The sequence below is a fragment of the Meleagris gallopavo genome, chromosome 5 (genome assembly GCF_905368555.1).
Source record: "Meleagris gallopavo chromosome 5, MGAL_WU_HG_1.1, whole genome shotgun sequence".
Taxonomy (NCBI): domain Eukaryota; kingdom Metazoa; phylum Chordata; class Aves; order Galliformes; family Phasianidae; genus Meleagris; species Meleagris gallopavo.
In genome coordinates, this window is record NC_139408.1 from 17345346 (window position 1) to 17825885 (window position 480540).

The 480540-nt window shown below is 37.2% G+C and overlaps 4 protein-coding genes across 17 annotated transcripts; 2 read left to right on the top strand and 2 right to left on the bottom strand.

Moving 5' to 3' along the window:
• Positions 1-7056: 7056 nt before the first annotated feature.
• PPFIA1 (PPFI scaffold protein A1) lies at positions 7057-62367 on the top strand. 6 transcript variants are annotated; one of them, XM_010711211.4, is made up of 30 exons: positions 7058-8225; positions 9324-9587; positions 28386-28487; positions 29114-29278; positions 30127-30201; positions 30595-30696; positions 30936-31157; positions 31813-31959; positions 32668-32802; positions 33807-33890; positions 34472-34603; positions 36415-36477; positions 37716-37795; positions 38053-38185; positions 38855-39078; positions 39488-39722; positions 43084-43235; positions 43958-44130; positions 45784-45877; positions 50519-50600; positions 50723-50923; positions 51746-51808; positions 52363-52389; positions 54149-54324; positions 54411-54508; positions 55466-55641; positions 56154-56222; positions 57758-57923; positions 59128-59198; positions 60449-62367. In XM_010711211.4, the coding sequence occupies exons 2-29, from the start codon at positions 9324-9326 to the stop codon at positions 59184-59186; spliced, it is 3699 nt and encodes a 1232-aa protein (XP_010709513.1). In that variant the 5' UTR covers positions 7058-8225; the 3' UTR covers positions 59187-59198; positions 60449-62367. The 6 variants fall into 6 exon arrangements, with proteins under 6 accessions (XP_010709515.1, XP_010709513.1, XP_010709514.1 ...); XM_010711213.4 differs by lacking the exon at positions 59128-59198 and having other exon boundaries at positions 7057-8225; XM_010711212.4 differs by lacking the exon at positions 52363-52389.
• Positions 62368-64235: 1868 nt separating this feature from the next.
• CTTN (cortactin) lies at positions 64236-89905 on the top strand. 5 transcript variants are annotated; one of them, XM_085224516.1, is made up of 17 exons: positions 64237-64395; positions 66665-66748; positions 67175-67248; positions 68557-68686; positions 71043-71153; positions 71829-71883; positions 72393-72503; positions 73323-73433; positions 74029-74139; positions 75418-75528; positions 77213-77268; positions 77650-77719; positions 78189-78337; positions 86469-86558; positions 86646-86820; positions 87463-87534; positions 88116-89905. In XM_085224516.1, the coding sequence occupies exons 2-17, from the start codon at positions 66665-66667 to the stop codon at positions 88250-88252; spliced, it is 1647 nt and encodes a 548-aa protein (XP_085080642.1). In that variant the 5' UTR covers positions 64237-64395; the 3' UTR covers positions 88253-89905. The 5 variants fall into 5 exon arrangements, with proteins under 5 accessions (XP_085080639.1, XP_085080640.1, XP_085080641.1 ...); XM_085224513.1 differs by lacking the exon at positions 75418-75528 and having other exon boundaries at positions 64236-64395; XM_085224514.1 differs by lacking the exon at positions 73323-73433 and having other exon boundaries at positions 64236-64395.
• Positions 89906-101945: 12040 nt separating this feature from the next.
• SHANK2 (SH3 and multiple ankyrin repeat domains 2) lies at positions 101946-446850 on the bottom strand. Of its 5 annotated transcripts, XM_085224518.1 has the most exons (26): positions 446756-446832; positions 439457-439620; positions 421052-421119; positions 405346-405565; positions 396902-397105; positions 395323-395394; positions 394644-394752; positions 394220-394371; positions 393268-393435; positions 389804-389920; positions 385710-385787; positions 365369-365435; positions 341240-341290; positions 317228-317537; positions 312921-313090; positions 302674-302781; positions 300330-300443; positions 251903-251978; positions 232426-232508; positions 230765-230889; positions 144113-144248; positions 141598-141678; positions 121736-121866; positions 120311-120422; positions 116775-119187; positions 101946-106093 (listed from the first exon to the last, which is right to left on the bottom strand). In XM_085224518.1, the coding sequence occupies exons 3-26, from the start codon at positions 421063-421065 to the stop codon at positions 105520-105522; spliced, it is 5685 nt and encodes a 1894-aa protein (XP_085080644.1). In that variant the 5' UTR covers positions 421066-421119; positions 439457-439620; positions 446756-446832; the 3' UTR covers positions 101946-105519. The 5 variants fall into 5 exon arrangements, with proteins under 5 accessions (XP_085080644.1, XP_085080645.1, XP_085080646.1 ...); XM_085224519.1 differs by lacking the exon at positions 439457-439620 and having other exon boundaries at positions 446756-446850; XM_085224520.1 differs by lacking the exon at positions 302674-302781.
• LOC104911068 (uncharacterized) lies at positions 121873-141588 on the bottom strand. Its single transcript, XM_085224523.1, has 2 exons — positions 131637-141588; positions 121873-127747 (listed from the first exon to the last, which is right to left on the bottom strand). The coding sequence occupies exons 1-2, from the start codon at positions 131713-131715 to the stop codon at positions 126888-126890; spliced, it is 939 nt and encodes a 312-aa protein (XP_085080649.1). The 5' UTR covers positions 131716-141588; the 3' UTR covers positions 121873-126887.
• Positions 446851-480540: the final 33690 nt, after the last annotated feature.

Below are 480540 nucleotides of genomic sequence, written 5' to 3' on the forward strand. Positions count from 1 at the left end.
TTATTTCCACAGACATTCGTGTTCATTTTACTTGCTTTCCTACAAACGAGCTGTGCCATTTCTCACACGTATTTGGCACCCCAGCCCCAAATTTGTCTCTGGCTGCTTCAGGGACCTAACTGTGTCTCCCACGGCCAGAGTGCCCACGGCCAAAGCTGCTCTAGGCTCCCGCTGCAGCCAGTGAGAAAACAAGCATCCCAAGAGGGTGATTCATGGACCACACCAAACGTCTGAATCGCTCCCACGGAGCGGCTCTCTCACTCCACTGATTACAGAGGCAGGCAAGGGTAAATGGGTTCAGAATGTAGGTGATCAGCCAGGTGGAATGTATCCAGACCTGCTCCAGTGAGTCAGGAGGTGCAGTATCACAGCTGTTTCTGAATCCTCGACTCCAGACCTTTCTGCTTCAGCTATGCCACATGAATTTCCCGATTGATTTTTTTTTTTTCTTTTTTTAGTGCAACTAAATAATGTTCAGCCCTATTGCCCTGAACTTACAACTGAAAGGGATTGGAGGTAGAAGTTGTCATTTGTTAAATTCAGTCTATTTAAAGATGCGCTGAAATCAGTATGTTCACTTACTGTAAACTACCCATGCATTAGATATTAGGGATATATTTCACTCAAGATTGAACTAATTGATACTTTTCTTTAGAAAATCTTTGTAGCTCAGGGGGATTTCTGTCACTGTAGATCAATACAAAAAAGACAACAGCTGCAACAATTCTGTGCTGTAAACTGCACAACTGGAGCTGAAAGTAATTTGCAAACCTTTTCGAGTTCAGTGGGTTTGTACTTCAGTGGGCATATGCATTTTTGGTTGTAGGAACAGCAGCTGAATTTAGAAAATATTTATAGTACTGACATACCCAATAAAATAAATACTGTATGATTCCCATTAAAATGCATACTTTATGCTCATCTGCTCTCTTAAAAGTTTTCTGCACATCTTCAGAGCTGTCTGTTTTGTGGAGGCTGTTCTTCCTATCAGATGAAGCAATCCAACTGAAAACCCTCTGAGACCCTCGTTAATTCTGATCTGATTTACACTTGCATAAATCAAACACAAATCCATCTCAATCTGTACGGTACAAATAATATGTTGATGTAGAGAACTATGGCAAGCCACTGTTTCTAGCAGTCACATCTTCTGTTGCCAAAGGGTTGACACAATTTCTAGTGCACTTACCCCTACACTCTGGCACAGTAATTAATTGCTCTGTCCTCTTCTCTATAGACCACCATATGGTTTAATCCCCTCTTGTTGCTTCTCCCTCCAGGCAAAGAGGCTCTTCTGCTCAGCAACCTCTGGATGCATTTGTTATGGCAGAAGAATGGCCATGCATCTACTGACGGAAGAGTAATTGATGCTGTTGGCAAAAATCCTTTCCTTTCAGTAAGAAATGAGAGAGACATGTTCAAAACACATTTTCCCAGTAAGGCAGCTGGGAAAGATGAGGAGTAAGCACAGTGCCACAAGCTCAGCTCAGAAGGGAGAAGCCTGTGGGTCCTGATCTCCCCTAGGTGATGCGATGTGGTGCAGGCAGGCCAGCAGCAGCAGGTGGCTTCTCTCAGCCAGCTGGAGAGGGCAGGAAGGGGCTGCTGCTGCTCAAATGGGATAAACACTGGGGCCACGTCTATCATGTGACAGGAAAGCTGGGCTATTTCTTTTTCTTTTTTTCCTTTTTTTTTTTTTTTTCCTCTGCTCTCTGTTTTTACCATCTTTTGTTGAACATCATTGTGCAGTTATGAGGTGTGGGGAGTGACTGGGTATCAAATCCCAGTCTCCAAAGCAATGACTTTGCTGCCTGCTTCTTTAGTGCATGGCTCTTACTGATCATGTCTCCAAGTGTAGTGCCTCACCAAACGCCATGGGCGAGCAGCCAGTCCTCTCACTGAACAAATAAAAAAGTCATCATGCTCATTCAGTGAAAATATCCGAGCTGCTCACACTTGATGCAATACAGTGTGTCTTGGGGGTGCGTGCTCAGGCAGAAGGAAGAAGGAAACCATTTTTCTGGTACTGCAAATAAAGAGAAATGCCAAGAAGAATTTTGATGTTTGACAGGGAATACCTAGGAATTTTGCTGACTCTGTCCTGGGTATTTCATGTGTACTATGTGCAAGACAGAGTGTTACACAAAGATTTGATGATTCAGTTGCACTTCAAAGCACTGATCCTACCTATGCTTGTCTGCCCTGGCCAATGCTGAACTTCACACAGGGAGCTACACAATGTGGTTTTAAAATCCTGATCTTTTTGGGGTGCCCTAGCAATTTCTGCCGTATGTAAGGTTTAGTCTTTGAGTATAGCACTCAGAAAGCAGAGTGCCTGACAAAGACATTTGCAGTAGGGTGTGTGGGAGGCACATTCTTGAATGGGATCGTCTGAATTCAGGTTTTCTTCTGGACTAAACTTTTGGGCATGAATAAATGCCTGGCTCTTTATATATGAGGAGACAGTGCCTCTCTTTTATATGAGACATTTAATATGCCATGTGAACTCTGTTTCTACGTGAGGCTCTGGAGACTGAAACCCAATTATCAAGAAAGTGCATTAGCATTTCCATCTCTCCTCTAAAAGTTGTTTATAGAGTAATACAAGATTTGGAGATGACAGGGACTGTGGTAGCAACTCCTTTAGGCTGAGGAGAGTCTACAGGTGACATCTTTTGCTTCCTAGAAGGGAAGTCTGGCCACAGGTGAGATGAGCTGGGAAAGCTGAATGAGAGTGCCTGCGCCTTGTCAACCGACTAGTTGAAGTGAGGATTAATTCATTCATTTCCTACATATTTACTCTCCAGTTCAGAAATGTATGTTATGTTCTTTCTTCTGCCTTCATAATGGAGCATGATTATAGTTGGTAGAATGGTTCAGTTTTGTTATTAACCACTCAAAGCCAAAACAACATTTAGTTTCAAAAGCAAAAATATCTACATTCTAGATCATCCCAAACTGAGAGAAAATGTAATGATATCTTTCAGGATCTCTGTGGATACAGAGGCTCACTTATGAATTTATTCCACATAACCACGGTCTAAGAGCAATTAGTCTGACTGGATGCAGTGCGGTGTCCAGTTTTATGTGGTTTATCAGTTCTGTGCCTATGGTGTTTAACCTTTTACCCTTACATTCACAAGCCTTCCATTTGACTTATATATTAAATGAAAATCAAACCAGGCTGTATTCCTTCTAGGGAAATTTATTAGTTTTCCTTTTTCTTTATGTATGACAAATTGAAGTAAAATAGTGTTTGTTCATACAGCTGTAAATTCTACTTTTTTTTCCCAGCAAGTTTTGCTTTTGCTTGAAAACATTATTCTGAAGAGGCTGGTTGGCAGCTCCTTAGATGGAAGTGCTCTGTCCACAGAACTGGTAGAGCAGAAGTAATCAAGATAACAGGTAAGGATTTCACCCTTGCTAACATGTACTGTCCCACCTGCATTCTCACCTGGAAGGACTTCCTCGACTTGCAACACTGATGAGGCAGAGTAAGGACAAACACCTTCAGTGCCTTCGAACTCTGACTCCCAAGGGATGAGGGCAAAACAATGAGCACTGTTCTATCAGCAAAGGTATCCCGTGACCGTTGCCCTTGACACAGCTGAAGAACATATTCACAGGGTACAAAAATTCAGATCTCAGCTTAGCGTAAGAGGCAAGACACAACTTTTGAGTCTGTGAAGCAGAAAAGATCTCAACACTAAGCACCAATTGCCTGTGCTGTTTCTCATATTTGGATCTCTACTTCCATGTTGCAACAGTTAATTGCTTGCCAATTGGTGGCAATGAGATAATTCCATTAAATACTTGAAAGTCTTTTGAAATTTGCAGTTGCACTTTTTTGATTACTTTTCCAAAAGTTATTATGGTCCCTATCCTACAAATTGTTCCTCTCTGAATAGCTATATTTCTGGATTCATTGAAACAACTGCAGCGAAAAAGCTTTGGCGGGAGTTCTACGCTCTTTGTTGTCAGTGGAAAAAGAAATCGCTCTACTAGTCATAAAGAAACCTAAGAAATATTTGATCACAATCAGTTGATGGCAGCTTAATTTAGCATCCTATAATTGTTATGCCTGAACATTTTGTTGAAAAATTCCACTGTCTGTCATGTGATGGTATTTTAGGCACAACAGTTCAGCTACAGAGGTCCATACCTAGTAATGTTTGGAGAAAGACAGAAAAATTAGAATTTTTTTCATGTATCTTTTCTACTTCGTGTGTGAAATATGTTTTTCCTCCTTTCAGAATTAATCTGAAATACTCTTCTTTGCTTCAAGATATTTTTCATGCAGGTGTAAGCATGAAATCTAGAAACTGCATAAATCGGACCTAGAATAGATCAGTGGATGAAATGAAATGGCTGTTCTGCTACTACAGGTGAAAATACTACTTTCCCTACAGAGAATTACTTGAAGAAGTTGGTGTCCAGATTTTGATACATAAGTGGTAAATACTAATATGGAAGGCTTTCTGATAAAAAAATAAGCAGAGTACCACTGATATTAAACTTGTAGTACAAGTGACAACAAAATCATAATAAAAAAACCACAACCCTTCACTCCTTCCAAAAGTTTGCTTTAGTTTTAAAATGCTTTTCAGTTTTCAATATCTCACTTTATTAGACCAATATCAATTAGACTTATTTACATTTTTTATTTCCTTTGTGAATATTGCATTATAGAGGAAGGAAAGAATTACCTGAAATCCTAGTCTGAGAGGTAAGGAAATCCCATCTTTCCTCTCCCCCCTGTACATTTTCATTCTATGTGTTTGTGACTGTGCCTAGAAAACTGGGTCAGATTTTCACTTGAATCTGAAGACTTTATGTATCTTTGCTAGAGCTTTGCTTAACTTTTCAAAAAGCAGGACAAGCTGGCAGGATATTTTTTGTTTTCTTTATAGAATGAAAGTCACCACCTGTGGTGTACAAGTACATAATATAATCATGGATGAACTGCATGCAACTTATGGGAGAGCTTTGTTAACGCTGGCAAAATGCAGTTTGTGGCAAAGGAATAGAAGGAATAGAAGCATTCCTCTGTAGAAGTGTGCTTAGAAATAATTAAGTTCAAGGTAATATTCAGAACCTACTTTGCAGCATTAAGTAACTACCTTTGTTTTCCTCCAGAAACGTGTTGCTGTGCTTCATAACCATAGCCCAGACTTCATGGTTAGTTTTTACATTAATGTGAATTATATGACAGGACCCCTCAATGTGGGTTGAAACCCTCAGTAACAGGTAAAAGGAGAAGGCCAAATGAAGAATGCCCCTTTTTTCCTCCCCTCCTGTGATCATTTTAAGCATGTTATGTTAAAATCTAAGCTTACAAGCTTTTAGATATTTCAGTATGAATATATCTATGCTTATAAGTAATAGTATTAAGTCATACTGAGACTGTTGGACAACACAGGTTAATTCATAGCATTGGGCAATTTCCTCTGAAAGAGCACAATTGATTTTATCCTTTATTCCCTAACATTTCTATACTGAAAAGATAGATCTCAGGATTTTTTTTTTTTTTTTTTAATTATGCTTAAATTGTGCCCTAACTCAGTGTTAACTGTGCTAACCAGCATTTGGCAGAACTCGTGATTTGAATGTGCTTCATAATATTCAGCTTCTTCCTTAAAGTTCCAGCTCCCAGAGTCATGTGATAACAACACAACTCTCAAGGGAAAAAAAAAAAATCAAACCTCACGGCTGTAGAGGGAGGAAAGCTTAAAAACGTGACCCGAATTCACCCTAAAGACTCTAATACCAAAGGAAAGAAAAAGAGCACAGTGTAGTAAATTGGTAATTGTAAAGATTTCTGTACTCAGGGGAAGGAAGATTGACTAATTAATGGTCCTTTCTATTCAGTGCTAGATGTCAATATGTCCCATTCACAAATGAGGTGTCATATAATCTAGGCACAAAACCACACAAGCTTCAGCACAGGGACTGCTACTTCTTGGCATGTCATGCCTCTGTCTGTGTAACCGGCCCTTGATGCTTTTCAGAGCTTTGCACTATAAAAGCAAGAACAGGAACCAAAATGCAAATGCTTTATTCATAGTAGGAACACAACTCTCTCACAGACCTCGAGAAGAACGGAGAAAAGATTTCTCAAAGCTTTGCCTACACTTTCCATCTTTATTCAGGTGTATGGAAAAAAAAGCTCTAGCAGCACAATCATCCAGGAACAGAGTGAAAACTATGTGGAAAACACATTTATGCTGTTTTGGAAACAGGTCACATGGGGGGGGTGAAAAAAAAGAGACATTATTATGTCAGTGCACCCACAGCCTGCTTCCTGTGGGGAATGGGCCGTGGCAGAGAGGCCACCTCTGCCTGGTGGGACCTGGGTCGGGCTGTGCGTACAGCGCAGCAATCGCTGCTGAAAGGAAGCTCGGGACAGTTTCCATCACCATTAAACCTCCTGTCCTGCGCAGGCAAGAGGAGCAGGGAGCAGCTGGCTCTTCCGTCCGCTTTACTTATGTCAGAGCTGTCGAGTTACACTGTTTTACAGGAGAAAATCACTGCCTCACAGCGCTACGAGGTCAGGACCTAAACACGCCGCTCAACCTCACATATATTTAAGGCTCGCTGAAAACGTGCAGGTCGCAGATAGCAGGCCGAGGCCAGGGAGCAGGCCAAGGCGCCGACTCTGGGGCCACGCCAGCAGCCTGCTGCAAATAGCGGGCAGACCCGCCCGGCAGGGCCGTGCCGCGACACGCCGGGCCCCTGAGGGAACGCCGCTCCGGCCGTCGCTGCGCGCGGTGACGGGGCCACTCGGGGCGCTGGTAGCGACTCCGGTCCTGCCCCGTTGCTCCGCGAGCACGCCTCTCACCCCAGGCCGCTGCCGCCAAGATGGGGCAGCCCTCCTTTCGGGCGGGTAGCCGTGAGCGGCGGGAGCGTCGCTTGTAGGGGCAGGGAAGGGCGCGCGGGGAAGCGGGACTCGAACTCAGGGACACGGGTGAGAAGGGCTGGCAACCGAGCAGGAGCCGACCCGCCGCAGCGAGGCCAGAGCCGGGGGCGGAGAGGAGGGCGTGCCGCGCGCCGTCCTGTTGCGGTGCATTGTGGGCCCCGCACTGATTTATGCAGAGCCGCAGAGGGCGCCGGGAGACGCGGGTGGCGGCGGCGCGGAGGCGGCGGCGGCGGCGGTGCTCGGGGCTGGCGCGGCGCGGAGCTGCGGGCCGGCCGGCGGCGATCCGGGCTCTCCGAGAGCGCGGGGCCTTCACCGCTCATCCGGGAGGAGGAGGCACCCTGCCCGGCCTCGGCCGGCCGCTTATCGGCCGCCACGGACGTGGAGGCGGCGGTAGCGGGCGGAGCCGGGCCCGGCTCGGAGGGACCGCTCGGTAGGGCCCGGAGAGGGAGGCTCGTTCGGATCTCGCGCCGCCGGAGCCTCCGCAGGCGGGCTCGCGGTTGAGGGCCTTCAGCGGGGAGAGAGGCGCGGGGCAGAAGGCTCCGTCTGTTCGCCCGGCATCTTTGTTCGACGGGCCGCTGCTGGGGAGAGGAGCGGGGAGGCCCGCACGGTCGCGTTCCCCCGTTCCTCCTCGGGGCCTGAGCCGGCCGGGAGCTGCCTCCGCGTCGGGTGGAAGGCTGAAGGCTGAAGAAGGCTTTGCAGTGACGAGTCTCCCTTCCCTGCGCCTTCCGACCCGATATCGGCTCCTCGCTGCTGGGATTATAAATGTTTGGACGGAGACCCAGGAAACTGAAAGGAGAGCCTCCTGTTGGAATTCGCAGAAGAGAAAAGGAAGGAGGCTTTTCCAAATCCCTTGCGATAAAACTCGAGCCCTTTTCCCATGCTGTCCGTATTCTGTTTAATAATGCGATTGTGACCTGAGTGGGATTTCCGAGCCATGTACTGTTGAAGCTTTTGCACCAGAGCGTCAGACTACGTTTTTCTCTCTGCACATGATTCCCCCATCCCAGCTGTTGCAGGACCTATGGGCCAACAATAGACGGGAGGTTAACTCTCACATTCTTCTCTGCTGGGGACTTGGCTAGTTAGCTGGAGTTGCTGCTGCTTTTTATTGGAGCTGCTCTTTATTGGGCAGTTTTATTTGTTTTCACGTACATGGGGTGTTTCAGTTAAACAGATGTTGGACTGTAGCTGAATGGATGCTTTGCAATCCACAAGATTTTGGAGGATAACAAAAAACTACTAAAAACAGAAGAACCGGTACTGCTGGAAACCTGGAGCCCATTTTCCAAGCCTTTTTATTTTATTGAGCAAGGTAAATAATGTAGTGGTGTTGAAAGTATAGGGCTTGCCGTAATCATACACGAAGATGTTGCAGAGCACTTAAGGGTGTTCAGAACCTTTCAGCAGATTCAGAGGTATAACCTCGTTAAAAGGCTCTGAATAAGTTTAGTTTTTCTTTAAAGTGAGTGTGGAGGTTAATGCTGAGAACAACTGATAACTGAGCGAACCATTTTGTAAGCATTACAGATCTCTGATGTTGAAAGAGACTGTCTAAAGAACTTCAGAAGTCTTAAGTGGTTCAGTGAAAGAGTGCAATTAATCATTTGTAAATATTTGTATGTTTTTTCCACTTTTTTAAATGCTTGCTATCATAGCCGTTTGTGATCTGTTAGGGTCTCCTAAAAGTCCTTTCAGTCTGACTGTAGTAAAGTACTTACATTTGCCTAATTAATTGTATTTGTACTTTGGCTTGAATTATTTTCAATTAACTTTACCTTCATGTTGTTATTCACGATGACAGCTGCTACTACTTTGTAATCCATTTTTTCTTTTTATCTTTATGTTTTATCTCCTGAATTTGGACTGTGTGAATTTACCTCTAATTTAAATGCATCACGTTTAGCAGCGGGTTTCTGCAAGACAGCAGCATAAGCTCAGAGTACTGCTTTAGATACTATCTTTATATGTTTGAAGACTTGGAAGAAGCGTATAATGATTCTCAAATTATGCAGTGTAATCAGTAACTGGTTTAAGTATATAACTTTTGGTGGCTTGTTGCATGCCTTATCTTTGTTTTTTAAAGATCTCAGCAGCAGTTTGCTCTTAACAAAAATATAAGTCCATTAAAATGAGATCATAGCTTAAAAAGCAGCTGTAAAAATCTGGTTTTGCAAGATGTCACAGTATTCTCATTATGAAGTGATGCCTTGATTAAATTGATTGTCTACCTTTTCACCCACAATCTTAATGAAATAGTGGCAAACACTAAGGTGTTGGCAACTGTTGCTGATGCTATCATTGAGAGACCTAAGCTGATATTATGGATACTATCCAAAGTCCCTTTGCTTATCCTGTTTAGATTTGTTTGACTTAAATGTACGGTCTTTGTTTTGTCTTGTTTTGTTTCAAGATGATGTGTGAGGTGATGCCAACCATCAGTGAGGCAGAGATTCCCTCTGGGGGAAATGGAGGCCATGGTTCAGGTTCCCCATTACAGTCAGATGCTGATTCCCATTTTGAGCAGTTAATGGTATCCATGTTGGAAGAAAGGGATCGCCTTCTGGAAACACTAAGAGAAACCCAGGAGACGCTAGCGTTGACCCAGGGCAAGCTGCATGAAGTTGGTCACGAAAGAGATTCCTTGCAGAGACAGCTCAATACTGCGCTTCCACAGGTATGGATGTTTTGAAAGGAAGCTGTTTTCTGATAACTTACCTTTGTCGTTTTTATTGTTGTCTTGTATATTCAATTTACTGAACAGCTTATGGTAGGGAAAGATCAATCCAAGCTAGTACTTTCCTGAAGTATTCGTTGGTGCTTGTTCACCTTAGAAAGATAGAAAAGCAAGACAAGTAGAGAACATCAGCCCCTTTCCTCCAGTGTGCTTTCTCTGTTTCTGGTATTTCTTTGGCTCAGGAGTATGAGGTTGTTTTTGCATTGTTTTGCTTAATAGAACCTGGTGCACTTTTTTCTGTCACCGCTGTATTAATGTTTCTTACTGCCTAATTCATTTGTGTGCTTAAGAAATACGTATAGACCATTTGGGGGAACGAAGCAGGCTGTTCTGGTACTGTTACAGGCTTGAGTTAAAATTGACTTCTGGAAGATGCAGTCTGCCCATATATAGCCTGTAGTACTTAACATATTGTATAGGGCAGTAGTGTGCAGTTAAGAGAGTTCATAGATGTCTACAGATCTTCTCTGTTCTTATTTCTTAAGAGTGGAATGGAATAAAAATCAAAACCAACTGAACTTTGAACATTCTGGAAAGCTTTTGATTGTAGGGAAAGCAGAGACCACTTTCAGTTGTCAGTTAACTATTGACAGCCTTTCACTTCCTAGCCTACTTGGTTGTTGTTCTGAGTTTGTCACGATGATGTTGGGCTTGCGTGTCTTATTACAAGAAAACATGTAAATTACAAGTATTGATATGTTCCTCAATATTGTAGTTACTGTTCATACTGTTTAAAGCAGTGGTTTTAAACTCTCCTATTTCCACTGTATGACCCTTGACATGTTAAATAATACTGGAAATTACTCGAGCAAAGAAACTAAAAAGTAATAAATGTGAATGTAGTTGGATTACAATGTTACGATGGAAATCAGAAAGGAGAATTTTCCAACCTTTGCTGCTCCCTGTATTAAATCATGTGCTGCAGGCAAAAATCCTTCTTTGTTTTTCTGTTGCTTTTTATTGTAATAATTGTGGCTTCTCTTTAGCTGTTCTTCCAGGCCTGCTGCATTAATGGGTGCCATTAACCAATTGTATGATCTGTAAACTGTTACACTTGAATTTGTGGCTGAGCGGAATCACCAAAGCTCTCTAAGCTGTGTTACGCCTTACCTTTTTCATTCTCAGTTTTCCTTCTTAAATCTTGTAAGCTACCAGCGTGTAATGATTTTTTCTAAACTTTTATGAAAGATTCAGGCAGCTTAACAATTCCCAGTTTCACGTATGTCACACTTGTATGTTTTCACATGAGATGGGTGGGGAAGCAAGTCTCGTGGCTCAGTCGCAACATTATATAAATACAATGCAAGAATGGATTTTTGTAGATTGCTGTTGGAAAATAATGTTGTCATGGTGTGAAACTATACTACTTCTGTCTTGAGTCATGCTTAAGCTCAGATGATAGTGGAAAGTGAGAATTGACGGTGCTTTTGAAAGTTACATTCACAAAATAATTCATTCTTGCTGCAGATCAGAAGAGTCTTCTTTGTTTGACAAACCCTTGTTGTTAGTATGGCAATTAATTAGTTACTTCAGATTAGTAAATTTCTGACAATTCTAATTTAAATTCTGTTAAGTGTCCAGTAGAAAAAACTTTCTGCTGGCTACGGTATTTGGAACTAGTCAAACTTTTTTGTTAATTATTTCAAGCTGAACATTCTTTTGAACTGCTGTCTCAAACGACCCATTGTTCAACTGTGGATTTCAAGTAGGGGTAGAAGCAGGATAACTTTACTGACAACTGCATTACATTTTTTTTTTTCAGGGGGGGAAAAAAAAGGCTGCTTGGCAGTGCTATTTTTTTCTTTTAAGTATTTTTAATCAGAGTAGATGTTTTCAGTTTAGTAGAAAGATGTGAAGATCAGTTTGAGTGGTTGTGCAAACACCAGTATAATGGTGTGAATCACCGAGTCAATATCTAACAAGTGTATTATTTCTCCCCTGGCCTAGTGTGTACGTGCAGCTGGTCTTTGTAGTTGATTCTGGGGCGCTTTATCCTCAGGAGTATTGAATTGACTTGTTTGTAGGTGCACTTTCTGTCTGTGTTTTTAGTTGAATCAACCAGTTAGATCATTCTGATGGTTGATGGAAACTTCTTGTGTATAAGGGGCGAGATGGCAGATTGCTTCTACACCAAAAATTCTCTGGTTTTGGTATGAAGACACTCTGTCTCTATTGACGTTGCTGCTCTGAATTCCCTGCGTTCATTGAGTTTCTGTAGTATAGTAAAGGAGCCTGTATCTCTGTATATGTAGCTACAAAATGGCATATCAGTTCTTGTGTACTTGCACATCTTTGTAAGTTATAAAAATAACTACAGTTTATTCTGCTGCAGTGATTTTCCCTTCTCTAAAACACTGGAGAAAGAGACTCTTCTAATGTGCTTGTTGTATGATGGGCAACTAGTAATGTAAAGGCATCTGTTGCAGTTCTCATAAAATTAGAACAGCTATTTAGAGCAGGAAGACTTTTGCTGTGGGTCTCTAGTTCACAAAGAGAAGAGCATTATGTTATAGGTGTGCTTTGTTACATTAACTTATAAAATTGACAAGCTTTTCTTGTATGAACCGTTTAAAGCAAAATTTGTCAACATTGCCTTGATAAAGTAACTGGTTTCTGTTTAATTTAGCAGTGTTTTTTGTTTCCTGGGTATTATCTCTTACCTTGGTTAAAATCTACTCTGACCTTGGAATATGAATTGGATGCAATCAAATTGCCAGGCAAGAATTCAAAACCACTTTTGTTCTTCCTTGTATTCTTCACAAAAATAATGAAAATGCACTTTTTACTTTGAGAAGTTAACTAACTTGTCTTTTCAGTGTACACGCATTCAGTTGTGATATAATTATGGCCAGATGAATAGCTGACTCTGTTATTTCCATGCCCTTTATGTACTTCCAGTGTGTTTTCTACATATTTTAAGATAAGCATGCTTAGAACTTGTAAATTAATCTGAGAAATGCATAGGACTGTGGCGCATTTCAGACTAATGTTTCGAACGTAAGGTTGATGAGTTCCAGGTGTCTGCCAGTTGTGGTATTGAAATGTGACAGACTGGGCTTGAGTTTGTTGGTAGAATTCCATGCGGGTGTTTCTGTGAATGCCAGCATTGGGCTTGTTTCGGATAGAGAAGACTGCCATTTAATTTATGGACTCGTACCCAGCACAGGTAAATGTACAGCAGATGAATTCACAGCAGTTGTTATCAGGATAATTATATGCATTACAGAACTTTGAGTGCTAATGAACAAATGCTGTGCTTTTGTGATAAAGCAGTACTCTTACTAAGATCCACCTTCATCTTACAGTGGTTACCTTCTAGTCTGAATTGTATCGTACCGTGAGCTGTGCAAAGCAGCTTGTAAATCAAGTGTAGTTCTTCTTGTGTTTGTCATGTGGTTCTGTTCTGCGTTCAGAAACTCTGTATGTTAGGGGGCATAGATTAGGGACAGATGAGAATTTTCTGTTGGAGGCTCTGTGCATGTGCGTGTGTATAAAAGTAAGAATGCTTACTGTAATATGGAATTAAATATAGAAAAAAGCTGCCTGTAATTTTGGTTTGGCTTCAGCTTTACTAGGATGCCTGCCTTATCTTAATTTAAAGCAAATCCCCACTAGGTCATCTTTAGTTGCATTCTATTTAATAGTAAATATTTTTATCACTGCTACATGCTCCTATTAAAAAAAAAAAAGTATATCTGTTTATACTTATACTCAATTAAGTTCAGATCTGTCTCTATATAATGATTTTTCTTAGTCTGAGAAGTAGCTTGTCTCGCATGCAAGAAATATCTAAACTTTTAGTCTGAAGTCTGCCCTGGTGTTGTTCAGTAATGGTGAATTTATGGATTTAGTTGCCATTTTATTAATGGTGTTATTTGGATTTCCTCCAGGCAAGTTTTAAGTAATACAGGATGTCATAGACGGAGAACTGAGGTCTTGAATTGTGCGTAGATATGAAGAACATGGCTGCAGAAAGTACATTAATTGAAGGGTTTGCCAAACTTTGCAGTAGCTGAAATTTCCTGAGTGTTTTAAGTGCAGCTTCATTTACGGTATTCACAGCTACTCAGCCTTGAGGTGACGTAGCCTGTTCTTTCTTCAGCAAGATGCAATTCTGGCTTCTTAGTAAAAGCCATTAGTCTCAGCAGTCTACCCAGGATTGATAGAGATCTAAAAGGTTTCAGTTGTGCAGCTGTGTGTCACACAGGCATAGCCTCCATTTCTTACCCAGCATTGTGACAGCAAAGATGAACGTGAGTCTTTGAGTTGCTTTTTCAGACGAGTATAATTTTATTCCTGTTTATGTTCAGCTGCTGAGTTTTGCTTGGCAGTTACTGTTAGTAAACTACTGGGTTGTCTTTATCCATGTAGCTTAAGTCAGATGGAGGTACGAGTTAATGTTTAGAATTCTTCACTGACTAGAACAATAAATCTCAGCTTCCCTAATGTTTTTTCATTACAAGGCACAGAAAGAGACAGCTTGTGTCCAAAAGGCATGTGTTCAGGACCAGACCCCTAGCGTTTGTTCTGGTTTCTCAGTTTTTCATTTAAATGTACTTGTGCAAGTTCACTGTAACTTTACTGCTCTTACAATGTTCTATCAATCCCTTTAATAAAGTTAGTAGTCTAAAGCTACTGTTTTTCTTTTCTTTGGTTGATCAGCAGAAGGATGTACTGGTGACTAAGTAAAAATGCTTTTTGTTTGTTTTTATTGGTGATTTATGGATGTAGCTCTGAAAGATGAGACGGTGATTATTTTTCTCACTTTTCAGTCAGTGTGCAAATTTCTGGTAATGGGTTTATTAACTTGTGTTGTGCTGTCATCAAACTTGCAGGCTGACCAACAGACTGTATAAGCTTGAGTGAGAAGAGCTATAACCAAAGCAAGCAGTTCATAAAACATGTAGTGTATTTAGGACAAGGTAAACTTTGCATATATATTCACTTATGCTAATTTGCCTGTAGCCTCCTGTACAACAAGTAGTGTTTGTTTTGGTATTCTGAAAATAGAGAATTTTTCATCTGCCAGCCCTCCTGCTTTTTCTCTGCTTTTTAAGTGTATACCTCAAAACTTCTTTTAAGATGACTGCTCCAAGGCTTGGGGTCTCAGTGTGGTTACTTATTTCCAGGTTCTCTCTAGAGGTTTTAAAAAAGGAAAAGAAGCCCTTGGCTTTCTTTTAAGATTTAATAACAAACGCGTTTGTTTTTGTTTTTTTTTTTTTTACTCTTAGGCATTCTTAGTGATTAAAACCACAGAGCAATCTACGTTAAGTTTCTCCATTCTGGTACATATTTGGGAGATGTGAATGTTATGTTTATTGACGCTATAGGATTTGAAGTTAAGACCATAGGTTGGTTTGTTTGTATGCTTGCGTTTTAACTTAATGGCCTTGTGGAAACTTGACCGTCAGGTGCTTATAGAGTAATCATCAGAAGACTGCAACACTCCCCATCTGATTTTTACTGAATTATGCTTGGTAAGTATTCACTGTGCATGATGTGATAACACCAGATTAAAAATCAGAAAATACCTTCCAGAACATAGCATAAAAACTGAGATCAGTATGTAGATCACATCCAGTTCAGTGTTCTCAGGGAACTTAAATCTTTGGAGAAAACTTATTAGCTGTCCATCAGTAATTTTTTAATTCTCAGCTTAGACCTTCATCCAAGAACTCGGTTAATACACATCTCTCTTTCTCTTAATTTTGCACTTGTGTTTTCCTCCTTTAAAGGTGTATGTCAGGTGTCTTTACATAGGCTGTTTTAGCAGCTAAGATGGTTTGCATCTTTTGATGTGTGAGACTAAATGATACGAAGTGTTGACACGTATTAGAAAATGTTTCTAATAATTCCTTGTATGTACGAATCTCAATCCACAATTAGTTAGAAGGGAAATATTTAGATTGTTTGTTTTGGGTAATCTGAGTGTTCATAGCTTTCTAAGTGCTTTTTTTTTTCCCTCAGTTTGTCTATGTAGTCTCCAGATGCGAGTGAGGAAATGTGTTGAGGTGCTTGCCAGGAAAAATGTTTATGCATTCTCCAGGCTGAGAAACGAATTATTTTTTTGCTGTTGAGTGGAGTTTTTCCCTTATTGGACGTTTTTTCACAGAAATGCATGCAAACACTGTTTCTACATTTTGCAAGTTCCAGATAATTTTAATAGTGAGATGAGTACGTATCTGTAGGTCACTTGAGGAGCTTGTTCTTCTGCTCATGTATTCAGAACAAGAGGGGGAACTGTGGTTACAATACTCCCTAAAAGTTCTGCTCTGGTTGATTTTGATGTTATTTTCCTTTGATCCTTCATAAATTAATGTGACCAGTCTTTTGCCCGTGACCTCTGTCTGTTTTGGACTTTACCTTGGGTTTCATTGTAAGCTTTACTGCATGTTGGCTCCTTCTGACTGGCTGTTGTACCAAGGCTCTGGGACCTGTTCTTACAGTGGCTAAAGCTGTAATGTTTTCTAGAAGAGAAGCTTTATTACTTAATCTTCACTTCTGCTATTCTACAGTGGCTAGCCTTGAACTATGCTCATGTGTTTATGCTTGTGTCTGCTCAGGAAATGGTTTTTGAGGGTGGTAGTGAAAATTTTAACTGGAATATAATTTTAGTTGTGTTTGAAATACACTGTGACTTTCTTGGGAGCAAACGAATAAGAACAGTCAAGATATCTTTTCCTGTAGTTCTTCTGTTTTATGGATGTTTAGAAATAGTATTTGGCTTTAGAACATGTGCGAAGTGCTTCAGGGTGCTGTGATGAAAAGGTCCTTATGCTCCCAGTATTAGGCACTGTCACATATCTTCGGGACAGATTTTAAACAAATGCCATGTGGCAAAAAGCTTGAAAATTTCAATAGAATGTCTGTCTAGTTTTGTTAAGAGGAAACGGGGGGAAAAAATCCTCTTGGAAAAAAGCCCTAAGTGTTTTTCATTTTCTGCAGTAGTAAAATGGGCAGCCTTTAATTCTTTTCTGTAGAAGAGCAAGTGTTAGGGTGTGCTCTGACTCGTGCTGTGCCATACCTTACTCTCTGTTGCTAGCACGTGGTATAGTTTGTTACCCAATTCCATTTGTCATCTAATCGTCTAGAAATTTCTTTTTGTTTTTCAGTGATCTTGTTTCCCTTATATAAATTGATACCAAATTCAGTCTTGTGCAATTTAAATGTCTTGTAGAGAAACATTGCATTTAAAAACAACTTTCTTCTTGAAAAAGAACTACAGGATAGAATATCTGATGAAAGTGAGTAGAAGATGTTTGTGAGCCCATTGTGCACTTTTTACTCTAGAAAGAAATGTTTCTTTTTTCTTAGCTCACACAGAATGGCCTGGGTTGGAAGGGACCTCAAGGATCAGGGATCTCCAACCCCCCTGCCACATACAGGGCCACCAACTTCCCCATTTAATACTAGACCAGGCTGCCCAGGGCTCCATCCAACCTGGCCTTGAACACTTCCAGGGATGGGCATCCACAACCTCTCTGGGCAACCTGTTCTGTACTTCAGATGTACTGATAGCATTGCTGATTAATTTTCACAGTTGAAAAACGAGACAAAATTTTTCAGGAGGTGCAGTTGAAACAAAGAATTTTTGTGTCAGTCTGTACAGACTTTAGCTGGCTGTGTGGCTGAAAGATGTACCTACAAATGTAGCTGAGTCTTGCACATGAGTGAAGTTTAATCATTGTCTTCTCAGTGCTGACAACTTCCTGTAATGAGAAATAGTATTTATTTTGACTGACTTGAAAAGGAATTTTGGCTACCCAAATCCTCTGTGTAAACAGTAAAACTTTCTTTAATGTGGAGGGGGTTCATTCAGTGAAGAGGATTGGAAATTCCTGTTATTTTAATGGTACTGGTTATCTCAGTAAACAGTAACCAATTTGATTTGTTTGGTTTTTTAAACCTACATATGGATTTCAAGTGTGATCCTATAATAAACCACTGGGAAGGGAGAGAGAGATCTGAAAGTGGAGTTGCTTGTTTGTTTTATTGAGTGCTGAACACAAACTGCTTGATTTAAAAAAAAAAAAAAAGTCCAACTGTAAATGTTAAGCTGTTTTCAGAAACAGAATTGAGCAGAAAAGGAATTCTGCAGTGTACATTCGGAAGAACATCTGACTCGATCAGTGGTGAGGGTTAAATTGTGGGTTTGTGGGTTTGACTTGTGGATTCTCAAATGCCCATCACAAAAGTCACGTAGCCATATCTGCTTTGCCAACAGTGTCATAGTTTAAGCTCATTTTCTCTGCCCTTCTACCCATAAATGGGATATCTAATACCTGAAGTGTTTTTTGTTTTTTTTTGCATCTAAATTCTGTTACAGTGTGCTTTTCACTGTAGTTTGTGAAGGAATAAGATTTGTGGATTTACTGTTCCCAAGGGGAATCTGCATTTTCGCTAATTTATTATCCTCTAAGGCTCTGTTATGTCATATTTAAAGTCCTGACTGACATCTCATGCTTCAGTCTCTTGCTTCTACTAGGATTTAAGACATGGGCTACCTCTTGCATCATAAGTTGGAAACACATTAATAGAATTTTGATGTAATTCGAAGGTCATTTAAAGACTTAATTGGGATTCTGTTGTGTGAATAGTTGCCTCTGGCAGTAGGAATTTTTCAGATAATCTAAACTCTGTGGATAAAGAGAATGAATCTTCACCTTAGAGACCATGGTTGGAAGACCAGAGAGTGTGTGGAAGACAGTCTGTGAGACCTCACATATACGGGTAAATGTGGTTGGGGGTCTTCATGTTTGTCTGCATGTTTTAGGGGAACATTGAAATTTAGTATCTCTCTCCAGGGCTGTATTTGCTGTATTAGTTTTGGGTAAATGACTGAAATTTGGCTTAGATAATTTCAAGGATGCCTTGGAATACTGCTGTGAGTGTTTTTGTAGAGTAATGTATTTCTTGTGCACTTCGGTACAGTTGTTGGGGATAAGGCTCTGAAGATCAACAGCATTCTTTGTTAGCTTTGTGTTGAAGAACATGGGGCAGGTGCATGTAGTTCTTTTAGAACATGCAGCTAGAGTTTTCAGAATGTCTTTAGAGGGTGTGGTTCAACAATACTGTCTTCTTAAATCTGAGCCTTAGTTTCAAGAAATAGGGGATTAGGTCTTGTAAAATGGGAATTAAAGCTTTTTAGGGTTTTAGCTTTCAGTGCCGTGCAGCAAAGAAGCTGCTCTTTCCTCTTGCTGTAGATTTATGTTGATAAATTAAATTGGTGCAACTGATTCCTTGTAACTGTAGTCTCCAGAGACTGCGTAACACTTTCTGTATTCTGTGTAATGGTTATAAAGAATTGTCCTGGGAGGTAGTAGAGGAGAAATGGGCCAAGCTTCTATTTTCTCTCAATCAAGTGCAAGGCCTCATGGTTTCCTGGCTGCATCATCTTTCCCTCGTTTGTAACCGAGTGGAATAGGAGCTTATTCCTCTTTGCAGGCCAGGCTCCTCACCAATCCATGTTTTGCTGCAGCATCTGTTGCTGGTCACAGCATCTTAAGATGCCTCTTTTTCTCCTTTTTTTGTTCCTTGCTGTTGAGCGTAGTTCAGTATCCTTGGATGCATTCTGTGAGGTAATGTGTTTTTGGGTTCAGGTGGTGGTTATGACATTTGATGGAATTGTTTGTTTTGAATGTCTTGGTGCAGTCAAAACAAGCAAGGCAACCAAACATTAATATAAGCGTAAAACAAATGTTGACAATCTATTACTGGGTTAAGCTTTTGTTTTTAAATATTGGACATGTCTGTTTTGAGACATGAGATTATACTCTTTAACAGGTTTTAGAGTAGTTTTTGTTTGTTAAAGGAAACTTTTTAATAGAATGATCTAATTGCTTTCATTCCCAATGTTGCAGATTGAATATTTAGCTTCAGCTAGTAAATTCACTTAGCTAGTAAACTGGGTGATTGAATACAAAGAAGTAGAAAAACAAAATATAAAGGACCTGCAAGTTGAATTATGTGCTGAAGGCATCCATCTGTCTTCGTTAAGTATTACTTGCTTAAACAAGTTTGAAATTATAAAACTGAACTTTCATCAGTTGGCAAAAGAAAAGTTCATTTGTGTGTGTGTGTGTGTGTGTGTGTGTGTATAAATATATATCGGAGCACTGAAGGGAAATTCATGTTGATGCTTGTTTAATGAGAGTGGCTCGGCCAGCCTTATTCAGATATTCCCAAGCACTCCCTTTTAACACAGTGTGAAAAACACACTCTACAACTACTGGCCAGAGCTAAACCCTAGCAACTAGAGCCAAGATTAATGGCTGGAATAAGGCAGGGCAGAGCCTCAGCTGCTGCTTACAGTTTTTGCAAGTACAGAGATCCCATCTCTGGAATAATCATGCATGAAGAATCTTATTCTGGGCCTATTTCTGAAAAAAAAAAAAAAAAAAAAAGAAAAGTGAATTATTATTTCTGTGAGGATTAAGATGCTGAAATTTAGGAGTAAGGATTAAATGATATTTAATTCTTTACTCAGAGGAATTTAGTATTAAATGTCAGCTGAGCAGGAATGGTGGAGCGTGCTTGGAGTTGGTATCTTTTTCTTGCCTAAGGAAACCGACAGCTCAGCATTGTTTGTAACTTATTACAACTTTAGTAGGAGTCAGTCTCCATAATGGAGGGTCCCACTAACAGTGTTGAAATTCTGTTAAATTTTCTTAGATACCTTGCGGTTATTGTACAGTTTTGAGGAGTGTTATGCATTGTGAAATTATCTGCTGCATCCCAGGAGATCTTGACCAACTTCTTTGTGGAGAGGAAAAGCTTAAATGAAATCTCTATCTGTCATATTAAATATGAAGACTGGTTTTGCCCTATATCTTGTCGAACTGGTAAAGCAAGATTCTTCCTCTTAATTAAGTACAACTTGTATTCTCCATTTGCCATGGTGGATATGGGTGTGGGTAAGTTTTTTGTTTTTTTTTTTTTTTTACTGACATGGACTCCAAAAATGGAGATGCCTAAAGCTACAACTAAGAAGTTGTCCTACTACTCACTGTATTAGTTACTAATGAAAATAGACTAAACCAGAGGTGCAGGAATGTGATCATTTACATCGTGAAGCCCTTCAAATTCACCAGTTCAGACTGTAACTGAGAGGCATGTTTGTTCCAGGTATCTCCCAAATATTTTTCAAAGTGTTTTTGTAAACTACTATAATTTTGGAATATGAGTATTGATGCTTGCACAGTGTTGGAAAGGACTACTGTAGCACCTACCGGCCTGTACAAAGTAGCCAAACACACCCTGAGCTTAAAAGCCTGCTCCTTCATGATGACTGAAGCTTTCCTGATGAATATTCAGCTCATCTTGTACGTTTATTGTGAGGGCAGTGAGGCCCTGGCTCAGATCCCAGAGCAGCTGTGGATGTCCCATCTCGGAAGGTCCTCGTGGCCAGGTTGGATGATGCCATGAGCAGCCCCATCTGGTGGTGGTAGTCCTGCCCATTGCAGGGGATTGGAACTGGATGGGCCATACACTGCCTTTGTGTTTGAATAGATACTAAGTTTTTGAGGACAGCTTTTGTATACTCTATGCTTGCTGCATGTTGGCTGTTGTACTTCTGAACTTCTTTACTCTGAAGATTTACAATGTAGTTTCAGTAGCAGTGTTTTGCAACTACTTTGCAAGACAAGAAAAGAACTTACAACTTGAGTTTGTAATAAGCCTTCAGGTTTTTTCTTGTTAATTCTTAGTGAATGCCGCTGAGTCCTAAGTGACAGAATTCCCCCCACAAGTATTGAGTATTTGGAAAAAGCCTTTGGGGATGGGGTGGAATTGTTTTGGTGTAGTTGTTTGCTGATTTAGTATGGAATCTTCAATACACATCTGTAGTTGTAAAAGTAGTTTAAAAGTCTCTGTTAAAAAGGTTGAGTTGAAAGTAGGTGTTCCCTGCTCTGAGTTAACTGAAAGTAGATTCTGTGATCTACCGTACTTTGAACAGGCCACAGATGCTGCCAGTGATTTGTTAAAGTTGATGAAGAGATGAAAGAGTGGTTTGAAGAAAACGTGGATTCTTAATCTGTCAGTGATATCAAGGCTGGTTGCCTTACAGGAATGATCTTAGCAAACTGCAAAATTAGACCTAACCTATGAGTTACTGGATAATGCTTTCTGGCCTGTTTAAATACTGTTATATTCTTTTTGTGAATTTTGCAGACTTAAAGAGGTGCATTTAGCACAGAAGAAAATAGAATGCTGCCAGGGCTTAGTTCTACTTTGCACTGTAAAATGATGCGTATAATCAGTGATTATTGGCTTTCCAGTGATGCACTAAGATATGTTTTTGAACTAGGCTTTGCTTTAGCCTTATATGCATAACAGTGATGGTGATGGTTTGCATGATTTAGAGAAAATTAAACTCGATAGCATAGGTGGTAATAATTTTGCAGGTTTAAATGGCTTCTGTTAGCTGCATTTAATGAGTTCAGTGTAGGTGGTTCCTGGTTGCCTGCCTTCAACCTGCAGTTCAGTTTGTGTGCTTGAGCTTACAGGCTCTCTTTCCAAAGAGTGCGTGTGAACTTTGGGCATTAATTAGTGTGGTGAAAGGAGAACCTCTGATGTTTCAAGAGGTCAAAGACTCTGCCGTGTTTGGGTTTCAGTACTTCTACGCTTCCATGCCCCAATGGGAAATGTCAGAAATGTTAGTAAGGGAAAGAGGAGCTTTAGAAGAGAACATGGAACTGATGTGTTTCCTTCCCCTTTTTTCTGTTAATTCTGCATTTCTGTTGCAAAACTGCCAAATATTGTTCGTCTTCATTTATGTTTCCTTTTACTTCAATATGCAGCACTTCCTGAAAGTTCTTAGCAATTAAATCCAGATTTAGTGCTTTGTAGTTAGACTCAGTGAACGCTGCTCACGTAAACGAGAGCAGGTCAGTCAAGACAGTAACTGGAAACCTGTTTATTGCCGTAGAGATTTGGTTTTGCACTGAACTTTTCTGTTTTGCTCTTGAGCATCTGTTTAGTACCTACTGGCTGTGAGTTAGATTCTTTTACACATTGCTTTCTGTCAAACACTAGAGCTTCCAGCTTCCAATTGGACTGGAAGCAGTGTGTTTCGCTCCAGAGCAGTAAAATTGTACAACTGTAAACATTTTAAAACTTAATTGCGTGTTTAGAGTGGAGCATCATTAATGACAAAGCCCAGAAAGGTCAATCCAAGAAGTGAAGTTCAAGAATATTCTACTGAAAGAGAGAACTGGAATGATAAGAGATACTTAACTTTAATATGTATTAAGTTTATTAGTAACTACTCATTAACTGGGTGCAGTGCTTGTTTTAGTGTTTTCAAGTAGTGGTACAGTTTTTGGTAGAGAGGGAAAAATGGCTTTTGATTCAAGGAAAATGTAGACTGATCAAAATTGTACTTAACATTTTAAACTATCTCAATCAGTGGTTGGAATGTGAGAAAGTTGTTACAATTAAAGAAACCTGCACCTATGTTTTAATGGTGCAGTTTGGCTTTTTGAGCCACTAAAACTTCTTATACTAAGTGAGGAATAGGAGAGGAGGGTTGATATTTTTAAGGGCTGCGTTTACTGCACTGTTCTCACTGGCAGGTTCTCAGCCAGTTTAATTGTGAAAAGCATTTTAATTCAGACTCAAGAGTCTGACATAAGCATATCTATGTTTGATGCTTACTGAAAAATAATTTTATTAGGTAAAAAGCAAATTTTCTTTTTTTTTTTTTTTTTACACTCTAGACTAATTTTTGTCTTATTCTGGCATGCCATAGATATTGGAAAGGTTAAAGTAATCTGATTTATTGGGCTGATAGGCAAAGTACTGCTTATGTTGGTTAGTGTTTCTTCTGGATTTCTGCATTTTCTTGGAAGGCAGGATTTAATGATCAAAACATGCAAGTGCTCTTGAGTTGTAACTCTGCTCTTGAATTATTTAATAATCCTGACAGCTGAAAAAGCTAACCTGGTGTGAGTCAATAGCTACAAAACTTGCTTGCTGTTACTTGACCCCTCCAGAATCTGTTAAACAGTTAAGTTTTATTGAATGTGTATTTTAAAACCTGGTATGTTGGGATATTGGCTGCTGCTGCTACCTACAATCCTGAGGTTTAAGATGAGCTGACTATTAAATATCCTGTTAAGTGTAGATAGTTAGGTTTGCTTTGATTGTTTTATTTATGATACTTCTCATTTCTGTGCACACACTATTTGGAATAAGCATGGATTACATGTAGTATGAATAACACCATGGAAACTTGTCTCATATTTACCTTAGTTTCTCATCCCCGATGGCCTGTGTTTTTTTTTCCCCTGTTATACTTATTATATTCTCAGCATATTGGATACTTGTGTGGGTTGCTTGATGTGCAGATTACAGAACAGAATGTTAACAGTAAGACAGAACGCTACTTAAGGATTAAACAGGTAAATGTTGCTCACATACTTGAGCTAGAGATGTTCCTAAAAGTGCAATAGTTGCATCTTCATCCTTGTATTGCCAGGAGATAGTTTTAATACGTAATATTTTCTTGATAAGCTAAAAGCTTTTTGTATCTTCTTATCCTTAAGATAAGTTTTCTAGTCATCTTGTTACCTTTAATTTTGAATTCTTATTTGCTTAGGAGAAGCACTTTTATTTTGTGCAAAAATGTCTTTTGTTTAAGCAAATCCCGAGCAACCCCACTGTTCTCTGCAGTTTCTGTAGAAAGAGCATCCCTGCTATACAGCTCCTGTTATTGGATTCACAAGGATTACCTGCTTCTTTAAATTTTTCCCCAACTGAAATGTCATCTTTCCTATCTTGTAGCATTTAATGGTTTGCAGCGTACTATCCATGGAACCTGTAAAGTATACTTGTAATAAACGTGAAGAAAATCTGTTGCCTGAAAGCTGTAATGTTCCTGGACCACCAATCATCTTTTAAGTAGTCAACTATCAGTTCAGACATCACAGTTCTACAGGCTTGACAACTAGATCAGCCGCTGCTATTTCAGTTCTCATAGAATAGAATTGCTCAGGTTGGAAAAGACCTTAAAGATCATTGGGCCCAACCACGACCTAACCAAACTGCCCTAACAACCCCCGCTAAATCATGACCCTGAGCACCATTTCCAAACAGTTTCTAAACACATCCAGGGGTGGTGACTCAACCACCTCCCTGGACAGCCTATTCCAGTGCTTCACAGCCCTTTCTGTAAAGAAATTTTTCCTTATATCCAACCTAAACTTACCCTGGCGCAACTTAAGGCCGTTTCCCTTCGTCCTGAGATATGAGGGAAATGCAGAATATGATGCAGCAGGGCTTTTGCCACCTCTTAGCTAAGTGTGCTGGAAGTTGGACAGCATCACACACGGGGATGCTGCTGTCACCAGAGAATGAATTGCTGGAGTGAAAACCTTTGAACAGAAACACACAAATAGGAAAAAAAAAAACACTTTGCATCACCCCCAAAGGCTTTGGAAGGGTAGTTACTCAGGCACTGTGGTGTTTGTCCTTATGTTTAGGCATGGATCATGCCTGCCCAGATGCTGTTTGCTGGTGCATTTTCTGTGCTGTGGCTCAGATGTGCTCCTACCAGACCGGGGCTGAGAAACATGAGGTTCTCCACTGCTCTTGCTTATAAACACAGCAGGAGTCTTAGAAAAAAGTTCCAGATCTCGTTCCACACGTCTGTCTCGCAGGCAGCTTTTCCTTTTCACCTTGTGCCCAGAATACAGACTCTTCTTCATGAAGAAGTGCCATTGTTTTAAAAACCTGTGGAGGATATGCGGACAAAACCCAGAAAATGAATTACTGAACAACAACAAGGTAACTTCCACTGAATTTATTTTTTTGCTGAGTTTTCTTTTCTGACGGTAAGAATGTCATATTTGGTTCAAAGTCTTTCTTGAATAAGCATTTCAGTTTACTACATGGGTTTTTGCCAGTGCGTTCTAAACAACAGAGGATATTTATCTGGTATGGTTGGCACGTTGTTTCTTGTAGCAAGTGCTTTGTTGTGCTTATTTTGAGTCCCCACTGCTGTCCGTTTTTAGAGCAGGCTATTTATTGTTTTGATTGCAACTGGAAGCAGAGCAGAACTTCAGTTCTGAAGCTTTCAAACTTGTCTTTACGTACAAAGTAATGCAGTATTTGGACAAGTAAAAAACCTCTTATGAATTTTCTTGTTTCCTCTATTTGTTTCTATACATCGATTTAATGTGATGGAGAAGAAGGTGAGACAACTCAGAATGTTTATAGTTGTGAATAGTTTCCTTTTGAACTGCTTGAGGAAATCACCAAGTGTCTGCCGTTGAAGAGAATGATTTAAACTAGACAGGACATGTTTTTTGGCAGCACCAGCTGAAACTGAGGACACTTGAGTGTTCTTTCTGAAGCTGCTTATGGGACTCAAAGCAAATACATTTTGCAAAAACAAACAGCAATGAATGTATTATGCAATGCTAGAAATACGTGTCAGTCTGTTTATGGAGCAGCAGTATAAATTCTCATGTGCACTATTACTCTTGGGTCACCTGACAGTGTGATGGTTCATGTCAGAATTACGATGTATTTGTGCTACAATTTATATTTGCACAAGAGAATGCAATGGTACAGAACTGTCTGTAATTATTATTTGAAGGGTGAATCAACTTCGTTTGAAATATATGCTGTTTTTCTGTAGACAGAGCTCATAGTTACCTTCAGTAGCATTTTTATTAATGCCATACAGTGATACTAAGTTGAGGACAGATGGCAAAACAGTGTCTGATAGTCCTTACTGCTTTTTGTTCTGTCCTCTAGAACTTGAGATAGTCTGGACAAATACAGAGCTCACCGTGTCAGCCTGATGTCCTTACTTAGTGTCCATGCTTTTGGATTTTGATGTTGGCACTTAGAGGGAGACTTTTTCAATTATTTTGAAAAAGGGGAAAAAGAACAACCCATAAAATGTTCGTATCAAGCTCTTTTGGAAATACTTTGAGTCTTAGTACTTTTAGTAATTTCAGTACTACTTGAAAACAGTCAATTGCATAACATATAAAGATAAGCAAGACGGACCTGTGAAGAGCTACACCTTCAGAACCTCGGCTGGGTTTACCTGCGCTTGTATCTGGAGCAAAAGAAACACATGCTGTCATTTGCCTGGGAGTTGCGGAAAGTCCCACGGGGTTACTGGGGGTACAGTACAAATTCCAATGGGAAGGAGAATTCTGTAGGCAGAGCTTAAAGGAGAGTGAATTTTTCCTCCAGCTCCTGTAAAGCTTGGGGAGGAGTTTCCCTTTCTTGGTTTATTTTGTGCTCAAGAATCTTTTGTTTTGTTTTGCATGTTTAAAGTTGTCATTAGCTACAAATTTACTGACCACGATGCCCTAATATGTGCATTTTCAGCATTTTTTTTTTTCTTGAAAATCATAAGTCAGTTTTCTTAAGGGTGAAAATTACTTTAGAGGTATAAAGGTGAAATAATCGTGCTCACAAATTTTGACTGGAATATGCATGATAAATTTTTATTTAGGAGGAATTATGATGAGGGATTCTGCATCTGTGGTGGTGGTGCTGCCTTTTGATCACAGCAACTTCTTAGTGCCTACTGTGTTAGGAATCCTGAAGGAGTTCACTCTAGGCAATATATCATGCAACAGAACTTCTCTTCTTTTGTTGTATGTGTTTTAGATTAAAGCTTTGTAAATTTTTTGATTAATTAAATTAATACATATTTTTAGACTGCTTGTTTTAACTTCAAGTTAGATTTTATGGACGTACTAGTATAATTAGTTGATGTGTCCTTTTGTTTTAAGCATGGCTTTTTGTCACTTTGAATTTTACTACAAAACATCTTAAACGTCTACTTGATGTGCAGCTGCTGTCAATTGAGCAGTGTATCTTGCAGAGTTTAGAAAGACTGGAGAAGCAGCTTTTATGCACAGTGTATTTACACGGTATGTTCTTAGCCTTACCTCCATTGTGTTAGCAGTGCAACTGTACTTATGTGCTAACAGCTGTGATTGGTCTTTATCTTTAAAGTAGAGAATTAGCAAAGACCAATTAGTTTATTAGCATTTCTATCTTTTCTTGTACTTCAGAGCAATTCAGTGATGTTCACCAGTCATTGAGGTGACTGATGTGCATTTGTTTTCTCATTAGTGCCTAAGTGGCATTGATAACAAAAGTGATCTTTCAATCCTGTTTCCTACAACACTGTCCTCTAAAGTATGACCTTGTTCATATTTAGACTTAGTACTAATCATTGTTTTCAATGTGATTCAGATTTGACTAAACTGAGTTGGAAGGGAAGATAGTTCTCAGCATTTGCTTAATGACAATCATGTGTAGTTGTATCTTACATTGTATCCAGAGTGTGTTGAGTTGATCCAGTGCCTTTTATATTTCTTGTGACACTGTTGCTAGAGAATGGAAATAGTTTAGAATGTAGTAGCTATTTCAATTGCTCAATAGAATCTTTGTATCAGAAATGCCAAACTTTAGAAACAATATATAAGTGCAATAGAGACTGGTTTTTCTCTTTGCTTAATAGGGTTACCATAACTCAGATAACTGGAAAGACAGAAGCAAGTTTTCAAACTACTGTTGCAGGGTCTTTTGTTACTTTATAACTGTTTTAAGCATTGAAACTTGAGCCTGCTTATCGTAAGTGTACAGTTGTATTGGCTTTAGACATCTGAAATGAATTCTTTAAGAAATTACGTCAGGTGTTCGTATGAATCCACTCTTGCTACATCCCAATACTTAATGTATTTACATTTGTCTGGTTTGTTTCAGGAATTTGCAGCACTTACAAAGGAGCTAAATGTATGCAGGGAACAGCTGCTTGAAAGAGAAGAAGAAATCGCTGAACTGAAAGCAGAAAGAAATAATACAAGGGTTAGTTCCTCTTCTCTCCAAGATCACTGTTTTTGAAGCATCCAACTACATGGAGGAATAGTGAATTTGAAAAGCTAAATGCTTTTTTATCTTGCTATTTGCACATAAGTCATCCTGCAGATGTGAATGTATGTTAAGAAGGGCTGGAAGCTTATGTATGGCTCCAGATATTGCCGTGCAGAATCAGGAAAAGGCATTTAGGATCACAGTATTATCTGTCATTCAGCTCTCTTCTAGTTATAGTTTTGAAAATGTACGGTACTCTAGATAGGAGTAAAGTGGGCAAGCTGTAGTGGTCTTCGCCATCAGATTACACAGCTGCCAGCAGAACAGTTAAGAGTATTTTGTTTGTATATCCTTCTGACACTGTTCTTCAGATTGGTGGAAGAGCTGGAAAGGCTCAGTTAAGTAGAAACCTGATTTAAAAACTACATAGAGTATAGAGAATTCATTAGCTCTGATATTGCTTCTAGTATGGGTGGAAGGAATGAAATGTTAATAAAATGTGTCCTTAGACTTGATATAATATTTGTTTGAAATTTAAAAGTCGGAATTTGGTGTTTTAGGAGGCGCAGTTCTCTGTAGCTCTGCAGAATGCGAATAAACATTGCTGCTTTTTGTTTTAGCTATTACTGGAACATTTGGAGTGTCTCGTCTCCAGGCATGAGCGATCTCTCAGAATGACTGTCGTGAAGAGACAAGCTCAATCTCCAGCTGGAGTTTCTAGTGAAGTAGAAGTTCTCAAAGCACTAAAATCTTTATTTGAACACCATAAAGCCCTTGATGAAAAGGTAATAATTATGCTGGTTAATGTTTTAAAAATCCTATCTCTTCTTAGTGTGAACCATACAGTTGTATATACTTAAGTTGTTATATTAAAATGGTGGTTGTGCTAAAACTGCATTAGTAACCGAACTCCCAAGAAAAGGTGTTGTACTGCAGCAAGGTGTTGCAGTTTATTCCAACATTCTCTGCTAATGTTGCATCCGAACCACGCTTGGTTTATGTACTTGTTGGAGGAACACATTTGTTTACTTTCCTGTATAATATCAGGATTTGGCCTTTTTAATTGTGTAATACAACAAGTGGACTAGAGAGAACAAGAGGAAAGAAATCTACTTATGCTGTGCTATTAAATAAAGCTGATTTAAAGGAGCTCCGCCCTTCAGCTGTACCTGATGTTAGCAGCAGGCAGTGCAAATGGTGAAACTTACTGTGAATTTTGCTGCCAACTCATAGTCTATTGAACAGCTTTTGTGAACTTGTATACAAAGTGATGCAGGTTATTTTCAGAAGATGTATATCCCTTCGCAAATAAGCAAAAGCACGTAGGCTTTGTGCCTTACGAAAGGATGGGTAAATTCTGGACATGTTTAATTCTTGCCTATATGTACAGGTCATGCTGAGATGTAATTTGCTAATGACAAAAAAAAGAAAAAGCTAGATTTTGAGACATTCATCTAGGTTTTTTGTATTGTCTGTTGTAATTACTGCTGACTCAAGATTTAGCTGATCTCTGAAAGTAGTGAAAATAAAACATTGTTTATAACTTGAAAGTATGTGGTAGCGTGGCAGTGTGTGAAGTTGATTTCTTAATTTCAAATAATTTGATAACACTTACCTGAAATGACTCTTTCAGGTAAGGGAGAGGTTACGAGTAGCACTTGAAAGATGTAGTTTATTGGAAGAAGAACTAGGTACTACGCATAAAGAGGTAGGTTTCTCTTTAAAGTATTCCTCAGGTGTGCACTGTGAGTGTTTAATCAATACTTGTCATTTATTAAAATTTTTCCTTCAATGTTGTGCTTTTAATTTTTTACCAAGTGGAGATGACTGTATTTTTTAATTCCGTAACTGTGAAAGACCAGAAGAGGAGAGAAGAAAAAAAAAATCAAACCTGAAAAAAACAAACAAAATAGTTTCTGTGGTTTTAGAAGAACTGCTGTTGGGGTGCAGTGGCATATTTTTTGAGTGCTTGTGACATATTTTCTTTATACATACCTTGCAGTAAGTTTGTTTAGCTCCTTTGCTTTTGCAGCTGTTCCTTATATTACTATTGAGATAGAAATTCAACTTGAAACTTATATAAGCTTTTCTGTTCTTTTAGTTAATGATTCTGAAAGAGCAGAATAATCAGAAAAAAACGCTTCCAGATGGGATGCTGGATATAAATCATGAACAAGAAAATACACCAACTACAAATGGGAAGGTAGGGCTATTTGCTTTAAGCTGCCTGATTTATTTATTTTTTTTTTAAGATTAACCAGAATATTTTAATTGTAAGCCATAATAAAAGATTTTGAGAGAATATGTGATCAAAAAGCCTGTTTTGCTTTTTGCAATCTATTTCATAATAGAATTATTTCAGGGGTGGAATGTTTACTGATAACTAACAGTTCATTTTTCAAATTTCTATATAATGTGTAAATACTTCTCTCTCCTTAACAGCGATCTTCTGATGGGTCTTTGTGCCATGATGAAAATCTTGCTAAAGTGATTGAACTCCAAGACATTATAGATAAGCAAAACAAGGAACAGACACAAATGAAAGAACGCCTTACTGCTTTGTCTAGTAGAGTAACAGAGCTAGAAGAAGATCTTGACACAGCTAGAAAAGACTTAATAAAGTCTGAAGAAATGAACACAAAATTGCAGAGAGATGTACGAGAGGTGAGGAATCAGCTGTCAAAATTTGGGTAGTCACAAGTGGAATTGCTTTATAAAATTTGTCACTGGTGTTCAGTCAATATCCTTAATGTTTTTTAGTCTAAAGATAAGGCATAACTGTTTACAGCATGATGGTCCTTTTATTAAAAAAAAAAAATTAAAAAAAAAATCCAGTTCCTTAAGAAAATTTGTCTTCCGAGCTAGCCTGTTAAGTAAACACTTCATGTAAATTTATTAAACTAGAGATCTAGCTTTGTGGACTTGAAGTATGAAAGATACTTATCTTGTCATAGATGCTGACTGTATTCATGTTCATTTTTTGTTGTTATTAAAGCTGTATGTGGTTACAGAATCACTTATTGATGTGGACAGTTCCTGTTACCCATCCATCACTAACCTTCAAATTAATATGACTTACTGTGTACTCTGGAAGAGATGTATCCTTATTAAACTGAAAGGGACCTTTATTAGTTCACAGAACACTCTGACCATCCATTAAGTAAAGATCAGTGGTCTTAAACAAACTACTAAAAACGGGAGTTATTGAACTTATTAGCCAAAGTTACAAATTATGCTCGCAGTTGTGTGCTCTGTTGTTTGATCAATAAATAATTATCCCCAATATTAAAGACTACGTTCTGTCTTGCATTTTGGATAGACTATGGCCCAAAAGGAGGACATGGAGGAGAGAATTACAACTCTTGAAAAACGCTACCTCGCTGCACAACGTGAAGCTACATCTGTGCATGACCTCAATGATAAACTTGAAAATGAAATAGCCACTAAAGACTCCATGCATCGACAGGTTGTAAATTGCTCAGTGCATTTTGCTCAGCATAGTACTAATGGAAATAATATTTGTACTCTTCCAAAGCACTTCACTTTGCTTTTAGGAAAACAAATATTTGTAGTGTGCTGTTGTTGATAATTATTTTTTGGTAGGGAGTGTATTGTACAGAGTTTTATCCTGAAAACAAAGATGAGAATATACTGGAGAAGAAGTGGGTTTTAGGCATATCAGTGACTTGATCATGCCAGAGGAGGGGTTTTGTTAGAAAGCCAATTGCTTTCTAACTGGAGGAATCCAGGCAACACTTAGTTACTGTTTGTAATTTTTTTAATAAGTTTTGTACACACTTACATTTTGAAATAAATTTTCTGGTAACATGCATAGTGTTATTTAAAAGACAAAGGAATTTATCTCTGGTATAACTCACTTTTAGCAGATCCTCGACGTTGAAAGTTTGCAACGTTTTCTATATAATTCCCATACCATTACTATATTTGTTAAGTGAAAGAGTTGCTTTTGGAATCCACAAAAATATTTGCAATAAAAAAAAAAGACTTCATATGTTGAATGGGAAAATGCCACATCTTTGTTCATGAGACCAGTTTTGGATAGCTTGTTGTCGTTAGTTCTAGTAAATTCAGTAAACTGTCTTCTTACCTTTGTCTTTGATCAAAATTGATTCCCATTTTAACACTAAAAATTGCTGATCGTAATCCTGTATAGAGTGAAGATAAGAACAGGCAATTGCAAGAACGGCTGGAACTAGCTGAGCAGAAGCTGCAGCAGACTTTGAGAAAAGCTGAAACTTTACCGGAGGTGGAAGCTGAGCTGGCACAGAGAGTTGCAGCACTTTCAAAGGTAAGATAACTGGACTATGTCCTCGAGATCTCTTTCTCTAATAGTGTCTCACTACAAAAAAATCTGCTCTTACTGTTGTTTTTGTTAATCTGTTTTAGTTTTTCCTCAGCCAGTTCAGAGATTATTTCTGCTCATCTCTTGAAACGCACTCTGATTTGTCCTGTTTCTTAAATGTCTCTCTGGAATTTGATTAGTTTTTCTCATTGCTCTGTTGCTTTTTGGAAGTGCCTTTTTGAACTGCTACTTTGTTCTTTGTTGGGTTTTATTACAATTCTTTCAATAACAGGCATTAAAGTATTAAAATAAGTAGTAATTTCTGAAGGGGAAAAACAGTTTTCTTCTGCTGTTAACCGAGTGAGACATGTAGGATGAGAGAAGCAAGGGGTAGTTGGTAGTACAAACATTTTTAGAGGATTGCAAATGGAATAGTGGAATATGAAGTAATATATATATTGAGTATAAATGAACCTTTTAGATATGTGTCTCTTTAAAATCTTAGTTTCTTTTCTTCCCTGTTATCTCTTCCATCCCTTACTGGCTCTGTAGTCTGACCTTTTGTCTCCTGGGAACTCTGCTGCTAAAGATGCTAAAGTGTTGGAACTTACCACCAAACTTAGGAAGGTAGAATTTGTGTATTAGTCTTCATTTCTGCTTGCTGCTTTCTGCTTTGTCATGATCAACAACAAAAAATCATGGTGTCTAGGCTAGTGAGAAGTTGAGAATGTGTTTAGTTTTTTTTTGTTGGCTTTTGGAAAATTTGAATGAAAATCTGCTGATCTGATTCTCACAGGATCCAGTGGTGAGAGGCTTTGGCTTGTTATGTAATGTGCAAACTCTCACACTAGATACTCAGTGACAGAAAGGCATCAGTTCTGCATTGTATATTATCATAAGTGGCAGTTACACAAAGCATGTTAGATATACTGTCATGCTTCGATGTTTTTATGCCTTTGAAATTTTTTTTTTTTAATAAAAAATGTTGATCTTGTTTTTTAAATTGACAGGCTGAAGAGAGGCATGGCAATATAGAAGAGCGACTGAGACAGATGGAAGCACAGTTAGAAGAAAAGAATCAAGAGCTACAAAGGGTATGATACATATTTTTGGTACTGAAACAAAGCTGAAAATCTGATTCTCTTAATGGTTTTCTACCATTCAGCAAAGGTGATTTTGTTTCATCTCTAAAATAAATCAGAGTATAGGTTGCCTCATAGCTGGGTGATCTGGGCCACTTTGTATGGCTAACTTTCAGGCTCAAGGAAAAGCTGAAAGTCTCTGATCAATTTGAAATAAGTTTGGAATTACCTCGTTGTTAGTTATGCTTTCTGAGTATACTTTCTGATGAAGAGATCGGAAATCTTGGTGAAGTAACTGAGCATGCAAAAATGATTTATAGATTGTAAATAATTGCTTTTGAAATCTGGTTTGTTTTAAAATATAAGCTCAGACTTTCAAACTTCAGATCTCAAATGGTCATTAAAATCTTGTGTCCCTTATACTCCCTTACAGAGTCTTGGAGATACTTCTTATCCCTTTGGAAAAACCATTTCTATTAAAGAAAAATGTAGTTTAAGAAAGCATACAGCTTTACAACCAACAAGACATTGTAAGTTCCAAGTTATTTCAATAACTTTGTCATAAGAATTTTAATTTTTGTTATTTATCTTAGGCTAGACAGAGAGAGAAAATGAATGAAGAGCATAATAAACGCTTGTCAGAAACTGTGGATAAGCTACTTTCTGAATCTAATGAAAGGCTTCAGCTTCATCTCAAGGAAAGGATGGCTGCCTTGGAAGATAAGGTAACCTTAAGTCACATTCTAGCATGTTCAACATCTGATTAATAAACATTCTGTAGCTATTTCTGTATTTTGTAATGTGAAGTATATTCTTAATTTCTTTTTTTTTTGGGAGGGGGGGTGGAGGGTAGACCTTAAACATGCATTGTGATCACATCTTTTAGGATGCTTTATTCTGTTTTAGTTGACTGGTGTGGACTGCATAAGTAGGCTTGTCTAGTGTGGTACAGGAAGTCTGAAGAATTAGGACTTGAACTGTGACCTCTTCGGTTCAGATTCCTTTTATTTCCCACAGCTTTTGTCTGTGTTGGTTACTCTAAATCGTTGTGGGATTCTTGCAGGTTGAGACAATCTTGTGTCTTCTTCCCCAGATGGACAGGTTATACAAATATAATGGAACTGTTCCTTGTGTTATTGGTGCACACGTCAGAGCCTTCTCCTGTATTTAGTTCCTCTTTTACTACATATTTACCTTTGATTCCTTTCTGCTATTGGAGCTAGGTCCTCAAGGATTTTTCTTTCATGCGTGTCTTTAAGAATTCTCTTTTTCTATGACCAAAAAGGGGGGGGGGGGGGGAAAATCAGTGCCTTTTACCAGTAGTACTTTGAATTGGAATTGCTTTGTCTTGGATTAGTAAGCAGCTAGTTTCTTGTACTGGGGGCTGAGGTGACCATCTGGGGAAATGCCTCAGGAAAAGCTGAGTGGCTTATAATGATGAATTCAGACTTCAATAGGTGTTTACTTTCTCGTGGATTCAGTTAAGTCAGTTCTTATCCCTAAGCCTTTAGTCTTTTTGAGAGTTGTAGAACTGCCTGCACCTCGGATCGTTAGAGATTTAGGTTTTTTTTTCCGCTTTTGCATTCTGAGGGGTAAGAAAAATCAAAGCACTTATTTACCCCTCAAACTTGAACTACATTCATGAATAACGAGAAAAATTTAGTTGTCCCTCACTGTCAGTAACAGCTTCTAGAAAAAATTCTCCCAGTGGCTTCCAGCTCATTCTTCGAATAAATTGGAAAGAAAGGTGCATATAAAATTTCAGTACTTTCCTTCTGATCATTGAAGCTCTTTTCCCTGAATGATTTGTTTGTTCACTTACAAAATCTTATTACAGATTTAAAATGCAAATAATTGTATTACTCATCTCAAGGAAATGTGCTTAGCAGAACTTTTTGGCAACTTTGGAAAGCAAAGAATACATGAGATGGTTACTATTAGAAAGGGGAGTCTTTTGACTTTTGTTTAAAATCATTTACTGTGGTCATGTTAGTTAAATCTTTATGATTGTCGTAGCTCTTGGATGATTCTTAATTTAAATTGGGGAACTGCTTTGAGCAAATAGATTGTAGTAGTTGTAAGTACCTTTATTGGAGCTGTTTAAAAGTTGCAACATAATTGTGAAGAAAACAGTGCTATAGTAATTTTGTTGATCAGACAAGTGAAAGCAAAATGAAAATTCCAAAACAAAATGATAATAGCCAATAATACCTTACTAACCAATGACTGAACAGATTTAAAGTTCTTTAGCTGCATAATTACTATTTGTTTTTTGATCAAGTAAGGTATTTGTATTAAATATATATGTTTCTGCTGTAAGTAAATCCATCGTTTACAGGGCTGTATATGTAAAAGACTTTTTGAGATGTGATCTCAAAAGTAAGGTATCTGCTAAAGATAGTAGATAAAGAGGTAAACTATCTGCTAAATTAAGATGCATCTGTCCAATATGACCAAAGTTTGTTAGTAATGCTTATTGGTTATGATTCAGGAATGGTAAGCTTTTATAAATAACTTGTGATACGTTTTGTTTTAGAATTCACTTCTTCGAGAAATTGAAAATGCAAAAAAACAAATAGAGGAACTTCAGCATGAGAAGGTAAAATAATGCATTTCTGAAATGTTATATTGGGAAATAATTGCTACGTTGCCATGTAGCAGAAGCAGATTTGGCTTGCCCCATGAAGCTCAACATTACTAATGCTAGTTAGTCCAAAAATACCAATTTTGTGGGCGATTTTTTTTATTTTATAGTACTGTTTGCTTCAATTTTTGTTAAGCTTTTATAGATAATATTTTGTTTTTTTCCTCAGACGTAACACAGTTCTGAATATGCAAAGTGATGGATATATTGGCAATTTGCTGAAGTTCAAAGTTTGCATAGTATTTTTTTTTCTGTTTAGACATAAAACTATGAACAGTAAAAAGAAAAGAGAAATACTTTAACAGTGGGTATTTTCCCTTAGGTGTATACTTAAAGCAGTGGATGTCATAAGATGCTTGTTTGATAAAATTGTCTTAAAATTCTGAGAGAGAGAGATTTATTAGACTTGGTTATTCCTTTCCAGTAGTGACTGGCTCTGTAACTGACAAATTCACTTCTTGAATAATAGTGGTGGGGACTTTCATTTTTTTTTTTTTTCCTTAAGCAGTGATGATTCATTTTATGATCATACTGTTCTGAAATAGTACTTGTTATTGCTTATTAAATCACAGGGGTACTGCATCTCCCCAAATCGTTCTAATAAATAGCTAGTCCAAAATATTAGAGGCTGTGATTTTGTAATAAAATGAAGAACATATCCTACAAAATATTCTGAATGTGCTTCAAATTTTTATGTAGGCCACTAGTTTTCACACAAGGCACGGATGTTAATCATCAGCCACTTTCCACAGGCTTTCACTGTTTTCTCATTCATTGGATTGCTTAGTTAAATTCAAGCTTTTACAGCATATATGAGTGCTAGAGTTAAAAGTGGATGGTTTTAGGACTTGTTTTTCACAACTTGAGAAATCTTGGTTCATATTAAATATTGCCGTTTAATTTTCCTAAGGTTAGTAATGTGTGAATTTTGTTCAGTAGCTGCTTTTAAAGTATGTATACAAAGTCACAGTGTTGAGAACCAAGAATTATCCTTGGATGCCCTTTTGTGATGGTGCTGGGCTTTGTAGCAAAAATCATTTTGGTTTTATGTTGTTCAAGGCTATGTTTTAAAACTGTTTACATTTGAGTTTCATAGAAATTAGATCAATGGGCTAAATATTTGCTTATAGATTAGGATCTGATGCTGAATTTTTTTTAATGCACATTGTTACATATTGTGTCTATTTTTACAGGATAAACTCGTATTAAGTATTGAAGCATTAAGGGCTGAAAATGACCAAGTGAGACTCAGAGCCACATCACTTCATCATAGGTACAAGCACTTAATTGTAGTTCAATTATTTTTTTTCTCATTTCCTGAGGAAAAAAAAACCAAAAAACTTTACCTATTGAAAATGAAAACACTTCAGTTGTAGCTATAAAACATACTTTATAGAGCAGATAAAGCAGCTATTACACCACCTCAAAAAAAAGGCACTGAGGGTACAAAGGAAATCATTTGGATGGGTTTCTTAGCCTGTCTCACTCTTCTCCCCATCTTGCTAACGATAGTGTTTTTTCCTGTCTTAGCCGACCAGATTTCAGATACCCTATGGCATCTTCATCAGTGGCTGACAGTCATGCAGATTCTTATGGCACCTCTTCTGTGCTGAGGCGTCCTCAGAAAGGGCGTTTGGCAGCTCTCAGAGATGAGCCTTCAAAGGTAATAGAACTCTGAAAGGAAGTGATGGCAACAAAGTAGATTAGATGATGTTAACATGTTGCAAGGAGTTGGTGGAATAGGATTGCACAGCAATAAAGAGGCTGGATCTTGTATATGAAAATATATTTTAAGATGCATTTGCATTTAGATATTCTGCTTCACTAATACATGGCTACTAGGCTGTATAATTCCATTTCAGTCTGCAATCTTGGGGCTGTAAAGTCCAATTTGTTTTACGTATGAAAAATCTGTGCAATATAATATGAAGAGTCCTTCCTTTGTGTCTCTACACTTTGAATTTCAACTTTCCTTCACTAATCTAACATTTCTTGTCCTGCAACCCAGTCTTGCAAGTTTTCCTTTTACATAAAGCTGATTTGAACGTGTTTTCATTGTTTGTTAGCAAAAATCTGTTGAACGCATATAGCCAAGATAATGGTGTTTTATCTATTGAGTTTGGCTGTTTTAAACTGTACTTACCTGTAAGAGGCAAAGTTTTCTACATCATAGCTTTTTGTTTTACATTTCTCTAAACATTGCTATCTTGATGGATACATTCAGCATGTAAGCGGACTTTAAAATTAAAAAAAAAAAATTATTTAAACATCTTGGAAAATAGTAGAAATGTCACGTTTCACATCTTAGTCTTTTTTAATTCTCATATAACAGGTTCAAACTCTGAATGAGCAGGACTGGGAGCGAGCCCAGCAAGCAAGTGTATTGGCAAACGTGGCACAAGCATTTGAAAGCGATGTTGATGTGTCTGATGGCGAGGATGACAGGGAGACTATATTCAGTTCAGTTGATCTGCTGTCACCAAGTGGTCAGGCTGATGCTCAGACTTTGGCCATGATGCTTCAGGAACAGCTGGATGCAATTAACAAAGAGATTAGGTATGGCATATCTGCTGTTACATTTTTACTGAAAAATAATGTGTAACGCAAGAAATCCTTTTTATATGGTTACTCACAGAATTGTTTGCTCATTCACTTTCCTTTGGGAGACTGGGAGAGTGGGAATTGATGAACAAACAAAAAACTAAATTGCTTGTGCCTTAAGTATTCCTTTCAGGTCTTCAGTCTCATTTGTGGAAGGGATTGTATAGCTAGTTGGACAGAAACCTCTGCATGATGGTAATAGTTATAGTGTTTACAACCTCTTTTCAGATTGGATTGCCAAATTTTCAGTGCAGTCGTTTTGTCTGTCAAGTGCTGCTGCTTTTCAGAATGCTTGAGTGGGCCATTCTGTTTATACGGTACTTGTTTGAATGTCGTGTTCCTTTGGAACCCTTTTTTCTTTCAGGCTTATACAGGAAGAAAAGGAAAACACAGAACAGCGTGCAGAGGAAATTGAAAGCAGAGTGGGCAGTGGGAGTTTGGATGCCCATGGCCGATTCCGGTCCATGAGCTCCATTCCTCCTCCCTATGCAAGTGGTTCCCTTGCTGGTTCTTCCCCACCTGGCAGTGGCCGCTCCACCCCAAGGCGGATTCCGCATAGTCCAGCTAGGGAAGTGGACAGACTAGGTATCATGACACTGGTAAGTGTCTACTAACTTTATTTTTCCAGGAGGCTGTTCCTTTTCTGTAGGAAATGCATTTGATTCTCCCCTTCCTCTGCTTCTTAACTCTATTCGTCCGTTCTCTAGTTTTTTCTACTGCTTCCTTTCAACTTCTGTAAAAAGAGTAAGGTAAAATCATAATGATAACCAAAAAAGCCAACAAAATGTTCAGAACTCAGTTCTACTGGTCAGCATCTCATACTGACGTATTCCTTTTGCTATGATTTTTCTTTATTATTCTTCCTGGAAGAAATAAATGTTTTCTTTTTAACCCTCACTCCAGCAACAAGTTACTGTCTGTTTTAAGCTTTAGTTTTAATGGTCTTTTTTTTTTTTTTAGCTAAATATTCAACTAAAGCATAATTTGCACGTCTTATACTAATCTTGAAGTTTGTAAGATGTTACAGTTGTGGTAATATTGCGTACAAGTGTCTCGTTAGCCTATTAAACATGTAGTTAAATATGTTAAACTTAGTAGCTGGTGTAGTAGCAGCTTGGTATTCGCAATTCAGTGAGTAGAGAAGGATGGATCAATTCTTTTGACCTTTCTACACCTACTTAGGAAAATTAATCCTTCTAGGAGGTGTTTCACACAGTAAGTCTACCTATAAAAAAAACAAAGACCAGTTTTCCATATTTTTGTTTATATAAATTTTAGACAAATCTATCTCCTCCTTAACAGATGGAACATGTTTCACTGAGAAGTATGTCAGAATTCAAAGAATACTTCTGTCAACATACATTACTTTGTCTCCAGATTTGGAACCTGTGCTTAATAGTTGTATGTGGAATGTCATGGTTACTGCACTTTGTCTTGGATTATTGCACTTGTATCATGACTGTGAGATTCAGTGGACAGGGAATGCTATCCAACACTGCAACAGCAGGCAGGCTGCAACAGACTGTCATATCTAATCTAGCTCTCTGATAGGAATTTAAAAGTGAGCATTTCTGCCGCCTATTTTTTCAGCTTTTTGTAATGAATGTATAATTTTGTATGTAATGCAAGGTTTTTTCCATAAAAAAGAATCAGTTGCCTTTTTTGTATTTAAAAAAAACACATAATGGCTCAGATCATATATCCAGTGTCAAGCACATCTTTATTTTGCATAAATTAACATATTTCAAGAGGTGGAGTGCTTTATATCCTTACTCTCACAATAATAAGCTGTGCTTCTAGAATTATTGAACAAAAGGTTTCTAGAAACTTTTAGAAAAAGCTGTTGGGAATTATGAGACAGAATGAGTTCTTAAGATTTTTGACAGCTGCATTAGTTTGAGTACGATGGCAACATTAGCTTAATTAGATAACTAAAGTAATGTTGGGCAGTACAGTTAGCTGAAAACCCCTCATCTAGTTTAAAAGCTATCAACTTAATCAATTCTGAAGCTTATATAGCTCTCTTCAACAATTTGCATGAAAATTTTCCATTCCATATTGCAGACATCTTCAGATTTTTGTTCTATCAAATTTAATAGAGGAAAAAGCCAGAAAATTGGATATGAATCTGATGTTATTTCTCTCAGAAGTAGTTCTATACACAACTCTACAGTCATAGTACAACAAAACTTCTTAATTTTGTGTAGTTTGCATCCGTTCTAGTTAGAAGATGTTTAGAAGTTGGTATCGATTTTAAAAACACCACCAACAACAAAACAGCAAAATATACGAAGGTTGCTGACTATTTTACTGACTTTAGTTTTGATTTACAGTCCTTTGAAATAATAAGTCACCAAATACAATGATGACAAATAATCTAAGTTAAATTTTTGGCAATAGTAGCCTGAATAACCTGATAAGTTGTTCATATAACTCAAGGTTGCCATCTTGATCTGTGTGGTAGCGGAATTGAGAAGTACGTAAGAAGTGAAATACAACGGGTTCTGGAGCAGGTGGGGGATTAGGTAAAACTGACAGTAGAATCTGAATCAAGCATATCATCACATTAAACTTTGTAAAAAAAAAAAAAAAAAAAAAAAGCGTTGTTATTGTGTCAAAATGAGCTATTGGTGCTTGTTCACAATTATTAAAGTCTGACTGCTTCTTATGCTGTATAGCACAACTGCTAAGGTGTTGGGAATGAAATAATGCTGGCGATTTGTTAAGCTCTGTGCCTGCTGTTGCTACGTGTAGGTTATGTTGTTCAAGGGGAGAAGAGCCCTTGACATAAGACTGGAAATCCTCTGTTTTAAAAGAAACAACTCAAAATGCCCCAAAATGCTCTACTGTTTCTCTTGCGAAAAGATAAAGTGCACATCTTGTGTGCTAGTTTCGCGTACAGTACCACTGTACTGAAATATCTAGACTACTTCTGTAGGCAATGAAGTATAAATCTTGATTATTTTCCTTCCTTTTCTGTCTTCAGGCATACATTTTTAAATACTGCTGTGATTTGAAGAGTGCTTCATTCTCTTATGTTTCTCTGTGCTGTTGCTGTAGTTGTTTTAAATTTTCCCTGGTATATTTTGTCTGTAGTAGTTATTTCCGTTTATGCTACAGTTTACAATAAATATGGCTTTTCCAAATTTTTTTTGCACGCATCTTTCAGCCTAGTGATTTAAGGAAACACCGTAGAAAGGTAAAATCTTTAGTTTATTTACTGCTGTGCCCCTTCATTCACTTACTCTTCTCTCAACTTGTTAATGGATACCAGAAGCGTATCAGAAAATTTGCTGGTTAACTGTATGATAGAGATTATAAATTTTCTGATATTGAACGTAAAATGGCTTGTCTTAGCAGAAGTGGGGTTTTGTCATTTGTTTTTGAGAATTTTTTTGCTGCTGTGTGGTACAGCTGTGTTTGTAGTCGCTGTTTTGCAATCTTAATGAAACAATATTTAATTTCAAGGATCTATTAATGCATACACAAATTGTAATTTCTGTTCTTCAAACAGAAGATTAACCAAGGCTATGGGTACATAGAAACTGACTTTATTGAATTGGTAGTTTTGCTAATGCTTATCTAAACATGACAGCAAGAACTTCTTTTTCCAGAACTTTTTGTTAGCATTTGCAGTTTGCGTAAACAAGCCAGCTATGTTGGTTTCATGGAGCTGATGACATTACTTTAGTTGTTAGATCTGAGAATGAACAAAAGATGGCTGCTTGCTCGTTTCACTTGTTAAGACTGAAATGTAGCAGTTTGTCAGTGAAGGTTAAAAAAGCAAATAATTCAGGAGTTCAAACGAGAGCCAGGCAACTGCAGAATAGTAAGGGCAAGAGTAACTCTTTAACTTGGAAATTATTGAATTTCCTTCTAATGTTTTTTGTGTTGTTAATATTGCTTTCGTGTTTTAGTGTATTCCAACAAAACCCTCAAGTTTTATTTGTTTTCCATTAGTCTCCAGCTTCTAGAGAAGAGGTACGTGATGATAAAGCGACGATAAAATGTGAGACGTCCCCACCTTCTTCACCTCGATCTTTGCGTTTGGACAGAGTCCAAAAAGGAGCTTTGCATACGGTGAGCCACGAAGATATCAGGGACATAAGAAAGTAAGTAGCTGTGAATAAATCAGGCCTACTAGTAATGTTAGTTGCTATTTCACATCATCAGAATAAATTCTTACAGGCTGAGCAGCTTTGCAATTTTAGATTTTAATCTTGATATCAATACCTCTAGAAAGAAAGGACTATGACCACATAAATGAGTGAGTGTTGAATAAACAGTACAGGTTTTAATGATTGGAAATGTCTTCGTGAATGATCCTTTTGGCATCAGGCCTGCATTAGGTATTTGCATCACATCCTCTTTCACAGATTGCAGTTTATGTATAAATAAGAAAGTTGAAAAAATAATTTCAGTTGGTGTGTGGTTTTTCTATTTCAAGCATCTCAAGTATTTTCAAGCATTTCAAACTTCCATTGTCTGCTTAGTTTGTAAGGAAGTGCATTGGCAGCTTTGGCTTTCCTGAATTGCACTTTAAACACCTTAATTCTTCGATAATTAAGTTCCTATATAAATATTCTACCCCTTCTATTCTTTCCCTTGTTTTCTCTTTTTAATGGTTAATATTTAATGTTTTTCTCTGTTTGTTTTGGTATATCAATTTCTTCTTGCGATATTCATCAAATCTGAAATTAAAAGTTACTAGTAAGCTGCTGATCTTTTGTGAACTTTCATGGAAACCAGAAGTTGTCTTTCACTATGTAATGACAGTGAGTGTGTACATAAGCCAGTTTGACTCCTTCTTTCCTTTGTTTTGTTTTTGTGTAAGTTCAACCGGCTCACAAGATGGTCAAGCAAGTAATCCTAGCAGCAGCAATAGTAGCCAAGATTCCCTTCACAAAGCCCCCAAAAAGAAGGGAATTAAATCCTCTATTGGCCGCTTGTTTGGCAAGAAAGAAAAGGGACGACCTGGACAAATGAGCAAGGAAGCATTAGGACAAGGTTGGTTTGCCTTCTTTTTCCTTCAGTGAGCAACTAAATTTTAGGATGTGTCGGTATATGTATATTTAACAGAGTGTTTAGTTGCTTGTGTACACGTTTTATCAAATTAGACACTGAATCTTTTGGCAGGTCTTTTTACATGCAAGCTCAGTGAGTCAGGTATTGCTGTCTTTTAGCATGCCTTTTTCTTCTAGGCAACCATATTTATTCCTGTGATTCCTGTATAAAATGCATTGCTCTCTACACTTCCGAGTTTGACTGACTTTTACATTATTGTGAAAGCTATATACAATGCTAGCAACACAACTAATATTGTGGAGTATATGAAATCAAAGAAGTTTTTGTTTAACATGGTAAAGATTCTGGCCATTAGCATATAAATATTATACAAAATATTATATGGCAAGTCATCTCTTTTTTATTTGTTTCATAAAAGCTTCTTTTTCTAAAAGAGACTGTTCTGACATGGTTTATTACAATTATTTGATGTGATTTCACCAAAGAGGATATGAAGAGGAATTATCTGTTGGGGTGATAGTGTGTTTAAAGCTACAGCTGTAGGCACGTGTGATGAAAAGCTGATTGCAGGCTTCAGCAGTGCCATCCAGTCAGTGGAAAACAGCTTTTGATAAAGTTGGGACAGATGATCTGCAGGGAGAGCAGTGAAAACCAGAGCAAAGACTCAGTGACTGTAGTCACCCCAGAAGGGGATTACAGATCTTTTATATTTCCCATGTTGGTCTTAACATAATACTCCAATGAAGGAGATGCTTTGACATACACTATTCTGTCCCTTAAGAGTTAACCCTTCCTTTACATTTTGTAACTTTCTGTAGGTGTTCTACCAGCAATATAGTAAAACCAAATGAAGTTAAATGAAGCTGTGCAGCTAAGATTGATAGTTAGCTCCATTATCTAAATCACCAGCTGTATTGACTGCTAAAGGTCAATTAAGTCTTTTTAATCAATGTGAAATAGTTACCAGGGCTGGTAAACACATCGTGATTTACTTTACAAATATTCCAGTTGGTTTTGTACAGTCACTTCTTGGAATTTCCAACAAAGCATTCATACCACTTCTTGGTTCAAATGCTTAGATGTCATCTATGGGTGAGGTATCCTGTGACCAGTAAAGTTCTTTTCTGTAAATTTTTTGCCATTAAGACTTAAATACAGAAAAAAATATTTAGAAGAGCATTTGCATGGTTTTCTTCTTCCTGCCCTCACTCCACCATTCACTGCAGTCGCTGCTATTTCTGTACTTGCTCTCCTAGTTACAGTATTCCTTTATACATTTTTGGGCTTTGTTGTAGGTCTGAATATGTTGTGTCACCAAAGGATTGTTGATAACCAAAGGCAGTTTAAGACTGTGAAGTATGATTATGATGAGTACTTAAACTCTAAGCCCAAGCACATCTGTAAGATAATCGTACAAAAGATTTTATCTGGTTTGTCTTTTATGGGCCTGACAGGGGAAAAACTTTTTATCTGCCTCTTAAGTGGAAAGAAATTTCCTGTTTAAAAACGGTGTCAGTAATATTATAAAGAATTAAATATTTTTGCATGGGGAAACATGATTTTTTTAATCTATAACCATGTAACCAAAACTGAAAAAATAACGAGACTTTTTTTTTTCCTTTTCTTTCTTTGAAGTTGGCATGGCAGAGGCAGATGGTTCCTCTCAGGATGCATTAGGCCTTAGCAAACTTGGAGGTCAGGCAGAAAAAAACAGAAAAATGCAGAAAAAGTAAGTTATCAAATATTTTTAATTCTCTATTAAGGTATTGCCTTGTTCAGAAATGCTCTGTTTTCAGTTTTGTGTTTTTGGGTATTTTTCCCCAGTATGGTACTGTGACTCTTTAGCCTCTGTTAATTTCTTTTTTCCTCGTTTTTCCAGATCATTAGTGGTAGTATAGTCTCGGTAAGTTTGGAAAGGATTAGTTGGTGAATACTTGTTGCTTAAAAGCAGACTCTTATCAAACTGTCCTACAGTATTTTATTTAATTCCTGCTTTGAATTCAATTCATTTGGAAGACTTTCTAAAGTGCTTTGACAATTGCTTGTTGTTAGAGTGCAGTATGAAAGCATGAAAAGTTCACTACAGGGCATTCTTGTATGTATTGGCTTGTCTTTTATAACAAGTGGCTCAGAACCAGTTTCCTTTTGTGTTGTAGTTGCTAATTGTTTTGATTGTTTTTTCCCTCACTTCTCTTTGTGATTACCTTGATATTTTTCACTTTGTATTCAGCAAATCAAATCTGTTTTCACCATATACTCCTGATTTCCTCTGTTTAATGAATTGACTCAACTTCCTTGTAGATATGTGGTTATTTTTTTCTAATGATGAGAATTTTTTTCCAAAAGTGTCCAAGCAAACCTTTGAAATTCACCATTGAGTACCTACTGCAGGTTTTGTTATTCCTTGACTTAGAGATGTAGCAAAGTGTAGGTGAGAGTAGATATTGTTGTTAGGAGTTTTGATTTGATGTTTATTTGGTAATACAGGAAACACCTGAATTGTGTAAGTAGAATCAGGCATTCTTCACATTTTTTTTTCCCCCAAAGCTTAGCCATATACTTCATAGTTCTGGTGCTTTTATTCAGTCCAGCTGCCGTTACTCGCAGCTAAAAAAGCTGTCTGAGATCAGAAATGTTTTGACTTTTTGACTTGCCTTCTGAAGATTAAGTAATGTATGTTAGAATGACAATGTGATGAATTTCTCTTTACAAGAGAGATTTCTTGCAGTACTTTTAAGTTCTATTAGCAAATAAAAATCATGCCTGGTCACTTTACTAATGAAAACCAGCAGCATGCTGGTTTGAAAAGTCAGAATGGAATGTGGTTTTGTTTGCATAACACTAGGCTCAGCTGTTTTTCTTCAGACTTCTACAGTGAAGGCAATCACACATTACTGTAGTGTGATATTTTGCTTTTTCTACAGAGCTTTAAAGTTGTACCACATCTTGCTTGAATAAATTGTTTTAATCTCGTCACGTACAAATAATGGTAGGCCTGTTCTTGGAACAGTATGGATTTTTATCAACAGTAGTGACTAATTGAATTCTAGAGTAGAGCAGTCTATGCTGTCTTAATTTAATATTACAATAAATATAGTTGCAGGTAGATCATAGAGTTCCTTAGTAAATTTTTGAAGGGCAGAATATGTTAATAACCAATATATAAGGTATACCTAGTGGCTGCCATGTTGTTGGTTGCTTAATGTGAAAGCTTCTATATGTGAGAGCTCGAAATTAACTTGCTAGCTATACATGGAAACATATTCACAGTGTAGTACCTTCATTTGTGTTGATGAAGAATCTTATGACAAGTGGTACATAGTGCTGAGAGCAGCATTTACACAAAAGGGGTGAGAGCAGTATTCAGTGTCTTTTCTAACAAAACCTTATAGTGACAGAATTCAATTGTATGCATTATTTGTCTATTTTTGTATACCTTTGTTTTCAGTTTAGTCTTGGTTTTATTTTTTCTTTGTTTCATTTTCCTTTTGTTTACCATTTGTGGTAGTACAAAATCAGGGTAAGTTTGATTTATTAGGATTATTGTGAAATTATGATGAGTCTTGCTTGGATTTTTAAGTCTGAAAAGTGCTAACTTGTTTTGAAAGAAGTCTAATTCTGAGAAGAGAGATTAGATTCAGAAGAAGTTGTTGTGGAAGTGTGTTGCTGAAATATATCCAGTGTTGTCTTAATGCTAGCTGTATGTTTTGTCTTAATTTGCATGGTGTGTTTTTTTCTTTTTCAATGGAAATATTAAGTCTTTGAAAGTTTATAATTTGGATTTTGAAAGTTGCTTGGGGAGCCGTTGATAGTCATGGCGATTCAATTTGAGGGTAGATGTATTTATTAAAAGTATGCTCTTTGATTACCAAATGTGAGTTGTTTTTAATGTTTTGTTCGTGCTGTTCATCTTTGTGAGCTGTACTGCTGATGCTGTTTGCCACCACTGTCTTAGTGCTTCCTGTACATCATTACAAGCTTAATGCTGTATTAACTAAAAAGGAAGGCTACTGTCAGTTTAAGGTATCTTTCCTTAAAAAAAAAGTTATGCACAAAGTTTACATACCTTTAATGGTACATAAGAAAATTACACTATTGATCTGCCTGAAGTTAGCGTATTTTCATTTCATTTTTCTACTGTTGCCTTTCAGTTTTTGCACCATAGAACTCTGTCATTTCTGCCATTATTGCTCTCTTCAGCACCCTTTACTTTTTTTCCTTAGTGTTTTCCTGAATGTTTTCTCTATTCTCAGCTTCTTCCAAATCTGTTACCTTTGATTCGGACCAAGAAACTTGGATTACAGCAATGCCATCTGGCTATGAGTTCTAGATTTTATGTTCCCTTCCAGTGACAGTGCTGTTGCATGGAACTGCTTCATTTCCTTGTGGGTCAGAACACTCTTCCCTGCTGGGAGCCATTGTAAATACAGTTACTTCAGATGGTTTTCAAAGGGCCAGTTTGTTCACTACTACACCTAGCACCTGCATTTTTGATATTGTTTCTCTTCCTGTATGACCATAATTTCTGTATGGCTGATGTATGGCTGATGTTAGACTCATTTATCTAACAGCTAGCTTTTCTCAATTTGTCTCCCATTCTAAGTAACACTCAACCAATTTTAGATGCCCATCCCTTGGCTTTGTTACTTAAATTCCAGTAGTCAGCTGCCCCTTTGAGATCTCTTATGTTTCAGGTTTCAAGGTGATGACTATATATTTACCATTTATTAACACTGAAAATGTCACTGCAGTAGATAAAGATAATGAGGATGGATTTTACACCCTTTTTAAAATAGTTTAATTGGATGATATGCCACTAAATTGATATGTCAGTTGTGCTATTTATATAGCTCGATCATTCATCGCTGGAGCACAGTGAGTTTCTGGTGAAGCTGGAAGATAATTTTTGGAAAAGTGAAGTTCCCTGCTGTAGGCAAAATGTTGATGCATCTCTTATAAATGCCAACAGCAGCTACTTCTTAATTCTTCCCGAGAGATGTCTTGAAATTTCAGTTGAATAATTTCCCATCTAAGTGAGTTTCTATCTCTTACTGTATATGAACAAACTCTGCAGCTAACTTTCTGTTTCATGGAAGCATTACTTCTTGGATCCATTAAATAATTTGAGTAAACTTCCAATAAACATTGTTCTGCTTATTTTTCCACATTTACCTCCATCACATTTCCTTCCAGAAACACAACTGTTTTCTGCATACAGAAATACGACTGCATGGTAACCTCACCTTACTCTCAGTGCTTTCCCTGTACTGCTCACCTCTAAATCGATTACTGTTTCAGAGTTAACCTAAAGCATGCAGGGAGGCTATTGAAATGACAAGAAATTACTGCAGCAATTCTCTGAACTGCATGCCCCAGAAAGCTTTCAGAGCCAGTAGGAGGAGGGGAGGCAGTGCTCACATGCCTGCCTGAGGTCATCTTTGGGATTCTCTGAGCATATCTGTGCTCCTTTGTCACTACAGTGCACCTCCCTCACTGCATGAGCTTGTTACTGTACTTAACCAAAAGGACAACAAAACCACCAGTTTCAAAATGTAACTGCTTTGGAAAATCATTGTATTCCTTTCTGGCAAATACAGCATTAAGCATTTTAATATCTTCTTACCAAGCAATGTTTTACAGAATCTTTGTTATTTAAAAATTAAAAGCAGAAAAATACTGAGTAAAGTAAAGCAATACAATGTGTTTAGGGCTGATGATTTGTGGGATCAGTGTAGTGTATGTTCTGTGCTAGGAGGAAACAATGATCTTCTGTTTTTACTTTAGACATATGTATATTTTTGAAGAGTATAAATCAGTATTAGCTTTTAAAAGTCTTGTCTTTTTTGTAAGTGAAATCTAACTATTGAGCTGCTAATTGCTGAATGCTGTTTCAGCACTATCGGATTTTAAAATAGGTACACTAGAATGGCTGCTTGCAGCCAGCTACATGATGGCTCCTCCTCCGAATTATTTCATTCCTGAGTAGCGTGTTTAGCTGGGATGAATTACTGAGAGGTTCTAGAAAACTGCAGCAATCAAGAATCTTACTGTCAGAGATAAGTCAGATGTCTCCACCTTGTGGTGGCAGTTTTGGACTGAGTGTCAGTAGTGGCTTGAGACAGGTTTTTTAGTAGTTTTCTTAAAGGCAAGACCCAGCATCTCTGCCACATAGAGATTCCCTATCCAGCTCAGCTTATTTCTCTAGGTAGTCCTTGTCTATTTCTTGTGACTGTCTTAGTGGTTATATCATTGTGTCTATTAGGCTGGGAAGTGAAGAAAAATGACTGCACAAAGATAGTAATTTGATTACAGTGTTAAAGTTACTGTTTACACTAGTTTTTGTTATTAATAACTGTTTTTATTATCATAGGCATGAGTTGCTGGAGGAAGCCAGAAGACAAGGTTTACCTTTTGCACAATGGGATGGACCTACAGTAGTTGTATGGTTGGAGGTAAGCAGTCCCTCCAAAATAGGTTAATAATGAATATACTTACTTCTCAGGAATGTAAGATTTTGGGGCCAGGAGTGCTTTCCAGATTTGATTACTACTTTTTTTTTGTTTGTTTGTTTCAGCTGTGGGTAGGGATGCCAGCCTGGTATGTGGCTGCGTGCCGAGCAAATGTGAAAAGTGGTGCTATTATGTCAGCTTTGTCTGATACGGAAATACAGCGTGAAATTGGAATTAGTAATCCTCTGCACAGACTGAAGCTGAGACTGGCCATTCAGGAGATCATGTCACTGACAAGTCCGTCTGCCCCTCCCACCTCAAGGACGGTAAGGAAAGTGATCTGACACTAGATGTCTTTCAGAACCATTAGAATTTCTAAGTCTTCTTTCATAATTATGTAACTGAAAGGATTTGAGCTTCAAGTAAGAATTTCTGGAAACATCAAATTGCAGGGAGAACAATACTTTCTCCTTTTCTGGAAATTAAGAATGGTGCTTTCCTTACGACTAGTTTCTATCAGTGTAATTATACAGTTAAAAATTCTTAGAGTACTTGTTATTTGTCTCTGCTTTTAGCCTCAGAACAAAACATAATACAGATGATGTTCACATGTATGTAGAAAAATTTGTAAAATAGTTAGTAGTAAAATAGAGGCTTTTAAAATCCATGTATATAGGGCCTTTCGTTTGGAATAGTAATTCATACTATGTGAAATTAGAGGTCCGCTTGTATCTTACATGCTGTGTTAAATTCAAACGCTGAAAGTTGGTTTGAATTCCATCTCTCAAGTCTGTGTACTCTACAATCTGAAGTTATTTTTGGGATTTCTGGGGTTATGTATAAGACTACAAATGCATTTTTTGGATTAGAGCACAGTCAAATGTTTGTCCACTAATTACATCAATGAAAGTTATTTATCACGCTCAGTTGTGTAATATCTTTGAAGAAAAGTGATCTGTGTTAATGGCCTTTTATTCTATGCTGTCATGTTAGATAGATTGATCTATACTTTAAACTTTTAGAAACCATTGCTTTTGCCCATGCCTGCTCCTTATACGTACCGATTGCTTATATGTTCTGCAACCTTTCCTCTTTGTTACTGCTTTCCTTTCATTGGATGTGATTGGTTCACTGTGGGGTCATGTTAGACCACGGGAAATGTCTGGGTAACACATGAAGAAATGGAAAATCTTACAGCCACACAACAAACGGTTAGTTTATGGTGTTGCCACTTCTGTTCGTTAGAGTGCTTTTCCCACTTCTTGAACTACTGAACCAAGGGCCCTTTGGTCTTCTTCCTATCTTTTTAAAAAATTAATGCATTACAGTTCTGCATTGTGGCTTCTTCTAATCATTAACCTTGCAATTTGATTATTGATGTGTTTTTTTTCCAGATGGGGAAAAAAATCAACATTGATAAGACTGTTTAAAAAAAAAAAAAATCAAAAACCACACAAACAAACTTTCTAGAATCTGTAAAAAAAAACAAACAAACAAACAAAAAACTCTGAGTTGATTTAACTAAGAGATAAATTGATTAGTGCAGAAATTTCTCTTCCAGAAAAGTTAATCAGTAGATGGTTTTCCAAATTCTTATGGGACAATCAGTGTCTTGTGTATTTCTCACAATGCATGATGCATGCACTATGCAGATTTTCTTTGTATGCAGTAGACTTAGAGTTTGCAGTGCATCTTTAACTTTTGTCTCATTACTAAACTTAAATACTAATACATGTGTTCTTTTGCTTTTCTAACCACGTAACAGGAAGATGAGGAGGGAAGCTGGGCTCAGGTTGGAAACTTTATGTAATATTATAGACTACATGTAATTTGTTGTCATAATTAGCACGAAAGAATCAGATTTTCCTTGATTGCCATTTCATGTAGTGACTCTTGGTGTACAATGGGGACTGGGAAAGAGGGAAACTACATAGTACAGAGTTATAAGATACACTTATGTTTAGGCTATTCCAAAGCGTTAATGTTTTATACAGCTCACAAGATTTGGTGGTTTATTGTGGCAGAATTTGTAAAATATTTTTTATTACGTAATGTATTACAAAAAATTATGCATGTGGCATTTTTTTAATAGGAGTGGTAGGGGAAGAATATTCCAAAGACTTTGTTATCATTAGCTTTCAAAAACATTTGTCCTCAAGCTTTTGAATATCCAAAATGAAGTTCTTATTCTTGTTGAGCATTGTGGGATTCTGTGTGTTTAACAAACTAGGTCAAATTAAAATTTAATGATGTAAAGCCTTGAATTTTTTGATGGGGAAATGGCTTTTTGGGGTGCCAGTCCAGTAAGAGTATCTGTTGCATACAGAAAGTTCTTGTTCAACCTGGCCACCACCACAGATGAATTGCATACTAAGCCTACACAACTAAGAAGATTTCTGTGCACTAATTATGTAATCCTCCTTGATTAATTGTTTTCCCTTCAAGTTTGACAAATCCTAATTGTATTTTCAGGCAATGAGAAAGTTCAGGTTTTTTATACAAGGATATAAACAAAACTCAGGATTTGCCCGTGACTTATAACTTTGGATGGTACAGTCTCTTCTCGCTTGGCCCCCTTCCAGTTTAAACTGTTCAAGCCCCATTAACTATTTCTCAAGTGCTTGTTTGCAGCTAGTCTATGTTGGCAATCGTGGCTTGCGTCCCTGTTACAAAAGCAGTGTGCTTTTTCAGTGTTGTTGCCCAGTGATGGCTTGAAGAAATACATTTGTGTCACCTTATTTCTTTCTAGAAGATATTTCCTCTAGAGAAGAAATAAAACTTTTAACTTCTGCAGTAAAAATAAGTTATCTGCCTTCTGTTTCAAAAAAAAGAGAGCTGCTGTTTTTTGTTGCTTGAGGAATGTTCAGATACCTAGTTTCAAATTATTTTCTGAAGCGTTCTACGAAAAATGTTTGGTGATCTGCAGGTCTATATGAAGGTGGAGTCTAAATGGAGTTTAGCCTTATAATGAGGGCTAGCAATTAGAATCATTGGTTCTTAAGTAGGGAGCTTTTTAACTTCAGCTTATATAATTGGGACCTGCTTCTGAAAACTGTTAGGCATATTAAAAAACAGGCAAACAATTACAGTTTTTTTTTATCAACCATCATGTATTTTTGTGCTTATTTAAAAAAAAAAAATTACTTTTTCTGCTAAATTTTCAAGAGAGACAATATTTTCAGCACCTTCACTTTTCAAGAAACACTATTTTCAGCTTAACAAAATGAAGTTCTGGGATTCTTGCTACTAAAACAGTTACACCTTAGTTTTTAAATGTTATTAGTTGTTGCATAATTTTTTTCATACTCTTTAAGATGAAATATATTAGGGCAGTTTTACTTACTGATCTGACTTTCTGGGCTTGCTTTTCTTCATGAAGATACCTTCTTCAAAAACCTACATGTATTGTTTAATGTTTGTGATGTGTTTATCCTTATGGAATTTTTAGTGCTATAAGCATTGTTGTATCATTTTCTTTAAAATATGTTGTCTAAAAAAGCTTTTCTCTATTTCTCATGTTAACAAGCTTATGTCTTACTTCTTAAAAACAGACGTTAGCATATGGTGATATGAACCACGAGTGGATTGGCAATGAATGGCTCCCTAGTCTGGGGCTACCTCAGTATCGCAGCTATTTCATGGAATGTCTTGTTGATGCTCGAATGCTGGATCACTTAACTAAAAAAGATCTACGTGGCCAACTTAAAATGGTGGACAGTTTTCACAGGTAAATGGGTTAAGCTGGAGACCAAACACTTACAGCAAGTATTTTGTTTACCTCTAAATAACTTTTTTTTTTTCCTTTCTAAACAGAAACAGTTTTCAGTGTGGGATTATGTGCCTAAGAAGATTGAACTATGATCGAAAAGAACTTGAAAGAAAAAGAGAAGAAAGCCAATCTGAAATTAAAGGTTGGTGGCCAATAGTTAAATTAAAGGTTAATGACTGAAGTTTTGTCCTCGGTCTGAATCCATCCTGCTTGCAATGTTCTGCCTCAAAAATCTTTTGCTTTGACTGGTATAAACAAATAACAACAACACAAAACCCACAAACCACCAAAAACCTATTAATAAGAATGTAATTAGTGTTTTGATATTAGTGCTGTACGAGTGCTAATTTATGGAGTTTTTCTTCAAAAAAAGTGGCAGTATATTAACAGTATGTTGATCTTTGAACTGTTACAGTGTGAATTTCCTTCAGCAAAATTCAAATACATTTCCTTTCCACTTGGAATTGTAGAAAATTATAGTAGCATGTATACGAAAGTGTATGCTACTAAATTGAGTGCTGTCAGAACTTAAAGGTAAATAAGTTTCTGAAACACTGTAATAAAGCTTTTCTGTTCAGTTTCAATAGGAAGTGCATTAAACTGCTATTGGACTTCTGAGTAGTACAAAAGAAAATAACTATTTAGTCTGTTGCGGGTAAGGTTAAGCCACTTGAAAATGGTAGTTTAAAATACAAGATCCGTGTTGATTCCTACCTGCATGAACACTATTGCCCAACTGTACTTTTCTCATAAATAATGTGACTAATCTCCTCTGTAGGCAGAAAGAGGAGATTGTGCAAGATCCAGTGGTGATGGATTTAGCAGAAACTGCTGACTGGAAACTATCCATTGCAGTCCAAACATGAAGTGTTGTTGTCAATTCAGACCATCTCATGCACTAAAAAAAAGAAGGGGCAGATTAATTTGCACCCTAAATATTAAATAACAGAATTCCTTTAGGACTACTGCTTAGCATCAATCACAGTGAGTTCTGCACACATGAATATCAATCCCTACACCAACATGCGGAACAAGAAAGGCCTGTATTTTTTTTGTTCAGAAAAGTTGCACTATATGAATCAAATTCTTTCCTCCCTAGATGTTCTTGTGTGGAGCAATGATAGAATGATCCGTTGGGTGTTGTCCATTGGTCTCAAAGAATATGCGAATAACCTGTTAGAGAGTGGAGTTCATGGTGCACTTGTGGCCTTAGATGAAACATTTGATTACAATGCATTAGCTCTCTTACTACAAATACCGACGCAGAACACACAGGTAAGCAAGATTTACATTATGATTGATGGGTACTTTTTTCTGAAAGGATAAAAATGGAAACAACTATTTTTTATTTTTTTTTTTAGGTAAATGCATGTCTTTCTATTCCTGGCTATTGGAAATGGAAAATTGCTCCTAATCGTTTTTCCTGTAAAGAGAAAAAACAGAGCTATGCTTTAATTATTTTATACTTAATTACAGTTCTAGTTGTTAAATCTGCTTGAAAAAAGAATACTGTTTGTAACTTTTGCTCATATTCCATCGTAGCATTAGTGTAAAACGTATTTTTTGTTGTTTGCTAGATCTTATTCTGAAATAAGTAGGTTTGAGCATCATGAATTTTCATGTTACAACTTTCATGTTTAACTTTCTAAGTTGTAACTGCTGTTACTTTTCAAGTGTTAAGATTGCTTAATACTCTGCTTAGAAGACCTTCAACAATTTGCTTTAAAAGAAATACAGGCTCCTGAAATTTTAACAATCATTTTTTTATTTCATACTCTAAATTTTAGGCTCGTGCTCTTCTGGAGAGGGAATTTAATAACCTTCTCGTTATGGGCACTGACAGAAGACTTGATGAAGTAAGTTTCTTGAGCTTTTGAGCTGTTCTATGTTTGTAGGAATTATATCAGAACTGTTAAGTCAAAGAATGTAGCTTGACCCTTGTCAATCTATTGACAGAATTGTGACAAAAAAGGACTTGGAAATTCTTTGTAAATTTCTGGATATGGCAGTTTTTGTGTAAGATAACTTTGTGAAAGCATGAGGTGATTCTGCAAGTTTATCTGTAGCTTGCATAGTGAAGTCTACTAGCAGCACACTTGTCGTTGAATCATTCTTTCCCATGTAAAATGTGGGAAAAACAGTTATCGGCGTTGCAGGTGAATCAAATATAACTGAGAAAGGCTGTATAGTACGGTTCAAACCTTTATCCTAAGTTACTCAAGTTATCCTTGAGTTACTATCTGTTAATACTAGCGTGGAACAATGACAGGAAATGTTTGCTCATCCAAGTAATTCTTATTAGACAGTCTGTGATTTACAGTGTACAAGCATTATTCGAATGTTAAGAAGTATAAAGCTCTAACAAGCTATCTATCAAGCATCATTTGCAGTTTTGGGTGCCAGAAAATAAAGATACAAAACTAGACTTGTTGTAGCCCTTGTACAGCACATCCTGATAGCCTAGTATGTATCTTAACACTAAGTTTTTAATAATATCTACAGAAAACAGCTTGATAGTCTTCTGAGTTATTTTTCAGTAGTGACTTCTCACTACGGGAGATGGAGCTTTGAGGGAGGAGTGTTCTACTCTGTTCTGGTTACAATGAGCAGCAAAAGTATGTTATTATGAAGATCTTTCCAAATAATGCAGGCACGTGTCTCCTAATTTTAATTATAATATGTAATACTTTATATAAAACAGCAATCAAAAGATAGAATTGTTTCTAAAGGTGAAATACAAGTGTAGATTCACAGTGGATATTGTACGTTGACATTCATTTCAAAAGGCATTTTTGGCAGGGAGATTTAAACTGTTGCATTTAATTATAGTGTGATATTTCTGAAAGTTGCAGATATATGAATGCAGAAAAAATCCTTTGGGAATCTTTAACTTGTAATTACTGAGGCAATTAACCAAGGCTCTGAACAGCAGTATTTACTACTGCTGTTTAATTTTTTTCTCCTCACTCTGATTACCTGCAGTTTGTAGCATGAGAACATGCTATAGTTGTATCATCACTCCTGTAAAACAAAATTTAAAGTTATAAACAGCTGTTCAGCTTAAGCTGAAGTGTTCTTAAGTAGCTTTTATGGTATGTTCCATTTCATATCACTCAGACGATACGACACAAATTACTACAAATCAGGAAGTAAAAACATTTGAACTACATTTCCTAGATGTGCCAAATTCACGAATTTGCATAATTACTTAGATGAAGAGCCTACACTCCAGCAAATGAGCACATATTGTTGAAAACAGTGACCCATTGCACCTGCGCTGTTGAAAATTAGGTCTTTCAATGATGGTGTATTTACCTAAGTTGTCAGTAATCCTTTCAATGTTGGTAACAATCCTAAATTTGTGAACTGCTAATGTTTATCAATTTAACAGGATGATGATAAGAGCTTTAGGCGAGCACCTTCGTGGAGAAAGAAGTTTAGACCAAAGGACATAAGAGGTTTAGCTGCTGGATCAGCAGAGACTCTTCCTGCAAACTTCAGAGTTACAACCTCAATGTCTTCACCCTCTATGCAGCCAAAGAAGATGCAGATTGATGGTATTTACTTTGGATTATTTTAAGCATGATGCACTTTCTTGCTTGAAATTATAGGGAAATGAAGTTCAAATTAGCTTTTTTTGCTCTGTAAAAGCATCTGCCTTGTGCATGATTGTATTTGTAACACTGTTTAACCACAGAGTGCTTTATAATTTCAGGAACTGTGCTAGATAAGGGGGTTCTTTTTACTTCATTGGAATAACAATGATAATTATATTTAGGAAGTTTTATTAAACTGGGAAAATAAAAGGGCATTTAGTTAGAAGTCTTGTAATGTGACACATGCTTTTGAATTAGTAGCACTTAGACCAATTTAATTGGTCCCACATCTGAAATGCAGTAAAATGCATTCAGGAAATGTTATAAATAAACTCAGATAATTTTGAGAATATTACAATTTGAGAAAAAGGTGCATTTCCTCCCCCCAGTGATCACTTAACTATTGGGCGTATTTGTAACCACTATTTTAGAATTATTTATTAGAATGATTTATATGGATGGATGGATGTCGCTCTTCTCTATATGTAAAGGGAAAAAGAAAAAGAGGGAGGAAAAAAACTGTACGAAAAGAAAAAGAAACATCACTTGGAAGTGAGAATCAATCACTGTCAAACTAATTATATTGGCAATTTAAAAGCAGTCTCTAATACCATGAGAATAAAATTGTCACTTTTTCTTAGAAAACAAGTAAAAAATAGATTGAAAATCTATTTAATTGGAATAGATAGGGTGTGAGCTTCCTCATAGTCTGTCAGAGTTGTCTCAAGTTCTGAGGAGTATATTGGAGTAAAGGTCAAAGAAGCAACCTTTACACCTGATGTTACTTCCTTTACTACTTAAAATGTGAGTTGGTTTACATTAAAGATTTTCACTAGCACAAAATATCCTCCAGAATTCATATGAAAAACTATGTATAAATAAAACTTTCTTAGCATTAAAACACCTCTTCTGACTGTATTAGAAAATATATGCACACCACTGGCAGTTTGTGTTCCAGTTGGCATGCAGGTTTCTTTAGGATTCTGTTCGATAGCCACAGAAACTGGAAGTGAAAAATATATAAACTGTACAGTAAATTTAGGTTTTCTAACTTGTAACCTCTGAGTTGAGTGAGTGCAGTAGCTATAATCACACTGCCGTGATGGTTTTTGAAAACTAACATGCATGCTGTGTTCTGCATGTTTTCCCATGCTTCTTGAAATAGGCAGTGTATCAGGAACACAAAGATTGGATTCTGCTACAGTAAGGACCTACTCCTGTTAAAGCCTTCTTCTGGTGAGTAAAGTTGATAGGTGTAATGGTAAAGCAGCTATTTATGAGTAAAGTGTCAGGTGTTTTAATAGAGCAAATTTTAAAGGCTTTTCAATTTGCAGAGTAGATTGTAAGGAATAAGTTTTATATTTTGAGCAAAGACAACTGAGTTTCAGTATTTACTTTTGTACATTGTTATATTCCTCTTTTTTTTTTTTTTTAAACCACCTCAGAAAGGATTATGCATGCAAGTGACTATGTAGAAAGCGTTGAAGTCAAAGGTGAAATGAAACAGCTAGTGAAAGTGGGGAGGAAGGGAGCTAAATTAGGGGTATAGTGGAAAGAAAACTCAGTTTGTGGTATTGTGATTCAGATTTTTTTGTCTTTGCTTGGTCAAGTATACTGCAATATACTTCCACATTGAATTTTTATGGGGTAACTACATTGATTTCCAGTTCTGAGATACTCCATACTACTGTGATTGTTTAGTTTGTCTGGTTGGATTTAGTTACCTGCAGTCCAAAGTTTGGGTAATTGTGGAACAGTGGTGACAGTGAAGCAGCTTGATAACAAAGGATATTTAAACAAAAAAAAGGATGTCTTCCAGCTAGTGAATAGACATTCAGTTCTGTCTTTCTTAAGGATTTGGCTTGATTTTTTTTCTTTTTTTCTCAGCAGTCTGCTGTATTTTCTCATCAAACAATCTTGTTTTACAAACAAGTTTGGAAACTAACATTTTTGACTGTTGGGTACAGAAGAAATCCAATGAAAAAATATTCTTACTGTCACTAGCAGATATTTATGGGCAATAAATAATAATAGTAAAATCTGTACCAGCTCATGTATAGTGGCTGCCTTTTATTCAAATCCTGAACCTTTTCACACATACAGGTTTAGCTCTAGAGAGTTCTCAGCAACTAAAACTATGTGGATCTGTCAGGATATATAATCTCAGGAGTTATCTTAATGTTCTTAGTTTTAAGACATCAAAGTTTAGAATCTTCACCCATATACACACTAGAAAATTCTCAGTGTGGAGGACTATAATGCAAATGACCTAGAATGAAAAATCTAGGAAGTAAAAGTACTTGACCTCATGTGCTTTACTTTGCAACAGAAATTAATAATTTGCAATGAAATGGTATATGTTATGGCATGGCAATAATTTGGTGCATGACTGCTACATTACTGAGTTGTTTGTGAGGAACTTAGCAAATGGTGTTTTTTTTTTTTTTAACATTTCATTCTAATCCAATTATTTCTTTATTTTGCAGTTTACCCACACTATTTCTACCGGTGATATGCAGCATTTTGAACATTTGGAAAGCGTAACCTGTTAATACTTCTTAAATGGACACTTTGAGATATTTTATTACAGAGTTTTTAATTAGCAAATAAATTCATGAGTACTATAGAGAAAATATTTTAGAATCTAAATGTTTCTTATATTTATGTGACTTCTCATTTATATAGTTACTTACTTTTTTCTGTTTCTATTCAGTCTACAATGAATCATTGCTGATTTTTAATCTAATTTTAGTCTTTCCAACTGAATGTACTGTAATGCTTGTATGTATATGTCCCTATAAATAATGTAAGGTTTTTGTAAATTATGCAGTTACTGTAATTATCATTGTTTTTTAATAATGAAACTGAAGGTGAAAAGAATTTTAATACCTTTGTAAAAGTATCATGACACCAAGCAGTATATATTTTGTCTTTTGGAAATGTTAGCTAGATCTGAAAACAAGTCCAACTTTTTTTCAGACGAGCGTATGTTGTTTGTTGAAGGTATGGTACATAATTGTTCTTCTTTTCAGAAGTGTACCTTTCCACAAAGGAATTGTCAAGTAGTGGGAATTTGTCTTTATTTAAAATATAACTCATTTGAAAAGCTGGGAAGAACTAGAACACTATGAAACACATTTTAGAAGTGATTGACTCGGTCGTAACTCTGTCTCTGCTGTATTTGTATAGCATATCTTCACAGTGACTGAGAACAAGCCATAAACCAAGAACTGTTTTTCTTAACTGAGGAAGATAGACTTCATAATAATTCCTGGTTGTAATCCACAGGCCACAGAGAGTGCTTTTGTGCTGATCTTTTTCGACTGAAAACACTTGTGGAAAGATGCTGGTAAAACTAATTTTAATGGACCACTCATGAAACACTGCAGTCTCATGTCAAATGACTAGTGAAAATGAAGGTACAGTGTGCTGAGAACTAAAGCAGTGCAACTCCTAATCAAGGCCTTACTTTTCTTACGTAAATCATATTTTGTGTTTTGTAAACTTGTTCTAAAGAGTTGTCTGGACTTAGTTTGAATGGTTGTAGCCATTTTGGACTGTATGAGTAGAAAAATGTATCCAACACTTGTAAATGGCATATTAAAAAGCCAGCAAGATTCTGTTCAGATGGTGCATTATTTATTATGCAACAATATATATATAGCATGTCTTTTTTCTTATTTTGTTTTCCACTTTTAACTTGCTTGTAAAACAAATTCATTGTTACTGTTCTGTTTTTCTATTAATCTTTTGTGTATTTTCAGATTATGTAACAATATGTACAGTCTACTTTTGAACTATTTTTATCACAGTATTATTTATTGCTTTCTTTCAATAAAGTACTGATGCATTTTCCACTGCCAATAAACTATTGAAAAGCTAAAATCTAATTGTATGCAGGCAGATACTTTTTGCGGTGAGTGGATATTTGTCAATAAAGCATCTGAATGATTCTTTGCTGCCCTGTACATCTTGTTTCACATGAAGATTTTTCTCCAGCAGAAAAAATTTACGTTAGAAGTGACTTTCTCTTGGGAATTGTTCAAGTTTGTGTTGAGAGTTTTTTGGACAGTACTTCAGTACTTTGACAGTACTTTAAAGCTATGATTTACTTCTTTCTTCACCCCACAATGCCCTCCTCCCCTCCAATGAAACTCTAATATAACTTCCCTGTATTTTGGTCAGTGTGATGAAAATTGAAGTGCTGTTACATATAGCAGCAATTATTGCTTTGTTAATAAAATGAAATTGACAGTAGTGATATTTGGGGAGAGGCATAGGAGTCCAGGGAACCGATGAAAACCTGGATTGCAATAGGGCTGCTTGTTTCATCTAAGATATGTTGTAAACCATTTCTTGTGTAAAAGAGAAGAGACAAATAAACTTGCTGAGTAATTGAAGCGTATTTCGTCATGTCCTCTAGATCCAGAGCAGGATGCGGAATGCCTGGAATGGAAATACTGTGATCAATGCTTTAAACGTCGTTTAGTAATGACTGTCTGTTTGTGTTGCTACCTGATAAGTGGCAGACTTGTATATTTTCTGAAGAGCTATCTTTCTGGAAAAAAACCGAGATGAAACTGCGGAAGGAAATCTCGTCTCACTGTTTAGCTAAACAGGTAGAAAAAATAGCGTGTGTGTCTCTGGTCACTGATGTGATGTTAGGCGTGCTCAAAGTCATGTACTGTTGCTTCTCAAAAGTGAAAATGCAGAATAGACTGGTAAAGTAAGAAAATATGGTTATTACTTTAAGGCTGTGAACCCTGACTGTTACGGAACAATGGAATCAACATGAGAGCTAGAATAAAAGTGAAATAGAAAAAGCTTTTACAAAATTGCAAAACTGTGTGTTGCTTTCCTTTGAATTACATGGCAAAGCTACCCCTATCCCAGGGAAGTTGAGAAAAACATTACTTTGTTTTAATAACACCCCACCAAGAAAGATATTGCAACTGCATGTGTAAAAGGCACATGGAGTAATCTTTAAATCTTGATGCAGTGATTTTTTTTTTTCTGTAAATGCCAAATTTAAAGGCTTCATTTGTGAAGTGCTATGAAAACATGTTTTAAAATGTGAGAACCCTTTTTTTTATTTGCAATAAAGATGATTGAATTATCTGAGAACTTTAAACTTTCAATTTTTTTTCAGTTTAGAAGGCAGGTAAATATCAGAACAAATAGTATAACTTCATCTCTATCTTTTCTAACCGCTATAGAATTGGAAGACGAGGTTGTTTTTGCAGTGTCTGATGGACAGTAGTAATTTATCATGACAGAAATGAGATGATTCAAAGCTGAGTTTTTGCTTGGCCTACGCCTGCTTGAAGTCCTGATGAATTTGGCTTCTCTTTAAAATGCATCTTGCCTTCAAAACACCAGGGGCTGCTATGGGATCTGCTGGAACTAAATTGGAAGGAAGCAGAGGTAATTTTCAGGTACAGTGTTAAATTTGAAGGATTAGTTGAGGGATGATGCTTTTGTTGAACATAGTAACTACGTTGCCTTCAAATGGATAATGTATTTCATTTTTCAAGGTCATCTTTTGGTGTACTCGCTAACCTTAAGTAAGGACATTCTAAATTTTACTAATGGTGGTTGTTTGCAAAGTGCAGCAATTGGAGCCTAACTTAGGTAGCAGCACCTAGTCTTATAGGCCATTCTTATAGGAATGGATGAAAGTGCTGGGTTGATATTCCTACGTGTATCTTATAGTAAGTTTAGTCCAGTTTTTAACTCCGAACATAGAGTAAGTTCTGTTTCATATAGGAAGAATTGAGCCTGACACTGAGCAGACTCTGCCTTCACGTGACTGGAGGAGCTGGTAAGTCACGCTCCTACCTCCAATACTTTGCAAACTCTGCCTGGATTATTTCAAAATCTCACATTGTGTGTGTTATATACGTGTATTTTTTCCGCCACTAGATACGTCATTCCTCCTGCTTCCCCCTCCCCAAAAGATAATAAATACATCATGGGCAAATATCTAACCGTCCTGACCTGCCGTCAGGAAGGCGGCAGTGTCTTGCTTTCAGACCTAAAACATGAGGGTTGGGGTTTTGTTTTCAGCACCTATTCGATGCAGACACCCTGTGAACAATCACGGGCGGGCCTCTCGCCCCCTGAGGAGGGAGAACGGAAGCCCCTCAAGAGGCAGTGTTATAACTAAATGAATTTTGAACGTGATCTTAAAATTCCTGACAGGGCCTTTCCGAAGCCGCAGCCCGCGCTCGTTCGGTTCGCACCGCTCTGCCAGGATCCTAGGCTAAGGAAGAGCCCCGGCGGGGCGGGGCGGTGCGGGCAGCCATCTCCCACCTGGAGCCGCCCCGCCGTGCGGGAAGAGGAAGTGGGAGCTCGGGAGAAGCGGAAATCGCAGCCGCCGTCCGCCCGGGAAGCACCGCGGGAGCCACGGCCGCGGCAGCCGGCGGCCAGCAGGGTAGGCGCAGGGCGGGGGCGCCGGGCTATGCGGCGGGGAAGCCCGGGGCCCTCGGCTGCACAGGGAGCGCTGGGTGAGGGCCCGGCGCTGCGACGTGCGGCCCGGCGGGGCGGGAGGCGGGTTGCCGACGGGGCGGGATGGGGCTGCCGGCCCGGGCATCCCCTGGAAGGCCCCGCGGGGCTGTGCGGGCCCCGGGTGCCCGCGGACGGGCGCGGCGCTGGGCTCTGCCCGCCCTGCTCTCCCGGTGCCGGCGCGGCCCTGCAGATGGCCGCTGCTCGGACGGTGCTGGGGGGTCCAGCTGCTTCCATTGGTCACGGTAGGGTAAAGGACGGAGCTGGCCCGATGGGTTCCGAACTTATTTCTAGCCTCGATGCTCCGGAAACGTAATATTCTGGTTTTCCTTCAGTAATTTGCCCATGTGAGTCGCTGACTCACAGGCAGATCATATTCGTCCACATCCTGCCTTGGAAGAGATGCTGGAGCAGTGGGCTGCTGTGCAAACCGGGCCTGATCCCGCCGGCTCGCAGCTGGCTGTGCGACTTGCGGGGCTGGGCCGGGGCGGGCGTTTGTGCCTCTGTGCGGGGCTTAGGGCTAAACCTGGTGGTGCTGGGCTCGGTGAGGGCGTGTGTGTGAAGTCCTCTCTTCCTCGGCTGTCCTCTGTGAGAATCTGAGGAGGAGGAGAGAGAAAAATCCTGACCTGAAGATTTAGTCCTCTTGCTGCCAAACGTAACTGAATTACAAAAGACGAAAAGTCAAGCGAATGCTTGAACTATGCTCCTGAGGAAGGAAGCTGTCCTGGAGGATTTTGTTATAAGTTCTTGGTCTTACAAGGCTTTTAGATATTAAGTGGTTCATCAAATGGTACTTCTCAGTTGCCATAGGAATTTGGAGGTGGGAGACATGAACAAAAGAAATAGGAAACATACTGCTGCTTTGTCAGGGTGTGCTCTGCTCTCTTCTCACCCCTCTCCAGGAACAGTCTGTGGTTTGCTGTTGTTGGTTTGATTATTTCTCAGTCACTCTCGTTCTTATTCCAAATCCTGGCATTTCTGACGTGCTGGCCCGCTGGTTCGTTCTGTTAGACTGCAGAGCAAGCAGGATTTTGTTGCTATAGTATAAACTTCACTGCGAATTATTAATTACATATTTAAAATGGAATTTTCATTCTACCTCCTGAGTTATGTTTGTGCGAAAGAAATAGTCCACGTTAATAATCTTTGTAAACTATTCCTAATAAAAAAAGTGAAGGTAAATAAACAGGATGATGGAACGTTCAAGAACTGTACTCTAGTGGTACAAGTAGAAAGAAAAATCCTTCCTCTGACTCATGAACATGAAAAAGCTGGGAGAACAGAGAGCTTTTTGTTGTTGACTTTGGTTGGCTCTTCAGAAATATACATTATGTATGTATATATATATATATATATGTATAAAAATATAATTTTTCTTGAATAAGCTTTGTAAAATACAGCCACTAGCACCAGGCAGGTGATACACTGTGCTCCCTGGTCATGTTCAGAAGTGTTAATTAAAGTGCCCAACCTGATACTCTACTGGGTATAGTATTTCCAGAAAGGGAGATACCCAAAGTGCTCTGGCTGTTGTTTTGGGATGTTAGTGCTTGCCTTTTGCTTCCTGCTATCATCGCACCAGCATTTGCCCTCTATTCTTCCCGCAAGTCAGCTGGGGCGCTGAGTTTTGCATGTTTCACAGGGGATTATCTGAGAAATGCAGCAACTTGCATACCCTGTTGTTGCAGGCAAGTAGACCAGTGTCTAGATTGTATGCAAATTCTTGTAGTTGTTTGGATTTCTCGTAAGTCATCGCACATCTGAGGCAGCACGTGGAGCACAATATCACGCTTGTCATTATGAGTGGCTGGTGGAAAACAGCTATTGCTATGCCCTAAGCACATGCACAGGGTCCGGAATTGCAGCAGGAAAGCTGCCTGAACAGAAAACTTTAGTGCAGAGGTACAAAGGGTGCTACCACTGAGTGAAGAAAAACCACGTGTTAATTTGGGTAAGGAGAGGCTTCCTTGGTCTCTTTGAAATTTCATCTTTGATTGCTGCTAATCTTTCTGCAGTGCCAGTAGAAAAACTAAGGATGTGGTGGTCTAAACAGTCTGAGAGCCAACGACTGCAGAGATAGCTGACGTTTGTGTCCTTTGCTTGGAATTTTGGGTTGTGCTTCTGTCAGCGTACACAGAAGGGAAAGTGAGTTTCTGTGTAACGGGAGTGTGACGGTGCTGCTTCTGGTGGTGTTGCAGATGTGGAAGGCTACTGCAGGTCACGCCATTGCCGTCAGCCAAGATGATGGAGCAGATGACTGGGAGACAGATCCCGACTTTGTGGTACGGCTTTCAGATCTCATCTATTCACTGCAACTGTGTGGTGTAACATGCTGAAATTCTGCAGTGGGGGGGGGGTGGCTGGGTATATCTAAGCAAGGCAAACTGGTAGGAGCATCTTCCTGGAAGAGGAGAGAATTAGGATTTTCTGTGTGGGATGAACAAAGCTATCTTGTTTTGCTTGGATGCTGCAGGGAAGTCTTCATGGAAGTGATTTAAATCAATCACTTGTGCATGAGAGTGATTTGAAGCAGCAGCTTTTTGGGGTAGAAAGTGCCTTATGCAATGGGAAATGCACAGGGCTTGCAGAAGCAAAAGCAGAAGTAGTTGGTTTTCTGACTCTTGGATCTTGCCGACTTCTGGCAGGTTTTGCTGTGAATAACTGGTAACATCTTTGGGTTCTTAACGCTTTTTGTGTGTCCTTCACAGAATGACGTGAGTGAGAAAGAGCAGCGCTGGGGGGCTAAAACTGTGAAAGGATCCGGCCATCAAGAGCACATCAAGTAAAGCAGCTCTTTTTCAAATCTATTAATAGCCACAATCCCAGGCAACTCTTAATCATTTCATGTTCTCCTCATAATTAAAACGAGACTGTAGAAGACTGATTATTTGTCACATTGCTAATTTTTCATCTACGTCAGCACCTTCAAATCTGAAATTAAGATCAGAGTTATGATGTAAGAACTCTTAAATCTTGCTTTTTAACTGGCAGTGATGTTTTGCCTGCTTCTTTGTGTTTGGGAAGTTTCTTTGTTATTTTTGGGTGAGAGAACCAATACTGCCAGGGATTTGTATTGGGTGATCTGAGCAGCTGCATTTGACACTAAGAGTAGATTTAGTCTCTTAGTTCTCAGGCTTTGTTTAGAAATCTGCAATCAATTTGAAAAAATTGTGGCAAATTAACAAATGGACTCATGTGACAGACTCAAAGAATGAATGCATCACGAAAGCAACATGAAACAAACAGTCCCTCTTCTGAATCTCGTACTCTTTATGAAAAGTGCCTGAGACTTAAGAGCAATTTTAGGATATCTGTGATTTAGGAAATACATGATTGTGGTCCTCGATTCTGTTTTGCTTTTCTGTTTCTTGGTATCCAGCCCCGTGTTTTGAAGCTGAGAATGAATGTGATCAGCGTGGCTTGCTTTTGGGATCAGCTGTGCTCTGCCTTCTGTGCAGAGCAGCGCTGACACCTGCTGGCTGAGTTGTGCTGGGGACACTTCAGTCTCAGGTGGAAAGTGCTTTAAGGAATCCAGATTGCCGTCTGGGTTTGTCCTTCTTGTACATAGTCTGTGCTACCACAGTTTCAGTTCCTGCATTGCAGGAGAATACCTGAGGAAGAAGAAATGAATGTCTCCTTGCATCCTTATTTGGTATTACAGTTGTGTCCAAAATGCTTGTTTGGAATCAGAGTCCTGTTACCATAGGGACTGTGTAAGAGATGTTCCCTATTCTGAAAAGTTGCCATGTAAGTAAAAAGTGTTAAGAAGAATTTAAATTAGGATGTAAGAAGAAGATGTATTTGAGGCACTTATGAATTCATGGCAATGGATTGAAAGATATTTCAAATAGCAAAATACTCTTCTATGTGTCTTAAAACCAACACTTCTTTTCAAACAGTGCTCTACACTGAAATAAATTCTGATTCTCAGAATATGAAGTGCATTGTGAATTGAAAATTGGGTAGGGCTTCAAAAATGTAAATTGTCTGACTTCTGAATTACCTACTTATTATTTATTTTGCATCTTTTTGAAATTATCTTCTGAACCTTTCTTCGTAAATCTTGCTGCTTAATTGTCTGTCTTTAAAGTATTCATCAACTGAGAGAGAATGTATTCCAAGAACACCAGACCATCAAAGAGAAGGAGCTTGAAACGGGACCAAAAGCTTCCCATGGCTATGGAGGGAAGTTTGGCGTTGAACAAGATCGCATGGATAAAGTAAGTCTGCATGGTCTCCTGGGATGATGATATAAGCCTTGACTCTCCTTGCCATTGGTCAGACAGCCACGCACGTGAGTTGAAGGTGAAGGCTGTTGTTCCTGCTTTGCCAGAATCATTGATACAGAAGCTCAGATTGTGGTATAAGCTATAAACAGCAGTGGCTCAGTTTGAGGACATCACCTTTGTAGAGCTGTGACAAGGCTGCATGTGACCACTACCACCCAAGTCTGGCAGAACATCTGGTCTTTTCTACTTTAGTCGGGATTCTACTACAGAAAAAGGTGAACTGAAGCATACGAAGTACCAGGAACACCTATTTCAGGTAGCAAATTAGGAATCTGTGAATGATGAGGGGGAAGTTCTAGGATGTGTGGTAGGTCCACACGTGTGAGCGACGCTTATCCTGCTGTTAGAGCAAGCCTGCATTCTTACATCCTGGGTGGATTTCCTCGGAGTCAGCAGTCAAGTTTCTAAATGTGTATTTCTAAATTAAGAAAGTACTTCACGCATGAATAAATCTAGCATTATTTTAATTTCAGTGGTGTGCCTGCTCCTCTATGCATGTTCAGGTTTCCAAAGAGTGAGGAAAAGGGTTTGCTGCTTCTTTTAAATTAGCGGGTAGCTCTCTTAAACAGTGATAATGTGTGAATACTGACAAGTAATACAAGCATTTAAAGAATCATTATACTTCAGTCAGATGGCAGTGTTTTACATAAGGATGTGATGGCTAAGCTGCACTCTATTAACAAAAGTTATGGTAATTTTTAAGGTAATTCTATTAGCTGTGTGGTACTTAGACAGTCATATCAAATCCTGGCTAGTTTCTTTCTCACACTTAGTTAAAATTAAAAACCAAACTGTTTCCTGAATGTGAATGATTTTATTTTCCTACTTAGTTTGCTTTTTGTATTTCTAGTAATTAGGCAGCCTTAAATTCTTGCCATATTTCAGAGTAAATTGCTGTATAATTCTCAGTGGGCCTTTGCCTTTGAAATAGACTAACCTAACCAGTTGAATCTGGGAAAGGAACTGATCACCAGATTCAATCCTGAGGCCTATTCTGCAACTGCATAGCAATCTGGTGTCAGCAGTTTATCCCGTGTTGATGGGAGAAAAAGAAAAAAAGAAAAAAAAATAAACTAAAGCAAGCACTGTTTCCCATAAACCAAAATTAACCATCAGGAAAAACCTGATAGTTGTGCCCGTATGAATGGTATTGGTGGGAGGCATTTGTAATTTAGTTTTTAATGAATGCTTTCTTACTTGCAGCTGTAGTTATACAACTTCATCACTGAGATGTTCCCATCGAAGGAAGACTTTCTGCTGTACAAAACCATGACACAGTCCTAAAATGAAAAGCTATATAACTCCATATGCCAGGCTTCCATCACTGATTTAAAAGATAGCAGAGTTTTATACTGGGGAATTAAGAGTGCAACTTACTCTGAAATACAAACTTTGAAGAAAAAATTTTTTTCTATATATTTTTTTTATAAAGGTATATGTTATGATGCTGTATATTTAATGACATGCCGTGAGGAACTCTCTTTTCTGGTGTCATGTAAAGAAAACATTGTTAACCTTACCTACCTCAATTTGTCCAACAGTGTAAAATCCTCTTTCTCTCTCACTCCCCCCTTTAGACGTGGTGGTTGTGCACATGTGAGCAGCAGCCTCAGGTGTCAGATTTAAGTGGAAAATTGCAGGTTGCTCTGGCTGATGCTCAGCTTTGGCACTGGACGTGGAAGAGAGCACCTTGCTGTGGGATGTAGCACCCCCAAGGTGCATGGCTTCAGCACTGATTCCAGGAGCTAGGGGAGCACCCAAGCTCTAGGTTAAGGTAACACTAGAAAGTGTTATCTGTGAGCAGGGGAGGATGCACTTTCAGGTGTGTAATTACATATCCTCCTGCCCTACCTGAAGCCAGCGGCAGCGAAACATGACTGCTCCTGCAGTTGCTGTGTTCAGCTTGCTTTCTGGTCAAAGATGGAGGCTGTGGGGCTGAAACGTTGGTATTTTATCTGCAACTAATCCTTAATTTAAATTTTGGATGAACACCATCAAGATTTTGCCTGTATCTTTCTTTTTTTTCATGCCTGTGATTTGAGGTAAAAATGCGGAGTGTAAAACAACGTCCATAAAATACAGTCATTGCTGTCAAACTCTTGGAACTTCCTTTGACTGTGCTGTTTAGGTAGCATGGTGAAAGTCTCCTAAAGGCTCCTCAGTGACCAGTGATTTCAGCAGGAAGAGGTGCATGTTTGTTACTTCAGATAACTTAGATAACATTTTCTCCTGCATACAGAACTGTACAGAACTGCTGCCTGTTTCTGAGCTTTCCACTTTCTTTTAGTCAGCTGTTGGACACGAGTACCAGTCAAAGCTTTCTAAGCATTGCTCCCAAGTGGATTCTGTGAAAGGATTTGGAGGCAAGTTTGGAGTACAAACTGACAGAGTTGACCAGGTAAGCAATTTCTCCTGGTACTACAGCTACTCACAGTAGCTGAGTTTATCAGTTCATATATACAGCTGAAAAACTGCCACATTTGTTCTCCCTGTTGTGTTTGAAGTTTAGCAGTAAGCTATCAGGGACTGTTAAGTTGATAAATTTCTGTTTAAAGCAAAGCAAAAGCATGGGAAATAGCATGGGAGTAGAGTTGAAAAGAGATGTTAACATATGACTGACTTTTAGCTGGTGTGTGCTCTTTTGGTGAGGGTAAAATCAGTGTGACTGCTAGAGATGGAAGGCCTTGGGGAAGCTTTGTCTTGCACTGCAATGTGAACTACTGTGCAAGATCCCTGGAATGTCCTGCCAAGAGTGCATAACAGCCCTTGTGTAGAAATACTGCATTTCTATTGTATGAAACTTCTGCTGTACTAAATTGCTGAACTAAATTGCAAGACAACAGTATTTGGCTAGGAAAATTTTATTTTGGCAAGGAATGACAAAAACAAAAGCGTTTATTGATTGTGGTGTAAATGAATATGGCCTGTATATTTTAAGTGGGTGTACCCAATCCAAAAAGTCAGAGCAGTATGGAAAGACACAGGAACTTTCAGTGCTGTTTATCCACTGAAGTGCAAGTAGTTTTTCTACAAATGTCTAACATCTTGTCGTGCATTTTTATTTCTCTTCCAGTCAGCTGTTGGGTTTGAATACCAGGGGAAGACTGAGAAACATGCTTCCCAAAAAGGTAAAGTGGTGAGATGATTGCCTCTGTAATACAGGTTTTTAAAATTATTTGAATAGGTGTTCATTCTTTTATTGTTGGTGAAGGACCTTGTTTAGTGAGGCCTCAATATATCATTGTCAATTAATCAAATATTGAGAGATCTGAGGGGAAGAGAAGATGAAAGAATTAGTTTTAAGGCAATTTCATGAGTTTGTGAGGTTTTAATTAAACAAAATAGTGTGTCATTGCAAGTCTTACTTTTCTTGTAGAAGTAAGGTTCTGGAACATTTTAAAGTAGGAATTGTTCTTCGCTTTATTGAACCCCGGTTTAAGAGGAAGCCTTGGAAACTACAAGGACTGTAGCATTCCTTATTTTCTGTGCTTAATTTTAAACTTAATTTCCTATACCAAAGAGTAATATTTCAATGCTAAAATAACAGGCTTTTTTTTTCTTTCCCATTAATTTCTAGAATATGCTTGTAGTGGAAGCTTCTTTGTTTCGTTTTTCTTGTTCTTTCCTCTCAATGCAGACTACTCAAGTGGTTTTGGTGGAAAATATGGAGTGCAAGCTGACAGGGTGGACAAGAGTGCAGTGGGATTTGATTACCAGGGTAAAACTGAGAAGCATGAGTCACAAAAAGGTGAGCATGGATTCATATTCTGACATGGTAGGCATTAATGACAGGCAGTGTTGTAAATTTTTTTTTTCTCCATCCGTTCTACTCATAGCCCACTTTATACAATTTATGTTGCTGAAAACTTCAGCCTCTAATAAAGAAGCCTAGAACTTAGTTTCTAACTTTTCTTAAATGATGATCCTTCTGACGTTACGTTGGAGGCAGGGCACGCAGGTTTGTCAACAGTTTTTTGCAATTTGAAAAGCTATGGGTTAAAATACTGTGAGCAGTTTAACCACAGCAGGGTGTTTCTAAAAGTATCAGCTATTGGTGTAATGAAATATTTATCAAAGTCAGCAGTGTTTGGAATTAATACTGGGTTGCTAATCACATTTCTAGGCATACCTGATCCAAAAATCAAGTATTTTATTGAAAAATTGACATTTTTGCCATCCGTTTTTTGTTTACCTCAAAGAAATATTTGCACTCTAGAAATACTAAGAAGAACGCGGTGTTTGTTTAGAAGCAGACAGGCTGTTGCTGACATGTTTCTTGAAGTTCACTTCCCTATAAGTGTCTTAAGAATTTCGTCAAGGAGTCCAATAACAGAACTGCTGCTATCACCTTGTAGTTGAAATACATATGGTGACATTTTATTTTCCATCTGAGAGACCATATTCTGAAGAATTTATGACTTCAGTGTCCTGAATCAAAATTAACAGGGGATGTCAGTACTTCTTTTAATATGTAATTTAATGTTAGCTCATCTGATTGTCACAATTTTTCAAGGTAACATTTTGTTGTTGAACACTTACAAACAAAACTCTTCACTCTTATCTCTAGATTATTCCAAGGGCTTTGGTGGTAAATATGGTGTTGACAAGGACAAAGTGGACAAAAGTGCTGTTGGCTTTGAATATCAAGGCAAAACGGAAAAACATGAATCACAGAAAGGTTTTTATTATCTTATTTAAAAATACTGGTTCAAAACAATCAACCTTTCCAATCAAGGAAGACATAATTTTTGTTGTTGGTGGTAAATGTGTGTTTGCCTTTTGTGTATGTAGATTTCTATTTCCTTTAGATGTAGAAGAAGACATTGGAAACTGTCCCTGAGTTTCACAATCTGATTTCCAAAGGATCTTATATCCACATGGATATTATTGAAATAAGCGTGTAACTGTATTGATCTATGGTATTCAGAGACAGTGTCAAAAATCCTTCTTTATATATATATCTGCTTTATGCATATTTATGTGTGTATTTTATGGCTTTAGATAGAAAGTACATCAAATTCTCTAAGTTTCTGAATATTATTGAGACTATATGCTGTAATCTACACTGGATTTTTGGTGTCTTCTTGCACTGTGGTCCTAGAGTTACCAAATGGGTGTTGTTCACTTTATCAGGGGGAAAATAATGAAAGCATTATCATCATTAAATCATCATCAATAGGGCAACTTACCCTGTAACATATCTGCCATTTTTTTCAAAGTACTGCTTAGAATCATCAGCTGTATTAATGTTTTCTGAAACTTCGTGCATACAGATTATGTGAAGGGGTTTGGAGGCAAGTTTGGTGTGCAGACAGACAGACAAGACAAATGTGCACTTGGCTGGGATCATCAGGAGAAAGTGCAGCTGCATGAATCCCAGAAAGGTATATCAGTTCATGATTCTTAGCCGCTCTTTTCATCTTCCCTGATACCCACTTTTCTCTTCCCTGTGTGAATCCTCCTCCCCTGGTATCGTTAGCTGCAGTCTTACAGTGCTAACACAAATCTCCTTTTTCTGTGTTTGAACTGTTGCTGTGTATTGGTTGTACTGGTGTCTGCAAAGCAGGTTAAGCACATCTGCTTCTGAGTCCCTGAAAATTTGGACTTAGCTAAGTTCTCACTGGAGAAGCCTAACAAGTCTGCAGGTAGCCTGGATTTTTTTTTTTTTTTTTACTTTATTAGTTGATTTGTACAAGCCACAAATTAACAGTTTCTCTGTACTTTCCATGAGGGCCTTCACAAATAATCTGCCTTTTTGGTTTGGGTTCTACACCCAATTTCCGTGCAGTGGAAATCTAGTATCTAGTACTGTCCTATCTCATTGTCTGAGATATCTATTCCCATGAAAGATTGGTTCCCAGATGAAAAGTTCCACAACAACCATTGCTTCCCTGCCTGTCACTAGTCTTTAACTTAAAGAAATTACCTTAATACTTACTTAAGCTAAAATTTCTTAAATTAAATGTGATCCTCAAAATATTACTCTGTTGGGTGCTCTAGGTTTGTTGCTAGAGGATTAATACCTGAATCCCTGGCTTTGTGCCCTCATTTTATACCATTCATTAAAATGGCTGTCTTTAGGCAGCAGTAGAAAATGATCATAGCTGTTGGGTGAGAATTTCCTCCAGCTGCTGTAACAGCAGGAATGTTGCTTCTTCCTTTAAACAGTGCTGTGATATCAGGGATATTTGATGGCTAGTGTCTGTGGACACTATTTGAACACCTCTTTAAACAGTCAGATGTGTAGCATTCAGGTATTAACCATGGTGATGAAGGAAAGCCCATTTCATCCTTAAGTGCTAATCCTCTTGTATCTTGTTTTGTTTTGGTAAATATACCGTGTGTGTCTGTGTTCAGAATGTTGATCAAATGCAAGTGCATTATGCAGTATGTATGAAAAATGTTTAGAATTGCTGTTTTTCTGTGACTGCAGAATGTTGTTCCAGTGTGTGATAAATTGCATTGATCTCTTTCTAGTCTCAAGTGGAAACTTCTGAATTTACTTGTACAAAAGCGCACTGAGAATTTTTTAACCATTTTTTAACCATTTGAAATTATTGGGAATTGAGAAATATTGCAAAAAATGATCTTTGAGTGTCTCTGTGACTAAACTTTGTTATTTTCCTCCTTTCATTTTAATGTATTACATGTGGCTTTTTCAGACTATAAGAGTGGTTTCGGAGGGAAATTTGGTGTACAGACAGAAAGGCAGGACCCATCTGCTGTGGGGTTTGATTACAAGGAGAAACTAGCCAAGCATGAATCTCAACAAGGCACCGTTTTCACTTGTTACTTTCTCAATAGTGCAGCCACTTCTCACACAGTCTTAAATAGTTCTCTATGTAGATCGATGCTAGTAATGTGCAGGCACTTTCTTGCGCTTCTGTTCCTACATGATCTAGCAATGTTCTTCCATTTTATTCTTAAAATGTTACACGAAACAGGCCTGTGTTCAGGAAAGGATATCCAGTGTTTAGTTAACAGCTCTAAAACAAAATGCATTTAGTTAATGACTATACATACAATGTGATAGTAACAACGTAATAATTAATATGCTGTTAATGATATGCTTACCAGTTCTGAAGTCTAAGTGTGAAATTTTGCCTGGATAAATTGGTAGAAAAATATTCAGATAAGGACCGTGCATGTAACCCTTAACAAGCAAAATTGTCTAATTGTAGTCTTTAAAACAAGAAGTAGGGGATGTTTGTGGTTCTTGGGTGAGCAAATACTGTTATAATGCTCTCTTTATTCATTGTGAAATAGTTGGGGTACAAACCATGAATTCCTGGTTTTCCGTTATCTTAAAGTGAGAAGTCTGGATCAGGAAAATGTAAGTGTAGTATATTTATTCTGGCTGAAAATACATACAAAGCTGAAGAGAATTAGGTTGTTCATTCTGATTATCAGTATATTCGAACTTTTGAGTGTCCAGTGTGCTGTTAGCAGACCCCAAGTACTACGCTAAAATAGCTGGTTAGGAGTCCCCAGCAATTTTGGGGCTGACAGGAAGAGTAGTAGTTGTAATTTTATTTTAGGGATGTATAGGAAAGCCTGTCCATCTGCAGAGTCTGGTGCTTGTTCCTACAGACAGTTCGAGAGCTCATTGCCACCAGAAAGTGGTGTTTTCTCAGCCACACACTCTTGCTGCTTCTGCTGCACTGGCTCTGGTGCTTGTTGGACGTTTCTCTGAGAACAATTCTCTAGAAATAGTGCAAAGCTACTCTTGTTAGTACTTCTTTCTTTTTATACCACTAGTGAATTAGCCACTTCTGGAGTGGAACAAGTGCTGGAGTCAGCATTGGGTGAGAGCAAGAGTGTGTAGTTTGCAGTGGTAAAGAGCAGCAGGGCCACCCTGTTCTTTAGTGGTGAGTTGTCACAGTCGTGCTGTCTTGTGGAACTGCCCCTCTCCGTAGGGATAGCAGGAGTTATTACCAATAACATTAATATTCAGCAGTTGGATATCATAACCAAAACTTCCAAACATGAGATTTGTTAAATTTTCCTGCCATATGTAGAATTTAAGAAGGAAGAAAAAAAGCCACCTCTGTGGTCAGCAAAGACTGGATGTCACTCTTTGAGCAAAGCAGAAGTGACTTAGGTTATACCATCACTGCAGAGGGCTAAAAGTTGGTGCTGTGAAAGGCTGTGTTACAGAAGTGATGCATTAGAAGGGCTCATCCCTTACTCCTTGCTTGATACCTTATCAGTCCTCAGCTTAATGTTTACTCAGAGAATGCATGTGGCCCGCAGTCTTTCCTCTGCTGGTGTACCTGAAGGCTCTTGTGGTTATGTATCCTTTCTGCATCAAAAAACAAGTTGCATTTTCTTTGGCGGCTGTCACTTTGTCTTTGCATGCAGCTGAAATGGCTATTTGCATTTGAAATGGCTATTTGCATTTGGCGGAGAGATGGATGGGCAAATTCCCCACACTGACCCTTCTGTCCTGCTTTTTAGATTATTCAAAAGGATTTGGTGGGAAGTATGGTGTACAGAAAGATCGGATGGATAAGGTAAGTCTCTTAAAATAGCTATGACTTAAATAGCCTCTAGGGATAAAAACCAGCATGCTTCAATCTGTATCGTTCAGCTCTTCGTTTATAGATGCTTTTTCAGTCTGTCACTGGAGTTCATCTGTGCTTTTCTAATTCCTTAATAAGCAAGTGAGCTTGATGCTGGTTTATGCACATATGTATGTGTGTACATATATGTAGTGTGTGTGTATATATATGTGTACATAAATATTTGTAGATATATGAAGTATGGAAAGCTGCAGCATGAAAATGAAAGAAAAGCAAAATCTTAATGAAAGAATAAGAAGAGGTTGAAGCTGTCTGAAATGTCTTCATGAATTTGTATCTTTTTAAACTTTCTCTTTTCTTTATTAATGATAGAATGCAGCAACTTTTGAAGATATTGAGAAACCAACTCCAACATATCAGAAAACTAAGCCAGTAGAAGCTGGTAAGACATAGTACCCATATCCTTTCTCTGAAGGTGATAATCTTCAGAAGTCCTGGCTGTTACTGTTGATGAAATAGTGATGAATAAGGAGGGAACTGCTGTACCTGTGGATCTCTGGCAACTTCAGCTTCTTCTGAAGTCAGAAGTTAATGTTTTACCTTCGAGGTTCGATATAATTGAAGAAGAGACAATACTGAGCATCAGAGTGGAGAGAAGTCTGAGTAGGGAAACAGGGTGGTAGAGGCTGTACCATAAAGGAAAGGAAGGAAAAGTGTTGCACAAGAGGTTTGGGGTTGGAAGGAAAGGAGAGGATGAGAGAGATAGAATTACTTTCCTAAATCAGCTATGAGCTCAAAGAGAAGAAACTGCAGAAACATGGTTAATCCTTGCAGAAATTTTACTGTAAATTCGTTCTATGCTGCTGTTAGAGAGAACTTTAAACAACAACATATTTTATTTTTAATTACAGTTGCTAATAAAACAAGTAGCATTAGAGCTAACTTTGAAAACCTCGCCAAGGAGAAAGAACAGGAAGACCGAAGGAAGGCAGAAGCTGAGAGAGCACAAAGAATGGCAAGGGAGAAACAAGAACAGGAAGAGGCTCGAAGGAAACTGGAGGTCAGTAGGACTCAAATCCTATTCGAGTAGCATGTCTAGTGTGTTTCAATGTAAAGTTGGGAGAAAAAAATCTTTTAAGTAAATATATTTTCCCCTGTAACTGCTGGGCTTTAAAGGTCTGTGTGTGTTTCTTCCTGTGCTTTATCTGTTTGCAAAGCCAGCTGTCTATTAACATGCATTGTCTGCATTTCAGACATCAAATATGGTGATGGAGTAATAAATACCTGATAGTGTATCATTTTTGTATCTGGCCCGTTCCAAAAGAAGTATGCTTATCTTGGATGCTAATCTCTATAGCCTAGCCTTGTCATACTTCTGCCTTTCAGTAATACCAGATTCCATTGGGCATGAAGGAGTTTGTAAGGGAGAGACACATGGTCACCTAAATGTTGATAGTATGATGACAGTGATGCTGTTTCTTTGGAATCGGTATTGTTGAAGATGGTGATTATCGTCCATTGGTGTTACACATTCATGAGATGAGGGGAGATAGTGTTCCAGAGGCTAAATAAATCTTGGTTTGGAAATTCAGAAAATGACTTTTGGCATCAGTGTGCTTAAAGAGTTAGTGATTTGCATGTAAATCATAAGCAAAATAATTCCAGGGGGTGTTTAGTCAGAAGGTACGTCTTATCTGCTTTATAGAATTTGCATGCTTAGCGAAATTCTGCTGCTAGGTGGAAGGACTAGTCTTTTGTGTCTAGTTCATTTGCTGTGTTTTGTGATGCCTGAAGTGCCTTAGTGTCAGTAATACTGAGGGATGGCTGTTTGCAGCTCTAACCTTTCATGCAAGCTGCATTAGCAGTGTTTGTCCAGAGCTACTGTGGCAGTTTCCCCCATGGATACATGCTGTTATTCTGATTTCATGACCTCATACTTAAAAGTATGCATACTTTCTGTCATGCCATGGACTGGAAAGCAGCTGTTAGTAGTATTAGAATAGTCCCTCCTTTCTCCTTCACTTCTTGCTTCATAGAAATAGAAGACTAAGCACAGTGCACAAAAAAAAATAGTGGTCTTTTAAACACTGGGTGAATGCTACCTAGCCATTCCCCTGCACTGAGATGTAACAGGCAACTTGTAGGCAACACTGGTGCTCAGCTAGCACGCTCCAACCAGAGCTAATAGTGTCACAAACAGGAATACTAGCAGGGAGATTGAACGGATTTTGATGAAAAGTATGTTCAACTCAGGGAGGTGCACAGCAAAATCCTCATCCTCATCATCTTCAGTGTTGCCACTTTTTATGTTGAGGAGACACTGCACAGTGAATAGTTCTTTGAGATCCTCGTTGCTGCTCTTTTCTGCTGATTATTGGAGAGTTCCCCCTGCTCCTCCCAATTCTCATTTTCTCCCTCCCCTCTTTTGTTTTTAAATTTTTCCTCAAAAATAACTTTTGTTAAGAGTCAATGGATGCCATCCACTACAGACTTCAGTAATAAATTCTCTTGCATATGAAATTGTCTCGACATCCTCAGTGTGACACATGAAATCTAGAACTGACTGTCAGCTGTTTTCTCAAAACTGTTCAGTCCTCTGTTTAATAACAAGTGTGACAGTGCTCACTGACTGCTTTTTTCACACGTGGTAGCTACTTCCCTGAGCAGGAAGCTGTTGAAGAATGCCACCATGTGATGTTTATCCCAGTGCACCAGCACGGTCTGATTGATCACCACTTTAACCTTGGTGTAAATAATTTGTTTTATGTATATGAAAAACTGTATGCACAGTGTAGCTCAGATATTCCTAGACTAAGAAGAATGCAACTGCAGTGAAACCAGTGTGTACTTCACATCAATTAAACTAGCCTAAAGCAGCATAGTTTATGTATTTATCAGCTGACTACTGAGCCACTTTATTCCCTATGCCAGCAAAGCAGTTACACAGCTACGCAAAAGCAGAAAATTAATAGTACCAAATAAAACATCTAGTTAACCTTGCCTGATTTGATGATTGGGTTCTCAGCTCTGCTGTTCACAGGTGTGCAGACCAGTGCTGCTTCTGAAATAGCTTTGTAGTTTTCCTGTGCTGAAACAGCATGACTTGTGTATTTTGTGTATTGCTTGACTTTGAAAAGCTGTTAACTCCCTTTTAACTTCTGTTTGAAATTGGGCAAATTCTAGCTTTATAGGATGGGTCAGGTTTCTCCAATCAAAGCAATTGCTGGGTTTTTTTTTCTTCTTTTTTTCTTTCAGCTTATGACCTCTTTTGCTTTATGGCTTCAGGAAGCACAGTACGAGCATATATTCACTGCATATGTTTATCAGAAAATGAGTGGGAATTGGTCTTTGTGTATATCAGTGATTTCTTTAATGCTACCCTTCATCTCTGTGTGCTGTGAAATTTAAATACCTTCCCACAGCACTGTTTCGGTTTCTTTACTGTCCTTGGGAAAAACATGTGACACCATCAACACAGCATCTGCCAATTTCTTAAAGCTGAGAGAAGATGAAAGAAAGATCTGAAGTTGAGAAGTCAGTCCTTTCTTTTGATAAGATCATCAAGCCTGCTCTGGGGCACCTCTTTGAGCATTAGGCAGCTCGGACTGCTCTTTGTCATTCTCAGCATTGGCACCAGTCTCCGGCACTCAGCCATGCAAAAGAGAGGTTGAACATTTTCCTTGAGGAGAGTCTCTCAGTTCCCCTCGGAGCAGTGAAGCTGAGATGTGTCAGTCAGAGCAGTTGTTATTGGAGCTCTTCAGATGAGAAAAGTTGAATGCCTCTACTGAAATGATTGCAAAGTGCTATCAGTACATCACCACCATCTTCTGGTGTAGCTGTTGAACTGGTAGCCCCATTGCTCCTCTAGCCATTGCTGGGCTGTCAGTGCTTCTGAACTATTGTCAAATGTTCCCAGCATGCTCCAGTGTATTTAAGCTTATGCATCACCAGTGTCTAGATCTAGCATCTGTTTTTTTTTCCCCCAGCACTGTGATTTTTTTACTCCTCATTCTCCTGAGTTTTTGTCCATGCCATCAGCACAACAATTGCAGTCAGAGGGCTTTAGCCTGTCAACTCTGGTGTCAGCTTTTCTTGGAAACAGCCTGGAGGCAGCCTTGAGGGGTGTAAGTTGTTCTTGAAAGAGCAGTTTCTTTCATCTTCAAGAGATCTTGCTTTTCTTTTCACTTACCTTCTTCCACTAGCACATTGGATCTGGGCAGCATTACAGTTTGTGACTTGCAGTGACATTGTTTTCCTTGCAGCATTTAATGTAGTAGATATTTTACAGTTCTTCTGATAAGGAAGAACCATGAAGCAGGATGATGGATGGTGCAAGTGTTTCACTGTCAATAAAGCTGTTCTGTATCCATGGAATCGCTTTGGAGAGCCCTTGCTCCCAGTTACAGCTGAGAACTGCTAAGAAATATCAGTTCCTAGGAAAATGAACTTTATTAGTATTTATCCTACTTCTTCATTTCTCTCTCTAAGGTATATATTATCACCTGGCAATAACTGCATTCCATCATCATTACTTTTGCTTTATTCTCAGACAAAGGTGACTGGTACCTTTAGGTCTTTTCAGTTAGCCTGTTTGAAGCTTTGTAGGTTCATCTCCAAGATACCAAAGATAGTTGTTAGACAACACTCATAACTGAGGACTGTTATTTCCTTACTTTCATTTCATTGTTTCTAGGGGATTCTACATTTAAGTCCTTGTAGGTAGTGCAGCTCATCCTTGAACACCTGGATATCAAGTAAAAAACTTCACTCATTATCTTAGAGCAATTGCCTACTCTGAAATGGAAGGAGCTCTCTTACCAGGGTTCCAGGAGACTTTATTCTTAACACAACACTTCATCTCTTATGCAATACCTCAAGAATGTAACGCTCTCTTAGGGCACATGAGAATTCTGTGTTACTTCATAGTGATCCTTTTTTGTGCTTTATGCACAATTTTGCTCTGCACCTTTGCTACAAGCGGGTTACTGTTCCTTAAGGTGCAAGGAGGTCCTTCGTGTATGGTAGCACCCACATCTTTCGTAGAATACCCTTCCAGTTCCCTCTGCCTTGATAAGTAGGGGGGAAATTGGTATATTCGTCTAGGTTTAGGAAATACTGTGTAATTCCATTGCACCATGACTGTACATCCATGAGGAGGAGAGCAGCTACATACTAGTGCTCTGGAGATCGGAACTTTACTTCTTTTCTTATGAGGTGATGACATAATATGGTTTAGGGGAGATTCTTTGTTCCTTCAAGGTGGAAATTGAACTAAATGGTAGCTGTGGGGAGACTCTGAAGTTCACGTGCCAGTCCTTGAACTCTGATAGACTTTCTTGCATCCTCATCAAAAAGCAAGAAACCCATTCTAGTGACTGCGTGTTTTTGAAACGTTGTGCAGCTGGCATAGAAAAAGTATTGATGTTTCTTTTTGAGATAAGCTTTTGTGTTGAAGCTTACTCTCAAGGACAGTGCTGAAACTGCCCAAATGGAGCATTTCTGGAGACACTTTTGTTGCAGGTGTTTTGGTTAGAGTAAGGTAGGACAACATCCTGTTGGCTTTCATCATCTCGATGCCACCTGTATGTTTTGGTATTGGGCTGCCTTTGTCTTTCAGGACTTCTTCAATTCTCTCAGCCTGACCTGTGTAACAATTTCTGTCTCGCTCATCTCAATCTTGAAATAATCCTCTTCAAGCTACCAATGCCAAATGACACACCGTTAGAGTCCTCCTGTTCCAACCTAGTTGGAGCCATTTTTTCCAATCAGTATGGAAGAGATGACTGGTTGTTCATATGCTAGAAGGCCAAGCTTTCAGCTTACTACTCTCATTGGACTATCTTCCCTTTCGCTGTATCTGTTCATAGTCTGGAAAGTGTGTGAGAAGTTCAACCTTTCCATTAGCTCTCTTGTTGGGCTTTTGTTTCAGCTTCAGTTCTGCAAAAGAGTTAATGCAGTAACACCGATTCTCAGGAGTCAGTGGGCTATTGTCTTTTTTTTTTTTTTTCTTTCCCTTTCTCAAAATGGCTTTCTGTCTTTAGAGTTATTTTTGCTGTAAGTATGAATCAAATTCCAACCATAATGCTTGATTTTTCTTGTGCTACAGGAGATATTCTGTTGCCTGGACACATCTGAAGTTTTTTCCAAAGCTGGCGGTATTTAAATTTTACCATAACCAGATGATTAATGCTCTTTCCAGTCTAAGCATCTCCCTGGTTAATTGTGTGATTCTATAGGCTCTGAGGAAGGGAGGATGAGGTGAAAGGGAAGCTGAAATGGCCTTGGCTGTGCTGCCCTTCACTCCCATGCTGAGCATGGAAAGGGGCAGGATGCAAGTGCACCATCCACAGGTGCTGTGAAGGGACAGAGGTTCTTTGACTTAAGCAAGCTATTTCATACAGAAAGTTCTCTCACTTTAAGAAAGTATGTGGGCATCCACCCTCCCACAATGGGAATGTACATATGGACTGCATTCTTTCAAGAATCCAGTTTACTGGTAATCCTTTTTCATCTTTGCTTTTCACATATGTCACAAAGGGAAGTGGTGTTCAGGGAGCTGTTCTTTAACTATTGCAATGAGTCAAATGCCTCATGATTTAGCCTCTGCTACCTTAGAGAACCATGGTAGATACTGCTTCGCATAGAGCAGCTTCTTCCACAAGGAAATGCCATAAGGTGGCCTGAGGGGACATGAAATTTAAGTGCATTATAGCAATTATGCTGTGGCAATCTTAGGCAGTAATTTGGATTGCAGAGACCCATTTCATAGGAGAAATGATTCAATAATTATTCATTATTCAATTTTTATTATTGTTAATGATACTGATAATTGATACTTGTTAGTTTCTCCCCAAACTTAGGTTTGTGCTCTAATAAACACTTTGCTTGTACTTTTTCATCTGTAGCACAGAAGTTAAAGAGAAGGGCATTAGGACAGATTCTTTCCAGAAAACTCAGCATAAGCTTTGAATTGAACTTCAAAGCTGGCTCTGTTCTCAGGACACATTTTCCTTTCTTTGTTTGATGTATTTTTTTTCTGAGCTGTGACAAACAAAGAAAAGGAAGATTTTTTTGCAGTGAAGTCCTCTCATTTCATCTCTGGTCTATGATTTCTCCTGAGAATCCTTTGGGAAGCTGTGATTTGATGGACCTAAACTGGAGTGCAGTCTCCCATAATTTATATTCTCTGTCCTTTTCTACCAAAAAAAGAAAAAAGAAAAAAAAAGGAAAGAAGAAAGTTTGTCCCTAAATACGCAGATTTCTTTTCCTTTGTGTCAAAGAGAAGTAAAATGAAATAAGTAGCTGAATAAGTAGTCTTGAAGTATAAACATTACTTTTTTTTAAGTCATGCAAGCAAACACAGTCCTGAATAATGTGCTCTAAGGGGACCTTGTTTGAGCAGAGAGGTTGAACCAGCTAATCTCCAGACGTCCCTTCCAACCTCAACTATTTTATGATTTTGTTGCATTTCTTGGGATATGGTATTCAGGTTTCCTAATGAATGGCTTCCCAGTGATAATTGTCGTTCTGCCCTCTGATTCACAGGTGGCACGGTATGAAATTCTGGAGTGCCAGAACGCTTGATTCAGATTCCTACTCTTTGTATTGTGGAGTACAGTGATACTGTTTTTATTTGGAATCATAGAATCATTACGATTGGAAAAGACCTCAAGATCATCCACTGTAACCATCCTCCTATCACCAGTATTGCCCACTAAACCATGTCCTTAAGTGCTACATCTGCTCTTTCCTTAAGCACCTCCAGGGACAGTGACTTCACTATTTCCTTGCACAGCTTGTTCCAGTGCCTCACCACTCTTTCTGAGAACAAATTCTTCCTAATATCCAACCTGAATGTCCCCTTACACAACTTGAGGCCATTCCCTTTTGTCCTATTGCTAGTTACCTGGGAGAAGAGGCCAACCACCACCTCACCAGGTCATTGTAGAGAGTGGTAAAGTCTCCCCTGAGCCTCCTCTTCTCCAGACTGAGCAATCCCAGTTCCCTCGGCCACTCCCCATCAGACAGTATCAAAGGCTTTGCTGAAATCTAGAAATCTAGATAGGCTATGTCAACAGCCCTTGTCCACCAGATGAATCACTTAGTCATAAGAAGATAATGTTAGTCAAGCAGAACCTGCTTTTCATGAACCATGCTGGCTGGGCCTGATCCTCTGGTTGTCCCACATGTGCTGTGCGATTGCACTCAGAACCTTCCTTGGCACCGAGGTCTGCTGACAAGCCTGTAGTTCCCCAGATCCTCCTTATAACCCTTCTTATACATGGGTGTCACATTGGCAAGACTCCAGTCATCTGGGACCTCTCTGATTGACAAGGACTGCTGATAGATGGTGGAACACAGATTGGCAGTCCTGTTTACCAGCTCTCTCAGCATCCTCAGGTGGATCTCATCTGGCCCCAAGGACTAGTAACAGTCCAGGTGCTGTAGTAGGTCTCTGACTGTTTCCACCTGAATAGTAGGAGGTTTATTCTGCACCTCACTCTAGACTTCCAGGACAGGAGGCTGAATACCTTGAAGATAACTAGTCTGAATATTAAAGATGACAGTGAGAACCTCAGCCTTTTCCTTATTCTCAGCAGTCACATTCTCCACCGCATTTCTAATACATGCAGCCCTTCTGAACATTTGAAACCCCTTGTTGTCAACATATAGAATTGAATTTTGCATGAGCTGTTCAGTCTTTCCCTTTGGCAGGTTTTTGGCATACCTGCAAGAGTTTACAGGATCATTTCTCATCAAGGACAATAAATCAGTAGTATAATTAGAACATGGGGGCTTCAAGTTCTCTAGGCTTAAGCTAAAATGGTACATGAGACCCAATCAGCTAATGAACAGTATGAATGTATTGAGCACAGAAACCCTGCAGCTCCTGTGGAAATGTGCCAAAGAACATTGTGTGCTCTGTTTTTAAATTCATGTATCCATACATTCTGTGCAGTTTTTGATTCTACATTTTTTTTCCTCCTCTGCTTTGCAGTATTGCTGACTTTTTTTTATAGCCATTTTAAACCCCATGCAGGTTTAACGATGCAGTCAGTCCAGGTCTGTTCTGCTCCCTGCTCCAGTTTCTTTCAAAATATGCCATTTATCTGTTATTCGAGGATTGCTTCTTGTTCTTTTATCAAACAGTGACTGAGCTACACTGAAGCTTTTCTTTCTCTTTGTTAAAGGAGCAAGCTAAAGCCAAAAAACAAACTCCACCACCATCTCCTACCACACAGCCAGCTGAACCGAAGACACCCTCAAGCCCAGTCTACCAGGTTTGTTACCATCCCTCCTAGTTTTTGATCCAAAGTGTAGGAACCTCTTAACAAAATCCTGATCAACCTCACCAATTGTTTTTTCAGGATGCAGTTTCCTATGATGCAGAGTCTGCCTACAAGAACTCAGCAGCACACGAGCCGGAATCTGGCTACAAAACTACGGAGTCAGACTACCAAGAAGCAGTGAGTCAGAGAGAAGCAGAATATGAACCAGAGACAGTCTATGAAGTGGCAGGGGCAGGAGACCATTACCAAGCAGGTAAAGTGTTCATTTCTGATGTGAAACTTTTGGTGATGAAGGCTTAGTCCTTTGAGTGACCCAGTGAGTAGTTGTGCCACTATCACACAGCCCTCGTTTTCTGAAGTCATTGTTGAGGCTTTGAAGATTTCCCACCAACAAACATCAGTTAGGAAATGAAGACAAAACTAATAAGCTAATGGCACTAAAAGTTCTTTTTGAATTCCTGTTTTTCTCACCTCTTCTGCTTCCTAAAATTATATTTGCTCTGGAAATTCTGAACACATTGCTTAACACACGCCCCCAAACATGCACACGTAACAATTTGTATTAAATACTCTTACATGCTGATCTTGTGCTCAGTTGCTGGCCTGGCACATTCTTAAGTGCTATAAAGCTAATAATTTTTATTTTTATACTGTATTAAATGCCTAGGTGAGAACGCTTCCTGTCAGAATTTAATTGTATGTGGTTTAGGAAAAAATAATCCATTTCAGAAAGTACATCAGCACTGTTTAAATCCTGCATGGTTTGTTCCCTTCTTTCTGTGTGGCGTTAGAATTAGAATGAAAGGAGGAATACCATAGGAAAAAACTCAGAACGATAGCTAGTATGCTTTATGCTTTTAATTTTTCTTCTCTCCCTTCTCTCTCTCTCCCTCAGAAGAAAATACTTACGATGAATATGAAAATGAACTTGGAATTACAGCCATAGCTCTTTATGATTATCAGGCTGGTAAGCAAAGCTCTTGTTCATCTTGTGAAAACTCTTATTTTTGAAAGCTGAGCCTAGATTTTTTTTCTTTTCCTGCCATCTTGTAGTCTCTTGTACCAATGTGTGAAAATATGAAGCGTTAAAAATGTTTAATAAGAGGACAGTTAGTGATTTAACAGCAACATTGAGGCATTTATGAAAACTGCCATCCACTGCTTCTAGAAATTACAGAGGTTAAAAAAAAATCTTTATAACTAAGTGTTAACACTCATATTACACCCTTGGTGTGAGCAGTTAAGCTCTCCTCTGGTTAAATCTAGGAAGAGCTCAAGAAAGAGTGCTTTTCAGGGTATTATGTAGGGATTGCTGCTCTGAGTTCGAAATGTGCTCAAAATACAGCGGGTGGGAGCCAGCTATGGGTCAGTGCTGAAGGTGACAAAACAGCTGTCTGTGCTGCTTGTCTTTGTCCGGTGCCCTGTTTCACAGCCCTGATGGGAGGCAGGAAGGTGATGGGTGTTCGTGGCATCTTTAGTGGGCTATCAATGAGAGTATAGGGGGACGGGTCCTGTGCGAACACTGAGCTGCTTCTGCTTTCTCTCCAGCGGGTGATGACGAGATCTCCTTTGATCCAGATGACATCATCACAAACATAGAGATGATAGATGATGGCTGGTGGAGGGGTGTCTGCAAAGGCCGATACGGGTTGTTCCCAGCGAATTATGTGGAGCTGAGACAATAGAGACTATTGTCTGCTGGTTATGCCTTAATTCCCCAGTCAATAAATCTGACTTAATACACTACAAATCATGATGCTTTTCTGAGAATGGAGGGGTATATACATACTGCTTTTATATTTAATACTTTGCCGATGCTTTTTAAAATGTTTACGCCACAGAAGTTGCTAATATATTGTAACTACTCTGTTCTTCACTAAGGCTCTTAAAATGATTTTCCTGCATTTGGAAACATTCTCTGCCAAATTAGTGATTGTCATAAAAAGCCTTTCCAAGGACAATTAGCTGTCTGTCATAATATTGCATGTTTTACTCATAAGTGAGCAGATTTACCTAGTGTTTAAGTCTAGTTAGTCTTCCACTAAATGTTTTCAGCTCAGAAAATCATGGCTGTGCAGGTTATTTGCATTTCCACTAAGCAATTGGGGTGGGCAAGACTGGGAAGGGGCATAATTTTTTCCTTTTGTTTTCTTGATAGTATGTGAAAAAGCAAAGAGAATGCTTGAAAGTTACAGCTAATGGCAGTTAATCAAGTACTCTCCAATATTTACTGAATATTAATGTTATGAAGGAAACAGTCTGGTTACTTTTTCCTTCTCTTTTGAAGTGAAGTTTTTAGGATATTGCATTGATTTCTTTTTATTTTTTTCCCTCATCTTGCTCCTTCTCTTCATGTTTTCCCAGAGGAGGACAGCAAAACACTCTAGCACTGATTGTCCTGAATTTCTTTGCTTTTTGTTCCAATTTCTCTCCCATCTTTCACAGGAAAACTTGAAAAAATTACTATACAAGTGTTGAGTTACTCAGTGAAATTCCTACTTGCTCAAAGGGAAACTGGCATCCAAATCTGTGTGACTACCTACAGGAATAGCCTCATTTCTTTAAAGGGAGGAGAAAGGGCAAGACAGAATTGCAGTCATTTTGTGTACAATGCATCCTTTGTTCATACAGTGAAACAGGCAGGCCTGCTGTGCAGTAATAACATTTTACATAACCATATTTGAGTTGAAGAATATTAATACAAATAATTTGATTTTAAACCCTTATAAATAATCTCAGTTTTTAAACCATGTAAGAGACATCTGTACTTTTTGTATGTTCAGCAGAAACTGCCAGTAGCATTCTACTAAACAATGGGTTTAAACCTGTTCTTTGCCAAAACTAAAACTGAACTTTCTGTCATTCTAGAAAGCTGACTTCTCTGCAGGTTTAGGGTCCCTACCAAAGATAGTAAGTTGCATCTAATAGCGCACGTGTTAAATGTATGTACTGTCTGTTTCCACCTTCTGATCAAATGAGAAAAGCAGAACTGATACGGTAGCTAAGAAAGAATGCAAAGAATTTTTTTAAACTGTAAATTTGGACCAATGGAATATAGGAGACCTGTATAAAATGGTAAAATATATAATGTATCTTGGAAGGCATTGTGTTGAACCAATTCTTGGATGGTTGGGACAATCCTTAATGAATGTCGTGTACGTCATGATTATATATATTTTTTCCTTTCCATGGTCTCATTTCTCTGTTGCATTTGCATTACTAGGGTTGGGTTTTATATGCAGTTTATTTTATCCAATTTTGCATAGAACACCTCATAGGGGAGATATGATTTTTGTAAATTAAATATTCAATAAACTTTTTGAACCATTTGCATGTAATATTTTTGTATTTTTAAGTTCCTTTGTTAGTTTGTTACAGGTAGTTCATCCCATCTCAAGCTTCATCTGGGACCTACTTGAGTTCGACAAAGGATGCTTCCTATGGAGAGCTGCTGCATGGTGCTTGGTACTGTAGTGAAGGGCACCTACGTTCTTCTAGGTTGCCGCTGCCTTCCAGATAATTCTTTTCCTCAGAAACACAATAGCTTTATCATTTATTCCTACTCCCACGTGGAAATTACTCCCACTTGGGAGTACTGATGGCTGCAAGGCAAGGAGTGCACTTGAAAACAGGGCTAACAGTTACAATCACATAAAATTTTACAATAGCTTTAAGTTTTTTCTGCTCTTCTGCATGACTGCAGTGTAAGCTGGATCCTAGGAGGGCAGTCTGCATAAAACCTTGCTTTCATAGTCTTGTGTCTGCCTGAACAAAATATTAATGTAAGTGCTTGTTTTTTAGTTGTTCTTTTTCCACAAATTCCAATTGGTGTGTACTGCTCTGACAGGAATTTGAAACAACACTACTGAAAGCTGAACATTATAATGCCACGTGAAGTGTCAGAGGCTTTATATTCTGGGAGGAAGTACAAGATCCTCAGAGACCTTGTACTTCAAGAGACAAGATCTGTCCTTTGGACTGCGCCCTCTGGTCAGATTCATAGACTCATGGAATCATAGAATTGCTCAGGTTGGAAAAGACCTTAAAGATCATTGAGTCCGACCACGATCTAACCATACTACCCTAACAATCCTCCTCTAAATCATGTTCCTGAGCACCCATCCAAATGGTTTTTAAACACATCCAGGGATGGGGTCTCAACCTGGGGAAGCCTATTCCAGTGCTTAACAACCCTTTCTGTAAATAAGTTTTTCCTGATATCCAACCTAAACTTACCCTGGCACAACTTAGGGCCATTTCCCCTTGTTCTGTCACCAGTGAGAAGAGACCAACCCCGCTCTCACTGTAAGCACCTTTCAGGCACTGGAAGAGAGCAATAAGGTCTCCCCTCAGCCTCCTTTTCCCCAGACTGAGCAGTCCTGTTTCCTTCAGTTGCTTCTTGGAGGGCATATTCTCCAAGCCTTTCACAAGCCTTGTTGCCCTTCTCTGGACTTGTTCCAGCACCTCAGTATCCTTTCTGTACTGAGGTGAGGCCTCACCAAGGCCAAGTATGGGGCAGGATTGCTTCCCTAGCCCAGCTCACCACACCATTCCTGATACAAGCCAGGATATCATAGGCCTTGGCTACCAGGGCACACTGCTGGTTCATATTCAGCCGACTGTCCATCAGTACATCGAGGTCCCTTTCCTTCACAGAGCTTTCCAGCCCCTCTTCCCTAAGCCTGTAGAACCATCACTTGGCCCTATTGAAACTCATACAGTTTACCTTGGCCCATTGATCTAGTCTATCCAGATCCCTCCGTAGTGCATATCTCCCCTCAGGCAGATTAACACTCCCTCCCAACTTGGCGTCATCTGCAAACTTACTGAGGGTGCACTCATTCTCCTAATCAAGATTGTTAATAAAGATGTTAAATAGAAGCAGCCCCAGTACCGAGCCCTGGGGGACACCACTTGTGACTGGCTGCCAACTGGATTTAACTCCGTTGACCACAACTCTTTGGGCCCAGCCATCCAGCCAGTGTTTCACCCAGCGGAGCATACACCTATCCAAACCGTGGGCAGCCAGCTTTTCCATGAGAATGTTGTGGGGGACAGTGTCAGAGGCCTTACTGAAATCCAGGTAGACCACATTGACAACCTTACCTTCATCCACTAAACAGGTCACCTTGTCATAGAATGAAATCATGAATAAATACATGAAAACACTCTGGGATTTTCAGTGCATTTGACCAATTTCTTAAACTTCTCACTTCAATAATAAGCTTAAAGGCATCTTTTTTCTCTTGCCTCCTTTTCCTCTCAAGTCCTGTATCATCCAAAGCAGTTATGATGTGCACATACCCAAAAGGACCAACTGATGACAGAGATCCTTAGGCCAGCTGCTTCCCAAAGCTTTGCTTGGAGAACTTGCAGTCCCGCCTAGCTAAGCAAGACAGTGTTTTGCAGTTTCCAATGCTGAACTTTTTTTGAGCAGATGGGAAGATGCTGTGCTGAAGATGGCTGCATCATGGAGCCCTTCTGGTGCCTTTATTGTGAATCACAAGCACAAGACTTTCCAGGCTTCAGGATGACTTTTGTAGCCTCACAGTCAGTAGGGAGATGAGGATTTGCATGCTTGGCTCTTCCACCCTGCTTCCATCTTCAGCAAACTCATCCCATTTCCTTAAAGGCACCTGAACAATCGCAGAAACTGTTCAGCAGCAGGAGAGGAGTTTTGATAATGGAGGAGAAAACCTTAATGGGAACAAAGGACTTGCATTGCACTTGGACTCATGAGCATGGCATGTGTCATCTTCATAAATGGCACTGTGGACAAGCGGTGCACATTTCCAGGGTCCTCCCTGTCAAGTATGAAAGAGTGGGGACCAGAGCTGCTGGAAGAATGCATTAGATAACACCAGCAGCAGCAGTATGGGGAGTGTACTCGTGTCGCCTTGCCTAACAGACAAGGTTTCATCTTTAATTTAAACTACTGATCTTGCTCATTCTGGTAAGATGTTCTCTGCTAGATTGATTTGGTACCTTGTCAAGTATATGTAAGTAGCAGCATTGTGACTGTACTGTTACAACTATGAGATGAGATGCATTCAAGACTTTGAAGTTTTAAGATCACTCTTACTCATCGGTAATAATTGCCCAAGCTAGCTGGAACAATTCTCCTGGTGAAACATACCTCAGGCTGCCTGAATTTATCATCAGAGCATCTGGCATAGACCTCCATGTGTGTAATTAATGTGAGGAGAAAGCAAGCCCTGTTTATTTCTGCTAATGGGATGGGTGAGTCTTGAGCTCATTCACACCTTAATGCGATGCAGTTGCTGCTTCTCATCCTGCTCGGGTTTTGGGTAATGGAAGGCAGCAGCATGCTGACTTTATTCATTGCCTATTCAATGATTTTACACTTCTGAATGTCATTCTTCCAAGTTAATTGTAATATAAGCATGTGGTAAGAACAGTCAAAAAAGTGTTTCTTTAGAAATATTTTCTAGTTTTTTATATTTTTTTTCTTTTTCTATTTCTGCAGTAATTGCTAATGATAGCAAGGAGGGAAGGCCATAGTTTGAAAGGTGGTTATTTGGGAGGTGGTGAAACTCTTACAGAAGTGAGATACATTTATTGCCCAGTATTCCCTGTGTGCTGTGCATCCTCCACCCCTCGTGAGTACTCCTCTCCCTGTGCTGGCTGTAGACCCCAGGTTAGCTCAGCACAGGAGCCACAGCTCTTTTCTGTGTGTTTCTTGGATGCATTTTATCAACCTTCTCCTTAAGCTGCCACTTTATTTTTAGTCTGTACAGATGGCAGGCTTAAGATGATGGTGAAGAATGCTTCTGCATCCCATTTATTTTATGTAAAGCCTTGGAGCTGTGGAGTGCTTTGCTGGATTTTTATGTGCAATGGGCCATTTACAACGCATCAATTCTGACTAGTTTGTCAAGGGCAAGCCAGTTTTTGACTTCTATCCCAGGAAGGGGAGCAGGAAGCAGAAGCATTGCATAGTGAAGCAGAAGGAAGTTGCCCAAAAGATAGGGGCTTTGGCTTAGATGAATGTGTAGCCAAATTGTGACTGCTTCCCAGCAGCATTTCATACTGTGTGTGGACCGTGTGTCCTCTGCAGCCTTTCTTGAACCTGGAAGGCTGACGATCACAGCAATCTCAGCACAGACTCATTTTCAAGTCCCTTTCCTAGCGAGTAGTGCCAGTGCTTGTTGCCAAGGCTATTCAGCTGAAGCAGCTGCTTCTGGAGAAGTGCTTTTCAGATGCAGCCTCAAAGCCACCTGTGATTTCTGAGCAGCCTCAAGCCTGAAGCTGCAGCAAGGGATCAGGACTCACATGGCCCGCCTGCACACACATGCAGTGAAGGATGGAAGCTCACTCCCAAAGGAGTATTTCCAGAAATGCATCCTCCCTGATCATTCTCTCCCAGTATGTCACCTGACTGGGACGTGAGGGCCAAGAACAGCCACCATTGCGTGTAGGTAGTGCTCCTCTCACTGTGGGCCTTCTGTGCTGCACGGGGCTCGTAAAGCTGCATGCTTGAGGGCATGCTGTTCCATGTCTCCTAGATTTGAAGATACTTCACCAACTTCTTTTCACGTCAAGCACTCTGCTTGTACTCTCATTTATAGGCATGACTGTGAAGTGAGTTAGTGAGAGGGAAATTAATGCACAAGTCCATAGGAAGATGAACAGAAATCGATCCCAATTGCATAATGCAAAGCGTGTGGAGTGATGACCTGGATGTCAGCCAACAAGACAAGTGGAATTGATTAAAATAGCTTTCCTTGATATCTTGCCCCAGACTTGGTAAAGCTCTGGCAGAAAGGGGCACTGCAACGTCTGGCCAGCCAGGGAGTCTCGGAGGGCTGTGTGGTGGCACAGGAAGGCCTTCCCCAGAGTCAGCTTCCAGGGACAGTGCCACTCCTGAGGCACAAATCAGTGTGGCAGCCCTCACACAGGGCCATCTCTCACCATCAGGGCATTGCTTTCGTAGCTCCTGGTGCAGCTTTGATCTCAAATAGCATCATTTCAGAACTTGCTTGTCCTGTTTCCTTCTTCAAAGGTTGGGCTTGTTGCTCCTCCAGATGCTCCCACATCTGCTTGTGTGTGTGGCATTTTTGAGATGAAAGTGCTTCTGGTATATAGAGGTAGTGTTCTCATTGTTTGAGTGACAGTTTTAGCTGCACATCTTTTTCTACTTGTCCTCCCCATTTCCCCTGTGTAATCTGGATTTTTAGCATGGCCAAACCATTGCTGGGTAACACTATTGTGAGGGAAAAATCAGGCTAATCAGCTCTAATTGACTTTTCAAATACATTTCTAAGCACCTTATGCCAACCTTGTAGTTAATAGCTCTGTAAGTCTGTATTTTTCTACAGTTCTCTTTGACAAGCAGTTACTGTAAGTGAAAGTGCTGTGATAGCATCTTGCAAGGAAATGCCAGACTTTTGCATTTGGTGTAAAAGGCCTGAGCTTTCTGGAATAAAGCCTACAGGGCACTTACCTAATACCGGTAATTAATGGACTTCTTTGAAAGCAGTAAACTGAAATGCAGGTAGGTCAGTAGAAGTGCAAAAATATCCTTAAAGTTTTGGGGATTTTTTTTATTTTTATTTTTTATTCTTTTTATTTTCCCCTGGCACACTTGTTTGTTGGCCATCTTCACCTCAAGAGTGTGTTCCACACCTAGCTCACTTACTCTTTTCTTGAGTTATGTATGTTCATTTAACCCACGTGGTACAGTATAGATGTCAGCTCATTTCCATGCGTACTACTTCTGTCCTAGCATTGTTATTAATGTTGCTGTTTGTCAGGCTCTTGTGTTCCTCAGTGCCTAACAGCCCAGGACAGTGGCCTACACACATTGCATGCTATTCCCAGGAACACAGAGTGCTATTACCATTTCTAGTAAAACGTAAACTACTGCATATACCATCCTACCCTAATTTCATCTATCTACACCAGCAAGAAAAAATGCTAATTGAAAACTCCTTGTAGGGCTCCGGTTCCCCTGTGTTTGCACAGCAGTGCTGGAAACAGTAACGTGGTCAACAACCCCTGATAAAGGCAACCAAAATCTTCCTTAATGTGGTAATATACAAACTCAAATACACACTGGTAGTAGTTCAAGTTTATAACAACATATTTCTCTACTAAATATCAGTTGTTATTTCCACTGCAATCTGGAAACAAATTCTCCAGTGAACTTGTTCTACATGAGCTTATTGCTTTTAAAGTTGTGTTATTGCTAATAATTTGCACTTGAATAACCTTTTCCTTCTGTAAGGAAGTTGGTTGGTTTTGTCCTTTGGCTTTTCTAGCTGAAACATTATGCACAAATCCAAATTAAAATGTTCCTACAGTGGAGTTGTAGGCATCCAAATTATAAAGAAAAATGCTCTTTATTTTGAAGAGGTCTAAGCATATTCGAAATTGTTGATCAAGTCCTGCCCTTAATTAACCCTACTGCATTGACACTGCTGTTCTAACATTTCCTTCTGTTTTTAATAAGCGTATATGATGAGAAATTTTCACCCTTACCCAATTGAAATTGGAGAATCATAGGCAATGGCGGTACTGTCTAGACAGAGTAGTAAGTAGGAAAGTCAAATCATAATTCAAGACTGCACAACCCATTGGATTCACAGTCAAACCAGAAGGAGCTTGTTTTGTTTGGTGGGAGGCTTTCTTTGAGCCTCCATTTACAGTCCAGGGATAAAACTTACTTAACATCCAAAGAAACTCAAGAGTCTCAAATAATTAAAGTACTGAAAGAACAAGTTTTGCCTACATGAGTAAATACCATGAAATATGGTCATTTTCCAGCTGGATAGCTACACTGATAAGTGTTGGGGGAGTGAATCATCCACAATCATATCTTGCTTTCTGTTTGTTAGTAATGTCTTTGCTTAATAAGTCTTCAAAAAACATTCCTCATAGCATCTTACTGTAGTTAAATCGATGGATTTTTTTTCCCATCTGATGAAGCATCCTTTGCTTAGAAAGTTTCCTTCATCTGTTATTTAACGGTGTAAAATAATAAGAAAAAAAATATTTTAGTTAAAGATTAGGGCTTCAGGCTTTAAAGAATGTACTAAAAATTGTCTGCTCTCCTTACATACAACCTGAAGTAGAATCCCAACCCCGGTATTTGCCCTTGTAACAATCAGAAAGATCAACACGATTGAATATTGATTCCAGAGATATAACGACAAAGGGACTAATGATGGAAATGAGTTACAAATGAAAAGTGCTCACCTGTCTCCAAAGAGCTAGGCTCACAAGGGACACTCCGCAAGGGAGGGATCTTCAACCAGAGATCCTTCCCCAGTGGCAGTCAGCTCTTAAATGAGATCTAAGAGGGGTGCAGCCAGGCTTTACCCCTTCTGGTCACACAGCTGAACTGCCTTCACCCGTGCTCCCAGGGCTGACCTGGTCCTTTTCTCAGGTGCTCAATCAGGGGTTCAGGCTGTGACTCAGCAGTTCCCATACAGCCTAATAAGGATTATTTAATGTGAAGGGGGATCTAGCATTAGACAGTCTGGGGGGGGGGGGGAAATGAAGACAGACAGGCTGTAAGTAAAAAAGCCTCTTAAATGGTGCAAGGAAAGGAGAAATTGTTTCCAGGGCCAGAGCTCTGAGCCCAGCTTGCCTACAGGAGTGGGGGAGAAATGTCCAACATTGAGGCCCTCCTCTCTAGGGAACCCAGATGAGCCCCATGGCTAAAGCACAGTTAGCAGTGAAGTCAAATAACTAGGTTACATCCTAGTTCTTTTTTTTTTTAGTCTATTATTTTTTAGTTGTCTTTCCTGAGCAGAAATATTGTCAGCACGTGACCACCTTCCCTAAATTTATGAATGCTGCAGCCTTGTATTAGGCTTTGCATCTTTCAGATGTGGATCCTGGGTTTTGTTTCTCTCCTTCAGTGTTTCATCCAGTACTTCAGAATTAATCCAGTTTTTTTTTTTTTCTTAATATGTCATTTTCCTGTAGCGAGGACCAGAACTGTGATCTGTGTCAGCTGCAAATCCCTCGTGACCCACCCTTCTCTTGAAGCCTGAGACTCATGTCCACAGCCCCACCAGGCTGGTCCAAACCATTCATAACCCTGTAAACCAAAGGCTTCCTGTGGAAGGCTGCAGCCTTTGTTGCACAAAACCAACACCCGAGCCCCAGGGCCTTGGCTTAGGAATGGCCTTGTGCAGGCCATGCTTCCAACACTCCTCGGCCATCCCAGCCCTGGTTGGGCAGGGCATTGGGCACAGCAAACTGTATGCTTCAAGGAATAAGCATGTGGCATTTCTTGGCTTAACGAACTTCAGGGAGCATCCATGCTCCCCATTGTAGGAGGTGACCTCATAGCCCCACTAGTCTCATTGTTGCAGTGCTTCCCAGTTTCCAACTTGAATTTATTCATTGCCAATCAGTACTGACTTCTCCTACCACTGATGTTTCTTTTAGTTACAATCCCTCTCCTGGCTGTTCACCCACTCGTGAGTAGGAAAAGCAGACATCTCATTTTAGCCTTCTATTTGCTCTGTTAAATAGACCGAGTCATTTCACAGCCTGCTGTAAGCACCCACTGCTGGGCTCTCACCAGCAGCTGTCCCACACCTGCCCCAGCGAGCTCTTATGAGCACCCTCAGCTCTCACCAAGAAGAGGTTCTCAATCTTCCTTTAAAAGCTTCCCCTGCTTTGTGAATTATGTACATCATTATCATGGCAAAGTTTTCCTTCCTGCTGCCTCCAACGGAAGCATCCCACGGACTCAAGGCAAGGATTGTGCATGCTGCATTTTGCTCAAGCACATTTTCCCTGTTACCATTGCACTGATCTTTCAAGTATACAATATGTTATTTGCTATAATGATCTTCCCTGCCGATAAACCAGCCTTGTCACCAGTACAAAGAGTTAATACACAGCACTAGCTCAGTAACTTTTCTTCAGAGGGTTGAAGACTGCCTGACAGTATCATGGCATTATGAAAACACACATTTGAGTGGGGGAAAATCCAGAAAATATGAAGTAGAAGTGTATAAATGATCCGTTCTGAATACACACCGCCTGTGCAGAATTCTTCTCTGCAAGAAAATTTCTAAAAATTGCAAAGTATCTTCTGTAAATCACCCGCCCTTTGGTGATTCTGGCTGTTCTCTTTACTGCAGAAAAAAAAAAAAAAAAAAGGACATTATTAGAGATTGCAGATATCCTCAGGTGAAATGCAGAACTTCTACACTGCTCCTCGGTTACCGTAATGTCTTACGGGTGCCTTAAACAGAGCTGGAGAATGGTGCATGTGTTAAAGGCCACATCCCCTGCTTTTGTAAAGAAAATGGCTGAGGTGTTGGAGCAAAGGGAGAAAAGGAGACATAGCATTGCCCAAAGTGAAAAAGAAATTCTAATCACAGTATTATTTTATGCACAATTGGACAGTGAGCTCAAATATGACTATGTTCAGTTAACGAATTATTTTTGGTTTTTTGACACCACATGTGGACCAGTAAGTAAATAACCTTTCAATCTCTGTTTTGGTCCCCTTCTATCAGTTCTTCTCTAATGACAGAGTTCGAGCTCTCACCTTGACTTTGTCCCTGCATAGCTTGAAAGATTTGATACTAGATGCACCAACAAGGCCCAAACAAAACAAAAAATGGATGATGTAGTTGCAGTAGTTCCTCACTGGGTATTTTGTAGAGGTTTGGTAAGGAGGGCCATACTTGGCAGTTCTCAAAATCCATTATGGACAAATGATAGCCCATTTAGGGAGTTGTGAATTCTTTACATCCTTGTAATGATGCTCTGTTTCCTTAAGGCTTTGTTTTGAAGAACATCTTTAAGAGAATGAATCAGAGGCTTCAGAAGGATGCGCAGCAGAGAGATTATCTCTCATTTCCCCCCAAACCTTCATTTTAGGTTTCTCAAGACTTTCAGAAGTTATAAGAAATTGCTTTAAATTACATTTAAGTATAAAAGGAAACTAGGAGATTGGAGACAACAAAATAAGGCAAAAAGGAAAAAAAGTGGAAAAATAACCCATTAAAACATGAATTACATTTTGAGATTTCTCTGTATTGTATTCTCTTCACTGCAACATTTATTCCAATACATTTTTAAGCACATGCAACACTGGTGACCTGTTTGTACATGGATTTCTAATGCAGTCCAAGAACCTTTACATTAAAAGCATACAGGAACTCACACACACATGCACATATTCCTTCTGGCATTAGTCCTGAGGAAAACTTAAATTTCACTTGGGAAACCAAATGTCAGTTCCACAAGTACATTTGGGAGACAATTCACCAGTACTATGGATGAATTCCTAACCTGAATACCTCGCACTCAGCTGCAGTTTGCTGCTGAAATAGTTGTTGTTCACCAGATTGCAATGTTTGGCTGAAATTGTTCAAAGCAGTCCAGGATTTGCAGCACTGGAGACAAAAACTACATTCTTTAGAAAACATACTCAATGCAGATGAAGGATCACATGGAGATGCTAACATTTAAAACATAAAATTGATTAAACCATACCCACATAGAAACTAGAAAGCGTTACAATTCTTTAAAGATTTATCATTCATTGAATAATTCATATAATTATGCAGTCAGCCTTTTCTCTGGCTTAGATGTTCAGGCCAACTCACAATAAGAACAAGACACTAAAATCACTTATTGTAAAGGAATACATATTTTGAGATATTGCTTGAGCCCATGGCCATCACATTCCACTAGATGTCAGCATGACAGAACCAGCTTGTGCAGACTTAAAAGCATAAGTCCACTCCATTTATTTTTGTCATCTTTGGAACATAGTACATGTCAACCCCATTAGTAACGAAGCATATATTCGCAGTAATAAGTTTAACCCAAAATAACAGTCTCATTATATCCCCCTTCTGTGCCCCCCTCATTTAATGGAGCCGAATAAAGGCCTTCAAATCAGACTCAGGATGCCAAAAAAACTTTCTAAATAAGATGTAAATCATTTCAGTTGTTCTAATTACTTTTCTTAATGCAGAGTTATGGTCTTCTCACTGTAAAAGACAGCACAATAAGCTCTTTTTGTCAGGTATTACAGTATCTGGAAGAAAAAGCTTTGTGTCAAATGCAGTGTAGTTGATCCGTGTTGAAAATTACAAGGCACGTACTCTAAAAAAAAATAAATCCCATGTTCTGAAGTATTTTTACAACCATCTCTTGTAAAAATTGTTCTGGATATCTCATCATAGCTACTGGGAAAAGGCTGTTTTTTTTTTCTTTCTTTCTTTTTTTCTTTTTTCATGTTTTTTTGGACAGAAGGAATGAAAGACCACAAAATGCAGAACAAAATACAGAAAAACACAAACAAAACAAAATATGACACAGTGATACAATGTCCACCATGACAGCAATGGCCAAATCTTCTCATTTCTTTGGCCGACAAAGCAGTGACAATTGACTTGACTTAGATATGCAGTATTGATCACTGGTTTGTCACAGTACCTGAAATACAACAAAGGTGGTGATTGGGTTGTTGGTGTTTTTATGTCGTTCTTAACAAAACAAAGCTGCCAAGTAATTGCTGTTGGAAAAATTACAAGAGAAAGCATGGGTAGCTATAAAAAAAAAGATGAACCAGAATGACATCTGTAGAATAGAATAATGGTTAAGGAACAAATGAAATCAAATGGCAACATTTCTAGGCATTTATTCCGATATCTGAGAAAATAAAAATTAAAAATATCTTCATAGCATCACCATTTAAAAATACAAAACAATGTTGTGATTAAGCCAAAAGAAAAGGAGACCTTTTCTTTCTTTCTTTCTTTTTTGTCCATCTGAAGCTTCATTTATTCACATTACAGATATACCCTGCCGGTACAATTTTTCATCACAAGATGCACAAATTCTGGTAAGGAGCACCATTCCCCTTTCTCCTCTGTAAAGCCACTCTTTCCTACAAATGGTCCAACCCCCAACTCTCTAGTGCCTTACAAGACTGCAGAACAGATCCCCACATGAGAGCCCCATGCAACCAGCAGCACCAAGTTGAGAGCATGCATTCCCACACACACGCTCAGCCAAGAGAAAGAATTCAATTGCTATTAAAAATCCACCTTAAGGCAAATAGAGACGTGTTTTTTACCTCTTACTGAAATATTTTCACTTGTCACATTTCAAACACGGATCTCGAACTTGGTAAATAAACTGATGCTCAGTGTAGAGAATGCTTTAACCAGAAAGAAGAAAGGGAAAGGAAACATTTTTCCTGTCCAAAACAAAATCAATAATTTTGCCTTAATTCTATCTACATTTTGTTAAAGCATTCTGTGCTCTTTCAAAACACAACATCAGATTGTAAGTTTGGCAACTTTTTGCTTGTTTGCTTGCTTAATAAAAATTCAGACAGTGCTTTCTGTTTGCAATCAGAACCACAACCTTAGTGCAATATTATATTTATTTCTTACAGTAATTTTGGTTGCCATACAAGAGTATTAAGGATTGGGGAAAAGTGCAAGTTACAGGAGCTTGATCTTTTAATCAGTTGAAATAAGAGGAATTAAAGCACAAAAATTACAGCAACATAGATAACGTGAACACAAGTTCTTACACAAACTATAGCGAGAAACATAGTAATATCTAGAAAAGAAAAGAAAAAATGTAATGGAAAAATTATCAATATTTGTGGCTCATACACATAATCATCGCCAGATCAACTGGGTAATGCTTTTTAAGAACGGAGAAAAAAATCACTATTTTATTAACTTAAGTACCACAAATAATTAACTTTTGTGATATGTAAATTCTGTAAATCAACAGTCACATCTAGTCATTTTATAATATATGAATTCAACTGAAAATGTTCTCAGACACCTAGGGAAAGGAGTCTGTGCAGTTATACACAATTTACATCTTGTAAGATTTTGGTATTGTATACACAAATATTACAGAAACTAGGCATGTAAATGCAATTTATTTAAATTACAGTATATAAACAAAAGTTGATCCTAAAACCCAGAATATCATAATGTATTTCATAGATCTCTAACAACTTGTTTTTCACTATCATAGAAGCATGAAATAAATGGGTCTTCTCTCCTCCCCCCAACGTTTCCAGACTGACGAAAATACTTGGAGGCAACGTCATATCTGTTACTATTGCTTTCTGTAGCAAAATCATCAAACAGAGCTAGAGACCAATTCATCTTGGCAGAGGTGCATTTTATTGGTGAAAGGAGGTCCTCTCAGGTCTCGTTACGTTTACTTTGTAAGACACGATGTAAAAATAAACTATTTCATTAGCTCTTCAATGTTTCAAACCTCTTTTCTGCTAATGATTTTGTACCTATTCTTTCAGTACCTGAAAAGGTAGACGAGGAAGAAACACACCTGTGTTAGAAAGGGATTACCACCAACTGTAATTGACTGTGTATGTCAGCACTCGTTAAACTGAAATTCAACAATAAGGTTGTGAGTAAAAAGCAGCTTCAAAGTCAACTTCTACATTGTTACTACCGTAATTTCTAACGTATTTTCTGGCACATATTATAGAGGTAATATCAACTGTACCCAAAGAAACAAAAAAAAGAGCATGGCATTAGTGGTTTATTTACTGAATTCTGTTGTATCACCAAATGGAAGACAATGATGGCTAAATTACCATTTGTACACTTCTGAAAGTATCTGATGGCCTCAAGTTGCCTGTGTTGACTATCTGAATGAGACTGTCATCTTCTACACCACCTATGGAAAAATGCAGTACTTTTGGAAGTAAAACACCTTAGTACTTGGTTTTTATTACAAGGTTACTTGGAACTTTCAAATACAAATATAGCGTAGTAACAGATGTTAAGTCAAAGGACTTGTTGTTCCGTAAAGGGGGCAGGAGGCTAAATAAGTTGCTTTTTATGAGTATCCAATGCGTTGGTAACTATAACCACTTTTGAAGAAGTATTCATCCTCCTTTGTAGAAGTTCTAGCAAAGATAGAAAATATAACACAGCTCTGCTGGTTCAGATGCATCCAAATGAGGTTGATTTTAAAAAGGTCAAGACTTTATAATTATTCCACAGAAATAGTATTAAACCACAAAAATTTTTTTTTTTGTTGTTTTTCACTTTCTAGCACTGAAGTGGCACAAAGGCTGCCCAGTAGACCAGCCACTTATTTTCTTAAAATATTGTGCTTATAAACTATCTGTACAACTATTTAAACTTGCAGTAAAGAAAGATATTTAAAATGCTAAACTTTATGTACTCATACTAGGGCTGTTGCAGACCTAATTAGACACTTGTTTGTGAGCAAAAATAATCACAATAAAAAAATTAGAGATAGGCTGGACCATATCAAGGAACATATCAAGGAAAGAAAGTTCAGGTATCCTGCAAAATGTAAGAGAACCTGAAAGTATGGTAGGTAGGCAGTCTAGCCATCCACACACAATTTATCCACCTTCAACATCTTGAGTATTATGTTAATAAAGACCTACAAAACTCACAGATATTTAGAGGTGTTAATTACAAGGGGAGGTCAAACATGCAGAGAGAGACTTGTTAACTTAAAAAAAAAAATAAAATGAAATAGTCAGACTGACCAAATGTGTGTGTTCCCCCTGCTGCCGAGGTCTCCTGGAAGCTCTGGCCCAGAGCAGGGTGTGCTCACTGCCACCTGCACAGCAATCACGGGTGGCCATGGGAAGCATTCAGCCCCCTGGGAGGTGCTCACTCTGCTCTTCTTGTCCAGGAGCCCATACTTGTTAATAGCAATAAAAACAAGAAACCGGATAGCTACTACTTCCCTTGCCCCTTAAGCACATATGCTCTGGGACACTGCATACCTTGGTCCATCTTGGCATTAGCTTTCTCTTTTTTTTTTTCTCTTTTCCCCCTTCTTCTTCTTTTTTTTTTTTTTTTTTTTTTTTTTTTAAAGCAAGATAAACTATTTCTATTTCTGCTAACAGCTTGAAATTCCTCTCTTACTTAAAATACTGGCAACCTTCTCATTGAGTTCAATGGGAACATTCATCTACTTAATCTTTCTTGGCCCGATGTTCAAAATATCTAGGTACTTAATCACTCTCTGGATTAGACAGTATCACTCAGGGTTCAGTATACTTGATATCTGACTGTGAAGTCCTGAAGATGCAGCTGTACATAAACCCAATTTTTTTTTCTGGTTTGCAGAGTTCACATTGCGACTTAGCAGTAGTTTAGCTGGTTGAAAACTGGGGGTCTCAGGTTCAAACTAGCTTCATTTTGTTGTACCTCTAAGTGAGCATTCCTTCTCAGTTTTTATGAAATGTCTGCATCGTCTTACAGGTCACGTCAATGGAGCATGTATTGAACTTGTTCTGCCACCTTGGAAGAGTGCTAAGTATAACTGCAGAAATAAAGAAATACCAGGTAAAACAGAGCAAGGTTACCTTTGAGCTAATTCCAGCAGAACAACCAGCTTCTCTGCCAACAAATCGGAGAGCTAAACTTTGTAAAAAACAGTTATATGAACTCCTGTACCTGTCTCAATATTGTGCCTCTGCTAACAAAAATGGATTTGAATGGTAATGAAGCAATCTGTCCTCTTTAAATAAACTAAGATTTGGGAAAGGAAACCTGCTGGGAATCTGAATGAATGTCAAGAAGAGAATACAGTGCTTTTCAATTAAGGAAAAAAAAAAGCTTGCAATTTGAAGTTAAAAGAAAACTGTTCTGCAATGGTTCCAGCAGAAGGGTAGTATCAATAGATGGTAATATTTTTGAAGTTAACAATTTTCTCTCTCTCTCTCTCGTATCTCCCCACAACTTTGAAATAAAATGGCCCCACTCGTGCAACACATTTAGATTTATATTTGGGTGTGTAACATACAGTCTGCATTACCTGAGTACCAGGAATTAAACTGCTTTATTTTTCCCCCCTAATTTTGCTGGCACTCGCAGACAGACAAGGCATTTGGGGTATTTCAGTACCAGCCCATCTCTAGTTATCAACAGAAGTTTGTGAGGCAAAATAGCTATTCTTATCTGTCCAGCAGCTGTTTCAAAGCTCTTTCTATGTTCATTCTGTGCCCAACTCTAGTCACTCCAAGGTCTATCAGATCTTCCTTTTGTAGATTTGGTAAATGAGTGCCATCTATTTCATTGTCCATAAATGTTTCTTTATGTTCACCTAAGTTTAGACTTTCCAACCAATCTGCCACATCTGGTTTAGTCCACAGGTGGACAGGCTTAGTTGTAAAAGGCTTATTTGAGATTGGCTGTTGTAATATTGAGGGAGAAGGAGACCTGCTGCGCCCTGTGGTCAAGCCAAATAAGTCCCCAGAGGGGGGCTGGCTGGGTAGGCTAAATACATCGGACAGAGTTGGAGAAGGAGATGAAGCTGAAGCAGAAGCAGTCAGAGAAGCAGGCATGATGTCTTTATTTATCTCTGTTGGTGAAACCACAGGGCTTGGAGCATGCCGTGCTCCTGAGGTCCTACTGTCATAGTCTGGGGACCTGCTCTGCAGTGTGATCGGCTGGCTGGTTCCAGGTCGGACAGTGAAAGTGATTGTTGTACTTCGTGTACCTGAGACAGTACTCATGACTTCTGTGCTCCTGAAATTGTAAACAGACATGGAAAGTTAGACACATCAGCTGCCGCTGGTACCCATATCAACACATGGTAAATGTGGCTTTGGAACATCAGAATAGTATAACTTTTTTAAAAGAGCAGTATCAGGTAGAAAGTACCAAGATAGCATCATTCAATCTTTCCCATAAAACAATCTTAAGCTGTAGTTAAAAACAAAATCTTTGCTTATCAGCAGATCAGAGAAACACTTTTCAGAGCACATTGTTCTTTTTTAAGGCTATAACAATTTGTCTCATGGCTAAATGAGAAACGCCTTGTGCAAATGATACCTTTTTTTGGTGGTTTTATAGACTTGGGGAACCTGCCTACTAAATGCATATGGGCACTTATTGTTACCTACACAGAGCGTCAGGAGTTGATCTGCTCTGCACTACACGGAGCAGGGTGGGTCCTTCATTTCAGTTTTAGCTTATAAGTCCTACACTGTAAGGTAACATAGCTAGTAACAGTAGCTATGGAAAGTATTGGAAGCACATTATTGACTCAGGTTCTGGATCTTTCATTTTTTTTCTAAACAGGAATTATACTTCATCAATTTCACTACAAAACTTGCGGAGACAAAATTCTTGTCACTCTGCACGCCTAGAGGTGATGTAGTTGTAATCAAGTCACTGGCACCTATCTGCTGCCTAAAGGAAATCTGAAATTACAAATGAAGCAAGCATGAAGTTTGCTGAGAGGCTCTCCTGCCAAGGCTGGTGGGGTGGGTGAAGGAGCAGACAAACCTACTTTTGTCTGGTGGCTATAAAACAAATTTAGAAGCAGATGGTTGAGGTTCAGGGCTGTTCACAAAATGCTTAAATACACAGCCCTTACATTTCATGAGACAGCTGTGCCAGTCAGCATGTGCAACACAGGATCTTTCACTGAACTTTTAGGTGCCTGAAGCTCCAGAGTTTTTCACTTTTAAAATACCCTACCAGTTAGAGACACCTTCAGCCAAGTAATTTCATGCACTTCCAGACCAAAGGATTTATTTATCTTTGAAGTGATGCCATAGACTCGAGGGGATGATCTGAAGGATGCTGTAGCTGGATTTCTCACTCAGACAGGCTGAATCCCTCTTTATCTCAGTGCCAGACTGTCCCCATGCTTGATCTGTCACGCTTGGGGCAGAACAGGCAAGGACTTCGGGGAACAATGGTAGATACAAATGCTTTTATTAATAATGCAGATTCACTACTGTGCATAAAATAGCCAAATAAAAAGTGTGGGTTCTGGAGCCCTCATTTTAAAGTCCTGCAGTGGAACCAGCTCAGGTCTCTATCTGAATGACTGCTTGAAGATATTGTATTAATTGCCAGTAAACGAAGTACCAGAAATGATCCATGCAAAACCACGTCAGCTCTCTCTGGTTCATGCCTCTCACCACAAGATCTGCTTTATAAACAAGAGCCCTCCCTGTGCTCCTCTGGCCTGGAGAATCACAAAGGCTTGGCTCACACCTGTAGAACACTGAGGTAGCTGAGAAGGAGGACACGGCATGTGGGGTTAGGCTACTCCATCAGATCTGTTTCCCAGTGCAATGAATGCCCATGGAAGGGGCATGACTTGACTTTGGTTCCCCATATTCTTATTAAAAGAGTGGTTAAAATTTTGATTAAAAAGGTGATGGTCCCGGTACTTCTCAAAATCTGTCCTAACCTGCTGCTCCTGTGAACTACTCAAAAAGAAGAAATACAGGCAGCTCACCTGAGGCAATGATAATGGGCTATTAATCCCTTTCTTTCATACAAACAGCCATAGTTACTTCTGGTAGCCTTGATCTGGAGACTCTCTTCAGTGGTTCCTTGGTTTGCTCCTGGCTGATGTGAGCCCTCTTCCTATCTAATCCCCACATAATTCAGCCCATAATTAACAAACTCAGATGTCAGGTAGCCTACAGCGCTTCTACACCGACACGCACAGCACACTCACAGCACAGCAAGCCTCTTTCAAATAAGGATCCAATACTATGTTATTAGAAAAGCACTAAGAATAACTGTTTGGAGAATGTACATGTTATTCACATGAGCAATCCCAATGATTTCCCACAGGTTGTTCCATATATTTCAAAGGGAACAGGGGATCTCCTTGAGAGCTGAAAGATCAGCACTTCACTTAAAACACAGTGGGAACAAGTCTTAAAGCACTTTGGTCTTTGTAATTTAACAAAGAAAAGAAATGCTTGGCAAGGTTTGGAGTGCTTCCTGTGATTTGTTTGGAGCTTAATGGCTCACATTGTCTTCCAAGACCAGAGCTAAGCATTCTAACATATAAAAGCCAATGGCAAGAAACAATTCAATTCTACTAATCAAGGGGAAAAAATAGTTCTACCCACATAGCAATAGCAGTCTCGTGGACTTTAATAACACACGATCTAATTTTGAATCCAAAAAACTCTTATTTGAAATAGGTTGGGATAATTTTGTACTACTGATTGAAAGAAAGGCAAAGTGAGTTTTTCAGAGATGAAGAAATCTCTCTCCAGCCCTTTATTTGTACTGACCCTTTTACTCATGTTTCTGTACTGCAAATATGAGAAATGAGCTGCCATCCTCTGTGGCAATATCAAATGGATGATGCGAATTTATCTTCTGATATGGCAGGCGCCAGCAGAGGGTAACTTCTGTTACTTGGCCAACAGCTCCTGCTCGCTTCTGTAACTTGCTTCTGCTGCTGCTTCTCTATCGTTCCTTTCACACACTCCCTGTACATCCTCGTTCAGGAGATCATTGTCACTGCTCCTTTAAATAAGCTACATCAAGGCACTAAAACAAAATCCCCCAAAGTAAACTGTGCACTATTTAAGTGTTCTGTAGACCTGTGTTACCTCCCCTCCACAGGCAGAAGTACTGGGTGAGCAAAGCAAAAGAGGCAACACTGGATTTTTTGCTCTTCCCATCAGCCTGGATCAAAGTAATGGCTTCTCGTGGCTACAATCAGTATTAAAAGATCTGTGGGCATCTAGCTTTTCTCAAGTCACGGGTTCAGGACTACTGACTGTTAAAATATGACACTAGAATGATCACAACTTATTTTAGCTGATGAATGATATTTCGACACTCAGTTTATAGCCAGTTCAGCACAAAGGCCAATAGAAACATTAACCCTTTTATCAGGAAGCTCAGAGCACTTCATTAACAGACTTAATCCTCCAGCAACACACCCCAGTTGTTCTCCACACTGAGAACACAGTCTGTGAGTCACTACACACTGTCACAGCAGCCGGACCAGTTTTGCAGTAACCACCTAAAGATGAGGGGAAATGTAACCACGGTGACTTGAGGTCACTGCTGTCTGCAAAATCACTCAGTAATCTGCAAAACAAACTTTGTGTTTTATTTCTGACTGCTGTTCTGCAGTTGGCTCTGCAGCCTTCGTGGCACAGGCTCAGCCTTGTAACAGCCACGTGAGCCTGCTGGGGCCCATGACTGCACTTCCAGATTTCCTGTTCTGACTCTTCTATTCCAAGATTCTTTTTCACTTTTTCCCTCTCTACTTTCACTTGCTGTATCAACTCCAGTGTGTTACAGATGGAAAAAAGTATGCACCTTTGTGCAACTCCCATCCATCCCCACTTACAGTTTATGTCATCTACAGCACCATTTGGTGCAGATAGCCTTGAAACTCAGCTGTCTTGCATTTCACAGATGATGTTATCCTGGTCAATACAGGGGCAAGCACGTTCCAGCTGGAGAGCAGGAGTGTTTTCATTGCGTTGTGGGTTTTCCAGATTTTTAATAAGAGCAATTTCTTAGGCCTTATTCGATCATCTGTTACATTAAGCATACTAAATACGTATTAAACGTACCTAAACCCAAATTTCATTTTAGGAAAGTGAAAAGTCTGATAATTATTTTAAATAAAATTTGCCCTGTTAGAATCAGCATATGGAACTAATTTGTAAACATTTGCTGCTGTAAGGCTGCACTGATGGTAATGCCCATTATGTTGTCTCATATTAAAACCACAGTATATAATTCCTATGTCTCCAAGTAATAAGTCATCACCACAGATTGTAGGCAAGAAATTATTTTAAATTCTAAATCAGATTTGCAGGATTCAAATTCACTGCTAACTTAATATTAAAAGCAAATCAGTGAAAGATGGCATGCCGCAATAGGTCCTAAGAACCTCCCATTAAAAACAAACAAACAAACAAAAAAACCAAAAAACTCAAACTAAAAAACAGTTACAGTCTGTCTTATAAGAGCTGTTTTATTCTCTGACTTGCCAGAAGACTTGCTGTCTCTGACAAAGCTCTTCTACCATGTTGGAGAAGAAAACAGTGGGAGAAAAGGTGCCCTATATGGAGGTACTGTGGGAAATTAACTTTTTAGAGCTTTCTGTGTACTTGCAAACCCAAAACTTTGCCTTCACCTCTTGCAATATTTGTACTGTATTTTTGGATTGTCAAAGGAAAATCGCATGGTAGGAAAGTAAGACAATAATTGTCTGTTTTGGGAGAAGGTGAAGAACAAGCATTGGTATGATGACTGTCAGGATACAGAGTTTCTTATAATAGCATTATTTTACTGAGGAGAAATGAAGAATGGTGAGTGTCTGTTGCAGGTAATGCTGTTCGCTGGGTGAAGAATAATCACCAAAGCTCTGCGGGAGCTGCTCAAGAACAACAGTTTCCATGTGAATTACACAGCTGTACAGAAACAGCAGTAAGGTGCTACTGGGGGCTGAGGGCCAGAAGGCTGTCTCAACCCTACCGTTGGAGAACTGGAAGGGAAAAGGTGAAGACAAGCTGGAAAGAGAAGGGAAAATATCACTGCTTCCAGTGGAGAAAGACTCAGCAGTTACCACTGCAGCACAGCTTGATTATTTCAAGGCTAGTTTGTCTTTACTTAAGTGCTTACATAAGCACGTAAAAGTGTGCTTATCATTCCCCCTTCTCTCAAAAACACATCCTAAAAAGAGAGTTTTGGTGCACTTGAAAAATTATGTCTCCATATTTAGGTGCCTGGGTATAAGTTCAGGAATCCACTCTTAGGTGCCCACACTATAAAAACCTTTGCTGAATACCTGTCTGATGAAAGTGGCTTTCATTTCAGTTGGAGATGACATCTTATCTCTGGCTTGAGAATGACTATCATTTCTGGATAAGGGAGAGCTAATCCACACAGCATTTTGTATCAATATCAACATCAAAATCACTAAAATGCAATAGCATCGAGTGAGCATTAGGAATGTACCATGCAGAGTACTCTATGTTTTATAGTTGACATCTACTTCATGGCACTTCAGTATGACCCACTTCTGAGAGCAGCAGCCATGAGAGCAAATAAAAATGACAAAATGGAATGACTGAGATGCTGCAAAAATTACTGACAAAGCAAGCAATCCCGTGAAAATGGCTGACAAATGGTTAATGATATGAAATGAAGCTAACGGGATGACAGTAAACTGAAAAATCAAAGCTTGATAATTACTCCACAAGATAACGTGTTTCATAACCAGAATAAACCAAATGTAGGGTCAAGACCCACGCATGACTCATTGCTAAGTTCAATTCTGCCCTACCTGTTTGTTAAAATATGGGGACTTACTCACACGAAAAGCCCTTAGAAATGCACAAAAGCCTGACCACAGACAGTTCCCCCTTTAAAACTTGTTCTGCCAAGACAATACAGGTTATTTTTCCTGAAGGACTTGATCCTGCATGGTTAAGCATTCTGTACAACTCGTACATCTGCAATGAGCACTCCCATTGCCGGGCTGACATTCAGCCTGCCAGGAGGCCACACACGGATGCTCCACGAGCACAGTCTGGGAAGCAGGAGAGCCCTTCAGAATAGAACTAGCTCCTCCCTACTCCAAGCTATCAACCATTTTGGGGCGGTGATGGCAGGGCTCAGTGGTAGCTGTTCATTATTCCTTATTAGCACACGAGAGCAGAAGTGGAAGCGTGATGCTCACACTGGGGGCTGTGCTTCTCCCTCGCAGCTACAGGCTGTCCTGCATTAATCCTGCTGGCGTTATGCAGCCAGCTTGCACTATGTCGCTAAGCAACTGCTGGGTTCACAGAGCGAGCATTCCTCTTAACCTGATAAAAACCCTTCCTTCCTTTTAGCAGCTTCAATAACAGTCAGTAGCCTCTCAAGCGAATCTGTAGCCTTGCCATATTTATAGTGCAGGAGTTGGAGATGCTGCTGTGCTCCCCTCCTCTTTGCCCAGCTGTGGGGAGCACTCTCATCTCCCAGCACAGTGTGTCCAAGCCTTGGGATGGGCAATGTGACCCAGGGCAGCACATCCCAATCTTGAGTATTTGGCTCAGATAGGGCCCTGTACTCAAATGCCTCGAGCTGATGCTGTAAGGAATTTTGGGCAGAAGAGGAGGAAGTGATGGCTGAGTGTTGTGGCCTCTGATTTCAGATCCTGACTACATGGATGGACCAGATGAAAACTTGTACCTCCAAGAATCAGCTCCAAAATTTCTTAAAGTGAATGATGGCCAATGTGAAGAGAGGGAAGAGCCCATGTGATTTCAAAAGCTCTGGTCCAGAGCCTGCTGATCAAGCCCTTCACGCAATGAAACAAGCACATCCTTTTGCTTTTTCCTCTTTTTCTGTTCTTTCCCAGGCTCCTCTTCCTGGCCTGCAGCTGGTCACTGCCTCTGAGCAGCAGATGGTTTCCAGCGAAACATTTCCATGCTCTATTTAAAAATCTTCAAACTCAATGTCTCCATAAGAACCACAGAAAACTATAAATACACGGTGTATAATTACTGCTAAACCTATGTATGCTGAAAAAGGGAAGACTAGGCTTTTTTATAATGTAATAATTGAGAGAGAAATGCTGCTCAATATTGTAGAACAATCTCTTCATGATCCTCATTTGTCAAAAACATATAAGGAAGATCAATTTTGCCGGTTTCTGTAACAAGCTATTCCCAAACAATTTACAATTTAATTTACCTTCATGCTGCCCTAATGGTGCAATTGCTGTGACTGAGCGACATTTGTATATCCACTGGCTGTACAGAGATAACTCCTAGAGGTATTTAGAGCAGTTTCCTAGGCTATAACTTCATGTTTCGCAATGAAGAAATATATATTTTAATTTCATCAGGCTGCTAGTGCTATGAGCAGAACCCAAGTGAGCTTGAGATCAGTGTTACTATTTATAATACTTCCCACTACTTCTCCTTGGCTGAAGGGTATATGAACAGACCTACACATTTTTCATCACTTTTCTTTAATTCAGCAGAATCCTTGCTTTCTGAAAGCTAAAATTCCTTGCTACTTTTCTCTTACTGCCTCAAAGAAAAGGGCAAGTAAGTAAGTTCTACAATTGGTTGATGTACGTGTTATAATATGAGAAAAAAGTGAAGAATTTTAGCTTTACAATTGAAATATTAACTTTCATACTTTGGCAAGATGGTATTCCCTGATCATAATACATTATGACTTTGTAAAAAAAATGTGTCAATCATGCTATCAGGCTAGAAAGGCTGTAATTTATTTAACATTTTAAAGGTAAAGTAGAAAAAAAAGCAGTAAAAATAACGCTTTGTCTGGGAAGCATTTACTATGCATCCATGGCCTTTATGTAGGCACTTCCAAGAGCAGAACTGATATTAAACATAGTCAGTCCAGGGAGTATATAACACAACAAAAAACAGAAATTGGAGCACTTCTCCACTGTGATAATATTGCTGTTGGCCTTTTGCTCCCTCCTCCCCACTCTTCCTCCAGCTCAGAAATTGATCTTCCCTTACCCTCCCTAGTTTCAGAGCTGGACAAGGTTTGACTTCATTATTTTTTATAGCTCAAGATCCCTCTCTGTAGTTTGTAAATTCACACATTTAGGCAGACTTTTCAGGAAAGAAGTAGGATTTCAGCCAGATTTAAATGATTCCTTGTGAGTTTTTGCTTCCAAATGGAGTCACAGAATCAGAGAATTGCAGGGGTTGGAAGAGACCTCAAGGGATCACTGAGTCCAACCCCCCAAGTAAAGCAGGTTCCCTACAGTAGATCCAGATGGGTCTTGAATACTGCCATAGAAAGATGCTCCACAACCTCTCTGTGCAGCCTGTTCCAGTGCTCTGGTAACATCCTTATCGCATGTTACTATGGAACATCCTGTGTTCAAGCTTTAGGTCATTACTTGTCTCTATAGACTCTATAGTCCGTAACAAAAATTGTTTGCCAAAGCTGAGTTATAAGAATTAAAAAGACTAAAGGACAGAAAAGCAAAATAATTACCAATTGCTGTCCAAGATTTTTCTCTAGAATGACACACATATGGTATCTTACGTGATTATTTTCATTTCTCAAGTAAAGTGAATTAGTTCTGCAAATTATTTTTTGTGGCCTTTCTACTGGCATAAATTTCTTTTCACAGAAAAGAGGTAAGTATTTGCTTCTACTTCTCATTTTTTTCTTTCAAAAATACAGTACATATTTACTGTACATTGCCTTGGTTATTAACTAATAAAATAATGATAAAGACCTACACTGCAACCTGGAAATAACTACCAGTATAAAATACGCAAGATAATAAAAACATATTATACATATGAAGTCAGAGGTAACATGTTCACATGACTTAAAAGGACAAAGCCCAAGGAAAAAATTTAACTCATAGGCAGAATAAAACAAATTGAAACTCTCAGAGTCATCTGCAAGACAAGACTTACATAGATTCAAACTTAGCGCACAAGTTTTGATTGTATGCTTACAGAAGATATTTTCAAACATACATGGGCAGGGTTCAGTTGTTGTGCTAACTTTGGTTAAGACTGTCTTCATCAAGCAGCCACTGTATATCTTTCATTGTTCAGTTCTCATTGCACTAAAAGCTTTTCCCATACAGGCAACTCAATTTCTACACCAATTAGTCAAACAATACTGATAGGAATTCCAGAATTCTGGCATTTTTCTTTCATCTTTTCATCCTAAAACACATTAACCTCCATACCATCCTATGACCATTTAATAACTTACAGCTTGAAAGAAATAATGTAATGGCCTGACCCTGAGGCTTGTGATCACACTGCTTTCTGAATAAGTAATCATTTGCATTTAACAGAGCCATCCTTTCCCTAAAAGAAAATCATCTTAATGCATGCAAAGAACGGTAGTATTTCAAAGGCCAGGTTATTTATTATCCAGCAGAATAATTATAATAAAATTTACTTAAGGTTTGCCTTTTTTAATAAGCAAAATCAGCACTACATCTCTGCAAAAAAAAAAAATTAAAAAAATAAAATAAATATTAAAAAAAAACAATTTCTTTGATGCAGGCCAGGACAAACAATACTGAATACCTCAGTAAAAGGTCCATTTAACTGCTGCAAATTTCATGGTATTACACCATATTCCAGAGAAAAGTGGCTACATAATTACCTATGAATTTATCTAATAGTGTCTGACAACTCTAAGTACCTTTTGATATAATTTCTCTGGAAATGCATTACACTGCACTACAAGGATTGTGCTGTTTGGTGAAATGAGCCACACTTCTGAACCTATAGACATCACTACTATTCACTAGCAAGCGCTAACAATAGAAAGTAAGAACTTAAACCCAGTAAAGCTGACTGATAGGAGACAATAAATTAACCATTTAGCAAAACTACAAACAATGTAAAGTGATGCCAGAGAGAAATCTTCTAAGATGGCTTCATACTTAGGGCACTCCAAAAGTAATGTCTCCCATTTATTTCCATTTTACAACAAATACCAAGAACAGAACAACACTATTTGATGGAGCGAATTCCTAGCTACAAAACACTGTTTTTCAACATAGTCACCACTATTAACTATTTTTGCTAGTGGTGAACAAGGACCTGCATGTCTCACTCATAAAAATCCACACTAGCGGAGGTGACTCGCTGTTGCTGTCACCACTGCTGAAACGCACCACTCATTGCCTTACTGTGCTCACATCCGCTATGTGGTCTCTACAAATGTTCAGCAAGCATTAATGAATGTCAGTGTGTGGCATCTTTTTCTGCATGGAGGAATTCAATTCCACACTTTTGCTGCACACACATTTCCATGTCAGACACCACTCGGTCAGACTGCCCCTCCGCTGCCATCTGTTACACAGCGATAAAATCCAATGGAATAACGGTGGGGAGGCTCAACCTCTACTGCCATAACACCAACATCCACCTCTGACATCATGGGCCAACATAATAAAAAAGATGGCATTAATTTTGGAGCGGACCTCATACTTCACCATATGGTGGATTATTAGAGATTCAAGTAAAAATCAAATATCGTGCAGTGAATGTGAAGTAAGCCTAGACAAAAACATTTTTTTTACCTGTTTGAAGCCAAAATAAGTTATGAGACTGAACAAAAATTAAATTATCATCACATTTTGAAAGGAAAAAAATAAAGAGAAAAGTGCTACTTAAACATAAATCTAAGTAACTCACGTCAAAACAACTGACAAGCTTGTGCAAACTACCTCGGAAACTGGAGAATACTGAGAGAGCCCCTATCCTAGGATGTTGATGACAGAAACATTGGTGATATAGGAAAATCTTCCCCTCTGTAAAATTCTTTATCAGAGATTACGTGTGTAACAAGTATGTACAATAAAAGGTACATTCTTCTTTAACTTGCGTAATAGTAAAAGTTAGGGAGAGATGAAAAAATCAAGACTTTTATGGTATATTATTTGGTTATTTACATTTACCTTGTACTGAGACTTGCAGTTTTTGTTCCAGTAGGTGACTCCAATCCTTCCCCTGGCTTTGAGGATTTCTCTCTATTCATTTGCTGGAGTATTGAGTTCAATTCACTAATAACATTAGCCTTTGGGCCTGAGAGAATTGGGCTTTTCACCTCCGTCACATCCCCCCATAGCTTAGATGTCCTCTGGGGAACAACCTTTGCCATATTGGGCTGCGCACTGATGGGAGGTGGGGGTGGAGCGGGAGGAGGAATAACAAAGCTGTCTACAGTTTCTTCAATTAGCGCATCCTTGTAAAGTGCATTGCTTTTGTTGATTATGGGCTTCATTTTTGGCTTAGGAGGTACTGGGGGTTTGTCCACCAGAAATGTTTGCCCATCTGCATAGACTGTACAAGTATCCACGTTCTCAGACCCTTCCGAGGATAAGGTAGAGATGCTGGACACCGTTGAGATAGTGCTGGTTGTCTCTAAGTGATGGTCACTACTACTCCGACTGTCTACCTCCTCAATCCCAGAGTCAGTGACGTTGTCAAAGCTATCAGGGGGTGGCAGAAAGGAGGCAGGCAAACAGTTTGAAAGACCCACTTGCTTTTTACTGTCTAAAGAATTGGTTGGCTGGCTGGTGACGAATGGCGCAGGTGAAGGTGTGCCGTTTTTCCTTTGCTTAATCAAGTCCGTGAGAGCTGAAGCGGGCACCGAGCGGTCATCAGGGATGTCAAAGCTGTTGGCAAACTCTAAGGGGGGTGGTAGTGGCTCAGTAAAAATAAATTCTTCATCAATATCAACTGATGCTAAGGGTGGCGGGGGGATGCGGAAGGGCAAGATGACTGGGTCATCGACAGAGCTCGCCGCCACGATGGTTTTGCAGGGAGATGCCGGTGGCTCAGGCACAGCAGGCACATTCAGCTCACTTTCAGCTTCCTCGCTCCCTTCTGGCCTCTCTGTCAGGGAGTTTTCGGGGCTCGGTTCCATTTCAGCTCCCTTTTCCTCTTCATCCTCAGGCGCATCATCTGACTTTGCCGTGTCCACGGTATGAACCATTAATAAGCCAGCTGACTTCTGCTGTGAAGTATCCACAATGTTTATCAACATGTTTTTCTTCTCTTCAGCCTTCTTTTCTTTCCCTGCATCTGTTTCGTACTTGTTCTCAGTCTCCTGCCTTCGTAGTGGGCCACGAGTATTTTGCCTAGTGACAGTAGCAGTAACAGGAAATGTCGTTTCAATATTGGGTCTCAGCTTTGTATCGATGTAAAGTGGTTTATTAAGGTCAGCCTTAACAGTGTCCACTTTGCCTGGAATCTGCTGTGTTTGTTCTTTCATGGCTCTGTCCCTGGCAGAGAGAGCAAGGGCTAGCGGTGAGTTTGGATCTAGCAGCTTTCCTGTGACTGGGTGAACGTAATTATCAGAGGTGGATGCATTTGTGGACTTAGCTGCCGCTGTACTGTTTTCAGTACCTTTCGTTTTGGACGAAGTATTTAATGTCCTTGCATCGCTTTGATTGCTGGGATCACTGCTATTAAAAAGATTTTCAGGCTCTCTAGGTGCAGGAATCGGAGATGGTGACATAAGCTGCCTAAAGCCATCTTCACTACTAAACATTGCTTCATCAGTAAATTTAGATTGCCTCATACGTGGTGTTGGTGGTGTTAGTCCAACATCTTCATCTCCTAGGTCTGTGGAGAGGAAGGCCGGAGAATTACGCCTCGCTTCCAGCCGCTTTTCCCTGTCCCTCACTGCTCCAGCAATGGCTGCTGCAAACGGACTGCTGACACCTAAACTGTCATCAGGTCGGAGTTGCCCAGGTTGTTCTGAAGACTGAGGGTCAATTTCCATGCTGCTCCCTTGGCTGCTCTTCCCGCTGCTGCTGGTGGACGGCTCTTTCACAATAATTGTGGGGATTGGAATAGAGCAGGTCTTTTCTGGACTATCTTCAACATTGGATTGTTTAACTAGCATCCCCTTCCGCCTTGCTGGTTTGGCTGGTACATAAACTGCTTTGCTTGCAATCTTCCCAACCTCAGAATATGGGTTTTCAGGCATCTGACCTCTCTTGTTCCTGAAATTTGCCTGAGCTGTGGCACTCCGACTGTACAGGTCCTCAGAGTCCAGAGAGTAGCGGTCCAGTTCTCGTCTGTAATAGATCCCTTTGTCCCTTATCATTGTTCCCACATTTTCAGGCCTAACCAAAGAAATTTTTGCACCTGAATTCTGATTAAATGGAGGTTTGATAGTTCCATAGCTCCTTGACGTTGGGGATTTGGGAGCGTTGTACAGAGAGGGAGAAGGTGGTGGTGGTGAAGGGGGTAAGGACTGCGGTGGTGGAGGGATATCTTCAGAGGTGTCAGGCATTGAAAGACTTCTGGTAAACTTCAGCATAGGAGGAGCCAAAAACTGCCGTTCTTCCTCTGTTATTCCTAAAAATCAGAAAGCGTATTAAAACACTGCCTTCCACTAGAATCCCTCATATTGTACCATCTCTGTATCCAGCCTAAAATTCAAGCGCGTAATTCACATGGCGCGAGGCCTGTATGAAATTACAAAAATGGTCTTTTGCCTCATTCAAACAATAAGTGTTTTTCTCGTTGAATTTCCAGAGACCAGATGCCAGAATTAAAAAGGATGCTACAGAATTTTAATTAAACTGATCATTGATGTGTAGGCAAGTGTTTTGTTTATGTATCATCAAGGTAGCTGTAGAGAAGCACATTTTCTTCCACAATTATTGAGCAGGGAAGACGTTCTGAGCAAAAGAATAGCTTATGTCTGGCTCTAGCAATTTCCAAATGCATAAAATAATGCAACTTAGAAACCTAATGAATTTTTAAGATGCACTGAAACTTAGCAAAGGGACTGGGAAGATTCTACTGGGAAAAAATCATACGGGTTTATTTCAAAAGATGACATTACATTATTACAAATATAGCTTTTAACATAAATAAACTCGACAATGGGAGAATTTAGAAGGCCAATTTTACATCAGTGTAATGTGTTTTAAATTGAGAAATATCACTACTAAGATTACCCAGAACAAAACAAGTTCAAATTTGATTTGCTCTTTTTTTTTTTTCTTCCCTATTTTGTTTAATCATTAATTGACACAATTCTTTGGAATGAAATGGAAGTGATGTTTATTCCCTTTGATCAATAGGGATTACTTTGTAAATGACTACACAGCATTACAACACTTTTGTCTCAACAGCAAAATAAAAATGAATAACATTTTGCCCTAGGTAATACTCTACAATAGATTTGTTTCTTTTTTTCTTTTCTTTCTCACTATTGTTTCTGGATAAAGGAAATATTTTAAAGAAAGGAATTAAATTAGAATTCCATAACACTTGCCTACTGCCATTAAAGCTATATGTAGAAATTAAACAAAAACTTTTTCCAGGAACTTTTGTATGAAGAAAAAATAAAATCATTCACTGAAGTAAAGGTGTTAGAGAAATATGCTTTAAGAAAGAAAGTACAAAAAGAGGTGAATTACTAAAAGAGGTGAATAATGCACAAATTAACTATGCATGAGGAACATTTTACCTATAGATTTTTGTCTTCTCATTGTACCCCGAGGTATACCCAGAAAAGGACCTTGTGGACTCCCTGGTACAGTGGGCGTCATCACAGCAATACCCTGTCTCTCATACATAGACTATAAGAAAGCAAACAGAAGAACCCACAAGCATTAAAGAATGTAGAACTTTCTCCCACAGGTAAGTAACTGTCCGCTCACATCAACTAATCCACTACCTAACCCTCTTGGAATTCTTATGGAGAACAACAAATTTGCTATTCTTCGAAGAAGGATGCAAAGAGAAGGGGAAGGCTGAGATTTACTTATATCTTAATAAAATGACAACAGTTGTAAGTAGATTTAGTTGAAATTATTTACAAGGCAATATGTTAAGTTTACAGCACATTCGGTGTGCTGCGAGAAAGGAAGCCTGAACAATTGCATTTCATTTCACTCACTTCCAAAACATTGCCACACATTGCATGGGTATTTATGTTCACTTTGCACCAAACCGTACGCTCTCTTCACTACTGAGCGACAGACCTACTCCCTGGGTCTTGCACAGATGGTGCCTTGCACAAGGTTACACAGGAAGACATATTCTCACCTAGGAACTGCAGAACGTCCCCTGAATCCCAACGCACTCAACTGCCCTTCAACATAGGTTATCACACAACTCTGTTTTCTGTCATGAAACAGTCTCTATTTCCTTCTTTACTAAGCTACTGAGAACTCCAAAGTGCTCGTAACAAGGCTGGGGCTGTTTCAGAGGGATGGGCAATGGAAAAGTACATCTAAAATGCAATAAAAACAATTATTTTTTCACACGTAAGTTCTGTAAAAGCAAATTCTACAACTATGGAATCCAATTGCAGAGATCTGGAAATTAAATTTTTACTACCTACTACAGTATTAATGTCAACTCTTCCCTTACAAATCATCATATATTATTTCATCAAGATATTATATAGGCCATTAGGAACAATAAAAAATATGAACTTGTAGAAACCTTCACATTAGTGGAAATTGTGTGGCTGCACTAATTCTGGCATGAAACTGCATTAACGTACTTCAATTTTCAGTGACTTCTTTTTTGTTTGGCCTTAGTTTTGTTCTGACACTAGAACTTACTGTTATCTCACTGGCTGACATTACAGACAGAGTAAGGTCACTTATTTCTGTTTCAGTAACACCGAGACAGCAATGTTGTTGAAATGACAATCTCAGATTAGATATAAGAATATAATGACAAAAGTTTTTAGGAGCCCAGAGGCTCTTCTGTTAAATGAATTATTATCAGAAATACAGATCAAGGCTACAAGGTAATGCAGCATGAGCACATAATGCATTATTTTAAATTCATTTCTATAGTGTTTGAACTTTGTACACTAGCAAGTACCATTTCCAAACAGATTCAGAAGTGAAAGTAGGGCTTCGTAGCTACCACTCACATTCATATCTGTAGCTGAGGGAAAACATCTACTAGAAGGCCGCTGTTTAATAGTTGCCACTCTTGAATCCACAGTTGCATTGTCTGCAATTCTTGATGGCTTGGAAACTGGTACTATTTCATCCACCTTATCTGTAATATAAAAGTATTCAGTAAAATAAATATCATTTGTCCAAAACCTGAAAAATTAAGTATTGCAAGGTCAAAGGAAGAGATTTACTTTTCAAAAAAAATGCAAAGAAAAAGGTTGTTTTTTTTTTTTGGCATTTTAACAAGGCAATGCTTGAGCATCATAAGTCGTGCAAGCCGAGCACTTTTTATTGCTGCTACATAACATGCATGCTTTAGTTTTAAGCCTGCATGCATTTAATGTTTACTTAGTGTGACTCGAAAAACAATCCTCTTCTTCAAACCTTCAAAATGTGAAGGGACAATATCTATATAGAAATGGAAAGAAGACCTTTAGAAATAATGAATCTGTAAAGAACTGTTTCAAATAGAGATAAGCAGACTGTACATAGTCATCAGAATTTCAGTGATATTTTGGACAATAACAAGTACTCTAGAAGTGCTCTTTTATGCCTGTTTTCCTCAATTAATCATGCCTAACCTACATGATTTTGGATTATAAGATTAGCATTGTAAGCAACTGCATCATTCTTTAAATGAAATTTGTATATCTTTTTGGTTTTTTTTTTTTTTTTTTTTTTTGAATTATTATTATTTTATTAACTTTGGGAATGTATTTAGTTATGGTCAGAAACAGACCAAACAGTCAAAGTCCAAATCAGAATAAGAACTTCAACATTTGGTTTTGGGATCCTGATTTACTGATTTACATGGCATAACGATAAAATACAGGGAAAAATCTTCAATCGAGATCTTCTGAACTTAAAAGCATTTGCTTTAGCCCCAGTTCCAACTGTGGTCACAAACAAGATTCATCAGTGTTAAATACATTCCTTAGACTGAGGACCTCAAAGCATCAATCAACTAATTATAGCCTTACAGCTCCTTCATTGATACTTCTACTACTACAAAACTAAGGCATGGAGAAATTAAATGAGTAGCCCAAGCCAGCAGAACAGTTTAATTTCTGAACCTGTACTAGAATTCAAACTTAGACCATCCCAACAAGTTTCCTTTCTACCCCTTTCAACACGTTTGCTTCCCTAAGAAAAAAAGGACTGCACCATATTGATTATCCTGTACTTAATAATCATGTTAATTTAGTGTCTTTTCCTCTGAAGTTTCACCAGAGTAGAGATCAATTATATTGGCTGTGATACTTATATAAATGGAATATCTTTTGCCTGGCTACTAGGCTTTCACAACATGAGCAGGAGCACAGTTAATTTTCAGCAATTAGATCCACCTCCCAGATGTTAGATTTTTATTTCAGCAGAAAAGGATACCTGCTCCATTAGGTTATTACAGACTGAAAAGAAAAACAAACAAAAAAACAGGCTTTTGGCAGTCTACAGATGATGCTAGTCTGCAAAGCATCAGATTAAGGGATTTAAGCTTTACCTCTCACTGGAGAGCAGCATACTCAGGGCCCTGGATATGGATATGGATGGGAATAAGGCAGGAGGAAAAAAGTTTTTGGTCCCTCTAAACAGTAGATCTGGCAGATGCAAGGATGACATTTTAAACAGGAGAAGAAGAGAGGGAAGAACTTTTAGCCTTCTGGTTAGAAAGAAGGTTGTCCTAGGAGTGGTAATTTTGGCGTCACAGAGGGTCAGGGAGCAGGCAGGAAAGGAAAGACTGACGAGAATCAGAACACTGTTGAAAACTTTTCACAAGTGTGGTGTTGCTGTTTCTATTCAATTTAAGTTATTGTTTGACTTTTTTTTTTTTCATTGGTCTGCTTTATTTCTGTGTGTTTTAAATCATTGGGTGAGAGGAAGAAAAAAAATCTTAAAACCATCACATGTATTCAAAAATAAAATAAACTTCAAGTCACATTTCATAAGATTTTGTAATACAAACTTTGACCTTCTGAAGGAAAAATATCTGCACTTCTGCTCAGCAAAAGGCATCATAAAGCAATAGTGTCACCATTAACATTTGACCTATACAACAAAAATATGGCTAGACCATAAAACTGTACTTAGGGGATCTATCACCAAGAGCTTCGAGGGTGGAGAAATTTCACATTAAGTCATTCCCACCCTTTTTTATCATCCCAGAAGGCCTAAAAACTGGTCTTTGGGATAGAGAGAGAAGGAAGTTTGTGAAAATGAGGCATTAGGTTCTCAAAATCTGTAAATAAGAAATATAAATATACCATGTAAGAACAAGGATCCCCTTTTATTTTAACAGACACATGTAACCATATACCCATTCAGACAACAAAAAAGCTACAGGGAAAGAGTGATGAGGCTATGACAGACACTTGAAAAGCATGAAAATATTTGTTTGGGGATGAAACATACATACTCTCCAACTGCACTGATTTTGCTAGACAATACTATAAGTCAGATCTTAATTTAAGATCTGATCAAAATATCAGTTGGTACCAATTATTAAATACCACCTACTACTTCCAGCTGGAATAAGTTTATTCTGTGTGAGTTTATTGCAGGTTTCTTGCCTGTGGACATTTTCTTAGTCATTCTCACCCTATAACTGCTCCCATTCAAGTGGCTTTGTGTCTTTCCACATCTAGCTAAAGCAGTGAGAAATGGGAGAGATCAGGTGACAGCTTAAGCTGCTTTGCAAGGAACTCTTTAGGTGTTCCTCACGCAGTTTTTCCAACAGCAGCACTGCTGCATCTGCGCAGCTTCTTCTTTTTCTCTACTGTCTTTGATCCGAACGCAAAGGTAGAGCGGAGGGTGTGTTTTTAAAACTACAGTGGAATGCGATTTATTCTAAATGGCAGCAGCTACATGGCGGGTCCTGCAGAGCACGTCAAAATCTTAGTTAGCATCTGACCACACTACTGCACCACACTTTTGAAGTGAAAATACTATGCAAAATAAAAACATTCTCACTGTATTATCAGACACACATTAATTAGGCCAAGAAAATTAATTGGCTGATTTGTATTCAGCTGCTTTGTTCAAACTTATCCCAAAGAAATAAGATGTAAGCATATTGGGACAAACTTCCACTTGTCTTTGCCTTTAGCTTAGCTGTTCATATTCACAGTACCAGTGTGCAAACCATGTATGCACCAGAAACGTGTTCAGAAGGCCGCACTGGACTAATTTGTCAAAGCTCACTAATGGGCTTCTCTCCCAACCTTCTTGTGATCTTAAATATTCGGCAGCATGCGCTTCTTGTATCAATGAGAGGGGAATCTTACAAGCTTGTATTGGAAAACGAACAGTTTTAACAAAAAGAGATAAAAAAGCCATAGAAGAGGTGCAAAAATTTGCACCTGGTATAAAAGTGTGTCAATGGTGTGACTGAAGAAGAACACCTCCAATGGTAGTCTCAGAGGGAACGCAGCTGGATGTAGGTGGAAGGGAAGAAATATTCTCTACTGCAAAGAGCCTACACTGTAGGTTGGCCATGCCAGCTGCATTTCATCATTAAACCATTCATTTTGCAATGTACAGCCACAAGCACGCACGCACACACACTTATAAGGGAGCAATCTGTGGCTGACTGGTAGAATAACAATATGTTGTATGTGCTTTATTTTGATTAACTTCAGTCTCAGAGAAAGACAAGAAAGAAGAGGCTATGGCTCACTGGACAGAGAGAGCACCGTTCAGCTGTATTCACAGAAGAGGATTTTTAGGCCTACAATTATTTTCTATTATTTGCCAAAGGAGGAATTCATCACTGCTTTGCCATATAAACTCCTCTGAATCTTTACAAAATGTTACAAAGATATGTGGAGAGTCAAACACAGGAGCCATGCTACACCTGTGATTATTAGTTACCACGCTCAAGGGACTCCTAGTAACAGCATCCTTCCAGAGAACTGTCAGGGATACCACATGGATAAGCCAGTCTGATGCCTCTGCATGCATATAGCAATTTGAGTGCCACTATATTAAATTCCCCCGAGAGAGGCAGCACCAACAGAAAATAATTCATTGCAAAGTGCATTTCCATCTGTCCTGTGGGTTACCAATTGCACCCGTGTTCTACTCAGGGTGCCAGCCCTCAGGAAATTAGATGGCCTAAAGGCACAGAAAGTAGTTGTATTTTATCAGCATGTAGGTCATTTCTGATGAAAAACTCTTAATCACAGACATAGTAGCACAATACCCAACAGCATGTCACGACATTTACATTCTCAAGAGGTCTGGCTGCTAGGCAAGTTTTTTTATTTTTTTTCTTTTTTCTTTTCATTTTCTTAAATAATTAATATCTGTGATAATTACAGGGGACAGTCTCCTCCTAGTAGATTTGGTGAAGGAGATAGGTCTTATCCCCAAGAACACATTGCTTAGTGACTCCTGTTTCAAATCCCCAGACTCTCTCAGAGGAAAAATAATGCTGCCCATCCAACCACCAGATCCATCGTAAAAGGAACTTTGAAAATGAGAGTCAGGTACCTAGATAGATCTGGTGGCACGTTACTATACAAGCCCCAAAAGATAAATATGAGGTATGATCCTGGCAACATTACTTCTAGTACGACATAGCCAAGACATGTGGATTAGCTCCACCGAGGGTCTTAGAAAGTGAGCTTGTCAGACCCACAGAGGATAAGAATGATCATGATCCAGTACAGGCTAACCCCAACACCTCAGGCTGGCATGCCAGAAACACCAGGCAAAGACTGATCGAACACAGTTTTGGAGGCGAGTATTGCCAAGACCTGTATACTTACCACCAACTCCAGAATGCTTGCTCAGAGGGGATGGGATAATGGAGAAAGAAAACTCAAAAAACAACTGCCTCAAGAAATGACTTGTATTTGTAAGAAAAGCAATGAATGCCTGGCACAGAGTAAAAAAATGCTTGTATGAAGTTAAAGTGAAAGAACAGAGGCAAATGTTCTTCAAATACCAGCAGCACACATTGTTAACAGTGCAAATATAAACTACAAAATGTTAGACTAATCTAGTCAGCCAGAATACAATGTTAGCCAATGTAGGAAATGGTTGAAATCTGCCACTGATGGCCTTATGGCTAAGAATTAAAAGGACAGGCACATTAAAAAAAACCCTAAAAATCCTACGGTGTGGTTATTTTTTCTTCCCTCCCCCTTTTGCCTGGCGTGTAGGCATGGGCAACGAGGCCCTCTCGGTTATGGCTCTCTGCAGCCGGCCACTGCGACAAGGCAGCGTGGCCTGCGGCGGTTCTCGAGAGTCGCTCGTCCCTTCGGCCCCTGGTAAGCACACAGTGGAGGTTGCCACTGCGTCCTCACCAGTCCATGTCGAGGCACAGGTTAACTCGACATGGGGGGTGGCTCTTTGGGAGATGCGTGTTTCAAGGACCTGCGTCCGTGGCTGCTTGAGAAAAGCTAAAATCTCTGACAGGTAGTTATGGATGGCTCTTGTGGAGGTAGCCACAATGCCCAGCTGCAGCTCCATGCGGCCCATGGACTGTGACATGAGACCCATGGACTGTGCATGCTCCCTCTTGATATTTTCCAGCAGCTGCACAATCCTACTGTTGGTTTCCATCAACAGCTTCTCTCCCTCTGTTAGCTGGGGCTGCCCTCTCCAACCCCGATCCCTAGGGACAGGCTCAACACCGCGGTGCTCTTCATTCATCTCATCATTGCCCTCCTCCTCAGGAGAGTCACTTTCAAACTGAGGAGTCCTACTGAGTGACTGATCCCCGGGAGACTGTATGTCCATGGTACACTCCGGAGTCCGCGCTGGCGTTTGAAATCCCTCAAAATCCTCCCCAACGTTGCTGTGCGTTTCAGACGAGGACAACGGCCACTGCCAGCTCTCTGTGGTCCTGGCCGGCGAGTCTTCGTCAGAGGCAGGCACCGAGGATTCCTGTTCTTCAGCCGGCGTGGACGGCGAGCTCCCTCGGAGACGGCCAGCTTGCCCCGAGGATCCAGGAACCTCCCCATCTTGTTCCCCAGTGACATCTGGCAATCAAATAGAGGAGCAACAACCACTGTATCTGAGGCCAGGCAGATGGAGGTATCTACATGCATTGGACAACACATAGAAAGAAGCCAGTTGGGAAGCCAGAGTGTATGTGTTTGGGCAAACGGAAGGGCGGGCTAAAGTTTAATGACTGCATTGGGCACGCGGCAGTTGACATTATTAACTGCTCTTTGTATAAATGCACACTGTCCTGTACCCACAACACACACAGCCATGCTGCATCCCAAGGCAGGAGCTACCAATTCACCTCATTGTGACTGTGACAGGAAATGTCAGTGAACCTATCAGAAAGCTCACCTATGCACTGCAGTGGTGTCAGTCAGACATCCCTGGGATGAGCTCAGGGCCAAGTGTCCAAGTGAGCTTCCTGTGGTGTCAGACGTGCTCCACCACTGGTTGAGGGCAGCCCTTTGTTGTTCTGAAGCACTGCTGGCTATCTTCACTTTTGTCCGACGTCTCATGTCACCCCCACCCCTAAGTGCACTCTCTCTCAAATCACTGCTGCAAGCGATGGTGGCTGTCCACAGCATTCATCCTGTGAGCAATGCCCTCCCCCACATCTGCTGGATTTTCTTGTTCTTTTCTCCAAAGAGTAAGTAATGGTATCTGAGGGCATTGCTCTCCAGGATCTTATTGTCTTCTGAAAATAAATAAGCTCTGCCCTTCTCTGTCTACTTCTCCCCTTGCCTGAGGGCATATGGTAGAAATCAGGGTGCAAGTGATTCCCCATGGCAGTGTTATGCCTACTCTTTTATCATCCCAGTCTTGAAAAATGTCATTCTGTAAGGATTAATTTCTGCTCTTTGAAATACTTTATATGCTGCTCTTTGGACCTCAGTATGAAGCTGTGAGCTTACGTCTGGAAGGTATTGCTGAGGTCAAGTTAAAATAATACTTCTGGTTCTGTTTATGAGCCAGGGTATGTTTTTGTTTGCTTTGTTGTGCTTTTGTTCTTGTTCTTACGGGTTTTTGTTGTTGTTGCTTTATATAGTTTTAAAATGAAAGCTCCTTCTGATAGACCCAAGGATCCCTTCTCCTCTATATCAGTCCCTGCCTACTCTAACTCTAATGTGGTAATCTTAATTTCTGTGTTCAAGTGCCTTCAATATTATACTGCTCTAAAAGGGATTCTGTGCCGCATAATGTAATTATAATCTTTTAATGCTAAAGTCATGGATGTTATTTATGCATTTAACTTATTCATTACTTCAAAGTATTCACATTCAAAGTATTCACACTATGTCTCTATCTAGTTGACTGTCCAGTTGCATGTTTTATGGAGAGTGAGGATGAGATTGTATTTATAAAAAGGCATGATTTCCTTATGAAAATGGATTTTAGGAACAAACTGTCATGCAATCATTGGCTCTTGTACTCCAAAGAGATTTGAAAGGGACTATATCAACGTATCTGCAATACCTGCTTCTTCCTTCACAGTTCTTTTCCCCCTTTGCCTTACTAATACAGCCATAGCTGCAATTCCTCATTAACAAATCTCTCTTAACAACTGTACTGTAGGACTATAAAATTATTTCTCAGCATTTTCTTATTTGAGCACACATGGTAATAAAGAAAGAAAAGAAAAAAAATCAAACCAGGGGATCTATTTTTACCACACATAGCAAACACACATTTCAGTTAAATTCTATGGAATTGGAGAAGGAAAATGAGTTATATATATTCATTCTGGTAGATACAGTGGTCATACAAAATGTCCTTGAATTTTTTAGATATATCATCAGAAAATTCCCCATATCTGAAAACTCCATTTTCCTGACATGATCTAAACAGAGCCCACCTAGCACTTGGTAAGTAATAGAACTAAACTAAAAGTCAAAAATTGAAACAAAACAAAAGAAAAAACTCCAAAATCCACATTAATTTCTGTAAGTAATTTCACTGAGGAAAGATTGTTCAGATTTAGGGGACAGTAACACTTTTGTTATTTGTGCATGTTTACACGTTTGCCAGAGGCTCGTGGAGAAAAGTTTACCTGAAAAAACTATAATGCACTTTTGCAAAGTCCCTAATTCTCTATGAAAGAGTACCATTTGCCATCTTCCTAATCGATACTCTCAGCCTTCAAGGCTGAAGAAAAAGCATCTGGCATCGGTGACCAATAACACAAATGACAAAGAGTCCAAGCAAACAGTCTGTGAGAACCCATGGGAGAAAGTTAACTGTGGAAACTATTGGCGAATACTTATGAATAATGAATACATTCACAGGATTTAGCATAGGTTTGTTAACTTGACTAGCAAGAAATATTCATTAACTGTTATTATACATCACAAAGTATTCAACAATTCTAGTCACTTTGTTTTCTGGAAGCTTTGTGAAGCATTATCATGGGGCACAGGAGAAACCAAAGGCGTGTTCCAGGCATGGTCTGACACAAACTATGTTCACTGCCGAGCAACAATGGAAATCTGCCTCAAGATCAATGGCTGACACCACAGTGATGAACGTGTCAGTCTCTGCCCAATAAATCCATTTCTTGATGATCAAAAGTCACCTCACATTCTTGTTAAGGTGATGGCACCAGTTGCTAGGTCAGTGCTGTGGAAAAGTTGTGCCAGTTACATACAGTAGGGCACTGGAAAACTTTGTTTTTTTTTCTGTAAACGGTCCTTATCCAATGAAGAAGCTCCCTCTTTTAAACAGCCGGATTAAAGCTGGCTGAAACCATTACCTCAACCTTTACCTCACTTCCTTAGCAAAGTGGGTCCTAAAAAGTAAATAAATAAGGAGAGAGCATTAAGAGAGCCAAGTCAAAATTGACTGTGTATTGACCTACGCATCAACATGGTTGATCTTGCTTGGCTGTTAATTGGCTTTAAAAATTATCTCTTTTAAAATCAAACTTAAAAAACAGTTGGTACAAAGAAGCACAACTAGCTTCTTCAGGTGTGAAGCAAATTCCATTACATCCTATTCCTACCTACAGCACCTTGCTCACAGCGACACATAAAACTTTAAGACAAAATACATGAGATTTGTCTTTTTATATTTATGCCTAGTAATTAGTCAAAAAACTAACAGTCTTTAAAGTTGTGACCTGCTTTATGTTTCTAATTTAATGTTCCCTGCTCTGTTAGGGCATGATTCCCAGTTGGGTCCTTAAATGATCAAGTAAGGGAATCAGAAAGGAGCATGCATATGAAGTAAAAGAAATGCAAAGGTCTGGAAGTCAGTGAACACTTTAGCTTCATTGCTTGATCACTGTACGATGCAGATATTTCCAAAAGTAACATGGGAATTTAACGTTTCTGAAGGCTGTATTCTCCTTTACCTCGCTGATTTTGTTATATTTAATCTGTTTTTAAAGTGGTTCCGGTAAGAGCTACTAGGGAACCAACATCAAAGTCCTAACTACCTTCCTTTCTTTCCTGCTGTCAGACAAGTCTTCTGTTTCTGCAGCACATCTGGCTGCCTGTAAAGGTGTTTACACTGGGCAAGATACAGAGCTTGGTCTGATGTGGCTTAACAGTGGTGCAATTGCTGCTGGTGGCCACAGGAGAGCTGCTCTGAACATGGTGGCAAAGATTATGGAGCCTCTGGGTGCATGAATACATCCACCATTTTGAAGCATTGCTGTACCATGTTGTCTCCTTGAGCAGGATTCAGTACCATGCTTTCCTAATGACATTCTTTCAAGTTATTAGACATATATAGAATTGTAGAGGTTATCTGGTTGAGATACAGAGAATTGAACAATTGATTCAACTGTAGGGATAGAAGACCAAGACAGAGGCCAAGAACAGAGCAGGGCTTTGGATATAGACAAGCTTTAGAGACATCAGAGATATTTCTTTAACTTTTGTTCACTGAAGAACATTTGCGACTTATGCCTGTGTTGTGTCTTACCTGCCACTTGGACTGGCAGTTGATCCCTCCCCTGAGATGTGCTGTTCTTTAAGAATCCCTCCTTTTGAAATCCCACCATTTCTGTTTCACCTCTGCTACTGGACCGTTGCCTTTTCCATTTACATTTCCTTTTCAGATTCCCCACCAGTAGAGCTGGACGTGAGGGGTGGGGTACCGTCTTCCTGCTGACAGGTAGGTGGAGATGTTCCTTGGCCACAAGTGGGCCAGGAGCTCAACAACAGCGGTACCACAGTTGGGGAGCTTCCCGGGACCTGCCTCTGCTGCTCTGGACCTGGGCCTCTGCCTGTATCTGCATCATGCTTCCTGGGGTGGGTGCATTTTTCAAACTGCTTAGGTACCAAGGTGATAGATGCCTTGTAAATACCTAAGATAGATACAGACAGAAACTGTACCAGGCACAATCTGTTATGCAAAACTTAATACAATGCCAGTTGCACCTATATGACGTAGTATCACCCACCTTTTCTAGCATCTGCAGTCAACCACAGTCAAATATTTGGCACATGAATTTTTCCTTTTGAAAAGTGACGGAAACACAGGACATTCATTCTTCCTTGGTGCCAACCGATCTAGAAACTTAGGCTGTAATGTCAGGCACTGCATATGCACATACTTTTGTTTCCACTGCCTTCCCTAAATGTGAGTGTGCATGTTTAGTTTAATTTCTTTCATTAACCAGTGCAATTTGTGTTCCTTTGTCAATTATCTGTGAAAATCAGACACTAAAACTAAAGGAGTAGTCTTATGTGTGAATATTAAAAATGCATAGAGATGCATTTAAACCATGTAAAGATATGCCCCTGTGGTGTTGTTTTTATCATTTTTTATACTTATTATCTCTTTCTTTTAGGTTAAACTACCAGTAATTTGTTTTCAGTATAAAGACCAGAAGCTAATATGTGTTAAATTACAAATTTACATGCACAGAAAGAACATCTAAAACAAGTAGGTGCTCTCATATCCATTGCATTCCTTTCAGATTTTTGTAACTTCCCATACAGAGGCAAATGACTTTGTCCTTCTTAGTTTGTTAAAGAATGATAAATACTTGATAAATACTTCAGGAGGAATGCCTCTGTGTTGGGAGGAATTGTGTAAAGGACAATTTGGGCAAACATACAGGAATCTAGGCAATGCTTTCAAAGAAGCAGATGAACAAAATTCTGGAACAGCTGTCCAATACCAACAGGGGTGCAGCATCAAGATAAGTTCGAAAAATAGTCCAAAAGCAAGCTTGATTGGACTATAGAAGCTCATGTGATCATGTTGCTTGCCATAGAAGCAACTGTATTTGATGAATAAATCTGTAGTGTCTCTGCAGAAAAACGGATTTGGAAATGGTTAAAAAGGAATCACTTTTTGCATTAGCTATGCCCACTGAAAACTAATGCTTTTTTTTTTTTTTTCTAGTTATTTGAATGTGAATAGAAAAGAAAAAATCAAAGACCAAAAGTAGATAAGATATAACTAGATCCTCAACATATAACCAAGAATTAAAAGGCCAACCATAGCTAAATAATTGTTTCAATGGAAAAGTATTCAAGGTCAAGATTTAAACCCAAACTTGTTTATGATCAATTTTAGATAAAAGAAACAAGTTGAGCCTATGTCACCTAAGTGTTATAGTAATAAAAAAAAATACATACAAATTAAATGATCTGAGTTTTCAGTTAGAACATCAGACTAATACTCAGGAATCTGTCACCATGAGCGCATTTCAATCTGGATGAAGTTGATCCAGCCCTGATCCAAACAAACAATTTACAGGACTGTGCTTAAGTCATCAAAATCACATGTTTTTCATATTGCAAGTAACAGGAAGAGAATATTACTTTAGAAGTTAGCATGAGGAAATAACAGAAGTTCTTTGCAATACAGTCAAAAACACAAACCATTTGAAACATTTCCCTTCTACTAAAACTGAGTAAAAATACATTTATGCTGTCTGAGGTACCGTAAACTCTCCAATGTACAAAAAATTCAAAAATGATGGGAAAACAATGTAAAATAAATCAGTAAAACATAAAAACTGTTAGTAAAATTAATCATTGAGTATCTACAAACATAATAACATGACTTAGAAAAATTATTTGTATGTATTCACATTAAAGAACTATCAAAACTTTCTTGAAAGAAAGTCTTATTTGTGTTTCTAGGCTTGAAAATAATTTCACATTACTACATATAAGTCATACTTAAGTATCATAGTCACACAATCAAAAGTAATTTTAGGAAAGCAGATAACTGTTCAAATTCTTTCTAGATACAATTTTCAAGTACCAGCTCTTTAACAGTATGTTCAACTGATAAAATTATTTTACAGGCATTTAAAATGCACCTGCAATCCTTCAGCCTTACAATTCAGCCTACCTTGAAAGAGGAATGGTCATTGTCTAACACTGGTTTCTGTTTAAGAACAAAAACAAAGCAGAGAATATAGTCAATACCCACTCCTACCCTGCAAGCCAGGTGGAATTTACGTGGCAATTTGATATTCTGTTTAAGAGACAGCATTTGAAAATTTGGCCTAGTCAGAAAAGAAATATAATTAACCAAAAGATACCAAAAAGAAAGGTGGAGGAACCAAGACACTTGCAGCCTTCTCCATTCTTACACTTACTTTCACACTTCCACACCCAAGGGAAAAAACAAGCAAACTATGACAAATTATCTAAAAACATTTATTTTTGATTATATTAGGAATTAGTTAACATGGGTATATGAACATTTGAAGAAAAATTGCAGCAAAAGGAGTTTTGAGATGAGGGATGTAAGTCCTTCATCTCCATGGCTCCTGAAAAAGAGAGAGAACACATTAAAAGAGTTGAAAAGTTTTCTATTGTCCTAACTGTATCTCATTGGGAAATACATGCAACTCTTACAGTTCTTCATACACTCATGATTTTGAGTATGTTGTTAAATATTCAGTTGATAGTATCTCAGTGTAACAAGTGACACTCATATATGTCAATGTATTTCATTCATCTGGCTCCAAATGCTACAAAACCCATATTTTCTTTAACACTTACAATTCTTTTTCCAACTTCTTTTATACCATTTTCTTGTTGGTTGATGCAGAAAGGTTTTGAAAACCTTTCCAATTACTGTCCTGTAGCAAAGAAAACTGAGCATTAGGAAAAGGCATTACACACACTAGAGAGCAATCTGATAAATTCAAAATAATACTAGTGTAAACAAGAACACCCGCACAGTGACTCATCTGACCTCCCTGTTCAGGGATTCCCAATTTTTTCAAAATGTCACTTAAAGCTTTCCACCTCAAGCAATATTAACTCTTGTTTGAAAAAGCGTTCGGAACTGTTAGTTACCTGTTAATTTAATATGCAATATCAAATGCTGCTAAAAAATAGCACATCTGCTAGGTTTCAATTACTTTTTTCCCCAGTGGAAAACCTAGCTTTTTTCTCCTCAAAATGTGCTTCTTTCAATACTTCTCTCTTACAAAGTGTTTTAAAAGCAGGTATACAGTAGGTATGATCCAAATCCTGTATCCTCTTACACTTCTGTGGACTCCACATGAGATATACTACAAGTCATAAAGCCCATAACCTTCCTTTATCAACACAAAGATGGAGTCCATATTATGTCACCCAAATTCCACCCAGCATCACTGCTTACTGCTTGTGAAAATGACAACCTTATGACAACCTTCATCTTATTATTACTAGCTCATTAGAATTTCAAATAGGTAATGCAAATCAATTACTTACAAAGATGCTGTTCAGGAATTCTTCATGAAGTCTGATGCCTTTTGATCTCTTCTTCTAAAATACAGTGTCTGGTGAAGATCAGAAAACTTTCTTCCTACATAGAAGTGCTGCAGATACCGGAAACTATCAAAGAAGTTGACGTGAGGGCTTTAAGAGTTGTTTTGATGATTATTCCATTGTTTCCTGCAGATAAATCTCCATCATCAACTCCCGCATATTGAAATTAGAAAATGACTTTTGAACTCAGATGTCTTTTGTGAGGGGTTTCTTCGAACATAACATAACAGTTTAAGTTAATCCACTGTTTGGCATTCATTTATATATATTTGCTCTGCAATTTCATTGTTTCAGATGCCATTAGAATGTGCCACCTTTGAAACAATGGACAACAAGAATGAGATGAAGTGTGAATGCTTATTGCAGACAGAGCTAATAATATTTCTTTTGAATGCCATCAACTGATATTTTTCCATTCAAATGCAGTTAAGACTTGATGCCAGGTAACAATAGTCTATGTTGATGATATCACAGTTATTTTTAATCTGAGAGGCAGCACTAGCATCTAAACTGCTCAAAGTAGGAAAATCCTACTATTTGATCCTTTAGCCCACACCAAAACCCAAAGATCAGAATTATCAGCATACAGAGGAATTATTTTACTTTGATTATGTATCAAATATATTAAAAAATAAATAACAAATCCCCACAGCTCACAACTGGCACTCTCATGACACTGTCAAAGTAGGGTTTTTTTGATACAGAAGATTTTTTAATCTTGTCATTGTATTTGACTAAGAAAATGTAGCCTGCAGTGTCTTAACTTTCTACTTTCTCTTAAATTCTTGAAACGTCTCCCAAGGATTTTCATATTAGCTTTTCATTTAAGAACTGTCTACTTAAGCTTTCACTGAAAATCCCAAATTACTCACTAAATCAAATCCACTTCTTGGCAGTAAAAAGCTTAGGAGTACAAAACTTTTGAATCATACATCTAGATGTTTACAGTACCTACTTGCTAAGAATCATTTCATTTTAAAATTCACAAGTAGTTATTAGCAAGTACATCAAAATAAAAACTGAAGATAGAATCCTTCAAAAACAGGCTTTTCACAAGCCATATAAAATTTTTATGAAGTCAATTTTATTATCTTAAAATATTTTGAAAATCTAATGAAATCTATTTCTTGCAGTATTATAAGAATTATGATCAAAACAAATGCATAGGGAATTTAATAAAATTTTTATTAGTACTCCATTTTTAGAGTATTTTCAAATTTTAATTTGCACAAATATTTTGGATATTCTTCAGCATGAATGGGCTAACCACATATTATCTAGAATTATATTGTTAAGTACTGCGTCAAAAAAGCTTGCTGCTACAACTGTTAATCTGTCATTGAAAACTTATGAGTCACATAAGAAAAAAATAATGCCTCTTTTCCCTCTCTGACATCTCGTAAAATCCAGAGACTAATTTTACTATTAAAAACACAACTCCTTTGAAACCATAATCCGAAACTGGGTGTTACCTCTCCGAGTTAGGCAGCTACTGTAAGCAGAAAGCCAGTGGCACACACTGAGCATTCCTTACTTTTTAGTAATTTGTGCTATGAAACTGCAGTAAAATGGTAATATTACCCATGATGTATTGCTCTAAATTTTTTGCGACCTTAAGATTTTATAAACTTTCTTTAGTCACAAACGACATATAGTTGATACTCAATATAAAAATGCCACCTATGCTCTTCCGTTCTCCCAGCCTCCCATTGAACCAGAACCCTCATCCAAACATAACAAAAAAAACAGTCACACAGAATCACAAAAGCCACTAGTTCCATCTTAATGTCTCCCTCACCTATGACCCAGAAAACTCCATTTTGCTTTACAGATAGCTACTATAACAATGTAAAGACTTTTATAAGCTGCCAAAACATACCAGTAGCAATGGGGTTTATTTGGCACATTTTCTGAATCAAGAATGGAAAATACCACTAGCTGAATTTCTATTAGTGACCTGAAAGGAGGTCAGGAAGGAAGAGAAAAATAAGTAGAAGAAAATAAATAAGCTGATTTTGTTTAATATTAAAAAGCAAAAGCTTCACTGCTGAGATGCTCTGCCTACAGCCTACCCTTCCCTTCAGGGATACTGAGCTTTGTCAAAGAGCAGCACACAGACTGTTTTACCAGCTACCACTTAGGGGCCCAGAGAGGTTTAAGGCTCTTCCTTGGGCTAGACATCATGAAAACGTGTGAATGGCACAGTCCCTGCTCCTAGGAGCTTACAATCTAAGAAAGCAAAATGACATACAGGAGTATGGAAAAATACAACTAAACACAAACAAAGTTGTATACATATATATGCAGTTACATTTATAAAAACTATTAAAATATCATCACTATGTCATCTACCTGTTCCTCTGCCTAGCCATCATTACTGAGATGATTGCTTAATAGGGATCATAGGGGAAGCGGGTCTTAAGGAGAGATTTCAGGGAAAAGGTACTGGCCTTATGAATCAGTTCGGGGTCGGCACTCCATGCATACGGGACAGTGTGGAAGATGTTATATAAAAACTTAAAATTGTGCAGAGCAGCATTTCTCCAGGTCAAAAATTCAAGTGTTGTGTGCAAGATCCCTACTTCCTGAGATAGAGACAGTGTGGTTACGTGAGTAACATTTGGCCATCAAAAAGACAAGTGAAATCACTAACGTAGGACTACACTGAGGATGTGTTACTGGCCATGTACTCTCAGTGGCTGCCAGTTAGCACAGTAACTGTGAGGAGATGAAATGGAAGGGTTTGGAAAAGAGTTGGATAGAAAGAAGGAAAGAAAGGCAAGATGAAGGAAAGGAGACAAAAGGAAGGAATGTGGGGAATATTTTCAAATGTAGTCTTCTGCTTGAGTTCTTAGTGTGTGTGCAATTTGTTAACTAAGTAACTAAAAAACATATACAATAACTAATGTACGTTTGACACCATAAAATAAACTGGACCATATGCCAACATTTACATTATGTTATTATCCTCCACTATGGAAAGGTGAGAAACAGGTTAAACAAGAGACAAAATGCTTCCCCTTACCCTTCTTCTTCCGTACTGAAGCTTGGAAACAGAAAGGGAATGAACTGTGAATCAATTCTGAAGATAATTTTATACGCTAAATCCTTGTCTGTTACTTTGAGCATAAACATTTTTCTTCCATTTAATACGTCAGCCTCTCTCTGCTAACCTATACTATGCATGTATCTATGAAACCACTCTAGATAAATGGCTTGGCAAAAGCCCAGTTTATCAGGGTTTAGATTTGAGCTATAAGAAGTTGCTCCCCAGCATATGGTAGGGATATATGCACAACTTTTCTCTAAATTGTTTTTTAAGAAGTAGTAGCTGGGGCAAATTATCGATATCAAAGCTTTAACATTATAATACTAGGGCATTTTAATGCCTTTTCAGATTGAAACGGAAAGGAATCACTCTCATATGTTCTCTGCCATCATTTGGATTAACTCAACTGAAAGAGAATAACTGAGATGGTCTGCTAAGTGTTATGGGGAACAGGGTAGCTCAAAGCATGTCAGCAACACTGTAAGTTCAAAGCCAGGCAAAGGATATGACTGTGAAGACTGCAAGGTAAATAAATTAAAAATAAATAAATAAATAAATCACGTCATTTAGCCTAGCTAGGAAAACTGAAGAAAAAAGTATATACTCTAAGGGAAAACAAAATGGGAATTTCTGTTTTCCTTTTTCTTATACTACATAACAAGGGACATTCAATAAAATTAAAGGCATCACATTCAAAACCAATAAAAAAGAACGTTTGTACACAGCACATAATCAGCCTGTGGAATTCTTTGCCACAAGACATTATTGAGACCACGAGCTTCTTCAGTTCAGAAAAAAGATTACACATATATTGATGAGAACATCCACAGTGTTCATCCATATGTATTTTCTATTTAGTTTGTATATATACATATATTATGAAAAAAATGTTCATTGCATTGTTTAATAGTCATAAAAATGTGGGTGTTCTCATAGTTCATACAGATGTCCAATATATACACATATACATATAAAGATATGTAAATTATATATATACACACATACAATTTATGTTTTACATCAGAAGACAATTTTAAATCAATGAGTGAAAATGTTTTCTTCTTGGAAATCCATTTGATTTTTGTGCAATTCAAGAATTCTTTTTCCTTCTGCTAGTAGTCCTTTTACAGGACAAATATCAAAATAGGTAGACCAACAGACGTTGCTATTTATAACAGAAGTCATAGTCATAGTTTGCTAAGGTGGTAAATGTTTAGAGAATCACTTGGAACTGGTATTTACAGGCTTTTGGAAGAAAATATTCTGTTATGCTCCAGTATTACTATAGCTTTATTAGGGGACATAAACTTCTGGAGCATGCTTCAGAAATAATCTTCAGAATAGTAAAGTCTTGCCATGGTAATATTTGCCCATCTAGATGATGATACAGATGGGAAATTCACTTAAAGACTCATATCCCATGGCTGCTAATCACAAGAGATGCAGTGGTATCTACAAGCCGAAGAGAACACAGCAGGTCAAATACTATACTCTGAATTAGGGGACAAATAAGCTAAAGTATAATGCTTTTCATTACAAGAGTGATGTTACTGTTAAGAAGTGATTTTCCTCTAGAAAAGAGTGCTGCTTCTCTCTGTTTTAGTAACAGTACCTACTACGTAAGATCGAAAAGTAAGAGAAATACAAAAATACTCTTAGTCTGAAAGTGATTTGGAGAAGGGAAAAAAGGAAGGGGGAAAAATGATACCTAAATACTCCTGTCTCCTCGGAAAAGCTTATTGATAAGTCAGCAAAGTTACATAGCACTCCATGCAAGGAAAACAAATCAAAATACCTCAAAAAAAAAAAAAAAAAAATTGGCTTCAAAAATAATATTCTACATTTCAATCCTGGAAGAAAAATTAAGGAGCATTCACAAATTGCTGAAACCTTTACTCAGGTTCCTGAGGTCCTTAGCATAGACAAAACAAATTTTCTGAGATCTGTCAGGGATAAATTATCGGAATGTTAAATTTTGGTCTTCATTAGCTTGTTATGCCTCAGAGAAGACCATAATCACTTCTGCAGCCCTTTGTTTGTCAGAGCTCCCACTGAAATCATGTGTCTTCTGACTCGCTAATGAATGGGTGGGGTCCATCTGTGCCAGAAAAAATTGACTCATAGGGAAAAAAGTGTGGCCATTTATCCTCAATGTCTAGATTCTTTCATGTTTCCCTTCATATGAATCTATGACAAAAATAAAAATTTTTACAAAATGTAAGTAATTAAATGAGCATTACTGTGTGATAGACTGTATTACTCTGCAGTGAGGTACGCAGTGCTGCTTGCTAAACAGACTATTCTGGTGAAATAACAAAACATAAATACACACTGGGCATTTATCTTGTTATATACAGTCCATTCATATCATATTCTTTAGTCTACCTGCAAAAATTCTACTTTTTAATGATCTAATAGTTTAAATTCAGGAAGAAAAGAACAATTACTTTCTTCACTTCTATAAAACTAATCAAAATTCCCAAAGAATTATGCACATTTAGAATGTGAATGTTCAAGGAATTGCCCATCACATTTCTTAAAACTAGTGAATAAAAGACTGAATGCTCAACACTTTTTTATTACCAGTAGCAAGAAGAATTAAGCTTATTTCATGCAGAGAAGTCAAAGTGATATAATAATATGCACTTTTTCAGATTAGAGTCTAATGAAAACAAGTTGAAGTTGAAGCTGCTTTAACACTGTCAGCTTTTTAACAACAGCTTCTGGCAGCTTACCTTTATCCACTAATGAGAGGCCACAGAAATTTAAAATAAAACAATATTAGATGAACTGAAAATGTAGAAAGCAAAGCTAACAAAATAAGATACGGCATTATTCTTTAGTAAATGTGCCAAACTTCGATGATGCATAAAAATGTATCAACATTCTCTTGCATAGCAGTAAAGGCACAAGTATAATAAAAAAAATTATTCATGCAATTCATGCATATTTGAACTCTCCAAAGATGCAGCATTCTTACAACCCTTTCTGCTCTATATACTGTACACATTGCAATTCTTATAAATCAATTTAACATACATACATACATATATATATTTACATTTCTTTATCCCAGCATGCTTGTCAAAAAACACTTTCTTACCAAGCTCTTCAAGCTCTGAGGTCATTGACTTAGACCGCAAGGTCAGTGCAGTGGTTGGAGCTCGCTTAGGAGGTGGAGGGGCTTTGCGTTAAACAGAATGATAGACAGTATAAGTAAATAAACCTCTCTAAACCACTATATTAACATACACAATTTCTGATTTATTTAAAATAATATGTCACATTAAATAAGGTAATATTAAATACATACACGCAGAGGAAAAACCCTGAGATGCTTTTCATGTACTGGATTTCTGTACTGTTTCTACTTTTAGTGTAGGTTGTTTGACACATCCGTAAGCTTTTATGTAACAGGATACATAGAAACAGTTAAAGCTAAATAACTGTGCCCTTCTATTTTTTAGTAGAAAGAAGACTTTCTAGAGAAAGTGCCTCCCAGCAGTTTTGCCCCTCCTTCTAAGAAATGTACACAGCTAAAAATCTCCTGGAGACCAGCCAACCTCTGTCAGATTAATTTCAGAAATCTCAGAAATATAAGAAAGAAGATTCACATTTATCTTTATAGTTACAGTGAGACAAGAGAAAAAAAGGTGATCTTTGGGATAAACAAGACAAAGTAAAGCTTAAAATATCAAGGCAATCATTTAGCTCAGAACCAGCATCTGTTTTAGTATCCTGATGTTAAATGTTTTCTGCTAGTTTCAAATGTAGCAAACCAGACAACATATTGATATAATCCATTCAGGTTCAAAAAGGGGAGTAACTTCAGAAAAGATTCTGGCAATGTTGGTAGGAAAGCTGGAGTTGTCCAGGAAACAGAAATGGCACTCGGATACTAGGAAAAACATCAAGGATTCGGAAGTATCCATAACATACACCATGCTACACTATTCTGACTAAATGTGGCAAACAGTTTGAGGAGAAGAAAGTGTGAGAGAGGGAAGTAGACAACTGTCTTCTCGTATCACCTATATACACCATATAAGCATCATCTTTTCCCTGTCAAGCTCTATCATCCTCTCACAGAGATTTGAACAAAAGTATGTCATGAGAGCACAAAAACATAGCACGAGTTCAGTGCCAGACATACAGTACATACTACAAAAGTGCTACACATATTAAATCCAGTCTGCTCTTGCCCGATGAAAAAAGAGACAACAAATTTTTGAGGGAAGCTGCACCATCAGCAACTCTGCAGACCACATCAAGCTGAGTGGTGCAGTTGATACAACAGAAGGAAGGGATGCCATCCAGAGAGACCTGGACAGCTTGAGAAATGGGCCTGCCAGTACTTAATGGAGCTTATAAACAGAAGCAAGGCTGACTATTGACACCGTCTGATAACGATAGGATAAGAGAATAGATTTAGATTACATATTAAGAGGAAATTCTTTAGTCAGAGGCAGTAAGGCACTGGCACAGCTACCCAGAGAAGTTGTAAGTGCCCATTCCTAGAGGTGTTCAAGGCCAGGTTGGATGGAGCCCTGGGCAGCCTAAGCTGATGGAGGGCAGCTCTGAACACAGAAAGGGAGTTGGATGATCTTTAAGGTCCCTTCCAACTCAAGGCATTCTATGATTCTCTGATTCTAATAACTTCCCAGAGTAACTTTTACCTGAGCAGGTTAAGAAGCATCTAAGGTGAAAGAAATAGTGGAAAATTCCATTTTTTTTTTTTCTTTCTTTCCTTTTTCTTTTTCTTTTCCTTTTTTTTTTTTGGGGGGGGGGGGGGGAAGGGCGGGGGGAAAGAGTTAGAACACTACAATTCTTAACAGACTAATTATCTCATAATCTCTACTAAAGACAATGTAAAAAAAAAACAAACAAAGAAACAAAACAAACAAACAAAACGCTTTTAAACTGAGAAAAAACTTCCCCATGTTTGTACCCAGAAAACTGTTTTCCAAAGTCTTGCAGCACATGATGCTACACTAAACTCTCCTGGAGCCATTACTTTCTTGCTAGCAGCCAAGTGGCAGAAAAAGAACCCATGCATGTTTTTGACTTAGAGGAGAAAAAGGGAATTCTCCCTGGTTGGAACAACCCCTCTACTTGAATTCACCTAGAATGATTGACTGATTCTAATGTACTGTTTCTTTTATCAGAAATTCAATCAAGATACATTGCTTACTTTTCTTAATCTTAGAGTTTCTTTAAAAAAAATTGAAAAACTGTAAATTCTCAGTAAGTTCAAAAGGAGTCAAATTAACTTCAAGTATGTTTGGAATTAATTAATAAACGATAATCTGTTCTTTGTGGGTTTTCTCCATCAAGACACTCATGTCAAGAAGTTTGATTACACCTTCAACTAATGTTATATGAAAGATCCACAAAGACAAAATTTCATAACAAGCATGACAATGGAATGACCCTTCTTGTCACGCGTGAATGCATAAGCAAATCATAAGAGAATTAAATTATTCTAACATAAATAGCAAAATAGCAAAAGAGTATTACAAATTTAAAAAGGGAAGTTTGTAAATTAGATTTGTGTCCATAGCCTGTTTTCTGTAGCGCAAGGCTGAAAAAAATTCTATTGGGAAAAGAGAAAAATGTACCTTTCTTTCTAGCTGTGTCATCTGGATCAAGATTCCTTGTTACTGTAACAACCTTTAGAACTAGGTGATTGCCTCCTTGTCGGATCATATTCACCACCTGCCTGTGGCCAACTTTCACGACATTCTCATTATTAACCTGCAAAGACAAAAAATATTCTTTTAGATCAAAATGTCAAAAATGACTGTTTCTTCAGTTTTTAAACCCAGAAAGTAGAAAGAACAGGAAGATTCAGAATGCCTAATTGCTGTCTTTTAATGAAAACATATACATAAGAAACCACATATAGTTGGCGTGATAACAGAAAAAGAAATATGCAACTAATTTATAATTAACTAACTTATAATTATCAGATAAAACAACGAAACACATAGTGAGTTTAACCAGAAATTTCCCTTTACTTGTTTTATTTGCAACAATTGGTGTGCTACCATTCTGCATTTCTTACACTAAAATATTTTCTTAAATGATAGTCATTATTCCACAGCATTAGGCGCAAATGTTTACATGCATTTTTCACTCTAACATAACAAAGGAGATATTTATATTTTTTCCTTTCAGATCCTTTCCTTTCAGATCATCCAGGAACCAAATTTTTCACTCCTGAAATGAAACTGCAGATTCAAGAGGGATTCTTTTATTTGAGACATTCCTTTCCTCATTTTCCAGAATTTTCCTTCTGCACTTTTCTAGAAGGATCTGGTGTTTGGGAAGCAAAGGCAACAGGACTATAGCAGTCCAGAATTATTTTAATGGTAAAACATGAAACCCTGACCAACTATTATGGTCATGCCAATTAAACCTAAACTGCATTCCACATTAAACTTTAAAAAATATAGTCCCTAGGTAATTCTTAGTACTACACCATAATTTCTTTAATAAATTCATAAATTCTTTCCCTAACAGTTATTCTTAGGCATACAAGAAAACACAGAGAAAAATCTGTAAATAAGTGTGGATAAAAGTAATTTCTTTATACAAGCTAAAAGGAATTGCTGAAAGTTATTTGAAATCTGAACAGTCACAGCATATAACCACAGCCATGTGTTATTTGAACATAAAAGATATTAAGGAATAGAATCATCGAAGAAGAGATGCTGCCAGAATACATGCTGGGAATTTGAACTTTATCCAAAGCACAACTGACTCAGTTCTATTTCACCGAGATCACCCAGAGCATTCCTAAATGAACAGTCATTTTCAAAGTAAGCGCTTTTAGCTTCCTCTATTTATTCTGACAGGCTGAGCATCTCACACTCTGAAGAATTTACAGTTTAGAGCAAAATCTCTCATTAAATGTTATTGCCATTTGCAGAACTACAAGCCCTCGTTTACAACTAGAAATCATTTTCTCATCCATGAAAATTTTCACTTTTTTCCAGGTTTTAGATGAGACAAGAATATTTACGACAAAATAATGTTTTGGTAAACCTGTGTGAGGCTGTTGAATCACGGCCTGAACCTCTGATTAATCACCTGAGGCGAGCAATGAGTCAGCCACAGGAGCACAGGTGAAGGCAATTCACCTGTGCTGCAGGAAGGGGTGGAGCCTGGCTCCACCTCTCCTAGACACATTTAAGAGTTGACTGCCAATGAGGAAGGATCTCTTCTGGAGATCTGCTCCACCAGAATCCATTTCATGAGCCTAGGATAGGGTGAATGTTTTTCCTTTCTTACTCTAATATAATAATTACATTAGTCAAGCTCCTGGATGTACTATACCATCTGTATATTCATTGATTGTACGCTACTATACCATAACATCGGTATATTCATTAATTGTACATAAACCATATTTTCAAAAAACAATATAGCAGTCAAAGATCTCAATGCATTACTTGTGTGCTATGTCTGTAAACCTGAGATGCCTCTTGAGATTTTTTTTTTTAAATTTCAATTGAATTGACATAGGTGTAACACCTGTAGAATATCCAGACCCATTGAGCAGGCAAATATGAAGTTCTCTCATTCTGTAGGTAGAGGATATAAAAGAATATTGATCTGAATTGAACTGTTGTTGTTTTATTTTACGTCTTAGCATCTGGTGCTTAATTCCAAGATACGCTGTTTTTAGCTGGACCAATAACATCTACATTTCATTTCTCTAAAACATTTTAGCAGGAATAGTTACCCTCCTACTTCTGAAATTCTTTTCAATATTTAAACCTGAACCAGGTAATTCTTTTCCATAATTAAAAGGTTTATGTAATTCAAAACTAGAGATTGCATCAACTCTATTGTTACTGGAGTAAAAATTTAAGTCCGTATGGATTAGAATATATTTCCTAAGGCTGTCAAAAAATAGACAACTCCAAATACATCAAAAGTTAATATTAATCAAACATGTACACTCCACTAATAAAAAGTGATGTGTAAAATGATAAACAGCTTATGCAGCACGCCATCTGTTCACATCATTATGTGCAATGATATTTAACATTTAAAGCAAGAGCAAATATATAAGACATCTTTTTTAAAGCTGTCTCAGAAACAGAACTTTTAAATGATTGCTTACAGCAGTTTTGTTTAAAAGGTACAGTTACAAAAACTAGTACCAAAAAGATTCCTTTTACAACAATAAAAATATCGATAGGAGATCTGAAGATCACTATGTTTAAAAGCTCAGTGGGTAAAACTAGCATCGTTAAAAAGCAATAACAAAATCAAAATTGTCAACTGGGATTTCAGTCACAGACTCTTCTTGAATACTCTATATAAAAACTAAGTGACAGTAGAAGTCAGTATCTAGTATCATACGTTCTAGCATGTTTGTTTGATAGTTTCAGTACATTTTCAGGTATAAATAATTCGACTATACTTTCTTTGCTTCCACTTTTTCTTTGGCATTGGATAGATGACTACTACATTCCATTTGGGTTTGTAAACAAGCTGAAGAAGGTACATTTTTATGGTCCATAACACACTTAGATATCCACTGCATGGGCACTTGGTGTTAAGTAAGACGACAGTCTTTGAAACATAACAAAAAATATTTTTGCTTTAGTGGCAAAGTTTATAGAAGGATGCTCCATAAACCACCCAGCAAAATCAGTTTGTGGACATTGTGGTTACAGATTTGTATCTCTCCCTCTTCTTCAACCCAATCTTTCAGCATATTTTCTGTGACCTTTCACTGCAAAAAGTAAAGTTCTTTTTTTTCACTTCTTCTGCAAAACTTTTTACACTACTTTCTTTCTCTTCAAAAACAGGTAAAAATATACAACTATATTATAGAAATAGTTATGTGCTATGGCTGGTTCCATGCTGCATCGTTGTCAGCTGGTGATTCAACAAGCCAAACGTCCCTTTCCAGATCTTGGGAAAACCCATAGGACTTAATATTTTTGAAATCCTACTCTGTCATCATATGGTTAAAACTGACCAGAGAGACAGAAGTTACTGGCCCAAATTGAGCAGATTTAAGAAATTAATAATGAAATAATATGAACTCACAGAACTTACATTTTCATAAAATAACTTAAATAAAAAATCTGACCTCTGAAGCTGAACTTGTATTTTGGGGGATTTCTTTATTTATGTATGAAAAGTTTTTCACCTACATGCCTTCACCTATGTTTCCACCTATATGTCGGCTTTTCCACTTTGTATAATTAATGCACATCAGTTTTTAAGATCAGTAGAGTGCTACACGATGGGAAAACTATGACTTCAGAGAAAGCTGGAGACAAAAATCAGAAAAATTCGTTCAACAGCTAAATTTTCCAGATAATTTTCTAGAGGTGTGCAATACAATGTATATCAATATCTTGAAATAGTATTACCCTCATGAATTATAACATTACTTTCATGTACCATACATGACTTAACCCTGATGCTGAACAGTCAGCTACAGCAGGAATCAGATGGTGCTATTCAGCATTTGCCCCATATGATGCACCACTGCTAGTCATCTTACAGCTAAAGGCAGTTCATACAAAAGAAATGCAAGCAAAGTGATGTTTATGTTAGTGATCAGTATTTAGGGAAGATACAGGTGAACCAGTCTTCAGTTGAAACTGGAAGTACATATAGGTGGCTAATCCAGATACTTTGGGATACATTTAAGATACTAAATTGTCAGAGAAGACAGCAATTAATACTCGTCATCACCTCCACATGGCTATGTGGATTCATCCCTTTCTATTGGCTTGCTAAACCAGTTATTCACATCCTTGCCATTTAATATGTTTCTGTGTTTATGCAAAATACTTGAGCATGAGCTATTCAATTCCCCAAGACAAAAAAAAGTGCACTGTGTCTCTTCTCCCCTTTCCGCCACTGTGACTACTGCAAACATGTCCTTGATCCCTCCAGCACCCTCTTGGAGAACACATTACATTTCAGGTCTTTGGGGCTGGCATTCAAGGTGCTTACACATGCTTGAAGCTCCAAAACAGAGACTTCAAACAACGATGACATTCGTCATACACAAGGAGCTTTGAACACCACCAATGAGAAGTTCTACCCTCAAACATGAGTGTTCTCTCAACAGATAATGAAAAAATGTGGAGTACATTGGAGAATCCTCACTATCTTTAATATTCATGACCATTCTAATGATCTTACTGAGCATTTACATACAGTAATCTCTGTATCTATATAAACTCAATTAAAATCATGGTATTTTAAGATTACAGAACGATGTGGTCTCCAGTTGGGTAACCTTTTTTCTTTTTTTCTTTTATTTTTCTGTGAAAAATAATCTCTACAAGAAAGAGCCCTCCATAAAAAGAGTAATATATGAACACCCATGACATCAATAAACTTTTCTGGAACTTTACAAAGATAGACATGCTTCTTTTCAGACAACCTTATAATCCTGATAACATGTGGGATAACACAGGACTGAGAATGACAACAGTTTAAGAAATGAAGGAAGTTTAGAAGAGGATAAGGATATGTCAGATACTGTTTTAAAGTGAGTCTGAATGGAAAACAGAGAAGTCACTTATGGGTGATATCATGAAATGTGCTCTAGCAGTAAAGATGAAGATTAAACTTTCATGAATATGCCCTCCCTCCTTCCAGGAAATGTACCTATCCATATCTTAAAGAAAATGAAACAGTGGATTATTCTTTACAGTACCCATCTCTACAGAAGATCTACTGTATAAATTTGTTCTTTTGTCAATATTTGATTATAAAATAGATTCTTCACCATTTAAATGCATGTATCTAGCTTACATATATGAACAAATTCAGGAGAACGAAGAAGAAATACTATTATTTAAAAATATTTTGGAATTTTGGAAAAGAGCACTATTTATGTACCTCCTGGAGATGCTGAGGTAGATTTTATGAGTAGTGGAACAGGCTGCATGAAAGTCCTTCCCTCTGCCCCCTGAAATGTATAACCATGCAATAGGTTGAAAAACTAAAATGAAATAAAATAACCTGTACATCGTAGAATAGCAGATGTATGAGCTGGAAGATATTCATCAGAGCAGCCTTCCCGTAGGAAGGTGCAAAAAAAAAAACCACTATCAGACAAAGAGACCTTTACAGATTCTGTTCTATTATTAAATATATATATATATATATATCTTAATTTCTTCAATACATCATGCAGCATCCTAATTCTTCCATTATCAAAACTTTCTGTCAGTAAAAAATGTAATCAGTCATTTTTCATGGTAACTAAGGAGTCAAAACCTGATCATTTTGCTCACAGTGACCAAATCAGAGGTGCAACGGTGAATAAATCCACCTTGGAGTTTCAAACACTTCCCAGATGTCTCTTCCCATCCATTGAATTGCTTGAAAAAAACAACCAAAAAATAAGACCAAACCTTATGATACAGAGTTACAAGCCCCGGCCTACACAGTTTTTTAATAAATCCACCATTTTTATAACCTTCGTATGCACTAATCCAATTACAATTGGTACCAGCCAAATAGCATATAAGTAGTTTTGTAGACTCAAATGACAGTTTTGCATTTCAAGTAACCACAGAGTTGTGCACGTGACACTGTTTGAACGTGTCACAAATCCACTTGCTTACAGATTGCCTGTATTGCTGGCTGTAATGCATGGAAGGATATAAAGAAGAGAGAGGCAGGCTCTTCTGAGGGAGTAATGTGCCTTTTCTCTTTCATCTGCCATGGCAAGAGAGGTGCACAGCACGGTGCCCACACTCAGTGAGAGCAGCAGGATGGGCTGAAACATAAGGTCCCCAGGGCTGCTCCAGCCACGCGCCATACTTTTCCTGCAAGAGATTTAGCAGTGACAAAGCTGTTGTTTTCTGAGCTGCAGCAGGAACCTGGTCTCTGCCTGGAGATTGCAGAGCCACGCTATTGAGGGGAGCTTTAGCCTGCATCTCACCATACCCTCACGTAGCACCAGTACTGCTAATCTTCAGCTGCACTTAGGAACATCTATTTCTGACAGAAGCATGGGAACGAAGAGACACCTCAGAACATAAACTCCAGACTCTTTTGTCGTTATGGCAACTGCATCACATAATGCATTTCTTAACATAAAACCAAGCTCCCTCTTGGAACTACTTTGAGTTCTTTTCCTTGTTATTCCAGTTAGACCCAGAACCTCTGATAATGTGACCCTACTTTTTCCAATTTTCATCTAGGTCTGTGTACGACTTGTTTATACCCTTTTTTTTTTTTTTTTTTCCTGCTCTAACTGACAATAACCTAAAGATCTATTTACTCTGTACTTTCCACACACACTACAAGCAGACCAGGTGAGTATAATTTCCTCTCTTGGCTAAATAAGAATTTTAATAATCTATTATAACAAAGAATCTAAGGCATAGATGGAACAAAACTACTGACCAGCACTTCAAAACGAGCTAGTTCTGATTGGTGGTGGTAGTTCTAATTTTTTGTTTGTTTGTTTGTTTTAAATATACCTTACCATTCAAGCTAACTTATAAAGATGGATTACTTTTCACCTGCATTTCACTTAATCTACATTTCACCTGTGGAGCTATTAACACATGGTCAACAGAGAATATGACTTTAAATTCAGCAACAAAATATTTGATCCTAACACTGGTTAAAAACTGTGAAAGCACCAGTCTTTTTTTCAGAAGAGTTGTAAATTTTGCTCAAGTGACCATGCATATATACATGCAAATATGTAAGCATAGAAAGAAAACACAGCTGAATATTCTGAGGGAACTTCTCTTACTTTAATTAAGGGCATTTGTAAAACAATCCAGCCTCACTAGAAAAACTAATTGATTGAAAAACATCAAAATGGTTATTCTGTAGCATCTCATTTTGTCCCATTGAAAATACTGCCAAGAAAGACAAAACAGCAGTAATGTTTCTGCGCAGAACCCAGTGGCTATGTTTGGAGACAGAGTTAAACAAACACACTAAAAGAAAAGCAGCGGACTTGAGGAGTGCTGTTTATCTCTTACCCATGACAAAGTTTGGAAGGTGTAGTCACATAAAACTAGCATTTTAATCTGAAATTTTTGAATGTTTTGTACCAATATGTGAACTGAAATCTGCTAAAAGTAAGCAACTACTGTCCTCATGAGACCACATTATACAGAACATTTAAGCATCACTCAGTTACTTGGACCCACTCCTACTAAAAATAATTGCCTCCATTAATCAGTACCCTGGTACTACTTTGAATCATTTGGCTTAAGTCACATTCCTTAGGAGAGGTTCAATTAACTTTATTGCAGTTGATTGAACTGCAGTGTAATGTAATCAATTAAATTACACTTAGCATGATTTTGTCCAATGGCTTTCAGGTGTGAGAAGTGGCAGTTTTTCATGTGATAACTTCTCCTAGGAATAAAAACAAATTAATTCCGCACATCTGTTTTGCACTCTCACACATACACCTGAAAATGTTTCTCTTTCTGAGGAACCTTCAGAAAAGTATAACACCCAGTGGGTATATACTGATATGAGGCAGTACAAGGTTGTCACCTATACTTGATGTTTCAACCTGTTTAGAAGAACGAGTATTTAATGGCCTGGGAATGTCAAAGATGAACGAAAGAAGTCTAGTGGTTGTCTGAACAGGTCTTGAACTCTTCTCAATTCTGCACACCCAGAACAGTTATCAGACTATACATTAGACAGGAGGATCGCATCTGGCAACGCGCTTCAGAGGTTCATAGCTCTGAAGAGTCAGAGCACAAGTTAAGATGCCACCTTTTTTTCCCTCCACCAAATCTTTCTCCTCTTCTCTCCCCACTAACCTGATTAACTCCACATCAGAGTCAAACATTCCATTCGGAAGGCCTACAGTGGCTTTCAGGATGGGAGAGGCCTAATTTAACCACAGAGGTTGGATTTGGGTGCACCTAACCTCTTGCCCTAGTTCTATTGTCACTGTATTTATTTGTTACTCTTTGTATCTTTCCAGCATGCACTTTGTATCCGAGTTCCACTGGCACCTGCCAGTTTGTCCACTTGTGGTACATTTGCTTCTGTTTTTCTTAAAATAAACTACATGATGATAAGCTGCTAAATATTTTATTTATTTATTTTTGCAAATTCCCATGCTTCTCAAAAATATGTTCTAATTTAAAATTCAGTAACATTTAAATGGAGTTTGAAGCGCAACAGAGTATTCTAATATTAATTCCAGCTGCTATTGTAGCTTATACAGTATGATACACAGCCAACTGACCTCTGAGTACCAAAAATAGCAAACCAGAGGTCACCCATATACTAATGAAACATCTCTAGCCTATCAGCCCTTCACAGATGAAAGCATGCATGAAAATCCAAAACTGCTTAACCACTGCAACTGGCAGCTGCTTTCACCTCATTTCTCTGACATATCCATTGCCATCCATGTCTGCTGGGGGTGGTTTTGAGGTCAAGAGCAAACTGCTTCTTCGTGTAAAGAGAATAAATACAGTCCTAGACGCATATTCAGGCTACTGTTCTGTAGCAGAAAAGCAAGTTTAATAGCCTCCTCCCCTCTGCTTTCCCCTGCTGGCTACCCATCCTATACCATCTCTGTGAAGCTCTGGTGGCAAGCTGACTTCAGAGGAAAAGAAAGAGTATAGTTTTAATCCAGATCACTCCAAGGATTGGTTATAGTTGCATGCTTCAGAAGTTCACTCTGAGATCTGCCTGCCACGCCCAGTGGGAGGAGCAGGCCTGTGTTCTCATCTGACAAGCCTTGGGCAAGCATCCTATCGGTGGTGCTACATGAACATCTCCCCTTTGCACCTGTCAGCTCCTCTGAGATGGTTCTTTTCAGGGCCACAAAAAGAACAAAATCCAGTTGGGATAGACTGTGATTCTAAGCAGGCCTATTCTTGGAGCTGGCTTTAGGCAGTTTCATTTGTGCAGCAGAGAGGGTATGTGGGGACAGTAATGAATAGAACTGTAGAATCATAGTTGGAAGGGTCCCACAAGGATCACTGAGTCCAATTCTGGGCTCCACACAGGACCACCCAAAATTCAGACCATATGTCTGAGTGCACTGCCCAGACACCCCTAGAACTCTGGCAGCTTGGGGCTGTGACCATGACCATTGCCCTGGGGAGCCTGTTCCATGTCCACTACCCTCTGGTGAAGTACTTTTTCCTGATATTCAGCCTGACCCTCCCATGTTGCAGCTCCATGGTATTCCCTTGGGTTCTCTCACTGCCACCTGAGAAAGAGATCAGTGCTTGGCTCTACGCTCTCCTCAATAGGGAGCTGTAGGTGGCCACAATACTTCCCCTCAGCCTCCTCTGTTTGGGCTGAACCAACCAAGGACTTCAGCCATACCTCATGTGTCTTCCATTTTCAACCCTTCTGCATCTTTGCAGCTCTTCCTTGGACACTTTCTAATAGTTTAATGTCATTTTTGACCGTGGTGCCCAGAAGTATACTCAGTACTCAAGGTGAGGCTACATCAGTGCAGTGTAGGGCACTTCACTCAACTAGCTGGCAGTGCTGGTCCTGGGGCACCCAAGGGTATAGTTTGTTGCTGGCAAAGCTACAGCCTGAGAGCAGCACTCAGCTGCCACACTCTGGCCTATGAAGTGACTAAATGTTTTAGACCCCAGTTAAATAATTCTCAATTCCTTATAAAAATATGATATTATATTCAACCCTAAAAATATATTCTTTTCAAAATCAGGAGCATGGTGGAATTATGTAAGCACTGAGAAGACAATGGATCTTTATTTGCATTCTGAATGAACCACTTGATAAGTATTTACAATAGGTAAAAGATAGCAGGCTCTGCCCTTCTATTTTTAAAACTCTGCATGCCTACATTAAAGGCCATTAGGATTCTAAACTACGTATCAAAATACAGATCTGTTCACAAGTGTTAAAAATGCAGTCTAATATTTCTTTTCCTTTGGTAAGCACACATTATTCTGGCAACACAATTTAAAGTTAAGCATTATGCATGTAATGTAAACTGATTTGTTCATACATTCCAAAGATTGTCAGCTAAAGCCTTTATAGAGATTACACAGATATATTGACAGAACGTGTTATCATCAAGTATAGATAATCTGTATGTCCTCCTCCTACAAACAGTCATTTTCCAGAAAATGCATCTGCACTGGTAAGAATAAAAAACTACTGTTCCTTTAGTTCTCTTTATGTAGGAATGCCTAATCTTACAACATATAGAAGTAAATATTTCTTAAAGTCATATTAGAATTCACTGTATTCTGCCTTAATTTCAGAATTGCTTGTCAGTTTTTTTTTTACAGGACATGCATCATGTTCTTAAAACTCACAAACTTAAAATAAAATACAGTAAAACATTTCTGTCTCAAAGTGAAACTTGTAGACAATTATTTTGTCCTTTACAGATTCAGACAAAAGAATAAGAGCTAATATTCCTTGTTCAGATATGCAGTACACTGACTGCCTTTATGAAAGACCACAAATAGTGGAAACAGAAACCTTAAGAAGAGAAGCTCCAGCCTGATTAGAAGCACAGACAGTGCCTCATAGTAAAGACACAGAGTGCTTCACAGTAAAGTACATTTTATTTGAAGTCTGTCTACAGTAATTAATGTTGGGAAAGGAGCATGTTTTTGCATGTTAATACTTAGTAATACATTATTATCTATATGGACAGGTTTTTTAATTTGTCAAGCTACCAAGCCTGTGGGCAATACTAAGTTTTGCACCATTTGTTGTTACAAGACCACTGCATCATTTGACTGTTGTTTGCCCAGTCAAATCATGCAGCTGACCTAAACTACAGAAAGACATTCTTTCAGTTAGCAAAGCCCTGCTTTAATTAACTTTATCCAAATACTCACTGACTTCAATAGCCATACTGATTAAATATAATACAGTCTATGCCTGTGGACCTCAGTGCTAATGGACTGAGCTATTCAAACTGTAGTAACTGATGCAAATTAACCAAGCAATTTGCAAGATTTGGGTCTGCATGGAAAACACTCCTTAGAGTCTAAGTAGTTTGGGAAAGAGCAGCCAAGGCAATCTCTGCACCAACATCACGTTCCATCATATTTCTAACCATCTGCCCACAATTAAATATAAAGGAAACCTATCCTAAAAGCTTTTAGTAACAAAAATAATTTAGGTTGATAAGTACTTGTACAGAAACAGAAGTTCATATCCATTGCCTTATTTGAATATTAGCAAAAAAAAAAAAAAAAAAAAAAAAAAAAAGAGTTGAAATACCTGTACCTTTCTTCACTTTAAATTTTCTTTCATCTAAGTAAAAATTTATTTCAAGTGAACATCTTTGATAGATTACTTAATACAAACATGAGGGTCTGCATCAGAATTGCAGTGCAGCCCAATTCTACCTAAGACTCACTTTGTGATTTTTAGGTCGATGCTTCAGTTTAAGAGCCTTAAAAAGAGGAAAACAACTAATCCCCCATAACATACCTATAACTAAGTACTTAACCTACCTACATAACCAAGGCTCAATTGATGGAGGTGAAAAACTAACAGATTTGATTAGGGAGCACAGCATGTTATGAAAAACAATAGTGGATGATCCTCTGGTATCTACTTTTGCAGAGGAGTGTCAGAATTCACTAGCTATGTTCACAAGGCTAACAGTAGAAATCCTACTCATTCTTCACTTTAAAAGGGTATTAGTGTCTATCTGTAACTATAATACAGCAACAAATACATAGAGTGCTCCAAACATTAACAAAACAAAAACTCAGAATCATCAAAAGACTGAGAACTTTTCAGTTCTCTTTAAAGAAAACAAACTTGTTTATAGGAGCAACTTGGTTAAGTCATGATGAGTCTGTTACCACCTCAAAGAAGTAAAGTCTGAATTTACTTACTATGCACAGTGTCACTTTTTTAATCGTCTCCAACAAAAATGTAAACACAAAAACCTTCTACATTAAGACAGAATGATTTACTTTAGTTTGTGAACAACCATCTTGGAAGTACAACAGCAGACTCCACAGAGCATTCTGTCATAGTGGATAAGATTCACCAACAAACCTTTCATTAACTTTGATTTTATTTGTAAATACTTAGAAGTAAAAATCTATTTTTACTGATCTGATGACTCATGAAGCATGAGGAAATTTTCTGGCCTTTAAAGCAGCTCCACCTAGCCTACACAGAATGCCAGTCCTGAGGCAGCATCCTTGCAAGTAAAAGGCAAAACCAGTAGAGCAGTTTCTGCCTTATGCATTGCTCCAAGTCTGTGGATGCCTGAAGTGGCAATAAGATGATGCAGCCTGTCTTTTAGAAACATTTACTTCACAGCAGTGTGGTCAAATTCTACACCAAAACAAGTGGGAAGCACTTCATTGGAAAGGTTTTTGGTTTTTTTTTCTACCTAGGCATCCAAAAGGAACACAAAACTGCCCTCCTCTTTCTTTCAACACCTAAAGTTAGCAACAGAATTGCCTGCTTCACAAACAGAAGTTGGCTGTGCAATGCATTGGATGAATCAGTGCTGTTACGCACTGACATTTTAGGAACACACTGTAGCTGTAAAACCATATAGAAATGTAGCAATTCATCAGAAGCATATTATTGAAATAGGCATGCCACAGAACTGAACATGGACATGAAAGAGAGACAAATGAAGCACTAGTGAAAATACCACCTTTTCTATTAGAGAATTCCAGCCTCACCTGCAGCAAAAGTAATTTTGCAGAATTGTTATCAATTTTATTTTCTGTGCATAAAATTAAAACAACCCAAACCATTCACAGATGGCAAAAGCCAGATAAAGCAAGGAAGGACAGATCAGAAAAGGAGCCCAGGGAATTTGCAAAACAAAGGAAGAACAGCCAAGGATAATGCTGCCATACACTAAAGAGCAATGGCTATATACTTCCAGAAATAAGGAAGAGTTTAACTTGTGTTAAACACCAAACATTATCTAAGCCCCTTTAGATTTCAATTGCTTTGTAATCAAGAGTTGTAGAATTTAGCCTGTCAAATAAATTCTTATGCAAGGATTTAAGAGCTTAAAGGAACTGAGGAAAGAGCCAATAAAAACATATGTTTTTGCCCGAAGAGGTGGTAGAAGCCCTGTTCACTGGAGACATTCAAGGTCAGGCTGTACAGGGCTCTGAGCAACCTGATCTAGTGTAGGTGTTCCTGTTCATTGCAGGGGAGTTGTACTAGATGATCTTTAAGGGTTTCTTCCAACTCAAGCAATTCTATAGTACTATGATTCTGTGAAAAGTATTTTATTTCCCACAAAGTCATAACTGTCAAAAGCTGTTAGATGCCTAGGCAATTTGCATACTACTCTCGAAAGTAAGATGTACACCTTCATTGTGACTGGAGTTCAGATTCCTTAAGTACTTCGCACTTGTGCCCCACTTAAAAGGGGATAAAACATTACACGAGATGTTGGGATGATTCCTGTGAACACTTGATGTGCAAGAGCTTAATCCCAAATCATAATCAGAGAAGGGTCAGGCAAACACTCCCTCCTGACAGCAATACAGATGGCAGCAATACAGGTTATGCACCACAACTTGAGCACATTCCTGAGTGCTGAACTGCCTGTTGGGCTGCTAAATCCTGCTTGGCAGGTATCTGCAAGGGCACTCCCAGCCAGAGCCACTGAAGGGCCTGGAAATCAGCATGGGCCAGGGACCACTTCCAGAAGTCACTATGGATGTAGCTGCCTTGATTTGGAGGCTATCCTAGCTGTACAACAGTGCATTGTTCCACATCAGTGACTACCCAGGCCAGAAAACTTTTAATACTTGAATTTTCTAGTGAATGTGAATTTTAGCTAGAGTGCTATCTGGGGAAGAGAACATCAAGTAAACCCAGTAGTTACCAGTTTCATTTCACAGCTAGCAATAACAATTTCTTTAATGATATGTTGTTCACATGGCTTTGAAGTATGATACAATCAGATGGAAACAGAGCTGTGAGAAAGAGTTACAAGCACAATCATAAGTATGACTTTGAGGCATCAATTGGCTCTCTTTGAACACTACCTTTTCACCAGCCTCTCAGCTCTTTGCTTAATTGCCTCAATTACAGTTGCATCACAACAGATTTTTCTCCAAATACCTTGACCTAAATCGGTTTGTCCCAGTTGCTGACATTGGCAAGTTATTTTGGCAAGTGTAATGTTACAATTTCAGGGTGTCTTAATACATGTACTATTGATTTCCAGGATTTTTGTTTAAACTGAAAGGAAGACAGGCATGAAAAATCTGATTTAAGTCCTGAAGTTTGATCATGTTATCAGGAAAGCTTCAGTTCCAGGAAACTTGCTGTAAAAAATAACCTTAGTGTGTTTTACTCACTAATACGTACCCCAAATCCTGCATGGGCAGCACTGATGGAGTTGCCCACATCTGAAGCAGAATGTCTTCTGCTACTGGTTTCAGTATTGCATGCTTGTCTATCTTCCTATCACTTCAGGATGCAAGGAATTATTGACTCCTGAGAGCTTACGAAATTCAAGATATTTTCAGATGTTCTAAATACTTGCTATCCAAAATAGTTAAGTGATCAATTGTTAATAACGTACAGTTCCCCCCCCACAGATATATATATATATGTAAATATATATATATATATAATGTGTAGTTATCAGTAGGAGTGCATTTCTTACTGAAGAAGCTCAATTTTTTTGAGAGGAATAGAGAAAAATGTAGGTGTGCACTTGACAGTGTACAGATCTACTAGAAATAACTAAGCAAATAGGCATAAAAACAAGAAAAGCTGCAGCGTTTAGAGGCAGCAATTTAAAAATAAACAAAGAAAGCAGGCAAAATATGCCATTAATTAGTTTTTAATGTTTTCTAAGTGAGGAAGAGCAGCTACAATTTGATACAGCCTTTACTTACTCCATCAAATGGCTAATCTTGGTACAACAGACAAGGGCTGCATAAAAACAATACTGAAGGGCAATGAACTGGGAAAATAATTCAATCTTGTCAACAACATACTGACTCCGATTTTAATATCATATCAACAGAAAGCTTATAAGCAATTTTGCTCATGTTAACTTGGCACTACTTTCCCAGTGTTTTTACTCAGAAAGAAAGAGTTGGAAATTTTATGCTCCTTGGGAGATGAAATCTCATTATTTAATTCAGAATGACTCTCCAAATATGGAAAAAACAAATTATAAACTGCAGGTCTTGCATGTCAAGATGAGGTTGAAAATTTAGGGTTTTCTTTAATGCTTCTGCTGCCTCTACAAACTTGACGTCCCCACCTTTGGGAATCTCCACAATGCCTGTTTAATGTGCTAATGCTCCTGCACATCCTTCCCATATACGACTCCATCTACCCCAACGGCCCTATTCTTTTGCTTGTGATTGTAAGCCACTGTGTGCCCTTCATCCTTTTAACTCTTTACAATTTAGTTAGAGGACACACCTAGGACACAGAGAATAATTCCCAAGGTATCTGACAGTACTGCATTAGAAGCACCTGAGCTATCGCCAAGCAATCTGGCATGCCTAAATGAAGCAGAGTGACTCCATGCAGAGACTTCAGCCTGAATCCTGGAAGAAATGCAGTCATACCAGCATGATGCTGCCTGCAGGCTAATTAGTACTGCAACGACAGGATTTTGTCAGTTCTGGCTTCAGAGCTATGGCCATTCAATGCCAGCTCAAGGCCTTCTCTGCACAGGCTATGCACAATATTAACACACACTCCCACAGTGTTTGCATTAAGTGTACTGGGACCATGCTCGGGCTGACATATGGAGATTGTAGTTGAAGATGCTAACTGTAATTTTCAAAATTTAACCAAAATCAATATGATTTTGTACATTATTGATTAGAATATTCTCATAACATAACGTAAGGGATTGATTAAATAAGGCATTCAGTAGTTATCCCTTGGCAATTGAAAGACACAGATAAGTGTGATTACTCGGTTGCAAAGATTTCACCTCTTACTTGGTCAGAATTCTGATCTTGCAGAGAGATTAACCCTGTCATGCTGTGACCAGATTTTTCTAATATTTACTCTAAATATTTTCCAAAGAAAATATTTATAGAACAGTTACTCTAAAGAGTCTTTACCCTGACTCTTCACTACAACTTGCATCTGAAGCTGCTCAGCTCAGAAATAGTTACAACTATCAAAATCAGCTTTCTGCTTTCCCTGCATGCTCACATTTTGAGAAGTCAAAGATGTAATTAGACATGAAGCTCCTGGTCATTAATGGAGTAAAATCACTCTTCCCCCATACAATCCAGATTTTAAAGTTAAAAGACACTTTAATTAAGATAGTACATCAGAAAAGAGACATCTCAGACCAGGCCTTCATTTAGCTAACACAGTTTTTAGTTGTTTTCTGATATATAAATGCTGAATATTCTTTCTGCTACAGTAAGGTACCTACATGGTATCTACTTCATCTTCAGCTTAGTATTTTTCTGTTTTATAAGTCTTTTTCAAACTGTTATAATATCTTCGACATACATCCTTGCTAAGTGATAATTTTCTGTGTGAAAGACTCTCAGAACTTGGATTTGTTGTATTTGCTTCTTACATTGCTCATGATAAAGATTATTTTTAAGTGGTACTCCTAGTTCTGTTGCACTCTTTCAGTGCAATTACTTGGCAAGCCATGGCACAATTTAAACATAACAGAAGATGACTGTATCAGACCTTCAGCACATAGAGTCAGTTTCCAATGCTGGAACTGGCAAATTACTTTTAGGAAGTAACACTTGGATTCTGGCATAATTATTTCCTGCAACAACAGTAACAATTATATTCCCCTGAAGGTCAGAGGCTTCCAATCATTTTTAAAGATAACTTTAAACTTCAGAGGTCAATGGCAGGTAAAAGTGTGCTGCAATATTATACCAAATTGAGTCACTGCATTCATTGCAAAAAGATCTAGAATACTTTCCTAGCTAACTTTATTTTCAAAAAGAAAAGAAGAGAGAGTATCACAGAATATTACACAGAAATTTAAGAAAATTCTCTGGACAGTTGACCTATCCAAGGAATAAAGAGAAGATTGACTTACCCTATCTAGCAAATTGTGTAGATTCAAGAACTCTAAAAAGAAGAATCCAACTACAATGGTTGATCTAGATCAAAGACCTAGAAAAACGACGCCATCTCCTCAAAGCATTTGTTTCTTAAGTTACCTTCTAAAATGTTTCCAACTGATCCAAAATAAATAATTATTATACACTCTTTCCATTAACCTAGATCATTTACCTTAGCATGCAGAGAAATACATGTTAAAGGCGAGTTTAGAAGCATATCATTACTTATTGGCACAAAGGCTAAGCTGGCAATATCTCCTAAATAGAGAGGACCTTGGGATTAGTGACTGAAACTTTTCTATTTCAGAAACTGAAGGAGGCTGAAAACTTAAAATGTTTTCTGGTGTGATTTCTGCTGTGCTGTTCTGCCTAGCAACAAACCTGAAGGAGATGGAATTCTGACCTGTAACAATATTTCATTGAAGCCTTATGCTGGTGTCATTGGAATCTATTAGCATCTCAGCTCAGTTCTCTGCACTTTAATGAGGGACTATGCATATATATATATATATATAGGGACTATACAGACCCTAATTCTTCATCCCAGGAAGGAATATTCCAAATACAAAATATTTTCCATCATCTTTACACCATTCACTTTAGTAACATGAATCTGTTGAAAGTAATAATCAAGTTTGTCCTCTCATCATGGACAAAGTTTCTCATAACATTGAGAATTTAAGCCACTAACTACATAGGGGAACTGATGAGTAAGTAGGACAGTCTGTTGTCTTGAGCCAGAAAGATGTATTCCTAAACAAGGGGGTGAAGTGGAAATTTTTTAGAAGCCAAAAATAGAATATGAAGGATGGATTGCAAGTTGTGATAAAAATGAAGGCTAGTTTCCTCCATCTGGAAAAGATGAAGCAATCCTTCACTGTACAATCCAGTACAGGGAAAGTCATACATTTAATTAGTTCTTGCTTTTCCTTTTAAGCAGGAAGTACAGTTGCAATCTTTTAAAATCATCATCATCATCATCATCATGAATACTGTGCTCATCACAGCTTCGTGTGAAACATCAGCAAAGTTCGACTAAATCTTTTCCACCAGGAAATCACAATTACCAACTGAGACAAGAGAACTTACCAATTACCATCTATGCTACTGTCTTTGCTTTTTGTTTTCACAATAATTTTGGCTAGAAGCAATTGTCCCTGGTGTGCTTCTTTTACTTTTTTCATCTCCATGGTTTTTTTTAGCAAGTACCAACTGCTTACTAAACTACCTGGGCATCATCTCATTTAGAGTACTAAACTGCTTGCTATCAAAGCATCTCTGAGCTACCTCTCTACCTAGAATTCCCACTGCTGGCCCTCAGGTTAATAAAGAACATCCTCACTTAACTACATATAACTGGATTTATTTATTTTTCTTTTGTCTCACCCCAGGGTTATCACATAATTTATCAAGGAGAGATGAAGAATTTTGTTTGACATAACTGTAGCCCGTCTGGAAGCTTGCATAAGATCTAACATGGCCCAAAGCTATGATTTAATACAGTATGGTGACAGCTAGTAAAAAGTAACAAACGACAAAAACCTCACTGCACATTATATGTAGGTTGCTCCGAAAGTAATGCCTCCCATTTATCTCCATGGAAATTACAGCAGATACAAGAGCACAATAATACTATTTGATAGAACAAATTTTCAACTCAAAACAATATGTTTCAATGTAGTCACTACCCTTATCTGCATTGTGTGGATGAGTTGATTGAGACACTCTTCGTTTCCTGGTGTGACAGCTGTGCATGGCTGTCTGGAACATGGCTTATCTTTCATGTTGCTGTCGACACGGTCGAAACACCACCCACCACCTCACTGTGCTCACATTCACTGTTTAGTCTCCGTAAGCATTGAGAAATGTCAATGGTGCCATTTTTTCTTCAGGGAGAAATTCAATTACACACCTTTGCTTCACACACATTTCCATGTCAGACATTGTTTTATCAGACTGCCTTTCTGCTGCCATCTGTCACACAGCAACAAAATGTAATGGAATATCGCTGAAAGGTTCGACCTCTGCTGCCACACCACAAACAGACACCTCTGACATCGTGGGCCAATATAATAAAAGAGGAGGCATTATTTTTGGAGCAGCTCTCATTGTTTCAGAGCTATGTTCACTGCAGAGTGAACATAGTGAACTATCAGTGAAAAGCTTCCTAGGTATGATGACTTAGTTATATAAACCATGAACTGTGGTTACTTGTTTTCCTTTCCTTTGTCTTGCAGCAAGACACAGATTAAAAAGACAGAAAAAATTACTTATCTCAGAAAAAGCATGCACTTTAAGGTTTTGTCAGCATTTTGATAGTGGCCAAAGTCAGTGAACTGCACTTTGTCTTGTCTTTTATGTAAGTACAAGGGTGAGTCATGCAAGACTAAAATAAACACTGTTTTATAGGCAGTTGTACTAATAATAGCTTCTACGTCTTCACAGAGTCTTCCCCACTTGAATCTACTCTATTACTAATACAGTAGTACGGACCACAGTACACTCATAGCTGAATTTTACCTCAGCTGATTTTACCTTAGTGATTTGTTTTCATTTTGATATCAAAACTGATAAATCACACTAGACAGTGGGGCACAGGAATTTAAAAAATGTGCTATCACAGAAACATTTACGCTAGCCATTAATCCTGCATGATAGTTAGTGGATCCAGAAGGAAGTTAGATTTCTGACTGCAATAATAACCTAGAAAACAGAAACAGTACCTATTCCTAAAATATGAATAATATCTGTGAACCACTCTGCACAAAGAAGATATGTGAGCTCCTGTCTGAGGCTGGACGGTGCTTTGAGCAACCTGATCTATGGAAAGATGAAATTCAGGGGTCCCTTCCAACAACAACCATTTTAAGATTGTATGATTTGCAACATACGAATCCCATAACAAATATGCAAATTACAGTCTGACAGTTGGAGAAAACTTAAACCATTCTATGCCTTTCATGTCTTTTTTGGCATCTCCAAATGTTTTTCATAAGCCAAATTCAGATATTAAATGTATGTAGAGAGCAAAATATCACACAGTGACACTATCTAAGGATAGAACCTTTATACCACCACAAAACTCAACAAATAAAGTGAAAGGAAAACCTCCCTGAGTTATGACTGGTTCATGAAAAACTAGTCATGTTTGCCCCAGCAGGCAAGCTTTTCCTGCTTGGATGCACATTAGACACTTGTATTGCATTTATGTTTATCTGGATTTAAACAAATAGTTTTCAAATGCTGTGAATCTCTCCAACCCCTCCATCACAAAAAAATACACTTACTGTTCCATCATCTTAGGGGTTAACACAATAGCTAAATGATTGACCTGATATTTCAGTGCTTACCCTCAAGAGAGCCCTTCTATTGGTCTATTGGATCTATTACTTGATCAGGAATCACTTTTTCTGGGATTGATCAGCCTTCTGGACAGTGAAGTCATATCCTAGTTAGAAACTATCTCTGAGTTAAGAGTAGTTTTATTTAAACATAGCCAGAATTATGACATTTTTTTAATCCACATATTATATTGCTGCTCAAGGGGGTAAATCATTTTGCAGAAAAGAAAGAAAATGCCCCGCAGGTTCAACACAACTGATTCTTTCATTACAAACCTCAACTAGGGTGCTGTCAGGTCACTGAATTTTTTCCTTCAAAACTGACATCCAAGACTGACTCTTATAAAAGTAGCATTGTCAATGGCTTTGTCTAAGATTTTTATACCTCATTTACCACTCAATTTCCTCAGTGAATATCTTTTAATTACAAAGCCAAACTTAGAAAAGTAAAGTAATAGAAGATTCTTTCAAGGCACTCATAATCTCTATCATTCTATGAGCATATGTTGTTTGGTTTTGTCAGAGATACTAAAACAACTTAATTCTGTTTCCTGTGCACTTCTGAACCATTTCTGGCACAGACTCGTATTGAGACTAGAAAACGAACTGTCCTGGCAGCATGAGCAGTTTCTTTCTACCCTTCAAATCAACCAATAAATAAACATGTATATAAAAACTATGAATACTTTCCCACCCACACTAATTGTTTCACACAAGCAACAAACACAACCTAGAAAGCATCAGACATATTTTTTGTTTGCTGTGAGCCTTTTCCATAAAGATGTTAAATCTCAGCACATACTGAAGGAAGGGAGAGTACACATCTTCTTGAAGGCAAGGAATTGTGCATCCCACATAGCCAGAAACTTTGATTTTTATCTACCTATCTTTCATTTCACTGAAACCTTAAAATGAAGCATGGCTGTAAAACTCTCCTTCCTTGGTTTTAACATTACATAGAAACTTCTTCCAAAAGTCATCCACTCAGAGAACTGGGAGAAGAGGACTTGGCATATTTCTCCTCAAAAAGCATAAGCAAAACACTTTGGTAGATTATAGTAAGAGTGAAAGGAGAATTTCCTCACACAACTAATGGATCCAACAATTGTGTCTGTTATAAACTTCCAGAATCATTTAGTTATCTTCTCATCAACAACCAAGGGGAAAGATAGCTGCCCTGAGTATGCTGAATTGAAATATTCTCCTAAATTAATGAACTTATTCAATGAACTAATTTAATGAAGTAAGTGCTAGAAACCGTGATGCAAGTCATCCAGTAAGATGCTGAAGATCTAGAAAGAATAACCAGGATTTCTGGAGTAGGAAGTTGAGGATCTTCCCAGCACGGGGAAGATCCAGAAACTGTGAGCAGAGAAGACAGTGGAAACAGAGACAAGAAAAGGAAGAGTAAAACAGTGTTAGAGAACAAAGAGGTGTGAAGGGTGACTCATGAAGAATACTCACATAGAGCAAAGGAAAATTTGTAATAAGCAATAAGCCTACTGAAAGCACATAGTACTCCACCAAAAATTAGGATTTTTCTTCAAATCATCTCCCAGTACTTCTTCAGTGAAAAACCATTAGCTAAAGAAAACTATTGCAAAAGCAAAAAGAGAAAAAATTGCCAGAGAAAAAATGTTTTTACAATTGTGTAAACTTCTCTGTGAATCTCTTCATTCATTAACAGTTTCACCAACTAATAACAGGTAAATATCTACCTCTACTTGTCATGAAAGCAATTCTAATAAAGCTAAGAGTTTACACTGATATGTGCCCCAGAGTAGAGAAGAATCTAGTCTATTTCATGTAAAAAATTCACTGTAGTGCTGCAACAAAAACATCCAAAACCCAAATTCTTTGAAACATGAATAAAAATTGGATTGTCAGATAGCAGAAAGAGAGACTAAAATCTGTAACACAGACTTGTGCCTCCTTCCCTTGTCCTTTAAGATTGATGATAATTGACCTCTTTTCCAACTATTCTCTGCAAGATCAGACAGAAGTGAAGTAAATGACATAGAAGAGAATAGTAAAGTACTATGCATCACTAAAAAAGAGGCTGTAGAAATAGATACATTTTCTCTTCTCAGCAATAATTTTTTTTTACTATAAGTTTCATCAAATACATCCGGTTTTTTTCCTCCACAGTCTCAGATAAGCTGATAAACTAATGATCCTCCATCACTACATTTCTACATTTGTTATTTTTTTCCCTATAACTGACCCAATAATAAAATGTTCTGACATTTTACAGCGGCCTTTGAGGAAAGCACAAATCATCCATAATCAATTTCAGCATCTACCTCTGTAGCATCCAGACAGTTACTTTATAGCTTTTGAAGCTAAAGAACTATTAGGATATATGACATCCATGAAAAAAAAAACCAAAAAAACCACAACCAAATAACTGAAGTGTCTATTTGGAATTTGGTTAGTGCATGGTTCTGAAAGATGAAAAAGCTTGGGTGGGAACACTTTCCAGAAGTATTAGAACTCAGCTTTCAAGGCACTATCAGATGTTTATTGTTATCTAGGTTCTAAATCTGGAAGCAACTTCAGAGAAACTGTGCTAATGAAGGGTTCAGCGTGGACCAGGTGCAGTCCCAGCACTTGGGCAACAAACTTACACCTTAAGCCTCATTGCTCTGTTGCTCCCACTTCCGTAATATAAATCTCACTTGTGTGTTTATATGCATACACATACATATCCAAATGCATCTACGTATGTATAACAGCTGTCAATAACATGAACAGTTGCAGGAGATAAAATTGCTAATTCAAGAGACATGGTGAGGGTATGAATACACTCCCCTTGACCTATCTGACATGCAAACAAAGTTGATTGTGATATTCTTTAGAGTATCAATGAGCAGCTGAGGGAGCTGGAATAGTTCAGTCTGAAGAAGAGGCAGTTCAGGGGTGACCTTATCACTCTCTACAACTACCTGAAGGGAGGCTGTGGTGAGGTGGGTGTCAGCCTCTTCTCTCACATAACTAGGAATAGGACTAGAGGGAATGGCCTCAAGTTGCAATAGGTGATATTCAGGTTGGATGTTAGGAAATACTTTGCCAAGAGAGTAGTCAGGCACTGGAACAGGCTGCCCAGGGAGGTGGTGGAGTCACTGTCTCTGAAGATGTTCAAGACCAATTCAAGATTTTGAATTTCAGGAATCTGGGCAGTTTTGAAAACCAGGCCCTTAATTTATATACCATCTTATACACTGTTGGATAAATAAAAATGTTATTTCTCAATACTGAAAAGGAATCAGAACAGAAATATAACAATCAGTACCTAAAGAAGTGATGAAATGGCTTAGGGAAAAAGCCTGCCCAGTATACTTGAATTATTATCATAAAATCAGCAAAGTAGGAAGAGAGCTCAAGATAATTCTGTCCAACCATCCATCTTCCAGCAATATTTCCACCAGTAAACCATGCCCCTCAGTATAACATCTAAACATTTCTTGTACACTTCCAGGGACAGTGACTCAATCACCTCCCTGGGCAGCCCATTCCAATGCATAACTACTCCTTCAGAGAAGAATTGCTTCCTAATACCCAACCATTTCCCATCTTTCTAGCTGAGAACTTCTGAGAAGTAATATTTTCAATGAACGTGAACATAAGACTCTTATTTTGTGTGTGTTATAGCCAAGAAAAATAAAAATAAAAATTACAAAGTATTGATATAATAGGATATAATAGGAAATATTTCTTCTGTGTAGTGAGGCATGGCGAGAAGCAGAGATATAAGGCTGACCGAGAGGAAGCCAAACAAGTTTGTACATGAAGTACAATTAGGGAGGAGTACAGTGCCCGCCTCCTTAAGGCAATGCTATATGACAAAGCCATATCTTTCTGTTACTTTATCTGTAAAGTGAGAAAGTATTCAATGCCCTTTTCAAGTGTTTAGGAATCAACAGCTGGAAAGGAAGGAGATCAACATATATAAAAAAATTATAATGAAATGAAAATTAAGAGGTTTTTTTTTTTTTTTTTTCCAGATACCAAATTCATAAAAGTAAAAACAACAAAATAAGTTAGTCTAGCTAGTTTTACTTGGCCAAAAGTTACACAGTAATGCTTAACTTCTTAAATTCCTCTGGGAACGGAATCAATAACTGATGGATTTCTTCCATAGTAAATAGAGAGATATGCCATTGAATGTTCAGTAAATTACAGCAGAGTAAATCACTGCAGGACTTCTGGTAAAGGAGCCCTTCCAAATGAGTACCAGAATGTGAATTTTAAGCTTGAGGACTACATACTCACGTTATAATTTCCTATCAAATAATGATTATACATATATATACATAAATAACTTATGTATACATGCACATACACACATATACATTACATATATAGTTATATATACAAATGTGTAAATACACATTTATATAGATAACTATATAAACACATATATTTTATATATATATACATACATACACATTTTATTATACATACATATTTGTTATATATACATATATATATATGCAGGTTTTATTTCAAAGAACAGAAATCATTCAGCAGTTTCTGTTTAGAAGGCTGGAAGAGTGCTTTCTCTCACAATCATCATATTGGCTTTTTGGTCTGGAACCTGCATGGTATAGTAGGAATTGAAAACACACAAATGTGGCAAAAGGGAAGTAATATTAAAATATTTGAAAAACATTTTTTTTCTTTACTTTTTCTACTATGTTTTAATGATTACGTGACTACAGAGTTCAAAATCAAAGCAAGATATTTAATGACCTGGTTCCCAATTACCATGCCAAAAATGCACAGATTTGCCTACTATGTGAACGTATGTGTTGTCATTTCTAAGTGATCAATTCCTTGTGAGTTAAAGTTTGTAAGCGACATTTCTTAAATTAATTTTAAATTAATGAATGAAGTTGATGAACAGTCAATAATAGTTAAAAATAATCTCAAAGTAAAAAATTACTCATAAAATTACTTATTTAACACTTTCATGGGATCGGGGGGACTGATTGCACTTGATCAGTGTGAAGTTGGTGTATAATGATTGTGCTTTTTAAATTGTACTTCCACGTTTCCTTATTTTGAAATGATATGCTTTGCTTGCTCATAGTTTCTTCCGTAAGCATACATCTGTACCTCTTTTAAAGAGTTTGCCATTCTTTACTGATATAAATAAATGTAATTAATATATTTGTATAACATACACATTAGCATTCCAATATGATGGCTCCAATATTTATTAATTATTCTTTTGTTAATCCTGTCTGTGGTCAAGAAAAAGTTAAAACTAATTTTAAAAGCCTTAAGCAAGTACTTATTAGTTACTGCTATCAGCAAAGAAATCCTTTTCCCAGTATTCTTTTTTATGTTAACTTAGAGCAAAAATATCAAGTAGCAAAAATGGTAATAAAATAGAAGTGCACTTTTTTTTTTTTTTTTTTTTTTTTTTTTTTTTTTTTTTTTACAATCTGCTGATGTTTCCTTTTGTAATGATCAGAATCTGGGTAAGGAACGACAGTGCAACACCTCCTCATATATGATTTTCCAAAATGACCTTTAATGCCAGGTAAGCCAAAGCAGAAATATCCAGAAGTTTGTGGAACTATGATCCACACCCACAAAGGTAAAGATATCTCAGCTTCCTTTCAAATGCATAAGAAGTTTATGATACAAATCTCTGCGCAGCTACACATATGTTTCGAAACCACTCCTCACATGAGCAAATACATTGGTTTGATCAGATATACTTTAAAAATGGCCATCACTCAAGAGGTAGTATAAGAAAATAGGCCCAAGGAAGAGTCCCATTTGACATTGCTACATTTATGCTGGCAGCACAATTTTTTAAAAGAAATACTGCAAGCAGCAAATTTGAGAGAGAAAACAGAGGTTATTCATATCAGGGAAGAGGTCAGCATAAGAGCTGGCATGCAGAAACACAGATGGTCACTAGAGACAAGTACAAAAGGGACTGAGAAAAAAGTGAAAATAAAGCAGAAAGATTATGGACAGATCTATGGATCTGTTCAAGTGACACAGCATTTCTGCTCCACGCATTCCTTGAATAGCAGAGTAGCACCGCACTGCTACAGAATGTGTCAAAATCAATTGTGGACACAGCAATTTATTAGTGATATGTAGCAAAGAAATAGATCTGCCTAACAAGGAGCAGAGTTAGGTCCCTGAACTTCAGGAGAGAGAACTTCTGGTTGTTTAAGGAATTACTGGATGACAAACTCTGGAGAACTGTCCTTAGGGACGCAGGAGCAGAACATAGCTGACAGCTCTTTTAGGATACTTTTATGTGAACAAGGTGATCTTTAAAAGGCTTGAAAAGGGGGCTGCATGTGAACCTAATGAGATTCAGTAAGGCCAAGAGCAAGGTATTGCACTTGGGTCAGGGCAATCCCAGATACGTGTACAGACTTGGAGAAGAGCTTCTTGAGAGCAGCCTTGTGCAGAAGGACTTAGGGTGTCCTGATGGACAAAAAGTTAGACATGAGCCAGTAGTGCACTCTTACAGCTGAGAAGACTAACAGTATCCTGGGCTACATCAAAAGAGAGATGGCCAGCAGGGTGAGGGAGGTGAGTATCCCTCTCTACTCTGCCCTGGAGTACTTCATCCAGGCCTGAGGCTCCCAGCACAAGAAGGATGCAGAGCTGTTGGAGCAGGTCTAGAGAAGGACCACAAAGATGTTCAGAGGGCTGGAGCACCTCTCTTATGAAAAAAAGGTTGAGGGAACTATGCTTGTTTAGCTTGGGGAAATAAAGGTTTCAGGGAGGGCTCACTGCAGCCTTCCTGTACTTGAGGGGAACTTATAAGCAGGAAGGGGACCGACTTTTTATATGGGAACATAGGGATGGGATAAATGCAAATGGCTTTAAATTAAAAAAAGAGATTTAGTTTATACATTAGGAAGAAATTCTTTACTCAGAGCGTGGCGTGGCACTGAAAAAAGGCTGCCCTGGGCAGCCCAATCTAGTGACTGGCAACCCTGTCCATGGCAGGGTGTTCGGAACTGAACTGGATGATCTTTAAGGTCCTTTCCGAACTAAGCCATTCTATGATATGATTCTATGGTATTAGTTTCTCAAAGTTTGGTGAAAGGAATACATTTCAAACTGCATTCAGTTATTAAAAGAAATATATTATGCTTTTGCCAAGACATGGGTTGTGTTAAAATACTGCTGAGCTGCAAAGCAATGATTTAATAATATTTTTCCAGGAACTAAGCACTGCGCTATAGAATTCCCTCCTAAAGGCACTAACTCACTGATAGCAGCAGCAGAATTTTAAGGTTATATCCAGTTCAAATACAGATAATGTTGAGGAATTCTGGATTCTTACTAACCTGCTTACTCATTCTATATAATGTTATGGTTTGGAATATATTTGTAGAAAGAATACTTAAGATTAGGGTTGAACAGAATAGAAAGGTGCTATTACTATAAAAAGTAAGTAAATAGGAATTTTTTGTTCAGAATTAACCTCTGTTGAAAATGTTAGACCCTGTAATTATCCACGTGTCTTCCTTTTAAAGAAAAAACACTGCGGGCATAAATTTTTACTGCTAACACTGCAAATAAATTTTGGAAGCAGGGCTAATGATATCAGCTTACGCTGCTAAGCCCTGCATCACTTGCATACATCTTTTCAGTCAGCACAACTATCTCACTTTGCTTAAACAAAAATCATTTTCCTTCCTCTTCTCCAAAATGGCAAAACCAGATGGAATGATCAAAACCATTTTAAGGTATAACCCCATTAAAAAAATTTATCTTCCATATTCAATGATATTCTGCTATTTATAATCTTATCAATATAGTTAGAGAATAATTTATATTTCAGATTTGCTTGTATGTAAACAGAACTGGTAGGTTTCTTCTTTCTTGAAAACATACATACTTTCAATTGTATAAATGCAAAACTCTATTCACAGTGCTGAAGATCACACTTTATCTCTTATTTCCCAAAGCCAATGCATATCACATTATTGTATCTGACCACTAGAGTCTGTTGAGATTCTTTAAGACAGAGATCAGTTTATTAATAAAAGGCCGGGTTCACAAAACCATAGGTAGTTTTCCATAGTTTTTTTTTAAATCTAAATATGCAGTACTAATAATTTCTGTTACTAGTTATACTAATAAAATCTTCAATATATTTGAATTCTGCTTACAACGTGTTTGAAGAAAACACGAGAACTGATTCTTAAGAATTTCTAATGACCACCTGAGCTAGAAATCACTATGCCAGAGGTTCTGCAATAATACACGTGGGGCCCTCTTTTCCTTTCCAAATCACCTCTGAAGAAAAAGTAATATTCCTGTTGCTTGTATTGTGATCTGCATTACAAAGTAACTGAAGTATTTTGTTTCATGTTGAGATTTCTCTGTCTGATAACTGGACATTCAGTTGTCTGCCAGACTGTGTCAAATGCTTAAAAAGCATCTAAAGTTTGGAACAAATGAAAAATATCCTTGTCCTATTTCCTGCATCATAATGAACTTTCAAGATGGCACAGGTCCTTGTACAGCAACAGTACCAACAGGTTTAGGATTTCACTCTTGTTCTCAAAGTTGCTTATCTCAATAACTTGCTCTCATTCAAATTTTCTGATGAATAGGAGCAAATCACAGTGACTTTCTAAAAGTTAGAGATAAAAATGCCTCAAACAACACATGGGAATATCAGCAAGCACTTAAAATCTTCTAATGTAGTTACAATATAGTTAAAAATAAATTTAATTATCTTTATTACACCTGGAATCACTAAATTGTCTGAAGATCATTTTAAGTTAAACTGAAGAAAGTGATAGGAATCACTTCCTCTTGACAAATGTGCAGAAATGGAAAAAGCCTCACTATATGTCTCAGCCAGAGAGATTTTCTTAATGGGGGACACTTAGCTGTCTGATTCCTATGAGTAGCAGCAAGTTCCTTTCCTGGAGCGAAACTTAACATTCATTGTTTATTGGTTAAAATTAATGTTGTATGCTATTGATTTATACACAAAGATGTTACAAACTTTAAGAAAGTGTATAATCTACTTACATAAATCCCGAGGTCACTTGTTTAGGGATGGTTCTTGGGGACTAATCTAGCCCGATATGAATATGCAAGCCAGACTGTGAGCAGAAGTCTTCCCCATGTGGTTTGTATCTGATGGGGTGGAGAAGTGTTCCAGGACTCCTGAAATAATTCATTGAAGAACACATCTTGGAGGACACTAATCACTATGTGATACCATATGATGCTCTCCAAGGCAAAACTTCTAAATCTTGATAACGTGATGTGTATTTGATATCATTTTATGATTGCTAAACAATCTTGATTGCTAATTTCTTAATCAGGATACGTATAAATGCAGCAGTGAGAATAACACCTGCAACAGAATTGATCTCCAGGAAGAGAAATTTACACAGGAAGCAGTGGCAAGACTGCATCCGACACACAGCCTTGCTGAATTTACCAATTCAGGTATTGCTCTATCTCATTTCAATTACTGTTCTGACTGCAGAATAGGCATATCTAGGGATTAGTCATCTGGTGCAGGACTTTTGTATGAATAGTCAGAGAACACAGTCAAGCATCAACCACTTTCAGTGTCGCAGTTAGAGTTAAGTTTGGAGAGACAGCTAATGATTGTGATTAAACTCATTAAGACTGCATCTCCTCTTTACAAGCTGAAAATATGTATCAGGTACATCAAATCTAAGACACTGATTTAGGTTTTTACAAATAGATCAAGACTCAAAGAAAATCTAGTATTGAGTATGTTTCTTTTCTTTTTTTTTTTTTTTTGTGAGTTACTCGATGTTTTATTGCCAAAACAGTGTTAAGGTATAGTAGCTTAGACATCATGGAGATGATGACTTCATTGAAATATGTTTGAACTTTTTTTTTTTTTTTTTTTTTAAATAAAGTCAGCATTGCAAACCACAGTTAAATTTAAGTTAAAGTTAATCTTTCACTTAAAGCTGTAAAGAGTGCATGTGCTATGCTAATAGAGTGTGTACTGAAATACCCAAAACCAAATAATGCAGGTATTCAAAAGAATGCTCACTACAAAATACTGTTTTGACTGTTGGTTTCTTTTTCCTATTGTGCATCTCAATTAGCTGTCTGTGAATAAGAAATGTATGCTCTCAAATCTAAGAAATCATTTGCAAAAAAGAAACTATTTATGTGACAGTTTCACGACGCAAAGATATTTTGCACAATACTGCGACTTCACTTAAGACTGCTTCAAAATTTTATTCAGTAAAATATGACGCAGAAACAGATTACAATAATAATCCTCTTCATTTACAGCTATAGCAAAGATGAACAACTGAGTGCTGATCAAGAGCAAGAAAATATTTTCTGTTCTGTTTCATCTCGTTGCTGCTTTATATTTCTCCACCTCAGCCTTACATCTCTATGACAGTCATTATACAAACTACATCATCCTGCAACCCACACAGGCAGTTAACAATTTATCCCTGTTGTCTCAATCATAACCACTTACGAAAACGGCAATCATTCTTGCTTTGAGTTTTTGATAAGGGAATATGAATAATTAATTTCATCCCTAGAGTCTCAATACTAGTTTCTACTGTCCCTTTAATCACCTGGACGAATAGGTTGGGATCTCCATTCGTGTACTTATTAAAGTATAGATCTTTTAATGTGATCAAAGTAATGCCCTTGATCTCCCTATAAAATGTAAGTTAGCAGTGAATCATGTCACAATCTTCCACACAGCATGCTGCATTTATATTCAACTACAATTTCAGCTACTGCACTTGCATCTGTTGTTGAATCTACAACCAAGCTGACTACACACCTTATGATTAAATGTACCTATCCATATAAAAACAACTGCTGTTGTCGTTTAGTCTGTACTGTTCTTAACAGTGGTGAAATCTCTCTCCCTATTAGAAAAAATCTCAAGCAGTAGACGGAAAACTTCAAACATCAGAAAAATAAACCTAGCATTTGCATAAAGTCAGCTTGTTGATTTTATTCCTTCTTTCTCTCAATGAAAACATTTAAGTTGTTCTGACTCCTCTCAAATACAAAAATGTCACCTGTCACTAAATATACTGTCCAAATTTTCATCAGGAATTCTTGTAACCTTGGGATCATGTGCTGTATCAAACGGCTCACCTTCACAAAGAAGCATCCTGCTGCTAAATGACAAGATCTCCAAACAAGAGTAAAAATTTTTAAAAAAGCATCTATGTTATCAATGTTCATTTAAGAAATAATGTGATCCCGCCTTGGAATAAAGAGTTTTAAGCCAAATTTCAGTATAAGCAAACAACCTTTGATTATGTGGCCATGCGTGGAAGATATGTGCTATCAATAGTACAGTCTGATTAATTCAAATTCCTCTCATGAAATTACTATTTAATATGAAAATTCACTGAAATCCACTGAAATTCACAGCAATTTCAAAACATTTGTATTTATCTCAGAAAGAATCAGTGTATGAGTTGTCTTTTTTGTTATTTTTAGAAAAAGGCAAAACATTCTATTAGATCATTTGTCAGCGTTAACTGATATAAACCATGATGAATCCTTACAGATCTTAGAAAGATTAAAAATAAGAGAATTGCAGTTTTCTATCCCGCTATGCTTTCCAAGCTCACAGAAAATGCAAATATTATGTTTTCTCATATCTTAATGGCAGTGCTTAACTCTACACTAAGCATATAGAGCTTTCTTTAACTAACAGATGTGTGACATCAACACTGAAAATAATAACTTTAGTTAGTCTCAAAGCATTAACTTCATAAGACCTATACACTTCATTAGTATTGGATAATCAGTTATTGTCTTCTATAAGGCGATTCACATTTTAAAGAAATCCTATTTTGCACTTATTTTTGTGCTAGATCAGGACGTTATGTCTGACGTTGCTGCTATACATGATATACATCAACAGCTAATTAAATCAGTTAAATTTATTTTGTAGGATAACACAGCTGGCAGCCTAACAAATCTTTCCCGGTTCATATTCCAGAAGGAGTGCTGAAACAGAAATGCCTCCGAAGCAGGAAACTGTTAGTGGTTAGGGTGAATGTGAGGCAGGGTTGAGCAGCAGCAATACTCACCTCCCCTTGCACTTCCAGCAATTTAAGGACATGGCAGAATCTGTGCAATTCCCGCTGCAAAGCATGCCAGAGAAAACCCCTCTGGCTTCATGGACAAAGTACTGATTAACAGAACTTGGTCCTTAATTTCTCCCTAGTTCCCTTATTGATGGTGGTATTTGTTCCCTCAAAGGCGTTCAGAAGTTTATGAAGTCAAAGTCTATCTTTATAACAAACTATATCATTACAAGAGTCAGTAATATTTTGAGTGCATTAAGGATGTCCTTTCTGTATAGGCTGTCACGCATAGGCTACTCAGAGGATAAAAAAAGAGTTATTAGCAAAACAAAAAAAAATATTGTGGTAGGCATACTTATTGATGAGAGAGTAATAGCACACAATTACTCCATCAAATTGACATAAATTACATCAATGAAGAGTCAGTGAGTATTCTTTCTTTCCTAAGCATATCATCACCAGCTAGTCAGGTGTCCCAGCTAGGTGCGGGGCTTGTTTAAATACAAAAGTACTTCTAAAAGCTGAAGCAATATAAAAAAGAAATCAGATGTTCACTTTGTTCCTTTCAATATAAATAACTGGAGCATATTGTCATCACAATTTATTTCAAGAATGTGGAGGAGCACATCAGTATTGATTACAAAAAATGAATAACTAAAAAGGTTCCTTGGAGTCTCTGAAAGACATGACCAAGCTGTGCATACAGGAATTTCAGTTCTGTTGCTGTAATGTAACATTTTGATTTTCTACTGATAATTTTATGTTTCTGAGATAGATAAAGAGAATAAAGGGGGCAATGTATTATAAAAAAATGTATTAAGTTACTTCATTTGATTATCTAATTATTACTAAACACCTAAGAACAAGTAAAACATATAAAATTAATGGAAAAATTAATGAACGTGTGAAGTGGATCACACAATGAATTTGGTGATAACAGGATCCTATCTGCATATTTTCTGAAACTTGTATTAACCAAAGATACATGGATTTGCTTTAGCAAAGAGCCAATAAAAGTGATGAACTAAGTTCACCTGATAAGGAAGAATACTGTTTGTTTTATCACGTATCAGCAATACTCACTAAAAAGAATGCAAAATTTTAAATAAGTGAATTTTAACAAAACTTACCTTCTGCCTGCAAACTACTACATGCAACTAGGATACAAAAGGAATTGAAGGAAGAACCAAACAGTGATATGAATGACAAGTTCTTTAAAGTTATCACTGACTGTATTCTCTCTTCTGTGTCAGAAACAGTGGCTCTAAAAAAAGATGCACAACTAAAAAGGAATAGTGTTTACACACATGAACACACAATACTTAAAAAACAGTGAAAAACCAAACCAAAGACTTATCTATTTTGCTATGAAAATCAGAAGAGAGGTTATGAGAGCAAGGAAAATATCATTTGTACAAAAAAAAGTAGTCTACAAGAGTCACATTTGGTGAATTTGAGAGTAACTACTAGGTAGTCTTTGAAGTAAAGCATGTATTGAAAGAAATTACTACAGACCTAAGGATGCAGTAAAAAAAAATAAATAATTGTATTATTTTTTCTGAACTTTATTCTAAGAGTTTCTAAGTTACCTATAAAAATGCTACTAATGAAGCTAAAAAGGCAAACAAATATTTAATGATCCAAAATATTTTTGCATACATCCTAAATACACAATAGAAAATTCCAAGTCATAATGAATACAAATACTTCTTTCTCTTTTGTTACGTTTGCACTTCAGCTAACTAAATTTATGCAATCATGGCTTAAAAAATTATCCTAACACAAAAGCATAAAAATAAGCTGCATAAATTACCCTATAATATCAACAGACAGACAAGTATGCCTACCACTGGAGATGGAAGGGAATAGGTGGAAAGATGATCCAGACATTGAGCTTCACTGTTAGATCTGTCTAAAGACACCTTGTTCTACTCTATCAGGAAAAATAAAATCTATTCAGCATACTGTAATCAGTGCAGTTGATATTTTTTTCATAAAAAGAAAGGTTGAAGAAGGATGACGAATTTTAAATGTTATTAGTTAAACATCATGAAAAAAAAAAACAAAAACTTTGCTGTTTCATGAGTGGTCAGCAATTGACACAAATAAGAACTAGGATTTTGTGTGTAAGTACTTCCGTAAATTTTTCTCAAATAGTTTTGAGGACTAGGATTCTCTAACTAACTTATGCTTCATAATTCAGAATTTCGGGGTGGGAGGATCTTGGAAAAAAGTGGGAGGAGCTACATCTTCCTTTTTTTTCTTTTTTTTTCTTTCTGAAAAGAAGATGCCTAAGCAAGGATACATCGGTCTTGAATGAATTGCTTCTTAAAAAAAAATCAATATAATTTCCTGTAGAAGCATGTGCGTGTGCTTATCTGTGTGAAGCATCTTTTTTTTTTTTTTAATTGACAATATTTTCTTTGCTTTTTTGATATAACAATAATCACTTTATCATCTTCTCTCCCTTTCCCCCTTTCCCCTTCATCCCCCACCCTGTCCCAGAGGAGAACAAAGAACAGACAAACAAAAAAAACTATAATTACTCACTTGGAAAGAAAATTTTAGTCAAATAGACTTGTTGCTGATGAAACATTCTTAACACTTCTCAGTTACTTTGACTTAATGTATTCTTTGAAGAACCTATCAGCAACAATAATTATGAAACACTAAAGGTAACTATCAAAAGGGAAGCTGAAAACCTTCTGTGAATATTCTTCTTACTAGGAAGAAGACTAAGAAAACAAGGATCTTGGTTGTTCAAGATACTAGTACTTTATGCATTTAACAAACTGAATCTGTGTTTTCATGTCTCTGTTCACTAAAGTGAACAGATAAAAGCTTTTATCACAAGAATACTTCCACTACATGATAAGTTTTCTTTAGCAAGACTGCTCTACAAGAAGCAAAATATTCAGTGGCTGGAGGAGTAACTGCTCTCTCCTTTGCACATACTACGTCAGCCACAAGTATGCACACAAGGATGCCAAGAGGTCGCTGCCAAGATGAGGGTCTTCCTATCTTTCTATCCAAATGAAAGAACTACTTTGGATCTGCACCATCAAATCAACCACTAGCTTAAAAAAAAAAAAAAAAAAAAAAAAAAAGCAGGAAAAATGATTTTAAGACTAATGACTAAATCTTATGATTAATCATTAGATCTAATGATTTTTGGCTCTGTTAGATTTGCAAGGTATTAACTGTAGTTTTAAAAGATGAGGAGAAGGTTGGGTAGTGATAAACAGCTAAGCAGGCAGATACAGAGAACGTAAAACTTGCCCATGAAGAAGTCAGTTAAAAAAAAAAAAAAAGCAAAATGATCAAGCAATTTATTTTAAATCTCTCTGACAACTTCATCTCTTCAAAGGAGGAGTGAAGTCTACAATCAAAGTCTGCTGGCAAACGAGGTTCAATTTAAAATTGCGACATATCATCAGGAATTAACCCAACTGAGTATCTATGAAACTTTTCTCCCTTTATTGTAGGGATGGTATCATGCTGTGTATTCTAAATCTTTACTCCAGTTAAGTAGGGAATAGAGAGAAATAGAAAATTTACATCTAGTTGAAGAAAAGGCTAAAATGAAAACACATTTTTGGAGTATTTTTTGCATTAAACGTAACATTTTATTACAAAATTCTTATCCTGTATCTCAACAGGATATCTGAGAAGGTATACAAGGAAGTGATGTTCATCTCAGGTTTACCTCAGGTTTGAGGAAGAGGGGTTCTTCAGTGGGAAAATATGCTTGGGATGCAGATATGGGAAGGGAAATGAAGAAATGACTGTGTAAGTACTCAGATTGGTGCATTAACACTTCCAGTTTCCTGATATCAGTGGCCAAAGCCTTGACAACAGCTTTCAAAGAAAATCAAACCTAGGAAGCCCAGTATATAACTGGTGTAGAAAGGCAGCAACCAACCTTTCTAAAAATCTTCCTTGTAATGTTAGCTACCATATTACAGTACTAGATGTGGAAATTAAGATATTCTGAAACAGGAAAGGTGGTTATTAGATGGCTCGGTAAACATGTTTTTCTCTTCAACACAAAATCTTGCAATGCAGTTAGCTAGTAAAATCTCTTCAATGTTTACAAACAGCTAAAACAAATGAGCTGTTATTTTAAATGTATATGAAAACAAAAACCAGAACATCAACTTAATGGTAAGATTATGATAACTATTTCTCATTTACCAACAAACTCTGGCCATTTTCTTATATAAGCATAAGCAGAATAATTACACATTTTACCACTCATATTGCATTTTATTCATTCAGTTTCTCTCAGTCTCTATGAAATAAAATTCGATTACAATTTGATCTAAGTCAATTTCAACAAAGACGCTTAAATAAGAGCAAAACATGGTAGTGAAAGAGCACAGATTAAAAACAAAACAAACTAAATAGGCATCGTTAGCTAGATATAATAAAAAGTAGATTCTCTTTTTGCATTCAGAATCTAAAACATCTCAGACCAGCCAAAATTTTGATGGGAGGTGCAGAAAGACACTTTCTGCAAAAAAAATCTGAAAGTCAGAGTATAATAATTTCTCCAGCAGATTTATTAACCAAACACACTCTTGTAACATAAGGTTTATTTCCTAGACCTCTAAAGACACAGGCACACATGACAAATGTTATAAAACATTCACAAAGAAAAATCTTTCCAATGCATACATTTTGCTGCTTCTTCTGAATCTACAAAACACGCTACCTACTGTTGCCTGGCATTTGTTAACACAACAGGAGAGACTTAAGGGACATAAAAATTAGGGAAGTGAATGGAGGAAAACTGGGAAAAAGAATGCAGATGTGCAGGAGAAATCACATGAACCATATGGAGGAACTAAAGATGTTGTTAATGCCAAATTAAATGAAGTTTTAATGAGCATTTTCCCCATAGGAAATAAGACAGTAAAAACATTACTTGTTGGAAGTAGTAACTAGATGAAGATTTGGTTAGACTTTTCTGAATCCAAGACACAGTTCTTCGTTTTTAACAAAATAACATGATGCAAATGGGGAGATTTAGGTTAGATGTCAGGCAGAAATTCTTTGCTCAGAGAGATGTGAGGCCCTGGCACTGTAGCCAAGGGAAGATGGTGGCTGGCAGTATTGTCCCTGGCAGGGGGGTTGGAACTGGGTAGGCTTAGCTTAACCTAAGCTATTCTGTGATTCTATGAAATACACAAGATTCTATAATTCATTATATTCTTCCCTTAACCAGAAACATTATTCTTTAACTGAATTTCACCAATAGGATAAGATGTGATGTGGCTAGTAAAAACAGACACTTGGAAGCTACCAATACACATTTGAAATGAGTTTGAAAGTTGTTTTGGGATTTTGTAGCTAAGGTGTTTATTACTATTACTACTATCATTATTTTTTGAACCTAACCTTAACTTTTCTGAGAGGCTTATGCTGGAAATGGAAAATACCTGGGAGTAATGGAGAGGTGATGTTGGGAGGCACTTTAACTCCTGGCTCCCTGCCAACTTTAGGACATAGCTCTTACAAATGGAAAGCTTGGCTCAGTGACTAAAGCAAGGCATACATCATGCGACTTTCTGATTACCCTATGACAGAAGTGAAATTGTAAGATGGTCTATTCTGAGCAACAAAAAGGGGAGTTTCAATAGTGCTTTGAAGCCAGAAATTAAGAACTTATCATGAGAATAGTGGCCAAAAATAGTACATTTGTAGATGATACTAAGCACTTGGCCCTACCTACGTAGACCTTCCATTAAATGGTCTTTCCAAAATTGAATTTACACTTCAAAGTATTAGATTTCCAGGTCACCATTTTAGCACAGTTAAATTTTCTAATATTAATGGACATAAATTAAATCTAGCTTAGTGCAAAATCTAGTTATGCATTTAATTCCATTATCTTTCTGGCACAAAGCCAGGCAATTATGCATTCTGTATACTGGCAGCATTTTTTATCTAAAAAATTTCTTTCTAGTATATTCATACCTTTGTTTAACAAAAATTAAAAAATTTTTGTATTTTTTTCCCAGTGACCTTTCCTGCCTAATCCTTTGTTATTCATTAGAAAATCTGAAGAGCAAAGACTGATGCAGCTAATCTGCATGTAACTCTTCTTATTTATTTTATTTCTGTTTTGCTTTTGCTGATGAACTAAGCTAAATTTTAAGGCTGAAGATGGATGTTACACAACACAGAAGTACTGAATGACATACAGCTGAGAAAAAGCCAAATCATGTTTTATGTATAGTCTACTGTAAATTATTAATTCTTATGATTTATTAAAGTGTGTTCAATGCAGAATTCTTTAGGTGCTTAATAGATATGCTGCATCTGGACAAGATTTAAAATGTCGATTTTCTTTAAAAGTAAGGCAAAACACACAGGCTGTATGTAATATAGTAGCTATGTCTTGTTTTTATATTTATCTAATTCTAGTTAGTCCTGTCAAAGTATAGTTACCTAATTCTCATGTACCTAGTCAATCATGAAAGAAACCACACTTTTTTGTGTATTAAAGACATAAATAACGACTCTAAAAACTATTAAAAGAACCAGTATTTAAAAATCACCAAGCCCAAGACAATAGTCAAAATAAATACAGCTAGAAAACTTCACTGCATATATTATCTGGTAACAGGAATTTCTCTGAAAGCAGACATGCACGCATGAGATTAGAACCTCCATTCTAATTTTGCTTTGTCATGACTTTCAAAGGAGAATCATTGCAATATCAGTGCTCTTTTTGTTCGGAATAATTTGCTGACATGGAGAAATGATGATAAAGTTTAAAAATTCACAACAAGAGAAAATATCAGAGTGAGCAGATGAGATAATTATCATCTATGTTTTGGAGTCGGTCAGATCTTTATCCCATACTAAAAAAAAAAAATTCAGAGATACATCTCTAGCTTTAACACTGCAACACAACTATTAGTACAACTTGTACAGCACATTCATCTCTGATAAATGATTTTAAAGATTTTTAAATCAGAATGTAGACAGCCTAGAACATGACAAGAGAAATAGGTGATAACAGTGTGGTAGAGAAAGGTCGCATTTCAGACAAGAATGAAGAACACGTATATTCTTCTCCAAATGTACGTTATTCTTTGTTGTTATAAGTAGCTAAATGAATCATCATGTAAAGCAGTACTAGGACAGGACAGATGCAAACAAGCATAGCATAAAGACAGACTGCAGCTGCTGCTGATGGAAGAAACAGCATGCAGATGTGTTTTAGCTAAAATTCTAGAATATTCTTTTCATTTGGAAAATATCCTGGCTCAGAGCAATCAGGAACTACATCATACAGACAACCCTCATACTAGCTCAATTCCTTTAATACTATGCTTGGTCGTAATACTGATACAACTGTTTACAAAAAGGATCTCTTTGGATCTCTAAAATACATCCATTGAATGATCAGCTGGAAAATGAGGTGAGAATCAAAAGCTGCAGCAATATTTTACTAAAATTTCTAGGCTTAAATTGAAAGCAACAATGAATGAGAGGCTCCAATCCCTGTTTCTCCTTTGTAACCTTATCATGGATACTTCAGATTTACAGCTTTAAGCCTTCTGAGATTAGCTGAGGTTATATGACAATGCAGAACTATTCTGCTAGTCATTCCTTACTGCAATCCTGGCTTACTGATAACCAAAACAGATGCAGGCTTTGGCAATGGATCATGAAAGGACAATGATGTGAAAAGAGAGGATACCTCTAAGGCATATTCTAAAGTGCTAAGGAAAACAGAGTGCTTACGTATTCTTCTTCTCTATTTTCCTCTTGCTCAGGCTTCAGGGAAAATAAAAATGAGTGTAAAATCCCATCAATCTGAAGCTACGTTAAAAAATGGACACCATATTCAATATTTTGTCTGTACCAAACAGCGAAAACTGCTGCTTCTACTTACATAATATATAAATCATGTATAAATTTCTCATAGGAAGAGAATAGGAAAGGTTAGTCTTTCCTTAATAACCGAGAAGCAGAAGAGATCATATAGAAACAATGAACAGTACAATTTCTGCTTCAGCATCCTTTTACCTTCCTAGTAAGTAGACTTATTAGTATATTCCATTCTTCCTTTCTCCCTCATAAAAGCTACTTTGAAGCTCTGCTATATTATTTCTAGTGTAACACATCAACATACTTTAGAGCCTGATCTTCAAACCCTTCTTCAAGGTTGTTAGTTGAATTTCATGCCTAGTACTTCATATGCCATTAGGTATAGTTTCATCCTTTGGGCAAGAGATTAAGACCGGATATCTCCTTAACATACACATAGCACAAAAAAATACATTTTTACTACCTTTTGGATTAGAACCTGTCATCACTGAATTGAATTAATAATATTGGCTCTATTCTTCAATTAAGGTGATTAAATCAGTTAGTAGCAGAAGTGGGTTTGTGTGCCTATTAATCACAAATAAAAAAAGATAGAGAGATGAGTTCTTGTGTGCCTTATCGGAGCATTGCATCCTTAAGGCAATTTGTCTGCATTCATAGAACCCAATCTATAACTATTTAAGTAGATAAATATAACTTTAATTAAATATTACAAAAATATGACTACATTTTTGCACCTTTGAAAACACTTACAAGTAACTTTGAGCCTTTAAAGATCAACAGTATTTAATAGCATTTGTTCATAAGTTTATTCAAGCTAGCACAGTATCAGGATGACATCTACTCAGTACACAGTAAAAAAAAAAAAAAAAAAAAAAGGCAATTTACAGGTTTTACTTCCTGATATGCACCCTCTTGCATTTCTACAACTTAGAAAAAGTTGTTGCATTGACTGTATAAAGATCACTGCAGCTTTGCTACGCAAGCCAGAATATGTGCCTTCATATTCAAATGTTGAACTTCTCTCAAAAACAGGAAACAGTTAATTCTATTTACTCTCTTTCAAGAATACACATAATAGAGTTATATGATAGACTACTTTTTTTTTTCCCCCCCACACAGTTTTAGTATGCATGTAGACTAGTTTTTGCTCAGTGATTCCTCTTGATCCTACATGCTTCCTAACTGCAGAGGAAGAAGAGGTCCCATAATTAGCCTGCTGGGAAATACAAGGAATCTTTAAAATTTCTACATTACATGCAAATATTTATCATTCCTGTTTTACTCCAGGCTCTTCAGAATGCCATCAGTCTTAGCAGACTGCACCAATCCTAGAAGACTCTGTATGTGCTATACTATAGTAAGACATACGCAAACTTCCTATACTCCCTTAAGCGTAAGATTTGATGGGAAAAAAGGAACTTAAAAAGGAAATCATCTTTGAGGGCACAGCTTTTCCGAAGCTCTAATCCTCATCTCCCAAAGTGACAAGAGAAAAGATAAGAAAAAAATAGAAGTAAACATTTATTTCTTTGAACAACATTATTAAGCCTACACTGTATGTTCAACTTTTTTTTTTTTTTTAAAAAAAAAAAAAAAACTTCCCAGGAGGTGTTTTAGACAAGGTTATTGAAAATGAATGAGCATCTCCTTTCACTTCTTTAGGTAAAAATTACTCCATCCTTACTTCACTGGAAGACTAGAATAAGTGTATATTAAATCCATCTTTTTGCAATTAGGGCAAGTGAATAAGAAATTTTATGAGGCTTAAATATATAAAATTAGAAATTGAAGGAAAAATTTGAGGCTATGGGAGTAACATACAGCAAGCAAATGGAAACATCCCAAAGGAGCTACAACATTAAATTTGTAGCCAAAATACACAAATGCCAAAACAACTGTGTTTCGATCAGAAAGCTTACTGGCAAATGGCATTCCATTTTGAAAATTTAGTTAGCTCTTTATAAGCCTTTAGTTCAATTTGTGACAGGATTTTCAAAATTAAAAACAATGAAGATGACATTTAACACTCTACAACTGAAATAATTCTTAAGAATACTGTTGTTGACTTAACAGCGTATTGGATTTTTGCCAAGCCTAGAAGCTATATTCAATTAATTTGTGAACATATGTCTTAATGTGTTTAGAAGAACAAGGGTGCAATTAAATCCATTCAAATTGTTTAGCAGATTGAATCAAATTAATGTTCCCATGTCTCATGTTCATATCATTGTTTTTATTTATGCTTACAAAAAAAAAAATAAAAGTAAAAAAGACCATATATCTAAAAACGGATAACAAAAATATGTTTCTTTTGAGATGCAAAGACGAGTGTTAACATTCGTGTTGAACTCCAGGCATAAATTTGTTTAATCTGCATTTCCTCAATATAATATATACTGCATTCAGCATTTCTAGCTAGGAGATCAACTAGTTAACTCTGCTATGATAGAATTTATACATATTTTTGAATGACTAATAAAGATATGCATATATTAAAATCTAGCTCCATTCCAGAAGCAGAAAACCAATGTCTTCTCTAACCTTGTGCAACCTTACAGTTCACTTCAGTTGACCTATGACAAAAGGTCTTCTAAAAATAATTAAGAATAAACCTGTAAAACCACGGCACACTAGGAAATGAAAATTCAAAGACAAACTGTAGCATGTGTCTACTCAATTCAGGAGTGTGCCAGGAGAATGAAACGCAGATAGTTGAAACTCCCTGACAGTTTACTTCGATTTCCAAAGCCCTTTGGACAAGTTCCTTGCAAAAGATTATAAAAGCACCAGGTAAATTCATGAAGTAGAACCTAGCTAAAAACCAGAGGAAAAAGAATGAGTCATGTCTTTTAGTAACTTGAAAGGAAGTGTAGCGTCTCACAATGGAAATGAAACACAAGCTGAGTAGGAAAAAGGCAAACCACCACAGCAGAAAACCATTCTCAGTCATAGATTAGCTTCCTGCAGGTTCAAAACGAACCTAGCAAGAGAAAGTGGTCAGTCTAATACCAGAGAACCTATGGAAATGGGGGACATTTAGCACTGACAAGAGATTTGTGCTTTAATACACAAGCACTTCTTTTCGTCCCTAAACAGCAGTTCAATTTCTCCCTAAATTAGAAGAAAACACACTTGAAACTCCCCAGCTTTACTGCTGAAAAGTAAGCAGATGATAAAAAACAATAAAAACAAAACACTAATCAGTTATTGAGTTCTAGACTGCATGAAGGCCCTGGCTTTCACCAGGACTCTTGAGCATGCAGCACTGCTGAGACCTTGCAGTATTAGTGATGGTTAAATAGAAAGTATAAATTAAGTTAAAGTACTTCATTTGTGGGACAGAGCAAGGCAACTCATATGCCTTTTCACAGGATTCAGGCTGAGAAAAAGAAGGCATTAGGCAGGGCAGATGCCAAGCTGTTATTAAACAAAACTGCTGCTTCCCAGCTTCAGCTGAGCTTCTCATGAAGCGCTTCTTAGAACTGCATTAACCTTTTTGTGCTACACACTTTCTGCAGCTGCAGCCAGCCTTCACAGGCTGATATCCACAGCTCTTGAGCCTCTTACTGCCCCCACACCTTACAGTTGCTAGCATTCTGCACAGCTATGACTGTGGCTCTATTACCTTTTCAAATCTACTAATTTAGTTCACAACTTCTTTGTATGTTCTGCATGTCTCAGCAGGTTCTCTCAGTTTTGCATTAGCCAAAATTGATGAGCAAACATCTAAGAATATCTTCTAATGACCGTACAAAATGATTATCAATGTACACAATGTTCACAGCTTTGTGTAGTCGACCTGTTAGCCATCTTCCTAACTAACTTGTTTCTCACTTTTTCAACCTTCAGTAATAGTTCCCTATGGAATGGTAAATGCTTTACAGTCCATACATCAACTCTTCTGCATTACTGCTGTTCAAGAAATCAGCTGATCTCCTCCTCCCATTATTTTTAGAAACCAGCTTGAAAAAAAACACATTGTCATTTATGCCACGTTCCTTTTACATTCTGTTACCTACCTATTGTTTATTAAAGAAATAGTTTAAAACTTCATAAAGAATTGACTGGGAAATCTGCTGGCCTACAGTCACCTCATGTTTTTTCTTTTTGAATATGGATGTTATCCTGTAGTATAGGTGGACTCCTGAGAAATACAAGCTACAGAAATACTGCTTTCCAGCTCTGTAGTTGCTCATTGAGATGCATTTTCAATACATACCTAATCACCCACATGCACAACATGAATGTTATTGAGAGCTGAGGAAAAGTCTTGTTTTTCATTCCTGGGCCTAAAAAAATGCAGTGCTCCATGTCGAGGGAGGCGTGAACCATACTATACGTGTCCCAAATGTTAATAAGAACAATTTTTTTTCTGCTATTTGCTTAAATAGGCCTTAGAAAATGCAAATTATACAGGACTGTTCCTGCATTCCTTTTATTTTTCCTTACTTTTCAGTTTCCTTTCAAATCACTGCATATTCTCTACTTCCTCTTGTATCCTCTTTAAAGAGCTTAATCATGCAAGTGAAGCTGCAGTCTTTTGAAATAAAATCTTGCTTTTTATCTGTTTTGCAATGTGACAAACTGGTGCAGCCCCAAGCTCACTCCCATTCAAAACTAGTCTATCAGACCAGCTTTTCCCCAAGACCCTTAATCAGCACTCAAAATCCATGAAATTAGCTTTTGGGAGTCTCTTATAATCACAATTTCCATGGATTTTTATTTCCTCTCTAATCCTACCAACACCTGTACGTATTTGGACATGTACAGGGTTGAACAGTAGTCACATAAATGCTATTGTACTTCATATTTTTTTTGCCTAAAGTTGAGACTGTTATGCAATTAGAAAGTGATCTGCCTGTCTCTACCTTGACCCACAAACTTTTTCACCTTATTTTCTCTTCCTGTCTTGCTGAGGAAGGGGGAGCAGGAAATGGCTAGGTAGACTTCCAGCCAAGACCAGCCCACCTGAATTGCTGTTCATTTAATTCTGTTTGGTATCCCATATCAGGTTTCCCAATTCCTTTACTACAATACAAAACGTATAAAAATACTGCACTTCTAACTGCTTTAGAAGTTCACTGAAATACTTATTTACTTCTACATCCTTTTCATGACATTACAAATGTTTTTCTTTGCTGCATTTTTGCAAACCTGATTTCAGCGTCTGTATGCACTTCCAAGCTTCTTCAAACCTTCTTTGCTGACTTTGTTTTCACGATAGACAATTCCACAGCAATATACTGATGATGTTCAGTCCGCTCCCCTGAAAGCTGCTATCTACAAATACCTCAGTTGAATCAAATATTCCAGGAGTCCCATCATTCCCTTAAGACTGTTTTCAGAAGCTATCAAGATTCTGATTTACTTCTCTAAAATAATTTCAAAGTCGACCTGAGCAGCAATTACTTGGGACATTTTTTCGTACCCTGGCATACCTTTTTCAGCAAGAATCTGTCTGTACTGTTCCAGCAATTGCAACAATAAATTGACTCTTTTTTATTCCTCAAACAAGTTTGTATTCTTTTACTTTGCTACCAACGTTGTTGCCTTGATTTTATCTTAACAATTCTATCCTTTTTATGGATCCCCACTGACAAAGACATCTAACATCTGTAGTATTTCTATAATATTCTGTGAAGGCATCCTCACATTTCATCCCTCAATACATTTTTACCCTTTTGTGATTCTGTTCCTGGACAGATTTCATTATTTATTTATTTATTTTAATTTCTGTGGATTTGTCTTTCTTTCCTTCAACACAGCAAGTCCTTCTGGCTGTTTCCTCTCATTTTTAGTAACAGCAGAACTATTACACAGATCTACTTCTTTTCACTTTCTTGACCTTATTTTCACTGGTCATTGCTTTTTTTCCTCCCACATTAATTAGCCTTCCAAGTAGGTGTTGACATTTGGAGTCTACTGGCATCTTCTTGCATTGCAGATACGTACAAATTCTCAGATATATCCAATTTATTTCTTTCTCCCTATTGCACTATTGAAATCTCACCTGAAGTCCCCCATTGGAGTGGGCTACCTTTGGATGGGATGCCCACCCAATCACTCTCCTAGTCTCCCTTAACAGGAAAATAGGGGAAAATAAGATGAAAAAGTTTGTGGGTTGAGATAAGGACAGAGAGATTACTTGCAGATTAGTCACAGGCAAAACAGACTTGACCTGTGGAAAATTAACATAATTTACTGCCAACTAAAGAAGAAAAAAGCACTTTCTCCCATCTCCCCTTCCCAGATACAGCTTCACCCCTTCACTCCTGACTTCTCTGCCTCCCCTTCTGAATGTTACAGGAGGAATGAGGAATGGGGTTTGCAGTCAGTTTGTATTGGCTCGTCTTTGCCACCATTCCTTCCTCACTTCTCTGCTCCAGAATCATAGAATTATCAAAGTTGGAAAAGAACTTAAAGATCATCTAGTCCAACCATCCACTTATTACCATTATTTCAAATTCTAATTTCCTAATGAGGTACAGGGACAAGACCCTAATTTTCACAGTCATAAGAAATCTGTAAGGAATATTCATGAAACACTCCACAAGATAACACAAACAATCAATTGCTATTAAGTGGTGTCAACTTTTGGAAAAAAATATCCTCTGCGTACCACTACAAAACACATGCAGCAGCAGCTCATTTTTACAGTCTTGACATGGGTGTTTATCCCTGACCACGAAGAAGGAGAAAATGGAGGAACGCATTTTTTTGCGCGTCATGCCCTGAGAAAACAGTTGCTCTGAATGCCAGTACTCGCTATGTCTGTGGCTGGCACATTCAGCTGATCTCAGCCATACCCAGAGGCATCAACCACATGAAAACAATAATTTAATTATGAAAGAAAATGAGCTTCACAAAGACAAAGTAAATTCTCCTCTTTCGCCACAATGTTGAGGCCCACAGTGTTGTTGTCCCCTTTAGATCTCCTGTGCAAATATCTGCTCCAGGGTTGAGCAGTCGTACTTGGATGTGAGTTCTCACTTGGGAAAATGTGACAATATACTAGAAGAGTTCTCAAATACAGACAAAATACTTCTTCAGCATTTCAGAGTCTTGAAGCTTTGTATCTGTCTTCATTCCAGGACAGTTTCTTACATTAGCATCATATTGTTGAAAAATCTTCACTTCTCAAACTTCTTATGTGCTTAGCTTACATTCCCTGCAAGTTCCAGTCTTCTCAGTTTATCCCCAGTCTCATTTGTGTTATAAGTTCATTCTTACTTCCTTTTTTTTCCAGTCTCTTGGACAGTTCGTCTCTTCTATCCCCCATGGTCTCCCCATGATTCATCCCATTTTCTCTTTACCCATTCTTCTTTCCCCTCTACCCTGCTTCCTCCTCCCTCCTTCCAAATTTTCCCCACCATATAGTTCCTATGCTATCACTGCTCCTGTCTATCTCTTCCTCTCTTCCATAGCTGTTTACAGACTCAATGTTCAGTCATGACTACTTTTCCCATACGTTGCTCACCATCTTTTAATCAGGTGTACCTACAGCTCAAATTTGTTAGCTTTGAGGGAAAGGAAAAAAAAGGAGGAAAGGAAAAAAAAGGAGGAAAGGAAAAAAAAGGAGGAAAGGAAAAAAAAGGAGGAAAGGAAAAAAAAGGAGGAAAGGAAAAAAAAGGAGGAAAGGAAAAAAAAGGAGGAAAGGAAAAAAAAGGAGGAAAGGAAAAAAAAGGAGGAAAGGAAAAAAAAGGAGGAAAGAAAAAAAAGGAGGAAAGGAAAAAAAAGGAGGAAAGGAAAAAAAAGGAGGAAAGGAAAAAAAAGGAGGAAAGGAAAAAAAGGAGGAAAGGAAAAAAAAGGAGGAAAGGAAAAAAAAGGAGGAAAGGAAAAAAAAGGAGGAAAGGAAAAAAAAGGAGGAAAGGAAAAAAAAGGAGGAAAGGAAAAAAAAGGAGGAAAGGAAAAAAAAAGGAGGAAAGGAAAAAAAAAGGAGGAAAGGAAGAAGAAAAAAAGAAAGTGGGACTCCCACCAAATTTATAAAGGCCAGATAAGGAAACAAGTGCAGTTGCAACTGCCAGCAGAATATATATATATATATATTTTTTTTTTAAAAAGAAGTCTTACTCAAAAGCATAAGAGCGCTACTATTTTTCTTGTAAAAACCTCTCCAGAATTTAAAAAATAAAATACAATCATCAATAAGGTTACAACCAAATAAAATAGAAAACATCAACTCAAGGAATTTTTCAGCAAAAGTTCAATAACTTTAATAAAGTTTCTAATAGTGGCGAAGATGTCAATATTTTATCCTAAGCAATATAACCAATTTTATCTTCTAATAAAACACACATAAATGTCAGCTGTGATACTGATAGAACATCCACAAGCTGTGTTACTGCATGAGAATTTCACCATTAGATGTATTAACAATGAGCAGTAAGGATATTGTGACATCAGTCTTTTCTGCTTCCAAAGCACAAAACCCAATAAACTGCCCAGGAGAGTAAGCTACGTTCCTAATTAAAGTAGATAACATAATTACCTGAATAATATAGCAGAATTATTTAATTGACTTCAAATGTGTATTTGTAAAGCCATAATAACTACCTTATTTTAAAATATGATCAAACCTGTTATTTTAAGGTCTTTCAGAAAAAAGGTTATATACATATATTTTTGGATTGTGCAAATATCTGAAATGGAAGGATATTTAATATTTGGTGTTTTCATTTTATCCCCAATTTATTTAGCATGTGTTACTCTATCATGATTTAATTTGGACAAGAAAACTGCATGGCTGCTCAAGCAGTAAATTTAAAGTGTAAATGGATTCTTGGCTGCTGATGGCCCAGTTTCTACTTCTGTTTCCATAGAAACCCATGTAGGAGTGGCAAGAAGATATAACTTAAAATATGAACTTAAGGGTTTACTTTCCCCCCTTCTTCCTCCCTTTCATTCTAACCTCCATCTCCAAGGAAATGGTATGTAGTTTAAAATCCTCACTCCTGCTTCTTTCTCATCCCTTGATTTTACTCATATATATGTGTATGAAGCAAAAATGCTTCTCAAGCCTGATTTCCTGCCCAGCTACTCCATGACTTGATGAAATCAACCCCTGAAAGCCTTGCTGCTCTGGTCTAACTGGAAATGCAGTGGTTTCAGAGTAGCACGTGGCTTTGAAAGGGGGAAACTAGACAATGCCACCACCAGACCAGAGCTTCCAACTTATAGGGGAAGAAAGAAAAGGTGGGGGCGGGGGGGCTTCTCCTTATTCTGTCATCAGTACATATGGAGAACAATACAAATACTTTAGACATTTGAAAATGGCAATCCAATTTCTTTTCAGTTCTCTCTTCCAAGAAAACCTAGCTATTTCAGAATTCTCTATGGTTTCTAGTCATTGTTCGTTGTCTCCCCATTTTGGTTCAAATCTTACACGTCCCATCCAGACTTCTTTCTCAATAGAGGAATTATAACTCTTGATTTGCTAAACAGTGATTGCTATACCTGTCTAGCCAAGACAAAAAATATTTAGTTGTATTTCTTGCAACAACGTAGTATTTTTTATTCATAATATAATAAAACAGTCTGCTTTGTTATTAGAAATATCTCATCTTAACATTTTGCCCGAAAATCCTAACACACCTGGATCTTATGCATATGTCTAAGGGCAAAGATGTATTTAGAAATTGCCTTTGGATTTGTTTATACAAAGTCACCAGTACTTCACAATAAAAATAAATGAAACATCAAATCCTATGGGATACGAGAGAATAATTATCCATCAGAATATGAGAAAAACAATTAAGCAGCAAGAGGAGGAGCGAGGGGGAAAACACACACACACACACACACACACACACACAAATGAAACAAACCAAAACAAGCAAACAAACTAAAAAAAAAAAAATCAGCCACCCAAGAAACCCCCACCAACTCTAGTGTTTCCTGACTACAGAGGTTTTTCCATATTTCTACAACGCAAAGTAGACAAACTGTTCTTTGGAATAAATCTTTGAGATGCTCTTGTGCATAACACAGCTCAAGGTGTATTATTATTAAAATTAGAAGTCACTTTCTAGAATATTTGCTGACTTCCAGGTACTGCTTATTCATTTTGCTGGTATTCAGTAGTGATGGTGTTCAGTAGATGACTATGACAAATACTGTTTCTTACATCATTAGTCCTAATAAAAAGAGAATTATAAAAAGACTCCACCTTTCAGTCAAATATATGGTATTTGTGAAGGCCTTGCTGTACTTACAAGCACAGCAGTTTTTCTGTTGGCACCTACAAGACTTGAGATTAGAATAGAAGATTGTTAGGTTTGGAAGTAAGAAAATGTTTTCTTTGACTCTTATATGTGATAGAGGGAAAAATGTTCTCTTTATGAAAAGCCTCTCAGTCTGGGATCTACAATTGAAGTATTTTAAACTTCATCACTCAGCAATTTGCCAGTCTAGAGGTCCAAACAACAAATAAATCAAAGTATGTTAGAAGAAAATATAGGAGTAGGATATAATGCATCTGACAGATACTTACTGATCTGATTTCCTCTAGTTTAAAACCGGTTGTTACATGAAACTATGCTAAATACCTGAATTTAGTAACTGAAAGAAGAGCTGCAGATTATCTGATGAAAAGGTGTAAGAAAAATCTATATAGCTGAGCTCCAAATCTTGCAGAGAAATTGTTTAACACTACACCAATTATTTCACAAAACCTAATAAGAGTTCAGATTTTTTTTTCCTGCTGTATATAAATGTGTAAACGGTTTCTCCCCAACTTGAACTCCATTTCTGATACAAAAAATACATCAGTGGATATAATAAAATGACAATTATAGTTCGCATACTATTATACAAAGGTTATGACTCATTCATTAAAATATCTAAATTAGCAAGCCTACTGCTAGCTAAAATGGAAGAGAAAGAACCAAGATCTTACATTATACATTACAAACAAGGTCTTGGAGTAGAATGAAGCGTTAATGTTTCATATCAAGCAAACTGCATTGTAAAAGTGGCATTGTCTGAAAGGTACTCTAATAAACAAATTAGCTCTGAAATGTATTCAAAATACCCTTGATTATGCCACATATGCAGAAAAGAGCCAGCATACATGCTTAGCTAAATTCAGAATAAACTATTTTTTGCTATCCATTGAGATTAGCCACTTTGTTTTCATAGCAAAAGCCCTGTTTTTCTTTCATCTTAAATCTTGAAGGAAATAATGCCTACTGCCACTACCCCTCTGAAAACAGACAAAATTCCATGGTTGATAAATTAATGGAGAACTTTACATATTTTTAGAAATCAGTAATTCATATACAAATACATGGTAACTGTTGTGTCACAGCCTGAATTACTGATTGAGCACCTGGGGAAAGGACCCAGTCAGCCCTGGGAGCACAGGTGAATGCAAATCAGCTGTGTGACCAGAAGGGATGGAGCACTTCTCTTAGACTCATTTAAGGGCTGACTGACAGCAGGGAGGATCTCTGGTTGGAGATACCTCCTGTGTGGAGTTTTCCAGGCAAAATTAGATCTTCAGAGATGGGTGAGCCCTTTTCCTTCGTAACACCATTCAATTTGTGCTAGTCCCTTTTGTTACTACACTCCTGTATCGCCCTTCCACTGTGTTGATCTTTCTGATTGTAACAACAAACCATTTCTTTATTTGAAACAGGTATCTGAATGTTGTCCACACATGGGACAGGGTTTGAAGCAATCCTCTTATTCATTTATCATCTCAACGGTAAGAAAATAGGGAGTGCATCATGTGAATTCTTCAGTTTTCACTGTCGATTCTTACACTTAAGCTTTTCCTTCCCTCCCTGTCACACAAAAACACTGCAAGATCAGAGGTCTTTCCTGCCCATATGCTTTAGTCCATGCTCTATTACTTTCTCAGGAGAGGCAAAAACATTAGTTTCTCTTAAAATTATTTTAAAACCTACCGGAACAGCAGCATAAAGTGAACTGAAATCTACAACTTCCTGGTGAGCTGCACTTTCACTAGGACTTTTGCTATTCTCAAATTTCCCATTTAGCTTTGCATGTATTTTTATTTCAGAATATATAGCATGAATGCTGCGTCAGCGGTCCTTTTAACAGAAAGACAGTAAATGCTGACAGCAGAAGTTTTTCTGCTGGCATCAGAGCACCATCTCTTTGAGGACACATCATGAACTAGCTAAGGAAACAATCTCATTCAAGGAAGCAAAGATGACACACTAACAACTTTACCATCATGTCAATGCCAAAACAAGGAGATAATTTTTCCCCATCAAGCTGAAGTGACCACATCATGAGAATGCTATAGTATAGCTGAGAAAATTACTCAAGTTATTTTGTGATGAATACCTTCCACAATATAATGATGATAACCTCCCAGCTAGCATCAGGAGCATACCACTTCATCCAAGGATTAGTGTTAGCATATCTACACTTGCTAGCAAACAAGACATTATCATCAGTGTGTGAAACAGTGAATTTTTATTTATTTATTTTTACAGATATTTTGAGTATATGGAACCACAGTGTATGCTTCCAATGACATCACACAATCAACTCAAAGCTCAACCACTTGCAAACACTACATTTAACAGAAAAAAATTCTGACTTTTTTAAAGACTACTACAATAACTGCAGTACTAAAGCTGAGAAATTCAACGCTATACAGCCATTTCTACTAGGATCATCCATTAACAGATGCATTCCATCCAATATGATTGCAAGAAATGTGAAATACTATTACATTCCACAATAATAGAAGGTTAAAATATAGTGATATTCAGTATTTTCCCTAGGATGTACGTAAATGTTGTATTTCCTATGAAAAATTATTCTGGAAACAGTCTATTTTTTCACTTGTAAGTTGCAGTGCTAAGGTATTTAGACTTGTGAATTCAGTTCATGAGGAAAAAAATATCTGTTATTGTGAAATGGTCAGCATATGGTCAGCATGGTTAGCATAACTCCTAACTTCAAAATTAATACTGAGAATTCACATGAAGTTAGATAGCTGACTAGAACTACCGACACACCAGTCAGTGGTCAGGTTCCAAGAAATACATTGAAAAGTGTTTTATTGTCAAATTCAAATTTTGGGAATTCCAAGAGCTTGTTAAAGGGGGGAAAACTTTCTTCTTGTTCCTAGTTCAGGAACCCACTATAGAAATGCTTTGTACCTATGTAGGTACCATGCCTATTTTCTACCAACAAAGCTACCAGAAAACCTACCCTCAACCCGAGACAAAGCCTGATTTCTTTCACATGGTGGTAAACTAAACTTGCTGCAGATGCCTCAGTTTCCTCCATCCTCCTTGCGTCTGGGTCTTGCAGTGGGATATTTGATTCTGTGAAATGTTTTCTACAAATTTTTGGCAAAAAATGTTAGAAAATAAAAGATCACAGGACACACCTGTCTCATAGAACATTTAAAATGAAGAAGAAAATTCAAGACTTCCTCTAGCTTTTGAAAGCAAAGGCTGTTAAATTCAGATTCTGAATCAAAATTTTCCCTTTTTTCCCCCCAATGCAGAAGAATATGTTACTCAAAAACCACAAGAAAGCAAACCTCCACACCTTGAATACACTGGATAAATGAACACCACCACTACATTCTAAGTAGAGACAAGTATCCTGAGATATTCTCATCGCTTCTATGTGAGGTGACACATGACATTCAAATATGCTAATTGGGTAGCATCTTTATACGCATAAATTGCAAACTACACTTTGTGTATGTATTAAATTACATTTATAATACCTATAGACACCCAGACAAATATCACAAATATTTTGTTACCTTTTCTGTTCAATAGTGCTCTATTTTTATTTTTTTTTCCTCCTTAAAATGGAAAGGCCAGTCTTACCATCTATTTAAAGAAATGCTTCTAAGCCAGGAGTAAAACAAGATATACTCAAACCAAATCATTTGGTAGTCTCTATAGTATATCTGAGACCATAAACAAATATTTTAGAAAGAATGACAAAATAAACATTCTATATGCCTTCACATCTAAAATACTCCTTGCGTAAACAGAGTGTAACACTTTCCCTATAAATGGCACATCACAAGTAAAGTTACAACCATTTTGCACACTGGGATAATCTTGGCAATCTTATTTGAATTCTATGGAAAGGTTTACCTTATTTAAAAAGCTCATTTTTCTCAAGTAGCTCTTAGTATGAAACACAATGCTACTAAAACTGGTATTCAAATGTAGTAGGTTATTCCAATTTTGCCACTATTTTCTACCATCAGAAGTCCCCTTCAATTACTGCTGGTCTGTACTACATAGGGCTCAGAAGTAAACCACAACTTTGCAGAATCTACCTAGAGGTTTAAGACATGGATGAGAAGGAATAAAAAAATCCATGATAAGTGAGTTCTTCAAACACAAGAATGGAAGACTGATAGAAAGCGAGTCCCTGCTGTTCCTGTGTAATTTGATCCAGGCACAATGATAATAAAGCCTACTAGTCTTTTAAGATTTTCCCTTTCAGCAAAAGTGAGAAAGTTACGTAGCAAATCAAAGTCATCTCCTACACACGTTCGCATGCATTGTCACTACTGTATACCAGACTTTTAAAATGAAATCTGTGTTTGCTAAGAGTTTGAACTGGCTTTAGTTCTCAGGTAGAGAAGCCATTTTTTTTTCCCAGTATACCTTAGTTAGTAATAAGCATAAGACATGATGGTAGTATATAAATACAAATATCATAGTGTATTTGTATGATGATTTTTACTTAAGATACAGAAACCGCTTGTTTGTGTATGCTTGTTTTTCTTCTGTTTCTTGTTTGCTGTTAAAATAACTTTTAAGATAGGTATGTGCATACTAAGTTATATTAATTTCCTCACGTTCAATTATTTAATAAAAGTTCACCATTGCTGCAAGGACATTTATTTAGAGAGTATTTGAAAAATACTTAATGTAGGAGTAAAGGAAGAAAAATCTCTGTTGCTATAGCTAAAATATGTGCAGTCTATAACCACCTCCACTAGGCATCTTCCTACTCCTCCAAACTGCTAATCTTCTAAGTGTCTTCCGACTTTGGTGAGCAGCACATTCAAATCTCCAGCAAAGTTTAATATGCAGGTTATCATAGAGACAGCTCTTTTCATCCCTAGCAATGTATCTATTACTGATTTTAGTCACTGTATCTCCTAGCATTTAACGTGTTTAAAACTCAAAACTGATTATGGGAATTGCTTATAAATCAAGTCAAATACACTTGCTAAACTCACGAAAATCTTCAATCTACATATAGTTAGTTTAGAACAGAAACGGAGGCCATAGTTATAAATACTATAATCTCAAAAATGCACTAAAAAGTACATTTCTCAACAGAAAGCAGAAAAACATAATAATTACCTTTTAAAGTGTAAAACAGTAATTTGAGGGCAAATTATCATCAGTATCAGAATGCTTGAAACCATTCAGAGGATCTAATTGACAATGGAAATAAACTGAGAAGACATTTAAATCAACTCAGATATCCATTCCTCAAACATGGTTTGCTTCTGCCAGCTGCCTCAAAAACCACGTACATTCTCTCTTGATAACTTGACATCCTGAAGATAGAGATGCTGTCATATCATAAGCAAAAAGAAAAACTTTTTCCTACAGTGCTACGCTAGAAGCATATAAACCCTTCAACTTACATTGCCTATAAAATCTGTTGCTTTCTCTGACAGACTCATATAAATATAAACAAAAATTAATCACTCTACCTATAAACCCATTTACATTCTATAAAAATATCTCTGGGCATGAAAGCACAGAATAAATGCATTTAAAAGCTTAGTGTACTACAACTAGGGGGGGAAAAAAATTAAAGGCTCTTCCCACCAGGTAGTGAATTAAATGCAAGCATTACAATACCATTCTAACATTAAAAATAGAATTCAGAAGATTTTTCCCTTCTGCAAACAAGCTAGCAAAAAAACAAATGAGCTACCCACAAATCACTGCATGCGACACGTAAGATTTAACATATGATTATTTTTTGGTGCAGAGGAACTGAAAAAACCCTTTTTTTTTTTTTGTTCTGGAAATAGAAACACTTTTGTCGCTGGGGTTTTAAATGTGACATATTATGAAGGGTTGTTATTCCTTAAATAAAGACAAGTTGAAATAATGTTAAGATCAGGGGCTAACAACTACGAAAATCACAAGTTAAAACTGTTTTTACATTTGTAATTTTCTAAGGGTGACACCTTTCACGTCTGCTTCTTTCAGTTTCCCAGTAGATTAGCATAAGGTCAAAGTCAATACCCAGTAAAAGAACTTGATTCACACTGAAGGTGGGAAGTTACTCTTTCTATCATATATTGAATGTCAATAGAGAAAGTTACATTAAATCCCAGAGTTAAATAGCGTGTTTTAGGCCAGCATAAATAATTTGAAAGAAGTCAAGGTCTTGAAGAATATCTCTTTCAAGGCATACAAGGCAGATCATTGTAATATTTATAGAAACTTGTTACAAACGAGACAACAACCTACTTAGTTATGTTCTTAATATTTGTATATAGTTAAGGGCAGTCTTTGTATTCTTGTGAATATAACAATCTTGATTTTATATGCTTATGCACTATATAGTCATAAAGATGTTACAGTCAGGTTGATATTAGTAGACTAAGAACAATGCAGGAAAAAACAAGGTGTTAGCTTTGTACATCTTTATGTGAAATGGCAAGTAGAGTCACATAAAATTCTGAAATACTCTATACAGCATGTCATAATGATGGATTCAATATTCTGAAAAGTACATGCTATCTCTCCGCACTGACCTAAAAAGCTTAACAGTAACTTATCTAACCCATTGTTGTGTTAAACAATTTAATGGAATAAGTAGAAACAGCTACAGAAAAATAGCATGATACTCTAATTTTGGGTGAGGAAAATGTAGGCATTAAAAAAGGTAAATCAATCCTTCCGTGTAGACTACGGTCCATCTATTTGAACTCAAATGAGTTAGCAAGATTTGTAGAAAATTGTCATTAGGTGTCAAACCAACAGCTTATCTTACCTGGCCTTCTCATTCAAACAGTACCTAGTAACTCACACATTTCACATTAAAGAATCCATGAAGCGACATACGTATAGAGGTCATCTTATGCGCATTTCAAGCGCCCTGAGTCTGAAGCTGCAGTTAAACCAGGTCTTAAGACACCAGTGGACCTGTTCCCCTTTCATCTCTCCCAAGCTTGTTTGTAATTCTGATCAGTGCAGTTCTCTGAGACCTTGCACAACATGACTGTGTGGCATGTTCAGCAACAGCATCAACAACAATCCCACACTATCACCAGCAGCAAAAATTCATAGCCAGAGCGTTAAGTCTTGACGCAGAGCAACAAGGACTCAAACTTTCAGATTTCAGAGCCAATATCTTATATGCACTGTCCTGCCACCCATTTCCTCAAACCTGTGGAGGAAATGCAAACAAGGCTCCAACTTGTGCTACTTGAACACAATGCTGTCAGTGACTTTTTGAATGTTGGGCAAAGTATGACCAGAAGAACCAAAGTATCTTGATTCTGCATTCCTTAGTTGCTGTGAATAAGGCCAACGTTAGACAGATTCACAAGACTTCTAGTAAGTGCAAATGCCAGCACTGAGCTGATATTTCAGCTACTTATTCTGTAAATGGTCTGAAACTATGTACAGAGAGACTAAAAATTCTTTAGCAAAGCAAAGCCAAAAAGAGCAGCAAAAAGGCAACTGAGTAATTGTATACTATTTCTTCCTTTTTTACTTCTTTTGGAGATCAATGATACAACACTGATGTTCTGCCAAAGGCACACATGATGAAAAATATTACACCTTAAATAATTTTGCTGTGTGATGCTATCTATGTAACTATAAAAGTCACTTTGTAATGCCATTATGCTCCTGTGAAAAATAAATACATAAATAAAATCACAGAATCAAGGAATTGTAGGGGTTACAAAGGACCTCTGGGAATCATGAAGTCCAACCCCTTGCCAAAGCAGGTTCCCCGAAATAGATTGCACAGGAGAGTGTCCAGACAGGTCTTGTTTATAGCCAGAGAAGGAGTCTTACATTACCTTTTGAGAAGAAAAAAGGCACACCAAAACAGAGAAGAGCAACTTTTTTTTTTTTTTTTAAATGCTTTCAGACAGAACTACTGTGGATTGTAACACATCATTTGACTAGTATAAAGAACACTAATTAAAACAAGACAATTCCTCCAATTAGTTAGTAGCACTCTGCATTTGTATTCTAGGGAAACAAATGGGTATTTTGTTTGTTTTCAAATATGAAGAAACATATCCAGTATTAAAATTTTGTACGTTCCTGAGCCTGGTGTGAAATAATACCTGTACATTAGGAGGACAGAAGTACTTGTGTCTACAGAGGCCATCAACATTGAATTCTCATCATATATTTTGTGCCTAAGCACTGTCTTTCAGCTGAAGCAGTCAGCCTATTGTTAGGGCCTTCAAAGAATATTTCTGTTAAGATATCAGAGATGCATCAGCTATGCTACTTGGTATAATTACGTGCTAAGTTCTTGCTTATTTACAAAAATAATGAGTTAAGCTGTATTTCCTGGTAACACAGTAGAAACAAACAGCAGGTAGCTTCACTACTTAGAAATCTCCCACTGTGCCACATTCTGCAAAATGGTATTATAATCTATGCAACCAGAGAAAAATCTGAACTGGACCCAACAAGAGGTGCTTCAAGTTGTTTTGGCTCCACTGATCTTCTACCACTCCATCTTTTCCTTTGTTTCCTGGCTGCAGTTTGCCAGCCAAATGTGTTTTGATTTCAGAGCTGAGCTTTGACCCTTGTGGGGAATAGGCAATACTTATCCATCTCTATTACTCCACGCTTATTTATTTTTTCTCTTAAAAAACACTGGATCACTTCCCTGCTGAGTTGTAGGGTGGGATGACTTCAAGTTTCTATCAAAGAGCAGCTGTGTTCTCACATTATACCTCTGTTGTTACACAGCCTTTTACTACAATTGCCTGGAGACATCTTTACCAAGTGAAGAGTCTGAATCGCTTCTTCCATGGAACTGAAAAGGAAGAAAACTGGCACATCTCTAAAACTTCCTTAGTTCACTTAAAGACCTTGGTCTACACTGACAGCAATTACTGTCTTTCAAAAATAATTCCAGGAAAAAACTGATTTGATTTGGCAGGAGAATTACATTCCGGTATTAATTACTTTGGCAACTGATTTACATAAATAGATAACCATCATTTCAAGAGATTTAATGACTATAAAAAACTGACTCGTTGAATGATGACAGAGAGAACTAGAGATAATTTTTTTTTTAAATTAAATCTGTCCTTATACAAATCATTGTATTCCAGTAATTATCAGTAAACTAATCCAGGAAACAGACAGAGCATCTGGTTTGTCACTAGAGGAAGGAAAATTTACAACAAAAATGGACAAAACAAATAAAAAATTATCATCCAAAATAATTACATCTGTAGAGAACAGAAAATGCTGGACAATCTACTGGAAACATCACTAAGAAAGGCAAAAAGAGCTCAGAAATGGGTGCCAAGGAGAGACAGGGCTGGGAAATCAGTTCCTAGAGGAATCCTGATACCCATGGAACCCATTTCTGAGCTCTTTTTGCTTTAAGGCTCCAACCCCTCCTACGTCATAAAGGGCAAAATTCCTTGGAGAACCCCAGTCCTCTCCTAACAGTTGGGCCTCTATTGTGAGAAGGATGTGGCAGATACATCGCCACATGTTTTACCACTTTTTCCAACAATCCATAGCAGTAGCTCCTTGTATGGAAAACAACCAATGGTCTGCCATATTTCTCAATTTCCAGACAATGCTCATCAGCAGATAAGGGCCTGCAATGTTACCCATCATTAAACATTTTTTAGCTCCTTTCTCATAGCATTCTCAGGAAAATCTACCACAGGTTTTATGCACACACATCCAGGAAAAATGAGATAAGTCAAAATGATATCCATGTGCTGACATTTTTGAGAAGCTAATTGAGAAGCTACTTCATATAGCAGGAATTGCTCAAGAGGAGAGTGCATCTAACACTCTGCCTTCCCTCCATTTACAGTATTGCATTTGAACACTTGGAGGTTCAATCCTTAGGTCTTGGCACAGAAACCAGACAGAGAGTATTCTTCAAGATGAGCAAGATTTTCACTTCAATCCAATCTAACTGAAGAAGTCACATTCTGTAGAAAGTCCCTTTTACTCATTGCTCCATCTCAGTGACTCTTAACACAAGAGTCACTAAAACAGACTAGGATATGGGATTACAGGCATTCTTGCATCCAAATCTAAAACTTGCTGGATAAGAATATGGTCTGTTTTGGAAATATAATGATGCATTTCTGCATTCTAAGTTATCTGATAAAATCAAGTTGTGAGACAACCTGAGTAGAACTTTGGATTGTTGACTCACACAAGGGTGAGAAATGTCCCTGACTTCATTGACTGTAAAGTCTAGCAACCATATTCATTCCCAAAAATACATGACTGGTTGGAGGTGGAATCTGATCCCTGGGAAACCCAAATATCCACAAATTAGATGGTAGCTGAATTGGGTTTGAAGCACATAACTGTGAACATGAGTTGCTAACGTGAGCATTGGGTAAAATGCATGCACCCAATTTATTTCTAGCCATATTCCATGACACCAAAGGCTGTGGTTCAAGGTATCAACTGCGGGTGTGTACTGGCAGACGCACAGCAGGACTGCAACCATGATCACTGAGGACACGTAGCTGCCCACTTACACAGCATGCATGATCTGAGGTTTTGTCAGTTTGATACCCCTCTATGAACTTTGTGCCAGCTGAGTTAGCCCACATACTGCCAGTACAAGTTCAGTTATCAACAAATGTTTGAAAAAAATTGAGCCACAGCAGTAAATTAGTGCTGGATTTAAGTTAGTGCTGGATGTGCTGGGTGTTGTGTGTCATCTGGCTATGGCACTTTTGAATTGGTATTGGGAATTCTGAAAGTAGATTATTTGTCCACTTTACTGAGATTAAGAAAGTGGAGTTTAGTCAAAAGTTTAAATCCATTGGTAAAAGTGCTTTGGTATGCCATTCAAGAAGGTACAGATCTGCTCTATAATAACACAGGATTAACACAGTTTAATACAGGAGTTCCAGGTTAAATTGGACAGAGGTAAACTGCACAAAATTTCAAAAATATCAGTTAGTATAAGGCTAGAACTTGCATTATGTTTTCAAACACAAAATTTAATCCAGCCCAATCAGAATCTAAAAATTATAGGTGTGTACATTTATTTGCGAACTATGCAGAATTATAGTTCACAATCACTGTAAATATCAATCACAATTAAAAATAATATCTAACACCATTCAGCAGCACCCTTCACATGTAAAAAAGAATGCATTGAGACTTCTAGCTATTTCATCTAATCTTTCCCAAATTTCTCATACCTTTTTCTTATGCATTTTCAAGTCTAATAAAAATTCTTTGATATCTATGAGAAAAAAAAATTAGTCGAAACATTTCAGTGGCAAGAACTAAAAGTGCCAGTAAAATGATAAAAATGAAATTATTATAGCATTATTAGCACTACTTGTCAGCAATATTATTAAGCATTCTATGATTCCATACTATGACTATAAATCAACAGATAGAAACTGAACTTCTGTGTTTTTGTTTGTTTGTTTGTTTTTTAATACAGTCACTTGATCAGATTACTAAAATCAAAAGAAAATGAAACTTAATCCAACTGATATTTATCTGAATTTACATTATGGAGGATGTTAAGTAAATAAGCAAGAAAAGCAGAAGCAAAAGATAGGGCTGAACAATACAGCCTGTTTCAGCTCCTGGACTGCATTCAGTTTGAGGGAAAAACAGAAAAGAAAAGTAATGCTTATCAATATGGAATAACCAAATATCAAATACGAGGCATAGTTCATACAAATATATATGTATACTTTTTTTAGACAGAGCATCTGAAATGCACTCTTATATAATAACTATTTTGCACTATGAGAAGTTCAAATTATGACATAATTGATAGGGTATCTTCAATCTCTTAGCAGTCAAGATGACCCAGCTCAGTGTTCATGAGAGTTTTTGAAATAATAATAATAATAAATGAATAAATAAATATATGACAAGATCTTGGATACCTTTCCTAAGAAGTCAGTATTTTAGAGTGGTGGTGAGAGGGAGGAGGGAGGGAAAAGATGACATTTCCAGTCCATTCCAGTTCCAGACACATTCAGATTATACCAAATTGAAACACATAGAGAAAGGCACAGAACTCACAGGGTTAGGTGGAAGGTAAATTTTCTTAAAGCTAAGATACTGGATGCCAGATAACAAACCACAGAAATAATTAATAAAACTCAGTTGATCATTAATATAAACTTATTTTAAAGCTTTCATAACCAAATGAAGGACTTCAATTTGATTTCTTTAGCTACGTTAGCTATCAGCATTTTTCAAATGCCTTGACGTAGCTTGTCTTTCAGTTCAGGCTACAATTATGTTTTGGTCAAAGATACCACGCTCAGTACTCTCTAATCCCCTCCAAACTCTTTGATGCCTATGGGCTTCCAGTGACCTTATTCAAGCAGTTTCCCAACTGCTGTTCACTGAGAGATTAAAAATATCTAGATGTATTTTGATAAAGTAAAATTTTCAAAATGCATAAACAAATTTACTGAAACTTACATTCCCAGATGCGAATATATAAAAATGTAGGTTCTCTGCAGAGATTTCTGCAGCAAAGTTGTACAACACAAGGTGAAAAGCCAGCTAACTGCATTACTACAACCTATGCCATTAGTACTACTTGTTCATATGGTTCATCTAAATAAATGATTATTCAGCTACCAAGTCCAGATCACGAGCACAAATACAGATATATATCCTTTTATACCAAACCCTAATATTGTCACAGGTCAAGCAAAACAAACCAACCTCAGGGATTTATAATAGTAATAACATCGGCAACTTTACCAAGCTAAATATGCAGCAAATAGTACCTTTTCATGTAAAATAAATGGGGGAAAGAAAGAAAGTCAGTACAAGAAAAGCCTTGTAACATTTAATTTTAATTTTTTTTCTTTACTGTTTTATTTTCTGAAAAGCCATAAGCAGACTCAGAAAGCACAAGTAAACTTCCAAATGGGTAACCAACATTATTAAATTTTGTACAGAGTAAACTTAATTAAATGGGCTAATTTTGTTTTTCAAATATCTAATGTTGAAGTAGAACTTCTACCAAAAAAGTTTTCCATAGAAAAATAGGAAAAAGATGGTAATCAGAATAGTAAAGCCAAATGTCACATTACAAACATTCTGAAATTATTTCTAGTCACTAATAACTACGAAGAACAAAACCAAGACAAACACTATGCTCATATTACCACCAATGAATTATACTAAAATGTGAAAATAAATCCTCTATGATAATAGCAAACCAAACACCTGACAAAAAGAACAAAAAAGTCCTAAGAGAAAAATAACAAAAAGCAAACGCATGCCTTTATTTTCAGTCTTGGAAACATCTATAAACATTCAGATGTTTGGAGGATTCTGCAGTAGATTGTCCCAGCTTCCTGAAACACGTAACACAGTAACAAAACCAGCTATTTCAGTTTTATTGTGATCCATACTGATTATATGCATGGAGTAGAAAACCGTGGGATGATTCTGCTGCAGTTGGACTAGATGATCTTGGAGGTCTTTCTCAACGTTGGTGATTCTATGATGCCATGATCTGTTTTGGTAATAATTACTCTTTTATCTATTCCCTATGGACTTGAAACTGAGGGTAGAATGCCACAGTGATTTATGATCATTATGATCAATGCTAATTTATCTAATCTGTCCCCCATAAACAAAAGTATTAGGACATGTTTTTGTATTACTTCCAGTGAGTGCCTTCCAGTTATTACTGGATTTTATATGCTTACAGGAATGTCTTCATACACATACAAGAATGCCACAGAAGATGATGTGAAATAGTCAGAATATTGATCTAAATAAAGCATATGGGATACTTCCTAAAATACTTTTCTCCATCAGAATCAGTCTATTCTGCTCTCAGATTTATTCATTATGATATTTAACATTGAAAGATTTCATGAGTGCAAGAAAATAAATGTTACTGAGTTTTAAAAATCTGGATAAAATGTCAGTTTAGAAGTTATTTATACTTCTAATAAAGTATTCTTGTCACCAAATCATAGAATCAAATAATCATAGAATGGCTTGGGTTGAAAGGGATTTTAGAGATCATCTAATTCCAAAACCCAAATCAAGAGATATCTTGTAATTATCTTTAATAAGTTAGGATACTCCATATATAGTATGTCTAGTCATTTTTATATACACCCTTTTTATCTGGATAAAGCAGTACTTCTCAGAAATATTACTTAAAAGGTCACCAATGAGAAGTAATGTCTTCATAGTTAATATGATTTCAGTAATATCATTCTCTTAGCATTTCACATTCTTAACTAACCACAAAAGTGGTACTCTTCCAACAAAACACGCCTAGCTACTATGTCTTTATAGAACAAATCAGAAAAAAAAAATATATATAGCAGGAAACTGGACTTGTTTTATGAAAAAAATATGGAAGTAATTATAGTTGCCTAGAACCACAGAATCAGAATCATTTGAGTTGGAAGGAACTCTTAAAGGTGATCTGAACAACTCCCCTGCAACAAACATGGACACCTGCACTAGATCAGATGCTCAGAGCCTGTCCAGTCTGATCTTTCTCCAGAGACGGGGCATTCACCACCTCTTTGTGAAATCTGTTCCAGTTCCTCATCATCCTTATCATATTCTACCTAATGGTATTCAATAAGCTTTAAGACAAGACATATGTATATTTTAAACCTGAAGGATAAAATTCATTTTCATAAATAATAAGAGGAGATATTCAAGTAATTCAGGTATGCAATTTGGAAAAATAATATGTGAAGTAACAATTCTATCTCTGAAGAGCTAACATATATGTTAATAAATAGGAAATCTGATAATGGAACAGTAAATTAATCTGAATTTGACTAATTAAAGTACCACTAAAATAAGGTAATTGTACAGAAAAAATTGTACAGAAAAAATAATGCTTTCTATGAAATTACAACTGAATCTAAACTGAAAATCTAAAATTGCAAATCCACTGAGGGAATATGATAAATACTTTCACAATAGGAAATAGCTTCAACTGAGGAAAACAAATGCAGGAAAAACCCAGGATCAACAGAAAGGGTTGAGTTGCAGGGGGTTTTTTTGTTTGTTTATTTGTTTTTTCTTCTATTCCCTATGGATCTCCCAAAATGGAGAAGTCAACTGCCTGCAGTCAGCCAGTCAGCTTCTGTGCATCCCTGCACAGGTCCCCAGGTGACGTGCAGCTGCTGTTTCTGCTCTCACCCCTCTAGTTTCAGAGGTCTGGTCCAAAATGGTTAGCCATCCTCCCTTCCAGGGCATTCATTTATTTGTTGACAGATTTATCAAAAAATCCCCATGTGGGGGTGGAGCAGGAGGCGGAGAAGAAGGAAAGGAGTGGGCTGGTGCATTACAGATTGCCGACATACTTTGCATTTCTCTCTGTGGGACGCAGAAGGGCAGGGAAGCCATGTGCTTGAATAGCATCGCTGCTGCCTGCAGAGCCGTCCGAACCTCGCATGCCCCAAAAAGATCTCCCGTTTCCTTAGCAACCCCACGGAAAGGTTTGGGGCACCTCAGGCCTCAGGCTTCCTCTGGAGCAGACAGCTTTATCTCCTGCTGCTACTTGAGCTAATGAGAGAATGAACCTCCCAAACACAGAGATGAAGAAAAGAAGAAAATGAGCAGCTTAAATCTATATTCACAGAAAGAGATTATATATATATCATGCTTTCAGGATGGAGATCTAATCATGGAAAGGGTGGGATGCAGCTCTAATTCCTTTCTCAAGAAGAAAGCAACATAAAGGGAGAGAGAAAGAACACACAAGTTATCAATCCATCCTTTAAAGATTAACCTGGTAGCAAAATCCTGAAGTCCTATTGGCAGAAACATGCTGATCTTATGATCCAGTTTATGTAAAAGTATCCGACTCAAATAAAGCCTCTCCAAGGACTGCCACCAAAGAACAGCTTGCAAAAGATTGACTTGTAACTGGCTCTAGTCTCCTATTTCGTGACTACTTCATATTTTCCCTTTTATAAAGAGGAGAAAGAAATTTGGTATCACCTAAAGAACATGGATAATTGTGAAGTACTGAGTATACACCAGATGCTGAGTACACTTCAGTTCTGTTACTAATAAGACTGAACTATGTTAACTACATTAAGAAAAAAAAAGTTAAAGCATTTAGCAATGGAACTCATAGATATAACAAACCAAGAAAACTTTGGGAAAAAGCCTAGCCCTAGCAAGTTCAAATAACCCTGACAGCATCCAATCTTACCTGCAGTCATTTCTTAACTCAGCATTGAGGCTCCTGCACCAGTTGAGGGAGAACAGTGTGAACATAAAATGCAGCCTCACAGTTCTGTTCTTTGCCAGTCAACCTGTCCTGCAGAACTCACACCTCATCCCATGCTCCCCAGGCTGCTGAGTTCTGCAGTGTCTGGCCAAAGCCCTTAAATCCATCCCTGTTTGAGATGTAAATCCATTATTCAAACTGAAAATTCAAACACTGCTTGCATTTTACTGAATATAATAGTAATTATGGGATGAAAAACACTGATCAAAGGAGTCAGTTACTCATGATGGACCATCAGCACATTGATGTGCTTCCGCAGCATACACGCCACGTTCTCTCACCTAGAAGCTTTTACTTTCTTTTCAACATTATACATGGAGAAGGCATTTAATTTATGAAATACAGATGTTTCAGCAGGTTCTTTCTGGATTGAGCTATTAGAATGAGTTAAATAGTAGCTCTGGATTGAATAGCATTAATGAATGTCAAAGCAATACAGAAGCTGTCTGTAAAATGAGTATATAGTTATCTGCTATTAATGTGTGGCCATTAACAGAACTCATCCACCACAGACATTTTAGAGTTTAGAAAGAAGAGAAAGAAAAGGGATAAATTGAAAAAAGCAAAGCAAACTGCATATATGCCAGCATCACCCCCCAAATCTGCCAACTGAAGCTTGGGGAAAGGAAGCAGCCTGTAGAGTAATAAATAAAAAGTGGGTCTAGTCTGACATTTTGTGAACCAATTGTGCAGAAAAGCTCAGAAGAAACTGGAACATTATTTCCTGTGATTCAGTAATAGATATACTGGTAGTAAGCAAATGTGGACAGATTTCTGATCACTTCCAGTGGTTCAGGACTAGCACGGAACATACTGGTTACAGCTGAACTGTAAGTACTACTGCTCAGAGAACCTCAGTAACTCTCTTAACATCAGCACTGATAACAAAATTGTAGCACTGGAATAATCTTGTGTTTATTCATATTCTGGTAATCATTCTTCCATTTCCTCTTCCCTTTTTCTCTCTATTTATCCACCTAGGCAAAGGAGAAAGCTTTTCATCTTCTGAATTACCACTAGTGTTTTGTCTCAGTGTTTTGGAAGATTATAAGCCCCCAAATCAACTATCACATGAATGAGTGCACAAATTATGCTTTAAAAATGAAAAAAAAAAAATCATCTTTAATTGCTAGCTTTTGTGGCAAATTACTTCATAGCTTGAAATTCTCTGCTACAGGGAATTCAAATTGTAACGCTGGAAGCTACCTCTGGATGAAGTGGACTACTGAATGCCTGCAGTTTATGCAGTGGGTTCTAAACAATACATAATACAACAAATGACAAAATGATGAGTTTTTTCAGGACAGAAAATGTATTATATATTTAATATATTTTGCTTTTTAAAAGTTTCATACATATAACGCTAGTTTAGAATGTGAGAAAGTAGATGGAGGGAAATTTAATTAAACATAGAATTTCTATGATGCACAATGATTTACTTAATTAGATTAACTCTCTCCAAATAGTTATTTTGAGTTGGGCCTGCCTGCAAACATACTACTTTTGCTTTGAGAGCTTGTTTAGATTCATTTCACCACAAAAACAAGGTTTTGACAACAGCTGCCGGTACAGCCGAGAGAGAACCAATAAATAATTAGAGATATCTCAGCAAAAAACATCTGACATAGGCAACTGATGACCAAACTCATGCTTATGCCTGCGGGAATGGCTACACCTGTGCCCACCAAAGAGGCACTGAACTCCTCAGGGTCTGCTGCCTTCAGCAAGGCAAGCAGGGACCCCAAAGGCCGCTTGCAGCCCAGGATACTGGAGCCTGCCTGGGCCTCCTGGCGGGCTGCACAGTTGCCAGGAAACAGTTGCTGCGTTACAACCAGCCAGCACTGCAAAATAGTGCTGAAAATTTGTGACACATTAAGGAGATGAAATCTTTCACTTATTGACCATTTGGGGCTTTATTTCCTCATTTGTGCAGACAAAGCGATATAGGTATTTAGGAGGAAGTGACATAGAAAAGTTTTCATACTTATGGATAAATAGATTTTTTGATCCTTACTTAATATGAAACCAAAATACCTTCACGCATCTTTTGAAACTTCACTCATTATTTGTGTGTGTTTGTTTTATTCAGTGTTGAATTTTGTCCACAGCATTTTTCTAGTAGAGTGGGTTACAGAAAAGAATAGTGGATTTTGTCATCGTACTGAACAAGAGAAATATTTAAATTCCCTTACTCAATAAATAAAATTGTATTTTAAAAGTTAGTAGCAGAATTTTGTTTTTGCTTAATATTACAATACAATTTTCCCTCCTCTCATGGCTGTAACGCATTAGAGCTATCTGATGTAAAATATGAAGAATTTAGTTTATCACCACTCTCTCTGTCCTCCAATACTTGCTGGGTTTTGCAGTTTGCATGTATCTGTACATACAATCTTTTAAGCTAGCCATGAAATACAGCCACAAACATATTTAAAGAACATAAAATAGAAATAAAAAATGCCTGGTCCACATTTTTGTGTGAAAAATTTGAAAACAGCTGGAGCTGAGTTGGCTGTCCATTCACATTTCACTACTCACAGCTTGCACTTCAGTAGCCTCAGAATCACAGAATGGTTGAGGTTGGCAGAGATCTCTGGAGTTACCAGGTCCAACCCCCTGCTCAAGCAGGTTCGCCTAGAACCACTAGTCCAGGACCATGTCCAGATGGCTTTGGAATACCTCCAAGGAGACTCCATAAGCTTCCTGAGCAACCTGTGCCAGTGCTCAGTCACCCTCACGGTAAAAATGTGTTTCCTAGTTTCCAGACAGCAACCAGTTTTTCTCCCCAGTTTCTTGCCCTGGCATCAGGCCTTATTGCAAAGAGACTGTTTTCATCCACTTTGCACCCTCTCCTTTATTATTTTTATACAGCGATAAGATCCCTTCTGAATCTTTTCTTCTTTTCTATCAGGTCTTTCAGCCTTTCCTCATGAGAGAGGCACAACTTTTTCAGTCATCTTTGTGGCCCTTTTCTGGACTTCCTCCATTATGTTCACGTCTACCTTTTACCATAGAGCCCACAACTGAACACAGCATTCCAGGTGTGGCCTCACCATTCCTGAGTGGGAAGATGCTCTATCTTGACCCACTAGCAGCAGAACTGCTAATGCATCCAGGGATACCTTCAGCATTCTTTACCCCAAGAGCAAATTGGTGGCTTATATTCAGGTTGGTGTCCATGAGGATTTTCAGGTCATTTTCTGCAAAGCTGCTTTCCATCTGCATCTAGATAACTGTATCATTAGTGACAAAGACAATAGCCTATCTTCCTGAAAGCAAATGAACAATCCTGTTAAAGATCAGCCCTATGGAAATAATGCTGTTTTGAAAACCAATGGATCATTTCTACCTCTTAGTTCTTATCCTTTCAGTTAGAGGTCACTTCCTTTTATTAAGCAGGTGTCTATTATCTAAGCACATCTTTTGTTTCTCAAAATCCAAACTGAAGATGAAAGAATCAAGGGAATTATCCCTATACTCACTGACTCCTTCACAAAATATGATTTTTCTTGATATATATCCTATTTTGACTCTTCAAGGTTTTGGTGTCTTTTTTAAACGACATTTCGAGTAATTCTGATCTTTGCAATGTTAGTACCAATTCTCCAGTACTTGAAACAAGCTTCCTAGTTCAGTCATCGCAGTCATTTCTACAACTTTAAGTCCAGCAAAGCAGTTACTTCCCATTCCTCTGTTACCAAGGCAGACCAACAAATAAGAAAAAGAAACTACTTCTGTTCAGAAATTTCATATCTGAGCTACCCTTGGAATATTACCTTGCCTTGATGATTTGTTACTCTTCATTTTGTCAGTCAGTTATGAAACCTATGGTGTCTATGAAACCAGACATTGCTCCTCAGGGTAGACTTATGCTTAAATTGATCTAACAGTAAACTGCTATTCCAGTGGTAATGCCTGCAGTCATGAGGCTTTCTAGGAGATTCTCGATTCTTGGTTAAGCAGGTCACCAACCCTATAGTTTTTACTTCTTTCACGTTTCATCTCGATCCACAAACTACCACATGTTGATGCCAGCACTAACACAAGGGGAAAGGCGGGAGCCCGCATCTCAGAACATAAGTATGATAAAGGAGACCATAGGACTGACATAGAGCCCAGATTCCAACTGACCTAAGCAAAATGAGAGATTGCACCTTTGGCCTTTATTTTCAGAGTCAGGAGGAAACAGTCGTATATGAAGTTCATCATAGTTAACACTAAAGCTAGGATTTCAGTAACATTTTAAAGGCATTCTCTTTCTATTCAATCTATTTCTTTTTTACAGGTCCATCATCTTTAAGGTCTGCTGACCTCTGACAGATCTTCCTACTTCTGCTATCATGAGATTTCATGATTTTAATTTGTTCTTCTCCAGAATCTATTTCTGTGACATGTACCACTGCTTTAACTCCACAGAATTTCAATTCTCTCTTTTCTGTCTTCACATATCCAGTTTTGAAGTAAGACTTCTTAATATCAAATGGCATTTAATTATGCTGCCCTTTTGGTGGCTGTATACATAAAGATTAAAAACAGCAACCAAAAAAACAACAAAGAAAGGAATAAAAACAAGGCAGATCTATTTTGAAAAGCATCTAGGGCAGATCAGCCTGCTAAATTTCCAGTTCCCAAATGTTGGTACGTGAGCAGCTGATGAGAAATCATGTTTAGTTGAATTCAGAAGGATGTTTTATCGCTTGTAGTTTTAACTGATTATATTTTGCAAACAAGATATTAATCTTTTGCTTAGCAAGAATGAAATTGTTTAATTTTTCACCCTTAATCTCATTGTAGCGACAGTTAGTCTGCAATCTGCTGTACTACTCTTTCTCCAGAGCAATCAATCTACATAAAGTAGATTGCATGCAGACAAGTCCTTGAGCAGCAACCCAGGGAAATTTTGAGTGCTCTTAGTAGCTGGCGTATGTCCCTAACTAAATTGATGAGTCATTTGGTCCCTCGTAAACCCAGTCCTTTACAGAAATATCTCATTTCTTTCTAGTTTCTTCATTACTGTTTTTTAAACCAGAGACTACTAACTCAGCTTTCATAGAACAGTTAGCATGAAGCAGCCACACTTCCTTTCAGATGAAGTCAAAGCACTACTAAAAGCTAAAACCAGTGCCCATTCACAGAAATTTACCCAAAAGACCATTGATGAAATTAGTGTATTTTAGTGGCAGATCGTGAGTCACAAATGCATGATTCCCAACCGCTAATTTATTAGGTCATATAACAGTGAAAGAATTTGATCATAACATTATAACACAGCTGTTTTATTTCAGATGTGGAATGAGTCCAAGTATTTTATAATTATGCTGCTTCAGTTATTAGCAACTCAAGAGTGAGTTAATAAGCATTGTTTGCTCCTAGGCAGAAAGCCCAGGGAATCTCACAAGCAAGCCTGAGGATGCGTAGGTCAGCTGGGCTGATACACAATATGCTATGTGAGGTCACAGTATGTCAACAATATGTACCTTGCTATCCCACATGGAATACAACTCACAGTGGTTAAGCACAAAATTTACATCTTCCAGTAAAAAAGGCGAGAAAGGAAAACGTAAGGAGAAAAAGCAGTTGGTTGTAGTAAAGGAACACTAACCTAAGCAAAGGAAAGCAGGAAAGGATATCTGGCAAAGTTGTCTGAGTCTCTGTACAGATCTCAGTTTGTTTTTTTGTTTTTTTTTATGAAGACTTTCATAATGAAACAGAACTTACTAGCATATCAGTAGTGTTCATAAAATAAACATGTTTATGGACTTCTGTTTTTTCCTTGAAATTCAAGCCCATACACTTTTTTTAACACAGTCATTTTCCTGTATTTGAAAAAGGTAGCTTACTCACACTTTCTGTCCATCCTTTTTCAAAATACTGTTGTCTTATTCTTAAGGCAGAGACAAGCTGTCAATATTTTAATAACAGTAAGCATAACACGACCATCTCTAGTAAGCAGCTCTCTGCAATAATAATAGAGCCACCTGATGATCTGGAAAACATACCACAGTGATATCAGGAAGTGTTATCTTTTAGTTCACCTTAGAAAACCATTCCTGTGCTGTATTACAGTGCAAATGCAAATCTTTCACTTCCGTAAGAGAGACAAAAATGGAGAAAGCTTGTCAGCACTAAGCACTATGGACGCCATTCAGATTTGCCCTTGACAGCTCAGTAGAGCAGGGGAAAACAGAATTATACATTATCTTTTCAAATTGCTGCAAAAAATATAGAGAATCACATTACCCTCCTTTTTTTAATGCTACCATCTCCCTAGGAAGTTTATCCTTTTCCAGTCCTGTTATTTAACAAGGAAGATTATGATTCTACTTCTATATAAGATTTACTGACTCCTACCCATTTGGAAGTTATCACCTTAAACAACCAAATAACAGCACAGTTTGTGAACTCTAATAAGACCAAAAAAAAAAAAAAACAAAAAAAACACAACTATCTTAGTACATACCCAGTCATTTTGTACTGTTTTCAGAGATAACAGCAGGAACCTCTCTGTTTAGGCTACTTCATGATAGTCTTCTGTGACATTTTGAAGGGCAGGAGGGAGGAAAAAGGGTGGGCCAGGGGAATTACCAAGCTCTCTCTAACTTATAAGAAAAGACCAATGTTTGGCTAACATAAAAAGGGTTAATATCATCATTCCCCATCACTTGCATTACTCAGAAAGATCTCGGCAGATTGCCAAAACTGCCATATAACATGAACAACCTGAAGAGATGGATACATATGGTAGGCAGAGTAGCTACATCCAGGTAATGCAACCACCAGCATTAGCGGTGCTGTGAGAAAAGGGACCTGGACTGTGTCTCCCTCTTACCTCTGTGCAGCAGAGGTACACTGCTCCACCTTTGCAGCAGCAGACTGCTCCCACCACTCCTGGCAGAGAAAGGAAGATGAGGTGGGTACTTCATCGGCTTCTAACTAGTTTACATACAGTGAAAAACCTGGCTTTTGCTTAAAGCACAAATGTCGTTTGGAGTCCTTCAGATAGAAATTTCTATCTATTTCTACAAAAGCATAGGCCAGGGTTCTTTTGTTGTTTAGATCTTTTGCAAAGATCACATTTTTTATTTTGGCTTGGATAGTTCTTGGCAAGACACGATGATTCTAACACTGTCACCTACTGAAGGCTTCTTAAAGCAAAGTGCCAAGCAGTCTTTCTTCAGTGTTTTTTCCTTGAAATAAGTTGAGATGTATATTTGTACTCCACCCAGTTTGTAACAGCTTGTTTTAGGCAAGATAAACTTCAAAAAGCTCTTACTCTGTTAACAGCAAATAACACCAGGAAGACCTAATCTGTAATTTTTTTAGTGTCTGTAAATGTAATGGGACAGTTTTCAGAGTAAACTTTGCTGCAAGACAGTTTGTTGTACATGCAAGAGAGAACAATAACCAAAGCAAATCAAAACTAATTAAAAATAATAATTCAAGAGAGATGCTTCATCCAAAAGAGAATACTACACTGCAAGAGAATAAGTTGCTGTGCAAACACAGCATATTTTATTGAAGGCAGTGTTTCTCTGTTCAGAACTCTATGGTCTGGAAAACAAATTCAGAAGGGGACAAAAAAGTGTTCCTGACCTACAGAAAATAATGAATTCTAAATATTAGAGAAAAAAAATAAAATAAAATCACCAGAACACCCAAAAGATCCCAACCACAAAGATTTTGTGAGGACAAAAATGCCTGACAACTGTCAAACTAGCCAATATGAGAAATTAGCCAATAATACTAACAGACACAAGTGTCTGATAAAAAGAGAACATGCTATTGAGGCATTTCTCTGTGCCAACAGAAAACATAAACAGTCTACCATTGCAAGTACTATATATATTGCCAGAGCCCAACAAATAAATACAGCTTTTAACAAGAAAAGGCAATCATGAGATTTCAAGAAAAAAATGAAGGCCAGAGACTTAACACATTTTTTACTGACATTTCAGATTAATAACAACAATAATTGAAGATGAGAATCAGAGAATCAGGAGTTTCATTTTAAAATTTGCATTAGTTTTTTTTTTTTTTTTTTTTTTTTTTTTTTTTTTTTAAGATAATGGAATCAAAATCTCTGAAAGTGACTGGCAAATGATTCAGGGAAATTGAACATGCCTGTTTAAAGTTCTAATAATTACTGAAAGTGTGGAAGATAGACCTACCTAGAGTATTCAAAAAGCATGAAATACCCAAACCACATTCACTATTTTGGAAAGATTATTTCGATTGCATTCTTCTCTATCAATCTATAGGCCACACATTTTAAACTAATCTGCTTCTCCTGCACAATCTCTCTACTTAAACTCTAATCTCAGCTAGTCGGCAATGGAGCAAACCGTAACATACACCTACTTTGTGTTTTCATGAAAAACTAATTACAAAGAAAAAAACATCTTCCCCAGCACAAAGACGCAAACACACCCCATACTAGCACCTGTTTAAATCTAAATCTCAGCCTAAGAAGTTCAGTTGTAGTTGTACAGATGCTTTAAGCCTATATAGAAACATATGAAGTGAATGCTAAGATAAAACTATACTACTGGTCACTATTCTCAGTTCTCTAAAGCAGAGTCAGGTGTGAATATGGTTAATATTGATTGAATTATAGCACTAATTCCCTTCATCTGCTTATACACCAGCTGTTTAAACTCAGGCGGACTGCTACAGCAGTTTTAGTTCAACTATGTAACATGCCACTGAAGTGAACAAAAATCTCCATCTGATTCTGTTCTGCTGAGACAGGCAAACGGAGAGTTCACCTTAATTCTGGTATCTTTCTTCATCTAGTTTTATACATTTTTTTCTGTGAATATGCAGCTTTCTAGAATGGGTACCTGGAAGTTATTTGAAAGTTGTTATTTAAAAAGGGTTCATTCATCTATCAAAGACAGCCATCATGTCGCTGATCTGGTGATTGAGTAATTATGTTGAAAGGTCCCTGGGCCAATAAGTACTAGCAGCCTAAAACCAACAACAACAAAAAACTATTTTAAAAAAAAATCTTAGAAAAATATATAAGTAATTTTAAATGAATTAGTGACATCTATTTGTGCAATAAGTTGCAAAACAAAGTTGTTTTAAGAGACAACCTCTGTTGTCTCTTAGTACAGGACCTTCCTGTACTACTGGCAGGACAAGAGCAGTTTCCTGAGCTTCATGGAACAAAACTGATGCAGTTTATAGGTTTTCTAGAAAAAGTTACCTGGATTGATACGTTGTGTAAAACCAACAAAACACTGCAGCACATCATAAGAAAAAAGCAGAAGGAAGGAAGAACTGAAAAGTACCTCTAGAGAGGTTTGCATAGGATAAGGAGACAAAAATGGAAGAAACAGAAAATGAGATTTTTGGATGAGTAGCTCCATTTGTTGATTTTTGAGCAATAGGTTCCTACATCATTTCCAGCTCTGCACCTAGCAAATACGTTGTTCTTCACATTTGATTTCTATTGAAATATCTCAAGTGAATTTTATAAAATGCACAGGGAATTATGGGAACCAAATACAAAAGAAACATCTTAAATATAACCCCCAAACTGCATCTAATTTGCAAAAAAGAGCTCCATAATTGGCATAGCCAGTAAAGCAAACAAAGATATTAAAAACACTAACAAAAAAAATTTTAGAAAATTTAAAAAAAAATAAGCATTTTGCTGATCATTCAAAAACAGTTACCTCTTTAATGTATCAGTTAAATTGAATCATAATAGGTCTCAGCCTAAATTAATGCACCAAATGTACTGTTTAGAACACACATCTGTCAACAACTGCCTCACACAAATCTATCCAATGTTAGGAAGAATTGCAAAGAAAGTATTTCATGACTTAAAAAACAGGATTCTTTGATTCTGCAGAGATTCTCTCTCTTTAAAAGAAAATACAACATAATTAACGCATGGCTTTGCTACCTGCCACACATATGTGCTTCTGAGATCCCAAAGCACGAATTTCACATATATCCTAATCTCTATTTAGCATGTGGGTTGGTAGCAAAAACATTTTGTCACATCATGTGAGGGCAAGTCCAAGCTGAGTCTTTATGCCAAGACTTCTCTGCCATCTCTAATGCCAGTTTTTTAGCAACCATTAAATTAGGAAATGACATTTCACAGTGAAATTTCTCTCCGCAGCAACCTGTTTAGCAACCTATTCTGCCCAGGATTTTCACATTTCCATCTTAACTTTCTTCTTTACCCTGTACAATGACAAGTGTTGACTAGAATGAACACCTTTTGCTCGAGGTTATAAAAACTCTTCCATGATTTCATCTTTATGCTTTTAAATTTTCTATTTATCACCAAATATTTAGCTACCCAATTCTACCCTATTTGAAGTTAATTACTGAAAAACTGCATTAAAACTTTGATCTCTTTGCTAGGAGTATTTTAAATGATCTGATCAGCAAAGCCTTCAGAGAGGAGGAGGAGGAGAAGGAGGAGGAGACTCTCACATCTTCTTATTTTGAAAACAGAAGGTAAAACTACCACCGCAGAGAAATAAAGTCCTTGTAATTAGTGAAAATTTTGTACCACCAGGTGAGGGGAACTAGAAATCTTGTTCCCTAAATTGCTACCAGAACACATAGAACAAAAATGAAGTAACAGAAGAAAGAAAGGATTATAATTTTCTATTGTTATATTCAAGTCTCTGAAAAGATTCATATCAGCGCTACAGTAGAATATAAAATGTTATTTCTAATCTGATGGTGCAATGCTATAACATGATGGAAAGTACAGCAATAATAGCAGGGTGGAACAATCCTAGGCCACAGCAAACACAAATAAGACCCACTAACCCACTACAGCAGCCATGAATGCTGAAACAAAAGAAGAAAATCTGCTAACCTTTGGAAAGCCTGAAGTAGGCCAGGATCTCCAGCAAGATATCCTCACCTCCACCACGAACCCTTAAATGAGTTCAGGAAAGGAGTGGATCCTGGCATCACTGCTTCTGGTCACTCAGGTATATTGCATGCACCTGAGCTCCCCTGGGTTGGTCCTACCTTCCCACCAGTTGCTAATCACTGCTTCAGGCTATGACTTAGCATCTCCGCTACAGATGGATTTAAAGTATTTTTCAATTTCCTTACAAGATAAATATACTGAGTCTCACAATTACAAGCTGCAGGAAATACTTTGAATGCAACAGAACACAACAAGGCTTTGAGTCTTTGGAAGCCATCTTCTTTATTAAATTCCCACTTACTGCTTTCCTTCATAACTTGAAACTAACCACAGAGGAACACAGCAGCTCAGAGATATGGCCACCAGTTAACTCATATCCGGCTTAGCATACCTCCACAATTTAATTCTTTTTTAGCTATTAAAATCAGCAAGAAGTTCATCACTGGGTTGTTTCTCAACACTTCTGCCCTCTTCGCCTCGTGTTTATCACTTCTACAATCTGTAGAGTGAGAGACCCTTAGTCTCTTAATACATACCCTAATAATATGTAAGGAACTGAATTAGAATGGGAGGTTAGTGATTTTTCTTACATTTACCACCATACACAGATGAGAAAAGAAGCAGGGATTAAAGCCTTCTGCTTTTTTCAGTAATTTGTTGATTAGACTGGAACCCATGGTTCATTCTCCTACAGAGGAAATATGACAGAATTCGAATGTAAAATAGTAACAAAAGGAACACAGAGCTTCTACTAGAAGTTTGGATTCAAAAATTCTGAATTTCCCCAAATTACAAGTGTTTCTGCAGTTATTAGTACGCCTAAAAATGCAGTGGGGAGTCTGCTCTGTGTACCAGCATGAAGTGCTTTACCTGGACCCTCTGAAACATCTCAAACAGCTTAGGAACCTCGTGCCACAGTCTAAGTTAAAAGGCTATGGTTTTGAAAAAATAGAAAATCAAATGAATACTCGTTAATTCTCAAGTTTTTGTTTGCTTTTTTCAGATGCAGAGGTGACAGTAAATCATAGAATCACCAACATTGGAAAAGACCTCCAAGATCAACTGGTCCAACCATTCACCTACCAGCAACATTTCCCCACTAAACCATGCCCCTTAGTATGACATCTAAACATTCCTTGAACACCTTCAGGGATGGTCATTCATCACCTTTGAGACTGCAAATATTGGAAAATTAAGCTATTTCTAAAAAAAAAAATAGAAAGTTTGGTTAGGAAGTTTGGTAGGGAGAGAGGGTAGGGTTACTGCTTGTAAAGTATGTGAAATCAGGTGTCAAGCAACCTCTTTTTAATGTCTGGACAGACTTCTGTTTTGTGAAACACAACTACTAGGTGAACTCAATCTCACATAGCTGATTGCCAGTCTCAGATTAACAAAAACTAAATAGTAAATAAGACAATCAAAGCAACCACAAAAACATACACCCTCACACGCAACACCATATAATAGTATTTCTCTTGCTTGATACATAGGAGAGACTTAAACTGAAATATTGAAAAGCAAGAAAAAGAAACTGAAACACTGAAAAGCTTCCTGAAAGCAAGAAAAAGAAAAAAAAAATAATCATGTATTAGAATAGTTCTGCTGCACCACTCAACAGTAGGAGTTTATCAATCAATACTCCACCATTTGAAGCAACTTATATATTTCCCTTCACCTGTACGAAGCAGATTTGTAGAAACTTCCTCCAGTGAGAAGAAACTGTATTTTCTCCCCTAAAATATCAGGCACAAGTACTGTTTTTCTTATAGCTCCATTCCAGCAACCAGGTTTCCATAGTATCAAAGACTAAAAAAAGCCAACAGGCTTCAGAGGAATTAATTTTAATATAATGTCTTCTGGAAATTTCTTAACTATACCTTAAAAACTGCATTTATATTTATGGAGTCACTTCTAGGTGGTCAGGAACTGGATGTTTATAAGCAGTTTATGTTTAAACAAATTTGCTATTTTTAGAGGATCTTTTAGTAGGAAGTGAGGGAAATGGTGGTTATCACAATCACTAGAAGTCAAAAAGCTCCCTGTGGATAGTTCCATATTCCACCTATGTCCCATGAGCTTTGAATGAATCTCTCAGAATGTTAATGCTAGCAAACTTCTCTTGAAAACAGTGTAGTCTAGATTAAAATGCCGTAAGACTCATCACAAAGAACTGGATGGACACAGAGCTACTGCTGATTCAGTTTTCAGTATCAAATAAGTACTTGTTAGATTTTTTGTAAACCAGATAAATACCGCCATTTTATCTTGCACCTTGGGATTACAAGCACAATACCTACTTCATGTAAAATCAAGGCTAAAGAAAAACACTTCTGAATTTTTATTGTGGTCTGGTTTTGATGTCTGACAACAACAAAATGATTTTTTTTTTTTCTTTCTGCTTTTCAGTCTTATTTTAAAGCATTATTTGCTTAGGCATGAATAACTGAGCTCTTATAAGAACCAAATTCTTTTTTGTCTGCCCCTTTCCATCTATGCCAACAAAGCTAACAGTTTTATTAATGTATTTTTAGAATAAAACAAGATTGGTTCATCTTTTTTATTATCACACTGAGCACATTTGGAATACCATCATTTCCTGCAGGTTAGAGGCTGAATTTAAGAAGATAAAAAGAAAAATCCCAAAGAGTTGTCATTTTTCTACTGTGCTTTTGTGCAAATCCAAAACGCTTTGAAGGTACAATTCTTTCATTCAGCTGCTATTATCCATTAAAACAACAAAATAAAAAAGCGAGCAAACAAACAAAACAATACAAACTCAAACCCTCTCTCACTGAGCTTAAGTGGAAAGAAAGCAAAATAATTTTCCATCAACTGAAAAATTGATCTGCTTGGGCAGAGTCTGCTCAGATACAGTGGACTCTCAATCACTAACATCAAGGCTGCTGTTCTTCCAAGACCCCATTGTCCAATGTCTCTAGTACATCTACAGTTAAACTTCAGCAGTAAGAGTTTCAAAATCAACATACAGAAAGTAAGTTTCCTTTGGACTCTGACAACTTTCATTTTAAGAAAAGCCCAGGATTTTTTAAGATTTCAAGAAAAATACTTCTGTTTTGTAGCCATCATTTAGAAAAGACCCCAAGAGGATTATGACTAAACAGAAATTATCTTTGAATGGTTGGTTGAATGAAACAGAGTATCAATTAAACATACAGATTTTTTTTCAAATGGTGCCCATTGTAGATGTGCAGGGTCTGCTGTACCTCAGAGCTGCATGTAAGGGAGAGCCCTGCTACACTTCAATAACCTGTTTGTATGTACGTACATACAAACTATTCATTATATGTATTATGTACGTGTGTGCGCTATATTGTGTGTATGCTAAAATACTGCAGTACTGTTACAGTTTTGGTAAATCTCTCTTTAAAAATCTGCAAGAGCATTGTTTGTACTGTTAAACATAAGCCTGAATATGATCTTGTGTAGGAACAGAAGGGCTCAGGGAACTCCATCACAAGTATTACCATTGCCCTGCATAACATGTGAGAAAGGAGGCTTGCTGCATACACAGGAGGAACAACCAAGTTGGCAGTAAAAAAAAAAAAAAAAAACAAGTCTGCAACGTAGGGTGAACTTTACTCTTTGGTCCACCAAAAAAAAAAATAAAATGGAAGAGTCTTCTTCTTTTCTCCTTTTACACACAAAATTATGGAAGTTGTTACTAAACTGCTCTTATCAAGCTGGTGTTCAGACTTCTGGGAGGATATGAACAAACTTTCAGAAAACAACTGCAAAAAAACTGCAATGTGATAACCTATATTATTATGAAGACAATAATAAAATCTCAGTTTATTTCAGAGAGAGAAAAAAAATGGCCTCCATGTAGCTTCCACAAAAAAATATTTATATATTTACATCTGGTGATAGAAGCTGGGGTTCACAAAAGAAAGAAAACTTGGGGTAGTTACTGAAGCTTACTTGGGGTTGCAAACATTTCTCGACTGCTCAAGGAACTCAGTAACAGGCTTTGTAAACCCTTGCTAATATAAGGCATAACATTGCTATGCTTGCCATAATGGCTATAGTTACAACAACACAGTTAAACACTTAGTTTTCAGATAATTTTTGAAATTTGTGTGAAGCATTTACTGGAATAAAATAAATATCTGAGCTATTGGTAAATATGAACCTGAAGTTACTCATGTGCATATGTTTTTAGCTTTTGTTCTGAAAGTATTCCTGTTATTCAAAATATCTTCTTGAATTTTTATCACTACTTCTTACATAGTCATACACCTTTGTCTGCAAAGTGATAAAATAGTGCTGTAAATGATACATTTTGTCTATTTTCCACTTAATATTGTTTAAAAAAAAGTTTGCGTTTCTGAATTCTATAAGCCTTTAAGTAAGATAGAGGTAGTTATACTCCAGACCATTTGGCATGATTCAGTACGTATGCCAACTAAGCTGTACTGCAAGGTGATGGGATTTCTTCTAGTATCACCTCTGGTTTTGATTCTCAAATCAAACCTTGGATTTTGCTTTCCTTCTTTTTATAAGTATGTAATACGTTGGTTTTACTAGTTTAAATTTTCATTTGAATGTAAATAAGTAGCCATCCTACTCTGATAATAGTAACACTTCAATTTACCTGAAAAAATAAGTGATTTTATGGCACAAAAATGCAATGCAATGCCTCATTCAGAGAAGAAAAGCATTATTCTAGTCAAAGAATGCAGAATTACTTTCATTACTGAGTACTGGTATTATAGTGTTGTTTGATATGAAATATGTACTGTGATAGATGAAAAATCCCCATCTATCACATCATGCAACACCTGCAAAACAGCTATACATTCATAGATACAACAACAAGTACTTTAATCACAGAGGTTGGAAAGAAGCTCTTGAGATCATGGAGTCCAAATCCCTACTAAAGCGGGTTCCCAAGAGTGGGCTGCACAGGAAAGTATCTGGGTGTGTTTTGAATATCTCCAGAGAAGGAGACTCCACAACCCCTCTAGGCTGCCTGTTCCAATGCTCTGTCACTCCCAAAGTAAAAAAGATTTTTCACGTGTTCATAATAATCCACTGAGTTTTAATTTAATAAGATAGTCCATATCTTCTATACCATATGATAATAATAATAATATTCTGACACACACAAAAAGCCCACTTCTACATTAATGGATCTCTTTATTTAAAGACAGTTATACACTTCATCAAAGCAAATATTAAAAAAAAAGAAAAAAGAAAAAAAAACTCCCAAAAACTAAATAAATCAACTAAACAACAGAGCCCCTAAACCCCAGGATTCTTTGAGTCAAGTTGTAAAACAGCTCTTTTTGAATGGTATTCAATGGTTCCTCTATGATCAGTTTGACTTCTACAGTGTATAAAGTTAACCAAAGTTAGGCACATAAATATTATTAATAAATGAGAGATTTAGAATCAGAGCTAATGCCTTTCCTTCTTGCAAAGATTTAAATAAAACCAAATAGCTCAGTTTGATATTTTCTGATGAAGTCTTTACAAACTGGAGCATGTATACTACAGGCATTCAGTCACAATGATGAATTTACAACTTCCAATGGCTTCATAATGAGTGTATACCTTAATGATGGCTGAAGTTTTTGAAACATCCCTCTAATGGATTCCACAATGTTTCAGGTTTCATAGCACCTGCACTGATATGGTGACTTGTTTTTCTCTCTTTTATTGAGCAAATATTGAGATTCAACAAAATACCTACTAAAATATCAAAAAAGTGGCAACTAAGGCAAACCATAACATCTCTCTCATTTAATAAAATTGAAGTCATAGTCATACTCCATTTCTTGTTTACTAAAGCTAAGAAAAATCACATGAATTGTCAACAGTGTGTTACTTATGAAAATAAGCATATAATGAAAGCTGTCACTAGCTGTTTCAGCTCTGAAAGTAGTCATGTACTTTTTCAATACATTTTATTTGAACTCTATCCAGAAAAGCCACTAAACACATTACAACACAAAAAATATGATCAGATTTGAAGGAAGAATAAAAAGCCATATCATCATCAAAAATTTCAGTGAAGAATCAGTAAATACTGTATCTCCACAGGCGAGTTTGAAACATTAGCTTCTGAAGTCTTACATTAAAATTAATTGTACAGGTTGGAGAAACCAGTATCTTGTAGCGTTTCAGAAAAACCGCAAAACTTGATAAAAACTCCATCAGATGAAAGTGTGCCAGCCCCCTTTCAGATAATATCTGCTCTGTGTACCTGCTGAAACAAGATAACATCTTTTCTTCCTTTTCTACATAGAGATTTTATCTGTTCTGCTTAACGTGCATCACCTTCTACATCAAATTACTTCAGTTTGCTTAGCAGCTGTGGTTGTTTTACCCCCTTATAAGTCCCAGAGACCATAATTAAACATGAAGGAAAGATGCCGTCTATTCACCTACCCTCACTATCTTTCCTGCTTCCAAAGAAGGGATCTATCTTCCTGTCAAAACTGTCGTTCAGCAGAGTCAGAGAAAAGGCTCCTCTTACCACTACGACCCCAAGTCACTGAACCTGCTTAAGCAAGTGTGAAACATCTGCTCTTCCTTGCATTTTGCCCTCTGCCAAACTGGACTCACACTTTCCCAGTGCTTGTCGCTTACCGCAAATGTTATAAATGAGACTAATTAGGATTCTAGTTGCCCATTGACTCCTTTATTATTCATGTGACATTTGTGATAAATGCATTATGTTACTTACAAATGGTTGAGGTGGCACTTATACACACTAGCACAAACTTTAGAGTCATGGAAGAAATCATTCGGCAGCAAGACAGACTAAATCCACCAGTTACGGTAACCATGCACTGCAAGGTGGAGTATATTAAGATCTTACCAGTTCAGTGCAAAGAAGTAACCAACAACCCTGCAGTTTCTCCAACACAGAAGTCTCCAAAACCTACAATTCTCTGAATTCTTAAGATCATCATATCCTCTTAATAGTAAAACAGGACAGAATAACCTGACGTACATAAATTACACAGAAATTGATTTGATTTGTGTGTAACAATGGCTTTTTTCAAAATTAATTACAAATATGCTGGCCTTTGCAAAGTATGGATTAATGCCCTGATTCAGCAAGACATGTGCATGCTTAACTGTTCTACCAAGCTAAAGGTAGGAGATTGTCTGGACAATTAATTCTAGTTCTCTCATTAGCAACAAAATTGGTAAACCTTCGAGCAGAATTAGGTATCCCAGATTTCTTCGATTCTCTCATTAATCTTTCAAAAAAATTCATAAGCACAGTTATCCACTAATCCTCTCCATTAAGTTACATGTTATTCACCATTAAATCTATCTGTGAAGTCAGTCAGTACAGACTATTCATACTTCCTACAGATTAAAAGCCTATCAAGAAATCAAAACCAAAGCTTTTCTTTTTTTTTCAAAGCCATAGTAAAAAAATCTCAGTTTCGAAAGCCTTCTTGCTCAGAGTATGTATCAGTACAATTTGTAAGGTATTGTCTAACAGTTTGTTATAGACACAAATCTATACAGCAGTAAGAAAAACGGCACTGGTCAAAATGCACATCTATTTAAAAATCTGCAAAGCCTGTTCTTTCATTGTTACAGTATGAAGCAGTACACCTATTTAAATTCAGTCACCATGGAAGTTCAGGCAGGCAACAAATGAAAGCTATACATTCTATTCTCCTCTGAATAGAAAAGCCAGCTCTGCAGAAATAAATGCTACAGTACCAGTAAATATTTAACAAAGCAGACATTTTTTTTCCTAAAGGGAAAAAAAAAAAAAAAAAAACCCTAAAAAAATAAAACAACAGATCTTACAAATGAGATTCTGGTGACCCACCCTAAAAAGCCTATTTTCGAAGAACACAGCATCACTTTGTTGGTTATGAAGGAGTTGTATGGAAAGAGGAAGAAAATCCCAAATCATGATCTTGTTGCAAACTGTCCAATAACACTAGAAAGGAGAATCAACTACTGCAACAAAACCTAAAATCCCAACCAAAAATCTTCCAAAATAGAAAAGACCAAGACATTTTCTGTATGAATGAAAGCATTGTTTAAATATGCCACTTAAAAGAGTAGTTTATATTGCAATCCACTTTTGTGTGTGTGCGTATGACTATATTTATAATACACAGTTGTAAATATCTAATTTCAAGCCAAAGTCATTTGTTTTATCTTCACAGTTTCCCAATAGAAAACCAATATTTCTGATTGCAGAAATAGTATCATAAAAAGTCATTAATTTTGGTGACTCTGTAAAAATATTTAGATATGATGATTGATAGTTTGCAATAAACATAGAAACTGAATTGAATTTGAATTCAATAATGCAAAGTAGTATCAAAATCCTCATGTTTCTCTGCCACTGTATTCTCAAATGACAAAGAGAACAAACAGAAACCTCCCAAGTAAACTGAATATTATTCTTTTAACTGCTTTTCTAAATGCTGCATGAGTTTTAAAAATAGATAGGGTGAAATAGTTAATGGTGTTACTCCATGGAACTTGCTATTTCAGAAGCATCATACACTATTTCCAAAGGAAATTCTATAAAAGGAAAAGCTGCTCTTTCCCAACAGAGCACTAATAATTAGATGTCAGGATCTCCTACCTCGATCAAAAAGTCCCCGGTTCTCAGGCCAGCTTGCCATGCTACTCCCCCTTCATCCACAGATTCCAAGTACTGTAAAGCAGGAAAGGCTGGAGTTGGGGTGAATTCTTCAATTGGTGTGTCAGCTTTAGAAATAAATACCACATTAAAAAAGAAAGTTAGGAAATGCTTGCAAATACCACTTAACTAACGGCCTATTACTGGCCACTCAAATTTATGGTTAAAAAATGATGAGTGCTAAAAGTAAGGGACTTGGCCTCAAAGAATATCAAAATGCTGGGAACAGAGTGCAATCTCTGCAATAGCAATCCACAGGTCTTCAATTCAGAGAGAAAAATACATGCTTCTTTACTGACACAGGCTAAATCAAGCTGTACAGGGCAATAGCTGGATTCTGAGTATTCCAGGATATTTGGTATGACTTCATGTAAACCTTTTGTATGCCTGGCAAAATGCTTCTAACTCTGGAAACACCCAGTTACAAAGGAATTATGTACTAGACAGAAGAGAGCATTTGGCCAGCCTAAGCAGGGATATGTACATGTATATGTACGTGTATAACAGAAGAAAGCACTCCTTATGGAAAGGGGGAACATCAGCCCTTGAACCAGCCTTTCCTCTCTCTGTCACGTACACAGACCAGCAGAAAAGTCCTTGGGTCTTTCACCTGAGGCGCCCTCACTGTTACAGAGAAAATTAGGGGAAAATAGTTGGGCTTGCACAGTGGGAGTAACCTCTGTTTGATGCAGTCAACTCGTGGCAATGGGTTAACTAAAAGGTAGCACAACTGGCTTTCTTAGTAGAGCTACAAAAATATTTATTTAATTAGAAAAGCATTTACAGCACTGAAAATCTATGGTGTTGCTGGTTTGAAGGTGCAGGAAGAGGGGGAGCAAAAATGATGTCCCAGGAATGAAGATAAGGAATATTTTTCATGCTCAAGCAAGGCAAGGGAGAACCCATGGAAAAATGGGGGGGAGCAAGAGATGGGACATACCATCATATATATTTTTTAAAATACAAAAGGAACAAACTGGACTGAAAGTTAAGAAGGAAAGCATTAAATAGAATGCTTTTTTTAACTCTTGAGAATGCCATTATTTTAGATTTTAGTCTAGAGAAAAGTAGCATGCAGTTTAATATACAGGCCATGCAACATACGTGCAGCTTCTGAAGATATAAAAAAAGATCATATTTTCATACTAAAACTGCACCAATGTCACCTTGCAGAAGATCCACACCTATTTTAAACAAAACATCACTCTCTTGTCTATTTCTATTCACAGACCTATTTAAACAGACTGTAATTGAAATAAAGAAGCAGGTTTTATAAGGAAAGCAGGTTTCCCTTAGGTAAACTGCGTAACAAAACAGATAAATGACAAAATATTACATATACCATCACAGTAAAAATACAGACAAAACTTTCTCCCCACAAAACGACTATACAGTGCTTCTCCTATGTAAAAATGCAAACTGCTTCAGACAGAAAGCACTAAAATCTGTCTGAGTAGTACAGCATGCAGAGAATCCTGTTGTCTAGCAACCAAGTGCACCAAGAATAATTCCTGCTTATATTCAGAGATGTATAAATTTCTTCATGCCAGTGCACATCACACGCACACACACACACACGCACACACACACACAGAAGCACATACCTTTTGCCCCTCTGAGCACAAATCCAAATCCTTCATTGTCTTTTTTCTGCAGGACCACTGCCTTTTCTTCTATAATGCAGTCACTGTAGAGAGAATTCCGAGGATAGCGACCATTATTACATCCCTTCATCACCACTGTAGTAGCTGCTCCTCCAGTGTGCAGGTTCATCATCATCACAGCCCGTTAATCAAATAATATTGCAGTAACCAAGCATGGGAAAATATATACAAATAGCAGCGGAGGGAAGACAAAGACTAAGCCTGATGATAAAAGAGAACATGACAATGCAACTTAAAGAGAAGAAAAAAGGCAGAGAGGAAAAAGAAAGAAGAAAACATGCATGGTGGTTTGTGTTCTATATGAATGACTGAATGAGCATGTGATCATGTAATCTGTGGGCTAGCTAGGACTCTAAAAGGAAAAAAAGTAAGTGAACTGAACGACAGTATCATTAATAAACTCCTCAATCGTGGATGTACCAGATGCATCTTCTAGTGAAGCCAAAATGAAACCAACCAGAAGAAAAATGAGGCAGCATTTTAAATTTAAAGATAAAATATTATGATTTTATATTAGCTAACTAAAAGGCACAAATATATTCTGAAAGCTATGCCTTGCATCAAAAGCCCTTTTTCAATCCTATTGAATGTTGCATGCTGCAAGAATCCCACATGATCATCTGACAGCCTACAATGCTAACAACGTGCAGCTGCCTTGGCGTCATCAAGCACAAATTTCCACAGCATCAAGAATCTGCATAATTGAAATAGTAACAAGGCATGCACAATCAGGAAAACACGTTTCTAAGGAATAATTCCTGTCTCCTGATCAACAATTAATATTATAAAACAAGACGATGGTTTAAAGGTCTATTTATGTAAGCAGCATGCCCTTAAAGAGAAAGTAGCCTTAGGAATCTTTCTGTCATTGGATAAGAAAAAAGTAGACAGAGGAGAAAGAAAATGCATAAATCCACATTAAAATGAGATCTCATATACAGAGAACAATCTGTAAAAGCTTTAAACTGGTTACTGTTTTTAAACATTTGACTACGAAAAATAAGCTCAAGGTAAAAAAAAAAAAATAATCTAAAATCCTTTTTTTTTTTTGTATAAAGCCATTAGGCAGCACAGTGCCAGGGGTTAAATGTTCATGAATCGTAATGAATTGTAAGCACTGCAAAAGACTGGTAAACTAAACTGGCTTTAAAACACTTATATAAGTATTTAATACAGGAAGAAGCAGTAAGCAAGTTTTGTTTTCTTTTCCTTGATTTGTACTAACCAACTAAAGTTTCCACTGGTCTTGTGCAGAGTTTAGTCACTGAAGTATCCAGTGCACAATAAGAGACAGAGGCTCCTTCAGTGCCATTAATAATTCAGAAGGGGAGGAGGAAACTAATGAAAGAAAAAATGGTGTGACCTTTTTATTTAAAGCTCTGAACAAAGGCAAGAATGATGAGATCAGGACACCAGTGGCCAGCCTCCAAACTCCAAATCTCTCACGCATCATAGACCACTCTTTTGGTGACTTTCCAAATCCAACTGAGTGATACAACTTCATGTTATTGCTAAAGTGGTGATGTAATTATGGCTTCCAAACTAGTCAGTATTTAAATGTTATTGAATATTGAATATTGAACATGTGAGTTAAAGCTTCCACAATGGAGACTTCAGCTTCCTGAGCAACAGATGACTTCCATAAATACCAACCGCTTTTGAATATTGTCTCTCACCTTTCTGCATACATGTAACTCTGAAAGTACTGCCTCCTATTTATTTCCAGCAAATACATAGCAAATTCTGAGCTACAAAACACTATTTTTCAACACAGTCACCATCATTAACTATGCATTTTCACCAATGATGATCAAGAGTCTGCATACTGCACTTTTAAAAACGTGCATCAGCAGAAGGGACTCACTGTTTCACAGCTGCTATGACAGCACTGTTGCTAGGAAAATGTTGCTCACATAGTCCACATTTCATTGGCCTGAACAGATGGAAGTCACGCTACCAAATCTGGACTATATTGTGGATGTTGTAGGACAGTCCAGACAAGAATGGAAATGTGCCCTATGGTCTTTAAACTGGTATGGGGCCTGGTGCTATTGTGTTGTAAAAGCAAGGTTGTCTTTTTCTCTGGCTTGATTCTGAAAGTTTGAGCCTTCAGCTTTAATCAGCATCATGATGTAGTGGTCAGAGTTGATGCTTTGTCCAGGTACTGGGAAATCCAAAAAGAACACTCCTTTCCTATCCCAAAAGACAGTGCACATCACTATAAAGAGTTTCCTTGTTGTAACCCATGGATTCACATGGATGAGCTGATCAAGACATTCTTCATTTCATGGTGTGACAGCTGTGCATGGCCATCCAGAATGTGGCTGGTCTTTCACGTCACTGTCACCACTGATGAAATGTACCATCCACTGCCTCACTGCACTCACATCCACTGTTTGATCTCTATAAATGTTCATCAAGCATTGATGAGTGTCCATGGGTGCTGTTTTTCTGCAAGGAGGAATTCAAAGAGATATCTTTGCTTCATCTGCACCTCCATGCCAGACGCCAATTTATCAAACTGCCCTTCTGCTGCCATCTGTCACACGGCAACAAAATGTAACAGAATATTGATGGAAAGGTTCAACTGTTACTGGCATATCACCAACATGCATCTTCAACATAGTGAGCCAACATAATAATATAGAAGGCATTACTTTCAGAGCAGCTCTTGTAATGTGGATGTTACCTCTTCTTACAATGAATGTATCTCCTTCTGTGATAATGATGTAGTAAGAAATGTGTATTTCTCAAGAAAGATGAAAACACTCCAGCTCAGGGTTATCAGGGTGAGATGGAATCTGCAACCCTAAGAGTCTATACTATATTTTTGAAGCCTTCCAACAATGTCCTCATGCTACAGAAACTTACACAGGCAGTGCTTCGAAAACTTCTTGGTGTGGTTCACCTGATCAGTGTTACACACCTATACAAAACAAGCAAACTTACAAAAACAAACAAACAAACAAACAAACAAAAAAACACTACCAAGAAAAATCTAAGCTCTCTTCACAATCAACCTTCACTGACATTTTTAAGGTATGCTCACTTAATCATAATATGCAGGACTGTTCATATGAAAAGTATGAAAAGCACCTATGATTTTCTCTTCCTCTACAGCACACTTATTTTTACAACTAGCCAGTTTTATATCTCAGTTTACACACTGCAAGTGGAAATACTAAACTGTTACAAAGCTTTGTAGTGTAAGGCAGAGGGCAAAGGGAAAAGTAGAAGCATAGCAAGAATTTTTGGTAACATAAGGTACAAACTGATCTCTACTATTTGACACATAGTTTACTAATACACTGTTTCAGTGATGTACTACATAAGGAAAACTTTATTGCAGCCTGTGAAGTAAAAACGTAGGTTTGAAAAAATCAAATTTTTAGCCAATTACTTCTCATTTATGTGGAAGAATGAAATCTGCAATATCCTTAAATATACTTAAATATACAATATACAAGTATATTTAAACCAAGCACAATTTAAAAGTCATTTAAACCAAGCACAGAAAGCAAACTTATCCCTTATTCTGGTGTTGCAGAGCAAAGAACTAGCAGCAGAAAAAAGATGGAAAACAAACATATACACACAAACCAAATTTGCAACCTCCACAATCCTTCTGCCAGCAAGCTCCCTTGCACCTCTGAGAAAGGAGGAGACCAGAAAAGTGTTTAACCTCTGACTACTTGCAATACTGATTTTTGTTTGCTTTGCAATGACAGTGCTCCCATATCTCAATGTCAGAATGGACATCTGCACTGAAGAAGACCTGTGGAACAGATCTACCTGGTTCTGGCAGGCAAAGGAAGCCAAATATAAAAGTAGGTCAAATTTTCTCTCAACTAGTCTTGTTGGCAGCATTTCTTTGATCTTGAAGGTGTTGCAAATATTCAGCAACAGAATGCATATAGGGTTTAGCTATCAGTGACAAACAAAGGAGACATTGTGTTCCAAGTCTGTTCAGAGGTCTGATCTTAAGCAGAAAAACGTTTCTTCACAGATGCTTTAAACACATTGATATCACCCTATGCTAAATTTCAGTACGTAAAATCCTTAAGATCAATTTATATCCTATCTCAAATTGAAACGAAACAGTTCCTATTCCATAATAAAGCATTCAGAATAATACTGATTTTATATTTCGGTAACAAAACAAGTAATTTTAAAACCAATAGCTCATTATTTACAAAGAAGACACGTTACATTAACTTTGAGCTGTGTAAGTCCAAGATTCAGTGTATATAAAGTTAAATGCAAAATATATCCTAAAAAATGCAGAATATTTCTTCATGGGGTACTGTGACAAAACTTAAACTTAAGGTTCTAAGCAAAAACTAAATACTAGAAAATATGCGTTTTCATCCATTCGTGTAGCTTAACATTTTGAGGCTGAAGAACTGTGCACAGCTGTCAGAGTTTCCATAATTTTATAGCCTTACCAATAGAGAAAGGGAAATATAAAGACTGGTCAGACAGACACCTGTGATTTGAATTCAGCACTCATTCAACATAAAAGCCATCATACATGTAGACTTTTTAAGACGGCAAGAAGTTCTGCATTGCTAACAGCCCAATCAGATGGTGCTTGAGGTAGAAGTGTTAAATACTTCATAAAGACCTTTGTGAAGAAAATGAGGGTTGAAGCCCTAGTTCCTAGCAAAACCCATGAAACCTAGCTTGTGTTTCACAACTAGAATATTTGCACCCTATCTTAAAGCACAAATTTACTCCAAAAACAAAAGTCAGAACACTCAAATACAGAGATTGAAACCATCAGAACTATAGAATGCATTTAGGCAAGTTTGTATTGCATGTATCATTGCAGATTTCCATCTGAAAAAAAAGCACATAGTGTATACTCTAGTGGAAATGATCATCATTACTTGCAAACAGAAATAGTTATATTTGGTATATTGTCAATCTTTTCCTAAGGTAGAGAAAAAGAATGTAAAAGGGAAATATTTTCCTCATTCTCTCCAGTTATGCAGCCCATATAGACATAATTTAGCTTTAACAAAATGGAATAAGCTTTCCAAAGTAGAAAAGTTATCTTACAGATCACATCTGAGATTCTGACAACCACAGCTGCAATCAAATGAGTAGCCTTCTCAGCCTACAAACTTCCGTTCAAGGCTTGCTCTATTAGTGAGAAGTTATCCTCACCAAGTCAACTTCCTTCAGTAGGCCAATGAAATAATCTTTTCTTCAAATCTTTTTTTATGTCCTCTCCTCAGTACTCTTGAAATTTCAATTTATTTTTTTTAAAAGAGCTACTGAATACAGAGATATCTGCAGGTTAGAAGAATCAAACAACAGGGCCCTCTCCACCTTCAAAAGTCAAAGCCTCTTTTAAACTTTGCTAGATGCAATTAAAAATATCTAAACCATTCCATAAATCTACATACAATGCCTCAAAGCAATTGCACTAATTTCTTTCCAGATAAGACAATGTATGGTAGGTAGGTTCAGACTCAGAGCGGTATTCTGGAAATCTATTCAAGAGGAACTCTTCTGTTTTGATGGTCATTCCCTTTTAAAAGCACATAAAGAATTTCTTTTCTGAATACCTGTTTTTGGGCAGAAGTTACCAGTCTCAATACCATGTGAAATTTAAATAATGTGAATAGCAAATCTTATTGAAAGATGTAAGAAACTTCCAGTGGAAAAACTTTTCCTGTTATTGCTAGAAAGGGTCAACCTTACTATTTATAGTCATCCACTGTAACAATTTTGGGAAAATTGCCTAACCCTAGTAATTAAGGCATTCAAGATTAATGAAGACTCTGTATCTGATTGCTCATTATTCTCAAACATCGATCATCCAGCTGATGGTCTTGCAGAAAAGCTTCCACAGCTCATGTAACACACAGAACAGGAATTACTTGTTCAAGAGGTACTAGCTACAACAAAAAGCACGTTTTTTGCAGTGCAGATAGGAAAATACATGGATGGTCCCTCCCCACCTCACCCACCTACAACCCAAACAGAAACAGCACGATGTAGTCAACCACATATTCAAACTCATAGAAAACTGTTTTTTTCTGAATACCCTGCCATCACATGCAGAGATTCCCTTATGTGATGACATCTTTTGCTGCATTGCAATACAATTTGTTATTTTTCTTATTTGATAAGATACAGCTTTGAACAATAGCAGGTTATTATGCTACAGAAGAATTCACAATCTACTGCCATTATCTTTGATAGAATCTTTTCTTGGTTTCTCACAATGGAATTTTAAATAACAAATAATTTCTGTCTACTTAAGTGAAAAAACAGTTTTATTGCTTTGCAGAATATGCATCTGCTTTCTAAATTTTGTTTTCCTTATTTCCATCTTCTAACAAAACTTCTTTTTTTTTAAAATACAATTTACTCATATAGTAGATATTCAGCAAAAATACTCTATATTTTGTCCTGCCTTGTATAACTGATCAATTCTGCTAATATCATTATGATCATATAAGAAAAGTCTAAATGATTTTCCTTATAATACAGAACATTTGCTTATCTGGAAGTTTATAGCAAAATGTAGTTGGGAGAAGAGCTGTAAGAAAATATTTTCAAACAGATAGTTGGTAACTACCTCAACAGTCTTATATTCAAGGAATTCTCAACCTGTCATTAAAACAGAAATATCAGAATACTGTAAATTTTAAACTTTAAGTCGATCAATTTCTTATAAGGTAAATGAAGGTGGAAATCCAAGGACTACTGATGGTGGTATAATAACTAAAACATAAAGGAGAAGAATTGAATAGTATGACATAGAAGAGCTGAAAGCAGGGTCACCCTTTCTGCTTCTCAATATTTGAGGTCATGAGATTCCAACAATAGAGTAGCTAAGTAAAAAGATTTCTCCCGTTCTTTGTTGTCTTTGACTTTCCCCTTCTTTCTCCTTGTTCCCAAAACCCACCATTTGTGGGAACTCACAGACATTTCTTTACATAGGGTATCAGGGCACAGACCTACTTTATTTTTCCATTGAGCTACTATACCTAAAGTGGACCTAGACTGTTCAACTGTTTCCCAAAACAGTATTCTCATTATCATGATGCAAAGTTATCACACCAGTACAACATTTATGGATAAAACATAATTTGTGTTGTCATATGTTTTGATGTACATTTGTCCATCCAAAAAAAGCCAATAAAGTCCTCAAAATGCTGTTTAATGCATTCAAAATATATATACTGGAGAATAATAATTAATTCATCAGGCATTCACAGTGACAGGAGCTCTAAGTCATTTTGTTATTTCACAAAAAAACAATTATAAAACCAGGTCTGCATACAATCCTGTAGAATTCAAAGAGAAAAATAAGATTTTACTTTAAATCTGAACATCTGGAAAGAGAATTTGTGAAGATAATAGAATAATATATTCAACACTATATATGAATTCCAGCTTTCTTCCATGTTTGAATGTCTAACTCAGTATACCCATATCTTCTTGAGTTTGTTATCCTCAGGCCCAGAAGAGGAATGGGAAAGAAAAAGAAGATGCTTTGGTGATACACTACATACCTCCATTGCCTGTATTTGTCTTTCATATCTCATATCTTTGTATCCATTTATTTGTGTTTCACCTCATGCATCAGTGCTGTTTCTACAGAGTTCAGTAAAAGCCTATTTGATCATGCAAAATGCAGTGTTACATATTATCCATTTACATTCATCTTTTGATTAATGCTAAACTGTAACATGTCAGAAGAGATGTATAGGCACTTCCTAATTCCTATATTTCATGGATCTCCGTTGCATAATGACATTATTATAGATGATAGTAAAACCTGACAGCACATATAACTTCCTCGACTTATAAAGATGTTTCACACTTTTGAACAAGTAATCAAGTTGTCTTTTCTGGATTTTGAATACTTGACAACCTGTGTAAAAAATGAACAGTGCTTCTCTAAGTTACCAAAAAAAAAAAAAAAAAAAAAAAAATTAAATTTTTAAAAAAATCAGTTACGAAGTGATTTGATATGCCTTAGAAAGTTGGAAAGATTGTGCTGTTTTTTCCAGCCCTATGATTGACAGAGTTGCCCAAAAGATTAACCACAACTATAAGGGACAAGAAGCAATTTATTTTAAAAAGAACAGCAATGCTATATACCTCCATGAGTTTGTAGAGGAAGACATAATAAAGAAATACAGGTTTAAAAAAAACCAAAACCATCAAATTTCATGACACAGAGAAATTATGTATTTTTTCTCAATGTAGAAGCAAAGAGAGACTTTCTATATATCTTTGTCTCAGTCCACATTCTTATAGTTAGTTTTAATTCAACTTGATATTATAACATTATATTCTTCGGGGTGTATGAGAGATTAGACAATCTGAAGTAGTACCCGAGTTCCCTATTTATACCTTCAGTTGCTGGGACATAACCATTAAATTAACATACTGACATGGAAAAAAAAAAAGGAAGTCGAAACCAACTTCCTGGAAATATAAATCATCCAGTAAAATCTGATTTTATTTTATACAGAAATCTCAGAATAGGGTAAGAAGGAAAAAAACCCAAATCATAAGGGCACAATCCTACACTTGAATACAGCATAATGCACGTATACAGGCTTTTCCTTATTATTATTATTATTATCATTTTTAAAAGAAATGTTACTATTCTCTTGCATTTGTATTGGTAGGGAGAAAACAGCATGCTGGAGGAGGAGGATGGCATAATGAAATTCAAAAAAAAGAAAAGCTTTATTCCCTTATTTTAATTAACATCATTTGTATTTAAAAGAATAATAATAACAACACATGACAAAATGAAAACTAAACATGAAACATTTATGTAGGTGTAATTCTGGTACACAACATGAAGGTTTTATAATGCAGAATCCTACCCTTCATACAGCTGCTCCATCAATCACATTAGTCTTTTGGGTTGCAGCACACTCCACTTATACCTGATACTTAATGGCAATTTTCAGTTGTAATTATCAAGCCTGTGAGCAATCTATGCCTGCAGCATGAAAATATTAATATTCATTGCTCATACTATGAGCCTTGAACAAATAAACAGACTGAACAAATATGTGCAAGTAACTAGAATACTTATGCTTGTTAGGATTGTGTTTGTCCACCCAAATCAGTAGCAGTTCTAGCCTCTTCTATTTATTCCCACCAAAGCACACAGAAAGAAGAATTTTCTCTCTAAGAATCTTAATAAAGCATTCACACAAAATGAGTAATTTTCACTGTTAGTAACCATGCTACCTCTCTCCATAGCTTTTATTTTCAAACAATAATTTTTCAAATGCTTTTGCTAAAGGCAGTCAGTATTCTTGCAGACAACCACAGTAACAAGGAAAAATAACTCCAAGGTTAGCAAATAGGTCAAGTGAAAAAAAAGGTAGAAAAGGTCAATCCAGATTTATTCAGATTTAAGATAATGGTGTGAATGTAGAAAAACATAACTATATATAACAATAATGAACTTCTCCAGCTGATGAAGCATTTCAACTAGTTCATAAAGCCTGATAATCAGTCTCTATCTCAGAGTTGGCATGCATCAAACAGGAATTTCCTCCCATTTTTAGCAAATGTGTTATATTGTATGTATGATATAACATGACACATGTACAGCCACGCTGGCTTAGATCCAACACTCTACTTCTTTGAAAGGGCCAAACCAGAGAAGGGTGCAAGAGCAGGACAAGCACACGTGGTGCTTCCCCACAATACTCCAACCAAGCTGGACTACTTACTCCTTATAAACTGCCTGAAACAAATGTACCTTCTTCTTGCGCAATACTGTGATCATGTTTTGGCACATTTCATGGTAATACAAGGGGTTATATCAGCCTTCCTTGGGATCTCATGATTAATGGTTCTAGAATACACTTCTGTCAACATTCCTGACTTCAGTTTTAAATTTCAAATTAGTTTTAAAGGATCCCTTAGGGTTTCCGTCATGCTCTACTCTCTAGGAGTTATACTCCCACTGACCTGCATTTCCTGGAAACTGACTGCAGCTCTAGCCACAAAAAATCTGAGTGACTTGACAGTTCCTTTCAATTTTACAGACATGAGTATTTCACATAAAATACTACTTCATGTTTAGTTTTAGCTTTAATTATCAGTGTTAAAATTCCTGTTATATTTTATGACACTTGAGTATGAGGCATAAGTTACAAGTAAGTTTCAAGTTCTGTCTCAAAACACAGAAAAGCTTTGAGTAACACTTTTCCCAAAAGCACTTTCCAACTTTTTTCCTTCTCAAAAGTCTTAAGACAGCAAAGAATAAGAAAGTTATATGTTCTAGGCTTTTTCTATAAGGAAGGGAAGGGAAGGTGTCAGTGTTTAATTTGCACAAATCCATTTAAAAACCCTGGCTAATTACCATATTATTTTACAACCTCATTAACATTAAAAAGGAGGCAGCATCCTTACCTTTTTTCTGAAATACGTTCCCACCTCGCTTCATCTCTAACTACACTAAAGCCCTCAGTTATATTAAGCCTACTCTGAACTGTTTACTTATCCACAAGAAAGCTTGAGAAATGTTCATCTTAGCAGTGTTCCTGTCTAACAGTATCATAGTTTTCAGAAATTTTGTCAAAGAATGGCCAGTTTAGTTCACAGCTTTGGTAGCAATAGTGAAAAATCATGCATATACCAGCTGATGAAGAGAAAGAACTCTCCTTTATTTAAACCAGCAATTACTTTTCTTAATTAAGATAATGTTGAATTGGAATCTCTCCATACTGCCCCCTTTTCTTGCTTGCTGGCTGTATTACAGCTTACTTTCTGGCAGTGAACAGTTTTTATACTATAAGAACTGGAGACAGTAGGAATTTTGGTTTAGCATTTCAACTAAATTGGGTGACTAATTAAAGTTGCACTGAGTTTAATTTTAAGTGTATTTCAAAATTTATTAAATTTGAAGTGTTCACAGTACAGATAAAAACCACCTCTGTTACAGCTGCAACTGCATCTGACCGTGCTGCTATCTTTGGAACTGCTGGTTTAGAGCATAGCACAAACTACTCCACTTAGGCCCTAGTTTTCAACAGTGAACTTTCTGAATTTTCATTAATATTCTGTTGGGAGTTTTTTCACAAAACCAGTTTTAGTGAAATGCTTCTCTCTTAAAAATAATCTTTTTCAATATATTTTAACAAAGGCTTTACTTTCGGCTAAAGATTCTTTCTCCAGAGAAGATGAAAGATGAAATGTTATGCCAGAGTGCACAGGCGCCCCTAGCAAGATCAGCAGCTATTCAGCTGGTAGATCTGCCAGTCATCCACATCTGATATACCCACTTGCATGCTACAGCTATTGAGGACTAAGCTAATCCGCCTCTTGGCAATGAAAGAGTAAGTTTCAAAAGACTTGGATAAATAATTGCTCTATTTGTCAGGTTCTTGGCAATCATCAGCAATACAAAGCTCAGGTTTAAGTCAAAGCAATCTACTATACATGGGAATCGTGTTCAGGTGTATATACCCTGACACCAGCTATTGCTCTCTAGCAAGTCTATCTGTATAAATTGGACAGAAGCAAAACCTCCAAACAAATGCAACTCCAGAACCTCAGTTTTGTCCTAGAACAGAACAAAACATCCTTCTCTCATCACCCTTACTGTTTTGTGTGATGAGAGAGCTTTACAGTGACCTCTTTCTAGTTTGATAATTTCTTTTTTAACAGGAAAAAAGACGTCTGCCAGCCACCCTTAAAATTTGCCTTGTAGATCAAATTCTGTAAATACAACAAATATTTGTTAAGTTCTATCTGGAGGAAGGAAAAAAGTTATTTAAATTATTGCTCTCTGTGAAGGAAAGATCACAGTTATTTGTTCTTTTGGACTGCCAAAACTTAAAAATGCATCACTTACAATTGAAGGCACCATATGTTACCTTTTGTTCATCTAGTGACTAGGTGAGAGAAAGGTGGCCAAAGGTGTAGTGGAGCGGGGACTTAAAGGTCACACAGAGGAAGCTAAGTCATCACAGTGGAGACTGGGACTCAAGAACGTAAAACAGTATTTCTTAGAAAATTAATTGTTCTCCTTTTCCCAGAAAAACAAACATTAAATCTCCTATTTTCTTCTGCTCTATCCTAGCATGTAATTATCTCCTGCTTCTAACTAACCTGGTATCACATCCTCACAGTCTTTTCTTATGTCCTCACCTTCTGTCATTTTCACTCCTTTTCCTGTATACATATATATATATATATACACACACACACACATATATATTATTTCTCTCTGTTCTACTTTAGCAAGCTTTATTCCTCCCCACATTCAGAATGTCTGATTAAATTCCCTCCTGCTCTCCGACAGCTGGCCAGAGGAGTGACAGAAATGGCCCATTACCAAATCACGGCATTGACAAACAAGATCAGTACCTATGGTTACACACTTTTAATTTTAAAATTGGGAAGAGCTATGTATTTTTCTTACCTTCCTTCTTGGGAACTGTTGGTCTTTCCTTGCTCTACCTCTAAAAATTTAGCCCATCTAGCCTAGAAGATGTCTTACAAATTTAAGTCACTGTCACAAGTCATCGGTTGTTGAAAGCAGGATTTTACTAAAGTGCTTTAAACAAACTTTACTATTAAGGTAGCAAAGAACTTAAAAATGGGCTTACCACTTTATGGAAATTCCCACTACTCACTGTGGAATACTGCACCTAAATGTAACTGCAGTAGATCTTAACATGCATTTTTATGCAATTATAGCGCAGATTTGAATAAAGCGATATTACAGTTCAGACACATACACACCCTTTTTTCCCACTAATTTTAGCAATTACTTTAAATATTATCTGTAGTCACCAACATAAAAAGCTCGGTCACAGCAGCATACAGTAGCAGTGAAGGCAAAGTTGTTTATTAGAAAGTGAGATCATTTTCATTAGAAGTTAAATAATAGTAAATGAAAGACTTCACGTCTTATATCTCCTCCTATGCCACAAAAAAACTATGATGCCTTAATTATTGCTTAAACGTATACTTACTTTCCCTAATTGTATTAAATTATATTCTTCACATTGATGAAGCATAAAGCATTAAAAATGAGCTGCCTTTTTCTACCTCACACATCAATGGAGCAGTTCAGCACTATCAAACCATTATACTCAAAGCAAGTATATATTCATTCAGAACAGGCATCACACCAGCTACTCAATTATCTTTAGAAATAAAGTAACAATACACACAAGAAAAAAAAAAGTTTTCACACTTCAGTTTCCATAATTTGGTCAGTGCTTCTTGTTCTCCCTGTCTGGAATAACCAAGAGTATCACATGTGCAGAGATCTTATGTCATTAAAATCTTAACATGCATTCAAATGTAAACACATCCACTACGTCATGTGAATATACACTACAAGTATGAGCATTTTCAGATAGTTTTGCTACCATCCCACTGAGAAAGATTGAGCTATATATTGTTTTAAATAAAAATATTATAGTATTTGTTTCTTTCCATCAGAGAAAAACAAGAATATTGTTCAAAATCTATTTCTGCAATAAATACACATATACTGCATAATAATACTGTAAAATTCCTTTCAACTTATTGTCAATGTATCAATCCAAGAATAAAGTAAAAGAAAATAATTTGTTTTTAAGAGCAACAAGTGTTCATTTTCATATCCTTACTCCAGCTCCTGAAAGAGATGAACTGAACAGTATAAATCTCACAGAAAATATTAGTACAGCAGAACTGGTGCCATCCAACAGAAGATCAGAAGCAGCCAGTTATATCAATGCAGAACCCTCTCTTGATAAGAATACCTCTCCACTACCAATGTTCCCCTCGTACTCTCCAGGTCTAGGGAGAAGCAACGTGGCAAACAATGTAAAAAACAACAACAGATCTTACACAGCTCTTCAACTTTCATGAAGAACCCTTTGTCAGACTTAACAGATTGCTGGTGATAGCTGCACACAAGTAAGCAGCCCTCAGCAAGTACATATGCTCAATTCACTGCAACACAGGAATGATACCACTGCTGATCCACAACCAGGAAAAGCTCAGTTTTTTTTCCTGCCTGGTGCTTAGGATCTCAGGATTTGCAAGGAACAGAGTTTTTCCAAAAAAATTCCATTCATTTTAAGAGTATATTTATCTATCAATTCATGAATATTTGTATTTTCCAGGAATAGAACAATAAGAGAATTTCCACAGGAAGCCAAATATCCAATCAGATCAAAGTATTCCTGCATCAAATCAAAAGTTTTCACTAAAACAAAAAATACAGTGTAATTCTTGTGTATTACATCTGATGCTACCAGTTTTAAGGCAGCTTCAATCACAGCACAACTTTGGGACTAGGACTGAGGTATTCAACAAGTATACTCTACAGGTTATAAAATAAAAATATAAAAAGCACTACAAGTTCCTGGGGCAGACAGCTTCATCTGCACTAGGGAGGCTCTCTGAGCTGTCTGTTAAAGCTTATACAACTCTACCCAACATGTCAACATCAATAGAGAATTAATGAGATATAAAGCTGAGAAGGATCTCTGTTTTTTTGTATTTTGTTTTTTGTTTTTTTTTTTTAATGTGTTTGTACATCAGTTGGTTTTTAAGGAGTTGCTTCCATCAGCTTCTACGCTCATGAGATGTGGATGTTGCCACTGGAGTCCAGGCAGGGCCATTAGGGTTAATGAATTAAATTTTTAATTAAGCTTTCTTACACATATCATTGTGTATGACTACACAGTCAAATTTTCCTCTTTTTCTTCATCCAAAAAAATAGAACTACCATCAGAAGGCAAATAAATTCAGTTCCATCAATAACTCAGTGGCAATCAGCCTTTGAAAAAATTTATTACGTCCTTTCACATGTGCTTCTTAATAATGCTGTAGTAAAAGCAGGTCATGAAAAGACACCAAGAAAACTTCTGTCAGTGATTAGTACCAGTTAAAGTGGTTAGGAAAAAAAAAAAAAAAAGATGTGAAAATCAATTGGACTGTGAAGAAAGGGGAAGTAATGGAAGGAACATTAAACCTTATATTTATATCATATACTTTGTAATTGCATAGAAGCTGGCAATTCCATTATCCTATTGACTTTTGCTATTTCACTATACTGCTGAAGGTAGCAGGCAGATGATGCAATTAATGCAGTAGTACAAGTTTCCATATGTGTGTCATAAAGTTCCCAAATCCATGAGGGCAACTGGATCGTGTGCTTCCACCAAACCATGTTTGCAATCCTTACATACTACTGAAATTTCTCATATTATTTATATTTATAGAGTAGTAAAACTAAGTTACTTTATCAACAGTCACATCCTTCAAAAGGTAGCTAATATTTTACATGTGAAAGTGCACAAATAATTAATCTTACACATTTTAACTGATTTAATTTTGTCTTCCCTCTGATTTTCCTGAGTGAATAACTCCCTAACCTATCTTGATGGAATCAATTCCCTCACTGCATGTTAAAAAGCAGATTAAAAATTATAATTTGTAAAGATCTGTAGTGATTTTAATTCAAATTAAAAAAAAAAACATTCAACATCCATTCTATGCCTTAATATTAATTTCTCTTATTAAATTGAAATTCAACAAGACTTCATGAAATAACTGGTTTAAGGCATACAAATTGTTTTCTGGAAGCTTCTTCTTTGTACAATATTGCCCACTTAGTCTGGTCAAGACAGACACAAATATTTTTCCAGCAAGACTCGGTAGATTGCCCCTTACCTCCAACTTCAGAAGCAGCATCTCATGGTTGTTGGAACTACTGCTGAACACAAAAGAAGGGAAAGCCAGAGAGCTCTAGGGATGTGTCAAAGCTGTCTTATATATCTCCCTGCAATTGCGTTGGTGTATCTGCTTTTTGTCTGTGCCTACTTCCTGCTCCTATCTGAGGCTGCACGGCATGCCATCAAGTGGAGACTTTAGCCTGGGGTTTGATGCCATATAGGGTCTTCTCTATTTCCTTGGGTTTGATGCCACACTCCAGCCACTGTGGGCATGGGGCTCTCTGTTTTCCATCTGGGATGCAGAAGGAAACCGGCAATCCCATTTTTCAGCTCAGCCTCCACAGCTGAAGCCTGAGACGAATGTCCAGAGACATGTATATATTCCCGTTTATCCTCCTAGCATAAGAGGCTTTGTCCTCTCTCAAACATCTGCAATTGCAACAAAGCCTATCCTTCCCTTCAGTGTTCATCTGCATAGAATTAAAGGAAACTGAAAGAAATTAGTTATTAAAAGTTTTTAATAAAATAGTAGAGAAATCACTGTAAAGGAATGGCAGCAGTGGCAGCACATGACAGGTTCAAGAGACAACATCATTTTTGCATAACAGAATTAATACATCCAATCAGCACTTAAGTCAGTTGATACATTTTCTCAGTAGTTCCAAACATTATATTTGTATGATATTTAATGATTATTTGAACAGGCAAGGAATCCTCACTGCCTTTCTGCACGTTAGTAAGCATACTATCCATTTTCACGGAATATTAATTTATGGAATATTCATTTCTTATGCAAAGCTGAAATAGGATTTAATGAACTTTCATTACTCAAGTCGCACATTTTCCTAAAGATGAAAAATGCCACGTACAATATATTTTCCTGCATGTGAATAAGCCTATTAATATAGATTTCTGAACAGAATATTTCTACTCAGCAGTTTTTGTCTTTCTGGGAGCAGGAAGGAGAAAATGAGCGGAGCAGAGACTTCCCCTCACTCCCCCACATCTCTGGAAAGGAATTGAGTCAGATTTGCTAATACTTTGGTTTCAAAGCTCTTCTTAGCACATAAACACAATCGCCTTCTAACAAATGTTTATTAAAGCTTATCTGTGAGCAGTTATATCACTTTTTTTCCTGTATTCTTCCTTTACTTTGATAGGAAACCATAACACAGAAAGTAATCAAAGCAGTGTACTAACTTGGAAATATCACAAGCTGTTGTTAGTTTGACATCATGTTTGCCACTTTTAACAATCACTCTCTGAAGAAGCCCATGCTAGGAGTTAAATGTACTCAACATGCTAAAAAGAGACACCGATCTCCTGTCATTCTTAAATACAAGTTCTTTTTCTTTGCCACAATAGTTAAGCAACAGTAAAATTACCATTTAGATGTACAAAAAGCTGATTTACAGTCTCAGTCCAGTATTTGAATCTCAATTTCATGCTATTGCATGTTTGCTACTGCAGTTTTAATAAAGCAAGTATCAGAATTGTGTTTCTCTTCTATGTAGCATGTTTGAAAAGCATAAAGAAGGAAGGTTACCTTGCAATGTAGCATATGTTCTCAGTAAACACCTCATTACAGCAAGTTATTATATGTGTCTCAGGGAAAATGTATTTATTTTCTTTTTTGGAAACTCAGTCACCAATTTTTAAATTTTTAAATTTTCTTGTATTATTATTAAAAAATCTAAAATTAACATTTTTCTCTAAAAAAAAAAAAGTGTTGGACAGGTCTACCTTTCAGCTCTATTTCCTGAATTTTTCCATTAATACTACTTTCTCCTACCTTTCCATTTTAATTTCAGCTTGTACTGCTGGGCTATCATTATGATCCTTCAAAATGGGACCCCTGGGATTCAGATTCTCACTGGAAATGAATTTTCTCCAAAACTTTGCTTTATTCAGAAGCTGCCAAGAGAACTCTGGTGCTTTTTCTTGTACTTAGACAATTACAAAATACTGATGACAAATTCAGAACAATTTTAAATATACTTCAAATCTGATTACTCAGTGACTAGGGTGTGTATGAAAACTTTTCATTTTATCTGATCAACCTTCCTGCCTGGCTGTAGTCTGAATTAGGCAATGTAAATGTGTTAGAGCTTTGTTGCATTACACAAACCCAATACTTTAAGAGTAAGAAAAAATAAATAAATTAAAAAATTGTCATTTTCAAATGAAAACATTTTTTGTTAGAAGGTAAGACTAGGTTTCCAAATGGAACTATTTGGTATTTGTGAGGCAATGTGATATAGCCATCGCTTTTTGCTTTACTGAAACAACACTGTTAACACTGAAATACAGAGACAAGGCTATGGTTATAGAATGATGAGACAGTCCTGCAAAAAGCCATCATGGCTCTCCGAAAATGAAACTTTTAACCAGTTCTCTTGCTCTGCAGAACATTTACGTGTTTCATAGCACAGCATAATAGCTTTTCTTGACAACTTTATCATTATTAGACTATGTAGTCAATCACATCATTGTCCCACTGTGCAAAGCTCTGTTAACTTGGCTGATCACAGCAGGGCAATATGCAAGATGTGGAAATGGGATTTCTCTGCTCCACAGTAGCCAGAGCTGATGCCCTACAGCACATTGTGTTCTGTAACAGGAACATCAGATACTCTAAGATGGGATAATCATATCTCACCCACAAGTCTGTGCGTTCTCCCACTGTGCCACCAAACCTTCCCTCTTCATCCAGCATTGCAATAGTCCTTCAAATTACAACTCAATGGGACTAAAGCATTAGTATTTTCCAAATATTTACGGGCTGAAAGCAGCAGACAAGCAGCGGGCTCTCTGCCTTTCAGAGCTTTGTGCACTGACCAGCAGGAACAAGGAAGGATGCCTTGGGCATCCAAACAACTTCATCCGACATGAATTTCACCCTCCAAATTCTTCCAAATTGTTTAACTGGCACAGAAATTATGCATAAGCCTCAGAACTTGGACTAAGATCACATAATAGAAACAGCAGTTACCACTTTCTTTTTTTCTTGAAATAGATAACACGACACATGAAACTCTGCCATCATTGCTTTACACATTTCAGAACTCTTCTACAAAAAAGGTGTCTTTCTTGAAAAGCTGTAATTAGGCAGTTCAGGAGAAAAGTGTAAGAAATTCCAGTATGCCACCACAATTTTCTCAAGACACCAATATCTAACTACCTACCAGAAGATGGCTATACATCCTATGTACATGCAGGAGAAAAACCTGCTTTAAAATCATGAATACTCAGCAGAAATTAGAAACAATTTACCTAAATTCTAAAATTTCTAATTTCCAGCAGCTTAATTTCTGCTTAGGATCTAAGATATCATTCAGAAAAATAAATCATAAAACTTTGGTTTGGTTTTCTAGTCAGCAAGTATGATTCTGCGAACAGCCTGATCTTGTGAAATATCCAGCTTAAGTGGCCTTTGACTGTGGAAACAGCTAGGACATACAGCTTCTGTGAAATGCTGATCTCCTTCACTACTCATAAAAACATAATAGTGAACATAAATTTGTTATTACTTCATTATTCATGATTTTTGTGAACCCATCCCATAAGAAAAGAATAAGTTATGTTAAAAAGATCTAGAAGTAGAATGATATCTTAGAAGTTCGGTTTTGTAATCTGCTTTCCTTTTCCTCTCTAAAGTCCAAATCATAAGTAACAAATACAACTCAGAAAGGTTTTGCAAACAGATTGCAATCGAAAAGAAAAATCCTTACCTTGAAGCATCAAAGCTGTCATAGGATCCAACTGTGTAGTGTCTAAACAGTTTCTTTGTTCTATCTGTTCGTGTTTCTGCATAAAAAAGGGGAACATTTAATAGTACTCCTATACTTTTTAATCAAACATTGCTTTCATTAGTAATTTCAAAGTTAATTTTCTGCTATATGTCAATAAAGAAAACTTACAATGAATTAATATGGTCTCTAGGAGTTTTGAAGAAATTTTGACATTTGAGTTGAGATATTCTTTTACCATATCATATGCACCAAGTTAATAAATCTGTGTATAGAATGTAACATATCATTTCTAAGTTTGAATGAACTTCTCCATTCTCAGAGGTAAAAGCATTCTTAGACTAAGAAGCAAAATAAAAGAAGAAAGAAACAAAAACAAAACAGAACAAAAGAATCAATACAGTTTGGAAAGGTTTTAAAAAGAAGCAAAAAAACATATATGCAAACGAGTATTTTTTTTGTTTAAATATACACATGCAACACACAAAATGAAAGTATATTCAGTCATTGTATTAGCCAAATAGAGAAGAAGGTAGGGGCAAAAGTAGGTGCCCACACTGATTTCCATCAATCAAATAAATAGTGCTATAAGACTTGTACTAGTATTACACAGCAAAAGCAAACAATCCAACAAATTGTGGGACAAAGGATTAAGAAAAATAGAAAGAAACTATATTTTGAAAACAGGATGATCAAAAGAATATGATACAACAACACACATCAAGAAAAGCCATTTAAAACATGATATCCATCCTTTTCTTAAGAAAAACAAGACAAAACAAACAAACAAAACCCCACAAAGAACAAAACCAGACATTCCACTGAAACAGTTCCCATATCCAGTGGCTGCAATTTTAAATCAATCTACTATGACCATGAAATTTATGTTCACAAGTATTTCTACAATCAGATTGGTCAATATCAATACTGGTTTAGTACAGGTCTAAAAGTGCAGTTTAGAACAGTATTCATAGAATGGCAGATAAAAGAGCGAAGCATATATCTTTCTTAAAAGATGTTCTCCTATTTTTGGGTATCTTGAAAAGCACCAATTAAGCATATGTCAAAGATACAGGTGCTACTCCAGTATTTGATTTATTCTGCTTTTGCTGCAAATATAACCTAAAAGGTTTACACTGAAAGGTTATTATAAAATGCATATATAAATTGCACCTTCAGGAAAGGACAAAAATATTGTACAGGCATAGGTAATTTTTTGTCATATTCTTCTTCAGAATGACAGGAAAACACATAACAAATTTACTACCAATAGCAGCATTCATACAGAATAAAACTTTAAAAAAGAGAGCAAAGAATATTCTTTGGAAGCTTTATGATCATCATTCCAAAAGTGTCAATTTTGCGAACCTTACTCTGCCTTTGCAACAGTAATCATAGAGTCATTAAGGTTGGAAAAGACCCAAGATCACCAAGTCCAACCACCAACCCATCCCCACCATGCCCTCTGACCCTCATTGCCACATCTGCCTATTTCTTACACCATCTCCCTTCACAGCCTGTTCCAACACTTGAAAGCAAAATTTGCCTGGAAATCGTGACAAGTTTTCATGACATTAAAAATTGGATGTTTCCTTACTGAACACTGCTTCTTCTGCACCTGTATAACCGGTTATTTTATTGAACAGCTGAGATGTCTCTTTTTTCCACTACAATTAAAAAAGCGTATATATATATCTTCCTCGTTTATCTGATCAGAAAGGAAGTCTCCTCATCTGCTTTAAAGACTTAAACATTTCAGAAATATTATTTAATCATGAGAGGAATATTTCCTCCATGTTAACTATTAATGTAAATTCTGAAAATTTAGCAGATATTTAAGATATTTAAGAACAATCAATTCTAGATGGAGTAAATCCACAGCATTTGTACAAAACAGCCTTATAGATATTTAGGGAATTCATTTTTTCCTCAGAAAGGTATCTTTAGTATGTCCCCTTTGTCTTTTGCTTTATCATCTATAGGAAGATAGTTATGCAGAAACTATGTTTTTCGAGGAAGGAAAAAGTCTTACATAAGTACAGGTTGATTCTCAAATGCCATCAAATTATTAGCCTAACAGACATCAAAAATCACATTGAAAATTTCCTGGTTTAGCTTGCAACCATGAAATTCACATCTGTATGGCCAAGGAATTTTTGACTGGAGGACTTTCTGGCTCAGACTAAACAAATTTTCTTAGTTCTCTGAGCCAGTCAAAGCCCTTGAGGTACACCATATCTATGTCACAACTTTCGTGGATATTAAACATTACTCTGAGATGTAGAGCTGTCAGATGACCAAGTGCTGGCCTGCAGGGAAAAAAAAAAAATACATCAAAGCAGGATGGCAAACTTTAAACACAGTCAAGGAGCACAGTGCAGAAGAAAGCACTGGGGGACAGAGCTTGGGAAAACAAAGTTGACAAAAAAGCCTCTTTCCTTACTTTAATCAGTACAGCTGACTCTTAACTGGATTATGGGACTTCAATATATCCCCAGCTGGAGACATAAATACGAGTACACACTCAATACAGAGGAATAATGGCTGAAAATACACACGCAGTTTGCAGCTAGCTGACAGAGTAAGCAAGTTACTTCTTCATACTGGTGCAGTAATTTCCAGGATAGAAGAGGGGCTGTACTACAAATATAACAACAACAACAAAAAATAAATCAAAAATACACACAAATTTTGTGTATAACAGCCAGCATCCTTCCTACTGGATGGTCAAAGAGGGAGAACATCCCAATTACAGCATGAATCCTATCAGATAGTCTTGTTTATGCACATTCAGCCCCTTCATCATTCACTTCCAAGCAGCACTGTCTGCCAAAGACGCCTTACTTTTATCCCAGAGTCCAACTCCTACTGCCCTTACCCCCTGCCTTTCTGGAACAGCCAAAAAGGACACACCTGATGCCTGTCTAGGTACAACAACAGTTCCACCAGGCAGCTCAGCAGCTGAAGGGCTGCAGAACACCACATCGTCTTTCACAGGGTAAGAGCTAGAAGCGTAGTGAGCAGCAGCAGTACCCAAGGCTACATGACAGCTGCTCAAAGAGATTTGTCTTTGAAGTAGCTCAGTGTAGGATTGTATCTCTTAACGTGCTGTTCTGTAGATTTATAGGTCACACCTTTGTTGCTATATTTACAAGGTTAGCTTCAGAAGTCAAATTCTTGCTGTGACGTGAAGAAAAAAGATGTGCATAAAGTCTGTTCCCCACCAAGTAATATTATTTCTCACATAATCCAAAAAAATCAGATTACTATCAGGAGACATGACCAGAAGCCACACAGAAAATCATAAACTTGGATTCCTTTCATTGTTTACCACTGGTCTGTTTTCAGAAGTTGGCTAAAAGTAGTTAAAAGAAAAAGGTTTGATGAAGAATTTTTTGAAGCATTTCATGCCACTGCTTGAGCCTTGTGGAACCAGATGTTTCTGCAGCAACTGTTTTCTACAGTATGATATTTCAGTACTATTAGCAAATACAAATTTTGTGTGGGAGTAGGAGGAAAGGCAAGACGCTGTAAGGTAGATAGCTTTGTTCAGCTACTCAGTATTGCCAAGCCAGCACTCTTCAGCTGAGGCTCCTATCTGCTCCCTGTCACACCCTCTCCTCTACCTTCCCCCACCTCTTTGTGTATAATTGCATCCAGAGGGATTGTTTGGGAACCTATTAGCTTCACAAATCCCTTAACTCAAGGCTAAGTGGCATGTTTCCCAAGTTGCTGTATAAAACCTAAGTTCTTTAATTACCCTCCTTCTCTAAACCCTTACTCAGATTCCAGTCTGTCTTATTACGCAGCATAAACACAGATGATATCTATAAGGGAAAAGGATTGGGAATTAGTCATCATAATGAACAGGATAATGAAAAAGAAAAAAAAAAAAGCTAAAAAAAAGCTAAAAAAAAGGTACTTAAAGGGTCCTTTTGACCAGTAAAGAGGTGTTATAGCACTAAACAGTTATTTCCAGGTTTCAGTGGATTTTCATGCATTCTTACATTCCTTCAGCTTTTTAACTTTTAACCAGAGTACTTTGCAGCAATTTTGGCCCATCCAAGGCTAGTAACCCTATCTATCACCTTTGCTGGAGTCCTTTAACGAAATCTTCAAGGATTTCTTCTTAAACTTGCTTACGGACAGATGAGAAAGAATAGCAAGAAGATAAAAAATAAGATCTAGAAAAACATTTAATAATTTAATATTTATAATCTTGCATCATTACCGAGATGAACGTCTCACCACAGCCAAAAGTTACTGCATGAAATTTGATCAAACCAAAAGTCATTCTAGGAGGCAGAACAAAACACCAGTGTTTGCAAGATTGCTCTAGTTTTGTTTCCTTTGACAGGAAAAAAAAAAAAAAAAAAAGGAATATTGATGTATCATTCAAGATTTCTATACTTCTTGAGAAGTCTTCATTTTATTAGAGTAACTCCAATACGATTGTTTCTAATATCTTCAGTCGGTTAGAAGATTTTCTCAGTATGGGCCTTCGCTGTGTCTAGGCTAAAGCATGAGGACATACTTGGGCACCAAGAACTGGAATAGGGTCGCAGCTAACAACTCTGTCCTCAAAATAATGCACTGATGTTCACAGACTAAAGACCATTTTATGCAAAAGCAAGGCTTTCTCTACAGCTACAGAAAATATCTTCAGTAGACGCATATCAGCATAAACCTCCCTATTTTCTGCTACAAAAAACAAAAACAAAAAAAAAAGTCAATAAACCACCTAAGAGACTTTATTTGCCTCAATTAATAAGCAATCTAGGAGCAACGTGAGCTCCAGTACAGAAAGGCATAGAGAGGAAAAAAGTAACGTGGCCAGTTGGTTTTTTTTGTCTATTTATCGCTGAAGCCAATGGAGTTGCAGCAAACATAAGCACTTTGCACTGTGTGTTAGTAGTAGTATGCAGAATAAACATCTAGCCTTTTCTTTTTAGCAGTGCTTTAGTGTTGTGGATATCTCAGTAATGGAGAGATTCAAATCCTGCCATTTTGAATATAATTTATAGGGTCAAACAAGGGTGATAACTATGAAGATGAAGCAGTAAGATATATTCTCCTTCTCTTCTTCCATTTCAGGAGTAGTAATGGTTTTCCTCAACTGAGAAATATGCATGTGACTTCCCTGCAACTTGCCTGTGTAAGCCTCGGAACTGACCACAGGGCTCCAGCAGTGTCTACAGACAGCATAATGAAAAGCTGAAAATCACTGCCACAAAAGGAAAGACATAATTCACACAGACAGATAACTCCTTTCTTGCTCTGTTTCTTCAATGATTAGCAAATAACTACTGTAAGTACGTTATGACAGGCAACTCAAATACCACAGCGGTGCTATTATTTGCAGTAGATTGCTTACATACTTGATATTGTTCAGTAGAGTAGTAAACTAGGTAAAAATCCCAAAGAAACTGCCTTCATTTCTTGTACTTTCCCTGCTGCTCTTCACAGGGCATCTCGGAGACTGTGTTTCCTAGGAAACTGCGTGGGGCTGCTCTGCCAGGGGGTTTGTATCAGACTGCTTACCAGCACTGTGGGAAGGGTTTGGAGTGATCCACACGAGCACAGGCCGAGCAGAGGAAATGAAAGTGCAACTGCTTCCTTTGGATGTGGTATTAGAGAGACAAATATCACAAAGGGATCATGAAAGGTAAAGGCAGGGCATAGTGCTATTCCAATCAAGTTAAGACATTTATTATGCTAGCAAAATTTACGAAATAGTTTTCAATAAGAAATGGTTTTCAACCCAATTAAGAAAAAAGTTCAAAAATGAGAGCCAAAGTCCTTGATTTTGTTGTTCTGCTGGCCAAAGTAAATCCAACAGCTTGGCACCACCGTAAAAAAGAAAGCTTCTCTATCTTCCTTTTTCCCCAGCAACAACTCTGAGAGATGTTTCATTATCGCCATAGATAGCTGGAGATGCTCTCTGCTGAAACAAGGTCAGATACAGCACTCTGCATGAGTCTGATAGAGTGCAATACCCAGCAGTGGCAGGAGGCAAAGGCTTGCACTGTGTACCCTCTTATGCTTCCTAGAGAAAAACTGCTTTTGCAGCTATTTATATCGAGGGTTAGATCAAAATTTATCCAAAGCTGAGAAAAGTGGTCTAAAATTCTTTGTTACTGTCAGGTACACAGACAATATGTAAGGTTAATAGACAATTTAAACAACAGCCTTTCCTACTACTGTTCCAACAGTATCAATAGTATAAAAACACGTTGACCCTGCAGGGGAAAAAAAAAAAAAAAAAAAAAAGAAGAAGAAAAAGTATATGGAATTGAAGATAACACTATGTAGAACATTTATGTTTCAGTCCCAAGTATATTGCATTCAAAATATTTGCAATACAAAATGCTAAATGATGCCAAATTATCTCTATTTTAGAGGAAGCCAAATGCAAAATATGTAGCACGTTTTTTAGCTCAAAAAAATGCTAATTTAGAGTGGACATTATTGTCCTAAAACCTTGTCTCAACTTGTGCTTTTTCCCATTTCTTAAGAAAACTCAGCACGCCATTGTATTACAACCCTTTGCTGTTGCGGGAGAAATAATACTGTATGATGTGCTGGCCAAAATAATGTCATTTTACGCGACCAGATTAATGGAAGACATATCCTACAATTTAACTACTCCTGTGCTTCAGCAAAAGGCCACCAATTATAAACAGCACCCTCAGTGTTGCTGTAAGTCACAGCATAACTAAAGCTTTGTAAACTTTTGATTTAGGTGAGAATGCAATATATAGTACATATGAAAACATGTATTAAGGAAATAAACATCACATTTAGGAAGACGAGTTTTGCACAGAAGTTACTCTATTCCTTTTATTCTGTGTCTTGTAAGCACAACTTCCATACTCCTACAGATTTAATTCATTGCTAGTTCAGTACGCTTTTTGCATTCAAGTAACAAGGGATTTTCTTGATAAGAGACACATTATGAACTTTGGTCTAGAAAATAACTAGATAATTAAAAAAAGTTCATGTGTTGTTCAAGTTAAACAGTTCATGTGATGTTCTCAGCCAATTTTTCTTTCAGTTGAAACCGAGAAACAGCAAATTTTATCTGGTATTCGAAGTTTTAAGATTTGAATGGAATAGCAAATCCTTGGATGCTCCTGCTTTTTTTTCCCCCCCACCAACTCCTTTAAAAAAGAAAGGAATACTGATGTTGATTCCCTTCTGTACCCTTAGAGAAAGATTAGCTGGAACGTAGTAAACTAGCTTGCTCACAAAGGACATGGAAATGACTGATCAACGTAGCAAATCAGCAAGTTTGCTTGCAAGAGAAACTTTAATAAATGTTGGATCCATCGGAGAGGGAGTTATCATTAGGAACAGTGGTTTCCCAGGTCATTAATTTTCCCTATAATTTATGAAAAAAGTTAATACGCAATAAAATAGCAAGGACTTGCTGAAACACATGCTTATTCTCTTTTGGAATGAATCTTACAGAGCTAACTACAAGGAATCAGGATTCTTGTAACAAGGTCACAAAAACACAGAATTACAGGGGCTGGAAGGGACCGATGGAAGTCACCTAGCCCAAAACTCATGCTAAAGCAGGTTCACTAGAATAGACTGCAGAGGAAAACATCCAGGTCACCAGTTACGTACAAAATTCTCTTGCTGAAGTTTAAATCTGAATGCAAACATGGCTTCATTTGCTTGTATCCGCATCATATGAAGAAGCAAAGTTAAATGTATGTTAAAATTGAGGCAAATTTTATGAGCTATGTTTTTGTTGTGCCTTTTTTTTTTTTTTAATTTCCTCCATTTTTTTTTAGTGCTGTAAGTAGAAATAGAGGAAGACTGAACATTATTAGCTAGATTTTGTTTCAGAACAAGTTCTTCTCTCTTTTTTGCAGAACAGGCAGAACAGACAGAACATGTTCTTGCACAGCTCTTCCTTCGTTTGCAGAATATTTGCAAAACGTGGTAGTGATCTCTAGATATGCTCTCCTGGTGCTTTCTTCAGGCCTTCAATACCTCTGCCCCCAGTTTATGACCCATCTGCAGTATAACAGTTAATTAGCCTCCAGATGCTGGAAGGTAGCTTAGTGTCCATGATCTCAGTTGAAACAGGAGGTTAAACTGCTTGATGTTTGGAACAGACACAGGTCTGGGTGATGTCATCAGAGGGAACAAGTTGAGAGAGGACTCTTTTTTTCCTCTTTTTCCACAAGATTTACAAGGCTTTTCAGACTTCACTGCTTGTAAAGAGGTGGATGTTGACCTGGGCCAGAGAGACTTCAAAGACTCTAGCAACCAACCAGGGATTTGATTAATTAGAACATACTTAGATCATTGCTGGAACATGCCATTTTTTACAAAATCATGTTCAAAACAAAGCAACTTAAATGCATTTTGCTTATCCCTTTATTATAGATTCAAAATATGTAGAGTATACTTTATAAAAAACAATTATTACCAATTCCAAAGTGCCCGTGAACATGTAAGAAGGCAACTTGTTTTTCCAGTTTAGACAGAACATAGAAATCTTGACCTGTTGCCTTCTGGCAATATCATCTGTTGCAAATATTACTTGTTCTGAAGGTCAGGAACGTTTGTTCAACTACAAAGCTGAGGTGTAATGTCCCAATTCTTTGGAACTAATTTGTAGTACAGAAGCTTGAAATCATCACATCTCATTTCATATTTTCCTTCTCCTCTGAAAATATTCTTGTGAGTTACTTTAGTGTTGTGACAAATAGCAGCAGTATAATCCAAAAGGGCAGGAATCACTTGAAATTTAGTTGTTTGCTCTACAGTGGGATTCTGCTCTTCACACTTTGTGGATGGCAATTTTGCAGTCCCCATCTTCCAGTGCTCCTGCAATACTTTATCTTACGCAAACACTAACTTTTGGTATTTTACACATTTTAGGTCAAGAATATGTATCTTTTAGCAGCAGGGGCTACTACTGCAAATAGAGAAAGCAGGCTTAGAGGTGTTAACAAAGTAAAGACTTAGCAGAATTCAGTGCTAATACATTAATATATTGTTCAGTCTACCTCTATTTCTACTTACTGCCCTAAAATAAAAAGAAATAAAAAGAGCAATCAAAAATCAACCCTGCACATAAACGGGGAAGAAGTCTTCTTTTTCTCCACACTCAACCTAAAATAAAACTAAAAAACTGAAAACTAAAAATACTTAGAGTAAAAAAAAGTAAATATTTTAAAAACAAACAAACAAGTAACATTTCAGAACTCGATATCTGTCTCATTCATTAACTAAATGCTCTGTTTCTTGTAGTTCCCACTACATTCTAAGCAGACAGCAGAATTTATTTACTTCTCAAAATGAAGTTCTGCAGCTTTAAGCCAAGGCACAGCTATGTGAAACTGGATCAGAACAGTCACCAGCTAGGAAGGTGCCAGGCACATCTCCGTCGCACATTTCCTACAAACATTCAAAAAGTGACATTAATTGACACTCCCCCTGTTCAACATATCTTCAAATGTCACAGAACAACAGCAATCATGATCACAACCAAACCATCATAACAGCCCTCTAGTTTTGGTTACTTCTACCTATTGTAGAGCCAGATTTGATATTTACTCTCAGCCAAGAAACGACATCACAAGAATATCATTTTATCAATCATTTTCACACAGTTACAAATTTGTCACAAGAATGCAAAATGTAAATGGTGGTTTTTAATATTGTTTCAGAGTGGTGGGTAACTTCTAGCGACTTTGTCTGAAATTTAGAAAGATTTCATTAGAAGTTTGTGAAGGAGCTCTGTATTGGTTGTGTGGCAGAAACTGTGCTCTAGTCTACAGCACGCAAAGTATTTTTACCTGAGATGTATTTACAGTCACACAAGATAACCAACTGCTTTGAAGAAGGTCATCCTGCACCCTAAGGTGGAAAGAACAGATGGAGATCTATTTGGGGCTGTGTAAGGAAAAGCACAGCCTTGAAAAGCCATTCTTCTACTCAATTTTAAACATTATTAATTTTCGAGTACAGCAAGGTTCAACAAGAGTTACTGTGGACTTTTTTTTTTCCCCCCCATCAGTGGTGATACAAGTATTTGCGCTCAACTACAGTCCTTACGGAAGCCTCCTTGAAGCCTAAAGCCTTTACTGGTTACCTATTCAGGATTAACGATCTGTCAAATTCCCACACTTGAATAATGGATAACATTCTGAATACATAAGAAGTAGTCATCTGTGTAAGGGAGATATGCAAGAAGTTCAAAGCACCTCCCAGCCTTTTTCACAGTAACACTCCCAGAGGTGTTGTGGTTTCGAACCGATCAGTATGCTAGCGTGGCAGCCAGCTAGCAATCCCAGCTCGAAGCAGGCCTCATCTTCCTATCATCAAGCAGGTTGTAGAGTGCTCTGAGAGGTCAGTGGGGGATACTGGAAGCAAGTTTTTCGTAATTCTGGAAGATTAGACCTCCAAAGAACTCATTTTATCAGCTCAGAAGAATACTCTTTACCTTTCCTTTACCAAGGAGTGCTTTATTTTCTTCCATTCCCCACTTCTTCAAACCTCTTGCAATATTTTAGACTTCAGTAAAAATGTCCCAAAAGATAACATTTTCGCTTTGTCCTTCCTTTTCTTAGTTTTCCCAATTCTCACCCAATCTAGTCACCCTAAACATCATAAAAGCATGGTGTAACAAGTACTTAAAAGATTATAAAATGAAGATGACTTTAGGAACAAAATAACACTAGATAATAATCAAGGAAAGGCCAAAATTTTATCTTCATTCAGTGTTCTTTTTTTTTTTTTTTTCTTCTCCTCTGATTGTGCACATGTGCTTTCCAGCCTCAATTCCACTGCAGTGAAAGTTTGCCATTACCAAAACCCAAAAGAAACGCAAAGAAATACTCAGCAACTTTTACTGTAAGTGCCTCAGAATAACTTATAATTTAACGTTATGATTTCAGTCAGCGTGAACAAATAGCTCAGATTAGCAGAGCAGAATGTTGCTAAGCAATGTTGTACGGGAGTTTACACAGGACTGTGGAGGGGAAAATTGGGTGGAGCAAGGAAATGCAGAGGCATTTACAGTTCCTTGATTTGGAGGAAGAACTTCCTCACCTCACTCCTGAACACGTACAAAATGCAAAGGTACTGCAGCAGTAAATTACGTAGGAGCATCACGTTGCTTTTAAGGGTGATAGAGAACAGAACATTATGTACTAAACTGTGAAGCTCCATCACAATATATAGATGCATTTACGTACAGATAAAATAGTAACGTAATACTGAATGCATAATAAATAAATGAATGGAAATATCTATATCTGTATGTATGTTACTTCGTGTTGATGGCTGTTCAATCTAAGTTAAACACAGTTTTCAAGGTCAGACCACAGGCTAATTAATTTTCAAAACACAAAGAGCTACCACATGAGAAACTGTGATTTAACCCCTGATTTGGAGAAGCTACATAGGTATTCAAAATAACTAGGGTGACTGGAGTATAAACAAAAAAATCTGAAAATATTTCTTTGTTTAAAAATCTGCAGAAAGCACTTGTCCTGTCAGCACTATGCAGACAGATAATAGCAAGTACTTTAAAAGAACACAAATCTATGATCTGCTGGAACCTTAACCACTCCTAAAAATTAGAATCAAGTGCTGAGAACAACAATAACAAACTTTTCCTAAGAAAGCATCAAAAATTGATTACTAAAGAGTCATTAAATGTTAGCTAGTGCATATTAAGTATGCACAACGGATATTGAGAAAAAAATATATAGTACCTTACAAAGTTTTTTAAAATACCCACATTTTCCAAACATTTACTGTCTGAGGTCATTAATCTCACTCTATAAATCCCTTCCACTTCCCCCACCACCACTTCAAAAGATAGCCATTCATTGTTACAGTCACAAACAATACCTCCAAGATGAACTCTCTTCATGGATCTTGACTTTTCAGCCATAGTTTCTAATCAGCTTACTTGAGTTTTGTATGCTTCCGCATCCATACGTAGAAAAACATCCCAGAACATTACCTCAAAATATGCTACCTGAACTACATTAAAAAGTTGAAGCTTTACAAGAAATATAGGATTTGACAAGTGTTTTAAATTTTAATACAAAATGCTGCTAAAAACAATTATTCTTTTTAAAGAAACGGAAAAAAAATCCAAATGAATTTGACCACAAACAGGAAGTCTTATTTCACACAAGTTATAGGCTGAGACTCAAAGCCCACATCCTTTCAGTTCCGCACTGTACCAAGAGACTTTTTTTTCCCTGATGCAGGTTTCCATGGAAATGCATCAGTCACTAATCTAAATAAGTGCGGGTGAAGGACGCCTGAAAACCTAGAGCAATTACGCATGCCATTAGAGGAAAAGAATATGATTCAACTCAGCTATTAGAAATGTGGCACAGCTATCACTTCTATATATTGTTGTAGTGTTCTAAAAACAAAACTGCTTCTCTATTTTTTTAAACCCACTCTTTTACTGACTATAAGATGCAGTAAAAAAAAAAAGCATTAAAAATACTTCATACATAACAAGCATGCAGCAAAGTAATAACATATCAATTGCAAGACACAAATGTAGTTAATAACACACATTTGTTCTGCAATGAAAATCCACTATACGTGAAAACTTATCTTTCCATTACTGGTCAAAGACACGTTAGTTATTTTGATAAGCAATAGGCCTAATAATCCTTAAAATAATGTTGTAATTTAAAGTCTGATGTTTTGCTAAACATCTATTTGCAACCAGAGCATACATGTCAGTCATAGGTACAATTATACTTACAAAGATAATTGCAATTCAGCACCCAAATTAACTTTAAGTAATACAAAGTAGTAAGGGCACACATTCTTTTTGTGTGTGTGTGTGTGTGTGTGTAAGTATTTACAGGCCTATTACACTTCACACACCGATTGCCAGAGACTTGCTATCGAAGTTTCACCTCTGTCACACAGTGTGTGGATTCACTTGGTTCTTGTCATTGGCAAATGAGCGGTTTGGTATCCATGTCTGCTAGCTGTCTTGTCCTCCTGCTGCTTTGCACTCAAAGCACTCCTACCTCTTGTCACGCAGGAAAACATCTAATGATGTGGAGAAGAGACTGTTGATATGCCATAAAGGCAGAGATTTTCCAGACTATTTGAATGGTATGACAGCCTAGTTATTTCACCCCCTCCCCTCACTCTTAAAGAATGAACAATCATAGTACCACTTCTAAGCAGAAACTGGGCAACCTTGAAAAGATCTAGCTTTTGGATTCTGTTTGCCAACTTCTTAGTGTCTATACTAAGAAAACCAAAAACATCTCACAAATGGTTTTAAGTATATATGTATGTATATGTATATATGAGTGAGGCCAGTGAATAAACAGCACCATTTGAAATTTTGGAGCACAGATTTGAGATGTAGCATCTATGCTGTACATATGTATGCCAGTAAGGTGCTACTTCTCATTCTTTTTTCTACCCGAAGTCACTGTGATTTCAGCCAAGAAATATTGCAGTTAGACCACAAGCAGTAGGACCTCAGAAGAAAGAGATATTTCTGGATGAAAAGTCCTCTTAAATTTTTTAATTGCAGTCAAGTCTCTATGTTGCACAAGTTCACAAGCAAGCACAACCCCTCTATTCTCAAGTGCTGTATACACCTAGAGAAGCAAGCATTCAGCAAGCAGAGATACAGTTTTTTTTCCTACATGCTCAAGGTTCTCCACAATGTCACAGCCACCAGTGGGAATAATGTCTAATTAGTTGAATGGAAAAGCCAGAATGGAGAAAATGGAAGGCAGCTTAGACTAGCGCTTACAGAGAAAGCTATGTGAAACAAGACAGGAGCAGCAGCAACAGAAACTACATAGGGGAAGAACAATATTGGTGGGAAGGAGCAAAAGCTAGTGAAGCAAACAAGGCAATAGAGTCTGTCCAGTAGATTGGATCCTATACAGAGGGTAACATCATACTGTTTCCAACATGCTGGTAGTCAAACTATAGAAAGAATACATCCCAACTGATACTACAGACCATACCTTAAGTTAGATGTGTCCAACCCCCCCAGCCTGTTGACCTCATGCAGCCTGTGACAGTTATAACGCCCTCTGCCCCACACCACCATGATAACAACTCTTCTTCACCAAGCAGCCAGACCCAGCCCTGGGTGTGTACCCATCACTCAGCAACAGTCAAACTATTAGAGTGCTGTTAATGCTGTCTCAGCTGAAAGCAGCACAAGAGAGGGTGCAGCCAGTGCTAACTCCACCTCTCATGCCTGCCACACACATTCAGTATTAAGTTAAATGTACTTTTCCTGCTTTGTAAATAAAATGCAGTGATTACTGATAAAAATATTTCAATCTATCTAATGCTGTCTTGAAAGAAAACAGAACCCAAAGAAACAAAAATTATGGATGAAAGAACAGCGTTCAGTGAAAAATGGACAGATGTGTACTTTTTTGTTGAGACAAATAATATGGCACTATGCATAATTTGCAAAGAAATCATGTCAGTTTTCAAAGATTACAATTTGAAAAGACATTGTATGCAGAAACATGCTGCCAAATTCGATGCATATCAAGGAATGTTTCAGAAAGACAAAATAGCGGAACTGAAAATGTCTGTATCACAACAAAATTTATTTAAACTGTTACAGCTCAAACAGACTATTATAAAAGCTAGTTATTTCATAGCAAATCTGATTGTTAAAAATCAAAACCATTTACTGATGGTGGGTTTATTAAGCAATGTATGTAAAGCATGGCAGATACAATTTGTCCTGATAAAAAAAAAAATCAGATTTTTCTAAAATCAGTTTGTCTCACCAGACTTGAGCAAGGTGAACTGAAGAAAAGTAAAATTTATTGGAAGAAATTTGGAGACTAAAGCTGACAATTTCAATGTTTAAACTTTAACAATAAATGTGAAAGTACTAATGCTTCAGATATGGCTGAATTTGCCGTTCTTATTAGAGGTTTTGATAACAGATAGAAATGCACTGAAGAAATTACTTCTTTGGTACCAATAAAAGACACAACTAAATCTCTTGATTTGTACGAAGCATTAAAATTTACATTAAAATGACTGTTTTCAACCTTTATCAACACATCTGGTATAGCTACTGATGGTGCTCCAGTGCTGGCTGGTAAAAAAGAGGAACTTATAAAATTATCAGAAGGTCATGCAGTTGCCACTAGCATATCACATTTGATGAAATATCACTGCATTGTACATCAAGAAGATTTATGCATGAAAGCTTTAAAAAAAATGGATAGTGTCACGCAAATTGTCATCAAAACTGTGAATTTCATGAAGTCCAAACGCCTGAATCATCACAAATTTCAGCAATTCCTTAAAAGTATGGACACTGATTATGGGGATATCATTCGCTTTTCTGAAGTAAGCTGGCTATGTTGGGGTAGAATGCTAATAAGATTTTATGATTTGCAAAATGAAATCAAGTCATTTATGTAATCAAAAGGAAAATTTTTGCCAGAAATTTGAAGATGAAAAATTGCTCACAGATTACATTTTTGGTGGATTTGACCACTCATTTTAAAGTGTTAGACATGCGTCACCAAGGTGAAAACTATGGCAAGATCTATTTATGGCAAATAATTTTGATACATGGCCTAAACACGGTCCTGCGAAGAGTGAAAAACGTACATCCTTGCTTCACATATTGATAAAGGAACTGTAGAATAGGTTTCAAGTTTGCTGAAAAAAAAATCTTTTTTTTTTTTCTTTTTGTGGATGTGTGACTCCATTTTCAGTTGACATAAATATATTACCTGCAAATTTTCAAATTGAATTTACAGAGGGAGTTGCAATCAGATATTCAACTCAAATATTTGCTCATGCCTCTTTACTGGGCTTTCAGAAAACCTATCTTACACGAGAAAAATACCCCTCACTTCACAATCAGCCTCATTCATGTCATCTCTTTTTGGCAGTACATACATCTGTGAACAACTGTTTTCAATGATGAAGTACAGGAAGAGTGAAATTTCACCAAAAATCTCTGACAAACATCTTGAGATCTCATTACAATTTGTGACCACTTCCATCGAACCAGACAAGTGCATTAGTTTCCCAAAAAACAACGTCAAGTATCCCAGTAGTTTAATGCTTTTGTTGCTCTTCTTTTTTTTTATGTTTTAATTAAAATAATAATAATAATAAAAATAAAAGTGGTATTTATATATTTTAGCTATGTTGCTTATCTTATATGCAGTCCAAGACAATTCCTCTTCACTCAATGTAGCTCAGACAAATCAAAAGGTTGGATGCCCATGCTTTAAGCATTTGGATTTACTACAACTCTGGTGGTTTTTTTTTGTTGTTGTTTGTTTTTTTTTTGGCTACAGCTTTACTTCCTCATTCTGGCAATTATTGTTAGATTTATGGTTGCAGAATGGTCAAGTCTAATGCATCTACACAGCAAATTCATATCACTTTACATACGAATACTGCATTTCCATGTCATTTTGTTACCCATGTAATACAAATAGTAGATTTGTGAAAGGGGTTTACATGCAAACCTGACAATACAGGCAGCAGCAGTCCAAGCTATATAATTAAAAGATGTGCCATCTGAAAATATGATTAGTAAGTATAGATAATAATGCACATTTGACTAACAAAAAGGAGATTTGTAATCCATCACAAGGCTAGAGAAGGTTGAACATTTTCATTACTAGGTTATTAACATGCAAATCAGAAAATGTGGTTAATAATAAACTGTAGGCCTTTTCTAAACTTGGTGACTCTGTGATTCTATGATCTGCCAGAGATAGGAGCTTGAGTTTGCGCATACTTCACCAGTTAAAAGATAGAGTCCAAGGAAAACTGCATCACCTTACCTATAAGCTAACAAATTGATAAAGTGTATATGAAGGGGTACTTGTCTTAGATTTTAGGTTGCTATGAAACTCATACATATATGTTTAATTTCCTTGCCCAATTTCAAATTGGGGGAAAAAAAAAAAAAAAAAAAGAGGGGGCATATTTATAAATAAAGAACACTAAAATATGCTGCAAATCAGCTTGAATATGTATTATTCTTTATGTTACCTTTTAGATAGTTCTGACACTTGCATTTTCTTCATCTGCTGAAGTCTTCTAAAAAGCAGAAGAAAGTAGGCCTTCTTCCTCAAATGTGACAATCTTTTATCTACACCTCAAGCTAGACTCTTTCAAGTTTCATTTTATAACATTTAGTCCAATCTAGATTAGGAACTTATTTTAAATGTGGCAGTAACATGCTTTTCAAAGTAAAGATTTTACATCTCTACTGTGACAGAAGGCATACCCTTCAAAAGTTTTATTTATAACACACTTTGAAACCCTTAGGGAGTACAATGACATGAGCAGATCACTAGAAAACTGTATGGCTTTAAATTGTATGCTGAATTAACTGAATAGCAGCTTGTCCAACTATTGAAACTGTTGATCAAAATTCTGCCTTACTTAAGTGACGATTAAAGCAAAGAGTATATTATGATACAGAGATTTTGGAATCACAGCTGAACACTGAATTGTAGGAATATGTAAGTATTACCGAAGAAGGAAAAAAAAGGCTTTCAGCCTAAATAATACCATTCAGATTATATTGTCTAAATTTAAGTGAAGATCATCATGGAAATGATCACTATGAATAGTAAAAGACAATCTCATTTCTGCATCTCAGCATTCATTAAGTCACTACAAATATCTAAATCTTCAGGGTATTTCTCCTCAGAACAGCATTGCAATTTAGAGAATTAGGTAACTGAGGCACAGGGAGTGTAAACAGCATGCCAAAGGCTATAGTGAAAGACAAAGGGAAGACAGTTAACATCTTTTAAAGTAGTTCTGCTGAAAAAGCATGAGCTTTAAGTTTGTAAATCTAACAAAAATATACATTTGTTAACTGTTACAGAAATGTCAAAACATTACATTCAAACATATTCAAAGGTCAAAAATGGAAAAAGACATTTCCAAATGTTTTCTGTAATTCTAAATGACTAATTCTTGGAAGCAGTAGCAATATGGAAAGGAATTCTCTTAAGACTGATATGTTCCTGAAACTCCATTATGTACCATGCTTAATGACTGTAAACTAATAAGAAAAAACTAATTATATTGCATCTTTGTACTTAGGAGATTTTTAGTTATGAGATTTGTTAAATATTTTAACTGAGGAAATCAAATAGTCTATTAGTAGTAGAAAAAAAAATCCAGAATGCTGAATGAAATGAAGGGGTAAATGAAGGGGTAGAGAAAGAAGAAAACAGAAATTCAGATACCTTACACAGCCAACAGTTACCAACAATTCTGTACCTATGCATTAATCATAATTTATTAGAGAGCACCATTAACCTTGTCCAACAACAGTGCATCTCTACACATAATCTTTCTTTTGTACAATCAGTAACAGTAATCCCCACTGAGCTTAATGGTTAACTGGAAGAGGACTAACAACATCAGTGAAGCTTCAGCTTTTACACCTCACACTTCTTCACAATTTCAGATCCTTAAAAGTAAACTAATCCATGACCAACTGTAGGTTTGGTGGTCTGGTTCAGAGTCACAGAGAAAGGGGAATTCTGGTCAGCATTGTAAATCCTCACTCCAAGTAGGACAAAGGTGTGATTAGAATTAATCCATGATCATAAGGGAAAAAGCAAACCTATCACTGGGACCCAAAAGCAAAGGGACAAACCAGCAAACTGGGCTGTCAACTTGGGGTTCAAGAATTACTCTGCCAAGTTCTGTAAAGTACTGAAGACTCTTGCTGACAAATTGAGGAAGAAAATAATGGCAACGTAATTCTACAGCTTATTAGCCTATTGTGACTGACTGGATTGTCTGGAATAGGAATGTACTTTTCTTCCCCCATCCAGAAGACACACACAAAAAAAAACAAAAAAACACAGACTTAGTGAACCTTCCAAAACCAGTTTAAGGCTGAAAAGTATAGCTTTGACCTAATAAGTTTCATATGGTGGACTTATTGACATCAAAAATTTGATGTTTAAAAAAAAAAAGAAAAAAAAGAAAGAGTACTAAAGGAGATTTTGGTTCAGTGAATTTTCATTCTTTGGAGATTTCTCAAGCATGGGATACACTTAACTGAGATATATATTTAATAGGTTTATTCTACTCTAAAAATGTAATTGAGTATATTAAGTCAACCTGTATTAGCTATCTTTCTTTACCTGATAATCATACCCCCTTCTTCTTACCATTCTTAGTCTCTCCTTTTCTCTTACTCACATATAAATTGCATCTCAGCATACTTAATCCTCAAAGAGACCATGCAAATCTAATCCTCCAAATATATAATCAAAAAGTCCTGTTTCAATTCAATTTACCATAATCTAGCACACAGTGCAAAAAATAATCACCTAACAGTGATGACAATTTGCATAGTTTGAAGAGTTCTTTTCACACTCACAATGATCTAACTGGTTAAATGATTATGCTATAACACGTCACTGATTAATTACTCCTACAGGACTGCTAAAGAACCACAAGTTTTTGACATACATACAACAACATCACAATCATTTTAGGAGAGAAAGGACATATAACTGCTTTTAAATAAGCTTCTTTCTATCACGTAACATGAAGTTGACAACTTGTCAATTTAATTACAGTATGATGTCAACATTTTAAGAAAATACTGTTTGAAAAAGGCTAACCCGGACAGGGGTAACAGGAATAAAGATGCTAAAAGTAGACTTGCTATTCAGTTTGTTGTTTATAATTAAATTCAGCTACATCAGCTTTAAGAACATTTTATTATCAAAAAAGGACCAGATTGATAACTCAGATTATTAATAAAATCTCATACTTCCAAAAATAATCAGACCATTTGGGGATGCTTGTATAAGCTACCACAGATTCAGAGTGATTTTTTAAAAAACATTAAGTTCTTATTCTTCTTGACTCGCAATCACAAAATTAATTGAGAGATGTTAAATGGTGACATCACTAGACCAAATCCACACAGCTGTTTTTAGCACTGATCAGCAGGGTGTTCCTCCCAGAACTACTGCTAATAACACTTCCTGCTCAAAGCTTTCCGTGAAAGAAATGTCATAAACTGAAATGCTAGTTATACATAACTATTTATTAATCCTGCCTGTATGTACAAAACACTCAGGTATGCTTCAATCCAGAGATATTTTTAGCAAAGCAACTAATCTAATTTCACTTTAGCAATGTTTACTTTACTAAATAAGCTTCAGAGATCTGCCTCTCTTCCTCCAGATGTTGTGTCGAAGGCCATCTGTTTTATTCCTGACATAACAGAAGTCATCATACATCTTGCTCTGAGAAAAAGTGAAGCAGAATGGTCATTAGCCAAAAAAAGGAATTAGTAGTTTCCTGAATACATAATTAGAAATCTAATGAAATAGCCTGCTTACCAAAAAAGCTGAATAGCAGAAATGGAGAGGAGGTCTCATCAGCTTTGTGGAAAGTACAAATTACAGAGAGGAGAAAGATCCTGTGGATTTTTTACACCCTCAGCAAGTTCGCGGATTACACCAAGCTGTGTGGTGGTGTCAACATGCCTAAGGAATGGGATACCATTCAGAGAGATCTAGACAGGCTTGAGTAGTGGGCCCGTGTGAACCTCATGAGGTTCAACAAAGCCAAGTGCAAGGTCTTAGATTGTGGTAACCCCTGCCGTTGGTACAAGCTGGGGGACATAGCGATAGAGCACAAACCTGCTGAAAAGGACTTGAGAATACTGGTGGATGGCAAGCTGGACATGAGTCAGCAACGTGCCCTCAGCCCAGAAAGCCAAGCAAAACTATGCTCTAAAGAAAACAATATAAAGGATAACGTTTCATCACATATAACCTCTGAATATCTACAGTGAGTACTGTGGGCAGTGTATCCTTAGATTACTTCAGTTACTGGTTAAGTGGGAAGATATGGTAAAAAAAAAAAAAAAAAGGTAAACAAAGGGGACATTTTATTAGTCAGTTTGCCCATTTAGAATTAAAATACATTGATATCAGGGCATACTCAAATTATCTGCAAAAAAAATCATGAAAGCATACTATTAAATCTGAACATCTGGTGACAAAATAAACCTTCCCATATCCGTAGTTTATATGATGTGAGAGAAGGATTTTCTTTACATCTGGGCTGCTTCTTCAGCTGTCAGGGAGGCCAAGATCCAGGATTTTCCCAGACCGACAGCCTCTTGATGTTTTAAAAGCTTGTTAAGTCTTCTAAGATCTAGTAAGCAGCATTTTCTCTCACTCACAAAAAGAATGGAAAGCAAAAAGCAGTCAGGCAGGATAGAGCCTTTTAGGACACTTCAGAGTGCTCTGAGGCCATTGCTCCTTCTTAGGATTCACAGGTTTCTTGCAAGAGCTAGCCCTGGGCATACTAATAACACATAAAATACCTTTTGAAAGATCTTCACTAGGCCTCATATATGGCTCAGTGCTACAAGTACTGTATAGCAAGAACAATGATAACTAGATACAATTTTTTTCATTTTTAGAGTGTATATAGTTTTCATAGACTGGGCTTTATTATGCTGTAGATAAGTTCCAGTGAATCTACACAGGAATAAAAATAATTTCTGACTGAACATCCAGGAAGAAATTGAAATTCTTCCTCATGCTGTCAATACCTCAATTTCAGTGTCCTGAGGATCTACCCTCCTTTTGTGAAAGATGTTTGCTAGTTACACTTTTCCTACCTTTGAGATAATGTGTGCAGTTTTCTTGCATATTTGTTTAATATACACACAAATAGATGATCAAAGCTTCATTTATTCATGCATGCATGCAATTATTTGGCAACAAAATTTTTGGAAAGATGTAATCTGCTATGCAGTGTGTAGCTGCAGGTAGAGATGAAGAACTCCAGAATTTAGTTTATCTCCTATCAAAAGTAAGGCTATTGGCACTGGAGAAACTAAGATTACTCCTCTGATCACCTAACAGTTTAAAGTCACTCATCAAAATAATAGTAAGTGACTTTGTGTTATTTCTGCTCAACTGAGCACAGTAGTGATAAGATTATACCAAACTCTAATTTCATATTTTCATACAATAAAAGCTTATGTGACTATCTTGCATTTTTAAAAAAAAAGATTCCAGTACCAGTTCTTCATTTGCAGAGTTATTTCCCCACAGTATTATATCTTATATGAACATTAAATAGCCATTAGTACTGCTTATTTTACTTCGGCATTTATGTTGCATATAAAAAGATTAAAGAATAATCAACCACTCTCTTTTCATTTAATTATTTCTAAATTTCCAGGAAATTAGGCAAAGTGATAACATGCTATTCTTTATGAAAAGTGTATTTATTACTAGTGGACAAGATTACCAAAAAAAACACGAAACTATGAATGTTAGACAAATACAACATATTTTTGCCACATATATACAACCCCTGGCCTAAAAATGATAGATTAAGTGGCACAAGAGACCCACTCTGAAGAGGGATTATTGTGTAACATAATGGTTTTAAGGGAATTTTCTCAAGTAAAATGAATTGAGATGTTTAGCGCAAGCTTAACTAAAAAAATCCCCAAATATATGTACTTTCCGTTCCTTAGTTCCACTATGCTTTTATTATTTTTGAATTACAGTGTCACAATAGTTGCAGCATTTTTTAAATGACAAACATTTCCAAAATATCCGCTTGTAGGTAAAGAAAATAGCAAACAGTTGATCCTACTCACAAAAATGGAATTAGAAAAACCGGAATTTTAAATTAATGAAAAAATCATTCAAGAATATGATGCTTGTAGGAATTCAGATCCCGCTGATGCAGAACCAATAATAAAAGAGTTATGGCCTGATATAATGCAGTCACTCCAAAAGTGTATCCAAATCTATCCAAATCTTAGCAAGAAAACATTTCTGGCTTAGTTTACGTTGTCCCCTGCTTCCTTGCTCTCAACAGGAAGTCACACAATTATGCTACATGGTCCATATTTGATACAAAAAAAAAAAAAAAAAAAAAAAAAAAAGCAACCCACAAAACTTACCAACATACTCACAAATAAACCACATAACAATTCATGGAGGATCAGGAAGGATCTTACTTAATAATTCCTTTATTCACTTACTCCTACTTAGTGTTTCACGAGACACTTTATTTTTCCTGTCAGTTTATCCCATTTATTGTTTTTTAAAAATGAACATCAAGGTGTATGATTTATACCTGGATAAAAACGAGCCATCTGCCTTGCATCCACCCCTAGCCTACTGAAAACAAATGGAGAAATACTCAGGCAGCCAGTAGATCAAGAACTCAAAGTTTATGTAGATTTTCACTTTTATACTATTCATACTTTCCCTTCACCACTTACTGATCTCATTCAAACACCATCCAGTGACCCTTTAATCCAAGTCTTTGCCACCATTTTCCCCTGCTTTGTTTTGGCCAAACAATTAAGAGGACAAGGTGGTTCACTGACAATTTGGCCTAACATCAAAGCCTTCCTTCCACTGGATCATATCTGATCTTCCCATACCTCCACTAACATTATTTAAGCAGCTAAGCAAGTTATTAGAGCTTTTTGATTCTAACACCCACATTTTCTGTGTTATGTGAAAATAAGTACTACTTTGATTATATTTTAAGATACCTATTTTATGAGTGCATTCCTTCCATGCAGAGGAGGAGTGACTGTAGCTTACTTGAAAAAAACAGGGAGAGAAACAAGCACACAGTGGGATGAAGGTATGCTTTTGCTTATTTTTTTGAAATAGTACATTTTTCTGTTATTCATTCTCTAAGAGTTTGCTGAGATCACAAATCTATCCTGTAGGTAAGATAATCAAAAGTATGTCATCTGTATTTCATCATAATGAAAGTGAGGTTCCACAGTGTATAATCAAAGAACATAAAGATGTTATAATTATGGAATAAACAAGAGAGTGTAACAAAGCAGATTATAATAACAAAAAGAGGATATACCGCTTACCCACATCCTAGGCTCACTACAAAACTCCAGAGGAGGGATCTCCAGAAGAGATCCTTTCCTACTGGCAGTCAGCTCTTAAATGGAGAGCTCTTAAATAGGAGAGGTGCAGCCAGGCTCCACCCCTTCCGGCAGCACAGGTGAATTGCCTTCACCTGTGCTCCCATGGCTGACTCATTGCTCACCTCAGGTGATCCATCAGAGGTTGAGGCCGTGATTCAGCGGTTCCCATACACACACACTGTTGATGGCAAAGATTCACCTCAGGAAAACAAGATGTTGAAGAAATAGGTACTGCAGTCTCATTTATTCTAACCTGTGACCGGCTGAAAGTGGAAGAGGCAGAAGCATTCATTTCTGCTACTGACCTGAGGCAAAAAGTGTTTAGGGGCAGGCCATAAGCAGCAGAATGGGACATTAACTCAGAACAGATGATGGATTCCTGTTCTAAGGATTATCATATATTAAATTCAGATAAAAATGCTGGATAACGTGGAAATATCACCTTTGTGCATGTGAAGCAAGCAGAGAAGAAACTTAAGTCACAGGTACACGGAAGAGGTTTTTGGAGAGTAAGTCTGAAAGTCTGCAAGAGAAACACAAAAATCTGAACAGAGTAGAAGGAAGAAGGGCCTAAGAAAGGCAGTTGGTTTTGGAAATCTGTAAGGCCTAAGTGCCTTTGGGCCAGACCCAATAAACCATAATGCAGGATGAGCTACAGGAAATATATATTGGTTTTGTAAGAAGAATACCAAGTGCCGATGAATTAAAATTGTTATAACTATTTCTGAATACGGGAAATTGTTATCAGAGAAGTGTATAAAATTGTACCCAGGAACTGCACTCAGGATTTAATCTCAATTTTTTACAAATAAGGAAGAAAAATACAGGCACTCACATACGTAGATTTTTTCATTTTGTACAACTCCTCAAACACATTTAGAGAGTTATTATCACAATTTTACAGAGCAGTTTAAGATAGAAAAACAAACTGTCAACAGCTAGGATGGGAGAAAGCTAAATAAAAGATGCAATCTATGCTCATTCTAGATGACACAGGAGTTTTTTTCTCTTGAATTCCAGTCCCTTATGCTCACACTGTTTCCTCTTAGGTTTAAGAGGACTGCTGTCTACTGAGTTAACTTTGTCTTTGTATGACATTAGGAAAGAGATAAACGTTGCATTCAAATAACAAGAATTTTGATAACAGATTTTACTTTTTCTGTTTGTATATAAAAATCAGATATTTTAAGGTTAAGACTGTCAAACACTATTTTCTTCACTATAGAAGTTGTCCTGATATGAAATTGGAAAGTCTTGCTAGTCTGGTTTAAAACTAATCCCTGCCCATAGCAGAGGTGTTGAAACTTAAATAAATAAATAAATAAATATACACGCTGGGGTTCCAACGCAAACCATTTTAGGATTCTATAATTCTATGGTTATGATGAGGGTGCATTAGAGATCAGCACAGAGAAAGTCATCAAATTAATAATATATTAATATCTGAAGCAAGCTGGATTTTGGATACTCAAAATCTCACCAGTTACACTGAAAGATTCAAGTAGTGCAGATGGTATGTAAAGAAGACTACCTCACCATGCCCTTTCCTCTATGCCACTGAGGAATAATAAAAACAAATGGCACACAAGTCCAGAAAGTGCTGTCTGCAGTAAACTGATGCTACTCTATGGCACTCACAGAACAGCGTTTATAGCCACTTGAGATACTTCATCTCCCATTTCGAATTAGAACAGAGTAGATGAGTCAGATTTGAAACACAGCTCAGAAATCAATGATGACCGCTTTTATTCATTCTAAAATATGGCACTGACAGAAGTAAAGCAATTCCCATGAAGCCAGTTAGTATTTACAGATTCATTAGGGCAAAACAGTTTTAATCACTCCTTGTGGTCTGCAGCATTGTGATAGTTATATCAGGCTTTGTCAAAAAAGAGTTCTCAGTTTAAATGCAATTTCTGATGGACTGCAGAGAAGCAGATTATCACAGCATTATACTCACACCCTGTCCCAACTCTACAAGAGACAATGCCAGTAACTACCTGTACTCATCCTTTGAATATCAGAGCTTTCCTGCAGTTCTCAACAAGGAGAGCTGATGTTGTTGATTAGTTGCTTTCAGTTTTAAGGGCTGGAAGATTCAGTTTTAAGGGCCTGGAAGACGAGATCTTACCTGGAACATTTGATAATGATTGATTATTGCCTCTAAGGAGTGCGAGCAAAGAACTTAACAGATTCACAGAGCTGCATAAATCTATAATCTGAAAACCAATTTTCACATACATTAAATAGAAAAATATTCAAAGATTTTTGCATAACATTTTTAGCGTTCAAAGTAAACAAAATGTTTAAAAAGTGCAGCCTCTAAAATAACACCACCAAATTCTTCCTTCCCCCTTTTCTCCCACTGCCATAGTGTGTCCTTACTAAGGATTTTATACTGAAGCATAATAATTGACAGAAATGTGGCTGAATACAAATTAAGCATTATGTACTATTTTCTCTTAAATTCTATACCCAAAGAATGCCATCTAGTGACCATCTACTGAATACAAGACTTGGTATCAATAAGATGTCTCACTTTAACTGTTAAAATAACATATTCACATTAAAAATGAGGTGCACGATCATTTTGTTACTTTTTTTTTCTTTTTTTTTTTCTTTCTTTTTTTTTTTTTTTAAGTGAGAAACAGCAAGGATAAGATCTTAGCCAGAGTATTTTTGTTCTAATGCAAGAGTCCTTACTGCAGACAAGGACATCTGACCTCCATTTGCAAATTTGTCACTTCCACTGTGATTCAGCTAGTCCACCCAGAAGCTGGTTTCTATCTTGCAGAACATTGCTTCAGTATGGATCAACAGCTCAAAACTGAGGCATTCATGATTTCCCAGCATTTTGTAGATAGGAAAAATCCTAATTTTTCTTTCTATCTTGCTTTTTTTTTTTTTTTCTTTTCTCCTCCTTAATCAGAAACACTAAGACTACTTTCCTATCAATCAAAAATAATCACAGCATTTTCTTTATCTAAACTCCCTTGTATTGTGATAATTTCTCTTACACAGCACTTTTTATTATAAAAGACAAATGGTATAATGAATTGCATGTTTCAGTACAAGTAAGATATTTGAACACAAGCCATATTTCATAAAAATTCTAAAGACAAGACTTTTCAACAAGCCCTTGTACCTTGTAATAAAGTTATAAAATGCTTTGCTTCCATAAAAAGACTTTGTCTTAAATACTGAGCAAAAAGAAGCATATTAGCATCCTAATCATGCATTGACTGGAGAGAGCATATTTTGTGACATGTTACTGAGGACTGCAGTATTTCAGAGATATAAAAATTTCAGAATAGCAGAATGATTTCATCTCAACAATATTACCAGATGTATACTATTTCTATTAATATATAACATACATATTTTATAATATAATATATAAAAATAACATATATACATATATGTTATAATATATAAAAATAACATATAACAGATAATGTTCCTAATTTTTACCTTTGTTTTCTCCCCTGATATTGGAAAACAGACTTGGCTTTTGATCAATTTAAACTAATTCTTCCAGTACTTTTTTCCAGATTAATATTGCCTTCATTTAGAAAAATTAATCTTTTATTGGAAGTCGACAGTAACAGAGATGACCCTCTGCTGCTGTTACCCTCAGAATACAGGCTGGACTACTATGATGCTAATCACAAAATTTGTAAGCAGTAAGCACAGAACTGAATCACATTTAGCTGATCACAGGAAAAACTAACCTACTACAGAAGTCTCGTCAGAAAACTTGAGTCAGGTCATGTTCTATACATAATTTAGTAGCAAAAATGCACTCCTGAAAAGCCCTTTCATTCCTGATGAAACTTCCTATTAGGAAATATTAAAAAAAAAACACTTTTGCATAACATCAAATTGAAAGCTGTAACCTATGCCAATTTATAATTAATAATTACCATTAAAAATTCTGTATTGAGGTTAGATACATTAGAACATGTATAGACAAAAGCACAGTACCAGATAGGATGGTAACAGTACTGATTCTGGAATCTTTCTCATCACGCAGTATTGGATTAAGGTGACCCCATCACACAAAATGTGAGTGCCTGCACAGGGATTTACCTTTCTTCCAACAGATAGTTTATAAACTACCTGAAAGAACACTTCTGCATTCGCTTCTATTTTTTAATATCTCTCGACCTGTGGAAATTCATCATACTATAGTTCTACTGCTTTGTGAGATAATCAATACAACATACTAAACACAAACTACTTTTGCTTTAGATCTGTGTGTAACAACTGCTTATAACTCTCTGGACAACAGTTATACGGAATGACAAGAGAGGTCTTAGAGAAAGAAGCACCTTTGCATTCTCACTTTTTGGAGTAAGGTAGCACACCTATGATTTGATCTGAAACTCAAAGGGAATTTAAACTAAGGACACAAAAGGTATCTACACCCACAGCAACCAGAACTTAAACTAGAATGAAATTCAAGCTTTGATTGTATCTTTTTAAAATTCTGCTGCTGTAAGTAAGAGTAATTGATTTTCTTTAAGGAAAAAAATGCAATCAGCAAGCTAAGAATGTAGAAAGGCTTCTGAATATTGACATTCTGGATGAAGATACCAGAACAGTACAATTTATTGAGAAATAAGTTTCTCAACAGGTTCTTGAGATTTTAAAAAATTAATGAAGCTAACTGATTTTTGTAAAACAATATTTGAACTTCAAGAAGACTTGGCTTAAATGCTCAACAAATGCAACAGTTCAAAATATGTTACTGTATCTCAGATGTTGAAAATCATATGAAGGAGCTATGTTAATGATCACTAGGTTGTACATTATGTACAGCTGTAGGATGCTGTGGAGATAAATTTTTTTCTTTTTTGTACTCTAGAATAGCTTGCCAAGAACAGTAAGGAAAAAGCCCTAAAAATGTCTCTACATTCAGTCTTGATTAATAGCAAGGCAGAGAAAAATCAATACAAATCAGTGGTACATTCATATGCACATCTAAGTATATTTGATCACATAATGAATACTTCAAAGATCAAAATGAATACTTCAAAGTGACTGGCAAAATATGACTTAAGACATCAAAACCAAGTGGTTTAAAAACATATGGCATGCATAAGTTTCATAGGAGGGGAAATCACTGTTATGTCACGAGGTTATTATAAAGGCATTTAAAATATATCAGAGGTGAAAACTGTGAAGACTAACATGTTGTTAGGTAGTTGTGTGAGCAACATAAAACAAAAACTCGTTCAAATTCTATGATTCTGTGATCTATGAACTTGTCTTGCAGTTGACTGAATTGCATATGCAAGGAAGTTGCAAGCTGCAAATAGAACTTTCTTTGCAGTTGTGACCTCTGTGAAAACATCTCTCCTACAGTTATCTTGCTTTAGCAACAGCATTTGTGAATAGTTTAAAGTGTCAGGATTATCATTTGTTACATATTCTTATAAAATAAACTTTAGATTAAGATTTTCTGAAGTGTTGCATGACTTCTTAATCACCTTTATATATATATATATAAATAGGAATAAAGTTGGCTAACATAGCTACTTTTTTGACCTAAAGGCATAAACCTGTAATTGGAAAAGGAAGTATCACTTGACCATGTGCATGAAGTAATTAAGCTTAAGTGAAGTTAAAATATTCAAAAATTCTCATGAAAGGAAGGAAAGGAAGGAAAGGAAAGAAAGGAAGAAATCCAGCACTCATTCACGTGAAGCATGGATTGCTTACCTGTCACTCAGTGCTACGTCTTTCCAGAACTGTTTAGGACCCACAGATGAAAAGCCTGGTTATGCAGGAGGCAGCAGGAGGGCAACAACAGCACCTGCTGCCCCTGGCCTTCTGCCACCTTGCTCTCTTGCCTCCTCTCCTTCACATCATCCTGGCCATGTGCGGCCATCAGCCCTTCTCACTCTCCCAGCAATCCTCTGACAATGTGCCAAAACCCTTCAGTTTGCTGCTCTTTCTCCTGGTGTGGAGGAGCTAACCTGGAGCTACAAGCACTCAATAAGATTTTTAACGTATGAGGAATTCATTTAGTCAACACTTCTCTGTTACATCAAGTTTGATCTCAGAAAAAGCAAAAATGCATTGTAAAGCTACTGTGGTGAGGAACAAATGGATGGAGATGGCAAGAGTACACAAGCCCTGTTTCTTTAGAAAAAGCTTTTTTTCCCCTTTTTCTTTATGTAAGATAAAGCTCCCCTTTAAACAATTAAGTCATTGGCAATATTCAATTTATAAAATTAAATCTTTAAAAATATTTCTTATTTAAAATGATACCGTTTTTTAAGTCTCCTACTACTTAATATCGGGCATATTTAGAGCAAAGTGAAAAATGGAAAACATGTTCCCAGTAAATCAATGGTCTCTTACAATGGTCTTATAAAGGTCTTTTCTAAGAATGAGATTCCAGCAGAGAAAAATGATAAATGAAGCCTACTGATTTCAGCATCTGTGTAATCTGTTTGAACTTTGTAAAATATGAGGATTAAGGAAAAATCTTTGCCAGCGGTGAATTTCATTAGAAAGTCTATATTCTTTTCTGTGTGCAAAAGAGTAACTATGGTACTGCTGGCAACTAACAAATTTCCTTCTATTCTGCCATCACCTCAGCCAAAACATAGCTGGTAGCAGCCTATCATCCAAGCACGCAAAAGCCTGAGGAACTAACTCAGTAAGTTTTAAACTGAAGCTCAAATAGTTTGCCATGTGTAAGGAAAATATACTTCACTGAATTAATTCAAAACAAACTGTGGTAGCACAAAAGGGCCAAAAAAATCTGCACACAGATTTTCATAAAGACTACCTATTGGTATAGTTACTGTGACTGTATGTAAAATCATAGGGAGTTGACCCAGTGGTTAATCTTGCATTGCTTTTATTATGTCTTGTATATGCACACTGTGTAAAGTTAGTGTAATTGTATGAACCAAATGGGTACTGCTGGCAGAGTTCTTAAGAACTATCCCTGAGAACTGTGTAGCACATCAAGAAGGCCTCTGATTACCTTGCCAGAAGTTGGCTTTTTGTGTGAGGCTGCTCCTGCTCCTCTTGAATATTCTCACCGCTACTTAGGTAGAACTGACTGAAACTTCAAGGAATACAAGTTTCCTCTGCTGCCTGCACCAAAACCAGGCCAGATGATTATAGCACAGAAAGGAAGACCTGGACATGGAGCCACTGGCAGGTGAGGCAAGGACTCAACCTAGCTTAGCCTAGTATTAGTCCCAAGAAATAATTGCCATGTGTTCACAAAATACAATCCTACCTGTGAGTTTGCAGATGATTTTCACATGCCTCAGAATTGCTCTGTCCAAAACAACGATTAAGCTTCTCACAAGGAGAGGATTCAAAAGTAACACAGATTGACCTGACCACTGAATCAGGAAAACATCTCCCAGAGAGAAGTTTCTAGAACATAAAACTCAGTTTCTTCCTCACATCCTGTTCTCAAATGAGGAGGATGTCATCACTAGATAGTGGCCTGCTCCCAGATGCGTTTCTGTTTGCTTGAGAAACATCTATGAGGACTATCATTTGGTAGTCACGTTAACACAACATTCACTTAAACAGCATACGTGCTTTCAGGATGACATCACTGCCCCTCTGTGTGTTTTACTACTTAACTACTTGTTTGGTTGAGAGCACCCTGCACTCAACTGGTCCCTTTACTGCTTCAGTAACATTTGTGTGAAGCCATTTGGATGCCAAGACCTTGATGTGGAGCTGCGTGTGCAGCCAGCAGCCAGGCCAAGCCTTCAGCCTGCTACAGCACAACTATGTTCCTGGTTTGAGAGGGGACCACTGCACAGTCCTCCTCTTGCACACTTCTTGCTTCGTCTTCCCTCTCCTAGCTCCATACTCCTGCTCAGCAGCAGACAAAATCAGGAATGGGGGCCCCATTTTCATCTGGCCGTTTTCCATCAATTTCCTCACTTCAAAGATATGTTTTTCCCTTTCCTCATTGTTTTTTAACCGAAATACAACAAACAAGTGATCATAAAACATAAAAGTAAAGAAATCCTCACAACACAGATTCCAGATATGGGATTATTTCCTTTGTAAAAAATAAAAAAATAAAAATAGGTAAGAAGTGGCAACATATCAAGAGATACTACATGCTTTTCCATTTTCAGCATTTGTGTGCTCACAAAATTTCAATAGTGACAACTAGAAAAGTCAGACACTATTCACAAAAGAGTTTTCAGAATTTAAAAAGTACCAAAATTACAAGGGAATATGCTTGCACCTTTAGATAAGACAGTATTTGTCAGAAGAACTACCAGATGCTTTTGTCTTCAACACGGTTTGCATCTTGGAAATAACATGATAACATAAAATATATCCATGTTTATAGCTGTATTCACAAACACTGGGAGTATTCTCAAAGTATTTATGCTTAATGACCATCTAACTCTTACTTCAAAATTGTTTTAATATACTACAACCTGAACAAATATATACTGTTTTTATAGAATTTTTTATACAGAATCACAGAATGGCCCAGGTTGGAAGGAACTTCAAGGATCATGAATCTCCAACCCCCATGCCACAGGCAGGGCCACCAACCTCTCCATTTACTACTGGACCAGGCTGCCCAGAGCCCCATCCAATCTGGCTTTGAACACCTCCAGGAATGGAGCATCCGCAACCTCTCTGGACAGCCTGTTCCAGCACCTCACCACTGTAGTGTGAGTCATAAGTAAAGAGATCACTCTTATATCTTCTTTTTATTCTAAATGAGTTGGACAATAACTTTAATACACTGTGTTATTTGCTATTCTGGTCAGTCTAGAAATCAGGATAATCGGCTATCTACTGAATCCCTGCTTTTAAAAGATTCAGTAATGAAACAGATGAAAGCAGCAGATAGATTCTCATACCAAATCACTAATTAATACGTGATTTTGTTTAGACATTTTTTTAAAACACATCTATTAATTTTCAGGAAATACCCCAAGAGTAAAATACTTGTTATAAAATAGGCATAGCCATGACAAACCTGTGCACTGTTGCAGTTTAAGAATGTAGCTATAAGAGTATTGCCAACTGGAATGTGAAACAATTATCTTCATATTGTGAAGTAGTATGAAGATGCATGAGACATACCTACACTAGGCATATATTTTACAGACAGACTAGTTCAGTGTGGTCTAAAAAATATATTATCTATTTCTTACCTATTTGGTAAAAACAGCTTCACAAAAAACATCTTCAAATGCTTTAAAATCCATTAACTTGAGCAATTCCAATTAACTTTCAAACATCACATACCAGTTGCAAAGTCCTACACAGTAGTTCAGGATATCACATATACTTTTGAAGAAGAATATTTATAACACATTTCAGTGTTTCAACTCTCTCCATACAACAATACCTCACTTAATCCCCAAATTCAGGAACTACACTGTAGTTCACATAAAGTATTCCAGTTCACATTCAGGCTTATTTATTTTTAATGATTACGTTTTCAGAACTGAACCCTTCAACATCTATCAAAAGTAACACTTAAAAACTTCTTGTTAGAAATGAAACTTCTAATTAGATAGTCAGCATGACCTGCACTTCTTAGATAAGTAAGAAAATATGCACTAACAAACTTAATTCCAGCTTAGTGAGGGTAAGAAATTCATTAACATTCAATAACTGTCTTTCCCTATGGATAGAAGCATGACTGAGCACAAACTTGGTTTCAAGATTACTTAAACTTTAGAAACATCAGTCATTATTGTAGAAACAAGTTACACAGAGTTTTACACACAAACTAAAAGAAAAAGAAGTTTTACATATGTATATTTCACAGGTTAGCAGCATATCTAAGTGCATCTTTAAATAGACACGTAAAACAGAAGAAAAGCTGGAGGTAGTGGTGAACCTAAATACATAGAACTAACAGCACTTGCATCCATGCCAGCTATTTTGCTTCTCAGGTGTATGTTTTTTCCTCCTCATCAGTCTTATAAACACTTCCCATCCCAAGCAACAAGAGTTCTAAGCTCTTGTGTCAAGGTCTAGTACTGTGTCTACATGTACTACCAAGCACCTGTACTTTTTAACAGCATAGCAATATGTTTTGCGGGAGTGGGGACCTGAGGAATAGTTCCTTCTATATTGCAGTGTAGACAGCATCTTCAGAAAATGGAATTTGGTGTAGAGAGAAATAAGTCCTAAGCTGTTCAGTAGGAATAGCATTTTCTCACCCACTCTCACCTTATGTGGTAAACAAGGAAAATTAGACAAAAACTGGGAATTAGTTACTTTTATAGCAGAGTAAGAAAGTGTGATACTTCTGAGAATCACTTCCTGTTTTTCTATGAACTCAATCATTTTCTGCATTAAACAAGATATTTTCAATACATTAAATATCTTCCCCTTTCACCTGTCCATCTGCAGCCCAGATAACAGGTGCTACCTTGTCAATATTATGCTTCATGCAAATTTCACTTACAATGAAAGAGTTAAAATGAATGAATGAGAATAATGGAAATATTCAAAATTTTCATAAGAAAAAAAAAACCTAAATCCTTAGAACTTTTTTTTTTTAAAGGAAGCAAGAATGAAAGAGAAGCAAAGAAGTTCACTTGATTTATCTGTTTTCCTAACCAGCAAGATTTCTGCATACGTATTTCCTGCAATTAAAATGCAGGGTACAATTCCAAAGGAGTGTGCCGTATCAAAACTCAACACAGTAATCTAGTTTTAAATACTGCTACATTTCTAAAATATTTTTCACCTTATTTTCTTGTTCAAGTATGCAGATAATACCAAAAAGAAAAAAATATACTAGAAAGAATATATATTTTTTTTATAGATTATTTTTAGATCTCTTGCCTGTAATAATGATGTCTGGTAATAATTATGAAATTCAAAAATTTCAGAGTTTCAGTGCCACTCAAAAGCCTATTTATAGGCTGGGGAAATCAAGGGGACTTAAGAAGAATTCTCAAAGAGCACAGCTTAGGAGAAGAAACTGAAGAAAGCTGAACTGTGACATGATTACAGAAATGGAGGTAGTAAAGCCAAGAACTGACCCAGAGCTACGGAAGTCTTTATCATTAAAAAAAAAATAATAATCTTTACTTGACAGCTTTATACCAAAAATATCTGGGGATACAGAGACTTAAGAGTTTAAAATTAAATTGGATATTGAGATGTCGTCACCAAAGAATTACAGTAACATTACAAGTCCCTTTTCCAGCCAAAGGAGTTCTTTATCTCAAGAGAATCCCTTTCTGTTTCACTCTTTAGCCAGATTTTCTTTCTGTCTGCAAGTATTACTTTATCAGCAGCTAACAGCCTACATCTAGCATCATAGTAGTAAAGAGAAAAATTCAGAAGATTACAACTCTATACTAATTTTGTCTTGTGCTTCTCCTCTCGTTTTTTTCTAAGCCTTTATTTCTGCAGTGCACTTATCTACAATTTGCCCTTCTGTTTTCTAGGGCAAAAAAAAAATCACCATTCTTTCTACTACTTGTTAAACATCCTCTGCTTTTTAGAAATGATTAAGTTCTGGCATTGATTTTTCTCATGGTTTTTTTTCACTGCACATAACTGTATCCTGTCTTTGAATGATTGAATCTTAGCAAAATAGATCTGTGAACTTCGTAACAGTGTCTGGCACAACTCCTGCACATATGTGCATTTCCCCTGACTTAGAAGCCTACTATTCATTTCCAAGTTTTAAATGAGACCGCAGCAATGCACAGGTTTTGTCCTGGCAAATAAAGTAAAAGTGTAACCTATAGGAATTTATAATTAGGTAATTCTCTCTCTCTCTCTCTCTTTTTTTTTTTTTTTTTATAGTTGATGAAAACAGATGTTAACATGAGATGTAAAAGGAATTGCTTTTCTAAGTTACATGAGAGATAAAACATTCAGAATGGAAATAGTAGCTAAAATCTTTGCAGCACTGTGTTTTGCCTTTTCCATCCACAGTGTGGCCACATAAACCATTGTGCTGGTAAAGACGTGGAAAGGAATCTGGGAATGGAAAATAATTGTAATAGACATAGACAATACTGTTGAACAATATTTGCACCCAAAATGGATGTGATTATACAGAAAACACTGTACATGTAAGAGATATATAACTATAACCATAACAGCTTACTTAGCAACTAAAAAAGTGGTAAGTATCTCTTTCACACAGCCATGTAAAAGCATGGTATGAGCATGTCTGCATGAATTTTAACTTTATGAAAAGCTTTACTGAGAATTTGGGTGATTCTTGTTCCTAGGCACTTTTCAACTGACAACTTGTTTAGTGCAGATATGCTGAAAGCATGAAAACCCCTCCTTTTCTTTATCTCTAGCACATACACCTGGGCAAAGAAAAACCATTGCGTGGAATCATTTTAGGTACATCTTTTCACTGCCAAGATTCTCTAAGCTCTTTCTGTTTCTCAATGTTGCTGGTATCTTACTGGATTGTTTTTGTGAATCCATTTTGATTTTGACTATGCCTATCTTTCATAACATCTATGTGTATTCACAGCACACCCACAAGCACCAATACTTTCAATCTTTCATTATAATGCTGTTGCAAATAATTCTACTCCTGTTACTTAACTTTAGGCTTTCCATCTCCTGCAGTGTATCATTACATAGGAATATATCTAACAGAGTTCAAGTACTTCTCTCAGCTCATATAATCCAACATTTTAACTATTCAGCCAAAATTGAATATTATAACTTCTACAGGTTTCTTATTAACCTTTACTCCACAAACCAATTTATTTTTTTTTAGTGTAAGGAATTTTTAGATAAATGAGACAAAGATGCATTAGATTTAATTTTCTTAAAGTACTAATTTGTCATAAAAATAATTAAATATGATTCCTTATATTAGTGCCAGGAGAGCAGCCAAAATACATAACTATTCTAAATGTCTTTCTGGATATCATTAAACTAGTGCTTGGAATGTACATAACATCTATAAACATGAATTAAAGACAATAGCTTCCTGTGACTTTTTATATTAGTTGAATTTTTGGCCACAAAAAAGCCCCAAAATAGTACACTGAAGTTCTTTCAGTTTGCAAATGAAAATTATCTTGACTGTACAGCAATTTTTGGTATTTTCGAAGTACTTCATTCCTTAAGCTGTTTAGAAATTGTTGTCTTTAAACAGTTCTGCAGTGTTTGATTCTTCAAGAGCCAATCACAGTAGCTTCATCAGACAACAGCAATTAACAAATGCCCTTTGTCTAAACCCAACTCTTCCCATACCAAGACAGCTGATAATAAAGGGCCTGAATGGTGAGTTAAAAGTGTCCGTGGGCATCTTCCTCTTCAAATCAGTAAGCCAACCCAAATTAACAAACTCCATTCCAAATGCAAGCAAGCTCAATTACCATTAAAACTTCAATACTTTTTGTGAGTACAGAATTAGAAACATTTATTCAGATTTGTTTATTTAAACCAAAGCAAATAACCTCTGGCTTGAAGAATAAGGCTATCAATATCAATGTGATAGTCTTTCACTTAACTAGATAAGCACACTCTGAGGTATTGATTGCCTGAGTAAGCACAACATGTTTCAAAGCCCAATCCTTAAAATCAGTGCCACAGAAAATCTGCTGCAGCTGTGCTGACTGTGCCTTCAGGCACTGCCAGGCAGAATATGGACAGTGGCTGATACCTAAGAAAATCTGTTTGTGAGATGTCAGACAGATACAGAAAGCAACAGAAATGGATGGAAAGGAGGTGATATGAGGACCCTAGCAAAACAGTTCCTCTCTGCAAGGTCCAGCCATATCTAGGGCTACCTGAGAGACTGAACAGATTCCTGCCTAGAGGTGATCCAGCTCAAGAAAGAGGTTCCAGAGAAAACGATCTCCTGTAGAAGAAACTAAAAGCCTTATCCCACCAGTTTGGTTAATAGCTCACAAGGAAAGGTGGGATCCCAGATTTTCTGATTGATATCAGTATTTCTTTTGATACTGATTCAGCAATAAAATTAACATAGCTTTCTGGCAAGAGAAAGCTTACACTTACATGGCTTTCTTTACAGAATAAAGGTTGGAAGTGGTATGTAATGTAAAAACCCATGGTGTTTTTCTTGTTGTTAGGTCTTTTTTTTTTTTTTTTCCCCAGTGAATCAATATAACGTGCTTATTTTCATTCTACATGATCAGTTACTGTCATCAAGAAAATGTACATTATCAAATCATTTTCTCCCCATTACATACTCACAGATCTATTAACAAGCTGGAAAAAGCCTCTTTCCCCTCTTTTGCTGCAGGCAGGTATGAAAGCAAATAGCAGTGATATAATTTAAGATCAGAATATGTATTATCTACCAGCTGCTGCTATTTGGGGATCATTTTCTTGATCACATCCAGCATTGCCATTACTATAAGTAGATGCTCTATCATCTTCCTTAAATTAATATGGATTTGATCTTAGATAACTGAGGAGTGTTTCAGAGTTTCCAGGCTCTGTTGTCAAGCCTTTAATCTGAACCATTAAGAATAAGAGGGGGAAAAAAACCCAAATGTGTCATTTAGTACCAGAGAAAACAGAAGAAAATGATGATTTATCAACACTTTCAGAATATGCAGAGATCTAAGATTTGCCTTGCTTTATATCAGCCATTTCAAGTAGATGGTTTTAAAAAGAAAGTGTTAGGTTATACCAAATGAAATGAGTTAAATGAAAAATGACCTTTTATTTCATTCCAATACATGCACAGAATGACTTTAACAGAAGTTATATTCTCAGAAAAATAATGTTTGAATAGGTGCATCAGAGAAATGTATTTCAGAAGAAAAAAAACACATACAGAATGAAAAAAAAAAAAAAGCTAAATATCCACTCCTACTATAATTTAAGATATTTATAAAAAGAGCAAAGGCCAAATATATTCGATCACAGAATCACAAGATATTAACAAATACAGCTAATCAAGAAGAAAAGGGCTATTAGTATGGGGAAGAAAATATCAAAATATATATTCTTAATAAAATATGAAATGCTCCAAAACTCCAGAAAGTCAAAGCAATGGATTTTGCCTACAAGCAATGGAGATAGGACAAATGACTGATAAAAACTCAAATAACTTGACCCGAGACTTTGACAATTTGATTAATGTGTGTAGTTTTCACAATAACAATGAAGAATCAAAAATTAACCATTATTTCTGGATTGCTAGTGCACTGCATAACAGTGCTTCTCAAATACTGCCACAGGCTGTAGTATTCTGTCTTAAACCAATAACTGGGCTTAAATTCCCAAAAAGTTTGGCTCACTGTATAAATCATTCATTTTATCTTTTTGACACTTCTTGAGTAATTTTTAACATAAGAAATTTTTAGCATCTATATATGCTCACAGGCTTTGAAAGTTACTTCTTCGTGTTAGCTGGACTGAACAGAAAATGTGAAGGCAATTGTAGAAATAAAAGGAAGATACTATAACAGTAAACGTTTTCTTTTTGAGATATTCCTCAGAATTGGCACTTTTTAATTCTTTATAGTTAGATGGACACAGCGGAAAAATGCAGAAGGAATCAGAAAAGGAAAACATCTGTACTTGCGTGTCCAATTTCACACATAAGCAATCCTAGGTGCATTTGGAATGTTGAGTTTCCTAGCATCTAAGTTTAATTTTCTTTTGCTGTGCAATTTAACTTTAGCCTATTTCAATGCTTTAGAGAGTTGTGTTGTTCCTTTTCAACTGATTAGAGTTGTTCCTAAGTGGCTCTTAATAAGGATGAAAATCAGAGTAAAAACGATGAAGTGCACATCAGCTAAGGAGATGAGACAGTGAAATATTATGTATTAAAAATTACTTACTCAGAGATGAAGATGAAGACAGGCTAGACCTAGGCTTTTGCTTTATGCTGTTCTCAGAAATTGAATAAATTATGGAATGCTTTATTTTACTCTTTCTTAGAACTAAACTCATATTATTAGCAGAGGAAAGCCACTATAATTTGAGAGAGATGAGCCAACTAGCAAAATAAGTTGGTAGACTCAGTTTTCCAAAGGACAGATATACTTCTTATAATAATAGTATTATAGTAAAAATTTCCCATTATATTTTGGTAAGAAGAGCACTGACTGGAAGGTTAATGTACCCTTGGTCAGAGAGAATACACATCACCAGGATGCATGGGAAGCACAAAACTCCATCATATAGCTCGTTTGTGGACCAAAACAGCTCTTGTGTTACCCCCACTTCCAAATTAGCATTATTGTTGAGTGATGATTCATTTAGAAGTCTTTTCCTAAACTGCTGTTTATCATTACTGAGAGCACAAATACTTTGCTCAGCAAAGCTAAAGTACTGAAACTTGCTGAGGTTCACTCTTTAAATTTCCAGTACTCGAGACAAAAACTAGAGTTGATTTGCATCCTCAGCTACAGAGAGTTATCAGAACTGGCTGAATACTATTGCACCAAGTTCCCATGTCAGCTGAGGTTTGTGGAAAGCACTTTAGTTCTAGTTCTTCACACTGACTTTTTTCACGTCAGGATAGAGCATTTTTTTTTTCCACTCTTTGATGGAAGGGAATGCAGTTTGTACATACAAATACAGTGTGAAGCATTATCTTTTTCACACAGAGCACAATTTCTGTGGATGATTGCTGTGCTATGTCTTGTCACCTATTCACATTTTTTTTAATTATAAATTCGTAGATGGGAAATATATTTTACAGAAGAAAGTCAATTATCAAAAGGTGGAACTTTTCAGAACCATGAGAGCCATGTGGTTTGTTGCACACAATACAGAAGTAGGGCAGAGAAGCTTATTTTAGAGGTCAGAGCTTTGGGCAGTATACTTCAAAGCACTGGGGCTTAACAGATACTGTTAGACCTGTTCTTTTGAGCTCTAGGTACCAGGTTTTGATAGCTGGACGTTCCTCAAATAGGCAGGGGTAAGCTTGCATAAATACATCTGTTCAACTGCAAACCATGTTTAGGACTGGTGTCTGGAACTACAAGGATATTGTATTAATCACTTGAGCTTTTCACCTATTTTCAAATGGCTGAATTTGTATCCACATCATACCATTTTTTTACAGTGATAAACTTACATGTGTGGCAGTCTTGTGCTTAATATTTTTTACTTGGTTTACATGCTCTGTGCCATATTAAGCTCAGCCAAATGCCCTTGCTATTGTAAGAATACATTTCCAAGCTATCAGACTTCTCAGCTGTTAACGCAACTGTTGTTAGAAGGTTTGTGGTTAACTTCCACAACAAAAATTCATCTTTCACTTCTTACCTATATAATTTATTTTTATACCTCCTTCTTTAGTCCATCCAGCTGCAGCAATGTTTTATCTTTAATTTTTGCTGTTTATGAGTTTGAGTTGCACAATCATTTTGCCACAGATATGTACGTACCTTCTATTCAAGGTGAAATAACATGGAAGGAGCATTTATCTAAGCTTACTATCAAAAATCTTCCAGAACTCAGGTGCCCACAGCTCATAGGAAGAAGTGTGATAGCCATATCCAAAAGCTCGAAGCCCTCTACGGGTAGCCAAAGACAGAACTATTGCACAGCAAGCCCCCAGTCCAAGTCCTCGGCTGCATGAACAAGCTCTGCTTGGATGGAATATGTGTTCCATCATGTCCTCTGGTCTTGATGATTCATGGATAAGGCTCACTGGATTACATTTCTGTTCCAAACTGGAATACAGTGAGGTGTATATGCATGCCTGCATGCACACACACGTAAAGTGATCAAATTTCTTGGATAAGATCTAGTGTTCGCTTGCCCTACAGAGCACACTCAGCAAGATATTCTTTTGTAGTACGCTGCATCACTATTCCAGGATGAAGAAGAAGTAGAAAAAGGAATGTGAAACTTTAATTTTCTAGCACCCATTCTCCTCACAAAGAGTTAAACAGAAAATATTTGAAATTAACAATCAGCTATGTAAGAATATATTTCTTTTGTTTTAGAACTTCAATAGCCTAAATTTACAGGACAGTCCAGGCTACAACTTCCACACTGACTTGTAACCATCCACCCCTGTTTGTTAGTGGGTCCCTGGCACAACTTCCCCTTATGACAACCATTACTCTCCCAAGAAGTACAGCTGTAGCTCCACAATGCAGAGCAAGGAAACATCTTTTTTTAAAAGAAGGCAAATCAATTTTCTAGCAGCTTGTCTGGCTATGCTGTCTGCAAAGGTGTTGTACTACTTTAAAAAGGGGTGGCAGAAATAGGGAATATATCTGTTTATACTGAATGCACATACTGTTAAATACTGAGAATGTGTAATAAGGTAAATTCTGTATCTCAATATTAGCAGTCTGTGTAGTAAAGCATTCCGTTTATTAATACAACTTTAACCTGTTTGGTAGCTTCTGAAATCCAGAGGGAATGCTGGATGAGGCAAACTACAGTTTCTGCTTATAGAATCTATGTATGATTACATAGGTAAAACACTAACAGGTGTGGGAAATGTTCTATTACTGGAAAATCTATTGTGTTTTCACACTGCTAAGAACACAGGAGCAAGCTATACTGAACTTACTGGTACAGACATTTTCAGAGAGAAAGACCACCTTAGACACTAGATAGCATCTGCTCTGAGCACCAGTGTCACTAGAGGTCAGCATGTGAGCAGCTACATTAGCATTTTAGCCTAGGCCAGAAATGTGCTTTGAAGTGCTCCACACTGCTAAAAGGCCACAAGACTGAGCAGGCTCAAAGTTTGCACATTTGAAGATTCTTTTAGGAGGAAACTAAATGAAAGATGCCACTAGTGGCTGTTTGAACCACATGCCCAAAATATGTCTAGTCTGAAATGAGCACCCAGGCTCCTATGTTATGAATGTGAGGTTCACTCTTTGGATTTGATTTCTTCCTGCTGGACCACTTGCTGATGTAGACAGTCACTGATTTTATCTATACCAGAAGTAGCAGCAAAGCACCTTTGTCAGGTGAGAAATCACACTCTATATTCCATTATGTGTAGGCACATGCAAAGAGAATAATGTAAAATACAATTTCACAGAACTAAAACCTATTCAAATAAGCAGAAATATGGTAAATTCAAAAACACAGATGCTGGCCGATTCAGAGCATCAACTCCAGAGTATTATACCAAGTGTCCAAAAATCACCAGTTAAAAAGATGTGTATGAAGATCTAACAGTATCTGTAAGACTACTGTAAACAAAGCAAAAAGCTGGATCTCATTAGTAAAGGAGGGGAAGGGAAGGGAAGGGAAGGGAAGGGAAGGGAAGGGAAGGGAAGGGAAGGGAAGGGAAGGGAAGGGAAGGGAAGGAAGGAAGGGAAGGGAAGGGAAGGGAAGGGAAGGGAAGGGAAGGGAAGGGAAGGGAAGGGAAGGGAAGGGAAGGGAAGGGAAGGGAAGGGAAGGGAAGGGAAGGGAAGGGAAGGGAAGGGAAGGGAAGGAAGGAAGGAAGGGAAGGGAAGGGAAGGGAAAGGAAAGAAATGGGTAGAAAAATTGAGTAATAACAGTATAAGTTTGAAACAAAGGATCGTAGAAAATCTGAGGGAAAAGTAAAAGGGGATTTAGATAAGCTTTACTATTAAATTGAATGTAAGTGTAAATTTAAAAATTTGAATTTGAAAAATACAAAGTTTGAGAAATAAAGTGAGCTTGCTAGGAAATCAACTATTATATGAAGAGCAGAGATTTTATGTGTCAAATCTTCCCCTCATTCTCCGAATTAGACATGCTACAACTACTTATAATGTGTACCCTAAGGCCACAGGATAGAAAAATGCATGGAGGTTGCTGCTGAGTGAAAAATAACCCAGAAGACGATATGAAAGATAAGCAAAGAACTCAGGGAAAGGTACACTGAGGAAGTCAAGAAATGAAAGGAAATTTCTAAAGTGAGAATAACTAAAAGACACGCTGAGCCTGCCTACATTTTGGTATCATCTGTAAAATCTAAGAGTTCTTCAGGCAAATCAGTTGGGAGAGAACACAGCGGGAAACAACTATACACATTAAAAATTACTTCTTGCTAAAAAACTAAATGATAGTTCACCTCAGCTACAAGCAATCAGGTAATCTATATATGACTGCTGAAGGGCAAGTGGAGTGTAAAATTGCAAATCCAACAGAAAGCATTTTTGTATTAAATCTATCAAGACAGAGTGATGGAAGAAAAGCAAATGAAAATATCTATACTTATGGTATTCTTCTATTAGTGAGACAGCTGATTTTAAGGACAACTTATTATTTCATACTTCATTTGCCATTGGCAAGTATTAGGTAGGAATTCTTCTGATATTAAGAATGAAAATGAATTTTAAGAGGAAAATAAACTGGTAAGAGGAAGAGCCTTGCTTTTCATTTCATCTGCGTCATGTAGTGTGTCCTCAGTGGATGCAAACTATTGCTGCCAGAGATCCAAGATGACTTGTGTTGCTGTGAGTTGCATTACTTAGCTAATAAATCCTATTAAGATGTCTATCAATACAAGTTAGAGCCTCATATTTACATAAATCTCAGATAACTTGGGTTTCATGCATATTAAGCTTTTCCTGCAGAACATGATTCCAATCCACCCAGAACACTTTGGCACACATGCAAACAGTCTATTTTTACAGAATCATACCATGGCCTGGGTTGGAGGGAACCTTGCAGCCCACACAATCCGAACCCCCTGACATGGGGCACCCACAGCTCCTTTGGGCAGCTGCACCAGGGTCTCTCTGCCGTTTGAGTGAAGAATTTCCTCCAAACAACTATCTTAAATTTCCCCTCTTTTACTTTGAAGTCATTATTCCAATATCCTATTCACATATTTAGGAATAAAAAAAAATTAACATCGGAATTGGTTCATTCCTGAATAACAAAGGAAAGCTGTCAATGCAGAAAGAAATATGTAGCAGTTGTACTCTGTGTTTGTCCTAGAAGAAAAAAAAGTTGTACCAATCTCCCCTGAAGGAATACTTTTGACTCTAACAACGATTTAGAAAAAATGTTAAATATGGCTACTAAAACTACATTGTTTAAAACAAGATGGCATGAAGGTTTTGTATTTATAAGTTTTCTAAAACAAACAATGGAATACAGCAGGCCGCTGATAATGATTTTCTTTGTCATAATTCATTTTTCATTCGTTCTTGAAATACTAAGGAAACTTTATAAAACTGAAAGAAAACAGATCTTGTGCCAGTGCTTTAAAGGGTAAATGAGACGACCTGGATAATTAAAATCCCATAAGCACGGCATCAGTCCTAGGAAAATAATGAAATATTTCCTACAAGTCTCAATTAATGAGGGATTAAAGAAGTGGTTTAGAATTAATGTCAGTCAATATTACTTTTTTCTGGAAAACAGAACTTGCCAAGCTGGCATGGTATCTTTGAAGAGATCGCAGGAACCAGGTGCCATTCTGTGCTGCCTACATCCAGAGAAGAGTCTGGATGGCAATATAATTCCCTGAAAATTGAACTTGTCTTTGAAGTGAGATTATACATCAGCATGACATGAAACACCTGCCCGCCAGTTTTACTGGGCATGTAGTGTTTAATTGTGGTTTGTTTTTTCCAAGAACTATTTCTCTTTCTTTCACTCTTGGCTTGCAAATGGCAAGCTACTATTAAACACAATTATTCAAACTTAATAGCAAAGGGAAGTCATTTGAAGACATGTTCCTATATCTCATAGCAAAACAAAAAAACAACTATTGCGGTCCTGGTCTGAAAAGAGCTGAGTTTGAGATTCATTTCCTACACATTATGATGATCTACTTACTGAATCATTATCATAAGAACTTCTGCTTCTTTGCAAAGTCCGAGATGCAAATTCTTGCAACTTCCACAAGTTTATGATGTTTCTCAGCTGATTCTTTCAGTAATCCCAGCAGACCTAATTTAATTTCTAATCTTTTCACCATGCTTAACACATTTTTCTAAATTATTTTGCATTTGTACTCAGAGGGAGTACTGGCTGATTTTTGCTTATGAAGCTTTATCTTTTCATTCCCATTGTTTCCTATGCAAAAGCAATGAAGCTAACTGCATAGAGCAATTCAGTGATCAGCTGCTTTTAGTCCATACCATACTTCAATAACAATATGGCATATATTTTGGATTTGACATATTTCATGCTCATAGCACAGAGAGACATGTACTGTACTTTACCTGTGACTTTTGAGTGCAGGGCAGAAAGCCAGATTTTTCCAGAAAGCTCAGGAAAATATGTGAGTGCACAAGTTTAAAGGTATAGAAATTGTGCACATTTGTGTTTATTTAATCATATTATTTTTTTGGCAAAGAAGAATATTAAACTTAAGAATTTCAGCTAATCTTAAAAATTTACAATAAATAAACTGAAGAACAATCAGAAAGACAATAGGTACAAATAACAATAAATGCTCTGTTGTTGTACCAGGCACATGGTATAAGATTTCAAAATTCCACGTCAGAAAATGTTAAGATGTTTCTGTTGATATTCTTTCAGTACTTCCAGATTTAGTAATGCTTTTATTCATATCAAAACAATTTTTTTCTTAATTTTCATTTTCTTTGACTGATCAAAGCACTATTCCTTGTCATATATAAAAACAATCTTGTGATATACTGAATTTACTTTCTATACTGTTTCTTGAAAAGACCTCTAAGGACCTGTGACAAACAGATTTGATTACTTTATTTTTACAAAACTACTGCATATGCCTAAAGAAGATGTAAAACTGCTTTCATGTTTTAGAACTTCACATAATCTCTCTCCCCAGAACTTTCTTCCGATTTGGATACAAAAATACACAGCTCAAATGTAATGCAGAGTTGCCATGATAGAGCCAAGAAAGGTGTTTATGACATCTTTCTTAGACAGACTGTATCTTTCTGAAGTCCTCCAATAAAGTGGCCACAAATTGTTACTGAGGGTCCTTCAGAATTTTTCATGTGCGACGCTTCAGTAGATTATCTTTCACATTGATTGAATTTATTCCTCTTCCATATTGTTTCTGAAAAATGTTATATATACTGGAATTTCAATTTTGTTATTCTCTTTGTCTTATCCAATATTTGAGAACAAACTTCACTGCTTTCTACATTCATCATTTCCAGCCTCAGTCTTCCTTTTGTTTAATATACCTCCACGTCTTTAAATTCTTATTTCTTCTTAAGCCCTTTGAGGAGCTACACAACTATTTTCTCATTACTCTACAGGCTGACTTTGTTCTCTCCAAATATTAGATTTGGTTTTGCCTGTTTTTTGTTTTTTTTTTTATTATTATTCCTCAAAAGGGAAATGGAAGAGGAAGTATAACCTTTCCATGTAATGCTTGCTTATCTTTAGAGCACTGTCTCTGATGCCTCATTCCTTCATTCTTATAGCTTTTGTATTATAAAAGCAACCTTTTCATCTCCTTTTCTGCTCATCCCTTAAAATCTATTTCATTTTACCTCTGCTTCCATTATAAGAAAGGAAATTAAAATAATTACAAAATCTTACAAACATCTCCAGATTCTTACTACTCTGGAATTATCCCATCCAGCATATTCAATTCTATTCCATTCCATCCAGTTTATATATATACTTTAGTGCACATGCAATAAGTAAAAGAAGTATGCCTGTGCAGTTTACAATGGCACACGTAAAATAATAATGTTCATGAATGAATAATACTATGCATAAATTTGAGGGTATTTTCTGTGCAATGCCAGGAAGTTCTTAGTCAATACATCAGAGAACCAAAACACATTGATAGCTAATTTAGTGCCCACATTTGTAGAGAACATTAATTATGTTCTTAGAGCTCATTTAAAATGAGCTTTTAATTAGAGAGTATGTCCTCATATCATAATTCTTAAAAGGACAGAAATTATGAGATGCTAGGTAATTCTTAAAATAGCATGCTTCAATGTTCATATCTTTCTTTTATTTTACTTGAAATGTAAAGACTACTTGCCTAAAGTCATTATTGGTTTACTCATGGCAGTTAAAGCGTAGGATAATGGAGAATTCCATTTCATTTTTTATCAGCAAGGATGTAAGTGGGCCATCCCACTAACAGATGTCTCTTCTAAAATTTAGTAAAAGTTCAACAGAGGAAACGTTACCTCTATGAACAAGAGAATAATACATTATATGACTACCTTAGACTGGGAGATGACTGATCGATTTTCCTTCCATTATTTGTCTAATTATTCTCCCATACTGCAAGAAGATAAAGCACAGCATACCACTTTACAAAATTTGTGAATACAGCTCCATGAAAGAGCTTTCACAGTACTTCACAGCATCATCCCTCATGAGAAAGACTGTTTGCTTAGATAGCATTCAGTAAAATCTTATCAATAAACCTATCTTTATTTTTTTAATTCAGCAGCTCAGCTTTATTTAATTCTCCAGTTTCTAATATTGCACAAACACACTGCTGTGTAACACATTACCATTTAGGCTGTCTCTGCTTGTCCCATACGTCACATTTGTCATTGTTAGAATTCAACAAGAACTTAAACTGATTACCTGGTTTGCTTTCATTTGGTTTACACTGAACTTCTTCAACACATTCTGCAGGAAACCATCCAATATGTCCCCGGGTGCTGCCTTCCCAGAATCCACCTTCTCCAATGCTTAAAACTAAAAATAGAGACATAGGAAGCATTAGACTTTTTTCTCTTCTGATGTAAAAACTAAGATTATTTGAGCAACTTTTCAATAATAATTGAATATCATGCTCCTAAGAGCAAACAGACACTGTCCAATAACTTAAATTCTAGTGCTGCAAAAGTAAGCACAGAGTAAACTTTAAATGTAACTTAACCCTAATCAGCCTTTGAAACCCCTGCCCAGAATATTTTTGTCAGAAGTTTTCTCAGCTCTTACATAATCCCTTCCATTTTCAGTTTTTGCATTGCCATTTTAATCAAGGATGAACGTTCGGTCACATTAACACCAAAAATGTGTCTTGCCTGTTCAGATTAAGCTGAAGTGATGAATGCACTGTAAAAGTGAATCCATGTTTAAACTGGGTTTTCATATATGTGTATACATAGAGAGAGAGACATCTCATATGTTTTGTACTTCCTAAGGAAACATGCCATTTTATTTAGTGGGTAGCTCCAGAGACGTGTAATATAGGTCAAGTAATGCAATTTAATAGTTTGAGTATGCAGAAGCAAATACTTGAACATCCCACAGGTGCACTACACAGTGTACATGCCTTTTGAAACATTTCAGTGACCTTTCTCAGTAGAAGATAATAAAAATAGGGACAGAATAAGTTTCCAATGGAAAAAAAAGCTTTAGTTCTAGTTATCAAGGATTGTAATAATTGCACAATAATAATGCATATTTTTACTTCTAAGCAATTGGAGGTGAGATTCTTCCTAATCACTGTATACATACACTGAAAGGACATAAATGTCCTATTAAGAATATACTATCAATTATTTTAGTAGAATAAATATGATAGACTAACAAAAACATGGGTAGCTCTTCAAAGTATGTTGACTGGGAACGTAGGTCAGTCATACAACACAGGTCTTCAGAGTACATCTGTACAAAACCCAGTGTTCAGCATGGAGGTCCCCGAGCTACCAAAAATAAGTCCATGGAAGTCAAGGCAGCACAATTCCGTTAGCGGTGTGCTTGCTAAGCCAGCCAAGCTAACTGGTCCTGCTGAAAATCAAGGCTAATTAGTCCAAACTCATCTCTTTGCTAACGTATGCTGTGGTTTTTGGGACCCAGAATATGATCTCTGCAGAGTATTGCAGTATGGTAGGGATCTTAACTTGCTCAAAGCCATTTTGATGATTTCTAGCATAAGCACTCTGCTCTGTTAACACATGCCTTATCAGGCTTTAAAATTGTAGTCTCAGAGCCTGACTACAATTGAATTCTGTATCAGTGGAACTGCTGTGACTCAATGGCTTTGAATTTGAACTTGATTTGCACTACTATAGCCTCAGATGAAAATCAAATCAATGCTGAGGAAAAAAAAGAAAAAAAAGGTGTCCTGAGAATACTAATGAAATAGTAAGAAGCCTGGTCTGACAAATCAGGATCTGTAAAACCAGTATTTGAAATTAAATGTTTACCTCATTTGTCACTGATGCAATCCTAAGATATTTGAGGTGTTGCTTATGAAGCGTGGATGACTACTAACAGAAATATTTGAGAGAAAAATATTTTTTAAAGTGTCAATTTTCAGTTTTTTAATATAGCATATTCAGTTGCACAGATTCCACTAACTGCTTATTTGCAAATCACCTTCAATGGGAAGTACATTTTAAACCCAAGAAAACATCCATTAAGCAAAATGTTACACCTGGGTGGGTTTCAATAATACTGTTTATCAAACACTTCTCCAACTTCATGTATGTAGGGAAACCTACACATGTCTAGAAAGTTAGAGGCTAACGGGGTGAGCACTGATTTTGGAACACAGTAACAAATCCACCGCGAGAAGGAAGCCAAATAAAACAAAATTAGCATGACTTTTTTTTTAGTTACCTAAGACCTAGTGCTATTGTTCAGAGATTGCATCTCTATATTTACATGCAAAAAAAAAAGAAAAAGAAAGTTGTAAATAATACATAAATAGAAGTAACAAATACAAATTTGGGGTACAATTAATGAAAAATATGTTTATAAATTCCAGTTGTTCTTGAAAAGTCTGTATTTATTACTACACAAAATCAATCTGATAACTCAGTCTTAAAATAAAAGCCTTTTCATTCATATTCCTATATATATTAGGTATTTATCAACACTTAATATATTTTTAACAATGTATACTCTGTTGACATAAGAATAGAGTGCATTTCTTACATATGAAATAAGTAGGAAAGCATAATTTATAACTTACATACACCTATTATAACTACTGTAGCATCCTGTTGTACAGCTTCAAATAACAAATGCAAGTCCAAGGTTCCAATCAGCTGAAACTGCAAAATGCGCCAGTAATAGATTCCTGTTGAGGAGAGTTCAGAACTGAACCTGTCATTAACCTGTCAAAAATGCTTCAAGTTACACTGATATTTCAATGTCCTAAAAGCACAGTGAGACAGAAGTTGGGATTGTCACACCCGTAATTTCATGAGTTTACAACAGGAGCAGCTGATAAAACATCTAAGATGAGAAAAAGAATGTGTTTTATAAGGCCATCTGTGAATACAAGGCAAAATAAGGTCACCAGAAAGCAAAAGCTTTCCCATTATTGCATGGATTATTAAATATCAGCAATTACTAACAGCAAGAGGGAAGAAAATATCTTTAGACCTGCCTGAAGACCTAACATGGAAAAGAGGTAGAAGAGAAAATGAGGTACTGCTAGAATGCAGCCAGACTTCACCATTCTTGCCTAAGTTTGTCTAGAGATTAAATCTACGAATAAAATAATAATGATTATATAAAGGAATACAGCATTATGGATATCGAGAAGAAAACCATTTTGGAACTGCTAGAGGAAAATGTGGAGAAGTCAGTGATGCACCTGATGTACTGAAACAAAACAAGACAAATTACTGGTGAGATGGAGGAGAAGCACACACTGCCTAATACTAAAAATGTAGAATTTGAGATAGATACATAGGTTCTGCACTACCAAAAAAAACTTGAAATAATCTTTTCAATAAATCTCAGGCGGCATCATTAACATGAAATTCTGCAGGAGTCAAAAATAAAATAATTTTTGTATTTATAAAAACTGGCAATGCTTCATGTATTCCAACACAGCAGGGAACTTGAAGGAGAAATTAATATATATATATAATATTTTATATATAGATATATATAATTTGCTGAAACCACTAATGCTCTTTTAGAATGAGGGCTTAACGTCTGTCTTCTCCTTCTCACAACAATGTGTAAGAGATATGTTGTAATAGATAATTTGGTACTAGCAAGAGACTTTCTAGTCAACATTTTCCCTTCTGAAGGACATAACAATGGTAAATGAAAAGGATAACTTTCCCAAAATTAATAATTAGGCTTCACCATTTCAAGTTTTTTTTTTTTTCCTTCGTTTTGCTTTTTGTAAAAACAAAAGATGTGGTTGCTACGGTAAGAGCAGGCCAGAGTTTCTTTACACACAATATGAATTACAAAAAAGAATGTGATGATATAAGAATAAAATTAAGGCTCTAGTAAAATTGCGAATTCTGGTATGTCTTTTCATAACAAAACTATAGTTTAAAACAAGAATTATATTTAATTACATGAACAAAAGTGCAAATCAAAATTGGACAAAGACCAAGCAGTTGAATAACATGAAAATATGCGTAATCCTATCAGAATCTTATATTTTAATATCATTTAAGTATTATGCCTAATACAAGCCAGATTCTGCCTTGGTGAAATCCAAAAAAAATGGAAAAGAATTTATATACAGTACCAATCTTCATAGGGTATTTAAACTCTAACAACTTCTCTAAGTTTATTAACAATATAACATGCTCATCTCAAACTAAATTACTCAACATATGACCAAAAATTCACCATATGACCATAAATCAAAATACAAGAAAATGTATTCTTTCACATAATAGCTCCTTTCATTATACTACTGCCATACAATAGGGTGTAAGAACATTTTCCATCCTGATACTGCAAACAATTTCTGAAGTTCTTAATAATGCTGAAGATTCAACAGAAGAATTGTTCTAGTTATCCTTTTTGCAAAAAATGTAATGGAAATTACAGCCAAATACAGGTGACTGTCTATAGATGTTACAGGGTTTATGTGAAATTGCTTTCTAATATCTACAATCAATTTTTGGTGCTACTATAAAATACACTCTTTCATGGGAAAACAAATACTTATCTGTATAGGTAATGATAGACTGCTATAAAAAAAAAAAAAAGAAAAAAAAGAATATTTCTACAAGTGAGAGAATAAAGGAAATGATCACAATGGCAATAGAGCGTCAAGTGAAGTTGAAAACAAGCTGAAAAATCTACCAACAGAACTAGCCTATGCTGATATAAGAGCCATCAGAGCTGAAAGTAAATACGTTTGCTAAAGATGAGCAGCTGAAGATATCAATACTTTTAGTGAGAGGAGGAATTAAGAACACTCTGTAGAACTTGCAGTAAAAAGCAGAAAATTTCAGAATTTCCTTCTTCATCTGAAAGGAACAATGACAGTGCCTCTTCCATTCAAAATGCAGTTTGACCATGTCATTTACCTTCATACCTCTGTTCAGTTATTGCTAAAGAGTGCTATTTACTTAATGAAATGCAAAAGGCTTTCCTCTGAATTGTAGATAGTAAGATTTGGTGAAAATCTGAGCTATAAACAACAATTTATCTCCTGGATTTTTTAAAATTAAACTGTATATTTTTTAATTTTCTGAAGGGCACAAAACCAAATTCTCTCAGAAACATCTACTATAGTCTTTTTTCTTCTAGAAGTGTCAGTCTGATGCAAATTTAAAGAATTATTTGCCCTTTGGAAGGACAGCTTCTAAATGGCAGATAACTGCTCCAAGAGTAGGTGTTTTATTGGAAAAATAGTTTTTGCTTAAAAAATACCTTTAATAAGTTACAACTTAAAAATGTTTTTTCTTTCTGCCCCTTGTGTTATAGGGGCAACTTCTTTCCTTTAAATATGTTTCGATATAAAAAAGTTAAAGGTTTAAACTGTGTTTTCATAGAAGCAAGTAAAGAGAAAAGTAAATTAGGTGACAGTTACCGTGCAGAGTGACAGTTCTCTGCATCTGAAGTGCATCTTGACTCATACATTACAAGCAAGATAACTGCAGGTCAATACAAGTTACAAATTACTCTTGCTTCCTCTTCTTCTGAAAATCTGGTTTAAATTTTACTCCATTTCTTTATGCATCCTCGTTTGTTCCAGAGATATATCCTGTCTGCCCTCCTTGTCATTAATGATGAACAGGATCTGTCTGTTCTGCCTTATGGGGAGATCATTTCTGGCTTTAAAATACATGATCAAGAGAGACTGACATATCTTGAGACGAGTGCAAAACTACTAGAAAGGAACTAATTGTCTATAGCACTGATAAAATCATGTTAAGGTCTCCAGCATGCAAACAAGTCCCAGCTGCCATGTAGAAAATGTTCCTGTGCAGTCCACGTACAATCTGGAAGGAAAGCGTTGTGTATCCGCAGTTAATGATTTTGCCTGATTGACCTGAGCAGTTAGATTCAACAGTAGCTCCACAGACATTTCTTTTAGTGGAGAAGCAAATTCAGCAGTCCTTCCCCATCTCTGCCTGTGGAACATCGTAGAGAACTGAAACTGGGGAAGTAACATGGATATTTCTCACTTTTAGATTTTACATTTAACTTCCAGTTTTGCCTCTAAAACCAATGCATGATCATCTGTAACTTCTAGGATTAATCTACTCAAATTTCTGTAATCTATGACCTTTCTTGTTTATCTGAAAACCTACCTTACCAGCCTGTAAATCAACCATTAAATTGTCTGATTTCTTTTAACAGACAACTGTTAAACTCTGATAACTTCATGTCTTCTGGTTGTGTCTTATTCCCCCACCACCACCACCCCTACACCACTAAAGGATGGGAAGGCTTAAAGTTTTGGCTGCATGTCAGCCACAGCCACCATGGCCATAGTCAATATCAGGCTAAATCCTGACTCAGAGCAGCATGTTTTTTCCCTTCATCACCTGTATTTTGTTAAGAAAGCAGTGTTCAAGAAGAGGCCCTGGCTTGTGAGATGGTTGACAACGATGGATTGTTAGCAGAGCAATCACTCACTACGTCAAAGTCTACAAATGCAATAATCTGCCCTTAATCCTCTAAATCTGAGGAAAGAGAGCTCAACTGAAATGGAACTGAATGAACTGTGCTGTTCCAGTCGAGATCTAGCATTGTACGCTTTTTCTTCCTCTTTACCTTTGTGAACTACTTTTTACAAAGCTAACCTCTTTGCTGCTGTTCAGGTGTGTGTCTTAGTTTGAGGAAAGGGGAGTAGAGATGAAAACAGTGCACAAAACAATCCTGCTGTATACTGATCTGAATATTGAACAAATTAGAATCAAGAAATGGGAAAATCTTGAGCTCTGTACATTTTATCACCATCTCTTTAGAGGAAGGCTTGGATAGAGCCAGGTTTGCTCTTCTCCAGAGAAATGCCCAAACTACAGGTATGGGGAGTGCAGAGCAGAGAGAATTTGAGAAGTGGCTCCAAATCAACTTAGATCAGGAGACTATACTACTGTGTCAGACTACAGTAGTATGATCATATCCAACCCATTTCTCAGCTCACTGGTATTCTGTGTCTACTGAACATTTTTTGTCAGTTACTGCTGAAGTTGATGGGGATTTGAAGATGTAAAAACATCCTAACCCCCTTCACACAGCCTCCTGAGCAAAGCAAGCACTCTTATTCGAGCAGGAGCAAGGCCGTGTGTTTGTCATATCACTCTGATGTACCAGTTAGAAGCACAATTCTGTCTCCTTCAGGTACAAGCGACTGGAAGAAATGAATTAGATTATCTATGATGAGTCACAACTGCTTATGTTAGGAATTTAAATCAAACTGATCAAGTCAGGAGACAGTAAGGAAACCAATGAATCTGAGCAAGGTTAATTTCACATTAATTTCATCCCCCATATTTTATAGTATAACAATCCTTATGCAAACCTTTTAGGTTAAATTCAGTTGCCTGGCTCATTCACTCAAGGTACAAAATGCTATTGAAGAAACAAAATACATTTATGTAGCTCTTCCCTTTCCAGGATTTTATTTACTAATCTAACAATTGCAAAAGTCCCTGGAGAACAACTTTCCTTCTGCCCACGAACACTGTCCGCTGGCAATATTTTCAAGCACAGCAGGTGTTTAATAATCTTTCTTTTTCAAAATGACTTATAAGTAGATTTCACAAGGAATTAAAACGTTAGTGATATATTTGGATTGCCCTACTGGCTGAGAGCACACTGAAGTAAAAGTAGTGTTGCATGGGTCAGTATTTCTAATGCAGAGAACTGCTGACCTTCTGGTAGAATAGATGATCAAGTCACCACTACTGTATGACTTCTATTTCTCTAACAAAAAAGAGTGTATCTGGGAGCAGACCTTGATTGCGCTAAACTCCTCTCAGATGTACAGACTGCACCTGCACAGGAGGCATCTGACAAGATTCTCAAAAAACTCTATGTTGGAACACATTTGACATACCAGAAAAACCTCCCGTATTTCCAGATGATGAACACTAGGAAATATATTTAATCACAGACACAGAGAAACCAAGCATTTTTCAGAACTGGCCCATGAATTTGCCTTCCAGGTGAAACAGAAGGGGTGGTGATACCATGAGAGGCAATAAAATAAAAGTGATAAGCAAAAATTTAGAGTTGGAGGCCACCCATAAGGAGGCAGTAGACAGTACTCTGGGACCCAAAAATTAGGAAGATACAAGTCATGTGGCAAATGGACAAACTGTAATAAAAGCACATAATAATAGAGAGAAAGAAAGAGCAAAACAGTGAGCAAGATGAGGCTTCAGAGGTTTTCAAAGTATCTGAATTAGGCAATGCTTTATTTTTTTCTTCAGTCAGTAAGTGGTAATTCATGTGCATTTCAGATATGTTGTAATATAACATTGTTTCTGGGAAAAAAAAAAAAAAAACAACTTTATTGTTTTGTTTCTAAGGGACCAGAGATTGCCTACTCTGTGCTGAGTTGTGACCAAAGGTTGCATCTACTACTTTCACAACAAGGTATGCTACTACAGACTTGAATCACAGGTAACCTTCTCAGGGATGTATACATCCTTCTGTAGTTCTTTGTCTTCATGACACAGATAAGTATCCATTCTTCACGCACAAACTGCTTAGAAGTATTGCCTTATCCATACCTGAATTTTGTTATAAAAGATGCTTTAAGAATTAAATATATCAATGCAAAAGATTATTGAAGTGCATTTTGCATATACTTTACATTGTGTGTTTGTGCATGTCTGTTTAGATTGAATTAGTTTTATTGCAGTGGAATTGTAGGCCCATAGCAAAATGCAAAAGAAACAAAATATGATAAAAAATATTTCAATGGGGAATGAAGCTAGCTCTTCATTTATGTTTGAATGAAACCTGTATAAATATACACGTTTATTTTTATATCAGCCATGGCCCTTCTCTCATGAGTGGCAGACACACACACAAATGATGTCAGTGAGTATGACTAACAACTAAAAATAAAGCTGATATTTTTGTAGAGGCTATGTAATATTCTATTAATACAAGACCATTTTGTTTAGTTTACATTTTATTTGGACCTTGCTCATTCATATCTTTTTCTGAATAGTTTCCTTGTGCCATCTACTGTGATCTGTTATCACTCATGCACTTCCAAAGGTTTTAGAAAGAAAAGAACTCTGCCTCATCTTCACCTGATAAAAGCACTTCTTATCAAGAGTTTAAGGATTCACTCACCTCCCTGTCCTGTCTTATTGTACCAAGTTATAAAAGAAAACATAAAAATGTTTCCCAATTTATCCCTTTCTCTAACATGTTCTGGGTAATTGCTGTGTAATGTCTTTATAGTGATCAATCTTACGGGATACTCTGATGAGAACAGTCAAACTGAACAGAGCCTGGAACCCCACAAGGAATTTCTGTACTAGTCTGTAACCCAAGAACCACTTAAGCATCAGGGTACAGTTCAGCTCTCAAGTTGGCACATGAGGTGGGGTCAAGAGAAAGCTTTTTATTTTTTAAATGCAAGGCAAGAGCGTTTTTACATACAGTGAGTCTCTAAGCCTCATAACAGGCATGTGGATCCCCAAACGAAACAAAATGATATTGAATTAATAGGCTGTTACGTAACCTGTGCAAAATTTCAGTGCTGACTGGATCGTGGACTTGCTAAGCAAGTTTCAGGGACAGAATGACACAAGATCTATCAGGTACTGAGTGGATCTTCTACTCACGAAGGAGGACTTGATAGCCAGCACACAATACTGAGAGATGTGAGTTTTAATGTCTGTGCTTTCAGATGATGGAGAGGAAGTCTGTCAATCCTTCCTCTTGGAACAATTTTTATTTTTATTTTTATTTTTATTTTTATGCTCTGATTCAAATAATTACATTTTCACTTGAATAGCGGCATATATTGTTTAACTGACCCCAGATTTTTGTCAAAGGTTGGTAAGTTTGAATTCTTCCTCGGTACCATTATGTGAGACCTTTTTAAAGCATTAATGTCGATCATCTTCTGCATGACCTTGTTGTGTACATTCTGACATATTTTTTGTGACATTTGAAGAACCACTGACATGATAACAAGAAATAGGGTTTGATATGCTTCTGAAACTTTCTTCTCTGATGAGTGAAGACTATGATATGGTTCTAGCTTTCCTGTGCAAACAGACTTAAATTACACTCAGCAAGACTTCAACTTATGTAGCAGAACTATTGTTGTTTTCTTTTTCCTATGGACATTCTTTTCTTTTTCCAAGCTTTCCTAAAAGTATTGACATGTATAAACATCTCACTAGACTTCACTGCATTGAAGTTCTATAAAACGCTGTAAAACAAGCGTGCCTGCAAATCCAAGATCTCTGCTAGTTTTTTACTTCAGTGTACAAATCATACATTTGAAACTGAAGAATCCCTGTAGGGATGATTTGATGTTGGATAGGTAAGCCTTGCTTTTTATAAAGGTAATAAATAATTTATAGTCAGCTTCAATAAACATAAATTATCCTCAATTTCTGTTTCAATACTTTTACATGCTTTGGTTAGTGCCCCCACAAAATCATTGTCTTATGTTCTGATCATCCTATTATAAGAAGATCTGAAAAGTAAACTAATTTCCCCTGCATTGTTTTCCAGTTACTGTCACAGTAGCTTAGAACCAAGGGCTCGTGAACTAATTTATTTAACTATTATACTCTTCATTGAAATTTAAATCCCTTGTTTGTTGGATATTTTTGCATACAATCAGCCCAAATTCTACTGTAAACAAGCAGCCTGGTAATGAACATCCTACAAACTTCAGCATCTCAAGGAATGTGTTACACTGTTTCCACTTCTATCAGGAAAAACATTTTTTGCTTTGTCTTTCTCCGGAATTACCTGGAGTCTCAGGTGTTTTATTCTGGTGTATAGAATCTACGGTCTATGTTTTCTTGAATCCTCTACATAAAGAAAAGTATTACTCTTTAAATCCAGCAACCCAGTGGAACAAAATCATGCAGGGATATAACGCTTCTCAAAGGATAGATGTTGCTGAGCCATATTTATTCTTTATCTGTTGGCAGCTACTAGGAGCCTCAGAAGACATCTGATGCAGAAAGCTATTTAGTACCACTCATGGCTCCTCAAATTTCACCTTTTGTAGGAACCAGCAATTCTCCCTGGTGGTGATAAACCTTCTGAGATTATGCTCAAGCAAAAACTTCTGGAATGTGCAAAAGTTTCGGCTTTTTGTTATCATTTTCTTTCAATTCACTAACATGTAGCTTTTTCTACTGTCTTATTCCTGCATCTTTTCAGGATGCAAGACCCCAGGCCTTCACATTTTCAGTATTCTTATGTAAAAGTATGAAAATTACATTTATATTCAATTTGCTTTGTTTTGCATGACAGTTACTCATAATGTAACTTAACCTTTCTCTAGGTTGTACCCATTCTTTTGACAATTCAAGGCTTTTGTTAACTGATATTATGCATTACTTCTCTTGCATTTATTCACATACACTGAAAGCTTACAAAACAGGTTCCCAGAAGATGCAAATCTCTCTCAATTTTGCTTGAATTTGAAGTCAACGCTGCTATTTGTGACTTGAATTTTACTTGATATCTGGCATTCCCAAGGAATTCTATAACCTTGGTGCTTTGCTTGCCTTTATTAATTTTACTCTAGTTTAGTTAACTTCCATTACTTATCAACTTCTACAGAGTTTTATTAAGTGATCCTATTGGCTCTCCCTAATTTCCCTGTGCACCACTTTCTTTCACTCATAATCACTGCTTCCTATCAGACAGAGCAGAGTCTCTCAGAACTGTCAAATCATTTTTTCAGCCCTACAGCAATCACCAGCTCACCTAAATTTAACCTTCCTCCTTCATCCTTGCATTTAAAACACATCTCACATGTGTTTTATCTTTAAAGTGCAGCATTCTTGAGATTTGCTCTACACCTTCTGAAGGACTGAGTTAAAAAAATTATTAAATTTACAAATGGCTTCAAGAGTAACCATTTCGAAAATAGAAAAATACTTTTTAATAGAAAAATACTTTTTAATATCTCTCTAATTACTTCCAGCTACTACATACAGGATCAGAAAAGGGGGATATTTTCCTTTGGAGGGTAAAGAGTTTCAGTTGCAGGGAAATTTTCATCTGTTTAACATTTTTATTTAGCATTCTGAATTTATTCCTTTTTATTTGCCTTCCATAACTGGAATTTTGTTTGCATGTATTGAGTAGAAGGTCTTTTTGTTCCAGTTTTACCTGGATGTGCAAAACCACAAATTAATCTGCGGTTAACTCTCTTAGGAAGTTTCGTCTTGTATAGCACATTTCTCACTCTCTCAGTCTTATCTGGAAGTACTTATTGTCTTCAAAGAAATAACATGAACTTCTACTTTGATTTTACTGTATTCTTGCTTGGGAAGTGCACCAGAAATGAGATGTGTATGACCATATTTGGTCCCTAGATTATTTACACCAGACTCTATCTACATGCTTATCCTAACTCTCAGGAGGGGACTCTTTCTATTCAACCAGTAAATTGTTCCATGAGGAACAATGAGGAAAGGAACAGAGACTGACTTGACCTTATTGCTGTTTCCTTCCTGAGCTTTTTGGATAGCCAACAATTTTACAAACTTTTAAAGTGCTAGTGTCTTTCTGTAATGACTACAGAAGCCAATTACATGTTCTGTGCAACATGCTGCTATTACTGCACATGTTTTTGAATTTTAGTAATACTTCAAAATCACAGTTTAAATGGCAGCTGAATGTGGATTGGTTACAAAATAGAACTAGGAGCAAAATATCTTCTAGAGAAACAAAGGAAAAATCACTTCTATTAAATATGAGACAAATTTTTTCCTAAAATATAAAATAATTTTTTTAAAAAATTTCAATGCTTAGCCAAAATTAATTACTCACCTTTAACTCTGTCTCCTTTGTGCAGGTGAATTTCACCTTCTCCTTGAGGTTGATATGGCTTTACGACAATAAAAAGTCTTCCAGGTACAGCACTGTAAAGCTTGCGTTTTGGACCCTGATAATCCAAGGCAGACAGAGTATCCTTGTTGGCACTAGGATTGTAAACAGCACTGGAAATTGAAATTAAAATCATTAACTGGTTATTTAAAATGAAGAAAGTTAATCATTTACCATCACATTTGTAGTATTAAATTAAGCAGTGAGTAGCATAATCATCTTCCAGTAAGACATCTAACCCTGAAGAAAAAAAATAAATACACACACTTTCTATTTTCGTCTTAAATGTATTCTTTACATTCTGCAAATCTTTCTGTTTGAAATACAATGTGCATCTGACCATGTTGGTTTAGAAAATAAAACAAATAATACTGAAGTTTTTAGTTTTTCTACAAATGGAACTTTCACAATCACAGTTCCAGATTAACTTTAAATTTTCTGTACAACCATACATCACAAGCACCACAATTTGTCAGAAAGATTTCTAACTTTTAACTTTTTTTATAACTCCCTATATAACGTTTGTTGGGAATGGGTGTATTTGTAATATTGAAATGTTAATTGAACAACTGAGAAAAATGAATTATCAAGTGAATAGACAGAAAAGTTAATTCATCACTCTACTATGGACTAAATAATTAAGCTACTCCATCACTCCAAGGCCTGAAGCTAAATATTGGATCTGAATCTTCACTAAGCATGGCTAGCATGTTCTTGAAGAGATCATTATAGCTCTCGCAATGACTTCAGAGTGGCCTGTACTAACAAGTCATAGATCATTAAAAAACTCACAATCTAGTAATGATACACAGAGAGAAATTATTGAAAACTACTGAACAGCTCATTATCAAATCTCTCCAAAATAAGTAACTGTCAAAAAGATAGCATGAGAAAGAGGCAAATATTAGAGGGTAGAAAACTTGTAGGAAATATCACAAACTTCCAATAACCTACTATTCCATTTTAAAAAAAAAAATGCAAAGTATGAAAGCCTTAAACAAAGTCCAGAAACATAAATCATCTGTAAGTAAAAAAAAATATTAATAAAGATTTTTAGGAAAAGAGTAGAAAAAGATGAATTATTGGTGATCTAGCATTTCAAAACTCAGTATTCTTGTAAGGAGAAATAAATGATCTCACATTGCTATAAACCAAATAAATATGAGGACTGTTCCTTACTATTTCCTCCTCTTCTCCTTTTTTTATCATGAACATTTCCATCCTACTCAGTAACTTCTACATCTTTTGGAACGATGTCTCCCTCTAACTTCATCATGCTTTTCTATTATCGTGAAGATGTGCTGAACTGTCCTTAAGTCTTTAAAAGTAAACTGTTGCTTGTCTGTGAAGGACTTTACATCAGAAATGGCTCACACAGTTTAAAGGAAAACAGGAAAAGATGACGTTCAATTTTCAGTTTGGCTCCATTTCTTTTTCCTTACAAGTGAAGAAATACTCATAACTGTAAACAATCCAGATCAATAAACTGTTGATCGACATACAGTTCCCAAATGTATAAAGCTGCATTTTCTGCCTAATCCGGTAGCAGCCAGGTAGCAGCATTTTATTCACTATCACAGAAGGCTCATTCATTTTCTTTCTTACTGAAAGAGGAGGGTATAATGGCATGCTGAAGCTTTGCACTGAAGACATCTCACATGAGACAGGCTTACTTAATGGAAATCAGGGCTCCAACACTGGAGTCTTGACTTCTTAAAAATATCTCCCCTTTCTCCTCTTGCTCCAGCAAGTCCCATGCCAAGAAATCAGAAGAGAACATGAAGAGTTTAGTATGTTTTCCCCTTGCCCAGGAGTAGGTGGCCACCCCTGACTGGCATGGAGAGCAGCAGCCAAGTAAGAATATAAACAAACACCTGAGTGACAGGCTGCAATGACCACTTGGACCCCTTCCAGCATCACTTTCCAGCCCTCTCCTTCCCAGCAGCAAACTGCTCTCTGAAGCCTCATTAACATCCTGGTGATGCTTACCCTGACCTTTTCCATTTTCCTGCCCCTTCTGCTGCTGTGGCTCCAAAATTCAATCTGTGGCAACGTCAATAAGGGCTTTGTCATATAAAGGGGGGAGCAGCTTCACACTGATGTACTGTTTGCAAATAATTAGCAGAGACAGCAACAATTCTCAGCTGATAGTTTAGCTGATAGTAAGTATGTGGTCACACAGTGAAACACGTGAGGTGCCATTCAAGCAGCAAAGTAGACCTGTGGCAATAAAAGGCATTTCCTGCAGGGAGAGATTACTTATAAAATGTTTTGGTTGCCTTCACGTTTTTAGAGCCTTCAGTTCTCTTTGAGCACTTGTAAGAGATCTGGATCTCTCCCGGAAAAGTCTTGCTGGTACATAGCACAGATAGATCCTCTGCATCTGGACAGCTGTGCATGCAGATATCATACTGACGCACGAATAGAACAACCTGCAATTTCAGGCAGGAAATTTTTTTGCACTATCATTTATGCTAGTTTTCAAAATCACTGGTTCACAGAAAGGGAAAAGCGACTGAATAAATCCAAACCAAATAAACATCACTCAAATGCTTATTCAATTTTTTTTTTTACTTGTTCTCCCCCCCTGAGAAGTGTTTGTACTCCAGGAATATGGAAGCACGTTATCCCAGGAATATTGAAGAAAAGGCACTTTTTATCCATTACAGCTGAAGTAGTCATGGAACACAAGGTAAATCCTCCCACTTTGGTGACACCAGCAGCATTCAGTGGAACATAAGCACACTCATTCTGCAAAAACCATCTTGCAGCCCCCTCCTCACCTGAGTGAAGTCTTCTTACAGATAACATGGTTTGAAGTTGATACACTTCTTTGTGACGAAACGTCATCCAAATTATAACCAAATGAGTTTTTGCCACTTTTATAACATAGTTTGCTCTACTGCATGAAACTACTCGCCTAAGAATTTCTTTCAGGGATTCTTACTTCTCAGATAACATTTTATGCACCACATCCCAGCAATATTGCTGCCAGCACAAATAATGATTATCAGTTTTGGTACCTACTGCCGAAGAGAGAATACAAACATGCAGAATGTGCACAGTAATTTCAACTACATCACATTTTGTTCTACTGATTTGAAAACTCAAATAAAGATTCAGATACTTGCAAATAATGAAGAGAAACCAACATCTACATTGCTTAACAATACCCTTGCCTTTTCTGCACCGAAGAATGGATTATTTTTGATATTAGAAAACAGGATGGACAAAGGCTGATATTTTAACTGATGACTGAATTAAATGCATTTTGTCAAAATATTTAAGCACTGAACATCTCCATCAGTACCTGATCCCATCTTTCTTCACTTTTGTAACCCCGTGCTTTAACCCCTCTGGCTTACCATTCTAGTGCAACTCCATCACTTGCACACTTGACAAATGCATTTCCCGTGTCCTATGCAAGGGAAGCTGTAACTAATTTACCTGCTCACGGGACAGTGGTTTGATAAATCTAAAGTCCTCATTTGTGATCAAAACCTAGACACAATCAGCTGCTTTATTATGTTACTCACAATATCTACATCACTCTAATTAGTCAGGATTTGCTCTCCAGTGGGACATAGCTGCAGGTTATTTGCAGAGAGTGCCTGCTAAATCACATTTATAATTCGAGAGGAGAGAAAGCAGCAAAGTCTGAGGGAATGTGAAACCCTGCAGCAAGGATAATCATAACAGAAGCCCTTGACACCTATCACCAACATCTCAAGAAACTCCCTCTGTTCTCAGCCAGCCTCCTGTACGGCCCCACTTATTGCCCACACTTATTCCCTCTGGTTTCCTGTTTGGTTCAGCACTCATCTGTAGAAGAGAAAACTTAAACGGTCTGCTCCATCACTCATAGCAGCTCCAGCACAGGTTTCAAGCATGACCAGTAGTTTTCTACAGGGACCAAGAATCACAGAAATATTTTTTATGGCTGCTGAATACAATTATTTTTTTAACTAGTAAAGATCTTGAGAACTTGCACTGTGATTTGGAGCTGACGGCTTTGCTAGATTTTGTAGTCTGCCTTACTGTTTAAGCTCTGCAGGGAGGCAGCTAGCACTGACTACCAGAGTGGGAGGGATTAGAACTTTCACATCTGAACATGTTCGACTGTGTTGAGATTTTGTTACCTATACAATATATAGTCTACAAAATGGTCAGATAAATTCCATATAAGAACATAGCAGTGTAGCATAATGGCATTAGGAATATCTCATACTTTGTCAATGTTCAAAATTCACCTGATGTGCCTGTGCTGCTGCCGTTTGCCATCCTCTCCCAACCTGTTTAGGGACGGTGATCGGCTCCGGGAGGATGGTGTATAGCTCCCCACAGTTTTTACAGTTCCATTAGGATTATTCTGCATCTGTTGAAGTAGATGAGGTGAAAGGCTTCGGTGGGAAGACGCAGAAGAGGAGGCTGACCACTCAGGGATATTGTTGATGTTCAGGTTGTTGTCACTGTTGGAGCGAAGTAAGATACGTGGTGCTGCTAAGGTGCTCGGGGGTCTCCGCCTTCTGTTTGAGTAGGTAGGAGCCTCCCTAAAGGGCACTGTGTAAAGAAAGATATCCAGGGTAATCGCAGATGAATTTATCATTTATACGTGCTTACATCCTCATAAAATGATTTAGTGGCATATGGCATTGTTTTTTTTCTGCAGAGACAGAAACTTTACCTTGCCTGCATATTTAATCAAATTAATTATCTTCAAAACATCATTAAAACTGAAAACAACTGGCCAACATTAACATGTTTACTGGTTTTAATAAATAGTCAGGCAATGCCAGCGGTCAGAGTCTGCAGAGCAGTCTGAACTACAGTCCATGAAAAGGAAAACAGCTAATTATCCCTGAGCTTGACTCTCATAATGTTCAGATTTACTCTGTGTCCTAATATTCAATTAGAAAGACACCAAATGGTTTTGGTGTATCAACTTCCATCTCCCCTCTTCTATCAGCATCCAAGCTGGGAGAACTGCGTTCCATTGCAAGTTCAGGCCTAACCTGAAATCTGTTGTGTTGTCACCTTATCCCCATCTTCCAGGTTAAAAATGAAGGACATAAGATTTTTCTTCTGGCAGAACTCTATTACACCTCTACAATCCCCTGGTATTCATCTCTTTCTAATCTAGGCATTTCTACTCCATCTATTACTATTGTATATAGAGCATATTACCCCAGGGTAATACACTCGCCTTGTCACGTGCCATGTCCTGGAGAGAACATGACTGTATCCAAAGACTGCAATATGCTAGTTAATGAAACAGTCATTACAGAAAACAAAAGCAAGAGCAATAAAAACCTAATGCAAACCAGAGAGCCTATCCATTCATCCATGTTACTGGTACACTGCTGCAGCCATACAAGAATTTGGACAAGCAGACTCTATATATTCCAGATCTCCATTTCTCACTCTAGTGGGTCAGTTACTTGCAAGTGCAATTTAAAAGTAGAATTTCCTAATAAAAGGGACTGAACTCATACTAGAAGTGACAGCATTTTCTAGTTATAAGGCAGTAAGGGACCTGACCTTGGAAACTCATACTTAGTTCAGTCTACATTCACTCAAGTACTCTCTTTACTTTCAGTGGGATTGTAGGATTGATCCTGCATGTATTTGCATCTGAAAAATGCACATAGTTACACGTGAAAAGTCACAGTAGTATAACTAACACAAGGCCGCCAGGTGTCATTCTGAGGACTTTACTGAGCTGCTGTAATTTTCAAAGATTATATTTCAGTTGGAAAAGAAGCCCCACAAACTGTCATCCTACATCTCTAAAGTGCCAGCGAGTGCCATTTGTAAAGTGCCACAAATGTCTACACATTCAATGCCCTTTAAAAACATACAAAATAACAGAATTAGAATGTGTCTGTCATACGCTGTAAGTAAATGAATTCATATAAATTTGAATATACACAGGAATCAATCTGTCCTGACTTGACAGATAGCTTTTATTTGGGAGAACACAGAAAAACCTAAGGTTCTCAAGCAAAACTGAAAGCATATTTATAATGTAAAATAAAGGTGTAATTGTAAGGAAAAGAATGGTTTATACAATTTTCACCAGAATTGTTTTAAGATTAACCATGATTCTGAGTATTTTAAAATAGCATCCTTGATATTTTTAATGAGTTGAAACAGTGTCTGGTAAGTAGCTGAAAAACATCAGAACAACCATAGAAAAGAAAACTGTGTGCATAGAGAGGAAAGGCTTTAAATTTATTTCTATAATTTGAAAAGAGGCTGAAACAAGAAAAGTAGTCTTTAAAAGATCTCAAAGGCATAAAGTTCAATATCTGTGCTAGAAACTGACAGAAATTCTATATAATTTTCTGGATATTCCAAATCTTTCATGCTTCATAGCTCTGCAGAGTTTCAAAGCAGCAAAGTGTGTCACTGAAAGCACCTTATTGCCTCAAATGTCACAGTAAAACCCATGGGCTAGTACTAACTTGAAGAAAATCCATGGCTCTTATATCCAGAATTAACATCCACAGATATTCTGATCAATGTCTATGACATAGATGTGCTGTTTGTCTCTATTGTTGTACTTTCAGCATTCAGAGTATGGCACTGGATGTGATTTCACTGAGGATAGAAATCTTTCCCAGGTACAAAATAAAACCCAACAGCTACTGCAATAATTTAATTACAGAGAAATCAGACAAAATAAGAAAATGTATGGCAGATACAGGATTTCTGCCTGAAGAACTAGACTTGTTCCCTTAGGATCACCAAAGTTTGTCTCAGACTTCAGTAAAAATGGAGTCTGACCCTAAGACTTGAGATTTCTACCCCTTAAAATTGCTTACAGACAGGGCAGGCTGCAGAGCCACAGCTCCATCAAACCAAATGGTGCCCATGGGTTCTGCCCGTGCTGTCAGTTGTGCATGGTAGTGGCAGCAGGAGGGCATGAGCTCAGGATAGAGACAGGACAGCAGGGAGCTGTGAGTACCTTTGTGCCAGCAGCTGGAGAAACCACAGGGCTGCGTGCTACCTCCCACTGGAAAGCGGTGCGTGTTGTATGTGTGCACGCTCACCAGGTATCACATTAAATTCACTTTTTCCTTCACAAATCAGAAAGGGATTTTACATTTAGGAGTCAGCTTTTGATTCACTATTAACATTCTATACTTAAGGACAAAACTGCAAGCAAAATCAGCCTTTACTACAGAGAATAAACAGGAAAGGGGACAACTAATGATATCAATTTGATGTGTGTCTAACAAATCTTTTATAGAAATAGTTAAAAATAAACATTTTCTTGCCTAAATTGATTAATATTCCTCCCAACTGTTTCTTTTCCCCAGCAATCTGCAAACTGTAAGTGGGTGGATATTTTTTTAGCTCCTCTTATAGTCATTATTTATATTATTTGCACAATAAAAAATCACTACAACACAAAATGATGGAATGCAAACATCCACTTTCTTAGCTCTGTTGGACACTGTCACTCCCTGATATCTCACTATGCTCACAACTATAAGAATAACTATTCCAAAACTCGTTTGGGAAAAACAGTTGATATAACATGACATGAAAATGCCTGAACTAATTTAAAGCCCCTGAAGTTTAAAATTATCATCCCTAAAAGCATGTCTGAAAGCATCGTTTAATTCTTCCTTATCTCTCAGCATCCTTCTACTCCTGGCATTTCTTACATCTGAAGGAGTAGCAGTCACTGACAAAAATTCACTTAGGAAATTCCTTACGCGTCTTCAAATGCATTTCTTAGAGAACAACACATTTCTATAACTACTTCAGAGAAAAAAACACAATTAATAAAGTAACACCCAGCCTTCATAATCAGTTGCCTAAATGAATTGTCTAGCATAAAATAATTTTGGAAACAAAACTGCATGAACTGATTAATTATAAAGTCACTAAGCCGAACATATTAAATGTACACAAGAAAACACCAGTCTGAAACATCAAAGTGTTCTGGTTGCATTGCTTACCTTCTTTCTTTGTGAAGGCATTTAACAAAGACTTCATTTTTCCCTTTTACTTTAGCAGCAATCCCCTCATTATATAACCTTTTCTGGGAAGAAAGAGGAAAAAAAAAAAAATAGAAAAAAAAATAATAATACAGCTACCCAATTTCTATGTGTTCAGGCTGCTTGTACCCTGACATGAGCAGCAGGTTTCTGGGTACTGTGTAATTGCCAGCATAGCCGGGCACGCAGCGCCCGGCGCGCTGGTGACAAAGCCCACCCCACATCCTGTCTGTCAGCTGGGAGCCAACTGTGCATAGACTGAAGCCGCTCACACACACACACACACACACACACACACACACACACACACACACACACAAAAAAAAAAAGGGAGAAAAAAACCACCACCCTGCTCTCTCTTGCAGCATCAGTCATGTGAGCGTCTCCACTGCCGCCTCGCAGCAATGCCCTGCTCCTGGGCCCAAGACGAGGGGCAGGGAGGATGGAAGATGTGCAGCGGGGCTCCGTGGCCACGCTGCAGGCTGTGCTGCCAGTGGCAGGGAGCTCTGGAAGAGCTGGGAGCTGCTTCATGAGCACTAACATGCTCAGCTCGCAAACTTGCCTGGCTGACCCGCAGGGCTTACAGGCACCCTTTGGTTTCAGTGTTTGCTTGCTTGCTGAGTGCGGTGCTTGGAAGGAAAAGTGAAAAGCAAATCAAAGCAGCAAGCTGCCTGCACTGACTACAGTGAGGCATTACACAAAACTGCCACTAACCAGAGTAGCTGGAGCTGGCCTATATTCCAGCCTGACACAGATAGCTATCAGCACCAGCAACTTCCCACTCCCCTTTGCTGCGGTGACTACACCAAATTAAAACAGAATCCCTTTCTGCACAGGGCAAAAATACTAAAATTTGACTGTGCCATTTCTCTAACTTTCACGCAGATGCCACAAAATAAATAAGCATGTTGTATGTGCAGCTTGTAGTGCACCGTTCCATCCTTGGAGGTGCCGAAGGCCAGGTTGGATGGGGCCCTGGGCAACCTGATCTGGTGGGGGGCAGCCCTGCTCATGGCAGGGTGGTTGGAGCTCGATAATCTTTAAGGTCCTTTCCAACCCAAGCCATTCTGTGATATGATACAATAATTCTGGCAAAAATCCTGCAGGGAAACATAGCAGCCTGCAATGCACAGGCATATTGACAGGGAGGAAGCAGGGGTAGTGCAAGCAGCCCCTCAGAACTCTAGCAGAACCAACAGTGAAACAGCTAAGAACAGGAAGTTTTCTGCTTTGAACATGAGTTACCCAGAGTAGAAAACCATACTCAAACTGTATAAACTACACAGTAGTTAATAAACATGTATTCCACCTCAGACACCTCTGCTGACTGCTAATGCATCTATTTTGAAAATGTTGGTCTTTTTCTAACTGAGAAAACAGCTTCAAGAAAGACAGAAGATAAATCACTTAAATGGATTCAACCTCCATATGCTTGGTGACATCATATTAAGCAAAACTGAAAAGAATTAGTAAGCATAAATGAATTCAATCATTTAAACTTCATTTAACATTCCAGTGTTTGCATAGCTCTTAATTTCTAATGAAAATAATATTTCTCTAAATTAATGTAATTGCACAATTTGATTCAATTTCTTTTTCACTGTGCTCATAATGTGGAAAGCTTACAAGAGATACTGAATACAAAATATGCATATAAGTTTAAACATCTGTATTTGACAAAAATAACTTTTTCTTAACTTTAAAAAGATGTAAAGCTTTCTAAAGAATAAGTCTGAAGCCTTTTTCACCATCTTATAAGCAGATGTATTTGTTAGCTCTCTAGACGAATCAGTATTGTTTCCAGAACAAGAACTACTTACACGAGGAGACCTATGTCACTAATTTGAATTACGAACTTCTGTGTGTTACCCTTTATAAAAGAATCACAAAATCATTCAGATTGGAAAAGACACCTAAGATCATCTATTCAAACCACCAACACATCCTCATCATGCCTACATGAGCCAAATTACTCAGTACAAAATCTACACGGTTCTTGAACACCTCCAGAGCCTCTGACTCTGCCACCTCTCTGGGCACCCTGTTCCAGTGCCTCACCACTCTCTCAGAGAAGTTTTTCCTAATATCCAATCTGAACCTCCAGTGGCGGAACTTCAAGCCATTACTTCTTGTCCTATCACCTGGGAGAAGAGGCCAACTCCCACTTCACATAACTCCATTCAATCTCATCGATTTCACTTGGAGCCATGAATGACAAAGGATTATTAGTAATGTTTCACATTTCCATGGTACTTTCTAACTAAACATAGTCAACAGTGAGTGAGGGCTAGTGAGGTCTACAGAAAACCTCAAGATGTTGTAGAGTTCCAGCAGTGAGAGGTGGACAGAAGGGGACTTCATGTTGGCCTCAGGGGAGACGGACATCTTGGATTTTGATTATTGATGGGGCTGAGAGAACTCAGCACTGCTGCAATGCCCACAGAGTAGAGATTTCCACAGACATGCACTGGAATCAGCTTTACACAACATAGGTGAATGCTCTTTATTGACTATGTATAACATAGATTGACACCTCCCCCTCCCCCTTAGATTTTAAGAGATAATTACATAACAGATGCCTAGGGAAAGATCAAAACCCCTGCCTCCATACGTTCAGCCCTGGACACTTTGCTGACAAGGTGCTGCTAATATAGAATCATGGGAGCCTCATCTTCAGGTTACATCTTCCTACGTGTGGGTGTCAGTGCTTCAACTTAATGGTATCCTAAGTACTTAACTGCAAGAGTTAGGCTAGGAAAGTGTTAACTCTATTGTGCTTCTTCCTGTCGGTTCATATACAGAAAAATAAAAACAGGCAGGCAACCGTGGTCAATCAAAATCAATCCCAGGGGGTATTTTTATTAGATTCTCACTGGAGCTCCAGCATTTCATCACCTAGAGGTTTCTAATCAGTGTTATAAAAACATTAAAAAAAAGTATTAAAGTCACTTGAAATTATTGAGTTTCATGGAAATTGTAGGAACTCTTTCCTATCTACACTATCAGATACATCATCAGATGAATGATCATTTTATTCCATTTAACTGTCTCTCTTTCTCTCATTGAAGGAAATTGAAGGAAATATGATTTCTTCCTCCATGGCAGATCCTACTGCAATAAATGTTATTGTACAACTGGAAAATATGACAATCAAGGAAGTCAGCGAACTATTTGCAGCTGCAGTTTCTGATGTTTACTGATTGTCACTAATAGCTTATTAGAATTTGCTTGTTTTAACCGAAGTCCTAAAATCTGTAGTGTGGGGGAGGTAATAAAGAAAACATTCCAGCAACTTCCACCTTTTCCAGAAGGATTTTTGCTGCCTTACAATGATAGCCTCGGTATCGTTAGCTCAACATAAAAGAACTAATCATTTGTCTGCATCAGCACACAATAATATAACCCACAAACTATAGCAGCTATAATCTAAAAATCATGAAGAGCATTACAAGTGCAAGAGAGGTAAGCCCTAACACTCTTTTTTCCCCTTTACATATTCTGTAGGTTCTCAGTAAGACATCCATGGGCTCTGCATGGAGCTACTTCTGCAAAGAGGCCCTCAAGCATAAATCAAAACACGGGCTCCAAAGTTAACTTTGATTGGCCTTTTTTGTATGTTGGTAACATCAGTTTCTCAAATTTTTCTTTGTACCTCAGTCCCTAGATTCCATTGGAAATCAATGCAAAATAGTGACTTACATATTTTTTTGAGGTCTACATTTAAGAACTTCATGAACAACTGAAAAATGATACGTTTGACCAAATCTATGCCCTTGCTTCATCTTCCCACCAAGAGCAAGCGCTTCTGAGATAATGGCAGAACACTCATAATTATCATTTTCATTCTTTTTAGGTTTTGCCCATTTTTGAGTTCTTAACAGAAAAAAATCCCTTCAACTCATATAACCATCTAGGTTTTTGTTAAAAATACAGTTCTTCACATATATAAATAAATTTCTCTCCACTATAAAATAGGCTTCCCGTATGCTAAGCCACCAAGGGGAGAGTTAGATGAGAAAAGACAGATTCAAATATAGACTGTAAAGTACAAAAAGATTCAAATACAGACTGCAGAGTACAAAACAGAAAACAAAAAAGCCAGTACTTCTAGCTTGCTTACTTATCCTACAACGCCACAGCGTAGCTTCAGAAGGAACTCTTCTTAGGGCAACAACTGAACCTCTTTCATCACACCATGTTGTTTTATTTTTTGTAAAACGTCTGAGTTCATTCAGGAGGCTGCAGTTATAACAGCCCTGAGAGAGGAGCATCTGAGCCCACGCAAATGCTTGAAGAGCCCAGCTGTACCTAACCTTAGTCTCTCTGTCACCACTGGGAGGGACTTCTCCCTACTCAGCCACTATCTGTGTCCATCAGCACAGGTTAGCAGACTTCAGGCAAGCTGTCCAAGTCTGAAGGGTAGAACAAGGGCAGGAAACAGTGTGTAGGAAAGGACAGCAGAGGGATGGATCGGGAACAGATGGCAAGAGTTATCAATTAGAAGTAGAAAGAAAAACAGAATATAGCAGTGAAAGTTACATAGCCATGTGCCAGACTTCCCTTCCATCACCTGGCATGTATCTTACATTGCTGTCCCTAAAGTCTACTGTTTGACAAGGGCCAGCCTCACTTTACTCTCATGAGGAACATGGCACATTCACAGAACTGTGTTTAAAAACAACAGCCAAAACAAGTAGTTAAAAAGATTCTCAGACGTGCAGCAAAATCCACGGCTGTGCACAAGGTTTGTTTCTAGAGGCATAACTTGTGCAATAGAATGAACTGGCCACCGCTGGATCTCCAGTTCTGCAGAAAATCCTTTATTCAATTGATGCTTTTGAAAGATTTTTAATAATTCAGCATGTGAGGTGCACATGTTTTTGGGTACATTTCAAAGGATTTCCAAAGGCAGTGAGTATACAGTTGCCGCACTTGCATGAGCTTAATACCATGGGAAATGAAAATCAACCCCTCTTTCTTACAATACTCACATGATTAAAAATAAGGCTTCCATAAGATTCGGTGGGATTACAGCAGTTATGCAGGAGCAGCATTAAAGATCTGCATGCTTCTGCAGAAGGCAGGAATGCTGACTGCAAGACTTACTTTCAGATGCTTACACATCAAGAATATTACATGTTAAAATTGCTAAGTATCACTTAAAACTTTGTACATGTCAGAGCAAATGTCTGAAATCTCCTTGCTGGGTTAGAAGATAATGGGTTCAGAAACTGTGTTACAGGAGAACTTGAAAATCACGGGGTTTCACTTTTTTTTTTTTTTAATTTTCTAATTACCAGGCTCAAGGCAACTACAGGTGCACACACCAGAATTTACCTTAGAAGTAAAATAAAACCTCTGTCCCAAAGAATAGGTAGCTGCTCTGCTGCTTGAAGTTGTGTGGGAAATCTGGGTTGGGATGCAGACAGACACAGAACAATGGAGACTTAAAATGTGGGAAAATGAAACCCTCTTATTTCATGGGCAAGGCTGCAAGTGGGGAGGAAACAATGACCAGTAATGAAGGAAACGTCTTGTAAGTAGTAGCTTAAAGAGAGAGAAAAGCAAAGGTAATGAGAGAATGCTACAATAGCTGAAACAGAAATTTAAAATATGATTGAAATCCACCAGCGATGTCAAAGAAAGCAGCATATTTGAATAATGTATGGCTCACTTTCATTCTTAACAGGTACTGTCCTTTAAAGAAAAGGCACTTACCTAAATACAAACCCATATTTTACAAAGTTCTGTTTCTTCAGGATATGATCCAGAGATGAAGCATGGAGAGATCAGCTCAGAGTTGCCAATGATTTCTAAAGGTTTTATACTCACAGCCTTCTATTTCTATCCCATACTTGGGTTGGAAGGAACATCAAATCCTGTTCTAAATGTATTTGTGCATGAATATAAGAAATAGCAAATTTCCTTGGCTGTTTGGAAATACCTATACCTTTCCACTGTAATATGACCATGGGAGAAAAAAATATAAAAAGTAAATAGTTCTTATAAATGTTTAAAAAAAAAAAAAAAAAGATTTAGAGTTAAATCAGTAAACTACTTGTTTTAACTGTCTGGATTACATCTTAATGGCATTTCTTTAAATATGGACTGCCCTGACTTCAGTACCAATTAGAATTGGTTCATTCTACTGAACCAAAATTGTTCACTCTTACACAGAAGTGGATTATCAGTTACCAGCTACTTAAATGTGTCATCAAAACAAGAGATCAATAACCACCATGGCATCTGGACAGAAAGACTTGTTTTATTTAGCCACTACATATTCTTCTGCTCTTTAAAGAAGCTGAGGAAAGGATGGTGCAATTTTCTCTGCTAATACATCAAGAAATCTAGTCCTGGTGCACCACCACTCAGACTCATTGAATTACACGAGAAACTAAGTGCATTATGAATAGACTGAATTGGAAAATTATAATTTAACATCAGGGGCTGTGCATTTCCCAATTCATATAGTTCAAGCAGCAAAAAAAAAAAAAGAAAAAAAAATCAGTATCATTTAGACAGGAGAATTTCATAGCTGGTAGCTCCTAAAAGAAATATGCCTGATGCTTCTTTTCACAGCTGATGCAGATAGGCCTTGGATGCAGTACACAAATTTGTGGGCTGCTGTCTCATGTGGCAGAAAAGAAAAAGACAAATGAATCTGCACAATACACTTCGAAAAACAAATGAACCAATACTGGATTGCATGCTGCTTTTGTGTTCTGGTGTTGTACAGAAAACAGTCTAATTTTGCCTTTGTTAACTTTCCTCCTACCAAAAGCTCTCAACAAATTCCTTAAATCATTATGTTGTTCCAGGATTTATTCAGTGATTTGATTTCACTGCTTTAATCTAAGTGTGAACCTCTTTAGTAAATAGTGGGACAAAGCATCTGTGCTTCCAAAAGTGTTGGTGGATCTTGTCAGTTTTATTTAGAATAACATCATTTCCATAACTGAAAAGTGTCTATTGCAACCAATGAGGAAAAAAAAATTCTCCATCTGAAAAAAATTGCAAAATATTTAATCGCCAACGCGGTCAGACAGCATTCCACAGGCAAGTGTGTTACCCTAATACAATTTTTACAGACAAAGGTACTTGCTGGAGCAAGGCAGGCTGGATAAACCTATTTGTACTATTGTTTGTATCAGTCAGTTGGGTCTGATTCTCCAGGCTCCGTAACTTCTGGCACTATTCCTCCAGATTATCAGACATAAAACACATCCACCCTTTCTGACAACATTTCAGGTTTTTTTTTGCAGAAGTCTAGATGATAAAACAAGGTACATAGGGATGGTACTGAAGTCCAACTTGATAGCCCATCTCCAGTTCAAGTGTTTCTTAGACATAGTCACTCCTAAGTTACTGTAGGGCAAATGACAAATTTATACTCTGCATCTTGTATCCAGACAAAATCTCCCTCTTTTAGTTTGAAACCATTTTCCCTTATCCTCTCACAACAGACTCTCTTAAGAGCTGTCCCTTTCAAGAATCTGCAAGAACTACCCATTTTTGTCATCAACTCAGTTTCAAAGTAGACCTAGCACTACAAGCACTGAGGAAATTTTTTTTAGCTAGTGAGAGGATACACATTTTTGTTACCTATGTACAGTCTCCCACTGCAAACTTTCTCTTGTCTTTGTCTTACCTATACTTAGACAGTACTTATGGCATGCAACAATTCACTCCTCAAAATATATGTTCTAAATAGAAGAAAAGAAGCTCTACCTAAAGTTATGCCATCAAGCAGGATCTTTGAAAAAATAAAGCCCAATAATTTAAGCTGATAATTTTCTCACTATCCTTAGTCCCATTTAGACATTTTGTCTTAAGAAGAAACTAAAACATAGCTGACATTCCTTAAAATAACAGCATTTAAAATTACATTAGTAGCCTACATTTCTCTGTTCCAAAAATAACTGTTAATGAATCATGCCGGTCTAAATAAGAAAGGATTAAAAAAAAAAGAATGTATCTGCTATAGCAGGGGATTGCCTTTGTACAAATATGTAGGTGTTTGTAACGTTCGTAACATTCTCAGTGGTTAATCCCATTGAGAAAGGAAGGCTTGCTCACTGGAGCACTTTTGAGGTAGATTAACATTTGAAGTAATATTACCAATAATACTAAGCCTACTATTTGTTCAAGACAATATCACTTGTATTTTAAAATATTTGAAAGTGTTGAGGTAAGGTTGTTGGTTTTTGTGTTCTTTTTAGTTTGTTTTGGTTTTGGTTTTTTTGCTACTGTATCCTGTTTCTTCATTTGGACTGCAGGTTAAGTTTTACAATGGTGCACCAATAGCTGAGTTTAGGAGATTTTCTGTAACAAGAATATGAAAAAGTATTCTTGTTTATACAGGTAAGACTAATTAAAAGAACAAACATGGTGCAAGCTTAAAGCCCATTACCAAAAAGTAATCTTGTGTGCATACCATTTCAGAAATATTGCTACTTCTTGCATTTCTGACAGAAGTAGTAGGTGTAGCCTCATGATATTCATTAATTCAGTGGAAAATGTATGGCTGACATCCAAGATATTACTATGAAAATAGAAGCATTCTGGATATTATTTGGCAGTCACACCCCCGGACATCATGAGTACTACAATAAAATATGAATTCCATGTTCAAGTTCCAAAATAACTCTGCTTTCTTCCGGACTAGAAGTGGTATAAATAAAGTAGGAAAAGGCATTGCACATCCCTAAAAAAGAACGGGATCTGAAAAAGGAGAGGAACTGTACAAATGAGCAAATTGCATGTTATCATCTACTAAGCCACAGCAGCATTTCAGGTAGATTTTTGATGTTTCAGAATAATTTCAGACTGTGTGGTTAGCAAGGAAATAATTTCTGATGGTAGTATTACCTGTGTATATGTGAAAATACTATATGTATCCACAAACACTTTCATTACAGGAATCATCATTTGCCAGTGAACACCCACTATCCAGCCTGTTCTCCTCTACAGAAACATCACCTAAACCAAGTTAATGATGATTGTACTCATATACTTTGAGGCAGAATATCAGGTATGGAAATAATAGGCGTGTCTTTATAAGCAAAATAAAAACAAAAACAACAAAAACATGAATCAAAGTAAAAATGAAGAATAAGAACAGACATAGTAATATAGAACACGTATTACATTAGAAAGCTTCAGCTGAAAAAATGAATTCAAATGAGTTGCAATATCTTTTTATTTAATAATGTTTATAATAGAAACCTGAAACGAAACAAAGACCAGCACTCAGCTTGACTAGTGGACACTGGACGCTGTCCACCAGAAACTCATGATGCATCAATTCTGCAAGCAGCCCTTAGATGATTTCTCTGCTTCCGAGCAACCTACAGAGAACAACAGCCCGTAGGAAGCCTCTATCACAACAGACAAGGGAAACACATCCAAAAAGTATTCACATCCCCATTCCATGTTTTCAGCTGCGGTCAGAAAAGGAATCCAGAAACCACTTCCTCAGCTGAACGATGATTATCAGTGGAACGGTAGGAGAACAAACCAAGAATAAATGGTAATCTATGAATTTGGAGAAAATCACTGCAAAAGTAAAATTTCCATTAAGTCTTCCTACTGGTCTACAATTTGACAAGAAGTTTAGAAATGATATAACCTAAGTTCCCCTTGGTATGACCGCTTTTCCTTTACGTTGGGAAGCTGCAAGCAACATCAACAGAATTACTAACTGTAAAGATAAAGGAAAAATAAATAGGATGCATAGATGCTTTTAAGGTCAGGAAAAAAGTATGAATGGCAATGGAAGGACTGGAAGATAGGAAGAAAATACAGGGAAAGTCCAGTGACTGCTTACAAATCTGACATACAATTTGAAAAAGATTTTCAGTGGAGAAAATGAAAATGGATTACAGCTTTAAGATACTTAGGAATAACAGTTCAACAACTCTTGAAAGGGTATTCTGTATAATATATAACCAAGTAAGTAACATAGATTTGGAGACTGTACATTACATGGAGGTATAAGGAGACTCTAAGCAACTCCTTATCCAAAATATCAGTTTCTGAATATCAAACCACAAATATCAAACCACATAGCAAGGAAGAGAAATACAGTAATTAATTAGGATGCAGGAGTGACTAGTTAGTGATTTGAATTTATATAGGAAAGGTTACAATAGGTGAATGTTTTGAGCAAGATCTTAAATCATTCACAGTCACCGAGTTTTGATACTGGCTTAGAAAAAAAAAAAAAATTGTTTTACTCCACAGCTTGTTAGTTAATGAATAAACAGAAAAAAAACTGCTGAAACAATTGCTTCAATTCTAGTTCCAATAAGGGTGGTGTATGAACTATAGTAGAACTAAAATATCGGTCAAAAAATAAAGGAGTTTTATTGATATGAAATTGAGGGCCACTCCAGAGCTACAGAAACAGTAAAATAACTAGAAAAATAGAAAAGTAGAAAAGCACAAAAAGTATTCAGAAGTAGCAGGAAAAAAAAAAAAAAGGTGTAGACAACTTTACTTCTTCCCTCCCTCTCCCATTCCAATAAACAATCACAGTTTGTAGATTTCTTTAAGCACACAACTGGAAGGAGCAAACAGGATGTGATACTGGCACCTTCCAGCCAGAAAAGCTGCAAGACAGCTCTCCACGGCTATGCTCACAAGTCACATTTTGATCAAAAAGCTTTAAGGAGCAGAGCAGTTCATCCCTACCTCTAGTGTTGTCATATATTCTAGTAAAATACATAGAGAAAAATACTTTGCTTCTTTGATCCATCAAGCAAGTGGAACGGTCTGCAGACTAAGAGTGAAAAGCTTCACAACCACAGACAGAAATCTCTGTGAAGTTTACTCTCCAGAGCAAGACTGCAGCAGAACAACTCAATGAGTCTTCTATTCATTATTCAAATGTCATCTATATTTCAGTGGGTGAGGTTCAAAATATTAACTAGTAATTTATTTTTAACTAACACTGCACTCCATTATGTAAAACAATAGGCAGACTTTTACATAGTTATTTTCTCAGATTACACGATCAAGAGTACACAGCATTTACAGTTTGTTTGGATTTTTTAGAACACATTAAATGAGAAATCCTGGTCATTAATTGACAAATTATCTGAAAATATCTGTTGTTAGTGGTAAATAACATCATAAATGAAACAAATTATTTCTTCTCATCTGTCTTAGTGACAATCTTATTTTAAAGAGCCTTACCAACAAACTTTAACTGTTATCTGTGCTTCTTGTAAGTCTGAACTGTCAGCGCTATTGTTGCTATGGATCCTCTCGCCATGAAAAACTTTGGCTGTGAAGGCAATTGAACTTTATCTATTCTGCCACTCTCTTTTACAGGAAAAAAAAGGGGAAAATTGAGCTGTCTCCTGACTGAAGTCCTGTTGTTGGTGGTAATTTTTTTGGATTTTACAACATTATTACTTCACATCTACCAATATTCTGCATTTTCAGGACCTTCCTACTATCAGTGATGCTTAGAATCAGTGACAAAAGAAGAAAAACTACCAACAAGCAATGGTTCTTCACTATAGGGAACACTAAAGAAAAAGCATGCATAAAATAGAGGAGAGAAAAGAGGGGGAAAAAAAGGATAGAGAGAGAGATTGGATTAGCAGTAATGAATTGATCCCATAAGCACTTAACAACACAAAAAAATAACATCAGAATGAGCACTTTAGAAAACTGGCTGGCAGAAAACCACATCACAGCTCCAGCAATGAATGAACTTCAGTAAGGAGACTGTGAAAGATGGCTGAAGTTATTAAACAGGAATATAAGGATAAATAAGAGAAAATTCAGGGAACAGTTTCAAACCCTATGAAAAAAATGTGAAAAAGGAGAAAAGAATAGTGAAGGAAGCAGAAATTTAGTACTTATGGTAATAGTCACAGACAGGTATTTCTGACTAAATTGGAGTACAAATGCAATGAGTTTGTGGTCTCTCAGCATTGCAAAGTACTTTGACTTCAGTAACTTCTCAAAAAACAGTGATTTTTAAAAAAATTAAATAGCAAACTAAGACGCATCTAGTTTGCTACTAGGAGGGCAGCCCCGAAAGTAACACATCCTACGTTATTATGTTGGCCACAACATCAGAGAAAGATGCTGGTGATACGGCAGCATATGAACAGATAACAGCAGTGGGGCAGTCTGACATGGAAGTGAGAATGATGCAAAGGTGCATCAATGAATTCCTCCATAAGGGAAAAAATGGCACCCACTGACAATCATTGACATTTGCTGAATGTTTATGGAGAACAACCAATGGATGTGAGCACAGTGACACAGCAGGTGGTATATTTCATCAATGGTAACAGCAACATGAAAAACGAGCCACCTTCTGGATGGCCACACACAGCTGTCATACCACAAAATGAGGAACATCTCAATGAACCCACCTGCAGGAATTGGTGGGTTATGAGCAGGAAACTGTATCCAGAGCTGAGTATGATGGTGGCACAGCTGGACTATTGCAAAGTTTGCACCAAGGTCCTCCAAATGCTCACACGGGAATAGAAAGAACACTATATGCAAGTTTGTCAGGACCTATTGAACCAATATGAGGCTGAAGGTGACAGCTTGCATCATTACTGGTGATGAGAGGTGTGACCATTATGAACCAGAATCAAAACAGCAGTCCACAAAGAGGTCATGTGTGAATTTCCCACCAAAGAAAAAGTTCAAGAGACAGCATTCTGTGAGTAAAATGAGGTGCAGTCTGTTTTGTAAGAGTAAAGGGGCGATCCTCCTGGACTTCATGGAACCCTGACAGATTATGAACTCTGCTGCATCACAATACCATCTAAGCTTAAGGCTTGAATTCTCAGAGCAGCACAACCTTGCTCTTGAAACACAATAACACCAAGCCCCATACCTGTCTGAAAACCGCAAATAACATTTCCTTTCTTAGCTTGACTGCCCTACCATATGCACCGTATAGTCCAGACTTGGAATCTTCTGACTTTTCTCTGTTTGATCTGATGATGAATAGACTGCATGAGTAGCATTTTTCTAGCAATATCACATCACAGCAGCTCTAAAACAGTGGGTCCCTTCCACTAGTGCAGACTTGTATGAACATGCCCTGCAGGTTCTTGTTCACCAATGGTGAAAACACAAAAATGATGCTGGTGACTATGCTGAAAAAAAAAATAAAAAAAAAAAAATAGTGCTGTGTAGCTGAAAAATTGCTCTATTAAATTATGTTATTAAGTGCTTTGTATCTGTTGTATTTTCCATGGAAAGAAATTAGTGGCTAGAAAGACACAGAAACTAGGAGAATACAAGAATGCTAATCATGAGGCAAGATCACATTCTTAGTTTTTCTATTCCATGAGAAGGATGATTGAAACCGTCAGTTTTTGCATGCATTCATTTAGGCCATGCACAGCTACTGGGATTTCAGACATGATCAGGAGAACTAAGACCCTGAAATCCTCAAGGTTACAAGGAGAATAAAGGTATGAGAGGAATAGAAAACAGTTTGTTTCTATTCAAACTTTTATTAAGCATTAGTAAGGATCTTACTAATTACTAAACAACAGACATTAAAAATTAATGTTCATAATAAGCTAGAAAGGACATTAAAACAATTTTATTTTCTTTTTTTAAAAGAACACAGATACTATGTGTTTAAACAGTATAACCACTTGCTGAATGTGGGAAGCACAGAGCAGAAGTATTTTGGACTTGGGTATTTCTGCACCACTCCCAGAGCAAAGAACAAAAGGAAAAAATGGTTTACCCAGGATTTTTGAAGAGCCAGAAGGATACAGCAAGGCAAGCATTACACTAGAGTTAACAAGTTTACTCACAATACTCTACTTGAGAAGTCTCTACTCATTTTCAGGATATGCCAGCTTGCCAGTGCATTAAATAGTGGAAAGTGATCACAAATGCACTGATGCTAATGGATGGTAGATTTACCACAAAACATTTTCGGTGTCCATTTCACTGAATTCTAAAATATATGCCTCAGTGGGAGACAGGCATACAACCAGTTTAAAAAAGAAAAACATAAAATATACCTTTCTACACCATCAGGCATCCAGTATCTATAAAGATTCAGCATTTTTCATACCTTATTCATGTAGCTTTCAACCATAGTTAATAAAATTGTTACGTTTATCAACATCCTGTAGGTACACTTGGAATGGTAACGCAGTACACCCATAGGCGAATGATCGGGGCTGTTAAAAGTTGCTGTCTCATAGAAAAATCTCAAGGGGAAGACTGAGCAAGAGAAAAACAGATCTGCAGCTCTTCCATGTGTAGGCTGGAGGGAGATAGTTCATTAGAAAGTTTACAATGGGTCACAAAGCATTTCACGCAGCCAAACTCCCAGACACCACTGTGGTTCATGAGTCAATAACTATTTGGCTGGCTACTGGGTGATTCTAGGGGCACTTTCAGAATTGGATACAGTTGTATTTCAAACATCAGTATTTGAATGCTTTTCCCATTTCAAAGTGAGAAGATGAAAAAAGGTGATTTAAATTTATAACATAACTTTGACTTATTGCTTAGATTTAGAATTATATTGCTACACAAAATCATTACTTGTACTGATAACTTACAGAAATCATAGTCAGCATTCAAAAGGACTGCAATTTTCCTCACAGGTGTTTAAAAGCTTTCTTGACTTATGTTTCATTTGCACAGTATTCTGAGAGGATTGAAAAAAAAAATCAATTAAATTATACCTTACAGAAAAATACCTGGTTTTTTGTTTGTTTGTTTTTTTTTTTAAAGTACTTTAGATCTAAGAAAATTTATTTCAAAAACATATCCCAGAAAGTTCAACACTTTTATGCAGTATGGCTTGACTATTCTAATTCTGTCCAGAAGCAAACATCAATGGAAAGCCTTCATTAGATAATTTTTTCTGTTCTATTGCAACCACTCTGTTTTCTCAGGGAAATAAAATATTTTTATATCCTTAGGCAATACCTTTCTTTGGATAGTTTCCTAAATGAAACTTAATGCTAACATTCCTATTTACACTGGGCTTCACACGTATTTATAGTTATATATGTGGAAATCAATTCACTAGCACTTTTATGTCTGTATATACATGTGCACATACATAGAGAAATCTGCTAATAAAATATTGTTTACTTAAAGTGACAGATTCAAGCTGTCATATTCATTTGCATTATCAAACAATTCCTTAAAAAGAAGAACAAAAAAAGCAAGACAAGTAACGTTTAACTATCTGAACTTGTAATGATAATTTAGTCCTGAACTTGCAAAGTAATTAGAAAGGAAAAAAGGATAGTCAGTTTGCATCTTCATACACTCAAACATCACGATAAGAGGGCTGAGAAGTACAGTCCCTTAAAATCATGAAAAGATCATACCTGGAATATTTTATTCATTTTTGAACATCTCATTCCCAGAAAATTGCCTCAAAAGAGACTTCATTTTACTTAAAAAACTACTGCTATAAAACAAAAAGAGACAGACTTGTAAATTTTGTTGACGCTAAGGATTCCCATACCTCGGTCTACAAGTCAAAATGTAGCATTCATTAAATGGTTAACAAACACCAGGGACTACAGGCAGTTTGAGAAGCTCTCCCTGTCACTGTCACAGCTGACAACAGCATGGTAATCCAGAAACTTTGGGTCAGAGCCACTAGTTTGCAAACGAGAGTTTGCAGTACTTAACCAGAGGTCTCTGTGGAGCTGCCTTTTTCTTAAAAGGGTTTCTTAATTATTAAATCACACTAAAGTGACTATACCTATTTTAAATAATTTACTCGTGCTATTTTACTGTGTAAGTCAGTGCTGAAGTTCCCTACAGATATTACACAAAAGCAAATGCAATGAGAGAGAAGTACACAAAGTAAAAAAGCATGCCACTAAAACAATGGCAAAAAAGGCATACAGACAGACCATGAACAGTATGACTTACTGTTAACATGTGAGGACTTGGGTGCTGACCTGAATTCAGCCTCTATTCAAGCATAAAAGGACAATCAACAAAGAAGGATTCTCATATTTGTTTTCTTTTTCTTTAATTTGGTAATCCCAATCATGTCTTTTAATACATTGCATCAATGTATTACTGATTTAAATTTTGACAATGACGAGCATTAGAACTGTGAAGAAAAAAAATCTCCCAGGAGAATCTGGAAATACTTGAGGCACAAAAAGCTACACAGGATGAAAACACCCCCACAAAATGCTGCAGGAGGAGAGTAAGCTGGAAAAATAACATTCATCTAGCTGCTGTGCTATACCAGATCTTCAGCACATCTGATTTCTCCAGTTAAATTTTGAGAAATTAAACATCTAGAAGTTATAAAGGGTAAACATAACTGTTCATTAGAACTGCTGATTTCAGCAAAGATAATTTTCTTCCAACTCAACTTAATCAAGCATTTGAAACCAAACATAGTGAAAGAAAAACTAGTAGGAATTCATTTGGTCTCAAGTGCAATTTCATTTTTGCTATTAAGCTTTAATGGGAGGAAAAGACATGATCAGAACAGTGTTTATTTCAATGATGATGCAATGTGATGGGTGCACTGCATAATGTCAGATGATATCAAAAGATGTGTCCTGGTGTAACCCTCCTTCTACATGGTGAGAAGTCTCTGAAAATACAGAAGGCAGCAAACAGCTTTGAAGCTGTTACTGGAAAGTTGTCATTTGCTTTCAATAACTGAATATGATTTGTAATTATCTAGTGTTCCAAATTGCTCAAATGATAAGTTATGAAACCATGCCTTCCTTAGCATCTGAAAGGTTCATCTTTCTTATTTAATTTATTAAGAATTTTGTCCCAAGAGCTACATTGAAAAGAACTGTATAAAATCGACTTTAGGCAAGTTTTGAGCTCCTTGGTTTTAGGGCTGCACTTGTTGACCCAGATTTCCCTCATGGGCTTTTCCTACCATCACGCAGGGATGCCTGGATGACGGGCACAAGTCAGGCACACTTCTGCTCTAACTATGCCTCCTGGACCAAAATGTGCTGATGTAAGAGGCACTGCTCTGGGAGGTTGCCGGGCTTAGGGAATGGCTCAACAGTTGAGTCTGAATGAGCCCAAAAATATTGAAAAGGCATGAATTAGAGGAAGCAGGACTGGTAGTTTTGCTCATCGGTTTTGCAACCCAGTGGAGCATTTCCTTTTCAAAACCATTCCTCCTAAAAAATACTTATACAAAGTTTCTCTTAGGTTGCATATTTGTTGGTTTCAGAATTAGATCAACTCTCAGTGCCCCTTCTATAGATGGGAGACGATCACCCCATACAGTGTATTTACAAACATTTTATCAGGTAAAGACAGAGTAGAATTAAGAACCTATAAAATATGAATTTTTTTGTTAAGCAATTGTCATGGCAGATTCTGACAAGAAAAAAAAATGTCATAAAACTAAGCAGTTTGAGATAATTTCCAACTTCTAATAAAAACAGTACATGGTACATCTATACACTTCATTACAAAGGCTGTAACCATGGAAGAAAACGTAGCACAATTTGATTCTGACAACCTGTAATCCAAAGTTATACCACAGTTTAAATAAAAATAAAAAATAACTGGAAAAAAAACCTCTGAAGTTCCTACATTATAGCTTGAAATCAAGAATAACAACCCAGTGTAACTGCACTGAAAACTTCCTATATTTTAGGTAGGGCTCAGAAGAGTCTTAGAACATTAATGTTGCAGCACAGCACATCATCACTTTGATGAGACTAACATAATATACATTTGAAAGGATATCTAACTGCAGAACAGAGTCTGAAGGGGAACAATGAGCAAATGATGATAAGAAATTGGAGATGAACCATCAAGTCTCCAGAGACAATTAAGAATTTATCACATTGGACAAATAGAGAAGTCGGCATTGCAGAGTACAGTTCAGAGGGTGGCCTCAAAAAGAACCCAAATAATCCAAGGGATTGAAGCCTCCCTGAGAGGTCAGGTTGAGAAGGCTGAGGCTAGTCAGCCTGGAGAAGAGAAGGCTCTCAGGGGACCTGAGAGCAGCCTTTCAGAACCTAAAGTGGGATTATAAGAAGAAGACAGACTCTCTAGCAGGTTCTGTTGTGATAGAACAGGAGAAAACAGTTTTAATCTAAAGGAAGGGAGATTTAGACTGGGTATAAGGAAGATGTTCCATATAAGGAAGATGGAGAGGTACTGGAACACATTGCCCAGAGGTGTGGTGGATCCCCTGTTCTTGAAGACATTCAAGGTCAGGCTCCATGAGACACTAAGTAACCTGATCCAGCTTTATATGTCCCTGTTCTTTGCAGTGGAGCTGGACTAGATGGCCTTTAATCACCCCTTCCAGCTCAACCCATTCTACAAAGGATCATCAGATATTTTCATAAAAGCTTTGGCTTCCCTGATACTGAAGTCTCACCCAGAATAAATGAAATTTCTAAGCAGCTCTAGTTTAGTCAAAATCATTCAGTAAAACTCCAAGCTTTCAAGTACATCAATATTACCAGTGAGGGGCAGTTTTCATAAATGTCAATCTAGATACCAGCTACTTCTTATAGCAATGTGCAACTAATTCACTGAGTACTTTTTTTCTCCTTTGAGAAAAAAAATAATAAAAGATCATAATTAAATGTATTCTTATTGAATGCCTCTCACCAAGACTTTGATGGACTTATCTCCAAATTTTTTTCATAATACAGAAGACACTACTACAGTAAAAAGGCTACATACATGATTTATTTTGGAAACCGTGACTGTGACCTTTTTGTTGCTGCAACACCATTAAATTCTGAATACCATTCCTTTGACCCAGCAGCAAACTATTAGTCACGTCCGTTACCAAAACTGAAATCCACAAAGAGATAAATGACACAAGAGTACAGTCAAAATTCACCTAAAATGATAATCAGCTTATACCTCTGATAATAGAAAGGACACTGAGAAACCTAAGATACTTTGTTTGCTAAAATACTTGAAGCATTTTATTTCAAAATGTTGAGAACTTTCTCACACTAAAAAGGCTTCTGTTGCTCACTTCACTTTAAAAAAGAAAAAAGGATATGCATATACTCAGCTGCTTGTGCCCACAGACAAATACGCTGTAGACAAACTAGAAGGAAACTATGTAAGCTTTGGTTGGCCAAATTGTTTTTGATTAAAATGTTACATTAATAAACATGGCAATTTTGAGTTCATATCTGGTAGAAGCATTCCTCTATTTCACAGAATTTTTGGAACTCGACAAGAATCATCCAGATACCTCACAGACCTCCATGTCACACCAGGACCATTGGCTCAGATTCCAGAATTAGGATATTAGGACCTTTATGCCTAATTTTCAGTGGCTTTGAATTAAGCAGCTATTCCTTTAATACATTGGAAATGGTCCAGCCAATACTGTCAGATGAAATCTGGAGTCCTTCTATTAACAACTGAATTGCAAACCACATTAAAACATCAATACAATAAAACAAAGTAAAATACCTGTATAAAGTTAAAAACATTTACTTAAAAGAAACCTGTTAGAAAAACAAGCAAAATGACAATACAAACCTATCTATATTTATGAAAATATTTACACATAATTAGTATTCCTATTACCCATCAAAAATATCAAAATCAAACAATATTCTTTAAGGTTTTCATGCAGAAATAAAGCAACCCAAAACACATCAAAACACTTCATTCACTCTGTAGTGAATAGGAGACAAACTGAGAATTATGCAGAGACCTGCCCTATTTCTTGTGCAATTCAATTCCGCAGTTCTGAAGTTTAAAACAATCTACTGTCCAGGAGAATCTCTTCCAAGAGACATATTGTTCTGACATATTAGTTTATTAACTGATAATTTTGTCCATACCATATAGCATTTAAATTTTAAGCAGAAATTTTCAAACTAAGTACTGCCATTTTTCTGCTGCATGTTTACTGGCTTTTCTAGGAATAAAGGTAGACTGAACTACATAGGAGTATACACCTATATACAGATTTCAGGCTGAAAGGTCATTTCAACAAGTCTGTGAGATCAGGCAGAACTTGCATTACTTTTTTTTGAAAATATAAATGTTCAGGATCACTTACAAATACTCTCTCAATTCCACCCATCTACTGGCAACATAAACAGGCTCAAGATAACAGGATAGTGATTCGTGAAGCATTTCCTCATGATCAGCTAAGCTCCTAAAATACATTTGTGTTTCGTTAACTTTCCTTCACTTGGAGTAAAAACAAAAAAAATTTTAATCAGATCCTTCTACCATTATCCCCAAACAGAAAAATTACTGTGGTTTAACCCTTACCTGAGAGCAACAGATTCCGGGGACTTCTACTTGGATATGAGAAGCAGGATCCTTTCAGAAGGGGAAGGAATGAAGGCAACATCAAAAAGTTAGGCGTCAGAATTAGATTTTAGGGGGAAAAATTAGAAAGCAGAAGAATTATGTAAGTGAAGTTCTTATGACGTGATTCGAAAAAAAAAAATCAAAAGATGGACAAAATAAACAGAGGAGATGTGGAACTGAGTCCACATTTCTTCCACTTCTCTGTCCTTGTCACTTTGCACATGAAATGAGGTGATAAAAATGACAATGATAAATGAGGTAATGGAAGGTAATGAAGAGTGTTGATAGTAATTAAGGACAGAGAAGGATGGCTATACAAGGTTTAGAAGACTGGAACAATGAGAAAACCTGCTTCACCTCCAATGTATTGAGTTCCACATGTGAAAGGCAGGGACTACTTTTCACAGCTGTGGACAAGGCTCTACTACTACACCATCACCCATGATCTCAGAATCATAGCTCTCCCATCACAAAGAGATCATACATGGCATTTATAGCATGATTTGTAATTATTCCAAACTTAAATCTCCTCTTTTCACACTTTTTCCTCTTTTGACTCATTTTTATTCTTTGATTACATTTTGAGAACTCATATGATCTGACACTAGGAAAAAGTGATATGCATTTTTGCCAAATCTTTCACTACCAATTTCAGCATTTCTACATCAAATCCTAAACAAGTTTACAAAATACTCTTAGCACTGTTTCAGAATACTTAGAGTTCTATTATCATCACTACTAAACCAGAGCTGTTCTTCAAACATTTGCACAATTCTGTCATGTTTACTGTATCATTTCTATGATTAAACAAGTTTTCAGTCTTTTCAATCAGGCTAAGTTTAGCTCAGAATTTTACACTTTACAATGTATTTATCATGTCTGGATGCCTAAATTGAAATGATATTTGGAAGTTTTGAAGAGTTGTGTTTTATAGGTCTGTTTCAGTAGCATGATCTCACGTTTTAGGAGGATTTTTTCAATCCCACTCACGAAGGAATCATATCAAACATTGTTTTCCGATATAACTGATACATCACATACCTCCTTAGAAGCCTTCAAATTACATACTTGTCTATTCTGATTAAACACTCGGTTTAGAATGGCTTAGAATAGTTTAGTGTAAGTTCCAGAATTTTGACATTTTAGAGATCAAATTGACATATAACACAAATATCACAAATAAACACCCTGTAAATTTAAGCCTAACCACAAGAAAACAAGAACAGTAGCTGTGCTTTAATTTTCTGACATTGTAGAATGTAAAACTGATCGACACTACCCAAGTTCTGATCTTTTTTGCCTACCACAGGGACTGACAAGTGTACATTAAGACATCCAACCAGTAAGGGAAAATTTGTAGACATTTTCCTACAAGTGCACCACGGGTGACAGTAAGTGTTGCATCAATTATTATAGAATTCGTTGTGTTCAGATATAACTGTGTCAAATATTGCACATTTATGCAAAAAAAAAAAAAAAAAAAACACTTGTATCTATCCTACCAGCAACCCTGCGGCACAAATACCCCAGTAATCCTTTGAGGGAACATACTGACGAATAAGGAGGTGCAAGAAAGGAGCAGACGAAATTTGTCCTAGCCAGTAAAACAAATTAACCTTAAAGGCAGAGAAACAAAGACATTCTCGTTCCTGTCAGCTTTCAGAAAGCTTAAGCAGCAGGTACAACAATGTAGGACTGAAATTTTGAAGGGAAGTCCTGAGGAAAACAAATTCATAATGGAAAACTGGCAACTGACTTTTTTCACTGTAATAACAGGTATTCAAATGAGAAAGAAGAGAAAAAGCAAATACTGGAAATATTTTGGCATTTGTAGGAGTTGTCAAAAAAAAAAGTTTATCTAGGTTCTTTACAGCTTTAACCTGAGGAAAAAAAAAAAAAAAAAAAATCACACATTAATGCTGCAAAGGAGCTGACACTTTTCATCTGCAGCCCACTCAGCCAGGGAACATCCACTTATATACCCTTATGCATTATTCACCAGGAAAATTGAAATAATCCACCAGTGGTTAAGCAGTTCAGAATCAAATGTAAATCAAGGGAAAGCAGTTAAGAATGTGGATCATTCACAGCCTTCTCTGAACTCCCAACTCCTCCACAACGGAAGCCTGGAGCTTGCAGGAGCCGCCCAGATCCTTGCAGCCCCACTCCTGGCTGTGGGTGCTTGGTGTAGCTTAATCTGCCAATCAGCCACTTCTGGAATGACAGCAAAAGCACAGACCCATGACCATTTCTACTTTATGGTCAAGCAGATTCTCCCTTCACGTCCATGGAGGTGGATCCTTTGGCACATAGCAGAAAAAAACTGACTTCTATATTAAAAGCCTATTTTGCTTTAGCACTGACTATAATTCATAGTTTATTTTCATTCTTTATCTGACTGGCAATACAGTAGTCAAGCACAAAAACAAATTTAATGTTCTACCTTCACTGAAAAAGTGTTTTATAGAAGTTATTGCTGACACCATCTTTATCTTCAGTAGTAAGCTTCAATAGAATTTATCTTAAATTATGATCCATAACAATTATTTCATTATTTTAGGAGACTTCATTATGTTTAAGAGAGAACACAATAAAACTCTGAGATCAGAAATCAAACTAATTTTAAATCACAGCGAGAAAAGAAAAGTCTGCTAAGAAGCTCTAATTACTTATTTAATGTGAACAGTAGAGGCATGTATGATTTCTGTAACTTTATATACATCACTCTGGACAAATTCTCGGTGAAATTTACATAAACATTATATTGCAAAGTACTTCCATGAATCTGAATTTATTATCACTGATGCATATTCAGGATGTTGTGAACCCATGCATTAATGTTCTTTATCAGAATCTAATAGTTTTAATGCCTCTGGTTTAAAGGACAATCATTATACTGCTTGTACTTTTTCCAGTTCTTCCCAGGGATACATAACGAAAAAATTTTTGGTTAAATGGAAATTGATGTTTATTTTTCAGCCAAGACAGTTTCATGCTAAAAAAATTTCATGCTAAAAAAATTCTATCTTTAATCACCTACATATTCATACCAACAATCAGTTGAACTCAAAAATTCTGTTTGCAACCTGAGCTTTGATCTCATGAAATTTCAGAGAGCCAGATTATGGACAAAAACATTCTTGCCCTAAGTGCAAAATTCAGAAGTGTCAAACAACAAATAAAAATCAAATATGCCTTACTCTGGAGGGAAAAAAAATTCGCCTTTGCAATCCTTTCAGTTATATGTTTGACTGACAGAAAATCTAAGATAAAAAAAATTCTAATTGGTAGATATTCCACATAACATAAGAGAAGTATTCTTTTGCCAAAGTGTCTTATTTCCACTTTTTTCTCTAATAACAACATCCACTTGGAAATAAAGATGGAATAGTTTTTCAGTAAGAAATTGGCTAGTATCTTAAGTCACATAATCTTTTACATGGTTCAAAACACTACTGACATATAATGTTACACTAGCAACTCATTTTCCTACTTCAGTTGTGATTCCTTTCACTCTGCTGGAGTGTGACATCTACGCTGCATTGAGCAGCACCAACTCAGTGAGCAGTCATACACGGAGACATCATTTAGTGAGGGGAAATAGGAACCAAAGTCAGAGAGAAAAGAGCAAGGCTGTCACTTTATGGAAATTACCAATAGACTCTTAGTGTGCACATTAATCTAGACTGAAACTCTGCTCCCACAGAGCCTTCTTGATTTCTGGACAGAGATCTCTCCCTAGGAAGCCCACGCACAAATATCCTCAAACAATGTTAACCTCCAGTTCTCAGGATCATGAATTAAGTATAATACTTTCACTGTAAAGTGTATTAAATTTTCTACAGTACGTATAGATAAATTATTTGCTAAAAGTTACCCATAAGTTTGAAATCAACCAAAATTAGCACACTGTAGTCATATACTCAAAATCCCTATTTGATTATTCATTTAGATTGAATAATTTAGATCTCTGGTGCTTCTGTTCCTATTCCAGGACACAAAGCGTAGCATTCTAGAAAAAAAGAGGGATAAAATATACACCCAAATATTTTGCCAAATACTTCAGAACTGACACCTCTCTTCATGTGCAAACACTATACTGACCTTATCCCAAATCTGTATGCCTTAAAAGATAAAATCTTAAGTATCTGGAAACATAGAGAACAGATTTTGATTTCAAGCTTCTTTTGGGTCAGTGCTTTTTGCACTGATTTTCCTCTAGGGGAAGAAAAAAAAAAAAAAAAGGAAAAAAATAGACCATAATGGCTTTATTTTATATGTGTAACTCTCATCTGTGCGTGTTCAGTTTTATGCAATCAAAATATGTTCAGTTCTGCAGAAAATATTTAACTGATCATAAAAAACGTTTAACTGACTGATCTGGATTTTTTTTTTCCTTATAAGTATCTGTTCATATCTTACCACATCAGAAGTGGACAACCTATAAAATGATATTTTACACAAAACTATGAAAGCTATTTGAAAAAGGACCGCAGAATTTTATACATATCTCGTAGAAGTTACATAGCTCTTATGAGATATATATAGATGTGATGGCTCTATCACAAAATAAAAAATGATCAAAGAATGGATATATGTGAAGTTTCATGACTAAAACCCATTTTTTGTAGCTCTACATCTACAGACCCTTATAAGGTAGTTAAGTCACAGAGCATTGTTTTGTGGTTTTTTTTTGTTTTGTTTTTTGTTTTTGTTTTTGTTTGTTTGTTTGTTTTGCAAAAACTCTAATGACTGCATCCAGCATGACATCCCATAAAACAAGTTCTGCACCTGAACATTTCACCCTTTCAAGTAGCTGTGCTCACTATAACTTAGCAAAACCAGATCTTGGGTGACAAGGACTTACACATGACTTCAGAAACGCACCTTATTTTAACACTGGTGTTCACTGATGGTCAATGATATTGCAACAGCACCTCCCAGTATCAATATGTCCAACTTACGCAGTCCTTTCTTGGTACCTCTCATGTAGCATGAATCACTTTGGTATTCCCAAAGTCAAATTTTAGGAGTGTTTACCAAGAAGGAAAGAAAAAAATCCAGCAGTAAAATCTTGCCAAAATTCTAAGACTTCTTTAACACAATATGATACTGGGTTGACTTTCCCTTAGTGCTTGGAAGCAATTCAACCAGAATCACAGAATCTAATCTTCTAGAGCATCTACTTTAATGACTCACTGTTTCCCTATTTCTTTTGAGCTACCACAAAGCTCAATGGACTTGAGCATGATTATTAAAAAATCGCAAACAAAAAAACCACCCTTTACTTTTCTTAAAAAGAAAAAAGAAAACAACTTAGCTGTAACCAATAAAGGACATTCTAAAATTAGAGCCTGTTGTGATAGGGATGATAGCAGTGTCACAGCCATATGCTAGTGTAATCTATAAAAGCTATATTCAAAGCTTATGTCATTTTAACTTTTTCAGAAATCAGCATAACTACTACCATACACGAACCTAGCATTAATCAAATAATTTTAGATTTTAATCTGCATATAGCACTGTATCAGTAAAAACATCTGGGTTGTTTGGATATCAAAATACACTACACTTCATTTATCAAGAACATGCCATTACCAAATGCTACATGTAACAAGATGGGAATTCTTTGGTTTTGAACAACCCTTTACTTCCAACTTACTCCATCTTTTTTTCCACCTAGATGAAAGATGTAAACCCAAAGAGAAGCAGATTTTTTTTTAATCTGCAAAGAACTTAGATATTCTCTAGATTGCATCAGCTGTGGTTCACTTGCTGCCAGCAACAGACTTAGTAGATTGTCTTTTTCCTTCTCAAAGCAGAAACTCGAACACACCCTAAGATAAGGCACTAGACTAAATCCGTAATAAATTATGTGGATTGCATCAAGATTTACACTTCTTCTAATGCAGAACACGATCTGTTACTTGCATAACAGAGTTTAGTGAAAATTTCCCTCATCAGCTGGCACAGAATAAACTCCTACTGGGGATTATTTAGAAGCAGCCATGGCTGGAAAACAGAAACACAAACAGCTTCACAAAAAGGACAGCGCCCAGGACACAGAAAATCCCAGGTCTCTGCTGCAGGCAGGTGGTCACTGCCATTCTGGGGATGCAATATCTCAGCATATGGAGCAGGGAGCTGTCATCATGGCAACCCCACATCCCCAGCACAGACCCTCTGTGCTCAGCACTGCTGCGCAACCCCAGCCTTTGCAATAACAGCGTTCCTCATGCTTCCAGGTTCAGCTCCATATAGTGGAAAAGAACAGCCTTCAAAGGAGGGGGGAAACCTTAGATTTATATTGTTGGTGGTTTTCCTCTTTTTTTTTTTTTTTTTTTTTTTAATAATCCTGCAACTATTTTTTTTTTTTTTTAATAGGAAAACAAAGTTAATGAGGAAAAAAACAAAACATGATGTTAAGCTCTGACCACGTTTATCGCCAGGATAATATTAAATAAAATTTCTATTAAGTACTCCACTGTGAATGTTCAGATAGATGAAAAATTATGTTCAATTGAGGAATTCACGTTTGCCAAGAAATCACTTTTGAAGTGTACTTTCTAATGTAACACCAGTACGCCAAAGAGAGATCAAAAGCACAGTTAACCCACTGGAATTTTGACTCTACTAGATCTTCTCTCACTTCATAAATAAAAAACATTCCTCACAGGCATGTGTAGAGAAACCTCCACTAGTTTTGGAGGTAAACTGGCCCAAACTTTAGTTTTTGGTAATAAATAAGATGATAAACCTTTCACCATCCAACAAGAAATGCATGTACTATTATTGTGTACAATCAAGCTAGTAAAACAAAAAGTTTATTCCAATAGATTTTACACTTAAAACATGCCCAGAAGTCAAAAAGAGTGATTCAATAAACATTGCATCAACTTAATTATTGGAGTTTGTCTCAATGTGAATGAATCTTAGATATTTTAAAGCATCAGATTCTTTCAGTGTCTTCCCTTTTGAGGTTCTCAAGCAAAGAAAGAGCTTTTTCTTATATTCTTTTTGCTGAATAAATGATGAACATCTTCAGAATAACATCACCCTGATTCTGTAACATTTACAAATGGAATCTCAAAATACACATTTTAAAACCTTATATTTCACTGTCCTTTTCAATACATTTCAGTTGGTTTGAAAAAGAATGATTACCACATAGCACATTGCTTATGACAAGGAGAAAAATATAGATCTGTGCCATAATGTCCAAAGTATTTTCTGAATTAGTAATTCAGTTGATGCAAGTTTGCTTTTATTTAATTGAAATAAACAGTGTTAGATTAGTTCTTACATTTTGCTGTCTCTTTTGGTTATCTTCACAGACAAGATAGTGCATCCATTGCTTAAAGATGGCTGAATATAGACTGTTAAGCTAATGGGTCAAAAGAAAAAAAACACTCTGTCCTAAGAATAGACTATAAAGGAAGAACGTCACCAGATTCCTGGGATGTCCTTAGCTACTTTAATTCCTGAGCTCCAAAACATACATCACAGAACTTCTAAAACATAGAAGTCCATGCATCCAATGTAAGATGAACAACATATTCTACAAGTGATCGTAATTCCTTATTTCTCCTAACATAATCTTCTCTTGGAGAACGGTCAAACTATCAATTCATTGCTAGGAGACAATGCTATTATGACACAGGGTAACCTCAGCCAGTATCTGCAACACAACATTTAAGATACCACAGCACTCACAACACTCAGGCTCAAGTATTTCATATAACGCTTGGAGAATTTTCTGACATTTATCACTCACAATAAACATAAACAGAGTTTTAACTTTATATCAACCAGATTCTGAGAACACGCAGAAGCCCTATGCAGGGCTGAAATTCAGCCTTACTCTCTTTTGGAATGGATAGCAAAGAAGTTATATTCCTGATCCTCAAAAGCTTACAGTTTCATACAAAATTTGTGAGGCAAAGGACAAGTCAGCTAGCAGAAATCTTAGCAAGCTCCTCAGACACAGGAAATGGTTGTATCTTTTGTGGGAATAGGAGTTAAGTAGACAAGGAAAAAAAGCTTGGAAGCACACTAAGGTACCATTCTTAAGAGAACAGGAGAGAAGCCTGCTCTGACAAAAACAAAAGTACGACGAGGAAAGGTGAAATGATGAAAAGAATTATAGTTAAATAGATAATTGATCTCAATCAGACAAGATGCAATTAAGTTTAAAAAAATTTAAAAATACTATAGCTGGAATTAGCAGTTAAACAAATCCAATGCGGGATACGAATTACTTGGTAGCAGTGTTGAAGAAAATGCTCCTTGTGTTATAGTAGGTAAGAAACTAATGACCCAGACAAGTCGGGAACAGACAGGTAAACTCATTCTAACTGTTTTTCAAGACAGACCTCCAATGCATCGTTATAATAATACAGCACCAAGCTAAGCTAGCCTAATGCACTTGCTAGGAAATTCTCTGGTGTTAAACATGGCTGAACACAAAGCTCTTTGCCTTTGAGTTTAAGCAATATCAAAGCTCCTGCTTACGTTCAAATGACATAGAAATACCTGAAGTTGGAGGAATTAGAGAAAAAAAAATAAAAATACAGCACTGAGATACATAGGGAGCCATGTATTAAGTGCTCTGTTCCTAGCACTCAACCACAGCATTAGGTATTGTAGCAACTAGAAAGAGCAACACAGTGAGAAAGGTGCTACAGCAAAGATGTGATGATGGAAGGATCGACACAGTAAAAAGGCGCTATAAAGCAAGAGTGCTCACCTGTATCAGAAGATGCCAGGTTTACAGGAGAAAGCTTCACCAAGGAGGGATCTCCAAGCAGAGATCTTTCCCCACTGGCAGTCAGCCCTTAAATGAGGTCTAAGAGAGGTGCAGCCAGGCTCCACCCCTTCTGGTTGCACAGCTGAATTGCCTTAACCTGTGCTCCCAGGTCTGACCGGTCCTTTCCCCAGGTGCTCAATCAGTCATTCAAGCTGTGACTCAACAGTTACCATATAGGTATGTATCATCTAGAGAGAACTGAGGGGACAAGATGAGTGTCCAGAAGTCCAAGGGATCTCCAGAGAATACTAAAATGGTCTGATTAGCTTATTCCAAGGAATTTATTCAGAGCTGTTAGGGAACATCAGTTGCTGTGCTGCTATACACCAAGTCAGCACAAGTAGTTCTCAGCTGGTTTTCATTCCATGAATTATACGTATATAAACTATTGCACAGCAGAATTCCAGCCCTTGCCAGGTCAATATCAGATTTCATGTGCTAGCTGGTGTCTACAAAGAAGTAGAGCTTTCCTCCCTACCAGTTCCCTAGCTATTGGTTCATTTTTAGGATACAGTTCTGCTGAGTTAGGCCCCCTCTCTGTTACAATGTATGTCTCCTCCTCTTGGGAGGATATCTCCTCCCTTTGTACAGATAACTGCGTAACACTGAATGATAAATAAAGACACTCTGGAATACTGATGAATAACTGAGAAAAACTTCTAGCTGCTAGTGTCGTAGAATCTTTATTCTACTTAAGACCTAAAAACATTTTTCAGAGAGTTGTTTTGAAATAGTCGATCCTCTCCTGAAATATAGCTATTATGCTTTTTATTTTGTTTTCATACTCACTGTTTTCTTCAATTTTAATTCCCTTACCTCTCAGCAACAGAAACTCACTAATATATCCTCCCCTATATTTTCCCATAATATCATAGCCATTTTCTCTGGCTATTGTCATTCATTTTTTCTCTGTCCTGGCTTTTCCTAGTCACAGAAGAAGAAATATGTAAAAATAGGCCACAAGAAACCAGACACACTTGATATGCATAGCAAAAATAGAGCTCTTTAGCACCTGGCACTCTCAAGAGTGTTAATGAATCTGGCAAGATAATTCATGCTTTGACCCGAAATAAAAAGCTAAAGCCTCAAAAGATAAATTCAAGCTAACACAAAAAAATACTATGGACTTGTGGCCTCTCAATTTCTTGCATCATATAACCTCAGAAGTCTGGACAATTGTTGCGTGGAGAAATAGGAGGGAGTGCCTCCTTTTAAAGACAGTGAGAAAGACAGTGAGCTGGGATCAGAGTGTAACGCATGACATATAACACGCTTTGGTGGGATGGGAACTTTGGAGGCTCCCATCTGCAGGAACGTGACACATAGTGCACACAAAAACAATGATTTCAGTTTGCTTGACCTGTCCTTGAGGTCAAGACAGCGCCTGCACTCCCAGAAATGCTAGAAGTATTGGTGGCTGGATGTTAGATTAGAAAAAAAATAAAAGGGAATGAGAGATTCAAAGGATAAATCAGCAAGCTGGTAGTCTGCACTTGGAAGGGTTTTTCAGCAGCAACAAATAATTTTTTCAGGATAAATAAATGATGTGTTAAATTATACGTTTGACAAGGTACATTTAAAAGTGAAAACACCACAGAGGTCATGTTTAATTTCACTATTGCAGATAGGCTGGACCAGGCTGTGAGCAACCTATGGATTTCCCTGTTCACTGCAGGGTAGTTGGACTAGATGACCTTTAAAGGTCCCTTCCAACTCTGATGATTCTATGATATTCCAAAGAAATGTAAGAGCCAGTTTATCAAACAGGAAATGCTATAATACAGATTATATATAAAGAAAGAAAACTTATCAAATATTACTTTTTTCAAAAGAGAAGACACATTAGGATGAAATAAGGCCAGTCAGCTTTCACAGTTCTCTTGTTTCTGAGAAAGAAACAGCTACAATGATAGTTGGTGGGGTACCGGAGTCCCACAGCCTAATGTACTGAAGTCCTAATCTACTGGAGTTACCAGAAATATATAAATAAAAACAAAATAGACATACCCTTTCACTTATATAAATAATGCAATTGTAAGGTTGTCGTCTCTTCCTGCCTCCTCAATCTAATAAATCTTGTTTTGCTTTTATTCAACACGGTCTGCATCCAATTACAGATGCTTTCTCACTCTCTTGCAAGCTTTTCTGAGTTAAGATGGTATCATAATTGACTGAACAATTATTTCAGCAACATTATGTAGAAGATGGTGCAGAAAATAGTCTTTTGACTTTAAAATCTGATCATGTAATTGGCAGGACACACATAAGTAGTTAAGAAAAAAAATTAACAGTTTAGAGATTCCCTGAGAAACAATCTCGCTGCACAGCAGCATGATTCCCAGACTATGCAGTGCGTGTAAACTACACTGCCCCAGGCAGACTGTAGACTATCCGAATGGAAGATGTCTGGTCAAGAATCAGGGAATAAGCAACAAGAAGTGCTGCTCAAAATTACACCAACAAGCTTATTCCCTATCTGGCTTATTTATTTCTATTCAAATCTATACATAAACCCACAGTGAAATGTGGAGGGAAATAGCCTAGAAAATAAAACCTTATGTTTAATTGGTTAAATTGGAGAAATTAAAAATTGACACCCTCCAATGAGGGCCATCCATAAATTCTGTTGTATATTATTATGTTATGAAATCATTTATATTTTCAACTAATCCTGAAAACACAAAAAGCCAGACAACACAAAAACAATTTCCCTTACAAACGTAATAACAAAGTTAGGGCAAGAAATTATATACATGTTCTTTAGGATTACCATGTGTTAGTAGAGAGAAACAAGGAAAGCAGTAAACCAGGCAAAATAAGGCATCCTACTGAATTAGCAGTCTTCAGGACTGCAAAACATTTTACTTATTTATTTATTTTTGTCAAAGAGGAGAATATCTGGCAATGAAAAAGAAAAAAAAGAAAAATATTTCCAAACATCATCTCATTAAAATAGAGGCAGAACATCAGAAAAAGTTGAAGTAGTTTCAACTGTCTTGGGATCCCTAAAAAGATCTAGCTTAAATATTCAGGAAGCATTTACTCAGAAGGTATTTTCCATAGTATGACAAAAACTTGACTGCAAAAAGATATAGCTTGTTGAGAACTCCAAAGAGAAGGCTGTCAACATAGACACAGGAACACCAGCCTATGAGGTTGAGATATAAACAGAGTAACAGCAACAGTGAGAAATATTGTGAGCAGTGTGAAATACAGTGTGAAATATTACACTCATTATGAAGCAGCATGCTTCAAAGCCTATCCCTTTATCAAGCCTCATCTATAATTTGACAACAAATGGTCTTCTCTTTCTTTTAAAGAGATTGTATACTACGAGATCAATTTTCCCTGAAATTCTGACATTAATAACATGATATTAAAATCAGATTATTCATAATATATTAAAACAAATTTCTTCAGCAAAGCCTAGGTTCTTAAAGCAAATTGCCAAACCATTGTATATGGAACAGAGAACATAACGGGAACTTAATTTTGATAAATAATCTTGTTTGGAAGAAAAGCTGTATGCTTAACTGAAATATTGGTGAAGGTACATAAATTTAGTATAATAGAAAGAGGAGCTCCAAATCACTGTAGTGTACTGAATCTGTTCAATATGGAAGATATTTTCAGTTACTGAAAAGTCAAGCTTGAAACAGTTATTTGAACCATTTGAAAAGAAAAATAACATCCTTGCCAATCACTACGCTCATACAAATGCTTAGTGAGTTGTTTTGCATGACTGGAAATTGAACCAAGTTGCTTCTGCATTTGGAAGGCTATCCTTAACCAAATTCAAATAGTCCATGCAATATATTCTCTTTCCAAGCAGGAGTCATTTTCAATAGCACAATGATGCACATATACACAAAAAGGTGACATTTTTCAAAGTTACAGATAAACATTCCTGTCTATGGCCTTAAGTTTGTATTCTACTGATAGTCTCATTATGTAAAGAAAATAATTGTTGCATAAAAAGATGTGTGAAGAAGTCTTCAGCATAAGGATATACATTACATCCAGTTTCTGTTTTTTTCCCCTCTTTTATCTTTCAGTCCAACTCTGTGTATACTGTGGGAAACAGAGTATTCTTTAGAGAAATAGAAAACCACAGGATTCTGCACATTTGCATAGATTGCTCTGAAATTAATGCCTCCTATTTAATTTCATGGAAACTACAACAGATACAGTGAACACAATAACAGATTTGACAGAGCAAATTATCAGCTACAAAATTCTGTTCTTCAACAGTCCATTAACTATGCATTTACACAAGCAATGATCAATAGCCTACACACTGCATTTGTAAAAATGCATATGAGCTATGTGACCCACTGTTTCACTGCTGCTGTGATGATGATGTTGCTTGAAAAATGCTACTCATGCAGTCCATCTTTCTTTGGCCTGAACATATAGAAGTCAAAAGGCACCAAATCTGCACCATATGGTATGTGTGGTAATCAGTCCAGCCAAGATTGGTAAAGTTGTCCACAGTCTTCAGACTGGTATGAGGCCTAGCATTATCACATTGCAAGAGCAAGGTTGTCTTCTCCTGTGGCCTAACACTGAAAATTCAAGCCTTCAGCTTAGACAACTGTGATGTAGCAGTCAGAATTGATGGTTTGTCTGGATTCCTGGAAATCCAGAAGGATCACCCCTTTCCTATCCCACGAGACAGTGCACTTCATTTTACTCCCTGAGGGCTGTGTTGTGAACTTTTTCTTTGACTGGGAATTCAGACATCGCTGCTTCAGGGAATGCTGCTGTTTTGGCTCCAGTTCATAGTGGTGATACCATGTCTCATCACTGATAATGATGCAAACTGTCACCTTCAGCCTCATATTGGTTCAATAGGTCCTGACAAACTTGCATATGATGTACTTTCTGTTCCTGTGTGAGCATTCACAGAATACACCTTGTGCAAACGTTGCAATATTCCAGCATTACCACCATCGTTTCCAATGCACTGAAGCCGATATTCAGCTTTGCACATGGTCTTCTGGTCATAATCCACCAATTCATGCAGATAAATCGATTGAGACACTCTTCATTTCGTGTTGTGATGCTGTGCATGGCCATCCAGATTGTGGCTTCTTTCACATCTCTGTCACCTCTGCTGAACTGCACCACCCCACTACATCAGTGCGCTCACATCCACTGTTTGGTCTCTGTAAACGTTCAGCAAGCGTCAGTGAATGTCAGTGGGTGCCATGGAGGAATTCAGTGTCACACTTTTGCTTCATGCTCGCTTCTATGCCAGATGTCATTTTGTCAGACTGTCCCTCTGCTGCCATCAATCACACAGCAACAAAATGTAATGCAGTACTGATGGGATGGTTCAGTCTATACTGTTGTACCGCCAACATCCTCTACTGACATTGTGGGCCAAGAGAATAAAGTAGGAGGCATTACTTTGAAAGCAGCCACCATTTTTATCAGTTTGGCCTACATCTATTTTTGACCTGGCTTCACAGCTTAATTGTTTGAAGTCCTGTGTAATGTTTGACATAATCTTAGAGAGCTCTTGAGGATCATGCTGAAAAGTGATCTAAAGAAAATATGTTAGCCTTTTCAGAAATGCTAGAGCTCCCTGTACAACACTTCAAACAATATGCTTTCTGTATTATTCCTTATTTGGCTGCAACGTATCTTACAGCTGCAGTGAAGACTCTGCTCATCTTACCAGCATTGGGCCTTCTGATATACTGAAATTGGTGTTGCCATCCAAATACTCATGTTTTAGATATAAATGTATATCTATATATTAGTAAAGATATAGTATATATTGTAAATATACTTTATATGGATGTAGTGGTTAAAATATACTGATCCAAAGGACAAAATTTCCTAAAGCCACACAATTACAGAAAGTCCAGGGGTACAGATTTTAACAAACCAGGAGATAACTTAGCACAAAGACACTTAAAATAAAGGTAAGACTGATCAAACAGCAATCAAAACCCCCACCAATTCAATGATAATTTATTATATTCTGTTTAGACTTTCATTCAAATTTAGTTCAGTTCCTTGTTGCTAAACAGAGTGGCTTTAGGGCAGTCTATTAAAAAAAAGCAAAAAAAAAACCACCATAGAAACATGGTCTCAGGATGTAGAAGAGCCAAGAAGGCTGAACTAGAGTAAAGGTCCAGCTGGTATAACCATTATTAGAAACAAGATACGTAGGTTTAATGAAGATGTTATCAATTCCAGAACAATTCACAAATGGATTCAAAAGTATCAGATAGCAAGATTCAGATCCATCTTCCAAACCTTATCTATTCATTATTACAGATTTTAGACAAGACAAAATAGTTTTTTAGTTATAATTCAGTTGATGCAGGAATTAGCTAATACGAATTCTGTAATCTGCACTATGGAGAAGGTCAAGACTGCACGATCATATTAAACTTCTTTCAGCTTTAGAATCTATGATCTATAAAATTCAGTCAGAAATCACTGAATTTCACATCCCATATAAACTCAAAAGTACTTCCTTCTTAAATTCTCTAAGCTTAATTTGACATACTCTGGCCTTGCCCCCAAATGCATCCCAGGGCAGGATAAGATGCCTATTTCTATCCGTAAGAGTGTCTGGGAAAGGGGGGTTCCCAAGGGACAGGTTGCCCACTTCCCTCTTTTAGTGCCTCTAAGAGGAGCTGTAAGGCTTTTGCACAAGATCTGGCCATGAGCTGGAACAATTCAGCCAAGCACATCAAATTAGTTCTGCACTTTAGTGAAAACAGAACTGTAACTTCAAGTTTGGAAACATTAGTTGAAAATTTCAGCATTAGAGAGCTCTGGAGTATTTGCATTGCTGTCTTCTTCTAACGTGATCCTTGACCTGACATTTTACCTCAATGAAGTTATCCTTCAATGTATTTCACAAGAATTGTGAAATTCTACTGCTTGATTACTCGAGTACTTTTCTTTTTTAAAAAAGAAATTGCTCTTGCCCATTTGGTAATGCTCGATATCCAAAGATACATTCCTCTTTTATCACCAGACAAAACAATTCTACAATTATACCTGGTATATTCTTAAATCACTTCTCCTTCTCATTATGTTTTAAGGCTTTTTTTTTCTTTTTTTTTCCCCCCTAACATAATATTATCAATACCATTTGTCTTGATTTTTAATTCATCAGTTTGCATTAGTTCTCCATATAGACTATGATTTTATTTCTGGTTACACTACTTCAGAAGCTTCAAACCAGTGAAGGGTATTAAAAAGCAAAATCAAAAAGCCACTTTTGCGGAAAGGATTCTGCTCCATAATGAAACAGCGTGCAGGTACATTAATAAATAAATAAATAGCCACAATTTCCAAACTTCTGATACCAACCTGGAGGGAGCAGAGAAGGCGAGCAGCATTCCTCCTGATCAGGAAGCTGGCAGAATAGGAGCTAGCTAGAAGCCAGGCTGGGGAAATATACTTCCAACTACTTAGGTCTGAGCATAACAAATGGGACAAGACCCAAATTTGAACCCCCTCTTTCTATCCTTCCTGTGCCATCCTTCCTGACTTCTCCGCAAGGGAAGATGCAGATAAGTCAGCCAGCACTGTGTGACCATTGCTCACTGTTCAAACAACAAAGCTCTTGGATGAAAAGGAAACTATTGACACCACCAGTATTCAAGATAGCTTGATATTCCTCTGATATTTTTTCTGCTCAAATACAAGGCTCTTCCTCGATCTCAAATAACTCTAACAGGAGCAGCTGTAGCAATTATTCCCTAACAGACATGTAGGAAGGACAGACTATGGAGCGGTTTACAAAACCAGAACACAGCATTCTGAAACCTACAGTACTTACATTAATTGTTCCATATCATTGCTCTTCTTTCCTGCTCAGAACTTAAGAGAAAGCCTCAGAAATCACAGCTTATGACCATGTAATAATAGTAATCTACAATACTCTGCTTTGCCTGCAGTTTCGTGTCAGACAGTTTAGAAGCTCTGATCTACAAAGCCCATACAAGCAACAAATATGCTAATATGCCCAGAACTACACGGAAGTTCAAAAGCCAAAAAGAACAATCCAATTCTGAAAATGAGGTTTAAACTTTGAAATAAAACTAAACAACCACGGCACTATTTTGTGCTGATATATATGCAGAAAACAATTTACCTGTGATCAAAGGGAAAAAAAATTACTGTAAGTTTTTCAAGCTCTGTCCTACATTTCAGTATGTAATTACATTAAGAGATAACAATTCCCAGTTTTCCAATTTGTTTGCTCCTGCATACCAAGACTGAGCATATGACATTCTACTTCTTGTAACTCTTTGGAAAAAAAAAACAGATAAATAATAGCAACAAATTTATTCCACACCACTTACTGTTTGGTTGAAACTCACCTCAGAAGTAATTAGGGTCAAAAAAATCTTCCTATGGACATGAGGAATGTTATTAATTTAATTAATAGATATTAAAATTAATACTAATATTTAAAATAAACTACAAAGACAAACACAGCAGTACAGGAATTTGGCAGTCCACCCAAAATAAGCATTTTAGATGTAGGCACTGAGGATCTCAGTACCAGTGCTACCCTAATTACACTAATATTAATCTCCTTTCTGTAGTAAAATACCCAATAGCATATGAAACAGGTTAATGTAATTTCTCTTCAAATAACAAATATACAGGGCTGTAATATACGCTTGTGTCCCTTTTTCTTCTATTAAGTAACATGAGCTAAAATTAGAACTAGTTGTAGTGTGCTGCTGACAGTTTGTAGATTTTTAAGTCTTTTGATTTATTGCCCTTTCTTGTTTCTGCTTTTATCTTTCTTGGTATGATTTCTCTTAATGTGAGAAGTATTCTGCAGACATCTGATTTACGAAAATCAGAAGTGCTAAAAAGGTTCTCAAAATCAAAATAAAAACATAAAAAAGCAGAATATTCATCATGCTGGCTAGCATTTAAGAAAAACATTTTCAGCTGGAAAAAATTAAAAAAAAAAAAATCAAGAATGCTGACCTCAATTACTCTATCTAAGAAAATGGGCCAAAAAAGCAGTTTTACCAAAAACCTACTTGTATCTTTGTCTTTTAAAAGACCTGTTTTACTTCTTCTACAATAAAATGCATTTTCCTTAAGCTATTTACAGTCACAATTCCTATAAAGATAAATACTTATGTTTGAAAAATGTTTTACATAAAAGCAATTGCCTTGTGTGGAATATGTATACTTTAAAAGACAAGCCTACTATATTAGCAGACTTTCAATATTTAAAAAGAAAATCCATGTGAAAGCACAGACAAACCATCACATACACGTATCTCTGCATAATTATAGAGGAATACAGGAACTCTGACTTGAAGCCTAGCAACAGTATCCAAGTATTAGTTAGTCTGCTAATCAACTACCAAAAACTCACACATCAGCTCAATGTTTCATTTTTCAAAAGCAAAAGCAAACAAAAATAAAGCAAAAGAATCCTCTATTGTTTCTAGCTTCCGAGCTGCTGAAGGACAAGATGCACAATATAAAACAAACCTTGTTCACTTGAAGAAGAACAACCCATGTCATTTAATCCATGTGAAAATTCATCTCATCACAAAGAACCAAGGCAAAAGACAGATTTAAAAATAGGTTATCCAAGTCAAAGGATTATCAACTTGAAACATACTTAAGATCTGCATATCTGTATCTAATGAAAGCTTCAATATTCTTACATATGTGATTGGGTTTTGTACCTCCATCCTATAGAAGCCATAGTAAATTCTGTATAGCGAAATCTTCCTAAATCTGCTGTGCTTATTTACTCACAGACAGCTGCAGGCTGGATGAAAACAAACGGGGATTAACTTTTCTATTCATCACATCTTCTAATCCATTACTTTTTCTTAGTTTGCAATAAATAAATACATGCAGATAAATAAATTATAAATGCACAGAAACTATTTTTTTTTTTTAAGTTTGCAAAGGGGCGTGGTTATTTTCAAATGATGTGTAACTGCTGGGCTACCCATCGGGGATGTGCGCAACGTCTTCCTCAGCGCAGAAAAGAAGATGGAACAATAGTCAAAAAGCTGCAAGATAGTTCTGGGTTCTAAAGACTCTCATAATTAGTGATTATCACAATAAGCTGCTTTGATGTTGTTACTATTCCTTAAATGACTAATTGAGGGACATGATGAATTAAAATTGTGTGAGAGGCTATGCTAGTCTTTCATACTGCCTGTAAAACAAGTTAAGTACCATTCGATTATAGATTTTTCTTGCTTTATGAGAAATATCATTTTATTTTGTTTCCAATAGGATTACTTTAAAAATGATAGGGCAACTTGCATTTACCTTTTGAACATCTGTCAAGAAAGCAAAAGGGATTCCCTGATATTTTTATACCATTAAATAGATCTGGATCCATTTTTTAATCTCTTACTGATACACTTTTTTTCCTCTGTCCTGAATATTCTATCTTTTAGATATGATTTTGTCTTATAAAAAAGCACCATTCATTTCAGATAAAACTGGTGTGAACTTCTCCTGTTAATGACAGCATGGTGTCTTTTACTGTACTAAGTGCCAGGAATTATTTGCAAATCTTTTTCTCATTTTGCTCCTTAAAATGGCAGCACCAAGGCAAAAAACACGTTATCTGTGCTGATTAGATGGCGTGTCTCAGACCAGTCACCCAGATAGCTAATGTGTGAGGGAAAGATTAAGCGGCAGTGATGGTGGGAAGAGCAGCAAGGTGATGAGAAAAAAAAATTGCTGATACAAGAAGGGAGAGCATGTGTGAGAACCCACACAATCATGAGCATCCAGTGGAGAAGATCTATTTTTCAGTAAGACAGAATTGCTAACAGATTTTATGCTGGTGCAATGGTTAAGCAAAGAAGGTTCATTGAAACTCAAGTTTGCTGGGAGGCATGAGGGCTTAGATCCAAAAAGGAATATAAGAGCTTAAAGTGCAACTTTGTCAGAACGTTTAATGTGCTGTAAATCAGAGTTATGAACATAGTGGGTTTGGATTCTGAGTCTCTGAGCCTTCCCTGGCTTAATCCCTCAATTCATCACAAGTTTCATCCACAAAATCAACCAAGAAGTAGAGGGCTTCACCAAGGCTGTGATGGGCATCAGGCTTTCTCCGGACTGAAGAAATTACATGAAGTTAAAGAGGGCAATCCAGATATGTGCTCTTCAGCCATGAGCTCTAACCTCTCCTGGTAGCTATGAATCCTAAAAGATCCTATAGGTCTCAAAACACACTTCGCTTATTCAACTAACAGCTTCTATAGGACAATTTTATACAGCAAAGAATTCCCTGGCAAAATCTCCTGTCTTGTTTTCACAGCACTAGGTAGATACTTACTCTGGCAACATCTGAGTGACACAAACAGCGCTCTAGAAGAACATTCTTCACTTTGAGTCGGACGTCACATACTTTAGTAACATAGGTCACCATTTTTGCCTTTTATGGCTTTAAAATAGGCATTATTAAATTTTCTTTTTACAGGGTAGTGTCCAGTATTGCAGTTACTGCAGAAAAGCTTATCTCATATTTGCCTATTTTTTCATTATTTCAACAAATTTGTCTGATGCAAGTGCTTCATAATTAAATAAAAAGGAAGAACGTTCTCTGTGGGAATTGATCTGTATAAACTTTTGAACTTTCAGTTCTGCTGAACAGTTCTGCTGTAAATTATTTTCTACTGCTAGAGAACACCTAGATCGTTTTCCACTTGTGCATCTTCTCCTCCATCTTCAACAATAGAGATAGCCATAGCACTACAGTTTGGTATCAATCCAGGCAAGGGAAAATAAAAAAAAAAAAGGCTTCCTTTCAGACATGAGATCAGTCTCCACTTAACTGAATAATTCTAGACTTTGTGTATGGCATAAAATGGTAACCTACTCTAAAAGCCAATGAAGATATATCCAGCAGGCAAAGGTTGAATGGCTAATAATACACCAAGCACTTAAGCACGCAAATACACTTATGGAGAGTTCTTGCAGACTACCGCTAGGAGGTGTAGTGCTGTTGTTGCAGGCATACTGCAGCCACCTCCCATTTACTGCACAGCCAGTGATGTCCTCCTGTGGAAAGATTGAGATATGATCTCTGCCACTGAAGCAGCTCATTCACAGCAACACACGGCACAGGACCATGAATCATAAGCATTACATTACTGCTGTTAGATCCTTATAATTGCCGTTTTGGCTACATTACTCGAAACAGCTTTGTGACTACTGAGACACTGGAAGACACCCACGCAATACCTTCTGCATTGAAAGTACAGATGACTTCCTACTGCAATAGTTTGGGACAATACATTTATCAAAGAATAAAGTTAATTAGCACATACCAAAACAGATGGACGCTGATAATGAAGTCCTTCACTGTTTAAGATTAGAGATTTCAATAAAATATTTTTCATATTTGATGCATTAGCTTGAGAAATGTAAAAACTCTTTTCTATTGCCAGACTAAAACACTGCTCTTGAAGCTGCAAAGTTAGGTCCAGCCTCCAATCATGTTCATCAATTAAAATTTTCCCACACTTAAGATGACATACCTAGGAAAGTATGTAGATTTTTCTGAAAAAAATATTATTACCATTGCTATTACTTAGGCACATATTAGGTTTCCATTTATAAAGTAACTATGTAGAAAAATATTGAATGAAGATCACAAAAAGTTAAAATAAAATATTAGATCAAAAATCTTCCAAGAGCAATGCACAGTTTCTTCCCTGATGCATCACTAACTCTCCTGTGAATGAGCATTGTCGTGAATAACCACGAACATTGCTGGCAAGTTCACTGTTAAATGATTGAACACCTCATCATCTACCAGCTAAAACTGCCACAGGCAGAGACCCACCCAAAGTTGCATATATTCCAAAGAATTTCCCAAAGCTGTAACTTGTTGACTGTTAAATGGGCCAAAAATAATAACAGCAAGGTTTAATGAACTGGTTCAATATTGGAGTTCAATAACTAATCCAAAACACTCAGGGATGAAAGATGAAAAGTTTCTCAAGATACTTAATATTATACATTGTCTTTTCTTCTTGAAGACAGTTCTCTAGATCTTTGCTATTAGTTCCCACTTTGTTGCTTCTGTGCTCAGAGAAGGTGCATTAATGAAAGGAATTATGTTAGAATAGATCCAAAACTACAGGAATAAATAAAGAATAAAGGCAAATAAGATTAGTAGAAGTCAAGCTGTTGAAGTTTAAATGCTTACATGATTCTGCATATTCATCATCACAATAGCTGTCAGCTTTTCTGCTCAGGACATTGTTCTTTGATTCCTTTATTTATTTTTAAATTAAAAAACATTAGACATTTTGATGTTTACCGGTGTTTCTTTTATTTTATTTTTGTTTGTTTGTTTTCAGGTAATAAATCTTAAGGGACAATATCTGGCTAAATCAAATTAGTAGAGAGAAACAGCATGAACTAGTGCTTGCTCTTTAGGACAAACCTACTAAATTAAATAGTTATACACCATCAATAAATGAATTGAAAAAAAGTGAGTGACAAAAGCACCAATATTTCCATTTTTCATTAGGAAAGTGAAGGCACAGGAAAAATCAGGAGAAGCTTCTCATAGAAGCTTTTTTTCTTCTTAATAGAAATCACAAAGAAAGTTTAGTCATGAACATTAAGCTCTGCTAATGCATGAGGCATGTGACTTTTTCTGAACTGAATTTCATCCATCTAATATTTAACTATACTACAATCTCTCTTATATAGTAACTCAGAAATGGCACTGATCAGAAGGAAGGAAAATAGCACAGAACTGAAGACAGAAAAATAACGACATCAAGGTCAATATGGTTTCATGCAAACCATCGTAAAGTCTACTGCCAATAAGAGCAACGTAAGCATTACTTAAATTTTACAATCTCTCATATTGAAACTGGAACATAGGCAAAACTTTAAGTAATTCCTTCATTAGATTTTTTTCTTTCAGTGTACTTAAAAATAGTTAAGAGAAAAAAACACTTAGGAAAACATAAAACATAATATTGTGCACATCTGCAGCACTTGTTCTGCACTGCGTGTATAGGCAAGTCAAAGTACCAAGAACTAGCACAGCAGAAACAAATGGGACCATTTGAATCTAGCCAATCATTTCCATTCATTTCAAGATCTTCACAAAGTTCTAAAACCATTAATCATATGTAAATATAAACAAGATGTCCACTGCATTAGGAATAGCTGGTTCATTATTACGTCAATTTTTTTACATCAAACTATTTATAAAGACAGAAGGAAAAAGATATATGGAACAGAGCTATCCTACTTGTCTAGTAAAAGCCTTCCAAGCTTGCAATGAACTGCAGAAACAAGACACTTATGCAAAACTTCTACAAAATTTCCTGAGTTATCTCAGCGCATACTACAAAGAATTAAAAGTATCACAGTGATACTAAATTTCATATGATGAATTTTCAAATATGTCCCTACAGAGCATGTGCAACTGGAAAGGGAAAGGGAAGAGAGACCTTAATGTAGAGCAATACTTTCTCAGACCTGAACTGTGTTTGCGTTGGCTCAGTATTCCACGTGAATAATACTAACAAGTCGTAGACACGCATCATGGAGTTAAATTAGTGCAGACAACTATACAGACTCTTCTACTTCAGAACAAATGCCTTTCTTAGTGCAACAATTTTTCTGTGGGGCTTTAATTGGTTTCACTTAAAGAATTTTAATTAATCTGTATAAGGAATCACTTTATTTAAATTATTTTAATGGCAGAACTCACTATGTGAAAAGATCTTTAAAAATCCTGAAGGTTTATCTTGAGGCCCTTAGTGCCTGTCATTTGGAACTGCTGTAGGCTTCATGCAGTCTCACACACCAACCTCCATGAAAGGAAAAGTTTCTATGGATATGGATAGACAGTTTTTGCCATGTACGTATACAGGAAAGCATCTTTATTTTCGTCTGACCAATTATACCCACATGAGAACTGCTTCAGCCTGATGCTAAAGTTCAAAATTGCTAGCAATTTAGCTGGGCATAAGCATGTGTATTTAATCCATTAGAAACTGGCTCATTCATACTCAAAACATCCGCAACTGTTGCATTACCTATCAAGTTTTCTTTTTCTGAGCATATTTTGAAAACATTTCATCTTCTTTTTTTCCCTACCTGCATTATGTAAGGGAAAGTTACTTTTAAATTCTCCCTGAAACACCATCACCAGGGTACCTCATAGGCATATCTAACATTAAATCATATTTAACATTTTTGTAAAATCTTGGTTCAAACATGAATAGCTTATTTTCAGTGTTTTAAAATATTTTGCTTACCAATATCAGCTTCCCTGTGATTCTTGATATATTCAGCAAGCTCAAAATTTCCTGCTATTATAGCCACCTGAAGGATTGTAAAATAGTTAAAATTAATATCTTGTCATAATTCATTATTAGAAAAACATGCAAGTTATACTACTAATAAACATCACACATCTCATTTTGTAAAATTGTGTAATTGTTTATTTCATGGACATCTCTACTTCCATTCTTCAATTGTTGCACACAATGCGTTGTGGAAGCAGCATTATGAAATGATATTACAACCTATATGAAAAAGCAGAGCAAGTCTCCCAGTTGCCCATTAAATAAGGTTGCTGTCTCTCAGGCGACTGCTGTAAGACCTGTGGAGCTGTTCACGTTGTGGCAGTCAAAAGCAGCATCCCCAGCACTCTCCAATGACTGGAGAATCATATAATCATAGGTTCTGAGAGATATACTAAGACATTATTTTCCTTTTATCAATCCTCTTTGTTCCTTACCTGAACATTGAATCAGAAGCTGCAACTGCAGTGTACGTGGGATAACCAAGAAAGAAGTACCCAAAACTACAATAAGTCAGCTATCACTAAGACAGCAAAAATGACTACAAAAGAGAAGCTTCAATAGTTTATGCATATGTAAATAATTTAAAGTATTTATTAAACTACACTTCTGGTACAAAAAATTATTATTATTATTATCTTTTTAATTTCTTTCCTGACTGTAAAACATGGATGCATGACAGACTATTCCAAGTCCTCATCTAAAATGATCTTAATAAGAGAAATATCCCCACAAGATAGGAAGAAAGATTTGCTTATGCTATTGCTATTTCCTCTCTTCTTCCTCTCCTGTTTTTACTGTGAATCTCCATCAACTCCCTTTCCTTCACTTATTTTGAAGCTTTCTTTCCTCCCATGGCCACTGTATCCTTCTTAATGCTGGTAAAAGTGATACACTGAGCTCACATTTCTCATAAAAGCTTCTGCATATACAGAGTGAAACATAGAATCATTAAGGTTGGAAAAGACCACTAAGATCATCTAGTCCAGCTGTCAACCCATCACCACCATACCTACTAAACCACGTAACTAAGTGCCACATCTACACATATCTTGAACACTTCCAGTGACGGTGACTCTACCATTTCCCTAGGCAGCCTGTTCCAGTGTCTTACCACTCTTTCTGAGAAAGAATTTGTCCAAATATTCAACCTTAATGCAGGCGGGAAAAAAAAAATAAAAATCTTACTTAAGGACTCCCTTGGATACAGCGCTACTGTCAATCATAAGAATAATTTAAAATCAGGGGAAAAATCTGAGTTGAAGGCCAAGAAAAATTGTCAGCTGGTCTGAACCATTCAACTAATATCAGACATGAAGAGTAATGAAAAGAATGACATATTCTTAGGGTGGTGTATGAGGAACAAGTAACATTTTTTAATGTAACAAGTCTAAGGTTATACTTCTCTTACTGCAGAAAATTTTCTTAAAGAGTAAGTTCTATTTACTATTAACAGACACAAAATGATATGGAAGCCCTCGAAAATGAAGGCTTTATACATTCATGACAGGATACAGTTAGAAAATCTCGACTATTAAGTAGGTAAGAGTTTTCAAATCTGTTTTAAATGGTTGAACTCAGAGCAGGCTTAAATCATAAGCCACATTTCGGACATCTACTTCATTTCAAAATAAAATAATTACATAAATTTCTTTGCTTTTCATTCAGCATGCCTAATTTCATACACTATATCTCTTTCTGCCATTCATGAATCTTGTGTAGGCCTTGGGCTTACTATATATCCTACTAGAACATTGGAACAAGTCTCATTAATGCCCAGTCCTGTGATGAGTATTCGCAGCAGGAATGGGTGAACTGTCTTGGAAAAGAGAACTCATTACAAAACTCCTAAATAAAGCTAGATGGGAATAATTGACAGATTATCGCGTTCTCTGCTCTACAGTCCTCCTGGTGAGCTCACTTTAAGGCATTTACACCTAAGACTCTCATTGAATTAGTCCTCATGCCACAACTTATCACTCACAAAATATTTCTGGAAATCCCTGCAGAATAACCCAGATCTTAAAAAAAAAAAAAAAAAAATGTTTTCAAATACACTGAAATAATCTCGGGCTTATCTCACAGTCTTAAGCAAGCAGCAGTTGGTTTAAGGAGAGACAGGCTGATCTAGTTCAGGTTGTAAAATTTACAGGCTAGGAAATTATAACCATGCCTCCAAAGAAATCACCATGTTTTAAGTATAATATAATATCAGAATGACTTTTTCAGATTATCAAGAAGAGCTTAAAACAAGCAACAGAACATAGTATTACATCCTAAATCCAAGTCCCCTCCCTCCTTTTTCTTTTTTATTGCTTTTCAGATGTTTTTTCCTTGGCAATTTTTTTCTTATTTCATTATAAAATTCTGTCCAACGTAAGGGCTAAATACAGTAATTAAGTTTGTTTCTCATTTCAAGTGTCTTTGTGATAGCAGAAGCTCTGTTCCACATTTACCTCAGCTCCTAGCAGTTGTACTCAAGAGGTATTTACTTGTGCTTTAAAATAATCTCCAGTAGACAGCTATGAGCATCACAAGTGCAGTGTAATAATTCTTGTCTTTTAAGTAATTGATGCACATAGATTAGCACCATACTTACCAGTAACAATCATGTAATTTTTCATTACAATGTTAAACAGAAGGAAATATTTTGCTCTGGGCACTTCTCAGTTGTTTTAGATTTAATACTTGATTCTTGTGAGCAGAATGTATTGTTATTAATCAATAATGCTGGTTCTAATCAATCCCACTTCATTTAGACTGCAATTAACACAGACACATAAGATATTTGCATGCTCTATTGCCTGCAAAGATCAGTGAGTTCAAACAGCTAGATGGATATGGTGGAGCACTGCCACCTCATCATCAATAGAGACAATTATTCATCTGAACATTATTAATATTTTAACCATTAGTCAGAACACCTGTATTCCAGGAACTAGTCATGAAAAAAAAAAAAAAACCACCTTTCTTCTCAGCATTGATAATGTATCCAAATCTGGCCCTCAGTGGCTAGTTTTAAAGTGCAACGTATCATTCAATCTGGTCAATGGCACTATAAAAGTAACAGAGAAGCTATGCAAATCCTGCCTGTTTAACCTCTTATTCTGCAGCCTGCCACATAAAAACAACATTTGTATATACATCAGGGAGTATTATGAGAGCACTAATACCTTTCATCAGCATTACCACAAACTGGAATATAAAATTCAAGCAGGGAATTCAGCAGTGATAGGCAGCTTGCTAGACAGCCACCATGTTACTCAAATAAAAGAATGTTTGATACAAAAAAGATTTTAAAACTCAAGTAAAACATGTTGTTCAAGTGACAAATACATTTTATTACTTGAAAAAAAGATAGCTGAGAGACAGCTTGACAGAGAATTGTTTCTGAATCAAGCACTAGATTCAGCAAGCTCAAGGTATCGACTCTTTTAATTCAATTCGCTTCAAATCAGCAGAAACATTATGTAAAATTCCAACAGCAAAAATGAAGGCAAGTATGGTAAGATCTAAAGAAAGCAAGTAAAAAAGTACAAATATTTCTTGGCATAATGTCAATGTGCTTCACTTGAATTTGATGGGTAAAGAGTGTGGGAGAAAGTGGAGTCAGAGAGAAATCTGAAATATATAAAATTATATTCATTCAGATTTTGCAGTTGCAAATGAAGCACAGTAGCCTCTTTTCCACCAAAATTCTTCTTGAACCAAAGTACCAGTGTGATCAGACAAAACTATTAGTGTGAATGCATTAGGACAAGTGAACGGTCTTCATATGATCAGAACAATGGGCTCCAACCATTGTACAAATTTAATACAAAATGAAGCGGTCCAACTTTTCCTTTGAGTAACATGAAAACTTCAGTGGAAATTCATTGAAGTTCTATAATTGTACTAAATTTCATTGTATTTTAGAAAGAGGTATATATTCACGTACTTTACTAAACATAACAGAGTGATTTCATAACTTACATGTTGTTAAATATCCATACTTCTCTTGCAGGGATATTACACAGTCAGATTTCTACTTGACAGGTCACTGTATGAATGAAAAATTTCTTTGTCTTTTTTGGGCTAAAACTCTTGTTGGCAGTAATTAAAAAAAAAAAAAAAAAAAAAACCAGCACAAACAGCAGAAGTATAGTGAAAGTCTCTCCCAATTCCAGTAGGAATTGGATTCCAGTCATCAAAATGCATCACATGCATGTTTCCAGACATGAAATATTGCCACGAAGGGCTTGAGCTAGCACTTTACAGCTAGAGGCTAGCTACAGATTCTATTATGCTGAAGCTTCAAAAATTGCAGCTCTTTAAAAAACAGCAAGTAAAGCAGTCTTAAGATATTTCAGGTTCATGTCCTTTGTGAAATTATTCTGTAAAACTTGATAAAGTCTGGTTATCTTCTCAAAAAGTCATTAATCTATGATTTCCACTCAAATCTGTAAATCTTTTACTCTATTTTTAAAGGCCATATTTACTATGCATTGGCTCCAGAATCAGGAAGACTGCTCCTGCAGCATCCCAGCACAGTGACAATGAATGTCCAGCTGAAAAGCATAACTAAGCAGTTCAAGTACAGTGCTTTCTCACCCAAAGTACGAGGTTTTATCTGCTGCACGGACATTTGGTTGGGGTCACTCACACGTAACACAACACAGATAGCAATTCTCTTGATTTTCATATCACTATTAGAGGCGATCTTATATGACCAATAGTAACCAAAGTTAATTGTTTATCAGCTCCCTCCCATGTCTAACTTACTTCAGTAAGGACATTGATATGGACGCCCAACTATTTTCTAATTACATTTGAGAACATACAGAGTTAATTTGAATAAATACACACCCTTATAACAGGGAAATGACCAGGAAGTAAAGCTAAGCCAGAAGGCCTGTAGGAGGTAATTCATACAAAATATAATAAAGTAGACCCATGTAGATAGAACGGCAGAATCATCATCTACTTCCATGATGCCCTTTCTTCATAATGTCATCGTAACAAAATGTTAATGGAGTCACTGATATGTGTCAAAGCTGCACTGCACTCAAGTCATGGAATTGGTGACCTACTTGGCAGGGCAGTCAAGCACTGGTTGTTGTTGTCGGGGTGTGCAATGCAGAGCATGCCTAGTAGCAATGTGTTTATACCAATATTTGCTTTGTCTTGGAAGAAGCAAAGCTTGTTACGGTACTCACATACCATCTCACGTACTGTTTTACAGACAGATGTTTCTTTTCAAGCCAAACCAGTGACAGTGGCTTACTCTGTATCACAACAGGCAATCCAGTGGTAAACTGAGCGGCAGCTCAGTGAAGCAGAAGTATGAATGAAATGGTTGTGATGTTTTATGGTGTGGTGGAGAGCAGGCAGAGGACAGGACATCCTGTGATTACTGGTCCAGACATACAATGTGAGAATAAAAATCTAACTGGGAGGCAGGGTGCTTCTTTCCCCTGGCACAGCATTATTTTCATCTTCTGGTTTTCTGTTACTTACAGCAATAAAAGATCCTTCTAGATACAGGCAGTTTTTAGGTTGGCTTTCAGAAGTTAGTCCAGAAATCAAAGATCTGAAGCATCTGGTTTAGTTTTGCTTTCCTGAAGCTTGTTCCCCCAAAAAATTCAGTTTAAATGAAGGCAAATAAGTCTACTTTGTATATATATTGGAGCCTGATAGATGTCCAGGTACAGGTTTCAGCATGAGAGAGATTCATAAAGGCTTTCAGACTCTAGCAAGTACTGTCTTGCAAAAGGCTCTCTTTTCAGCATGGAAACTGCAGCTGTCAATATATCAATTACTTACCCTAAAGCATTTAGGTTTTTTGGATTTTATTTCATGCAGTGCTTTGTTCCTTTTGGGAAATTGGAAATTATATGTACACTTTACTTGTCACTAACCTTTCACAATTGTTTTTTTCTGCTCCTGAAATGTATCACAGGTAGAGATTACATTAAATTAGAGTAAGATCTTTGTAGCCTGTTAGCAAATACAATTTTAGAGCTTTATAGGTTAGTTCCTGAAAGGCAAGCACAACAGCTGTATTACATTATTACTCTTAGAAACAAATTATTCCCCACAATAAGAAACAAATTTTTAAAAAAAGAGAAACTCAAGTTGTCCCCTATTAATGTCCAGCCAATGAACTTTGACAAGAGTTTCTACATGGAAATGGAAAGAGCATCTCACATTTCATTTATGTTTCACTCTCAGTCAAGGCTGCTGCACTTCTTTCCCCACATGCTTAAATCTTAGACCAGGTGAGACAAAGCTTTAAAATGCTCTGCCTAAATGGAGAGTGGAGGAAGCTTTTTGTGCTGCTCATTTGTAGTTGCAATGAACAATAAGCAGTTCATGATAAAACAGCTAGCACTCCCCACCTGCTTTTCTCCCCTACTTTTCCAGACAATTTCACTTCCCTGATGAAAGCACATTTCATTATTCTTTCTTTCAGAGCTGATGTTTCACCCTTGCATTGTCTCTGCTATCCTGCAGTGCGCACTAAATGATAGTCTTTCAAGAAAGCTTGAAATAGCAATGAGCTCAGGTATGGCACTGTACATTAAAGGAGATATCTCCATCTCAGAACAAAAAGAGACTTTACTCAGTCTTAGTCTTTACTCAGGCAAGGAAGAGAAATAAATGCAACATAAAAGCTACTCTGGGGTCTACGTACACTGCATTTTCCTATCGCCTGGTGGAACTGGAAGGAGAAGATGATACAATCCAGCAATAAGGTTCTCCAGAAATTGCCTTCCACTCAAATCATAGACTTAATAGACAAAATTATAATTCATTATACCACTAAGGACAAAGTAATAGGATTCACAGCAGAGACTGGTGAGAAATTATCCCAAATACTTTTGAAGGAATGTTAGGATCACCTTTTTAACAAAGAGACTGCTTGAGGAGCTCTTGCATGTCTCTTAATTGTGACTTATTCTCTTCATATTAAATATAATCAAAATGTTACCATTTTTAATGAACAAATTTCTGGACAAAAAAAGCATACCAACAACTCACTGAAAGTACTTGAAATATAAAATTAAAAAATCCAATGGCATAGTGATCTCTAAACCATTGCATTATAATCACAATCTTTGGACACATTTCACATTATATACAATTTCACTACAATTCAATATGAAGTTAAAATGTTGCTTACTGTTGGGCACTGAAAAGGAAATGTAGTTCAACATATTTCTATCACGTCCTCCTGACAGACAAGCTATCCCTAATGAAATGAAGAGGTAAAGGCTTTTCAGAGTTTAAAGCCACTTTGAAGGCTGTCACTGTGCACCATTTCATTATTCATCCACAACAATGTTAGAATCTTAAATTCAGGTTCTTAAGTGGGAAACCCTTGCTCTCATGTATGCCCGTGCTGCACATAGCACAGTGAGGTTATATTCCTGATAAATAGTGACAAAAACCATATGGCACACTGTGGACTTGGAAAGAAATCTTAAATTGATATGCATTAGTTGCTCTCATATATGAGCAGCATGTAGATTTTAAAACTATCCTCAGTGGTACAGATGGAGTTTGGCTTGGAAAAGCATGAAGCAATCTGCATTCTGAATTTCTTACCCATAGGTGTGGGAGAAAAATGTACTTATCAAGCATTATTGGTTTCTTGCCCAGTTTAAGAGAGCTTTTAAAATTAAGACATGTTAATTTATTCAATAAATACAAAGACATATCTAGAAATCATTGTCCTTTAGAAATATATTATTTTATAATATCTTTGCAAAATATAACAGCTTTAGCTATTTTCAAGTAGAGAAGACATTAAGAATTCAATAAATATAGGAAAAACTCTATTTTCTGAACCAGCTGGAAAATTCTATGCAGTTGCAATAACTATATAATCTAAAATAGATATGCTGAATAATCATGAATTCAATGTTTTACCTTCCAAGCTCAAAGGGCAAAGCACCATCCCATATTTTATAGTTGTATTGATTACAGTTGACTCTTAAATTTGAGGCTATGAGGCAAAATAAAATTAAATGAAGCTTTTTAGTTCACCTCATCATACAACACAACTAAACACTAGTTCTATATGCTATTAATATCACTATTCCACGTTCTTTCCTAATAGCGCTCCTGACTACACTTAAGATGGACGACATGAAACACAACCTCAAGAAGATATATGTATTCACCTCACGGAGATACATCTTTACATTTACACTCCAAAACTTTTAATAAAAAGTAAACAGCTTTGAAGTTCAGATATAATACACACAATTAGAAATATGTCAGAAGCATATTTTACCATGAGAATTTTATATTATATATAAAGATATTTAAAAAAAAACACATAAGAATTGTGAAAAGTTTTATTCAAAGAGAGAAAGAGTACTAAAAGAATACTGGAATTTGAAATTTTCTTTCAGATATAATTTGTTTTCAAATTTCAGCAAAACACTGAAAAATGGTGTAAAATATATCCACAGAAGAAGCGAAGAAGTAAAACTTAATTTTCTTCTCTTCACATAGCAGTCAGTAAAGACTATATTAAGTGCAGAAATATCCTACATCTCTGCCAGGTCAATAGAATACTGGAAGTTTTACTAAAATTGCTCTATGGTGTTATTACAGAATACAAGTAAAAAACTATACTTAGCATTTTCACACGCTTTTGTCCTGGACAGAAAATAAATCTTAACTGATATAATTACAGAATGTAAAACAAGCCCACTATTTTTGATTTAGAAAGGAATTAACATTGTATATTAATATAACTGTTGTCCAGTAGATGGCAAAATATCAGCAATATCTTTAATTTTCTTGAAATTTACTTAATTTAAAACCCGAAGTACAGTATATTTTTTTTCTTTTTTCTTCTAGTCCCTGCTTTCTATTTCATTGGATAGCAGGATTAGCTTTACCTTTTGGATGTTTTCTGTGTATTATCTGCTTGAAAGACAATTTCATCTTCATCAGTTCTTGATACAACAAAGCACAATAATGTTACTATCCTTTAAATAGTCCTTTGAAGACAGTTTCTTCACCACCGAATTTTTTTTCTCCAAAAGCATGTTGCTGCTACTGTTCCCAAATTTGCCAGCACATGTTAGCATACTGTGTACAAAAATCTCTTAGCAACAATATCTTAGTGTCTAACATTTTCCTTCTTCCAACTATGATTCATGGAGCCATCTGTAGTCAGATATTGACATGCAGTATCTTAAAATAGATACCTTGCATTTGCTTAACAACTAGTTTTAGCATCTGAAAATATAAATTATGGGCAAGGGCCAATATTTCTTTGAGGCTCTTCATCATTCCCTTGATCATTTTAGCACCGTTTAAACAAAGGCTTGCAAATCACTTTGCCTCAGTGTTAAGGTCACAGGATTCATGCTTCCCATCGCACGGCAGTGCACAGGTCTGTGGTGCTGGGTACCAGCATCCTTTACAATCATCTTAAAGCTCTCCATGCAGCTTCCTGGGTGAGAGCCACCTGGTGCCCTGACTATTCATTAACAATAATCAAAGACTTGACTTTAAAACTTCAAGTACTGCTGCATTGCAGCACTAAGATGAAAGCGTTTTTTATATTCTAGGAACCTAAGTGACCTAAAATTGGTGGGAAAAGCTTCACGTCTTGCTAGGCAATGATAAAAAGACTTTCACAGCAGCAGTACAGTAGAGAATAGAAAGATGTCCTGAACCTCTCTCACAGGTTACAAAATTACAATCATATCTACTAAAGCAACATTTCTGTCACCCAAAACTTTTTGTTTTGCAATCAGCAGCAGCAAATTACAATAATCATCTATCAGTAGCTAAAGACTTTGCAGTTACTTGTTTCAATACAGTTCGCAATTTCACATGACTTAAAAGAAATAAAAATAGTGCTAAGTTAGGTAACATTAATTAAAAGAAATTATAAGAAGTATAATATATCATAAGAAAGATTTAGCAACATGGCTTTGAAAGAATCTTGAGCAAGGCACGTGGAACACATTTCCGTCCCATCCACTTTTATCAACTTCAAGGAACTAGGATTTTACCCTAAATGCCTTTGTGTAATTAAAATTTAAAAAGCAAGCAAATATTCAGTTATATAACAATGGACACTCAATACATATGTATATACCTGGCTATTATCAAAAAAAGTACATTGCAGATGTAAAAGTACACTTTCGTTGCTAAAATGCTGGTTTTGCTTGCAGATTTCACAGATCCCATGATTTCTGGTATTATACGCAGTGGCCACAAAACAGTGCCAGAGTTGATGAGCACAGTGAATTCAAGTCAAAGTTAAGAGAAGACTATTACACTGAAACCCCTCATTTTGTTCTGAGTTCTGCTTTAGCAATGTTCTATGGTGGCTGGACACCTAAAATGCCGTTAGGCAGCCACCCTCATTTTCCAGCAACTTTAATATGGTTTTAAAAGTAGAACGTGTATTTTACCGTACAATATCCTTTCAAGAAAATACACAACTATGTTCTTAAAACTTAGCTACTTACTCATGAATAAGCCATGACTGAAAACCTTCAGATTAAGCTAACTCTGCACGGAAACCAAGATTTAAGAAAGTAAGTCATTTTCTTGCATCTTGCAAGCAAATGGCTTCTAAATCATCTCACTCTCTCAGCTTTGAAATGCAAACTTAACTCCTATGACAAAAGGATCCGGAGTTATGCAATAACCAGCTTGCCAGGAAGTGTTGAACTGAATATGCCGGCAAGTCAGCTAAAGTTACCATGAAACATGTCAGGCTGTAAAAAAAGGAATGTGCTGGTGAATTCATCCCAGACACAATTTCACCACTTCATGTCACTCTTTTATTTCCTTCTATTTCCTTAGATGGGAAATAACTGATATTTTTAGGTTGCCCTGTTTTATACAGACTGCACTGAGACTCTTCCTTGGTCACTGTATGTATTAGGAAATTTAATATTTCTGTCCTACAAGGAGAAAAAAATACGTACATGTTTCTTCTGCTTCTCTGCTAAAATGCCACCTAGCAAGTCATTCTCAAGCAAGATGCACTTTTCTACACTTGCATTTTAATTATTAATATAAGAAAAAGCAGACAGTGATACATGCATTTACAATTACAGATGCTTTCCATGGGAAAATCTAGATCAGGCTGGAAAGAGCCATCAGAAGCCAGTTATTGCATAATCCCCATTACTGCTACATGGGTGAGTAGCAATTCCAAAGGAGTGTTTATTGAAAGCAGATAAAGCCAGGTTGCAGAATGAGATGAATCAGAGAAGGCACAGCCAGTAACAAAATTGATTTAATTTTCTTTTTTTCTCCCCAATAATATGCTAAATCAGAAAGCCATGAAATGTAATCTTCTTCAGCAGAAGTCTTTTAGGAAAAAAAAAAAGACCGAGAAAGCATGCTGTGTGCTGGATTTTGCTTTCCTTGAAATCACAGTAAATGTTAGGTTATACAGAAAATTTAGCTAAGGGTGTAAAGGTATGCCCTGCTGCAGGTGCTTTCACCTCTGAACACAAGCTTTCCTCATAGAAAAGTCAAAACATCCTATATTAGCATCTACTTCCCAAAGTACTTTCAGAAAAAATGTCTTCCTAGTCACAGGAGGCAAAAGATGCTGCTCACTATTTCACAGCAAAAACAGTTTATGGAATTCAGTTCTGCAAACAGCACTGTTTAATAACACAGTGTTGTTTAAACTGCTACACCAAATTGACAAAAATGCTTTTTGAAAGCCCTTAGGGCTAAATGCACCAAGCTAATAAAATATGATTATTATCTTACCTAATACATTTGGTGAATTAATTCCAAACTCAACATGTTAGCTACAACAAAACCTCTGGAAACAGCAGTAAAGGCCAATGCCACAACATGCGCTGATGAGGATGGACATGGGGATGTGGCATATGCCAACTGCACGACATGAGCACTCTCCAAAGGGCAGTGCAAGAAGATGCTCAGTCATCCCAGAGGCACTTCATTTTATAAGCAACAAAAACTCACATGGATATTACCAGAAATTAACAGCAAACAGCCTGTATATTCATGTAAAAGCAAGAGATCACATCAGCACATCATAGCCATAATCATTAACTGGTATTTATGGATCTAAGGTGCCCATGATCCAGGGCAAGGACTCTGCTCAGCCTGCAAGAACACATTGTTTCCCCCAAATCTAACACTGGCTCTGACAGTCTGTTCAGATGCAAGCAGGCAGAGGTGATCAGCGGGACACCACTGGGCATCTGGAACATCAAGGCAGAAGTGGCCTCAGCCTCAGAAATTTCAGCTTCTCTGAAATTTCTTATTCATTGCATCAACTAATTTGATCAGCGTCATAGAGCTTTTACATACAGATTACAGCTTTGCTCTAAGTCTAATAATGTATTATGTATTTAATAGAGAAACTGAATAGTATTAACATCTCAAAGTAACACTCTATTGTAAGAGTAAGAAAACTTTACATGTAGCAGATTACTGTAAGCATGCTTATCTATGACTCATGAAACAAATTTCTCATACAGTTTAACCATCTTTATACCACACACACAGGAACAGGAATCAAGAAGTCACAGCATCTCTCTTTTCTCCCACAGTTAAATCTAAAGCAGAGTCTGATATAATGCACTTTTCTATACGAATACTGAGAGAATAAATACGTGCTATTTGTCACTCTCTGGGAGTTTATACAGCATCTATATTTCCACTTCAATACATGTAAAACCCTGGCAGCAATTTAATTCAAATAAATGGATATTTTATATTAATCCTGTTCATCATGGTCTTAGGATTGTTTTAGAGTTTTTCCGATGAGTTGGAGACATAAAATCTGCCTAAAAGAAAGGAAAATGCAAAAGCAGCTCCTTATAGATACAACAATCAAATGAAGATTTTCCAATGACGAGATTATTGTGCTCTTTAAAGCAACAACAAAAAACATATAGAGTTCAGCACAGCTGACCTTTTTACAAGGATTAGACAAGATACGTGACTGCTCAGTTACAGTCCGGCCAGTTAAGAACTTACCCTTGCTGCCTTCTCTTGTAGGAGATAGTATGAATAAAATAATAAGAGCAATGTTCAGTCTGGCTATCCAAACTCTATAATTAAATTAAAATTACAGAGATCTACATTACCTCCTGCAACCTTCCCCATGACAGCTCATCACGCCTGCACTGCACACCAGCATCTCTCACTTGGAGGCAAGAACTGGTAGTGACCCTTACAATTTAGTTTGCTTAATTTGTTCCCTTTTATAACCTAGTTTCAGCTGCTTCTCAGCTTTTTGAAGTTTATCCATTTGGTGGAAACAAACAAACAGATTGGCTCCTAGCTACCTCAGGGACACTTTGCTTCCCAGTGAAATATTGGTGCATGGACAGACACCTGAGGCCCTTCAGCTCCTGCCTGAGCAGGAAGAGAAAGCACAAAAGGGATGATAAGAGGTGTGGGATCACAGACAGAGTACAGTATAAAGAATCAGCTCATGCACACTCCTCCATAAGTTTACAGCCACAAAAGCTGATGTTACTGCACAATTGGGTTTTTTTGTTGTTGTTTTGTTTTAGAAGATATACCCTGCTGTAAGTATTTTTAAGTACCTCCAAGTGTGGCAATATTTTGCCTTTTGCGATATAAGATGATCACATAATTTAATTACTTTGTGTTTTACCACATTACTTCAATTTGTCCCCTTTTCTAAAAAATGACAAAGAATAAGACAGAGGAGAATGATTAGCCAGCACCCTGCAAAACATTGCTGGGTCAAGGGGAATGGATTTTAATCCCATTACATACGCATGTATATTATTCTGCTCCTGTATCTGTTCCCAAATTCAACTTATCCAAGCCAGGAAAAAGTATTAGCAAAAGATGTGTACATGCCGGGTTGGTGGCTAAAAACATCTAAGGAGAAGGAAAAGGTACTTGGGATACAAACCCACCATTTCTGCCCAGTGAAATATTGAGTGCTCCCTGCCTTTTGGGCTGAGGTCCCAGTTTTCAGTTTCTGTTACAAAAGCAGTGCATCTTTGCTGTCCCACATTCTCAGTGAGCATACGACATTTTGCTTTGTTGTCACCAACTGTATAATGAACTGAATATTGACCTTTAGTAATAGTGCTTCATGCACAAGCAAGGAGAAGCTTTTGCCTAACAGCTTGTCAATGCCTCAAAAATCAACAGCAGTAAATCTACTGACAACCTAGGTCACTTCTAGCTTCCCACTGAACACTTTTCTCTTGGAAGTGTTAATGGGAACATCTTCTATCCCAGTATTCTCAGATATATTTTCATTTGGCAACAATTCCCCTAATATTATAGCAAATACCATATCAGCACAAAGGCATAAGTATGCTGGAGGTGATGTACAGGTTTCCCAAAAATCCTTTTTCTCAAATGAGAACACGTGTTCTTCTATAAATAGCACTTCAAGGTAAATGATGAGAAAACATGTCATAACTAATTATTGTTTGCATCTGGGTGTATCATCATGAGACTTTTTTTTTTTAATTTTTTAATCTCTTCTTATGAAAATGATGGTGAGTATGCATATGTAAGTTCATGTTGTATTTTGTTCTTGTATCATCACTTGTATGCAGTTGAAAACATACTTGCTTCTACTACAATTATTAAACATGATTACATCTTTGAATCTTTTATATCAATATTCAAATATTGAGTAAGTGTAAACTAGACTGCATACTTTTCTACAGCAGATTGTCTTTTACCTGTTATTTCTGTACTGCAAAACAAAATGTAACTAATCAGTGACCAAACATGGATAAAAAAAATAAGCCAACACAAACACGTAACAATGAATTCAATGATTTCACTCAAAGCAGGAAAAAAATAGGAATAAACTTAAGGTCTGACTAAAGGCAGAATGCATCATGAGAAGAGATATTTTAAGAGACTTCTTTTGCCAATAACATGCAATATCCAATGATGTATTCTTTGCACAGGTGCTTTAGGGAAGGAATTAGGATGAAAATATAAAAACAAATACTTGGCAAAAAAGAAGTTCTTTTCTAATTACTACATTCCAGTAACACAACAGTTACATGTTTTAACGTTTCTTTGTATTTATAAAAATGACTTCTTCGGGCACTGAACAGAGATTTTCAGTTTTATAGTTTGCTTTCTCAGTTTTACCCTTCAAAAATAAGCCAGAGACAAAAATACCTGGAAACAACCTCTTGTCCTTTGCCTAGAAATTCCACCAAAAAGAAATTCTGCAAAATAAACTAAATCAAAACTGAGCTTTGGGAAGTCATTATGGTAATACGCTGGATAACAGATGAATTTTTTTCTAATTGCTAGCATATGTACTTCCACCTTGAGGAATCCCTACCCTCCCTGGCTTTCCAGCTCAGACCCCCTTTTCCATATAGTCGGTCCCCATTTTCCCTGAACTGATTTTTATTTTTTCTTTCGACACTGGTGATAGAAGTCCTCCTAAGACCCTTATCTATCTTGCTCTTACTGAACTTTCACTGCCTCTCAGCCAGTCCTGAACTTTTCCACTGTATAATCAATGGATATACAGATGGTATGGTATATCCACGAGCTTGGCTGATGTAATTATTATATTGGAGTAAGGAAAGAAAGTCACTCACCCTATCCTGGGCTCGCAAAATAGACACTAGTGGAGCAGACCTCCAGAGAGATCCTTCCCCACTGGCAGTCAGCTCTTAAATGTGTCTAGGAGAGGTGGAGCCAGGCTCCACCCCTTCCTGCAGCACAGGTGAATTGCCTTCACCTGTGCTCCCGTGGCTGACTCATTGCTTGCCTCAGGTGATTAATCAGAGGTTCAGGCCGTGATTTAGCAGCCCCATACATCCACCCACTTGCAAGTTCTTAAGTGCCATTTTTACTTACCAGTGCCCTATTCTGCACATCTGTATCCCCCTAGCAAGCTTCCAAATATGCAGGCTAGTTTTGGAGCCCCTGAATTTGAGTCAGGCTGCAAACCATTTTACACTGTTGTGTTACTAATACAGAGATCACTAACAGCATGTAGGGCAATTAAAGAAAACAAAACAACATCACACAACAGGGGAGATGGGACAAGGAGAGGTGGGTCAACAGAGTTTTCCAGTATGAGAAAAACAACACATGTTTTCCTTCACCCATACTCAGAAACAGCTGAATCATTTTGTTTTTCTGAACAATGCAGCCTGAGGAATCAGGCATAGAAAATTTATTTTCAAATGATTAAAATCTGGCAAAAATATGAGCAATTGAAAATGGATGCACAGCCAGGACATTGAAAGGAACAATTCTACCTGCAGTGGAACTGCACTGGAAGATCGTTGTTCTTCCTGCTGTCTATATATCTGCAGATTAAAAGACCATGTTGACTTGAGACAGCAGTGGTCAACAACAAGGCACATCTGAGAGAGAAATCACCCTTAGATACAGCCCTGTACATCACTGAATGCAAATTCCTCAGAGCTTTAAACGCACTGGTTATTAGTTCTATTAGCTCTAAGCTTGGAAGTGTTTATAGACAGTATGAAAACATATGAATTATTCACACAGGACTTATGCTAAGTAAAAGAAAAATGATAAACAATGTGTATGCCCTTTTGAACTTGCGCAATACAATATCAATGGCTTGTGAACACTGGATAACTGATATTTCTGGGTTGCTGGAATAATGATTGTCAGGTAAGAAATTTTACATTAATCTATGGATGTTGGTAAGATATAATGGATTTTTTGAAAGGACATCTAGGAAGTTTTTCAGTACATCTCTTTGCACCTACCAGAAGGTCAAAAAACAAGCTTCTGTCTATATTTTTAGTAATAAAAAAGAAACATTAACAGGGAAAACAACACCTAAAATCACTGGAAACTTAAAAGCCAACCTACATCTGGAACAGAAGTTCACCATTTCATTATCCAGTTTATGAGAATTGTAACTCAATCTACTATATGATGGTGGCAAACACGTTTGGCAAACTCTGCCAGAAGCTACGAATGGCTGTGGAGGCATCAGCAGTACTTACAGCAGTCATGGTTGAGAGCACGTTCAAGTTGAGTGCTATGAATGAAAGCACAAACCCGCTCATACATACATAACAGCATATTATTAGCTAGCACTTCCAGTTCTGTAATGCTGATAGATTTATCCCTTCTGTTAGCACAGAAAAATTACCATATACGGTACTTAGATTACCCAGTCAAGACATGATGGGTAAGTAAGTGATTAACAAACAGAACTAACAATGGCACATAATGATGTGGCACAGGTTTCATCTTAACTGTAACTGTTTATCCACTTTTAATCAAAACACATAATATGCAAAAGGTTCTCAAGCCTATACTGAGGACAGTGATACAAGAATTGTCCTAATCTACTTGGAACACAAATAGAGATGATATAATAGTTTATGTCAGCATTATTGCTTATTAGGAAAAAAAACCACACTGGAATTTCTTCTGCCCCATACTCTGTTATTGCAGAGTACATCCTATCAGCAAAAGGTACTACAGTTGACAGTCAAAAGCAGACTTTCAACTCTGGATAACACAAACTGTATTCAGTACTGATTACTAAATAGATCTGAGCAATCAGTCAGGATGAAGCATGCTTCTTTGAAAGTAGCTAATTAACACTTATGCATTCAATTAGGAAACATATACAAGGTTTTCCAGGCTTTGATACCTGGCAATGTCAATCCAATACTAATTCTTTTAGACAGTGAAATGGTAAAAAAGACAGCCAGATCTCAGGCAGAGAAGTCTACAAAGTACTCAGTATGGGATACCTGAATCTAATGGCATACAATTTAACTTGGGTTGGCTTTTTTTCTTATGATCTTGTAAACCCATGCTTATTTTAAGCACCACCGTGGTTTGGAAATATGTGAACAGTTCCTTGCTCCATTTTTTATTTTTATTTTTTAAATGTGTGGTAAAATTAAAGGACATTCATCTGCCATAAATGCCAGATACAAAAGTCAAAGCGTGCTCCTCATTTTCATCAAAATAAATACATTTTTTGCAGGCCTTGAATGCACAATGCACATGTATTGATATATGGATACTTTGTATTTCCCGGAAAGACCAATTTTCATGCAATCAATTTTGTAAGCAGTAATTTAAAGGAATCCTTTTAGATTTTTCTCAGAAAACAACATAATGGAGGTTACTCAAAGGAATAGAAGGTGCAGCTACAAGTGTTCTCATTATGTACATATGAGATTCTTCAACATTCCTTGCTACTGATTACATGAGTAAACAATTTTAGTATGCAAAATCCTATTAACTCAAGGGGATTCTGCATAATTTTATAACAGCTCCACTTGTGGTGTCTGATCGACTGGGTCAGCATCAGACAGATGGCAAAGAATTAATTCTAATGCTGCTTTATTACAATGCTGCCACTGGGGTTTCTCTACTCACTACATTTGGAAAAACTAGATCATTTCTTATATTCCTTACACATACAAGTAAGACAAAATGAAGTAAAAAGATGGAAACAATTTCCACATCCACACGCTCAAAAAAAGGAAATGATAGAACAAAGCCAACCTAATTTTCAGTCCTTCTGTTTATACTAGGAGGGGGTGTGACAGAAGCCCAAATATCAGAAGTGTTAGCATATAATAAATGATAAGAAATGGAAGCATTTTATTCCCTAAGGGCAAGTGCACCTCCACAATTAGTCTCTTCTCTTAAGGTTGTTTCTCCTGTCTCTGTGCTCACTTGCTATTCCAATTTTATTTGGTTTTATCTAGTCACCCTTCACTCCTTGAGGCCCATCAATACTAGCATTTACAAAGATTTAATTTTCTGTCTTTTTCAATGTGTTTTCATAATTTAAGAGGAAAAGTAACAAATTTGCAGCATTAAGTAAAAAGAGGAAGACAAACAGAAATTGCTTTGCTTTCCAACCAACCTCCCAACATAATCACCTAAAACAAAAGGAAAAGTGAATCTCAGATACAGAAATAAAATAATCTAATCTCTCAAAGTAATAAATGACACTGGAATTCACCCACTGAAAAATTAGAGATTCCTCTTTTCCTTTTTTAATCATCCAGTTAAATCACTCTCTAAATATAAGATGCAGTGATACATATTATCTACGACTTTGTGAATTTGTGTTTAGTGTATATTTAGATGTCAAACTATTAGCAGTCTGAAAATGGTCCCTAGATTCATATGTTATTTCTCCAGTCTGGTAAAATACTCCCCAGAGAAAACAATGATCTGGCTGAAATTTGCAGGCAGAACTCTGAAGCTTGAGAGACACAAACTATGTCCAGAAAAGCTTCAAATTACAGAACTAATTAAACAAATGTGGGATTATTTTGACCAAGTTATTTTTCAAGAGTCTGATACTTGCAGGCATTAATGACTTTGAGAAACTAACTTAGAGACCTACATGGACATAGCAAATATTCCATCAATTTCATTTGTCAAAGAATGAGAGAAAAAGTGTTTTATTTCATGGGTGGCTTTCTTCTGGCACTTGCATGCATGTGTGTGTGGGTTTATTATTATTATTATTATTATTATTATTATTATTATTATTATTAGACAATATTATCTAATTAAGGACCAGTAATGGGAGACAGAGTGTGCAAAGGTAAGTCAGGATTTCTTATTGTTTAAAGAATACTTGATTTTGAGAAATGGTCCCCACAAGTTTCAAAAGAAGACAGTTCCACTTAGTGCAACTATACCATCACTCTTCCAGAAGCACCCTTTTCTGCAGAATAGATTTTTCCGTTACTTTTTCTTAAAACATTGCAGCTTTCATCTCTATTTCTCACATGCCAGTTTGTGTTACAAATGTTTCACTGAAAACCAGACTAATTAAGGCTGCTTCAGAAATAAGGGCTTAAGGTTGTCAGACATACCTGGCAACTCTTTTGGACAATTTTCTTCCATTTAGTTTTTTAATTAAGCTTTCTGAAAGTACTTTAATATAAGCAAATAATGAAAAAACATCTAGCAAATTTTGACTGATCCAGAGAAAGACTTTCCTTGCAGAGACAGAGATGACAATTCAACTATTTCGACTGATAGGGCACTCAACTCAACCCTGTCCTTGAAACATATCCCAGTTCTTTGGCACCACATCCATGGAAGGAAGAATCCACAAACCACATTAAAGAAAAGTAAGAGTTGGGGGGTTTTTCATTGTTGTTGGAATGGGCTGGTGTGGTTGTGTGAACAATGTCTACAAAAAATACAAACATTGATGTGCAGCAGGAAGAAAGGGCATTCATTTTTGTTTTGTTTTGTTGTTGTTTTGTGTGTGTATGTGTGTGTGTGTGTGTGTTTGTGTGTGCGCTTATTTGTTTTTTACCTGAAATGGAGACTGGCTGTTGTAATTCTTAATCTCCTTGTTTGCTCCACGGAATAGCAGCACCCTGGCACAGCTCTCCTGAAAATGGTAGAAAAGTAAATTACTTAATAGCAATTCTGAAGAGAGGTTGATGCTATGAGATACATTTGGTATGTATTTTCTTAGATAAGCAACATCAAATATGTATACAAGTCTAAGAAATGAAGTTACTAAAGTAGCATTTTTAGTATTTTTGACAGGGTTTACATTCTTTGAAATGTGTTAGAGTAGAAATAATTTGCAAATTTATATTAAAAAAAAAAAGTAGAGGAATGTAAGTTGTATACATCTTATTCATTTTTTTTAAGAAACTGTACCTTTAAAATTTCATATTTAACAGATTAGATCTTTCAGAAAACATATTCGTTAACAACGGAATTGGCTCCCATGCCGTTTTTGCCTATTTTGTAGGAAAAAAAGAGTACTGTTAAAGGATCAGTAAGGTATCTGCAATAAAGGGCATACCCCTCTTCTGCTAAAAATTAAACAAAGCAGTTTTACACATTCGCTTATTCTGTTTGATGGTTGGGTTTGAGTTTGTTTCCTCCTATTTTTCTTGTTTCAGATGTTTTGCTGCTGTTTTGGGGGAAGTGAGAGGGGGGCAGAGAGAAAAGGGAGGGGAGGCATTTTTGTTATTTTGGTTTCCATTCATTTCAGTAACATAATGGAAAGCACAGCAATAACAGCAGAAAACCGAGGTACAAAGCTACAGCAAGTGAAGATTTGCTCAAATTTAAGAGCCAAGGGCACAGAGGGAAGAAAAAAAAAAAAAAAAAAGGAAAAGCTGCTTACCTTGAGAAGCATTGCCAACACTTAAATGAGGTCTGGGAAGGGGTGGATTTTGGCTCCACCCCTTCTGGTCACTCAGGCACATTGCATACACCTGAGCTCCCCTTTGTTGACCCTGCCTGCCCATCAGATGCTCATTCACTGGTTCAAGTTGTGACTTAGCATTTCTACTATGAGTGTTAAACATTTAATGTATGAGTCGTATTTTTTATTTTTTTTTACCCAGAATTATTTGGGCTGGCTATCTATACTATACTGATGAGTCTTGAGGCTTACTTTCTCTCTCTTCCCTATAAAATTATTAATAGTTAATAGAGCAAACTAAATATGATCTTTCTTGTACGGAAAAGAGAAATGCATGAATTAAATCCTTCTGAACTGCAGAAATCTGCAAATGAAATCATTTGAAAACATTTCTTTTTTTTAATTAATACATAGTACCCTGAAGTCACTAGTCTACACTGTTGTAAAATATAACCAGTTGTAACCTGCCAGAAACCTTCTGTGGTTCTAGCCTGCTTTTCAAATGCTAGACTTTCTGACTGTATTTCCTATGTGTCATCTTTATTGTTCATCTTCATCAGGTCTGCACCTGGGTCAGAGCAAGCAAAAGCACATATGCAGGTTAGGCAGAGAATGGCTTGAGAGCTGCCCCGAAAAGAAGTATTTGGGGGTGTTGGCTGATGAAAGTTTTAACATGAGCTGGCAGTGTGTGCTTGCAGCCCAGAAGGCCAATCATATCCTGGGTTTCATCAAGAGAAGTGTGACCAGCAGTTTCGAGGGAGGTGATTCTGCCCCTCTACTTTGCTCTCATGAGACCCTACCTGGAGTACTGTGTTCAGTTCCCAACACTAGAAGGACATGGAGTTGTTGGAGCAGGTCCAGAAGGTCCAGAGGAGGGCCACAAAGGTTATCAGAAGGCTGAAGCACCTCCCCTACGAGGACAGGCTGAAAGAGCTGGGACTCTACAGCCTGGAAAAGAGAAGCTCCAGGGGAACCTTACAGTGGCCTTCCAGTACCGGAAGGGGACCTACAGGAAAGCTGGAGAGGAACTTTTTTGAAGAGCATATAGCAACAGGACAGGGGGAAATGGTTTTAAAGAAAGTAGATTTAGACTAGATATTAGAAAGAAATTCTTTGCTCTGGGGGTGGTGAGAAACTGACACAGGAGCAAGGCTGTGGATGTCCCCTCCCTGGAAGAATTCAAGGCCAGGCAACCTGGTCTAGAGGGAGATGTCCCTGCCTATAGCAGGGGGCTATAACTAGACAATCTTAAAGGTCACTTCCAACCCAAACCATTCCATGATTCTATGATCTTAGGACATTATACATACCTTGTCATATTTCACAACATTTTTGTTTTCTCATCACAAGGATTTCTACTGTATAATTAATAGTCGCATTTGCTTGTACCAATATCTGTACTTAAGGTATATTATCTGTAACTCTAAAAATAAAAATACCTAGATAAATATGTAAAATCTCATATTTTTTACTATTTTTTCTGTGCTCTATATGAGTGAATTTTAAACAAAACAAAAAACAACTTTAAAAAGCAAGAATATATTCAGATGAGCATTTAGCTGGAACTTAGGAAAACAGAATTACTGAAATCCTGAGAAAATGCCCTGGGGAAAGCTGGAAGAGAAAAATTCAATGGATAATGACTCCATCTACAGGAATCAAAAGGAAAAAAGAATTTTGCTGTTCCTGTCCTCTTCAGCCAAAAAAAGTCACAGTTCCTTCCATCTACATTAGTTAACAACTTTCGAATAAAAAGGACACTGAAAACATTAATAGAGGTTACGGTTCACAGTACCTAGACAAAAAAATGTTTATTTTTACATATTCCTAATTAAAGAAAGAAAATCATTGCATGGTAGTAAAACTCCAACTCAGAGCCAAATTTAACTGGCTTCAAAAATACCCATGATTTGTAGATGAAATTTCAGTGAGAACCTCTAAGTGTTCCACAGAATGATTTTTTTCCACCGAGGACAAAAGAATACATCTGTACAAAGAAAATTCCAATTTTCATACTGTATAACCTTTGCTAAAAGTTTGTGGTCTTGTAAGCAGCTATGGCTATTGAAATATTGCAGTAAGTTATTAAAATAATATAAAATTTTAAAAAATATGAGAGAGAGATGAGTTCAGGTTTTTAAGTTTATATGTGCACTATGATCCAAACTTCAAAATTCTTACTTGGGAAAAATGAAATAAATGAAGTTTGAAAATGTATTTTTAAAATACTCAGCAGAAGAGCTTAAAGTTAGTTGTGTATTAAGTTCCTGATGGGAAGCTTACAAGTAAAATTTTTGCTGAGAATGTGAATTTTACTTTTCTGGATAGAAATCTTGAAAAGTGTTAACTTACAGAACCTTTGAGTGACTACAGAAGTGAAGAAAACATGCTAACCTTAACCTAGTTGCTCTGGGTACTTAATGGCCTGTTAAAGCTTGCAGACTGAGCAACAAGCAATCCCATAGTGGCACATTACCCACTGATATGCTGCATACTTCAAACAATAATCGGCATTAATGAAGAAGATTTGTACAAGAGGACTTTATGAATTTATTTCAATAATGACACACACATCAAGCCAGCAGACTTGAAAATTGTCAAATTATTCTCCAAAACCTATTTTTAAAACTGTCGAGGTTATTTTAGACATACTTGAGGAATCTGCTTTGATAAGACTTCAGAAAAGGCAAGATGGTAATTAATTAAGGAGCAGATGCTTTAACAGCTGTTTTGTTAGTTACAGTCACATCTCGTGACTTGTTTTTTTTTAATTCAATGCAACACTGTACATGCTGTATTTTAACACAGTTGTAAAACTCATTCCCTCTCCACAATACATGTAAAGCATGTTGAATGCTATCAAATCAAAATGGTTTTTTATTTGCAAATGACTATACAAGCTGTAAACAGCAAGGAATTGGGTATCTTCTGTACAATCTAGAGATATATCTCCACAGTATTTTCTAAGTATTTCTTATTTAATTCTAATTTAAATTCCAACAAAACAGCAATCGATCCTGAAGAGGAAATAAATCCTCGGATATGATACTAAAAAATGTAGTTCAGTAATACATGGTGTTGACAGCTTTTCCAGTGGATAGGTATAATCTTGCTACCATAGATGAGCAGCCTTCGTATGTAATTAGTGAATAAAATAATAATAGAGTACAATGTGCTTAACTATGTATTTTCTAGTTTCTGGGACCACTGTTCAAAAGCAGGGAAGGTGGGTGCCTGCTCACCTGGTTGTAAAGAGCACAGATGTGCAGTGCTGTGTTTCCCGACGCGTTCTGTGCACACATGTCGGCACCATAGAAGAGGAGGTGTTCCAGATGTTGGACATGTCCATATCGGCAAGCCTATTAAGAGATGTGTTAATGTCTCCATTATTATACGACCTAGTTGCATCAGCTAAGCATTCCAGGTCAGTGTCTTTTTATCAGAGAAGATACTACTTTACTTGGACATAACTTTCAAAACCACCCCTGGACTGCATGACAAGACTCATATCTATATACATCTCTGAACTGAGTTATGTGCATTTCAGGTACATCAAATCTGTGCAAAAGTTTAAGCATATCCTTAACTGTAACTTATCAGTAAAATGCAAATGTTGATATTTTTATAATATATTCCTAGATAGGATACATAAACGGAACCAATATTCTTATTATGCTCATAATGTTTGACGGTTGACTGAAAATAGATTTTTGTCAAGCAAATCTTTGGGAAGTTGTCCACTAGATGGCACTAAAGACAATCAGATTTTCAAATTCTGCTCAAGGTTTGGGAAAATGAGGTCAAAGTAGTTAACATTTTCAGATTCTGTGATGTAAGCAAATGCACCATGTACACAAGATCCTAAAGAGCGTTCCTTTCAAGTGTTTTGCCACTTAACTTCTAACACTGTCAAATGTTACTTTCAGTCAGATAAAACATTAGACCTTGAATACCTTGAATACCATTAGACCTTGAATTAGACCTTGTTTCAGATAAAACATTAGACTTTGAATAGTTGGAAATAAACATAAAGAAAGAGACTACACTAAAATTTTAAACTTCCCTGATTAGCAAAGAACTTTGAGAAAAATCACATTTATTCATTCATCAGTCTCATGTTCTTGCCTCCCCTCCTCTCTACAGTGCACCAATGGAGCATCTTAAAGTTCAAAATATATTTACCTTGACATTGTTTCAAATCAGTATTTTTCCCATACAATAACACAGAATCTAAGCTGAGAGATGCTTATATACAATATTCTGCTGTAGGTACCTAATTACACTGACTTCACTGGGGATTATATCACCTGCACATCTTGCAATTTGAATCAGAAGAATTAAGTGTACTGCTGAACACAAGATTAAATGTGACACATCTGGGAGTGAACTGGATTTCCCTAATCCCAGGCTAATACATTAACCACCACATCATCCTCTAATTTCAATTTCATCATGTAGAAAGAAAATTCCCCAGTATTTTGTTAAATAGTTTATTTATTCACAGATTATTTGCCAAAATCATGTCAGCTGATGTTTGAACAGAATGGTTTAAGGTTGAACAACAGAAAGGAAGCAACTGAAACTACAAAACGGAGAAACAGAACCAAATCAAAGCTGTGTTTCTGACTGCAGGGGACATTAGACCAAATGTACAATGATCCATATTTTGCTATCAGCTCTGTCCAGTTTCTAAAAGTCAGTCAACATCCGGATATGAATGTACAGGTGTCCAACTTTCTATTCTTAATACGACAAGCTGGACTAAAGCCAGGACCTTCCCTCACCTTGCTTCCTTGCTAGAGCAGGATTTGACCCTCTTCCTCTCTTTGCTAATCTGACAGAAATGTTTTCTCCACTTTTTGGGAGCTCTGGAAGACAACAAATACAAGGGAAATGCATTTCCCTTATCAGTGGGATACATGTTAGATGAGCTGTCCAAACTGTTAATGAGGGCTCCCTGTTATAGTCAACAGAAAGGGATGAGTATATCAAGAGGATGTTTAGTTTACTCCTATAACAGCACAGCAGAGCACTTTACCTTTTTGTCATTACTACAAGGACAGCTTGGAGGCTTATTTTCTGCAGATTTTCTAAAAAAAATTAAAAGCACATTTGCTAAGAAGTATTTCTTTGCCATGCAAAGTAACCTTGCCCTCGTCACGCAGACAACATATGTGATTGCATCATGTCACTGTCTTCCTTAATTCACTGATGAATGCTAGGAGAATGGCTGCTCCATAAGTAATGCCTTTATTATGATTTGGCTGACAGCATCAGAAGCAGATACCGGTGGTATGACAGAGAGGTTGAACCTTCCCACCAATATTCCATTCCATTTTGTTGCTGTGCAACAGATGGCAGCAGAGGGGCAGTGTGAGAAAATGGAATCCAACACGGACATGCATAAGAAGCAAAGGTGTGCAATTGAATTCCTCCATGTGGAAACAATTGCAATCATTGATGTTCATCGATGCTTGCTGAATGCTTATGGAGACCAGTGTATGTGAGCACAGTGAGGTGGTGAGTAGTGTGTTTCAGCAGTGGTGACTGTGTCATGAAAGACAAGTCACACTCCGGGTGGTTATGCACAATAGTCACATCATGAAATGAAGAGTATCTTGATCAGCTCATCTGCATGATTTCATGATTACTGAATTGAAAAAGTAGTGTTTTGCAGATGGGAATTTGCTCTATCAAATAGTGTTTTTGTTCTCTCTATAACTGCTGTAGTTTCCATGGAATAAATAGGAGGCATTACTTTCAGAGCAATCTATATGCTTCAATCTATACAATCAATTTCCTTCACAGGCTCAGAAATGATGACAGTGCATTAATTCTTTTTTACTTCTTACTAGAGATGGATCCAAACAATCCAGATTTAAACGCACATACACAGTACAAAAAACTTTTTGTCAGATTCTTTCCCCAAACCAGGTAACAAAACCATCTTCCATTTCTTTCAAGTGAAGAAGAAGAAACAAAGCTGTATACTAAATGAACTTTATATAGAAGAGAAACTGAGCCTAGATAACCTAAGTAGGAATGTAAGGAGTTTTGGGGGGAGTTTTGTTTGTTTGTTTGTTTTCATAGAGCATATTCTCATTTTTATCCACCCATGGAATTTATAAGACAAAGAACATCATGTGCAAACAGCAGAAGAAAAACAATTAGAGCCTCAGTTTCCATATATGCAAGGGATTAAAACTGAACTCAGATTAAGAGTTTGCGAGGATTCAACTACCTGCAATACAACATACTACATGATTCTAGCAGCAGGATCCTGAATCTAAATCTTCCCTGTAAAGTCCAAAGAGAAAGAAGAAAGTATGTTTAACAGACAAGAAGTTTTACCAGGGAAATTAGAATTTAGTTGCTAACAAAAGATCAATTTACTTTTTTTTTTTTCCTTTTCTTTTTTTTTAACTAGAGTGTCTCTAAGACACTCACATACCCAAGTGTCCTTTGGATAAATAGCATTAGCAGCCGGCAGCAATTTCTGCAATAAAATCCACAGTAAGCGTTTGCAAAAGCAAGATGCAAAGCAATAATCAATAATTCCATACTTAAATGTGCAAGGGCTGAATGTATACAAATGGTATTCATTTAGTCACAGAACGTATGCAGTATGTTTCTGCACATAGAATGTACAGGAAGAGTATATTTCCCAGTACAATTTGAATTCTAAACAAAAAGTAAACTTCCCTACCTGATGAATTTCTTGCCATCCATTTTCATCTTTGCAGCTAACTGTAGCGTGTTCATGAAGAAGCAGTTCACAACAGTACGGATCCCCCCCCACAACTGCAGTGTGGTACAGCGGTGTCAGGCCACAGCTGTCTTTGTAATTAGGAGATGCTCCAAGCTCTAAAAGAGTCTGAAAACAAACAGAAACAGTGCTTTTTCAAGGGACTTATAAGTGAAAAGGGGCTTTTCTCCCTGAAAAAGTAATTAGAAGGTGATATTTGTCATGTCTATTTATAGCTCATTTATTTAAAAGCTAAAATAATAGGCTGTGATAAAGAGTAAGTTAAGCGAGGAATGACCTCAAAAGAAGTAGAACCTAAAGGAATCTGTAAAGATGAATGACAATGTATGGTTTCCATATTACATAAATTTCAGAACTCGCTGTCTGAAAATGCTTCGTCACCTTTGAAAAACATTTACTTCTTCATTTACAGAATACTTTATCAAAAATACCACGTAATTTGAATATCTGTCAAAAGGAAATAAGTAAGTGCCATAAACATAAGATTGAATCTAGTTTATCAAGGTGATTTAAGAATATTTGTTAAAATATGAAAGAAAACAGAAAAGACTGTAAAGATACAATGCATAATCCATATTACTGGCACTTGCTTCCCAAGAGATAAGCAGTAATAACACTATCGCTATTTCCTCAAGCAGATCTGTCCCAATCTATGTCAATCCCAATCAGTGAATAAGTTAACACTGCACTACTTTTTTTTTCCTATCCAAGAATCAGAAGTAAAAAGACCCCTTATTGAAAGCAAATCATAAGATTTGAAAGCCTATAACGCACTAGAACAAACACAACTTAATGGATCCATTGAGGATGATACAGTAATTAACTGAAAGCATTCTCCTTTATATCTTTTTCTGCATAAAGTAATGTATAATTTGCTGCTGAAAGTATTCACCTTGAGGGTTACTTGGTTTTTGGCTCTAGCTGCTTTGTGCAGAGCTGTCATTCCATCTTTGGCTCTGAAGTCTAAATGTGCTCCTCCATTTTTCAGAGCTTTTATCACTTCTACTGCATTGTCAAGTTGAACTGCCAAAGTTAGTGGTGTTTCTGAAGAAGAGAATAGTATACACATGAAAAAGGAATGATCAGATTTATAAAATAATGAGCATTTGCTTTAAAATCTTATATTAAGCTAAAAGTATTGATCAAAGAAAATCATGAATGATTATTTTCCTCCCTTGGCCAGCAAAACCATAAAGATACCTTTAGGCTGAAGATGCAAAGGCAACAGATAGAAGGCATGAGATTTAACCTGTTAATCAATTTAGGCTGAGCAAACCCAAGGTACTATGTTATGCTGCTACTTTTATTGTTCTGACCTCCACTTTCTAGGTCATGATAGTTGGGGTCCAGTCCTCGGTCCAACATTTTTGTGATTTTTTCCACTGAGAGATGATGCACATGATCCATAAATTTTCTCAAGTTAGCCTGAAATAAAGAGTGACAAATGAATCATCCTTTAATTGGAAAGGAAATTTTTGACTTAAAGTGAAATATTCTGTCACTATATATACATTGACATCATTTAACTAATTCACACTCTTGAAGAACCCAAATTTTTACCATAGTAATATATCCTACAGTTTGTAAAGTTCAGGAATCAAATGCAATAAGATTCAGTTGTTGATAGTTTTAACAAAAAATGAATAAAATATTAATTTAGTAAGAAATTAGATTGGTAAGGTAATCATTATTGTTTGGATCAGCAAATGAGTCTGAAGACATGGATCACGTTTTTGCAGCATGCTAAAAACACACTATATTTGCGTAGTAATGTTCATTAGATATTACTTGTACACGTGTATAAGAGTCAAACACGGATATTTTTCTGTGAGCAAAATTCACAGATCACAATTCACATCCCCATCAGTGTGGGAAACACGTTGCTTGTTGTTCTGCAATTCACTCAGGTGGCAATGAACTACTTATTTCCAGTTTCTCAGACACATTAGTTTTCTGAGTAGGCATTTACTAACTTCCCCAGTAAACTGGGCATACCTTTGTATGAAGTTTGGCCAGCTGTTTTTCATCAAGATTGAACTGTTTGTACACTCTTTTCTTGTATCGAAACTTGGAGGGAAGAAACAACAAACAAATATACAAAAATTTAAAATGTCATATTTTGCTTAAAAACTAGCAATAAAAACATTTCTGACTTTACCAGAAAGGATTATCCAAAGTGATGTAGATTCAAGTAATATTCGTAAAAAAGACTTACTATTTTATTTTGAATATTCACCTACAATCAGACCTATGCATAAAAAATGTGTTATTATAGTTGTATAGTTCATGTAAGCAAAATGTCTATCTTATATAAATGTACTGAGATGAGTGGAATTACATGGGAAATGAGATCAGTCTCCAGAATCTACATAAATAGGCAAGAATTACAGTGAAAGGAACTTACTCCTGAGGGCATCTCAGCACTTTTATTTATGGTCTCAGACAGAAAGAAGGCCTAAAGAGTCATGTTAAATAAAAAAAATACACATTTCAAAATATCAGCTGAGGACTTCTAAAATTTAAATTTTCAGAAACAACTCCTGTAAAATCAACATGGGCAGAACACGGGAATGGTTCTCCTGATGTTTAATGGGACTGGTCCTGTGGGTGAGGGTCACAGGATTGTCTCTTTTGTCTGAAATTCAGCCTCTATGTGCAGTTTGCTACCCTTCGGCTAGCATGGAAACATCTGTGGCCAAAATCATGGGGTTTACATAGTTATAATTTGTTATTATCTCATCATAATATACACAGTTCAAAGAATGCAGCACATTTGCTGGAGAAGACTACACTGTAGGAAGCTTTAATACCAGATTCTATAAAAGCCCACTTTTAACCCACACATTACAACCTTTAAACTGCGGTGAGAAGAATTTTACCAACTGAACGCTTATTAAACAAAACTCTGCAACAAACATGGCAGAGAAAATAGTGCAGTTATTTATTTTGCTTATGGCTATAATATGAACATCAGAGATCGACTTTCAGAAAATAAACTGCTGGACAATACAGGACTCAAAACTCTCTCTGGACCCTGGTTCTTTTTTCTTTCATTTGTGTCATACTGGGGAAAGTTTATTAACTACAGATTATTACTGGATGATGTACCATCATACAATCAATACTAACATTAATTAAATGCTAGTTTTGTGCCTAGCTTCCTGACAGAAGGACCCTCCTTCAGCAGGAGACAAATGGCTATTATTAAGCAACTGTTACCCTATTCATGTAAACCTAATCACATACCAAAAATCTTAATCCAGAACCTTACAATTCTTTCTTAAATCACAGACTACTCTCCTAAAACACATCTCCTATGTCCTCAGGAGACAAAAGACCCCAAATCAAATCTCCCCAAGGTTCTGATTCTTTGCAGACCTTGGGGGTGACATGTAGAGTAATTCCACCAGCAAGCAAACACCAGCATTTCTGAGAGAAAGAGTTTGAGTTCATACTTGCTGATTGCTGTTTCCCAAATGCAATTCAGGTGCACACAGAAACCTCAAATATAATTTACTGTATAATCTGTATCAGAGCAATACAACCTTATTTCAGATTTTCCATATAAAAATACCTCTAGGGAAGGAACTCCTTTATTCACTGGCTGTGGATATTCCCTGAGAAGTCGTTCCTCATCCAAGAACTTTCCATCTCTACCATTGCTTGCTGGCTGGAACAGTCCATAATTCAGGACATCTTTCAAACTCTGATTCAAAGTGCACAAAATTCGTTGCTTTGCAACCCACACTGAAGCTTCTGGGTTAAATCTAATGCATTTCTGCAAAGCAAAATGAGAGAAAAAATCTGAATTATGACAAAACATTCAAACAATGTCTTATACTATAAAATTTACAACTGTTGTATATATACACTAAATCTGTGTGAATTCATGTGAATGAGCCATGACAAAATCTACATCAATAGAATTATATTTCAGACACTCATTCTTCTATAATAACTAGTACACATGCTCGGTGAAAACCCAGGACATCTCAAGTCACTCCATAAACTTCACTGATCAAGTCCTTCTTCAAAGAAAAGATGCCTTCACAGCAAACCGGTTAGAAAAGCCAAGTGAAAGAAGGGATGTTACAACATGTTTAACCACTCACTTGGTTCTAGGCTGTTCTGATGACCAGTCTGGTCTGCAAGCATTTCACAGAAAAATGGTAGTCAGTTAAAATAAGTTTATCTTCGGGTAAGCTTGTGAGAGGAACTATCTGATGTGAGGCACCAGAGGACTTGAAAAACTCAGAAACCTTTGCAAGTTCTCTGCTACTGAGCAACATGAAATTTCGGAATTTAAGTATTTCATAGAACATCTTGAAAGACGTTGAAAGGAGCACCACAAGGATCACCAAATCCAGCTTCTGGCTTCACAGAGGACCACCCAAACCCTATGTCTGAGGATGTTGTCCAAATAATCCTTGAACTCTATCAAGCTTGGAGCCATATCCACCACCTCTGATGAAGAACCTTTTCCTAACACCCTATATGATCCTCCCCTGACACAACTCCATACTGTTCCCTGAGGTCCTGTTGCCAACACCAGAGAGCAGAACTCGGTGCTGACCTCCACTCCCTGTGTGGAGCTGCAGATCACTATGAGGCCTCCCATCAACTTCCTCTGCTCTGGGCTGAGCAGACCAAGGTATCTCAGCTGCTCATCATACCTCTTGCCATCCAGAACCTTTTCAATCTTCGTAGCCCTCCTTCAGATGCTCACTGACAGTTTGATATCCTTCCTATGTTAAGATGCACAAAATTTCATACAGTGCTTAAGATGAGGCCACACCAAGTGCAGAGTACGGCAGGACAATCTCTCCCCTCAACCAGTGAGCAATGCTGTTTTCGAATTTATTTACTAATTTGATCTTAAATGAAATTCACCAGTATGAGCTGCCAAAAATTCTGTAACCTCACTGTTGCTTCTGCACTGCTCAACTCATCAGTGTCCGCTGGCATCCTTTAGAAGTCCTGAGGCCATCCATAGAAAATGGCTGCAGTTTGTCTTCTTCAACTAAACTTACTTATCCTGGCAAACTCAGCATACATCCAAACATCACCTGTGATCCCACGAACACAAATCAACTAACAAATTCATGTCATTCATGAGTGTTTCAATCCTGAATTTTTATTAGCAAATGCATAAACCACAATTACTTTATATGCTTATGATGTCTTCTTGGACATTTCAATAGTATGTGGCAAAAATTTTCAACAGTGTAAAGCACCAAGTAGGAGCCAGAAGACTTTGAATTCACAACTGTTTTTAACTGAGCAGACACTGTAGTCAACCAGTCCTCGTTGTGCGCTCATTTAATCAGAGCAGAGAGGACTAGCCGAAGCAGAGGATTTGGCTGTGCTTCTGTGAATAAATCCTCAGACGTGAGGACTGACACTGCAATGGCCTGTATTTGTCATCGCTGGCTGGCAGTGCCATTAAAGCTGCTGTGACAGCATCTTGCAGTGGCATGACCAAGTGAGCAAGACAGGCACAGCAGAATTGGGTCCTGTCCAGCTCCACTGTGGTCAGTCATGAATTATTTAAAATTACCACTGGGTTTGTCTTTCCCAGCAGTTTTTCAGACAAGGCTCAAGTACTGATATCAGGGTATTTTGGGGTGTGTGATGGGAGAGTGATAAAATAATGGAGAAGGGACTAGCAGCTGGCAACTCCAGAGCACACAAGCAGAATCTGTGGCAAGTGAACCCCCAGAAACAAACCCCCTACTCTGCTGACATCACCACTTCCACTCCGCAGCTGTTGACAGCTTTTACTCTGAGGAGTGCTTTCCTGCTTGCCTTTATTTTATTGTCCTCAAGTACTTATAGATATCTCCCATGCTTTTAATACAATTGTGTTAAACTTATTTTATTGGTTTACAACTTACCATGTGCTCAGGAGATACTTTGACCTAGGAAATAACTGATAGCTTTAATCCTTTACTTTCTTAAATATAATTTAATAATATATAATTTAATATGTTCTTAAATACATTTCAATATAATTACAATTCTATGATAAAAATGTAATCAAATGAAATATCAAGTTTTGTCATAAATAAGGTTGACTAGAAAAAAGCATTCATTCTGCTTCATCTATCTTTTATTAAGTTTCGAGGTGTTACCTGAGAAGTGTTGTATTCTGTTGCTGATGTTTTTACAGGGGAACATGAAGGATTAAAAGGACGGCAGAAGGAAGATATGACCTGTCTTGCAGTGGCATAACACTACTTTGATTTTAATTTGCAATTGCAGTTTAAATATTATTTCTTTTTTAAATACACCTTGATTATTCAACGTTTCATTTCATCTGTTGTGGTCTATCCGTTCTTGATTATCTGCAAGCATAGCAGATGATAGTGGATATTTCTAATTCTCAAAGATATGTTAAACTGGCAAAATTATAAATAATTTCATATTTCATCAGAACATACTTCAAAAGAAAATAATTATACAAGATTTAAGCACACTACATCAGTAATGCACAATATTTATCTACTTACTGCTTCCCTTTCTACACATTCGATATCACCACATTCATCAAATGCATTAGGAAAGGCAAGAAGAGTTTAACCACCTCTATTGGGCTGAATTCTTCTTGTGCAGTAGCTCAAAGGCTTGCTTTAAAATGAGTTATCTGATGCATATATCACCATTACATTTCTACCACAGTGAGTATGATATCTTATAGAGACCTCAATAGCAGAATAAATATGAAAACACTTCAAAACTAATAACTTTATAGATTCATTTACTCACAGTCCTAGCCTATCTACCAATTCACAAGTGCTCTTATTTTTATAAATGTTGAAGATTACTGAAATCATATTATTCATCTTTGCCAAAGATTTTCAGCTCCTTACTAGGGCTGCAGGGCCTGATTTTAGCAAAACAAAAATATCAGTATTAGTTGGAAATTACAGGATTTCCATAAAATAGAAATATCAGCCTTATAGCCAGAGACAGACACAGCTAAACAGAGTTTAAGATAATGCATTCTGAGGCATAAATCAGACTAAAAGTAAAACAAACAAACAACACCTCAAAACAAGACATCTGAGTCTTTCTAAAGAAAATAATCTTCTCTGGAGTAAAGGAATTAGCATGCTTTACTACACTAATAAGATTCCCAACTTTTCTGTAGAAACACACAAAGGCTGCCAGCAGTGGAAGCAGACAGCACTGGAATGCCAAGAGCAAATGCCCATAGCCACTAGGGCTGCAGTTCACCTGGTGCAGGTTTCTGCAGAGGGAGTCAGGCGAAGCAGATCAGGAGGATGTCAGACTGAAGGATTCTACAAGCACATCAAATCTCCACAGATACACATCCTTACTAATTCATGCACTATAAACAGTTCTGCAAGTGAAGCTAACAAAGGTATGCTCATAAGAGGATGAGATTCTTTGTCTTTTTCACATAAATAGCTAATCAGTACTTGACTTGGAATGAATTCAAAATCCATACAAAAAACTACTATCAATAGTGCATCAACATGCATTGTCGGTAATGAGATATCATGAAATCTGGTGTCAGTACACTGGGATTTATTGTCTGCTTGAGGAAACCAAACAGTTCAGCAGGCAGTTCAGCTGTTTTCCATTCACTGGACTGAAACATACTGATGGTTCTTGAAGTTTTACAGAAACACAAGCTATCATTCAAAAGGACATGAAGCCTCAAAAAACACCAAGACCCTAAATTACTTTTCTCTTGCATCAGTCTGTTTAAATACAGAAGAATTTATAAAGCCTAGTTCCAACATTTAATTTCATGGCAGAATTCAAGCCTGACTTTTGTTCTGAATGGCTTTGAGATCATTCTGGGTTAACAGAGTTGTTGGCAGCCTATCTGACATAAATCCTTTCTTTCTTCAGATTCAGATCAGTAGTGCAGCGCAACACGAGGAAATGGAAAAGACTACCCTCCTGTTCAGCACAACCTTGCAACTGGAATGACCATGAGAAAATAAGACAGCAGCTGAGTAAAAAAAAAGCCAGACATTTTTCTGGCAGGATACTTTTATGACTTAATAATTAAAAAATACAGAAAACATGTAAGTGTAATGGCAAAGAACGTCAGAAATACACGTGAAACAGATACTTCAACATGATTGACAGATGGAATTTATTCATAACTTTCTGTTGCATCCCAAGACCAGATAAAATGTCATAGTTTGCCTTGAAGCCTAGCTACTTACACTATTAAAATAAAAATAGAAAAGGGAAGGGAGGAAGGGAGGGAAGAAGGGAGGGAGGAAGGGAGGGAAGGAGGGAAGGAAGAAGGGAGGAAGGGAGGAAGGAAAAGCCCTCAGTGACTAAAAACCTGACAAAATCACACTGGGCCACTAAAAATCCAAATCTAGCAGCAAGACAGCAAGTCATCATTGGCTGATGAAATGTGAGAACAGTGTTTGTAATATTAGAGCTCTTCAGATCATGAGGGGTACAGTCAATTATAATTTTGTACTCTGAGTACTGGTGAGAGGAAGTCACAGAGTGTAAGGACTGGAAGCAAGGGAAACATAGCTCACGCATTCCCTAAAGGGAATGTATTTATTTGTTGTGAGTAATGTTCATGATACAGAATCTCAGAGGAATAACATTTATGCATTCTAAGTCAATCAACCACCAATTTTTTTTCATCAGACATCATGAGGATATCAATCATACAGAACTGTGCTGTGTCAGAGGAATACTGACAAAAGTTTTATACACAGTTTCCAAACTGTGATTTTCAGACTACTAAAATAGAAGTTATTCCTTTGGATAGAAGATGTCAGTATTAAAGATTCGACAAACAAAAGAGGAAAATGCAAATGCAAATAGCATTGAATATCTAAAAAGAAAGGGCAAGGGGAAAGAGAAAAGAGAAAAGGGGAAGGGGAAAGGGAAAAGAGGAAAGGGCAAGGGGAAGTGGAAGGGATGCCATCTTTCTTAAAGGAAAGCACAGGACCATCAGCTCACTAGCTTTCCATGTCCAATCGACATTCAACACTAAAAATGCATATTGCCTTTGGGCATGAGGTAGGAGGTTGGGATTAGTTTCAAGCCCAAGAGAGATTCGGACTTGCTTATCTGTATCCTCTGCACTAGCAGAGAGAGGTCACCATGGCTAGGAGAGGAGAAAAAGTCAGTGACTACAATTCCCATCAGATTAGCAAGCCAGAGTCGTCTGTGTTGGATGCACTACAAATAAGCAGTTGCTCAAAAGATTACACTAGATCCATGAAGGATCTAGTACCTTCTGGCTTATTAAATCAGGAAGTTAGATGCCACAAGACAGAACTTGTTTGTCTTCTCTCCTACACATGTATGGAAGGTTTTCTGTGAGCTCCATTCCCTCAGTAATATTAGTGTGATTCAGGAAATCATTCCATCACTCATTTAAACACTCTCCATGCTGTTGTGCTATGGATAATACTTTCTTGAATACAGATGAACAAAAGCAGTAAGAAATAACTCTTTCTATGATGTATTGTTTCAACACTATGGATTATCATCTGAACTGAAAAGGAGACAAAAAGTAGTTGTTATAATAACTGAAAAATAAGTCTTCATAAGAATGTGGCCAGGTTTACAGCATCTTCAAAGTTTCAGATGAGAATATCAATTAATTATCATTATCATACGCAATGGTTGATCATTTATAATAAACTGTGACCTTTTCCAAGTTAAGTTATGCTGCATTTAAGCTATCATTTTGTAAAACTGAATCCAGATTTCACTTTATTGCACAAGAATTTGTGGGCTTACAAATTAAATCAGAAATAGGTCATCTGCTACAGGACTGCTTAAAGCAGTTGAGTTATTTTTAATTAAGACTTTATTGAAAAGGAAAAAAAAATACTGAAAAGTAAAGCAATAAAAATGAACAAATGAAGAAGAAAACCAAAAATACATTTTATTTCATTTCCTGCACAAAATTAATTTTTAACTAAATAATAGTTTCAATAGTGCCAATAAGCAAAGTGTTATTGGTCTAAGAAACGGAGTGATGAAATGAGAGAGCTCACATCACTTTGTTTTTAACATCAGAGAGAGGCTAGCAAGTAAAATAAATGTAATTTTTCTGTTTATTTTGGATCTACTCATTGTGAAATATATAGCAGACTGGTAGGAACATTGACAGATGACTTAATTACGGGAAAAAACCTTTTTAAAGGTATATTGTGTACAACAGTAGATTTCAATATTTCTATAGCACTGAAATGAAAGACCCAAGATGATAAGTGCTTCAGCTAAGATTTACCAAAGATCCTATGGGTGGATCCCAGCAGCCACAGTGCTGCTTTTCCCTCAAAAGCCTTCCTGCCCAGCTCAGGTCCCACACCACCTCCCCTTCACAGAGTTTAATCTCACACCATTTAAACTAATAGAGTAGAACTACAATTTCAGCAGAAAGAGGTTCAAGACTTAACTAGAAATCTTAAGTACAAAAATTGAAGAGAGAATGATCTCAGCTCCAGCACAGACTTCTCTGAGTTAAAAAAAAAAAAAAAAAAAAAAGCAGCTCTACAACCACACCAGAGGCCATACTGTCAAACCAGTTCTTTCCTATCAGCCTGTAGACAGGCCATCTCTATCATTCCAAAAATGAACTTAATTAAAAAGAAAGGAATAATTTCATCTGAGATAGATCTTGAGTGGCAGCACAGTATGATGTAGAAGTTAAATGTCATCATGGAGTGACGCATGTAACAGACACACCCAACAGAACGGTGGTTTTATAATCACCTTTGAAATGAAGAAAGTCTGATGCATACCATCAGCTGAAAATCCAGACAGCGGCTCAGGATAATTCAGGTAATTAATCAAAACATAGACAAGCTGTGGTTCTAGATAGAATCAGCAAGTAATTCCCAGTGACCTTCTCCAGGATGCAATTGCTATTCCTATTGCAGCACTTAGGAGGACCATTACAAATTACAATAGCAAGCTTTTCCAGCTTCTTTTTTCTATCTTTTCAAGTCCTGCATTTTACACATTCTGCCATGAAAGAAACAATTTTATAGTTCCTCACTAGAAAGTGGATTCTGGATTGTAGACTTCTGATATGTAAGGAACATCCTAGATATATATATTTTAATTAAAAAAACAAAAACATTCTTATTATCAAATCATTTGTACATTTTTAAACAAATTGAAAGTCTATTTAATGTCTCTATCTGTAAGATGTGGTAGAATAAGCCTTTCTATTTTCACCCATTTGACTTTGGATTGTGAGACATAGCTGTAGGTTTAGTATATTTGCATCTTAAAAGATTCATTTCAGAAAATCAGAAAAGGCTAATCCTATAATTTCTGATACATTTCTGTTATAACTGGTGAGGAGGTGGGAAAAAATAACATAATGATTTCACATCACTGTAAAACCTGTGAAATGGTACAATGCCACACTTTCTTCTTCCAGACCAAGAGTGCTGATTTCTCTGGGGGGAAGACTGAGAAATAGAACCATGTAGTGAAGGCATAGCAGGATAACAGGAAGAAAAGATCTATTTTTATGTTTCTTTCCTCATTTTTACATTCTAAACATCATAGCTATCTAACAAGGATATTGTTTCATAGGAAGAGGATATACAAAGGTGAATAAAAAGAGAGAGAATAGTGAATTCCTGTAGAGCCAATCAAAAACTATCTCATAAAGAGAGAAATAAGAAGACAGTGGAGTTACTTATGTATGAGGCTTTCCTAGAGAGTATATGATATACTCCGATAAGCTTTTTAGATTCGAAATACTGTTTATTCTAGTCAGTCAAATGTCTCTGAATGCAGATCAGACAAGTATTTCGCTTCACAGCTTACATCAAGTTAATATGCTAAATACATTCTCTTGCTTGGGATGATGCCTTTAGTTTAGGCAATCAGTTGGACACATCTGTTGGACACAAAAGCAAACAGGAATACATTTTGACTTAGTTGTAAAAAAAACAAAACAGACTTACTGTGGATTGAAAACAACAAAGTTAATCTTTCTAAACTTCTTTTAAATGATAATGTAATATCCCTTACCGTTTGCTGTAGATCAGGTATTATAATTCGAATCACCAGAGTGTTGCTCTGACTGTCATCCATTCTGCTGCTTGGCTTTTCTGCAGTTGCTCTAATTGTGTCATAAATAGTTTCTTCTTTGGAACTGTCAGATTCAGACTCAACAGAATAGTCGGAATAGCTTTGTGCCATTTCATCTTCGCTTGATGTTGGACTACGAGGCATGTTCAAGCTTTTTACCCTGCCAATACAAGGCAGAAAGATAAAAATATATAAATAGCTACTCTTAAAAATCAATCAGCAACAAGTGTGCTTTGTTTTCCTGAAACTAACACAAATTTAACAGTGAAGTCATAGTTTTTACCTTGTTTTATTTTCTCTTGGAATATACAGAGGTAGACAACATGTAATGGAAATAAATCTGGCTACCAATTTACTGCAAAAGAGAAAGAAGGCCAAGAGTAGGAAAAAGAGGAACTGAAAGAAAAGATTACCTTTCTTCCAGGCACACTTGGTTCCTCCAGAAAATCCAGAGAAACCCAGTATTGTCATCAGGTTTTCTGCTAAACAGCAATGTTATAAACTGTACTTCCAGTATCCAAGTGTATTTCTCCCAGTGTAAAAAGGACAGTTCAGAACATTCACATACCTGCTAAACTTATATCATTATTGAGAATTAATGCTGAGAAACGGTAGGGATAAGGTTTCAGACAGTATTTTCAAATAGCAAAATCAATCAAAAAATGGAATACTACAGGGAAACTAGACAGATAAAGACATTCCTTTGTGTTTTCTGGCTCTACACGACCAAAATCTTTCTATTATATATACATAAATACAGAGCTTAGAAACACATTTTCATCTGTGCTATAGATTAGGATAAAATGAAAGTAATACTTAGTTCTAAAGAAAGAACTTCTGCATTCAGATGTCAGTTGCTCAAGGTTCACAGTAAGAACATTTTCTTCCAGAGATTTTCCAACTGCAGGAGCAAACGACAGTTTTTGCCCCAGAAATATAAAGCTTCGTGAGGAAATGTGTAATCATTACTCTGTGGAAAAATGGAGGAAAACTTATACTGAAAAAAAAAATAAAAAAAAAATGGAAAGGCCACCATAAACTATGCAGTGTTTAGCAAACAGATACTTCCTCAGTTTTCAGAGGCCAGAAAAACGTAAACATTATTTTCTGTGTTTTCTCTAAGCAACCTTCCAAGAGAACTTTTCTGCTTTTTAATAAAAAAAAATCCATAGCTCAAAGAAAAAAAAATACCAACCAATTCATTTGTTGGCCCACATTAAAGTGACATTAAAGCAGAAATAAAACACAGAAGTGCAAACTGACTTTGCCAAGGTCTCTCACATGCCATGTGACTGTACCAAGATCTCTAAATGTATGCTCTGTACAATGGTCTATAGTCAGATCCCAAAAGTAAATATACACTCAAACAACAGCAGAGCACTTTGCATTATTGTGTCTCATAATTCAGTTTGAGTCAACTGAGAATCACAATGAGATTACTCATTCCTCCTCAGTGACTGGTCATATATACTGAAATAATTACAAAGATGCAGAAAAGGTGACCCTTCCAATTCAGCATTTTAAGGTGCCAATGTGCCGGCACCAGAGCTTGAACCATTGCATGGGAAGTGGCAAGGCAGGCCTAGAGTTTAAGGTCAAAGTCAAAAATTTCCACAGCACATCATACATCCACATCATCAAGTAGTATTGTTATTTCTGGTGCAGGACAATTCCAGTATTATTACCCTCAGCTATAATTACTAATGAAGACAAAAACAGTGCATTCAAAAATAATCTGAAGGCTTGCCAGTTCATAGCAGCTTAATGCAAGTCTCTATTTACAAACAAGAACTCTTGAGGGAGTATTTTATCTTCTTAATGCTTCACTGAGCTGTAGATTAATGCTGCTCTCCAAAGCACCCTAAGTCAATAAAAAGCATAAACATTTCAATGGCTGCTTTATTTATCTACCAGTGCTGAATCATATGAAATCAAACTATAGTAGTAGGTTGATACACAGTATTTATGAACATATATACCTATACGAGAGGTATAGGCCAGCAAGTGTGAGGAAAAAGACATGATCATCACATGGTTTGTCTCACCCTAAAGCCATCTGAGAATACAATATATTCCAGAGCAATGACTTCAACTGCTTTGATAGAGTGCAGTAAACTGCAATTATACAACACAGAAATAAAGAGATGAATTGGGAAAAAACTCCCCAAGGTTTTGATGAGTGGATTTTCATGCAAGAACTACCCAGAAATATCTCACTGTGGAATAACAAAGGGAAACTACCACCTGAAGAACCAGCTCTGAAGTACTATGCACTTAACAAAACTTAAATCACCAAATTTTCTGGTATAAGACAGAAAAGAAAGGACGAGTAACCACACAAAGGATAATGAAAGACTGCATTTACAAAAGTAAAGAGAGCAGAAGCTATGCCCCAAAAGCTCTTTGCAGAAACAGATCATTTTAATGCTTTTTTTAAACAAGACAATCTGATGACTGGAGATGCAAAACCATTGGGAGGGACGGATCTTGCTAGGGCACCAAGACCAAGCATGCCTGTATAAATCTACAGACATTTTAGGGCAATTTAGTTTCTTGGTTCTTCATTTGAGTGGAAACAGTAGATGCAGCCATTCATTAACAAGAGGTGCTCACTATTACAGCACTCTCAGGGAAGTTATTATCAGAGCTGTTTCAATTTTTTCCCAGTGAGATTCCAAAGACTTCTCCCCAACTAAAACTATCAACCAAGCACATTGCTTGGCTTACCTACCCTTGTACAGTAGAAGATAACATGGCATCACAGGCTCCTAATTCTCCTATGTTGGAAGAACAAAACTGATTGGTTCAACAGGAGGTCACATAGTTAAAATGTAGATTAGTTTTCACTGATACAATTGTTTTGGCTACTATAATTAAGGTGATGGTATTTTCCAGTGATATAGTGGCTGCTCTCAGCACTTTTCTTGTGGGAGGAGAGCCTAAGGACACATAGAAGACTATACAAATAGCATGCAGGTTATCAAAAGGCAAGAATCTCAATTCGCAGAGCTCTCTGTGTATCTGAATACTGTGCTCCAGTGAGTGCAAACTGATACAGCAGGGAAAAGCAAGAACAGCATTTTTTGGAGCCTTATGGTTGGTAAGTATTCTATGGATAGAATGTACAAATGCATATCTTACATTTTATGCTTAACTATGCTAAATATCATAAAATAAATATTTACTACAGAGATTAAAACATATTTGATATGGACAAATATTTAGCATGTTATCTTAAATAAACACAGATGTATTGCAAGATCTTCAGTGCACATACCCACCACAAAATTATGGCTTAAAATCTTCCACTTGAAGGTTACATGCAATTTATTTGTCCTGAAAAGTAACAAACCCTCCCAACTAGTTTCACAGTGGTAAACTGGAACAGACCTATACAGACAGACACAAAAACTCACATGGAAAGATGTCTCATATACAGTCCCCTCCCTAGTGTATCAGCACCAAGAAATAAGATAAATGCAGGTATTTCTCCAGTTTGAATGGACCAAACCCCACTGTCCCACATCTGAAGAGCACCCCAGGCTGACAGATCAGGGGGCACAATGTCTCTGTTCCCCTGGGACATATTCCCCAGCCATCACTCTTGCAAAAGCCGCTCTCTCAAGCAGTGGCTTCCTGCTGCTGCTGCACACCCAGCTCTGCAGGCCCTGGGTCTCTACCACATCCATCCCCATGGCCCTGCAGAGAGCAGAAGGACAGGGCAGCTGCAGCCTGTGCTCCCCTGTGTTTCTGCACAGGGAAAGACTAACATATGGAGGACAGAATGAAACACATCCCTAACACTGAAGCCACATTTTCATATGGAAATCACAATAAAGGACATTGAAGGATTCAACACTTCCCTCCATGGCCTGTAAGATTTTCATTTTGCAGACATGAGAACAAAGGCTGAGGTCTCCCACAACTGCCTATTTTGGATGAATCAAATAGTTACTAGTTTTCCTTTCTCTCTAGCATGGCTGAGGCACACACATCAAATGTCTTGCCCAAGGCCACCAAGGCAGATCTCTGAGCAAAGTTTCAAATTCAAGGGTCACCGGCTCTCAGTCTCGATAAGAACAATCTATTTTTATATAAACATTCATTTGCACAATAGCAGTTCTGTTTCCTGCAGGGAGAAGCCCTCTAGGCTGCTATTGTCAGACAAGTTAAAAATGTACCTGTGGGAATATCCCAGAGACAGAGTCGGCATTGTTATGGGCTGAGTAATGCCATTAACCAAACTGTGAGAAAAATTTGCTGTTAGAGTAATAGCAACTGCTCAACTGCTTCAAAGAGGTATTTAATAATTAACTTTGAAGAAAAAAACATTCAGAAAAAAAAAATTCCACCAATGTAAAGCCTTCCTGCTCCTAACAGATTCTCAGGCTTTATTCAGGATTATATACATATCAGCCCAAGAAGCAGCTCTCCAATCTACTAAATTAAAATGCAGGAAAAGATCTAGCATTGCCTTTTCTAATTGTATTAATATTACAACCAAAACGCATTTCATCTGGAGACAGGGGTGCAATCAGCATCTCTCGAGTTGTACAGAAAAGACCATGGAGAAGACAATCTGATTGGCTGACCAATTCCAATGGACACTTTCCAAGATGATTGACTCAAAGTCCACTTGGCACTGTTCCTTTGAAGCTGGCATTAAGTAGTACTGCCTCACTCCCATCCTTGCACTCCTGGTCCCTCCACTGTGCCCCGACAGCTTTAACTGTTGCGCCAACACAAGCAATGGAGCAGAGCAAAGCACTGGTCCAGATTAAAGAGCAGCTTTTTGTTTTGGGAGGTTAGCTTCAGCGTCCATCACTCTGGATCACTATGCAAATGTTTGAATAAGCAGCAGGAAGAAGATGGCAGAGGGCCAGAAGCAAATAGTCAGGGCATGAAAAGGGTAGAAAACACTTTTTGCAAAGGCAGGATAAATGTTTGCCAGCGTAAAGTGAATCTGAGACACCATGGCCTACGTGATGGGAAAGAAATTTATATAAATTGAGCAATTCAATCAACATCAATAAATATGTATTGATTATCAGCACCGAAATATAACAACACAGAACAAGTCAGCTTACTGAAATCCACTGATACAAAATTCAACCAGAAAAATGCAAAAACCTAAAAAGTATATGCCTAGATGAAGAGAAACAGAAGAACACTAATCAGCTCCCAGTACAGTCCCAGAGGAACGAGGTCCTTGTAGCTTCCCCCCTTTTCCTACTCCATCAGATCAGGAGGAGGCTTTCGTGTTGACCCAACACCACACAGAGCTGTGCTGGTTGGGGTCCACTCCTGGGAGTCTGCTGCAACAGAGACAGACTTGTCTCCAAGGGAACACCTCCTGATCTGATCCTATTCAGAAGTGTCAGTGTCACTTAGGGGACTGAAAAATAGAGGATGAGGACATGCATGTATCAAGACTCTAAGAAAATTAATCTATGAGGTCCTGCAGTTCCCTCTCTCTGTAAAATGGGACAAACAGTTCTTGATTCTTCTGTAAAGCACTTTTATTATGTGAGAGGGAGCACTAGAAAAGCAAATCACTTGCATATATCTTTAAAAAAAAAAAAATCCACCTTTGTGGCAATTACCTAAAAAATCCTGGTCATACAATATTTTGCAATTCACATCCCCGTAATTATATTTTCATTTCATTTTTTTACACTATCCTTTCACTTAAATTTACCTTAGTTGCACTGTCTGGTAATGTATTTTTTATCTCCCTGTTAAATAACTGAAACACCCATATAAATATTTTACAAGATGAGTGCTGAGTAATGTACCACATTGCCAAGCAAATCCCTCTTTTACTTTTCTCTGAAGCTGTTCATCAGCATGCTATCTCTTACACCAAAACCCAAATACAGAATTGGACTTAGCACTGAAGATCAATGGTCACACTCACTTGTTCCCACCAGCACTGCTGGGAGATTCCAGCTGCCCTGTTTTAGGGCTGACATTTGTAGTCCTTGTATTACTCTGTGTGCTACTCACAAGTGACAGTGTTTCACAGAAGGGATCAAGAGTTTTAAGAGAATTGAATAAAGCAACTGTTGAACCTGATCCTTATTTCTAATGCAGGTTGTTGCCCCTTGGTGATGTATATTTGCACAGCACAGACTTGCCAACAAGAGGCTAAGCCTCATTAACTTCTGGTATTTCGAGTCCCAAATACCAAAATCATATGATTAAAGTGGGTCTTAAGACCAGTTTGCAAGAAGGTAATTTGTTCTTTCTGCAGATGTACTTCTCCACTAGCATTCCTAGCACATACAAAATCTACACATGCAACATATTTCTGCAAATACAATGTCATTTTCTAAAGGTTTCTTAAATTTCCAAGTAGCTTAAATGCCAAGTAGCATTCTCTTTTGTACAAAGGTAGATTTAAATTTTGTCCTCCAACTGTTTCACTTAGTATTTATTTTACTATTCAGAAGGTCAAAGTATTTTTACAGAAAGGCTCAACTTCAATCCCAAAGATGCAAAAAGAGATTAGAGGAAGGATAGAAACAAAGTATTCAGTGGACAAGTGACTTACTGCCCTGAAAGAGCAAGGCTGGAGGAAAGGCAGGTGTGCAAAACGCTTAAAAACATTTAAAATAGAAAGAACTTCACAACATTATAAAAGAGAGCCCATTAGAAAATAGAGCCCATTAGAAAAAGAGAAGTAGTAAAATGGTTAGAAATCTTTCAACAACGAAAAAGAATAAAAAGCAAATTGCTAGGGAGTGCACAGCAAGTATTTACAAATGTTAAACACACTGAAGTTTACAGCAAAGGCCAACTCCCACTGGCAATACAATATCTTAAGCATCTTCTGCAGAGCACCTGCAAGGTTTCCAGTGCAATCCTATCTGACCTTTATTTAAAGGTCACCCCTCCAGACAAGGCATTACAGCCAGTCCCTCAAGCCCCACAGCAGGTAGCTTCCAGGCTCTCTTCATTTCTATCATTGTTCTTCACACAGCCTCTGGCTTTGTACGTTTATTAGAACATCTATTTTCCAATAAATGGATGAACAAACAACAGTCCTCCTATGTCATTCTTTAAATATTGCTTGCAATGTATGCTATAGTTTTCCAAGATGAAATCATAATGCACTTTGAAAGATGAAGTAATGGACTGGAATTTTTAAAGCAATTTCACACCTTGTGTGGGAAATCAGCTTAAGTAATCCTGCTGAAGTAAAGAGAATTACTTTAGGAATGGCTGCACCAAGATTGTCTCCTCGTATAGTATTCATAGGAGAAGCAACAATCAGGATAAGGTATAAGGATCAAAATGAATCATGGAAGTCTATTCAGTTCTGGATCCAGTAAAGTATGTCTTCATAATATGACCACAGAAATATAAATATTTTATCAAGCACACTCATTTCTAGTATGTAGAATTCAAAGTTGCAGACTTCAGCAGTGCAAAACAGAACAATTTCCCCTTCAGTAACTCAAAATGAGTACAGACTAAGTAACTAATTATGAATTGTTCTCTTCAAGCAGTGTGCAAGCATTACAGCACTTCAATTTTGAATGGTTGTTACCTACTTACAAAAGATGGGTATAATGCTTCCCTTGGTTTCTTCAGAAGTTTTGGGGAAGGGGAAGGGGAAGGGGAAGGAAGGGGAAGGGGAAGGGAAGGGGAAGGGGAAGGGGAAGGGGAAGGGGAAGGGGAAGGGGAAGGGGAAGGGGAAGGGAAGGGGAAGGGGAAGGGGAAGGGGAAGGGGAAGGGGAAGGGGAAGGGGAAGGGGAAGGGGAAGGGGAAGGGAAGGGAAGGGAAGGGAAGGGAGGGGAGGGGAGGGGAGGGGGAGGGGAAGTGGGAGGGGAGGGGAGGGGAGGGGCTTGTGGGGAAATCAGTTTCATCTTCCAGCCTCTTTCCAGCCTCTTCTTGCACTTTACTATGTAAATATCACAGAGATTACAATAAGTTGGAAAGGAAAGAACAAGAGAGCTTAAAAAGACTTATAAGAGGAATTGGATAAAAAAGAAAAATCAAAGTTTATGGAATGCATTTGTTTTTTGATGCATCTCCCTGGTGGATAAAGCACCTTTATTGGTATTTATTTACATTTTATGCGTAGCAATTTATTTTCCTTTTTATCCATTGTAAAAACATTTTTGTGATAATATTTAATAATGTTTGCATTTGAATTAATAGAGAAGCTTGGTTGCTGTCTTGTTAGGTAGATTAGGTCAGATGCTACAAGTAGAAAACACAGACTCTCCTCTCTCTACAAATGGGTTAGTGCTTGGAGTTTGTTAGGAACTTCTACCCGAATTTACTTCAAGTATGTTTCTGATGAGGGTCTACTATGACATTTTTATTTATTTGCTGTGTTCCCCCAAATAGTCTCATTGTTTATATTATTTGCAACAAATGTTACAAGTAAGGAGCTAGTCAAAAAAAGCAAAGCTTCTAACAAATGCTCTCTTTTTCTTATAAAAGGATTAGTCATCTTTTCCAGAGAGATGGTTGAAAAAGAATCAACTACCCTTTTTTGTTGTCTTTGGGAGTTTTTTTCAACTTAGTTCCAACAAATTCATTATTATTTCAGTTATTTGGGAAACACCCCTGGAAGTCTGCAGAGCATACATTCCACCCTCTACAGCAGTGGGGTGAGGGATCCGTGGGGTGTAGATCTCAGGCTTCCCAGAGCCTGCACAGCTGGGGCAGTCCCAATGCCACAATGCCCTGTAATGGGAGATCTTGAAACATAGACCTTTTGTACCAAAAGCCCCCAAAACACAGGTTGTGAAATGCAGTAATCCTCCACAAAATATATATTCTTTCCCTTTATATATATCTGTTTAACTAGAAAAGATAAATGCAAGCTGTTAAATAATATATATCTATCAATTTCCTTTGTGTCTGGGTAGGTGAATTAAATTTGGATTCCTAAAACCAGGGTCCAGTAATCTCAAATCAAAAGCAGATGAACAAATGCAGGTCTGTTTGTGACTATTGCTTTTCACCAGCATTGGGAAGTATACTGGCAAGAGCAAGAGACAATACATTAGACAAATAGGCTTCTAGTTCAATTGCTGCCTTAATTTCTGAATAGCTGAGCAGAAAAAAAGCCCTATCCTCAAGATCACAAAATCAATGTGACAGAGAGCAAGGAAGAAAGGCAGAAGGAACCATGTTGCTGTTTTATATTTAATTTCTTTTTCTAACCAAGAGAGAAAGAACAAACAAATGGTGACCACAAAAGGATGCATACACTGTAGAACTAGGGCAGGTGACCAGCTCAGCCTCCAGTGTAAGCAAAGCCATGCGCCGTATCCTCACAATCTGCACTCATCTGTCTAAGTCTGAAACAAACATCCCCCCATCCTGGTGGCAGATGGTCTCAAAACTCTCTCAGATTCCTCTCTTCTAATTGCAGAAAAAGCTACCCGAATTTTTCAAAGGAAATTTTGAAAGAGGAACTCTGCTGATCTGATCTCCATCTTGCCTGCTTATTTTCCACTACAAGGTAAACATATGTTGGGTTTTACCCTGTCCTCCAACCTGTTCAAGCAAGCCTGAGTTCATTTTTTTGATTGTGTATATGAGCAATAATAGTGATAGCAGTCTGGGGGAAAATATCTGCGTGCTCAGAAAGGTTAAATGATCTGCAAGATGATCCAGGCAGCACAGAAATTCTGTAGAAGAACTGAGAATTAAATTATTCTCTTGACCTTTAAGATTTTGATTCAACTCACAGTAGAGATAAGAGATTAATTTTTACCTAATAATATTTAACTAAAATTTAGACTATCAAGGCGCAATAGAACTAATGAAAACAACCAGTTTTCCTCAGTGACTTCCTGCAATCATTGGTCTGCTCACTGAAGGCAAAAAAAAAGAAAAGATCAATTCTTAGGCAAGAAAAAAAATGAGGATGAGATGCACATTTTTAAGTAGCATGCCAAAACAAAAAAACAAAAATTCATATATAATAACATTTAAGCACAGACAAATTCTTAACAAATTCTTTGAGCCTCCACAACCTAAATGCCAGGAGTATTTTGGAACTTAGCATTAAAAATAAAAGGCATGTCAAATCAACCTGGATAACCACTTACAGTACTTTGATTTAGAGTCTGCACTCCAATCTAAGACAGATACCATGAATGTATCCAGCCAAGAACTACAAACTCTTCACATTGAAGTACTACAATAGTTCAGCATCTCAGATGTTTGTTTTTCTGCCAAGTGCTCCTCTCTCAACACAAATCCAAGACAAAATATCAGCTTCCACAAACAGAATGAGGAAAATTCTATGCTGTGTCACAGAATCATCCTGTCATTTGTGTTGGAATGGCCTCTGGAGCTCTCTAGTCCAAACTGCTACCCAAAGCAGGCCCAGCTGTGAGATCATCTCAGGCAGATCATGGTGTTATCTGTGTCTGTCTTGAACACCTCCAAGGTCGGAAATGGTGTGACCTCTCTGAGCAACCTCTGCCCCTCACCAACTGTCCTCATGGGGAAAAAGATTTTCATCATACTGAGTCTGAACTTGCTCCAACTTCCACATGTTGTCTCCTGCTAAGCAGTGTTGCACAGAGTCTGGCTTTTCCACAGGCATAGGCCAGTTGATGCTCACTTCTCCATTTGGTCTCATCAAGTTTTGTGCCCACTCCCCTCAAGGAAAATCATCTTTATAGTAAGACCATTTTGATATCCATTTCAATATAAATATTTCAACATCCCAAACAAAAAATCACACATTTTGTTTTTAGCTAAAAGGTGAAGATTCTCTTTCACCTTAGTATTATGTAAATATACAGTTAATGCATATTCTCAAACATTCTGAAGCATCGTTCAAATTATGTGGCAATAACAGAGGAATGCATTTCTTCATTCTTTCTACCTGTTCATGACCAGTTAAATACTTTCCTCCTATGTGCAGTCCCATGGCTTTCCTGCAGCAACTCGCTGTTGAAAGAAATACTGGTTCAGAAAATAAGGTCATTTTGCCCTTTTACTATTGCATATGACAGAGCGATGACCAAATCTTTTACAGAAATTTGACCCTACTAATAAGGGCCAGGCCAGGACTAAATTTAGAACCAATACTGGCAACCATGCCAACCATGGATAGTTTAGTCTTTCATAGAATCATAGAATGGCCCGGGTTGAAAAGAACCACAATGATCATCTAGTTTCAACCCCCCTGCTACGTCCAGGGTCACCAATCACCAGACCAGGCTGCCCAGAGCCATATCCAGCCTGGCCTTGAATGCCTCCAGGGATGGGGCATCCACAACCTTCTTGGACAACTTGTTCCAGTGCGTCACCACCCTCTGTGTGAAAAACTTCCTCCTAATATCTAAATTAAACCTCTCCTGTCTTAGTTTATAACCATTCCCCCTTGTCCTATCACTCTTTGTCCATCCTCATAAAAACCCGTTCCCCCTCCTGTTTATACTCTCCCTTCAAGTATTATAAGGACACAATGAGGTCTCCCCAGAGCCTTCTCTTCTCCAAGCTAAACAAGGCCAGTACCCTCAACCTTTCTCCATCGGAGAGGTGCTCCAGCCCTCTGATCATCTTAGTGGCCCTCCTCTGGACCCTCTCCTCTTTCTGAGGCTAACTGCAAAACGCATTTTCTTCTGCATTTTGCCTTTAAACAGACCTGCAATGGTTAGTATACAACCAGAAGATTAACCTACAAGTATGGCTTAGTTCTGCAGTCCAAATACTTCCTGCAAGTTAGTATCTAAGCAATCACATACTTTGCAGTCAGTACAGTCTCACACATCAGCCATGCTGCAAAATATACTAATTTGTACAATTTTTTTAGCTGTACAAACACACGCTGGCTTTTAGATGTACTCTTGGTAGTATATTCCTTTCTTGTGCTTTTTAAGGAGACATCAAAGTAAAAATTATCATTGAACAGTTCAATCTATAATTTACAACAGAGTCCCAGATAAATTTCAGTATCATCAAAAAGTTCTTGATTTGTTTACAACATTTACAGGAGATTTCTTTACAGAGTACGATTTCCTCTTGTTTGTGTAGGTCTCTAATTTGCTCACAGGTAATACATGTCCTACAGTGAGGCTTTTGGAGAATTAGAAATGCTTTAAATTAATTATTTCTAATTGACTATATTGACTATATTTTGTGTTGATTGTACTTCTGTAAGACCTGATTAAGTGAATTCATTACCATTTATAATTAAAGATAACATACTTTGAAGATTCCAGCCAGGAAAATTATCACAACCTAATCAAGAAATGCAAACTGAATATAAAAGAACTTTAAAAGATCCTGACTGAACTATGGCATAAAATATTCCTAACAAAAATCTGTTTTGAACTCCGGGCATAAAACTGTCAGTTTCTGCCATAAGTAGGTACATCATAGCAGTTCTTACTTAATCTTGCACAAATACTGAGCAGTTGCTGGTGTAGGATATCACAGTCCTTTGCAGTGGCCACGCACACAGGACTGCCCTTTTCCAGAAACGAGGAGCAGCAACGCTCAGGAATACAGTGCTTGAAAGAACTCCCATTTCTCTATTAAACTTGAGGCTGGACCCTGATAGACAGACTTTATTCCACGCCTTTCTACTTTGCTGTTCAAATAGTCCCATATGTATTGCTAATCTTAACAATTTTAGTACCTATTCCTCACCTCATTATAAAAGAGCGACATCTAGGCAGCTCTCCTTACCATGTAAGGCAGCTGTGCAGGGAAGGAAATAATTAAGCCCATCATGTGAACTAAATCCTTCAGGACATACCCATTAATTAGATTTACTGAACCCCTCTCCGCCTTGCTGCTTACAGAAACGAAGGCAGCAGAGGCAGAGTGGAAAAGCTCTCCTCTTCAGCATTAATATAAAATGATGAAACCAGACATATTTTTCTCAGTTCACATTTTAAAGGAAATGAGCATCAAAAAGGTTTGCCATTAGGTCTTATCTCTGCTTCACATTCTCCCATGCATGTTATTTGTTCTACCTTTCAGAGATTTCATTCTTGCTATAACTAGTTCTCCCCAGGCCTCAACTCCTCCAAATTTTTTCTCAACCTCAAATTACAAGTGATCATGTGCTTCTGTGGTATTGGAAACATATCAGAGGTTAATTTATTTCTTATGTGCTTCCACCATTACTTTATTATTTAGGTATGCCTCTGGTCCCTCTCTCAGGTAAAGACAGCCACCAGCTCCTCTTTCATTTTATTTCAGGAGATTTCTGGATGTTTGCTAACTTGCCACTCAATGGATAGGTAGTCAGGTTCTGTTCTCCCTCACCACAAACCTGCAGCTATTCATATGCCTGGCAGTTGTATTTCCCATCATTAGAGCTTGCCTTCCATTGCAAAGAAGAGCTTGATGGGCACCAGAGCTGCTTCTGCTGTCTCAGCAGGAGCAGGAAGGCAGGATGAACCTCATACCACCTCATTCTCCCATAAGACAGCTCTTCCAGCAGCAGTATCTGAGGCACAGGGCTGCATCCTGGCCAAGGAAACTCATTAATCACAGACAGTCAGAAAGAGTACACTCAAAACAAAGGTTGGCTACATTAAGAAGAACAGAATACACATATAATGTAATTTAATACTGCAATATTACGTACGTTATCGTAACAGATAGTATATATATATAATAGCGATTAAACCAAAGATTGGCATGTGCAACAATACAAGACCTATAGTAATATTTTTAAGAAAGCTGTGGAACTAGGATCCTGTAAGTTCCCTTTCATAACTCCGAGCACGTAAAGAGCAGAGGAGTGTTTACAGCCCATGCCAAACATCACTGTCACTGTTGGCTCTCACACTGAAACATCGTGCTCAGTGATGAATGTCTACTTTTCACATCTGCAGTGACTGTGACTGCAATGAATGTAAATGGAAAAGAGTGACATTAAAGAAAAAAAAAAAAAGATTGAAAAGGTAAACAAAGGTCTCACCAATCAGATCTGTATTTTGAAATGTGTTAATGTCTTTCCCATCATATCTGTGTTTTAAAATGTGTTTTTATCAAAGGTAGGTTTCAGTAACTGTTGTTTTTATGCCTCAGACTTGTAAAAAAGGTAATTCAGCTGTATACTGATGATATCTATTTTCCACAAACAGCTAGCAGCACTAAGCAATTTTAAAATCGAGAGTTTTGTTTTCCTATTCTTAGAAATTATTCAAATATTTCATCTCACACCCACACTTTCTCAATTCTGCTTTCTATTCAAATACACACATCTCTCATCAGGCTCTGGTGGATTATTTTGATCATACCATGGAATAGTGACCAATTTGACATTTGAAAAACTCCTAGTCACAAAGGGAATCTTGCTCACACCTTTCTGTCAATAAAACATAATAGTCATAACAACTCAACACAATATCAAAAATATATATATATCTTTAAATCTAAGTTTCTGTACCTGTTTTTGCTCTGTTTCCCTTCTCATCAGCATTGGTATTTATCTCTAATATTGTCAGTAACCACAGACACAGTCAGTGATTAAATGCCTGATAAGTAGACATTTTTTGTTGTGCTGTCCTTGAGATACACAGCATTTTTTTAAATATTTTTCTCCCCTTTCCATTTCTGCAGACTGCTCCTCTAAATTGAAACAGTGCCGCCATGCACTTTATAGCAATCTCTTCCACCGTTTTTACATAATTTTAATATTTTCATTCACCTTCCAGTGCTCAAACAAAAATATTGTTAGGACTGTCTATCAGTGTGAAACCACACTGCTATCTTATCTCTGATCAACGTTCATAGCATGCATTAACAAAGACATCTGCAACAGCAATGTGAAAAAAAGGTGCCTTCACTTTATCACAAAGAAAATGAGTTTTTTAGTTTCCAGATCATACAGGCTTTACCAAAGGAAACATAATTTGAAATCACTGTACTTTTTGTTATCATTTTCTAAGATCTGAGTTTAAATTTTCTATTTATTTTGTAATGACTGGATAGTAAGCCAATAAAGTAATTCTAATTTAAGAAACTCTTTTCTATAGAAAGATAAGAAAAAGTCTCTGGGTACTGCCAAAACTTTTTAAATTGTGTTCATAGAGAATCACAAAAAAGAGGAAAAAATATAAATGTAATAAGAAAGAAATACACCAAGTATAGAAACCAGTTTGAATAGAAAACACTGAAAATGCAACATACAAATAAGGCAAAAAAGACACAAGGTATGTGTTTGTGCTGTGTTAGGAGAGGCTCTACACTGACTCCACAGTCCATCAGTTCTCACCTCATTTTATGATGAGGGCATTATAGTACAAAAATCCTAAAATTCTTTATGCAAATCTAACATTAATTGCAAAATTCACAATGAACTCAGCAATAATTACGTATGGAAAAATGGTGTTTCAACAAGAATACATAATAATAATGATACAAGAAGTATCATAACATTAGTCTACTTGCAGGCCCAGATTTACAACATATTCAGCAGGAGGAAGAAGAAGGCTTCCACAACTGATGATGAAAATTAACACACTCTCCCAACCTTCTTTACTACGGACTGCTGTCAAGCTGCAAATCCTGCTCAGTTTCACCAATTCTGTAACATCAAAATCTGAGAAAAAGTCTGAGAAACTTACCATACGAAAAAAAAAAAAAGATGGAGAAATGAGACTTAAATGACTTCTTTACAAAATTAGTTAGGCATGCTTACCTGTCAGCATACATAAGAGAGCAACTGTGTCAAGATCATCAGCATCTGGCTATTCTCATCTCAGGTTCCTGGAGAAAAATAAATAAATAACAATCCACATAAGATACATAAGAAGACTGACATGTGAAGAAAGAAAGTCAGTGACCTAATAACTGTCCTCCTTAAGATCTGCAAAGCAGCTAACACAACATAAGGGGATATATTAGTTCAAAAAAAAAAAAAAAGTATTTTTATCACTTAGCCAATTTACAACGTATTCATCATGCTGTAACATAGATATTTTGCTTAACTTCATGAGGTAATACTCTGACTTAACTTCACTCACTCTAGACTGATTCTGGCAGCATAAAACCAGTACTAAAACAAAAAGAGGCCCTCTTGGTTATCAATAGACATAATTTCAGGCTGGATGTGACAGAAGGTGAAAGATGCTGCTCTGCTGTTTCCCATGGACACCTTGTTTGATCTAAGTGTTGCTGATGTATCAAGTATCCCAGACACGTGCATTTGCAGAACAACCCTAATTTGTTCAGGAAGATGCTAGTATTTCACTCCCACCTCTCCAAGTCTAGCTGAGATCCAGAAATTAGCTCTGCTTCTTCAACCTCCACCAAAAGATTCCCAAGTTCAGCAGATGTGCTGAGCATCACAGTCCAACACCCACCACATAAGACATAGCCTAGAGCAGGCTGAGAAGCACTGAAGTGTATATGACTAGATTCAAATTTACTGCCTTCATTCATGGAGAAAAGTTAATGCTAAAGAGAGTCTTGCCTCTCACTTATTTCTTACTTTTATGGATATAAATGGAACGGAAAGTCTAGACTCTTGCACTGATAAAGCAAGTTTGACAATTTTTTTTTTTACTCTTTAGTAGCTTATTCTGGTGTCTAGTACTGGATCAAACAATAATATTATTGTTTATATATTGTATTACATACTGGATTACATTCTTACATTTAACCACTTTAAGAAGGCACCTATTAGACAGAAGAGAAGTGTAAACCAGTCATGCAGCTCCAGAATAAAGAACGCAACTGTGAGTAAAACTGGAACCTCTCAGAGATAATTTGGTTAATATCACTGGACTGCATCATTTACTCCAATATAAGAACTCAAATTTACCTCAAATTACCTCTTATTGCATGTTTTATTACACCTTCCCTATTGTACACCACTCAAGTTATATCTAATGTTAGTATATACATGTATACACAAATGTTTAAATGCCTTTACAGTATATTTAAGCTCATTATTTTAAATGAAGATAGACATCGACATACATATTTTACTGAAAACAACTTATTGAAAAAAATCTGAGTAGAAAGAAAATACTTAAAAATGTCCAGTACGTGCATAACTCTGCACAACTATCTTACAGAAACAGCAAAACTATTTAAGAGAAGTGCATTCCCCATAATGAACTTCTACATTTTGTACTGTGACAAAGTAAGCTGCACTTGAAATGAAATCTAGAAGATTCTCCAGTTATATAGGAGATACAAATGCAATCTCTGCAATCATAAATGTCATAGGAAAGGTAGCTAAGAAAGGATCAGCTGATTCTCACAAAGAAAATAAACCAGAAGCTATGGAAGGGAAGTCACTGGATTAAAAGGAAAGCAAAATTAACTAATTAACTAATCTAACAGGTTTATTAACCACATTATGGGACAGAGGATAAACTATTTCCACTTTTGAACCACCTCTTTTACAAACTTTAACTTTCAGTTTCCATATGAATCTGGAGACAGGCAAGGATGAATCATCTGGGACTCAAAAATATCCATCACAGATGATTTCCAAAATGGCTCTCAAATGTTGAGACATTTGTTCATCATATTCCAAAACCTGTCCTTGTAGTTTTTAGAAAAGATTTATAACTTGGCCAATTTCCAATAGATATTGGTAGGATTTAGCAGTGGTCTATCCACAGCAACAGTCTGAAACTTAAACCAATATTTCAGGACTTTGTTGGTATAAAATCTAAGTAACAAAACCAACATAAACATAAAGTATTTAGCTACTAGATACCCTACAGAAAATAAAAATTAAAGAAATTCAATACAAGAAATTTTTGCACTTCATGTTGGAGAGATAAGAACTGCAATAGTTTTTTCCATGTGGAGCCCAAAACCTTCTGTTTACAAAAATGACCCATCAGCATGGCACCATTACTTTCATCTGTGTTGTTAAAACACTTTCCACAGTACTTTCCAGAGTTACATCTAAGGATCAGGAAACCAACTTGATAAATGGTGGTGTGAAAAGTTAGATAGAGCCCTTTAAATTAGATTATTTGTATATTGCAAATATACATAGAAAACTAATTAGATTTGCCAATACTGTCTTCTTAACAAGATTGGTGATGTTTCATAGTGGATAGACACTATGTTGGAAAAGTGAGCAACTGTCCTGTCTTCTGTTCCTGCAAAACACCTCTTAATACCCACCTGCAAACCAAAGGGACTGACCTCCCTCCATATCCTTGTCTTCCTCTCCTCAAGCCCAGGACTGGCAAAGCTGAAGTTTTTCTTTATCCCCTCCAATGCATCCCTATAAAATTTTCTGTGCCATGAAAACCAAAGTTATTCTTGCATCCCCAGAACTTTATACTGCAATAGGATTCTCTTCCATCTGTGGCCTTCATGCCTGGCTGGGCAAGGGAGAGAAATAGGATGGGCAGCTGCTAGCCTCATGTCTTTCCTTTCATCGAACACTAATATGGGTCTCTCCTACATCTAATCAACAATTTTTATAGCATTTGTAGGAATGTAACACCTAAAGAGATTTCTGTTCCTTTAAAATTATAGCTGAATTTAAACAACAAAGGACTTGGAAAATAGAAGGTGAGGGATATAGAGGGGAGAAAAGACTTGCAGCCCTGCCTTGTAAGCCGTTTTCCTTATCAAATCAACCTGAAAAGAATCAAATGATGACTCCAAAGTGCTTAGACATATGGTACAGCTGGCAGTACCTACAAGATTCGGTGCACTGCAGTGAGGAGATCTGATGTTTCTGCAGTGTGCAATGTAGCATCAGTAACAGAGCTCGGGAGCAGTGTGGCCACAGCCATGCAGCATTTGTAGGGCTGGCTGCTATGCTCAGCACTGCTTCTTTCCCATACGGCTCAGCCAGCACTGCTGTGGCTGCCTCCTTACACCACAGGGGGTCTCAGAACCATCAGTCCCAACACTGGTCAGGCCTTCCTACTGGTTTGGCAAGTTTTCAGACTAGGAACAGTCCAGTATTTGTAGGAATTTTAACTAGTGGAATAAAGCAGCAAAATTTCCATGTTTACTTTTTTCTATTATAACACATGCACGTAATGAATCATCAATACAGGGAAATAACCTTGTTTGTGGGCATTTTTCTGTGCCTAGGTGCACTCTCTGGAAAGCACAACTTATTAACTGATAAGAGCAAAATTAAGTAAATCTGGCTACTGACTAGATAAAGCATGTCCAGACACACCTCAGCAAACAAACATGCATTTATTGTGCCAGTATTCTGACTCACACAAATGCATGCCAACTAGAAATCATACAACCATATTGGCAAAGGCAAGCTTGAGGGAATATTCCCGCTAACCTCTTAGAACAGTTTCAACATCCCAGTTTCCAGCCTGGCCCTGGTTCCCAGCTGACCAGCCAGCTTCTCTGCACAGCTGTTTGCATGGCCACTGAGAAATACCCCTCTTTGTGAATTTATGAGAATGGCGAATAGATATATGGAAGCACTCAGAAATGAAGCATCTGGGAGCATTACACTGAAGGATTAGCATGTTTTAATCAATACAATTTAAATTAGAAATATCATGAATTTATCCTAGCTTTCTGAACACAAACAGCCCTTACATCCTTAATACTACCATAGCATGCTAAGTGTTACCTCTCGTCAGCTGTGAACACAAAAATCTTCGTTAGTTACCAACACTGAAGATCCCCAATTTGCACAAAAGCTTGTGTTGCAAGCAGCTTCTGATGTCAAAGACAGTTTGTATACGAGGTCTTCAAGCTTGAGTGAAGGTCTACAGAACTGAACACCAGAAGAGTTCACATGAATATGTGAACACCTCACCAGTTCTAAAAAATGACTAAAGCAGTCCAGCTGTGCCAACTCTGCTAACAAAGTGCAACCAAGTGCTAACTGTTGAACTGTTAAACTCAGGTAACTTATAAGAGATCTGAAGGCATAGTAAGGCTCCAGGCATTCATTAGTTTAATAACACTCAGACTTCCAAGTGTCTTTTATACTAAAAGACCCCAAACACACACACTGAGTTCTCCACTTTTTCCCCCCCATTAAATTGAAGGCTCAGATACTGGGTTAAGTTTTAGCACCAAGGTTTGTGTGTCTAGCACGTACGTATATGATGGATTGAAAGGCTGCTTGAGGGAGACTGAATAAGCAAACCACATTTGATTCTAGCTCTGCAAAGAGAAGAGCAGTGAGCTGAAAAATAAATGTAGCAAGGGAAGAGCCATTTGAGATTTTGCGAGACTTCTGTTGTCCAATTCTGCCACTGTATACAGCCAGAGCAAACAAAGGAAGTCTGTTCACAAGGTTGAAATGTGAACAGCATCAGGAAAACAGTTCAAAAAAGAAGTAGAATAGTTATTTTATTCATTAGAAGAGACTGTATTTGGGTATACATTTAAAATTCAGTACAGAATGAACTCCACATAGATCTTTTAGAACCAAATATGAAATCTACAGCTGCTTAAACACTTACTGGAATGAATTCATTTATTTGTGACTCTCTGTTATGCTCAACTACTCTAATCTTCTTTTCTTCAGCCATCCAAGCCCAATGGCTTCAATGCTTGGATTTTGTGCAGTAGCAGAGAACAGTCTTCTAAAATGTTAGATGCTTTGTGGCTTCAGATTATTCACTGTCTGTGGGAGCGAGCTCATGCTAGCAGCAAAAATTCATTTACTTTCTGTTTAAATACAGACAATATAAAAATACCTTTAATTGCATTTATACTGAAGATGCGGAGAAGCTTCACAGTTCCACAAATTGCTTCTTCAAATATGCTTACCCAATGCAAGAGAAAGCGCCATCAGGAATTTAGGCAACACGACATGCTAAAATGAGACAGGTTAGAACTAAGCCAGGGGTGTTCCAAGCAGATGTTAAGAAGGGACCCTCAGTCACTTACCCCACCGGGTATTTTCTCCTAACTGCCTGAGCTTGGAGGAGCAGGAGGAAAGATAAGGTACAAAAGCATCAGCAGGACATGATCTGAGTTGAGCTCAGGGTCACCTCACTGGTCAGTTTGGCAGATCCAGACCATCCATGTTCATAACAAACTACCTGCACCATGCAACAAAGGGTATCCCTTTTCCTAGAGTTTTGTGCAATGTGTCATGACTGTCCACTGGGACGTGTGTTACTGTTGGCTTCATTTTACCGATCCTGATTAAAACTTGCTGAACAGATCTGGCCTGCATACATACTGCAGTTCTCCAATCATCTTGGTCTCCAACAGGAATGGCCGTGCAGGATGCAAAAGAAGCAATGCATGGAAGAAGTTAACAGAATATGCAAATCCCTTGCTGAATCTCAGGGACGCACTTTGCCTCTGTTTCATGGCTATGAATATTGGGCACAGCTGGCTGCTTGCATTTGGAAGTCAATGGGGTCTGTGGTGCTGTTCAAAAGGTACAAAAGGCTTGTGACAGTAAGAGACAGAATCTTCGCATTTGATATCTGAGACCTGATTAGCATGAATAAATGGGGAATATAGTGACCTTCTAAACCGTGGCTAAATGAGCAGATATAGAAGTAAAAATAAGCTGATGGTGAGTGAGTCAGGATTCAAATCTGTCATAAAAACACTCCTCACTTACAACAAATACTTGGGCTCTTTAAATTGGACAAGCACCATATTTAGCAAAAATCCTACTCAAAAACAAAGCACTTTTGGGCAGTACCAGCACCCAAACAGTCACACAGCACTTCTAATCTGACCTGTCACCTTGCTGCTTGACACCAGAGGTTTCCCAAGCACAGAAACTACAGCAGGTAGCCTCAAGGCAACCTCTTTCTAGATTTCTCTCCTCCCATTCCCCTGATAAAGTAGGGCAGCCATGAATTCAGAGCACATCACTCATGGCTGCTGACCTCTCTAACAGACTATTTAGTGCAATATAACCTTCATTAAAAAGGTCCCTTTGGGAAAATAAATAAATAAATAAATAAATAAATAAAACTGAGAAGTCAGGTTCAGAGGAATCTGTGAGATACTTAAATAGTAGCCGTGTTACAAGCACATAGGTGGATTGACAGCCACCCGAAGCACAGCAAGGCTGAACATACAAAACCTGTACAATGATTCTTAAGACCTGTGATTGTGCCATCAGCTAAGGAGAACTCAAAGAGGAAGAGACAACGTGAATCCATTTTTTCAACTGATACTTCATTAAGAGATGGTGGGTAGCCACTAAAACACCTGCAACATACTCAGCGTTCCAGCTAAATAGTAAATTTAAGCTCAAGAACAAAAGTACACTGCTAACAGACATCTCCACCTGTCAACATCTGAATGACTTGCTAGTAGCTTCTGTGTAAACTATTCAGTATCTATGACCTGTATCTCTAAAACAAAATTTTTCCACTCCTAAACATAACCTTAAGGAGACTCTCATTACTAGGAAAACTGTGCCATAAAAAGAATACCTTATTTTCCAGGCAGCTCATATGTTTCTGATAAGAAGAACCAGAAACAGATCCTGCATTGTTGTTTATTGTTAGTCATAGTAGGTTAAAAATTATATTCAGTTACATAATTTTTTAAGTGAAAAAAGAAAAAAGAAGAAGAAAAAAGAAACCACTTTCTTTTCCATTCTTATCTGAATATGAAATTGCAATATAATTAAAGTGGTAAGTATTACTGCAATTCATAAGTAATCAGTGATGAAAGAAAAATTACATCTTCGGTTCACATCTCCTAATTATTTCCCAAACACTACAAAATCCACAGTAATAAATAATAGTATTTCTAAAGGCCAGAAGCTGCTCACTCTGGATGTAATTCTTCATGGATTTCACTAGATGTGTCCAAGAAAATTAAGTCAAAACTCCCCAAACTCTACTTTTGTTCTTTGAGGTGAAAAGCTTTGCCATTTAGATTCACAGAAGTACTTGTATTCAATTGCTGCCTGTTTGTGCAACTGAGTCTAAACTCAAACAAAAGATTGTATTTACCCAAAAAAAGTGGCTGGGTGTTCATTCTGGATAATTTTTGTTGCTGTTGATTGATTATTTGTTTTCTTTCTTTACAAGTCAGACTTACATTCAAATGGCCTTGCATTTTATTAGCTGTTGACGAAAAAGGAAACAAATTTTTCACTAAGTGAATGAAATTCACAGATTACAATTATCAAAAAGGAAGAAACAGTCTTAATCTATTCAAGATAATTGAGCACTGTATCTGCCAATTTTTCAGTAGCCCCGATGGTTCCATTTTATTTATATGTACCATCTAAACAGCCATTACTCTGTTGTGGAAATACTTGTTAGCATTTTGACAACAGGAGGGAGAGATCTCTCCAGCTACAAATCACAAACCACTGCCAATAGCTGCAGCATCGGCTCCTTCATGCTTCTCTTAAAGACAGGAATATTTGCAAAAGACGGGATTTTATTGACTTTCCTGGCTGAACTGGGTGGTAAGTAGAGATTAAATAGGGAGTCATGCCAGGCGGAGACAGGGACTGTGACCGAGCACAGTGCAAGGAGAGCCAGGCTGCCCACAGATCAATTATTCAGCTGCCAGGTCTTACCTATAGCTCCAATAGGATAAATGAGCCCACGCATCTCCATCTCCATCCCATTCCATTTACTGACAGCAGGTTTATGTTAAGCAATATGGGCAGGGTTTAAAATTTGATCAAGAAAATCGTTCACCATTTTAAGAAAAATAAACTAGCTTATATCCTGCTAGCAGTATTTAAAGGTAATAGAAATACATTTCAATAGCTATGTTTTCTCAACACAAGACTTGTAGAATATGACGGACATAGTTTAAAATGAACAAGACATAACAACATAAGTCATATCGCAAGTGAAGAAAACATTCAAGTGAACGTACTGAGTTGCCTAAATGGGATTATCTCCATACATGTTAATGAATATTCAACAAGATTAAATTCATTTATATTACAACACATTTTTATGTGTTTTAACACAGCAGAGACATCCAGAGAAAATAAATCTGAGGCATCTGTACTGACAGCAAGATGTCTTTTAAATCGTTTTATTTAAGCTAGGATTTGCTTCTAGCCCTTATGAATACAGATAGCAAGCAAACTAGGTTCAGTGTAACTGGAAGCCTAACAAATAAAAGAATGTAAAAGCTTAATGCAACTTGCATATTTGTTTTTGCTGAGGAGAAAGAAGGACATAGAAACTACTTATTACGGGTATTCGAAAAACTATTTCTTAATTACTAGTATTCAAAAAGCTGATATTGTTATCTTTATAGGTAGCTTTAACAACACATATGCCAGACCCAGATGGCAGATCTCCATGCAAGCTTCCTTGTTTCCTTGTATAAATTCCTTGCTCACATAGCATATTAGAGTAAACAGGGTCACACCAGGCACCAATTGGTTTATTTGTTCGGCTTTTCCACTACAAATGCACTGCACAGAACATGAGCTAATATTTTCATGAGGGATTTATTAAGTGCTGTGCTTCTGCTCATAGTACGAATGTAATTTAGGGTCTTCAATTTTAGAAACTGGAATTTGCCCAAAATACAGAAAGTGTAAATACTATTAAAGAAAGCATGTAGCTTTCCACTAATATTCAAATATGGGTTACACTGCCTTTTGTCAGGTGTTTCTTCAGTTCACATCTTGTTCCATTCCTTGCCTTTATTTTCCTATAAGCAAGTTAATTATTGTCCTAGAGTTGTAATCCAAAAATTTGTTTAACCCTATAAATAATATAATACTAAGAAAAGCTAAAAACAAATAATAATTATAAAAAAAAAAAACAGGCATAGAGGGACAGAAGAGGTCACATATACCTACAAAAAGGTACTCAGCTACTACAGATGACTAAATCAGCTCTAAAAATATGTAAACTGCTATATGGAGAACTGACCTTCCATGTGGAAAAAATAAATGCTAATATGCCCCAAAGCAGTATATGGCAATGTAGTCTGCTAAGCCAATGCTAAGATTTATATGTACAGGGTAGTTGCAAGCTCTGTTTGAGTTATCTTTATCCTACGAAATGGAGTATTTTGTTTAAAATGCAATCTTAGACAAACCCAGCCCTTCTCTTTCCCCTCCTTCTCTTTTTACAGGGCGTCAGAAATTAAGCAAAGCTAACACTGCAGTGTCACCTTGACCTAAGCTACACCTTCAATACACACCACATACATAAAAGGAAAGAAAAAAAAATATTTGCAAGTGTGAAGAGTACAGTTGTGAATGTGAAATACAAAAAGGCTTATTTAATTAAAAGCATGCATGGCTTCAATTAAGCAAATCTTTAATCTCTACATGACTGTGTTCCACAGAATCACAGAATCATAAGGGTTGGAAGGAACCACTTGGAGATCATCGAGTCCAACCCCTTGCTAAAGCAGGTTCCCTAGAGTAGGTTACGTAAGAAAGTATTCAGGCAGGTTTTGAGCATCTCCAGAAAAGGAGCCTCTGCAACCTCTCTGGGCAGTCTGTTCCAGTGCTCTGTAACTCTCAAAGTAAATATGTTTTTCCTCATGATTATTTGGAACTTTCTATATTCCAGTTTGTGCCCATTATGTTGCCACTTGGCACAACCGAAAAGAGTCTGACCCCATTCACTTGACTCCTCCCTGTTAGATATTTATAAGCATTGATAAGATCTCTTTCAGTCTTCTCTTCTCCAGGCTGAACAGTCCCAGACTTCTCAGCCTTTCCTCCTATGGAAGATGCTCCAGGCCCCAATCACCCTTGTGGCCCTCTGTTGGATCTTCTCTAGTAGTTCTGTCTCTCTTGAACTTGGGAGACGAGGACACAGTATTCTAAATGTGGTCTCACCAGGGCAGAGTGGAGGGGGAGGATCATCTCCCAGGATCTCCTGGCCACGATCTTTTTTCATGAAGCCCAGGACACTGTCAGCCTTCTTGACCACACTGCTGACTCATGGCCAACCTGCTGTCCTTCAAGCTACCTCAGTCCTTCTATGCAAAGCTCCTTTCCATCCAGTCACCCCCCGACCTGTACTGATGCTTGCAGTTATTCCTACCCAGGGGCAGGACTCTACACTGGCTCTCACTGCCCTCCAGCCTGCCCAGGTCTGCCTAAATGGCAGCACAGACTTATGGTATGCCAGCCACTTTTCAAGTCTGAGGAAGGCTTATTCAAAGGGACATACTATTCTGAGCACTGAACCTTTTTGAAGATATCACATTATTTCCTCAGTAGGATTGTGGGCCATAGCTTCAGCTGGGAGACATATTGTGAGTGTTATAGAATCATAAACATATGGTAACACCAAGAGTCTCCAACGTAACCTACTCAAGATCTATTTTGGTTCCATATGAACAGTCCTGCCTGCCATTGTCCATTTTGGCCATACTTCAAGTCTCAGAGTCTTTGTCCATCTCCCACAACCACTTTGCCTTCCTTACCAGCTATGCGATGGCAGCAGATGCCAGCAGTACATCACCTCAACACTAATGAGCCCTATTACTATAGTTTCTTACAAGTATTTAGGAAAGTTCTAAATAGTATTATAAATCACAGGCAAACTGGAAGAAATTAATGTGTATCTAAAAAATATTGCAAAGAACACTCGCTGAACACAGGATCTCACAGGATGCTTGCATGGATATTATTGGCATGGAAATTAGAATTACTTGATTATTAGTAGCAAACAAAACAGTGAATATCAGCTATGGAGGAGAAAAGAATAAGAACTATGAGGATAGCACTGTTTTTCTGAAAAACCTTCAGAGGAAAAAGTCTGAAAAAAGGAAGAGGAAAAGGATCTTTTGTGCTTCATTACTACCAATAAATGCAAACTCACTGGTAAGAAACCAAAATCAAGTATCATTCCTAAGTGCTAACAAAATTGGATGTTAATGACATATTAGCATTGTAATTAGTAATTAGTAAATTGGATAATTGCTCATTATCTATCATTCAATTTGCAAACAATAATTTGAATAGCTTTAAAACATAACATTATCAGGAAAAGTCTCATATGCAATGTAATTTTTTCAATTAATTTGTTACTAGGTTTCCCCATAATGCATGAAAAGCTCCTAAGCTGATGCTTTGAAAACTTGCTCTCATCTTTACATTGATACTTTGTTCCATAAAAAAAATTTCAGACTCTGTACTCCCCAGATAAAGCATGGTCCCTACACGTCTTCTGATAAACATCGTACTCTAAAGGTTTGTTGAAAGTCTTGCTTAATAAACCAGAGCAAGAGAAATAGCCTCTCCAGAATATTCATTCTTTGTTATCTCTGTGGAGATCAACACAATCATATTTATAGGAGGGAAATAAAATTGCACTGTTCTCTTAGCGTTATTAGAAGTTTCTCATATACTTCTGGCATTTCAGCTTATTATATAAAGTTCTTGGTAGTCACAAATTATGATGACTACAATGCTGAAAACTTTTAAAACCTGACACCATTGAACGTCTCAATCTGCTGGTCACCTAGTTGAGTGAAACAGTACCCCATGATAACTGCAGCTACTACAAAATAACACTGATAGTCAGCATAAATAAATTCAACTATCAGGGCTTGAATAAGTCAACTTTTCTAATGAGTCTTAGCAGAAGGTGAGTTATATATTTATTATGTTCATTAGCTTGAAAAGCACTTTGCATTGTTGGGATATTGCAAAGTTTGTGCTGGGTAGGTCCCACAGATATTCACGCAAGAATAGAAAGAACGCCGTATGCAAGCTTGTCAGGACCTACTGAATAAATATGAGGCTGAAGGTAACCTTTTCCTAGATGACATCATTAGCAGTGACAAGATATAGAGTCATCGCTAAGAGCCAGAGTCAAAACAGCAATCCATGGATTGGTGATATGGGAATTTTTTTTAATGGGAAGAAAAAGTTCAAGGCACAGCGCTCAGCAAGTAAAGTGTCTTTTGGAATAGGAAAGGCACAATCCTTTTGGATTTTCTGGAACCCAGACAAATGATCAACTCTGATCATGACATCTAAGTTGAAGGCTTGAACTTACAGAGGCAGGACAGAGAAGATGACAACCTTGCTCTTGCAACATAATAACATTAGGCCTCATACCAGTTTAAAGACCATGGAGCACATTGCCAGTCTTGGCTGGACACCACACACACACATAACAGTCCGGATTTGGTGCCTTTTGACTTCCATCTGTTCAGGCTGAAGAAAGAAGGACTGCATGGGAAACATTTTCCTAGCAACGATGCCAACATAGCAGCCATTAAAGGTCATCTCCACTGGTGCAGATTTTCACAAGCACAACATGCAACGTCTAGGTCAACAGATATGGGGCAGTTTTCTGCCCCATAAGAGTCTCAATGACTCCAAAGCCCCTTGGAATGCATGCCCAGTTGGTAAATTATCTTGTCTATAAGGTGTGTATCATATCTGATTCAGTAGTTTTGGCTTAATACATCCTAGCAAGAGGATGACCTCTCTAGGATATTCAATCTGTCTTCTCTATTGAGATCAACACAGCCATATTTAGAGATGAACACTAATTCATTAATTATTTTAAAACACATTATTCCACATTATTCTACAGACCAATGATTATTTAGCCCAGCATCCTATCTCTGATGATGACAAAAGGAAGCTCAAGCAAACCTGGTCACCTCCTGTCAACTTCTCCCTCTGGCTTCCTCGGCATTAAGAAGTAGAAGGAATGTTGGAGGGCATATCCTTGTCAAGTCCAGTTAGCATCTTTGCAGGGAATTGCAGTCCATGAATTTCTCCAATCCCATTTTTAATCTGATGGTACTGTCTGCTCCCACGCCTGCCTATTTCACCTATTTTTGAAAATTCGTTATCCACCGTACAAAGAAATGAACTTTCTTTTATCAGCTTTAAACCAAGCTACTAGTTTTAACTAGAAATATCAGGTTTTAGCTCTCCTGTTGCAAAACTCAATGAAAAACAGTTCCACACACACGTAAATCCATTGCCTTCATGACTTTCAAAACCTCATTTCTCTCTTCCTTCTGCTCTCCAAACTGAAGTCACGGCCTCTTCTGCCTTTGTATCTTGTCCAACTCCATTCTGTCTTTCATGAGATGCAGAGATATACAGTGTAAAAGAACTGTCAGACTAAGTTTTTGTATAGCTGAAAGCCTTCAGTCCTGTTCTTAGGACCTTCTTGTTGATGCCCTGCACAGTGTAGAACTCTCAAAATTAAAAATAGTATCCTTTAAAATTAGAACATGTATTACAATACAATATGCAATCCTGCCTTCCATGACATAGCTGAAATGCAGACATCTGGGACTGAGCTATGTGTTTCATCCACATTTCCCTAGGCAACTGAAAATAAAACAGACAGATTACAGAAAAGGTATACTAGAGACTTATCATGCCTCTTCCCTTTTCCCCTAAAGTATATACACTGTAGGAGCATCCAAGCTGCTTGTGTGAGAGCTGCTGAGCAGCCAGGCTATAACCTCAAGAACTCTAGAGTTCAGAGTTACCTGCTTTAAACAATGTTGTTTACACCCCTGCGAGGTCATTATTTGATGATTCAAATATATGGAAAGAGATTTTGTCTAAACTGCTGTCAAACTTGAGTTATATTATTATACTTACCACTTCAAACACATATAACTTAATCTTCTTTACCATATGTGCCCAGCACAGAACAACAGCTGCTCTGCCCTCCTCTTTCCTGTATTTGCCCAGATTGAAGTCTTTATAGCCTCTATTTTCAACTGCCTGTAAAATTTATGTTGAGAGAGGGAGAAACCTTTTACTGAAGGTTTTGGTAGGTTACACTTCCCTTATCACACAGCCACCAATGACATTTCTAACAACAATCTCCACAGAAACTCTGAAATGCAAACTACTAAATAAGAAATTAAAAAAAAAGCCAGAGAGGTTAAAGATTTTTTCTTGGCAAATGACAAAGGGGAAGTGAAGGGTTTGTACAAGACAAAATAAAAACTAACTTAAATGTACTACAGAAAAACTTTGTGCTTTACTGATGCCTTATTTTGGGATTGCTGCCATACCCGTGGCTTGGGATGCAGCAATAAACAAGAAGAAAAAGTTTCCCAACTTACATAGCTGTCAGCAGCTTACACACAATTTCATTTTCCCTGGTTTTGAAACACATATTCAACCTTTTCAAGAAATCGGAATTTTGGAATTGGCATTTTGCAAGCCAGTCCACTCTCTTTACAGTAATTAAACTTAAGCATTTTACAAAGAACAGACCACCTTAACAACGATACTTAGTAGACCTCACTGGCTGAACCTTGGGGCCGTATATTCCATCACCACTTAAGAAACCTCTGCCCAGGTGTTTGCCAACAGATATCTCTTACTTGTTCTTACAAATGTCCAGTGACAAAAAATTACAATTACCTTAAGAACTCTGAAACAAAATAAACATCAACAAAATAATCTTTATATTCGCTGGTCCAGTACAAGACATGGCATCCACTGTACCAGCCTCACAAGACTGCCACACAACAGAAGTATCAAGTTTGCATGATAACCACATAGGAAAAACTTTTTATTTCTGCAGAACATTGCAGCCAATATTTATTGCTCCCTAATGAGCTCACTTGGAAGGCTACAGGACTGGTTTTCTACAAACACAATAATCTTCAAGAATCTCTTATAGATATATTAATTCATTTTAAAATGGCACTAAAGTGGTTTGAACTGACAAGATTAGGCACAGATTTTGTTACAGCAGGACTGTAGATAGTGAATACTTTTCATAGTACAGTAGTTTTTGGGTTTTTTTCTCCTCGTTAAATTTAAGCCAGGCAATTGTCAAAGCAAAACCAATGTTCTCTACACCACTATACCAGGACAAGCTGCCACCTGTTTAACACCTCTAGGTGCTACTGCAACACAAACATTCTTCTACGTATTTGCAACTATAAATGAAACACTTGTACACAGTTTGTGAGAAACTGTTAAAACTAATCTGTGAGTTAAACCTAAACAGCCCAGGCACACAAAAACTAAAGATATTTCAGAAATTGGGAACCTTTACACCAGACAGAAGTGCCTAACGGGACCCAAACTCTCCCATAGATGGGATTCTACAGATTTGGTGGAAAATAAAAGCAGGAACTGAGCTTATTTTCATTCATTTTCATACTGAGCTTAATTTTCATGATGTTTTGCATCTCTGAATCTGATTCTACGATCACAGAACTGTCTTATTACACAGGGAAAAATGCAATATTTACTCAGAAATCTGAAGCATCATCTTCATGCCAATGGCATGTCAATGAAGATTTAGAAAACAAGTGATTTGCTCACTCTTTTGGTGACCAGTTGGACCAATGCCTTTCCAAGGTGACATATTTTACATATGTGATACTTTCAGCCTACAACTTTTCTAAAATATCACAACTATTTACTGAAAGATTAAACTATGATAAACTGCTTAGGCAAAAAATAATAATAATAATAATAATCCAATGTTTCCAAACTTAAAATCAAAAACTATCTTTTAGTTCAAGCAGGAAAATAAAAATTAAAAGCCTTCAGAGCAAGATTTGACCAAATTGGAGAGGTCTGGAAACACCGAACAGTAATTTCATCAGCAATTCAAATGTAGTGATATGGAAATTCCGTAAGAACAGTGAGCTAGACTGGACAAGAGGAAAAAAATTAAGAATAAAATATTTTACAACAATATTGTGGAAGCAAGGCTTGAGTTAATGGTCACATTGGTGTGCAACATAAATTAATATTATAAATTAGACAATACATTTTGGGACCACCTTACACTTGCAGATAATCAATAAGGAAATGTGGATTTCTGAGGACCTTGGTATATTATTAATTTCAGTTTTAGATTTAAAGTTATTTAATTTTATGCATGAATAAAAATGCATGTAATCAATACACTATTTCACCTGTCATTTTGTAGTATGCAATGTTTTGTTACTCTGAATAAAAATAGCAAATATGAACAAACTCTACAAAAACATCACTGTGTATTTTCTGCTAAAACCGTAGAGACCCAAGCACACTGTTAAACTGCTAGGTTCAGCCTACCTAGCATTGTATCTTTTGTCCCATCTGGTTCAGCAGCTATCACAGACTAGCCAGAAAGGAATAGAAAAAAAAGGATGAGTTTGATGCCATGGAGTTTTACATCCTTCTTGTCAATTTGAAGCCTCATGTGAGGGAAATTTCATAAGAACCTTCAGCGTTTCAGTCCAGACAGAAGAGAAGTCATACCAAATCAGTAGATAACCACAACAGAGAGAACTCCTAGTAAAAATTTAAGTTTTCGTTTGAAATTTCAAAAAGGTTGCTCTTACTCCTTTCTGCCTTTGAAACATACAGAAGGTTTTTATCTCAGGAGCTCATTAAAAATGAAGATTGTGGCCTCGGTAGGGGGGGAAGGCAGAGAAGCCATCATGCACAAGTGCTGTTGTACATGGACATTTGGGTTTAGAAACATAATCCAATAGAAAAGAAACAAACAGTGATATCCCATGGTCCAAATCTGAGAGACGCGAGCCACTTCTCTCACCACGTTGCTGTGTGAGATGCATCACTTTCCTAAGGAGAAAATGAAGTGATAAAGGACAACTAGCATATCCTAGGAGGGGGAACAGGAGAGAAGATGTGGGAATCAAATGTTGTTTCTGCATTAGAATTGGATAATATATATATTTTTATTTCATGATCTCCGCTGTCATAGTTCTTTTTGGGAGTCTTTCTGCTTAACTTGGGGAAGATCTTTGATAGTTTACGTCACTTATCGTCTAGATAACCCTTCCCAGGGACGCACGCTCTGTATATAGGTGTATATAGGTGTATATATGTATATTTTGTCATACACACTGCAAGAATATCCTGCACCAGATCAAACCAGAGAACAAGTCATGGCATGCCCGAGGAAGTGCCTGAAGAGACATCGGAAGGCCTGGCATCATCCCCCGCCCCGGTGATCCTTGTTTAAGGAAGACTTGGAAGCAAATCACCGTATCAATTCGACAAGAAGAGCACTGAGACATCTTGGAAACGACAGGATGGCTACTGACTGACACCAGATAACAAACAAATTAACAAGTAAATAACAAATGTAAATCCTCTGATAAGATTGTGAACCTGGAGTACCCAGCCAGTGGGGAAATAGGGAAGAGGGGGGAGGCAAGGGGGAGAAAACAGGGTATAAAGGCTGTCACGTTGTGTCCATAGGTGCGCTCCTGCTTGCAGGATGCCCGCCATTGCAATCGCAAATAAAATCTGCTTTTATCAGAGATACCGTCCTGACAAAATTATTTGGATATTTCCAACAAAGAGAAGCATAAAAAAAAATCAAAATGCTACTTCTAACTTTTTCTCTAACATGGATCTTTTAGAAACATTGTCTTCCACATGGCATTTATAAGCTGATTCACAGTGCCTGCTCTTTGCATCAATGTTTATTATTTTGAATCGAGTTCTGAGGTGGTATAAATAACTGACTTCTGCCGAGCTGCTGACACCAGTTGAGGATATCAAAGTATAAAAAATAAACATTTATTTTCCTCAGATGTTCCTCATGGGCTTTGAAGTCTACAAATTTCACACCGCTTTATCCTATGTGTTCATCTCACAGATAACTGACAAGCTAAGTGGCATAGAGACACAAAAACTTCACTTTCCAAGCCTGACTGTAGAAGTGCAAAGGCCAGAGTAAAAAGCTTAATTTGTTAAAAGCTAGTCCTTCCATTATAACATTTCTAAACATTTATTTAGGGGAAATATTTCTATCAGGTAAATGCTATGCTGATGGCAAGGTGAAGCAAATTTTCTGGTTCACGCAGCAGGAGGACTAAATATAAAACTGTTTTTTCTTCCATAATGCATTTTCATCAGGTGGAAAATGGTAGGTCAAGTTCAGTTTTGCAGGTGGTGCTCACAGTTCGCAAAGCACAGATAACACCTCGGCAAGGCATCAGAGGACAAACTCCAGAGATGGCCTGCAGCAACCATCAATACAGTGGGAGCTGTAGCAAGCCTCCAGGTGCCGCTGTCACTGTGCGTGTCCCCATGTAACTGTAGCTAGGCAGAAGACAGTGCCTGGCCACCTCAAGAGTCATCACCAGGGGAAAGAAAGTGGCACTACAGCACTGCCGTAGGATGAACAGTCAACATGAGCATTCGGTCCTGGCCTAGAGATCCCTCCTTCCGCAGCCTATGTGAGTAGTCTCTCTCTCTGCCGCATAGCCTTACCTCAGGGTGGTGGGGCAATTTGCAAGTCTGCAGACTGCTTCTCCTGGTGGGTCTCAGTGCATGGGTGGGGGAACTGGTGAAGCCACAGCAGGGCTGGAAGCAAGAAATGGAAGAAGCATGAAATTTCTGCAGGCTGCTGACTTCCTCAATGGTTTTCAGACTCACTGTAGAAAAGAGAAGACAAAAGAGAGATGCTTGCCCTGTGGAGATAGCTGAGCCATGGCACCTTTCAGGACTATTCACTGCACTTGAAACAGAAGGTATTAGATCACTGAAGTTCGATAAAACTGAACCATCTCTAATTTGAAGCAGTATTTTGAAGCAGTAAAGCCCTATAACTATTCCCTACTCCCTTACAACAGTAGGCTAAGCACAAAAGCAGACAAGTCTCCCCACACTTGAAGGTCCTTGTCCAGATGCCTCCTCTCAGATGCCCTCAGTTGACACACAGTGCTGTTGTGAACCACACGCTTACAAGCTATAATCACCAGAAGTGCACAGGTTTACCAAATAACACTGTCATTTCTTTTTAATGTTCTCAGCTATTTCAGGTCTAATCCAAACAAGATATCAGCACGTGATAGGAGAGGGACAATTACTGAGCTAAATGTGTGCCCTCTTCTTGTTGCACACCACTTTTTTGTGGAAGCTAACTTGTAGCTTCCACAACAATTCCAGCCACTGAGTTAAAACAGAGGCTTTCTCACTGAAAAATAGATAAAGGATAAAGTTTAAAAAATTTAATTGACCAGCAGTCATCTTTTTTCCAGGGTGAAAAACCCTTGGAAAATACTTCATGTAAAAAAAAAATGTGACTATTGGTAGTAGGAAAGGGTATCATCTTCTTGTTTATGTTTTTCAGGCTATAGTATGCTTCAGAAAATTCTATCTTAATATTTCCTTGAGAAGACAGAAATTGTACAGTCCACTGCACTGATGGTAGAATCATTCTGCCATCTGATTAAAGCAATGTACAATAACAAAAGCAATAACAATGTACTACACCAAAGTCGTGTTTTATGGGCATATTGTCTAATTGAATAGATATCATTTAAGAGAGATGTAATGTTTCATGCAACTACAATCACATATAATGTACTTAGAAGTCTGTTCTCAGTAATAATGGTTGCAGAAATGCATACATGCTAGCCTAAATTAATGGGTCAAATTACTGAGCTTGTTACGGTGGATGCAAGCTGTAAGGGGAGACTAATTGGAAATCAGCTGGTCTAAAAGACTCATCTGCCAGTTCAACATTTACTCTTATTGCTAGCATCGAAGCACTGGCAAGTGGCAGGCTTTTGTCATGCCCTATTTGCCACCAGGCCATGTCCTTTGAGAGCCCCTTGCCATTAGTGCAAGTAGAGGAGGTGAGCAGCACCGTGCACACTGGGCAGCACTGGGCCAGTCTCAGGAGAGAATTCTGCAGGTCTATAACTTAGTAAGAGCAACAACACGCTAGAGGAACTCTATGTATTCTTTTAGATTATATGAAAAGAACTCCAGCTATTACAGTGGTCAGTAAAACATTTGAAAATAGTGGGAGTCTGGGAAAAATATTAGCATACACCAATTTTAACCACACTGATATAATGTTAACTCAACTGCAACATGTTCACATTATTCCTCTTGACTGGAAAAGCCACTTTGAAAACACATATATACGGAATGTCAACGTATATCACTAACAGCCAACTGCACATCACAGTTTCTGCCATCAGCTCTTCTTTTAAAATAGCTTGCTGGGATCTAAGCATTGACTTTTGTCAAAACAAAAGCACCTTTTGTACCCAGTAAATTCTTACATCAGTTTTTTTCATTATATAACTAGCTTGGTTATGGCTTACATTTTTGTTAAAAATTTGTTTGAACCCAACATGTCATGTACTACCAGTGACCCCTTGGGCTACTAGGAGGACTGGTTCAGAGTTCTTATTACAAAAAATTCTTAAAGCAGGCTCTGGGGATGTTTCCCAACAAGGAGCAAGGTTCTCCAAGTCCCTTACACCTCAGTCAACAGCAAGACTTTCAGCTGTACAATGGACCAACTGGGACTTTCACAGCTAATGAAGAAACTGAATGTCAGATCAGAAATGATGGAAACAAAAGAACATATTAAGTGGTAGAGTTAAGTTTGGGGAAGTATTTTACATTTCTTGCGGAGGTGGGAAACAGAGACATTAGTTTTAACTGGTAACAAATTCTTTTACCAGACTGATAAAATAGGTGATGTTTTAAGGACTTTTTCTAACACTTCTCTGGTTGCCTTTTACACTGATTATTTTCACCCACATTTCCCAGACTACTCTCAACCCTTTTTCTTGGTTATGATTAACATCATGCAGCACCTGCACCTTAACTGCAATAGTTCACTCTCCATCATTTCTCTCCTCCAGTACTAGTCACCTTTGTTCCTTTTCCTCCCCTACCCTGTTTCCTCTCCATACTTCAGCTGGGCTCCATTCCAGTCAGCCCAGCAGAGGAGTGGTTGGCAGCTGCTGCACGTGACACAAGAACGCATCTCCCAAGCTGAGACTCAGCAATGTGGAAGGCTGCTCTGCACAAGTCCCGGACTACTCGAGATCCACAGCCTCTCCTCACATCCCCAGATACGAGTCATGATGGTAGAATGGTTGGAGGATATAAAATATTTATGCTGCAGTTAACACAAATTAAAGGAAGAGTATCTTTGTAATCAGAATAAGGACTGCTGAACATATTTTCTGCTGTCCTCTGGTGATTAAATGTTAAATGTAAAACTCACACGGCTGGCTCAGCCTGCGTCATAGCTTCACAGCCTGCGTCATAGCTTCACAGCCTCAACACTGAACACAAAAACACCATTTAACTGCTTTCTGAGGTTTACTTTCAAAACATACTCGGACATACTCCTCTGTAATCAGAAGGACTTCAGTCCCAAAACTCTATTTCCTTAATAATAGCATCCTCATTACAAATATCAAATTTTGTGAAGTACTTGCTCCATTTTATCAATAGAATTGAATTAACACAAAGCAGGCAAACACTGAATCTGAAACTGCAATCTGAAACTGCAAACTTATGCCTACGCGTAAGTTTTACCAAAACCTGAATCAGAGACATTCAGAAGCTAAACATAGAAAGGAAACATTTGAAATTAACTATACTTGTCAGTCCTTTGCATAAGAATTCAACTACAGTTTCAATAGAAAGACGCCACAGATCCTGAACATTAAGGCCATTATCTCAAAACAAGCCAGTGATTGTTTACGGTGCCTATAAGAAGGTGTTGGCACTGCACTCTTCACTTCATTCATCATCCCCTCATTAAGCATCCTATTGCTCAGCCACGCATATCTATAGAGAGCCCGGCAGCACTCCCCCTGCTGAGCACAATGCCCATCTCCCCCTACGCTACAACAGACCCCACACACAAGAACGAACTCGAGAACACGAGCACAACTCTCCCACACTTTTTTACACAAAAAAAAAAAACCATAATAGTCCAGTTGGTTTCCTCCTGGCATCCAAACAGAGTTTGAATATTTAAGTGACAGATAAACCATTTACTTCTATTACAGAAATTTGTTTGAAACGACGCTGAGCATGAAGTACAACTACTGCATCCAAGGCTTCAGACAAAACCATATGCTATATGTGACACAGCAAAGAAGATTAAAATGTTTCTTCAAATAGAATTTGAACTTAAATCTGATCCACAATTTGCCTCATGTTTTATCTCATCGGTTTAAAAGTAGGTCTTTCTTTGTAGCAAAACATTGTACACTGTTTTCCCATCCTTCCTGAAAGAAGAGGCATGTTAAAGCTGCTATATTGGATCATCACCAACGATATCAATTTCTTTTTGCTTCAGAGAGGTCCGACATATGCATTTCTATCAAGAGTATAACGCACTGCATTTGCAGCCCTAGTGATAATCCTGTTTTAAAAGGCCATGAGCCCTTTCAGATGGGGAAGGTCCTTATACATCATGGCATTTTGATCCAAAGTAACCTCGTGCTGGCTTACAGGCTCGCTGGCTTGATGGCAACCTATTAAAACAAGACCTGAATTCTGCGCAAATGATGCATAGCAAAGGCCCTTTTCACATCTCAGGTTTTTAATATGAATTAAATCACATTTGCTTATTCTTAAAGATAGCATAAACGGAACTCAGCTCCTCCAGATTTCTGTGGCTATCGCTTCCAAAATCAAGCAAGAATTCCCCAAATTTTTATTCTCAGCATCTCTGACATCAAGCAAAAACAATTGTGTAAACTGTTGGCAAAGCGCCTGTGTCACAGCCTCATCTATGGACTGCTCCATGCAGAGCCCAGCAGCCTGAACTGTCAGTGTCTGCACACAGCTCTGTGCTGTGGAAAGTGAAGTTCAGGGCCCACTTCTGACATCAGCTTCCCTCTGGTCTCCCAGAATTCCTCAAAATCAGCACGTAACCTTTCCACATATACAGGGTCTTCCCTTGAAATCTCTGGACTACATCAGACACTGCATACACAAATGATCACAAGGAAATCAGTGTAACATGATTGTAACTACACACCGTGCTAAAATTTTCATTTTAAAATATATTTTTCTTCTTCTGTATGCCTTCACAAACCTGTGAAGCATTTTATTGAAGATTTAAGAGAGAAACCGGTTATAAAAATCCCCATAACCATATTTTTAAATGATTTTTTTTCTCAGACTGAAGCGAAAAATGTAGAAAGTAAAGAGCAGAGTGTGGAAAGTATATTTTCAGATATCTTGGTTTGTGAATTCCAGGTGCTACTTCTCAGACAGGCAAGAAAATTAGATTCAAAAAAAACCTGATTCTTAGAATGACTGTTTATTTCTGAAGTTAATGACATGCAAATCACTATGCATGTATTTACATTCTTGATTAGAATGAGATTGTGAAGTTAGAAAATGGAGCAATGATGATCCTGTAGGTTACAGCAGAGGTTTTCCAGACAGACAAGAGTCAAGAATAACTTACGTGTAAAAAATAAAGGCTGGAAAAAAAATGAAAATGCTGAAGATAAGCAACTTGCCTCTAATGTCCTCATCAAAGAGTTCATACTATTTAGGGTGCCTACTTTTTTAATTAATGGAAAAGTAGTTTGATGGGAACACCTACGTCATGCTGGGGCTCTGCGGGGCTCCTCTAGAAACTTGCAGTTCTGTCACACAGCAAATGCTCATCAGGCTCCCTAATACAATAGTCTGACCTCCAAAGCAATGAAATTGAAGTCTGCTGATGAAACTTAAGAAAGAAACTTGATCAAGCCACTGGAGTCTCTTGCATAATTAATTTTTTCTTCCTCGGACAGTTCTTGACGGAGCTGTTGAAGGAGCACCGTGTCCCCATCCCAGACACCTGGCATGCACACACATTGCCCAAGGCACATCCTCAAGGGATGAAGCCACAGCCTTCCTCCACATGTGGCACAGCTGAGGAAGAAGAAAGAAAGAGGTAGAGAGGAAAAACGGAAGGCTGCAAGGGAACATGGGGGCTAGCTCTGAGTGGGGCAGCTAAGAAGTAACCCAGAGGTTGCAGCATCTGAGGAATTCCTGAGCTGAAGAAAGCTCCAGCTCAGCCTCAGCTGAGAAACAGAAAAATACAAACACAGGGAGAAGAAGAGTTGAAATGGGGGTCAGGGAGAGAAAAATCAACCCAAGGAATTTAAAGATTATCTATTCTGGACCAAACAGCAAGGGAAAGCATGAGTGCTATGGGATAAGAAAGGACAATCAAAAGAGCTAGTCAGAATCAATGCAAAGGACTGGCCAGGACTCTCAGCCATATCTTCATGGCTTTTAGTTCTAGTTTACAGCAGAAAAAGCAAAACATTGCTTCAAGCCTGGCCACCAAAATCATCTACTACTTTTTCCAACTTAGTTCTTCTAAACTTTCAGACTTAGGAGAAAATCATTGCAAATGCCTGGGTGGTGCCTACATTAACATGCAATTGCCCATGTAAGATCACATTGGCAATCAAATGTGGGATTCAAAAAAGTGCTGTCACTATTGAGCAAAGCTCTTTGAGGCCATTTTTCCTCCTCCTACAGCTTTGGGAGTGCTTTTCCTAACTGGGTTCTGGCTAACCTCCCCCGCCGCTGCAAGGAACTGAGCACCAGTGCCTCCTCTGCTCCCTTGTGGTTTGTGCTCTCATTTGATTTCTGAGAGTCTAACGGGAGTCCTTGTATTATTATTATAGTATAGAAGATACAGGCAAAGTTAATGTCCTACAGTATCCAGAAGTACAGCTGAAACTTCAGATCCTTCACGCTATGAAATCTATGCAGATTTCTCTTCAACACTTACTGCATTTCAAATGTGTTAAGGACCTGCTAACTTCCCTACCAAAGCCTGACGACTCCCACAGCGGTATCCAGCAACAAAGCTAGGAATTTACCAGCAGGCACTCTGCTTCATTAGCTGCAACTTTTAAACAGTACAAACAATTCCTATTTTAACCCATCTTGCCGTCTACTCCATCTGTGCCAGCGGCTGCAAGGGAGCTCCCAGTTTCCCACGGAGGGAGCTGGAGTACCTCTGACCACTGGAGCTGATGCAGGAGACAGTATGAGGGTTAAAAGGCATTTGAGTCTTGCTATTTCATAGCTTGATTATTTTAACGCACTACCGTGCGTTCAGTATAAGCAAAGACAAACCACGCAATTCCACAGCTAAGCCACAACCTTGAGCCGCAAATACCTTTAAACAAAGATAGCATTTGTTTTTGAGGGCTTTTATTTTTTCTTCCCGGCAGAGGCTCCCTCGAACAAGGCAGGTCGCTCTGAGCACAGTCGAATAGAGCCAAGAGCGCAGCAAAGGAGAGAAGGGTGAGGCACAAAGCAAAGGAAGTGAAAACTTGCAGGAGCAGAACGCGCTCTCGGGCGGGTTGAGTTGCCGGCGGGGAGGTTTGCGACTCCCGTGCTGAGGAGCGGGGCCTACGGACACAGGTGTGCGGAGCAGAGCAACTGCACCCCACGTCTTTCTCTGCCCGGCGGAGCCCTTAGGAAGCACCTCCACCTGCGGCTCCTCCGCCTCTCGTTGGCAGAGCGGCGGCAGCGCAGCTATCCTGAACTCGCAGCCCCTGCCCACCGCTTCCCTCTGCTTCTCAGCCCTCAGTCCCGGCACCCCCGGCCCCTCCATCCCAAGCCGCGACCTCCTCCCCCTTCGCCTCACCTGCAGCCCCCCACGACCCTCCTCCCGCACAAGAAATTCCTCAGCAAAAGTCGAGGTGCTCGCTTTCCCCCCGACACACACATCTGCTCGGGACCGGGCAGGTAACGCCCGCACCCCCCCGTGCCTACCTGTGGACGACGGGGCGGAAGGGCTCAGCGGCGGCTCTCCCCTCACGCCACGCTGCCGGCCGGGCTGGGCGGAGGCCGGGCCGCGGAGCCGCCCCCCCCCCCGCCGCCTGGCAGCGCCCGCCTCGCCTCCGGGCCCCCCCGCGCCGCGCGAAGTCGGCGCCCGCCGCCCGCCTGCTCGGGTCCCCGCACGGCGCGGTGCCGTGCCCCTGTCGCGCCGCTTTCCTCGAGGAACAGAAGGCGTCAGGCTCTGCCCGTGAAAGGATCCGGGCGTGGGGTGGGCGCAGCGCTCGGCTGGGGGATGCTTGAGCAGAGAGGGGTGCTGCAGGCATTGCTCTGCATCCCCACGCCGCTACCCACCTGCACGCGGCGCAGCTTCTTTCCCGCGCGCGATCCACCGCCCCACAGAGTGCCATGGCCCGGGGCGAGCCCGATAAGCTCCCGGAGACGGCGTCCTCTGCCGCGAGCCTGGAGCGACCCGGAGGCGCGAGAACAGTATGCTGAGCCCTTGTTAGGTGCAGCAAAGCCAGGGCCACTGCTTTGCGCAGTGCCCTTCTAATAACGTTTTGCTTCGGAGCGCTTCTGTCACCCCGTTCTGGATCTGTAACGCCACTCCGTGCAAACTAAGACAATCCAAGCAAGTGCATGGATCTGAGAGCACTTGATGGTGCCAACCTTCAGGCACAACACCGCACCACCACAAAGATGAGTCACCACGTTGCTTCTCTGTTAAACCATTCTGAAGAACGGGTGCTGCTCCAAAAGTAATGCCTCCTATTTTATGGTTCTGGCCCACAGCATCAGACGGAGGTGGTATGGCAGCAGAGGTTGAACCTTCCCACCAGTGTTCCGTTACATTTTGTTGCCGTGTGACAAATGGTAGCAGAGGGGCAGCCTGACGAAATGGCACCTGACATGGAAGTGAGCATGAAGCAAAGGTATGGCACTGAATTCCTCCATGGCACCCACTGACTCTCGCTGAATGTTTATGGAGACCAGCCAGTGGATGCGAGCACAGGGAGGTGTTGGGAGGTGCAATTCAGCCCTGACAGTGCAACATCTCCACTGGTGCAGATGGTCACAAGTGCAGCACACAGGCTTTTGTTCACTGCTGACCAAAACGCATAGCTAATAATGGTGACTATGTAAGAAGGTAACATTTAGTAGCTGCGAACGTGCTCTATTAAGTAACATTGTTGTACTCCTTGTAGCTGTTGTAGTCTACATGGAAATAAATAGGAGGCATTACTTCTAGCGTAACATATGTAAATAGAACAGAAAATATGCATAGAAACAGAAAATATATTTAAATATCTCTAGCAACTCAGTTTGGTACTTTCTGCCCTGCTTTCCCCAGCTGCAAAACTTTTCACCACAGTAGTTTGTTTTTTTTAAAAAAAAAAAAAGAAAAGAAACATCCTTGAAACTGGGAATTTTCTTCAATCCATGCAGAGCAGCTAAGTTAGCTCATAAATATTAACGAGCATTAAGATGTGTCGCAAAAATAATTTTCACGCAAAAAGTCTTCTGCAGTAAAAAAAGTAGGTGCAGTCCCTGGCAAAGTTCACAACACTGAATTCTCTCTGCTGGTTGCAGGTCCTCAGTGCCACATAGATTTCCTCTTCAGATGCGGCAGAGGCAACTGAGGATGCTGAGCTCCCAGAACATAAAACATCATTAGAGAAAATTAAAAGCAAACAAAAGCAACACAGAAGCCATCAAGCAAGCAAAAAAGAAGGTTGTTTAATTTGCATCGGAATTTTCTACCTCTTCTGAACCGGTCCACCCATCTCTGTATTTTTCTCTTTAAATTTTAAAGCATCTGAACATTTGTTCTGTCAGTCGAGAAAAAATGGACTGACTTAAACTCATCTTAGATCCCCAGGGGATATAACAGGAAAATAGGACAGCAGTGCTGAGAGGAAAAGCTCCATCTACTGCATCTTTTACAATTAAAACTTACCAGCAGTGACGTGGGGGAAAGAGGTGAGAACTGCTTTTATGCTGTAATTTAAAGTCCCATATTGTATCCAGCAACCAATACACAAAGAGTGCAAATGAAAATTACTTATGGCAGTGGCAGTAGCTGGCAGTTGCTCTGTCTGAAAAGCACCCTTCTGTAGCTCTATTCATACTGACGTGTAATTAAAGCATACCACGTCCAGAAATTTCAAGTGAAAAGCCTTGAAGTATGATCAAATTGAGCACCATGTATGTCTTTGTCATGTCTGAAGTGACAGAGGAATTTAAGGATGCTTCAGGTATTTTAATAAATACAGATGGATTTAACAGGAAACCATAAAAGTAAATCAATCCCCTTTATAATATATGCATTATAAACTTAACTGCAATGCCTAACATTTTGACTTGTTAAATCCCACCAAATCTTCATCTATCAACATGTGTTTCCAAATTTTTAGGCTGCTTCTATTAACAAAAAGAATTATAATGACCTTCAGGAACTTCAGCTGAGTAAGAAATAAGAAATCTGGGACAAAGCAGCAGCTCCAAACTTTAAACTCTTCCTTGAAAAACGTGGTGAATTGTGACAAGATATTAGGAAACTTTTTCTGTAACATTTTACCCTTCCAAAAACATATGAAAGAAAGCACAGTGAGGGCGAGTCCTTGGATTTAAGAGAAATGACACAACTTTGCAGTTTCTGGGAACTATCTCATGGGTATATTGGACTATTAATTTCATAAAATCATAAAACCATAGAATCACCAAGATTTGAAAAGACCTCCAAGCTCAGCTAGTCCAACCATCCACCTATCACCACTATTTCCCACTAAACCACATCCCTCAGTACAACACCTATACATTTCTTGAACACCTCCAGGGATGGTGACTCTACCACCTGTTATGGTGGTCAGTAACTTGTGGAAATCCAACAGTTTGCTGCAGCAGTCTGGGCTACTGAGCACAGAAGGCACCATCTGACCTCCATGGTTGGGCTTGGTTGGTGTGGACAACATCTGAGCTGCAGGGCAGGAGCTGCTGCCTGCAATTGCCCACGTTTTCCCATTGATGATATAAACATGCAGAACCACATTAGCAGGCAGAACTACGATGTGGCAGCCTGATATGGCTAGGTGGGATGAAACCCATATTTCCTGTTCACGGCAGAGGAAGTTTCAAGAACTTTCAAACTTCTCATTGTTGTAGTAATTATACTCCAAAATAAGTAAGGAGCTTCTGGTGTCAGTGCATGGGATGATTTCAAACAAGTTTGCTTATCATTACTGTTATAATATTTTTTAAAACCCTGCTATTAAACAGAACCAGCATGTAGATGAACAATAGAAATGAACATAGGACTGGAGCATTAACACAGCAGACTCCAAACTCAGATTTCTCATATGAGGAGGAAAAGGTGAAGCATTTCACTTTTTTTTTTTTAAATACATTTTCATCCACATTTCAATAAGCTTTCTAAAAACATAAAATTGTATAAATTTTCTAGGACTCTTATTTAGATTTTCTTGTACACTTACTCATTTACTAGAATCCATAAAATCACTTACATGGAAAAAAAAAAATCAGAATTCTGTAATATTTAGGTGAGTTTTGCTTACAGATATGCCCTCAAAGCCCTTGCTCTCCTATGTGTACAACCATACACCATTATCACCACTCTGTTGGTTGGGTTTTTTTTTTTTGTACCTCACTGTCATACTTCTTCAGTAACTATTTCCCCACTTGCGTTCTGAAGTATTTTATCAGTTGCCCTCACTAAGCCAGCTTATTATGCTTAAACCAACATAAAATTAAATTAATGCAGATCTTTTCCCTGCCACTATGAGTGTATTTCTCCAGCACTTCATTACATCCTAATAAAAGTCTTTGAAAGCACCAGGTAGACACAGATCTGAAAGAAACATAAAACACATGCATGTATCCTGATGGAAGATTATTGTGCCCTTTAAAATAATAAAAATAATAAAGTAATAAATACCTTGTGTTAATTTTTATTAGGTTCCTTGCACTTGAAGATAAATGGCCTTTTATATTAATGATAATAAGGAAATAGTTTACCTGTAATGGAATAGAAACAAATTACGGAGTCAGAGAAAGTATCTTTCCCAATTTTCTCTTCTTCCCTTTTACATGTAAAAGCTTTCATGTAGTAAGCATCAAATAAAAGGTTATCTAACTTTCCTCTAATTTTCCTGCTTGAAAGCTGGTTGTTTTTTTTTTTTTTTCTTTCTTTCATTTGATAAATCTGCAATCTGTAATATGCATATTCAGATTGTAATGGTTAATTCATTTCCTCCTCAGGTTACATGCGTAATGACACAGTTACACAATAATTCATTTTAAGAATTTTGCTGTGCTTGACCTGCTATGTACATTATATAAAAACCATGACCATCCAGATCACATTGGACATTACCACCTTAGTTACCCTGCTGGTGGTCGTATTTCTCCATGGCAGTAATTTACCAGAGACAACAAGGAATAGAGAGATAATGTCTTAGTGATGCGCCCTTTGTGATATGAGTACACTGGCCCTAGATATACACACACTTTTTTTTTTTAAAAAAAAAACACAGATTTCAGTTCCTAACCCATCATACTATGCTGCAACTTGCTTTACGTGCTCTGAAGCCCTCAGGCAATTTACCACACTTTTTGCTAAAGACAGGGGTAGGTAAAAGCAGATGACTTGAGAATATTCAGAGGTGTGTGGCAGTCACAAGAACTAGGGAAATGCAAGCATGACTTACATCATTCAGAAGATTATGCTGTTTGTATAGGTTTTATCACTATATCTACACACACATTATATATATGAAATATGTATGTAAACTGGTATAATTTAGAAAAGTTACAGTATTCCTCTCAGAGGAATTTAAAACTTAATTCTCATAAGAACTATGCCAACAATGAAGTATTTAACATAAGATATGTTAAAGACTAGTGGAATAGATATGTTAAAGACTAGTGGGGAAAAAAAAAAAAAAAAAAAAAGACTGCCTTTTTCCACTCCCAAAATTGAATAAGACAGGTTTAACAAACTTCCTTTATTCTACTCATACAATATAAAATTACCTTTGATAGGAGCATCTGCAAGCAGTGCCATGGGAACACCATCATGTATTTCACATCTCTTCCATGCCATTTGGGAAGGCAACACACATCATCTTACAATGATGTTCTGGCTACAAGATTTAACTGCTGTATGAGCATTTATTGAACACACCTGCAAGTATGTATACACATTACATACTGCCCAACACTGATTTCTTTTCAGAGAAGAGAAAAACTTCCTACAGAGCTAGCAGGAAAAACAACTTCAGCAAGCGATCAGTTTATCATAGTGGCTCTCACAGTCAAAACTTCTCCTCCAGGCTGAAGTGCAGAGTATCAAGGAAAGCAGTCCAACAGCTGCATAAGGTTATTCCTGTTTCCACATGTTAGTAAGTCTGGTTTTAAGAATTAACACAGAAGTCACCAAAGTTAATTGTGTTGGAATCCATAATTAATTCACCCTTACACCTGGCCTAATAGGAGGATATTTGAGGTTCACAGGTGTTTGAATTGCCACATCTGCTTTAAATCAGAGAGATCCTCATACAAGATGAGTTTAGGAAAAAAGCAGGCAAGGACTGCTTTCAGCATGTGGCCCAGAGTTCAGGCTGGTGTCATAGCTCTGCAGATCAGACCCACAACACAGGCTTAAAGGAATGCAAGTGCCATATTCCAGCTAATCTCAGCATATGTGGGAAACCCTAAGTCTATGCTTAAACTTAATTTTGGAACATGTGCTCAGTATTTTGCATGCACTGTGTGTTTTTCTGGGTAGGAATAGACAAATGCTTACCTCAGTACTCTGGTGAACACCAGATGAAGTCTTGTGATTTCATCTACATGTATTCCAGTTTGGAGATGCATTAATAGTCTCAAATCATTACAGCAGTTTCTAAAAATAAAAGAAAAAAACTCTAAAAAATTGCTATCTAGGTTGTAATGCTTTAGCCTGATTTCAAACAATTTCAAATGACAAGTGTTTCTATCCACTGTGCTCCTGTTCTCTTATCAAGCCACGGCTAATCAGTTAGCAGCTGCCCTGCTGCTAACTCAGGCAACAAACCACTCGTGACTTCAGCAGATGTTCTGCTTTTCATGCCGACAGGGATATTTACTAACAGTTTTTCTTGTTACAGTTTTCTGTCTCAAAACATACTCCTCAGAATCAGGACTATGCTACATTTAACCATTTAGAGCCAGAATACCCATTTGCTAAGTTTGGCACCTGCTCCGAAGCTACATGACAAGATTTTTGTCAGAGTTGAATATTTAAGCTAGGACCACACCCTTCAAAATAAGAATTCATTATTTTTTTATTTTTTTTTTTTTTTTTTTTTTTTTGGCTAAGAGAGATCATCGGAATAGCAAAACTGGGCAGGCTGTCCACTGTGAAGCTGCACATACCCTCTGCCTTTATTTGAACCTGCCAAATGAGGTATTTGTTCATCAAGGGAAAGAGATGCTTGCTAGTAGTCTTTATAATGCTGGAATAATCTCCAGTTTGTAAACTGTGCAAAGTTTACAGATTTAGCAGTCACTAACCAGCACCTCAGAGAGAATTAAGCAGCAGTTTTTTGTTATTATCATTTACACAAAACTTTCAAAGTTCGTAAGTATTAACTTATCTTAAGTGCCTTTCTGTGAAATTCCATCATCCGTACTGATCCATTAAGGTAAAAAAAAAAAAAAAAATTAGGAATCTTTCTCAAAGGCATGAATTAGTCAATATGAGTGGAGACTTCATGAATCCTTCTTGTTAACTCTAAATTATGTTCCCTCTTACATAAGTCTGAAGTTTCTGAACCATGGTTAATGCTACCAGGTGGAGGTAAGCTTGGATTCTATTCCTTCTCAACTTCTTGTAAACTGTAAGTCAGTTTTAGAAACTGGAATATGTGAATATTGTGTGATTACTGACATATTATGGAAATATAGAAATATAGAATTGTCTTTCTCTCCTTTTTCTTGTTTTACTGCCTGCGGACAATCACTCCTTCCCAAGGCAGGCCATAGTAGATAGTAGCAAGTAACTGAGCAAGAGCATTATCTGCTGATAACATCAGTAGTTTCAGCTTTGCTTTTCAGTGCAGTGGTTGAGGAATATGTACATGGTTGCAAATCTCAGCTGAGAGGGAAGATAATATCTGGTATAACTAGTCTTACATTAAAATAAGTCAGATATTCATAGTAATCAATTTGTTGTTTGATGCATGTACATAACAATCAGAAAGATCAACATGATGGAATGGTCATACAGGAGATGCGATCACAAAGAGACTAACACAATGGAAAGGTGTTACAAAAAGGGAAAGTACTCACCCCTCTCTGAGCATCTAGGCTCACAAGGAAACTCCACAAGGGATGAACCAGAGATCCTTCCCTAGTGGCAGTCAGCCCTTAAATGAGGTCTAAGAGAGGTGAAGCCAGACTCCTCTCCTTCCAGTCACACAGCTGAATTACCTTCACCCGTGCTCCCAGGGCTGACCGGGTCCTTTCCCCAGGTGCTCAATCAGTGGTTCAGGCCGTGACTCAACAGTTACCATACAATGTATATCGCCATTACTGAGTACCAATTTCCTAAAATTTGCTAACTTGGTTGCTTTTTAATTATCTGACAATCTTGAGAGAATTGTTTCTAAAGTTAACCTACAAGAGGTTGAGAAAATAGGTGCGAGCTGTCATTGGAGTCAGGTCTGTATTGTTAGGCTGTATGAACACTGAGACCCAATGGGAAGACATGGGATAGGTTTGTCAATGCCATATGAAATAAGAAGTCAAATACAGCATGATTGCTCAGGTTGCACACGTATTGTGTTCCAGTTTGGCTAAGATATGTACATTTGAAGTCATCTTCTCTCTCAAGTAGGATGCTCTAGCCTGGAGATTTTCCAACCAGTAACAGGCATACATGCAGCTCAGCAAGCAGATTAAAGCTAGTTTAAAGTCAGAAACCATTAAATTTCTGGAGTCCAGATGGCAGGTTATTAGGATTGGTTGTTTTCACAGATCTGCTCAAAGCATTCTGCAATAGGAAATGATGCATAGAGAGCATGAGCTACTTATCTTTGCTAACACATGCTGCTTTAGGCATGTGTAAATTCCTATCTAGCTAGAGAACATTACCAACAAAAAGTGGTGGCTCATGAGTTGGGCCAAGATGTAGGACTACATCTGCCACTTTGTTCCCAAGCCTCTATAAAGCTCTGGGATCTGAGCAAGTTGCCAGAAGTTTACCCTAAAAATCCACAGCAAAGAAGCCTTTCCCAGACCTAGGGAAGAGCCTTGAACTTGTCAGTCCCCTGACAGCTCCAGATTTACAATTGCCAAAGAGACAAATCATTTCAAAATTTCTTTTCTCCACATGCAAGTATCATGTTTGTTTGTGGGTTTGTCCTTGTTCTGCATACTACAAAAATGTGACTCATAAAACATCAACATTTAGCTAAGTTGCTCATTTAAAACAACATATAAACAAAATGTATATGGTTCAACATCCAAAGAGTTTGCCATTGATATTCACATTGTAAGATGTCTAAAGCTTTCTAATCTTAACCATTCTTTTTTTGTTAATTGCTGAACATGAAGTGACATCTTAAAGTCTTTCAATTAAATTAATCTTTTCTAGTAAGATTATCCAGTAATATGACAATATTTACATGAAATATTTTCCTAACAGACAAAAACGTAACAAACACAAAATTAAAACAGCCATCCTGTGTAACAGGTTTACAAATATCCTGTGACACAGAAAAATTATAATCACTCAGGCATGAACTGTTGAGTTTGTTTTATTCCCAAACTGCAATTCTAGCAAGGGAAGTTAGCACACATGAATTATAAAACCTCAAATGTATGTTAATTTCCTACAAATTACCTTAAGGTCTACATACTGCTTCTTTAGGTATAAATGCAAAACACTGACACATTCAAGAACTGGGGATAAAAACACCCCAACTATCATCTAACGCTTCCTGGAAGACAAACAAGCCCAACATTTTCAATTTTTAGAAACTCAGATGTTGAAGTGACACATCAGGCTGTTGTCCCGGTGTAAGTTTATGTAAATATTCCTAAAGTCAAGAGGATTCTTTATAAAGACATTGCTGGTGATGTGACCTGATTTTCAAAGACAGCGACCACGCAAGACCTGCCTTTGTCTTCACAAACAGCTGTAGATGTTCATCATGTCAGCCAGTCAAGCCATTAGCTTTTCAGCATTCTAGTATTTAAGATCATTTAGATAGATTTACCCAGAGGAAATGACTGTAGCTACTAATTTATGTTCATTTCCTCACATGTAGAGTGAACACATGAAAGTCATGTCATTTTTGCTGTTGACAATAAAAGTCATACATTCAAAGATCAAGTACTTTGTGGTTTTGCTAGCCTGAGCTCTTCATGCCTTGTCAGCCACACTGGAAGACCACCAGTTAATGGATTTAACCTTTGCACCAATGAAAAATAATGGGTAAGCACGTCAAAGCTAAGTTACACCAAAGTCATACATTCCACTTTCTCCATCATTTATTTTCATAGTCTAATCTCCTTCACAATTGCTTTACTTAGTTTCACAGAAAGTGCAGTTACTCAAGCAAGTAGAAAGCAGTTAAAAAGGGTAAAGTTGCAGCTGGTCCCAAAGCTCATCTGAAGTTCAGCTCCCACATGTGCAAATGGCACAATAGCACTAACCAGGTCCTGCAGATACCTTAACTCGAGCAATGTTTTAAGACAACAGAACAGGTAATAAGGATTTATCAAAGTAGTAGGTAAAGATAGAAAAAGGTTACTTTGTGTTGAAGTAATCTAAATGTAAGAAACAACTAAAAGAGAGAGAAAGAGACAGGTTACCCTTAGGATGGCATTTTTTTCATTTTCTGCAAATAGTTACTTGTGCATGTTAAGAATCATATAAATATTTGTAGATAATATGACAGTGTCAGAACATAATCAGAAATCTGCCTTCCCAAATTCGGGACCTGTGTCCACCAGCTACACAGTTTAAGTTTCACTTCTGTTTCCAGGAAATCACAAGCTAGAAGAAAAACTAATTCTGTCTGAACTGTAGAGAATGAGAAACCAAAAGATATAGAAATTCAGGAAGTCAAAACAAGAAATTCCTAGTAATTTTCTTTTCCATTACACTTAAACTCCTATAGCCATCTCAAATGGATTCAAACAAGAAATCTTCTGAAATGCATGTCAGGACAACTTTGTCTATTATTTCTATAGATTCAACTGTCAAAATTCTTGAGAGGGAGGAATATTTTATGCACCACATTCTGGGAAAGACTGGAGATTTTCAACTATAACAAGCTAATTTCTGAAGTATGAAACAGAAATCCAGTCATCAGGAGCTCCCGTCTGTTTTTGAAAGTGACAAATAATTCTCCAAGCTGAACTTAAATTGAAAGCATCAGCCACAGAGAGCAACAGTTTGATGCTGCGACTCGCTGTAGTGTGGATGTTTAAAAAGTTCAGTAAGTCCTCCATGAGATCAATAGATTTATTCAGTTCTCTATATAATAATATTTATCTTTTTTACTTCAAAGTAAAATTCCATATACTTTGAAGTGCTAACAAGGATGCTAACAGAATAAATTTGAAAAACTGATCACAGTGTTTACTGAGGTATTCTCCTAAGGCTCTTTTCAGGATACCTTTGGCTGCAGTGCGGTATGTGTGAATGAATCCTTGGAGCCAGCACAACATCCTAGTGTTTTTGTACATAATGATTTACAGCAACTGTTTTGAATGCAGTGCTAGGTCCTAAATCCACTCATTGTTTACTAAAAGAAGTGGACTTTGGTAAAGAGAAGGCAGAAGCCTGAAAGAGGCCATAGCTTCCGTAGGACCTGTTAAAAGTAACATTTCCAAAACAGGGAATGGATTATTTTCTGCTAAATTTCTCAGCTCTTAACATCTCTTTTCTTTTCCTCCTATCAGTCACAGCTGTTATCTGAAGCACAGCCCAGCAGGTGATCAATTCAGGCAATGTAATATTTCTGTGCTCACATACATTGGATAGTATAATGGTCCCTGTGAAGTCAGTGAAATGTTTGCCACAGACTTCAGTGAAATGAGAATGTCACTTCATTTCTTCAAAATCAAAATTAAAACCGAACTTATTTTAAAAAGCTATTTCACAATTGTACAGTTATTACTAAATAAAGAAAGAAATTTGACCAACTTAAATCACATTATGCAAAAGGCTAACATGATGTACTTGTCTTCAATGGCAAAGAATAGCCAGAGGACACAGAGTGTAGATGATATTAAAACTAAGATTACAATGGGAACTGCTGTAGCTCTCATACTACAGTACAGCGAAGTAAAGTATGAGTTACAGAAGAACAAAAAAATAAACAAATTGACATCTGGACACTAAACTCAAAGTGCCAAAGACAGATTGCTGCTATAACAACTTTATAAAAAAATAATAATAAAAAACAGCAGCAACAACAAAAAGCTACTGTTTGGTCCTTTCTCACAATTTTCTTAGTGATAAATAACAAATATGACAAATATGGATACTCTTGGATGTTCGGGTTACTTGGGGATAAGCTTGGATATTTCCTGAGTGTATACTCTTCCAATGTGACCTGGTTTGTTTTAACATTCTTTTCACTCATGCAGTCTGAATGGCAGCTCTATGCAACAGAAAAGAAGTCCAGAAGTAGTGAAGGGCTTTACTGTTCCAAAACCACGTGAAGTAGCACAGAAAAAGACAACACACATTTCTCCTATTGTGCTGAATTCCTCTTCTAATTTATTACCAGCACTGACTGGGCACCCAGAGGGATGTTTTTGATGGGCAATTCACATGTTACTCTATGGACTGTCAATTTAACTCCAGCTTGTTGTAGTGATCCAGGATGTGATCCAGGAAACAATGATCTTCAGCCTCATATTCGTTCAAGATGTCCTGACAAACCTGTATACAGTGTTTTTTCTGTTCCTATGTGACTCATGGGACCCACCTGGCACAAGCTTTGAGATAGTCCAATGTTGCCATCATTGTTTCCAATGCACTGAAGATAATATTCAGTTCTGTACATAGTTCCCCAGTTGTAATGTGCTGATTCGCACAGATGAGTTAAGCAAGAAACTCTTCATTCCATGGTGTAACTGTTGTTCATAGCCTCCAAAACGTAATTTGTCATTGTCATCACTGTCACCACCGCTGAAACACACCACCCATTGCCTCACTATGTTCACATCCACTGTTTGGTCTCCATAAAAGCTTAGCAAGTATCAGTGCATGTCAGTGGTTGCCATTTTTTCCACACGGAGGAATTAAACAATACACCACACTTCCATGTCAGATTCCTTTATGTCAGAATGTTCCCCTGTTGCCATTGGTCAGACAGAAACAAAATGTAATGGAATATTGTCAGGAAGGTTCAGCTTCTACTACCATAATACCAACATCTGCCTCTGATGTCATGGGCCAACATAGTGAAATAAGAGGCATTACTTTCCAAGTAGTCTTCATATTTTCAAATGCATACAATAAAACTATAATAAGCAATTCAGATATTTTTTTTCAGTGTGTATTTTCCTAAGAAGACAGGCAAAAATACTATTTATGAGTGGAAAATGAAGCTTTTCCTTAGTTAAAAGTGATGGAAATGTATTTCACTTCATGTGATGCACAGCACCTTTCCTCCATAAAAAAAAAATAAAAAAAAAGAAGTCTTTTCCTTATGGTGATTTCTATTTTCAGATTTATTTTCTTATTTTTAATATAAAAATTAACTAAATATTGCTAATTCAGTATTTAAATCAAATTGTAAATACTAGGATGTCAATGACAAGGTAAATAATTGCTATGTTTTTTTCAGGGATGGAGTAAGGCATGAAATTTAATTTTCAATTTACTGTAGCAGATTACCATAATAATTGGAAATACATGCCTTCTGTCACAAGGCTGTCTGAGGACAAACCAATCCTCACCTAATTTAGAGGACTAAGTTTAGTTTCAGCTAGTTTAGAGCAGTATAACATTTAAAGTCTCGCATAGAAATAGATTTATATAACATAAATCCTTTGAATTAATTGTGCAGCCAATTCTCAGCAGGTTTTTATCATCTTTTTTTTTTTTTTAGCAAAAACTCCCATGATTTTTTACAAATCTGAAGTTGGTTTTCTCTTATTTGGTATACAATTTACATGCTTTCACATTATTTTGCTTCCAAGTTATAGTTTCTCAAAACTACTGAGATCTACAAGACTATCCAGTCCCAAAATATTCCTAAATTTAGTAAGATCATACTGGACTTTCTGATTATGATGTCCAACATCTTTTTTCTTGAGGATAAAAAAAAAAAAGAAATAAAAGAAGTCATGCCTTTTCCCTAGCAATGTTTCTAATTAAAAAGAAACGTTCACGGGGATTAAAGCTTTTGCTTTTCTACTACATGCACACAGTAGCTATGACATGAAACTAGCATAGGTTCATTTAAATCACTTTATACCAGCTATGAGCTTGTCACTTAGCATTTTCAAAGCATAATTATCATTGCTGAAAATCCTATTGTACTGGAAGTAAGATGGAGTGATTCAGAGATGGAATGCCCACAGAGGAGTTAGTTCTGGGAAACAAGACTATGGCTGCAGGGAATTACAGAAAAGGTGCTGTAGCCTCTGTTTCCTGCTCCATTAGGGAGTGTGAATAGGAAACATGCTTCATTAACAAACAAAATATCCCATTTGGCAATATTCAGCTTGATTGATAGAATTTGCAATGTGTTTAATGCCATTTTGTAAATACATAACTGTACTGCTACATTTTTCCTGAGACATTTGCAGAAACTAAAGAACCTCCTGCTTGACTTCACAGGCAATGTGATCTAAAAGCAGAAAGGAAGCATGAAAGAGTAAAACAATGTAGTTTTACTCTCATGTTTTTTTCTGCTATAAAACATACATAAACCTTTTGCAAGCTCATACACTTTTCATTGCTCTCACAAAAAATCAGTCAGGTATACAAAATATTTTCTATACTATAACAGTCGAGGGATGGAGCAGGCTGTTTTCCATCCCTTTAGCAGTGCACTTGGTCACCTAAGGAATCCCAGCTCAAGAAGAAAATGGTCTCAAGACATGAATGAAGCCATTTTACACAGTGTTAACTGGAGAAAGGCCTTCGTTTGGCTCATCACAAATTGCATAAGGCCTAGAATCATTTAGGTAGGAAAAGAACTTCAAGAACATTGAGCCCAACCATCAACCTGACCCCTGTGGGAGAGCTTGGTTCTATCCAGCTTTTATGCACAAAAGCTTAGTTATTCTCTTTGGCTCTTTGGATTTCACTGGTGGTCATATGCTTCTTTTTTTCCTCAGCAATTCCTGGAGCTCGGTTGAACTTTGGTGTGTCCCAGTCTCATGCTTGAATGGTTGTAGGACAGCTGAGAGGAGGTCTCCACAGATGGCCTCCCTGGAGAGGAGAGAAGACTACGAGATCTGGGTCGTAAGGGACCAAGGCAGCAAGGGTGATCTGCACATTCCCACGTGTTACACAGAGCATCCTACAGTGCCTAAAAATGCGTATGTTTTAAAAGTTGTCCTCTGCTGTCAACTCTTCATCTAAATTACTAGTGCTCTGAGGTCACTCTGTCTGCATAGCATTTGGGTGCTTTATCATTTGCTGATGCAATACAGAAAATGGGACTCACTTTTTTCAGAACTCACAAATGCACTGGCAGTCAGATGCGCACTGTGATGCATGCCCAGCTAAACCAGAAGAGAGCTTGCTTACCTAGATGAGAAACAAGGCAAACTCTTGCTTCTTTGATTTCTCTGTCTGTTGACAAACCTCATCTTGGGGAAACAGTTTGAAGAGGATCAGCTGATGTCAAGAAGCACAGAACTACATCAGCTCTCAAAGAGATCTGAGGGGAGAGAAGAAGACCTATACAAGCTCCTCACCTGCTGAAGGAAATGGTCATGGGGGGTAGGAAAACAGTTCCCTGAAGAAAGAACAGAAAATTCAGATTGGACAGGTATAAATTAATCCAAGCATGACCATTGAAAAGACAGGCAATCTCCAGTGCAGCTTCACCTCTGAGCCCACGTATTTCTTGCTATCAAGCTCATCCAAGCTGAAAACACAGGTTTGCCTCTAACTCAGGTGCAGCAAATAGGCCACCCCTGTCATTGGGTCTTTCCTCTCCCAGCATGAAAGCTGATGTGGTGTTAGTAAGAAAAAAAGAATCCCCCAAACTGCTACTGAAATAAAAAGCAGCTATCAATCTACCACATTTAATTTAAAAATAAATAAATAAATAAAGTGTGTGGGGGAGGGATAGAGATAGAAGCACTGATCATGTATATAGGCTCCTTGCAGGAAATATGCCGTGTCTAGAACAAACAGACAAGGGAGTTGGTCTAGTACTAAATTTAGATCAGATAACTTAACTAAGAGCTGCTGACTCTCACCACATAGCTGTAATATCTGATGGAGACTCTTCTCCACCTCTGCAAAGACAGCCTTAGGCACACATCATGTAGGCACATGGGGCCCGAGCTCTGTTTTTTGTGTGTTTTCTTACCTTGTGCTTGGGGTCCCAAAGCAGGCAGAAATACTCTACCAGCTTCCCCGTGGGTATCTGATGTTATTACCTCTGTTTTTGCCTTCACCTTGGTATGCATAAACTACCTTATTGCTTGATGTTATGAACTGTAAGCTTAAAGCAAGTAAGATACTCTAAACTCCAACACTCAGTTATCCTTTAAGGGAATACAATTTTTATTTGAGTACCCAGCTATGTCACAATTACAACTGAAGAACAGTGCTTCAGTAAGAGTTTCCTAAATATTTAATAAGACTCGTGGCATTACCAGTAAGCAGCCACAAGCTGAGACAGCACAACTATGTTTCTATGAGCAGCTTTTGCAGGTGAATGGTTCACAGCCAATAAAACCATATATTACATGAAAATTGGATGTAAAGTTCAAATTTATTTGTCACAGATATTCTTAATTTCAATCAGGACAGCCTGGTTACATTCACATCATATTAAGTATGCTTTGTGGAAAAATCTGAGCAATAACTTCTGGTAAATCAATGTTCATGAAAAATCATTTAAAAGTCAAATGTATGAATATAGTTTCAAAACAAGGGAAAATGCATCAATGCAAATATTTGAACAAAGAATTCATCTGTTTTTCTTCAATCAAGAAGTAAGAATTGCATACAATTTATCTGGTCAAATGTATTCAAATAATAGGGTAAATTTTGAATATTCATGGATAGTCATAGACTGAATAATCCTCTGTTTCAGAGAAGTTCTGCAAATTAAAGGAGTAAGAAAACTCTCCAGGGAGAAACTGTCTGCCCTGCAGTAAGTATCACACTGTCAGCACATCCAGAATTGCAGTTTCCTATAACATAAAGTGATTTTGATTTAGCATTTTCCAAATAATTTAACAACTGACTGCCATTGTCCTTTTTTCAGATGCCCAATTAAGTAAAATTTCCCTCTTTTCCTTTCCCCTCCCCTAATAATCTCTATCTTAACTACATTCAAACTACATTATATTTACAGTATAATGTACTTAGAAGTAGCTACCGAAGTATACATTCATAATAGAAGTTTCCTTTTATGCAGAATCCTTTTAACAGCTCTCCACTCTTTGAACATTACAACAAATTGCCTAAAAGTGAGTGCAAATTAGGGATTCAGTTTTCCATTACAAGACTAAAAACAAGAATTTAAAAATACCAACTTCAGTATTTTCATGGCTTTCCTTTATGGCAGTCTTTCTGGTAAGCATCAGTTCTTGTTTCTCTGTGGTTGACTGTGGAAGACAAAGTTGTCTGTAGTTCATACATGACAAGAGAAAATTAGGATGGAAGTATGAGAAAACCTTGTCTTCCTATTTAAAGGTAAAATTGAGCAGTATCTGAGCTACCTACTCCAGAGAATTATACAAACAATACACAGTCTTGAATTAAAAATTCAGTGAAGGAAGCGTATACTGGAAATGAAGACTGAGAAGTCAGACCGAAAGGCATTTAAAAAGAAACATACTCTTTTAGAAAAAACAACACGGAAGAACCTGAAAGGATCTGGGAATAATAAAAAGTATGTATTTATAAGATGGCTTCCTTGGGGAGTGCATCTGTCTTAACACGAGTAGGTCACAGGAGATAGAATGAGATCTTTTGAGAAGCATCATTTAGAGAGTCAAATACAGACATCAGGTCTCTCTAAACTAGAGTCTGTCTCTTCAGATTGGCTCACAAAAAAAGCACTCTCTGAAAGTATGTGACTTTGCTTGATCACTTAGCTAATCTGGACAATATATATTCTTTTATTTTTAGACTTTGAATATTTTCTTCATTTCTTATGCTTTTTCACTCATCTTTGCATTGTTACCTATTGCAGGTATTTGGGAATTGCTTAAAAGTGTGCTTTAATCTATTCCGAGGAGATGGAAAATTAAGTTGATTTAGCCATTGAAGAAAAAAGAAGTACTATTGTTACTTTCCAGACTGATCCTAAGGAGTTTAACTGACTTGCATATCCTTATATTCCTCAGCTGAAATCTGTAAAGAGGTAATGAAGAAAGGATATCTGAAGCCAACTTGGCTCACGCATCTTAGTCCAGAAGAGGCACTGATTCAGCTGGATGGCACACAGCATTCATTGCTGGAGGCCCTGGAATTTCCAAAGAGATAAAGGTCGAGAAAGCATATAAATGGTGTGAAATCCACTAAAAAATACTCTCCTATCTCTTCTGCTGTTTGTGCTTTCAGAGCTCCACAAGGCAACTGGCAGTACAGACTCCCTGTAGCAGTACACTTCTGCCCTGCTTTCTACAAAATGTCTCATTTATTTCTGCTAATCTGCTGCTCCATTTTCTAGTCTCTTGAAACAAAGTTATATCCTCCACATGTGTGTGCATACACATGTGGAAACTAAAAAGTAAATGTAAGTGAATTCGCTAGAAGGAAAAAAGACTTCTAGCTTTGTCCATCAAATATTCAGATGACTTAACTGTAGACAGTGAAAAGAAGCTCTGATGCAGTGTGAGACAAATACTTCCATCCCTAGAGATTGCCACAATAGATGACAAAATAGTAGAGACCTGGCAAGAGAAAGCAGAAGTAAAAATTCTTTTCCAGGTCCTTTTCTAACATTTCCCTTCTCACCACTTGCATCTTTGCTTTCCTGTGTTATTTTAAGATTCATGTCTTTTCAAATTTTCTGCCAAGTATGATGCACACCCGTGGAGCAGGAGAACAAGATAATGACAGGAATGCACTTACTGATAGAGGGTCTGCCTCAGCTTGCAAACTCCAAGACATTCATAGTCCATGAAGACACTACGTTGAGCCCACTGTGACAAACTCAGAGCAATGAACGTCACGCTGCCCTCATTGTCTTCTAGCTATTCAACTTCTGTATCATTTCCCTGCTTTAATTTATGTCCAAGAAAATCTTTCCAAATCAACCACGAAATGCTCTATGAAAGCCACTGAATTTTCTCATTTGCACTCTTCCCAAGGCCTCTCTAAAATCAGAAAATTTGCAATTACCATTAAAAAACATGCTATAGTGTAATAAGCATCTGATGAGAGAGGAGATCATTGGATTTCCAGGTGGATTTTTCTTTTGTTACGTACTGTACTCATCCAAGTCAAATACAATGTTCTGGTAAGTAAAGTATTCCACAGTTCATCTTAGCCAATTTAATGGACAACATGAAGAGATCGTCAAGAACTTAAATACCACTTGAACGTGCACCCCATTTGTAACCCTGATTTTTTTCACAATCTTTCCTGAGCCAAGAGACAGATTTTCACTCCATTTGTCTGAAGCAAAGCAGAATTGTTTTCTTTGAGTCTAATATTCCATATATTTTTAAACAATGGATGTGATGCTCTACAGCCAACTTAGGTCAATATGGAATGTTTTGTTTATATGTTGCTTATCAGGCTTTACATTTGATAAAAATTAGTAACAGAGAAGTATACTAAATCAAAAATCTGTAGGATCAAAATACATCTCGAAGAATATTCCTTGTTTATATGGTACAAAATCTGAAGCATGTAACATCAAGTCATTTATTAAATCACAGAATTGTATTTATGTATATTGTTCCACAAATTTGTCAAGGTGCACAAAACTATTCAAATTCTACAGTTAAATTTGTGTTAGAAAGATGCAGTATTTATTAACTTTAAAATAGACATTAAATTCCTGTTATCATTCCATATAATTTAAAATCTTATCTAAGCTTCATCAACACTGACTATGCAATAAACCACACTGAAAAGAGAAACATTATCGGATGGTTTTATTGTTAGAAGGCTCAGAATACCATTTTGCCTATTTCTTTTCTTTTTAGGAATAGCTGCATTTCTGTTAAATATTCAGTAAATCTCCTTTTTTTTTTCTTTGACAAAATCATAGTTGAAAAGGTTAGGATTTTTTCCCTACTGACAACAAAATTGTTACTTTCTGTCATGAAGAAAGCATTTAAAGCAGCCAACAAGAACGTTCTAATTCTTACGTCCCCATTTCTCAAAATATCAAGATGATATTATGTGCCTTGTTGTCCCAGATTGCCTGTCAGTAGATTGCAGGACACAGTGGATCATTTCATGGTAACCCAGAAATACAGAGCTCTGCTCTACCCCTGGTCATATACCCATTACTGATAGCAGGGCAGAAAGCGGTTAGGACTGGATGCTGGAGATTCTCCTTCAGGATGGCTTTTGTATGTCACCCTGAAATGTAGGATGTCACATCAGATGTACAGAATGATTAAGAAATCTCATAACATTCTCAGATAATAATAAAACCTCTGTGCTTCTTAGAAAATGGATTTGCTGTCTGTCTGACAGGTGATAGCCAGCAGAGATGACCGAGTACACATGCGACAGCTGGGAAATAGATACAGGCAGTCACTGGGCTGTTCCTCATGGCCCATGCCAGCAGATAAGCACCGAAGGTGTTGATAATTACGAACAACCTAACACTTGTCTGTATATGCCATCCACTCTGAAACAAACCAGAATAGCCTTTACACGCTTCTGTGGATTCTTGATTCATGCCTCACCATGTTCACTAATCAAGGTTCTCCTCTTTCATATCCTCCAGGTGTAGAACTGGGGCAATTGTGGGATGCCGGCCACTTCCAGGGAGGAGTGGAGGGAAAGTCAGAGGGAGCCCTGCTCAGCTAGGTACTACTTCCCCACACAGCATCTTTGGAAGGAGGTAAGGCCTGGTGACCAAGCACCAGGTTTTTGATAGCCATATAGAAATAAGACTCAAGCTGGATGTTTTCTCCAGGCTCAAGATCAGGATAAAGTCACAGGCTCTGAGAGAAAGCATAATTCACTTGTTAGATACAAACCTTGAAAAAATCTGCTACAAATACCCAACTCTACTGAGTTTGTGACACCAGTAAAGCTTGACAAGTTGCACACTTTCAGGGTTTTAAAGGGAATAAGAATCAAAGCAAAAAGAAAAATTCCTTGTGCAACTTAGAAATCTTTATTATCTTGGGCTATGTCTGCCAGCACCAGCAGGATCCTTGCACTGACAGCCCTCCCCAGAAAACAAACATATAAACAGTCACTTTTTAGAGCAGACAAAATCACTCCACAGGACTTTCCAGCCCAACCACTAAACGTGTTTTTAACGGTTTTGGAGGGTCCAGCTGATTATCCCTAGCTGTGTCTGTCCCTCCTGCTGCCACTTCTCCTCAGCACTGTTCCAAGTGAGATGTTTCTCCATCCGGCCGCAGAGCCTAATTGCTGGCATGTGTCTCTGGAGACCCCTTTTCCATCTGTACAAAGTATTTTTACACTCCTGGGCTGAAGCGTAGTCATTCTACTCTGATTACCTCAAATGCTTTTTTGAATACTTCAATCCTGCAAGGACGCTTGCTGATTTTGATGTTCCTTCTTATGCAAACACATAAACATTCGCTTGTCTGTTTGTTTCTATTCCATATTTATGTAATGGGAACTCTACTTCTCTCACTCAATAAGTATTCAAAAAACAAATTCACACAATGGCAAGTTGCTCAAGCACCACAGTGATGGTATAAGTACTGTAGCTAGCCTGATTCTCCATTGTTATTAATGTGCCAAATGAACAGTTTATCAGAGATGATTTCATGCATTCTAAAGAATGGAAATGAGCAACCACTGGTGACTTTAAATGAAAACATGAGCATGATGCACAGGGACACATACTTTTTAAAAATGTTTCTCAGTGACTATGATAGACAACAGGAAGAGGCTGTAAAAGGGTTTAAATGACTGAAGCTGTTGTCGCTCAGATCTGATTGAAACAACCCAGTATTTTAAATACCATTCACATATTAAGTAGCAGGTGTGAGTTTCTGCTTCTTATTAGAGAAAAAAAAAAAAAAAAAAAAAACACTGGAAAAACAGCTGCTTTCTGTGAATTTAGCCTTGGGAGCCAGAGCTCCAATTTCAATCTGCATTCTGGGACAGGTAGCGCAGAGCAATTAATCACTAAGGCTCTCTCAGATGGTTTCACCTTCTTTTGTCTTTGAACAGCATGATACAAAATAAAAATGGGTCATCAATGCATTAGCAAGAGGCTATGAGATCATATCCTTGAAGAGATGTTATATGTGCAACACTCACACAAGAAAAGCAATCTTTTGTCATGGCAAGAGCACATAATCTGAGGCAGGGAAGGTGTTTGTTTTTACGAGTAGCACTAAAATGCTTTTTATAGCAAATATATAGACAGCTTTCAGTTCTGTAGCTCCCAGCTGAAATGAGAAGGGTGTAGCACAGAACACAGGAACAGGTGAGCTCAGTGTTTATCCAAGATGCCTATTGGCATTCAAAACCATGAGAAATGAGATGGTGTTGGCAATAAAGGTTTGGACCAAGTACCTGGGACATGGGATGTGTTACTGGCTAGGAGCAACAAGCAGATAAAGAGCATGTTTATATATAAATAGTAACCAGGAGAAATATAGGTGAAAATTGAGTCAAATTGTCATAGCATGTATAAAGCATCCTATCAGATATATCCTTCATTGTATTGTTCATAAAGACAGCAAAGAGGGACTGCACAAAAATCAAGGCAGGAAGAGAGGAAAATAATTGATAATTGAAGTCTCTGATTAGTCAGAAATCAGTCAAGTGCTACTGTTGAGCTTTAATAGCAACAATAGATTCTTTGGGACTGAGAAAATAGCTATGCACAAAGTGGGAGGAATCCTGCATTACTTTTGTCATGAATATCCAGAAAAAAGAAATACAAAGCAAGGTTCTACAAGCATGATTTGAATAATGAGAACAGCAGAAAATAGTAGGCATGGAACATTTAGCAAAGTATACTTAAATTGTGAGAAGCCAGCATGCATTTAACAGCAAAGAGTTTGCCTAACCCATCTCGTGCTGCCTCACTGAAGAAGCAGCAATAACCAAAAGGATTTTACAAGGAGAGAATCTGTGCATATAGTTACAGAGGCCTGCAGGAAGCTGTTCTGACAGAGTAGCCAGCAGTAAGTTAAACACGAATAAGGGATCCACCACAATGATCAACATTCAGCCAACGCAGTGCTACGGTGGAAGAGAAAGAGTAAAGAACAACAGCAAATTAAGAGAGAGCTTACGTTACAGGCTGACAAGGGAGTAAAGACAAGGTGCTTTTGTAGTGTTCCCAGGAAAACACTTGGGAATGTGTGGGAGCAAGAATTCTGAGAAAGGTGATGCTTTGTGTTTAATCAAGAACACGTCAGTGCAAAACACATCCATACTGCCACAAAACCCATTATGGAAGTCCCCTTCCCCACATTAAAAAAAGGGAATAGAAAAGTTGTGAGCATATGGCGTTTAAAGTCTTAAATTGCAAGGCTGGAAAAGGCTGTGATGAATTATTGAGACTTTACACATAGCAAAGAATCTTACCCAGTAATTTCTGGCTGGACAAGCCCATATATCTAGGAAAAATATGTGGTCTCAATTTAAATACTTCAACACATTCATTATATTCATCGGCTAATTGTTCCAATAGTAAATTAGTTTCAATGAATCTTAAGAATATTCCTACTTGGTCTGCCTTTAGTTTACAAACTAAGTTTTTTGTTGCCCATTCATTAGATTTCATAGTACTTTGTAACAAACCATTCGCAGTCCTCCCCTTGGAGTTTACCCTGAGCTACATTCTATTGAAATAGGTTGAACTTCTTATTTTCTCATTATTATCATGTTTTTGAGACTCCAGACAATTTTTTGAATCTTTTTTCTATTCTTCCTGAATTTCTAAGAAACACGGACACCCTTTGTCCACTTGAACTGGGAACTGTTTTCTGGTTAATGCCTAAACAGTACACTGTGACAAATCTATATATATATGTATTTATATAAAAAGCACCAAAGCAATTGCAGCTTGTACTGTATCCTAATAGGGATAAGAAAGTCACGTGTGAATTTCTGAGAATGACTGCATTCTGTCTTCTTGTGGAATTAACTTTTATTCAGTTACTCCTAATTTTTAGTCTTAGTTAGCCAAGAATCTGGGCCAGCTACACAGTTCCAGTTAGAAAAGAAAAAAAAGGTGGACACTAAAGGTTCAAAAGAGGACAACTGAGATTAGCCTTAATGACCCTAAATGATAAGTGAAAGAAGGTTAAACACACTATGGAAAGGAGATTAACAAAAGACCTCACCGGTACATAAAATACCTTAAGGGAGTTGTAAGAATATATATTAGTAGTCTGGCAATTTAATGGAGGAATATGCCAGCTCAACTAATTAATTAATGACTGTATTAACAAAGATGAAACGCTCTACATAAAAGTGCTGTGTTGTGTATTATAAGAAAGTGAAAAGCAGCAGATAAATTTATAGATTTATTAACACGGAAGTTTAACAAAATGACCAGGAGGATTATGAGGTTGCCATAACACAGAGGTGGAGAAGAGAAAAGGGACAGAGATGCACCAGGCAAGTCTTCTGCACACAGGCAGGTGAGACAGACCATGGACATTCAAGAGAATGGGCTGGAGCCCTCCTATGGTCCCACCTAATAACAAATCTATGATATGCTGATGTAAAAGAAGATTTTTCAGCATAAGTAATAGAGAAGTAAATACAAATAATGGAGAAGCTGTGCTTCCTGATATATTAATTAGGAAAATATTAATATAATAGATCAAATTATAATATGTATATTAAAACATGTGCTACAAATAACATGAGATACTTTTGCCTAAAGAAACTCAACTATTATAGTCTCTGAGATATACTGGACTTTACTAACTCTCATGAAGCTTGATAAGAAAGATGTATTTTTCAAGCAATCCTGAAACAGCCTTTTTCTTTGATTTGAAGAGGTGAACACTATTTCTGAATGAAACTCAGCTTTTAAGAAATATTTACATCCATCTCTCTTCTCTTCCTCCTTTGCAAAATAAACAACTTTTATGATTTCGTGAGTATATTGCTCATAAAAAAGCTATTTTACTAACCAACTTTCTTGGTTATTAGTTAGAACTCATTAGATGTTCTATTAATTATAAGTGTAACATTGTCCACAAATTGCCCATAAATTGCATTTATTCCCTTTTAAAACAAATCCAAATTCCTAGCTACTTACATTTAGTCTAGAATTTTTTGTTTTGAATTATTTGTTATGTGTTTATTGATTCCACAGGCACACAGGAAAGTAAAGAATATTAGATACTGTATTTCATGTGAGCTTTTTATTGTCTTCTCTAGAAATTTGAGTTTGTGGAGCTTAGTACCCTCCAGATAGCAGCTGTCTGAAAACAAAGCTTAGGAAGTTTTGCTTTTGATTTGCACAGAGAACTTTGATGACATTTCTGGAGGATGACGAGCAGCAATGATAACTTAGAGTATAAGTGTAAGTGCCATTCAAAGGGGTTTAGGAAATATCAGTCACACCCTAAGGGTACATCTAATCTGCACTGCCCTCCCTGCTCCTAGTCAATACGCATTTCATCACATCATCCAAGCTGATTGCCAAGAATCCTTCCTACTGAATCACATATTTCTGAGCTGCCATCACTCCAACCTGCATGACTGCCATCTTCGCATCTATTGGTGTCAGCACTGCAAAAGGAGATGAGAAAGATCCTTATGGGGATTCAATAAGCCCCCCTGGACCAGAACAGAAGTGCATGGATGCTATCCATGCTTCTTTCCTCCTTTAGCAAAGTCAGACATAACTGGAGCAGAAACTTCAACAGACATAGCTGCAGACTCCCGTTCAAGTGCTCTGAAGGAAGGGCAAGGAAAGTGAAAGTTCACATGGTAAAATAACAAACAAATATCTGAGTGGCCACAGAGTGCATGGTGTGAATTGAGAGGTTTGTGGTTTTAAACAAAGTATAAATGAGCAGCAAGACTAGAAGCTTCATTCGTTAAAGTCTGCATTTCCCTCTTTAACTGAATTCCTTTCCAGCACAGCAGATTTGCAGTCAATGCACAGGAAGGTCATTTCTCATTGACAGAACGATAAAGCTGATCGAAGTATTTTGTCAGCTGCTGAAAGAACACAACTTCTTGAGCTCAAATCTTTTCTGAGGTTTTATTTGCTATTTTCAAGTGTGTCTATTAAACACTTGAGGGACAGTTATCCCTAGCATAAGGTATCCTGGTCTTCATGGAAGCATCCCACTGCTTTTCCTCCATGTTTCTTCCTGAAAGATGGTAAATAACCTTGACTCCAAACAGTCCTCTCTTAGGGCAGCAATAATCAGTCACAACCCCACACAGAAGAAATACTAGCAGTAGCAAGAGGCAGCATTGCCAGGGGACAGAAGCTATGAGCGCTGAAGCAGATTCACACCATTTGCCCAAAACCTGATGTCAATTCAAGGTAAGCAAGTATGAGGATCAGTGAGAACAAGAGAGATCAGAGAAACAGGATGAGCCCCTTATAATTTACCTCAGTTATTTCACTGCACTTTTGAGCACATAACACAGGAAGACACTATCAGAAATGTGAAGCATCGAGTGTTGAATAAATAATCGCTGCTATTTAGTGACATTCTAACACATGAGTACCAAATTGTTAATCGCTGGTAAATTAAACTTTGTAACAATACTCCCCAAGATGCCCCAGGGTTTTTCTCAGGGAAAAAATGCTCTTAATCCTTTTAGGATTCTAAACGTTCAGTAAAAGCAGACAAATATTGAGGAATAATGTGGAATGCAAAAGACAAACTGTTTGGCCCAGGCTACAAGTTGTTTCTTTTTTCATACAAACTGAACTTGCGGCTAAAATGTAACCTAACCTTCTACACAGCACTTCAGAACAAAATAATCTAGGATAATCATCTCATTCCTGTTTCCTTTATCTACTTTTTGATTGTTTCCCCCTCGTGTCAATGTGTGTTTCTTTATTAGCACAAGTTGTCCCTGTGCAATATTTTTCATTCCAAAATGTTCTATATAAAGCTGCAGTATACAGAGATAGTACGTTTCCTGTGAGTGAAACTTCTCCGTGCCTTCAGAGGCAAAAAGGAGATGTGTTTCTTCCACAAAGATCACTATGAAGAACAAACACGAAGATGCCACAGCAAGAGTGGTGTTCTGTTCTTCCATCATGAGTGAACACAATGTAGAAACTGGCCTAGGAAGAGACCATCGTGAGATTTACACCACTGATCCTAGTCACAGCCTAAGAGGAAGAACTGCAGTAGTAGTGTCTTAGTAGCAGCTTATCTTGACCACAAAATAAAACTCAGCTTCCCAAGCTCCACATCTCAGAATGACACTGTCACACACAGCATGCAGACAACAAATAAAAGTATAGAGCCCCAATAGCTTGGTCCATCCTTTCCTCCTCAGCCAGTAGGATGGTGTATAGCCATCTAAACCTTGTCCGAATAGATTTTGATCTAAATACAAAACTTCTGCTGTATGATCGCCAATGCAGGATATTCAATTCTCTTAAAAGTCTTGTCAAGGAAACAAATAGAAAAGTAATTTATATTACAATGCAGTTTCCAGCAGCAGGAAATGTCACTTTAATAGTCACTGCCAGCGTGGTTTGAAATGTTTCATTTAAGCTCATATTGATCTCAGACTTCTGACGGCCCCCTCCCTCCCTCCTGCAGGCAAACTCAGCTTCCCGAATTCACTTCTTCATGGGTCTGTGCAGGTAGACAAGTTCCCACCTAATTGCCTAGATAGAAAAGGCTTTTTCACCCCAGCTACCACTGTTGTAACAGCTGATAATAAAATTTTTCTATCATCTTCCTAGGAAAGGTTATGTCAGACTCTCTCCCCAGAAAGGAGCACAGTTCAGCCATGCACTGCTGTGCAACACCCTTTCATTTGCTAAACATCAGAAATCTCAGCATTATATCACTTCCTATTTTGAAGACATACATATATTGCCAGAATAGGAGAGTCTGGGAATAAATTTCATATTTGCATTTCTTTGTAGTAGTTTTTTTTAATTTCTGAGACCATCAAAGCTTTTTCTCAGATCCTATAGCAGGTCTCCATAAAGAGTTTTATAAAGTGTAATGTTTTATATTTTGAAAAAGAGCTTAAATTCAGACTAAATTTCCTAAATTGATTCCTACTCATCACAAACTCCCTTTCCAGCCCTCCTACTTTCTTTCACTTGCAGAGTGATGGTGGTTGTCTAGGAAACATCTTTTGTTCTCACTAGCATCACAGCACTGTTAATGAAAGAAATCCCTTTGCATCTCTGGGTTGCATCATGTTAATTCAGCACCCTGTGTGAGATCAAAGCAACTGATTTAGTGTGCAACTTCCAATGTAAAATGCTCTTTAAGAGGTTATGAAGGTAATGTTCCTCTGAAGTCCTTGCAGTGGTTAGCTATACAGGGAATTGCACGCATTCACAGAATCACCTCTTATACTCACTGAGGTCAACAGCAAAATGCTCAGCATCTGGGAGCTGGAATAGTTCCAAAACAGTGGTATTTTCTCAAGACAAACTCCACAGATCTACTTCAGACTGCTACATGTGGTAAGCCTATGCAGAAAGAAGATTATCGGTATTTGGTTACATGAGAAAAAAAAAATTACAAAAAAAAATTCCAACTCCAATCCTCAGCAGTTATTTAATGTCTTTTCACCTTGAAAGTACAGCCCAAGCTCATTCATCTGTCTTCTTTTAAGCAGAGAAGAACAGAATTTCGTATTTATTTAAATATGTGGCTGTAGCAAGACCATCCAGTTTGGTATCTAATCTTGGTAGCAATGAGTAATGAATGCAAGCACCTCACAATTCCTTATTGTGGGACTGGATATAGCAAAGTGCATGAAGGAGAAAGAGGAACAGGTTGGCCACTAGAAAAGTTGCTTTGCGTGGACTGGCAGGAGAAATGCACTGTGTAAAGACTAAAGATGGGGACTGCTCATTCTGGCCAGCCGTGAAAAACACAGCAGATACCTGAAAAATGTGTCAACAGAGAGCAGGACTAGACTTCAAATAATATTATCCACAGTTTTTAATCATACCTCACCCTTTTGGTCTTTTGCTCCAGGGAAAGCAAGCCTGCATTAAAATAATAAAGATATAATCCTGGTGACTTGTATCTCAAACTTTGATGTATGAATGATCCATTCTGCTATAGCTATTCACTATTCAAACCCAGATCAGAATTTTGCAAAGGGTCTCTCATTAATTGAAGATCAGATCAATATCACAATTTGTAGAGTGTTTGGAATATGTGCCAGGAGACATTTCCATATTAAAATTGAACAAGGCTTTACAACAACAGACTCATTCTCACCCCAGATTAACCCCAAGCAGCAAAGAAATATTTTAATCATTAATCTTATACTCCCCCATCTTAGCTTGTCATTTTGTGGGCATGGCTTCTGCCTTTGCAAATTTAATTCATGTCATAGCGTGCAATTTTCTTTGCTTACTGTTGCTACATGACACTTCTTGTCTCCTTTCTCTCAGGAATGTTGTTTTCTTAAAACCCCAGCTAAAGAGTGATACACATTTCAGTGGGTTTCCTCACTAGGGACACTTTGGACATGCATCTCGAAGCAGTTTGTCCAGGTGGAAGATGAGATCAGTAAAAAAAGTCTTCTGTGCAAAGTTTGAAAACTTCCCTCCCTTAATCATATTTTAAGTAACTCATCTCAGAATGGGCCAGTGACTTCCCTCCAGCCACAGACTGACCACCACACTTATAATGTAATGAATCCTCAGGCACACCATCCAGATTGATAGAGCCATTGACACAGCTTCTCTCACCACATTTCCTAGCAGGTGAATTCCAAAAGAAAGCAGGATTTTTAACTAAAACTGAGGCAAAGAGGCATAGGAATCATCATTTTCAGAGCAGCCTTCATATATCTGAGTGAACATCAAAAACATGCGTGGCACAACTGATAAGAATTTCACATCAGATTCCCTATTATTTTAAGAAATAGAAGAGCATCACTGATGGGAGAAGTAGAATTGAAAGATAGTGTTATAAGATGCTAAAATCTAAACTATTTGGAAGATAGCATTCATATTTAAAAGATTTATGTCAAATATTCAGTGAATTTAATAAAATAAGTCTACAGAAATAACTGGAGATACTCTAGTTTATATGTACTAAAGTTGGTAATACTTGTATGAATGAATATTTTTCCCTGCAAGTTATTCTTATGAAAAAAAAGGCTTCACACACCTATAGCTCTTTCATGCTATTACTTACAAAAGTATCTGAGGAGCCAAAAGAATCAGCCAACATCAACAAGGTTAGGGAGAACAGAAAGGATATGTTCGTAGTGAATAACACCAATACATCCAGGTTGCATGGCTGCCCAACTAAGGGTAAACGTCTGATTACAAAAGGTGCTGTACAAAGAAAAAAACAAACACTGGTTCCTACTCTAGAGAACTTTTTACCTAAGAAAAAGGAAAACAGTACAGGGTGACAGAAGGCAGGGCAATAGGAAAATTGCCTGAGCTTCTAATTCAGCTTAAGATTCAGAAGCATCAGGGCCTTATAACTTTTATGGAAGCGTTTAGAGGGATTGAAGTTGTGAAGACGTTTATAGGGAGCTGTTCTCCAAAAATAAAAAGTAACGACATGCTTAATTTGAAACAGAAGTTGATCAGAAGTATAAATCAAAATTTGATGGGGGAAAGAAGGTAACAGATCAGAGTAAAGCTATAGAGGGCCTTTAACATGAAGGTATTTATTTCCTTGGTAATGGAAGGAGTTAATATAGTCAAGGTCACAGGCTAGAAAAATGCTGTTTTAGGGAGCGTATCCTGAACAAATACAAGATTGCGTTTGTAAAGATCAAATAAAAGGGTATAGTGTTATCCAAAACATATGCTGGAACTAGAATAAGAATTTTACTTACAAATACACTGGGGGGAAAAAAATGTACCTTGATAAAGATGTAGCATCCACAACTGAACATAGCTCACTGCTGAAGTTGGAGAACCATCCTGAACCATGCAACCATTGCTGAGGTTTCTCCTGCAGAAGCCCCTTGCTTTGCACTCCCCACCAGAAATCCTTGGCCTGCAGGAACAGGAACACACACTGCAAAACTGTTTACAGCCTCATGACTAGAAAAACTGGGGAAGAACAGCCATTACCATTAGCATTTCTGTTTTCAGAGACAATTTCCTAGACAACCAGAAACTCTGCCAAATGCAAAGCACTTTCTTTGCATGATATCGGTTCGCATACAGTGAGGAATTACACACTTGGACTGTACAGAGCCAGCAGTTGAGATTCCTCTCACCTTGAGAGTACATAATGATGACTCTCACTGTCTGATCTGAAGACAGCAATACTGTGATAATTTAATGTAACATCTAGTTAGACAATCTTGATACATTCACCTTGAAACAATACAGTCACAAAATTTCACTTGGCAATCTTTTTCCCGCTCTTTAGAAAAATGTGATCCAATCGCAATAGTGAACTCAATAGAGCAGATAACTATCAGCCATATAAGGTGTAATTAATAGCCTTTGACTGGTTGACTTAGTTTTCCTGGAAGATAATGTTTTACACGTGGAACATCTGAATTGCAAGCTGGCATTTAACAACACAAATAACTGTTACCTAAAAGTCCTTTTTGTACAAGATGTGCTTCCTTCTTTCTCTGTCAAGATGCTCTTAAAGATATTTGTAATACTTGAACTACCCTTGCCCATAAGGTGCACTTAATATGATACTGTGGAGCCATAATTTGCCATGAGTCTCAAGGTAAATTAGTTTTGGTATGGAGAGCACTGTTTTCTGAGTCTTAACTCCTGGAGCTGAGATAAATGTGGTTTGTTTGTTCTTACTAAAGAAATGCATTGCCTGTGTGGCTGTAGGGAAGAATGAGTATTAGGGATCCAAGAAACACCAAATTACAAGACCAGATGCCAAAGCCACTTTCAAGAACCAGGTACATTCTGAATGTTTGGTAGCAGTGACTGTGTTGATCCAACAACAATTAGGATCCACAGAAGTATTTCCAAATTTAGAGGACATTTATCATCAGCCAAACTAGATTTTCACACAAGGAGAATGCATAATTGCAACTGAATATGATGTTAACAACCCAGTGAGTTTAAAGATAATCTTGAAGTGAAATGGTGGCAATTAACAACTGTAGGTGAGTGTTTGCAGTATATTGTGAAGTGTCTTCCTCACTCTTGGCACGCACACTACAGCACGCTGTACAACTTTCTATAGCAAAGTAGGACTAGCATGGTGACTGGAGCAACTTCCTCTCAAAGAAGCGGAGGTTTGCCAAATCACACAAAAAGCTTGATAGTTTTATTTATTTTTATCTGTATTTGCTCTTGGCACATGATTAATTCTATTTTCAAAATGCTGTATTAAAAATTTTGAATAATATTCCACATGCAGATTGTTAGGGAAGTATTCAGAGCATAATCAGGCTCTTCCAAGCTGAGAAACAAGTCAGCTGCAGGATGAGAACTCAATTGCGACCATTGAAAGCTCACATCTCCGTCCCAGCTGTGCAAAGATCAATAGATAGATGCCAGCCAAGGACTGAAGAGAATTTTGTTTTGGAGAGTGAGAGGAGACCTGTGGAAGGGAGGAATAAAGAGAAGCCCAAGGAACACTTCCAGTTGTATACAAATATACAAATGCTACAAAATGTTTACTTCCTCTGCTACTCACATTCTAAAAACAGTCTAAAATTTATGAGCTTTTAGAATTTTTTTCCCCTCCCCAGTAGAGATCCACTGCCCAGTCTTAGCCTAAACAATGAGAAAAGTTGAGTGCTGAAGTTTAGAAAATATTTCAAGTATCTGATATGCAAAGAGTCTACCCTTGTAACAAAACTTAAAAAGTCACAAGTAATTTTGGTTTTATACAAACAATAGTCACAGAAGGATGAAGGACTGGTTTACGTACTTGTTTTATGTCAAAATTTCAGATTACATGGAGAAGACAGGCAAGGGATAATAAGGGATGAGGAGAAGGAGATTCAGTGAATAGTTGAAGTGGCCATCTCTCTTCCGTATCTTTGTCCTCCTCTTAAGGAAATATTCTGAGACATGAAGCACTGACATTACCTTATGCAGAAGTCCACATCTACTTGGAATGCCTTATTCTGAGCTACAGTTAGATATTCTGGGAAAATATAACAGTTCATTTACTTGGATGAGAACTTTGCACTGACTTCACATTGCTGTTTAGCTTCTCTTTAGCACTAGTTGGACAAAAACTAAATGGGAAAAGTAACAGAGAGTTTTGATTAATTTCTTGTTGATTTCATCTTCAGATCCTAGATTAGACTAGCATTAAAATAAGTTTAAAAATACAATAAAGAAATTTATTTTTAAAAAGTGGATTTTGCTGGAATGTTAGACTAATGAAATATTTCAGTTGGGTTTAAACCAATAAGCAGTAATTACAAAACTAGAAGTTTAGCCTGCGATTTTAAGATAGAAACCCCTTTTGCATTTTGTTAATATTTCATCAGACACTTTATAAACCTTCTCAGTAGTTTTTTTTCCTGCAATGTTTGCACTGCATCCTGTTCTTTTCCTTCCTTTTCACATATGTAACTAACACAGGAGAAAGTAATGCAATTCAGAGGATACTGTTGTGGATTTGTTTCAAAACACGCTACAGTTATCCAGATGTTTGACTACACTGTTACCATGGACTTCCCCGAACTTATTCTGTACAAAAGGGAACAATAAAATTGCGTAACCTCGTAGATCTCAGGGCACTGATCAGTGAGCTATGATTATGTACTGAAAAGATATACTGATGTGGTGAGCAGGACTAGGGAAGTCATCCTGCTCCTGTTCTCACATTGATGAGGCCTCACCTCAAGTACTGTGTTCAGTTTTGGGCACCTCAGCACAGAAAGGACGTTGAGGTGCTAGAGCAGGTCCAAAGAAGGGTAAGAAGACTTGTGAAAGGCTTAGAGAATATGTCCCATGAGGAGCAACTGAAGGAACTGGGGTTGTTTAGTTTGGGGAAAAGAAGGCTGAGGGGAGACCTTATTGCTCTCTTCCAGTGCCTGAAAGGTGCTTACAGCGAGAGCAGGGTTGGTCTCTTCTCACTGGTGACAGAACGAGGGGAAATGGCCTTAAGTTGCACCAGGGTAAGTTTAGGCTGGATATCAGGAAAAACTTTACTGAAAGGGTTGTTAAGAACTGGAATAGGATCCCTACGGAGGTGGTTGAGTCACCATCCCTGAATGTGTTTAAAAGCCATTTGGATATGATGCTCAGGGACATGATTTAGAAGAGGGTTAGCAGAGTTAGGGTAGTTTGGTTAGGTTGCAGTTG

Excerpts from the sequence above, each read along its gene's own strand:
- PPFIA1 (XM_010711211.4), top strand. The coding sequence starts at position 9,324 with ATGATGTGTGAGGTGATGCCAACCATCAGTGAGGCAGAGATTCCCTCT. Across the intron at positions 36,478-37,715 it reads AGGAACTTCAGCATGAGAAG|GATAAACTCGTATTAAGTAT; the intron begins GTAAAATAATGC and ends CTATTTTTACAG. Across the intron at positions 43,236-43,957 it reads GATATCAGGGACATAAGAAA|TTCAACCGGCTCACAAGATG; the intron begins GTAAGTAGCTGT and ends TTTTTGTGTAAG.
- LOC104911068 (XM_085224523.1), bottom strand. The coding sequence starts at position 131,715 with ATGGTGGGATTTCAAAAGGAGGGATTCTTAAAGAACAGCACATCTCAG. Across the intron at positions 127,748-131,636 it reads ACTGCCAGTCCAAGTGGCAG|ATGTCACTGGGGAACAAGAT; the intron begins GTAAGACACAAC and ends TTTGATTGCCAG.
- CTTN (XM_085224516.1), top strand. The coding sequence starts at position 66,665 with ATGTGGAAGGCTACTGCAGGTCACGCCATTGCCGTCAGCCAAGATGAT. Across the intron at positions 67,249-68,556 it reads GGCCATCAAGAGCACATCAA|TATTCATCAACTGAGAGAGA; the intron begins GTAAAGCAGCTC and ends CTGTCTTTAAAG. Across the intron at positions 77,720-78,188 it reads AACTAAGCCAGTAGAAGCTG|TTGCTAATAAAACAAGTAGC; the intron begins GTAAGACATAGT and ends TTTTAATTACAG.
- SHANK2 (XM_085224519.1), bottom strand. Across the intron at positions 365,436-385,709 it reads ACAGCCAGTCTCCATTTCAG|GTGGCTATAATAGCAGGAAA; the intron begins GTAAAAAACAAA and ends ACAATCCTTCAG. Across the intron at positions 106,094-116,774 it reads ACTGCAAGTCTCAGTACAAG|GAGCACAGAAGTCATGAGTA; the intron begins GTAAATGTAAAT and ends TTACAATTTCAG.